The sequence below is a fragment of the Moschus berezovskii genome, chromosome 3 (assembly GCF_049115385.1).
Source record: "Moschus berezovskii isolate FMDL1 chromosome 3, NW_MosBer_1.0, whole genome shotgun sequence".
Lineage (NCBI taxonomy): Eukaryota > Metazoa > Chordata > Mammalia > Artiodactyla > Moschidae > Moschus > Moschus berezovskii.
Genome location: NC_142462.1, coordinates 81166453 through 81743168, shown reverse-complemented (window position 1 = coordinate 81743168; position 576716 = coordinate 81166453). Strand labels below are relative to the sequence as shown.

The 576716-nt window shown below is 38.7% G+C and overlaps 5 protein-coding genes, 1 non-coding gene and 1 pseudogene across 16 annotated transcripts; 5 read left to right on the top strand and 2 right to left on the bottom strand.

The window, feature by feature from the left end:
- Positions 1-74657: 74657 nt before the first annotated feature.
- STEAP4 (STEAP4 metalloreductase) lies at positions 74658-102183 on the top strand. Its single transcript, XM_055421034.2, has 5 exons — positions 74658-74813; positions 93845-94302; positions 94927-95454; positions 96717-96881; positions 98931-102183. The coding sequence occupies exons 2-5, from the start codon at positions 93847-93849 to the stop codon at positions 99192-99194; spliced, it is 1413 nt and encodes a 470-aa protein (XP_055277009.2). The 5' UTR covers positions 74658-74813; positions 93845-93846; the 3' UTR covers positions 99195-102183.
- A 47570-nt stretch (positions 102184-149753) lies between these two features.
- Positions 149754-162824, top strand: SRI (sorcin). The gene is made up of 8 exons (XM_055421035.2): positions 149754-149905; positions 150808-150891; positions 152955-153024; positions 158263-158306; positions 159092-159239; positions 159483-159596; positions 160822-160880; positions 162608-162824. The coding sequence occupies exons 1-8, from the start codon at positions 149858-149860 to the stop codon at positions 162632-162634; spliced, it is 594 nt and encodes a 197-aa protein (XP_055277010.2). The 5' UTR covers positions 149754-149857; the 3' UTR covers positions 162635-162824.
- Positions 162825-166783: 3959 nt separating this feature from the next.
- On the bottom strand, positions 166784-412248 carry ADAM22 (ADAM metallopeptidase domain 22). 5 transcript variants are annotated; one of them, XM_088834611.1, is made up of 33 exons: positions 412099-412248; positions 369523-369599; positions 287617-287683; positions 256494-256576; positions 248036-248099; positions 245920-245989; positions 241635-241705; positions 240143-240217; positions 238122-238193; positions 237126-237292; positions 235605-235689; positions 234385-234475; positions 232899-232950; positions 228923-229022; positions 227792-227863; positions 227484-227576; positions 221233-221313; positions 217728-217778; positions 217446-217509; positions 215720-215825; positions 213020-213139; positions 209827-209995; positions 206249-206363; positions 203159-203249; positions 200043-200060; positions 193131-193325; positions 190732-190832; positions 190322-190388; positions 188008-188118; positions 185720-185806; positions 184369-184398; positions 179651-179774; positions 166784-173602 (listed from the first exon to the last, which is right to left on the bottom strand). In XM_088834611.1, the coding sequence occupies exons 5-33, from the start codon at positions 248093-248095 to the stop codon at positions 173582-173584; spliced, it is 2559 nt and encodes an 852-aa protein (XP_088690737.1). In that variant the 5' UTR covers positions 248096-248099; positions 256494-256576; positions 287617-287683; positions 369523-369599; positions 412099-412248; the 3' UTR covers positions 166784-173581. The 5 variants fall into 5 exon arrangements, with proteins under 5 accessions (XP_088690737.1, XP_088690738.1, XP_088690740.1 ...); XM_088834612.1 differs by lacking the exons at positions 184369-184398; positions 185720-185806 and having other exon boundaries at positions 193218-193325; XM_088834614.1 differs by lacking the exons at positions 184369-184398; positions 185720-185806; positions 188008-188118.
- TRNAY-GUA (transfer RNA tyrosine (anticodon GUA)) lies at positions 364373-364445 on the top strand. The gene has a single exon. It is a non-coding gene; the product is annotated as a tRNA-Tyr (tRNA).
- A 22427-nt stretch (positions 412249-434675) lies between the features above and the next one.
- FAM221A (family with sequence similarity 221 member A) lies at positions 434676-458993 on the top strand. 7 transcript variants are annotated; one of them, XR_008685258.2, is made up of 8 exons: positions 434676-434797; positions 437435-437608; positions 442087-442277; positions 444133-444339; positions 449989-450093; positions 452452-452534; positions 457729-457827; positions 458596-458993. XR_008685258.2 is itself a non-coding variant. In XM_055421032.2 (8 exons), exons 1-7 carry the CDS (start codon positions 434733-434735, stop codon positions 454903-454905), a joined length of 834 nt encoding a protein of 277 aa, XP_055277007.1. In that variant the 5' UTR covers positions 434676-434732; the 3' UTR covers positions 454906-454951; positions 458596-458993. The 7 variants fall into 7 exon arrangements, 5 of the variants coding, with proteins under 5 accessions (XP_055277007.1, XP_055277006.1, XP_055277003.1 ...); XM_055421032.2 differs by lacking the exon at positions 457729-457827 and adding an exon at positions 454894-454951 and having other exon boundaries at positions 452455-452534; XM_055421031.2 differs by lacking the exon at positions 457729-457827 and adding an exon at positions 454894-454951.
- Positions 458994-463221: 4228 nt separating this feature from the next.
- On the top strand, positions 463222-538201 carry STK31 (serine/threonine kinase 31). Its single transcript, XM_055421023.2, has 24 exons — positions 463222-463897; positions 466081-466127; positions 466216-466268; positions 473247-473345; positions 477476-477550; positions 479050-479208; positions 481934-482292; positions 483299-483473; positions 485484-485599; positions 487198-487357; positions 490230-490352; positions 496713-496892; positions 498454-498570; positions 499553-499672; positions 500730-500861; positions 502035-502136; positions 503642-503722; positions 505382-505507; positions 506115-506240; positions 507727-507813; positions 508532-508681; positions 516504-516626; positions 531487-531555; positions 537851-538201. The coding sequence occupies exons 1-24, from the start codon at positions 463836-463838 to the stop codon at positions 538076-538078; spliced, it is 3069 nt and encodes a 1022-aa protein (XP_055276998.2). The 5' UTR covers positions 463222-463835; the 3' UTR covers positions 538079-538201.
- A 16526-nt stretch (positions 538202-554727) lies between these two features.
- LOC148778362 (tetrapeptide repeat homeobox protein 2-like) lies at positions 554728-555367 on the bottom strand (annotated as a pseudogene).
- Between the last annotated feature and the right edge of the window lie 21349 nt (positions 555368-576716).

The following is a 576716-nucleotide window of genomic DNA, read 5'->3' as shown; positions in this document are numbered from 1 at the left end:
AGCGTTCCTGATGATGTAGTCTGCATATAAGTTAAATAAGCAAGGTGACAATATACAGCCTTGACGTACTCCTTTTCATATTTGGAACCAGTCTGTTGTTCCATGTACAGTACTGACTGTTGCTTCCTGACCTGCATACAGGTTTCTCAAGAGGCACGTCAGGTGGTCTGGTATGCCCATGTCTTTCAGAATGTTCCACAGCTTATTGTGATCCACACAGTCAAAGGCTTTGGCATAGTCAATGAAGCAGAATTAGATGTTTTTCTGGAACTCTCTTGCTTTCTCCATGATCCAGCGGATGTCGGCAATTTGACCTCTGGTGCCTCTGCCTTTTCTAAAACCTGCTTGAACATCTGGGAGTTCACGGTTCACATATTGCTGAAGCCTGGCTTGGAGAATTTTGAGCATGACTTTACTAGCATGGGAGATGAGTACTGATCTCCAGTAGCATACTGGGCACCTACCGACCTGGGGAATTCCTCATTCAGTATCCTATCATTTTGCCCTTTGATACTGTTCATGGGGTTCTCAAGGCAAGTATACTGAAGTGGTTTGCCATTCCCTTCTCCAGTGGACACATTCGGCTGTGGTCCATGTGATCAGATCGACTAGTTACCTGTGATTATGATTTTAGTGTGTTTGCCCTCTGATGCCCCCTCTCAATACCTACCGTCTTATTTGGGTTTCTCTTACCTTGGGTGTGGGATACCTCTTCACAGCTGCTCCAAGAAAGCGCAGCCACTGCACCTTACCTTGGATGAGGGGTATCTCCTCAGGGCCGCCCCTGCTGACCTTGAATGTGGAGTAGCTCTTCTCGGCCCTCCTGCGCTCAAGCAGCCACCGCCTATTGGATGTGGGGTAGCTCCTCTCCGCCACCATCCCTGTCCTCAGGCGAGGGGTAGCTCCTCATGGCCGCACCTCTTTACATGGTCTGTTGCGCCGGGCCTGCGTCTCTCGCATCTGCGGCCGCCAGGGCCAGATGAACTCTGGACGGAGGTTCGTGACATTGTACAGGAGACAGGGACCAAGACCATCCCCCTGGAAAAGAAATGCAAAAAAGCAAAACGGCTGTCTGAGGAGGCCTTACAAATAGCTGTGAAAAGAAGAGAAGTGAAAAGCAAAGGAGAAAAGGAAAGATATAAGCATCTGAATGCAGAGTTCCAAAGAATAGCAAGGAGAGATAAGAAAGCCTTCCTCAGTGATCAATGAAAAGAAATAGAGGAAAACAAAAGAATAAGAAAAACAAGAGATCTCTTCAAGAAAATTAGAGATTCCAAGGGAACATTTCATGCAAAGATGGGCTCGATAAAGGACAGAAATGGTATGGACCTAACAGAAGCAGAAGATATTAAGAAGAGGTGGCAAGAATACACAGAAGAACTGTACAAAAAGATCTTCACGACCAAGATAGTCACGATAACGTGATCACTGACCTAGAGCCAGACATCTTGGAATGTGAAGTCAAGTGGGCCTTAGAAAGCATCACTACGAACAAAGCTAGTGGAGGTGATGGAATCCCAGTTGAGCTATTTCAAATCTTGAAAGATGATGCTGTGAAAGTGCTGCACTCAATATGCCAGCAAATTTGGAAAACTCAGCAGTGGCCACAGGACTGGAAAAGGTCAGTCTTCATTCCAATCCCAAAGAAAGACAATGCCAAAGAATGCTCAAACTACCGCACAATTGCACTCATCTCACACGCTAGTGAAGTCATGCTCAAAATTCTCCAAGCCAGGCTTCAGCAATATGTGAACCGTGAACTCCCAGATGTTCAAGCAGGTTTTAGAAAAGGCAGAGGCACCAGAGATCAAATAGCCAACATCCTCTGGATCATGGAGAAAGCAAGAGAGTTCCAGAAAAACATCTATTTCTGCTTCATTGACTATGCCAAAGCCTTTGTTTGTGTGGATCACAATAAACTGTGGAAAGTTCTGAAAGACATGGGCATACCAGACCACCTGACCTGCCTCTTGAGAAACCTGTATGCAGGTCAGGAAGCAACAGTTAGAACTGGACATGGAACAACAGACTGGTTCCAAATAGGAAAAGGAGTACGTCAAGGCTGTATATTGTCACCTTGCTTATTTAACTTATATGCAGACTACATCATCAGGAACGCTGGGCTGGAAGAAGCACAAGCTGGAATCAAGATTGCTGGGAGAAATATCAATAATCTCAGATATGCAGATGACACCACCCTTATGGCAGAAAGTGAAGAGGAACTCAAAAGCCTCTTGATGAAAGTGAAAGAGGAGAGTGAAAAGGTTGGCTTGAAGCTCAACATTCAGAAAACGAAGATCATGGCATCTGGTCCCATCACTTCATGGGAAATAGATGGGGAAACAGTGGAAACAGTGTCAGACTTTATTTTTTGGGGCTCCAAAATCACTGGATGCTGATTGCAGCCATGAAATTAAAAGACGCTTACTCCTTGGAAGGAAAGTTATGGCCAACATTGATAATATATTAAAAAGCAGAGACGTTACTTTGCCAACAAAGGTCCGTGTAGTCAAGGCTATGGTTTTTCCCGTGGTCACGTTTGGATGTGAGAGTTGGACTGTGAAGAAAGCTGATCACCGAAGAATTGATGCTTTTGAACTGTGGTGTTGGAGAAGACTCTTGAGAGTCACTTGTACCTCAAGGAGATCCAACCAGTCCATTCTAAGGGAGATCGATCCTGGGTGTTCATTGGAAGGACTGATGCTAAAGCTGAAACTGCAATACTTTGGCCACCTCATGCGATGAGTTGACTCACTGGAAAAGACTCTGATGCTGGGAAAGGTTGGGGGCGGGAGGAGAAGGGGACGAACGAGAATGAGATGGCTGGATGGCATCACCGACTCTGTGGACGTGAGTTTGAGTGAACTCCGGGAGTCGGTTTTGGACAGGGAGGCCTGGCGTGCTGTGATTCATGGGGTCGCAGAGAGTCGGACACGACTGAGCGACTGAACTGAACTGAAAGAATGCACAACTAATAAGCTAGCACCAACCGAAGAATCTGGGAAAGGTCAAAAGGAGAGAGGAAACGCCAGCCCATATATCCTACTAACCTCTCAGGATCCTTCTCACTGGAATCCATCTTTTCTGAGCAATGCACATACCACAAGGAAGGATCCTGAGTCAGAATGTTTGGCCAGAGACAACCCAGAAATTAACCCACTTACTGTAAAACCCAAGACTGTGAGCCACGTGGCAGAGCAGTTCTCCGCCCAGGCGCCCCTTCCCAATAAAGGCACATGGGTCCACACTTGTGTCTCCTTGGACAATTAATTTCTGAGTGTTATTTAAGAGCCCACTCTTGGATTCTGGAAGGGCTCTCCCTTTTCTACAACACCACCTTTAGGATTTGGAATGTTATACTTTGCATTAAAGTATGCAAGATGAAAACCTAGATTCCTTAAGATAAATTTTACACATTAAAAGCAGATGTTTGTGCATGTGTGTATAAATGAAGTTACACTAAGGAAAGTTAAGTTTTACATCCCCGTATTGACTACTATATAACCAAAATCTAGTATACTACACACATGTTTATCTAATCACCATGTGATTGAGAAAGAAGGGCTATATATTTCAGAGGAAAGACAGGCATCTAACGTAAGAAATTAAACACTACTCTCAAATCCACTTTTCTTTTAATGACTCAGAGCCAAGTTGTCATTAGCACAAATAGGGTTTGTCAACTTACACTCTTTGTGAAATGAAGCAAGATATAAACGACAGATAAACAAATAGCTTCTAAAATTACACAAACCATATTAACAACCTAGGCAGTTAATTAAGAAATGTGTTAGTAATGACCAGAAAACTGTTACCAATAAAGGTTTCTAACAGCACTCGTGACCAATTTTTGCTGCCTTTTCAATTGATTTTTGACTTCAGGTTATATTCAGGGTCCAGGAAAAAAATTTTTTTCTGCTTTGAAAAATTAAACCCTGGACTGAAATAGACAGAAACCTTGGAGAGTTTCCTTCTAACAAGCAGAAATGGTGGTATTTTGCTACACCTGAACCAAGATGAAATCTCTAAAACTGTATCGCCAGAAGCAAAATTCTCAGAAGACTAATAATACTTTAACATTTTCTGTTCACTTGTGAATGTTAATTCTAATCTCTGAAGAAAACCACCAAAATGGCATTCGTTAAGATTAAAGCCATATTACTACAAAAATGGGAAATTTATATGTATGGTTCCTATAAAATACAAATACTGCCAAAGAATGGGTCTCTATTGATTTCTCTCTACACCTATTCCTTTGCAAAGTTAAATCACACTGGTGAAGCATTTCATAAAGCTGTATAAAATTCTTACGTAGCTGGTATTAGCTTCTCTGCTGCCAAGGTAGCCCCGCAGGTTTCTGACAATTGTGTGCCCCCTGTGAATGCCCACATATGCTCAGGGAACAAGCAAATGGCCCTGGTAATGGAGGCGGACAGGAGACATTTCAGACTTCAGCATCTGGCAAAGTGGAAGAGGCTCCTGCAAAACACAATTTCTGATTGGGCCTGTCTTGCCCTTGGATCAAACATCTTGCCTGGTTAAGTCTTTTGAAGAACGTTATTTGCAGTGGCTTTTTTCAGGATTTCAGAGAAACAAACAAAAGAAAGGGTTATGGAAAAAGCAGACAGTTTATGTCAGAGTTATATTTTTTCACTGTGTTTAACAAGCAATATTTTTAACAGGGTACTGATAAATAGCAATATTCAAATTCATGATTCATTACTGGGACTGCTTGGCCTGAGAGGGAGTAATGAGAAAGAATATAGATTTGAAGAGGGACTAAAGCATGAAGGGAAAAAATGTGAGAAACAATAGTAAGAGCTAAATGTTACAAGGTGATTTATACATACTAACTCATAGGATCTTCCTAATAATTCTATAACTCAATAAATTTTGCATTACTCCTGTTTACATCAGAGGAAACTGGGGTATAATGTGGTTTAAGAGCTTCCATGAAGCCCCAAAATGTAATCTGATTCCAGGTTGTCTGGCTTTTATACAGTATTCTCTACTGCTTCTTATTCACTGTAGTATGGTTGAGTGCCTGCAGATAACAGTGCTCAATAAATATATGTGAAGTGAATGAGAAATTTTCACAATCCCTGCGGCCATCATGTCCTAGACACAATGTCTCTGAGGATAAGAACTGAATTCTTCATCTTGTCCTAATCCTCAGCACCTGGCACAATGCCATCCACACACAGTAGAAACTTACAAGTTGTTTGATGAATGAATCAAAACAGACTCAAATAGTTATAGGTAATATGGACCATAAAGAGAATCACATGGTAAAATGGGCAAGAGTGGGTACAGTTCAGTATCTTCTCACAGTTCCATAAGGTGGTCTAGAATAACAAACACAATTGTCAATTTTATTATCCAGTTTCTCCTATCCAACTACTCATAAGACATAGAACAGAAATTCTAAATTTCTCTTTGCAAAAGAAAACCTTACTTTCATGATAAATGTAACAATGGGTTCCTGAAGGAGCTCCATTTTCAAAAACATGATATGATCATTTGCACTAAAATGAAGACAACTAAGGAAATATCCAAATCAAGGTTAACAACGTAAGTACACAAGCTAGTGTTTCTTAGCCCTATCCAATGTTGTCTCCTTGGTTGCAGAGGAAAGTATATATGTTCCTCTGCAACACAGCTAAAAGAAACCTGCTTGAGCATAAAACGTCATTGAGGTCTTATATTTTATCTTAAAAAATTCATCATTTTTTGGTATTCTGAGGTATGTTTGTCTTTATTTCACCACAAAAATAACGTTGTGATTATTTTAAATGCATTATGTAAAATACAAAGTTTACCACTTTTATCCTTTAGCATCCAAAACCCTGTGAAATATGTCAGCCCATTTGAGAAACGAGGGACTATAGCATCCAGTACAGATTCTTAGAAGCCCAAACATTTAGAGGCAAATTACAAATACATTAATTGAAATATAAATATAGTGAGATATAAATTAAATATAAATACTGACCCCAAGTAAGCATAGTGGAGTTAGGATAATTTGGTGTGAGATATCTGTGCCTGTGCACTTAGCAAATACCTTCCCAATCACCTTTCTAATAATCAACACTTTCTAAATAACCACATATAAAGGTAAACAAATATGAAAAGCTAATTAGGATAGCTACTTGTCACACTCAGGAATATTCCTGCTTCTCCCTGCAATATGGGAGAATTAAAAATTCCCCAAGTGACTAAATATACCAGTGTAATTTGCTAGGTCAATAAAATGATTGGAAGTCACCAATGTCCATTCCAGGTGAAAGTAGTAAAGATTAAACACACAATTTCCTATGTTCTGTTTTCCCACATGACTAATAAAGCCACATGTTCCAGGATGGTAGAATCTTCTTCACTCTGGAAGCCTGAGCTGTCACACAGAGACAATTATCTGAGAGAGTCATACAGATGCACAGTGGACTCTAAAGAAGAGATAAAACTTGGTTGGATTAAACCACTGAGATGCTGTTACTATGGCAAAAATTACCCTGTCCTGGCTCATATTCTCCCAGATGTTAAACAAAAATTCAAACAGACCAAGCTCTAAAACAATTAAAGAGGCCTACCTTCTTTCTATTAGTCCAGAGCTATTAAAAAAAAAAAGTCTGTAAGCAATATGGTTATTTGTATGCTCTGCCCAACAGATTTAGGTAAATTGACTCATAAACTGCTCTCTTAAGAAGAATTCTTTCAAATTGGCCATTTAGAAGTGTGTAAACAAGCAGTCAGTTGACACTTCAAATCCTTCGACTAGATGTAAAGGGAAAACCTATATAACACACTACAGAGTTCTCTACTGACACAGTAAATGTTTGCTGGTGAATATAATACATTAAATACTAACTTCTACTTAATTACCAACAAAGCATACCACAGTCAGTTCAATCACTGAGTTATGTCCTACTCTTTGCGACCCCGTGAACCACAGCACGCCAGGCCTCCCTGTCCATCACGAACTCCTGGAGTTTATCCAAACTCATGTCCATTGAGTCGGTGATGCCATCCAACCATCTCATCCTCTGTTGTCCCCTTCTCCTCCTGCCCTCAATCTTTCCCAGCATCAGGATCTTTTCAAATGAATCAGCTCTTCGCATCAGGTGGCCAAAGTATTGGAGTTTCAGCTTCAACATCAGTCCTTCCAATGAACACCTGGGACTGATCTCCCTTAGGATGGACTGGTTGGATCTCCTTGCAGTCCAAGGGACTCTCGAGTCTTCAACACCACAGTTCAAAAGCATCAATTCTTCAGCACTCAGCTTTCTTTATAGTCCAACTCTCACATCCATACATGACCACTGGAAAAACCATAGCCTTGACTAGATGGACCTTTGTTGGCAAAGTAATGTCTCTGATTTTTAATATGCTGTCCAGGTTGGTCATAACTTTCCTTCCAAGGAGCAAGTGTCTTTTAATTTCATGGCTGCAGTCACCATCTGCAGTGATTTTGGAACCCCAAAAAATAAAGTCAGCCACTGTTTCCACTGTTTTCCCATTTATTTGCCATGAAGTGATGGGATTGGATCCCATCACTTTAGTTTTCTAAACGTTGAGCTTTAAGCCAACTTTTTCACTCTCATATTTCACTTTAATCAAGAGGCCCTTTAGTTCTTCTTCACTTTCTGCCATAGGGGTGGTGTCATCTGCATATCTGACGTTATTGCTATTTCTCCTGGGAATCTTGATTCCAGCTTGTGCTTCTTCCAGCCCAGTGTTTCTCATGATATACACTGCATACAAGTTAAATAAGCACGGTGACAATATACAGCCTTTATGTATTCCTTTTCCTATTTGGAACCAATCTGTTGTCCCATTACCAGATCTAATTGTTGCTTCCTGACCTGCATACAAGTTTCTCAGGAGATGGTAAAACAGGAAGTGGTCAAACAGGAGATGGCAAGAGTAAACGTCAACACTCTAGGAATCAGCAAACTAAAATGGACTGGAATGGATGAATTTAACTCACATGTCCATTATATCTACTACTGTGGACAGGAATCCCTTAGAAGAAATGGAGTAGCCATCATAGTCAACAAAAGAGTCCAAAATGCAGTACTTGGATGCAATCTCAAAAATGACAGAATGATCTCTATTCATTTCCAAGGCAAACCATTCAATACCATGGTAATCCAAGTCTATGCCCCAACCAGTAATGCTGGGTAGAAGTAGCTGAATTAGAACGGTTCTATGTAGACCTACAAGACCTTTTAGAACACCCAAAAAAGATGTCCTTCTCATTATAAGGGACTGGAATGCAAAAGTAGGAAGTCAAGAAACACCTGGAGTAACAGCAAATTTGGCCTTGGAGTACAGAATGAAGCAGGGCAAAGGCTAATAGAGTTTTTCCAAGAGAATGCACTGGTCATAGCAAACACCCTCTTCCAACAACACAAGATAAGGCTCTACACATGGACATCGCCAGATGGCCAGGACCGAAACCAGATTGATTATATTCTTTGCAGCCAAAGATGGAGAAGCTCTATACAGTCAGCAAAAACAAGATCAGGAGCTGACTGTGGCTCAGATCATGAGCTCCTGATTGCCAAATTCAGACTTAAATTGAAGAAAGTGGGGAAAACCACTAGACCATTCAGGTATGACCTAAATCAAATTTCTTATGATTATACCGTGGAAGTGAGAAATAGTTAAGGGAGATAGACAGAACGCCTGATGAACTATGGACGGCAGTTCATGACATTGTACAGGAGGCAGGGATCAAGACCATCCCCAAGAAAAAGAAATGCAAAAAACCAAAGTGGCTGTCTGAGGAGGCCTTACAAATAGCTATGAAAAGAAGAGAAGTGAAAAGCAAAGGAGAAAAAGAAAGATATACCCATTTGAATGCTGAGTTCCAAAGAATAGCAAGGAGAGGTAAGAAAGCCTTCCTCAGTGATCAGTGCGAAGAAACAGAGGAAAACGACAGAATGGGAAAGGCTAGAGATCTCTTCAAGAAAATTAGAAATACCAAGGGAACATTTCATGCAAAGATGGGCACAATAAAGGACAGAAATGGTATGGACCTAACAGAAGCAGATGATATTAAGAAGAGGTGGCAAGAATACACAGAAGAACTGTACAAAAACGATTTTCATGGCCCAGATAATCACAATGGTGTGATCACTCACCTAGAGCAGACATCCTGGAATGTGAAGTCAAGTGGGCCTTAGTAAGCATCACTATGAACAAAGCTAGTGGAAGTGATGGAATTCCAGTTGAGCTATTTCAAATCCTGAAAGATGATGCTGTGAAAGTGCTGCACTCAATATGCCAGCAAATTTGGAAAACTCAGCAATGGCCACAGGACTGGAAAAGGTCAGTTTTCATTCCAATCCAAAGAAAGGCAATACCAAAGAATGCTCAAACTACTGCACAATTAAACTCATCTCACACGCTAGTAAAGTAATGCTCAAGATTCTCCAAACCAGACTTGGAGAATACGTAAACTGTAAACTTCCAGATGTTTAAGCTGGATTCAGAAAAGGCAGAGGTCCAGAGATCAAATTGCCAACATCTGCTGGATCATTGAAAAAGCAAGAGAGTTCCAGAAAAGCATCTATTTCTGCTTTATTGACTATGCCAAAGCCTTTGACTGTGTGGATCACAATAAACTGTGCAAATTATACCAGAAATCAAATACAAACCAGTATTTACTTTTAAAAGTCATAATCATTTTTATTAACTTCCAAAATTCTGATGTTCTATTACTTACCAGCTCACCAAACTTAAAAGTTATATATACTGACTTTTTGCAGATGTCTCCATCTGGTCAGGTTTCTTAACTTGGCACTATTAACATTTGAAACTGGATGGTTTTCATTAGAGGAAGAAGCTGTCCTGTGGGTCATAGTATGTTTCGAAGAACTTCAGCCTCTTCACACTCGTCACAGATAGCAACTTCTCAAGTCAAAGACAACCATAAACTGTCTCCAAACATTCCCATATGTCTTCTAGCAGACAAAATCATCCCCAATTAAGAACCACTAATCTACTCAACGTCCTCCCCATGCCCCCAAAAAAGTGACTATAACCAACTCTTTGCAGGTATCCACTCTCCTCTGGAATCAGCTTTCTGCAGGAGATTCTTTATCCTGTCACTTTTGCAGAGCTATATTTTAACTAACCTTTATACCAGATGCCCCCTTGCTGGGGGCAATCACACTTTTCATATCTTTTGATCACATAAATCCTTGCCTAATCTGTTGATTATTTTCTTAAAGACATAGAAATGAAGAATAAGTAATTAATAGATGACTGGGTCTTTTCCCCAGCTCCCCCTTTAAGAAGATCATGAGAAGATGGTGTGAACAAATTAGCATTTAAGGAAGGATCACAAGGAGCCAACAAGCCTGCATACAGTGGGAGATGATAAGTCTGATCTCCTGCCTCAGTGATTAACTGAGATACTTCGCCATTTTCCTCTTTAGAACTTTCACGAGCAAGCAAGATCTTCAGAGTTTTGGGACACAAGTCTGTCTTCTCCCCAGGTTGCTGGTCTCCTCAATAAAGCAACCTTCCTTTTTCTAACCAAAATCTGTCTCTGCACTGTCTTTTGAGCGGTAAGCAGCTAAACCCAAGTTTGGTGACATGAATTCCATCCTACAGCTCCCTAGGCTGCCTCACTGCAGTGACTTCACAATAGAACAATAAACAAGGTCTAACAGAATTTTACTTTATTACATAAAGGAAACACACATTAATTGTAAAAATTAGAAAATAAAAATTTGCAAAATAACAAAATAATTATTTGTAATCTCATCTCAATTAGCATGTTTACAGACAGGCTCCCTGGATTCACTCATTCAGCAGTAGCCAAGTGACATACTTGTGCTGGGCCCTGTCCCAAATGTCAGAAATAGAGTGGTGAGGCAGACATATTACAACCTTTCTGGAGTTTACAGCTTCACAGGAGAAACAGATTAATTGCCTTCAGTACCATTAGAAATGATGATAAGAATCATAAGTCAAAGTGTAAGCTCTTATATCTCTGGCTTAAGGTATTGTCTCAGGGAAGAATCTTTGAAGAAACAGCATCTTAGTTGAGAACAGAAGAGTTCTCAACTATGGCTAGTTGAGAATAACGATGGCTAGTGCTTGCTACCTGCCAGGAATTTTTCTAAGTTTCTGTGTATAATAACTCATTAATCCTGAGAACGTCCCTATAAGATAACTGCAATTATTATCCCTGTTTTCAAGACAGAATGTGGGTTCAGAGATTATGAACCTTGCCCCAGGCCACAAATCTAGTATGTGAAAGAAACAGAATTTGAACCTGGCCCATGTCTCTAATGATTAAGACAAGGACAGTCAGCCCAGCACTGCCCCCAAAGTGAGCCAGACAGAGTGGGAGAAAGAGGGGTTCTGACAGAGGAGGCTATGGTGCACTGTATTCCCAGGCAAGGAAAAGTGACCTTCCAGCCACCAAGAGAGAAGAGAGAGGACACTGAACTTCATCTCATTATATATTTATGGTAGTTACAAGTTAAATGTGGCCTCCTTAAATCCTTTCTTGGGAGAAGAAGGGGTATAAGTTATTTATAAATTAAATAATTATGATGAGAAGTAAACAACAGAAGAGTCTAAAAACAAAATTGAAAGAGAGGTGAGAAGTTCCAAAAGGTTGAGTTCTCAACAGCAATTCACTTAAATACATATTGTGGATAAGTCAGGAAGTCTGAAATTCTAGGCTAATAGCTCATATGTCTTGAACTGAAGTAAATATTCTCATCATGTTCCTGTAAGTTGTATGTTTGCAATAAAATGAAGGAACTCTCCTTACTAAAATAATTTCCAAAAATTTCAGTGCTCTATCTCACCCCTTAACTCTAGCAATGACAGTTAATTTTATAAATCTAAGAATATTCACTATGATAATGATTTCAATATTACTGAATATCTTCACTTTATTGCTTTTATTATTTAAGAGACCACTGGTTTGATTTATATATGACCATATTATATAAAAATTCTTAATATCACAAAAGAGAACAATAAAAGTAACTATTTTGCTTTTTAACTCACTTCCTATAAGAATGATACATCTTTTCAGAATTTAGAATATATATAATTATCCATTGGTTAGAATACTAAGCTAATAAAACTATGTTTATCTATTTGATCTATGTCAAATTACTCTGTGGACACAGCTGCTTTGGGCATCTCAACATAATCTACTATCATATTTGGAAAATAACTCAAAAGTGCTAGGGGACCACTAATTTCATTTTCATCTATGAAGTGACACCAAAATCTCAAAGTTTCTCTGATTAACTGCATTTTTTTGGATAACTGAGACTTATCTTGAAAAGGTTTAGTACCCATCCTATCCCTGAGGTTGAAAATATACTGGTAGATGTTCTTGCTATCACATACTTTAATCTTTGTGTGATAACATGATAAAAACCATCATCATATGGAAATTAAAAATAATTTTACAGAATTGTAAACAGAAGCAACAGAAAGAGCACAAAATTGTGTTGAAAGTGTACTCATCTCTGAACAGAACCCAACTATTACTTTTGAAAAAAAAATACTAATCTTTCATTCTATTATCACTTGTCCAATTATTAAAAAGTGAATTGCAAAAGAAAATGGGTTTGATTCTCGTTAGTGTTATTGCACGAGGATAACTGAGAGGGATAAAAAGAATTTGCTGGATATTTTAGTTCCCATGATATTTTTATTTTCCCCAACAAGGAAAAATAATCTTTTCTATTCAGTTCAGTTCAGTTCAGTCGCTCAGTCCTGTCCGACTCTCCGCGACCCCATGAATCATAGCACGCCAGGCCTCCCTGTCCATCACCAACTCCCGGAGTACACTCAAACTCATGTCCACAGAGTCGGTGATGCCATCCAGCCATCTCATTCTCCGTCGTCCCCTTCTCCTCCCGCCCCCAACCTTTCCCAGCATCAGAGTCTTTTCCAGTGAGTCAACTCTTCGCATGAGGTGGCCAAAGGATTGCAGTTTCAGCTTTAGCATCAGTCCCTCCAATGAACATCCAGGATTGATCTCCTTTAGAATGGACTGGTTGGATCTCCTTGCAGTATAAGGGACTCTCAAGAGTCTTCTCCAACACCACAGTTCAAAAGCATCGATTCTTCGGCGATCAGCTTTCTTCACAGTCCAACTCTCACATCCATACATGACCACGGGAAAAACCATTGCCTTGACTAGACGGACCTTGGTTGGCAAAGTAATGTCTCTGCTTTTTAATATACTATCAAGGTTGGTCATAACTTTCCTTCCAAGGGGCAAGCGTCTTTTAATTTCATGGCTGCAATCAGCGTCTGCAGTGATTTTGGAGCCCAAAAAAATAAAGTCTGACACTGTTTCCACTGTTTTTCCATCTATTTCCCATGAAGTGATGGGACCAGATGCCATGATCTTCGTTTTCTGAATGTTGAGCTTCAAGACAACCTTTTCACTCTCCTCTTTCACTTTCATCAAGAGGTTTTTGAGTTCCTCTTCACTTTCTGCCATAAGGGTGGTGTCATCTGCATATCTGAGGTTATTGATATTTCTCCCAGCAATCTTGATTCCAGCTTGTGCTTCTTCCAGCCTTTTCTATTACTATTATTAAATGCAATGCTCAGCTATTTTGAAACTCACACAGCAATGTCAATCATAATTTTGATACTGCTTTAGTCTATTGTTGCTCATTTATCAGTAATTAAGAAGTAGTAGGATATTGGATTAAAAAGAGATGTGAGTCCTATGCAATATATCTAAATTGAATTATGATACCAGATAAAGTTATAGATGGGAATGAAGCTTGTGTATCATCCATTATCATGTGTAATCAATAAAAGATTTAATACCCTCTTAAAAAATAAATAAATAAAAAGCGATGTGAGTATATGTGCATTTGTTTTTTAAACTACCTCACATATGCAGTCAAGACTTAAGTCTTATTGGGAACTTTTGATACAATTCTCTCTTGCTTTTACTCTTATGAGTGTTTTTTCCTTTGAGGGAAAATGTATTAAATAATTTTGTTGAGACCAACAAAAGATGTTTGTTCACCTTTCAAACTGTGTTTGCAACCATTTCTTGCCTACATCTTACAGAAGTAACTATAACTCAAAGAGAAGTGGCATGTTTATAATTATACTCTTATCCATGAAGTATTGGAGAAGGCAGGCACTTTTATATTCTATAGTCCAGCGATTCTCAAAGTCTAGCCCCAGACCAGGAGCATCAGCGTCACCTGAGACCCTGTTAGAAATGTACATTCTCAGGCCCCACCCCAAAGCTACTAATTCAGAAACTGAGGATGAGACCCATCTAAGTCCTCCAGATGATTCAGATGTACATCTAAGTTTGAGAATTTTGAAAGATAAGCAGACCTAAGGAAGGTCAGAAACTACTTCAACAGGTTCTCCTTATTTTTAACACCTCATTTCTCCAGACTAAGTCTCTAATTTAGGTTTTGATTTTTTTTATATTTACAGTTGGTTTATTCAAATTTATTTATATTCTTTTTTTTAATTAGAGAGTAATTGCTTTACAATGGTTTGTTTCTTTCTGCTGTTCAGTTCAGTTCAGTTGCTCAGTCATGTCCGACTCTTTGCGACCCCATGAATCACAACACGCCAGGCCTCCCTGTCCATCACCAACTCCCGGAGTTCACTCAAACTCATGTCCATCGAGTCGGTGATGCCATCCAGCCATCTCATTCTCTGTTGTCCCCTTCTCCTCCCGCCCCCAATCCCTCCCAGCATCAGAGTCTTTTCCAGTGAGTCAACTCGTTGCATGAGGTCGCCAAAGTATTGGAGTTTCAGCTTTAGCATCAGTCCTTCCAACAATAACCCAAATCAGTTATATATATATTCATATTCCCTCTCGCCACTCTAGGTCATCACAGAGTGCCAGGCTGGGCTCCCAAATATATGTATATTTTTCTAATTTTAAATCAGAGGATAATTGCTTTATAATGTTGTGTTGATTTCCGCCATATATCAACATGAAGTCAAAATGGATCTAATTTAAACTTTTTAAAACAACAGCACTGATCTGCCATCGAGGATTGTTTGGTGAGTCCATCTAGTTTTCTCTAAATTTCTAAGGAAGAGAACTTGGATATTGTCCACAGTATATACTCTTATGATATGAATATCCCCCAAATAACTCTGAGAGAATCTGGTCCTTCTCACAGTTACATTGCCTCCAATGCCCTTTGGATGCCTCTGCTAGAACCACAAGATGGAGATTAGTGTTACTCCCACTGTTGCTAATTAGTTAAACTTGATCAGAGTTTCCTATTTTGACCAGATTTTTTAAATATTGCAAAACCAAACGTGGATTGTTCTCAGAAATATTAGTATTTAACACTGCTTCATGCAGATAATATTATCATATCTAAAATAATAAAATCTTACGAATAAATCTCAACATACTGTAATAAGTGGAACTGAAATTCTTAACGAAATTGAGAAAGAACATAATGCCCTTTTGTATAAACTGATCTGGAAAACGAGTCAACAAAGATTTTGTGACCAGTTGTTATTTCAACAAAGGACAAATAGAGTTATGAAGCCAACCAACTAATCAGTTTCCTTTCTTAATGGCTCCCCTCCTGCTAGCTGGACTGGGAAGAGTAGGTTGGAGAGGGAGGGGAAAAGGCATAGTTCTAGGCACACAGAGAAAGTGAGACATGAAACCAGCTGGACTCAGGAACTAGAAGGAGACTGTTAATGGCACAGGGCAAGCGATGAGGAGAGGAAATCAACCAATGAACAAGTAGACAGCTACTTATCATGAAGGACAAAGTAGGGTTTGATCCTAAAGGCAGCCAGAATTCATTATAAGATTTTAAGTAAGGAAGTGTCATGATCGATCCAGAATTACAGTGCCATCACTTTGCCAAGAAGTGAATGATTCTAAAGAGAAAATGCTGAAAGGAAACTGCCATCAGGACAAAGGTGATTAAAAACCAAAGCTAAAAGCAATATTGCTACCAAAACCCAAATCTGCATGTCCAACGCACAGTTGAGGCCAAACAATATGAAAACATTGGAGTCTGAAACAGAGAAAAGTTTATTGCAGGGCCCAAGCAAGGTGATGGATGGCTCATGCCTTATAAACTCCAAATTCCCCAAAAGCTTTCAGAAAAGCCCTTTTCTAAGAAAGATGAGGGAGGGTGTGATTATTTGTTGCACACTTTTTGGTGTCAGATCCTTTGCCTTTGAGGTCAGGTCATGGGGTGGTAACTATGTTCCTATAAACCTCTACCAAGTAAATGCTATTCTCTGTTCTGACAAGAAAAGGTGGGGTCCCCAGGCACAACTTTCCCTCTCCGAGGTCCAGATCCTGGCTAAGAGGAGGCAGATGTCAGCTGACAGTTTCCTCAGGGCCAGGTCCCCAGACTCTGTCCAGCTGCCATGGCTGAGGAAGCCAGGCACCCAGGACCCAACCGGCTCTTAAGCTACTCAGGCTACCTGGACAGCAGGGGCCAGGTTCTGCAGACTGTGACCCAGGCAGACAGTAACTTCCAGCATGTTGCAGAGGCAGGAGTGGGGGAAGAGGTTCAGCGCTGCCTCAAGGTCTGGGCAGGGTCAGTGGGCAGCCTTGTCAAGGGCTCTGGAAGGACAGAGCTCCCAGCCTGTTTCCTAGGCCCCCTAGCTCACCTGCTGGCCAAGGCCGGGGGAGATGGAGGGCACCAGGGAGAAGAACAGGATCCACTTCTTACCTCACTGTCCACCTGACGACCACCATTCTGATGACCGTTTGCTTAATCGGCCACTAACTGTTGCTCAGTGACAGTTGCTCACTTGGGGGAGGAGCCCACAGCAGAGCCAACCAATGGCTGAGCACAACTACTAACAGTCACTCAATGACAGTTGTTTGCTTGGGGGCGGGACCCGCTGTGGTGCCGACCAATGGCAGAACGGACCTCTAATCGCCACTCTAGCCCTGGCAAGCCACTCCAGTACTCTCGCCTAGAAAATCCCATGGATGGAGGAGCCTGGTAGGCTGCAGTCCGTGGGGTCGCTAAGGGTCGGACACGACTGAGCGACTTCACTTTCACTTTCACACATTGGAGAAGGAAATGGCAACCCACTCCAGTGTTCTTGCCTGGAGAATCCCAGGGACGGGGGAGCCTGGTGGGCTTCCGTCATGGGGTCACACAGAGTCGAACACGACTGAAGTGACTTAGCAGCAGCAGCAGCAGCAGCTGCAGCAGCAGCCCTCTGGATGTTCGTGGTCTCCCGGTAACTGTTGCTGGTAATGGGTTGCACAGTAATGGCGCCAGCAACTGGTAGACTGCTAAGGGCTGAGCGCCCTGCTGTTCTATTACCCTGTAGCCTTCTCTCAAGAGTTTCTTACACTACCAAAAAAAAAAAAAAAAGGCTTACAAATTCTTAAAAGGTTAAATCACCTCTGAATTACATACAAATGTATGCTGGAGAGGAAAGGTGCCACCAATCCTCTGACAAACAAAACCAGATTTTGAAGCTTATTTTAGACTCAACTAGAGAATCACTCCCTACACACACCCATGTACATGCACACACACACACACACATGCTATACCTTTAGAAAATGGGCTTACAATTGAGTTACGAAAGATGTCTATCCAAACGACCTTATCCACATCATAGTCTGGGTGATTCTCCTACTCAGCCTTTCCTAGTCCCTACCTAGTCAGTTCTTTAGGTGGTCTACTGGAATTGCATTCTAAATTACCTGTGCCCACCTTACTGAGCTCAGGTTTTCTGGTTATTTCCAGCTTAACTTTAAAAATGCCATGGTTATTTCAAAGAAAAGAACCATTAGTAGGCACCATTTTTTTCAGTCGTTTTCCTTTCACCTGTCTCCACTCAAAGTTACACCCTCCATTTGTCCATCTTTTCTATTTTTTCACTACCACCTAGCTGTTTCAAGGTTCCACAGCGGGGAATACAGGCAGTCTCACTATGCTTTTACTTTTTTACTCTCTGATTTTTGAGTACTCTTTGGGCAGCACTCATGCTTGTTTGCCAAAGCATGGTTACCATGGTAACATCAACAACATTATTTTTAAAAGAAAATGGCAAATCAAAAGCTTATTTTAAATGAAACAGTGAGCAAAATAGGTAGAACTCAGTCAAGAGTCAGATTACTATAGAGTAATTCGTTTCTCCTGGGCACACAATATTTCTTAAAAAGCAGCAATTCTGCAAGGTAATATTAAAGATAAACAGTCTACTTGTTTGTTTTTGACTTACCTCTCAAAGTATCTTTTAGCAGGGAAACTTCCTGGTTTTTCAGTAGTTAGCCCAGGTGAGGAAGCGATCGTGTCTGCTCTCCCAAAATGTTGCTAACCTCTCTGAGCATTCCATTGAAGTCAGAGTAGAATTTTGCAGTCCCCACACCTTTCAGAGAAATGTTCAGTCTCTCACTGTTTTACCTATCTCTCAAGAATTCATGTACAGAAATCCCTCTAGAGTAAAACCTCAACAAGGGAGAATAAAAATAATGAACATGTCAGTCCCCTGGCAGCTGATACTAATAGCCAGCCTTATGCAAAACTAATTTCTTGAGTTGAAATTGGTTTATTGTGTGAGTTATGGCATTATATAAAGTAATATTTAGCTGTCCTATTTAATAAAAACTGTTCCTATTCTTGGAAAGTTAAAAAGTCCTAATATTAAACTATGCAATTTCCATACCTTTCAATTTCTTGTGTGCCCATGTTATAGAAAGCCTGATTTGGAATATAAATAAATAAGAGAATATTACATTTTGTACAAGTAGAGATTCAATAGTGATCTGATTTTTTTCCCTTTAAAGTATGTCTTTTAAATGCACATGTAATAGCTCCTGAATTTTCATAACATCTGAGTTCTGAAGTTCTAAGCAGCAATCAAAGCTGCAGGAGCTGACCTATTGCAATTTTGCTGCCGTGGCAAAATCAGCCCCTTTATTCTAAACTACTCACTTTCAAAGACAGTCTCAGCAGTGTGTTTTTTGTTATGACTCCAGTTTATGCAACTTTTCCTTAGGACCTTACCTCATCCATATATCTGAGATTCCTAAATGCAGTGAGCTATTAAGTCATAGCATTATTTTCTTTTTCATCCATGAAGTATGAGTACAGAACAGAAATGAGCAATAAATTGGGGTCACAGACATGCTGGGCATGTATTCTCTCTGATATCCATTCAGAAGTTATGAAAATGTAGGAGCTGACACTTGCACATTTAAAGGCATATATATTCAAAAAAGGGGGGAAAGAGTTCACATCATTGTGAATGAAGGGCAAGCATCCTAATGGATACTGTAAGCTCGCATGGGGCCACAGCTGAAATAGTGAGTAACTTCTAAGCAAGACTTCCAAAGGGAATGATTCAAAAGAGGAAAACCAAAGTGCATTCAATCTCTTACTCCCTGCCGGAAAATTGGGGTATCATAAATTCACTGAGACATCCAATGAGAACACAACTGGGATTTTCCAATTTACAGAAAGATCAAAGATGTCCATGTAGAAGAGATGACAAGAGGGCTTCTTAATTAAGGATTATCAGTTCAGTTCAGTTCAGTTCAGTCACTCAGTCGTGTCCGACTCTTTGCAACCCCATGAATCACAGCACGCCAGGCCTCCCTCCCCATCACCAACTCCCGGAGTTCACTCAAACTCATGTCCATCGAGTCGGTGATGCCATCCAGCCATCTCATTCTCTGTCGTCCCCGTCTCCTCCTGCCCCGGACTAGACTATTCGATTCAGAGACAAAGTTCCCCCCGCCCCAAAAAATGTCATCCTTTGATTAATTATGTATTATCTGTGTTCCTATAGTGCCTGGAGCTATGGAACCAATGTATACCAATGTCAGGGGACATTCAACTTTAAGGGACCCAATATGCTTTCTCCCTTAGTGTGCCATTTCTCAAGGACTCTCTGTTCCTTATCAGTTCCAGGAAAACAGGAACTAGCAGAGCTGCACACAGTTCTCAGGACTGAGATCATGGGAAAGAGCACCTGCTTCAGTGCTCTCTTCAGTGACCTTTTACTTAAAGGACTATCCATTTTGTTGCAACTCGTGGAATTTCACTCTTTTTAATGGCTGAGTAATCATTTTATTGAAGATATAAAAGCATGCATTTCTGCAGATAAAGTACCCTTGTTTCATTTGAGACTTGGCTCCCCTGCATCCTTCTTCTTGTTGACTCCAGTCGCCAAGTCCCAGTCTACAAAGACGGTGACATACCAACATATTTCTTTATATATTTTATGAAACTTCTGCATTTCTATTTTTGTCCATAGGATTGGGGGCGGGAGGAGAAGGGGACGACAGAGATTGAGATGGCTGGATGGCATCACCGACTCGATGGACATGAGTTTGAGTGAACTCCGGGAGTTGGTGATGGACAGGGAGGTCTGGCGTGTTGTGATTCATGGGGTCGCAAAGAGTCGGACACGACTGAGCGACTGAACTGAACTGAAGCTTTTGGCTGGAAGTGTCAGTTTGAGTAGAACCCCAGGAGTAGGAGCATAATCCCTCTGCTGCTGCTGCTGCTGCGTCACTTCAGTCGTGTCCGACTCTGCATGACCCCATAGACAGAAGCCCACCAGGCTCCCCCGTCCCCGGGATTCTCCAGGCAAGAACACTGGAGTGGGTTGCCATTTCCTTCTCCAGTGTGTGAAAGTGAAAAGTGAAAGTGAAGTCGCTCAGTCGTGTCCGACCCTTAGCGACCCCACGGACTGCAGCCTACCAGGCTCCTCCATCCATGGGATTTTCTAGGCAAGAGTACTGGAGTGGCTTGCCATTGCCTTCCCTCTACATGGGTTTAAAGAACAGAGAAGTATGTGCATGAACTTCCTGTGGCCCCTAACCCAAAGAGCTCTTCACCTCCCACACATAGAACTCTTGAACTTTGTGATTCTGATACCAAGGAGAGTTTCAGTGAAAAGGAGTTTCTCACCCAACAGACAAGATAAAGATCCATTCGACTCAATAGTGTGTGAGCTGAGCTTCCATTAAAGCAAGTAACTCAACACGTCATAATTTTCAAGGCTTATAAAATCCAATTTCATCTCTCAGCAATGCAATGTTGATAATGCTCGTTACCTGGATGGTCTGCAGATATGTTTTAGAGATTAAAAAAAGACACTGAATTTAATTTACAACTACCCCTAAAAACAAGGGAGCTCCTCCAAATTAGAAAACACAACCTTAGAAATCAGTACACTTATTCAGATACAAATAAATATTAATCATAATAGCAAACCAAAGGAATTTTTATCTATTTCGGTTAAAATATCTGCCTTTGCTTAAATTATGTAGCAGATATGTAACTAGTAAGAATTTTTGAGAGTAATTTAAATAATTGCTATAGTTTTCAACTATCCTTTATTGTTCATTTGCCCTAAAGACTGAGAAGAACTTTAAAGTTAATACAGCTACCTTTCACTTACTCATGGGAAAAAGGTTAACAACGTGAGAATCTGTTTTACTTTCTGACTTCCATTGCCATGATTAAAGAAATTATTATAATCATTTGCCAGTGACTCTTTTGCTACCTTTATGTTTGCGTTCTTTTGCTTATTATTTGAAACTAAAATATTTTATCACCATCCTACCTGAGATGAAGCACAAATTGAAATCAAGATTGCTGGGAGAAATATCAATAACCTCAGATATGCAGATGACACCACTCTAAGGGCAGAAAGCAAAGAGGAACTAAAGAACCTCTTGATGAAGGTGAAAGAGGAGAGTAAAAAAGCTAGCTTAAAACTCAACATTCAAAAAACTAAGATCATGGCATCCAGTCCCATCACTTCATGGCCAATAGATGGGGAAACAAAGGAAACAATGACAGACTTTATTTTCTTGGGTCTCAAAATCACTGCAGATGGTGACTGCAGGCATGAAATTAAAAGACGCTTGCTCCTTGGAAGAAAAGCTATGACAAACCCAGACAGCATATTAAAACGCAGAGACATTACTTTGCTGACAAAGGTTCATATAGTCAAAGCTATGGTTTTTCCAGTAGTCATGTGTGGATGTGAGAGTTGGACCATAAAGAAGGCTGAGCACCGAAGAATTGATGCTTTTGAACTGTGGTGTTCAAACCAGTCAATCCTAAAGGAAATCAACCCTGAATATTGACTGAAAGGACTGATGCTGAAGCTGAAGCTCCAATACTTTGGCCACCTGATGCAAAGAGCTGACTTATTGGGAAAAACCTTGATGCTGGGAAAGATTGAAGGCATCAGGAGAAGAGGATGACAGAGGATGAGATGGTTGGATGGTATCATCAACTTGATGGACATGAGTTTGAGCAAGTTCTGGGAGATGGTGAAGGACAGGGAAGCCTGGCATGCTCAAGTCCATGGCGTCAAAAAGAGTCATCCATGGGGTCACAAAGAATCAGATACAACTGAGCGACTGAACAACAACAACCTTGTGGAAAGGTTAAAAGACAGTGATTTATTTCTCTAAGAAATTACAGTATTGCATTCTCACATGGATTGGGAAGCAAAAGAAAAAAGAAAAGAAACAGAGCTGAGTCAGTTTTTGGTTATATGACTGAATCATTGGGCATAAATTTTGAATTCCCACACATTTCAATAAAACCAGTGATAATTAAGCAAATTCAAAGCACACAGTGAGACACTAGAACAGATACTTGAGGATTAGCTATGCAAAAGCTACTTCCCTTAAAGGAAGAGAAACCAAAATTAACTTTAAATAGCTATGCATTAATTGAACATGTATTCTGCATGATCATGTAACACACTAAATGCCAAAATTTATCTCTAATTGAGAAACCATCCTGGAAGAGGGAAATCATTGACCTCTGCAAATATATAAAATTGAAGAGACTATGCTTATATTATGGCAACCCACTGCAGTACTCTTGCCTAGAAAATTCCATGGTTGGAGGAGCCTGGTGGGCTACAGTCCAAGGGGTCACAAAGAGTCGGACACGACTGAGCGACTTCACTTCACTTCATGTTTGTATTAGTCCTGTGACCTTTCTGCACCTAGACTTTTGTATTTCAAAAACTATCTCACTTTCCTTAAATACTGTGATGCTTTGATAAATCATGCTGTCATACTGAAAGCCAAAGGTAGTATACAAATGCACTGTTTTTTTAACATAACAAAATTAAGATTTTTATTCTATGTTTGCAATAGCAGGTATGTATCTGTTTGTGTTCAAGAACAAAAATGGAACAAAATAAATTTTCAGTATCGACAAATTAAGCGATACATCTGTCCAGCCACGGAAACAAATCTTTGAAAACAGTGTTATTTACTACAAAACCGCAGGACTCATTTTGAAATGCCTGTGCTCAAGGAGGAAAGGGAAGAGGGGAGTATTAATTATACATGACGAATGACTTGACACTTCCTCGGTGTTAAGATGGAGTTTTGAAAGACTTTCCTGGGGCCTTGCTTCATGCTTCAGATGAATATGTGTTTCTTCATATTTTTACATTTCAAAGACTTTTAATAAAGATGACAGAAACACACTATAAATTTTGAATACACACACACATTACTCATATTCAATTGCTCTCAACATTCAAAGAGTCAACCTCTGAGTTTCTGTAAGGAAGATGGATGGTCCCCATTTATTCATGTGCCTCCAGTAACCTAATGATTCTAGTTCTCCCTTAGGTTCTAGATGGTAGTGTGCATCTTGTTAGTTGAAACCTGAATGACGATGCAGTAGTATTTGTGTGTACAATAAAATTATGATTACCTATGAGAAAAGGGATAGTAATAAAATCTCACATTTGAAAATTACATTATACCAAATTTCTACTTTCAAACATTGTACTAATTTTGGCTTTTATCTTAAAATTGTGCCATTAAAAGACAATTAAACTATTACTTTATACCTAAAACTAAGAAAACATTGAAAATCAACTCTACTATAATATAAAATAAAAATTCAACTTGAACAACAAAATAAAATAAAAGACCATTATACCTATTTATATTATCTGTTATTTCCAAAGCTGTCAGTTCAAATTATCTAGAGTTTGTTCCATAGTCTCATATGCTAAGTATTTATACAAGAAATCAAGAGAACTAACATTGCCAGATCCTAACCAATTCCCCTCTTCCTCCTTCCAGTTGAATAAAGAAGTGATAATTTTATCTCTTTCCTCTTGCCTTAGGTTTCAGGAAGCTCACAGTACATATAGAGATGGGTGTTTCCAACAGAGAGAGATGGAAATTGGCAAAGAAAAAACTCGTCATTCTGAGTTATCATGAACATGACAGATTTCCCCCTACAACCCTGAAATTCCCTAATAAAGTAGGTTATAATACACAGGGCCCAACTCGCCACATTTTTTTGCTGGAACGGCTGCTCTGTGATATGTAATGCTGAGATAATCCTGACATAACGTGCAAGGCTGAGAACTCTTTTTTTTCCCTGCCCTCACACCAGCTCACCGCCTGCACAATTAATTCATCACCAACAACCCCAGCTCTTAAAGAAAAGGAAAGCTGGGAAGCAGTGGGCTAATCGCATACCAGATGTGCCGGCAGTATAACGACTTCTTTGTCTTCCTCTGCTTGTCACTCTCATTAATACCTGAGAGCAGGGACCACATCCTACTCTATTACATGTCAGTGTAGCATGCAGCACAGGACCTGGCATTTAACAGACACAAAATAACTGAAACTAGAAAGAATGAATTTAAGCCATGATTAGAGCAGAATCTATGGAAGCCTATGTAGTATCTCCAAGCTTCAAAACCTAAGTACACAGGGATTGCTTCCATGATGTGTAACTTGCCAAAGATCACTGAGAAGACCTCATGGTCCTGGGCAAGAGTTGGAACTTCTGCTTCACATGGAGGGGCCCCTGCTTCAGGCCCACAGAGCCACTGATATTCCTGCTTGAGGTCCTCTGACCATGGGAGGTGAGGAAGGACAGGGCAGGTAGAGGCCAGTTTAGCAGAGCGGTGAAGAGAAAGAGAAGGAAAGGTCTACAGTCATGCACAGCTGCCCATGGATGCGGACTCAAGAACTACAAAACCGATTTCCCTGTTCCTTGACTCTCCATGGCACAAAGAATAGGGTTTAAGTTAAATACTGGCATTTAGATATGCTGCTTCTTCTGAACAAAAAACAAGTGTCTATTTTTTCCATTCATTTTTTCAGATAAAATATATCTCTGGGTACCTACACGTGCATGCTAAATTGCTTCAGTAGTGTCTGACTCTTTGCAACCCTATAGACTATAGCCTGCCAAGCTCCCCTGGAATTCTCCAGGCAAGAATACTGGAATGGGTTGCCATTTCCTTCTCCATGGAATCCTCCTGACCCAGGGAGCGAATCCAAGACTCTCATCTCCAGCACTGACAAGAGGATTCTTTCCCACTGTATCCACCAGGGAAACCCCTGTGGGTACCCATAAAGTACTTAAAGCTCTACCTCCTTTAAGTTCTGGCATCACTATCTACATGTTTCCCAGATAATTTATGGCTGAAAGTTCACTGAGAATGAAAAGATTAGGCCAAAATATAAAAAGATGGGGACAGTGTGATTTTATAAAAGATTGCCTCTCAGTCCTTGCTGCAATTTTTCTTGTTTAACATGTCATGTTTTCCCCTAACTTCTACATTTACTTAACTGTAATACACTGTTTCAATTACTATAGGAAAACTATTCAAAATATCCCTTTCTGTGACTTTTCTGAGCTTCCCTGGTGGCTCAGACAGTAAACAATCTGCCTGCAATGCGGGAAACCTAGGTTCGCTCCCTGGGTTGGGAAGCTGGAAGTGACTTCTCTATGATTCCTTTGGAGATGCTTATTGAGGGCAGCAACTGTAACCAGATATGGTAGCATAAAGCTCTGTTCCCAGGCTTCAGGAAAAATACCCCCTCCTCCCTCTCCTTTCTGAACATCAGCTGTTGACAAGATTCTTTATGCTGACTTTTAAGAAAGCACCATTATCTATTGAGACGCTACTTTGGGGTGTTGTTCTAAAGTGTACCCTGAAAATCCTGTCAGAAATTTGCAGCCACCCGTCCCCCCTCCAAAATATTCTATCAGCCAGACAGAGAATTAGGCACATTCTTTCGGTTAAATAGCAAGGAATAGAAAGCTGATAGGATGCTTAATAACTGCTTCAGATTCAGAGACGTCTCACATTCCCATGATGCGGATTGTTCAACTTGAATAAACCAATTTAACTCGTATTAGTGCTTCACCAAGTTCCAATTCTGTCATTTATTGGGTACTTACCGCGTGTCAATCTCTGTGCCAAGTGCTTTACTTCAAAGGCTCTTTATTCTTTACAACCACCTAATGAAGTAGGCGCCCTTGTTATCTCCAGACTACAAACCAAAGCTCAGAGAGTGTCCATACCTTATCCAAGAATGCAGAGAAAATCAGGTGACCGGAGATTCAAACTCACACCATTTCTGAGTCTGGACCATAAACCTCTGTTCTCAGGTTGCTCTCTGAGGGTCTCGCACCTCCCACCCCTCCAAAAAAAAAAAAAAAGTGACTGCTTCTCAAACACTAAAAGGCCAGTCGCCTGAACACGCTTTCCTTTCAGAAAAAGTGATGCGTTGCTGAATTACACATCGTGCTCCCTTATATTTAAGCAACTATTCTTTTAAGGCAGGGGTACACAGTGGCCTGAAAATATGAGTTCGGCGTTTATGTTGAGAGCATAATTAATAAGTTGCGGGATTGGTGCTGCAATCCAAACGGCTCCGCGTGTGGGCTGTTAAATCACCGGAGCTCTGAGCGCTTCCGCCGCCTCCGAGCTCTGCAAAGGTCGTGCAGTCTCGGCGGTGTTCCTTCGCCATCTAGAGGCTCCGCTCTGCAGCGAGATGTGTCCCCGGAAGGTCAGACTAGCTTCCGAAATTCATGCTTGTACTCCTGTTCAGATCACCCCTTTCTGATATTTCAGTGTCCTTTTCTCCTCCTTTAAAACCACAGTCACTTTCTTCGTAAGTCTCCAAACTTAATAAAGTCCAATTGCATTAAATAAAATATGTTGTTGATATGTTTATGATGTTGAATTTGAGAATAACAGCAATAAGAAAAATAAAAGCTCTACTTTGGCATTTTAGAAATATATACACTACTTTCTATACACTGCGATCAATTACCAGATTATATGAGCAATTATTCATCCCTCTTTGAACAGGTCTAGTATTTGAATGTTCATCATCTAAGTTATTAGATGCTTTCAGATAGCAATAAAAAATAAATATTTCTCAAATACCAATAAGAAATAAAGAAAAACAGCAAGATCTAATTTCCTAATCTTTGCCTTATATTGAAAATTTAGAGAAAAATTTGCTAGCAGATATTTTGTCTGATCAGTCATAACAATAATGACAATGATAATTATAAAACAGTGAACATTTATTGAATCCTACTGTGTTTAGATAGCTTTGTATGTTTATATATTCTAACCTCAAATGATTTGAAAGTTATTAGTATCATCATTTGAGGAAAAGAAAATTTAAGTCATATAAATTATAAAGAAGGTAAATTACAACCAGTAATTGATGAAACCAGCATTTAAAACTAGACTCCAAAACTCCATTCTTTTCCACTAAATCATGTTAACTAGAAAATAGTAAAGAGATACTGATTATTTATCCAAAATGATGAATTATAGGTTAATATCATTAGTCTAAATATTTTTCATTAAAGATATATAAATTTTTAATTTGTTTAAAGTTGGGTTGCAAATCAATGAAATAGAATATATTTTAAAACTGAGTGTACAATTTAATCTGCAACCATGTGAGATGGAATCGTTTAACCTGAGGAATACCCCAGGGTGCATATAATAGAGAACAGAAAAGGGTATGGAGAAAGCAGAGGTGAGGGTGATGGGATAAAATGATGGTGTGGGACATTTTAAAGCATCTTTCAAAAATGAATTCACTGCTTCCAGGTTCATAGGCAGGTAGCCTGGTTCTAGATGAAGAGTTAGACGACAGTATCTTCCTTTCCAGGGGAACCGAATCCTTCCAGAGTGAGAAAGCAGATGGTCCTACAGAGAATAGGTCAACATCACAATGTCTGTTTCTGATATCCATGCTCTGAGTACTGCTGGCTTCTCCAGAGTCTGTCTATTGTTGAAGATTTTCACTGAGATTTATACTTTGTGACACTTTATTCATCAGAAATACTTTGACCAAAAAAATATCATAAATGTTGAATATTTAATGTCCTAGGGGACTTTTTAATGCAAATATTTACATACCATGACACATTCTAATATATTCCTGCTATCTCCAGATGGAAAAAAATTAATTATGAATAATTGGAGGGGTATCTGCAAATGGGAAGGGGCACAATTATTCTTTTTAGTATATAAATGTGGATTCTTGGGTATTTTGAAATTGTAAAAGTAGCATATGGGCATTATGATCTTAGAATGTTAAAACTAGAAGGGATGTAAATATCATCTATTCTAGTCAACATTACATTTTTCACAGATGAGAAAGCTGGGGCCCATAGAGAAGAAAGAGCTCGTCCAATATTCACAGCAAGATAAGGGCAAATCCAAGGATAGAACTTGGTGTCCCAGTTGCCAGTCTTGATCTTTTGACAGACAGTGCAATATGTGTTGTCCATGCAGAGTCCTTCCAACTCACACTCAATCTAATAAATGTGATGAATACCCAATGTCTGTCTTTGCTGGGCCATAACAGATCATGCCAGGTGCCTATAACAGTGTCTGGCATATAGTAGACGCTCCATGAAAACTGCTTAATGATGAATGCCTATATGAAGGCATTCACTTGGTGGCAACTTCTACATCTATCTATATAAAATAGAATGAAATGGAAAAGACGATACCCAGAGGACAATTTCTGACAAGAAACCTCTCCATCATTTTGTCTTTCACATGATGGAAATGGAGACAGAATTTCAGATTTGCTGTAATGAGAAAGCATTATTCTTTTGTCATAATTCCAGAGCACTTACAGAGGAGATAGAAAGTGTTATCAACAGATAAAGACAAGTAATTGACTCAAACTGCTAGTCTTAGAATACATAAACTATCAGAAGAAAACACAAATTAGTAGCTATGAAATTCAGTATTTAGATAGACACATATCGGGTTTATTCTAAGAGAAATAGTGGAACACACTTAAGCACATTCTCTGAGCTGTGTTAATGTTGACATCCAGACAGAGCTGGAGAGTCCTACCTTCTGAGTATCCCCCATATGACTTCACATTGCATAAAATTATGAGAGCTCAATGAGTACAATCTAACAAGAATTCAAAAGGCCCAATCAAGATTAAGCCATAGATCTCAGCCTCATTCATAAAAAGAGAAATGTGAATTAAAACTATCCCATTTTTATCTATCACATTGTTATAATTCTAAATTGTGTTAACACTCAGTTGGCCAGGCTATGGGGAAACAGGCACTCCCATATGTTGCTGTTAAGATTATCCTTATGGCAGCCAGTTTTCCAGTATCTATCAAAATTAGAACTGCACATACCCCTGGACCCTGACATTTTACTTTGTGAAGTTATCCTGCATATGTACTTGCACTTGTACAAAACATAATGGTTAAATGTTCTTCACTACTAATGTGATAGTGAAAGAATGGAACTAATGCAAGTGTCCATCTATATGGGAATAAATAAATTATGTACATTCATATAATGAATGATATTGCAGCCATAAGAAAGATAAGCAAGCTCTTCATGTACTACTATGGAAAGGTCCCCCAAGGAAAATTGGTAAGTGGAAAAAGCAATGTGCTTCTCTTCATGTATGGCATCTTCTCTTTTGAGGAAGAAAGAAAAGAGATAATGGTATGTGCTTGAATATATATACATATGTATACATATATATATATATAAATTCTGGAAGGACACGTAAGAAGCTGACAATAGTGGTTAACTGTAGCTGGAAGAAGACAGGAAATGGGCAGATGAGGGACGAGAGTCAAATGTAAGACTTTCACAATTTTCTTTAAGTTTCGAAAAATGTGAATTATCTTTAAGAAAGGGGGGTGGTGAAGATGATGGGAGAAAATAAACTGCACTACCTAACATACTTAATAGAGAGTTTGCCAAGATGTTCAGACTAGCTGTGAGGCAGCACTACAGGGAGTCCTGGGCAGGCAAGCAGCTGTGGGAGTAAATGCATGCCTTGAAAGGCCAGAGCAGTCTGTCCCAGGAAAGTCAGACCACTGCATGTACACCCAACCAGAGACAGGAAGATGACTGAGCTTTTGTTCTTTAAGGGCATTCTGACTCCTACAATGCATTTTAATGCAAAATCTGGATCTGACTGAATTTAAACTAAAATTGTTGAAAACACCTTTTCCTAAGGATGACACACGTGCTGTAGATGGAAGATATGTTGAAGGAGAGACTTATAAATGGACATAAAAAGGCAGGCCACCTTGGGGTTCCTCCAAGAACTCATCCATACACACTTGCATGTATGCATAAAAGTCAAATGGTAAGGCCAATTGTTGTAAATCCTAAAGCCAAATGTATTGTGAATCCATTTTTATTTAACTCTAGAGAAATATAAATAAGTTGAACAAAAACATAAAAGGAAAAACAGAAGAGTATATAGGAACAGTTGTTGACAGGAAAATATTAAGAAGAGTGGTACTCTCAATCCTATACTTGCATCCTATAAATGAGAAAATCATGTGGACGAAGGATGAAAATATGATTCTCCACGGCAACATCACTGAGAAAAGGCCTAATTTTATTCCCATGGTCTTTGGTATAGTTAGACTTACCAAGAGATTTCCCAAAGCTGCTGAAAACTTCTTTATCTCTAGATCTAAATGTTATTTTCCTTTTTGAAATGAAAGCAATACAAGAATTACACAATTTATACTTCAGTTACTTTAGCTGTAATTTTCAAAACATGCCATTGGATTCTACGGGCTTGAAAACAGAAAGGCCTTGAAGTCTCTCCTCCTCTAAATGTCTCACTAAATCATAGCACTGGAAAGTTCACACAAAGACATTTTTTTCTAGCCACTGTGTGCCAGATACACGATACAGTTCCCTTTTTTAATCTTCTTAACAAAGATTATAGATCTTTCAAATATTTTCCATAGGTAAATGTTGTGTTTAAATTATAATGTGGAACGTCCACTAGGGTAATTTGCCCCTTCCCCCACATCCAGGACACTTGGCTATGTCTGGAGATATTTTTGGTTGTCATGGCTGGAGAAGGGGGAGATTGGAGGTGCTACCAACATCTAGGAGCTTCCCTGGTGTCTCAGACAGTAAATGATCTGCCTACAATGCAGGAAACCTGGGTTCAATCCCTGGGTTGGGAAAATTTTCCGGGAGAAGGAAATGGAAACCCACTCCAGTTTTCTTGCCTGGAGAATCCCATGGACAGAGGAGCCTGATGGGCTACAGTCCATGGGATCACAAAAAGTAGGACATGACTGAGCAACTAACACTTCACTTCACCAACATCTACTGGCTAGATGCTAAGGATGCTACTAAACATTCTACAATGCCAGAACAAAGAATTCTCCAGCACAAAATGTCAATACTGCTGCTGCTGCTGCTAAGTCACTTCAGTCGTGTCCGACTCTGTGTGACCCCATAGACGGAAGCCCACCAGGCTCCCCCTTCCCTGGGATTCTCCAGGCAAGAACACTGGAGTGGGTTGCCATTTCCTTCTCCAATGTGTGAAAGTGAAAAGTGAAAGTGAAGTTGCTCAGTCGTGTCCAACCCTTAGCGACCCCACGGACTGCAGCCTACCAGGCTCCTCCATCCATGGGATTTTCTAGGCAATAGTACTGGAGTGGCTTGCCATTGCCTTCCCCCGTCAATACTGCTAAGACTGAGATAACCCTGACCTGTGTTGTAAGACAGATAATTGTATTTACGTACATGCTAACTTGCTTCAGGCGTGTCCGACTCTTTGCAACCATGTGGACTATACCCCACCAGGCTCCACAGTCCATGGGATTCTCCAGGCAAGAATAGTCTAGTGGGCTGCCATGCCCTCCTCCAGGGAATCTTCCTGACCCAACGACTGAACCACATCTCTTAAATCTCTGGCACTGGTTCTTTACCACTCACACCACCTGGGAAGCCCCTCATAATTGTACTTACATTCCTCAGATTAACCAATACAATAATGTAATTAGCCTCCAATTAAAATAAATTTAAAAATAAATAAAATAGGAATTTTGACTAGACCACACACACGAATGATGCTTCTGCTATGATATCCATTTCTAAGGCTAATTGTTGTTTTAAGTATATCGTGTCTCCAATATTTTATAAGTGAAAGTGTGAAAAAAAATTTTTTAATTTATTTATTTTAATTGGAGGCTAATTACTTTACAATATTGAATTGGTTTTGCCATACATTGACATGAATCCACCCCGGGTGTACATGTGTTCCCCATCTTGAACCCCCCTCCGACCTCCCTCCCCATATCATCCCTCTGGGTCATCCCAGTGCACCAGCCCTGAGCACCCTGTATCATGCATCGAACCTGGACTGGCGATCCATTTCACATATGATAATATACATGTTTCAAGGCCATTCTCCCAAATTATCCCACCCTCGCCCTCTCCCACAGAGTCCAAAAGACTGTTCTATATATCTGTGCTTCTTTTGCTGTCTCATACACAGGGTTATCATTACCATCTTTCTAAATTCCATATATATGCGCTAGTATACTGTATTGGTGTTTTTTTTTTCTGGCTTACTTCACTTTGTATAAAGCTGTGGTAATATACACAATGGAGTATTACTCAGCAGTTAAAAAGAAAACATTTGAATCAGTTCTAATGAGGTGGATGAAACTAAAACAATTTTTTAATGGGCTTCATGAATTTTGCATCTTACACCAAGGGACACTTTTCATTTGTTCACAATTCTGAGTCAAAGGACAACAACAGTTTTGGGAACAAAAGAGTAAAATAAACATGTTCAAGATTTTACTGTTTTTTCTTCTCTGCTACAAATCACAACCAGAATTGCCTTTAGCTATAATATAGGCTTCCCTAGTAGCTCAGCTGGTAAAGAATCTACCTGCAATAGGGGAGACCTGGGTTCAATCCCTGGGTTGGGAAGATCCCCTGGAGGATAGCATGGCAACCCACTCCGGTATTCTTACCTGGAGAATCCCCATGGACAGAGGGGCCTAGTGGGCTACGGTCCATGAGGTCGCAAAGAGTCAGACATTACTAAGTGACTAAGCACACACATGATATGTATATCTATATTGGTTTATAATTTGATATATTATGCTACATCATGCCCAAAACATTAGCCAAGTCTATACTGCTGCTGCTGCTGCTGCTGCTGTTGCTGCTGCTAAGTCACTTCAGTCGTGTCCGACTCTGTGTGACCCCATAGACAGAAGCCCACCAGGCTCCCCCTTCCCTGGGATTCTCCAGGCAAGAACACTGGAGTGGGTTGCCATTTCCTTCTCCAATGTGTGAAAGTGAAAAGTGAAAGTGAAGTCGCTCAGTCGTGTCTGACCCTTAGCGACCCCACGGACTGCAGCCTACCAGGCTCCTCCATCCATGGGATTTTCTAGGCAAGAGTACTGGAGTGGCTAAGTCTATACTACCAACACATAATTAAATATCAGTCATTTGCATTGAATGGTTCATACAGTGATAAGAAACATTGCCACAGCAGACATGTTTTCATGTTGCCATTGAAGCCAAGGAAACAGTGATTAAACAAACTAACCATTTTGGACTTAGTCTCTCTATAATTACAGAAAGAATTTTCCTCTTCATTTTAACCATCCTAGAAACATTACAATACCTTTTCAAATAATTTCTCCTGCCAAAAAAGGCTTGACTTTTTAATCTAGGTCAAGTGGAGACAAAAAGTAAACAAACCAGTGACATGAGAATCCATTGACCTCTACTGAACTTGCTATCCTGGAGAATCTGGAATTTACTAAATGAAGCCAGAGGGGGAAAAATAAACATGAGAAAACCAAGAACTTTAGACCTAATGGTTCAGGAGTAATACCTTTGGTCAAATAGTACATGTTAGTAGTAACATTTGATTATTTTCCAAGAAAGAAGAATAAGTAAAAATTCGATCAAAACATGGAATTTTTTAGAAAGGTAATTATGAGACAAGTGTAAAAGTGGCCTTTCAAAACAACATGGAGACACCATTTCAGTTCCAATCTAAACATGCTGCTGAGTACACATATGTGCTCAAAACAACTTATTTTCCTTAGGATTTTGTGTGTCATGTAAAATATTTCACACGCCAGTGGCAAGAAGCCTTACATATAGAGTTGTGAGCATTTTTTTTTTCAAATTGGTAGAGGTACCACAACCTGGTTCTTTTCCATGACTTCCTCACCTTTTAAAAAATGGGTCCTGAAAGTCAAAGTCAATAAAGTTCAAGCTGACATCTATGCTGTGAGTCACTTGACAATTTACGAGTCTGGCCCAGACTCCCAGAGCCTGTTCCAAGCTCCTTTAATGTCTCTCTCCCTCCAGAACAGGAGCCCCCATCACTGTCACTGATGGTCTTATTTTTATCTCTGAAGGACAACGCTTCTTTCATTTTCTTACCCTAAGCACAACTCTCACAGAGTAAAGTTCAGCTCAGAATATGTGAGTCGAATTTACTAAACTTTGAAAGAGTGAACCAGAAAAATCGAACATCAGTGAGAGATACTGGAGACAACATAATACCCTGTGCCTTTTAGAGGTTGACTAGGGGAGATTTTCTCGGATCCTGTGTAAACCTTCTCTCCTTTTTTTCAGGATGGGTTAGACTATGCCTGGCTTCCCTGGCGGCTCAGACAGTAAAGAATCTGCATGCAATGCAGAAGACTGGATTGGATCCTGGGTTGGGAAGATCTCCTGAAGAAGAAAATGGCAACCCATTTCAGTATTCTTGCCTGGAGAATTCCATGGACAGAAGAGCCTGGCAGGTTATATAGGATTGCAAAGAGTCAGACACGACTGAGCAACTAACACACTAATAGAGCACACCCATCTCTTACTGATGACAAAAACAATTTTGAGTAACACTGCTGCTGCTGCTGCTAAGTCACTTCAGTCGTGTCCAACTCTGTGTGACCCCATAGACAGAAGCCCACCAGGCTCCCCCGTCTGATACTGACTCAATTTTTTCAACAACTTATGACTTATAAATTTCTTTCATTCAATTCTCATAACAACCATGTAAGTTAGGGGTTATTTGCCATTTTTAGCTTTAGTATTATTCGTGTTATTTCTATTGCTGAGTGAATTGGCCAAAATAAGAATTTACATTTGGAACATGTGAGACTGCATTCTCTATACAAATTCAAGCAAACTACTCTTATGTCATTGGAGAAGGCAATGGCACCCCACTCCAGTGTTCTTGCCTGGAGAATCCCAGGGATGGGGGAGCCTGGTGGGCTGCTGTCTTTGGGGTCGCACAGAGTTGGACATGACTGAAGCGACTTAGCAGCAGCAGCAGCAGCAGCACTCTCATGTCTCTGAGGATTTGTCTGTTTATCATTATAGTTGTCCTAAAATAGATGATGCCATAGACTTGTAGAGAGAATTAAACACACAGCCTAAGTGAAAATATCTTCCAAAGTACTCACAACATTCTTTATTTCATGCCATTTTTAAAATGAGGTTTGTTCATTTGGTTTGGTTGGGTTCATTTTTTTATGAGGACATGATGATTCAAATAAATCAGATGATCTTCCCAAGATCTCACAGGCCAGTGTGGTAGGGAAGACTTGAAATTTAAGTCTGGAGTATATGCTATGATGGATGAAGACCATCCCTGTCCCCAACCTGCAATTTTGAGATAAGCAGTCATTCTTTAGCTGCTTCTCGGATTGGAGGTTGGGAGTTCGCATCCCTCTCAGGACCCTGCCTTAGACCTAAGAAAGCTATCTCACCCAAGGCATGCCCTTGCCCCATACTGATCACTGCCATGTACAGAGTCCTGGTTCCCTTGCCTCTCTTCCAGTGGAGGTCCATCCTAGCTTCAGAGATCCCTGTAGGATTGGTTGGAGTCTCCGTTGCTATGGCACCTCAGTTTACCTTTTCTCTCTGCCCACCCTAGCTTCCCTCACAGGTGCTGATCCCCAGAACACTCCCCAATAGAACTCCTGCTCACAATCTCCACCTCAGAGTTTTCTAGGAACCAGACTTAATATAGTTTCCTGACTCTGAATTCCATGTTCTTGGCACAACAGGACATGTGAGAATGGGCAAAATTTCTTCACAATAAAACCATATCTGCCTGCCAAGTTATCAGCAAATCTTTTAAGAATGTAAAACAGAACCTGTGATTTTTAGAGAGCTGTAGGGCAGCTTCAGGATCAAAAAGAACCTAGGGACTTGAAGCAAAATTAAAGATCAGAAATTCCTCTGCCCTTCACTTTGTTCAAAGAGGTACAAAATGGGATAAATGTGTCCCTTGCTCTCAAGCACTTTGCAACCAAATTGCCCAGGATATCACCTCTCCATAGAGGAAGAGAGTGGAGACATGGTTACTACCCAGAAGCCCTTTCTTCAAGGGTCTGCCTCCATCAAAGTATATAAACAAAGCATCTGGGTGCTTGCCCACAGAGCTGTCAGAAACCACTAGAAAGTTATCTGTCTAGCCTTGTCTTTGGGAACCATGCACCTTACCCACATGGGACTTCTCAGAGCTGTTTTATTTCTGTTGTCATTGCACCCTTGACTAGAACTCACTGATTTGGAAGAAGAGGATGCCTGAGTCAAGCTGAACCAATCAAATTCTCTCTCCTAATAATGTGGACCTTTAATGTGAAACTGCAGAAGAGGGATCAAAACTGCTGCTGTGAAGGCCCCTTGGAGCAGCCCTACTTCCCAATGCCCAGAGGGACCTCTTCCTTGGATTCTGAAAGACATACCATCAATTTCCAATGAAGACTGCTTGAGTAATCTATGTTTGATTCTGTTACTTGAAAGAAACTTCATCACTCCAAGCCCTCTATAAAGTTTTATATAAAGTCTCAGACATTTTAATTATGCCTTTGGCAGAGAGAGAACATCTATATGTCTAAACTGTTTCCCACATGGTGATGTTGACAAAAGCAAATGAAATTTGGAAAAATGTCCTCCTATCTTAATGCCATAGGGAAAGACCATAAAAGTAAACTTTTCAAAAATCCGCAAAAGCAACAGAAAGTTAATAGATGACATTGCTTCTTTCTCAAAATCCTCCACTAGCTTCCTATCACATTTCAAATAAGTTCAGCCTGTCCACTGGCGGGACCCTACATTACCTACCGTACTTGTCCTTTGACTATCTCCAACCTCACTTTCTCCTACCCACCCCTTGACTTACCCATCCATACTTTATTCTTTTCAAGCACACTCCCATGCCAGGGCCTTTGCACTTACAGTTTTCCCAAGCAGCACATCTGTAAATCCTACAGATATCTGTATGGCTTATTCTTGCTCTTCCTTTAGGTCTCTGCTGAAACGCCATCTCTTAAGAAAGACCTTCTCTGACCTCCAATCCAGAAAAGTAGCCTCTCTCTCTCTTTATCCTCATATGCCACTTAATTTGTCTTCATAGCACTTGTTACTACATAACATCATGATAAACTGCTACACGTTTATTAACTATCTAACACCGCTACTAGATTGTAATCTCCATTATGATCAGGAATTTAATATTTTTTCAATGTGGAGTCCATATCACTTAGAAGTGTCTGACACATAGAAAGTTCTCAAATTATAATTATTATTTGAGTGAATAAATAAACAGTTAAAATCTAAGCATTGAGATATTTCCATTTGGAGGCAGAGTGTCAAGAGTGTATGTGCAGGATTAAAAATGACATTTCTTCAGTCTCTCATGGCTCCTGGGTTGGACAAGGACAGTAGATATAAAGCCTAGGAGGAGAGTGTAGGCTGAATCCCACTAAGGGAGCAGACCTCCTTCTAATGTCACTTTAGCACATGCCTGCCATTGGACCAGGTGATAAGTGCCTTGAGGCTTTAAGAAGGCAGAAGGCCTCTGTGACGTAGAGTTCAGGTAGCTTTAATGGCTGCAACCAGAACAATGTGGCAGTGAGTACTGACAAGGGCTACCCCAGGCTGGCGTGCAGGAGAGATGAGACTCAGGGAGGAGGCAAAAGGATGTCCAACTAGCTAACTCTGTTGAAACATCTGCCCTGAAAATGACCAGGTTTCTCTTGCAAGTCTTTTCCTTCTTGCTAAGTGACTTTTCTAGCAATTCTACATATATGAACTAGTCACATTCTCTTCTAGTTTTGAAAACTAGCCCACATTGTGCATGTTCACCTTTGCTTGTTCCACAGTCTCACTTCACCTACAACATAGTTTCCCTTGGGTTCAAAGGAAAAATCAAGTTTTTATATATCAAATTTTATGTCTCACAAAATAAATTCTGTTGTAATTTCCTAACCTTCTTTAAAATGTGCCAGAGCAAGTAGGACAGTCATTCTGGTTTACACAGGGATGATGAATTGCATTACAAATGATCTCCAAACAAATAGAGCTGGGATACAGCCCCAAAATGACAGGTCCTTTTCCTGCCATTCTTACCAAACCCACTGGGCATGGGCGGAGGAACAGGTTACAAGGGGCTTAAACGAGAAAGTGTCCCAGAGAGATGAATTCACACCACTGCTAAATGTCAGTTTTCCTTTATAAAGTAAAATATGTGAGGCTATATACATGATATATATGTTTCCTTATGTTACTTACTTAGTTGATTAATAGATCAAATTGATCCTTACTTAGCCATGAGGTATCACACTAGTTGACAATGGAATATAAAATTCATGTTGTCAAAAGGAATAAAAATATAAAAATGGACTCTTGGAGGGTGAAAATAGGTATGATCACTTCAAGAAAAAATTTATCAAAAGCCTCAAAAATGTACTTCTCTTTGATCTTTGATTTCTGGTGATTTAGGCTAAGAGCATAATCATAGATATGCAGTAAAGTTCACTTACAAAGATGCTGGTATTGTGTGTAATCAAAATCATGGAAATTTTTGGAAATAAGATAAATGTCTAATGAAAGGGGTTGAGTAAAACAAACCATGAACATTCACAGTGCAAGGAGATATAATGAAGTTCTTAATAAATGGTAAAATATTTAGACTTTGAAAAATTAAATATAGTTTTAAGTTTTAAAATGTATTCTGTTTTTTAACATACTATAATGCCAAATTAGTCAAAATAAATGTGCGTTTTCATTCAAGCATTTATTCAAAAAAATCTGGAAGGAAATATACCAAATGTTATTAATGGTTGTTCCTAAATATTTTAATTATACACAATTTGTATTTATTGCCTCTGTACCCTTACTCCAAAAATCAGCTATAATTAATGTATATTGCCTTTTAATAAAAGCATTATGCATTTTTAAATTGTATGATAAAGGAAATGCACCTATGTACAGCAGAAGATTGGAAAGAAAAGCAATGGTTCATTGCAACAACGGAGAATAATTTGTGTGCTACCTCTTAGAGATATAGGTCTATCTTGCCACTCTGAAATGATAATAAATAACAACCACTCTTACAATGAAGTAGTGTCAGAATGCTACTATGGGAAGCCAAAGTAATATTAATAGTTCCAAAGTTGTATGTCAAGCAAATGCAAAAGTTGTCTAGAAAAAGTATGCTGGTAGAATAAATAATCAAAAATAGAAGACTGTACTTTTCATAGATAGTGCTCTTTGTGAGATGGCATAAGAAGAATAAGATTACAGCATTTAAAATATTAATTACTATTCTAATTTTTGAGGTATGTTGATAAGTATTTAAAGAGTTATGTTGCTGGATTTATACAATCACCACATAAATAGTTTATGAAAGAAAACAATTCGAAAATTTTGGTCCACATAATCAGAAAAAAATCCATTTTAAAGGGTATATAAAATCATTATGCAAGTTAATGAATATATTTATCCTTCAAATGTAACTTCTTTGCTTTAATTTCTCCCTACTGTGCCCAAGCTTGCACGCTCCCCAATACACACACATGCTCATATCCTATTGTCATGATATCAAAAATAATCAGTATTTTTCTATAGTTTTACCTGGTATATTTTCTACTCTCTGGTAAGAAAGGGAACTGAAGCAACATACCTGGAATCAGGAGTTCATAAACTATCATCTTGCAAGGACATTGGTCACTGATGGCAATAGCATGGCCCAAGTGGGAATCTTCTGGTATACTGAGAAATAGTAAGTCCTCAGAATAATAATGCAGCCTTGTCTGTGAATGACACAGGCAGCACACATTTATCCTTCAAAGTGATGTAAACCATCTAGAATGGGTAGCTTCAATTATTCTAATAATTGAAGTTTGTTTCCAATTCTAATACTATTATTATTACTTTTTAATTCCCAGGACCATAAAAATGCATGAAAAGTAGCATTCAGCAGCCATTACTTGATTCATGGGTAAAACAATGGCATAGTTGCTCTCAGGCCCCATTAAGCAGCTATCTACCATTGGAAATGTCTCACAGAATTTGAGCTAATAGGCCACTTGTTCAACAACCACTACTAAATGTTCACAGATAGTTTCTCTTCACATTGAAAGCAACTAATTCTACACTAGCCTAGTTTTAGACAGTGCTACACTGGGTCGTCAGAGAAGGCAATGGCACCCCACTCCAGTACTCTTGCCTAGAAAATCCCATGGATGGAGGAGCCTGGTAGGCTGCAGTCCATGGGGTCGCTAAGCGTCTGACATGGCTGAGCGACTTCACTTTCACTTTTCGCTTTCACACATTGGAGAAGGAAATGGCAACCCACTCCAGTGTTCTTGCCTGGAGAATCCCAGGGAAGGGGGAGCCTGGTGGGCTTCCGTCTATGGGGTCACACAGAGTCGGACACGACTGAAGTGACTTAGCATCAGCAGCAGCAGCACACTGGGTCGTTGCAGCGGACCAGTGAGTAAGGAACAGGTGAAGTCCTCTGCAAACAGGTGAAGTCCTCTGCAAGCAGCTTCTGAAATGCAGTTATCAGAGAAGAGTGGTGATAACATTATTTCAATCACATTGAATCAGGTGTAACTAAAACCTCAAATCCATAATGTAATGTTAGAAACATAACGTTTTTTGTTTATAAAATATTTCTGTTTAATATAGGGTAAAGTAGTATAGTTTTCTGAATGTTGAGCTTTAAGCCAACTTTTTCACTCTCCTCTTTCATCAAGAGGCTTTTGAGTTCCTTTTCACTTTCTGCCATAAGGGTGGTGTCATATGCATACCTGAGGTTATTGATATTTCTCCCAGCTGTCTTTATTCTAGCCTGTGTTTCTTCCAGCCCAGCGTTCCTCATGATGTGCTCTGCATAGAAGTTAAATAAGCAGGGTGACAATATGCAGCCTTGACGTACTCCTTTTCCTATTTGGAAGCAGTCTGTTGTTCCATGTACAGTTCTAACTGTTGCTTACTGACCTGCACATAGGTTTCTCAAGAGGCAGGTCAAGTGGTCTGGTATTTCCATCTCTTTCAGAATTTTCCACAGTTTGTTGTGATCCACACAGTCAAAGGCTTTGGCATAGTCAATAAAGCAGAAATAGATGTTTTTCTGGAATTCTCTTGCTTTTTCCATGATCCAGTGGATGTTGGCGAGTTGATCTCTGGTTCCTCTGCCTTTTCTAAAACCAGCTTGAACATCTGGAAGTTCACGGATCATATATTGCTGAAGCCTGGCTTGGAGAATTTTGAGCATGACTTTACTACTGTGTGAGATGAATGCAATTGTGCAGTAGTTTGAACGTTCTTTGGAATTGCCTTTCTTTATGATTGGAATAAAAACTGACTTTTTACAGTCCTGTGGCCACTGCTGAGTTTTCCAAATTTGCTGGCATATTGAGTGCAGCACTTTAACAGCATCATCTTTCAGGATTTGAAATAGCTCAACTGGAATTCCATCACCTCCTCTAGCTTTGTTTGTAGTGATGCTTCCTAAGGCCCACTTGACTTCACATTCCAGGAAGTCTGGCGCTAGGTGAGTGATCACAAAACTGTGATTATCTGGATCACGAACATCATTTTTGTACAGTTCTTCTGTGTATTTTTGCCACCTCTTCTTAATATCTTCTGCTTCTGTTAGGTCCATACCATTTATGTCCTTTATCGAGCCCATCTTTGCATGAAATATCCCCTTGGCATCTGGTCCCATTATTTCATGGGAAATAGATGGGGAAACAGTGGAAACAGTGTCAGACTTTATTTTGGGGGGCTCTAAAATCACTGCGGATGCTGATTGCAGCCATGAAATTAAAAGACACTTACTCCTTGGAAGCAAAGTTATGACCAACCTAGATAACACATTAAAAAACAGACATATTACTTTGCCAACAAAGGTCTGTCTAGTCAAGTCTATGGTTTTTCCATTGGTCATATATGGATGTGAGAGTTGGACTGTGAAGAAAGCTGATCACCGAAGAACTGATGCTTTTGAACTGTAGTGTTGGAGAAGGTTCTTGAGAGTCCCTAGGACTGCAAGGTGATCCAACCAGTCCATCCTAAAGGAGATCAGTCCTGGGTGTTCATTGGAAGGACTGATGCTGAGGCTGAAACTCTAATACTCTGGCCACCTCATGTGAAGAGTTGACTCACTGGAAAAGACCCTGATGCTGGGAAGGATTGGGGGCAGGAGGAGAAGGGGATGACAGAGGATGAGATGACTGGATGGCATCACCGACTCGATGCACATGAGTTTGGGTAAACTTCCGGGGTTGGTGATGGAGCAGGAGACCTGGCATGCTGCAATTCATGGGGTCAGAAAGAGTTGGACACCACTGAGCAACTGAACTGAACTGAACTGAAAGTAGTATAGAGTAGAGGCCAAGGTCATGGACTCAGAATTTGATGCTTGGGCTGGAATTTTGGCTTGCCACAAAGCAGCCACGCAGTTTTGACAATTCACTAAAGTTCTCCATGCCTCCATTCTTTTAGTTATAGAATGAAGGTGACAATGTTTCTGATCCCAAAGAATAGTAGTAAGGATCAATACATGTAACACTCTTAGAACAATACTGGGCAATATGGATGAATGTCTTCTATTTTTAGTAGTGAATCACCATTTCCACATACTGACCGGTAAGTACCCTGAGTTTATTGCATTCACGAGAATTATTTGAAAACAGAAGCTGGAAAAAGTTTACTAACATGATTTTATGGCACCCAGATGTTAGTTAATACCTTGAGGAAATTAAACTCTGTAAAAATTGAAAGCAAGCAGTTCTGATTTCAGTAGATTCAAACTTTTTTCTCATTGAATTCTTGGTAAGAAATAAATTATCCACTGCATTGGATAATGCATTATCCAATTTACTGCACTGTATTGTATCCAATTTACAATACTCATGAAAGTGAAACTGTTAATTGCTCAGTCTTATCCAACTCTTTGCAACCCCATGGACTGTAGTCTGCCAGGCTTCTCTGTCATCGAATTTCCCAGCCAAGAATACTGGAGGGGGTTGCCATTTCCTTCTCCAGATGATCTTCCCAACCTAGGGATCAAGCATGGCTCTCCTGCACTGCAGGCCACGGTAAATACTACTTACTCAGATGGTATATACAATACTCATACCCACACATAAACAAATGAATATGCACATATAAAACTAAAAGATGTTTCATGAAGCAGCACTCATGACATTCTATACTCTTTTTATTTGATCCATTTCTGCTTCATTGACTATGCCAAAGCCTTTGACTGTGTGGATCACAATAAACTGTGGAAAATTTTGAAAGACATGGGAATACCAGACCACCTGACCTGCCTCTTGAGAAACCTGTATGCAGGTCAGGAAGCAACAGTTAGAACTGGACATGGAACAACAGACTGGTTCCAAATAGGAAAAGGAGTACGTCAAGGCTGTATATTGTCACCCTGCTTATTTAACTTATATGCAGAGTACATCATGAGGAACGCTGGGCTGGAAGAAGCACGAGCTGGAATCAAGATTGCTGGGAGAAATAATAATAACCTCAGATATGCAGATGACACCACCCTTATGGCAGAAAGTGAAGAGGAACTCAAAAGCCTAGTGAAAGAGGAGAGTGAAAAGGTTGGCTTGAAGCTCAACATTCAGAAAACAAAGATCATGGCATCTGGTCCCATTACTTCATGGGAAATAGATGAAAAAACAGTGGAAACAGTGTCAGACTTTATTTTTTGGGGCTCCAAAATCACTGCGGATGCTGATTGCAGCCATGAAATTAAAAGACGCTTACTCCTTGGAAGGAAAGTTATGACCAACCTAGATAGTATATTAAAAAGCAGAGACATTACTTTGCCAACAATGGTCCGTCTAGTCAAGGCTATGGTTTTTCCTGTGGTCATGTATGGATGTGAGAGTTGGACTGTGAAGAAAGCTGAGTGCCGAAGAATTTATGCTTTTGAACTGTGGTGTTGGAGAAAACTCTTGAGAGTCCCTTGGACTGCAAGGAGACCCAACCAGTCCATTCTAAAGGAGATCAATCCTGGGTGTTCATTGGAAGGACTGATGCTAAAGCTGAAACTGCAATACTTTGGCCACCTCATGCAATGAGTTGACTCACTGGAAAAGAGTCTGATGCTGGGAAAGGTTGGGGGCGGGAGGAGAAGGGGACGACAGAGAATGAGATGGCTGGATGGCATCACCAACTTGATCGACATGAGTTTGAGTGAACTCTGGGATTTGGTGATGGACAGGGAGGCCTGGCGTGCTGTGATTCATGGGGTTGCAAAGAGTCGGACATGACTGAGCGACTCAACTGAACTGAACTGAACTGAAGATATTGGTGGAAACCTACTCTTGATTTCACAATCCCTAACAGTTCATGACTTAAGATTTGAAAAATTCCTGTATAACCAGTCTTTTCCACTAGATAATTACATGGGAAAAATATGTGCTTTTCCCATTTCTGGCCACTGCTAGATTCACCCTGCCCTGTAGCACCAGGGTTAAGCTCTCCCTTAGTACAAAGGGAAACAGACTTTTTTCTAGACCGCAAAAATTCCAAATTAGATCAGAATACTCTGATTTCTAGTTCTGACATCAGTTACTCATCCTTCTCAGCACTTATCCAAATATGAAGGATGTGGAGAGTAATTACTCCTTCCTAGGAAAATAAAGGACTTTCCAGGTGGCATTCGTGGTAAAGAATTCGCCTGCCAATGAGATGCAATAGATGCAGGTTTGATGCCTGGGTCAGAAAGATACCTGGAGGGGGAAATGGCAACCCATTCCAGTATTCTTGCCTGGAAAATTTGGTGGACAGAGGAGCTGAGTGGGCTACAGTCCATAGGATGGCAAGGAGTTGCATACGACTGAAAGACTAAGCACCAGAAAAATAAAAATATCTCTCTGACCTAAAGTTCTTCTCCAGTCATGACTGTGAGAGGCCCGAGATTGTAGCAAGAAGGGGGTCATCAAGCCCCTGGAGAGCTGTGAAGAGAATCTTCCCAGCTTCAGAATAGACATGGTGACCCTTGCCCTTGCATCCAATTTGTAACCAAAGTAGCACTCAATATAGCATCAAATTTAATCCTTGACAATTAAACACATAGCAAGGTTTAAGGAATGGAAATTTTCCAAGAATAAAGCCAGATGGAGTATATTTTTAGATCAATAAAATTGACTCCCACCACAAAATCACTTAAACCATGGCCCATTTGCTTTCTCCTCTTTTTCTACAAATATAAGTTGTATGTTTTTAAATTCTACCTTGGACTTCCCTGGTGGCTCAGCAGTAAAGAATCTACCTGCCAATATAGGAGAAATAGGTTCAGTCCCTGGGTTAGGAAGATCCCATGGAGAAAGAAATGGCAACCCACTCTAGGATTCTTGCTTGGGAAATGCCATGGACAGAAGAGTCTGGTGAGCTACAGTCTATGGGGTTACAAAGAGTCAGACACGACTTAGCAACTCAACAACAAATTCTACCTTAGTCATGGTTCACATTTCGTATAAAGTAGCTCTACTCCTTAATTTCCACACTTGGCAGCTTGAATTTGAGATGTGAGAATTTCACTTCACAAAACAATATTAAATAAGAGTTATAGAGATAAATGGTGATGATTGGGATTGCATAGTGGGAATACACATAATGCTGCTCATCTGTACACTGAAAAATGATTAAGATAGTAAATTTCACACCATGTATATTTTAACATGAATAAAAAATAATTTTTAAAGTATTAAATAGAAGTTCTTTCAGATCACATATTTATAAAATCCTCCCAACTCACCCCCTCATTACTAAAAAAGAAAAATATATAAGCAAGTGTTGCATTTTAAAGTTGTTAGTCAAGTAAAATTTAGTTAGTTATTTAGATCTTTGAATCTAAATGTCATCCATCACCACTTGCTAATTTTTGTGGTTATGGGGAATAACCAGAGGAAACAGAAATATCCCTTTTAATCTTATATTTACTTAAAAGTTTACACATATCCAACCACCCCACTGAAAATGTTCTCCTTAATAAACATGTATCCACAAATAGCATGATGTTTTTCCCGATGCCAGAATTGACATAGTAACTTAAGCTTCGGGTCAGAAACCCACTGACTTACTCAAATTGAGCCGTCAAAAGTAATAAAGATATATTCAAAGAATTATATAAATATGCTGTTCTAAAAAATATGAAAATAGAGGATATATATTTAAAATTTCTGTTTGGCTACAGAAAACTCAAGACAACAAGGACATTTGATTTGGGTACCTCTACTAAATGAAGCCTTGAAGAAAACCAAAGGAGTGGTTCATTAAACATGTGTTTCTCATTGACCTTGCGAGGCATTCGTCTAGCATCTTAAATAAAAGAATGCTGTGAGTAAACATACACTCTTACTGTTAAATTTTCACGGCCTTGTAAACCATTCAAGCTTCACCTTTGTGGTTAATGTGTCATCAGAATCTATTTCTAGTCATTTCTGGATAGCTTTGTTGTAGTTTCCAATTACCATAGTATATATGTTTCTCTCTTATGCCCCTGATAATATCCAAACCAAACATCCTACTTACTAGAACAAACACTTCACGTAAGATTCATTTTTAAAAATATTTTAAGCTTAGGCTTTTTTTCCACCGTGCTTGAATAATGCATTTACACCTCAGTCTTAATTCTAATCTTGAAAACTACGTCGTTCAAACATAATGACTTGACAGTACTCCTATGTCCCATCACAGATGCCTAGGAACATGCCTCTGTGCTTAGTTGTGTCTGACTCTTTGTGACCCTTTGGTCTACAGCCCATCAGGCTCCTCTCTCCATGGGATTTTCCAGGCAAGGATACTGGAGTGGGTAGCCATTTCCTTCTCTAGGGGATCTTCCTGACCCAAGCATCAACCCAGGTCCCTGACATTGCAGGTGTATTCTTTACCCACTGAGCCAGCCCACATCTCCTGATTTCCCCCAAATAATTGATTATGTAAAAAAGAGAGCATTTTTAAAGAGACTGAAGAAAATACACTTAAATTTTATGGCTGGCTATACAAATATTAATACTTGCTTCTCAATGAACAGTTCTGCTTAAGCTAAAGGCATTAAGTACAGCATATTTTGTGGCACCATCCTCATCTAGAACTAAAACGAAGTTCTAGACAAAAACAGCAGGCCAAAGTTTCCAGGTAAAAAATGTGCAGCTCTGTTATACTATGTCATATCCAACTATAGTACTATAAGGAGTTGAAAGGAGATAGTCAAATATATCTATAATTTCAAGGACAAACAATATAAAGAGATCATACTTCATACAACTACCAAAAACCAAATTATATCAACAGCAAGACTTTTTAAAAAAACTTACCAAAAGAGATTTTGAAACTAGCATTATGGATGAAAAATGGAGTTATATATGCACACTTTGAAGTATTTGTTGTTGTTCAGTTACTCAGTCGTGTCCAACTTTTTGAAAGCCTATATACTGCTGCACGCCAGACTTCCCTGTGCTTCACTATCTCCAGCAGTTTGCTCAAACTCATGTCCATTGAGTTGATGATGCCATTCAACCATTTCATCTACTGTTGCCCTCTTCTCCTCCTGCCCTCAAGCTTTTCCAGCATCAGCTGGCTGTTCACATCAGGTGGCCAAAATATTGGAACTTCGGCTTCAGTATCAGTCATGAATCAATGAATATTCGGGCTGATTTCCTTTAGGATTGACTGGTTTTATCACTTTGCTGTCCAACGAACTCTCAAGAGTATTCTCCAGCACCACAGTTTGAAAACATCAATTCTTCAGTGCTCAGCCTGTTTTATGATTCAAATCTCACATCCTTACATGACTACTGGAAACAGCATAGATTTGACTATACAGACCTTTGTTGGCAAAGTGACACCTTTGCTTTTTATTATGCTGTCTAGGTTGGTCATAGCTTTTCTTCCAAGGAGCAGGCATCTTTTAATTTCATGGCTGAAGTGATTTTGGAGACCAAGAAAATAAAGTCTGTCACTGTTTTCATTGTTTCCCCATCTATTTGCCGTGAAGTGATAGGGCCAGATGGCATGATCTTAGTTTTTTGAATGTTGAGTTTTAAGCCAGTTTTTCTGCTCTCCTCTTTCACTTTCATCAAGAGACTCTTTAGTTCCTCTTCACTTTCTGTTTTAAGGGTGGTGTAATCTGCCATCACTTCATGGGAAATAGATGGAAAAACAGTGGAAACAGTGTCAGACTTTATTTTTGGGGGCTCCAAAATCACTGCAGATGCTGATTGCAGCCATGAAATTAAAAGACGCTTACTCCTTGGAAGGAAAGTTATGATCAACCTTGATAGTATATTAAAAAGCAGAGACATTACTTTGCCACCAAGGTCCGTCTAGTCAAGGCTATGGTTTTTCCCGTGGTCATGTATGGATGTGAGAGTTGGACTGTGAAGAAAGCTGATCGCTGAAGAATTGATGCTTTTGAACTGTGGTGTTGGAGAAGACTCTTGAGAGTCCCTTGTACCGCAAGGAGATCCAACCAGTCCATTCTAAGGGAGATCGATCCTGGGTGTTCATTGGAAGGACTGATGCTAAAGCTGAAACTGCAATACTTTGGCCACCTCATGCGACGAGTTGACTCACTGGAAAAGACTCTGATGCTGGGGAGGGTTGGGGGCGGGAGGAGACAGGGACGACCGAGAATGAGATGGCTGGATGGCATCACCAACTCTGTGGACATGAGTTTGAGTGAACTCCGGGAGTTGGTGATGGACAGGGAGGCCTGGCGTGCTGTGATTCACGGGGTCGCAGAGAGTCGGACACCACTGAGCAACTGAACTGAACTGAACTGAATCTGCATATCTGAGGTTATTTGTAATTCTCCCAGAAATCTTGATTACAGCTTGTCCTTCATTCAGCCTGGCATTTCCCCTGAGGTACTCTGCATATAAGTTAAATAAGCAGGGTGACAATATACAGCCCTGATGTACTCCTTTCCCAATTTGGAACCAATCTGTGGTTCCATATCTGGTTCTAACTGTTGCTTCTTGACACGCATAACAGTTTCGCAGGAGGCAGGTAAGGTGTTCTAGTATTCCCATCTCTTAAAGAATTTTCCACAGTTTGTTGTGATCCACATAGTCAAAGGTTTTAGCAGAGTCCATGAAGCAGATGTTTTTTCTGGAAGTCTCTTGCTTTTTCTATGATGCAGTGGATGTTGGCAATTTGATCTCTGGTTCCTCTGCCTTTTCTAAATCTCACTTGTACATCTGGAAGATCTCAGTTCATGTACTGTTGAAGACTAGCTTAAAGGATTCTGAGTATTACTTTGCTAGCATGTGAAATGAGTGCAATTGTGCAGTAGTTTGAACAATCTTTGGCATTGTCCTTCTTTAGGACTGGAATGAAAATTGACCTTTTCCAGTCCTGTGGCCACTGCTGAGTTTCCAAATTTGCTAGAATATTGAGTGCAATATTTTAACAGCATCATCCTTTAGGATTTGAAATAGTCTAGCTGGAACTCCATCATCTACACTAGGTTTTTTCATACTAATGCTTCCTAAGACCTACTTGACTTCACACTCCAGGATGTCTGGCTCTAGGTTAGTGACCACACCACCATGGTTATCCCAGTCATTAAGACTGTTTTTGTTTTGTCTTGTTTTTGTACAGTCCTTCTGTATATACTTCTGTATATACTTCTCTATATACTTCTGTATATACTTCTTAATATCTTCTGCTTCTGTTAGGTCTATAACTTTTCTGTCCCTTATTGTTCCCATCTTTGCATGACGTGTTCCCTTGGTAGCTCTAACTTTCTTGAAGAGATCTCTAGTCTTTCCCATTCTTTTGTTTCCCTCTATTTATTTGTATTGACCACTGAAGAAGGCTTTCTTATCTCTCCTAGCGACTTTTTGGCATTCTGCATTCAGATGGGTATATCTTTTCTTTTCTCCTTTGCCTTTTGCTTCTCTTCTTCTCTCAGCTACTTGTAAGGCCTCCTCAGACAACCATTGAGTGTTGTTATATTTCTTTTCCTTGCAGATGGTTTTGATCAATGCCTTTTGTACAATGTCATGAATCTTCATCCATAATTACAAGCCTCTTAAAAATAAGGAAATCTCAATCTTGGACCCTTGAATTTCTAAATCTATAAACAAGGAAGTATAGCTCACCCAAAATGTTAGTTGCATTGTATTTGCATTTAACAAAGAACTGTTAAATAGCCAAGAAGGGTGACAGATGTTGAATGCATTTCATACAATAGCCAGTTTATATTCCTTTCATCTTTGGATATTCCTTCTGAAACCTGTTAGGCCTACATCCATGAAACCTTTCCAAATGACTCATATATATCACAATCCTGTTATTATCACAGTCTACTCTGCTCAGTCTGCTGCTGCTGCTGCTGCTAAGTCGCTTCAGTCATGTCCGACTCTGTGTGACCGCATAGACGGCAGCCCACCAGGCTCCCCCCGTCCCTGGGATTCTCCAGGCAAGAACACTGGAGTGGGTTGCCACTTCCTTCTCTAATGCGTGAAAGTGAAAAGTGAAAGTGAGGTCACTCAGTCGTGTCCAACTGAGTGACCCCATGGACTGCAGCCTACCAGGCTCCTCCATCCATGGGATTTTCTAGGCAAAAGTACTGGAATGGCTTGCCATTGCCTTCTCCACTGCTCAGTCTAGGGACTTCCAAAAACTTGCTTTTTCAACTCCCAATTCTCACTTCGATTACTACTAACAGGACCTATCACTCAATAAGAAAGGGAACAGAATATAAAAGTAAAAGAAAAAAAAGGAAATCAATGTTAGAAATAAACAAATAAAATCATTATTATAATAGGGCAAAATACCTCATTCCACTCTTTTCCCATTCTCTAATTTATTAATGCTGTAGTGGTAAAGAATCCGCAGGCCAATGCAGGAGACTCAAGAGGTACAGGTTTGATCCCTTGGTTGGGAAGACACCCTGGAAGAGGAAATGGCAACACACTCCAGTATTCTTGCCTGGAAAATTCCATGGCAGAGGAACCTGATGGGCTATGGTCCATGGGGTCACAAACAGTTGGACATGACTGAGCACACTCACACAATTTACTAAATTCATGTATTGAAAAATTTTCTAATAACAAAAGATAGCGTTTACAGGGAACCTATTATGAGCCAGGCATTTCTCTAAGCACCTTACAAATATTGTCTTACTTGATAAAACAATTTATTGAGGTGGATAATATTCATATTCCACTCTACAGACAAAGTGTAAGGTATAGTTCTGGCCGAGGCAGAAAAGAAGGAGAGACGACCTCAACGGAGGTAGGTTACCTTTATTCAGGCAAGGAGGGGCAACAGACAGCCCAACGACCAGGCTGAGCACGAGAGGGATCAGGGAGACTTCATTTTTTTTTTTTTTCAAGCTGGATTTATTTTTTTTTTTTCCAATTTTATTTATTTTTTTCAAGTTGAACAGACTAAATTTCTTTAAACAAACTTACTTATACTCCAGAGTCCTTTAAAAACTTAATAGCATTTATACATTGAAGGTATTTGATTTTCTTGTAACTAGCACTTCAAATGCAACAAGCATTTGAAGCAACAAGCATTTGACCCAACAAGTAAAACTTTCTACAGTTCATAACTTTTATAAATAAAATAAATTAAATGTACAGTGAATAAGTTCTCTGAAATATTTCAATATTTCTGCAGGTTTAGTAACATCGTAAAATACATTTCAACTAAAATTCACAAATCTAAAAACCTGTTAGGCATTTTTAGGCGTTTTAAGATGGAAATGAAGACCAATGTTACATCGTAATATGCCAATTACAAATAGTACTTCAAATAGCAAATACTACAGTTTGTCCCAAACTTAAAAACTATTCATGAACTCAACACTGAACTATTGATGACTATGAGAATTGTTTCCTAGCCTTTTTGAAAATTTCAACCCATTCACGTTTAAGGTAATTATTGATAACTACGATCCCGTAGCCATTTTCTTTATTGCTTTGGGTTCAAGTTTATTCACTCTTTCCGTGTATCCTGTCTATAGAAGATCCTTTAGCATTTGTTGGAGAGCTGGTTTGGTGATGCTGAATTCCCTCAGCTTTTGCTTGTCTGTAAAGCTTTTGATTTCTCCTTCATATTTGAATGAGATCCTTGCTGGGTATAGTAATCTGGGCTGTAGGGTATTTTCTTTCATCACTTTAAGTATGTCTTGCCACTCCCTTCTGGCCTGAAGAGTTTCTGTTGAAAGATCAGCTGTTATCCTTATGGGAATCCCCTTATGTGTTATTTGCTGCTTTTCCCTTGCTGCTTTTAATATTTGTTCTTTGTGTTTGATCTTTGTTAATTTGATTAATATGTGTCTTGGAGTATTTCTCCTTGGGTTTATCCTGTTGGGGACTCTCTGGGTTTCTTGGACTTGGGTGATTATTTCTTTCCCCATTTTAGGGAAGTTTTCAACTATTATCCCCCCAAGTATTCTCTCATGGTCTTTCTTGTTGTCTTCTTCTTCTGGGACTCCTATGATTCGAATGTTGGAGCGTTTAACATTGTCCCAGAGGTCTCTAATATTGTCCTCATTTCTTTTAATTCGTTTTTCTTTTTTCCTCTCTGTTTCATTTATTTCTACAATTCTATCTTCTAGTTCGCTTATCCTGTCTTCTGCCTCTGTTATTCTACTGTTTGTTCCCTCCAGAGTGTTTCTGATCTCATCTACTGCATTATTCATCGTATATTGACTCTTTTTTATTTCTTCTAAGTCCTTATTAAATCTATCTTCCATCTTCTCAATCCTTTTCTCCAGGTTATTTATCTGTAACTCCATTTTGCTTTCAAGATTTTGAATCATTTTCACCATCAAAATTTGAAATTCTTTATCAGGTAAATTCCCTATATCTTCTTCTTTTGTTTGTGCTGGTGGGCAATTATCTTGTTCCTTTACTTGCTGGGTATTTCTCTGCCTCTTCATCTTGCTTATATTGTTTTGCTTGGGGTGGCCTTTCCCTCTTCTTGCAGTTTGTGGAGTTCTCTTTATTACGTAGTTTCTTCGCTGTGTGTGGGGTTGGACGGGTGACTTGTCCGGGTTCCCTGGTTACGGAAGCATGTGTCGGTGTTCTGGTGGGTGGAGCTGGATTTCTTCTCTCTCCTTTAGAAGACAATGGTCTGCTTTTCTGGGAGCCTGATGTCCTCTGCCAGTATTCAGAAGTTGCTTTGTGGACTTTACTGCGCATTCAAATGTTCTTTTGATGAATTTGTGGGGGAGAAAGTGGTCTTGCCATCTTATCCCTCCGCCATCTTGTTCCTTCCTCCCCAGAACACTGGATTCTTATATTCCACTTGGTTGTGGAGTATCTCTTCCCAGCTGCTCCAGCAAGGCGCAGCTGCTGTACCTTACCTTGGACGAGGGGTATCCCCTCAAGGCCGCGCCTCCTGCTTTGAATGTAGATCAGCTCCTCTCGGCCCTCCAGTGCCCAAGCAGCCACCACCTCCTGAACGTGGTACAGCTCCTCTCGGCCACCGCCATAACCCTGGGCGCGGGGTAGCTCCTCTCAGCCACGATTCTGCACGTGGTCGGTTGCGCCGGAGCCGGGCGTCTCCCGCGTCTGCGCCGCCGGAGCCGGGCGTCTCCCGCGTCTGCGCCGCCGGAGCCGGGCGTCTCCCGCGTCTGCGCCGCCGGAGCCGGGCGTCTCCCGCGTCTGCGCCGCCGGAGCCGGGCGTCTCCCGCGTCTGCGCCGCCGGAGCCGGGCGTCTCCCGCGTCTGCGCCGCCGGAGCCGGGCGTCTCCCGCGTCTGCGCCGCCGGAGCCGGGCGTCTCCCGCGTCTGCGCCGCCGGAGCCGGGCGTCTCCCGCGTCTGCGCCGCCGGAGCCGGGCGTCTCCCTATACTGAGATTTTTAAAGTGAGGTGAGGAAAAGAGGATATGCCCTCTCCAGGAAAGCAGAAGATTCTAAGTAACCGGGTCTGCTCTCAGCTTCCGCTCGCCCACCAATCTCTGTCTGCCTTCCTACCTAAAGGTAGGGAAGCTTTTTTCGAGACTTCATATTTAAAGGGACGTCTGTGGAAGCGATAAGGGAAACGTTACTCAGACTGGACGTTTTGGATAATCTTTAGTTGAGATGGCAGTTGTAGTTGAACAGGGGATGGGAAGTTTTGGGCAGCGGGTGATAAGTCCCGGGCAGATGTAGGGGGTGGGAGGTTTCTGGGCAGAGGGTGATAAGTCCCAGGTAGATGCAACTGTCAGAGCATCAAGGCGGGACATAAAGTTCGGTTTTGTTTTCCCCGAAGTTAGATGATTCAGCAAGGGCCTCTGAGACGGTTGTTTTCTTTTCTAGGCCCAAGGACTCCTTCTTAAAGAAGCTGAGACACAGAGAAGCTAAGTAACTGACCCAAGTCACACAGTTAGTAAGTAGCAGATTTGGAATTCGACCTAAGCAATCTAATTCTGGAGGTCACATTTTTGCCTTGTAAGTTACATTGTCTTTCTGTATTCGAGGACCTGCTAATCACATAATTTGTGGCTTCCATTACAATAACAAGAAATCAGTGGGGAGGGAGAGCTTAAGGATTCATGCCTTCAATAACTTTCATGATGAATTAATTCTAGCTTTAGCTGCCTGAAAGAAACACAGAAATGAATGACTCATAGTTCAAGCCCTTGATAAACTCACAATCTAGAGGAGGATATGTAATTACAACACAGTGGAAACAGTGCTTATACAGGTAAAATGAAAATGCTACTGGGGCATGGGAGTGGAGACACTAACTGCCTGGAAAATTCAGGGAGATGTCCCAGAGAAGGTGATGACAAAGATTTCTGAAAGACATTTTCAGAAAATAGGAAAGATAGAAGGAGTAAGTAGGTATCCATGTTCTGGATAATGAAGAAATCACTTGTTAAGAGAAGAATTTTGGGGTGCATGTATGCACAAGAGTTTGTGCTGGGGTGTTATAAAGTTTCTATAAAATATAATTTTATATAAAATAAATTATAGTCCCTTCCCAAAAGGTTTATAATCTAAGAGAGAGGATAATACACAAATGAATATTAGAAGACTACATTTTTTTAATGTTCTAAGACTTCTAGTTTATGCCTTTTACATGATTTAAGAGCTTCCTAAAATGGATCCAAAGAATTCTGGGGAATTGATGCCTATTCTCATTCTATAATCCTGGATTTAGGAACATGTTTGGATCAGCTAAAGAGTCTGAGGCTAATGGATGAGGACTGAATGCACTGCCTCAGTCATGTGCTGCATTAGACAATGCTGAGCCTGATAAGGGGTGTCCCTGGTGGCTCAGCAGTAAAGAATCCACCTGCAATGCAGTAGACATGCAAGAGACGCGGGTTTGATCCCTGGGTTGGGAAGATCCTCTGGAGGAGGGCATGGCAACCATCTCCAGTATTCTTGCCAGGAAAATCCCGTGGACAAAGGAGTCTGGCAGGTTACAGGCCAAGGGGTCCCAAAGATGAGACTGAAGCAACTAAGCACGCACGCACAAGCCTGATAAAGTGTATCTGGACCAAGTGAGGGAGATCAGCGGAGATCCAGACAAAACAACATGTAAGTAAAGGCTGTGGTTTTTCCAGTGGTCATGTATGGATGTGAGAGTTGGACTGTGAAGAAAGCTGATCGCCGAAGAATCGATGCTTTTGAACTGTGGTGTTAGAGAAGACTCTTGAGAGTCCCTTGGACTGCAAGAAGATCCAACCAGTCCATCCTAAAGGAGATCAATCCTGGATGTTCATTGGAAGGACTGATGCTAAAACTGAAAGTCCAATACTTTGGCCACCTCATGCGATGAGTTGACTCACTGGAAAAGACTCTGATGCTGGGAGGGATTGGGGGTGGGAGGAGAAGGGGATGACAGAGAATGAGATGGCTGGATGGCATCACCGACTCTGTGGACATGAGTTTGAGTGAACTTCGGGAGTTGGTGATGGACAGGGAGGCCTGGCGTGCTGTGATTCATGGGGTCACAAAGAGTCAGTCACGACTGAGCGACTGAACTGAACTGAACTGAACTGAAACATTCTCCAGCCTTTTGCATAAACACTGCACAGGGCAAGGGATAAGTTGCACTTCCAGAAAGACTTGCAGTCTGCACTCCCAATCATGTAATCCCTGATTAGATGGGGGCACTCTGAAACTTGCATCTTTGTACTCACTGATGATGCTAATCGTGCCACTATTTACCCTAACTGCACTCTGTATTGCACTCCTACTATAAATAAATGTATTTCCTCAAAGGGTATCTATGTCTTGTCTTTCTGTTACTCCAAGCCTTCTGAGGAAATTTTTCAGTATAATAGTTGGGCAAGGAGTTGAATAAATCATATAGGAGTATAGAAGAAGAGACTACTGTTGATTCATTAATTAAAGAGTTCTTAGAGGAAATGACACTGAAAGTATGACTAATTGAATCCATCACCAAACAATCAAGATTTACATCTGACTCATACCCCTACTGACTGATACATTCACTCATTAGATAGGTTAATGTATGCTAAAAGATTAGAGCTGAGTTTTATTGGTCTTGGAAATGTCCTGCCCTTTACAAAGTCTAAACTTAAAATTTATTTATAAAGAGAAAATGTTTAATTCCTAGGATCTTATTGGAAACTTGCAATACTAAGGATGTCAACAATAATAATAAACATCAATTACATAGTGGCAGACTTTATTTTGGGGGGCTCCAAAATCACTGCAGATGGTGACCACAGCCATGAAATTAAAAAACGCTTACACCTTGGAAGGAAAGTTATGACCAACCTAGACAGCACATTAAAAAGCAGATACATTACTTTGCTAACAAAGGTCCATCTAGTCAAGGCTATGGTTTTTCAGTAGTCATTTATGGATGTGAGAGTTGGACTGTAAAGAAAGCTAAGCGCAGACGAATTGATGCCTTTGAACTGTGGTTTTGGAGAAGATTCCTGAGAGTCCCTTGGACTGCAAGGAGATCCAACCAGTCCATCCTAAAGGAGATCAGCCCTGGGTGTTCACTGGAAGAACTGATGTTGAAGCTGAAACTCCAATACTTTGGCCACCTGATGCAAAGAGCTGACTCATTTGAAAAGACCCTGATGCTGGGAAAGGTTGATGGCAGGAGAAGAAGGGGATGACAGAGGATGAGATGGTTGGATGGCATCAGTGACTCAATGAACATGAGTTTGGGTAAACTCCAGGATTTGGTGATGGACAGGGAGGCCTGGTGTGCTGCAGTCCATGGTGTTGCAAAGAGTAGGACATGACTGAGCGACTGAACTGAACATAGTTTTTTTACCATGTACAAATCATTTGTCAGATTACTGTCTCATTTGATCCCCCAGTAACCCTATAAAATATTAGTCAAGTTTAGTGACTTGCCCCAGACCACATGCCTAGTAAGTGGACAAGCCAGTTTTTTACCATTATCCTACCACTGAGTCCCAGTTCTGACTGAGCCCACTTTGGAACCTCCTCTCAATACAGGAATTATTCCTCCCCTCTCCTTTCTCTGAGAACTGCCCTCTCCATTACTATCATAAAAGTGTACCCAGCCATGTACCATATAACATCTCCACTCCGCTTCTGCTTAGTCACTCAGTCCTGTCTGACTCTTTGCAACCCATTGGATGGTAGCTCACCAGGCTCCTCTGTCCATGGGATTTTCCAGGCGAGAATACTGGAGTGGGTTGTCATTTCTTCCTCCAGGTGATCTTCCTAACCCAAGGATCAAACTAGCGTCTTCTGTGACTCCTGCATTGGCAGGCAGATTCTTTACCTGCTGAGCCATCAAGGAAACCTCAACATATTCAACCAGGCCCTAGTTAATTGGCCTCAAGTATACATAGATCGAATGCAGAGAAGCAGGTTTTCTAAAGGAAGCCTTTGGATATTGACATCAAGATAAGGAGAGTTTTTCTCTCCACTTGCCAAGAAATGAAGTATGTAAATTTAGAAGCTCTTAGGGGCCATGTTCCTCCCTGTAAACAAATGTTAGAGAAGAATTGGCAGAGAGAGGGATGAAGGAGAAGCACAAAGAGAATCAAGCAACAGACCCAAAGAAAGTACCCAGTGGCTTTGTCACCATCATTTTACTCCTAGAAAACCTAGCTCTACTCTTAGCCCTGTATTCTGTCCTTTCATCTTATTTTAAAGCACTTTCTCACGTCATATACAAAAATAAACTGAAGATGGATTAAAGACTTAAATGTAAAACCTGAAACCATTAAACTTCTGGAGGAACACATGGCAATATGCTCTTTGACATCAGTCTTAACAATATTTTTTTGGATATGGCACCTTAGGCCAAGGAAACAAAAGCGAAAAAGAAATGGGACTACATCAAACTAAAAACCTTTTGCACAGTGAAGGAAACTATCAGCAAAACTAAAAGGTACCTACTAAATGGGAGAAGATATTTGCAAATGATATATCCAACAAAGGGTAAGTTAATATACAAAATATACACTTATACCACTCAACATCAAAAAATGAACAACCCAATTTAAAAGTGGGCAGAGGACGTGAATACTGGTTTTTACAAAGAAGACAGACAGATGGCCAACAGGCACAAAAAAAGATGTTCAACATCACTAATCAACATGGAAGTGCAAATCTAAACTACAATTAGATATCACCTCGCATGTGTCAGAATGCCTATTGTCGAAAAGACAACAAATAACAAGTGTTGGTGTGAATGGAGAAAAGGGGACACTTGTGCACTACTGTTGGGAATGTAAATTGGTGCAGCCACTATGTAAAACAGTATTGGGATTCAGCAAAGAATTAAAAATAGAACTACTATATGATCCAGCAATTCCACTTCTGGGTATTCACCCAAAGAAAACAAAAACACTAATTTGGAAGGATATATGCTCCCTAAGTTCACTGCAGCATTATTTACAGTATCTAAGACATGGAAGTAACCTAAATGAATGATAAATAAGATGTGGTACATATATATATATATATATAATTATATGTTATATTATTCAGCCATCAAAAAGAATGAAATCTTTCCATTTGTGACAGCATGATAAAGCTAGAGGTCTATTATGCTAAGTGAAATAAGTCAGACAGGGATAGACAAATACAGTGTGACTTCATGTATATACGTATAACTGTATATGAGTATTCCGTTTACTTATGTACAGAATCTACAAAACAAAACAAATGAGAAATCATAACGAAACAGAAGCAGAGTCATAGATACAGAGAATAAGTAGGTGGTTGCCAGAGGGGAGGGTGTTGAGGGGAGGAGAAAAATAAGTGAGGGAGATTCAGAGGTACGATACTTTCAGTTACAAAATAAATGAGTCAAGCTATGACATGTACATTGTGGATAATACAGTCAGCAATTGTGTAATATCTTTGTATAATGACAGATGGTGACTAGATTTACTGTGGTGATCATTTTGAAATGTAAAGGAATATCAAATCACTATGTTGTGTACCAGGTCAATTACAGTGTTGTAGGTTAATTATACTTCAAAAGCAAACAAACTCATAGAAAAAGAAATCAGATTTGTGGTTACTAGAGACACGGAGTGTGGGAGGGGAATTAGATGAAGGTTATTAAAAGGGACAGTTTTCAGTTACAAGTTAAATAAGTAATAGGGATGTAATGTATGATATGATAAAGATAATTAACATTGAAAGTTGAAAAGAGAAAGCTGTGAAGAGACTAAATCCTAAGAGTTATTATCACAAGGAAAAATATATTCTTTCCATTTTTTTATGTTGTATCTATGTGAGATGATGGATGTTTACTAAACCTACTGTGGTCATCATGTCATGATGGATGTAATTCAAATCACGATGCTGAACACCTTAAACATACAATAAGGTCTGTCAGTTATACATTAGTGAAAAAAAACTAGAAAAATTAAAATTAAAAAAAAGATTCTGAAAGGGAAAAGAAGAACCAGTATGTTCCTGAAATAGAAAACGTGATTTAGAGAGGAAAACAGCTACATGAGCATGGTGTCTTGCATTCTCTCGGTAACATTATGGGTGAGGTCTAAGAGAGACAATGCCAGCACTGACATCACAGTCTATAGCAGAGGCAGGGGAGATAATCAGCACTTAACTAATGTTCATTGAATGAATTAATGAATCTGTTACTTAAATATGTATGTGTGAATATATACATAAGTACTTTTGCTGATGATGTGGGTTTTTTTTTTAATTGGTTCAGAAAGGAGAGCATTCTATGGTTCTTCACCCTAAGGAGAATCAAAAACAACAATAAGCCTGCTTGCTTTGAGGAATGTAAGAAGAGGAATGTAATTACATGTCATAACCGAGATAATTCAGCCCAACCTGTACACTCAGAAGCCATATCATCAGCAGAGTAATTTGCCATTATAAAAGGCAAAGTGATATAAACAGAGCATTTTCATTTTCATAAAGGAATTTCTATCATCCTGTTTTCACATGACCTTTTTCTTATGTCACTGTTTTCCTGTGAAATGACTTGGTGCCTTCAGCCTTAACATTCCAAGGGTAGCATGCTTCCCATTTCCAGTGACAAATCAAATAAGGTCTATGAGTAATGTGGGGTAAAGATTCTCACGTGCTCCAGATCAAAACTGAGAGCTGCTAATGATTGATGATTACAACCTTTTGTAACCTTGGGCAGAAAAATCTAATCAAACTTGCCCTATATGACACCAAAAATAAAGCTATTACACAAAGTGTAAATAAAATGTAAAGTAACTAAAGAGAATAAGTGTTTGGGTCATTTTTGGAAGACTGAAAAACACACATTGCTATATGTCTTTGCCATCAAAAGGAAATATGCTCAATAACCCAGTTTTCTGAAGAAGTAAATGATTTCGTGACCTCAGACCTCAGTTGTCTTTCTTTCTAAGAGCTAATGTAGGGGTTCTTAAAATTGTCTATAACATTAATGTCTTTGACAGTCTTGGTGAAGCCTGTTAACTCCTCCCAAAAGAAAATGTATAAATGCATAAAAAGAAACAGATTTACAAATGTATCTGAAATCAAATTACAATTGAAAAGCAACTGAAACAAAACTATGAAAATATTAAATGAAAGTGTTATGATATAGTAACAGGCAACTTCTTTAATAACATATTACATAACAGCTCTACTGATGGAGCTAATAACTACTATATTTCTAATATAGCTACTAGCATGAACAACATTTTAAAAATACTATAATGTGTAAGGAAATCCAGAAATATTAATAATTTCTATTGTGGCAAAATCACAGGTTTATATTAATACATTATACTTCTAGGCTCCATAGTTTGAAGCCTAAATTCATAATTGAAACAAATCCTTAGTTTCAGTTTGAGCTTAATATAAATAAAGAAGGTTAGATAGGAACCTAAGATTACAGAATCTGGGATAAAAACCCTTGGTTGTCCCTTTTATAAATGGTACAAATACAATCGGTGTTCACCTACTTTGGGGCTTCCTTGGTGGCTCAGTGGTAAAAAAACAAAAACAAAAAAAAACCCACCTGTCAATGCAGGAGATACAGGTTCAATCTTTGGTCCGGGAAGATCCCCTGGAGAAGGAAATGGCAACCCACTTCAGTATTCTTGCCTGGGATTTGAAATCCCATGAGCACAGAAGCCTGGCAGGCTACAGTCCATGTGGTCGCAAAGAACTGGACACGACTTAGCAACTGAATAACAACAACTGTGATTATTAACTAAATTAAGTTTTTATGTCCTAGAACTGCTAAGACTTCACCGAGTGATCAGAAAGGGCAGACATAGAACTGTGAGGGCTGTTGACAAGCATGGAATAGATTAAAGTATATAGATGAATGTGGAGAATCTCTGATACACTTTGAGAAGCAAGATCCAAGAAATCCACTAATGTGGAGCCAAGAAGGGCCCTGAAGAAGGATTCTGAAAATCCATACTGTGCAAATGACAGTCTTAAGTATCTAAGATCATGTTGCTAAGTATGTTTCTCTCTGCAATATTTTGACTAAAATTCTACCAGAAAATTTATTTCACCAAAATTCTAAGTGTGGCATTATTCATTAAAATATTAATAAAAATATGGCCATTGAAGTTTTCCAATAAGATCATATGTAAAACACACATGAAATACTTAAAAAACAAAAGCACAGAAGTACAGCTTTCTTTTTTGGTAGTTGGTAGGCTGATTGTTAGTATTGGATTGTTCTTACTATAAAGATTGGGAGAAATAGCCCCTAACCCAGGTACTAGAACCAAAGCAGGCATTTGATAATATATGAGACAGGAATGAACCATAAAGTAGACAAGGATCTTCATGGCATTACCCAAACCTGAATTTATTATTTGCCCACCTAAAACCAAGTGTGAAAGAAGTGAAAGTGTTAATTGCTCAGCGGTATTACTTTTTGCAAACACATGGACTGTAACCCCCCAGGCTCCTCTGGCCATGGAATTTTTCAGACAAGAATACTGGCGTGGGTAGCCATTCCCTTCTCCAGAAGAATCTTCCCAACCCAAGAATCGAACTTGGCTCTCCTGCGTTGCAGGCAAATTCTTTACCATTTGAGCCTCCAGGGAAACCTTAAATCAAGTGCATTTGTTTCCTAAAGCTGTCACAACAAATTGCCACAAAATGCTGGCTTAAAACAACAGAAATTTACTCCATTACACTTCTAGAGGACAGAAGAACAGAATCAAGGCGTGAGCAGGGTTGGCTCCCTCTGCAGGATCTGAGGGAGACTGTTCCCTGCTCCTCCCCCTTCCCCTGCCGCCAGCAACCTTTGGCACTCCTTGGCTTGAAGTGAAGTGAAGTCACTCAGTCGTGTCCGACTCTTTGCGACACCGTGGACTGTAGCCTACCAGGCTTCTCTGTCCATGGGATTCTCCAGGCAAGAATACTGGAGTGGGTTACCATTTCCTTCTCCAGGGGATCTTCCCGACCCAGGGATTGAACCCGGGTCTCCCGCATTGGGGGCAGACACTTTAACTCTGAGACACCAGGGAAGCCTTGGCTTAAGACTGCATAACTATCTACTTCTGTCTTCCCCTGGTCTTCTCCTTTCTGTGTTTGTGTCTCAAATCTCTCTCTCCTTTCTCCTATAATGATACCAGTTACTGGATTTACAGCCCATCCTAAAGTCGGGATGATCTCACCTCAAGGTCCTTAATTATCTCCACAAAAGCCTGATTTCCAAATAAGGTCACATTCACAGGTACTGGCTGTGAGGACTGGCATATACCTCTCAGGGGACAGGGGGGACACAATTCAATCTATTCCACCAAGAAATCCTAAAATTCCACACATCCTAGATATAGATAGAGGCTTTGAATTAAAGATGATAAAAGGCAGTACAAAACACATTTTTCTTTATAGAAAGCATTAGTAGACACTTGCATATGAAAAAACTGCACATCATAAATTTCGAGCACTGCAGATGTGTTCAGTAAACACAGGGAAGGTATGGATCTAGAGAATTGATAGAGTTAGTGCAGACTGTGTAGTTTAGATAGAAAGTTAAGATATTTTAGGGACTTAACTTGGAGAAATTACAGACACAAACCAGGTACTCCTGGCAATCATGTCTGAAATGAGCTCTTCCCAGGCTGGCCCAGGAGGATGTGGGCTAGTGCAGGATGTAAAAACAGGATGAAGGGACAAGCTCCCTTAGTCACTACTGCCTAAGGATATTCCCAGTGGTGTAGTGAAATAGGCTGAGTGTCACCCAACCTATGCTGGAGCTATGACTGGATTGTTTAAGATATGCTGTCTATATTAGTCCTTAAATTACCTCTTTGTGAGTTAAAAAAAATCATAGTTCATCTAGTGGTATGTAGAGAACTTTACTGATGTTTTTATGTTTACATAAAGACTGAAACTAGTGGGAAAAAAGACTCAGTATAGTACAGAGAAAAGTAGTATCTGAACCAGGTAATATTTCCCGTCATGGTGTTCAGAGAGGGCAGGCTATCTAATGTACAAACATAAATATTCTTGTTTAGATCCAACATTCTATATATATCCTAAGATTTCGGAAGTTGGTACCAAGGTATGGTGATGTGGCCACTTAATAAATATTGTCCATATCTTCGAAACAGAAAATTGTCATCTAAAAATTAGAAGTGTGCATGCAAAGGTATATTTTATCAATTTGCTCATTTTGTTTAATGATATTATACAGGTTTTTTTTGTATAAGTGAACTCCAGGAGTTGGTGATGGATAGGGAGGCCTTGCGTGCTATGATTCATGGGGTCGCAAAGAGTCGGTCACGACTGAACGACTGAACTGAACTGAACAGAACTGAGCCCTCTTACTACATAGATTACCCCCTGTATTTCTAGAAAGGACCATGTTTTATTCTTCTTTGGTATGCTCCATAATACCTAGTCTGTTCCTGGTGTACAGTGAATCAACAATGATCACAGGTAACTACAAGATTTCCTAATATTTTATACTAAATGGTGGTTCTTTCTTATGGAAATGACCACATACAGATGTGATGATATGAGGGGATTCATATTAGATAAACACTGCTCAATATTTTTCCCACTGAAGCAACAATAAAGCCTGAGTTTGGAGAAACTCCTAATTGTGCTGGTGCACTGGGTGCCTCAGTTTCCCCATTTGTAAAATGGGTGTAATAGCTGTATGCGTTTCAAAGGGTTGGTGTGAGATTCAAGTAACCTAATATTTGGAGGATCCAGAAGAGTGTCTGGCACATAGAGAGTGCTAGACAAGCATTTTTATTATTAGAGGTGTTTATAATATTATTTTTATTCACTGGCTGTTGTTTAGTTGCTAAGTTGTGGCCAACTCTTTGTGACCCTATGGATTGCAGCTCTCCAGGCTTCCCTGTCCTTCACTATCTCCCAGAGTTTGCTCAGATTATGTCCATTGAGTCAGGGATGCTATCTAACCATCTCATTTTCTGCCACCCTCTTTTCTTTTTGCCTTCAATCTTTCCCAGCATCAGGGTCTTTTCTAGTGAGTCAACTGTTTGCATCAGGTGGCCAAAGAATTGGAGCTTCACTTTAGTATCAGTCTTTCCAGTGAATATTCAGGATTGATTTCCTTTAGGATTGACTGGTTTGATGTCCTTGCAGTCCAAGGGACTCTCAAGAGTCTTCTCTAGCACCACAATTCAAAAGCATAAATTTTTCAGTGCTCAACCTTCTTTATGGTCCATTTCTCAAGTCCATACATGACTACTGGAAAAACCATAGCTTTGACTATACAGACCTTTTGGGCAAAGTGGTATCTCTGCTTTTTGACACATTGTCATAGCTTTCTTTCCAAAGAGCAAGAATCTTTTAATTTCATGGCTGAAGTCACCATCCACAGTGGTTCTTGAACCCAAGAAAATAAAATCTGGTACTACTTCCATATTTTCCCCTTCTATTTGACACAAAGTGATAGGACCAGATGCCACGATCTTAGTTTTTCAAATGTTGACTTTTAAGCCAGCTTTTTCACTCTCCTCTCTCACCCTCATCAAGAGGCTCTTTAATTCCTCTTCACTTTCTGAAATTAGAGTGATATCATCTTCTATTTTTCACTAGCCTTCCAGAAATGGGTTTGTTTGAAGGAATAAGTACAGTAATATATCTTTTACTGAGTGTTACTGGGGAACAATATTTTCAAAGTCAGTCAATCCATCAGTCAGTATTTATCAAGAATCTATGCTGGACCAGGTATAGTAACATAGTAATGAAGAAGAGGCAGTCTATGCCCTAAATAACCTTACTCTCCAGTGGGAAAAGAAATATACAACCACAGTGATTAAAAACACAGTAACATGTACCATGAATAAAATAAAATTGTATAATGTGACATACAGTGCCTGCCTGAAAGGTGGTGGATGGGAGAGCTACTTTAAGTTAAGAAGGTCCTCAAAGATTAAGAAGTTCAGCTGAGACCAGAATAATGAGGCCATTGTTATAGGTCTGAGAAAAGAGCTTTCCAAGCAGAAGCACTAAAAACTACAACATACAAGCATCCTAAGAAAAGAACGAATGCTCAAGGTTGGTGAACTAAGTCATTACCGGAGTGCTGTCAGATCTAAGCCAGTGGAGAGAGATGAACTGATAACTTGGAGAAAGAAGAGCATAGTTAGAGGAGTGAAGCCTTTAAGAAGATGGCATGGGATCAGATCCAGGAATACCTAGAGAGAATGGCCTTAGAGACGGACCAAGAGATGTGCTCGAGTCAAATATCTATAACATGGGCTCTCAGAATTAGTGGTTAAAAAAAAAAAAATAGTGAGATCATAACAGGTAATTGACGGGGGAGGGGGGGAGAAAAGTAGAAGTTTAAGGCACCATTTCAGAGACTGAGAAATTGAATATGCTCAGCAAGTACAATAGGATGGCACTCAGGTTACTGTGCCTTTACCACAGTGGTCATGGTTTTGAAATGACTCTAGCTGGCACAATCGTTGGATTTTCTCCAGCAACATTTAGCTGCTTGGAGGTGTATAGTGGGCAGTTATTTGGGTGAAATCAGGGTTGGTATTTTCCAGGCAAGGAAAGTGAACAGAAATATGGCCAAAGGAATCAAGAAGCATTTTCAAGAAAATAATCATAGTAGTACATGAAATATTAGCTGGGTAGGAAGATTAAGTGAAAAGATGAGGGAAGTAACTGAGGAATATAAAACAATGAAGGATGAGGGCAGGGAATCAGAGGTACTGATGAAGTTAGGAACTAACAAGGGTGGGACTGAACAGGGTAAGTGAGCTGAATAGACAACAGGTAATGATCAGAAAATGAGATGTTTGAAATGGAAGTATGGCAGTTGCTGGTAATGAAAAGGTGGATGTGGTAACTGCATGAGTGGTATCCACGGTAGGAGGGTGGATCAATATAAAAAACTGACCTTAAATTCCTTATTATAATCATTTTGGATAGAAATGCCATTAAAATGGTTTTTACACCATTCCTTGAAGTACATCAAACATATTTTTCTGGTCATAATAAGGTTAACAACATAAAGATTAATTATGTTATGACATATGTGGTAATTGGCTCAGTATTTTCTGATTGTTTTGCCCCTACAATAAATTATTCCTGACACGTTTATTTGAAGACTTTAAGGATTTTTTTCTTTTTCTTTTAGAATTTTCCTGTCTCTTCCTTTGTTCCTTTCAGGCATAGTAGCCAGAAAACTGGGCTTCTCAGAATCAGTTTTCTCAGGCGTCCTTTCCTTGGTATCCCTCCCTCTCTCAAATGATGCTTTATTCTTTAAAAAGGAAGAGTGGACACAGGAAGTCAGCCACCACCAAAAATAACAAAAGCTTTTATGTCTAAGAAGTGGATTTTGATGAGATTTTATAAACTTCTTTTTCTAAATTTCTAGTGTTCAATTAAAATACATCATTTGCTTATAAATGATCTTCTTGGAGGATAGGTATTAAGTTATGAAGGGCACTGATTTAAGTTCAACATTAAAACAGTTCTGATGTAGGGTTTTATATAATTCATATTTGACCGACACAAAAAATTATAACCTACCTCCCCACAGCCTCTAAAGATTCTTTCTCTTGTGGCCCTTTTCATGTATAATATCTACCACTGCTTTACAAAATGTAAAAAACACAAATTCAGAATATTCCCAAATAGCCACTAGTCCAACCAAATTAGGTATCTGCTCCTACTGCTAAGTCACTTCAGTCGTGTCCGACTCTGTGCGACCCCATAGACGGCAGCCCACCAGGCTCCCCCGTCCCTGGGATTCTCCAGGCAGGAACACTGGAGTGGGTTGCCATTTCCTTCTCCAATTAGGTATCTAAAGGGGGCCATGAGAGTAAGCCCTTTATTTTGTTTTTCTCCACTTCTTTTAATGATAAAAGAATTTTTTACTTAGGTCAATTGAAACCCCTTTTCCCATCTCTTTTTCCTGTAATTATCACATAAAAACACAGATGACATTTCTGAGAAATCAAAACTCTTTCAGTGGCTACTGTGCATTTCCAAAATGTGAAGAGGGGGTTTCTGCTCCCTGTCATATAGCGAATCCTAGACATCGTTCTACAGCCTGTTGACAACTGCTAACTCCTGGGACTTAGCAAGCAATATCTCACTACAGAGACACTCTCTAAAAAAGGCCCAAGAACTCTATTATATTTTCACAAAATGCTATTACAGACATAGGTGATATGGAGTTGAGAAAGAAGTAATTAAGTGAAAAGATTATAGATTGAAAAAAAAGTCTGAAGAAAAGCAGAGCCCTGGGAATAGGAAGAGATAAAGTAGCTGAAGGCATTTGGCCTTTTCTGAACAACTTGAGCACAAACCTGTGTGGAAATCAGCAGAGACGGCTATGTGAGTATTTCGCTTTAGCTACTGAAGCACAGGTTTAATCTCACCAATGTTTTTGACATGAATGATTTCAAATATCTTATATTTCTACATATCTCCTTTACCGTATGGGTTTCTATCAGTCCATCATTTTCCCTTCAAACTATTCATTCATTCATTCATTCAACAGTATTTGTTGAAATAGTTCAAACAATATTTGAAAAAACAATATTTTTGTTTTTTAAAGAAAATTTATGACTGCCTACAATAATCCTTTGAAGTTTTCTTATTAGAATGGAATATGAGTTTTTGAAGATCTGTTGACTTAGTTGAGGGGGGTAGGGTAGAAGAAGCAATAGTTACAGTATTTTCAAAAAGTGTAACATTTCAGTGAAGACTTTGATGTTGCCTTAAGTTTTTTGTTTTTTTTTTCCTCCAGTTTTAAAATGACTTTTTAATTGCAAAGGAAGAGCTTTAAACACAGGAAATAAAATCTAGACCAGTCCATTATGCCCTTTTTGAGACCCTATTATGCACTAGTCACTTAGGTGTTACATATACAACAAAGGTCACATTATACAAGAATTTTCTGTCTTCATGGTGCTTCCATTCCAAGGGAAAGACAAACAATAAACATAATAAATAATTCAAGTACAGTGTGTTACAAAGTAAGGAGTGGTTTAGAAATAAAAGGGAAGCAAGGGAAGGGAGCTAGGTATGTAATTTTAAATAGAATTGCCTTAACTGCTCTATTCTGAATGATCTCTGATTTACAGTAAGTGAAAAAAGCAAAATGTAAAAGAATGTGACTAGTATTCACTAGTAGGCTGTCACTTGTATTTTTAAGAATAAGTATGTGTTTTTATGCGCACAGTCTGTCTGTGAAAGGAGCCCAATAAATCATCAAAATGGTAGCCCCCAGGCAGGAAAACTCATTGTCTGGGGGGAAAAAAATGTGTTTTTCAAGTACCCTTTTCATATCTTGAATTTTGCACCTGTGCATTATTTTTTCAAATATTTTAATTAGTACTTTAAAAAGAAGTTTTATATAACCCAAAACAACCTACAGTAGTTAAATCAATGGTGTGGCAAATAATCTATGAATATAAAATAAATCACCTAGACTTGGTATTTCCCGGCCAGCATGACAGAGGAAGTTTTAGAGTTATCTTTAAGGCTATTCCAAGAAAAATAACTCTTATAAGTAATTTATCTTTACAAATATTAAAAAGTATGCAAAAATAAAAATATACCTAATATTTTAATTCTTCTTGTCCTTTTCTTTTCCTTCTGTGATCGACTCATTGCTAACTTTGTTTGAAGGTGAACAGGACAATGGATGAAGCTAAATGCATTTGAATATTTTTCTCCTCTTTAGCAACTGAAAATCCAACTAACCTGCCGTTACCGGCACCAAGCGTAGATTGACTGGACTGGAATTGTCTTATTAATAATACCTGCAGTGCTAACAGTAGTCACCACCCTCTGTTGAATCAGAGCTCTTCCTGCAGCTTGATAAATCAGCATGTCTACTGGGAGGCGGGGTGAAACTGAGGCATCTTATTTTCACTTTTAGGATTACCAAAGAACATCTCCATTAGTAACAGTGTCATTTATCAAAACATCAACTCAACTTAAAAGTTTCCATATCTCTTCAAACTATTTTGAACATCTTGTTCTTTGATAATGTCACAACTAATTGACCACCTCTGAGGTCAGCAGGTGTGGCTTGGCCCACATCCAGATTTCTACTGGGGATGATCAGTTCACTGCCCTGCCATTGGCCTTGGAATCTCCAACATTAACACAGACCTTGTGACCTGGAGAATCAGAGACCCAGATAAAGAGAACTGGGATTTCTTGCTCATTTCTAATTCCCAGAAGTAGCCACCCTTCACCTGCAGACAGGGACTTTTAAAAATATTACTATTCACTCATCTCACACACTCAACTCTTCCACTTATACCTTCTCTTGAATTTCTAGTGAGAGTTTCTTTAGGGCATGTTTTATTTTTAAATTCTTTATTGTCATTCCTGACATCATCTCCTAGCCCAGTCTCCGCTATTGTCAGTGTCTGGCATATTTTCCCATCAGGACTTTTTTTGGGTACAAGTGGGTGGCAAAATGTTTGGTTTTGCTTCCTTCTCTGTTGGCAGGAATCCTAAAAATAAGTTAAAACCAGGTCCATGATGTGGGTGTCTTTACTGTACCCTTTACAATTTTATAGCTCAGGGAGGGTGGGGTGGATGGTTCAATTAGCTCACTTCCTGGAAAAGTAGGGAAAGTGTAGAAAAAGAAATTTGTTGGGACAAGAAATTTAATTTCCAAGTCCACCAGGAAGTAGCCTAGAAGCGTCAACCACAGAGATTGATTGCTTACCCATGTCCCAAATCTGCTACAAGAAAATTTGGAAGCTTTTTTCCAAAACAACAAATGTCATCCTTTTCTGTGATGAAAGCACCTTAATAATGTGGTATGACTGGAGAAGCAAGACTGATCAGGTGATCTTCTCATTGTACCCAATCCCATTTTAGTAGGCAAACACCAAAATATCACCTCTTGTAACTGAAAATCTCAGTGGTATGAAGTTCCAGCAACTGCAGAAATCTGTCTCTTCCCATCTCTTTGCTCTCCTTTCCCTGGAAGTGGCTGCTTTCTCAGGCTCACTCTCTCTTCACAGCCTCCCAGGTTTACATTCTAGCAGTTCAACAACCCTCTGGAAAGATTCCTATTGGCCCAGCTTAACCAACACTGAGCCAATTGCTGTGTATTGGCCAGACCTAAGTAATGGGTCTCTTCCTGAAATCCCAGCAGTGCTACCACTTCCAACTGGACCCAGGATTGTGCAAGGGTGTTTCTCAAAGAAAAAAATGGGTCTATGATTAGCAGAAAGGAAATGGATTCTGCAAGGCCAGGGCAAGAGGAGTCCAGAGAAGCACCAAAAGGGCAAAATTTAAGTTAAACACTCATTTTTTATTCATGGAAGTTTGGTTTTGACAGTGAGCCTTTCCTCAAATTTTCTGCCCCAGGCTCCACATTCACTTCACCCTCATCCTGACCCTGAATGATGGGCAAACAAAAAATAAAAAATCATTATACTCATATTCAAAACTATCTCCCAGTGTGTTTGCAATCCCCAAATTGAGACTCATTCCTTTGAGTAGGCAGAGACATCCCGAGGGGTTCTTCAAGTTTTTTCCCCTCAAAATAGCTAGAAGATAAATCTTTAAGCTGATCAAAATTTCCTGCTGCTGCTGCTGCTGCTGCTAAGTCACTTCAGTCGTGTCCGACTGTGCGACCCCATAGACGGCAGCCTACCAGGCTCCCCCGTCCCTGGGATTCTCCAGGCAAGAACATGGAGTGGGTTGCCATTTCCTTCTCCAACACATGAAAGTGAAAAGTGAAAATGAAGTCGCTCAGTCGTGTCCAACTCGTAGCAACCCCATGAACTGTAGCCTACCAGGCTCCTCTGTCCATGGGATTTTCCAGGCAAGAGTACTGGAGTGGCTTGCCATTGCCTTCTCCGGTTAGATAGGCTATCAAGTCAATAACATCTAGGGCCAGCACATGTTGAAAGCCCCACCCTATAAAAATGTGTGTGGTATATATACTATCAGCACAGACACTAGGGAAGAGGGACAAATGGGAAGACCTGGAGCTGCACAGAAGAGGGGCCCTAAAGAGGAGAAAAACGACAGAAAAAAAGGTGATACAATATGTTAAAGACACACTTTAATCCAATCACTTAATAATACTTAATGAACACTAGCTCTAGCTCTACTTCATCAATTTTCCTAAGTTCTGCCATGTGGAAAAATGGAGGTAGTAGGCTGGCAGGAGAAGAAATAACAGGAAAGACTTAGGGCACAGTCCCCATGGAAATCTCTGGACAGGACCTCTTTGATGGTGTGCAACATCTGGGAAGGCTTATCTGGAGTTCCAATGATAACGCTACAGGGAGAAGGGTGAGTCCTGCCAAGTAAAAAATCCTCAGGTTTTCCAACGCCTGGCATCTTTGGAAGCTTAATTTTGCCCTACAGCAAAGGATTAAGGAAAGACTTGGGAGACTTATGAACTGTGTGTCCCTCCTAAAACCAAGGGAAAAATCAATTCTTAAACCACAAGATAAATAAGTCAAGTACCTCTTAAATTTGGTACTAATAAAGACAATATTTTTTACTCTTTCATATTCTAGTCATTTTAATCTTCCCTTTCTGGGGAGTTGCCTTTGGCAAAGAAAAGAGCTTATATAACTGAACTATATCTGCTCTAATAAAAACCAGGCTTCAAAATTTTTTGTCCATCTAATGTTTATCTAAAGCAAAGATTATTTATCTAATCACCTAAAGATTTGATTCAGTTATTAATGGGAGGCTGCATTTGGGAATACAATTTTCTATTTTGTCAACTTATAAAGGATCCGAACACTGCCCAGAAACCAGAGTGACCTGGTCCATAGACCTCAGCTGTCTGCTTCTGGTGGCATGTATGTCACCACCTTGTGACTGGTGGATGGCTAGATGCCAGCAACTCTACAATCTTACAACTCACTTCCCCTGTTTATGGAACAGCCTTTTACATAAAATGGTCTCCATGAGATGTGCCTACTGGGAGACCATGTGGTGGCCACAATGTCTCGTGCCCATAGCAACCATATTTCACACTAATTATTTGCTTTATACTCCATTGACCAGTAACAAATCAGCATTCTAATTGTAAGTACCAGGTTCAATGTGCTAAGAATTGAGTTTTTGTGCCCACAAGGATTAAATCCAGATGCTAGACCAGGAGCAAGTCACAGCAACTGTGTTGATCAACTGTGAGGCTTCTTAGCGACAGAGCAAGAAGCCTTCTTTCCTTGCTACACCCTTCTCTCACCCTGTGAATCTTCAGACTGGGAAAATCAGATGCTATAAAAGCAATGAATACCTTTTTAAGTTCTTCCATCCCCGAAGAATTCTACCTGATGAGCTTTCTGCAAAATATAACTGGCAGTAGATTTACTAATGAGTACCTATTATATGCCAACTACTATCCTAGGTGTGGTAGAGAATTCCAGGCTGAAAAGAATAGAGTGTCAACCCTTGAAGCTTGCAGACCAGGAAAGGAGATACGCAATAATTTTCTTAAGAGGCAAATTATCCTAATTTCTGTAGTAGAAGAATAAATTACACTGTATGGAGAAAGAAAAGCTTCATTATAACAAGTGGCTCAAAGAAGATCTCTTGGAAGACATGGTGTCTGACCTGACTCCATGAGATGCTCTGGGGAGAGTCGCAATCCAGGCAGAAAGGGCTTTGACTCAGAAGTGCTGGGAAAAGGTCCCCCATGTCGCTGAACATCTTGCCCTGGGCAAGCACATCATTAAGACCAGGTGACTAGGTGAGAGACAGATTGAGAAGGCTCTGGGCTCTAGACCACAGAGTTTTGGAGTGCAGTTGTGCTTTGCCCCATATATTATCATGGTTAGTTAAATTTTAAGCCATCACAGGTATGACTCTTGAGCTCTTTCTAAGTAGAACGACCTATCAGTCCAATATATATAATTGCACCATTATTATCCGATATTATATAAGTATAGACACACATTGGCTTCATTACCATCCCTCTCTCTTACTTGGTTTGTTTCCTTTGAACCATTTAATGTACCTAAATTAAGACCTCCAAATTCAAGATCATCCAATCTATGGCTTCCCCTCCCCAAACCCAAGGTTTCCAGGTAGAGAAGAAAGATGTCACCTCTGAATTAAGACACTATCGCACAGGGGAAAATGCCTAGAAACCAAAACCAGGTGGTGTCTTCTCAGCTTTTCAAAGTAGCCTCTCTGGTTTCTTCAGAAAACAGGTCCTCCTCAGCCTCTCCAAGCCTCTATCTGCCTGGGATGCACAAGATCTCAAAGGGTCTGGGAAAAATCCTTTAAAAACTTCACTGGCCCGAGATCAGTGTCAACATCTGCAGCAACAGCAGCAGTGGCAGCACCGGAATTTCTGGTCCTCCCAGCTGTCTGGGATTCCCAGCTTGAACTCTTCCTGGAAGCGCTTTCTTCACCTCTTCTCTTGCGCAATCTACCGAGCCCTCCCTCCGCTCTCGCGCTTCTTAAACCGAGTGTGGCTAGACGCCGGTGCACAGAGCACCGAGCAGCGTCCCCTCCCAGCCTGGCCCTCGCTGCGCCCTGCAGCAGCGGCGCTGGACCACAGCCGCTTCGGAAGCACCTCTCCTGCAGGTGGGTCATGTTGCTGCCGGCCTACGCCTGTTAGCTTTCGCCACAGGGCTCCCCTCCCTTATCAGCTTCTGCCCACCTCGAATCCCTGCTTCCACGACTCCGCTCCGCAAACCTGCTCGCCCTGGGAAGAAGGTGCAAGACCACCCAAGGGTGTGGCGGGATGAGTTAAGCAATTCAGCAAGCGGCTTGCTTCCAGGAGTTTTCTCTCTTGCTTCCTCCGGGTGCAGAGGAGCCCTAAGAAGGAAGACTTAGGGCTTTGGACTCCTCTCTGTATCTTACTTCTAGATAAAGGCAATTTCAGATCTGAGTACATTTTCTGGCCAAGAGCTGAAAATGCGTCCTGAGATTTGCAACTGCTTCCATCCTTGATCTTTAGCAATTGTTTTTCCAGAGAAATACTGCTTTGGAATGTAATCGATGTGAAGAGTAAATAAAACCTTTGGTTCCCTGTTTGTCCAGAGGCAGCTGGAAGGTACTTACCCCCTCTGGATAGTAATTTTAACACTTTCTTTAGAAGATGACTGGTCTAAAGGAAAGGCAACTGGATTCAGAATAGGGCAGGGGTGGGACTGGAGAATTCTATTCTTAGTTCTAATTAGAAGTTCAACACCTCAGCCTCAGTTTCCACACAGTAAAATAAAACACTATTGGAGCAGAGTAGCCACAAAATCCACCTCTAACAAGGTAAAAACCCATGACTAAAGATGCTTGCAGGTTTGAAATACATTGAAAAGTTCATCAATGATACACGTGTAACTAAGAAATTTATTTCTTCATAATAATGCACATTTCACTTTTTTAGGGAAACTACCCAGTTGTGGAAAGAGTCTTTTTCTACTGAATATCTTGGACTTGCACCACTTTTATCATTCAGAGAATACTCTCAGCTTTCCAAACCAATTCTTCAGCCTTGCTGTGTGAGAATGTCCTATTCCGTATAAATGACAGTCATATAAATGTCACTCACATGAAAGAGCATTTTTTTTCTGATACAGTAGGTGTAATTTTATAAAATGGCACATTTATTTGAAGCAGTAACTTTTTTGAGATATGGGCTTTTGCAAGGCCCCGAGTTTTTCAGAATGCTGTGATTTAGCATGGTATCAAATTCTGCCTGCCTGTATTCCACCTGCATGGCAAACACCGCCACCCTAGAAAACAGGATGAAGCACTCCTTATTTATCAGGCTTGGTGGTTGTAAAGTAAATGGAACATGTGTATGGAGAAATTGGGTCATGGCACTCTCTCCATCCAGCAATGTTTATGGTGTTGCTGAAGTTCATGCAGCAACCTGAGGTTCAGAAACCAGCCTGTTCAAGGGCTGACCCCTAACTTGAGAATGATTTCCAGATGTCTGCCTTTCTTAAGCTTGCTAACTGTTGTTAGAAGTAACCAAATAAATTTTTATAAACTTGTGCTTAAATTGAAAACCCTGAGCCTTGTTCTGAACAGTTTTAAGAAAAATAGATTCATTTATCATAGAATTTCAAAATTGAAGAACACTTGAGCAGTCACTCCACATTTCCTCAAGGACCACCCCGCATCATGCTACCATTATTCATGACATTATTAAAAGGGCCTAAATTCTCTTCTTTAAAGTTTCCTGAGTAGCTGATTCTGAAGTCATCCTCAGAAACACATTCAGTGTTTCATGATCCTCACCACCCAGTTTTCTTTGGAAGTCATTTGGATCTTTGTTAACTGCTATTTCAAAATTGTTTCCTTTTAAAATCTTAACAAAGTTAATCAGCTGCTAGCAGGAAAAAAAACAAATACAATCACTTTTCAAACTTGAAGACTCGCCAGGGCACCTTGTAGATTTCCTCTGGATTATCCTCTGAAAAAGTGAAAAACTTTTTTTAAAGTGTTAGTCACTCAGTCATGTTCAACTGTTTGCTACCCTGTGGACTGTAGTGTCAGGCTCCTCTGGCCATGGAATTCTCCAGGCAAGAAAAGTGGAGTGGGTAACCATTCTCTTCTCCAGGGGACCTTCCCCACCCAGGGATCGAACCTAGGTCTCCTGCATAGAAGGCAGATTCTTTACCATCTAAGCGACCAAGGAAAAAGTGAAAATTAGTCACTCAGTAATGTCTGACTCTTTGCTACTTTATGGACTGTAGCCTGTCAGGCTCTTCTGCCCATGTAATTCTGCATGCAAGAGTACTAGAGTGGGTTGCCATTTCCTTCTCCAGGGGATCTTCCTGACCCAGGGATTGAAACCTGTCTCCTGCATTGCATGCAGATTCTTTACTATCTGAGCCACCAGGGAGAGAGGTCAATTTTTAAGTGTCTGCAACTACATTTACCTATAAGTCATACTAGGACATGCTGTGGATAGTGAAGTTTCTGTGTGGGATTTTTTTTTTTAATTACAATTAGGCCAGAAGTAATAAACTTTACAAGGCCTCTGAAGTCACCTGTTTGACTACTTTTGTACATCCTTCTGTGCTTTGTACATCCAAAGAGAACAGGTCATTAGTTAACTATGAGGACAGTTAAATATGAAGAGTTCCACATTGCATGATATTCCCACCTACCATGATATTTTAAATGACTTTTGGGTCATTTCCAAAATGACTTTAATTAACACTTGTTATTTTATTGAGAAAAATCAGGACTGCAAGGAATGAAGCTAATAACTAAAGGATAACTAATGCTGAAAACAATGCATGATAAGAAACCATATTTGGCCAACATACTTAAGCAGTTTGTTCTTACCAAAGTCTTATGGAAAAAGGATCAAAGAGTGTTTGCACTGTTTGAAGATCATCTTTCAGAAATACATCACTGCAAAAAGATATGCAATGTTCTATTCAAAGAAGCATTTCCACCCTAATTAACCAGGCAGGACATGATATCCTAATCTGAATGTTTCTCCACAATATTCTAGAAGAGTGTTGTCTGTCATGTGTAAAGAAGCCTTACCATACTGAATTTTGATGGCTGCGTATTTTTGAAGTTATTTTGAGAGACGTATGTTACTTTTAAATGTAGATTATATGATCAGTCTTCATGTCAGGATGAAGTTCACTTTTCATCTTATAAGGAAGGCAAATGTATGCAAAGGATAATTTTGAAAAGTCAGGAACTATAATTCTGAATACAAAGAAATTTAAGAGGTAACTTAATATAACTATATAGCATACCTCTTGGGGAGGGGGATATCAGAACACATACTAGACCATCGCTTTTGCCTTAGCTCCAAATAAATTGAGGGAAAATAATGGCATCAAGCACAGAGCCAAGTGTTCCAATCAGATTTTCACTGGCGATGGCTCAATAACTGAGAAGAATCAGAATAGGAGAACGTGGCTAATGGGCCACACTGATCACACATCTTTCATATATACATCTCAGTTTATAAGGCGTGGAAATAGCTTTGAGCCCAAATAAAGCAGTGGCTGCAACAGTTATGCACAGACTTTGGTAAGCTTTCTTGTTCTGCTTCCCAGGCAGATTAGCACCCTTCTCTGTACATTCAATGTCTTCACATAATGTTTAACAGCAGTTTGATTATGTGTCTATATCTTCCCCAAGACAGGAGCCCCATGAGGACAAGAACATAGTTTATCACTTTACCCCTTTTATGTAGCACAGTGCCTTGCACAGAGAGGTTGTTCAATAAATCTGTCAAAAACATGCAGTGTTTTTGTGTATCAACACATTGTTTTAGTGTATCAAGACATTGCTGATACACTAATTTTTATTTTTGAAAGATGCTAATAATTATGGACATAGGAGGTTATATGCACAGATACCTTCTGTGCTGTATTAGTTAAGAGGTTCAAAGTGTTCAGATTTCAACTACCTGCCCTTTGGGAAGAAGCATGAGATTGCTTTATACTCTACCATACATATAAAGTAAGTAGTGGAAATTACTCTGCTTTTTTAAAAGAATAAATAAATTGTAGGGACCTTGATATTTCTTCTAATTAACCTTAATTTAATAACCCTATTATGTTGCTATCCTGGGTAAGATTCATAATAAATTTGTAACTATAATACTTTGGAGTTTAATTCATTTTAAAGAGTAACATAATGCAATTAATGCATTTAACTGAGGTCATGAAAGTTGGAATATTGAATTTTTAAAGGTTTTAATTAGTTTAACTTAAATAAAATACTTGAGCCTTTCTTTTAATACCTGAAGGCATGGCATAAGAAATGAAGCCTACTGATTAGCTAAAAAGAACTAAGTTACATCAAATCATTCTTATTGTAGAAATGGCTATTTCTTTTCCAGTACCCAAGTATTGCTATTAAAGTGGTTTATTCATTGTATTCAATTGCCCTGACATAGCAGTATGGAATATGGGAGCCACTTGAAGAGAAAGCAATCAGTAAGTTTGTAAATGATACATTGCAGCTAATAATGTTTATCATAAACTAAGATTCCTAAACTCCTTTTTTTAAAAAAATGCATGTCTGAAAAATTCAAAAATATGTTTCTGGGAATGATGATACACAAAGAGGTCCCTGTATCTATCTTCCTAAGGGAGCCAAGAGTCGAGCAGTATCAAACTTATAGCCCAAATTGTGTTAACTCCAGGTGTGGGGTCAGAGAAGGCAATGGCATCCCACTCTAGTACTCTTGCCTGGAAAATCCCATGGACAGAGGAGCCTGGAAGGCTGCAGTCCATGGGGTCGCTAAGAGTCACACACGAATGAGCGACTTCACTTTCACTTTTCACTTTCATGCATTGTAGAAGGAAATGGCAACCCACTCCAGTATTCTTGCCTGGGGAATCCCAGGGATGGGGGAGCCTGGTGGGCTGCTGTCTATGGGGTCGCACAGAGTCGGACACGACTGAAGCGACTTAGCAGCAGCAGCAGCAGCATGTGTAGGGTTTAAAGGGCCTGGGACCTTTGGTGGGGTAGAGGGACCCACATGGATTCTGTTTTCATTAAGAACCTATGAGCCTGAGCCTCCCTAGAAGAAGGGGAGAAGCTCTAAGGAAAGAGATTTTAAGGCTTAAAGTCCAGAGTCAGGATTGAGAAAGTGTATCATCCTGTCAGTCCAGACATTTTCCCATTTCCATGGTCCCAGGCAGAGTCTTGAAGAGAAGAAGATGAGAGACAGAGAAAGAGCCTGTGTGTGCCAGTAAATGACTCTCTAAGGAAAAAAGATATCTTAAGTAGGAGCACTTGCTGATTTCTATGGCGTGAAACCTCCAAAGCTGGCTGATTTGAAACTTTGAGCTGGCAAGCCTGCTTCAGCAACACCACACCACACCACTAAAAAGGGCCGCGATTAAAAATCTAGGAATTAAAAAGGAGGAGCTGTTTCACTAAAATATATTTATCAACCAGCAGTGCTCTCAGGCTTGTATATCAGAGTATAACATGAGAAGGGGGAATGAGTTTCAATAGCACTTTCTCTCCTGGGGTAAGAAATGGAGCAGCTGCAAGGCCAGATCATTCCATACAGCTCAAGCTCATGGGGTCTTGGCAAATATTAAAGGTACTCTGTCCATTGGGAATCTTTGCCTCCAAAGCCAAATTAAAACTGAAATAAAATGGTACCCAAAAGAAGATGAAGGATACTATATAAAGGACATATAAAGCACCCCCAGGAGATTTCTAAACATTGTAAGGAGATGCTTTGAAGCAGATTGGAGTTACACCATCAGCAGGGTTAAAGGGAGAGGGGGAAACAGGATCAGATCCACAGGTTGGCAGTAATCAATATTCAGATAATTCCTAGTGGCCTCAAGGTGAGGATAAATGACTATTTATAGAAAATTTATTTAAACAAAGTTAATTCTGAAATGATCGAATAAGTTCCTAAATGTTTCTGACTACAGCAATCCTAGAAAAGCAAAATCCACTAGTTGACACTAAATATTAAGTGGGTTTTTGCAATCACCAAGTTAACCAATAAGCAAATGCTCAGGTATTAATGAAAGGTACAAGTCAAATGCCACCAAGTCAGTGAGATAGATTTTTCCTGATGGTGAATTGAGGTGAACGACAGATCTATAAGAAGTTGCTCAGAATTTAGTATGTAAACAGAGGTCAAGGTAAATTAACTTAGACACAACTGAACCCCTGACCTTTCTGTCATGAACCCCAGTTTTAATCAAATGAACTAACCAGCCTAGATAGGGGCTAATGAACCTACATGATAAAATTCTTAGTCAGGGAATCATAAAACAATCTTCATTTATCTTGACAGATGCAACTGAGATCTAAATGTGAAAACACATATTAGAAAGATCTTTAATTGGATCAGAATTTCACCAAAGAACTAATATTAAAAATAAAGTTTCATCTAAAGTATAATTCAAATAGGTAATACAGAGAGGTGTCACATTGCTCTTCTGATAATGCATTGGATGGTAGTGAAATGCTACTGACAGAATCATGTTAGCTATACAACATGTCATAGTTAGTTTTACTTACTAGCAATCCACGTGGATATTTATCCCTATAGAACATCAACGTAAAAGTTTTATATTTAGTTATGTTCTTGTTACCTGATCAAGTTGTGCAACTTGATTAGTTTCCTTTTGTGTCATTCTATTAGATAGCATAAAAACTAATCATCAGTAAATTAGGGTGCTAGGAGATATGTAACATTTTCTCCCAAAACAATTAAAATAATTAGTTTTTTAGCAACCAACCTGCAGTGGTTTCTTTATTTAGACTAAATGCTTTAGATGACAGATTTATGTTGCTGCTGCTGCTGCTGCTGCTAAGTCACTTCAGTCGTGTCCAACTCTGTGTGACCCCATAGACAGAAGCCCAACAGGCTCCCCCGTCTCTGGGATTCTCCAGGCAAGAACACTGGAGTGGGTTGCCATTTCCTTCTCCAATGTGTGAAAGTGAAAAGTGAAAGTGAGGTCAGTCAGTCACGTCTGACCCTTAGCGACCCCACAGACTGCAGCCTACCAGGCTCCTCCATCCATGGGATTTTCTAGGCAAGAGTACTGGAGTGGCTTGCCATTGCCTTCTCCGCAGATTTATGTTAGTCTATAGCTATTACTAACAAAGCTACTTCTAACTACAAGGCTAAAATAAGAAATGTACTATTATATTTTCAAATAACATATATAGACTGAGGATTAAACTGTCAAAAATTAGAAAACTCCATTGATTATGGGCACATTACTTTTTTTATAAATGACAATCAATGGTCTTTTTAAATCAAGGTCTTCTGCTTTTGCTACAATAATATAGAACTGTTGGTAAAAGAATATGTACTTAAATGCAAGCATGCTTGCTCTCCCTAAAGAGCCTTGATCTCATTAAATATAGAAATAGATCAGTGAATAAATAGGATGGGTTCATGTATTATTGTAAGGCTTTTCTTAAAAATATTTTTTGACCATTTTTTGCTTTCCAGTTATCCCTGGGATATATTAAAACAAATGCTCTGAATCACAGGAAGGCTGGACTAGTTACAAAACTCCCTCCTGCCCCTATGCCTGGTAATGAAAGGAAATATTTGATTGATGGGCTTCAGCTCATTACAAATATGTTGTCAAGTCACGTAGGGCTTTCAGAGTGAAATTCAGAAGGAATAATAAAACAGAAAGAAGGACTAAGAAGAATCCCTGTTTACAGGCATCAAATTAAAATGAAAAATCCTGCCACAGCAAATGGAGTTTTAAAGTGTTATTTGTATTCTGACTCTCTGGGAGGTGCCAAGCCAGATCACTGGACTTGCAAACAGTAACCCTGAAGGAGGGGAGATGGGTGTCTGGAGAGGATAATGTAGGAGGAATTCAAAACCTTGTGTGAAAACTCAGTTCAGAATTCAAAGCTGAATTCTCAAAGGGAGACAGGGACAGAATGTCTTTAATACTGGCTTCATCCAAATGAAGGATGTTGTACGGCACCAAAGGAGAGGAATAACTGTAGTAGATTCATGGCTGGATTTGATCAAATTATAACTTGGGCTCATGGAAGACAACTCATTAAAGTTTCCTTAAGGGAGTTACAGAGCAAAGCCTACCAAGTGTTGTCTCTGGCATCCCTTGATCCTCTCCCTTGGGGTGCCTGAACACCCTTAAGTTACCATAAAAATAGGAATTCTAGGTTATCAATTATACCCAGCCAATTATTACTTAGAGGAAGAAATTTTAAAGCAAGTGAAATGTTTCTGCAGCCCCTTATAAGCTCATCCATAGCCTGTTCTCCCTCTGCCTTTTCCCTGCCCACCATCTCTTTCCAGTGGTTCTCAGCTCTGGATGCTCTTGAGAACTCATCTGTTTGGTTTTTATTTTTACAAAAATAATAGATTCCTGGGCCCAATCTCAGAACAATTGATTCAGAATCTCAGGAGGTGGTACCTGAGCATTTAATAGCATTGATTTTTTTAAGTATAAGCATTTAAAATATGCAAATTTTGTAATTCTGTCTCGACATTTCCAAACAAGATATTCAGATAGCAAATAAACAAATGAAGAAGTCCGTACCATGGACGGAATACTAAAAATGAACAAACTATTTGCACAAACTATTTACACATGTACCAACTTGGATTGATCTTAAGGGCATTATGCAAAGTGAAAAAAAAAAAAGCAAAAGCCAATTTGAAAATGTTTCCTTTTGTGTGGTTTCACTTACATAAAATTCTCAAAATGATAAAATTACAGAGTAAAGATTAATGACTTTCAGAGGTGGGGGAGGTGGCAGAGAGGGGGTCAAGTATGACTAAAAGGGGGTCAAGTATGACTAAAAGGGGGTAGTAATGGGATAGCTCTGCTTGCTTGCAATAGTGGCCACATGAAACTACATGCGAGATAAAACAGCACAGAGCAGCACAGGCAATGTGCTAGTGTCAGCTCTCCAGTTTTGATGTTGTCCTCTAGCTGTGTAAAAGGTAAGTGTTGGAGGAAATGGTAAAGTATGCACAAGAACCTCTTGTACTATCTTTAAACTTCCTGTGAATCTATCATCGCTCCCAATAAAAAGGTTTCTTTCCTAATATCATTGATTTGTTAAATATAATCATTTAAAATATGAAATTTTTGTATCCTGTTTGGATATTTCCAAATTCTTAATACTCTAGAATCCTCTAAAACTGACTACATGACCAACATCAGTGCCCCCTCATCACAGACACATAGGTGTGCGCGCGTGCACACACACACACACACACACATTCATGCTTCTTAGTGGTGGCTTCTCCCATGGCCCTTACAGTTGTCTCTGCCACCTTTGCATCTGCATCACTGGTTGCCAATTCCTGATGTATATAAACACTCTTGTGGGTTTGCTTTACCTGTCCTGGCCTCCCTCTATGGGAAATGCTTCCGGGGGGGGCAAAGTGAAGTCACTCAGTCGTATCCAACTCTTCGCAGTCCCATGGACTGTAGCATGCCAGGCTTCTCCATCTGTGGGATTTGCCAGGCAAGAATACTGGAGTGGGTTGCCATTTCCTTCTCCAGGGGATCTTCCCGACCCAGGGATTGAACCTGGGTCTTGCGCACTGCAGGCCGACTCTTTACCATCTGAGCCACCAGGGAAGCCAAAACCTGGAGATTTTCCAAACCAGGGGATAGTCTTGTTTTCCTTCCCGTTATGTAACTGAGGTTTGCAAAGAGCTGAAGGAAGGAGAATACTATGCCATAATTTAGCCATAACTAGGTTACCCCAACTTTCCCTTAATAACTCTGCTTCCTGTTTACCACCTTCCTTATTTTCTTTATTCCCTCCATCCTATATCTGTGAATAAAAGAGGACTAGGAAAGTATTTTTTTGTTTGATTTTTTCCCCAAGTCTTTAAACAAGAAGCCTTACTACCTCCATAAATCCATGTTTATAAGTGGGAGTTATTTTGAGTTACAAAGTCTAAAATGGATATAACTTCCTTCTTTACCTAGTACTTCCTGTAAAATACACCCTTAACGAGATCTCCCTTGTGGTTTACAGTATGCGTACATCTCATTTTCATGAACTCCTATCAACAGGTTATTTTTTTCAAGAATGTGGAATCAAATTCTTCCAGAAAATTAATTAACATTTTATTTTTTACATCTATTTTATCATCCTAGTTATGGTAACCTTAGGTCTGATCATTTTTCTTATATCATAAAAACATAATAATAATAATAAAAATATTGTATTACCCTGGGTTGATTTGCAAGCAGAGCCTGTGATGAAGGTTTGCATGCAGATAGTTTATTACAGAAGCAATTGCAAGGAGAAGGAATGAGGGGCAAGGGGCTTAAAACAGGGAACAAGGGAAAGACAGGACAAGAGCCCAATAAGTTGGCCACTGTTACAGATGAGTGAGGGCTTCCCAGGTGATGCTAGTGGTAAGAACCCACATGCCAATGCAGGAAACATAAGAGATTCAGGTTTGATCCCTGGGTCAGGAAGATTCCCTGGAGGAGGAAATGGCAACCCACTCAATGCAGTACTCTTGCCTGGAGAATGCCCATGAACAGAGGAGCTGGGCAGGCTATAACCCATGGGGTTGCAAAGAGTCAGACATGACTGAGGCCACTTAGCACACACACAGATGAGTGGTGCTCTATTGCTCTGGGACTTCTAGAATTGCGCTGGGACTTCCAAAGAAGCCTTATGAAATGTGTCAGAACTGTGTTCCAGACAATGAAAAGGGAAGCCCTTATCCACAAAGTCCTGTCCCCCACTGGCCTCTGATGGGGCCATGGGTTGTACATGTCTGAGTACCAAAGAGGTACAGGTTTCAGAGAAGCCCAGAATAAAGATCAAGAGATAAAAGATTTAAAGCCCCAAAGTGAGCTTCTATTAGGCAGTGGAAACAGAGCAGAGCTCAGTTATTGCCCAGTGACTAGAAATAGAACTAGGAGAATTTGAAGTGAAACTCAAGATGTGTGCAACACAATTATCAACCTTAAAACTTCTATAACTTAATACAGAGTGACTAACTGCCCAATGGAATAACTATATTTCTTTCTATTAACTCCATCAGTGATATTTTAATATCTCCTTATTGTTTCTGTATCTTCAATTTGCCCAGGGATGTCTCTGAAGATTTAAGAGTGAAAATAAATTTTAATGGTTGGGGTAACAGCCCAAGTGTGTTATATTGGATTTCCAGCTGCATTTTAAGAGGGAAATATTAAAATGTGAAAGAATTACAAATGAGGGAAATTCATACTTGAGCTGTTTTTACATCTATGTTTTGATAAATTCTTATGTGCTGAAGCCATTTCATACATGGTTTTACTTATAAGAAATAAGTGGGGAAAGGGCTTTCCAGGTGGCTCAGTGGTAAAGAATCCACCTGCAATGTAGGAGATGCAGTTTCGATTCCTGGGTCAGGAAGATCCCCTGGAGAAGGAAATACCAACCCACTCCAGTATGCACACCTGGGAAATCCTACGGACAAAGGAGCCTGGTGGGCTATAGTCCATGGGGTCATAAAAGAGACACAACTTTGAGACTAAATAACAAGTGGGGAAAACAGAAGTTTCTTAAAAATTACTGAATGTTATTTCAAATAAATTTGATATATTTCCAGTAATCACACTTATAGAAGTATAATGAACCTTTAATTTATAGAATTTACATAAATACTACATTAATTAGATATTTAATAGATTTACTAATAAGATTCCAACCAGTTCATCCTAAAGGAGATCAGTCCTGGGAGTTCATTGGAAGGACTGATGTTGAAGTTGAAACTCCAATACTTTGGCCACCTAATGCGAAGAGCTGATTCATTTGAAAAGACCCTGATGCTAGGAAAGATTGAGGGCAGGAGGAAAAGCTGACAACGGAGGATGAGATGGTTGGATGGCATCACTGACTCAATGGACATGGGTTTGGGTGGACTCCAGGAGTTGGTGATGGACAGGAAGGCCTGGCGTTCTGCGATTCATGGGGTCACAAAGAGTTGGACATGACTGAGCAGCTGAACTGAATTAAATTCAGTTCAGTTCAGTTCAGTTCAGTCACTCAGTCGTGTCTGACTCTCTGCGACCCCATGAATCACTGCACGCCAGGCCTCCCTGTCCATCACCAACTCCTGGAGTTCATTCAAACTCATGTCCACAGAGTCGGTGATGCCATCCAGCCATCTCATTCTCCGTCGTCCCCTTCTCCTCACACCCCCAACCTTTCCCAGCATCAGAGTCTTTTCCAGTGAGTCAACTCGTCGCATGAGGTGGCCAAAGTATTGCAGTTTCAGCTTTAGCATCAGTCCCTCCAATGAACATCCAGGATTGATCTCCTTTAGAATGGACTGGTTGGATCTCCTTGCAGTATAAGGGACTCTCAAGAGTCTTCTCCAACACCACAGTTCAAAAGCATCAATTCTTTGGCGATCAGCCTTCTTCACAGTCCAGCTCTCACATCCATACATGACCACGGGAAAAACCATTGCCTTGACTAGACGGACCTTGGTTGGCAAAGTAATGTCTCTGCTTTTTAATATACTATCAAGGTTGGTCATAACTTTCCTTCCAAGGAGCAAGCATCTCTTAATTTCATGGCTGCAATCAGCATCTCCAGTGATTTTGGAGCCCAAAAAAACAAAGTCTGACACTGTTTCCACTGTTTTTCCATCTATTTCCCATGAAGTGATGGGACCAGATGCCATGATCTTTGCTTTCTGAATGTTGAGCTTCAAACCAACCTTTTCACTCTCCTCTTTCACTTTCATCAAGAGGCTTTTGAGTTCCTCTTCACTTTCTGCCATAAGGGTAGTGTCATCTGCATATAGATTAAATTACAGCATATTAAATATTATCTTAAGAATGGTCAGCTTATTGAGTACTTATCACGTCTCAAGAATTGTTCTAGGATACATTAATTCACCTGGCCCTTAAAATGTCTCTAAAGTAGGTACCATAGAGCTCTCATTTCAAATATAACGTAACTGAAATACAAAGAGCTTTAGTAATTTGCCCAAGGTCACACACTAGTAAATAGAGAACAAAATACTAGTGTAATGTAATTAACATCTTCAGTGTATTTATGATTATGAGAGTTCAGAATAGATGAATGTTGGGGCCACATGATCAAAATAAAGTCTGGACTCTCTCTCTCTGCAGTGATTCAGTTCAGTCCAGTTCAGTCGCTCAGTCGTGTCCGACTCTTTGCGACCCCACGAATCACAGCACGCCAGGCCTCCCTGTCCATCACCAACTCCCAGAGTTCACTCAAACTCATGTCCATCGAGTTGGTGATGCCATCCAGCCATCTCATTTTCTGTCGTCCCCATCTCCTCCCGCCCCCAATCCCTCCCAGCATCAGAGTCTTTTCCAGTGAGTCAACTCGTCACATGAGGTGGCCAAAGTATTGGAGTTTCAGCTTTAGCATCAGTCCTTCAAATGAACACCCAGGATTGATCTCCTTTAGAATGGACTGGTTGGATCTCCTTGCAGTCCAAGGGACTCTCAAGAGTCTTCTCCAGCACCACAGTTCAAAAGCATCAATTCTTTGGCGATCAGCTTTCTTCACAGTCCAACTCTCACATCCATACATGACCACGGGAAAAACCATAGCCTTGACTAGATGGACCTTGGTTGGCAAAGTAATGTCTCTGCTTTTTAATATGCTATCTAGGTTGGTCATAACTTTCCTTCCAAGGAGCAAGCATCTTTTAATTTCATGGCTGAAATCAGCATCTGCAGTGATTTTGGAGCCCCAAAAAATAAAGTCTGACACTGTTTCCACTGTTTCCCCATCTATTTCCCATGAAGTGATGGGACCAGATGCCATGATCTTTGTTTTCTGAATGTTGAGCTTCAAGCCAAACTTTTCACTCTTCTCTTTCACTTTCATCAAGAGGCTTCTTAGTTCCTCTTCACTTTCTGCCATAAGGGTGGTGTCATCTGCATATCTGAGGTTATTGATATTTCTCCCGGCAATCTTGACTCCAGCTTGTGCTTCTTCCAGCCCAGCGTTCCTCATGATGTACTTTGCATAGAAGTTAAATAAGCAGGGAGACAATATACAACCTTCACGTACTCCTTTTCCTATTTGGAACCAGTCTGTTGTTCCATGTCCAGTTCTAACTGTTGCTTCCTGACCTGCATACAAGTTTCTCAAGAGGCAGGTCAGGTGGTCTGGTATTCCCATCTCTTTCAGAATTTTCCACAGTTTATTGTGATCCACACAGTCGAAGGCTTTGGCATAGTTAATGAAGCAGAAATAGATGTTTTTCTGGAACTCTCTTGCTTTCTCCATGATCCAGCGGATGTTGGCAATTTGATCTCTGGTGCCTCTGCCTTTTCTAAAACCTGCTTGAGCATCTGGAAGTTCACAGTTCACATATTGCTGAAGCCTGGCTTGGAGAATTTTGAGCATGGCTTTACTAGCGTGTGAGATGAGTGCAATTGTGCGGTAGTTTGAGCATTCTTTGGCATTGCCTTTCTTTGGAATTGGAATGAATACTGACCTTTTCCAGTCCTGTGGCCACTGCTGAGTTTTCCAAATTTGCTGGCATATTGAGTGTAGCACTTTCACAGCATCATCGTTCAGGATTTGAAATAGCTCAACTGGAATTCCATCACCTCCACTAGCTTTGTTCGTAGTGATGCTCTCTAAGGCCCACTTGACTTCACATTCCAAGATGTATGGCTCCAGGTGAGTGATCATGCCATCGTGATTATCTTGGTCGTGAAGATCTTTTTTGTACAGTTCTTCTGTGTATTTTGCCAACTTTTCTTAATATCTTCTGCTTCTGTTAGGTCCATACCATTTCTGTCCTTTATAGAGCCCATCTTTGCATAAAATGTTCCCTTGGTATCTCTAATTTTCTTGAAGAGATCTCTTGTTATTCCTATTCTGTTGTTTTCCTCTATTTCTTTGCATTGATCGCTGAGGAAGGCTTTCTTATCTGTCCTTGCTACTCTTTGGATATCTGCATTCAGATGCTTATATCTTTCCTTTTCTCCTTTGCCTTTGGTTTCTCTTCTTTTCACAGCTATTTGTAAGGCCTCCTCAGACAACCATCTTGCTTTTTTGCATTTCTTTTCCATGGGGATGGTCTTGGTCCCTGTCTCTTGTACAATGTCACGAACCTCTGTCCATAGTTCATCAGGCACCCTATCTATCAGATCTAGTCCCTTAAATCTATTTCTTACTTCCACTGTATAATCATAAGTTTATACTATGCAATGGTTAAGATGATCCAAATGAGAATACGTCAATAAAGACATCATCCATCTCACTGCAGGACACCAGCAACTTTGTCAAATTTGTATTTTGTTTGCAAATGTTCATTCCAATATAAAAGAGAGAAAAATAATATATTAGGACAAATAACGAAAAAAAGTGATAGGACAGACAGGCACACTGGCATTCTTTCAATACACTTACAAACCAGTTCCACAAAGGAAAAAATTAAGGCATGATTCAGCAGTTTGAGGGTTTGAGTTATTACAACCAATTGTTAACTGATTAGAAATATAAATTGCTACACTAGTTTGCATCTGAAGATTCTGCTAAGAGTTTTTCAAAGGCATAGCTGTGTTTCCATATGAAATGCTCTGATCATCTCCAGGTGCTTTCCCATATAGTCACACCCTTCTCTGATACAGTTCAGGATATCAGTCATCGGCTAGTTTATAAAATGATTCAGTTGTTGTGGTTAATTCAATTATTCAAAGAGTTTCTGTGGAAGTATAGAAAAGTCTTGTATATCTTGTCCCTTTTGTCTATAACTTCCGACTACTTATAAAAATCTGAATGACCTGCCTGTAATACAGATATTAATACACACCTTCAGATAAGCTCAGGTAAGAATTCCTTTTTTCTAATTTGAAAAGATACATGCATTCCCATAGAAGCACTATTTATGATAGATAACACCTTAAAACCTAAATGTCCATTAAGAGATGAATAGATAAAGAAACATTGTATATATAAAAACTGGAATATTAGCCAGTCATAAAAAAAGAATGAAATAATTTAATTTGGATGCACTGAATTAAAGAAACAATGAAAAAAAAAAGAATTTAATAATGCAACATGGATGGACCTGCATGCTAATTCGCTTCAAAGGGGTCCAACTGTTTTCCACCCTATGGACCGTAGCTGGCCAGGCTCCCCTGATCATGGGATTCTCCAAGCAAGAATACTGGAGTCGGCTGCCATGCACTCCTCCAGGGGATCTTCCTGACCAGAGATCAAACTCACATCTCTTATGTCTCTGGCATTGTCAGGCAAGTTCTTTACCACAAGCACCACCTAGGAAGACCCCAAAGTAATTTAGACAAAGACAAACGTCATATGGTATCACTTACATGTGAAATCTTTTAAAAATGATATTAATAAACTTATTTACAAAAAAGAAAAAGACTCACAGGTGTAGAAAACAAAATGGATGGTTATCAAAGCAGAGGGGTGGTAGGGAGGGGAGATAAATTAGGAGTTTGGGATTAACATATAAACACTAATATATATACAAAATAGATAAACAAGGACTGACTATATAGCACAAGGAACTATATTCAACATCTTGTAAGAACCTATAATGGAAAAGAATATGAAAAAGAATACACACACACATACATATTTGCTATACCCTGAAACTAACACAACATTGGAAAAAAAAACAAACAAGAACAAAACAATTCAGGTACTTTCCATAGGCTAAAATGAAAAGGGCAAATTTCTGAACTTCTTTTAAAAAGGTGAAAGCTTCATATGCTCTGCAATCTGCATGAAATTCACTATGTCGGAAGTGAATAGTGATTAGGTCTGGTTTGAAATTCCACATCAAATTCATGGAGTTTTACTTTAAATCCATTTGGGTGACAGAAGTAATGTCCTTAATACCTCCCCTCCACCACCAACTTCTCTCTCTTTACTCCTCCCTTCCTCCCAGCGTTCACTCTATTCTCATTCAGCTTCCTCTTCATCATGCACCTCTCACTGTGCCTGACACACAGAGCAAACTGCAGCTTACAAGTCCAGCGATTCACCCCTCCAATATCATCCCACAAATATTTATCAAAAAGTGCCTGGTCCATCACAGTCAGTGCTCTTTTTAGCACTGAGGATGCATCACTGAACACAAGAGATTACCACCCATTGCCCCATAAAAAAAGATTAACTAAAAGCTTACACTATACACTAAATATTGGGAAGAGAATTTTTTTGAGAAAATTCACTATCGAAATAAGAAATAATATTCTTTGAAAATGGAGAGAGTATTCTAGATGATTTTATTAAATCATAAAAACTTCAAGAAGTTTTATTTGATTTATTATTAATTTAAATTTCAAAATCTTAAAAAGCAACACAGTCAGATGGTTTATAACTTTATATCAGTTTAGTTTTGCCCTGCATTTCTTTTACACTGGGTAAGATTAAGAAATGTTTTACTATATTGAAGTCATAAAGCTTATAACCTTTCCCCTCTAAGGTTATAAAATAATTCTCCATGGCCTCTTACAGTTCTATTATAGGTCCATTTCTTAAAAAAGAAATACATTTCAATCCTTAATATATTTTAAATTTACCTTGGGGAAGAGTGTGAGTATAGATTAAACTTTTTCTTCCAATTGGTTATTTAGTTGTCACAATATTAGCTACTGAATAAGCCACCTTTTCTACATCGACTTGAGATGCTCATCTTTATCATATAAATTTAGGTTCATTTCTGATTTTTTTTTTACTCTATTCCACTGAACATGTGTTATCCCTGTGACAGCAGCATGATATTTTAGATTTAAAATATTTAATAGAACTGGTCCTCTATTTATTAGAATAGAACTAGCCCACTTTTCAGAATGTATAGATTAAACGAGAGAAAACTGACATGTTTGTGAAGCTGAGGCTACCCACCCAGAGACATCTGTACATTTCCATTTACATGAATTTTCTGAGTCTTAGAGGAATTTTAAATTTTTCTTCATTTGGATCTTGTACATATCTTGTGTGTGTGCATGCTCAGTCGCCAAGTCATGTCTGACTCTTTATGACACCACAGACTTTAGCCCACCAGGCTCCTCTGTCCATGGGATTTCCCAGGCAAGAACACTAGAGAGGGTTGCCATTTCCTTCTCCAGGATATCCTCCTGTATCTTAAGTTCATTCTTAAATACTATGTCTATTTTGTTGCAGCCATAAATAGGGCCTTTTCTTCTATTAAATCTTCAAATTGGTTTATTTTTCTCATATGAGAAAAGTATTGATATTAATTGAGTGCCCAGACAAGATATTGAATTGCTTTTATGTGTACAGCACTTTTTCAATTGACTGTTGAGTTTTCCAAGACTATAGTTTGATTGTCTACAACCCCTTTTGAATCACTATACCTCTAATTTCTTTCTCTAGTACAATTGTGTTAGCCAGAATCCAAACAATAATATAGGATATATATGTTTATCTGGCTTATGACTTTATTAGGAATATTTCTAGTAATTCTCTTTAAAGTATGAAACTGGATTTTAGGTTGAGAAAGATACTTTGTATGTTAAGGAAATATCTATTTGTAGATATTCTTTTTTAAATAAAAATAAAGAAAAACTGTCAAATTTTAATGTAGGTCCACTTAGCATACATAAAATGGTTATATTTTTCTCTTTAATCTTCTAATATGGTATATTCTATTAATAGATTTTCTAATATTGAATGTATAGAAAGAATCTTTACATTTTTAGAATAATCCTATCAGATCCAAGTGCACTGTCTCTTAACAGGCTACCAGATACTGTTGATTAATTTGGGATTTTGCATCACTAAACATAAATAAGTTGGTCTATAGTTTCCATATTAGTGCATTCTTTGTCAGATTTTGCTCTTGAGAACTTCAGGAACTCAATAATGTAAGTACTAATGTAATAATGTAAGTACTCAATAAAGCAGTATCATTGTGATACACATCCACAGTTTAAGACCGCAACTGGTAAATGTCTTGGGTTTTTACTGCATTTCTTTATCCAATACAAGATTTTTTTAAATAAGACATATGAGAATATATGAGACAGTTTTTACTCCTTCCAAACTTTGTAGGGAATGTGCTTGAGATAATTCATCAGAAGATTCAAACATCACTCAATCACTGTTTCCTTGATATAATTTTCATTCCTTTTTACCAGAACATTCATATTTTGTTTGGGTATTTGATTATCTTTCAGTTATGGAGAAAATTTCTACAGATGCATTTCCTCTCACTATGCATTCTTCAGAAAAGCAAGAAACTGTATGCATTTTTGGAACTGGAGATTTTGGAAGATCACTGGGACTTAAAATGCTCCAGTGTGGTTATTCTATTGTTTTTGGAAGTCGAACCCCCCGGATGTCCAGCCTGCTGCCCAGTGGTGCAGAGATCATGAGCTACTTTGATGCAGCCCAGAAATCTGACATCATAATCATAACAATACACAGGGAACATTATGATTTTCTCACAGAATTAACCGAGGTTCTCAATGGGAAAATATTGGTCGACGTCAGCAACAACCTCAAAATCAATCAGTATCCAGAGTCAAATGCAGAGTACCTTGCTCAGTTGGTGCCGGGAACCCACGTGGTAAAAGCATTTAACACCATCTCAGCCTGGGCTCTCCAGTCAGGGGCACTGGATGCAAGTCGGCAGGTAAGGTTACAAGATAGATTTACACTCCATCTTTAAAAAGTAAATGTCTTAATATGCACTTACCTCAAAGATTCCAAAACATAATTCCAAAAGAAAATATTTTATTTTGCTAATATGTGCCATGAATAGCTTTCTTGGGTTTGACGAAGTAGGGTAACCAATTGTAGTAATTTATTTCCCATTATCTATACCCTGAGCTTTCAGCTTGATAGAACCCAATGGTGTCAACCTCTAGAGGCCTCCTGTCAGTACTAGAAAATAATACCATTAAATTGTTGATGGATATTCTTTCCACTCCCATTACTTTGTATGAAATAGGTTCCATTTATTCATCAAGATTAAAAGCAATCTGTAAGTGATATGGCACCCACAAATACAGGAGAGAACTCAAGTTGTCTGTACTCCAGAAAACCAAGTCTAATCATATCAATGCCATATGGCTAAAGCCACTCTCAACTTAAAATCCTGGTACTTAACTATCCAACATACATGTGCAAGTCTAAATCATTATCTCCTTAAAAATGTTCACTCTACCGCCTTATTTCAGAAGCAGTTAACTACTATATAACACCATCCTCCATTACTAAAGAAAGAATAAATACAAAATTAATTATTTTAACCCAGGTATTTATCTGTGGAAATGACAGCAAAGCCAAGCAAAGAGTGATGGATGTCGTTCGTAGTCTTGGACTTACTCCATTGGATAAAGGATCTCTGGTGGCAGCCAATGAAATTGAAAACTACCCGCTACAACTATTTCCAATGTGGAAGTTCCCCTTCTATTTGTCTGCTGTTCTGTGTGTCTTCTTCTTTTTCTACTGTGTAATAAGAGACGTAATCTACCCTTATGTTTATGAAAAAAGAGACAGGACATTCCGTCTGCCTATTTCTATTCCAAATCGTGTCTTTCCAATAGCAGCACTCACACTGCTCGCCTTGGTTTACCTCCCTGGTGTTATTGCTGCCATTCTGCAGCTGTACCGAGGTACAAAATACCGCCGATTCCCAGACTGGCTTGACCACTGGATGCTTTGCAGAAAACAGCTTGGCTTGATAGCACTGGGATTTGCCTTCCTTCATGTCCTCTACACACTTGTGATCCCTATTCGTTATTATGTACGATGGACATGGAACAACAGAACCGTTACCCAGGTAAATCTCTATTCACTTGTATTCTCCTATTTTTAAATCAAAGAGCAATCTTGCTACCTCATATTCCATTTCATAAATATAGAAAATCACTCTTCTAAATATCTTTATTTTTTAAAGCAGCTACAATTAGACAGTTCATGTTTGTCTTGGGGAGTTTATTGTTTTACTTTGGTTTTTTAACAAATCCTGTTGAAATCTCATATAACTATCGAAGAGTCAAAGTTAGATTCCCAGGTTCACTTGGATCCATATCTGTATTCTCAGGATTCACTGGTACACAGATGTGAGGGCTCAGGAAAACCTAATGAACCTACTTGAGTTACTTCCACAAATGGAAGCCAAAATTTAAAGTCTATTTTTATGCATGCTACTTTCTTTTGGAAGTCAAAATCAACCATCTTATAAGTGAAGGGGCTTCATATCCAAACATGAATCAGAGAAATGTAAACAAATTTACAAAAGGGTGTTTATAACTCTGTTAATGTTTGCCTTGTGGGATGCCATCCTCAATGACTAGAAAACTAAACAATTCTGAGCAAATGTCAAAAACTATATTCTTCACAGTCAAATATTCAGACAGAATCAGCTCGGGGAGTCTTAAAGCAGTCCCAGAGAAAGTTCTATACATCAGTTCTGGTTTGGAAATAATTGGTTTTGATCAATCCTACTGCAGTCTCAAAGTTTATTAGTCAACAACTCATTGATGGTGTATCTGTGGGATTTCTCTACATTATTTCCGTAACAAATGCATAGCATGTCCTTGGGTAATAGTCATGTTACAGGGGTCAGATTTCTCTCAAGATGTGTTACAACAGACCTGAAGCTACATTACAAAAAAAAACAGAAAAGAACTCAAACTTCATGTGTGTGAATAATCAGTATATAAAGCAGTAAAACAGAACCCTGATGTAATCATTTGAGAACATCGATTTTTGCTTGGGGAACAAGAAGCCATATGGTAAAGAAGGTTTAAGTAAATGTTCATTTTGTTTTAGGATTTACAGGGTCAATTAAAATTCTCTATACAATTTCTGGAGTCAGCTATCATAGTAAAGTCCTAATAGAATTAATTCCTTTTTCTATCAAAAGACATACTATCTAAGTATATTTTTCTAAATGTAATTATTTTCAGTGACTCTTCAGAAATGTTATACAACTTGCGTTGAGCAAAGAAATGATGCAGAGGTATTTTTTCATCACCTTAAAAGTTTGGGCAATTTGTAAAAAATGAAATTTTAAAAAATTGCTTCTAACTATTTTAGGCAATAACCAAGAAGGAAAATCCATTTAGTACCACTACCTCCTGGCTCAGTGATTCATATATCGCTTTGGGAATGCTCGGATTTTTCCTGTTTGTACTCTTGGGAATCACTTCCTTGCCATCAGTTAGCAACACGGTCAACTGGAGAGAGTTCCGGTTTGTCCAGGTAAAAGGACTTCATGATTCAATCTACTTTTTAGTGCAAAATGATTCTGAGTTTACAAATATTCTGATTTTTCTCTCATACCCACACAAATTTTAATTTTGCTCCATCAGTTCCCTAGCAATCACATAAAAATAGCAACTGAAACAAGCTCAGATTAGAAAAGCTAAACTCTGGAATCCAAAGGCAGATTCCATAACGGTTTGATTTAGCAGGACAAGATTCCTGACCACTCCCAGAGACACAGCAGAGACACAGCTAAGAGTACAGAGTGAAAAGTATCAACTACTGTTGAACCCTGTGTATGGAGATATACTAGGCTTAAGGTGGAAGGAAACCCAAACACAAAATTTCTACTTCTGAAAATCAACTTTAGAATATGGACTTATGGGTATAAAACTTTCTATGCTAGCCTGTCATCATACCAGATTCAGTGCTGGTCTGTAAGATGGAAAATCAGTGTTTCCATACATCAACCACCAGATATGTCATTAAAGGCAGTTAGTAACTAATCTTTTAGACCAGGGGTCTTCAAAGTGTGGCACCTGGACCACCAGCAGCAGCAGCATCACCTGGGATCATGTTAGATACAAATCCTCATGCCCCACCCCTACCAAACTGAATCAGAATCTCCGGAGGTATTGAGGCAGGAGTTAGATGGGCCCCAGGTTGAACAATTTCTCCCCTGTGGACGAAAACCCCATAATAGGAGAAACTCCATAAAAGCAGGATTTTGGAGGAGGTTGTGACCTGTCCAGATACCAAATTAAAGAAAAAAACACATTCTTCGGTCTTGAAGTTAAGGAGACCTCCCCCATGATACATGCACAGAAAGGCTTGTTGGAGATAAAAAAGGGAGGGGGTTACACCTCATAGTAAGTGATGTCAACTATCCATGAGCCTCTTTACTATTCACTAGACTCCATCTTGGCAAAGAGATGAGCTTCCACACATGAAAGGATCCTGAGATCTACCAAATATGGCCTCAGGACCAAATAAATCAAAATGATTGGCCAAAGGAAACCTAGAAGAAATGACCCATGAAAGTAATTCAAACTGCCATGGAAGGGTGACTCAGAAACTCTCTCTCTGAGCCTACCCATGTGTCTACCCACACACACTATACTCTTTTCCTCCTAAAAACACTTTGCTTGCTTCACTACTTTTTGTCTTTGTGGGAATTCTTTTTGGCAAAACCAAAGAGTCAGGGTCTTGTCACTGACCACTGGTCTAGTGGCTAGGATTTGGTGCTCTCACCGCCTCGACCTGTCCTCAGTCTCTGGCTGGGAACTGAAGCCCAGCTTCAAGTCGCTGCAGGCCAAGGTCATCCGAGATCATCCAAGATCAATAAGGCCCAGCGGTTGGTTTGTTTTCACAAGCTCTCTGAGGCATATTCCTTAATGTATAACAGACCAGACCATTAGTAACGGAAGTCAGAATTGTACTTTATAGAACTGTTTGAATTCAAAAGTCTTACAGTTTCTCCCAGGGACCAAATGCAGTCAACATTTTCTCTTGTTTATACCTTTATTCAAGACATTAAGACAGAAATAAACATTGGGCTTTGTATGTATGTAGGCCTATACAACCAACCAAAAGTAAAGTTTGCTAACTGCTGTTTACTGTGATACAATTTAGCTAGTATCTGCTTTTAGTCAGCAACATACACTAATGTGGTATTTCTTGAGGACATACTGTGTTTTGTTCATCTCTGGCCTCCAGAAAAGATGATCCAGGAAGGAGTGTTACCATTGAAAGAGAAGGTACATTACTGATTCAAATGCAAAAGAATCTATTCCTGGGAACCTTTCTCACCCAGTTAGGTTAAGATGAAACCACCAGGTCATTTGTAAGCAGGCTTTTCTTTTTTTTTTTAAATGATACAATGATCATCCTGAAGGAGAGTTAATGTTTTCTTCAATTCTTGGCAGTGCTCTAAATACTACAGGTTTCAAAGGATTGTGGCTGTGACAAATAACCTTCACTGACTCACAGTATTTCATGTGAAAATGTAAACAGTGTTAATGTACATGATTTGTTTCTTGTTTATAGTCCAAACTGGGTTATTTGACCCTGATCTTGTGCACAGCCCACACCTTGGTGTACGGCGGGAAGAAATTCCTCAACCCTTCGAACCTTGTGTGGTATCTCCCTTCAGCCTACGTGATTGCGCTGATCATCCCTTGCACAGTGCTGGTGATCAAGTTCATCCTTATCCTGCCATGTATAGACAAGACCCTTATGCGGATCCGCCAGGGTTGGGAAAGGAACCCGAAATACTCAGAATCGGCATTGAATGGAAAAACTGATATTTAAAGCAAAGTTCAATTCACCTGGACTTCTTAACCATGGTGGTGCATGTTTAGAGAATAATTAGTGCAATGAAGAAAGTATTTTTCTCCCACCATAGGCTGAAGCTTGTGAACAGAGAAAGAAATCATGCCTGACTTTGAGAAATGGGACACCATTTAATCTCAGGTCCATGCTGAGTTACTGTTGGTCTGCCTCTCCTTTTTCTGGAGGTGGGGGGCTGAATCACCATTAGCTTTGTGGTTTCACAATAAGAAGCTTCTTTGCTGTGGGCAACATGCATGACCTAATGTCTTGCAAAATCCAGGGGAAGTATATGCAGTTTCCTTCTCTGGTTCAAGGGCTAAGTAGAGTGAAAAAGAAAATACTAAGATGGTGGCCACTGATAAGGGATTTATTAGATGTCTGAAAAAGAGGGCCAAGGAAGCAAAAGGAATGAGATTTTTATTCTGGCTTTTGGAAGTGCAAGTGATTATAAATATTGCCATGGTAAATTCTGAAGTTATGTGTGCTTTTTGACATTTTTTTACCAACCTGGATATGTAGTGTGGGGAATTATTTTATTAAACAATAAAAATTTCACAATAGATTAGAAATAATCATGGACTGGGTATATGCAAACTTATACAATTGTTGTAAGATCGTTCCTACACAAAGAAATAGGTATAAAAAAGATTGAGTTAAAAATGAGGGATATCCACTTGGATTTTCTCAATGTACCATAAGTGAAGAAGAGTTGATAAAAGCCCTTGTGCAAAAATTTCAAAAAAAAATTAAATAAATTCTATAAAGTTTGTACTGCATCAGGTTTACTATTATTTAGGTTTTGTGCTATGCTTTGTAAATAATATATTCCAAATTTGTTCAATATTAATCATCTATGAAATGAATTGCTAGTATAAAAAAGTAGCTTCTATAATTTATCATAGTTTGTTATAAATTTAAGCAGTGAAATTAAATGAATAATGAAAGTGTAAGTTGGACCAATACACAGATGAGAGAATTTTGAAGTCAGGCGGGAGAGGTGTGAGCAGCAGTTTGTAGTAGGAGACTTGGTTCTTTCTCAAGTCCTAGCGGGAAGGCAGGATGCTACTCTCTGCTTTTCTGTAATAATGATGCCATTTCCAAGATGATCTTCAGCAGGATTAGCCTTCCTGGCTCATATATCGAGCTGAGAGGAGTCTTATGTACGACCTTTCCTCAAGTCAAAATAACCAAAAGGCTTCGGATTTGACAATTTTCTGCCTGCCTCACACAGGCCATTTATTTTACTTTTTACTTTCACTATCATATATTCTATATGACATAATACAAAATGATTACAATATATTGAAACATTACCCACAATCCAGAATATTTTTCTACAAAACTTTTTGAAAATAGTTCTACCTATACTGTATATTCAATTGTGTATTCTTCCTTTTTCACTTAATATACTACGGCTTTGTTTGCTTACTTACATGCTATATGTATTGAATCAGTGGCTTCATGATATTACATCAAATATGCATTTTTTTACCACTGCACTAATTCAACATTTAAGTTATATCCATTTTTTACTAAAACAACATTTCAGAGGATACCTTAGCACTTATAACTTTAGTGTGCATTTTAAGTTACTTCTTCAGAATACTTGCAAAGAATTGGGATTAAAAATTAAAAAACATTGAATGTAATTGCCGAATTATTTCTGAAGTTAACACCATTGGCACCATATGAAGATGTTGGTTTCATTATACCCTTCAGTTCAGTTCAGTCGCTCAGTCATGTCTGACTCTTTGCGACCCCATGGACTGTAGCACACCAGGCTTCCCTGTCCATCACCAACTCTCAGAACTTACTCAAACTCATGTCCCTCAAGTCAGTGGTGCCATCCAACCATCTCATCCTCTGTTGTCCCCTTCTCCTGCCTTCAATCTTTCCCATTATACCTTTACAGATTTTGTTGTCGTTTTTTTTAATTTCAGTGCGTGTTAATGAGAAGACACCCAGAATATATGTTCCATTCATTTATCTTTGATCTACTCAAGGATTCAAAAAAGTTTGAGACTTTGAGCAGAGCTGTGCTGTGTGGTGAAGACCCCAGGGCATCAGTGAGAAAGACAGGGCAACTGTCACTACTCATTCATTCTATTTTATGCAAAATACCCAAGTGTTCTAGAGCTGGACATTGCCTTTTGGCTAGAGAATTGGTTATCTAAAGGTTAAGTACTATCCAGGCTAATCTAAAGGAAACCTTTGGGGTTAACCAGGTTCCTTTTTTGGTAAAAGAGTAATATTTTTACTGGCTATCTGGTTCATTACTAAGACTAGAAAATGCCACTCTTAGGTTAAATAAGGGGCTTCCCAGGTGGCTCAATGGGTAAAGAATCCGCTTGCAGTGCAGGAGACATAAGAGATGTGGGTTCAGTCGCTGGGTCAGGAAGATCCCCTGGGATTTAACATAGCAACTCACTCAAGCTTTAAAAAAAAAAGCTTACCTACAGTAAAAAGGATTCTGCTTTTATAATCTAGTAAAAAATGTTCTTCCTGGGTACTTTACAAAAAGCATCCAGGAAACCAGACATTCCAGGGCACCCCTGGTGTTTGGGCATCACAGTGCATTGCTGGGCATGACCCTCAGCCTCACCCACAAGGCTCCAAGCCCCACCAGTTGACCAGAGAAGCCAGTTCCCTCCTTTCACCCCTCCCAACATCCATTCCCAAGCCATCAAACCAATGTGCCCATCCTAACACAGCTGATTCCCCAGTTTCCTTAAGGTGGAAAAGAGTTTGAAACAGAAATAGGTGTGTTGTGTGAACTGTAATCCTTTTAACTGTTCCAAACTATTCTTCTACATTAAAAAGTCAGACTAAACTTCCTCACTCCTCATACGTTTCCTGTATTCGAGGAACATTTTTATTATATGATAGACCTTTTTTTGGTATGTATTCCCCATATTAAGGTATGACTGCTTTTGGAAATGTGTACTCATTAAACATTGTTTTAAATGTCTTTCTAGTTGTATAATCATTCTGGTGTTGACTCATCTGCATTCCAAAAAAAGTAACTTGAAGGTTTTGGATCACAGTAGTTCCAGCATCTGGAACTAAAATTAGTTCCTTTCAGGGATAAGGAAAAGGAAAGGAAGTACAGCGGTTGGAAAGCACGTTAGTAGAATTGCAGCTTCATGTGGTACATGCCTACGCTTGGCACATGACGTATTCCAACATCCAGCATGTTTCAGGTTTTACCCTCAGAGAGGGAAAAAGCATTAGCAGGTCAAACAGGTAGGAGTCAAGCTATCCCACACTGGACTTTTGTGGAAGAAAAAACAGGCCTTCCTTCCTTCTCCAAGGTGGATGCCACCCAGACAGGGAAACTGCCTAATGGGTAGACTGATTTCAAGTTGAATTTTAACCTGTGGGACCAGACATGAAATGCCTTGGACAACTGAACAACTTCAGCCCTGATGGGTGTTATCTTTCTTTCGAAAGCAAAATAAAAACAGATAAATAAAGAAAGGGTCAGCAACCTTGAGTAAGCTAGAAGCAGACAGAACAAAGTCCCTATTAGAAAGCTTCTTTAACTAGAAATTGCATTCAAGAGTTCTCCATGTGTTTACAGTTCAAGGATCACAGAAGAGTCATGATAACAATGAATGCAAATATAATGAATTTGATCACTAGCAGCTCAAAAGGTTCTGGACCTCCCCCCCAAATCAAGGTGGAATGGCAGTCAAGTTGCTGCGCACAGAGCTTGCAATTCCCATTCTCCATCGCGATTGTCCACACCACTACCTGTTTAATACACACACACCAAAAATTTCCTTATATGATTGATCCTCCTCTACTTTTCTACAGTGAGTTAAGATCACAATGTAGAAAAACCCTCCAGTCTTCCAAAGTTTCATTCAGTAGCATTAAGGAGAAGGGGACTACATCACCCTTCTCTTCATTACCTTTCTGAAGTTTACAGCAAAGCCCTGAGCTCTCAGATAAGAAGAAACAAGAAATTGATCCAACTGAGGGGGGAGAAGGGGAAAGGGGAAAGCAATGAAAGTTGGAGTAAAGGGGAAAGCAATGAATTTTGGAGTAAAGGGGAGCACAGACCAGCAGGGACATGCACCCTGCCTTAGCCCAGCCAGTTTCCTCCTTTCGTCCCTTACAATGTCTCTCTCTCCCCAAACCATCAAACCAGTTTGACTATCCAAATACAGCTGACTGCTCCAGTTCACATAAGGTTCTACTTGTGCTAGGAAGGAAGCTTGGAAGGCTTTTAATGATGTTGACTGTATGATATTATGACCAAACACTAAGCACTTGACATGGAGTACCTTATTTAACTCTCATAACAACTGTCTAAAATACTTATTATTGCCATTTTCTGGAAGAAACTGAGCCTCAAAAACACTGAGTGCCTTGCCTAGAAAGAGGCAAACATGGGATTTGAATCAAGGTCATCTGAGTCCAGGCCTACCAGCTTTCAACACCATAGTACAATGGAGGACCCTCATGAGCTCCTTCAAAATATGCCTGAGGATCCATATATTAGGCTGAGTAGACTGAACCACTGGCAACCTTTTTTTTTATTTTTAATGTTTTTTAACAGGAGCCTTAAATATTCCTGATTGCCCTATCCTAAGCACTCCATATTTGCCTATTGTTGATACTAGGATGATCAACATGCTGATCCCTTGGTTTCAGCATCGAACACAGCTCTGTTGTAAGCACCACTTTAATCTTCCCACCACAGTCTGGCCACAAGCTTTTTTAAGCGTCAGAAAGACTGCTGGAGGTAGGAACTAGGTAGTTCAGGTGTAGGTAGGCAAAAACCCCTGACCCGAGGACTGAGGCACAGCCAACGAAAATACAGCTCTACAGAAGCTGAAAGGCAAATGTTTTCTGTTTGGTTTCACCTTAGTGCTTTGTGTACTGAGAGGACTTATTTGTTCTTGAGATCCAGTGACACACCCAAGAAATTTCATAACACTTTTCACTTCATATTTTAAGACTGGTTGAGAAATCTTAGTGCTAAAGAAAACAAGATTCAGTTTCACTACCTAAAGTGGCCAGTTTCTCAGTTTTGTAAATATGAAGGGCTGTTAGAACGGAAGAATCAAACAGTCAAAACAATCAGAACAGGGTTAACTATAACTAAATTCTCTCTTAGGATTTTTAGAGAATCAGCATTCTATAAGTATGTATTAAGGAATACAACTCATATATTGGTTTCACTTTTACTAATCTTTTCTTTCACAGAAAGAGATGAAACAGTAAGAGAATTACTGTTCAAGTTTCATTAAGGCAGAAAAGTAAAATCTGTTAAGATGAAAGGTCTGCCCTCAAGGATTCTTTATAGTCTCAACTGTCCAGCCAGCCAAGCAGGGTTAACACTTCTCAAGATAAGCGTGCTGGTTGCCACCAATAGGAAATCTTTCCATTCTTAGGTACACAGGGCAAATAGAAAACTCTCTCATACCAAACCAAAATTGTCCTAATTGTTCTTCCATCCACTGGTCTCAGTGCCATCATGTAAAGTTGTGCCTTCTTCACCTATGCAGTGTTTTACTGTATTTATGTATTAACTTATTTGTATATTTTTGGCTGTGCTGGATCTTCTCTGCTGTGTACAGGCTTCCTCAGGTTGCAGTGAGCAAGGGCTACGCTTCATTGCAGTGTGCGGGCAACTCACTGTGATGGGTGGCTTATCTTGTTGTGAAGCATGGGCCCTAGGGCACATAGGTTTCAGTAGTTGTGACACACGAGCTTACTTGCCACAAGGCATGGGGAATCTTCCCCAACAAGGGATCGAACTCATGTCCCCTGCATTGGCAGGAAGATTCCTAACCACTGGACCACCAGGGAAGTCCTACAGTGTTTTTATTTTTTTTCAGTTCATCACAGACATTTGTGTGTGTGTGTCTGTGTGTGTAAAACACAAAATCACCACACTTAAATATCACAGCAACATCAAATTTCTATAGAAGTTTCTAAACTTTCAAGCTCAATTTCTGACTTTATCAGACAGGTGACAAATAGATCACAAACCATCTTCAGGCCACACTTTGAGAAGCACTCAGAAATAAGTCTCACAACTTGGCTTGACTTGGGTTCCCCCAGAAGCCAACTCTGAGGCACGGATTCTAATGCAAATGTATAGTTTATTCTGGAAATGAAATCATTAAGTATGGGGCATAGAGTAGGGAAGCAGATGGGAAACTTTGGGAAACAGTGTCATACCTGTTATCCTCATCCAGAGGAAAGGAAAATGGGGGCGGGAGGGTGGTTCTACATCAAACTCCTGTTTATTACCAGATGAGAGAAGCTTCTGGGCACTAAATTTTTGGCTCCTCTGAAGTTTTCCCATATGCTCACTGTGCATGCCACCATGGCCAAAGAGAAAGCCTGCAGTCAAGGTTCACAGGTGCTCACAAAAGCCGTTTTCGGCTCATGGGGAGGGTGAGGGGTCTGGACTAATACAGCGACACAATTGAACAGAACAGCCGGTCAGAACAGTTCACAGCGGGACAAAGGTACTTCAACATGTGAAAAGACACTCGACTTCATTCATAAAGAAATGCATGAAAACTCAGCCTGCATTTAAATTTCATTTCTTTCCTCACAGATGGGCAAATTCCAAAAGTTTGAGCACACATTCTGTGAGTAAGGCTGTGGAAACACACATTCTCATGCATCACTCTAGGGTGTGTAAATCGGGACAATCCTAAAGAGAGAAATTAGGCATTATCTTTCAAAATTAAAAATGTACTCTGTATAACACGCTCTAGGTTCATCCACCTCATTAGAACTGACTCAAATGCATTCCTTTTTATAGCTGAGTAATATTCCATTGTGTATATGTACCACAACTTCCTTATCCATTCGTCTGTTGATGGACATCTAAGTTGCTTCCATGTCCTAGCTATTGTAAATAGTGCTGCAATGAACATTAGGATACAAATGTCTTTTTCAATTATGGTTTCCTCAGGGTATATGCCCAGTAGTGGGACTGCTGGGTCATACAGCAGTTTTATAGGCTTTCCCGGTAGCTCAGTGGTAAAGAATCCATCTGCAATTCAGGAGACATAAAGAAACATGGTCGGCTGCCGTCTATGGGGTCGCACAGAGTCAGACACAACTGAAGCGACTTAGCAGCTGCAGCAGCAGCAAAGAGACATGGGTTTGATCCCTGGGTTAGGAAGATCCCCTGGAGTAGGAAATGGCAACCCACTCCAGTACTCTGGCTTGGAGAATCCCATGGACAGAGGAGCCTGGTGGTCTACAGTCCTTAGGGTCACAAAGAGTCAGACACGACTGAAATGAGTAAGCACACATGCACAAATGGTAGTTTTATTACAAGTTTTCTAAGGAATCTCCACACTGTTCTCCATAGTGGCCGTATCGATTTACAAAGTCAGAAGAGAAAGACAAATACCATATATTGGTGGTTTAGTCTCTAAGCCATGCCCAACTCTGGTGAACCAACTTGCAGGGCAGCAAACGAAACAGACATAAAGAGCAGACTTTTCAACACAGTGAGGGAAGGAGAGGGTGGGATGATTTGAGAGAACAGCACTGAAACACTGCTATACGTTAAATACATAACCAGTGGGAGTTTGCTGTATTACGCAGGGAACCCAAAGCCAGTGCTCTCCGACAATCTAGAGGGGTGGGATGGGGTGGGAAAACGGAGTGGGGTTCAAGAGGAAAGAGACACATGTATAACTATGGCTGATTCATGTTGATGCATGGCAAAACCACAACAATAGTGTAATTATCCTCTAATTTTAAAAAAAAGAAGGGAAAAAAATTGAGAAAACCTGAACTTTGGGCTTAAGAAAAAAATCTGGTTATGAAGGTTTTCATTTATGTTTTCTATTTATGTGACTTTAAAATAAATTTGCATGTTCAAATAAAAAATTAAAAATGCAGAGTTAAGTTTTGACCCAGGGACTCTGCACGGGAGCATTTATCCTACAGATATGCCTGCAAGAATTTGAGATGACAAATAAACATTACTATTCATTTTTCTTATTTTTCAAGAACAACAACATTGTAAAAACAAAATATAGGCAAGAACTCAAGCATTCATCTTCAGGATGGATCAAGTAAATTATAATGCTTTCACAGAAAGAAATTCTATGTAGCTATTTAAAACAAACAAGTCACCTTATTTATTCATAAACAAAAAATCTCCAAAATATATTATCAAGCAAAAAAAAAAAAATCAAGGTGCAAAATGACATGTAAAGTTTGATTCCTTTGTATATGTGCATTTGCTGGTATTGCCTAAAGAAACAATGAAAGGATTTTAAAAAAAGTAGTAAAAAAATCATTCCTAAACAGGATGGGGAGAAGGAGGAGTAGAAATAAGAGTAGATGCACTACATATGTTTTGCATCATTTTTTATTTTTTAATTATATGAATAGCTTACCTAATTTTGAAAATAAATTTAATTTAAAAAGTAACTGGTCGCCAAAAGAAAAAAAAAAGGTAATTGGTTGCAGATCCCTGCTAAGTCCTCTCTTGTTCATACCAAACCTCTCCAGCTCATTCAGTCTCTCCTCTTACATAATTTCCATATTTCTCATCATCCTGCTCCCTCTTCTTTGGATCACCTACAAATATTTCAGTGTCCCTTTGAAAACAAAACCCAGAACTTCAGATAAGATATAGCTAAGTTAGAGTATGACTATTGCTTCCCTTATTCTGGATGATGAGTCTCTGTTAATGTATTAATAGTTGAGAATTTATTAGGGTTGTTTTTTTTTTTCTTTTTTGGAAAGTCACATATATCAGGATCACATCACAGAATATGCCTAAATTCTTTTCACAGAAAATGTGAAGTCCAGCCTCTCTACCATCCACCCCACTGGCTCCTTCCCTACCCCCTTTCATCACTAATACCATCCACTCAGCATTGATTTCCACCAATATTTCTAAAATTCTGTAAAGCAAAAATAAATAAGCACTCTGTACTATCTTCACTCAGATATGCAGATGACACCACCCTTATGGCAGAAAGTGAAGAGGAACTCAAAAGCCTCTTGATGAAAGTGAAAGAGGAGAGTGAAAAGGTTGGCTTGAAGCTCAACATTCAGAAAACAAAGATTATGGCATCTGGTCCCATCACTTCATGGGAAATAGATGGGGAAACAGTGGAAACAGTGTCAGACTTTATTTTTGGGGGCTCCAAAATCACTGCAGATGCTGATTGCAGCCATGAAATTAAAAGACGCTTACTCCTTGGAAGGAAAGTTATGAACAACCTAGACAGCATATTAAAAAGCAGAGACATTACTTTGTCAACCAAGGTCCATCTAGTTAAGGCTGTGGTTTTTCCCATGGTCATGTATGGATGTGAGAGTTGGACTGTGAAGAAAGCTGATCGCCGAAGAATTGATGCTTTTGAACTGTGGTGTTGGAGAAGACTCTTGAGTCCCTTGGACTGCAAGGAGATCCAACCAGTCCATTCTAGAGAAGATAAATCCTGGGTGTTCATTGGAAGGACTGATGCTAAAGCTGAAACTCCAATACTTTGTCCACCTCATGCGACGAGTTGACTCACTGGAAAAGACTGATGCTGGGAGGGATTGGGGGCGGGAGGAGAAGGGGACGACAGAGAATGAGATGGCTGGATGGCATCATCGACTCGATGGACATGAGTTTAAGTAAACTCCGGGAGTTGGTGATGGACAGAGAGGCCTGGCGTGCTGTGATTCATGGGGTCACAAAGAGTCGGACACGACTGAGCAACTGAACTGAACTGAACTGAACCGAAAGGACAAACTGATCAGAAGTAGGTATATCCAGTTAGCAATTTTGGTCTTTTCACTAAGTGCCAACATGGTAAACAACTTTGTTGTTATTGTTCAGTCACTAAGTCGTGTCAGACTCTGTGACCCCATGAACTGCAGTACACCAGGCTTCCCTGTCTTTCACCATTTCCTTGAGTTTACTCAAACTCATGTCCACTGAGTCAGCGATGTTTACCTTTAAAAAATGACAGGACTAAAGGAACAGCATTATCTAATGGTCTGTTTAGATATCCTATGATTATTAGAGTGGTAAATAATGAAATCTTATTTTTACCTCCTTTCCTATTCTCTAAATTAAAATAATATTTAAATTCTTAGTAGACATTTTAGGAATATTCAGCAACAAAAAGTTGTCCATTATTTAATGTTAGGATTCTTCTCCCCCTTATGAAGGAGACTTTGTCAAACTGCTTTAAAATAAAAGAAATTCACAGTAGAAATATTTCTTTGAAACTGGCTCAATATATCAAGTAGACATCAAGGGAGCCATGGAGATAGTCACATGTCCCTTCAAGAGCACCTGCTACAGGGGAGCATAGCTGATTGACAGCCTTCAGCTGCCACACCCTGCAATGCACCACCTCCTTCACTGGATAATTCATGCTGCCCTTGGCTGCTCCCCTGCCAAGACTGTATGACAGAGATACCAGAACCATTACTTCCTCATGCAAGATTCCTCTAATGGGCAATATCTGCTTGGGTATTTCCCGTAAAACCAAGAGTGTTTCACAACTGCACTGAAATCTGAGTATCTTCCTATCCAATCTTCCCCTTCCTTTGCTCTTTCACAGGTGTAACACCTGTGCAGTACGAAAGCTTACCCCTCCTTTAACCTTCAAGGCATTTCCTCCAATATGTCTCTACGCCGATCTTGATGTCTGCTTTCTTGTAGGACCAAACTGGCAAGCATCTTTGGTTTAAAAGTTGCAAAATAACTATTTTTATTATGAAAGTGGAAATGTTAGTCTCTCAGTGGTGTCCAATTCTTTGTGAACCCATGGACTATAGCCTGCCAAGCTCCTCTGTCCATGGAGTTCTCCAGGCAAAAATACTGGAGTGGGTTGCCATGCCTTCCTCCAGGGGATCTCCCCAACTTGGGGATCAAACCTGCATCTCCTGCATTGCAGGCTGATTATTTACTGTCTGAACCACCAGGGAAGCCCATTTTGCGTGCATGCTAAGTTGCTTCAGTCATGTCTGACTCTTTGTGACATTATGGACTGTAGCCCGGCAGGCTCCTCTGTCCATGGGATTCTCCAGGCAAGAATACTGGAGTGGGCTGCCATTCCTTCATCCAGGGGATCTTTCTGACCCAGGGATCGAAACTGCATCTCTTGTGGCTGAGCCAATGACGAAGTCCTACTTTTTATATTTTAATTATCATACCATTTATTGTGTCCTTCACCCAAATATATCCTTCAACAATTAGGTTCATTAACTATTTATATTAAAAGAAGGACTGATGCTAAAGCTGAAACTGCAATACTTTGGCCACCTCATGCGACGAGTTGACTCACTGGAAAAGACTCTGATGCTGGGAAAGGTTGGGGGCGGGAGGAGAAGGGGACGACGGAGAATGAGATGGCTGGATGGCATCACCAACTCTGTGGACATGAGTTTGAGTGTACTCCGGGAGTTGGTGATGGACAGGGAGGCCTGGCGTGCTGTGATTCATGGGGTCGCAGAGAGTCGGACATGACTGAGCGACTGAACTGAACTGAACTGAACTGAAGCATAAATGAGTGAAAATCCACATCACAGAGTGTGTTAGTAAAGTGTTAAATAGAGCTTGCATCTACTTTTCCAAGCTCTAATCCCCTTCCCATAAAAGGGAAGATAATATGTTTCTAAAGGCCTAAAGATATAAAATACCCTTTAAAACACCCACACACAAGAACAAAAATGTGTTTCTATAGCACTGAAAATTGTGAAACTGATGGTCTCAGAGAGGGGCTAATGTGGTAAGAAGGCAAGAGGCTTGGGCAACAAAAGTGAAAATGGCCAAATCTGAGAGAAAGGTGTGGGTTTAACCCCTCCTGTCTTGAGTCTGAGGCAGACAAAGGAATGAAGTCTGGGAGTGAAGCATCTCCAATGCTGTGTGATGTCTTGTTGAGCTGTGCTGTGGGGGACACAAAGGTTTTAGTAAGCGTCTTAGCCACTAGAGTGGAATGCTCTAAGAAACACCGCAAAGGCCACCCAAAGAAAAGTGCCTTAACTGAGCTGATTCTTAACAGGAGTATCCTGAATCCAGAGGAGCTACAATGAAGATGTCAACCATCTTGGGCCCAGAGCCAAACCCCCCACAACCTTCAAACCCTAAACAATCCCTAGATTCAGCTTTGATAAAACAGTGAGGAGAATCAGCCACTTTATGAACTTGCTGTTAGCTAGGTAAGGGACAACTCCATAGAGTTTTCTGATTAACAGAATAAAAGAATTGTAATATTCTTTATTGGTAGAAGTTGTGCAGCAAAAAATATGGAAAGATAGAAAAATGAGAATTGACAAATGTCAAGAATGAACTGGGGGGAAAAGAGAAAAAATTAACAATAGGGACTATTTCAAATTACTGAGGGAAAAGGTTATTATAGTTAATAAGACAACGAGAGGTTTTTCCAGTGGTCATGTATGGATGTAAGAGTTGGACTATAAAGAAAGCTGAGTGCCAAAGAATTGATCCTTTCGAACTGTGGTGTTGGAGAAGACTCTTGAGAGCCCCTTGGACTGCAAGGAGATCCAACCAGTCCATTCTAAAGGAGATCAGTCCTGGGTGTTCATTGGAAGGACTGATGTTGAAGCTGAAACTCCAATACTTTGGCCACCTCATGCAAAGAGCTGACTCATTTGAAAAGACCCTGATGCTGGGAAAGATTGAGGGCAGGAGGAGAAGGAGACAACAGAGGATAAGATGGTTGGATGGCATCACCAACTCAATGGACATGAGTTTGGGAGTTGGTGATGGACAGGGAGGCCTGGCATGCTGCGGTTCATGGGGTTGCAAAGAGTTGGATATGACTGAGCAACTGAACTGAACTGAGACTTAAATAAAATTAGGTCAGTACTTTATACTGGAATACATTCCAAATGAATCAAAATTTAAATGTATAAACTAAAAACACACTAAAATAAAACATAGGAAAGTTGCCTTATAATCTGATCTGAAGATAACCTTACTAATTCAAAAACTAAAAGCTATGAGATAAAAATATTGATCAATCTAATTAAGTCAGTTTTCCTTAGAATACTGGCATGACACAAAAACAACACAAAGTTAAATGATAAATGATGAACTGAGTAAAATATTTGCATTTAAAATGCTAATAGTCTTAATATATTAATCATTCCTACAAACTGAGAAGAAACAAAATAACAATCTGATAGGAAAGTGCCAAAATGTATGAGCAGACATTCACAAAAGAAGAAATGAAAATGGCACCTAAATGTACACAAAGATGCTCAAACTTGCTCTTATTCAGGGAAATGTAAATGAAAATCACAACGAGCTACAACTCTTCATATATCTGATTGTCAAACATCCAAAAATCTGACAACATATTCCACTGGGAAGGTTATTTCAGGAAACAGCTGAAAAGAATACAAAATGTACAGCTCCTAGTAAAAGAAACTTGACAATATCTTTAAAAATAAATTACTAGCAATCTACATAGAAAATTCAGTTCTAGGATTCTACCATCAAAAAATTCCTGGCTAAAAAAAAATACAAAATGGCTTGTATGCGAAGTGTATTTTTCCAATGGCAAGATACAGAACAGTACATATACTCTACTAACATTTAGATAAGAAAAGATTGTTAATATATACACAAATGTGTTATATTTGGGGGAAAAAAAAAAAACTAATAAGAATGGTTATCACCAGATCAGTGGTTCTCGGATTTTAGTGTACATAAAAATAACCTTCAGAGCCTGATTCCCAAAGTTTCTGATTTCAAAGTTCTGAGATGGGGCCCAAAAGTCTGCATTTATAATAAGCCCATAAGTAACAGTGAAGCAGCTGTTCTAAAGATCACACTTTGCCTCCAAACTTAAGACAAATGGAAACAACTGGACTTATCAATATCAAATTAATGACATTATAAAAGATAGATTTATTTATTGACAATTATAGATATAGTGACTTCTGAGTATTTTGAGAGTGTATCCTAAGTGGTGTGTGCGTGTACTTAGTCACTCAGTGGTGTCCAACTCTTTACGGCCCTTTGGACTGTAGCCCACTAGGCTCCTCTGGGATTTTTCAGGCAAGATTACTGGAGTGGGTTGCCATTTCCTCTTCCAGGGATCAAACCCACATCTTCTGCATCACTTGCATCACAGGCAGACTACTGCTGAGCCACTGGGGAAGTCCCTTAAGTGAAATGGGTTCTAATTACAAAGAGAGCTTCAAATAAATCTTATATTCAATTCAATATTTATTATAAATGTTAGTATTACTAATTTGAAACTAGCTTAAACATATACAAATACACACAAATATTTATGTTGTTGCTCACACACTAAGTTGTGTCTGATTCTTTGCGACCCCATGGACTATACACACCAAGCTTCCCTGTCCTTTTCTATCTCCAGGAGTTGGTTCAAACTCATCCATTGAACCGATGCGGCCATCCAACCATCTACTCCTTGGGCGTCCCCTTCTCCTCCTGTCCTCAATCTTTCCCATTATCAGGGCCTTTTCCAGTGAGATGGATCTTCATATCAGGTGGCCAAAGGATTAGAGCTTAAGCATCAGCCCCTCCAATGAATATTCAGGACTGATTTCCTTTAGAACTGACTGGTTTGATCTCCTTGCTGTCCAAGGGGCTCTCAAGAGTCTTCTCCAGCACCAGAATTTTAAAGCATCAATTTTTTAGCACTCAGCCTTCTTTATTGTCCAACTCTCACATTCATACAGGACTACTGAAAAAACCATAGCTTTGACTGTATGGAACTTTGTTGGCAAAGTGATGTCTCTGCTTTTTAATATGCTGTCTAGGTTTGTCATATCTTTTCTTCCAAGGAGCAAGCATCTTTTAATTTCCTGGCAGGAGTCACTATGCACAGTGATTTGGGAGACCAAGAAAATAAAATCCTTCACTGTTTCTACTTTTTTCCCACCTATTTGCCATGAAGTGATGGGACTGGATACCATGATCTTCGTTTTTTGAATGTTGAGTTTTAAGCCAGGATTTTTGCTCTCTTTCACCTTCATCAAGAGGCTCTTTAGTTCCTCTTTGTTTTCTGCCATTAGGATGGTATCATCTGCATATCTGTGATTCATCCAGCCCAACAATTCTCATGATATACCCTCCATATAAGTTAAATAAGGAGGGTGACAATACACCCTTGATGTACTCCTTTCCCAATTTGGAATCAGTCCACTGTTCCATGTCCGGTTCTCACTGTTTCTTCTTGAGTTGCACACAGATTTCTCAGCAGGCAGGTAAGGTGTTCTGCTACTCTAATCTCTTTAAGGATCTTCCAGTTTTTTGTGATCCACATTTTTCCATAAAGTCAAATAATAGTGTCAATATTGTTATGAACTAAAATTATTGGTGTAAAAGAGTTTAAAGTTAAAAAAATTAAATTAAAATTCCCTGATATTAAATTTGAATTGAATATTGATATTGAATACAGACAAATCAGTATTATTGCATGATTGGCTTTTTTTCTGTTCAAAATGTGTATTCCTTAGCTCTGTAACTGCAAAGATCTATAGGACAGGCAGTGGCCACCCAAAAACAAGAGTACCCCTAGTACCTACATTTTGGTCTCTAAGTAGCATTTCCCAGTACAGGCTCCAAAGCCTATGGCAGAATTCTGATACCAGATTTGGAGAATAAAATGCATTAAATGGGTTTGTGACATGTTATACCAGAAAGCAAGGAGTCAATCAAAGACAAATGGGATATGTCAGAAGCAAATATAAACAAACAGGAGCAACTATAAGCAAGAATCCCATTGGAAAAATATGAGAACATATTAAAAATAGTGACTGCTGTTAATTAATTAGAATTCATTAATTCAATCACTAAAAACAACAGCAACAAAAATGAAAATAAAACACAGAAGCAAAAATCTAGTTGGTCACTATCGTATTTAGAACACTTCCTTATTTTGAAAATTGACAGTAGAAAGAAAAGAATTAGGCCATTTTCCCTGCTTCTTTGTACAAAAGAGCTGATGACAGAATGTTCTTCTCCATAGAAAACACCCAGTTAATTAAAGTTAAAAGAAAATTAGAAAAGTGCAAATTTGCCCAATGAAAATACTTTTACCAGTAGATGAAATGACCAAGTGAAAAGTTTCTAGGTCATGTCAGTATCACAAAAGTATGATAACTAGACACTAACACCATATACTGTCTATGAAGCACCCAAAGACCACAAATGTTTGCTAATAAAGTTGAACCCAAATCTCTTTAATCCTTGAATGCTCACTTCGATTTTAGGAAATACAGTGGGGTAACAATTAAAAGTCACCAACAGGAAGCAGATAGACAAATCCACAATATGGAAAATTCTCAGGGTTAAAGCACCCAATTTTCTTTTCAATAAATCAAGGGCAAGGAGGGTATGGAACTACTCTAGATGTAATCAAATGCAGAATGTGAATCTTGTGAGTTCTTTAATTAAATAAATCAAATATTAAAAGATACTTTTGAAACAGTTGGAGAGTTATAAATATTGACTGTATTAGACTATACCAAGGAACTGTCACTGTTGTTAGTGGCGATAACGGTTTCATGATTTTTAAGTCCATTTTTAGCAAAGCATAGTAATATATGCCAAGTTAAAATAACAACATTTGGGATTTGTTTCAAAATACATCAGCAAAAAGAAAAAAAAAGAATGGATTAAGCAAGTAAGGTAAAATGATGATAGTGACTGAATCTGGCACATGGACATTCATTACACTATCATTTCTATTTTATGTATATTTAAATCTTCAAAATATATTTTTAAAAATACAGTTGCCCCAAAGACTTCTGTCAACTTTCTTAAGTATTTCACATTACTTTTGCTGAAATACAATGGAAGATTCTAGATTACTGGTAATTTCTGCTTTCTAATCACCTAAGAATTTAATATAAACCCCATTGCAATAGAAAGTACCCTAGAATACAAGTCTTAAAGAAAGTTAGGGTCAAGCCGTCACACTAATATTCTGAATTTGACAAATCGTTTAATCTTTTCAGATCTCATGATCTGTAAAGATGGGAAATTAGACCACTTTATATCTCATCTTTACCCCACCACTAGAAAGAAATATGACTGTTCCTTTTCAGGCAAGTAGAGGGCACAAAATTGAGTAACAAAATAAATGCATGAAAGTGTAACTTAAACAGAATAACTTTCTTGAATTCTTATCTTAGAAATAAGTGGGTTAGATTACATTGTTTCTAAGATGTCTCTTACTTCTAAAATTTTATGACATGTAAAAGCTGTAGCCATAGCCCAGACAAATGTTTTATATTAAATTCCAGTGGCTGATTCTGGCACCCAATTTCAGTAAGGCACTTGTTTCTGTATTCTCAGTAGACAGAATACTTACTCATCAATAGGACAGAAAAACAAAGACCAGTTGTTTTCAAGCATTCTTATCTCTGGTTTGTAATCCACGGTCCCTATTAAAGAAGAGCCTTCTAATGATGACGTGGAGTAGGAACCGGCAACCCACTCCAGTATTCCTGCCTGGAAAATTACATGGAAGTAGGACCCTGGCAGGCTACACCACATGGGGTTGCAAAAAGTCAGAGACAACCGAGCAAGTACACTCTAAAGATGAAGAGTGGTGGGTTCACCTCTCTCAGTGTCATGTTGCAGATAGCTGTTTTAAGCCCCAGCTGCACTATTTATAATATGTAAATTTTATGAATTATGTAATTTCTGATGCTTGGAATCCATTTGTATAATACAGACTAACCCCTGGTGAAATGGCCTCCAGTGACTGAATTCATTCTTCCCGAGATGATCAATTTTGTCTTCAGGTAGCAGTAGCCCTTACGAAGAAGAATCTTGTCCTGAAGGTTCCGTGAAAAGCATCTCCGGATGACTTTCACTCACTGGTCCTAGTAATGGCCAAAGCATCTCCTCACCGTTTCCACCCACCATGGCAGCTCATCAAATGTCACACTGAAGGACAGATATCATTTGCCACATTTTAAATTCTGACTTTCCTTTAGGGTGCTGACACTGCACTCTCCAGCTCAGGATCAACTGTTGTCTTAATTGTAAGATTTTTGTTCCCCTGAGAACCTGGATATTCACCTGGGGTTACAGGTTATCTGAGACGTGAGTATAGATAGAGAAGAAGTGAAGTGAAAGTCGCTCAGGCATGTCTGACTCTTTGCAACCCCATGGACTGTAGCCTGCCAGGCTCCTCTGTCCATGGAATTCTCCTGTGTCTCCTGCATTACCAGCGGATTCTTTACAACTGAGCCAGTGGGGAAGCCCCAGATATAAAAAAGACAACTGATAAGAACCTACTGTATAGCATAAGGAACTCTATTCAAAACTCTGTAATGACCTCGATGGAAATAGTCTCCTTTGCCGAAGATTCCTTCCATCATCTTCCCACCCTCCAGGTTTAGGATGCATTGTGTCTCAGTCTTTAGATTGATTTCTTCTCTATCCGGGCTTTCCTGGTAGCTCAGCTGGTAAAGAATCCGCCTGCAAAGCAGGAACCCAATTCGATTCCTAGGTCAGGAAGACCCCCTGGAGAAGGCAATGGCAACCTACTTCAGTATTCTTACCTGGAGAATCCCATGGACAGAGCCTTGCTGTTGTTATTCAGGCACTAAGTCGTGTCTGACTCTCTGTGACCCCATGGACTGCAGCATACCAGGCTTCCCTGTCCTTCACCATCTCCTGGAGCTTGCTCAAACTCATGTCCATTGAGTCAGTGATGCCATCCAACCATCTCATCCTCTGTCATCCCCTTCTCCTCCTGCCTTCAATCTATCTCAGCATCAGGGTGTTTTCTAATGAGTGAACACTTCTTATCAGGTGGCCAAAGTATTGGAGCTTCAACTTTAGCATCAGTTCTTCCGATGAATTTTCAGGATTGACTGGTTTGATCTCTGTGCTGTCCAAGAGACTCTCAAGAGTCTTTTCCAACACCACAGAGGAGCCTAGCAGGCTACAATCCATAGGGTCGCAAAGATATCTAGTAGTGTGTATATGTCAATCCCAATCTACCAATTTATACCTCTTACCCGCCAATGCCCTGGTAACCATAAGTTTACTTTCTACATCTGTGCATAGTGTCTATCCAATTACAAGGATTTGAAAATATACTATAGATGGAATATAAAGAAATACAAGAAAAGACCAAGCTGATTTACAACTAGCACATTGTACAATTCACATTTGTAAATAGTTTGAATTTAACTAACATTTTCTGAGTATCTCATATGACCCAGATACTAAAAACAAGAATGTCTAACACATTTCCCTATTTATGAATTTTACAACCTAGAGATTGTTTTCTCCCTTATTCCAAGGTAAGACCAGGTTGCTTGAAATTACTGATTAAAGTGAAGGAAAGTTAAGCAAGTCAACTATGGAGGTAGAACAGCATAAAGGTTTTGTGATCTAAACAGCTACGAAAATGAAAGAGAAGTACAATGCATAATGGGTAACTGGGTTAACTGGAATATGGACTGGATTTATAATCATTCCTAATTATTAGGAAATTTGTTACATATGACATTGTTATTCTGGTTATGTTAGAAAATGTTCTTATTGTATACAAATAGATAATAACATATTTAGGAGCAAAATGAAAAGATATTACTTATTTAAACCACTTCAAAAAATAAAAGAGAGAGAACTGAATTGAAAGGGTATTCTCCACTTTTGCCTGATGCAAATGTTTGTCAGCTATGGAATTTTGACACATAAAATTAAAGGAATCTTTATCTTTGTCTCCTCGGACAATGTGTACCCATTTTATGAGAACCATAAGAGCAAACTAGAATTATAGCTCAGTTGGTAATCCGATGTTTTTAAGCTCCTAACCATACTGAACAGAACATGTCATATAATCTGATTTTTCTCTCATTTCCATTGGCCTTCTTTCTGTTAGTACTTGCCTTTTACTCCCTGCCCAATCTCTGTTTTTTTAAGTTCTTAATCTTTCTGGATCTCTATATTTGAGGGCTATATACTAAAAGAGCATAAAATAGATACTTTTCAATTTTAATCTGTTTTATTTGGAATGTTTAATCCCTTGAAACTGTTATTGTGATAATTGATATATTTGGATTTATTTCAAATACCTTATTTTGTCTTTTCCATATCTGTTAGTTTATAATAATCCATTTGCTCCTTTCTTTTCCTCTCCTGGATTGATGGACTATCTCCTTTCATTCCAGTTTTTCCTTCTCCCACTTTGAAAATTATAGTCTATTTGTGTTCTTATACTAAGCACCCTGGTCTTCCCTGGTGGCTTAGATGGAATAGAATCTATCTGCAATGCAGGAGTCCCAGGTTTGATCTCTGGGTCAGGAAGATCCCATAGAGAAGGGAATGGCAACCCACTCCAGTATTCTTGCCTGGAGAATCCCAGGGACGGGGGAGCCTGGTTGGCTGCCATCTATGGGGTCACACAGAGTCGGACACGACTGAAGTGACTTAGCAGCAGCAGCAGCCAGTATTCTTGGCTGGAGAATTCTGTGGACAGAGAAGCCTAGTGGGCTGCTGTCTGTGGGGTGGCACAGCCGGACATGACTGAGCGACTAACACTTTCACTTTCAGTAAGTACCCTAGAGACTGTAACATGTATATTTACCTTTTAAAAAGTTTTAAGATAATCGGCGTTTTTGTTGTTGTTGAGTCACTCAGCCATGTACGACTCTTTGTGACCCCATGGACCACAGACGCCAGGCTTCCCTGTCCTTTCCCATCTCTCAGAGTTTGCTCAAACTCATATCCATTGACGCAGTGATGCCATCCAAACATCTCGTCCTCTGTTGTCCCCTTCTCCTCCTGCCCTCAATCTTTCTCAGCATCAGGGTCTCTTCCAATGAGTCAGCTCTTTGAATCACAGGGCCAAAGTATTGGGGTTTCAGCTTCAACATCAGTCCTTCCAATGAATATTCAGGATTGATTTCCTTTAGGATTGCCTGGTTGGATCTCCTTGCAGTCCAAGGGACTCTCAAGAGTCTTCTCCAGTTCAAAAGCATCACTTCTTCGGTGCTCAGCCTTTTTTATGGTTCAAATCTCACAATCATACATGACGACTAGAAAAACCATAGCTTTGACTATACAGACCTTTGTTGGAAAAGTAATGTCTCCACTTTTTAATATGCTGTTCATGTTTGTAATAGCTTTTCTTCCAAGGAGCAAAAGCGTCTTTTAATTTCCTGGCTGCAGTCACCATCTGCAGTGATTTTAGGGCCCAAGAAAATAAAGTCCTCGCTGTTTTCTTTGTTTCCCCATCTATTTGCCATGAAGTGATGAGACCAGATGCCATGATCTTAGTTTTCTGAATGCTGAGTTTTAAGTCAACCTTTTTACTTTCTTCTTTCATTTTCATCAAGAGGCTCTTTAGTTCTTCACTTTCTGCCATAATGGTGATGTTATCTGCATATCTGAGGTTACTGATATTTCTCCCAGCAATCTTGATTCCAGCATGTGCTTCATCCAGCCTGGCATTTTGCATGATGTATTCTGCATATAAGTTAAATAAGCAGGGTGACAATGTACAGCTTTGATGTACTCCTTTCCCAGTTTGGAACCAGTCCATTGTTCCATGTCCGGTTCTAACTATTGCTTCCTGACCTGCATACAGGTTTCACAGGAGACAGGTAAGGTGGTGTGGTATTCCCATCTCTTTAAGAATTTTTAGTGTCTTCACTCTCCTTCTAAATAACACAAACACCAATAATGTTTCAACTCCAGCCACTACTCCCTTATACTATGAGGTCTGGTAGTTTGATTTATTCATGCTGCTTATTTACTCACTTTCTCTCTCATCCAAGCCCACTCTGCTCTGTGCTGAGGCTACAAACCGTATTCCCCTATTTTGCCCACTGATTTCCTATTGTGTTGTTTGTAGGGACACAAAAGGGAGGTAAAACATATGTGTAGAGGAGAAAAGCACTCCTTTCAATATTTCAGTTCTAGTGGGCATTGCCCATCAGCAATTTTGTTTGTTTAGCCCTCAGATTTTTTCAGAAGTCCTGGGAGCAGACTCTCCAGCAGTCTCCCTCTGAGCAGCCAGCAGCATCCAGGGGGGCATCCCTGTAAGTCCAAGCTGTAGCTGACTACAACAGTGGAAATGCTAGGGCGACTCCAAAATAAATATAATGTTGCAGTGCCACCTCGTGGACATTATCAGTATAGAATTAACCCAAACAGTGAAACAGCATGAGCTACACAACCAACTAAAGATATTAGACACTTGGGAATTTCAAAAAAATTAAATATATATATGTGTGTGTGCCTTAGTTAATCTAGAAAAATGAATAACAAATAACACAGGACAATAGTATAAATTGGCAAAATCACTTATATCCCTTGTGCTAGAGCACTAACTCATTCCTTAGACTAGCTTTCTCTAGTTCAGTTTGCTGTCATTTTAAATTTCCCAAGTTAATAAAATAAATAAATAAATTTTCCAAGTTTAAAGATCTCATTTTTTCCCCAAACAAATCAATGATCCTCATTTTTTCTCAGAATTAAAATGTTTTTCCTATTCATTATATGTTTTCTCTGTTGATTTCTATCTTTTTTAATTAAAACTTTCAGCCTTCAAAAAGAAAACTACTTATAACAACCAATCCTAGTAAACTAATTCTGTTTTTGTATGAGACGATGAAATCAGCAGCAATGGAAACATGGTACCTCCATAAACTTTTCTAAATTTTCCTATTTAAAAACAAAATTCTGGCCTAAAAACTTTCTATTACTATTTGGATGCTTGTTCCAGTTATTTTAACAGAATTAATCACTTTAGCGCTTTAAAATTAAATTACTATGGAAAGAAGTTTAGTAGATTAACATGTTAGAAAACAAAAGTATTCGTTTAAAGCCTTAAATTCAAGTCTAACCTTTCTATTTATTAGAGATAAGGGGACAGTTACTTCAATTTAATTAGCCTCAGTTTAATCATCTGTAAAATGGGAAATAGATGGAAAAACAGTGGAAACAGTGTCACACTTTATTTTTTTGGGTTCCAAAATCACAGCGGATGCTGATTGCAGCCATGAAATTAAAAGACGCTTACTCCTTGGAAGGAAAGTTTTGACCAACCTAGATAGCATACTACAAAGCAGAGACATTACTTTGCCAACAAAGGTCCATCTAGTCAAGGCTATGGTTTTTCCCGTGGTCATGTATGGATGTGAGAGTTGGACTGTGAAGGAAGCTGATCGCCGAAGAATCGATGCTTTTGAACTGTGGTGCTGGAGAAGACTCTTGAGAGTCCTTTGGACTGCAAGGAGATCCAACCAGTCCATTCTAAAGGAGATCAGTCCTGGGTATTCATTGGAAGGACTGATGCTAAAGCTGAAACTCCAATACTTTGGCCACCTCATGAGAAGAATTGGGGGCAGGAGGAGAAGGGGACGACAGAGAATGAGATGGCTAGATGGCATCACCGACTCGATGGACATGAGTTTGAGTGAACTCCGGGAGTTGGTGATGGACAGGGAGGCCTGGCGTGCTGTGATTCATGGGGTCGCAAAGAGTCGGACACGACTGAGTGACTGAACTGAACTGAACTGAAAATGAGGATTAAAAGACAACTCACAAATTTTAAAATATTAAATAGGAAAATGTACATAAAATTTGTATAATAAACTATTATACAAAGAGTTGAAAAACATTTATGCATCATGCTTAGTATCTTTATTCATAAATCTGCTTATTTTAGAATTTTGTCTGAAAGAAATTTAAAACAGCCCATATCATGCATTAGGCAAGCAATTAGTTTTTTTAATCAGGATTTTTTTTTGGTTGTGCCAGGTCTTCCGTCCGTTCCGTTCCGTTCTGTCGCTCAGTCGTGACCGACTCTTTGCGACCCCGTGGACTGTAGCCTACCAGGCTTCTCCGTCCATGGGATTCTCCAGGCAAGAATACTGGAGTGGGTTACCGTTTCCTTCTCTTAGTTGCAGCAATCGAGGTATTTCTTGTGACGTATGGGACCCAATTCCCTGATAAGGGATCAAATCCAGGCACCCTGCATTGAAAGCATAGAGTCTCAGCCACTAGATCACCAGGGTACTTCCCAAACAATAATTTTGAGGGTCTATTTTTTTTGAGAGTTTATATTTTGAGGGTCTATATTTCACAAGATACTTGAAGATGATGAATAGTTCCCAGTGACCACCTTTAAAGTTTTATAAATTTTTTGAGGATTCACGTGCACTTAATAAGTCAAATTACAAAAAGCAATTAAACTAATCCTTAAGAGGCATCACAGAAGAAGTGTTCAGCTGAGTTTGGGGTAGAACATAGATGAGAACAGACATTTTACTGATGGAAAAATGGTGTGAAAAAAGGAAAACTTCTCTTTTCCCTGTCTCAGCACCACTACAGTATTTACTATTAATAAACTTTATCATTAACTTTTGGCTCCTAAGCATATGATCACTTAACATACTGTTTGGGGCTTCCCAGGTGGCTCAGTGGGTAAAGAGCCCTCCTTCAATGCAGGAGACAAGACACAGGAGACTTGCACTTGATCCCTGGGTTGGGAGTATCCCCTGGAGGACAGCATAGCGACCCACTCCAGTATTCTTGCCTGGAGAATCCCCATGGGCAGAGGAGTCTAGTGGGCTACAATCCATGGGGTCACATAGAGTTGGACAGACTGAAGCCTCTGAACATGAACGCAACATTCTGTTTTCGTTCTTATATAAACACAACATTCTGTTTTGGTTCTTATATGAATGCAACATTCTGTTTTGGTTCTTAACTATAACTTTTCACTCCTATTTAATTGAGGATGTCTGCATGCATGTTCAATTAGACTTGGTCAATGATTTTTTTCCTTTTTGTCCTCATTTTGCATTGTTTTCATCATATTACCTTTTTTTTAAATGAACCGGACAGCATCTCATCTCTTCCCATGTTCTGTATAAGATGCAAATAATCTGTTATTTGAAAATTTCAGTAGTTATTTGAAAATGTCATTTGGGCACGGTAGAATTTTGCAATATCATTCATTTTTCTTTCTGATAATTCGTCTGATTTGTCTACTTCTTCTTGAGTCTATTTTGTCCAAATGTATTTCTTAAAAAATTATCTGGATTTTTTTTAATTTTTTCAAATTTATTGCTACAATAGCATACTGCAATAATGCTGCATAATAAACCACCCCAAAATCAGTGATATAAAGCAACATTTAATTCAGTCCACATACCTGTAAGACAGTGGGAATTGGTTAATTTGGTGGTTTGGCTCCATATCTGAAGGTATGTCTCACAGCCTTCTTGGACCACCTGGCTACCCATGAGAAAAACATGAGATATGGTCTCATGGTGATGGCAGAAGTTCATATTAGATAAGTGGAAATAGGTGACACCTCTCAAGGACCAGATTCAGAACTGGAACACTGTCAGTTCAAACTCATCAACCAATGAATGTAAGTCATATGGCCCAGCCCTGTATCAAGAATGGAAATGGATATACTCTACTTTACTAGGAAGAACTGCAAATTGACGTGACAAAGGTTACTGGTTTAGGGAGTGGTAATGAACCGAGAACAATTATGCCATTCACCATAGATCCTGTTAAAATGTATATATATATATATATATATATATTGCTCCCATTGCTCTTTTCTCCTTGGTCAATCATACCAAAGATTTTTCTACATTATTAGATTTCTTAAATAACTGACTATTGACTGCATTAATAAATTCAATTGTTTGCTTTCTTTCATCCTTGTGGTCTGTTGTATGGTCAATTTTCAAAGACATCCAAAGCTTCAAAGAATGTGCGCTGCTGTTAGGTGTGCAATAATCTGTGTATTGTGTGCGCCCAGTCGCTCAGTTGAGTCCAACTCTTTGTGACTCCATGGACTGTAGCCCACCAGGCTCCTCTGTCCATGGGACTTTCCAGGCAAGAATACTGGAGTGGGTTACCATTTCTTCCTCCAGGGTATCTTCCCCACCCAGGGATCAAACTTGAGGCTCCTGCATTAGCAGGCCAATTATTTACCTACCACTGAGCTACCTGGGAAATTTAGTCTGTGTTTTAGATTCTACGTGTTAATGATGTCAGTCTAGTCTTCTCTATTCTTATTTTCTGCTTAATTGATCTTCTAGTATCTGTGAGAGTTGTGTAATAACTGCTAATAAGCTGTACTAGTCCATTCCTCCTTGTAGATCTATCAGTTTTGCTTCATAAATCTGAGACTGTGCTATTTCTGCATAAAAACTGATGACTAGTGTGCATTCTTCGGTAAACTGGGGTTTTTTTCCAATCTGAAATAGCATTCATTAGACCTTTTATCTCGAGAGAGAAGTGAGTACAAAAGCTGGTTTTTACTCTGAGGTGCTTACTAGTGGGGCTTCCCTAGTGGCTCAGCAGTAAAGAATCCTCCTGCAATGCAGGAGTTACAGGAGACACAGGTTCAATCCCTGGGTCCAGAAGATCCCCTAGAGGAGGACATGGTAACCCACTCCAGCATTCTTGCCTGGAGAATCCCATGCACAGAGGAGGCTGGTGGGCTACAGTCCATGGAGTCACAGAAAGTTGGACACAACTAAAGCAACAGCACACACACACACACATGCTAACTAGTGCTCTTGGCTATCTGTATTGAAAGCTGCTCAGTGTAAGGGGGACCAAGAAGAAAATCTTTCCAGTAACAGAAAAAAAAAAAAAAAAGGAAAGAGAGAGAGATTCATGAGGGGAAATATTAGAGAATTAAACCATAAATCCAATGGATGCAATATGCAAACAGACATTCAGGAATAAAAGAAGGAACAGGTTAGAATTAAAGAATTAAGAATTTTTCCCAGGGCTAAAGAAAGGCCTCAACAAATTCCAGGAAGGACTGATTTAAAATATATATACACTATGGGGGTTCCTTCAAAAACTAAAAATAGAGCTACAATATGATCCAGCAATCCCATGCCTGGGCATACAGGGCTTTTATCCAGAAAAGACAAAAGCTCAAATTCAAAAAGATACATTCATCCCAATGTTCACAGCAACACTATTTACAACAGGCAATACACAGAAGCACCCTAAGTGTCCATTAATAGATGAATGGATAAAGAAGGTGTGGCATATATGTGTGTGTGTATATACATACATATAAAATATGGAATATTACTCGGCCATCAAAAACAATGAAATAGTGCCATCTGCAGCAACATGGATGGACCTAGAGATTAGCACACTAAGTGAAGCAAGTCAGACAGAGAAAGACAAATAGCATAAGATATCACTTATATATGAAATATTATAAAATAACACAAATAAACTTATTTACAAAACAGAAACAGACTCACAGATATAGAAAACTTATGGTTACCAAAAGATAACAGGGGGAGGATAAATTAGGAATTTAGGATTAACAGAAAAAACACACCACTATAAAAAATAAACAACCAAGGACCTTCTGTATAGCACAGGGAACTGTAGTCAATATCTTATAATAATCTTAATGAAAAAGAATTTGAAAAAGAATATATGTGTACACATTTATATATATATATATATATATATATATATATACATGAATCACTTTGCTATACACTTGAAACATTATAAATCAACTATACTGAAATAAAAATAAAACATATATATATGTATATATGCACACACCTCAAGGTATATTCTGCTGCTGCTGCTGCTGCGTCACTTCAGTCGTGTCCGACTCTGTGCGACCCCATAGATGGAAGCCCACCAGGGTCCCCCGTCCCCGGGATTCTCCAGGCAAGAACACTGCAGTGGGTTGCCATTTCCTTCTCCAATGTGTGAAAGTGAAAAGTGAAAGTGAAGTTGCTCAGTCGTGTCCGACCCTAAGCGACCCCATGGACTGCAGCCTACCAGGCTCCTCCATCCATGGGATTTTCTAGGCAAGAGTACTGGAGTGGCTTGCCATTGCCTTCTCCTAAGGTATATTCTAGAAATTCCTAAAATCCAAAGATAAAGGGAAAACCTTATAAGCAAAGCATTCACAAAGAAGAAATGGGTTGTCTATTAATGAGATTGGTAATGAATGGCTCAAATGCGATGTTAGAAGACAGATCAGCATCCAAAGATCAATGAGAGAAAAGTCTTGTAGTCTGACTACCCCGTTCTGAACACAGATTTGTGTCTATGCAAAGATTCAGAGAATACATCTGAGTTAAATAAAGATTCAAGGAAAGATTTCCAACCAAAAGTGAATATGAACAAAATAGTCAAAGTAAGGGCCTGTATCAGCTATGTCCTGAGTTACGGGAATAGAAATGATTGGCCAAAAATAATAATAATAAAATAATGTGACTGTGTATAGAGCACTTCTGGGCACTCAAGATACTGATCTAAATTGGACTCTTATCTCTATCTCTACAGATGGTTTCACAGCTCCTTTAAAGTTAATTTGGAGCTACAAATATAAAAAGATAGTTTATGCCATGGAGAGAATTTTCCTTCTCAAATAAAAGCTGAAATTAGGACAATGCGTCATAATTTATTTTTACTTAGTAAATGGGCGTAAAGACTAACCCATAAACAAGTGTTTGTCAAAATCAAAACTGTGTATTTAAAAACTGACATTTCACTATATATATATCACACTTCAATAAACCTGCATTTAAAAACAGAAAGTCTTCTCTATATTTTTAAATAAGTAATCCTAATGTATAGATTAATCCCTCGCTCTAATGTCGGTCTAGATTTTTAGGTCTATTTCTCAATAGCTATATAGTTTAGATAACTTGTGAAGATACTTAAAGAATAAAATTATATCTTAGAAATCACCTCAGGAGAAGAAACAAGATGGCGGAGGAATAGGACGGCGAGACCACTCAAATTCATCAAAAGAACATTTGAACACGGAGTAAAGGACACAAAACAACTTCTGAATGCTGGCAGAGGACGTCAGGCACCCAGAAAAGCAGCCCATTGTCTTTGAAAGGAGGTAGGAAAAAACATAAAAGATAAAAACAGAGACAAAAGAAGGACGGAACTCCGTCCTGGGAAGGGAGGCTTTAAAAAGAGGGAAGTTTCCAAACACCAGGAAACACTCTTACTGGCGAATCTGTGGCGAGCCTTGGAACCTCAGAGGGCCGCATAACCCTCTTTTATTTTCTTTAAGATTTTTTTAAAACCCACAGATTACCCGCCAAAGAGTAACTCCCAGCGGAGAAGCAGCGCAGACGCCTGCATACGCCATTAGCAAGTGGGGGCTGGGCAGGGAGGAGCCAGCTGAACTGCTTAGAGAGAGGACTGGGCTTGAATGCCGCGAAAACAATTTGAGAGAACTGGAGAGAGCAAAACAGACTGTGGGATAGCTTCCCCACGAAAAGGTGGAAAGCTCTAACCTAAGACTCCGCCAGCCCCGCTCACAGAACAAAGGGCTGAGCAGAGCGAGCTGGCTGCGGCTGGCCCATCCCCCATCCCCTGCCGAGACAGGCAGGGCGGGCAGCCAGAGCCAGAGGGGGCAACTGTGGCCCCAGAAAGGCATCCGATACCAAACTGCAGGCAGGCTTCATTGCTAATCAAGACTTCTTGGGCTTGGGCCAGTCGATATCCGCCTGAGAAGATGCGCCGGTTGTACACCCAGGAAACTGAGTGGCAGGGACTGGGGAGGCGATAAGTCGCAGCGACCGCGCTCGCCAAACACCTGGTCACCTGAGCTGCTCGGACCGGGGAAGGCACAAAACGCAGACCCAACCAAGTCTGCACCTTTGTGGAGTACCCAAGAACCTGAACTTGAGCCGCTCAGACCTGGGAAGTACATACAACCCAGCGCCGACCTCGGACAGTTCCCAGCAGAGCAACCTAGAGCCTGTGCAGTGTAGACTGGGATAGCACACGAGCTGGGAAAGGGGGCAAACCCGTTGTGGCCGAGACACTGCGAGCACTCCCCACAGATGCCAGAGATATTTGTCTGCAGTGTTCCTCCCTTCCCAGAACAGGACTGAACAACTGAGCCTTTAAAAAGTGTCCACCCGCACCCTAGTGTCAGGGCGGAAATTAGACACTGAAGAGACCAGCAAACAGAAGCTAAAACAGAGGGAACCACCTTGGAAATGACAGATAGAGTAGTCTAGAGGCTACTCCAAGAATAAGACCAAAAACCAGAGGCAAGAGGCTTAAGCCCAAATCCTGAGAACACCAGAGAACTCCTGACTCCAGGGAACATTAATTGATAGGAGCTCATCAAACGTCTCCATACCTACACTAAAACCAAGCAACACCCAAGGGTCAACAAGTTCCAGAGCAAGACATACCACGCAAATTCTCCAGCAACACAGGAAAATAGCCCTGAGCTTCAATATACAGGCTGTCCAAAGTCACTCCAAACCCACTGACATCTCATAACTCATTACTGGACACTTCATTGCACTCCAGAGAGAAGAAATCCAGCTCCACCCACCAGAACACCGACACAAGCTTCCCTAACCAGGGAACCTTGACAAGTCACCCGTCCAACCCCACACACAGCGAGGAAACTACATAATAAAGAGAACTCCACAAATGGCCAGAAGAGGGAAAGGCCACCCCAAGCAAAGCAATATAAGCAAGATGAAGAGGCAGAGAAATACCCAGCAAGTAAAGGAACAAGATAAATGCCCACCAAAACAAACAAAAGAGGAAGATATAGGGAATCTACCTGATAAAGAATTTCGAATTTTGGTGGTGAAAATGATTCAAAATCTTGAAAACAAAATGGAGTTACAGATAAATAACCTGAAGAAAAGGATTGAGAAGATGGAAGAAAGGTTTAATAAGGACTTAGAGGAAATAAAAAAGAGTCAGTATACAATGAATAATGCAATAGATGAGATCAGAAACACTCTGGAGGGAACAAACAATAGAATAACAGAGGCAGAAGACAGGATAAGCGAGCTAGAAGATAGAATTGTAGAAATAAATTAAACAGAGAGGAAAAAAGAAAAATGAATTAAAAGAAATGAGGGCAATATTAGAGACCTCTGGGACAATGTTAAACGCTCCAACATTTGAATCATAGGAGTCCCAGAAGAAGAAGACAAAAAGAAAGACCATGAGAGAATACTTGAGGAGATAATAGTTGAAAACTTCTCTAAAATGGGGAAGGAAATAATCACCCAAGTCCAAGAAACCCAGAGAGTCCCCAACAGGATAAACCCAAGGTGAAATACGCCAAGAAACATATTAATCAAATTAACAAAGATCAAACACAAAGAACAAATATTAAAAGCAGCAAGGGAAAAGCAGCAAACAACACACAAGGGGATTCCCATAAGGATAAGAGCTGATTTTTCAACAGAAACTCTTCAGGCCAGGAGGGAATGGCAAGACATACTTCAAGTGATGAAAGAAAATAACCTACAGCCCAGATTACTCTACCCAGCAAGGATCTCATTCAAATATGAAGGAGAAATCAAAAGCTTTACAGACAAGCAAAAGCTGAGAGAATTCAGCATCACCAAACCAGCTCTCCAACAAATACTAAAGATCTTCTCTAGACAGGAAACACAGAAACGGTGTATAAACTCGAACCCAAAGCAATAAAGAAAATGGCTACGGGATCATGCTGCTGCTGCTAAGTCACTTCAGTCGTGTCCGACTCTGTGTGACCCCATAGATGGCAGCCCACCAGGCTCCCCCGTCACTGGAGTGGGTTGCCATTTCCTTCTCCAATGTGTGAAAGTGAAAAGTGAAAGTGAAGTCACTCAGTCATGTCTGACTTATAGCGACCCTGTGGACTGCAGCCTACCAGGCTGCTCCATCCATGGGATTTTCTAGTCAAGAGTACTGGAGTGGCTTGCCATTGCCTTCTCCACTACGGGATCATACTTATCAATAATTACCTTAAACGTAAATGGGTTGAATGCCCCAACCAAAAGACAAAGGCTGGCTGAATGGATACAAAAACAAGTCCCCTATATATGTTGTCTACAAGAGACCCACCCCAAAACGAGGGACACATACAGACTGAAAGTGAAGGGCTGGAAAAAGATATTCCATGCAAATAGAGACCAAAAGAAAGCAGGAGTAGCAATACTCATATCAGATAAAATAGACTTTAAAACAAAGGCTGTGAAAAGAGACAAAGAAGGAAACTACATAATGATCAAAGGACCAATCCAAGAAGAAGATATAACAATTATAAATATTTATGCACCCAACATACGAGCACCGCAATATGTAAGACAATTACTAACAAGTATGAAAGGGGAAATTAACAACAATGCAATAATAGGTCCGTCTAGTCAAGGCTATGGTTTTTCCCGTGGTCATGTATGGATGTGAGAGTTGGACTGTGAAGAAAGCTGATCGCTGAAGAATTGATGCTTTTGAACTGTGGTGCTGGAGAAGACTCTTGAGAGTCCCTTGGACTGCAAGGAGATCCAACCAGTCCATTCTAAAGGAGATCAATCCTGGGTGTTCATTGGAAGGACTGATGCTGAAGCTGAAACTGCAATACTTTGGCCACCTCATGCGACGAGTTGACTCACTGGAAAAGACTCTGATGCTGGGAAAGGTTGGGGGCGGGAGGAGACGGGGACGACAGAGAATGAGATGGCTGGATGGCATCACCGACTCTGTGGACATGAGTTTGAATGAACTGCGGGAGTTGGTGATGGACAGGGAGGCCTGGCGTACTGTGATTCATGGGGTCGTGGAGAGTCGGACACGACTGAGCGACTGAACTGAACTGAACACCCATTCTACTCAAACTCTTCCAGAAAATTTCTGAGGAAGGGAAACTTCCAAACTCATTCTATGAGGCCACCATCACCCTAATCCCAAAACCTGGTAAAGATCCCACAAAAAAAGAAAACTACAGGCCAATATCACTGACGAACATAGATGCAAAAATCCTTAACAAAATTCTAGCAATCAGAATCCAACAACACATTAAGAAGATCATACATCATGACCAAGTGGGCTTTATCCCAGGAATGCAAGGATTCTTCAATATCCGCAAATCAATCAACGTAATACACCACATTAACAAACTGAAAAATAAAAAATCATATGATTATCTCAATAGATGCAGAGAAAGCCTTTGACAAAATTCAACATCCATTTATGATAAAAACCCTCCAGAAAGTGGGAATAGAAGGGACATACCCCAACATAATAAAAGCTATATATGACAAACCCACAGCAAACATTATCCTCAATGGTGAAAAACTGAAAGCATTTCCCCTAAAGTCAGGAACAAGACAAGGGTGCCCACTCTCACCACTACTATTCAACACAGTTCTGGAAGTTTTGGCTACAGAAATCAGAGCAGAAAAAGACATAAAAGGAATACAAATTGGAAAAGAAGAAGTAAAACTTTCACTGTTCGCTGATGACATGATCCTCTACGCAGAAAACCCTAAAGACTCTACCAGAAAACTACTAGAGCTAATCAATGATTACAGTAAAATTGCAGAATATAAAATCAACACACAGAAATCCCTTGCATTCCTATACACTAATAATGAGAAAATAGAAAGAGAAATTAAGGAAACTATTCCATTCACTGTTGCATCGAAAAGAATTAAATACTTAGGAATATATCTACCTAAGGAAACAAAAGACTTGTACATAGAAAACTATAAAACACTAGTGAAAGTAATCAAAGAGGACACTAATAGATGGAGAAATATACTGTGTTCGTGGATTGGAAGAACAAATACTGTAAAAATTAGTATACTACCCAAAGTAATTTATATATTCAATGCAATCCCTATCAAGCTACCAACAATATTTTTCACAGAACTAGAACAAATAATCTCACAATTTGTATGGAAATACAAAAAACCTCGAATAGCCAAAGCAATCTTGAGGAAGAAGAATGGAACTGGGGGAATTAACCTGCCGGACTTCAGGCTCTACTCCAAAGCCACAGTTATCAAGACAGTATGGTACTGGCATAAAGATAGAAATATGGATCAATGGAACAAAATAGAAAGCCCAGAGATAAATCCATGCACCTATGGACACCTTATCTTTGACAAAGGAGGCAAGAATATAAAATGGAGGAAAGACAGTCTCTTTAACAAGTGGTGCTGGGAAAACTGGTCAGCCACTTGTAAAAGAATGAAACTAGAACACTTCCTAACACCTTACACCAAAATAAACTCAAAATGGATTAGAGAGCTAAATGTAAGACCAGATTCTATAAAACTCCTAGAGGAGAACATAGGCAAAACACTCTCTGACATAAATCACAGCAGGATCCTCCAAGACCCACCTCCCAGAATATTGGAAATAAAAGCAAAAATAAACAAATCAGACCTAATTAAAATCAAAAGCTTCTGCACAGCAAAGGAAACTATAAGCAAGGTGAAAAGACAGCCTTCAGAATGGGAGAAAATAATAGCAAATGAAGCGACTGATAAAGGATTAATCTCCAAAATATACAAGCAGCTCCTGCAGCTCAATTCCAGAAAAATAAATGACCCAATCAAAAAATGGGCAAAGAACTAAACAGACATTTCTCCAAAGAAGACATAAAGATGGCTAACAAACACAGGAAAAAATGCTCAACATCCCTCATAATCAGAGAAATGCAAATCAAAACCACAATGAGATACCATTTCACATCAGTCAGAATGGCTGCTATCCAAAAGTCTACATGCAATAAATGCTGGAGAGGGTGTGGAGAGAAGGGAACCCTCTTACACTATTGGTGGGAATGCAAACTAGTACAGACACTATGGAGAACACTATGGAGATTCCTCAAAAAACTGGAAATAGAACTGCCATATGATCCAGCAAATGCACTCCTGGGCATACACACCGAGGAAACCAGAATTGAAAGAGACACATGTACTACAATGTTCATCACAGCACTGTTTATAATAGCCAGGACATGGAAGCAACCTAGATATCCATCTGCAGACGAATGGATAAGAAAGCTTTGGTCCATATACACAATGGAGTATTACTCAGCCATTAAAAAGAATATATTTGAATTAGTTCTAATGAGGTGGATGAAACTGGAGCCTATTATACAGAGTGAAGTAAGCGAGAAAGAAAAACACCAATACAGTATACTAACACATATATATGGAATTTAGAAAGATGCAAATGATAACCTTGTACACAAGACAGCAAAAGAGACTCAGATGTGTAGAACAGTCTTTGGGACTCTGTGGGAGAGGATGAGGGTGGGATGATTTGGGAGAATGGCATTGAAACATGTATGTTGTCATATGTGAAACGAATCACCAGTTCAGGGTCGATGCATGTTACAGGATGCTCCAGGCTGGTGTGCGGGGATGACCCAGAGGGAGGATAAAGGGAGGAGGGAGGTGGGAGGGGGGTTCAGGGAACTCATATACACCCGGGGCGGATTCATGTCAATGTATGACAAAACCAACCAATATAATATTGTAAAAGAATTAGCCTCCAATAAAAAAAAATTAATTAAAAAAATTTTTTTAAAAAGAAAAAAAGAAGAAATCATCTCTATTTTTCAAGGAAGATGCAGGTAACATGTGCTGCAAGGAACATGACACAGTGACTCAGCTAAATGAAATAAGGAAATATATTTCTCAAAGGTATGGTAACTTTAGCTGCGTTAAGTCAGTGTCTGGCTTTGTACACTGAGGGTCTCCAGGTGCATGTATCTCAGTGTCAGAAAAGTAGTGAACCACATGTAACAATTCCAGACAACTATTTCTTTTTCAGTTGCTTTCTTAAGAGCGAGCAAACAGGTCCTCCTGCCACCCCACATGACTTTCCTTCCAATCTTACTGGCCAGAATTAGATGATATGCTCATTCTTTTTTCTTACTGTGGTTAAAACACACACACACACACACACACCAAGTTACCATCTAAACAATCTTTAAATGTGCAGTACAATACACTGTGCACAGGATTGTTCAGCAGATCTCTAGAACTCTATCTACATCTTGTATGACTAAAAAGCTATCCCAGTGAACAACTCCATATCTCCCTCCTCTTCCACTCCTAGCAACCACCACACCGCTTTCTATTTCAATGAGCTTGATTACCTATTTCATAAAAGTGAAATCATGCAGTATTTCTCCATTTTTATGACTGGCTCATTTTACTCAGTACAATGTCCTCAAATTCATCTCTATTGCAATGTATGAGAGATTTTCCTTCTTTTTAAGGCTAGGTAATATTCCACGGTATGCTGTGCATCACATTTTTTAAAATCCATTCATCTGTAGATGGACATTGGGGTCGCCTCCTTATCTTGGCTATTGTGAATAATAATGAAGTTGTTGCTGTTGTTGCTCAGCCCCCCAGTCGTGTCCCACTCTTTGTGACCCCATGGACTGCAGCACACCAGGTCTCCCTGTCCCTTACCATCTCCCGAAGTCTACCCAAGTTCATGCTTATTATATTGTTGATGCTGTCCAGTCATCTCATCCTTTGACACCCTCTTCTCCTGCCCTCAATCTTTCCTAGCATCAGGGACTTTTCCAAGTCATCTGTTTGGATGACTGAAATACTGGAATTTCAGTTTCAGCATCAGTCCTTCCAGTGAATATTCAAGGTTGATCTCCCTTAAGATTGACTGGTTTGATCACCTTGCTGTCCAAGGGTATGCAAATATCTCTTGTAGATTCTGTCTTCAATTCTTTTGGATATATACCCAGAAATGAGATGGCTGAATGATATGGTAGTTTTAATGTTTTTAGGTATCTCCATGCCCCATTTCATAATCCCACCAACAGTGCACCAGGGTTCTTCTCACATAACGGCTAACACTAGCTATGGTGGGAAATAGATGGGGAAACAGTGGAAACAGTGTCAGACTTTATTTTGGGGGGCTCCAAAATCACAGCGGATACTGACTGCAGCCATGAAATTAAAAGACGCTTACTCCTTGGAAGGAAAGTTATGACCAACCTATACAGCATATTAAAAAGCAGAGACATTACTTTGCCAACCAAGGTACATCTAGTCAAGGCTATGGTTTTTCCAGTGGTCATGTATGGATGTGAGAGTTGGACTGTGAAGACAGCTGGGTGCCGAAGAACTGATGCTTTTGAACTGTGGTCTTGGAGAAGACTCTTGAGAGCCCCTTGGACTGCAAGGAGATCCAACCAGTCCATTCTAAAGGAGATCAGCCCTGGGTGTTCATTGGAAGGACTGATGCTAAAGCTGAAACTCCAATACTTTGGCCACCTCATGCGAAGAGTTGACTCACTGGAAAAGACTCTGATGCTGGGAGGGATTGGGGGCGGGAGGAGAAGGGGACGACAGAGAATGAGATGGCTGGATGGCATCACCGACTCGATGGACATGAGTTTGAGTGAACTCCGGGAGTTGGTGATGGACAGGGAGGACTGGCGTGCTATACTTCAGTACAGTTCAATCACTCAGTCATGTCCGACTCCTTGCGACCCCATGAATCATAGCACGCCAGGCCTCCCTGTCCATCAACAACTCCCGGAGTTCACTCAAACTCATGTCCATCGAGTCGGTGATGCCATCCAGCCATCTCATTCTCTGTCGTCCCCTTCTCCTCCCACCCCTAATCCTTCCTAGCATCAGACTCTTTTCCAGTGAGTCAACTCGTCGCATGAGGTGGCCAAAGTATTGGAGTTTCAGCTTTAGCATCAGTTCTTCCAATGAACACCCAGGATTGATCTCCTTTAGAATGGACTGGTTGGATCACTTTGCAGTCCAAGGGGCTCTCAAGAGTATTCTCCAGCACCACAGTTCAAAAGCATCAATTCTTCGGTGATCAGCTTTCTTCACAGTCCAACTCTCATATCCATACATGACCACGGGAAAAACCATAGCCTTGACTAGACGGACCTTTGTTGACAAAGTAATGTCTCTGCTTTTTAATATACTATCTAGGTTGGTCATAACTTTCCTTCCAAGGAGTAAGCGTCTTTTAATTTCCTGGCTTCAATCAGCATCTACAGTGATTTTGGAGCCCAAAAAATAAAGTCTGACACTGTTTCCACTGGGTGCTGAGCATTAGTCATCTGTATTTCTTCTTTGGAAAAATGATTAGTCAAGCTCTCAGCTTAAGTTTTAATTGGGTCATTTTAGAGTTTTTCTCTGTTATTGGATTGTAAGAGTTCTTTATATATTCTGGATATATATTAAACAAACCATCATGTGTGCATGCTCAGTCACTAAGTCATACGTGACTCTTCGCAACCCTGTGGACTACAGCCAATCAGGCTTCTCTGTTCATGAAATTTCCCAGGCAAGAATACTGGAGCGGGTTGCCATTTCCTCTTCCAAGGGATCTCTCCAACCCAGGGATGGAACCCACGTCTTTGGCATTGGCAGGCAGATTCTTTTACCACTGAGCCACCTGGAAAGCTTCAGACAACCATCACCAGGTTATTGGGTAATCAATTACCACAGGACATACGTGTCTCACTTTTGTTTTACATTTCAGTTTCAAATTGAGAGAAGAATTCACTAAAGACATTATCGCAGGTCTTATATAGACAGGCAGATGTATATAGACAGGCAAGGTATAAATGGGAGGACACTGGATAGAGCCTCAGGTGACCTGAGTTTCTAGGACTTAGAAATTGCTAACAGTTCAATCTTCTTATATCACTTTATCTTTTAAAACTATCTGTAAACCAAAAGGTGGTTTCATAATTCCAGCTTTAATCATTAACCAGGGATCTGGGTTAACCATTCATTTAAGATAGTTTATAAGCCTTTTGTAAATGTGACAACAAATTGTTGGCTAGGTAGGTGTGGTCAAGTGTGGATCTGTATAGATATAGGTTTGTAAGTGAGAGTAAGTATGGGCAAGGGTGTATGTGTGTAGATATAGGATTATAGGTAAGAGTGGGTGCAGGTTGATAAGGGCAGGGTGTGTGTGTGCATGTGTATGTACATATAGAATTATATATGAGGGGGTGGTAGGTCAAAATGCAGAGTAGGTAAAGGACAGGATGAATCTCAATCAATGTTTGATCATTTAAATGATTTATATTTAATAATTTAATTATTCATTTTAATGATTTAATAATTTAATGATTCATTTTAATGATTTATATTTGTGTAGGATATAAACCCATTACTAAAGATGTTGCAACTATCTTTTCTAGTTTGTAGGTGGTATTTTATTTTGTTAAGGGTAGGATTTTGTTAACGTTACGAAGTTTACTGGGTATTTTTTGTTTTCATTAAGAGGACTCTTCTTTCCTTTTAATGTTCACTAGAAAAAAAAAAATGACAATTTATACACAAACAAAATTAAAGAAAAATGTCCACAAACTCAACACCTAAGGATAATCACTTCAACAACTCAGTCTACAGTCCAGTTCTATAGAGGGAGAGATATGCAATAACATTGTACAGCCTACACACCTCTCTAATAGAATTAAATGCTCTCATATTCTATTAATGATAATATAAATAGGTTACTTCCAAATTCATTCCATGAGACCACCATTACCCTGATACCAAAACCAGACAAAGACACTACCAAAAAAAAGTTAAAGGCTAATATCTCTGATGAATACAGATGTAAAAATGTTCTACACACAGTATTAGCAAACTGAATTTATCAATATACAAAAAGGATCATTCATCCTTGATCAAATGTGATTTAGTCCAGTGATTCAAGGATGGTTTAATATTTGCAAATCAATGTGATATGCCACATGAACAAAAGAAAGCATAAAAATCACAGGGTCATCTCCACAGATGCAGAAAAAGCATTTGACAAATTATAACACCCGTTCATGATAAAAACTCACCAAAGTAGGTACAGAGGGAACATCTTAACGTAATAAAAACTATTTATGACAAACAGCTAACATCATATTCAATGAAAATAAATAAATAGGGCATGATGATTATTTTAAAGCTCAAGAACTCTTCAGGCAGGGCTGAGCTATAAAGCAGGGACTTTGGACAGACACAGAGGCATAAGAAGGATACCAAGAAATTCTGAATAGCTGCTCTAGATCCCAGAAGAAAAGACCAGAAAGGTGCATGCAATGGCTCTAAAGACAAACTGTTGAAATTTTGCCTGTGCAAGTCGCTTCAGTCGTGTCTAATGCTTTGCCACCAAATGGACTGCAGCCCACTAGGCTCCTCTATCCATGGGATTCTCCAGGCAAGAATACTGGAATAGATTGCCACGCCCTCCTCCATGGGATCTTCCCAACCCAGGGACCAAACCTTCATCTCTTATGTCTCCTGCATTGGCAGGTGGGTTCTTTACCACTAGCACAACCTGGGAAGGAAATTTTCCCTAGATGTGCTTAAAAATCTCATTACATGCTACTTTAGATTTGGCAATCAATGTTAAGTTCCCAGCCTCAAACTCAAATAGTTCTGTAACTCCTTGAGTCCAAAGGACACTCTCCTTCCCTTTAGACTGCAGTCAGTGATGTACTGGTAAATGTTTAACAACTGGCTCTCCAAGAAAAAAAAATGCACATATATATGCATGTTAAATTATTACAAGCTTTACTGATATAAAGGATGTGCAGCATACGATTTATAAATAATGATGCAATATACAGTACTTTTTTTTGTCAATTTCATACAGCTACTGATTCTCAAAGAATGTTTTTGTTAGTTTTACAAGATTCTTTTATCCATAGTAAACTTGTGGTTGAAATGGACAGTGATGGACAAAGTTGCAATAACACTTCCTCAATAAATGATTGCCAGTTCAGATATATGATTTACTGTTAAACACTCACCCTCAAAATGGGCTTCCCTGGTGGCTCGGTGGTAAAGAATCTGCCTGCCAACGCAGGAAACACAGGTTCGGTCCCTGGTTCAGGAAGATTCACTAGAGAAGGAAATGGCAACCCACTCCAGTACTCTTACCTGGAAAACCCCATGGACAGAGAAGCCTGGTGGGCTACAGTCCATGAGGTCTCAAAGAGTCAGACACAGCTGAGTACACACACACACACACAAATTAGAGATTGGTTTTTTGTTTTGTTGCATGTCTACTCCAGACTTACAGTTAACACATGAAATTTTCTCCAACCTGCTGACTCCCAAGTTTAAAATAGACAAATAATAAAACAATAAACCAATCTCTTATTTGTAAGTACAAGTTGATATCCATGGAGTAAATACTCCTGCCATGGCCTATTTCAAGCTACTAATGGACATAATATGATCAAGCCTGCAGTTGGAAATTAATGTCCAACCTTACCCCCATTACATAGTTTAAGTATAGAAAAATAATTAAGTAATGCATTGGGATTATTTAATAGCTTTGTTTTCAGTAAGCTAAATTTTTTAATTTATAATATTGGCAGTGTTTAACAATGGTCTGGAAAAATTCCTGAAGACTGGCTCTTGCTGGCCAACTCCAACACATTGCTGATGCAATACACAGCTCTGAAAGTCTTTGGAAGTCTCTGATGGGGGCAATGATTCTCAAATACTGGGCTATGTATACTGTTGCTGTTGACTGCTATCTGCCTTAGCTAAGGTAATATGTTCTTACACGGAAACATGCCTGTTTCACAGAAGACCTCTCTGGGGCCAATGGGAAAACTGCCTATATTGTCAAATATGTTTATAGTTGGTTACTGATTGCCAAGGATCAAGAGGGCAATGTGATGAATCTGCTGTTACAATTTATACTTCCTGATCATTCTCTTTGACCATCCAGCAAGGATATGCTCCTCTTAAGAATCACGAGTTTCTGCATCTAAGACCTCATATCAAGATGCAGGTAAGTAAACATATGCAACAAGGTTAGTTCCGTAATGCAAACATTCTAATTCTACTGATTTTAAAAAAATATGGAAGTTCCTAATCTATGAAATTCTATTAACTCATTGTTTTTGGCTGAGAATATGCCAAGTTTATAAAATATCTAAACACTCTTGGGGAACTAAAATTTTTATAAAATATCATCTAAATGCTCTTTGGGAACTAAGATTTAAAAATGAAGCACAGTAATGAACAAATATAGTACACGAAACTATTTTAAAATAATGTGTTCTCAATTTTGAGATTTTTAAAGGTATACAGAAATGACAATTGGATTTCTCCATTGAGAATATTAGCATAGACTAATAGAATATTTAAGTTACACGCAGCTTTGGCTTCCAAGAGAATTTAGTTCTCCCAAATTTCCCTGATTTACCAAGAGAAAAGATTTTTTTTTTTTTTTGCTCTGAGAAAATTGGGTCTAAGTTAAAGTTATCTCTCCCATTTTAATAAAATGGAAACAGCAGAAGTTGCTTCATAGAATAGTAATTATAATAGATCCATCAAAGAATGTCATGAATTGATGCTAAGATACCTGCAGCACTTCTGATAATATGCTTTAGACTGAGATAGATTGATTTTTCCATAGAGAGTCTTAGACACTCGTGTATACATGCTCAGTCACTCAGTCGTATTCAACTCTTTACGGCCCCGTTGACTGTAGCCTCCAGGTTCCTCCATCCGCGGGATTATCCCTGCAAGAATACTGGAGTGGGTTGCCATTTCTTCCTCTTTCAGGGGATCTTCCCCACTCAGGGATTGAAACTAAATTTCTTTCAGCTCCTGCACTAGCAGGCAGATCCTTTACCATTGAGGCACCTGGGAAGAAGCCTCAGATACTTGACAAACTGATGCTTCTCAGTGTGTAAGAGCACTAATCCTTTGCTTACCATAATAGTAGTATCACAATTTGTGTTTTATCAGCAAAATACAGGCATGAGAATTAATTCACCCAGATTCCTTTCTCAGATTTGCCATTGATTTCCCATTATATGAAAATAGGCAAGTTACTTTCTGGGGAAAAAAAATATAAAGTAAGAGTTTATTTTAAGTAAGAAATCCTCAATTTACGTATTATTATAACTGATTTATGTATAGGCTTCATACTAGTTTGGCTTTCTGGAAATAGCTTCTCCACCTGGGTGCCTGGGAGTCAAAACGGGTCATTCTTCCTTCCCCAGAGCTCTAGTTTGAAATTTTCTTCTGTTTTTCCTCCCTACCAATGCCACCTCCATACTAATAGACCTGATGGAGACTCTACCCTCTACCCCTGCCCAGTTCTGGGTAGACTTGGTGACGGCAGGACTGGCAGGATAAGGGAACTGGGCAGAAAACAAGCCTAAGTGAGAGCTCCCCCACCCCCCGCCTTGCTCTGCCCTGGCCCCAGGACTGGTTCTTTTCAGAAAACATATTGAGGGTTATGAAGAACTTTTGAGGGGCTTGCCTAGGAACCAGTCACAAGATGACTTCTATAGGAAAATATATCCCAAATTGCAAATACCCAGCTTCTAGAACACAATGTCTTTAAGAGTTGAGGACACCGAGTAATACATGAGTCCAACGTTCTTAGGAACACTCATCCTCAGGGAACTGAACATAAGTGATTTTCTACCTGGCAATACAGCTCCACTACATTATACTGTTGCTACCAACAATCATTTTTCCACAGACTTGGAAATCTGAGTTCTCTCTGAGGCAGAGTTTTCCAAATCATGAAGTGACAGATGCAGATTAAGAGTTAAACGAAAGCTGAGACCTTAATCTGGAAAAGGTTATTGCTCACTTCTTCCTGATATGTTAGACCTGTGATTAATTCAACTGTAGGAAATGGTGAAACAATGGCAGTTAGCTAGAGGACCCCTTCTGGCACTTCTCTGACTGAGACATTTCCAGATGCCATATGCAATACTTTATGTTAACTTTTCTTCAGGGACAGAAAGTATCCACATGCCTTTTGTCTTCAAAGTAGGAATACAGATGACTGAACAAGACCCTCTGTGAGAAGTATATTCAGATCAATTCACAATTTTAATTAGAAGAGCCAAATATTTAAATCAGGCTAGGCAAGCCCTTCAAGAGCTTGGGCCATGTACCTTCTCCCAGGCTCAGTTTCCTCATCTGTAAAACAGCAAGGTTGGGGAAGCTGATTACAAATGTTTCTGTGATTCCAATGACTTCCCCAAATGACTCTGATCCACAGTCTGTCTAAAAACCTCCTGTACTGAGCCATCAAAAAGAATGAAATAATGCTATTTGCAGCAACATGGATGGACCTAGAGCTTATCATATTCAGTGAAGTAAGTCAGAGAAAGACAAATGTCATATGATATTATTTAGAATGTAGAATCTAAAATATGATACAAATGAACTTATTTACAAAACAGACTCACAGATTTAGAAAACAAACTTATAGTTACCAAAGGGGAAACATGGGGGGAGAGATAAATTAGTTTTGGATTAACACATACAAACTACTCTATATAAAATAGATAAACAAGGTCCTACTGTATAGCACAGGGAACTATACTCAATTTCTTGTAATAAACCATCATGGTAAATTTCATATATATGTGTGTATACATATATATATATATACATATATATATATATATTTGTTGTTCAGTCGCTAAGTTGTATCAGACTCTTTTGCAACCCCATGGACTATAGCCCACCAGGTTCCTCCGTCCATGCAGTTTCCCAGGCAAGAATACCATTTCCTTCTCCAGGGGGTTTTCCTGACCCAGGGATCAAACTCATGTCTCCTGCATTGGCAGGTGGATTCTTTACCACTGAGCCACCAGGGAAGCATATATACATGTGTGTATACACATTACACAATCACTTTGCTCTATACCAGAAACTAGCAAGTAGCACCACGTTGTATTCAACTATACTTCAATTTAAAAAATAATCAATAAATGTAAACCTCCTATTGTGCGCTCACTGACCCAAGCTACTGCCAGGACCCTCAATCATTGTGGTGTGGCTGTATAACTCCCACAGTCTTTTTCTAGGACTTAGCAAATTGTTAGGACAAATAACACAGTATTCTAGCTCCCTAGACTGTCCAAACCAGTTAGGAATCCCTCTTCTAAATATATAGCTCAGATACTCTGTTGTTGAGTTTCTTTAAATTATGTGAGGATTTTAAATTTTATCTAGAGTTCTGCGATTTGAAGGCACAGGAATAAGATGAGTTCTTATCCCACTGGGGTTTTTATTTTGTTCAAAATTAAAACAGACCCAAGAAATGGCAAGGAATGGCTTCTCTTTCTCTAGATTACATCTTTGATGATTTGTGTGGTCTTGGCGAAGGCTGATACTTATAACCTCTGCCAGGTTTTATACACCTAAATTCTTCTTTGGCAGTTCCTCTTCTGCCCAATTCCTCAGGAAGCAGTACAATGCGGGGGGGGGAATGTAAGCTTGGTTTAGTATCTTTGTAGTTTGTTTACATTTTAGACACCAATGCTTTAGAGTTAAGTAAACCAGTTGGGCTCTAGACCTGGTCTGTAACCTTGGGAAAGTTACCTATGCTTCAATTTCCTCATCTATAAAATGTGGGCAATTGCATCTCTTTTCCAAGGTGATTTTCTTGAAATGCATCTATAAGGAAGTGCCCAGAATAACACTTGGCACATACAAAGAACCCAGTAAAGCTGCTCTTTTCTCTCACTCTCTGCCTTCACGGCTTCCACTGGAATGAATATCAAAACCATAAAAGTAAATTGCCTGTATTCACCTCTATTCTTATATTCTTACTGAGTCTTTAGTTTTTCCTGAATGTTTTCAGGCTTGACAATACTCAGACATAATTAAAGGAACCCATGTTACACGGGTAATATTTAAAAGCTAGCTTTGCATCCAGCTTTGTCATCACGGGGCACACCCTCTGGCTACTACTATACAGGGCAAGACTGAAACCAATAAGTCAGAGTTTCACAGTTTTCCTTTTGACCAGCTTATTGGGCAATGGGGAAGAATCTGAGAACTCTATGTATAGGATCCTACCCCACAGAGGTCAGCATTCCTCAGGGTGATTCAGCTACCATTATCCATTAGCTTCACCCTGAAATCATTTGTTAAAGCACTATTCTCCCAGAATCATAAACCAGAATCCCGGAGGCGTCTGCAACAGTGGTTGGCAACTACTACACAAGAGACAAATCTACCCCACTTCCTGCTTTTATACACCTAGGACCTAATCATTTGTTATAATTGAAAAAATAAAATAAAGAATAGTATTTCTTATGAAAATTATGAGACACAAACTTTGGTGTCCATAAGTAAGTCATACTGGAACAAAGCCACAGCCATTCATTTGTGTATTGTCGATGGATACCTGCATGGTACAGGAGCAGAACTGAGTAGTTGCTGCAGAGACTGTATAATCCATAAAACCTATATACTTTCTGATCCTTTACAAAGTTCGCTGCCCCCTAATATGGGGCACAGACACTGGGAACCAGAAAGCCTGGCAGCAGAGTTCAGCTCTCAGTTCCTTCCACTTGCCCAAGTTCTCTCATCTCCTTTGTATCCTCCAATGGATAATGAGGGTTTTATGATTGTCAAACAAATGTATAAAGTGCTTAGAAGAGGGTCTGGTGCATATTAAGTACCATCTAGGGGACGACAGAGAATGAGATGGCTGGATGGCATCACTGACTCGACGGACGTGAGTTTGAGTGAATTCCGGGAGTTGGTGATGAACAGGGAGGCCTGGTGTGCTGTGATTCATGGGGTCGCAAAGAGTCGGACACGACTGAGCAACTGAACTGAACTGAACTGAACTGATGGATCTGTTACTATTAGCTGTCACAACTTTTTTCATAAACTAAAGCAGTAGCAGCATACCAGTTAGTTAGCAACGACTATGAGAATTTCATCTGTGGCACTCCAATTACATTCAAGGGGCAGTAGGAAGATATTAAAGACAACTGAAATAACAATGAGCATAGATGCTCATCCGCAAAACTAGTTCTGCATTCTTAACAAGTATTTTTTATACCATATTCTTCTTTCAAACTTGAGTCTTAGAGAAGCTTACACTCACCTTTGAGTTCAGCCCTCACCATCTATTCCCTACAGTTGGAAGAAATAGACTTCAAAACAGAGGCTAAGGAACACAATAGAGCCCAGAAATAAATCCATGCATATATGGTCAACTGATCTTGGACAAGAATGCCAAAAGTACGCAATGGAGAAAGGATGACCTCTTCAACAAATGGTTTTATGAAAACTGGATTAGTGCATGTGTGTGTGCCCAGTCGTGTCTGACTCTTTGTGACCCCATGGGCTATAGCCCACCAGGCTCCTCTGCTCTGGGATTTCCCAGGCAGGAACAGTGGAGTGGGTTGCCATTTCCTTCTCCAGTGGATCTTCCTGATCCAGAGATCGAACCCATGTATCCTGCACATCTCCTGCACTGCAGGTGGATTCTTTTTTTAAAAAAAAACACTGAGCCACTAGGGAAAACTGGATGCTCACATGCAAAAAGTGATTATTGGACCCTATCTCACACTATACACAAAAATCAATTCAAAATGGAATAAAGACTTAAATATAGGATCTAAAACTGTAAAATTCTTAAAAGAAAACTTAAGGGGAAAGCTTTGTGACATTAGCTTTGACACTGATTTCATGGCAATGACAGTAAAAGCACAAGCAACGAAAACTAAATAAATAAGCAGGATTAAAAAGGTTCTGCACCACAAAGAAACAACAGAATGAAAAGGCAACTCACAGAACAAGAGAAAATATTTGCAAGCCATATATCTGACAAGAAGTTATTCTCTAAAATTTTTACAAAGAAGACATACAAATGCACAGCAGGTATATGAAAAAGTGCTCAGTGTCACTAATTACCAGGGAAATGCAAATCAAAACCAAGAGTTATCACCTCATACCAGCCAAGATGGCTATCATTATAAAAAGAAAAAAAAATAATAGACAATAAGTGTTGGCAAGTATGCGGAGAAATTGGAAATCCTGCACATTATTAGTGGGAACTAGAAATGGTGAGGCTGCCATGAAAACAGTGTGGAGTTTCCTCAAAAAATTAAAAATAGAATGACCATATGATCTATCAAACCTACTTCTGGATATATATCCCCCCAAAAAATGAAAACAGAATCTCAAAGAGATATTTGCACCCAAGTTCACAGCAATATTATTCACCAATAACCAAGATGTAGCAGCAACCCAAATGTCTATCTATACACGAATGTTTTTCAATGTGGCATATATCATACAGTGCATTGTTCAGATCAGTTCAGTCGCTCAGTCGTGTCCAACTCTTTGCAACCCCATGAATCACAGCACGCTAGGCCTCCCTGTCCATCTCCTGGAGTTCACCCAAACTCATGTCCACAGAGTCGGTGATGCCATCCAGCCATCTCATTCTCTGTCGTCCCCTTCTCCTCCCGCCCCCAATCCTTCCCAGCATCAGAGTCTTTTCCAGTGAGTCAACTCATCGCATGAGGTGGCCAAAGTATTGGAGTTTCAGCTTTAGCATCAGTCCTTCCAATGAACACCCAGGATCGATCTCCCTTAGAATGGACTGGTTGGATCTCCTTGCAGTCCAAGGGACTCTCAAGAGTCTTCTCCAACACCACAGTTCAAAAGCATCAATTCTTCAGTGATCAGCTTTCTTCACAGTCCAACTCTCACATCCATACACGACCACGGGAAAAACCATAGCCTTGACTAGATGGACCTTTGTTGGCAAAGGAATATCTCTGCTTTGTAATATGCTGTCTAGGTTGGTCATAAATTTCCTTCCAAGGAATAAGCATCTTTTAATTTCATGGCTGCAATCAGCATCTGCAGTGATTTGGGAGCCCAAAAAAATAAAGTCTGACATTGTTTCCCCATCTATTTCCCATGAAGTGATGGGACCAGATGCCATGATCTTTGTTTTCTGAATGTTGAGCTTCAAGCCAACCTTTTCACTCTCCTCTTTCACTTTCATCAAGAGGCTTTTGAGTTCCTCTTCACTTTCTGCCATAAGGGCGGTGTCATCTGCATATTGAGGTTATTGATATTTCTCCCAGCAACCATGATTCCAGCTTGTGCTTCTTCCAGCCCAGCGTTCCTCGTGATGTACTCTGCATATAAGTTAAATAAGCAGGGTGACAATATACAATCTTGACGTACTCCTTTTCCTATTTGGAACCAGTCTGTTGTTCCATGTCCAGTTCTAACTGTTGCTTCCTGACCTGCATATAGGTTTCTCAAGAGGCAGGTCAGGTGGTCTAGGATTCCCATCTCTTTCAGAATTTTCCACAGTTTATTGTGATCCACACAGTCAACCCAGCCTTAAAAAAGTATATCCTATCATATTCTGCAACATGGTTGAATTTCAAGGACACTATGCTAAGTCAATTACAAGAAGACAACTACTGCATGATTCTACTTATATGAGGCATTTAAAATAGTCAAACTCATAGAAACAAAAAGTAGAATGGTGGTTGCCAGGGCCTCTGAGGAGGAAGTGGAGAGTTGTTTACTGGTAGAGATTTTCAGTCACGTGAGAGGAAAAGTTTTGGAAATCTGCTATGCGGCACTGTGGATGCTTCTAACAATAGTGCAGTGTACACTTGGGCAGAGAGATATCAGGTTGTGTGTTTACTACAATAAAAATATGAGGGAAAAAATAAAACCCTCCATATAGGCCAAAGGACTCATATCTCTAATCTACCTTGATGATGACTGTGGTACTTGAAAACAGTAATCAACTTCCTGAATCAAACACAAAGCAAGTAATGTAGAATTGATTTGATATAAGACAACAGGAAATATTAAAATTTTTCTCACAATTCAGGACTTTCATTTAGAGGCTTGGGGGATCCAAAAGGAGAACTTGAGAGGGAAGTTTATACATGAGAGGAAAACAATGACCCTAGTGAGAACCCAGTCCACCACGTGAGCAAGCCCCGTCCCACACACAGCAGGTGCTCCAGTATTTGTTAAATGCTGATTACTTATTCAATTTTTCTGTGCAACCTCCACAGCAAATACTGTGAATCTTGCTTATTGTTACATTTCTTAAAACAATAAGAAATTGTTGAAATTCAAAGAATTCAGGGCGATAGAAATTGCATGAAACAGAACCAAATCAGAAAATCTCACGTCTGAATTGCCTCAAACTGTTAAACTGGGTGACAAAGCAAGCTGTGAAGTAAAGAAAACTTTCCTGAATCACCTGAGTGAAACTCCACGATCCAGCTCTCTTACCTTCCTGACAAGTGTGTTTTTACCAACACACTCTTTGCCTGCACTAAACTTTTCTTGCCCAAAAAGTAGCTGAGTGATTTTGGAGACGGGATTGTTTTGCCTGAATCATCCGGATAACTCAACTTCTAAGAACAATCCGGCCGAGGCTGCCCTGCCCAGTAAGTGCCCGCCGTCCTCTTCAGGCCACTTCCGAGTCACATCCAGTTTAACCTGGAGATGACAGCGTCGCCAGGAAGGAAACACGCCGTTATTGTAGAGTGAAATGGTCAACCGCAAACCAAATGCGCTCCAAATGCGCTCAGGTCCTGAAATTCACTGCTGATTTCCAAGGGCGCTTTCGCAGCGTGATTTTTCAACGTCTCCTCTCCCTGAGAGCAATCGCAGAGCTGCCCTAAGGCATTCGGCCCCTTCCCCCAATGCCACAGTTTGCTTCCAGCCCTGTAGGCCTGTCCAATAAAGTTGTTTAAAACACAAAACGTAGCAGAAGATGCTCGAGCAGGAAGAGAAAAAGAACACCCGGCGAAATGGGTTGGTGTTGGAACGTGCCATTCGTTTTGAAGGGAGGAGAATCCCAGGTGTGAATTGCATCCCGCGTGTGAAGTCACTCACCAGACCTCGGGTTCTTCAAGGCCTGAGAAGAGAAAACACCGAAGACCCGGCGGAGCGCAGGAAGGGGCGGAGGCCGGGAGCGGAGCCCGGCGCGGGCGGCAGCCCCAGGCGCGGCCCCCGCGGCCCCGGGTGGTGCGGCCCTGGGCGGTCCCCGCGGGCAGGCGGGGAGGCGGGAGGCGCTGGGCGGCGGCGCAGAGTGCAGCATGGCGTATCCCGGGCATCCTGGCGCCGGCGGCTACTACGCGGGCGGGGTGAGTGCTGCCCGCGCGGGCTCGTGGCCGGGGCGCGATCCCCGGACTCCCGGGGCTCCGGGAAGCCACAAGGGGCGTCTCGGCCGGGGCGGCTCCCGGGCGCCCGCGCCCTGCCCGCCGCCTCGCCCAGCGTCCCCGCCGGCCGGCCTCGGTCTCCGGCGACCTCCTTCCTTCTGTCCCTTCGCCCCCCCGGGTTGCAGCTTGGGACCGGGACGCGCATAGGTTTGACCCAAGAAGCCCACCCTGTGCCTCCCGGATCCCCTGCGTGAAACCGTGCAAATGGGGTGTTGCCTTCCTCTCCGCCTTCCCTAAGAGCAACAGCCATTTTAATCTAGAATGGTCCTGCGATCCACTTCTCTCTCTCTCCGAAATTGAGAAAAACGGGAAAGTCAGGGAAAGTCCGCTAGAGTCAGAGACTTCCGGGAGGAAGGCAGCCTGGCCCTGAGTCTGGGACGGGCATCCTTTTGGGAACTGTTTCCTAAAAAGAATATTCCCTAGCCGTGACACACCTCACCCTCCCGAGGCTACACCTGTCTCAGAACGCTTTAAAAATACCATAAACGCTAGAAAAAAATATGCAAGACAGTTTTGAGCCCTGCTGGTAAGTTGCATGGCCAGGTTGCATTCATCTCAGTAAACTGCAGGTTAATGGGGATTTGCAAAGGTTGCTTCATTTGTACTGATGTCATTGTCAAGACAACTCATTTTTATCCTAGCTGCGGGTTTTTAAATTATAACTGGGGTGAGAATGGGAGAAAGGGGAGGAGTGATAGTACGTAGAGAGTTAAGGGAGGTGGGGGGAGGGGAGTAAACGACTGACAGTGAACCTGACTTTGCACAAGGCACTCAATGGTGAAAGAATAAAACTTGGTCATCGGATTGGTGCATTTGTTCCCTTACAGTACGGAGGAGCTCCCGGAGGGCCTGCGTTTCCCGGACAAACTCAGGATCCGCTGTATGGTTACTTTGCTGCTGTAGCTGGACAGGTTAGCTCTTCCCTTTAACATTAAAGGAATTTCACATTGTACATTTGTATTAACCTTTGTTACAGTGACACGGATAAACGACTATTCCTCTGGAAAAGAACTCCTTTGCTTCTGCTCAAGAAAAGAGAAAAGTTCATGGGCAGTTATTTATTTTTGAATATTCAGAACAAACTCGGAGAACGTGTTACCCATGCTTATGTTCAATTCAGAACTAAACTTGTGATTGAATTAGGGTCAGATTGAACACAATAAGCTAGTATAAATATGCTTTGAAGATATGTAAGATAGAAAGATGTCTTTAGAACTGTGAATTGTCAGGGTCCAGACAGTGAATTTCCAGAGAAGAAATTCCAGGTCAACTGAACTTTAAACCTTTCTTTGTACAATTAGAAGCATGTAGTACCAGTAATTCTGTAGCCAGATTCTGAGGGACATTTTCTTTGCATTGAGTTTGACTGTTAATTACCCCCTTAAGGAAATGGGTACTTCAGGTAAAAACGCACTAGCTTCAAAATAAGAAAGGTACTTTTTTCTTGCTATCAAGAAGTTAATCTTGTGGCCAGTTTAGTTTTTCTTCGCTGCGGATGCTATTACTAGGTCAGCCCTTCCATGTCCTTGTTAGGTGTTGTGGTCTCTTGACCCAGAGAGAGAATTAAGGTCAGCACCCCAAGACCTTTCACTTCTTTACATTCTAGTTGTATGACAGGGGGTAGTTCATCTTTTAGGAGGCCTTTTTCCTCAGCTACCAGGTCACTGTATGTACCATACTGCAGTTATAATCCAACTTGTTCAAAGAGGACGTTTGTGCTTATGAATTCAACCTAGCTTTCTTTTAATCAAAAGCTAGAAATAGCACAGTTAATGTGAAAATGCCTATAAACTATTATGGGATAAAAACCTGTGATCACCTTTTAGAAGAGACTGGAAGAAATACAGTTTTAGAAACTGAATGGAAAATTGAGTCTAAAACTGAAAGAGCTTCCCCTTAAGTATCTGCTTCACCTGTTAGTGATCAGTATCTTTGAAACCACAAGACACGGCAAAGCTCAAGTCTCTGCATTCTTAGATCACTAGTACCAGGAGCCATGAAAGTGACCCCACCTGCTTAGCTTTCAGCAGCACTGGTCTGCGACAGCATGTCCATCGTCTTTCACATTATTGATCCTGCCTGTCATCTAGATTGTATCATAGTCATGAACTTGAGGATTTAGGCGTTTTATTTTAAAATCTTTAACGTGTTTCTAGTTCTGACCTAGGTCAGCCAGTGAATAGGCATGGAGAACCTGTCTTCCAAGTATAATTGTGATCTGAAAAACACATTCATCATATTCTAAGCAAAAGTGATCACAGAGGCTGCTTTTTGTGGGAACCAAACTTTTCATTTACTGATGTCATCTGTGTACCCAGCTCTCCACCCCCTGAACAGAAAAGAAAAAAACCTAGGACAAGTAATAGAATTTTTAATCAAATACATAAATAATTGTATTTTAAATTGCTTACTTTGGCAGTTTCCTAGTTCAGAGTGAGAGTAGTTAAGGATAGGAGCTAGTTGTATTCATATGTTTAAAAATATGTCTCAGTGGAAGAAACTGAATTCATCTGTTTTATTAAGAAGAGGAACCTTATACTTTTAAAGTTATGCCAAGTCTAATTCAGGAATTTACAGGAAATGATGAAAAGATATTGGTAATACCAAAGTATAGGTGTAAGCAGCTTTCAGACTTGGTTAATTCTTGTGTAATGATTGTTGCAAATAAAGCCTGAAATAGAATACCCACTTTACCTAGGTATTAAGAAAGGTATTTTTGGTATATGTCCCTAATTATCCATTTGTAGGAGAACCTTGAACAATTTCCTTTCTTTCTGTAACTTAATTGTTTGGGGAAGTAGAGTGAAGAAAAAGAATGCCTACTTTTGAAAGCCATCCATTTAAAAAAAGTCTCATGCGTGATAATATTCATTTTCTTTATTATTATTGGTATACTGAGTGCTGAATGTAAACAAAGAACTGAAAGATACAAGTCACTCTTGTAAATCCTTTCCCTATTTTTTTTTTTTTTAAGGATGGACAGATAGATGCTGATGAACTGCAAAGATGCCTGACACAGTCAGGCATTGCTGGAGGATACAAACGTGAGTTAGCAGCCCCAAAGTGTCTTGGAAACCTCTTGTGTTTTATGTTTCAGATGTTACTTGTGATTATTACAGCCTTCAAGGAACCTGAGTTTCTGAAATGGCAAAGAATTTCAGAAGCTGAATTTATTTCTTTTGTATTTCAAAATGCTTCTTTGAAGATAGTTCTTACTGAATCATTCCACACTACCTGTCAGTTTAGTGGGTTTCTTGGATCTGGATTCCGGGTGTCTGGAACCATTCAAACCAATAAGACATGTGGCCTCCTCAGAAAATGAGGTAAGGTGCTGAAATGAAATCCTCCAGGTCAGGTGTCATTAATGATAGGAGCTAACATTTGCTACTCACTGTTTGCCAGGAGCTATTCTGGCTCGAACGTGGTGTCACTTAGGGCTTTCAGTGGCTGGTCCTTGGCACCTGGTCCCGGGGTGAACTGTTCTGCATCACTAGTTCTGAGTAGTTGGTCTTACCCTCCCTTTTCACAAATGCCCAGTCCTCCACCCGTAGTCCTCAAGGAGCCAGATCTACACTCCTGCTCTCAGCTCCTGGCAGCATGCATGCTCACCTTGACAACTCCCAGATCTTTGCTCTTTCTACATCAGGCTAAGTAAGACATACCCTTCCTAATTTCTAAACTCTTTATACTAGTCCTTCTTCTTGCTGCCCCCTAATTCCTCATAGACTCCCCCTGTGCTTATACCCACTTCCTTCCTTTTGAATTCTGCATGAGCTGCAAAGAGGGAACTCTTACCAGGATGCTCATTCCTGGCAGGGGCCTTCTTATCATCCCACACATGCCACTGCTTCCCTTCAAATCATATCTTTACCATGATAGAATAGCGTCTTGGCTGATATGCATGACCTGCCACCTTCTTTGCCTGCTGTTAATTGAGACAGAACATCTAATCGAAGCCTCAACTTCTTGGTAAGCTGTGAATTAAAACATTCAGACTAGGGGATTTCCTGACAGTCTGGCGGTTAGGGCTCCAGGCTTTCACTGTGGTGGACCTGGGTTCAATCCCTGTTTGGGGAAATAAGATCCCACAAGCAGTTCAGCATGGCCAAAAAACAAAGAAGCAAACAAAAAAAACCCCACTAATTAGAATTCACACCTATGGGCCTGCAGTGGCCATTTTTGACTGTTAGACATGGCATAGTTACTAGATGGTTCTCTCTTTTAAACTATCAGCATATCCATTTTTATCGTCCTTTGTTTTATGAATTCAGTATCCGATCACTATTTCCTAGTTGTGGGAATTAAAATAGAAACCTTTTGGATTTCTTTCATTTACTCTGGTCCTACACAAAAGAAGCCCTTTTCTCCATTAGGGATTTTTTTTTTTTTTTAACTGTTGTAGGCAGTACATTTTTAAATTGTTAACCTCAAGCAGTTGGGGCTGGTGAACAAAGGAGATCTAATAGCAGGGTTTCCACAAGTGAGCTATGTCACAATACAGACTATTACTCTACTTCTGTTCAGTAGAAGAGGTGTGGCCAATTTTAAAATCTAACAAAGTGGGCAGTGTATTCTTGTAGAGCAGTCCCTTTAGAAATTTCCTTTGAGAAAGCACATTTAGTAATGACCTTAGATCACCGAGTTACAGAAAGGACATATCTATCACCTGAATTGTGTAATTAATTTGCTTGCTGTCATCTCGTTGTGAAGGCTGTGCATGCATGCTAAGTTGCTTCAGTTGTGTCTGACCATTTGTGATCCTATGGACTGTAACCCACCAGGCTCCTGTGTCCACAGGATTTCCCAGGCAAGAATACTGGAGTGGGTTGCCATTTCCTTCTCCACGTGAGACTGTAATGACCCACAAAACCATCCTGTTTGTGAGTGTCAGAGTGAGTGTTGTAATGGAGAAGTTATGCAGCCATTGGTCTTTTTCAACCCAGCTTCCAAACCAAAAAGCACAGATGAGAATGTGGGAGACAGTAAAACCTATGGCTTCTTTTCTTACCTGGAAAATGCCATAGACAGAGGAGCCTGGCAGGCTACAGTCCATGAGGCTGCAAAGAGAAGGACACACCTGAGTACACATAGCACATGGTATCTTAACCAGTTTAAGAGGGAGCAGTCATGCCTAGAGGTGGTGTTGATGAGAGAAGTTGCTCTTTGAAATTATTTAAAATAGGATTAGCATTATTTAAAATTATTTAAATTTTTGTTATTTAAAGTAGGATTAGCATTAGTAAAAACTCTTTCTGGAGAAAGAAAAGAAATGAACAGGAGTTCTCCTCACCCAAACTAATAAGATGTCAGTGTTCTAACTCATCAGAACTGCCCTCCCAGAATAGTGAATTTTCTCTTTTGTTCCTGCCCATCTCATTCCCTCCCTTCTCAGACCAGATTTCTGTTCTAACAAAGAACTCTAACCTGTCACTTTCCTCTTAAAAATCCTGAGTAGCTCCATGATGCCCATATAAAACAGAAGTTAGATGACTTACTAGGAATTCAGTCCCAGATGCACAGCACCCCCCAACACTTTCTCCCCGCTTATTTGCCTGTCTGGACTTCACTGCTTCTTTCCTTGCTTGTACAGGTCCCCGGCTTTACATGACTGTCTTCAGATATCCCAAATCTTTCCTGTCATTCATAGCTTGGCTTAAATGTTGCCTCTTCTATCAAGTCTTCCTTTCAACATGAAGGAGCCTCTCACACTTCAAGATCTGGCAGTTTTTGGTGTCTCCATTATGGCTTACCCTCTTCTACCCTGTACCCTGGTGAAGAAAATGACAACCCATTCCAATATTCTTGTCTGGAGAAACCCATGGACAGAGGACCCTGGCAGGCTAAGTTCATGGGGTCGCAAGTGTCGGACACGACTTAGCGACTAAACCACCACCACCCTGTCACATGACTTCACATGGTCAGCCAGCGCAGGATCCAGTTTCACAGTTGTTATCTCCAGTGTCCCTGGTATCCTGAGCCCTGCACACCAGGAGTACTTAATAGGCATTTGATGAATTAATGAGTATGGGAGACTGCCTAAAATGGAAAAAAAAAAAGATATATATATATATATATACCCTTATTTGTATTTTGACTTAAGAAAGATTGGTATTTACCTAAGGGATTATACATTACTTCAAATTATCCATGTAAATCAGAAGTGTCCATTTAAACTAATGCCTGATTTCCGTGGTCAGATTCTGATCTAATTGTTCTGTGGTGATGCTAACTATACTTTAACAAAAGTTGTTAAGAGAGTAGATCTTAAAAGTTCTCACCACATGCATCAAAGGTAGCTATGTGAGGCGGTACATGTGATAATTAACCTTCTTACAGTCATTATGTACATACATCAAACCATTACCTTGTACACCTTAAACTTACACAATGTTGTATGTCAATCATATCTTAGTAAAGCTAAAAAAGTAATAATTATTGTTCTGTAGTATAGCCCAGATATCAGGGTCTTTTAAAGCTTTCGGGCGATTCTTGTAAGTGCTCAGGATTGAAAGCCTCTGGTCTAGACTAGAAGACTTCATACCTCCAAACTTAAAAAACAACAAAAAATCAACCAACTCTTTCTTTAAAAAAAATCAACCAACTCTTTCTTTAAAGTGTTAAAAAGTGTTGCCTTTTCTCACCTCCAAGAATTATCTCTGTGGATCAGGTGGAGATTAAGGGGCCAAAACAGAAATAGTCTCCAACCTTTTATTTCAGGGTTCCAAGCTATGCCAAACACATGAATCTATTAAGTAGAAAACCTATAGTTTGTAACATTTGGAAACATTACAGCAATAAGAGTTAGCCTAGTGTTTTAAATTCAGTTTGGTTAAAGATTAAAATGAAGCTGGTAACAGCTGTAAATAATGTTAACTCTATGTACATCTCAACAGCCTTGTCAAATTTATGCTAGCTTTGCCCACATGAACCTTGTCACTTCTTCCTCCTCATTTTACAGCTTCTTTGTACCTAAGAATACTCCCTCAAAGTCTTGGTACGATGAAAGGAATTCTTTATTTTTAATTTGTTGATACTTAGGTAGAGTACTATTAGGCCATAAACCAGCAAGTGTATTCTAGTTTGGTTGTCGAAGTGAGGTGTGGAAATACCCTCAGAACACCCTTGACCCATGAGGAAGCTGAAAAGTGGCCTTCACTGAGTGGGTCATCCAGCCTTAGTCCAGAATGCTCTCATATGACTCACAGTTCTAACAACCATATTTATCTTATTGTCTGTGAAAAGAGGCCATAGGCAATTTGGGGTAGGAGGTGACCATTCAATATCTGACATTAAACAGAAAAGAAAGAGAAACAAATGATCTACACAGAGCTAGCAAAACCAACTAAAGTCAACTGTGTAGAAACAAAGCAACTGGATCCGCCCATTCACCGTGGTGGATATAATACATTGTGGTTCATTATGGTGGATTAAACTCACTATATTACAGTTTCAAAGGCAAAAAAGAATATAATACCTTTTAAAACTATGTTATAGGAAGCTGTAAGCCTCGGAGAAGGCAATAGCAACCCGCTTCAGTACTCTTGCCTGGAAAATCCCATGGATGGAGGAGGAGCCTGGTAGGCTGCAGTCCATGGGGTCGCGAAGAGTCGGACATGACTGAGCAACTTCACTTTCACTTTTCACTTTCATGCATTGGAGAAGGAAATGGCAACCCACTCCAGTGTTCTTGCCTGGAGAATCCCAGGGACAGTGGACCCTGGTGGGCTGCCGTCTATGGGGTCACACAGAGTCGGACACGACTAAAGCGACTTAGCAGCAGCAGCAGCATGCAAAAATAGAGATAATTATACAATGAACTCCTCTGTACCCATCTGTTAGCATCAACAGTTATCAATGTGTTGCTCTTCTTGTTTTATCTATAAACCTAGCCATTTTCTTTTAAAGCAGATTCCAGATCTCTTAACATTATTCTACCTACAGATAACTTCAGTGCATATTTTTCTTAAAGATAAGGACACTTTTACCCCCCAACTCAAAAGCCATGAATCACACCTAAAAATATTAACAGTACTAGGCCATACTTTTTTTAAAAGAAAGATTTCTATTAAATTTTTTAAAATCAAATTTGGGTTCTGGAAGGAGTTCTCTCTATCTGGAAAATAAGCCTCCTTCAAAGCTCCATGAATTTAGTTTCGCATAAATTGAGCAGCGTGTAAGAATAAGTGTATAAATAATCACATTCCTGTTAATTTGAATGTATCCCATGTAATGTGAATTTTTGAAATCGTATTAATATGTATGTACTTTTCTTGATTTAACAGCTTTTAACCTGGAGACTTGCCGGCTTATGGTTTCAATGCTGGATGTATCCTTTACCTTGATGGCAATCTAGAGTATTTTATTCTGGATTAAAAAAAAAAAAGTGAAGGAATTTGTCTAAGAATTAATATTCAGTAAACACAAGGTGACAAATGACCACAGAAAAGTTTTCCAAAATCATTAGCTTTTAAGATGTCACTTGGTGTGAAAAAGGAAGGAAGTTTAATAAGCAGAACATTTGTTATTTAAGAATTTGAGGAAGCATCAAAAACAAACAAGTATAGAAACCAGAGCAGTCAAGGCAGCTTTTTTGCTGTGACATTGATTACCCTGCATGAGTCACACTGACCTTCAAGCAATGGGATTTTTCCTATCACAGTCATTAGACTAGTTTAGTTACTGCTGATGGTATGGTGCGTTCATCCCACCTCATTTTCCAAAAGTGAAAACAGTGGGTCTCAGAGGGCTTACCGTGGGAACATTAGGGCTAAAGAGGACCCTGGGCAGAAGGGTAAGCAGCACAGCCTGGACCACCCAGAAAGCGCAGACCACTTTGGTTGTTACAGGTAGCTCACAATGGCCGTTTAATTTCCTTGTAGTCACTCGTATAGATGATCTCTTTTCCTCATGGAAAATACATACTCAGAGCTTTTTCTCCATAGGCCTTTATTTTTATATCATTAGAGTATCTTTTTGTCCTGTCATGCCCAAAAGAATGTACAATATTTTTTTCAGCAGAAAGAACATTAAATTCCCTTATCCTTGATCTTTGATTTAATCATTAGAAAATGTTGCAAAATAAAGATGCTCTAATCCTTGATTACAGTTCAGAGAGACATGTCAGGAACAATGGGTTTCAATGAATTTAAAGAACTCTGGGCTGTACTGAATGGCTGGAGACAACACTTTATCAGTTTTGACAGTGATCGGAGTGGAACAGTGGATCCCCAAGAATTGCAGAAGGCCCTGACAACAATGGGTGGGTATGACTGATTCCATCTCTGTTCACTAGTAGCTTTTTGTTTTTGTTCTTTTTGTTTAATTTATAAAACTAAGTACTACATTTCTATTTATAGAAATAGCACATATTCATAATTTAAATGAGCCCTCTTCTAAAAAATTGGGCTTAAAATTATTTTTAATGTTTTTTATTCATTCTTGAAATTGGAATTTTTTTTCTTTTTCTTTTTTTTTTTTGCTGGATGATTTTTCTTCCTTTCAGGATTTAGGTTGAGTCCCCAGGCTGTGAATTCAATTGCAAAACGATACAGTACCAATGGAAAGATCACCTTTGATGATTACATCGCCTGTTGCGTCAAGCTGCGAGCTCTAACAGGTGAGTCCTTTGAGATTCCTATTAGCAGACCTGGCAAATAATTCTGTTTCCACAGAAATTTTTCTCACGTATTAAGTAATCTGCCATTAAAATGATCCTAACTAAATTCCCTGGCAGTTGAGTGGTTAGGACGGTGCTTTTACTGCCAAGACCTGGATTTAAGCCTTGGTCAGGGAGCTAAGACCTGGAGAGCTGCGTGGCTCAGGAGGGGAGAAAGAAGGCCTAACTAAACTACTTTAGTGTTCTATAACATAAATGTACCAAGCTAATTGGTAAATTTTTGATTAGAGTATGAGCAGTATTCTGTGATTTCTCCCTCAAACATGAACTGCTTGACAAAAGTGAAATCCTTGAAAAAAGTGAAATAACCCATCGGTGGCCCTCTTTCCTAATTCCTCCTGTTGGAGAGTAATTTTCAGTAGTGGTCTGTGTTTCAGATGTCCTTCTCAAATGAGGCTGTATCAATAATCTCTACTTTTCTCTCTCCTCTTTTTTTGTTGTTCCATTCCTTTCTTTAGTTTTTTTACCCTTTTTAATACGTGGTTTTATAATTTTTTTGCATCCTGACAAATTTGAGGGCAGATTCTTTTTTTTTCTTTAAATAAATCCTTTTCATTTAGTACGACAAAGCTCAAATGGATGGAGTACTTGATAATAGCGGTTTGTCATATTAAGGGCACCATCCATCTGTGTGTGTGCGCTCAGTCATGTCCAACTCTTTGCGACTCTGTCGACTGTAGTCTTCTAGGCTTCTCTGTCCATGGGATTCTCCAGGCAAGAGAACTGGAGTGGGTTACCATTCCCTCCTCCAGGGGTTCTTCCCAACCCGGGAATCAACCTGTGTCTCCTGCATTGCACGTGGTTATGGCTGAGCCTCTGGGAAAGCATCTGTTATTAAGAAGTCGGAAATTCTGTACTCCCATAACAATTAAGGAATGGCCTCAGAAGTTGTGTAGCTTTTACTGACTTTGGGATAAGGCATTTTCTTCCAACTCCAGGTTGGGAAAGACAGTTGGCCTATTTCTGCTAGCTGTGTTACTTGGCTGCATATTAAATCCATTCATATTGCTACAGTTGACTTCTTTGCTTTGGCCTTTTGTTCTGTTGGCTGGTTGTACCATTTGTTACCTACTTCATTTGAAACTCAGTGCTGACAATTATAATTAACTCTTATGATTTCAGATGTTCTAAAAAAGCTAATAAATTTTACTGCTGTGTTTTACAGACAGCTTTCGAAGACGGGATACTGCTCAGCAAGGTGTAGTGAATTTCCCATATGATGATGTAAGTCTGAGTAAATTCGTAATTGAGTAAAAGAGATGTACAGCAATTGGACATCCCTTTGAAGCTGGCTCTTTAGCGCATCTTAAGGATTCCAGAGCAGTTAAGGCTTACATGATCAGGAGTCACCATCTAAAATTTATTAATTTCGTTTATTTGTCTTATCCATAGACCACTGTTTGTTGCATTAAACAACCTAGGTTAAGGCCCAGCTTTTCTCACTGATTAGCTGGGTCACTTATGCAGGATTTTTCATTGCTCAGAGACTATTTGAGGAAAGAATAATAATGCTGTCTTCACTAGACTATCGTGAGATTTCAATAAGAAATGTCCTTGAAAAACACCACCACGCAGATGTTATATCTACTTTGGTCTCCTTTACACAAATCACCTCTGTCATTGAGAAATAACTTGAATGGCTCAAGGCTGCACTTGGCACGTCTGTGTTGTTCATTGAGGACAAAAGGTTCAAACTTAAGACATAATTTAAAAGTGTATTTACTGTATAGCCACACTAAATGCGTCAGGATACAGACGCATAACCACGTGCTATCTTTGATGGCCTTGGTTGGACAGACACAGCACAGCTGGGGAGATGTTTAGGTGCGTCTCCGGATTTTGTTCAGCCATTGATAAACCACCTTTAGAATGGACATCACTGTGACAACTAAATGTTTCTCCATTTCAAAATACAAATGTGCACATATTTTCGGTTTAGCAGCAGCTGGTGGCCTCCGTCTATGGGGTCACACAGAGTCGGACACGACTGAAGTGACTTAGCAGCAGCAGCAGCAGCAGCAGCAGTTATAAGTACACTTTTAAAAGGCTGTTGCGTACATATGTTTACTTCTTGTGCTTAAAGGTATGTTCCCGCAGTGTGCATTAACTTCTCAGGTAACAGTCCCACTCCGTTTCCAAGGATGGAGAGGCAGCCTGTGGGGTGGAAAGTGCACAGGCTACGGCCTCTCACGGGACCACTTAAAGGATATCTATCTGAATGTTCTGACCCAAGTTCCCTTTTCCCTGAAACAGGGAGCGTCAGCTGGTCCTTGCAGGAATGCTGCAGGAATTAGCAGTGTCCAGGGCCTCACTGGTGGTGGAAGAAAGCAAAAGAAAACTGAGAACAGGAGCAGAAATTATTGCTGTGTGTTTGATAGTGAAGCAAACTTTTCACAGCAAATAACTGGTGCTTCCGCACTCAGGTTTCTGAATTACTGGAGAAAGATCAGATATTCTATTTTTGTCACGCTTTTCTGAACACTGTTTCTGCCCATATATTGACACACACGAATATTTTAATTAAGCAGATTTTAAAGGAATAAACTATTTTAAAGGCAGTCTGGTAGAATAGTGGGGTAAGACTGCAGCTCTGAAGTTCCCATGGGCCAGAACAGTATAAATTCCACTGTTATTTATATTTGTGAGTAGGTACCTTTGATCATGATCACATTTAGAGTGAGATATTAATTTGGAACTTAAATAATTCTTTATGCATTAAGGTAGCATCAGCTTCCTATAAGAAGGCTTGATGTGAGAAACCCTCTGGATTTTATAGTAGAGTGCTTCCTTCAAAAAATGAACTTTTCCACCCATCATTTACTCTTATTTTTAAAACTATTTTTTTTAATCCACAGTTCAAATGAATACCAAAATGTAAGCTGCATAAAAATAAGCAGGGGTGTATTCCATGTTCTGGGGTCTGCAGTGTAACACTGGTTTCTCTCTTGCAGTTCATCCAGTGTGTCATGAGTGTTTAAATCAGGAGCAAGCTGTATGAACATAATCCACATTCCGACTGGAGTTCTCCTTTGCTGTTTGCCCTCAGTAATTGTGTGCAGACTTACACAACCACTTTTCCTTAACAGCTCTTGTAAAGGTTTATTACTTTATGTATAACTGAAGTTTTTGTTTTGATAATAAATGCTTGAGATGATATTATCATAAGAACCAGTCTGTTAAACACCTTTAGAACTTCCTTGAGCCACTGTCAGTTAAGCCTTATTTTCTTGCTAAGCCTCTTATGTGTAAATTCAGGTGTGCCAATTGTTTAAGGCACATGATGTATTTTTCATTGTAAGATACTAAAACTTTTTCATCAGACTACAACTGTTGTCTCCCCTCTTTTAGAAGGGCTTTTCCATCAGAGTGAAATCCTTATATGTCGAGTATTCTTATCATGTAAATGGTTTATACCCACTTGGATACCAAAAAAACCCCCAAAATCCCGGTGATCCATATCAGGATTCTCCTTGGTAGAAACTTAACACAGGCTTTAAGGATTACAGATACTTTGATGGTTCTATGAATGGACACACTTAAAAAGCTGTTGAAGGGAATTTCCTGGCTAGGAAAAGTCATAATCAGGGTTAGGACTTCATGATTCCACTGCAGGGGGCACAGGTTCAACTCCTGGTTGGAAACCAAGCCATGTGGCCAAAAAAACCCTGTTGAATAATGTAAGTGGCAAATACTGTCTGTCCCTAAGTTCCACCTTGTCATTATCCATGTAGACCTCTGTTCTGTACTGTGCTTAATTGCTCAGTCATGTCCAACTCTGCAACCCCATGGACTGTAGCCCACCAGGCTCCTCTGTCCATGGGGATTCTCCAGGCAAGAATCCTGTAGTGGGTTTGCCATGCCCTCCTCCAGGGGATCTTCCCAACCCAGGGATTGAACTTGGGTCTCCCCCATTGCAGGCAGATTCTTTACCGTCTGAGCCACCAGGGAAGCCCAAGAACACTGGAGTGGGTAGCCCATCCCTTCTCTAGGGGATCTTCCCAACCCAGGAATCAATCCAGGGTCTTTTGCATTTCAGGCGGATTCTTTACCAGCTGAGCTATCAGGGAAGCCCGTAACTATAGTTAAAAATCTTGTACATTATGAGCTACATATTTAATTATATTTTAAAAATTGATAGAAAAAGACTAAAAGACTATATGAAAATATTAACTGGGTTTTTTTTGGCTAATGGGATTCTAGGTGACTTCAGTTCCTTTAGTGCCTGTCAGTATTTTCCAGGTTTCCTATAATGCATGCACTTTCCTTTTACAATCAGAAGATGCTAATTTTTAAAGCAGTGATACATCTATTTTGATACGCCATGTGTTCACACATATTAAACAATACACACAGTAGAAAGACTAGAAAGAGTATACGAGAATGTTGATGTGACTTTCCCTGGAAATCAGAATCATGAGTTCATTTTCTTTCTTCTTACTACTTTTCCAAATATTCTCTACTAGCAAATATTGATACTACATTTATATTAATAGTAGACTTTTTTAAAAATTTTAAATCATGTGCTTTTAAGTAAGATCTGAATTCTAATACTGGCTATGCCTCTTACTAGATAGGTGGTTTGATCATTTTAGATCATCTCAGAACCTTAATTTCCCCATTTTTGGAAACAACATAATACTTACCTCATGAGGTAGTTGAATATGAAATAATGTGAAAAAGTGTTGGCATAATAAGCATCAAAACCTTTGTGTTTCTTAAATTTAAAGCTGGCCTGGTTTATTCTTTTTAGCAAAAGAGTTTAACAGACAAAACAAGTTAGTCTGTCTGCCAGCAGTTCAGCTCTCAGTTTAGAGAATTACCATTCAGATGATCAATTGTCAATGGATGAAAAATAAAAGATTTTCTAATCATCTTTAGCCTTATCCCACTAATTATTTTTTCAAATACCATGCTCTCTCTCTCACATTTAACAAGAATCTATTAAACTCTACATATTTCTGTCATGTAATCACACCCAGGCTACATCTCAGAATGTGAGTCAGCCTGCTTTATACTAATTTCATGGGGAACCTAGGTTTCATTCCAGATAATACTAGTAGTCTGTGAGGTTACAAAGCCTGGCTTGAGCCTGAGCTGTCCAGAAAAGAATGGATGGACGCCCAGGAGGCAGGGAACTCACCTTCAGAGTCCCAGCATCTGTTTGCTTCACACTCATCGGGATCCTCTGGAAATCCTGGTTTAAGGCAGTGGTCATTTCCTAGGTGACTGAGGGGGTAAGGAAGAAGGCCTTTTCTGTCCAGAGGGCCTATCTGACCAGATTTGAACCATCCTGCTTTTGTAGGTCCCAGGGTGTGCTGCATCAGTCATGGTTCTGAGTCTGCTTTGGGGTAAGAGCTAAAGTATTATAAAACTGTGTCTCTCTGGAATGCTCAGTTCAGTTTTAAATTACTGATAAAGCAAGTCTCCTTATCTCCTCCACTTCTAATTTCCTTTTGAAAGCATACAGCCTGGTCTTCAGTATTTCCCACAGAAAGTTTCCTTCCCCTTGACAAATTTGATCTATCTATTCTAGTCCTACAGTTAAAGCCACACTCTTCATTACAAGTCAATCTTGCGTTGCTTTATTTCTGTTTTATGTTGGGTTCTGTTTCACTCATTAGATCCACACATCCAGTGCAGGCTTGTGGCCTTCTTCAAAACTGTTTTTGGTCTGTTTTTCTTAGAGCATCTAGTTGGAGCATAATGAAGCTGTGAGCTCAACCTTGAATATTTCACTCATACGGAGAATTGATTAAGTTTCTCAAATCACCCCAACTCAAGATTTTATATTGGAGATGAGAGCTTTATCCTGGTGTGTCAAGAGATTTGTGATGATTAAGGACTTACAGCTCTTTCTGAGCACTTCCAAACCAATGTGGCTGCAGGAGGCCTGCGCATCCCTGGTGACAGCTGGCATAGATTTGCACCACAGCAGTCACATTTCATTAATCACAGCTTTCACTCCTGTTGAGCCAAAGAAGAGTCTAGACTCCACTTAACTGTGATGTTCGGGGCAGTGCCATCAGTCCATGATGTGATGTGTGAGCAAAAACTTCTGCTATCTCTGAGCTAGACTTCGCTTGGCTGAGTGTGTTACTGTTTCAGTGTTTACCTTAATGGATTATTATATTCTGTCTATGGGGTCACACAGAGTCGGACACGACTGAAGTGACTTAGCAGCAGCAGCAGCAAAGTATTTATGGACATGAATTTGTGCAAACTCCAGAGATAGTGAAGGACAGGGAAGCCTGGTGTGCTGCAGACCATAGGGTTGCAAAGAATCAGACTCGACTGAACAACAAATATTTTAAGTGAAAGAAACAGGGCTATATATAGTCACTATACCTTTTTGTAGTCTCATAATAAATATACAAACCCTTAGTCAATGACTTCTGGTTTTCTCACATAAAAACAGTACTTTGTGGGGTGGGATGAAGGGAAGGAAATATATGTATATTTATAGCTGATTCGTGTTGCTGTACAGCAGAAACCCACACAACATTGTAAAGCAATTATCCTCCAATTAAAAAAAAAACAAAACAGCACTTTGACTACTTATAACTGCTTTTTCCCGCCACAGACTAGGAGCTGAAGGCAAGGAAACTGCAAGTGCCAGGGTAAAGACTGGTGGGTGAAAGGGCTGCTCAAGAGACTGAAAAGGCTGGTGGAAGAATCTTTTAGGCAGTGAATTCCTGCACCTAAACAATCTGTCCAGGATGCAGTCTCACACAAGAGAGCTCATTAAATAAGCATCACTGCCCGGGCTCTAGGACAGAATACAGTAAATGAATCCTTACTAGGGTGAGGGAGAAAGTGTTCCTGAAATAAGGCAGGAGGATAAATAGAGAAGACTCCATCTGTCATCCAGCTGGGATAATTGTCCAGCAAAGTAACCATTCAGACTCCACTAAGGGATCATGGTATTTCTCCCTATGCAGATGGTCTATTCTAGGACACCATGAAACAGAAAAAGAACCACCAGCAGTATCCCAACAAAGCTTCTGAAAGAGAAACAGTGACTGGGAGAAAAACAGGATTAAAGGGAGTCATCATCAAAATAACATAAATCTTTTATTGAAAGTCACTTTATTGATGTTACAATGAGAATAACATAGAAAACCGTGGTACCTTATTAGCTTCAGAAGTGAATACTAATAAAATTGTGCCAGAAATTTGAATCTTAAGTTACAGTGACCTATAAAAACAGCAAGGTTTTATTTACCTACAGTAAAACAACTTTATAACTTGAACAGCCATGAAACAAATCACACTTGATCTGAAAAGCAGTTGCCATATATTTCAGTTGCTGTTTGCCAAAACCCAGTAGTAACGTTTAAAGTAGCTTAAGAACCCGAAGTGCAGAGTAGCAGAGAGAACAGAATGTTAAAATGAAGCCGAACTATATACACCTAATTATCTGATTAACCGAAAGTGAAACAGTGCTGCCATTAACACTTTCCCATAAAGTGGCTTCCACTTCCTGTAGATGGGACATTACCCCTTGAAGATGACAGATGTGGAAAACATGAGTGCAGACCTACACTGGCTAACATATAACTGCTATGTTTAGGTAAAAAAGCTGTTTCTAAAGGAAGTTGTATTTTTGTGATGCTAAATTGGAGGGGCAAGTCTCTTCCACCAAGTTAAAAAAGGAGCACATGCTTATTATTCTGAATTAACATTTGCTAAGCACTTTGGAAGTTAGTGTTAAAAAAAAAATTGTCTTCCATACAAAACAAAGATGTTGGGTTATTTTTTCCCATTAAAAAGACTAGCTATATAATCACAGTTTGATTTTGTGCTGGATTAAAAAAGAAAAGGGGTTTCTCATCAGGCAGTGATACAAGTGTATAATTTAGCAAGGACTCTTGTATTATCACTGAATCAATGTATTAATTTCTATCAGCACTTTCTGTATTGTGTCATCTGGTATAACTTAGCACCGCTGTGTTTAAAGATTTGGGGGCTATTTGCATTTTTAAGGGCTTGATCATCAAAACACAAATCCACATCTGAAACTTCATAAAATAAGCTAAGCCCTAAAGTAAATATAGATTGGTTTTATATGCATATGTATTTTCAACTTGAGAGGAAAATGCCCTTTTCTTCATAAACTCATAAATTCTTCAAAAAGTGCATTGATGGTTTTGTAAGCACATTATCTTAATATTGGTAGTCTCATTGTATGCCTTTTTGTAAAAAAAAAAAAAAAATACAGTTTTTCTCTGGTTTTGATTTCAGGGATACCAAAATATAAAATGATGTCCTTAAGTCAAACTCCTGCAGCCTTTAAGCACTTCCAGATACCATACAGGTTCTATGAAAAATGGAACAGGGACATGCCACACCAGTCACTGGCCCATTATGACTGGACAATGAGGACTACACATCCAATGCTCAGTAAAACTACAAAGCACACAGATCTGCTGTAATTACACAATACACACCACCAGTGGCCAACTTGTGCTCTTCTGAGCTCTTCCTGAGGCTCTCCATCCTCCTCCCCAGAGCTAACTGCCCCATAACCTCCCAAGGCTCACAGTTTCTTACCTGCCCTCCAGCCTGAAACACACCCTGAGAACCAATTTCTTGGTGACGTCCCAAGTTGCATAATCCATGCCAAGATGCCAGCGGAATCTGGTTCCGCTGAGGGCCAGTCCAGGCAGAGGGACTTACCTCCATGACAGTGGAGGTTCCTAGTCAGGAGAAAAGGTCTGACAGCTACAGAACGGGGAGTGACTTTAGAAGTAGAAAGGGTCTGGAAGCATCTTGCAAACCCACAGTGGGAATGCTTATGGTTTGTCAGATTCTGGATAAAAAGGACAAAAATACTGGGCAGCTTTTTGTTCCCTTTCCAACTGTTTTTTCCTTAAAAACTGAACCAGAAGATGCTCTATTTGGGGTACTCTGACAAGCTGGCAAGCAGAAATACCCGCTTTCTAAGACCCCACTCTGTTTGCTCTGCCTCTGCAGGAATGCTGGAAAATTCCTCTTGGAATTCAAAGCACTGGCCCAGGGATCATATGCTATGAGCATGCCCCAAAGGTTCCCAGCAGATGTCGCTGCTTCGACCCTCGCCCCCAACTCCCCTCCCCAACATACAGAACGGGATAGGCTGCTGCCTGCCAGCTAGTTTTTAGGAGCACAGTCTCAGCACCTCACAATCTCAGAAACACGGGAAATTGTTTGCAAAATTTCTTAGCTGTCTCATGCCAGAGCAAAGTTGCTGCCTCCAAAATCCGAAGTCTTATCCATTCAGAAAATATCTCAGAGGAGAAAAAATTTAAAGGTTGAGCCTCCAATTAAGTCCTCAGTTCAGTTCAGTTCAGTTCAGTCGCTCTAGTCCATAGAAATATTTACTTCATATATTTTAAGCTAATAGAATAAATTCTTGACTCCACTTATGCATTTATCAGTTTTAAAGGAAACACAGACGGTGGGGGGAGGTAGATACCTAGGAGCATTAAAAAGTAGACATTATGCTACAAATGGGAGTCAGACGTTTCATGTAAAATTCTTGTCAATTTACCAACTGGTACCTTTGTACTTAAAATACGCTGCCCAGGGACTAACCTGGGGACCAGTGGTTGACTCAGCGCTTTCGGTGAAAGGAGCACAGGTTCCCCCTAGTGGGAAAATAAGGTCCTACATGCCACTTGGCCAAAAAAAAAAAAAAAATTTGCTGCCCATAGAACAGCGTCCTTGGTAACAGGGGGCGGTGTCCTATTAGGCTGTGAAGGGGCTAGCCTGCCTCCCTTCATTCTCTCACTGCCTTTATTCAGTGGTCCTCTTCCCATATTCCTGGCAAGCTACTCAGTAAATTCCAGTAAGTTCCTTTTCCTTTAAGTAAAATAAAGTGAAATAAAATAGTCTTCTCTTTAGGTAAGGATTTATTATCATGTTGAATAACACAAGGAAATATTTAAAGCACTAAATATGTTTATATTGGAACTGATTCATTGGAAAAGACCCTGATACTGGAAAGGATTGAAGGCAGGAGGAGAAGGGGACAACAGAGGATGAGATGGTTGGATGGCATCACCAACTCAATGGACATGAGTTTGAGCAGGCTCCAGGAGTTGGTGATGGACAGGGTAGTCTGGCATGCTGCAGTCCATGGGGTAGCAAAGAGAGACATGACTGAGGACTGAACTGAACTGAAATACATATGTTAAAACAGAATTACATAACAGGATATGAAGAATGGCTGAGATCAATAAATGAGCAAATGATTTTGAAACACTAAAAATGAAAAAAATAAAGTATTTCCTCTGGGTCATAGGTAACTATAAAAAGTAAAGGAGAAAATCTTAAAAGGTAAAGGAGCCACAAGAGATCTGAGACAATGGACAGGATTAAATGATTCAAATATTCAAGGGGATCAACAGAAAAAAGAGATGTAAGACTGGGAATTCAAACATAGTCTTTCTGTGGAAATGCACACAATACCTGATTTTATCTTTTCAGCAACTTCTTTTAGAAACCCTATCAATCTTACACTCAGAAATCTATGCTAGATTGATTTTATGTAGTAAAACAATTTGGAAAGCCTTTTCAAAGCAAGGGGTGGAGCAGTGGGCAGGAGAAAGAAATTGCAGTATCACTTAATAAAGCACCTATATATCAAGCTGAAAAATAGCTTTGGCATTTTAACTTTACATTTACTTTATTAGCCAACATTTTTTAAGGAAAAGCACTGTATTTCCTTAAAAATAAAAAAAAAAAACAGCAACCACAGATTGTGAGCCTTCCTGACGCTGCAATGTTTGAGCAGTTTATCCCTTTCCACAGATTGCTTGTGGCCTGTGGGCCACTTTCTAACTGGCAGACTCCAGAATACGGAGCCAGTTCACCTGACTAGTAAGTTCCTTCAGGGCTCCGTGATACCACATCTCCTTTGTTGACACTCTTAGTGGAGAACTATGTATTGCTTTAAATCAGAGCGTATTACACTGTAATGACTATGGATAGATTGAACATCTCAGGCTGCAGAGTTGTGCGATCTGAAGTCTTATCTATTCACAAAACTTTAGAAAGAGAGGGAAAAGGCATACAATGGGACACAAAGGCCAAAAAGTTGCTTTTCTCTGCTTTTCGTAATGGTCCTACAGTTGACTGAGGGGTATAAACATTAGTTTCATGATGCAAACTGCTATGTGGCCTCAAAGTTCCTCTCCAAAACAGATACTAAAAAAAGAAGAATGCTGTGCTTGTGTTTACTGCTGTGGCTCCATTCTCCTTGTCTCAGTGGATGAACAGTCATAGATATTTAGATTCAATACATCTAGAACGCCAACCATGAGTACACATATAGGGAATTCTCACTACTCACCAGTGAAATTATATGTGTGTCAAAGAATGCTGCAAATGGCTGTAAGGATGTTTATACATTCCTAGATTGAGTAGAATCTAGAATAAAACATTGAAAGTACTATAAAATCATAGTCTCTCTGCAAATGAAACACTTTTCATTCAGTTCCATATGAAGGTTATTATCGAGGAAGATGACTATAAACTGTATACCTCTAGAGCAACCATGTCTCCCAAAGGCACAAATAATGATTTTCACTTGAAATAATAATCTTCATGTAAAAATAAATTGAGAAGATGAGGAAAGAGAGAGAAAGGTAAAGGGGATTCATTGACTACATGGCTAATCATTTGTGGATTCTTTCAAATGAGGGATGTGTAACCATAACTAGGAAGCATATTTACATGAGGTACCTTACATTCAAATCTATAAACTCTTTCATAGTCAAAATAAAACTTCTAACATTAGCTTTTACACACTCAGTACCAGAAAACATTCAGTGCACATTAAAGTGATCTTGGTCAAAAGCCACTTTATTTGCTACATCTTTAAATCTGTCTGCCCTCCTGTCCTTAGCTTGAGCCATGTGGCAACATCACCCAACACCTACTCAAACTTGAGTCTGATGGATCATTTTATTGTGGTCTCGACAGTCACATCCCTTCCTGTCATGAAAAATGCTGCTTATACGGTATCATTTGGGATAATTAAATTGCTTTATAAATGTTTTCAAAGACTTTCAGAAGAGAGGTCCATTATAGAAGACATAAACAGATAGAGTAGAAAATGCTGCCTTCTAATGGGGCCCTTCAGTTTGGGACTCCAAGATGATTATACTTAGAGATGAAATGGGTTTTGTTCTCGGACACTACTGGGAGAGATAAAGGATATTTCCAAAATCTTGTCTGCAGATTCCATTCCTCTCAAGAAAAAGGAGAGAAAACAAGGAAATTCAGAAGTACTCTTCCCATTGAAGCATTTGATTGATCCCATCCATTTCTGAGCTCACTAAGTTAGCCTCTGGAGAGAAGTTTTCTTTAAGAATGACAGAGCCGCATGATGATAGCTATGGAACTTTGCTTTTAGAGAGGGAGATTTAACATAGATTTCTCACTTTTCTATGGATTAAAAAAAAAAAATAGAGTTCAGGACATCAGATTCTTCCCCATGCCAGCTGTTTGGGTAACTTCACAGTCGCTCACGTTTGTGGTTTTAGGTTTCTTTGAACCCTCTGTGGCCTGTTGAGGCTTCCCAGCCCACCTCGTGGAAACTTCCATGTCTTATTTACAAATCAGTGCAGAATGACTTGTTGGGACTCACATCCCACTGATTATAAATACCCTTAATAAACTGTGTAAAAGTTGTTTTCATTAAAACAAGTCATTCATGTCACAGATAAGGGTGGCTAAAAAGTTTTTTTAAAGAACAAAAGTTTAGGCCACAAAGGGTTGGAGTATTGGCAAGGTGGGAGTTACTAACGCATCAGCAGCCGTGGCCTCCTGTGTCTTTGGTGCACTTGTTTGATCTCAGCAGGACACACTGCTGTGTGGCTCACAGGCCCCCTGTGAGACTAGCAGATGTTCTCTGGTACCGAAAAAGAACAGCTGCTGAGGCAGGCACTGTAGCCCCCAGAAAGAAGATGGACAGTCTGGAGGATCCCCAGGGGCCAGTCAACAGGCAGCAGAGCGCCTGGAGGCAGGAAGCAAGCTGTGGAGGTCCTAAGTTTGGTTGGACATTTTGTTTTCTTGTTCAATAAAACTACCTCCAGACTGTGCACACTTTAAAAGGCTAGCACATGGCTTGGACAAACATCAATTAAGGGGAGACACACATACAGCCCTGAACATGATATTTACAACATCGTCAGATTATAATCTTTAAAGAACATTTGATGGATGACAATGACGTGATTGTGACTGATTGTTTTTAGGCATTTGGCAAAATACACTTGTGTGTAACAGCTGCTTTTTTTTTAAATTTTAAAATGTTTACATATGTACAATTGTCCTTGTATGCTGATATAAATATGAAAAGTAAAAAAAGAAAAAAGAAAATTACATGTTTACAGTTAGCATATGGGATATTGGCCTCTCAAGCTTTAAAGTCCTGCAGGAGAAATCCTATATGCCTTAGCCCTGCATGCTAGTTTCTATTATGGGATGTTGTTTCCTTAAATGTAGAAAACAATAAACAGAAGCTTCATGCAGATAGCATTACTGACTGTCTACAATGAGGATGTGCTTCAGAATGTCAAGTTCTGAATCCACTATTGTCCCTTAGTAACTTGCTACATTTGGGTCATGTGAGTTAATTTTAGTGATATTTCTACATATATCTGTCATGCGGATTATCCATTAACATACCAGTACCTTTGTTGTTCCATGTTATAGTGTAACATTTCAGTAGTCCTTTTCATGGTTCAGTTAAATCCTAAGCCAATGACAAAAAGAAAATGGTATCCAGATGTGAAGCTTGGCTTCCTCTCCTCTGTGGCTTCTCAGAGATGTTTTCGAATTGTCTGAAGAGCAGATAGATTTGCAGTGATTCCATGAGGCTGGGTTTGTATAAAAGTTGAAGTAAACAGTTTCGATGTATCACATGTAAACAGCTGATCTTAAATGGATGTCTCCCATAGCTGCATAACAGAGAAAAGTAAAACTTCACATTGTGAAAACAAGAAGCAGATGCATTCTGAGCCACAATGATGAAAAAGTTTCAGTGAAATCATCTGTGCTGATGTGATGGTAGATGTGAAGTCTTATCGACACATAAAATAAACAATCTAATTTTTAGCTCTCTCTTTCCTCTAAGCCTGAGTCTCAACCTTTTTAACAATGGCCCCTTTTAATACAAAAAAAAACCCCTCACAGCCTCACTTAAGATTACTTGAAATTGTGAATAAATTAAATATGGTATCTCAAAAGGAATAATTTAGAATATTATTTTTTAAAACTACACGTACCCTTGTTTTCCCCAAGATTCTGATACAGTCATCTAGAACAGTAGTTCTCAAGCCTGCTGTACATTTCATTGATCTGGGGACATTTTGAAAATTCCATAGCCTAGACAGCACACCGGATCAAATAAATCAAAATCGCTCTGGGTGAAACTCAGGCATCAGCATATTTTTAAAAGTCTCTCAGACATTTCTGCACAGTCAAAGCTGAGAACTATTTGCCTTAGGAAAGTGTGAGCCCATTAGTACCACCCCTGCCCACTTAAAAATCATTGCCCTAGGTCTGTGGTCAACTAGACATGCTCCAAATCCATCGCTGTCCCCTAAACAATAGCCGCTCTCAGGAGCTGACACATCAGAGTAGAACAATGCATCCAGGGCAGGACGTCAGTTCCCTAATTCCTATCTCTCTTCCCTCTCCTGGCCTCTGCCACCATTTCTTTACAGCAGCCCTCAGTTCAGTTCAGTTCAGTTGCTCAGTCGTGTCCGACTCTCCGTGACCCCATGAATCACAGCACGCCAGGCCTCCCGGAGTTCACCCAAACTCATGTCCACAGAGTCGGTGATTCCATCCAGCCATCTCATTCTCTGTCGTCCCCTTCTCCTCCCGCCCCCAATCCCTCCCAGCATCAGAGTCTTTTCCAGTGAGTCAACTCATCGCATGAGGTGGCCAAAGTATTGCAGTTTCAGCTTTAGCATCAGTCCTTCCAATGAACATCCAGGACTGATCTCCTTTAGAATGGACTGGTTGGATCTCCTTGCAGTACAAGGGACTTTCAAGAGTCTTCTCCAATACCACAGTTCAAAAGCAACAATTCTTCAGCGATTACCTTTCTTCACAGTCCAACTCTCACATCCATACATGACCACGGGAAAAACCATAGCCTTGACTAGATGGACCTTTGTTGGCAAAGTAATGTCTCTGCTTTTTAATATACTATCTAGGTTGGTCATAACTTTCCTTCCAAGGAGTAAGCGTCTTTTAATTTCATGGCTGCAATCAGCATCTGCAGTGATTTTGGAGCCCAAAAAAATAAAGTCTAACACTGTTTCCACTGGTTTTCCATCTATTTCCCATGAAGTGATGGGACCAGATGCCATGATCTTTGTTTTCTGAATGTTGAGCTTCAAGCCAACCTTTTCACTCTCCTCTTTCACTTTCATCAAGAGGCTTTTGAGTTCCTCTTCACTTTCTGCCATAAGGGTGGTGTCATCTGCATATCTGAGGTTATTGATATTTCTCCCAGCAATCTTGATTCCAGCTTGTCCTTCTTCCAGCCCAGCGTTCCTCATGATGTACTTTGCATATAAGTTAAATAAGCAAGGTGACAATATACAACCTTGACGGACTCCTTTTCCTACTTGGAACCAGTCTGTTGTTCCATGTACAGTTCTGACTGTTGCTTCCTGACCTGCAAACAGCAGCCCTATTCATATCTAATTTCTAAAATGTTCAGTAATTGCCTTAATGGACTGAAAACAAGCTTGGCATGATCAAAGCGAAGTGCCATTCAGTTCGCCAGAGAAGAAAGACCAATTTTAAAAAAAGAAAAAAGAAATCAGGCTGATAAAATATGTCTCCAGAAATATGATCTGGGTATAATTATTATGGACATGAATAAAGAAAGCTAAGACCAGAGCAGCTGCATCCAATTTCCATCCAAATTCCATTTTTACAGGCGATCTGGGGCATATCATAGTAGGATACCTAATGGGTTTCTGAGTGGGGGAGGAGGAGAAATAGCTAAGGGACTAAGTGGGCGTTTCTCTACAGATTTTCTTAATTTGTTCTCTTGACTCTTCATGGAAATATTCTGTTATCTGTTTTAGGTCTGCTTTATATGACCTTTTCATTAAAAAAAAAAACAAAAAACACCAAGTCTCCCAACTGTGAGGATCTCTGCTATGGATGACACCTGTTGATGGAGACAAGTTATAATGAATAACTATGGTTAACCAGGAGGTCTGCAGGGCATCTGAGGGAGGGAAGATCTCGATTGATGCCCAGATGATGGTGCAAAGTAGAAAAGAGTTCAAACTTCAGCTTCAGTGAGCCCAGTTTCTTCACAAATGGTTAGAAAGATTAAATATTAAGTTGCAGCTCACATAAAGAAGAGAAGAGCAAAGGAATGACACTGGGAAAACCTGAAGGCCACGATTAATCCAGTGAGGAAAGAGGAGCAAAAAATTGCAAAGCCATCGCTTTTAGGAATAGGCATGACCTTGGCCATATCTGGATCGCTGTAACAGAGGGGTTGCTGACAGACAGATCTGCTTGTTACATTGTCCACAGCCCACGAAGACATCCCAGAGATAGGGGTTGCCTATGCTAAGAGGGATTGGGGGTGGGAGGAGACGAGGACAACAGAGAATGAGATGGCTCGATGGCATCACCGACTCTATGGATATGAGTTTGAGTGAACTCCAGGAGTTGGTGATGGACAGGGAGGCCTGGCGTACTGTGATTCATGGGGTCGCAAAGAATCGGACACAACTGAGTGACTGAACTGAACTGAACTGATACTGTAGGGATCTGCTACATGATCATGTGGCCATTCCACAGTGGATGGAACCAAGCAGACCTTTCACAAAAGGTCCCCAAGGCTACAGTCTTCACAGCCACCCCATTCAGCCTAGAGATAAGGCCATGGGCCAGATATTTCTTGTGAAGGGGGATGTCATTTCCATGGGCTCTCATATGAGAACACCCCCCAAAACCCACACCCTAGCATGACAAGAGGTGAGTGAATGTCCCCAACTAGATAGAAGAAAAAATGATATAGACAGTTTATCAGGGAGAAATTGTGGGGTGTTCTACTTCAACAATTCCCTGAGGAGGGAAGGAATGACATCACCTAAGGTTTCATTCAGTTCAGTCCAGTCGCTCAGTCATGTCCAACTCTCCACGACCCCATGAATCACAGCACGCCAGACCTCCCTGTCCATCACCAACTCCCGGAGTTCACCCAAACTCATGTCCACAGAGTCGGTGATGCCATCCAGCCATCTCATTCTCTGTCGTCCCCTTCTCCTCCTGCCCCTAATCCCTCCCAGCATCAGAGTCTTTTCCAGTGAGTCAACTCATCGCATGAGGTGGCCAAAGTATTGCAGTTTCAGCTTTAGCATCAGTCCTTCCAATGAACACCCAGGATTGATCTCCTTTAGAATGGACTGGTTGGATCTCCTTGCAGTCCAAGGGACTCTCAAGAGTCTTCTCCAATACCACAGTTCAAAAGCATCAATTCTTCGGCGATCAGCTTTCTTCACAGTCCAACTCTCACATCCATACATGACCACGGGAAAAACCATAGCCTTGACTAGATGGACCTTTGTTGGCAAAGTAATGTCTCTGCTTTTTAATATACTATCTAGGTTGGTCATAACTTTCCTTCCAAGGAGTAAGCGTCTTTTAATTTCATGGCTGCAATCAGCATCTGCAGTGATTTTGGAGCCCAAAAAAATAAAGTCTGACACTGTTTCCACTGGTTTTCCATCTATTTCCCATGAAGTGATGGGACCAGATGCCATGATCTTTGTTTTCTCAGTGTTGAGCTTCAAGCCAACCTTTTCACTCTCCTCTTTCACTTTCATCAAGAGGCTTTTGAGTTCCTCTTCACTTTCTGCCATAAGGGTAGTGTCATCCGCATATCTGAGGTTATTGATATTTCTCCCAGCAATCTTGATTCCAGCTTGTCCTTCTTCCAGCCCAGCGCTCCTCATGATGTACTCTGCATATAAGTTAAATAAGCAAGGTGACAATATACAACCTTGACTTACTCCTTTTCCTATTTGGAACCAGTCTGTTGTTCCATGTACAGTTCTGACTGTTGCTTCCTGACCTGTATACAGGTTTCTCAAGAGTCAGGTCAGGTGGTCTGGTATTCCCATCTCTTTCAGAATTTTCCACAGTTTATTATGATCCACACAGTCAAAGGCTTTGGCATAGTCAATGAAGCAGAAATAGATGTTTTTCTGGAACTCTCTTGCTTTCTCCGTGATCCAGCAGATGTTGGCAATTTGATCTCTGGTGCTTCTGCCTTTTCTGAAACCTGCTTGAACATCTGGGAGTTCACGGTTCACATATTGCTGAAGCCTGGCTTGGAGAATTTTGAGCATGACTTTACTAGCGTGTGAGATGAGTGCAACTGTGCGGTAGTTTGAGCATTCTTTGGCATTGCCTTTCTTTGGGATTGGAATGAAGACTGACCTTTTCCAGTCCTGTGGCCACTGTTGAGTTTTCCAAATTTTCTGGCATATTGAGTGCAGCACTTTCACAGCATCATCTTTCAAGATTTGAAATAGCTCAACTGGAATTCCATCACCTCCACTAGCTTTGTTCGTAGTGATGCTTTCTAAGGCCCACTTGACTTCACATTCCAAGATGTCTGGCTCTGTACAAAAAAGATCTTCACGACCAAGATAGTCACGATAACGTGATCACTGACCTAGAGCCAGACATCTCGGAATGCGAAGGTTTCATTACCACATACTTATGTCACCAACAACTGGATGCCTACTCACAACTCTTTTTTTTTTTTTTAGGGACAGAAAGCTGAGTGATGAGAATCTGAGTTATCTTTTATCTTTCCACCTTTTACCATTTCCCATCTTAACATATGTAGGTAATTTTTTGTATGGTTAGTAAAACAAAACTGATGGCTTTTAAAGTCTTTTTGATTATAGTTATCTAATCACTTCTTAACAACTTATGTTTTCTTACTGATTCTGAGTTGATCAAGTTAAAATTCAAATGATCCATGTTTACCTTGAACCCTGTAATTTAAGTTCAGAATCTAAGAGGCTCTAAAATATCTTTCAAAACCAAAAAGCCTCAGAACCTGGGACCCATTAGCAGATAAATCTGTCCAGGCTTTTAAAGCTTCATTTTAATTTTTTGCAAAATTATTTCTGAGAAGATCAAAGTTACAACATAACTAACCACAACAGAGCCTGTACATCAATAAAGGTAATTATTCCTTAGTTATTTCTTTCACATTAGTCTCTGAGGGCTGGTCTCCCTCTCTAAACTCAACTATGTCTCACATTTTGCACAATGGAAGTGTTCTTGGGAATGTTGTGAGACTAACAGGACTTAGGATTTCTACAAAACTTCTGGGGAATCACATTTTTATAAAAATAGTAAACTCCAAATATGTTTTTAATATTTTTAAATAAAAGCTTGCTAAATTTCACTCTATTCTTTGTTATACTCTTAATCTTAGATTTTCAAGGCTCCTTTCCTTGCATCTAAATTCCACCCCCATTCCCAAGACACTGATCTGATTTCCTGTTATGGGTTCCTAGTCCTTAAATCCTATTGGGTATTATTTGCCAGTGAGAAGTCTGAGTAAGCAAACTGTGCATGGAAATAAGGTTGGTTTACTTAATCTCTAGAAATTTCCAGGTATATGGAAAAACTGATAAAACAAAATACAGTCTCTGTTTTGTCTATTCCAGATTGTAATATATTAACTTTGATGAATAACAAAAGACATAAATAAAAAGAAGTGAATGATTAATACATGCCCAATACTTCTAAATTCATCAGTAATTAAACAAATTTGGGCCCAAAAGCCCTAAGAACCATCTATTTTTTTCAATCTCATGTTTTTTCATGTTCTTACAAACAAAAACAGGAAAATGGCTCTGTCTTTTAAAATATCAACTCACAAATAAATGATAATGACTGAGGATGTTAATATATGGATGGAAGAAGCTCTCACATACCCTGGCACTTTGTCGGTTCACTTTCTTCTCCTCATCAGGAAGGGGAGGCATTGGATAAGGGTATTTTCTGCTGGACGCAATAGACCCAGTTGACGAAGAAGGAGACTTGGCAGGAGATAAAGTCCTGAGACGTTGAGAACACATGAGATACATATTATGTAATTGCCTAAAATCTTTTCAAATTCTGAAAAGTGGGTTCAGAAAGAACCCTCTGATTTCTACTTTCATAGGCCACTACTGCAAAGATTTAACTACTGGGACACACTCTGTCACTCACAACACTGGAATGCTAGCTAGTGTGTTTATCTTCCTAATTTCATAACTGCAATGGATTGTTTAAATCTTAGTACACAGAATCATACTTTTTAGCTAGAAAGCAAATAATGAGGGTTTTTTTAAAACAGAGTTTTAAAAAGTTAAAGTGAAGAAGAGATTAAAAATATTCTAAGAGCTCATAATGGTAAATTAAGTGTACAACATATTAAGTCTGTCTTATTTTATGACTTAATGTAAAAAAATTTTTAGTACAGTAGTTCCAATTGTATTTTTAAGATCTTAAAATATGATGCAATTGATACATTTATTAGTTACTAAGTCACACACCAGTTTATACAAAACTCATGCATTCAGAGGCCAGTGTGTTAGTTGTGACAGAACAAAGGCAGATACAAGGGTTTTAATAACAAATTAGTAAACATGCAAGCAGTAAGGAGTGCAGAGTTCCAGCCAAACAAAGAGTCTGATGAGAACATACAAAAATGGTCTGATTAGTCCCTACAATCATCATAGCTGTATAGGGGAGGATTCTAAGCCATGGACATAGATCTTGATAACTCATGTAGGGTATACTTGTCATGTCGATAAGGTGGCAACACTTTAATGAGTGGAATTTTTGAAACACAACAACAAAAACTCTTCTTATTTGTATAACATGTGTTCTCATCACGGAGATATTCCGTGTGAAAAATTTGCATGAGCTCTTGGTGTATTATACTGTTTGTGTTTTATTCAGCATGTACAGTGGTAATATCCGTGACTAAGCAAAGCACACTGGGAAAGCCCATATCTGCTATCTTGTCTTTAAAGTGAAAAAAAAAAAAAAAACAGCTGAAAATGAAGAACCTCAACTTACACTGTGTCAATGGAAAATAGGCATGATCATTTATCAGTAGCTACCCATTTCACAAATGTTACCACTACACATCCATGACTCCTCAATTCCTGATACAAGGTGGTAATGACAAACATCACTGAAGTGGTTACCTCCGTGCTGGAGCAACAGGGACTCATTTTAGCAGGGTGCATTTCACCTGCTGTAAGTGACTGATTTAGCCTGTGAGTGTTGGTGATGGGGTAGCCTTCTGCTGCTGCTGCTGCTACTAAGTCACTTTAGTCGTGTCCGACTCTGTGCGACCCCATAGATGGCAGCCCACCAGACTCCCCCGTCCCTGGGATTCTCCAGGCAAGAACACTGGAGTGGGTTGCGATTTCCTTCTCCAATGTATGAAAGTGAAAAGTGAAAGTGAAGTTGCTCAGTCGTGTCCAACTCTTAGCGACCCCATGGACTGCAGCCTACCCGGCTCCTCCATCCATGGGATTTTCCAGGCAAGAGTATTGGAGTGGGGAGCCATTGCCTTCTGCACTTGACTGTACTGCCTGCACCAAATAAAGATAACTTTTCCTCCCTGATTCTAAATTTTCATTCCTATCCACAGATTTGGTTTTGCTATAGTTTTCAAGTCACTTTCTATTTTATGGACACTGAATTCAAGTTAAGGTTTGAAAATAATTTTTCCTACAAATCCTAAGATTTGATTCAATTTTAAGAATCAAGAATGACTCAGTTTGCTTTTAATCTGTAATTCCTACTTTTTCCTCTATTTTTGGAAAATGTCCAGGACCAAATGGTCCTTCATGTGAACTGTCAGAATATTGCAACTGTTTGATGCCTCTTGTATTAAAGCTCTCCACTGAAGAGAAGATGGGTGGAACTAAGAATATATAAATACTGCAAATCCTCTAAAGTATTATTAAAGCAATGTACTACTGCATACTGCATCTTTTTCTAACTCAGAAATTAATGTGTTTTTTTTTTTCAATTTTAGGAAAACATTTCAAATAGGACTGTGATCTTTAGGAAACAAATTCACTATGTTCAAAGTGAACATATACTGTTGTATTAAATATTTAAATACATCCTTCTAAAATTAGGGATATTAAACTGGGTCCAGATTTTTAGCCTAATCACTACTGATAAGACATCCAAGTTCAGAAAAAGAGTCAGGTACACAAACAACTAACCCTCGTTTACTTTAGGGGATCATACAGACTCAGTCATCTTTTTAACATGTTGCTGTGTGCATGTGTGTCCATAGCATGAGGTATTTTTGGCTTATAGCTTCAAAGTCATGCCAGCCATTCACTTGGTCATCGTTCCAAGTGATCAGCTTTGTATACACACAGGGCCATTCCAATGAGGATGCTGGAAGTCCAGCTTCCCCCTCAAATATCTCCCTGGCCAAAGCCAACAATGAGTTAAAAACAAAGAGGTATCCTCCAGAACCTCAAAGAAATTACACAGTTACTACTTCTTACATTAACACACCAGTTGAACTGACACTTTGAACCCTAACAGGGAGAGAAACCAAGCAGCACAGTTTAGCAGGGGTGAGGGGCTTCAGGTCGAGGATTGAGTGATGTGTGACAGCATCAGGGGACTATCTAGGGGGGATGCAGAGCACCAGAGCAGGAGTCAGAATAAGAGGAGAGAACAAGGTAAGGTAAGTTAGTTTAGGGAAAATGAAAACGAACTTCAAAATTTTCACAAATATCTAAGAAAAATGTTTCTTCAATACCGCCTCCAGGCACTTTTCTGAACCTGGCTACTTGCCTGGTGGTTCCAATCTGGCTTTCACCGAAAACCAAGCACCAACCCAGCTCATTCACTTTACAAAGTAAACTCTGGATAAATGCTAACCATTATCATGACTGCATTTTTAAAAAACATAACAACCCATAATCATAACGGGTGCCATTGAGAATTACACAGTGAAGGTATGTCCATGTGCAGATGGATTGTGGAGTATTTGGGGGCTACATCAGACCCTCTGGGTTTGCCTTCTGTCCACAGACAAGGCCAATCTTGGTTCACTTCTGTCCCTCAGAACAGGCAAAAACCAGTCACACACACGTGGGACACATGCCCACCCCTTAATTCACTTGGCTGTGTTCATATGCAAATGTTATAGTAGTCTGATGGAAAAGGAACAGATGTCTGAGTCAGAGCCAGGCTCGTAATTTGGGTTCAGACACTTACTAGCTGTGTTACCTCGAGTTACTCTTCTGCCTCAGTATTCTCCATACACAGAAAGGAAATAAGAATGCCTACATCTCATGATGTTGCGAGAAATAAAGGAACAATGCAAGCACCCAATACATGGCAGTTATTATCATTAGTTTCTTTCCAGAGTTATTACATTTCCACAAGATCATGGAAAAGAACTAACAAACCACGGATGAAGTGAGTAATCAAGTGGATAATACACATCACTAAGGAAACCTTCCAAAAGCTGGTAAAGCACTGTCGCCAGCAGAACTGCTCCCAGGATCTAGCTGTGAAAGGAGAATGCGCTCACTGTGACCTCACCTGCTCCTTTGTGATGATCTGAATATATACTGACAACAATTTGAACAAATACTGTCATATAAGAACTGCGTAAGGGAACCCAAGCAAGGCAGTCTGATCACTCAAAATCTTCCTGCATTGGCTTTGCTCTTCAGAGTAATATAGATACCATTTTTCTTTTTTCAATGCTGGACTGTCTTTTGGACCAGTTTGCTGTAGTCAGAGTCCCCACTGCATTTTAATAAGGATGCCACAAACCCCACACCACACAGGTGATTAATAAAGTGACCTTTGCCCTCATTGGTGGTTTTGGCAGGTAATCCTGAATGAATGACCTGGCGGCAGACGAAGCAGACCTGAGCTTAAGCATAGGGTTGGCAAAGCATAAGCCTTTGGGGTCTCCTATTTGAGGCTTGGTGTGGACAGACAGTGGATGAAATTCACTCTGTTGTGTTAGTATCAAATGTTCTAAGCCCTGGAACATCTCAATTATTTACCACTTCCACAAAAATTCTATGTTGACTTTCAGGTCTTACAGGCATAACCCTTATTAACCCCTAAATGACAGTTAACTTATAACCCTCCACTAAATTTTATCTAGCCTTTAAACATACATATGTATTTAATAAGGAATTCTTCGTATGACTATCCACTGTAGGGACCAATGTCTCATCATGAAAGAAGATGAAGAAACCCTCTACCATTGCCCTTGCAGCTTTGCACGTGCAACAGGGGAAGCTGAGGCATTCCCCCATCCAAATTGCATTTATTCATGCAGCTTCTGGGCAGACCTGGGTGCTGATTTTAAAAAATGTGAACTCTGCTCTGGGAGCCACATAAACTACTCAGCTCACCCAGGGGAGGTGAATCAACTCTTCCGGAGTACCATTTCACAAATCAGTGTTACAAAAATGCTAAGTCCATTTAGGTCATGTAAGCCCTACCCCATATGGGACCAAAGTCACTGTGTTACTGTGTTTTGGTTCCATGGCTGATACAAATTATAATCTGCCCACAAGCCTGAGGAAAATAAAAAGGAGAAGTAGGACCGCAGGTGAGCCAAGATTCCAAGTAACATTCAAAATCATCTTACCTGTCTTCCTGACGCTGGCCATCTTGGGAGCTATAGGTGAGGTGGGATGTTTGAATGTGAGTGTATGTGTATGAAGTTCAGTGGGAAAGTGGTATTAGCAGAGGGGCAGGGAAGAAGAGGGAAGATGGGGTATAAAAGCAGGAGATATTTTTGTGAGCAAGCAGGGTTATGCTTTCCTTGAGTTATATGCAAATGTATGGATCAAATTAAAATGCAGGTTGGTCTAATCATTTTCTCAAACTATACATGTCTAAACTAAATGGTACACTGGAAGAGAAAGTCCACCTTGTATGGGTGCTGAGAGTTGAAAACATACATATTTTGATATCTGATCAATGCTGATCGAAGTCATGGCAATAAGGAATCTGAAAGCTAACTGTTGAAGTTATGCTCCAAAGAGGTAGTAATTGAGTCTATATTGCTTCTTTACATTAACTGTCCACAAAGTTGTCAGATTTAAAGCATATATTTACATCCAGGAAATCAGTTTGATATTGTAAAGAGAGAAAAAATGCCATTAGGAGCTCTTGGAAATTCTCGCTGACCTCTAATGTTAACTGAGCTGTAGTGAATTGAGTAAATTTGCTAGTTTCCAATATAGAGGAATAGTCTGTCTGCCTTTTTGTGAATCAAGATCGTGTTTCTGAACTTTTTCCTATTTCTACCTGAAGGGTTAGACAACAACATTCTTACAATGGAATAAAAAATTCCTTAGAGGCTTTTTTGAGAATCCTTAACACCCTTCTCAGCACAGCTCTTCTCCGGTAGCAAATGGCCATACTGAACAAACAAAGCCTCATCTCATTCCATACTCGCTCTTGTGGTCAATAGTAATCTCAATAATTTTCAAGTTCCATCAAATAATTGCTTTTACTGAAAGTAAAATTCTACTACATTTCATTTAGTTACTTTTCATGTTTTTCTTTGAGTTTTTGTATGTACTATGTACTCTTAAGGCAGTAAGTAGGAAAAATGCATTATGAAATTGCTAGGTTCTAGAAATTAAATTGTTCAGGTTATTAGTGCTTCTTTATTAGTGGAAAGTATGCTTCATGCCCATAGAACACTACATAGCATAACATGAAGAGAAAGCTACTAAAAAGCTCAAGATGGTGATAGGAACATGCACTAAATGGAAACCCTTTCAAATATGTTCATTTGAAACATTCAGAAAAGAACTAGACTTGCTCATGAAGCCAAAAACAGAAGTCAAAAGGCAGCAAATAAATAAGAACCTTTTCCACCTATGGGAACTTGTATTGGGAGATACAAGATAGAAAACCAGTCACACAACAGTATTTGTATGTGCTGGGAGAGTTTGAAAAGGATATAAAATTAATTTATAAAATACCTAAAGTATGGTCCTTCAGTGTTTTTATTCACATCTTCTACCCACTTAGCTACATTATAGTCTCTTTTGAACCATGGGTTTAAATACCTGCAGAAAGCAATGGAAGGAACAAAGAAAGCAGAACAAGATAGAAAATCTGAAAATACACAGCACAAAGCTTAGCAAGGATGTTCTTCACCCTCTAAATGCAAGTGACTATGGCAAATAAACCAGGATGGATGCTGGGTGAATATGAGGCAGTCTGTACAACAACATGACAATTAACTCAGCTACAAGAAGGCTCAAGGCATTCTAGCATATATTCAACCTTTCAGGGAAAGCCTTTCCAGTGGTTTCCCAAAGTGAATCAGAAACTCTCTTTCAGAGTAATGTCAGCAGCCCCCTTCACCCACCTCCAAAGGCTTTTTCCAGGCCACCACTCATTTGTCTCCTTGGCTTTCAAATGATAATGGGCCTTTTTGAAAATATTCAGTTGGCTGCAATTCCAACCTGGTGTTTCAGAATATAACATCCCAAGAACAATTAAAAGAAGCCAAGCTCTCTTTCCAGTATGGAAGGAAAGATTTTACACGGTTTCTGTCTCATTCCTGAGAGCAGATCCCAAGCTGGAGTTTAGGAGAAAGGTGATCCAGCTGGCTCTATAATGAGCAGAAAGGGTCCCACTCTTCTGATCCTGGAGCCCCAAAACACAGCATGGTCCCAGTAGGCCTCCATGATCTTGAGGTGGTTTCGGTAACTTAGGTGCAGCTGCCATTCCATCTTTTCTCCCCTTTGTGCACTTCACATTCATGTTTCCAGTAGGAAATGCCTCAGAAGTTGCCTTCTGAGTATCTGATCACTGCGTGAGTGACTGTCAGAGGACAATAATGACCTTAGCTAACATTTTCCTGATGGATCTGACAAAGTCTCCATCAGAATTACTGCACAAAGGAAGGTGTTAAAGGCAGGAAAATTATGAGTACAAGAGTTTTTATATTTTTTCCAGAGTTTCTTTTGATTTTTACCCTGGGAGCCAAGCAAAAACACATCCTCTTAGAATATGCCCTTGTCAAATACATAAAGATTCAACAAATTCAGTCACAGACGAATTTGGAAATTTTACACTGAGATTTCTCATTTAAAAGGTAACTTCCAGAGATACCATAGACAGTGAAGATTTAAGCTCAGTAAAATGTTTAAAGTTATTTCAAAACAAACCAGGGGAAATTATAAAATACACTGCTTTTTGGGGGGTTCAAGTTTGCTTCTTGCCTCCACATTTAGCGTTTTTTTTTTTTGTAGATACATTTAAATCAAGATACATTTCCAGTTATATAAACAATATTAGGTTATATTTCCATAGTGCTTTCCCTCAAGTTTCCCTTTCCTTTTTAGTTATAACCAATGTACACTACAAAATAACATCATCAGTTCCCTCCTGAGGGAAGGGCTTGCTTGCTTTTCATGCTTACAAGACCATTTTTGCTAAGATAATACCCAACTTGGGCACAACTCACACTTCTTTTTGCCTTTAGCCACAATCATTGCCAACTTGTGCTTTTGACAGAGATAGCCAATTTAAACTTGCATAAAGATTTCCACTAAGACTCTGAACAGAAAGAAAAAAGTAAAAAAGCAAGTGCAGCCACACATAAAGGCTAGTGAATGCTCTGGCCTGGGGAAAACTGTAGAAAAAGCCCATGCAGCTGTTACCGGGTGAAACATAGCCGCACAGCAGTCACCCACAGGCAGTCGGCCACTTCCAGGAAGAGACGTGTTCCTTTCACTGTCAATCTTAGAAGCTCCAAGGAACAGCCATGGCTGTTCCAAGAAACCTACAGACATGTGGCCTGACTTGCACATGTCAGGCCTTTCTCTCTGTGTCAGGGTGCATCTCAGAAAGCTGTGATCACTTCACGCTAAGTCACTGAAGAGAGCTCTCACTTGAGGTTCCCTCTGGGGATGTGCCTATGAACGTGTCACAGTGGACCTCCTAATAATCTCTAGGTCGTGCTGGCTAGAGTGATGAGATTTCATCAAATTGCGATGCATCTGCCTACGTGGCTTGACTTGGCTTGTAGCGCAACATGCAAAAAAAAAAAAAAGCGTTCAACCCGATAGGAGAGCCCTTTTGTGTTCTCCAGAATGGAAAGGCAGAGGAAAATTAGCCGGTGCTGGCTGGACCAGGAGCACCTCTGAGCAGACGTTGGCGGTCAGTCAGAGATCAAATGACTCTGCTCTCAGCCAAGGAAGGGACTTGGAGGGAGATTAAGTGGCAGCCCAGAATGAAGGGGCAGGTGGAGACTGACCTGTGATCCAGACTCCCTGTCTGGGGGCTGTCAGAGCCCCCTGAGCTTATGCCTTGGGATGGGACTGTCTGGGCGAGGGAGTGCCCAGGCTCAGGTGCTTGGGGCTCCCTCCTGTAAAAACACAATATATAATACAAAGTCTAAGCCAAAAACCTTTTGTTTTTACATCATGTACAACAGTGAGGAAGATGCAAAAGCTTTGAGTGGAAAAACAATACAATAAACAAGGATGTTTTATAGCACAGTATGCATTTGTGGTGCACGGTTTCTTTAATGAACTCATGTTCATCATCCTTTGGGATGATCAGATACTAAAGGGAATGTTGAAATAATGGACCTGATAGTAACTCTTAACCTAAAAAAAAATTTAAAAGATATGTTTGTCTGTGGTCATACTGCTCCTCTTATAAGTCACACAAATGATATTGTTATATCAGATGCAATTGCAATTATTTAATAAACATGGGAAGTATTAAAAAAAACTGTTGACATAATTCCTGATATGCTATGTGTTAGGATTTCTTTTAAGAAAAATAAAACAAACCATAGTGTCTGGACAATAAGGTATATGAGAATGTGAGAAGTGGTCAGCTTCACAAACTTGGTTCTGTTTAGCTTATATGGGTCATGTAACCAAATCTGAAAGTCTGAAAAATCTGAGAGCATCCTTAATACCTCTTCATAATGATGATTCCATTATGATGACTTATTAAATGTAGTAATTATCTCACAGGCAAGATTTCTCAAGGGCTGTCTACAGTATCATAATATTTGTTGCATGATAAATAATTTTAAAAAATAAGTGATTTGCTAGAAAATGTCACTAAACACCAAGTATTCCTTGGGTCCTAAACTCATGGTTTTAATGCAATATTGGATATTTGGTGGTTGTTCACTTAGGAGTTTTCAAAGCCTTGTTACAGGAAATACTGTTAAAACACTACACAGTTACACAAAGGAAGTCCTGAAGAACATTCAGCAGTTTTACCTGTACTCTTGTGAGCAACTGAGATAAGCTAAGAAGCTCTTACCAGGTGACCTCATGCAAAACAAATCAAACATTCCAAGAGTTTATCCATGATGAGCCCTAAAGCATCCAAGCACTTTGGGAATATATAAGATAAACTCTAACAGATTAGTTATTTGTGATGGAGTTCTATGATGCCATTCTGGACCATGCAATGGTATCACTGGAACCTATTTTTTGTTGCTAAGGTAACATATCCTCTAGTAAACTGACAAGCCACTTACAAGACAATACCATCAGCAGGAAGCTCCAAATTTCAGGGCAATGTTATTGTCCTGGACTGAAAAAGGTAGGGTATATGATGGAAAAGCTAATATGAGTTTCTGACAAGCAGTGAACAAATATCTGCTATTCAGATTTTTAAAGTATTAACACATGAAGAAGCAATAGAGATCCAGGGAATAATCACTAGCACTGCAATGAGAAATACATAATAATAATAATTAGGTAGGTCCAAAAACTATGGTTAATTAAAACCAGGTGGCAAGGTCCAGAAGAAAACTAAGGATGTGTTTTATTCCATGATGGGAGATAAAGGTTTTAAGAAACTTGGTTTTGCTTGATTTTGCTTAAGTGGAGAGACAAATTTTAAAAGTGTATGGTGTTTACCTCACTATAAATGACTTTAAACGTAACTGCTCACCCCATCCGACTTAAAAAACACATGGCTATTGTTTAAAATACAGACCGTTGCATTCAGTGACAATGACTCTGTTAAAGAGCAAGTTTAGGGAAATAGCCTTTGAAATGTCCTCAGAAGGAAAATTTTAAAGGGACCCATATTCCAGTAGTCTGAGAGAATGCTTAGATGGCCATGAAGCCCTGGGAGCGGTGGTTTCACACTGCGAGCAGTTCTCATGCTCTAGTACAGTGGAAACTTCCCCCTGATGCTTCTAGGCTGTGTGAATATTGGGGAGAGGAAAGGTGACCCCTCTGAAATGGCTGGACCCCGGGCGATGAGAAGAAAGGAATGTTATCAAAATTCCCTTCAAACGGAACCAAAACACCACAATGGCAGGTTACTGGAGGACAAAGCCTGCAGCGAGGGTGAGCCCCCCAACTATCAGGGGGTATTGGTATGGGCACAGTTGCGGAGATGCCTATGTAAAAGAGAAAAGCCATGGTTAATTTTAAAACAGCAAAATAAATAAATATAAAAGGATTAAAAAGACAAAACCAAGACCCAGAGGCATGTTTAACAGTTCTATGATGATCAGGTTAATTAACATTTCACACTAATTACACAGGACCTTGCAGGGTCTTTTTCCATTAGAGGTTCAGACTTACTCAGTTGAATTAGACCGAGGTCTAAATCTTTTGCCTCTGATTTTCTTTCTGTTGCCTCCCAGGTTACCTGAAAAAGATGGTTTATGGCTAGATTTGAATATAAAAAAACAATTTCTGTGTGTTTAATTACACTGTATTTAAGTGAATGCAATTCACAACAGCACCAGCCCCGAACACAGGGCTTCAGAGCACTGTGCAGCCTTCTCATGTACCCAGCGCACTGGTGCTACCAAATCCCATCATTTCCCAACCAAGAAAAAAGAACCAGATTCTCTCATAAGAAATGTCCTCCTCTCTGTTGGGAGAAGAGCTGAAGAATTAATGAAAAAGAACAAGTCTTTATAACCAGGCACTACACAATACAGAATTAAGATTATGTGGACAGATGGGTTCAGAACGCTGCCCTATACCTTGCCAAGAGTTACTCCGAGGTCGTCCATTTTCACAGATGTCTGAAATATGTTTTGTGTCTGGAATCCTTTCACTCCAAGAATGAGACAGTCCATTTGACCTGAAATTGAAAATGTGTATATACTGTTCAAAAATATAATCAAACGAATGTTTTGAAATCAGTAAGCAACATTTCTAAGCATTACTGAGCATTAAAATAAATCAAGAAAGAAAAAATCTGAAATGAAAGAATGAAGAAAACATGAAAGTCTTCATGAAGAAGGCAGAATTACACAACATTCAATTTAAGAAAAGTCAAATACAATGGAACCCCATTACAAGAGTTTGTAATTGAAAAGTATCAGGATACAGTGCAAGCCAATTACATTCCCAAGAATCACACAGAGCAAATACACTACATATTTCAGTTACATAATCCATGCAGCAAGTTATAATGGGGTCCCACCATAGATGTTTCTTAATTGTAAAGCAATGGCTTCCATTCAAGTATTATGAGAACATGGACTTTCAAGAGATTTCAATAAGAACTGCTCAGTTGAACCTGGTTAACCTTTATCAAAGACAAATCTTTATCAAAACCTAATATTTAGGTTTTCTTAAACAATAAAATTATTTTCTGAAAATTGGCATTTGTCTCCACTAATATGCACCCCCCTCCCAAATACGGTACTGTTGGTGAACTGTCCAATAACTGAATTGAGTCAGATGTTTATCATGGAGTTTTCTCTCACAAAGTCCATGCACCATTAAGCCCTTCTGCTCTTTGTGTCCTGCCATCTTTAAATGAATTGTCTACAAGAAGCAAAATTTACACACCTACCTTGAACCACATAAGAAAAGCATTTTGACAAACTGCATATACTTAGGAGGAATCACATAATTTGGTACAATATTTAATTGTTTAAAAGTCAAAACCCATTGAGATTTTGCTAAAATCTGGTAAAGATTCAAATCAATATTTTAAGCTCTTCTTGAAGTACATTAGAAAATAGTGCTGTAATTTAAATCTTTTCCATATATCATTCCAGTTAATTGCTAAAAAACATCTATTTTAAAAGGAACCTTCTACTGATGAATGAAAATAAATGGAACTCAGCACAATTATTATGCAATTCCCTAGATTTTTCACCATTATTTGCTAAGTATAGAGTAACTCCTATTTTGTACAAAAGAACAATAGAAATTCTCCTGGAATCTATAGATTTCTACAGTTATTTACCATGTGATTTGATTTAAAATTAAATATTTGATCAGGAAAATATATACTGTGAGGATTTTAAGAAAAGATTATTCTCTTAGCTAAAAAGTACCCAATGAATTAAAAGAATAAAATGTTTGAACATCCTTCTATAGAATTGTACTCCTTATGCAAAGACTAATAATTTAACTTTAGATTTAAGCTATGTTATCTGAGTAAAAAACAATCCTTTATGCTGAGGACAGTTCCACAGAGTTCTCAAATCTCACTAATTCCTTCCATTTTTTTTTTCCTGATGTTTATAAAGAGTGTGATCCACTGCAGAATTTTTGCAGGTTACTCTATTTAGAACTCCAGAAGAGATCATGTTTCTTTTCAATAAAATAGCAATTTCCCTTTCAGTCTATAAGGAACTACTATGCCCAAAGTATACATTACAGCCATACCAACAATTTTAAAGAAACTCTTCCAGAGGAATATTTAAGCTTTTTTTCAATGTGAATGAAGGTCTCATTTCCTAAAACATTCTATTTATTTCTTCTATCTGCTTACTTTATTAAGCATTTATAAAGCATGCAGAATTTTAAATGCTCTTATATATCTTAAGACCATAGAGCAAGAATACAGCCTTCAAGTTTAAGACATATAAATAATATATTAACCCCATCTGGACTGCTATAAAACTCAAATATTAAAAATGCTTAAATTAATTTGGCAACCAGCTCTAAATTATAAAGTCTAGAATTAATCATTCCAGGAATGAAAGGCAAAATCATAATATTCAAATATATGATTCACAGAGAAGCAATCGTTTTTTCACAGCAAGCTTAGCTTTGATAAATTTAAAATTAAAAAAATTCAATGCAGCATTTCTATTACCAATTTATTTTAACAACTGCTTTTACTGAAGCGTGACAGTAACCTTTTTCTTTGACTACCAAACATGACATAAAGCTCACCATTTAAAATACAATAAAATACTATGTGTAGTTTCTGAAACAGTAGAAGAGCAAGATTGAAAAACCCTGGAGTTTCTATATAGACTTAGGGTTGTTATTTGCTTAGTTTTCTTTTGTTTGGTTTTCTGGCCTGATTTGTTAAACCACTGGTTCTGAGCATATGGCATTTTGAAGTAGAGTAATCAAAGAACAAAGGATACTATTTTTTAACATTCAAGAAAGAAGGAAGAAGTAATCAAACCTGCTGCAAAATAATGAAATGTTCTGACTAATGGAATAATGTGTGATGGAACAGGTAGAAATCTGAAAATGCGACAGAAAAGCAGACCTCTTCTTAGAACTAGATGCTGAGTTTGTGCTGACTCCAGGAGGAATGTCGCTATAAAAAGAGTCGCCATCTCCAGGCTTTTTTACATAATCTCCCTGGGGTAACTGTCTAAGGCATAATAAACATTTCAGAGTCAGAAAACAAGACACACACATGAACACAGACATATACAAATATTATTTTAGGAAAAAAGAGGTAGGGATAATGATCTACATGAATCAAATCTATAACAACGTGTAAGATTATTAATAAATGTGACAAGTTAAAGTCATTCTAATTTTAGAGGTCGGAAATGCAATCACTGAAGTCTTTACAATCTGGATGAATATACCCTTGCTTCGGGGAAAAATATGAAAAGATGAGGTTTTTCACTGCAACTTCATTACACTTAGAGATGTTAATTGCCATTTTGTCTTTAAAAACAAACAAACAAAAAAAAAAACCTGGTGTTGAAGGAGACATATCAAGACAGACAGTCCTTGCCCAGATAAGGTATCCTTTTTTTCACTGCGGTGTGTAAACTATTCGTAATTTCTAAATACTATAAATGTAATCTTGATTTGGCCTTAAAAGAACTGATTGATTTCTAAACTGTTCTATAATTTAATCCAAATAAATTATTTGAATTCTCTATACAATCTGGGGCCTCACTATTCATTCAGCAGGAATATAAAGAAATTGAAAGAGATTCAAATGTCAATCAAAAATGTAATTCTATAACTGCACGCTAGAATATGTAAAGGAAGATAATTTAGCAAGAGGAAGAAAGACTTGAAAAATAGTGGAATTCTTGTTGATACTACAGAAAGATACTTATAGGTGGCTGGTGGATGACCTCAGTTCTTTATCTCCAACAAGGGAAAATCTACATAGTCTGCACTATTACCAACTCCATTTGCTCTGATTTTGAATCAACTGAGATAGGAACATATTTTTATTACTTCTGCTAAGGGAACAGGGTAGAAAACTTTAGATAGGGCTGCCTTGTCAATGCTCCTACTTTGGTAGTTAATCTGATCTTTTGCCAGTGCATGACCCCCAGATAGGCATGTTTAATAAAATTTTACAACTGATATAAAGCACCTATACTAACTTGTGTGATCTACCTCTCCTCTTTAAGGAAATCAAATTTCTCATTAGATTTGTGTGCAGGATTAACATAATTCTTTGATACATATTCTTTCAAAGTATTTGTGACTTCAGATCATAAATGAAATCTTTTTTTCCCAGTATATTATGAAACATTAATTTTATAGAAAAGACATGTAATTCCCATATTTATACTGTTAATAACACAAATTATATATCTGTTTATGGAAGAGATCTTTAACTCTCTGGAATCATATTTTCTGACTTGCCTCCTATCAGTAAAATGCTCTATTAATTTTTTAAAAAATAAAATAAAATCAAAGTTTTGTAAGTTGCCTCAGGTAGGAAAATTGCCTTTTTTATCATATTAATACTTATAAAAGAATGCCAAAGAACATCCCATTATTACATTTCCAATAATAATCCTTATGGTTAACAAGTCATTTTTATCACTATTACCTTTAATGATAATTTTTATAAGCTGACGAGATGTGCCTCACTAAATTCAAATTTATATGCTGTGCTTACTTGCTCTGTCGTGTCTGACTCTTTGCAACCCCATGGTTTGTATCCTGCCAGGCTCCTCTGTCCATGGGGATTCTCCAGGCAAGAATACTAGAGTGGGTTGCCATGCCCTCCTCCAGGGGATTTTCCCAAACCAGGGATCAAACCCAGATCCCCTGCATTGCAGGTGGATTCTTTACTGATTGAGCCACAAAGGAAGCCCAAAAATACTGGGGTGGGTAGCCTATCCCTTCTTCAGGGGATCTTCTCGATCCAGAAATCAAACCAGGGTCTTCTGCATTGCAAGTGGATTCTTTACCAGCTGAGCTACCAGGGAAGCCCATAAATTCAAATTAAATAAATACAAGTTGTGACTTTACTTGACTTTGCGACCAAATTAGTCTTTCTTTACATGGTTCTGGCATTCAGGCATTTACCAAGGGTTCACTTATCTGAGACTGCAGACTTAAATGGACTGCTTCTCACAATGCATGGGGCTCAATGGTTTTGCCTCTTTGTTTAGCTAAGCATGGTTTACAAATCCTTCAATGTAATTTCTCTGCAGTCCATGTTCATCTTTTACACTGCACACAAACATCCTAAATGCTACACATGTCATAAACTATGGGCTTCAGTCAAAGGGTTGAAAGGAAAGTTTAAGTGTGTGAACTTTGAGGGTCATGGCTTTGCTTTTATCATCCCAGGCAAACTAGACTCTTCTCTATCTCTACCATGAAGTCTTTAAAATGAAGAAATTACACTGCATTCTTCTTAAAATTCCACAAAGAATGTATGTAACTCCTTCACGCAGTAAATGCATAAAAATGTTAATAACATGATAAACTTTGTTAAAGATCTTTTAATACTATTTAACAGCCTTCACTGTCCAGAAATTTATTATTTTTTCAATATCCAATTATATCTTATTACAAACCTACTTCTTCCTGATTAACCTTTAGTGAAGATAGAGAATATCAGGACCCTATGTTCAATAAAATACTACTTCATCATTTGTTATAAAAGACCACAAATGACCAAGTAAGTGATAGCTTTAAATGTGTTAAAACCGAATTTATTTTTCTAGTCTTTATGCTTTTCTTCCTAAATTTTACTAGTTTCTTAGAATTTTGGAATTAGGTGACCTGATCAGTACTAAGTTTTATAATGGAAAAATTACCTTAAATTTCCCACATCACAAGCAAACATTTTAGACATGTGAGTGAATTTTTCTATAAATAATAACCAAAAGAAAATAAAACTTATTTAGCTAAATTATTTTTCCTCAAAAAGGATTCCTGTTATAAGAGAAGTTTGATCTTTCCTTAAAGGGTCTGCTGAACCATAATATTTAACTTTATAATTCTTACACATACTCAAAATGAGATCATAATGAAAAAAATTAAGTTTTAACCTTAAGACTGAAGGAGGCACTTTTTCAAAGGTTTTTTGGTATCCGGGCTGTCTGCTATTGGAATTGTCACATTGCTGTCTGAAGAAATGTTGTTTACTGTGTACTAAGTCACATTGACAGATGCATGAATATCACTATAATAATATTAAAAAAACTAAAAACCTAAGAAAGTCTTGGGGGAAAAAAGGAGGGAGGTTTACAAGCAGAAAGTAAAGTAGCTAAAACAGGTAAGAGAGAGAAAAGAAATGGGGAAGGGGGTTTCTGCTTAAGGTATGGATCAGGAAGATATGAACTAATTATTTATTCTGATTCATATTACGTATGTTCAACAATGTATGTTCATTTCAGACAAAAGAATATTGCACCTGAATAAGGATGCTTTATAAATCCAAGTTTAATACTTTATAAACCCAAGTTTAATGAATTCAATTTAACTTGAATTAAATCCAAGTTTAATTGCACCTGAATAAGGATGCTTTATAAATCCAAGTTTATTCTATTGCTATTTGCAAAACTGCCTGAAAACTAAAATTCAAACTTCTAATTCTTATTGCAAAGTATATAGCTGCTAACTCCTAAAGCAATTAGGCTAAAATAGAAATAATAGCATCAACTAAAAAATAGATGGAGGCCTTCCTTACTGGAGATTTTAAAGAAAATAATCAATAGTCATCCTTCTAACTAGACGATATCTAAGAATTCACCTTGGCTCCTCGTCCTTCACAAGATGATACTGGCAGATTTATATTTATTTATTTATTTTTGCCATATTCACAGCATTTGGAATCCTAGTTCCCCAGCCAGGGATCTAACCTCGCCCCCTGCACTGGACCACCAGGGAAGTCACCAACCCTGGCAGATCTAAAGTGATATAATTAATGTATGAAGTTCTGTCTCCCAGAGTGGGGCTTCTATCTTTTATTAGGCAGCTTATAAACAAAAAGAAAAAGAAAAAAAGGGCTTGCTTCTAATCTTTTTGCTAGACATGAAATTAAACTTATCACACATTCCTTCAATATAACGAAAACCTGGGGGACACATTCTCTGGTGGGAAAATTTACCAGCTTATCAGGTTTCTTCACAGAATTACTTGCCTGACATTTCCAGTCATTTGAAAGCTATGCTGAGTTTGGCATTTCTGAGCCATTGTATCATTAATTAAAGAATCTCATAACTGGCTATATACTTAATATGTATTTAGTGTCAAAGCAAAGCTGTATGTTCACCAATGCTTTCACACCAGGATGTGTGGGCCTCACTCATGTCAGGAATGCTGCCTTACTCTTTAAGGACAACCATACCTACCTATCTCTTTCATCTGAGGATTAGGGAAACACAAAGTCTTCAGAGACCACATATTCATAATTTTCCTTACTAGAAACCTTCACAGATTACAAAGAACTTTGCCTGCATTTGGAATTGGGGAAAGTTTAACTGATTTCCCAAGACCACATACTAGCAGGTATATTTCTGATTCACTCTAGATTGGTCCTCCCACCATGGAACCTCAGAGCAAAACTTAATTTAAAAGCAACTCAAATTTTTATTTCTATTCCCTGGCATTCTTTGGAATTGGGCACATCTTTACTGGAATATCTTTAGATATTTTCAGATGACTGTAAATTTCCTAATGTAGGCTTTGGTTCATTGGTCTTATCACCTTCTCTATAACCACTAAGATACATTCTAATAAAAGACAGTCCTTCAGAAGACATTTATATACTCACAACTTCCTCATCTAAAGTTCATCCCTTGCAGTTTATCCATTTTAACAATTATTATATAATCCTATATAATACCTGGAAAATCCCATGGACAGAGGAGCCTGGTATTCTACAGTCCATGGGGTTGCAAAGAGTCAGACAAGACTGAGCGACTTCATTTTCACTTTTCATATAACCCTAAGAATCATTAGCTACAGACAATCATAAGGGCAAATATAAATAAAATTTGTGCTTTTTTATATATTTAAAAAAATGGTACCTGCTGAAAAGTGACAACTCTCAATATATGAACTCAACTTCAAAGAGTGTCCAGATTGATGAAATGGTGATTCAGTATTCATCATATACTGGTAATACTCCCAGGATTACCAAGAGGCATGAAATTACATCAGGCACAAAAAAGATTTCTAACAAAAATTTTCTTAACTGTACCTATGCATATATTGAGTTAGAATAAGAAATTGGTGCTCAGGTTTACATATTAACCATTTTTTTTTTTTTTTTTTTTTTGGTAATGTGGGCAATTCCTTTATTCTGGAGAATATCCCTGGTGAGAACACGTCTTAAAGCACCATAACAATTTTGCTTATGTATTTATGACACTGTGCTTTCCTTTTCAAATAGTCAGCAATATTAAATTACACTACAGCCTTAATTCTTATGGAAATTGAGCTAAATCACCAGTTTTTAATCTTTGTAGTATAATTTTATTTTTCACTGAAGAAAGCCACCAAACTTACATTTCTGGTATAACTGATCAATATCTACCCAACAGAAAGCATAAGTAGCTTCAGCTCTTCTTCAGTGTTTTTTGGCCACAGAGTTTAAAACATGTCACGAAGAAGTCTATTTCCTTTATTTAAATAATTTTGTTTCAGTTTTACTTTCTCCATTAATGATAGAAGTCAGTGACTCCAGAGCAAGGTCATTATTTTCTAATATCTATGGCTAACTGGCCAGGATCTCAATGGGTACCCTGTGGGTACCACTTATGGCTAAAACCTTATACAAATTTTAAATTATAACATAGAAGGAAACAACAAAGTTTAAAATTCTAGTTTGTGAAAAAAAAATGAAAGCTGTGGCTAGGGTCTGATAAAGTGTCACATTTATTACATCTTATTTCTAATCTACCTCAGACATTTCCTACAATTGTGGGAAAAGTTAGGAGCCTGCATAAGCATCTTGAGTACAAAACTACTACTATATGATGTGGCCTTAGATGGTCAATTTCCAGTATATTTTAATTTTTCAGTATCAATAATTAATAGCAATTATAAGTTTTTAAATGTGAAAAGTGAGGAGTGTACCTCAACATGGGCTAATTTAGATTTAGAAAATATAGGCAAGTTTTACCCAAGTACACGAATGCTTTGTATCTCTTTTGACACTGCTGGCTAAACATAGATTTTAAGGTTATATGAACAGATTGCCTGACTTTATGGGCTTTTTTATTTAAAAAAAAATAGTGCACTGGCAATCAGAGATTATTTACTATGCAAATTATCTTTCAAAACCTGTACAATTATCTAATCTGTAAAAAAAAAAAAAATTCCTATGCAGAGATAAAACAGATTCCTCAAATGCCAAGATGCTCTCCTGATCACAATACTGTGCCTATATAAATTTTATCATTTATTAATGAAAGTTAGTAAAATAACAACAATCACTAAAAATAAATTCCTTTAGAAATCGTTGGGCAAGAGAAGTGTTATAAATGTGAAGAAAAGCCAATCAACTAATGTTAACAAAGGTGACACCTTAACATAAAGGAATTTTGTTTTAGGTAGGAAAAAATCAACTTCTAAATATATATTACTATAAAAGTAACACAAATAAGAATGATAATTATAGTTTTGTTGGATGACAAAACCATTAAAACTAATGATAGATCTAGTTTAAACTAACACATTCCACAGCAACAGTACTAAAATGATCATTTCAAGGCCATGAAAAATCAAGATTAGTTTATGACCACTACAACATAAAAACAAAAGTAAACTTAATTTATAATGGTATGTATGAATTCCAAAAATGATAACAAGATTTAAACCTTTTGGTTTTCAGTTATATGTTCAGATTATTCTTATCACATACCTCTGCTCTCGATAGTTTCTTTTTATGGACAAGAAGAGAGAGAGAGAGAAAGAGTTAGTTACCTAAAAAAATACATTAAGAGAAATCACTAAACATAAAAGCATTTGATGAAAGATCTCCACTAGAATTTCTAATTGCAGAATTAAAATGAAGATCAAAAACACAGTCTCCCCCACTCTCTCTCTGCCACACACACACACACACACACACACACACACACACACACTCACATACACAAATTTCACTTCATCTTTTGAAGAAATGACACCAAAGGTTTAGTGACAACATTTTCAAGTAACCATTGTTTAAAAGCATAAAGCTTCAGTTATTAAAAAGTAATTGTTTTCTCAATATCAACTGTATCATATTAAATATTTAGTAACGTCCTAAAGTCAACCTTATTTCAAATATATACATTGATTTAAACAAGGAAATTAGTCAAGTTAACTTATATATATTAAATGTGTTTTCATGAAAATAAAAATTATAATTCATTCTTTTTGGAATATATGCCACAAACTAGAGCTCTTCCTAAGAATTTCAAGTATGAAAACATAAATGTACATAAGAACATTTTGTGCATGGTAGAATGAGAATTCACAGCTGTTATGGACCTCCCATGTCATCACTACTTACTGAAGTTTCACTGAAAGCAACAGTGGTAATACTTTGTTTAAAGTCTCCTAAAACAAAATTGTATGAGTTTCAGAATAAATCATTCTGAAACAAAAATGTGTTCTATTGAGTGTGGTAAGGAGGTGCCAATGATTTTTAATTTTTAAATAAAATAAGCTAATTTCAAAATTTCTATCCTGACCTAACAACTAGCTGTCAGTATTTTGAAGACTTGTTGGAAGGTTAAGCAACTAACCGGTAGGTTCCTCCTTCCAAGATCAAGGCTAATGTTGCTGTATAGATTTTGTTTGTAGCACTTTAACCTGCCAATCTATTCCATGAATTCTCTGGGCATCTTGCTTAATAATGAGCTCATGAGAGTAGAAGTGCCAATCTGATATTTAATATTTTTCATTCCTGAAACTATCATATATGGGAGAAAAATATGCCAAAATATTTCAATTCAACATGTTTTACTTTTTATCCCCTCAATCTGATTCCTTGAGCGATCCACCAGTTACAAATGAGTATTCCTCATTTCCTATTCCTTCTATTACCCCAAGACTTGGAGAAGGGGTAGAAATTTTAATTGGAAGTATTAATGAGAAAATGAGTTCTCACGTCTTAAATTTGCTTGGCATTTTAAATAGAATACATGAAACAGCATATTCATGAATTTAATTACTGTATTAAAATTTCTACATCCTTATTCTATTTTTATACAAATTCTGAATAAATGTAGTAACATTAAAACTTTCATCATTCGGGTTCAAATTATTTATGAAGAGAACACTGTGGTATGAACAAGATTCTGCAAAGTATATATATTCAGAAACAAAAAAGTGAAACCACTTAAATTTCATAAAAATAAGAAATGATATACAGAAAGAAGTATTTTTCATTCTAATCATTAAAACAAACAGACACAGATAATTTCATTAGCAGTAGGATTAGATGTTCAGGTTTCATATTTTTGAAAGGGTAATTTTTTCCAAGACTGTAAACATGAAATATCAGTTTGCATCAGTAGGTGGCAGAAAACTGACAGAACTAACAATTTTGCTTTCCCTCTCGCATGACCAAATGAAATCACTGAGCTACTTCAAAATAGCAATGATTGTGATGGCAACTACTACATGAGCCTTGCACAAGGGAAGTCAAGGAAACAGTGTGACGCCAAGATAGGGCTAGTTCCCCTGAGGCATAAGGAGAGCTCAAACAATGTATGTACAGAAAAGCCTTTCTTTCAGACATATAATTTTATACTCCGAATTATGCTGAAATCAGCTGGTGCAAATATAAGCATGCAAAGTGCCAAACAACCTGCACATTAAAGAGGCAATTGCTACACTATGCTAGGCCATGTTAACTATATTATGCCAAACTTCACCCTGCTATCTGTGCTATTTGTTAACACAGCCTTGCACAAATGTCTTTCTACATTTTAGTACTTACAACATAGAAAGTTTATCCTGGTAGTCAACTAATTACTCTCTCTTTCAGCCAAAATAGCTTCAGTGTTTTGACCTCACAACTAGCAAGACCCATATACTAAAGAGGTGTCTTTTAATTCAATTGGATTAAAACCATGTCAGGCAATGATAATAATAATAACAAATGATTATATACACTATGCTAGTCAGTGCCTAGTCAAAAAAGTTTGCTTCATTTAAGTTTTATTTTATTAAACATAAGTTATTTGAATACTAAGGCAACTTTTCACATCATAAATTGAAGTACTTAACAAGGGAAATGAACATATTAAGTATACAAAAAGTCTAGAATGTGTGAAGTCATTTACTTAGCTAAATGCTAAGGGGATCCAATATTCAAAAGTTACATAATGTGTAACTTTTTAAATCTTGCACATAGAGCCAGAGAATTGTAAGCTGAACTTTGAAGCTTAAGAATTAGGTTTCTAAAAGTTGTAACTTATAGTTGAACTTTAACACATTACATCTCTGAAGAGTTTTTCCTTCCCCCAAAACACTCACATATTTAACAAATAACAACGTTTTCTTCACATTGGTTGGGGAGAGGTTTGGCTCTTGGCAGTATCCCTGCTCTTAGCAGGAAGCACTAAGGAACAGATCCTGCTCTTGATCTTGTTGATATCAACCTTGTTACTAAATGCTATGCTCTCTAATACACTATCCTGCCTAGATTTGGGGGAATGGGTTTAAGTCAAGAGAATCTGCATCACTAAAGAGCCAACCAACACAGCCTTGTATGAAACACAATTTATATTGATTTTATTTCATGTAATGTTTGTAAAATAATATTCAGTATTTTTAGAATAGATGGGAGTTAATCTCAAAATCTAAAAAATGATAAATGATTGTTACCTCTAATCATGCCAAGGATCATCATGGATTGAATACTGAACCAGACTGATTTTCACTGCAGGTTTATTTATCCAATGATACAAAAATTTCTAGAATCATTTCGATAAATATTTTAAAATACAATTTGACAGTAATATACTGAGCCATTTCACTTACTTATAGCCCCATGCAGTAATTCCTAATATGAGGGCCAGCACTAAAATGGTGCCAGCAATTATGCCTATTATAATGTTGGTACCAGCAACACCTGGGGGGAGAAAAGAAACAATGAAGATAGGTAAACACAGCTGAAATTTTAATATAAAATTCTTTCAGGAACTTTATTCTCCAGATTAATGATCATCACACTAATAACATTTGTTTTAAAAAGTGAGCATTTTTTCCTTTATACGTTTTTAATTTTAGAGAAGTTTTTCCCCAAATTTTATTTATTTATTCAGATATAATTGTGACAAAACACTATATCAGTTTCAGACATATGACAATGATTTGATATTCCTATATATCTTGAAATTAAAAGTAGGTATTAAGGGAAGAGAAATCAACCATAACTTAGCAATTTGATCAATTGTTTTTTGAAAAATAATTATTTGTGTATGTTCCCTTTTAATTCTTGTCCAAGTGTATTTTGAATAGTTTTATTTTCCATGTATTTCTCTAGAAAATATAATGAGTTCATTGAACTAAAATAAAGAATAAAGATAAGGAGAAGAAAGGAGTATCACTATATAGCACAACACCCCTGGGAAGGAATACTTAGAAATCTTTTGGACTCCAACATCTTCCCTAGAAATTCTAGAAATGTTATTGTTCTTATCACTCCATTTTCATAACCAATGTAAGGTCCTTATTTTGTGTGATATTTTGTCTGTGTAAATATAAGCTGCTAAAGGGAGAAAACACAGCTACAGGTGGTCAGCTGGTATAGATGATAAAAGACTGTAGTTCCCAGTCTTGCCAATAATGGCTGTGGTACCTGGGAAAAACAATGGAAAATAGTCAGGTGAGCTGGAGACCGATGCTGATAACCTGTGAGAGCAAGGATGCACCAGACTGGCAGGGGGCCAGGGCAGGGCTGGAGATAAGGACCGGGTGATGGTGCTGTTGTGTCTGGCAGCAACAACGGTCAGACAGGCTGCGATGCAATTCTTCAGGGATCACAGCAGTGAAAGGGGCCCAGTGAGTCAAAGGACTGGACAACAAGCACAAGTAAAAGCCCAAGAGCAGACTGGAGGCCTGCCTGGCTCCTGGCTCAGAAGACCTGTTTGGTTGATAAAGACTTATACCCCATGTTAAATTGCAGGGCTCTCACCCAGGGCAGCTTAGTTAGCTCTTTGTCTGCTGCACTCCTGAGGAATCAAAGGCAGTAATCATGAATGACTGGAACAGATTCCAATTCCCCATGACGGAGTGCCAACCTCTCTGCCTGGGAGCCCTCAGGGGTCACATGGGACAGCAGGGCTCAGACATCCAGCAGACTGGCCGACTCCACCCTGCCCGAGGACTCCTGGGGCATTGGGATTTTCCCACTCTAAGACCTAGCCTATCTCCACTTCCTTTCTTTCCAGAGATTTAACATGCGTGAGTGCTTAGTCACTCAGTCATGTCTGACTCTTTCCAATCCTTTTAACTAGCTTGCCAGGCTCCTCTTTCCAGGAGATTTTTCAGGTAAGAATGCTGGGGTTGCCATTTCCTCCCTCAGGGGATCTTCCCAACCCAGGGACTGAACCAGCATCTCCTGGTTTGCATTGCAAGGAGATTCTTTACCCATTGAGCCATGGGGAAAGCTCCAGAAATTCAACAGGGATCAATAGACCCTGGGAAGGAGGGCAGGAGGAGAAAGGGGCGACAGAGAATGAGATGGTTGGATGGCATCACTGACTCAATGGACATGAGTTTGAGCAAACTATGGGAGATAATAAAGGACAGGGAAACCTGGGTGCTGCAGAGTCAGACATGACTGAATGTCTGAATAAGAATAAACTCAAATGCTAGTCCTAATTACTTCTAAGTAATAGTATGACTTTTGACAAGCCAGTTAAATCCACAGACCTGGAGAGGCTTCTTTCGGCATTAAGTGCAGAAACCAGCCCCACCACCATTGCTAAGACTGAAGATGCCAAAATCCTAATTACTCTGAGTTTTATTATGAAAGTCACATTGACTAATACATTTAACCTGTATGGATGATTAGAATAAAAATAATAATTTTCTCATTCTTTGGAGCTGAATGGACTTCAGGACTTGAACATTATTTTATGCAGAAGAATACTCAATAATGAAATGATAAAAATAGTTTAAAAAGGGACATTCATCTTTAAGGTATGTCTTCTCTCCACTATCTGCATTTAATTTTTACTTCTCCATTTGGGCCACTCTTGCTTTTAGAACTACACCTGCTGCTTCTTATCCATGCCAAACCCCTTCCAGGCACCTTGGCCAAGGTTACTATTTCTAGAATTACCTACAGCAGAGGCTACAGAACTGGAATTTAATATAGATGTGATTCTTTAAGAGAGAATATTAAAGTTAACAAAATATTTTTAAAATCAATTCAAATTTTTCCTCATTTACTTAGTCCCAGTATATAAAAAGTATAAAATATAAAATCAGACACTTAAAAATTTTGACTACTTTCTTCATTTAAAAGAAATACTAGGGCTTCCCTGGTGGCCCAGTGGTAAGGAATCTGCCTGTCAATGCAGGAGACACAGGTTTGGTCCCTGGTTCAGGAAGATTCTATAAGCCATGGAGCAACTAAACCTGTTCACAACTATTGAGCCTATGTTCTAGAGCTCGTGCTCTGCAACAAGAGAAGCCACCACAACAAGATGCCCACACTCTGCAGCTAGAGAGTAAACCCCGCTCACCGCAATTAGAGAAAGCCCATGCACAGCAACAAAGACCCAGCATAGCCAAAAAATAAAAATTAAATTATATTTAAAAAAAGATGCTAGGATTTGTTGTCAGCTCCAAATAAGTACAATACTTGGAAAATATCACCCTGATATAGAACAAGATATGGCTAAATCAATAGACTAAGTTATATTCAATATTTCATATTACAAGATAATGGAAATAATTGGTTTCATAATGAGGGCCCCAGTTGTACATTGTAATTCATTATTACGTGGATTTAACTTATATTTGAATTACATAAAAATAATTCAAACAAAGCTTAGGAAAGGCAGTTTTCTCTTTCCCTGTGCATAAAGACAACATAATGGGACCAAATTAAGTACCTACCATTGCCAGACAGCGTAATGCCAGCCTTTGCATCATCATTGTAAGGGAAGTAAGTGCTGCAGTCTTCACCTATCCAGTGTCTGTTACACACACACTTCAGCTCATTACTGCAAACCTGAAATCCAAAAGCAATCTAGAATCAACACTAACTCTTAGGTACAGAGGCATGAAAAATAAACATTAATTTTTAAAGATAAAAATTGTTTAATTTCTAATAATTATATGCCTACAATTAGATAGGACTGGACATTTATTGGTCCTTTCTTCCTATTTCTAATTACTTATTATCTTGCTCAAAAAATATTTTCTAGAGAGCAACAGTTGACCCAGAGGAAACAACAAAGTTTAAAAGAGAATTACATTTCTTACACAAAAATCGATGATCAATTTGAGTTTTGTTAACTCAAATTTTATGAGGGAAATTTTAAAAAACTAAGCAGAATTATAATCATCTCCCAATTATCCCATAAGAAATTTTCATGGTACTTTCTTCCTATTTCTAATTACTTACTAATTATCTTGCTCAAAAATATTTTCTAGAGAGCAACAGTCGACCCAGAGGTAACAACAAAGTTTAAAAGAGAATTTATATTTCTTACACAAAAACTGATGATCAATTTGAATTTTGTTAACTCAAATTTTATGAGGGAGATTTTAAAAAACTAAGCGGAATTACAATCATTTTCCAATTATCCAATACGAAGTTTTCTTCTTCTAAAGAAAGGCTCTTTATACCAAAATTTTATTTATCTTTTAGGAAGCAGATAAGATAAAGGGAAATCTGACAAAGAAGAGGGGAGGCCTGAGGCTCTGCAGTGGTCTGAGAACAAAACCATAACCTGGGCACCTCAACCCAAGCTCCAGAGCTTAGCTATCTCAGGGGTCATGGAAACTGAGAAGTCCCTCAAACAAAGCGTAGGGGGAAAATTCACATAAACTGGTGCCAAATTTTTTTAAATTATCAGACAATAATCTTCACTTATATAATCAGGAAACAGAACCTATGTTTCTGTTCTAAAATCTTATTATTCAAAGCAACTTTGAAAGGAATGAGAAGAGAGAATTCATTTAGGGTTAAGATCAGAGAAGTTCTTCAGGACTCAGATTTGATGGGATGGGTTTCTCATTTTTGTCTGCTTGAATTTGCCAGAAAACAACATACATGCGGATTTAACTGTACTATAAATATGATCAACAAATTGCAGATTTCAAATTAATTCAGATTAGCAACTTTCTGCAGATTAACAAATATTCAGGAAGGAAAAAAGGAAAAAAAAAGGCCTGAGTTTGAGACCCCACTTCACCAACTATCTTTTCAACAGATCAGGTCAATAACCAGGTCAACTGGTTTCTCCAAGTATATTTCCACATCACGCAGCAGCACCAGTGATACACTGACAAGAATAGTGACACTGTGGTGCAATGATCATAATAAACACAGTCACAGCTGACATTATTAAACAGTCACTGTGTCACAGGGATCAATCTAAGTATTACGTATCAGTTACAGGTGTTAATTCATTGATTCTTCACAACAATCCTGCATCCTAGGCAATATTATTATTCCCACTTTATAGAATAGAGTGAAACACAGGCAGGCTAATTAATTTGCCCAATCTCACCCAGTTAGTAAGGAGGAGAGCTGGATTTCACACTCAAACTGTCTGGTTCCAAGCCCACACTCTTAACCGACATGATGTAGAGTATATAGAGAATACCTACTATATTTCACATTTTAATTTCTGTCACATATACAAAGTTGTCTGGAAAATTCCATGGACTGAGGAGCCTGGTAGGCTACAGTCCATGGGGTCGCAAAGAGTCGGACACGACTGTGCGACTTCACTCACTCACTCATACAAAGTTGAGTCACTATAAGTTAAAAACACATAGGATATAACCTTTCTGTATTATGCATAATTATTATAAATGATTGGACATTATTTGCCACCTGATTTACTTGTGTCTATCACTCATTTGTGTGTGCATGTGTGCTAAGTCACTTCAGTTGTGTCCAACCTTTTGTGACCCTATGGACCGGAGCCTGTCAGGCTCCTCTGTCCGTGGGGATTCTCCAGGAGAGAATACTGGAGTGGGTTACAATGCCCTCCTGCAGGGGATCTTCTTGAACCAGGGATCGAAACTGCATCTCTTAGGTCTCCTGCACTGGCAAGCGGGTTCCTTACTACTAGCATCACCTGGGAAGCCCCATCTCTCATCACTCATTTACTCATTCCTTAAACAAACAGTTAATTGACACAACTCTGTGTTACATACTCAGGACTTCTAGATGAATAAGATACAGTTATTCATTAGCATTATGATCAAGAAATGATTCCATTATGCTTTTCTCCCATCTCCCAAAAAGCATCTCTCACTAACATCTTCTTACTTATAAAGGAAAGAAGACTTAGCAGATTCCTTTAAAATAAGGAGCAAAACTACTTCCTATATACCTTCTCTATTCTCCTGAACCAGAAGAATTCCTATTCTTAGGCAAAATGTAACAATTACTAAGACCTTCCTTAGGAAATTCCTGGTGTATCCCTCAGGGATATACATGGAATGACCATGATTGAAGGCTTACACTTCCAGGACAAGGATTCTCAACTGGATAGTATAACCAGAAGGAACCCAGAGAGGATAAAAAGAAAATCATGGCACATGCTAAAAGAAAAAGATTCAAGAAATTTTCATTAGTGTAGGAATTCCTAACTGAAAATGACAAAACTGTAATTGCTAATACAGCATGTTTATTTAACCTATAAATTTACCTTTATCTTGTCAGATATATGATTAAAAAGATAGAATTTAGTCTTTTAAATACCACCATTTTTTCTATTTGGGCTTCCCAGGTGGCACAGTGGTAAAGAATCTGCCTACCAGTGCTGCAGATGCAAGAGACTTGGGTTCAATCCCTGGGTCAGGAAGATGCCCTGGAGAAGGAAATGGCAAACCACTCCAGTAATCTTGCCTGGGAAATCCCATGGACGGAGGAGTGAAACAGGCTATAGCCCATAGGGTCACAAAGAATCAGACATGACTGAGCACCACCAGCACCACCATTCTTTCTATTCATCTCTGAGATTCATTTCCTTAATTAATCTGCTTCTCTTTCTAGACGTTATCCTCAGCCAGTAATCACTGTTTTGGTCAAGGCAATTATTTATGGTCTATTCTAACTGGTCAGTGCCTGGACCATACCAATTGTTAAGTACTGTGGCCATTGCCCCTACTTTGTACTCCCTTTTTCATCCCATTGTAGTTTGTTAAAATTTGTCTCCTAAGTCACTTGTAGAAAACTCAGATTATATTAAATTAGATCAATTTAACCTAATAAGAGTGAAAAATGAAAGAATTTGGTTAGGAAGATAAAACTTTTTCTCATTCTCAAGCTTTCACAGATTATACACAGAAATATACAAATGACTATGACCATAGGACTGTTTATATACTGCTGGAGAAACATGGACAAGCATGTTTTTCATTATTACAGAAATAGGAAGTTCAGGGTCATATCTCTTTCTCTGATATAAAAGAACTGAATAGATCCCTATGGTGAGGCAGTGAATACTTACTCCATTTCCTGAACAAACAGTGCCTTCTTTATTGCTTAAGCAAGTACTAAAGTTGAAGGAAGCCACTGGAAGACACCTGTGTTCTAAACACATCATTTTGGGACCACAGGGTGTCCCGTCTTCCACATAACCAAGGTCAACATCTTCATCAAGCTTAACATGCCCACCACTAAAAATAAATTGAGAGCAAAAAGAAAATGGGATTCCATTAATTTACATTTATCTTGAGACTACATTTAAAAACTTAAAAGTAGGCAACATCACTTTCTCTATTTTCTCTTTATTACCTAATTTTAAAAGTAGCATAAGCATTTTCAATCTCCAAATAGAGAAAGCAATTGAATCTTTTGATCTAATTATTTTCATAGATATTTATATACCTTAGGATTTAAACATAATTATTATAACAAGGGCCTGAAATGGCTTTATCATTTTCCTTTGGCTACTATGCCATGTACAAGTCAAGTAAGCCATTATTAATAACGTTTGATTTGATAAATAAGTACCTTCAAGATTTTAAATACATTTCAAACAATGATGAGAATTTTTCAGTTTGGTTACATTTCCCAAAAAGATTGTTCTATTTACAAACTATAGTTGACCTTTGAACAACATGGTGGGTAGGGGTAGCACTCCTCCATGCAGCTGAAAATCCACATTCCACATCCATAGATTCAACCACTGGGGAATTATGTAGTGTTGTAGCACATATTCATAAAAAAAATAAAAAAGACCTGTATTTATTGAAAATAATATGCACATAAATGGACCCTTGTAGTTCAAACCAGTGTTGCTCAAGGGTCAACTGTATATTTCAGAATGGCTAAACTATTGCAACAACTATTCAATATAGCAACCCATACATTAGGCAGGAGTAAAAAAGAAACAGGATAAAAACAATTAAATAAACAGGATAGGGACTGAAAATGTATATTCATAATCTATTTATTCATATAGTACCATGTCAATGCTGCTACAAAAATTTCCATTCTTATTATTTTTAATAAAATTATGCATGCATACAGTTTTATGAGTTAAATAGGCAAATTGGTTTTTACAATGCAGTGAAGGCCATTGCCCCTACTCCTCTTGTATCCTTCCCTGGAGGAAATCACTTTCTACTCTTAACTGATTCTTTTGTTATTTATGTACATATTTTTAAATAATGAGTTTGTATCACTATTTTTAGTTTTATTATTTTCAGTATTATCAATGGACTGCCCTCTATGGAATAGTTAAATCAACAATAAATCATGCATTGTTAGGACTTACTAAATGAGTGATATAGTATACCATAATACCTTTTCTTTTACTAATACAACTTTTCATTTTCCCTCAGATTAGCAAGTCTCTTATTTGTTCACTGAACACTAACTCAAAATTACTCCAACCCTGCTGTCAAAATCTCCACTTAAGATGTGTCTGAACATCAGTTCATCTTGCTGAAATAATCTCTCCAGAGTTTCCACTTGGAGTTCCCCTGCTCCTATTTGATCTGGTTGGCCCCTGTAAATGGTACAGAGTCGGGTACCTTGACTTTCTCCAAGATACTATTCATTGGAGGATTGCCCTGTCTCTCTCCATAGTGGATATCTTGTTTCCTAAATTCCCTATGTTTCTTTCTTAGTTTTCTTCTTTATTTTGGTAAAGCAAAATTTCTAACAGCTTCCTGAGAAAGGACTTAGGGGAGTAAACTTGAGGGAAACTTGCATATCCCTCACACTCGATTCATATTTTGCCTGAGTACAGAATTCTACTTTGGAAATTATTTTCTCCATTGTCTTTCAGATCCCAGCACTCCTGTTGATAGATTTGAAACCAATATGCCTATTCCTTTTTTTTTTTTTTTACAGTTGGGATTCTTTTTTATTAGGTTCTTAAATTTCATAATGATAAGTTTTGATGTATTACTAATTTCACTGATTTCACCTTGCACTTGGTGAGCCTAGTAATATGGAAATTCAAGTCCAAAGGTTCTAGATAATGGTCTTGGAGTTAGTCATTGCTAATTTCCTCCCTGCTGTTCTCTCTGTTCTTTATTATTTCTATTCTAACATGGTGAGCTTTACTCTATGTCCCTTTCTTTGTCTGTTTTACTCTATTTTCTGGGAGATAATTTCAACCATTGATTTTAATGTTTGCCATCTTTTTTTTTTTTAATTTCTAACAGCTTTCCTTTGTTTTCTCTTAATATTCCTCATTTTAAAAAATTCTACCCTATTCTTGTTTCATGATAGAAGTATCTTAAAATATTTATAAGCAGTTGTTCCTTTTTCTGGTCATTTCTCTCTCTCTCTTTTCATGTTAGAGTCTTTCTTCACAAATCTGGTCATCTGTTTATATTTGAGTTGGGGAACCAAATAGATGATTGGAAGTTCTGGGACTTTCTGACAATATCAATGAGGCTAGACCACTTCTATACACCTCTGATAACTGATATTTCTGCTGACAGTAAACTTAGAAACCTTCTGTTTTATTCTTTGCAGACTGTAAAGCTCAAATCTTTCATGGGAAGGTGAGCAGTCACCAGCTTAGCTGGGTCAGGGAAGTAAGCTGTAGATCTAGCAGCTTCTCTAACAGAGTTCACCTATCTTTTTCATTTGAGTTCCTTCCTCTGTCCCCAAGTCCTTTATTCCCTCTTCCAGAAGTAGATAATGCTGCCCATTTTGAGCCTTTGGGGACTGGCAGTATATATTGAGTCAGTTTCTTGGTTTTCCCTATTATTGACTAAGGACTTCAGCATTTTTAGTTTTGATAATCATCTGCCACACATCTATTTGTTCTGCATGTTTTAGAATTTTGTTGCTGCTATTTCCTCTCCCTTTTTATGCTTCCCTATGGACATACAAATTCTAGAAAAATATCTATTTAGCGTAATTTTAGTGGGATTTCATAAGGGAGCAAAAGAAGATGCATCTATTTAATCCACTGATAAGAATGAAATGCAAACTAAACCCTGCAAGATTTAACTGGACAATTAAACATAACTCTAGCTACCATACAATAGTCCACATTCAATTACTTCTTCCCTTCTTTCTATCTGTTCTCTGTCAGGATTTACTTAATCATCCCTATGGACTAGAATCCATTTCATCTTACTAACATACATATGAACTGAAAATAGAAGTAACCCTAAGCTTCATTCCTGGGAAATAAGATGGCTAATGTTCTCACAGAATGGTTAGATCATTACCTGCAGTTTAATGTTCTTCCCTGCTGTACAACCAAAGTAGACGTGATTTCACCATCGAGTTCTCCAAGTCTTGGGATATTACCAATGTTCGTACACAAAAGGTAACCACAAAGCACATCCCTGTGTTAAAAAAGTACCAAGTATTTACTTCTTCCCTCAAAGATTCAGCAAAGTCTGTACAGTTGGAACAATAATGTTATCTTACTTAAGCATTTGCTTTTTCATCAACTCTACTAGTCCTTCAAATTACAAGCAAAACAAAATAACCTCAAATTAGTTTACACTCGGCTTAAAAAAATGTCTTCTTTCAAATTTTTGGTGCACCAAAATCCCAACAATATTCTAGATTTTCCTTTATTGTCCGCTAAGTATCTATCTAAAGAAAATTACCCATCAAATGGACTTCTTTTATATCTGAATCTCTTTCCTCATAACACATCACAGGATATACTAAGATATTTTTAAAAAATATTTGATAAGTGAATGAATGAACTTTGAATGAGTATTCTTTTAGAATACAGTATTTTCTTCAACCAATGGCACCAGAATTAAAGAACATATTATATACTTTGTGGCTTCCCACCCACATAGGATCATGATTCCTTTTCTAATATATTCCACTTCTCCCCCAGCTAGCACATACAGTTCTAATTTAACTTGTAAAATATTTTCATTTGTGTTAACTACTACCTTACATATTCTCTATATTTAACATTTTAATCATTAAGATAGATAATGATACACATATTCTAATAAATGTCTTGCAAAGACTTATTAGCAGGCCAGCAACTATATATGGAAATATTAGACTTTACTATATAGAAAAAGAGAAAAATTAAGACTTGAATCTATCATCAACATAGAAAAATATGTATTATTGTATTAAAAAATAATTTCTAAAAGTTATATCATCACATATTGTACATGTCATAAATAAAAATGCTTTTTAACATAGAAGAGATATACATTCAACATTTTTTATTGGAGTTTACTAAATACTTTAGTATATATTAAAAACATTAGATGATTTTTATTCTTAAGGAAATTATACTCTAGGTAAGAAGAGAAATTTGGCCACCTCATGTGATGAGTTGACTCACTGGAAAAGACTCTGATGCTGGGAAGGATTGGGGGCGGGAGGAGATGGGGACGACAGAGAATGAAATGGCTGGATGGCATCACTGACTCGATGGACATGAGTTTGAGTGAACTCCGGGAGTTGGTGATGGACAGGGAGGCCTGGCGTGCTGTGAATCATGGGGTCGCAAAGAGTCAGACACGACAGAGCGACTGAACTGAAACATCTATAAAACATAGAGTTAGTGACAAGGACCATAAAAGTAATGCAAATGATGCAGGAGAAGAGGGAAGTGTAGGGAAATAAATAAAATAATCCAGAAATAATTTACAGAGTAAGTGCTATCCAAGGGAATGAAAGTGAAAATGAAGTCACTCAGTCGTGTCCAACTCTTTGCGACCCCATGGACCATAGCCTACCAGGCTCCTCTGTCCATGGGATTTTCCAGGCAATAGTACTGGAGTGGATTGCCATTTCCTTCTCCAGGATGGGGATGGGTAATGTTTTGGATAGGTAAAAATTTTTTATGGAGTATATAGGGTACTTCCTAAAGTATGAATGGCACACATACCCATGTGGAACTAGGACAATAAAATATACTAGAAATGGCAATGTTTGCGAGACTTTGAAAGAGTAGAAAAGAAAAAAACCAAAATATGTAGGTTGGGGAAAATTATGGAAGAGGTACAGTGCCAACCTAAAGTTCCATTTCATGTATTAAGCAAGATGGTAAGACATTCAGCAAAGTGGTTAAAACAGAATTCTAAAATCAGACTGCTGAATTCTAATTCTGCTCCTATTATATCCTAGCTACATGACCTTAGTCAACTTAACTGTCTCAGTTTCCTCCTCCATAAAACAGGGCAAACTGCCATTAAGATTAAATGACATCACTTATTTAAAGTGTAATACAGTTCCTAACACATAGTGTGCCCTGAATAGATATTATTCTTACTATCAATTAGGTGTGTGGAACCAGTGAAATTTGAACAAAGATCTGACACGGTCAAAAAGTTTCAGGAAAAGATTATTTTGATGGGATCATGCTAGATGCTGCTGGCAGAGAAAACTAAGAGGTTTCTGTCTTAGTTGAAGAATTGACATAGGTCTTAGTTGGGGTAATGCAATAGGCACAGAAATGAATAGATGAATTAAAGACAAATTGTGGAGGAGTGAAAGAGAAGAATAAACATGATTTGTCATTTGAAAAATGAGCCAGAGAGAAGGTAATATCAAGGATCACTCTGAGGCTTCTAAACAGGAGAGTGAGACATTAAGATCTTTGGGGAAAAGAGTTCTCTATTAAAGTCAGAGTCAGATAATTCCATCTATCAGCACTGAGAACATTCTGTTGGCTTTAATTTTTGTTGCCTTTGAGATGCTGACAGGTGTCTTCTAGGTGAGAAAGACCTAAGGCAGCCATAAGCATCACCTGAGCCTTAGGAGAGAGGTCAGAATACATATTGAGATTCAGAAACCCCCTGCAAAGGTGATATTGGAACTCTGGGAAGAGATGAGGGAAAGAGAATGCTTTATGGCATGCAGAAAACAGGAAAGTCCTGGTCGCTCAAGAAGTAGTGCCTGGAACTGAGGTACAACCTCGGCCAATTTCTCCATCTCACCGTTTGTTGCACTGTATCCACGTGTCTTTGTCTTTCCCACAGTTACCCTTCTCGGTGCCTTCTATATTCAGTTTCTCATAGCAGTATTTGTCTGATGACATCACATCTGAAGCAGAATAGAGTTTTCTATCAGTGAGAGATATACCATGTGAGCTGTTCAACTGTTTGTAGTAAGCGGAAAACACTTGTGAAGGACTCTCCTCTTTCACTATAATCTTACCAATTGCAAAAGTTGTACCCATCTTCACAAGAGTTCCCCATACCAAAAGCATCCATCACTTGGGTACATTTCTCACAACTGCTCATTTAAAACTTGAAAACAAATCTATTTAGATCTTTGATATGATTCAGGCTATAAGTTCTGAGAATAACACTCCTGAGAATTTAGTCAATAATTGGGGAAAGATGCTACCAAATGGTTCATTGACAAATGTTCAATGCTTTAATCTCAGTGCCAGATATAAACCATGAATTTTTCACTCAGCAACTTTTATGAATCATAAAGACAATTTTATTAAAAGAATGATGCACAATAATTAAAGACTCAAGAAAAAGCAGTAATTCTACCTTGTTTATCAATTCTTAACGGCTATCAAAAAGTTACTCTGCTTGTAAGCAAACTTGAATTCATGTTAAATCTCTGACTGTCAAATAACATTTTAAGTCATGTCAGCATTTTGGTCAGGATTTTATTTTTGCCAAAGCCAATGTCAGTTGATGGAGCTATCTAAGATTTAGATCAAAACAACTTTTGCAAACTAATCAAAAGACGACTGTCAGTGTATATTTTTTAAACTGATAATGTTTGATAGTTTCTTTTCCTAATTCTTGCTGTCAGCCACTAATTTTTCTCAAGAGGAGGAAGCAAAAACCATATTTCTTTGTCCAGAGCACAAACCTACATAACTAAAATGTTCTCCAATCCTAATGTTTCTCTAGTTATTCAAAAGAGAGCATGCACTTCCATTCCCAGAAGGATTATAGCCAGTATTTGTGACAGTTAAGGGTTATCATTATCTTTATAGCTTGCTTTCCAATATAAATCATCTTTTGAAAGAGTTTGAAGCAAACACTTCTTTCAGAAGGGCCAGTAATACTTCTGGAAAAATATAACATTTAAATATGCACTTAAATTAAGTATGTTTTAGATATAAATGTTACATATTTCCTTCTGAAAATCTGCCAAATTTTGAAGGGAATAACATTAAAATTTCTTTCTGATATGACAGAGCTACCTTAGCAGAAATTCACCTATAACTAGGAAAACCAGCTAGAGTTTAAGAAAGAGAGATAAGAAAGAAAAAGCAATTCTAGCTAAAAGGCTACAGTTCATATCCAAGGGTGCCCCACTTGGGGTCCATGTCCATTCCACATGGTTGATGGGTTTTGCCTAAGGATACTAAGTGAAAGACAGCATAAGAGGACCAGAAATCCAGGTTTGCTTTGTTCTCCAAGTTGCATACCCTTGAATGGATTTTACCTGCCTGGCAGCAAAGGCACTTTCCATCCAAAGACATGGCTAACTAGCTAAGACGTACAGAGCTGTGTCTTATCAAAGGAGGTGCTTTTCTCTAATTTCCACAAAAGTGCTCCTGCTAAGAGCTGCAGTGGCTCTGAAAATCCCTGAGTCATAATAAAGTGGTTGAAAAATTACTTCCATCCAGTTCACATGCCCTTGGGCCAGATACCATACTTGGAGAAGGCTCAAACCTTGTTGTTTACTCACTTTGCCCCCAGATGTATTTGCATTGTCTATCCCTGGTTTTACATCTTCCTCCAAAGCAAATTCCCTAAAATGGAAACGCATACCCATTAGCAGCACAATGTCTACTTCCATCAGGTAACTGAAAAATATGACTAAGAAAACTAGTAGATGAGTATTATAAAGGCATTTTACCTTCAGAGTTGACTACGAAACATTTAATATGATCGTCCTACTTTGATGAGACTTAGTATTTCTTTCATTCTGGTATATAGGAAACATTTAGGTAAAGATGAAGTAACCTACCTGGACACCATCACATGAATAACCATCCATCTTATGAATATTGGGGGCACACTAGGAAAAGAAAACAGAAATATGAACCAAATGCACAGCAAGATAATAAGATGAACTAATTTCTTTAAAGGTTTTCATTTTGAAAATGAAGTCTTATAATACAGGGTAGTCTCCCAAATCATCTGAAAATAAAAAAAAAAAAGATCAAGAGAAAACAAAAAGAAATGTAACAGTTGATGCATTTTCCCCTAAAAATATGGATCTACCAGAGGAAAAGAGCAGTTGATTTGTAAATCCTTATTTATAAATAAAAAGAACCAACAACAAAGACTCGGCTAACTTATACAGACACACTACTTCTCAGAGTAAGAAAAACAAGAACACAAGACAAAGCCAGAAGGATGCCACCAGATGGAGCAATAGATACGGTTTCCTCTTTTTTAACCATGAGAAGCAACAGTTCTTATACTTAAAATGATTCTCAAGTGAAAGTCTACCTTGGACATGTCAGAAAAAGACATGTTTTATAGCCATCCCCCCCCCTACTTTTCTTTCCTTGGAGCAATTGCAGAAAAGACTGCAAAAGATTGCAAAGCATTCCTATCTGTATAGAAACAGAGTGTAACTTTAAAATTTATTATACATTTTTCTATTATTATAGTAATTACATACTTGAGAAAAGTTAGGAAATGTAAAAAAAAAAAAACAGGAAAAATGAAAGACCAAAGTCTCTAATATTCCCACCATCTAGAGACAACTATTTTTTATAATTTGGTACATTTTTTCCTCTACCTTTTTCTACATAATGTGGTATTTCATAATATAAGTATAATCAGATTATAGATAATGCTTTATATTGTTTCAGCCCTTTACTTTCATCATGCAAATTTAATTGCATCATAGTAAACTTTTTTGTAAGTATAATCTTTATAGCTATAACACATTCTCTGAGCTAACAAGCCATATAATCAATGTATTAAAATATTTACTTACAAGTATCTCAAATTTATGCCATTACAACCAATGCAACAAGAACACTTTTGTATACACATAGTTTTCAGATTTAGAATTCTTTTAAAATCCTGCTTATCACATAATTACATTTTAAAGAAGTTGCTTTAATATAGTTTCATTCCCAGAGCGCATTAGGTAATCATTCATTGTATCCCCAACCTCACTAGGTGTAAGCTTAGGAAAAAAATGCTAATTAGACAGTAAGAACTCAAATCTTTAATTTCTTAGGATGACCGCTTTTAAAATAAAGCATTTTTAATGGTTAAAGTAGGGCTTCCCAGGTGACTCAGGGGTCAAGAATCTGCCTGCCAATGAGGAGATGCAAAAGATGTGGGTTTGATCCCTGAGTCAGTAAGATTCCCTGGAGTAGGAAATAGCAACCCGCTCCAGCATTCTTGCCTGAAAATTTCCGTGGACAGAGGAGCCTGGCAGGCTACAGTCCATGGGTTCGCAGAGTCGGACATGACTGTCTGAGCACAGCACAGATAAACCACTACTAATTCTCTCTTCATTAGAAAAAAAAAAGATGTGGGCAGTCCTCACTTTGCATGGCTCCAGTGTGAAGGAATTTCACTAACTATGGTTTTGTTAAATAACACCAGTACCCCAAGGACACAGTTCCAATTTCAGTTACCATAGTAGATTAAGTGTGAGTAATAGAATGGAGAACAAACTGCTATTAGCTCTTCAGTCCACCGATCACCTGGTAAATAAGATAATGGCCATCACGGTCAACATCTAGGCACTTCTTTCAAAGCCTGTCAGGATTGATCACTGAGCATCTGTTCATTCCGCTCATGTACAGACAACAAAGGACATAGCTTGTTGCCTTTCTGTCTCTGGGTGATACCATGTGACATCTTATAATAAAACTGAATAGTTGAAAGAGGAAACTGCCCAACAAAGGTGAAAGTGCAGCAAAGAAATGAAAAGCGATAACACTGGAAGAGAAATTAAAATCAAATGTAAATAGCATGACAGAAAAAAAAAAATCAATGACTATGGGAATGGGATGCTGATACCACTGTTCAGCAAAAAATTTCCCATTCACAACTTCACATCTCTTGGATATTTCACGACATTGAAAGCACAAAGGGTCACGTCAAAAAACTGACCCAAACTTAGAAAGGAGAGTAGCAATTCAACAAGGCATAGGAAAGATGCTCACTAAGTATCATAAGGTTTCTGACCAGGAGAAGACAAGCACAGCTCAAATTACCAATGAGTTTTTTACAAAGAAATAAAATACAGTAATTATCAATATTTTCATTTTAATTTAACGTGAGCTAAATAAATATTCCCTATTCATTTAAGTCCAACAGTAAGGGAGTTTTTAATCATCTGATATTTTTTAAAGATCACAGAATAATTGTAAATTTTTCCATTGATTACTACAACACTTCACATGGTTTCGGCTTTCATGTTCACTTCTGTGATCCTGCATTACAATGCAAAGCAAGGACTGCCTGTATGCACATACACTGAGATCTGTGATCCCCTGTCAAAGTTTACTAACTTTTGTATCTTCCCTGAAGTGAAACTGTTAATTGTCCAGTCATGTATGACTTCTTTCAACTCCATGGACTGTAGCCCGCCAGGCTCTTCTGTCCGTGGAATTCTCCAGGCATGAATACCAGAATGGCTAGCCATTCTCTTTTCCAGGGAGTACTCCTGACTAAGGGACCTGTGTCTCCTGCATTGCAGGCAGATTCTTTACCATTTGAGCCAGTAGGGAAGCCCTTATCTTCCCTGCTGCTGCTGCTAAGTCACTACAGTCGTGTCCGACTCTGTGTGACCCCATAGACGGCAGCCCACCAGGCTCCCCTGTCCCTGGGATTCTCCAGGCAAGAACACTGGAGTGGGTTGCCACCTCCTTCTCCAATGTGTGAAAGTGAAAAGTGAAAGTGAAGTCGCTCAGTCATGTCTGACTCGTAGCGACCCCATGGACTGCAGCCTACCAGGCTCCTCTGTCCATGGGATTTTCTAGGCAAGAGTACTGGAGTGGCTTGCCATTGCCTTTTCCGCTTATCTTCCCTACTGACAACTAAATGGTATTAAATTCAAAAGCAGCAATTAGTGGCAAGCTGTTTCAGGTAAATAAAAGTCATGACAGGCCCTGTCTCAGAACCCAGTATCCTGTGGTTCTCTCTGCCTTATCTGACTCATTTCAACCAATTGAAGAGAAAGAGTCTTTCTGTTTCCTCCTTCACTAGCTAAACACAAAAGAATTTTATTCCCTACTTTCAACAAAAACAAAATAGTTAAGACAGATATACAGTCTTAAGATTAGTTCAACGTTAAGACAAAATCACACTGAACATCTGCTCAAGCTTTGATTACTGAAACTTCAATTCTCAAAAAATTAATGAAAGGAGAGAAAGAGTTGACATGAAAGAGAAACATGAATATCTTGCCCATTTCCATTCCATCTGAGGGTCAGTTCACTAAACAAACTCCAACTTTTCCCCCCTTGGATTCAAAGAAATTATTTATAAGTTACCTGGCTTGAATTTCCAGAGCATGTTTCACGGATATCACAATCATTTACTGCTTCACGGCACACGGTTCCCATAGGCTGAAACTAAAATGAACAAAACTCAATGTGCAAAACTGTCAAAGGAAAAAAAAAAAAAACCTCTTACAGTATCATCCTAAAAATGCAAAATGCAATTTTTTTGGATAGGAATACCTTAAACTAGTTTAAGATGAAAATCTGTGAAAACCATAGCTACTGCATGAAAATGTTAATTTAATAGTTCTCAGGGTGAGTTTCTCACATATGAAGTAATTTGCATAGTCATCACACATAGCCTTACAAGATCTAGCTAAAATAGGATGTTTTTTATGGTACATCTGTACCAGAAGGACAAGCCAGTCCAAGTTCCAGCAATTATTTCTTCCAACTAGCTTTTGGATTTATACTTTATCCTTCATTCTTACTGGCACTTTTATCATATTATTCTTTTTTACCTCATTAGCTAAGAATTTGAAAGTTAATTTTGGACTAAATTGTAAAAGTTAGAGGAAATGGCAAAGCTATTTCCTCTCATGATTTCCTTTACTATCTTCTCTTCCTGCATCATTTTTTTTTTTTTTTTACAGATCTATAGCTTGGTCTTTTATTCCCTTTTAATGTTTCTATTATTTGTACCTGTCTGTAAGAGTCTTCTTTGGTCTGTTTTCAACTCAAATTTTTTTTTTTAAGTGTAGGAGTCATACAAATAAAATTGTATGCTTGTTGGATTCATCAGTTGCAAGAGTATTCATTAAAACAAAACAAAAAGAGTACATAAAGCTACCATCTTTCTCTTTTCCTCTTCAATCCCACTCTCTTTCTTGTTCTAAAATGGGGCTGGGTCCTTCTATGTTTCTAACTCTGCTCACACAAGCATATGCAGTATTCTAGACCTCTTCTTCCCCCAAACACACACACACATATACAACTTTCATCTTTTCTCCCTTGCTCACCACCCTCCAGGCAGTAGAGTCTCATGTTGCTCAAAGAACATGAGCAGCACAGTGCCAACTCCAGTCAGGAATTCAACAGATACTTTTCAGAAGAGCTGAACAAAATTTTGTGTTTGTTCATTCATTTATCAAGCATTTACTAGGCACTTAAAATGTGTTAGGCACAGCCAGTGGAGATTCAACAGAAAACAAACACAAGAATCTTGTTGGCAAGGAATTTAGATTTTAGTGGGGATGACATCACTCTAAGCTTCCCTTGTAGCTCAATTGGTAAAGAATCTGCCTGCTGTGCAGGAGACCCGGGGTCAATCCCTGGGTTGGCAAGATCCCCTGGAGAAGGAAATGGCAGCCCACTCCAGTATCCTTGCCTGGAAAATTTCATGGACACAGGAGCCTGGAGGGAGTCACAGGAGTCCATGGGGTCACAAAAAGAGTCAGGCACAACTGAGCGACATTAGACATTACTCTAATGGCAGAAAGTGAAGTGGAACTAAAGAGCTTCTTAATGAGGGTGAAAGGGGAGAGTGAAAAAGTTGGCTTAAAACTCAACATTCAAAAAACAAAGAACACGGTATCTGGCCCCATCACTTCATGGCAAACAGATGGAGGAAAAGTGGAAACAGTGGCAGTTTTTATTTTCTGGGTTCCAAAATCACTGTGGACCGTGACTGCAGCCATGAAATTAAAAGACTCTTGATCCTTGGAAGGAAAGCTATGACAAACCTAGACAGCATATTAAAAATGTGATGTTGGCAGAGACATCACTCTGCCAACAAAGGTCCGTATAGTCAAAGCTATGATTTTTTCCAGTAGTCATGCATAGATGTGAGAATTAGACCATAATGAAGTCTGAATGCCGAAGAATTGATGCTTTCAAATTGTGGTGCTGGAAATGACTCTCGAGAATACCTTGGACCAGTCAATCCTAAAGGAAATCAATCCTGAATATTCACTGGAAGGACTGATGCTGAACCTGAAGCTCCAATACTTTGGCCATCTGATGCAAAGACCCAACTCATTGGAAAACACCCTAATGCTGGAAAAGATTGAAGGCAAAACAAGAAGGGGATGGTAGAGGATGAGATGGTTAGATAACGTCACCAACTCAATGGACATGAATTTCAGCAAACTCTGGAAGATAGTGAAGGACAGAGCAGAGGGTGTGCTGCAAAGAGTCAGACACAACTTAGCAACTGAACAACAATAACAAATAGGCCATAAAAATAAGGAAACAAGCAAGATAAGTTAATTTCATATACACTGGTTCTCTTCTTCCTGGCAATTAGTGCAAGCTACAATTCTAGAACTTCTGAGATAGAAGTATAAGCAGATTTAAGGTACAGCTCATATAAGAGTGTAAATGTTCACAAATTGTCACGAAACTTCCAAAAATAAGCATGGTAAAGCAGGACTTGCGCTAAGTGCTGGGATGAAGCAGTAAATCAACTCAAATCATTGCCCTCTTGGAATTTTCATATAAAGAAAAGAGAAAATGAGTAAAGAAGTAAATAAGCAATATTTTACAGCCGGAGTTCCCAAATCATGCCTCGAGGACAATTTTGGTTGCCTGTTTGCATTGTATATGAAGTTTTATTAGAACACTGTCACATATGTTTGCTTCTGTATTTTCGATGGCTGCTTTCAAAGAAAGAGTTGAGCAACTGACACAAAGACCTTATAACCCACAAATCTGTCCCTTTACAGAAAGTGTTTGCTAACTCTGACTTATAGATAAATTATTATAAACACATAAAGAAGAAAACAAAAATACACATGCTTTCTCATCTTGTTCTTCTGATCCCTCTTTTCCACTCGCTCTTCTGCTTCTGACTCCTCTAGGAGCCGAGGGTGGGGTGAGAATGGAGTATGGGGTAGAGAAAGTGGCAGAAAAGATCTTACTTGACTGGTAAAGTTGTGACTCATATTCTAAGATAGTAAACCATACCATTTTATTTTATGTATTTTAATTCTATTATTTTGTACTTGCTCCTCTCAATGATTATATCACAAAGAGCTTAATTCTATAAATCCAAGGGGAAAAAATGGCATAATTGACAGCATTTGATGGATCAGTCAGTTCAGTCGCTCAGTCGTGTCTGACTCTTTGAGGCCCCACGGACCACGGCACGCCAGGCCTCCCTGTCCATCACCAACTCCTGGAGTTCACTCAAACTCATGTCCATTGAGTCGCTGATGCCATCCAACCACCCCATCCTCTGTCATCCCCTTCTCCTCCCACCTTCAATCTCACCCAGCATCAGGGTGTTTTCAAATGAGTCAATTCTTTGCATCAGATGGCCAAAGTGTTGGAGTTTCAACTTCAATCTGATGGATGGGCAGACTTAAAACATTGAGGATTAAAGTATATGATTGGGAATCCCTAAATGGCAGTTGGAGAAACTGACAGAATAAACAGTTGAGGTAGACAAAATGAAAAAATATCTGTTTCACATTTAGTTTGGTCTTCGTTTTTTAGAGAGTGCTTTCAGAGATCTCTGCCAGTGCCTTGCTTCTCTTAAAACTCTGCCAGAGACACAGTGGTAAATTAGGAAGAACAGAAACTGCTGCCAGCAGATCTGGGGTGTAACTGCACATTTATTCTTTGCTAGCTGAGTGAGACTATGCAGGTTATTTCACTTCCCTGCTCCAAAATCACTGCAGATGCTGATTGCAGCCAGGAAATTAAAAGACACTTACTCCTTGGAAGGAAAGTTATGACCAACCTAGATAGCATATTAAAAAGCAGAGACATTACTTTGCCAACCAAGCATGGTTTTTCCCGTGGTCATGTATGGATGTGAGAGTTGGACTGTGAAGAAAGCTGATCACCAAAGAATTGATGCTTTTGAACTGTGGTGTTGGAGAAGACTCTTGACAGTCCCTTGGACTGCAAGGAGGTCCAACCAATCCATTCTAAAGGAGATCAATCCTGGGTATTCATTGGAAGGACTGATGCTAAAGCTGAAACTCCAATACTTTGGCCACCTCATGCGACGAGTTGACTCACTGGAAAAGAGTCTGATGCTGGGAGGGATTGGGGGTGGGAGGAGACGGGGACGACAGAGAATGCGATGGCTGGATGGCATCACCGACTCGATGGAGGTGAGTTTGAGTGAACTTCGGGAGTTGGTGATGGACAGGGAGGCCTGGTGTGCTGTGATTCATGGGGTCGCAAAGAGTCGGACATGACTGAGCGACTGAACTGAACTGAACTGAAGACATCATGGTGTCATGACTTGGAGGGACGCTGCTAGCAACTAGTAGGTAGAAGTCAGAGATGCTGCTAAATAGCCTACAAGACATAAGATAACCCTCACAATAAAGAACAATCTGGCCAAAAATGTCAACAGTGCCACAGTTAAGAAACCTGGATATAGGATGATATACTTTGCAGGTACTTAGTACAGTTTCTGGCATACAATAGGGCATTTAATATGATAGGTTCATATTTTGCCCTCTCTTAACTCATTAGAGCCCATCAATCAGCAAAGAATCAGTAAGAGAATGCTGTGCATATTTATTCATTCATTCAGCAATTATTTATAGAAGTCTTATTCCAATTACAGTGTAAGTGCCTGGCTCTGCCTCTGCAAAATGTACAGACTGGAGGGAAAGAAAGATATTATACCTTAGAAATAATATAAAATTATACCAGATTTTATATGAGAAAAGAAAAAATAGATTTATTTGAGCAAGGTAAGCCCCAAATTACCATAGTCTTGATGTAAAGGCTTAAATATTTGGAGATAGGCATGAGGATGCTATTGAGAGAAGGAAAATAGACAAGGTGTATAAAGATGCATTGAACAGTAATGTACAATTCATGGAAGGTGTTTTAATGTCTACAAAGATTTCTTTTGTTGTTTCAACAGCTAATACATGAGATATTCCAAGTTGAGCACCATGAAAAGAAGGAGATGACACCACCCTTATGGCAGAAAGTGAAGAACTAAACAGCCTCTTGATGAAAGTGAAGTGAAGAGGAGAGTGAAAAAGTTGGCTTAAAACTCAGCATTCAGAAAACTAAGATTATGGCATCTGGTCCCATCACTTCATGGGAAATAGATGGGCAAACAATGGAAACAGTGGCAGACTTTATTTTGGGGGGCTTCAAAATCACTGCAGATGGTGACTGCAGCCATGAAATTAAAAGGCACTTACTCCTTGGAAGTAAAGCTCTGACCAAACTAGACAGCATATTAAAGCAGAGACATTACTTTGCCAACAAAGGTCCATCTAGTCAAAGCTATGTTTTTTCCAGTAGTCATGTATGGATACGAGAGTTGGACTATAAGGAAAGTTGAGCACAGAAGAATTAATGCTTTTGAATTGTGGTGTTAGAGAAGACCCTTTAGAGTCCCTTGGGCTGTAAGGAGATCCAACCAGTCCATCCTAAAGAAATCAGTCCTGAATATTCATTGGAAGGACAGATGCTGAAGCTGAAACTCCAATACTTTGGCCATCTGATGTGAAGAACTGACTCATTTGAAAAGACCCTGATGCTGGGAAAGATTGAAGGCAGGAGGAGAAGGGGATGACAGAGGATGAGGTGGTTGGATGGCATCACCGACTCAATGGACATGAGTTTGAGCAAGTTTTAGGAGTTGGTGATGGACAGGGAAGCCTGGTGTGCTGCAGTCCACGGGGTCACAAAAAGTCAGACATGACTAAGCAACTGAACTGGACTGAATTGAATTGAATATCTACTTGATTTTATAATATAGGAAATGCATTATTCAAAGAATAGTTTCATTTAAATTATATTACATTATGTTATTATTATTAATATTATTTTATATATATATTATAGCACATTAAATGGTTTCATTTAAAATGCATGCTCTTCAGGGAGGCAATAGAAAGAGGACAAACTCTGGGGATTACAAACACACAGGCCCTAGCTCCTTATTTACTTGGTATATTTAATCATTACAAACCTCAGTTTTGTCATCTGTTAGATGGGAATAAAAATAGTAACTACTCCTCACAAGACTTATGAGACTTCTATAAAGCCTCTGGCACTTGTCACTCAACATACATTAGCTGTTACTATTGTCTATGGTTATTTGCTTATATTTGAGTTTGAGTGAGCTCTGGGAGTTGGTGATGGACAGGGAGGACTGGCGTGCTGTGATTCATGGGATCGTGGAGAGTCGGACACAACTGAGGGACTGAACTGAACTGAACTGAACCTTAAATATTAACTATTTAAGTTATTGCCTTAATAACTTATCAAATATGTCCTCTTTTCTTTCAGTTGGTTATCAGTCAATATTTATTTACCTTGCACTTTTTACAACAAAGACCATCACTGCATTGGGAGTCTTGAGTCAAGGTACATTTCTTACAACACTCTGCTCCTTCAAGGACACATTCCTAAGGAATATAAACATTTGGAAAAAATGAAAGTGGTGTCATTTTCCTGAAAGCATCAGGATATTTTCTAAAATAAATGTACAGCTTCACAATTACCATCTTTATTCCAGAAATCTTATGAAATTTCTAGGCACAACATTTGCTCTGTATGGTTCAGTGTGGATCTAGAATAACCCCAAATAACCTAAAGAAATCATCCAAACACAAAGACTTACTGCCGGGGTCCCACAGTCACACTCCTCGCCAGTTTCAATGAAGCCATTGCCACACTCAGGGGGATCAAGAAGCTGTGGAATGAAAAACAGGAAGGGCACTAAAATGTAGAAAAATCAGCACCAAATATAATATGAGAGATCACAAGTGTCACACCCACACTTCTGGCCTGTCAGTCATTTCAAAATATATTTTTATTTTCCTAAGTTATAAAGTATGACTGTAGAATTTTAAAATTGGAAACTTTAGAAGTGTCTAGTATTGATTCCATTTCAGACTTAATCATATTTTCATATATAACACACACACCAAATAGGGTCTGATAAGTGCCATCAAAGCAAAAGATGATCTAGGCATTGGCTAAAACAAAGCCAGATGGACTCCTAAAATTTCATTTCAAACAGAAGCAAGGGATTTGGAGTCAGAATGTCTGTATTCAAATCTTGGCTTAGCCACGTATCTTGGGCAAATGGCTTGCCATCTCAGAGCCCAAGTGTTTTAATATTTAAAATAATAATAACAATAATATTAGCTTCCATCTACATAACGAACTGTTCTGAGGATCAAATACAATTACCTGTGAAAAGCTCTTTATCAACTGTATTAACTTGTGAAACAAAGTTATTTTGTGGGCAATGAGGAAAATATCACAAAAATTAATACATTTACTGATTTATTTAATATAAAATTCAGCTCTACCTATTAACATAGCTCTGCAGAGAACAGCAGTAATAATTTGCCCCAGAGACGGGGATTAATGAGAGGAGAAAGACCTCCTTTTCCATCAGTATGAATTATGATTCAGTATCCAAAGGGGGGAAAAAATGCATCAAGAAAATGAAAAAGAAATGCAAAGTAAAACCATTTTTGTAAGCAAACCCTGAATACTCATTTGGCTTTATGAAAAGAATATGAACGTTTTTCAGAAAGCAAAACTCTAATTTATAGCTGTTTTTTATTCCCATTAGAATAGCCCATGATTAATTTAATTCAGAAATGCATACAATCAGCATATCAAGAATACGTACATATGAGCCAAGTTGAAAAGTTTTGTTCCATAAGACACAATGAATGAAAATTTGTGTTTATAATATTTGAGAAAGATTAATAACAACTCTGATCACATTTATTACCTTAGAAGGTTTGTTGAAAAGGCAAGCACCACCTCCACTATTTAGGAAGTCATGATACTCTTCAATATTACACTGGGTAAACTTTTTAGGAAGATAATATCTATAAGAGAGAAGAAAGGCAATAGCTAGGTATAATTTCTGTCTCCCTTGTTTGGAGACTAGTTTTAAAATTTAACACTGTTAACACTGTACATTATTCCTAAAAATTAAATACATAAATAATAAATTCCACTTATGCATAATATCTGCATTGAGAAGGGAATGGCAACCCACTCCAGTATTCTTGCCTGGGAAATCCCATGGACAGAGGAGACTGGTGGGCTACAGTCCATGTGGTCACAAAAGAGTCGGACACAACTTAGTGACTAAACAACAACAACACATTCTTCATTGGTGATTAATGATAACTATGTGCTCAGTCAAATCCGACTGTTAGTGACCCCATGGACTGTAGCCACCAGGCTCCTCCGTCCATGGGATTTTCAAGGTAAGAATACTGGAGTGGGTTGCCATTTCCTCCTCCAGGGGATCTTCCCAACCCAAGGATCAAATCCATATCTCTTGTATCTTCTACACTGGCAGGCAGATTCTTTACAACTGTGCCATCTGGGTGGAGAAGGAAATGGCAACCCACTCCAGTGTTCTTGCCTGGAGAATCCCAGGGACGGCAAAGCCTGGTGGGCTGCCCTCTATGGGGTCGCATAGAGTCGGACACGACTGAAGCGACTTAGCAGCAGCAGTGCCATCTGGGAAGTCCACGGGTAACTATGATTTGCTCTGCATGATCTGCATACCCATTCAAAGGAAACACATAACTACATACATGTAATTTCCACCAAAGAGAGTCAGAAATAATTTATCTCACAATAAGTCTTTTCTAAATATTAAATCTGGGCTGTAACCCAAACTGCAGAGCATTCTGCAAAATAACTGATTTGTAATCTACAAATGTGTCAAAGCTGTGACAATCAAAAATAGACAGGAATTATCCCAGACTGAAGAGACCAAAACCTGACTGTGATAAAAAAAATCCTGATTCTGAAGTTTTTGCTAAAATGCCATTGTAGAAACAAAGGGCCAATCCTGAATGAGGGCTAAGAATTAGATGATTTTCTTGGTTGAATTGTGGTCCTATAGGAAGATGCCTTTGTTTATAGAAATGCACATTTTGTTGTTGTTGTTGTTGTTTAGTCACCAAGTTGTGTCCAGTATCCAACTCTTCACGATCCCAAGGACTGCAGCACACCAGGCCTCTGTCCCTCACCATCTCCCTGAGTTTGCCCAAGTTTATGTCCACAGAAATGTACATTAAGTTTAGCATTTTGAAGTGATAGGCACCATGGTAGAACTTATGATTCAGAAACAAAAGGTTCTTTGTAACAATTCTTCCAATTCTTCAAGTCTCAGATTGCTTCAAAATACTATATATATATATATACCCCAAAATAATATATATTTTTATTATATATATTTATAAAATATATATACACACACCCCAAAATAATCAAGGGTCAATAGAAAAAGAAACCTGGCAATAGAGCAAGTTGGTACTATGCATTAAGAATTTTCAGAATGTGAAATAGCCTTAAATCTAGTAATTTTACTTTTAGTAATTTTTCTTGAGGAATTAATTTGCTATGTGTGCAGAGATGTCTGAATAAAGATATTTATGGTGGCACAATTTATAGCAGCAAATAATATGAAAATAATCTAAATGTTAAATGGAAAACTGTTAACTAAACCGTGATATATTAGTAAAACTAAAATACCATGTAGTTACTAATAATCATAGTGTTAAAGACCTAGAAAAATGCTGACTATATAATGTTAAGTAAAAAATGAATAAACAGCTATAACCAATATCATCCAAATTTTATAAACAATAAAAATGGAAAGATAAAAAATACAAAACTACTGGATTTATTTTATTTTTTTGGCTGCACCTCATGGCATGCAGGATCTTATTTCCCAATCAGGGATCGAATCTTTGCCTTCTGGCAGTGGAAGCATGGATGGCCAGGGAATTCCCAAAACTACTAGGTTTATTATTTTTTTTATTTTATTTTTTATTGGAGGCTAATTACAATATTATATTGGTTGATTTTGCCATACATTGACATGAATCTGCCCCGGGTGTACATGTGTTCCCCTTCTTGAACTCCCTCCCACCTCCCTCCTCCCCTTATCCTCCCTCAGGGTCATCCCCGAGCACCAGCCCCAGCATCCTGTATCATGCATCGAACCTGGACTGGTGATTCATTTCACATATGATAATATACATGTTTCAATGCCATTCTTCCAAACCATCCCACCCTCACCCTCTCCCACAGAGTCCCAAAGACTGTTCTATACTCCTGTGTCTATTTTGCTGTCTCGTATACAGGGTTATTGTTACCATCTTTCTAAATTCCATATATATGCATTAGTATACTGTATTGGTGTTTTTCTTTCTGGCTTACTTCACTCTGTATAATAGGCTCCAGTTTAAACAAAACTGTTTTAACGTTCTGTTAACATGGGCTTCCTTGGTAGCACAGCTTGTAAAGAATCCACCCGCAATGCAGGAAAACCCAGTTCAATTCCTGGGTTGGGAAGATCCCCTGGAGAAGGGATAGGCTACCCACTCCAGTATTCTTGCCTGGAGAATTCCACAGACAGAGGAGCCTGGTGGGCTACAGTCCATGGGGTCGCAAAGTGTAGGACAGGACTGAGCGACTAAGCACAGCACAGCACATTTTAACGTTAACCATAGTTATCACCCGATGGCAAGAAAGGAGGTGGTACAAATTTTAGTTTCTGTATTTTTCAAAAGTTGTTTTACATTGAGCTTTTTATAAAAGTGAAAACACAATTAAGATAAGAATGAATAGGTTTTTATAAAAATCTCTGCCCCTGGCCTGTGCACTTATATTCCCACTTCTTAGCATAATGGTTAATGTTTAAGTGAGTTAACTAATGGAATTTATAATTATTTACTGAATTATTCTGAAATACTGCCATTTGCAGCAACATGGGTGGAACTAGAGATTATCATAGCAAGTGAAGTAAATCAGAACAAGACAAATACCATATATTATGGCTTATATGTGGAATCTAAAATATGACACAAATGAACTTGTGTACAAAATAGAAACAGGCCAACAGACACAGAGGTCACCAGAGGGGAGAGGGAATGGAGAGGGGATGGATTGGGAGTTTGGGATTAGCAGATGTGCATGTGTGCATGCTAATTCACTTCAGCTGTATCCAATACTTTGCGACCCTATTCTCTAGGTAATTCTCTAGATAAGAATTCTGAAGTGGGTTTCCATGCCTTACTCCAGGAGATCTTTTTGACCCAGGAATTGAACTCGTATCTCTTATGTCTCCTGCATTGGCAGGCAGGTTCTTTACCACTAGCACCGCCTGGGAAGCCCTGGGATTAGCAGATGAAAACTATTATATAAGGAGTGAATAAACAGGAAGGTCCTACTGTATAACACAGCGAACTATATTCAATATCCTATGATAAACCATAACAGAAAAGAATATGAAAAATAATGTACATATATGTATAACTGAATCACTTTGCTGCACTGCAGAAATTAATGCAATATTGTAAAACAACTATACTTCAATAATCTTTTAAAAAGAAAGCAATTCTTTAAAAAACGAATTATTATATTTACCTGAAGTTGATGGAATCATTTATCCTGCATGGCCCTGATTCACCACATTTCAAAGTCCTATCCTCCCCACAAAAAAAAAAAATCTTTGACTTACTACCTTAATAGACAGCAATTGTTTTCATAAACAAAAGACTATTTTGTGAAAATATGTTTCCTACAGAGCCACTGAGGAAATCAACTGCCAATTTTGTCTTAAGTCCCAATGGGTAGGGTTCCAGGCAGTAACTTATTGACTGCTATCCTCCTAAGAAGACAATAGCTCGGTAGAGAAAGGAACAGTGAGTTATTTTTAAATAGAAGTGACTCACCCAGTGTCTCCCATTATGCATCCAGACCACGTGTCCTCACATTTACACTCACCTAAGAGAAAATGAGTACATACACCTGGTTACAAAGTGAAAACACGTGCATTAGAGTAGTCACTATTTTAAAAAGTATATGTTCACTTTACTCCTTATGGACATTTACAAATCAGTAAAGGATCAGCCCTCTAATTTTCCTCACATTTGAAATGTTTTATGCAATGCATAACAACAAAAATCTACTTTGACTCTATTGAGATTATATAATTTCTACTAAAAGTCTTTTGAAAAATGTTAACAAGTAGCCGTATTTTTAAAGCGCTCAGTTAAAACGGCTTAACAATCAAATAGTGATGCATGACCACAGGATTCTGGTTTCATAGGTTTTTATGGAAATTCCTGTAATTTCTCATCCATTTTTTAAAACCTCTGCACTCAAGGTTGCTGGTAGGAGGCAGTACAGTATATTGGTTAAGCAGAAGAGTCTCAGAATCAGATACACCTAGGTTCAAAATCTGGGTATACCACTTAATATGTGTGTAATCTTGGAGACATTACACTTTTAAGATCCAGACACTTTATGGATCTTCATCAGCTGATAATGAATACCTTGCAGGATCATCCTGAGGATTAAATGAGCATCTAGATGTAGATAATTCTGGCATTCAACTATCTTTTATGGAGCAGGTACTTCATAAATGGTAATTTTTGATGTTGTTTTTTAGTTGCAAGTTGTGTCTGACTCTTTTGTGACCTCATGTACTGTAGCCCACCAGGCACCTCTGTCCATGGAATTTCCCAGGCAAGAATACTGGAGTGGGTTGCCATTTCCTTCTCCAGGGGATCTTCCAGACCCAGGGATCAAATCCATGTCTCCTGTATTGGCAGGCAGATTTTTTAGCACTGAGTCACAAGGGAAGCCCATAAATGGTAATAGTTGTAATTAATATAAACAATCATATTTATGGCATTTGTTGCTAAAATAATAAATACGATTATAGTCAACTTACTCCAAATATATAGTGCTCAATCATTCCTGGTAAAGTAACTTTACTTACTGGGAATATATATTCATCATAGATGCTAAACCTAGCATATTTTACTAGGTCCATATTTTACTGAGCCCTTTATCAGATCTGATTCTGCAGGCAAATTCTACCTCTGTAGCAATACTAAGAGATGTTTTAAATAAATGATAATAAAACATACACCTTAAACCTCTATGCTGACATCATTTAAAATTACCAAACTGAACTTATGTCCTTTAAATTCATAGTTTAACAACACCTAGCTTTAATGTTTATTATACATGGAGGAAATTTCATGTGTGATGCAAATATTAACATTTGTATTATTTTGGAAAAAAACATTTTGTGCCCAGGCTATCTTTATACTATCACTTAAAATCTTTTGGTTAAACAACTGAGTTAAAGAATTTCATTCTGAAAAATATTTTACAGATAGTCTCTTTTAAATATGTACTTAAACTTACCACTTGCTAACTTTCTTTTGTCTGAGATAATACCAATATTATGGGCTAATGACTGGGCAAGTGTAACTGCCATTAAGTCCGTTTTCCCAAACTGAAAAACAAAAATAAAATACTAATAAGTGCAAATTATATTTTATTTAAGATGAACCAGGGAACATGTCACGATATAACTGAAAAAAACTTCTAAACATTTTATTTAGCAGAGGTTAATACATAATAGCTAGTGCTGAACTATGGAGCATTAAGGAAGAGGTAGTGGAGAAAGAAATGGCAACCCACTCCAGTGTTCTTGCCTGGAGAATCCCAGGGACGGGGGAGCCTGGTGGGCTACCGTCTATGGGGTCGCACAGAGTCGGACACGACTGAAGTGACTTAGCAGTAGCAGTAAGAAATAATTCCATGTTTGACTAAGTCTTATAGAGAAGAAACCATAGAATCATCAACTTCCAGATTTCAAAACTTAAATCTAATTTTTGAGTCCAAATTTCACCAGTGACATTTCTGAAAAGCTTTATACTTGTATACAATTAAGCCAGTCATCCAGTTAATAGAAAGTAAAAATAATTTATCTTGAACTTGCTCATCTTTGTTTGTCCACTAGTGCTTCTAAATTCCCCAAATTAAATAGAACTTGGCTTCAGAAAACAAACAATATGAATTAGAGGTGGTGGTGATGATGTTCGGTCAAAATAAACTTGAAAACATCTAGGCATATTTCTTTTCGATATGTAGCCTCTCAAAGATTCAGGTATTTTTCTTTTAGATCACTTCCATCAGGTTTAGTGCCCGAGGGGTAGAAGTAACCCTTTGGAAAACCTCTTCTATTTTTTTCCTCGAAAAATTTGCCAAACATTGAGGAAGAAAATTTTCAACTGAGTTGTTAAGTAGTAATCCAATGTTTCAGGGAATTTCTCAATTCTCTGGAAAATCAGTCAAAGTGATAAACAGGGTCTTATTTTCAAGAAGGTAAAGATCTTCTCTATATAATCAGCATAGTGCTAAGCTTGGAAATTATTACAAGTAGACTATGACAGAATTATCCAATATTATCTTCCATTATTTTCCTATTCTGTCCTTGGGTCATTTGCAGTAACCAGGTTGGCTGTTAATAAAATAACAGTATCTGGAGTACATAGAATACTGAGAAATTGTCCCTTAAATATTAGGAAAACATCGTCAGCCATCATACCACTTTGTATTATACAGATGTTCACACCTACTTCATTCACGCCTCCTCCTTTCAGCAACGAGCAAATCCCACCAATATAAGCTGCCCCGCTCCGGCTACTCTCAAATTGACTTCCCCTTTTAGAAAAGGAAATGAAAAAGGCTTACTGCTCATAGCTCAAATATCATAGCACCTCTCATTATTAATTTACCATGTTTATTTTCTCAATACACATACATTTCTATACTATATATTCTGGAGGTAAGGGAAGAATATGAAAATTGTTCACACACATAACCAAAAGAAAAAGTTTCTGAGGATTGTTTCCCATTGTGATTAACAAATATCTTAAATAGAACTATACCTCTTGAAAAAGAATCTCTAACATGAGTTACATGTATGTGGTATTTATGTCAGAAATGCATATAACTTGAATCTCATAATGAGAAAACATCAGGCATTCTCACAATGAGGAACATTCTATAAAATAACGGGTCTAAACTCCTCAAAAATGTTAACTTCAAAAGAGACAAAGAAAGGCTGAGGAAATATTACAGATTGAAGGAAACCAAAGAGACATGATGATTAAATGTAATGTGTGATCCTGGATTGGATCTTAAATTTGGACAACGGGAAGGAGTAGCAAGCTATAAAATAATACTGAAATAATCGGTGAAATTTGAATTCAGACAGTGGGTTAGATAAAAACATTGTACTGAGGTTAAAGTTTCTGGATTTGAGAGTTTACTGTGGTTATATAAGAGAATGGCTTTATTCTCAGGGAATATACACAAGTATTTAGTAGTAAAGGCCCAATAACTAAATGTCTCCAACTTACTCTCAAATGGTTCAGGGGGAAAAAAACACACACACTGATAGAGAGATGGATAGATGGAAGGAAGAAAGAAGAATACAAAGAAGAAAATTATAGTTTACAAATGGAATAAACTATGAACGACTGATGAATCTGAGTAAAGGGCATGTGGAATTTCCTTGTAGTGCAGTATTCTTGCAACTTTTCTGTAAATTTGGAATGGTGTAAAATAAAAAGCTACCTCAAAACTATACTTTTGCTTCCATTTATAATTTTCTTCAACAGCTCTGACTTTAGATGATTTTGTATTAAATATACATGTTACCCCCAGAACAAACCATAAGAGTAAGAAAAAATAAAATATAAAATACACCCTAGAGATACTAAGCTCTCCGTTAGACCAAAAACAAAGAGAAAATTAGCATTTAAAAGACAGCAATTTAAGGAATATAATTATTCTGTTGTTAAGAATATGAGAACTCCTTGTGAGAATTAATGGTACTTTCACTCAGTAAATGCTCTGATTAGATCTCTTGAAAAATGAAATATACATGCAATAATAAAATAACTCAAAATTAAACCTATTCAATATTCGTGACAATTTCAAACAATCCGTGCTTTAAAAAATTCTTTCAAATATATCTGCTACATCAAATCCTAATTGCATTATGCAGTACAAACAGTACATCTCATCACAAGTAATACGAGTATTCAACATGGAACGAAGAAAAGTAATAAATCATTATAAAAGTTACGTACGAAAAAAGGTGAACTGCATCACTTTTCTCTTTGATAAAATCTCTCCTGTATTTCATAAACTCACGTAGGGTGATCAATGGATTTTCGGATATGGCAAACTTGTTGTCAGCCGCCCAGGTTTCCATGGCAACCAATACTATTCTTGTCTTAAGTTGGTCTTTATATATCTAGTGTATTAACAAAATGAACACAGCAGCTATACACACGGGAAAAAAATCAAATGACTTATGAGCAGGCCTACAAAGCTCCTTTTATGGAAAATCCTGTAGTTTTAGTGAAATGTGAGAAACTCCACTATTTTTAAGGGAGTTAATTGTTTTTCTAACTTACACATGTTTCCCTTGAGTAATAAGAATCCAACTGTTTACCAAGTAACACCCAAAGAAAAGAGTACTAATTAGACATAAAATACCCCTTTTTGACAGATATTTGCACCCTTACTCAAGGTCCCCCCCCAGAGTCCATTTTCTGGCACCCTGTAAGATTCAGGCTTTCTTGAGTTTCCCTAGTGAAAATGGAACACTCTTCAAGGATATGATTTCTGTACACTCTGGCCGTAATTAAACTCATGGGGGAAGGTACTGGCATAGACTTGTCAGGGAAATTTGGAAAGTAGGTACAGTAGAACTACTTATTTGCATCATTTCCACAGCACCAGGCACTCTTTTGAAAATGCACAGTTGTTTTTTCATTGCTAGAAATACGCTGTGAATATCTGTGTTAGGGGCTGGGACTCAACCTTTTCTTTTCAAGTGTGAAAAATGCAGGGGGAAAAAAATTTAGCCATAAAGGTGTATCTCTGACCTCTTCCTTTTATCATCTTCCCAGTCAGAGATCAAAGTTAAATAAAGTTCGTGACAAAGTTACCACGGATTTACAGGACACCTCGGCTAAAGTGCAATTTAGGGCAGTGAAAATATAAGAATATTATCCAATTTATTAGCAATCAGGAGATAAAATTCCTCTGTGGCAATTTTGAATCGGGTTCATACTTACTAAATCTGCCATGTTCACCACAGATTTTGCGTACGTATTGGTAAGTACCACTGAAAGCCGATGCTTTTTAAACTGAAAGCAAAAGAAAACAAGTGAAGGACTTCAAGGTCATCAACAAACGCTCATCTCAGCAGAGGAAACATGGTGAAACTAAAAGGCCTTTAAAGTTTTCTATAAAAAATTTCAAGAGTTGACACCTAATTCTTTAGATACTGCGAAGTCTGTGGCAAGGCTCCCAAAGTTTGAGGCCTCACAGATCTTTGAGATAAAATAAAATACCCATTGCATCCATTTCAAAAGTTTATTTTTTTGAAACAAGATTATTATTCAAAATGAGAACATATATGAAACTTATCATTGAGTTGCAAGACATACAAATAAAAGCAGGGTGAAAGCCAGAAAAAGTGAATGTGAATAACGCTGAAAGTATGAAAAGTTCCAAAAGGTTTACTCAGTAAAGAGAAGAGAACTCGAATGGTCACAAGGAGGTGACTTACGGCTTAATGTGAACAACATATATCTTTGGTTTGATCTCAAGGCTCTTTTAAAACTCAAGATATATCATGCAAAATCTGGTTTCTGGCTTCACTTAAAATCAGTATCCACACATGGTAATAACTGTCAAGGGTTGAGAAGCAGTCACTTCTATTAGATACACAGACCATGTGACTTCTCTTTTGCCACAGACCTGACCCTTCCTTATTGTTTTATATCTGGCTCACTTCAAACTATCTGCCTACAGATGCTTACAGACATTTGAATTTATGATATCCTAAAATGTCCAAAATATGTGTTTTTACAGCTTATTCTGTAAAAATCTCAGGAAAAATAACATTCACAATATTAAATTGTAGAAATACAAAACTCAGTCCTACCATCAACAAGGAAGAAACACTCAATAACAATAATAATTATTATTAATTAATTAATTAAAATCCCAATTAGCTTAATCATATTTAAATAAATGACACATTTTCTCCCAAATAAATAATTCAAAGTAAATTAAAATGTATATGTATCTGACATTAAGTAAAAATCAACAAAGTGCATCACTGAATATATTTAGTTTAAAACTCTGGTTACATCAAACAATTATAATTCACTGATGTGGAATGAATGTAACCAGGCTGATTATAATATGCCCATGAATTGAGTACAAAACATGCCCATAAACTGGGTATTAAAAAAAAAACTGACTCAATAAAATTTTGGCGAGGTTTTTAATCCTAAAAATCTTCACAGCTTGGCTATATAAGCTTTTCTTTTTTATTTTATATTGGAGAATATTTTGATTAACAATGTTGTATTAGTTTCAGGTATACAACAAAGTGATTCAGTTATACATACACATGTATCTATTATTTTTCAAATTCTTTTCTCATTTAGGTTATTATAAAATATTGAGTTCCCTGTGCTATACAGTAGGTCCTTGTTGATTATATATTTTAAATACAGCAGTGTGCACAGGTCAATCCCAAACTCCCAATCTATCCCTTTCCATCTTTATACTCTGGTAACCATGAATTTTTTCTCTAAGTCTATAAGTCAGTTCCTGTTTTGTAAATAAGTCTATAAGCCTTTCCAAATGGTTTACTGCACAGCAGAAGAAAAAGAGAAAAAAAAAAACGCTTTTACTTTATTAGGATAAAGCTAAACATTGCAAATTAGTGTCACATTACTGCTGCTTCACTTTTTCAATTATAAAATGGAAGTTTTTTTTTAACCTTGCCATTTTAGTAAGAGAAGATATTAGCCCCTACATTAACTAAGCAAATCCAAGGAGTTAACATTAAGAATCGCAGAAATATTTTTGGAACTTCACAAAATACTATGAATTGCTTTACCTAAGAGTGTTTTCCTGTTTACAGGTTGTTGCTGGGTAACAGAAATGTTTGATTATACAAATACCTTCTCCAGGTTACAACTTTATAGGCTTCTTTCTTCTAAACATATTTCTGCACCCATTAGTTTTATGCTAGGCATGGGCAAGTTCAAACAACACAAAATTCAGCAAACCCTACCATGAGATGATCATTCACAATCATCAGTTCAATATATTTGGTTTCCTCCTCTACGTTACGAGGATATCGACGAAGCTGCAATATAATACAGGAAACAGCACACAAATAAGCCCTGGTAACATGGCTGTGGGAAACTTACGTTACACATTAGGTCCTCAGATATGATCCATCTGAGAACTGAAAGTCTGTACCCTTTTACCATCTCTCCCTTTTCCCCCACTGCCTAGCCCCTGGCAACCACGTTTCTACTCTGTTTCTATGTGTTTTTGTTTGTTTGTTTTGTATTTAGATTCCACATATAAATGATACCATGCCATATTTGTCTATCTCTGCCTGGCTTATTTCACTCAGCTTAATGCCCTCCAGGTCCATCCACGCTGTTGCAAATGGCAAGATTTCCTTCTTTATTAAGGCCAAGTAATATTCAACTGTGTGTCTCAGGGACAAGACTTCTAGGTCAGAATCCCAGCTCCATTGCTAGGTAACCCAGTGTAACTGTGGGCTAGTTTCTTAAGCCTCTTATGTTTCAATGTCTTTAAAATAGAGATAATGATAATGCCTTCCTCAAAAAATTGTTATGAGGATTAGGTACGTTAATACAATTGCCCATGGTGTGTACTCAAAATATTTAGCAATTATTATTCATGTGAGAAATCTGTCTGTAAACACATTTTACTTCATACTTACTAAACATATATTAAAAAGAAAATACCCGGTCCCTTCAACTGCTTTGTCTTACTAGACACCTATTTCTCTTATCCTGTTTTTATGTCACACACATACCTACACCAACTACCACCACAACTGTGATGATATCTGAATTCTGATGACCAGAGTTTTTATTCTGTATAAACCATTTACCAGATCTATGATTCTGGGCAAGTCAGGCACACATTTCAGAGACATCTATTATTTTTCCTGTTAAAGGATAATAATAGTACCCACTTCATGTGGCTCAAAGCATTGTACAGTAAACAATAAACTGCTATTATTATTATTACTGTTCAATATGCATTGAACACTCATAAAGCAGACATTCTGATTTTATATCCTAGACTCCAGAGTAGTTCAAGTGTGACAATAGCATTTTGCAGCTTTAAAACTTGATGGAGTATTCTTAAGGGGGTATTCTTAAGGGGATAAACATAAGGACTTGTACCATCCAAGCAGACTTCATGATGTGGTTGGTATATACTCAGGCAAGGAAAGAGGCCTATGGTAGAAACAACCTGAGATGCCACAGCAGGGGCCCCATCATCCAGCTGTATGATGAATGTCCATATTATCGCCACTATCTTGAGTGTTTTTTGAGTCTATGAAATAATACGGCCCTAACTCCACTGCTCCTATGAATGTGTCACCCGTGCTGTTTACCACACTGTGGCAAATGCCTGAACTAATTCTTACCTCTTACAGACTCAATGTAGATTAAATTGACTGGCAGTTGCCAAATGTTTTTAAAATATTGTGACATGTACCTGTGAATACATACCTGCCGTTTACTCCTTTTTGGTCTTGGCTTCAAAATAAATTTTGGTGGAGTAACATTTACTTGCTGGAATTCTAAAAGGAAACAAAAATAAATTTAACTTAAATTTCAGGTTTCTTTCATGAAGGGCAATCAAACTTCTACCAGCCCTAATTAGTATAAATTATATAACTTTAATCAATGATGATTATTATAATTATAATCTATAAATTATATAATTATACATAATTATTATTAATTTTATAATATAAATATCATACTTAATGAAAATATAGAATATTAATCTAGGTAATTGCATTTATATTAATATAAATAAACATACCACAAAGGAATACAATTCAAAAAAATCTCAAACATTATTCCAGTTCTAATTTATCTCAAAATTTTTCTCATATTTCTCTTATAAATAACATCATATTTTTAATGGTAAATCATCTAAATAGCCACTTGACCTTCCCTTCCACCACTAACCTTCACTAAAGAATGACACACCAAAGGTTGGTGAAGATGTGGAACAGTTAGAACTCTCATATAATGCTGAGAGTATACAATGGTATAACCACTGTATAGAAAAGGTTCAGAGATTTTTCATTCAACAGTAGTTCTTAAATTGTGTTCCTTGGACTAGTGGCATTAGCATTACCTGAGAACTTGGAAAAGTAAATTCTCATAACCCACCTAAGACGTAATTAATCAAAAGCTCTAGAAATTTGTGCAGCCACCATGAAAAGCATTATGAATATTTCTCAAAATATATAAATAGAAATACCATATGATTTTAACAATCCTACTTCTAGGTACAGAGCCTAAGGAATTTAAATCAGGATATCAAAGAAGTGTCTGCACTCCCATGTTCATTGCAACATTATTGACAGCAGCCAAGATACAGAAGCAACTTAAATGTTATCAGTGGATGAATGGATAAAGAATATATGGTATATACACACCATGGAATATTAATCAGTCTTATAAAAGAAAATCCTGCCATTTGCAACAACACAGGTGAACCTAGAGGACATTCTGTTAAGTGAAATAAGCCAGACAAAGAAGGACAAATACTACATGATAACATTTACATGAGGAATCTAAAATAGTCAAATGCAGAGAAACAGTGATTAGAATGGTGGCTGTCAGGGCCTGGGAGAAGGGAATATGAGGAGTTACTAGTCAAAGTGGACAAAGATTTAGTTATACAAGATGAATAAGTCTTAGCTACTGTAGTTTAGTGCCTACAGTTAACGATACTGTATCCTATACCTAAAAATTTGCTAGGAGATTAGATTTTATGTTAATAGCTTTTATCATCATCACCATAAATAAACAGTGTAGGAGGAAACTTTTGGAATGGATGAATATGTTTATGGCATAGGTTGGGGTGATTTCATGGATGTATATTTACCTCCAAACTCATCAAATTCTATACGTTAAATATATACAGCCTTTTGTATTTCAATTATACCTCAATAAAGTGGCTGAAAAAAATAGCCTGAAGATGAGGCCACCAATATGTGTTTACCAAGTCCTCCAGGTGATTCTGGTACATGCTGAAGTTTGAGAACAATATTATACAGTTAAAGATATACTACCTTGTGACCCAGTTATTAAACTCCCAGGTATTTGATAGAGAAATGTAAATGTGTGTCCCCAAAAATGACTTTTACAAGAATGTTCATAGTTGTTATATTCATAATAGCCCCAAACTAGAAGCAATCCAAATGTCCATCGACAGAAGAGATGAAAAATTGTACTATATGCACATATAAGAACATACTCAATAATTAAATAAAGAACTATTGCTGCCTTTGACAACATAGATCCCAGGTATGTGCTAATAAGGAAAAGAAGCTGAATATGATCAATGAGTCCATTTGTATGAACAGGTGAAACTAATCTAAAGTGAAAAAAGTCAGAAAAAGGACTGCAGAAGTGGGAGACACTGACAGAAAAGGGACACAAAGGAAATTACTGGGGTAATGGAAATAGTCTATTTTCATCAGGGGAGTACAAGAGTGTCAGAACTCGGCAAATAGCACACAAAATTGGTATATTTCATCATAGTAATTTTCTATTGCAGTATAACTGACATACAATATCACACTAATTTCAGGTGTACAAAATAGTGATTTGATATTTATATACATGTCAAAATGGTTACCACTGTAAGCCCAGTTATCATCTGTATCTGTACAAAGTTATCACAATATTATTGACTATGTTCCCTATGCTTTACATTATATTCCCATGACTTCTTTACTTTATAACTAGAAGTTTGTATCTCTAAACCTCCTTTTCCTCTTTTGGCTGGCCCCCATCTGCTCTGGCCACCACCCCTTTGTTCTCTATATTTATAAGTCTATTTCTGTTTTGTTTGTTTTTGTTTGTTTGTTGGTTGGTTTTTCATCATAGTAATTTTCAAACAGTGAGTGCTAGGTGGTGATATTTAAGGAAAAAAGCTTTTCTTAAAATATGTTTTTAGGAAAACTAGTCTTGAGAGATGTGTCATGTAAAATAAAACATCCCATAATCAAAAAAGATTGGGGAATACCTGATACATAATGCATAGCAAAAAAGCCATAACATAACCCACAACCCAGTGACACTTTATTAAACCTAAAATTTAATAAAAGCTTAGTTTTGAGCTTATATAACAAAGAATTGCAGCTTTAACATTTGCCTATTTTTTGTTTCCTTCCAATTTTTTATAGTAAGTCTAAAGAGCTTGAGGCAAATAATACTATTAAAATGATACTGTCAACCTGTGATACTAAAAGATAACCAGGAACAAACTGAGGTTTTTCAAAGAATATGGTCAAAACTCATTTTTCATAGCAGAAAAACTACTGAGTTACCTGCAAAGTTTCTGTTGTAAAGAAATTCTGAATGAAGTTTTTAAAAAAAAAAAATTATAAGACTGCATCATGGTAAGCCTATAATAAAGTCCTTAGTGGGGAACCTTTATTTATTACTTTAAATATTAATTAATGTTTATTGCTTCCAGTAATACCTATTGGATTGCAATTTTGTTCTCAAGCAGCTAATCATGATTTATTTTCTTACTATAATAGGGATTGTGAAAAGTTTCATATGATAACAAAAGAACAGTATAAAGTGTCTATGTGAGGTAAAAGTATCTATTGTTCATTTGCAGATTTTTCCAAATAGCAAATTCTATAAACTAGGAACTTCTATCCCTTTGGCAGCAGGAGAGAAGGGGTGAGTTCTGTTTCTCTTTAGGGTAACTGCAGAAGGTCAAGGAGCTACGAATTTATTTCAGAGGAAGGAACATTTGAAAACACTGATTTCATTTTCTAATGAGGAGACAGTGCATCCTTTAAGTCATTTTCCTAAGCAGGAGTTTAGGCTTTGCTTTAGTCTAGTAAGTTTTCCATTTGCCCTGGTGCCTGCCTCCCAAGGCACATTCTCGTAGTGCCATAATCCAAACACCCACTCAGCCTCTTAGCTGTGGAACCCTAGAAAAGACAAACTAGCTGAGCTTCTGTTGTTCATCTATAAAATGGGAATAATAATATTGACCTCACAGACTTGTTGAAAAGACTAAAAAAATTTTTAAAATTAGACTATACTAGGCCATAATCAGGGCTGGCTAAGTAGGGGAGGAAGCATCTCCACGTCAGCTATACCCTATCTTTAGAAGGAGAACACGAAAATGAGTCCAATGTGGACAGAGACATATGCACTCTGCATAATCATTGCTCCTCTAACAAGGCCAAAGCATGAATACCCTGCCCTTCTCACCAAAAGACATGGATGCAACTCTCAAATCAAACCTATAAATAGATGGACCCATAAACACACATTGGAAGGAAAGATCAATTTCACAAATAGCACATCATCATAATAATAAATATTAATCTACAATAGCTCTTTATTAAAATGCTGGGGCAAAAAGAAATGAGGAAACAATGAATGGGAAAATATTTATAAGTTCATCTCTATGTGTACAAACTGAGTACTTTACTAAGAGTGAATTTTATATAGTCTACCTATGCAGACCAATTTTTGCTTTAACAAAGTAAAGGAATACTTTGAGTCTTGTAACTTTAATAAGCTCTCCTTTGTTGAGTTCAAGCAATATCTTTCCAAACTCACCCACTATAAACATGAGGTCAGTTTGCATTTTTTTTCTCTCTCTTAATGTCACTTGACTTTCTAAAAGTGTTATGAGCAGTTGTAGGCTGATGATATTCCACATACAATTAGTTCTAAAATATTAAAATGAATTATTAAAGCTGTCTTTTTAAAAAAAATCACTATATGAAAATCATACCAGATGGAAGATCATCCAAGGGAAATTCAAACAGTCTGGATTTGTAAACCGAATGAAAATGGAAATCCTCCTGAAATAACACAAACGAGAGATGAGGCACATACAACCAGAAATCTCCAGGCTCAGGCGATCACAGTTAGGGGAGGTGAAACCTTACAAGAATCATTGCTTGACTACACATTCTCTCAAGTTTGGGAAGGCGATGAGCCCTTGCACATCCCTCCCACTCACTCCTATATTATCCCAGCACCACAGTGATAGCCCATTAGAAGTAAAATGCCTTCATGGATGGAGAAGCCAAAGCCTGTGGTAATGGAAAAGAAATGAATGCACCTATTTCCCCAAGGAGAAGTAAGACATCTGGGGAAAGGGCTTAATGTTTTCTATGACTGGTTCCTTTCCCTGAAGCCCTGCCTCCTGTTAGAGCCTGACAGCTTTGCTAGGCAGACTGCAGAGCTAACAGTCTTCCTGTTGGGAAGCAGGGTGACTGGCACAATCAGAATGCCCACAGTAGACCCTGCTTCAAAACTGAAGTGTCATACAAACATCTGTAAAAATCCAACAGATAAAAAACCATGTTTCATCTAAAAAAAATTAATGAATATTCAAATAATTTCATCTGGCTTCCTTCAATTATTAAAAAAGGAAGGTCATAAATAGTCAAGTTTCATGATATCACTTTTTTAAAAATCACACTGTCAAGCAAAGGGACAGGACAGCTTTCCGTGGGTACTTTGAAAGTAACACAAAACATACAGTTTCCCATACACGATTGTTTATGAGTGGCAGAACAATGAGCGTTTTTTGAAGTTATTTGCCTCTCTAAGTGCTTGACTGGTGTTCCATGATACATGGAAGAATATTTGCCTGTACAGAGCTAGGATGGCATGCATCACGTTTCTCTATAGGTCAGTAACAGCAACCATTTCCTAATTTGTGAGAAAGTGAATGTTTAAACTAAACTGAGGAAGAGAACTGAGAATACCCAGATTTCTCTAAATTTCATCAGCATGGGGCCTTAAAGAAAATAGGCAATAGAGAAAAATCTGGAATCCAGAAAAGCAAAAGAGTGGGAAATCACATTATCTGTGGATTTGATCTATCATGAACTGAATGTCTATGTCCCTTCCAAACTCATGTTTAAGTCATAAATTCCTAATGTGATTGTATTTGGAGATAAAGTCAGAGGGATGCGATAAAGGTTAACAGAGATCACAAGAGTGAAGTCCTAGTCTGATAAGGCTGGTGCCCTGATGAGAAGAGGAAGAGACACCAGACCTCACAGGACACCATCTGCACCCCAAGGAGAAAGCCCTCAATGGACACTGACCCCACTGGCACCATGAAATTGGACTTTCAGTCCCCAGACTGTGAGAAAATATATTTATGTTGTTTAAGCCAACTAGACTGACAGACCACAGCACATCACAGTGGAGTTAGTAATGAAGGCTTCAGAACACCTCAGAAGGAAAGTATTTCCAGCAGATGGGGAGAGTAAAAGGTAAATAAAAAAAAAAAAATCACTGTTGTTTTGCTTTGTTGTTGCTGTCCAACTCTTTGCGACCCCATGGACTGCAGCATGCCAGGCTTCCTTGTCCTTCACTGTCTTCAGTATTCATAATTTGAGCAAACTCCAGGAGATAGTGAAGGACAGGGAAGCCTGGTGTGCTGCAGTTCAAGGGGCCCCAAAGAGTCAGACCCGACTTAGCAATTAAACAGCAACAAGGCAAAACCACAATGATCTTTGTTAAAAAAAAATCTACCTCTTACATTTCCCCTCTGCTGGAAATACTTTTCTTCCGAGGTGTTCTGAAGCCTTCATTACTATCTCTACCATAACGTGTTATGGTCTTAGTCTGGGTGGCTTAAACAAGATAAATTTATTTTCTCACAGTCTAGGGTTTTTCCTTATTCACTATTTAACTTAAAATATATGTATACGTAATATATGCATTATATATATATATATATATAATATGTCTATGTTTATACATATATTCTTGACCCTGAAATACGAAAAGAAAGCAACATAGAGAGAAAAAAGAGAAGCAAAAGGGGGGAAAGAAATCCCCCAGCATTGCTTACATTTGCCTTGGCAAATAGAAGGAGCACTTACTTGGGAGGTGTCATTTCCTTCCGGCTCAATGAGATAGGTGTGGTTCCCATCATAGAACATCCCACTGCCAAGGACAAGAAGACAGTTAGGCCTGGCAATTGACTCTTGCCTCAGAACCAGATCATTTTAAAGTCAGCAGCAGACAGAGGACTGGTTTATTTCTCAAACCCTGCTTTTCAGTCCTACCTATCATATGGAGTGCCCACCACATACCACACACACATGTACCACACATAACACACACACACGCCACACACACATACATACACACCACCACATACCACACACACACAAGACACACACCATCCACCCACACATATACACCCCCACATCATGCACACACACCACCACACACCACACACACACAAGACACGCACACCATCCACCCATACATATTCACCCCCACATCATACACTCACACCACCACACACCACACACACCTATATACCATACATTACACACTACATCTCCACATATATAAACACCACATACCACACTCACATATGCCACACAACACACATATCCCAATCCATATATCTTACACATACACATGCCATACATTACATACACACCCACATATACTGCTGAGAAGGAAAGGCCTCGCCCCTGATTTCTCATAAGTAGCAGGGTCCCGCATCTGGACTCTTCCCCAGGCTCAGGACTGCTGCCGCTGCTGCTGTTTAGTTGCTTCAGTCGTGTCTGACTCTGAGGCTCAGGATTACATCCTCTAACTGTGGCCCATTAGTCCTTCCTCCAACATATAAATCTAAAATTCTAATATGTAAAATATCACCTGGAAAGCAAATAAAAATTCAAAACTCTCAGGACCCTCTCGGACTTATAGGTTGGAACCCAGGAAACTGCATTTTAAACAAACCGCCAATGATTCTGAGGCAGTTGGCCTAAGTTGTATACTTGGAAAATGCTCTAGCAGTAAGAACCGACATATTTTAACAACTCACCATGAGCTAAATCCTTTACATTCATTTCATCTTTTCCACAAATGTTTGCTGGAGGTACAATGACTACCCACATTTCACAAGTTACAGAAACTGAAGCCCAAGAGACAAGTGGCTGACAAGTAGCTGACCCAGCCAATGCAACTAGCCACACACCTTCAATCATACAACAGGGTGGTAATTGCGAAGGTGGTGAGAACCAGTCAAATTCTGAATATTTTTCCAAAGTAGAATCAGTAGGACTAGTTAATGGATTTAAAATGGAGTCTGCAAGGAAAAGAAGAGTCAGTGAAGACTCCAAGGTTTTGACATGAGCAACTGGAAAAAAGGTGTTTCATAAGATCCATTTAAAAAGATGGAAAAGGCTGCGGGAAGAACAAAATAGGATGGGCACAATGAAGCAGGATGCAGGGCGCAAATCCAGAGTTCAGTTTTGGACCTCCTTGGCTAGAGATGACTATCAACCAATTGAGAAATTCTTAGGATACCCTAAGTATCCTAAGCTACATATGGTCTCAACTCCCCCTCAGAGAGATCCTGATAGCCCCTCCTAGAGGAACATGGTCTTTTTATTAATATCAGTTTCCTCCTGATACTGAAGGAACTTTTCTTTACCACTCAGGCATCTGAGAAGAGTAAAGTTGTGATCTTCTGCAGTCATTTATCAGTGTGAGGTGGAAATGAGTGCATGAAGCCCAAATTGCTAACCACAGAACAGTATGTGTCTTTCATTGATCACTTAGTGAAATCTGCTGGTTTTCCTGGGCTATAATTATAACAGCCTCCAGCTCTGTCTCTATCCAAATTCTTTCGTTCTTGCAGTAACATCTTCCATATGTCCTCAACTTTCATATACCCTTAGAACTGCCCTTTACACATCTGTAATGTTTTCAACCCAAAGTGCATTTGAGTGACACTGCATTTGGAATTTAAAGATAAACATGCAGTTTGTAGGATATTACTGACAATATATGCCTAAGGAATCAGTGGAGGAAAATTTTACAAAACAGTAGAAAAATATGGCAGTGAACATTCTGCTGATAACTGGTCAGATCTATCCAGAAAACTGTACAAAATGATCACCCTTTGCCAAAGTTCACACAACTACACTGATTAAGTAGCAAGCGGATGGCTTTGTTTAAACAGTATCGGGGCTATTTCCTCTTGAATTAGGTCAGTATCCAACGCAAAAATCAGTCACTTTTTACTGAACTCAAACATCTTGATACACAGTATAAACAAAGCATATTTTAACACCATACATATATAGAAGATTCTGGTTCCATAAATGAAAATATGCCACATTTAATTAAAAACATGTCCAAATCTTTAACAATTAAAAAGCAGGTATGTTTCATTTGCTTTGTTTGAGGATTGAAACCTTTCTGGTAGATTTTTTATAAAGTAGAGGAAGTATACTGAGTCCATCACACAGTTTATAACTTGTAAAAATCTATAGCTAGGACCAAGTCATTACTGGCCAGTCAAGAGAGGTAAAATTTTAAAAAGTTGCCATCAAAGCAAAATTTTGAAAGGAAATAGTCATTCTTACAAACTGCCACAAGTGGGCAATAAATTTACAGTTGATTCCATTCCTTAATGTTCCCACCGTTACAGGATTTTGTCAAAACATCAAACATAGCAGGACCAAAATACTCACTATTAGGTCTTCAAATCTGAAAATAATATGTTCCTGCAGGTTCTTTATGGAAGATATGAGTCTGATTATTTTACCCATTATGTTCTTTAATGGAATTCTGTAAATCCAGAAAATGAAAACTTGCAACATGCATTTGGCAATTTATAGAAGATGAGTCATGGATGAAATAATATATCTCATATGAATCACTATAAATAAGACAACATAAATTATTTACTATTTAGAAATAGCTCCCCTAAATATTTGTCAGCAATGTTTGTTCATAAGGTAAAATCAAGATGAGAGGTAATAAAGGAACAAACAGTGAATTTATTTAACATGCTTATAAAAGTCTAAAAATTCAGTCTTATAAAATTCACCAAAACACACTTATACACAAACCTGACAATGTTCCTGCACACTATGGGCTTTCTGTTTGTTTTTGTTTAGTCTTAAGTGAAAAATTTTCTAAAGGGAGAAGTAAATTTTACTTAGTTAAAACTCCTCAGTTAGTCATTAAAATGTCCTTCAAGTTCCCTTTCCATCCTCTTTCAAAGGACTGCATAGGATTAGTAGCTGTTGGTCTGAGGGTCTCAGATCTATTAGGGTTTCTAGAAGACAGTAATACCTTTTCTCTGCTCTTATGATGTTATATCCACTTGGAAAATGGTGGCGGGGGAGTGGTACTGGAACGTGTACTAGGCAAGATGCTTAAACTGTGACTTTGAACTGAGATGTTAAGAGGAATGAGAGAGGAAGGGAAAAGCCTACAATAGACACTTGCTGTCACAAGAGTCGGCAGACACAGTGTACTATTCCTGGCTGACAGCTGTGCTTGCCTTGAGATCAGAGATAACAATATTATTGCTGGAGGATACATCAATGTTTGCTTCCAGATTAAGAAAGCCAATGCTCTCACATATTAGGTACGGGTTCCATGTTTGTAAAAATGTCTCCTTATTCAAAGGATTTATTTAAAATTAGAACAAATAGTAAGCAAACGTACTGTCTTGCTCTCAGGCATGTGACCTCCTTTCTCTGGTTATTTGTCTGATCCCTGTGTTATGTTCTGCCTGACTCTCAAGTACCTAGTGCCAGAGCCTAACCAGAAGCACAACTTAGGCAGACTGGCCAGATTTCCCAGCTTTTCCCATTAGGTCTCTTTTCTCAGTTTCTTGGAAGACATGGCAGTTGAACACCTCTCCTAGAAGATCCCTTGAAAGCCTGTGCAGGGCCCATTCGTCTTCTTCAGTTAATGACTCTCTGGAACCCTTAAAGACGACCTCACTTTTCAGTGACCACTCTCAGCTTGCATTTTTCTCAGTTTTTTTCTTTTTTTTTCTCTCATTGAAAACAAATATACCTACCACATTCCATAGCACAAAGCCGGGCTAGGTTTAGCTTCCCCATTAGACTGGGAGCTCTTGGGGACAGGACTTACGTTCTAATCTCCTTAATATTCCAAGCAGCTGGCACACAGCAGATGCTCCATAACTGTTAGATGAAAATACCCATGTTTCTAACTTGGTAACAGACAGGAAGTCTTTTAAAGATTTCAAACAAGAATTTCACAAAACTGGAGTGTGATTGGTTCCTGCCCCCAAAAAGTAGCAGAAAAGAGCTGAGATGATTTAGACTAACTAGAATGCTGAACTTAGATCATGAGCTCCTTATTGCAAAATTCAGGCTTACAATGGAGGAAGTAGGAGAAATCACTAGGCAAGTTAGGTATGACCTAAATCAAATCCTTTATGATTATACAACAGAAGTGACAAAGAGATCAAGGGGTTATATCTGGGTGACAGAGTCCCTGAAGAACTATGGACGAAAGTTTGAAACATTATACAGGAGGCAGAAACCAAAACCATTTCAAAGAAAAAGGAATGAAAGAAGGCAACGTGGTTGCCTAAGAAGACTTTAGAAATCGCTGTGAAAAGAAGTGAAAGACAAGGTAGAAAGGGAAAGATATACCCATCTGAGTGCAGAGTTTCAGAGAATAGCAAGCAGAGATAGGAAGGCCTTCTTAAATAAACAGTACAAAGAAATAGAGGAAAATAATACAATGGAAAAGACTAGAGGTATCTTCAAGAAAATTGGAGATATGAAGGGAATATTTCATGCAAGGATGGGCATGATAAAAGGCAGAAACAGTAAAGGCTTAACAGAAGTAGAAGATATTAAGAAGAGGTGGCAAGAATACACAGAACTGTACAAAACTGGTCTCAGTGACCTGGATAACCATAATAGTGTGATCACTTACTTATAGCCAGACATCCTGGAGTGTGAAGTCAAGTGGGCTTTAGGAAGCATTACTACGAACAAAGTGAGTAGGGACAGAATTCCAGCTGAGCTCTTTCAAATCCTAGAAGATGATGCTGTTAAAGTGCTACACTCAATATGTCAGCAAATTTGGGAAAATCTGCACTGACCGTAGGACTGGAAAAGGTCAGTTTTCATTTCAATCCCCAAGAAGGACAATGCCAAGCAATGCTCAAACTACCATACAATCATGCTCATTTCACATGCTGGCAAGGTTATGCCCAAAATCCTTCAAGCTAGGCTTCAGCAGTGCATGAATCAAGACTTACTAGATGTACAAAATGGGTTTCGAAGAAGCAGAGGAATCAGAGATCCAATTTTCAACACTGGCTGGATCACAGAAAAAGCAAGAGAATTCCAGAAAAACATCTACTTCTGCTTCGTTGACTACACTAAAGCCTTTGACTATGTGGACCACAACAATCTGTGGAAATTTTTTTAAAGAGATGAGAGTACCAGACCACCTTGCCTGTCTCCTAAGAAATCTGTATGTGAGTCAAGAAGCAGCAGTTAGAACCTGACATGGAACAACAAACTGGTTCAAAACTGGGAAAGAAGAATGTCAAGGCTGTGAGCTTCCCAACTGACCCAGTGGGTAAAGAATCCACCTGCAATGCAGGAGATGGAGGCAGACACGAGTTCATTCCTGGGTCAGGGAGATCCCCTGGAGGAGGGTGTGCCAATCCACTCCAGTATTCTTGCCTGGAGAATCCTATGGAGAGAGAAGCTTGGTGGGCTACAGTCCATAGGGAAGCAAAGAGCAAGACACTAGTAAAGAAATGGAACACGCATACATGCAGGCACACACGTCAAGGCTATATATTGCCATTCTGCTTATTTAATTTATATGCAGAGTTCAGTACAGCTCAGTCACTCAGTCACGTCCAACTTTCTGTGACCTCACGGACTGCAGCGACCAGGCCTCCCTGTCCATCACCAACACCCGGAACTTGCTCAAACTCATGTCCATTGAGTCGGTAATGCCATCCAGTCATCTCATTCTCTGCCATCCCCTTCTCCGCCTGCCTTCAATCTTTCCCAGCATTAGGGTCTTTTCCAGTGATTCAGTTCTTCCCACCAGGTATCCAAAGTATTGGAGTTTCAGCTTCAACATCAGTCCTTTCAATGAATATTCGGGACTGGTTTCCTTTAGGATGGATTGATTGGATCTCCTTGTAGTCCAAGGGACTCTCAAGAGTCTTCTCCAACACCACAGTTCAAAAGCATCAATTCTTTGGTGCTCAGCTTTCTTCACAGTCCAACTCTCACATCCATACATGTCTACCATAGCTTTGACTAGATGAACTACCATACAAAACCATAGATTTGACTAGATGAACCTTTGTCAGCAAACTAATATCTCTGCTTTTTAATATGCTGTCTAGGTTTGTCATGGCTTTTTTCCCAAGGAGCAAGGGTCTTTTAATTTCATGGCTGCACTCAGCATCTGCAGTGATTTTGGAGCTCAAAAAAATAAAGTCTGTCACTGTTTCCATTGTTTCCCCATCTATTTCCCATGAAGTGATGGGACCAGATGCCATGATCTTCGTTTTCTGAATGTTGAGCTTTAAGCCAGCTTTTTCACCCTCCTCTTTCACTCTCATCAAGAGGCTCTTTAGTTCTTCTTCACTTTCTGCCATAAGGGTGGTGTCATCTGCATATCTGAGGTTATTGATATTTCTCCCAGCTTGATCCCAGCTTGTGCTTCATCCAGCCCAGCATTTTGCATGATGTACTCTGCATATAAGTTAAATAAGCAGGGTGACAATATACAGCCTTGATGTACTCCTTTCCCAATTTGGAACCAGTCTGTTGTTCCATGTCCAGTTCTAACTGCTGCTTCTTGACCTGCAAACAGATTTCTCAGGATGCAGGTAAGGTGGTCTGGTATTCCCAGACCACCTGGGAGAATTCCCCACAGTTTGTTGTGATCTATACAGTCAAAGGCTTTGGTGTAGTAGTCAATAAAGCAGAAGTACATGCAGAGTACATCATGTGAAATGCCAGGCCGGATGAATCATAAGCTGGAATCAAGATTTCCAGGAGAAATATCAACAACTTCAGATATGCAGGTGACACCACTCTAATGTTATCATTAAGAAAGTGAAGGGGACCTAAAGAGCCTCTTGATGAGAGTAAAAATGAGAGAGAAAAAGCTGGCTTAAAACTCAATATTCAAAAAACAAAGATCATGGCATCTGGTCCCATCACTTCATGGCAAATGATGAGTAAAAAGTATAAGCACTGATAGATTTTATTTTCTTGGGCTCCAAAATCACTATGGACAGTCACTGCGCTTGCCTCTTAGAAGGAAAGCTATAGCAAACCTAGACAGAGGATTAAAAAGCCGAGTCTTCACTTTGCCAACAAAAGTCTGTATAATCAAAGCTATGGTTTTTCCAGCAGGATGTATGGATATGAGATTTGGATCATGAAGAAGGCCGAGCACTGAAGAATTGATGCTTTCAAATTGTGTTGCCGGAGAAGACTCTTCAGAGTCCCTTGGACAGCAAGGAGATCAAACCAGTCAATCCTAAAGGAAATCTACCCTGAATACTCATTGCAAGGACTGATGCTGAAGCTCCAATACTTTAGCTGCAAAATGCAAAAAGTGGACTCACTGGAGAAGACCATGATGCCAGGAAAGACTGAAAGCAAAAGGAGTAGGGAGAGGCTGAAGATGAGATGGTTAGATATCATTACTGACTCAGTGGATGTGGATTGGAGCCAACTCAGGAGATAATGGAAGACAGAGGAGCCTGGTGTGATGTGGTCCATGGGATCACAAAGAGTCAGACATTACTTGATGAATGAATAACAACAAAATGCTGAGGGTTGACAAAGCTTTATAAGGGGTCACTCGACAAGAAAGAGATAGACAGCCACCTGGGTATCACCATCATGTACAGGATGGAGGAAGCTGATATATTCCCATGTTAAACACCAGCAGACACACCTTGATAGCGAAGGTTAAGAGAAAGGAAGCAAGGCCCTGAGGAAGGATGAAGTCCACTCCACAGAAACTTCTGAGAACAAATGGACCCTCCCATGAGTTTGCTGTAGGTTAGGTGGGATCCTGGCTGAATAAAGGGCTAAAATACATGAGCTCCTGTGCTCACCCTTTGTTTTTGTGCAAGGAGTCAGGAGTTCCCTGTCTTGAAATTTCTATTATTCCATACATACATAAAAATGAACATCAAGGAAGAGGAAGGACAGAATTGGTACCAAGGGGCTAAACGCCCACAGAAACAGAAACCAAACTTACGCAAACCACTCCTGTCTCCATCTGGATGAAACTAGAAAGATGTTTCAAACATCACTAAGGAAGCATATTATAATCATTAGCACCTCTGGCTTCTGCAACTCTAATTTAACAATCTGCTTGGTTTACAAACCACAGAGGAAAAAAAGTCCTGATCCATCACTGTTTTGAAACTACTAATAGTTCTTGACATAAAATAGAGATTTCAACCACAGTGCATTAAAAATAAAATAAATCATTGGAATGAAATGGATGATACAAAACTTTGGGGACACTTACTGAAGTCCATGGCATGTCGACAATGCCACAAATGAGGCAGGATTTCCTCGGATGTGGCCTTGGTAGTAACAGTGTTCTCCTCCCTGAAAGCAGAAATAGAGAATATAAGCCTTTGCCCTCACAAAGAGAGTCAGCTACGTCATTTCACGGTCTTCTGCCCACACTGCACCTTCATGTGCAAAGCTCTGTACAAAGTTTCATTATCCAGATTAGTATTATCAAACCATTTCTAACAGAATTATTCATAAGCACTCCCAGTGAGCTGACTCCAAATCAAAAGATAAGGAAATAAAAGTTGACTTAAATTTCCTTTTATGTAGGTGATGATAGATGGAACAAAGAAACATATATTGAAATGCATATATGACCCCCAGCACCAGGAAAACTTCAGTGAGCTATTTCCCTATTGAGTTCCCCTGAGGAACTCAACCTTGCATGTATGCGTGTTAAGTCACTTCAATCGTGTCTGACTCTTTGCAACCTTATGGACTTGTAGCTTGCCAGGCTCCTCTGTCCATGGGATTCTCCAGGCAAGAACACTGGTGTGGGTTGCCATGCCCTCCTCCAAGGGATCTTCCAGACCCAGGGATTGAACCCATGTCTCTTATGCTTCTTGCATTGAGAGGCAGGTTCTTTACCTCCAGTGCCACCTGGAAAGCTCACTCAATACTGAGTAGCAGCAAAATGATGATTTTCTCAAAATTAAGCAAAATGAATACAAATCCTCTGAGAGTTACTAAATTAACAGAGAAAGATGCCGTCTTTCATACTGTTTATATCAAAAATTGACAACTTTATAATATTCTTTTCTCCAACCAGGAATGGCTTTACTGGTAGGTAGTCCAGCGCAGGGTCTCAAATTGAGAATTTTCTTCTACCAGCAAGTCACATTAACTAAATTTCACCAAGAGACTCATTTCTTTGGATTAAATATTCCTGACATCTCAAGGTGGTACCCTAGTCTTTAGATGCTGGCTACTCAAGAGTGTGGTCTAGAAAACAGCAGCAGCACTGGCATCAGCAGAAGCATGTCAGAAATGCAGAATCCCAGGCCCCACCTCAATGGATCTGAATTGGCATTTTAACAAAGTGCACAATAGTAAAGAATCCACCTGCCAATACAGGAGATGCAAGAGATGTGGGTTCAACCCCTGGATCAGGAAGATCCCCTGGAGAAGGCAATGGCAACCCACTTCAGTATTCTTGCCTGAAGAATCCCATGGACAGAGGAGCCTGGCGGGCTACAGTCCAGGGAGTTGCCAAAAGTCGGACACAGCTGAGTGACTGAGGACACAGTGGAGCACTAGGTGATCATATGCACAATAAAGTTTGAGAAGCACAGGTCTAAATGACCTTTCTCATTCCCCCACTAATTTCTCATTTCCTCAGAAGCTGAAAGCTTCTAGTTCAACTGGCTCACTGAGATGTGCAATTGTGACATAAGGACTAAAGAATGGGTGGTTTAAAGGGGCAAATATTAACTATTTCACAGTCGGTCTTAAGGACTTCAGTTCAGTTCAGTTCAGTCACTCAGTTGTGTCCGACTCTTTGCGACCCCATGAATCACAGCACGCCAGGCCTCCCTGTCCATCACCAACTCCCGGAGTTCACTCAAACTCATTTCCATCGAATCGGTGATGCCATCCAGCCATCTCATTCTCTGTCATCCCCGTTTCTTCCCGCCCTCAATCCCTCCCAGCATCAGAGTCTTTTCCAGTGAGTCAACTCGTCGCATGAGGTGGCCAAAGTATTGGAGTTTCAGCTTTAGCATCAGTCCTTCCTAACCCTACTTAAAATACACAGTGCTTGACAAGTGCAGAGGAGAGAACAGGAAGACACAGTAATGGAACAAAGGTGAAGATATTATCTTCACTGGAATTCTGGGGAAGGCAGCCTGTTTCTCCTCAAGAGATAATCCCAAGAATAGGGTGAAGTTCAGCTTTGCTGAGGGACAGAGAGCAGGCAGCAAGGCACACAGTGTGAGCCCTGACACCTCCAAATTCCCATGGAGTCACTGAGCATCATGAACTGAGGACTGGGGTTGGACTGGATGGAGGATAAGATAGGGAAGTACTTCAGGTGTGGTTCTGACAGCAGATGGAACCCAGAAGGCCATAGACTTATGGGCAGAAACAAAGTCAGTCTGTGACTTCCAGGAGAGGGTTAGTTTAGATGTTAACAGCTCGAGCTATCAATTCCTTCACTTACTAGTCATACAATCTCAAGCAAATCACAGAGCCTCCCTGTGTAACAATCACATAAGATTGTTCAGAGGAATAAAGAGCTAACATGCATTAAGGGCTTAAGATAATGTTTGGCACTTCGTAACACTCAATAACGGAGAAGGCAATGGCAAGCCACTCCAGTACTCTTGCCTAGAAAATCCCATGGATGGAGGAGCCTGGTAGGCTGAAGTCCATGGGGTCGCTACGAGTCAGACATGACTGAGTGACTTCACTTTCACTTTTCACTTTCACACATTGGAGAAGGAAATGGCAACCCACTCCAGTGTTCTTGCCTGGAGAATCCCAGGGACAGGGGAGCCTGGTGGGCTGCCGTCTATGGTGTCACACAGAGTCAGACACGACTGAAGTGACTTAGCAGCAGCAGCAACACTCAATAAATGTTTTCTATATTATAATTACTGTGTGTCACTTATTGTCCTACTCATTTTACAGACACAATCTCCCTATCCTCACATTACTTCTACAAAGAAATAGTGTCACTTCTATTTCACATAGGAGGTCACAGTCTCTGAGAGTCAAGGTTGTCTGCCTGGGAAGTTGCCAAGTCGGGGTGCAAATTTTGTGTGAATGTAACATCTATGTCCTTTCCCATATACTACTTATGAGTTGGACCTAGAAGCTCTGAGCTGTGCAGTACAAATCTAAGCTTTTCCTAGGCTGCTTTTGTTTTGCTTATTTGCCTTGTGTTTTTGTTGTTTATTCTTTTCTAATTTTTGGAGTAGCAGTGGGGGAGTAAATTTAACAGAATTTTAAATTCACTCTGTTGGGCTTTTGGACTGGTGAACTATCCACAAGATTAGTGGAGGAGAGGTTATTATGCTTCAAATGACCTTGATTTCCTGGACACATCTGATTGGGCCTAGAAATCGAAACTTTAGCATTTGATTGTATGAGTGTGCTCAGTCATGTCATACTCTTTGCAACTCTTTGTAGCCTGCCAGGCTCCTCTGTTCATGGAATTTTCCAGGCAAGAATACTGGAGTGGGTTGCCATTTCCTCCTCCAGGGGAACCTTCCTGACCCAGGGATTGACCCTGCATCTCCTGCATTGGCAGGGGTATTCTTTACCACTGCATCACCTGGGAAGCCAAGCATTTGATTCAGTTGAGTTCAGTTCAGTTCAGTCGCTCAGTCGTGTCCGACTCTCCGCAACCCCATGAATCACAGCACGCCAGGCCTCCCTGTCCATCACCAACTCCCGGAGTTCACTCAAACTCATGTCCACAGAGTCGGTGATGCCATCCAGCCATCTCATTCTCCGTCGTCCCCTTCTCCTCCCGCCCCCAACCTTTCCCAGCATCAGAGTCTTTTCCAGTGAGTCAACTCGCCGCATGAGGTGGACAAAGTATTGCAGTTTCAGCTTTAGCATCAGTCCTTCCAATGAACACCCAGGATTGATCTCCTTTAGAATGGACTGGTTGGATCTCCTTGCAGTATAAGGGACTCTCAAGAGTCTTCTCCAACACCACAGTTCAAAAGCATCAATTCTTCGGCACTCAGCTTTCTTCACAGTCCAGCTCTCACATCCATACATGACCACTGGAAAAACCATAGCCTTGACTAGACGGACCTTGGTTGGCAAAGTAATGTCTCTGCTTTTTAACATACTATCAAGGTTGGTCATAACTTTCCTTCCAAGGAGCAAGCGTCTTTTAATTTCATGGCTGCAATCAGCATCTGCAGTGATTTTGGAGCCCAAAAAAATAAAGTCTGACACTGTTTCCACTGTTTTTCCATCTATTTCCCATGAAGTGATGGGACCAGATGCCATGATCTTTGTTTTCTGAATGTTGAGCTTCAAGCCAACCTTTTCACTCTCCTCTTTCACTTTCATCAAGAGGCTTTTGAGTTCCTCTTCACTTTCTTCCATAAGGGTAGTGTCATCTGCATATCTGAGGTTATTGATATTTCTCCCAGCAATCTTGATTCCAACTTGTGCTTCTTCCAGCCCAGCGTTCCTCATGATGTACTCTGCATATAAGTTAAATAAGCAAGGTGACCATATACAACCTTGACGTACACCTTTTCCTATTTGGAACCCGTCTGTTGTTCCATGTACAGTTCTAACTGTTGCAATTAGCCAGACACAAAGACCAACAGTCCATGGGGTGACCCAGAAAGAGAATTCTATCTAAAAGTATTTCTTTAAATTGGATACTGACTAAACAAACCAATGAGATCTTCTCTCACAGAGGTCTAACACTCACAATGAAAAGTAGCTAGAAAGACAGTAGAAACAAAGATAAATGGTAATCACAAAATTATCAGATGAGGGAACAATGGAAGTTGACATGTCATTGTATGCGGAGAAAATATATCAGAGTTAAAGGCATATAAAACATGTTTTATAAATTACTAGTTTTCTTTAAAATGCCAACTTTGGAAACATGCTATATAAATCATCAAAAAAGACAAAGAATTTATGTTTTGAAACAAACCTTCATTATACTGGGGCTAAAAAGATGAGTAGATAATAGAAAAAAAATCTTTCACTAATTTTCTGGTTCTGAAAAATAGGAGTCAATCCAAAAACAGCATCTGATCATGATCCATCTGCACAAAAACCTAAAAATTAAGTGAAGAGCTCAATATGGTTGAATCATTATCAAATATTTTCATGACACTTCAAGAAAAGCATAAACACCAGGGGGGCTCTCCTCCATTTAGACTATTATCATTCAAATCTTGAGGCTCCCAACCAGCATTATCTGTAATTTTCCAAATAATGGTGGAAATTAATTTTTGTGTTGCAATTTTTTTCAGGAATTATTTGCCATAAATCAATAATTATTTCAACTTAGAACTAAAATAGATTTCTTTTTCCTTTAATATGCCTGGAAATATTTCTTAGTCCAGAATAAGGCCTTAATATTTAAAGGCTCCTGTAATTTATATAAATCTATTGTTAAATTATTAAAATAAATAAATTTAATAGTTTTTGCTTTTAAATAAGTATTTTTATACATTGTTTTTAAAATAATAAATACTTACGGCAGAAATCCTAAGAATTCAGGAGTACATGACAAAGAATAAAAATATCCCCTTCCTATACACTGTCCAGGCTGCAATTGCCACCTAAAAGATAAATACTTTTACCTTTTTTTGTGTACCACAGATTTTGTGTACCACATCAGGAATTATCTATGCATATTTAAGGAACTGTTCATATACATAAATAAACATATATTCCTTCAGTTCACATATAGTTTACACTACCCACACTGTTCTGCCACTTGATTTTTTTTTTCTTAAGGTAACCTTGACATCAACCTCATTCTTTCAGTGATGGCAGAATATTCCATCACAGGCATGAACCATTTAAACAAACCTGTACAATTGGATGGTTAGGTTCCTGCAACAAACATCCTTTCATATATTTTTTGGTGCACTTCTGTCAGTATGTATGTAGGCTAGACTACCAGATGTGGCCTGGAAGGTCAAAGAATATGTGCATTTAAAATTTTAGTGGATATTTTAAAGGAGAAATATAATTGTATTCCTTTATACATATTTGTTTTAAAAATTGCTTTGCATTTTAAGATAATAAAATGCAGTTTATTAAAAAATTATATATTTCAATAGAGACTAACACTTAAGCCAACTTACTCAACTCTTACCAATAATAAAGGTTCTCCATATCTTCATATGACTTTTTTGAGGAAACAGATGCTTTATGGAAGTAGATCTTTTATAAATAATAACCAAAGACAGATGTTGTAAGAAAAGAAAAAAGCCAGCACATCTCAATAGACTTCAGCTCTTTATTCAACTGCCAGTCATGGTTTTATTCCTTACTATCTCTTTTGTTCCAGCAATCCATTGTCCTTGAAACTTTCCTCATACTACTTGATTTAATAACACAGTCATAACAGTACAGATGTTTATTTTTAAATAATTAGATAGTTGTAGCTAAAAAAATATCTACCTCTATAAAAATGAACTACATATTAGTTCACATGTCATATTGGTTTTTATTTCCTAGGGGGATAAAAGCTTATGGCAAATTTAATTCTAGGGAAGTCAAAATAATCATTTATTTGAAAAATTCAAAGACAAACCACATTTTTATTAAGCAGACAGAAAGATCTCAAAAGAAAAGTAGAATTTACTATAAATAGGATGAGACGATAATGAATGAAAATTACTTAGCCTGGGTTATAAAACTACGAAAACTCAGTAAGGAAAACTAATTCCAATACAGCCACAAGGCCATGGTCATTTGCTCTCAATCCAGATCCTCATAGGAAATTACACCTTTATCAGCTCTAAGATGGACTAGGATCACCTTTTCCAAAAGTCTTAGATTCCCTCCTCCTCATAAAATGAAACTTTCTTGTGCTTCATCCAGCCTAGCATTTCACATAATGTACTCTGCATATAAGTTACATAAACAGAGTGACAATATGCAGCCCTGATGTACTGCATGAAGCACAAGCTGGTATCAAGATTGCCAGGAGAAATATCAATAACCTCAGATACGCAGTTGATGACACCCTTATGGCAGAAAGGGAAAAAGAACTAAAGAGCCTCTTGATGAAAGTGAAAAAGGGGAGTGAAAATGTTGGCTTAAAACTCAATATTCAAACAACAAAGATAAAGATACCCGTCCCATCACTTCATGGCAAATAGATGGGGAAACAAAGAAACAGTGACAGACTTTACTTTCTTGGGCTCCAAAATCACTGCAAATGGTGAGTGCAGTCATTGAAATTAAAAGACTCTTGCTCCTTGGACGGAGGAGCCTGGTCGGCTACAGTCCATGGGGTCAAAAAGGGTCGGACACGACTGAGCGACAACACATTTGCTCCTTGGAAGAAAAGCTATGACCAACCTAGACAGCATATTTAAAAGCAGAGACATTACTTTGCTGACAAAGGTCCATCTAGTCAAAGCTATGGTTTTTCCAGTAGTCATGTATGAATGTGAGAGTTGGACTATAAAGAAAGCTGAGTGCCAAAGAATTGATGCTTTTGAACTGTAGTGTTGGAGAAGACTCTTGAGAGTCCCTTGGACTGCAAGGACATCCAACCAGCCACTGTTTCCCCATCTTTTTGCCATGAAGTGATGGGACTAAATGCCATGATCTCAGTCTTCTGAATGTTGAGTTTTAAGCCAACTTTTTCACGCCTCTTTCACTTTCATCAAGGGACTCTTTAGTTCTTCGCTTTCTGCCATAAGGGTGGTGTCATCTGCATATCTGAGGTTATTGATATTTGTCCCAGCAATCTTGATTCCGGTTTGTGCTACATCCCGCCCAGCATTTCTCATGATGTACTCTGCATATAAGTTACATAAGCAGGGTGACAATATACAGCCTTGACGTACTCCATTTCCTGTTTGGAACCAGTCTGTTATTCCATGTCCAGTACTAACTGTTGCTTCCTAACCTGCATATAGGTTTCTCAAGAGGCAGGTCAAGTGGTAGAAGATAGCATCCCCAGGTAGAAGATAGAAGAAAAACTGAGATGTTTCAAATCATCATCTGAAGAATGAAAGTGTCAGCCATATCCTGGGCCTTCTGCTTGGTGATAAACGTACTATTTCATGATGACTGCTGAATGTGAGAAAACGTAGATCGAAAGTGAGCCTTCTCACCCATGTATGTCTGATGCAGTCAAGTCTCCTTATGTTGGTGGTTCTTAAAGAGTCGTGTCCAGTCCCAAAGCATCAGCTTGTTAGAAATGCAGACTGTCAAGCCTCTCCCCAGACATACTCAACTGGAGGCAACAGAAGCTTTCAGGTGACTTCCACACACTCTAAAATTTGAAAACAACTGCTTTTTATTACATCTGCCTCTGCATTTAAACTCCTCATTTATTGAGCTCTCTGAAATCTTCCACTAGTTCCTGAGCAGATTCTATTATAACTGAAGCATTAAGAATATAAACAGCCATAGCTCTTCTCTATTTCTTCTCTTGCTATCCCCAAACAGCTGGTTTTATCAGAAACAAAATGGAGGTAGGAAGGAGAAACAAGAATATGTGAGAATTTTACCATGTACAGACAGGAAGAGCAAAGCTACTTTTTGTAGGTGCTGGTAAGATGGTATCATACAGGATGCTTTGACCAGGACTAAAAGGCACAGAGCAATCAACGTCCCATTAGCCTGGAACTAAGGGGTCTTCCAGGATGCAGGTCATTCAGTGCAGTATCCGTGAAAGGCAAAGGCAAAGCAGTATGAGTTTAGTCACTCTAAAAGGGACAGATTAGTGTGGATACTTCCAGACCGAAACACCAGCCTGTAACCCTTGTGATCCTGCTGTCCTCCCTGCGTCACAGTTCTCTCTCCCCCTTGGTGGGCACCGGGTCCAGGACCGACTTCTGCCTTGCAGATCAGACACCCTCCTGCATAAGTGAGATCCTTGCTCACACTAGAAGTTCACCACCCTGGGCTCACATTAGTGTCACATTACTGGCACAAAGGAAGCTTTTTATAAAAGATCAAACCTTACTCCATGCCATTTATATCAGGACCTCTAGGGAAGAAACCTGAGCACTTTTTTTTTTAACTGCCCAGATGACTCCAACATACTGCCTTTAGGCTGAGAAGCTATGCTCTAGCCTATTCCCCTTTGCAGGAACTGAAGACCTGCCCCTGAACTCAACTGCACCCTCAATTTCTCCCAGGCATGTGTACTGACCAGACTTTTGTTTGTGGCTGCAAGGCTGGAACCTGTTTAACCAGGTGCTTGTTTACAATAGCCTCTTCCCAATTTCCCCCTGACTGGCATTCACATGATGAATCTGCCCTCCCCTCAACCTTGCCTCTCCCTCTCAATAGTGAGAAATGACATTTTAAAGTCAGGAAAATCCGAGTCTCCCTAGGGTCATTAGGATCAAGGAAATTCCTAGAAAAGCTAAATTTTACTTTGGAGAGGATCCAGTAACTTATCCTGATTAAAATGTATAACCTGGGATTATACAGACTCAGACTTGATTCATAAAAGGGACATAGGTTAAACATCTGTTCAGTTACAAAGTGTAATGATATCTGATTCCACAGGCTCCCTAAGGGAAACAGAGAGAAAAACAATCTCATCTCATTTTACAGTAAATTAAAATTAAATAACGCTAACACACGGTTGATAATCCATGGATCTACACTATGGCATGCCAAAATCTTTACCAGTTCATGCCAAAACAAGAAAAAAAGGGCAATTCAGTCAATTTTTCATAAAGTTAAAAGTAATTTTCATATGACTGTCCTTAGTTCTGAGATTTATTCTTGTCTTCTCTTTGATTATAAAGATTATCCATTTTTAATTTTAATAGCCTTTTTATTTTGAAATAATTTTAGATTCACAGAAAAGTTCCAAAGATGGTACAGAAAGTTCTTGTATATCTATCACTTGATATCTCCTATCGTTATCACCTTACATCACCTGAAACATTTGTCAAAAACTAAAAGAATGACATGGTATGTTACTGATTGTGAGGTTCTGAACATTTATATTTCACTAGTGTTTCCATTAATTTTCTCTGTTTAAGGATCCAGACCAGGTTACCATATTGCATTAGTTGTTATATGCATTCTTTTTGAACTGGTATCAATGGTAAATATGATTTAGGTATTCTGAAGGCACTGTTGCCATATATGGCAAAATATAAAGATTGGCCACCCTATACTGATCTAAAATTTGTTTTGTGGTATGTGTGTGTGTACTCAGTCATGTCTGACTCTTCAGCCCTATGGACTGTAGCTCACCAGGCTCCTCTGTCCATGGAGTTTTCCAGGCAAGAATACTGGAGTGGGTTGCCATTTCCTACTCCAGGAGATCTTCCCAACTCAGGGACTGAACGTGCATCTTTTGGGTCTTCTGCTTTGTCAGGTGGGGTGGATTCTTTACCACTGAGCCACCTGGGAAATAGAAGCCCAGGATCAAGAGTATGAATGAATACTTCCTAGACTCTACTCTACTCTCACTGCAGATTTCAAAATACCTTTTTTTAAACTACCCTTATATGTTCTGTGCTGGGCTTAGTCACTCAGTCATGTCCGACTCTCAGCAACCCCATGGACAGTAGCCCGCCAGGCTCCTCTGTCCATGGGGATTCTCCAGGCAAAAATAAAGGAGTGGGTTTCCATGCCTTCTTCCAAGGGATCTTCCCAACCTAGGGATCAAACCCATGTCTCCTACATTGTAGGCAGATTGTTTACTGTCTGAGCCACCAGGAAAGCCCAAGAATACTTGAGTGGGTAGCTTATCCCTTCTCCAGGGGAACACCCTTATACAAACAGGGTTAATTTAAATGACTAACTAAAACACAATTTTTAATATAATCCATGGAAATAATTTTTGAAAGGTTACTCATACACTTTGCTATAATATTAATAATAATCTAGGACTCCTCGTTGCCCGAGATTGTCCTGGACAATCCTTTCAAGGATGTTTGCATAGTGGAAAGCCTTTGAAGAGAGAGAGATGTCTCCCTCTAGAGCAAAGAGCAAGCATGTTTACTTCCTATGATAAAAGATTCAGGTTTTTTTAATTCAGAATTTCTCTAGTAACACAATACACTGTGTGTGCAGGTGTCACCTGGTCCTTTTCCTCTGTCACCCTCCAGGGATCAAGGCTCAAGATACAAGTATAAGAAAATGTTGATGTTCTGGCTACTTCTATTGACATGAGTAATAAAGTTATTTGTCTCTGACCCAGGATCTCTTGTTTTCTGCCAGCATAGATGAAACTGCAACAGCCTAACTTGTTGATTTGTAAGTAGGATAAAATCTCAGACCCCCAAAGTTGTTGAAACTTGGATTTCCATTTTCCCCTGAAAATTAGGAGTTTTGTTAACAAGGAGCCTCCATTCCCACATTCCCGTTTTCCCATAGGATACAAATTAGCTCCAAACGAATAAAACACACATTGTCCATCTTATTATAACTAGCCTGTCTCTCATTTATGCCACTGGCTAGTATCTTTGGACATTTGTGTTTGCCATCCCATTCCAGGGTACAAGTGTTGGAGCTGTATCCAAATTATCAGCTTATTCCAACATCTAAAGCTAAATGATCCTTAAAAAATCTCTGCACTGCTTTAATACTCATTGATAAGCACCGATCTTGCAGATTAAGCACCAACCAAAAAACATTTTAAAAACTAAAAGGAGACAAATCTAGCTAACAGAAAAGAGAATAATTTTATTTAAAAGATGCATGTACCTATGGCTGATTCATGTTGATGTATGGCAGAAATCAACACAATATTGTAAAGCAATTATCCTTCAGTTAAAAATAAAGTGTCTAAAAAAACATGCATGGTTCCTGCTGAAGAGGAAAGATACATAAGAATTTTGTTGCAGCAAACATTCTTAAATACTGCAGCAAAAGTTTCCACAAGAAAGGAGAAAAGAGAGAAATCAAAAGTCACTGGATATGTTAAACGAAAGTGATAAAGAAAAGAGCTTCTTATTGGAAAATGGTGAACACCACAGAAAATAGGGACCATAGAGTTCTTGAGTTAAAAAAAAAAATTACAGACCCAGCGAATTTAAAATCTATTTTATTGTTGTTCAGGAATCTTTCCTTATACTGTTTTCCCTTGGGTAATGTTAGCTGTTGAAAACAAAACATGAAAACAGGGATAGGTTTCCAGGAGTTAAAGCTCCCAAGTATCCTACCTAAACAATTGTTAAAGTCTTTTGAGATGCAATCTATTTTTCAAGGTTAAAGACTTACTCCCTCTCCTCTCATATGTAGGCTCAGGCACTTACAGAACATACTCCAATTGTTTTTACATTAAGACTTCCATAACAAATTAGCAAAACCTGGGTGGCTTAAAACAAAAACACTTTATTCTCTCACAGAACTGCAGATGAGAATCTGAAATCAAGGTATTGGCAAAGCCATACTCTCTAGAGAAAAATCCTTCCTTACTTCTTCCTAAATTCCAGTGGTTGCCAACAAAGTTCCCAGTGTTCCTGGACTTGGAGCTGCATCCTCGAGTCTCTGCCACCATCTTCACATGGCATTCTTCCTGCGTCTCTATGTCTAAACTTCCCTCTTATATAGATACGAGACATGAATTAGGGTTCTCCTCTTAACGTGATCACATCTGAAAAGACCCTGTTTGCAAAAAAGATTACATTCACAGGTACCAGGGGATATGACTTTTGTGGGGAAATTATTCAGCACGGTACAAATTCTCATCTCTTTTCAAGTAACCAGGTGAATTTTTTTATTCATGATCCAGAGATGTTGCTTCTACGAAGCTTGGCTCAGTGAAATATAATGCAAGTGTCTACAACAGCCTTCATCTAAAAAGAACCCATATCTTAATTACCTCTAGCCAGACGTTCTACTTTCCCATAGCTTCATTGAACAATACTCATCACCTTTTTACACAAATATACAGTAAACCTGGTAATTCAGCTGGTAAAGAATCCGCCTATGATGCAGGAGACCTTGGTTCAATCCCTGGGTTGGGGAGATGCCCTGGAGGAGGACATGGAAAACCCACTCCAGTATTCTTGCCTGGAGAAACTCCATGGACAGAGGAGCCTGGTGGGATCACAAAGAGTCAGACATGACCGAGTGACTAAGCACAGCACAGTAAACCTGACCTTCAGTTCTTTTTATTAAGTCAAACAGAGCTTCCAAATTGCTTATTTTTAACCAGAGAATAGGCAAGAGAAATTATTTTTCAGCTGTCAGGTAATCATTTATATACACAATGATATAACAATGTCTGAGCAGACTATGAAAACATTCTTCTTCTGCTGCTGCTGCTAAGTTGCGTCAGTCGTGTCCGACTCTATGCAACCCCATAGACAGTAGCCTACCAGGCTCCCCCGTCCCTGGGATTCTCCTGGCAAGAACACTGGAGTGGGTTGCCATTTCCTTCTCCAATGCATGAAAGTGAAAAGAGAAAGTGAAGTCATTCAATCATCAGCAACCCCATGGACTGCAGCCTACCAAGCTGCTCCGTCCATGGGATTTTCCAGGCAAGAGTACTGGAGTGGGTTGCCAGTGCCTTCTCCGAAAACATTCTAGGTTCCCACAAAATGCTCCTCAGCAGCAAATTACAGTAAAGCAGAGAGGGTACTTGGCAGGTTCTCTGGGATGCAGTTCTAAATTGAGAGAATGGAAAATCAATGCGAAGCACATACAGTGACTAAATAATTACACACTCATGAAATTATAACTCTTTCCAGGAAACTACTGCATTATTGTATTTTAACAAATAATAGATGCTTAAATATATTGCTCTATATGAATTCTTTAGCATAAGACATGCGTGTTACGTAAAACCTTATTCTATAGCTGATGTTTGAATATCATTGGGGAAGAAATATAATCGTCTAGAAGGCAGTTCTAAAAAAATGACAGCATATCCCTAAAATGAAGGAAGAAAAAGATTTTTGTTCCATCTGAAAAGAATAACATTTTTGTTTCTTTCTTCCCTTCCTTTTTTTTAATCTAATAATATGTAACTATATGAGGGTTTAAGGTAAAGAAAAAAGACATTGTTTTTCCACTACCTCCTTTAATTTCACTTCCATTCTGTCACCCACCCATTTGCTCTTTAAAAAAAAAAAAAGGAAGGATAAAGAGGGCAAACTTCTAGCTGCCAAAGGAATGCTGCATTGCAGCATCTCTTTCTCCTCTTATACCTTGAACCTTAAAAACTGTGTTCAAGACCTCAACACTAGCATTCAATGGTCATTTCTGTTCCTCCATGGATGATTTTGAATTAGCCCAAGATTAATTTAAAGATACAAACAAAGGGTTGGTTTTCTAAGGACAAACTTCTCAAACAAAGTCCTTTGGGGAGGCAGACTAATATTTAAGGATTGTATCTGTCAAAACTGTGAAACATTCTGAAAGAGATGGGAATCCCAGACCACCTGACCTGCCTCTTGAGAAACCTGTATGCAGGTCAGGAAGCAACAGTTAGAACTGGACATGGAACAACAGATTGGTTCCAAATAGGAAAAGGTGTACGTCAAGGTTGTATATTGTCACCTTGCTTATTTAACTTATATGCAGAGTACATCATGAGGAACGCTGGGCTGGAAGAAGCACAAGCTGGAATCAAGATTGCTGGGAGAAATATCAATAACCTCAGATATGCAGATGACACTACCCTTATGGCAGAAAGTGAAGAGGAACTCAAAAGCCTCTTGATGAAAGTGAAAGAGGAGAGTGAAAAGGTTGGTTTGAAGCTCAACATTCAGAAAACAAAGATCATGGCATCTGGTCCCATCACTTCATGGGAAATAGATGGAAAAACAGTGGAAACAGTGTCAGACTTTGTTTTTTTGGGCTCCAAAATCACTGCAGATGCTGATTGCAGCCATGAAATTAAAAGACGCTTGCTCCTTGGAAGGAAAGTTATGACCAACCTTGATAGTATATTAAAAAGCAGAGACATTACTTTGCCAACCAAGGTCTGTCTAGTCAAGGCAATGGTTTTTCCCGTGGTCATGTATGGATGTGAGAGCTGGACTGTGAAGAAGGCTGATCGCCGAAGAATCGATGCTTTTGAACTGTAGTGTTGGAGAAGACTCTTGAGAGTCCCTTATACTGCAAGGAGATCCAACCAGTCCATTCTAAAGGAGATCAATTCTGGATGTTCATTGGAGGGACTGATGCTAAAGCTGAAACTGCAATACTTTGGCCACCTCATGCGACGAGTTGACTCACTGGAAAAGACTCTGATGCTGGGAAAGGTTAGGGGCTGGAGGAGAAGGGGACGACAGAGAATGAGATGGCTGGATGGCATCACCGACTCTGTGGACATGAGTTTGAGTGTACTCCAGGAGTTGGTGATGGACAGGGAGGCCTGGCGTGCTGTGATTCATGGGGTCGCGGAGAGTCGGACACGACTGAGCAACTGAACTGAACTGAACTGATCTGTCAAAAAGTGATACTAAATCTGAAAAAAAAAATTTCCCAGCAATATTTCTATGAGTACATGATTGTTATTTGCCATTTTTGGGGTGTTTTCCTATAAAATGAAGGACAGAGTTTAATTTGGTGGTCTCTAAGGTTTTTCTGTGATTCATGGGGTCGCAAAGAGTCGGACACGACTGAGCGACTGAACTGAACTGAACTGAAGGTTTTTCCTGGGTCTATGAATTGCAGTCTATTGTTTTTTAATCAAAGATTACCAACTTTCTATTTCTTTTAAATAACCATGCCAACTTTCATTATAGTTTATATTGCATTTACCATTAAAAAATTAAACCAACAGTGAAAGATGTGTTTGGAAAATTTTTAAATGTTACATGTAAAACTTTTAAACAATTTAAAAATTATTTATAAAATTTCATATAATTTATGAGTCATAGTATAAAAAGATATACATATTTATAGGCAATGAAAAATGTATGAATCAGAACTTTTAGGAAGCTGCTTTTATCAAACTTAGATGCTTACAAAAAAGAAAGATTGATAACTAGTAAGTTATATTTTGGGTTTCCCTGATGGACTCAGATGGTCAAGAATCAGCCTGCAATATAGGGGACCTGCATTCCATCTCTGGGTCAGGAAGATCCCCTGGAGAGGGGAATGGCAACTCACTCCAGTAATTTTGCCTGGAGAATTCCATGGACAGAGAAGCCTGGAGGGCTACAGTCCACAAGGTTGCAAAGAGTCTGACACAACTGAGTGACTAACACTTTCACTTTTTTCACTTTCCCAAGTTAAATTTTAGCTCAGTGAGTTATGAAAAGAACAAAGGAGAACTTTTTAAGTAAAAGAAAGTAGGCATTGATAATGAAAGTAAAGCTTATTCTTTGAAACAAACATTTTAATAAACTCAAATAAGATTAACCAAGTAAGAGTAAAGGCACAAATAAAATATAATAGAAATGAAACAGGAGATGCAGAGATACAGATATCAGAGATACAGAATTATCAGACCTTCAGTTCAGTTCAGTCGCTCAGTCATGTCCGACTCTCCGTGACCCCATGAATCACAACACGCCAGGTCTCCCTGTCCACTACCAACTCCCGAAGTACACTCAAACCCATGTCCACAGAGTCGGCGATGCCATCCAGCCATCTCATTCTCTGTCGTCCCCTTCTCCTCCCGCCCTCAACCTTTCCCAGCATCAGAGTCTTTTCCAGTGAGTCAATTCATCGCATGAGGTGGCCAAAGTATTGCAGTTTCAGCTTTAGCATCAGACCTTACCAGATCTTAAAAACCTAAAATGATTTGAAGCAAATTTAGCAAAATACTAACATGTATCTACACATGTATTTGTTACCATATTTTATAGAATTTCTAATATGTTTGAAACATTTCAAAGTTACTGAAATTTTTATCACAGGTCAATTGCTGGTATTTCATGACTTGAAATTTAAAAGTAATTTAGAAGTGACTCGAAAATACCTTCCAAGCACAGCACATGAATATAAGCCTCAGTACACAGGATGACCTTAGCATCAGGTGAGCAGATGGAAGCCTTTCATTTTTCCTGTTTATATTCATTGCATCTTTTCACAGCAGGGGGAATAATCTGCTCTCCCAGATCCATCCAAACTGAACTTCTCCCCACATACTGTTGAGTAAACAGGAGAAATTACCCAATTTCCTAACATGTGACTTACTTCATTCACTTATTTGTTGTTGTTGTTGTTCAACATATATTTATTGACTTCGAGGTACATACATTATGCCAAGAGCTAGGTATGCAGTCCAAGCTCCCCTGGGAGTTTGCTCTTGGAGTAACTTCTCATAGAATGTATAATCTAGGGCAAAGAAGATTGCCTTCTTATGGAGCAGGGCATAAAGAAGTGTTGTTGGTGATTGTGATATGCTCCCTGCATCACGAGCATAATCAGAAACCAGCAGTGAAAATGAGTGCAGGGCACCAAAGACCTAGCCAGAAATTCTTTTCAAATTTCCACTTTACCTCAATAACGATTTCCCATAACCAAAGCTCTGAGCTACATGTCTGTCTTTCTCATTTAACAGATGAGGAAAAAATGAACCATGGAAGAAATAAGTAACTTATCCAAGGTCACACGAAAATTAATTGGCATATCAGGATATGAATGTAGATCTATCTATCTCTAAATAGAGGGCCTTCCAGGTGGCGTTGGGCTTCCCTGGTAGCTCAGTTGGTAAAGAATCTTACAATGCAGGAAACCCTGGTTCAATTCCTGGGTCAGGCATATCTGCTGGAGAAGGGATAGGCTACCCACTCCTGTATTCTTGGGCTTCCCTGGTGGCTCAGCTGGTAAAGAATGGACCTGCAATGTGGGAGACCTGGGTTTTACCCCTGAGTTGGGAAGATCCCCTGGAGAAGGAAACAGCTACAGTATTCTGACCTGGAGAATTCCATGAACTGCATGTGGTCACAAAGAGTTGGTCACAACTGAGAGACTTTCACTTTCCAGGTGGCGCTAGTGGTAAAGAACCTGCCTGCTAATGCGGGAGACATGAGACTCAAGTTCAATCCCTAGGTCAGGAAGATCCCCTGAAGGAGGGCATGGCAACCCATTTTAGTATTTCTTGTCTGGAGAATCCCATGGACAGAGGAGCCTGGCAAGTTACTGTCCACAGGGTCAGGTTACACAGAGCTGGACACAACTTAAGTGACTTAGCATGCATGCATCTCTAAATATAGCCTCAGTCTCTAAGTTTTACTGCCTCCAAACTACAGATCTATCCTATATTTAGAAACAAATGAAGTGACTAGTTTCATCTATTAATACTAGTGGAGAAAAAAAATCATTTTTAAAAAAAATCAGAAATGTAACATGATCTCAAGAAGACAGCACTTATCTGTCTGAAAAGTAAAATTGCTGTGTGGACTACCCATTGACCCCACTCAGAATTATCCAAAAATCACTCTGCTTTCTAAAGACATTTAGAGGTGCACTTCCAGATTTTGAGAATATGGAGAGAAGAGAAAACGCAGGCATAAAATAATCAATACATGAAGTCCAAAGGCAGACTTGGTCTTATTTCCACTAGGTCATACTTGATTGTCTGGGTTGAGGCTCTGTTCAAATATTATACTCCTACCTTCTCTCTAATTTTTAAAAAAATTAATTTTATTGAAGCACAGTTGATTTACAATGTTGTGCTAATTTATCTTGTACAGAAAAGTGATTCAATTATATAGATATATATATAATGAATGATTAAGAATTTCTCATATTCTTTTCCATTAAGGGCTATTATAAAATGTTGAATATAGTTCCCGTGCTATATACCCTGTTGTTTATATATCCTACACATAGTAGTTTGCATCTGCTGATCCCAAAATGTCAATCCTTCCTTCTCCTCACTGTCCCCCTCCTTGGTAACCACAAATCTATTCTCTATGTCTATCCGTTTCTGTTTCATAGACAAGTTCTTTTGTGTCATATTTTAGATTCCACATACAAATGATATCATATAATATTTGTCTTTGTCTGGCTTACTTCACTTAGTATGATAATCTCTAGGTCCATCCATGTTGCTGCAAATGGCATTATTTCAATCTTTTTATGGTTATGTAATATTCCTTTAAACATACATATTTATATATACTTCCCTGGTGGCTCAGACTGCAATACAGGGGACCCAGGCTTGATACCTCTGCCAGGAAGATCCCCTGGAGAAGGAAATAGTAACCCACTCTGGTAATCTTGCCTGAAGAATTCCATGGACAGAGGAGCCTGGCAGGCTACATTCCATGGGATCTCAAAGAGCAATTAACACTCATATACATATATGTATATATATATATATATATACGCCACATCTTCTTTATCCTTTCATCTCTCGATGGACATTTAGGTTGTTTCCATGTCTTGGCTATTGTGAATAGTGCCGGTATGAACATACGGATGCATGTTATCTTTTCAAATTATAGCTTTATCAGAAAATACACCTACGAGTGGGATTGTTGCATCATTAGGTAGCTCTATTTTTAGTTATTTGAGGAGCCTCAATAGTGGCTGCACCAATTACCATTCTCACCAACAGTGTAGGTTCTCTCTCTCTCTCTTGTACAACTGTCTCCATCTCTTCTTCTGCACTCCCTCTCTGGTTTCTTCCTCTTCCTCTCATGCACCAAGGTCCTGCACATCACGGCCTCTGGGCCTCTGTACACACTAACTTCACTGCCTTGAAAAGCTGTTCCCTTCCCATTTCACCTCCTTGTTACTTGTCATTTAAACTTCAGAGTTAATCTCATTTCCTCAAGGAAGTCTTCCCTAACCAACCAGACTAGATCAGGGTCCTATCAAATGCTCTCAGAACAATAGAAACTTCTCTTTATGGCACTCTCATAACTGCCATTGTAAAAGACCTGCTGCTGCTGCTGCTGCTAAGTCACTTCAGTCGTGTCCGACTCTGTGTGACCCCATAGACGGAAGCCCACCAGGCTCCCCCGTCCCTGGGATTCTCCAGGCAAGAACACTGGAGTGGGTTGCCATTTCCTTCTCCAATGTGTGAAAGTGAAAAGTGAAAGTGAAGTCACTCAGTCGTGTCCGACCCTTAGTGACCCCACGGACTGCAGCCTACCAGGCTCCTCCATCCATGGGATTTTCTAGGCAAGAGTACTGGAGTGGCATGCCATTGCCTTCTCCGGTAAAAGACCTATTGGTGGTTATTTTCATTATGCTTAACACCTCTACTAAACTACCTGCTTTACAAGGGCAAGAATTACATCATATTTTGTTCACAGCTATCTCCCTGATCCAATGGCAAGCTCTCAACACACATCTATTGAATGAAAGAGGGCTGAGAACACAAGTGGGGTATCTCGCCATTGGAGCTTTTGCCAGAAATCTCTAATGTCAATTTTTCTGTCTAAATGTCTAATCTCACTTAATCTCCACATTGTCTACATTTTGAGGAGTTTCCTGTGGGGATAATCAAATTCACCAGCACCCATTCCTTTTCTATTTCATACTGTGCTAGTCACTCAGTCGTGTCTGACTCTGCAACCCCATGGACTGCAGCCCACCAGGCTCCTCTGTCTATGGGATTTCCCAGGCAAGAATACTAGAGTGGGTTACCATTTCCTTCTCCAGGGTATCTTCCCAACTCAGGGATCAAATCTGGGTCTCTTGCATTGGCAGGCGGATTCTTTACCACTAAGCCACCAGGGAAGCCCAGATGCCAAGGTGCCAATTTTCTAGTTCATACCTGTTCTTATTTTTATAGTAGCCACTTATTCACCAGAAAATAAGAATATTTTATAAATGAAAAAGAAAATAATACCCGTTTGGGACAACACCAAGGAAATAACTTGTGATTTCTTTTTTTTGTCTTCCAAACAGTTTCAAACTGATCAAAAACAACATTTCCACAAACTACTTCTTAATTACTGTTCACTCTGATTTCAAAAATTTTTCTGAAAGTAGATCTGTATAAGACATTCAGTTCAGTTCAGTTCATTTCAGTCGCTCAGTCGTGTCCGACTCTTCGTGACCCCATGAATCACAGCACGCCAGGCCTCCCTGTCCATCACCAACTCCTGGAGTTCACTCAAACTCACCTCCATCGAGTCGGTGATGCCATCCAGCCATCTCATTCTCTGTCGTCCCCTTCTCCTCCTGCCCCCAATCCCTGCCAGCATGAGTCTTTTCCAGTGAGTCAACTCGTCGCATGAGGTGGCCAAAGTATTGCAGTTTCAGCTTTAGCATCAGTCCTTCCAATGAACATCCAGGACTGATCTCCTTTAGAACGGACTGGTTGGATCTCCTAGGAGTCCAAGGGACTGTCAAGAGTCTTCTCCAGCACCACAGTTCAAAAGCATCAATTCTTCAGCGATCAGCTTTCTTCACAGTCCAACTCTTACATCCATACAAGACCACGGGAAAAACCATAGCCTTGACTAGACGGACCTTGGTTGGCAAAGTAATGTCTCTGCTTTTTTTTTTTTCTTTTTTTATTTTAGGTAATTAATTTATTTTTTTATTGGAGGCAAATTATTTTACAATATTATATTGGTTGGTTTTGCCATACATTGATATGAATTTGCCCCAGGTTTACATATGCTATCTAGGTTGGTCATAACTTTCCTTCCAAGGAGTAAGCATCTTTTAATTTCCTGGCTGCAATCAGCATCTGCAGGGATTTTGGAGCCCCCCAAAAATAAAGTCTGACACTGTTTCCACTGTTTCCCCATCTATTTCCCATGAAGTGATGGGACCAGATGCCATGATCTTCGGTTTCAGAATGTTGAGCTTCAAGACAACCTTTTCACTCTCCTCTTTCACTTTCGTCAAGAGGCCTTTGAGCTCCTCTTCACTTTCTGCCATAAGGGTGGTGTCATCTGCATATCTGAGGTTATTGATATTTCTCCCGGCAACCTTGATTCCAGCTTGTGTTTCTTCCAGCCCAGCATTCCTCATGATGTACTCTGCATAGAAGTTAAATAAGCAGGGTGACAATATACAACCTTGATGTACTCCTTTTCCTATTTGGAATCAGTCTGTTGTTCCATGTTCAGTTCTAACTGTTGCTTCCTGACCTGCATATAGGTTTCTCAAGAGGCAGGTCAGGTGGTCTGGTATTCCCATCTTTCAGAATGTTCCACAGTTTATTGTGATCCACACAGTCAAAGGCCTTGGCATAGTCAATGAAGCAGAAATAGATGTTTTTCTGGAACTCTCTTGCTTTTTCCATGATCCAGCAGATGTTGGCAATTTGATCTCTGGTTCCTCTGCCTTTTCTAAAACCTGCTTGAACATCTGGAAGTTCACGGTTCACATATTGCTAAAGCAGGAGATGATAAAAGTGAAAGCCGACATTCTAGGAATCAGTGAACTAAAATGGACTGGCATGGGTGAACTGAACTCAGATGACCATTATATCTACTACTGTGGGCAGGAATCCCTTAGAAGAAATGGAGTAGCCATCATGGTCAACAAAAGAGTCCGAAATGAAGTACTTGGATGCAATCTTAAAAACGACAGAATGATTTCTGTTCATTTCCAAGGCAAACCATTCAATATTACAGTAATCCAAGTCTATGCCCCAACCAGTAATGCTGAAGAAGCCGAAGTTGAACGGTTCTATGAAGACCTACAGGTCCTTTTAGAACTAACACCCAAAAAAGATGTCCTTTTCATTATAGGGGACTGGAATGCAAAAGTAGGAAGTTAAGAAACACCTGGAGTAACAGGCAAATTTGGCCTTGGAGCACAAAATGAAGCAGGGCAAAGGCTAATAGAGTTTTGCCAAGAGAACGCACTGGTCATAGCAAACACCCTCTTCCAACAACACAAGAGAAGACTCTACACATGGACATCACCAGATGGTCAACACCGAAATCAGATTGATTATATTCTTTGCAGCCAAAGATGGAGAAGCTCTATACAGTTAGCAAAAACAAGACCAGGAGCTGACTGTGGCTCAGATCATGAACTCCTTATTGCCAAATTCAGACTTAAATTGAAGAAAGTTGGGAAAACCACTAGACCATTCAGATATGACCTAAATCAAATCCCTAAATACAAAGATTATTTCTGCAATTAGAATTAAAATAGGAAAAATATTCTATTATAGAATAGTTACTTGGTTTCATATATAGAAACACTATATTTTAATTTTAATTTTTTAAATTTATGTTATGACTGAACATGTCTTTTTAAATTTATAGATAACATCTTGAATATTAACAGATTAAATAATCATTTAGATAGTTATTTAAAAAAAATTTTACACAGAAAAAAAATAAAGAGGAATTTCTACTCAAACAGGTTACAAACAGAGCTTAGAAACAGAACTCATGCTGACACCAGCTGTCACAGTCCATTTCTCCTTATTCCCAGCACTGAGATACCTGACCTGTATAAACTGGTAATGGGCCAATATATTTCCTTCACACTACAGAGTTAAGACTCCTTGCAATCTTAACAATGCCATTAAGGCAGTTTATGCATTATACATGATGACTGACCTAGAGCAACCCTGCTTTGGTCCCAAGGGTAAGCAAAATTTACTTAATCCCCAAAGAATTTTTTTCCAATAATGCAAAGAGAATTAAATCATGAAACCTGAGATCTCCCTGAAACCACACTGATTACAAGATGGCAGAGGAACATATGTCTGCATAAGCCTGCCAGGGGGAAAATGCACAGTGTCCAGCTCATCAAAAAGATGCTAAATAGATGACTAACAGTGGATAAAAAGTAAAGTTAGGAGACAAACCTGGAATAATTTCTATGTGTGATCAAGAAACAAATATTTTATCAGTTTGTTTAAGAGATTTGTATAGCTATTTCACTGTCTTCTGTGTGTGTGTGTGTGTGTGTGTGTGAGTATTGGGGAATGAAGGGGATGGGCATTTTGAAGCACCTTGGCAGGGATGCAACAAAATATTGTCTAGTTTTTTTGCAGAATGATGACATGTTTCAGCTTCCCTGCTCTTGTCCATAAAACTTTACATTTCCTCCACAGCAGACAAAAGTACACGTACGAATAAGATGGGCATAAGAATGAAGCCATGTGTTTGCCATGTGCAAGATGGCAACATATTGCATATGGTTACAGTTTAAAAGCCACAGCAATTCCCTCTACTGAACAATAATCAGTCTAACTTCTAAGGAGTACAAAGAAGGACTAAAAATAAACCCCAAGAGAAAACGACTGAAAAAACAGGGCATTCTTAGAGGGCATTTACTTTTCTTTAGGATAATGGAAATTTTATATTTAGAACAAAAGAGACTCACCCAAACCAAACGATTACATCTCCAATTCATGGCTTACTAAAACATCTGCTAAGGAAGATGTATTGATAATTGTAAATGGTAAAATGAAATGCTGTAATTTAAATATCTATATTTTGATTCCTCTTCTACTGTAATTATTGGTTTCCATAAAGAGCATAAATTATCGTGAATAACAGCATGAATTCCAGCATCAGACTGCTTGGCTCCAAATTCCAGGGAAAGTTAGTTAAATTTTATGTGCTCAGTTTCTTCATCTGCAAAATGAGGATACCAGCGGTACTACTGAGGGAGTAAATGACTTAAAATATGTCAAACACTTACTAGACTAGTGCCTGGCACATAGTAAGTACCATACAAATGTTTACTATTTCTCCAACTGCAACTACTAATTCTACTTTTATTATTCTTCAGTGCAGTTACCAGTATTGATCTCATTGAGAATATCAACATAATTCAAAGAGGGAGAGATTGTACAAAATGGGAAATTCAGGATGGTAAAATTTAGAGCACGTATGAGTATAATACCAGTCCATTCTAAAGGAGATCAATCCTGGGTGTTCATTGGAAGGACTGATGCTAAAGCTGAAACTCCAATACTTTGGCCACCTCATGCGACGAGTTAACTCCCTGGAAAAGACTCTGATGCTGGGAAGGACTGGGGGTGGGAGGAGAAGGGGACGACAGAGAATGAGATGGCTGGATGGCATCACCGACTCGATGGACATGAGTCTGAGTGAACTCCGGGAGTTGGTGATGGACAGGGAGGCCTGGCGTGCTGTGATTCATGGGGTCGCAAAGAGTTGGACACGACCGAACTGAACTGAACCGATGGGTATAATAATTGTTTGCAAAAATACAAAATTTTGAGAATGATATAAAGTCATTTTAGCAAATCATCATATTTTTAAATTCTGGTAAAGTGAGTGTTTCTTTAGCCAGAGAGAATATGCCACTGATAGCCTTAAGGAAGCAAAATGAGTTTGCTCTTGTGAGACGTGGTTAACTCTTCCAAGTGACTAGCATTAAACTGCTGGCAGCAGTTATTCGCCTCTAAGATGAGACTAGCCTTGGAGTTAATAGATAGCAAAAGAAAAAAAAAAAAAGCATAGTCTTTCCACAGGACAGTAAGACAGTAATATATGGTGATTATCAATCAATGAAAGTAGCTCACTAGGACTCCCTATGTGTGTGTTTAGTCACTAAGTCATGTTCAACTCTTTTGCAACCCCGTGAACTGTAGCCCTCCAGGCTCCTCTGTCCATGGGATTTTCCAGGCAAGAATACTGGAGTAGGTTGTCATCTCCTTCTACAGGGGATCTTCCTGACCCAGGGATCGAATGCAGGAGGATTCTTTACCATTGAACTACCAGAGAAGCCCAGGACTTGCTTTACCAACCATCAGATAAATAGTTTTTCCAGTTACACTTTTGTTCAGCATTTAAAATATTTCTAAAACTTCTGTGAGAATATCATGGCTTTTTCAACAGCAACAAGAAAATCGAAATGTTCTTCTGATATAATTCACCATTTAAAATGAAAGCATTTAAAAATGGGAAGCCACTCAAACCCACAGGACCCAAAGGAGGAGGTTTCCTGTGCTGGTCCAATTTGCAATTACAGAATCATCTCTGAATTAGAAGATCTTGGAATTGAATCACACCATCCTTGAAATTCAACTCAATAATTTCTAATCAAATTATTAGATTAACCCTGTTTGTATATTTATTTTTTAGAAAGTTTAGATCTCATTCTTATAGGCTTCTTATATCCTGAGGTTAAGAAAAATCTTTTACGTCCACTGTTAGGAGCTAATGAAGTCATTAAATATAATAAAGCTTAAAACTAGCTTAGCAATAGCTAATAACTAATTATTACATATAAGGAAAATACATTTATCAATATTTCTTTAATCATTCTAATTTAATTACAAGTTATATTGATGTTAAGTCATGGTTAAATTCTTTCAGAGAATGTACTTGAGAAAAAATACTTCCAAGTCATATAATTTTAAAATATGTATATTTATGGTTAAATTATTTTTTAGTAGTGTAAAAATATATCATGTCCATAGCTATGACATTTGAAATGTTCCCTCTGGCCAAAATAACTTGTGTGAGGTACCTGCTTGCCCATCTCACCTATGACACTTGCATCTTTAGTTTTCCTTCATCCTGCACCAGAGGTTCTGCTCTCAGAGTTTAGGCTCAGGGCTGAGAGTCCTTAACCTAAATCTCCCAGAAAGTGCAGCAGAAGAACATAAATACAGAGTCTAACATATGGGTAGTCGCATCTGCCAAACATTCCTATCATTGTATCAGGAATCCCTCAAGGACAAACTAAAGGTCTTTAATTGATAGTCTAACCCCTCAGCTGGCCTTAAAATGATTACTGGGTTTCTTTACTGGATAATTGCCTCCCCGTCTCCACAGAGTCAGGGAAAATGCCTGAAACTTCAATTTGAAATTAAGGGTGATAAAACTAAGAGCTTAGGTGACAACTATAAATAGATCCATTAAAAAAATTCCTTTATAAAAGCATCTTCATAGGCCACATGACTTCATTACTATCTAGGTGATTAAGTATTTTTCCCATATCCAAGAAGTTCTAGAAAAGCTACTATAGTGAGAATTCAAGATAGAAAGCCTGTTTCTGTAACATAAGGAAAAGATGTAAATAAGAAACACATTTTGGAAAAGAAACAGTGCTGCTGAGTTGTTCTCCTTAAAAAAAAAGAGAGAGAGAGATTTTAAATAGACTTTGTATAGATTACTTGGCTACTTTGTATAGATTCTATGGCTATTGCTTGCATTTTATCTCAAAGACAGGCTCAAAAACAAAGATATTCTAAAAGCTATTTGAAAAAATGATTCATCACTGATACAGCAGTATGGGAGGCTCTGTACTAATGCATGCAGCAAAATTTACTGCACACCAAGGTCTGTTTTTTGTTTTTTTCTATGTAATCGTTTACTCTTCTTGCTTCTATAGAAAGAACAAGAATCTGGATGGTAATGCAGTTCTGAGAATCAATAAGGAAACTGGATATGCAGGATAAGTAAAAACAGATTAACCCCTTTGTTCATCTTTTCTGCTGCAATAAATATATGTAATGACACTTTGGCAGTTGACTAGCTATTTTTGTGCTCCCCACAACTAAAAAAAGAAACAGTTCAAGCATTTACGTACTATTCAATTATATGCAACGAGTTTGGGAAAAATCTTAGCATAAAAGGATATGCTAAGTAAAGGTGTCACTTAAAAAAAAAAGTAGAAGAAGAATGAAGTCACTAAACTGTAATGTACATTTCAAATAAATTAAATTCTGTCACTAATAATTGAGAAGATTTTTTCCTAATAAAGGAGTCTACAATGTTTTATAACACCATATAATCACTTGCGGGGTTTTTTTTTTTTTTTTGGTAAAAAAAAAATTCTTAAAAGATACCTTAAGAAACATTTTTTCTTTAACACATTGTGCACATCTGAAGTACTCAAGTATTGAGAATTACGTTCCTCATGGAGAAATCTAGAAAACAATATGAGAAAACCTGAATACAATTCAATATCACAAGCAATTTTATATGGATGATTTTCAGGTTTATAGACACTAGAAAGTTAGCATAAGCCAGGAAGGTATCCATTGTCCTGACAGTTATTACATGTAAATTTTTCTAAGTGATTTCTTATAGCTGTCCTCCACTAGTATTTTTTTGCCTGTCATTGACACATTCATTTTGGAAGACAAAACAATTAAGACAGGATTTTTAAGGTATATCTCTCTTTTTTTTTTTTTTAAAGAAAATAGAATTAAGCCGGAAATCTGACTTTAAAAATTGAATGCAAAGGGAGTCTCCTTGTAGCACAGCCTCCTGCTGGGGGTCAATACTGTGATGAGCTAGAAATCTTTCATGAACTGCCAAACCTTGGGGAGGGGAGATGGATATGACCAGTAGGAGAAAAACTATCTTGTAAGAAAACACTCAGGCTTTCTTCTTGCTTCTATATCAACTTCCCTGATACTCAATTCCCAGAAATGACGATGGCCATTTCAGCTTGCCTAAACAATATTTTCTAAGGAAAATTCCACCACCATTACATCCAAATAAAAGGTTGCCACTCTCTGCTCAGTCACTCAGTCATGTCTGACTTTGCAACCCCAATGACTATAGCCTGCCAGGCTCCTCTGTCCACGGGCTTTTTCAAGGCAAGAATACTGGAGCGGGTTAGTCACAATAACCTCTCCCACCCCTTAAGGAAACACGTTCTCCTCTGACACCTGCTCTTCAACACACAGCACTCTCGAATCTCCAGATTTCAACCTTGACCCACTCTCCAATGCCTTCTTACCAATCTTCTTACTGCCACTATGGAACCAATAGGACTTTGAGACAATGATCCCTGAATACACTCAATTCAATAAGTGATGGGCAGTAACCAATTAAGTGCCAGTCAAAAGTCAATACTGGAAAATGGGTGTCTCTACATATCCATCCTTAACGATTAGGATTCTGATTCAAGGACAGGTTAGGAGTGGTCACATTCAGTCTAGAAATAAATTGAACCAATAAAAAAGACACCCAGCAGTTATTACTTTGTGAGCATTATCATCAGAGATCAAATAATTTAACCAAATACTATCAGAATTAACAACACTGGTGACTGGTCATGATCATTCATTGGTAATGATACAATAATAAATCATATCTCTTCCAAGATGTCTATTTTTACTTTTTGACTCCAAAGAAATCTACTTCCTTCCCCATCCATAAATACAGAAGATTTACCATTCCTTTCCTAGTGTTTAAAACTCCTACTATGGCAATTTTCCTGAGATATGAAAAATAAAACGGGCCTTGTACTAGAGTATGTCTTTACCATTTCTGCCCAAGGCAACTGATGTTACTGAAAAGCTACCCAAATGCATAACCAAATTTGAGAGGGATACCTAAAGGCCCATTACACAGACCACCATTTCAGTTTAAAGATAAGATTATAAAGGTGCAATTGTTAGGAACCTCCAGAAAATGAGATATGTATATAATAAGTCTAGATAAGATGCATTTCACTTTGTATGGCAATCCTATTTTACATTTGCTGTTGCTGTTCAGTCACTGAGTCCGGTCCATCTCTTCATGACCCCATGGATTGCAGCATGCCAGGCTCCCTTATCCTTCACTATCTCCTGGAGTTCACTCAAATTCATGTTCATTGAATCAATGACGCTATCTAACCATTTTGTCCTCTGCCACTTCCTTCTCCTTTTGCCTTCAATCTTTTACATAAAAGTAGACTATACGGTAGATAGCATGGTGTAAGAGTCAGCTCCAGAGATAGATAACCTAGATTCAAACTGCAGCTCTAACCCTCCTGCCTGTGTTACTTTCAGCCAGTTATGTAACCTCTCTGTACCTCAGTTCCCTGTCAAGTGGGATAATAGTTATTTTATAATCACAGGTTGTTTGGAGAATTAAATTTATATAAATTCATATGACTGTCACATCATGAGCAATAAATGTTAGTGATTACTATTATTAGGATTATAATACTGATGAACCAGAGCCTATGTAATGGGACACTTCGACTAACCAAAATCCTGGCACCTTTCAGCTTCAAGACAGAAAAAGCTAGCTAGCAATAAAACAGCAAACTGCATGGTTTAGACTTATTCACTGCTCATCAACTCCAGTTTCTTTTGTCTTAAAAATCCAGAGCCATAGTTCAACACAATCAAAACAAAAAGATTTTGTTCCCAGGGTATTCTAATTAATCAAGGTTTCACGCTTACATTCTTAAAGTTCATGTTAAACACACAGCAGTTCTCCCTGCACTAAGGGACAAACTTCAAATTTAATTTTTAAATGAATTGGAAATAAATGTAAGTGAAAGATTATATTCATATATTTTATTTAAAAAACACATAAAAAGTATTTATCATGTTTTTCAGCCTAAAACCTTTTTTTGTAAACTTTGATGGGAAAGAAGGTTTAGTAGAACTTTAAGATCGGATTATGCACCTCTCTGATCAGAATAAAACTTCCTTCAATGAGACATAGAATGCCTTGCAGATAATACAAATCAATACCTTAAGGAAAGGTCACTAAAATGTACTTCATTTTACTGCAAATATAAAGTTACAATCAAGAGCAAAAACCAGACTATGAGAGACTGTATAGGATAAATAACCTGGCTTCTTCAACAAATAAACTGCAAGGAAGAATAAAAAGAAAGATAAAGGGAAACCAATGGAATAAAAGAGAGTTTCTAAAAACTGATTTTTTTAAAAAATTAAGCAAAACTAATTCTAGGACACACTTGAGTAATAAAACTATAAGCAAAATTAAGGAAAGAATAACCACAAAAGTCAGGATAGTGTTTACATGTTTTATAAAAGGAGGGAAGGCCTTGGATTTGGAAAGCAGCACATGGAAGAACAGGACAAGCTCTATTTCTTAAACTCCTGTTCAGAAGAAAATAAACACTTAGCTAAAATTTTTTATATTAAACATTGGTCCTAAAGAAACTCTTGGGTGATGTTTAGTCTCATATACCTCAGACAACATCATCAGTAGACATGAAAGACACATTCTTATGCCTGTGAAAGTGCTAGTTGCTCAGTTGTGTCTAACTCTTTGCAACCCCTTGGACATGTAGTCCATCAGGCTCCTTTGTCCATGGAATTCTCCAGGCAAGAATACTGGAGTTGGCAGCCATCACTTCTACAGGGGATATTCCTGACCCAAGGATCAAATTTGGGTCTACCACTTATAAATCAGAGAAAAAAAATCTTTTTCAGAGTTTACCCAACAAGAACCAGTATCCTGAGATTTCTGTCTCCAGGGATTTAAAACTCTCTGGGGCATCCCTGTTGACATAAGTTGGTCAAAATTTTTCCAGATGAATTTTTCCAAATGAATACAAAGCCAGGCACCTGCCCTAGACTCAAGATTTCACCTCTTCATTCTCAGTGCTAACCTTAAAAGCCAATTTCAGAAATTATTTTCTGTGATATAATCTAAAAGAGAACTACTTGCAGTAATATTAATCCCACAAAGCATAACTCCAACAATTCCTGTAGTACACTAAGACTTCTTTTACTGATAATTAAGTTTTCCCCTAAGCCAGTGACACATTTTAATGATAAATTCTGAAATATAAAAACCCCCAAATTGTATATTGGAAGTATCATGGAAAATTATCATCAGCACTTAAAAGATTCTCAGAGTTTTTACCAAGAGAAAAATTTTACTTACTTTTACTTCCACAGTCTTCCCTCCATGTTCAATGTGTCTCTCCACATATTCAGAGGACAGCAAATCACTGCAAAAAAAAAAAAAAGATGATGAAAGAGGACCTTGAATATGTAAATCATTTTAAAATCACCATTGTTGACAACATTCCAGCATGAATGATTTATTTAATATAGATTTTAAGGCAAAAACAAAACTTTATAGGTCTCTCTCTCTCTTTCATACACACACACAGAGAGAGCCTAGTACTTGTAAAAGGATATGAAGCTGAACTGACTGACCCACCTGTCACCCCCTTGCTTAGCAGAGCTAATTCCACCAATATAGTCCAGCAAGTATAGGAAACTACCATTATTTTTAAGACATCTTATTCTTCCCTTTTTTACTTTAGCTTTTTTGTATACAAAGATTTTAATTTAAATTTTTATTATTCCTTACATCCTTCTTAGTTTCCTTTGCTGTTTCTTTTCTCCAAAGTTTGAATAGTGATGTACTCCCAGGAGACAGTCTCTCCATATTCCTTGGTGCTCTTTTCCGGTCTCATGGCTTTAAGTATTAAGACACTGTCAATATCTAATTTTTTATTTCCAATTCAGACCTTTTTTTTTTTTTTCTCAAACTGGAGATTTAACTGTCTACTGGACGTCTCTGCTTGAATATCTAATAGGCATATCAAGCTTAACATGCTAAGGTGGAATTCTTTCACCCTCACCCACACCCCACCTCCTGTTTAGCCACAGCCTTCCCCAACAGCTAACTGCTTTGCCCCTAACTTTGAAACGATCAACTCTTCTCATTCCCCACATCTTTGCTTTAGCTTTATATCAAAGAGTTTTGATTTGCTACTATACCATACCATTTCTCATGTGCTATGTGTGATATTTTATCTAACAAATGTTTACTCCACAAAAAAAATTAAACAGGCAAGGAAGTTTAGAAGAAATGAAAAAGAATATTTTCAGCTTTCTAAAATAATGTTTTTTGAAATCTCTCCTAAACAACCACCAGTTTCTTATATATTAATAGTTTTTAAATATTTACATCATCTTAAATATACTTATCTCTAATTCTATATGTGAGAAAAAATTTCCCCTTTAGTAAGGTGCCTCAGGACACAACACTCATGAAATGTTTTAAAGTCTTTAAATTTTTAAAGCACAGTCACATCCTAATCTTTATCCAAGACCATACCCCCAACAGGAGAGGTACCAGCCAGATGTTTTCAAAACACTGCCCCCAACCTTACTATCAGTCTCCAACAAATTTTGCATCAGTGAGAGTGGCAACATTTATTAGCAGAGCCAGCCAGGTTCCCTCTCCTGGGAATCTGAACTAGTAAATTCAGAAGAAAAAAAAAATTACCAGATGAAGGAAAGAGAAATAGAAAATAAAAAATAAGCTGTCTCTTGAGAGAAACTGATCTGTGCCAGCAGGTGAATCCTGTCACCTCAAACCTAGCCTCTCTCTTGGTGGCTCTAAAGCCAAAAGACACAACCAAGCCAAAGAGATAGAGAATAAAGAATGCATTACTTGCAACAAGAAAGGAAAAAACCTTGCCCAAATCAGTGTCTTCCCCAAGAGCAAAATTGGGAAGTTTCAAGTTAAGGGTATGTGCGTATTCATGAAAAGACTTGAGAAAATTCAGCAAAGAATTGGGGGAACAGTCAATAGAGTCCACACTTCAGTTGTCATGAGGGTCAGCAAAAAATCAGCATCATCTTTCCTTAGGTTTCACTTGATGTAATGATTGAGCACTAGCCCTCCATGAGTTTAAAGTCTGCAAAACAGCTCAAGAAAGTACTTAAGGCCAATCTTTACCACTGAAACAGAACTGGGAGTCTTTATAACTGATTTATTATCTTTGCTGTTGTTATTTCTCTTGCCTGAAAACAGTTTACTTTGTTTCCTTAAGATCTTTATTACTGAGATCTGCTCAAGGTCAAGCACTTGGCCAGGCTTATATCACAAATGGCTTCTATGTCAGAAAGCTATAACTAGTTCTTTTTCTCCAGGGACACCTCCCCCTCACCTTATTTGCTTACAGAATCAGAGTAAAAGCCCCAAATCTCCACTGCGAAAGCCACTGAATCCAGAACAGCCCATCCCTAATGTTGGATCCTTTCTCCTTCACTGCCATGTGAGTAAACCCCCATTATGGGAGCCAGCATGAGTAAGATCAAAAGCAACTACGTAAAATGATACTTAGAGGGGGAGGAACTCTAGTAGTAGCAGGAGTAATGATAATAACAATAATAAATTTCTAAAAAAATAGTTTTTGAGTCTTCCAGGTTTTCAAATTTCAAGGGAATATTCTTCTTTGAATTATAAAATCAAGAAATTAAGAGTATGAGTCACCACAGGAATGTAATTACAGTGAAGAAAAGCCTCTGCTCAGAAATTATGCAGCTATTTCAATCAAGCCTCTATACCTAAAGTTTTGCTGGAAAGGGCGCTATGTAATTTAAACCAAAAGCAGCCCACACAGTTTGGTTCTGTTTGTTTGCAGTATTATGGAAGTCGGGTAAGTATTGTTATTTAATTACTGGGCTGAAAAACCTTCTATTTAAAATATCATTTTTTTTTCCTCTACTGAAACATAAAAATCCTTATTACCACCAACTTAGAACCTCAGTACAAATTTTTGAAGCCTCCTAAAGTAGAGATAATCAAAATTATCTTTTTAAGTTCTATTATTTATTTTAATTATCATTGTTTATCATTAAGTAGGAATCTACTTAATTTTAAGTACAGGAAAACGAAGACGCTCCTTAACATATGGGAAATTTTATTTCATCTGATCAGGCAGAATTTACTCCATATTAACAGTTTACTCAAAACTGCTGTGAGAATGCTTCTTTGTGAATTTTGAAAGACAGAGTGAAAATCATTTCCAGTCAAATTCTAAACCCACTTATTTTCTAAAGGAAATAAGGAAATGTTTTAAAAATTCAAAATGTATTCTGGGGTCCTCTTTTTAAAATTTATTTGCATGCTATAATAAGCCTGGAAAAAGCAAAACAAATACAATGTCAACATTTTCAGTCATAATAATGATTATCCTTTATCTAGCGGGCAACTGTCATAAATCACAGGCAGCTGGTATAATACAAAGCTTTTGGAATTTAAAAACAAAAGCAAATATTTTTATTTCCTATCCAAACTGTCATTGACTAGCTTTGTGACCTTGGCCAAGTTATTTAATCTTTATGAACACAATTTTATCCATGTCTAAAATGAAGTTAATAAAAATTTACTTATTAAGTTGGTATGGTATTAAACCAGAACATATGTGAAAAGTCTCCCAAATCCTGATTTCAATTATCCCACTCCTTACTCATCATCTCCTACCGATCTTTCTCTTGAACTCTCACTTTAACTGTTTGTGTTACTGAACCCAGGTTGGCTCGAAAGCCAATACTTAAGAGACAAGTGTTGGTTGGAAAAAAAAAAAAAAAGGTTGCTTTAATCAGAAGCACAGCACCCTGGGGAGAAGGCAGATTTGTGTCCGAAAACCTATTCCAAACATTCTACATGACCAGGAAAGTTTTTAAAGACAGAATCGTTTGGGGAAGAGGTTAGAGTCTTCATTATCTTCCACTGTGTGCAAACTTTCTTCAGATTGGTTGGTAGTGAGGTAACACAGGGACTTCCCAGGTGACACGAGTGGTAAAGAACCCTCTTGCCAATGCAGGTAGACATAAGAGATGTGGGTTTGATCCCTGGGTTGGGAAGATCCCCTGGAGGAGGGCACCAGCAACCGACTCCAGTTTACTTGCCTGGAGAATCCCATGGACACAGGCGCCTGGGGGGCTATGGTGCATAGGGTCACAAAGAATCAGACACAACTGAAGTGACTTAGCAAGCATGCATACACAAGGTAACATGGTGGTGTTCCAGTATTCCAGGAATCTTGCAGTCAGTCTGAAGTTACCATCCTCTACCTGGGTGAGGGCCTTAATTCCTACAGAAGAATCCAAAGGTATTAGGAACCAGGACCATACCCTGATCGATTCAGCCATTTGGAACACAGGGAAGGTCAAAAAGACTGAATGAAGCCCATTATCCATAAATAAGAAATGGGTAAATGGAATAGCCCTTGGAAGGGACCTACAGTGTCCAGTCCTACTTCATTTGGAGATTTTTAAACCATTGACCCTACCTACTACTTTTTCACTGTCATTCATCTCTTTCTTGTCCACCTAATTACAGTCCATGATTCATCATGAAATTGCTCTCTTGTTCCTCTTCCTCTCTACACTCTGCTCACTTGGCCAAACCTCAACGTTGGTAAAACTTAACTCTTCTACTAATCAAAGTCTGACCCCAAGAAGCAGAACACCCTGAATGGTCATACATCTAGCCACATAATTTATGAATGCAATGGCAAGTGGTCCCCCTTATCACAACACTGCCCATAAATCCACTAGTGCATTTTCCTAGTCAATTATACTCTGAGAAGATCCTTCCAAATTTTTCTTTCCTAAAATCCCCATGGCATTTCTTCATTACAACTCCCTGCTAATGACCTCACTTCTACATTCACTGAGAGAATGGAAACAGAAAAAGACTGCTTCATCTTTCCAATCTACCAACATCCCTGATTTCTGAGCCAGTCTCTGAAATGGAATAAGACCCTATGGGGCCTTCCCAGGGCAGAACTTCCTCCAAACGTTCTGCCTGACTTGTTTGTAGAAAAACTTTAGTCAATAAATATAATGAGAGAAATGATAAAACGCAGAAGCAAAGGAAAATAATCAAACAAGACCAAACAGTAGTAGTTTAGTCATTAAGAAAAGTCAAAGACATTTAGTTCCTCCTCAAGGGCTACAGATAATATTCTGAGCCATATCCTGTGAGCTGTTTTGTAGATAATGAAATCCCACTACGAGGAAGAAGTTAACTACATGATGACCAGACTACAGCCATGACGTAAGTTGCCACAATTCTGAGAACCAGACTCAAGAAAATCAACCCTGGAACTAAAGATCAGCTGCACCTAAAATAATCAAAATGATGCTGATCAGGCCACTACATGACTAATTCAAGATGATTGTCAGAGCTGACTGTGCTGTTCTGCATGTAGCCCCTTCCCTGTGCCTACACACTTCTCAAACTCCCCTTTAAAAACACACCCACTGATTAATGGTGGAGATTTGGACTTCGGACGTGAGTCTGCCTTCTCCCCCAGTTGCCAGCCTCCAGAAAAAAGCAAACTTTCTTTTCTATCAACACATGCCTCTCCAGTACTGGCTGTTGAGTTGCTAATGAAATAGAAATTGCTAAGCAGTCAGTGCAGGACTCTGAGACCTCTGTCTTATTTTCAATAAGCATCTCACTCCATTAAACTAAAATTACACCCTTTGTCAAGAATTCCTGGAATGTGTCCTTGGTCTAATAAATTATCAGCACTCAGATGCAGGGAAGGGCAGTAATTAACTTCTGTTCCATATGGGGGATCATTAGTCTTTAGCCCATATTTCTGGTCCATTGTAAAATGGCCAGAGGGCATGAAAAAGGGTGGTGACTTAATCTGAGGATCAAGAGAAGCAATAAAGATGTTAAACATCTTGACCTTTAAACTGATTGGTTAAAAATGACATATTTTAAGGACAGGAGCCAACCAAAACTGTACAGATTAATACTGGTAAGGATATAAACTGCTGTAAGTCCCACCTTGCGGGGACTCTTTACTCCCTCTCAGTGTCTATGCTGGCAGCTTTGTACTTTCCTTCTCTTTAATAAATCCTATTCCCTTGTTTGTTTGGGAATTTCATTCTTTGGCTCCGTGAATAAGAACTCAATATGGTTAATGCATAACTCTCTCAGATAAATCCCAATATTCAAGTCTCCACTCAAAATGTATCATACTAATATAACTTCACAGGGAAGAAAACTGGGGGACATCAACCTAAACTGAGTGATAATAGCTAACACTGTCAATAATAGAAGAAACCAAAATCATGAGCCCCTGCAGTGATGCACTGAGGATGCATCATTACAGTATTCCCACTAAATATGCATAAAAAAGAAACAAATGAATAGAGAAATCCAAATCAGCAATAGATTTTCAATGAAATAGCCTCAGAGAAAACATCTAATCCAAAGTGCTTCCATGCAAATGTGACCTCAAGGTCAAGATCAAATCAAGGGTATGATAGTAAGACCCTTTGATAAGACCTCAGAAGGTCTTAGAGTTATTTTGCTTAAACTATATCATCTATAATTTTTAAGTTTCTAATATTTTTAAGAGCTTGCCTATTAGATTCTCAGGTATAACAAAAAGTTTCTAAGAATCTCAAGATATAACTCATAGATATTCTCACCTAAACAAAACAACTTCTAAGAATCTTAAGGGCATTTTAACTCAGAGTTCTAAGCAGAGAAAGACCTGTCTCAAGACTTGTGGATTTGGTTTGTCTTATTTTAGAAAAGGCAGAGGAACCAGAGATCAAATTGCCAACATCTGCTGGATCATGGAAAAAGCAAGAGAGTTCCAGAAAAACATCTATTTCTGCTTTATTGACTATGCCAAAGGGTTTTACTGTGTGGATCACAATAAACTGTGGAAAATTCTGAAAGAAATAGGAATACCAGACCACTTGACCTGCCTCTTGAGAAACCTGTATGCAGGTCAGGAAGCAACAGTCAGAACTGGACATGGAACAACAGACTGGTTCCAAATAGGAAAAGGAGTACGTCAAGGTTGTATATTGTCACCCTGCTTATTTAACTTCTATGCAGAGTACATCATGAGGAATGCTGGGCTGGAAGAAGCACAAGCTGGAATCAAGATTGCTGGGAGAAATATCAATAACCTCAGATATGCGGATGACACCACCCTTATGGCAGAAAGTGAAGAGGAACTAAAAAGCCTCTTGATGAAAGTGAAAGAGGAGAGTGAAAAAGTTGGCTTGAAGCTCAACATTCAGAAAACAAAGATCATGGCATCTGGTCCCATCACTTCATGGGAAATAGATGGGGAAACTGTGGGAACAGTGTCAGACTTGTCAGACTTTATTTTTTGGGGCTCCAAAATCACTGTGGATGCTGACTGCAGCCATGAAATTAAAAGATGCTTACTCCTTGGAAGGAAAGTTATGACCAACCTAGATAGCATATTAAAAAGCAGAGATATCACTTTGCCAACCAAGGTCTGTCTAGTCAAGGCTATGGTTTTTCCCATGGTCATGTATGGATGTGAGAGTTGGACTGTGAAGAAAGCTGATCGCTGAAGAATCGATGCTTTTGAACTGTGGTGTTGGAGAAGACTCTTGTGAGTCCCTTGGACTGCAAGGAGATCCAACCAGTCCATTCTAAAGGAGATCAATACTGGGTGTTCATTGGAAGGACTGATGCTAAAGCTGAAACTCCAATACTTTGGCCACCTCATGCAAAGAGTTGACTCACTGGAAAAGACTCTGATGCTGGAGGTATTGGGGGCAAGAGGAGAAGTGGATGACAGAGAATGAGATGGCTGGATGGCATCACCGATTCGATGGAGGTGAGTTTGAGTGAACTCCAGGAGTTGGTGATGGACAGGGAGGCCTGGTGTGCTGTGATTCATGGGGTCACAAAGAGTCGGACACAACTGAGCGACTGAACTGAACTGAACTGACCTGATGGGCTTCCCTGGTGACTCAGAAGGTAAAGCATCTGCCTGCAGTGCGGGAGACCTGGGTTCGATCCCTGGGTTGGGAATATCCCCTGGAGAAGGAAATGGCAACCCACTCTAGTACTCTTACCTGGAAAATTCCATGGACTGAGGAGTCTGGTGGGCTACAGTTCATGGGGTCGCAGAGTCGGACATGACTGAGCGACTTCACTTGCATGGGATAAACACCAATAAGATTCACATGAAACACGCCGAAAAACCACAGCCAACTTGGATTAAAACACACAAGTTGATTCAAGTCTTTTACAGCCAGGAAGCAGACCTAGAAAAATACTTAGATTAAGGCCTGGGTCATTTCTCATGGAAAGAAAATGGTGACGTAAATGGTGGAGCCAAGAACCACAGGCAACCACTACCAGGTAGATGAACAGAGCTTTAATCAACATATAATCCCTTTCCCAAAACAGGGGACTGGTGACATACACCTGGCTGACTATCAGAATTTCAATGCACCTGTGATAGCTGGGTATCTCCTATTTCTCTGGTTTTTAAATAGCAATATCTACTGAAATCATCCTATCCTTATCTCCCATTGAATATTGAGCTTATGTGGAATAGATCACTTGTCCTTTTAGTTCAAAGGCCTGTATCTGTGTCATCTCATCTACAAATGTTTAATCAGATTGAGATGATAAGAATTTGAAACTTGAGTTTGAGCCTGATAGCATAATGGAATGAGATCGTTCAGGAGTCTTTGAAGGAATATGTGCATTTTACATATGTGAGAAATGTAAATAATTTGTGGTCAGATGATAGACTGTGGTTGAGCAAAGATGTCTACAAACTCTTTGTCACTCCTCTCATGGTAAAGTGGAGATCATTTCTCCTCTCCTTGCATCTGAGCTGGTCCTAGAACAAACACAATGAGACAGAAGTGATATTGTTTAACATCTGAGATCTACAATTTTCACTTCCATGCATATGGAACTCTCCATCTTTGACTATTTGAATCCATTCATCATGCTGTGAGGACGTTTAAGCAGCCATACAACAAGACCCTTGTAGAGTTTCTAGCTGACAGCCCCAGTTGAATTTCCAGCCAGGGCTGGCAATAATTCCTAACCATGTGATTGAGACCAGTTTGGATCTTCCAGATGTTATATAATAGTGTCCCAGCTAATACCACATGAAGCAAAACTGCCCAATGAAACTACAAAATTTTACAAAATAATACACTGCAAGGCAATAGGCTACTCATATATTCTTATTCATATGTTCAATGATTGTTACATTGTACAAAATTAGCATCAAGTTTTCCTTAGTGCAGTCTTCAGGGAATTCCCTGGCATTACAGTGTTTAGGACCCTGCAGGGCCCAGGTTCTAGCCCTGGTCAGGGAAATAAGATCCCACAAGTTGTGGGGCATGCCCCCCCACCAAAAAAAAAAAGAAAGAAAAGAGAGAGAGAAAATGTGCACAATGTAACTTGTTTTGTATGTTAACATAGAGACAACTTAAAATTTTTTGACTTTCAGTTCAGTTCAGTTCAGTTCAGTCGCTCAGTCGTGTCCAACTCTTTGCGACCTCATGAATCACAGCACGCCAGGCCTCCCTGTCCATCACCAACTCCCGGAGTTCACTCAAACTCATGTCCATAGAGTCGGTGATGCCATCCAGCCATCTCATTCTCTGTCGTCCCCGTCTCCTCCTGCCCCCAACATTTTTGACTTTAAGATGGTGCAAAAGCTATATGCATGTGGTAGAAATCATATTTAGATTTTGATTTTGACTGTTTCCTGGCCTAGCAGTATGCTGTATGTTACTCTCTCGTGATGCTGGGCAGGTCAGAGAACAGCAGCTCCCAGTCAGCCACACAATTACAATAGTAATCAATCTAGGTACTTACAGCCATTCTGTTTCCATGCCAACCTTTCCATTTTCACTGTCAGTACAGTGTTCAATAAATTACATGCAATATTAAGCTCTTTATTATAAAGCAGGTTTTGTATTAGATGATGTTGCCCAACTGTAGACAAATGTTAGTGTTCTGAGCTCATTTAAGGTAGCTAGGCTAAGCTACCTAGATAGTATATTAAAAAGCAGAGACATTACTTTGCCAACCAAGGTCCGTCTAGTCAACGCTATGGTTTTTCCTGTGGTCATGTATGGATGTGAGAGTTGGACTGTGAAGAAAGCTGATCGCCGAAGAATTGATGCTTTTGAACTGTGGTGCTGGAGAAGACTCTTGAGAGTCCCTTGGACTGCAAGGAGATCCAACCAGTCCATTCTAAGGGAGATCAATCCTGGGTGTTCATTGGAAGGACTGATGCTAAAGCTGAAACTCCAATACTTTGGCCACCTCATGCGAAGAGTTGACTCACTGGAAAAGAGTCTGATGCTGGGAAGGATTGGGGGCGGGAGGAGACGGGGACGACAGAGAATGAGATGGCTGGATGGCATCACCGACTCGATGGACATGAGTTTGAGTGAACTCCCGGAGTTGGTGATGGACAGGGAGGCCTGGCGTGCTGTGATTCATGAGGTCGCAAGGAGTCGGACACGACTGAGCGACTGAACTGAACTGAACTGAGGCTAAGCTATGATGTTCCATAGGTTATGTGTATTAAATGCATTTTCAACTTATCAGGATAACCCTATCATAAGCTGAGGAAGTTCTGCAAAAGAATTATAAAAGTTTCAAGTATGACTATAATCCACCCAGTGAAACAGTAAAAAGCCCCATAGGTCATGGGTCACAATGGAAAATCAACAGATTCCTTTAGGTACTTAGACCAAGAAAAGCTTTTCAAAAGTATAGAACTGGGAAAATAGAAATTTTAAGGACTCAAATTTCATTATTTTATTTAAGAGGAATAAAAAATTATAAGCTTAGAAAGTTTTTTAAAGAAAACATTCTTCCCATTCTCTCAATTCTATACATTCTTTCCCCCATTTCATCTTTTCTCTCCTTTATTTTCTTACTCTGTCTAGCCAAGCATTAATCTTCCAGATTTCACTGACAAGCTAATGTCCTTGCTGAGAATCCTCACCACAGAAAATGGATAAATGTCCTGAACTTTCATATCACTGAGAATTAAACATCCAGTTTTTAGCACTGTTATGTGCAAAAACTGTTATCTGTATACTCAGTATGTAATAACTAGTACTTAAAATTCCTATTTTGTTTAAACTAAATTAAAGGGAAACTACAAATGTGAATCAAAAGTTTTTCCAAGATCTGCCTTTTGGATGAGAGTTTCATTTTATTATTTTCCAATTTCTAAACATGAAAATTCCTTTCCTATTTATACATATACAAGAGATTTTCTGTGTACCCTTGAACCTAAAGGGGAGGCTATTTTAGCTATGTTCTGCTGAGGAAGACTTAATCTGATGAAAATTTTCAGGGAGCTTTCACTGTGAATGTCAAGGACTAGGGACTTAAAGTAAATATGATCAGATGAAAGTTGTAATAGGTACTGTCATTAACATTAGCTCTTATTTATAAAATCCTTATTCTTACTAAGGCAAAGGTTCCCAAGCCTTGCTTTACAGCAGAATCATCGTTTTGTTTATTAATGACTGGGTATCTCCACATCTACCAAATCAGAATCTCCTAGGTTTATTCTGATATATGAAAAATATACATGATAATATATGAAATATATATATACCAGGACATGAAAGTACAATCAAATTATATCTAAAAATGTTCTAGTAAAATTTTATTAATATAATGGTATGTTGGCATATTCTGATCATTGTGACTCATTACCACATTGAAAGCCAAAGACACAAGGGAACCCATTAAGGCAAAGCAATTAAAACCAATCCCTGAAAAATAGCATGGCAAACAATGAATGGTGGGGGTGGGGAACTCCATTACAACCAAATCAAGGACTGATTTTTTCAGAAAAAATCTGACACAATTAGTTAAAAATATACTTAGATTTTCGGTAAGTACCCTAGAAGTGGGAGGTTTTGGTATTCTTTTTTTTTAATTGCAATTTTTAGATGTGGTTCAAATAAATTATTCATTTATACTAATTAAAGATTTCAATTTCTATATCAGTTAGTTGAAAATCATCAAGACAGAACTAGCCTCAAATTCTTTCTATTGCCATCGACCTAATTAACATCTTTACCGTCATCTCCTTCTTCTCTACATCCATGTTCTAGGAGTGAGGCCATACCCCTTAGCTGGATTCCATAGTCACAGGTCAAGAGCCCAGTGCTCAAAATAAGACTTCTCCACACTCTCATTTGCACAACCTTTAGAGTTGGAATCAAATGGGAGTCCCAAACTCTGTTAGTTCCTGGCAAGAGAGCATCTACTTGCCAACAAAACTTACTGTGATATTCTTTAGAATCATCAAGATTAACCAAATCAGGCCTTTTGTCTTAGTTCATGTAGTGGCCTCAAGAAGCTCAGGCTCCCAAATCATCCTTCATCTCCAGCTCTCTAACCTCCATGTGGTTCTGCCCCTCTTCCCATCATGCCCATCTCCAGATATGATGCCTTTCAGAACTTACTCATGACCATTAGGAAAATCCCCTATCTCTAATCTCTTCTTTGAATACTTCCTTCACCATCTTCCCTTGGAGGAGGAAATGACAACCCACTCCAGTATTCTTGCGTGGAGAATCCCATGCAAAGAGGAGCCCAGCGGGTTACAGTCCACAGGGTCACAAAGAGTTGGACATGACTGAGCAACTAACACTTTCACATTTTCACCATCTTACTCTGAGAACCAGCTTTCCAGTGGAGCAACTGCTTCTCCTGCAAACCCTTAAGTGTGATCATGTCTGGAGAGGACGGGGGAAGCTACCCTTTTTACCTCTCATTGCTATGTCATGCCATTCTCCCTCGTTCTGTTAGGGAAATACTGACTGAAACCACCCACCCTGGCCAGGAACCATAGGAAACATTTGCATGAGTTATTTTATGACAGGAGGTCCTGGTAAGGAACACGGAAATAACAAGCCAAAACCAATCAAAAGAATGTGGGAAAGGTACTAACCTCCCAGAATCCTCCTCACTGGAATCCATCTTGGCTGAGCAATATGTGCGCCACCAGGAAGGACTGAACTGAACTGAGGAAGGACCCTGAGTCAGAATAATTGCCCAGAGAGAAGCCAGAAATTAACCCCTTTACCATAAAACCAGAAACTTGGAACCACATTGGCAGCACAGTTCTACTAGGTCCCCTTACCCTCCTGTTCTCTGCCCAGGTGCCTCTTCCCAATAAAGTCTCTTGCTTTGTCAGCACTGTCTCTTTAGACATTCATTTTGGAGTGTTAGATAAGCGCCCACTCTTGGGCTCTGGCAGGGGACCCCTTCCTGCAACAATTTCACTAAAAATCACCCCATTTTATATCTCATATCAGATTGTACTATCTATCATTGACCCTCACAGTAACTTATTGACTCCTGGTCATTTCCCCTCATTTCCCTAAAGATTTTAACTTTTAGTTTACAATCACACTTGTCAGCACTACTCCTGTTGTAATTACTGGTGATTTTGATATCTACTTAAGTGATCCTTCTAATTCTGGCTTCTCAGCCTCTTGACTTCATGTCTTCCAATGATCTTCTCCATTCTATATTACCCTTGTATCACTCACACAACACATTCTCAAATTCAAGCATCTCACTCTCTGACCAACTCCATCCCTTCTAGTTTTCTCTTTCAAAATTCCATTTCAATCCTTTGATCCCAATAAGACCTAAAACTCATGAATTTACTACAATTTCACTGTCCTCACCTATCTCATGTCTCACTTCCTTCCTTTCTCAGCTTAAATTCAATCTTAGTATTTACTATTTTGCAAATCTTCCTACCCATCTCCTAACATGTTTCTCCCTTCCCTAAGCCAATTCTAGTTTAAACGAATTTTTACTGGCTTCATACCCACTTGGTGCAACTTAATGGAGCTGAAGAACAGCATATCATCAGGCTGATTGTACTCACTTTACGCTGACAACTACCAACCTCAAGGAGTCCCTGAAAGCTGCCTGGAAATTGTATTCCCTTTGTCCAGGACATTTACTCTCCTAACTGTTTCTCAACACCATTTCATGCCTTCTTCTTTATTCAAACCCCCAATATCTACTCCCCATGTCTTTTGAGAAGATGATTATGTTCCCTACAACACTGAGAAAAAAAAGCAATCAAAAGGTAAATTCCATAGACTTTTATCACCACTTCTTTGTACCTACCAGGATCCTCCATACTCATGCACAGCCTCTCCTCCTGTTCTAGGAGTTAGCTGCCCATATAATTATCCCAAGTCAATCCCTCCACTCGTACACCACAATCCTTGCCTACCTGAGGATATGGCCACCAGACAGTCCTTCTTCTCTTGTATCATCAATCCCGTCTTTTTACTAGCTCTTTCCTATTACTGTATAAACTCTTATTTCTCCCATTTCCAGAAACAAAACAATTCTCTTAACACAATTTTCCTGCACAAAGACTGCTATGTGTACTTCTGTCCATTAAGCAAAACAACTCTAAAGAGAATTACCCATAGTCATTATTTACCTTTTTCTCCTCCATTATCTCTTGAACCCATCTAATCAGATTTTCACCACACTTCACCAAAACCACTCTTATCAAAGTCATTAATTACCTTTCCATGTTGTTATGCTGCTACTGCTGCTGCTGCTAAGTCACTTCAGTTGTGTCCGACTCTGTGTGACCCCATAGATGGAAGTCCACCAGGCTCCCCTGTCCCTGGGATTCTCCAGGCAAGAACACTGGAGTGGGTTGCCATTTCCTTCTCCAATGTGTGAAAGTGAAAAGTGAAAGTGAAGTCGCTCAGTCGTGTCCGACCCCTAGCGACCCCATGGACTGCAGCCCACCAGGCTCCTCCATCCATGGGATTTTCCAGGCAAGAGTACTGGAGTGGCTTGCCATTGCCTTCTCTGTCCATGTTGTTATATCTAACATCAATTCTCAATCTTCCCATGATTCAACCTGCAAGCAACATTTGAGTCAGTCGACTACCCCCTTCCTTGGAAATACTTCCTTCGTTTTTCTACCGGACACTACACTCTCCTGGTTTTTCTCCTATTTCTCCTCTTGCTGTTTCTCCATACCCTTTGCTAGGTTATTCCCACTCCTCCAGTCTCTAAATATTGTAGGGTCTGGAGGTTCAGCTCTTGATGCTTCTCTCACTCCTTTGGTGATTTCATCTAATGTCTCACTTTGAATAACAACTACATTCTGGTGACCCTCAGATTTATATTTCCAGTTTAGAATTCTCAGAATAATGTCCAAGTCCACATTCAACATCTCCTCGCCGTTTATCAAATAAGCCCATCATACCTAATATGTCCAAACCTGAGCTTCTGATCTGGTCTGACACACAAGATATATGTAAGGGTTCAATCTGGCAGAAATATGTAGAAAATTTGAAATGTTTATTCTTTTATCATAATCATACAATTTTTATAATGGAAAATTATTCAATTAAATCCAAGCCAAGGAAATCTAGAAAATATGAATATGAAATAGACACCAAAGAAAGAAAATTATATCTCACTATGTCTCAAAACTCTAGCAATGGGTCCTTAAAAGGTGTATTTCTGCTCTCATACATTTCATTCTAATCCATTAGCTGTTATTTAGTACCTGTCTTTCAATTCCAAGAACCATTTCCAGCTAAGGAACAAATGATAATCACACCAAGTCAAGCTATTTTATTTTTGTTCCAGAAAATTGCCTTTGTTTCTTCATGATACCAGAATGCAACAATTAATAATGAGTGGTTTTTAAAAACTTTAACAGAACTAAGCAACCAGCTGAACACTATCACTTTCAAAACTGTCTTCTTGAGATCCCCTTTATTCATGCCAGTAACTTTGCAACAGCTGAAAACTTTGTTGAAATTTCCCTTTTGGAATTGCCTTCAGAGATGCTTTACATGACACATAAGACACCAGTCTCATTTTTTCCCAAACCGTATCCTCTAAATAATAAATAGGCCAATTACCCATCCTAGTGAAAAGACAATTGTGACTTGCTACTTCCAAGACACAGATATACCTGTACTGAATGATGTTATGCCACCATAACATAAAAATTCCAAAAATCTGCTATAGACTTTGAGAGCAATCCCCCACAAAAGATCTCACACTGCTTTGAGCAATAGAGTTGTTATTGTAATAAATGTCCTGCACTGACAACGTTGAATGAGACAACTCATCTGGCTATACGAGTTTTGAAAAACTTATTTTAAAAAAGCTTCATGAGATCATAGTCACTCCTCAAATGGCATAAATGAGCAATAAATGAAAAGAAAACTAATCAGGATCTTGACTCTTATGATTTGACACAGAATTAGTTTCTACATTCTAAGAGCTAATAATCAAAACACAAAACTGCGAAAAAAAGTTAAGGATGCTTTGGTCTCCTATTCTCTTCAGTTCAGTTCAGTCAGTTGTGTCCAACTCTTTGGGACCCCCATGGAGCACAGCACGCCTCCCTGTCCATCACCTTCTCCCGGAGATTACCCAAACTCACGTCCATTGAGTCAGTGATGCCATCCAACCATCTCATCCTCTGCCGTTCCCTTCTCCTCCTGCATTCAATCCTTCCCAGCATCAAAGTCTTTTCAATGAGTCAGTTCTTTCCATCAGATGGCCAAAGTATTAGAGTTTCAGCTTCAGCATCAGTCCTTCCAATGAATATTCAGGACTGATCTCCTTTAGGATAGACTGGTTGGATGTCCTTGGAGTCCAAGGGACTCTCAAGAGTCTTCTCCAACACCACAGTTAAAAAGCACCAATTCTTTGGCACTCAACTTTCTTTATAGTCCAACGCTCACATCCATAAATGACCAATGGGAAAACCATAGCCTTGACTAGACGGACCTTTGTTGGCAAAGTAATGTCTCTGCGTTTTAATATGCTGTCTAGGTTGGTCATAACTTTCCTTCCAAGGAGTAAGTGTCTTTTAATTTCATGGCTGCAGTCACCATCTGTAGTGATTTTGGAGCCCCAAAAAATAAAGTCAGCCACTGTTTCGCCATCTATTTCCCATGAAGTGATGGGACAAGATGCTGTGATCTTAGTTTTCTAAATGTTGAATTTTAAGCCAACTTTTTCATTCTTCTCTTTCACTTTCATCTTTAGTTCTTATATCCTTTCTGCCATAAGAGTGTTGTCATCTGCATATCTGATGAATCTGCATATTTCTCCCAGCATTCTTGATTCCAGCTTGTGCTTCATCCAGCCCAGCATTTCTCATGATGTACTCTGCATACAAGTTAAATAAGCAGGATGACAATATACATCCTTGACGTATTCCTTTTCCTATTTGGAACCAGTCTGTTGTTCAATGTCCAATTCTAATTGTTGCTTCCTGACCTGCATACAGATTTCTCAAGAGGCAGATCAAATGGTCTGGTATTCCCATCTCTTTCAGAATTTTCCATAGTTTATTGTGATCCATACAGTCAAAGGCTTTGGCATAGTCAATAAATCAGAGCTTTTTCAATGATCCAGCGGATGTTGGCAATTTGATTTCTAAATCCAACTTGAACACCTGGAAGTTCAGTTCAGTGCAGTTCAGTCGCTCAGTCGTGTCCGACTCTCCGCGACCCCATGAATCACAGCACGCCAGGCCTCCCTGTCCATCACCAGCTCCCGGAGTTCACTCAAACTCATGTCCACAGAGTCGGTGATGCCATCCAGCCATCTCATTCTCCGTCGTCCCCTTCTCCTCCCGCCCCCAACCTTTCCCAGCATCAGAGTCTTTTCCAGTGAGTCAACTCGTCGCATGAGGTGGCCAAAGTATTGCAGTTTCAGCTTTAGCATCAGTCCCTCCAATGAACATCCAGGATTGATCTCCTTTAGAATGGACTGGTTGGATCTCCTTGCAGTATAAGGGACTCTCAAGAGTCTTCTCCAACACCACAGTTCAAAAGCATCGATTCTTCGGCGGTCAGCCTTCTTCACAGTCCAACTCTCACACCGAAGTTCACAGTTCACATATTGCTGAAACCTGGCTTGGAGGATTTTGAGCATTACTATACTAGCATGTGAGATGAGTGAAATTGTGCATTAGTTTGAGCATTCTTTAGTATTGCCTTTCTTTGGGATTGGGATGAAAACTGACCTTTTCTATTCCTATGGCCACTGCTGAGTTTTCCATATTTGCTGGCATATTGAGTGCAGCACTTTCACAGCATCATCTTTCAGGATTTGAAATAGCTCAACTGGAATTCCATCAACCCCACTAGCTTTGTTCATAGTGATGCTTCCTAAGGCCCACTTGACTTCACATTCCAGGATGTCTGACTCTAGGTGAGTGATCACACTATCATGATTATTGGGGTTGTGAAGATTTTTTTTTAGAACAGTGCTTCTGTGTATTCTTGCCACCTCTTCTTAATATCTTCTGCTTCTATTAGGTCCATACCATTTCTGTCCTTTATTGAGCCCATCTTGGCATGAAATGTTCCCTTGGTATCTCTAATTTTCTTGAAGAGATCTCTAGCCTTTCCCATTCTGTCGTTTTCCTCTATTTCTTCGCACTGATCACTGAGGAAGGCTTTCTTATCTCTCCTTGCTATTCTTTGGAACTCTGCATTCAAATGGGTATATCTTTCCTTTTCTCCTTTGCTTTTCTCTTCTCTTCTTTTCACAGCTATTTGTAAGGCCTCCTCAGACAGTCATTTTGCTTTTTTGCATTTCTTTTTCTTGGGGGTGGTCTTGATCCCTGTCTCCTGTACAATGTCATGAACCTCCATCCATAGTTCATCAGGCACTCTATCAGATCTAGTCCCTTAAATCTATTTCTCACTTTCACTGCATAATCATAAGGGATTTAATTTAAGTCAAAATTACCTCTAGAGAAACCTTTAGGAGAACATTTTCTTGTGGAAAATTACTGAACTTTTTGCATTTGAAAAATATGCAAAAGGAGATAAGGAAGCAATGGAGAAACTGTCATATACATCAGTTGTGCATGTCTATAACTCCAAACACAGAGGAATTGATTATCTAAGGTCTCTGAATGTGGCATCTCTTCATAATTATCTGATGAACCATTGTATTGATCTCAATTAAAATTCAACCAACAATCCGGGAAAAAGAGTGTTTTCATTGCTGCTTTTCAGTCATAAATTTCAAATTATGTTTTTTATAAAAGAGAAATCAATGCATAATGGTAGGCTTCATGTTCAATTACTGGGGAATAAGCAGAGATTCTGAAACAAAATAATCTCTATTAATACATACATCCAAATGAAAAGGACCCAAGATATATCTACAAGGCTGAAATATTTCCCACATGGCTCTCTCTGGTTTTTGCTCTAATTTTAGGTTTCAGTATCAAATGAACTAGGCATTTGGAGGGAATATTTTAATAAAACTTGAGCATTTATCTTGCTTATTAAACAAAGAAGATGGAGAAGAAAGAATCTATGAATATTCTATGCAGTTACACCAAGAAGTATAAACTGTAACAGTTGTCACAGACTCCATAAATATTAAAAAAAAACTGCAATGAAATGAAATTAAAGTGGGAAATAGAGGTTGCACTGGACATCTCTCAAAATGCTTGAGAGTCATGTAGGGATTTAACTATCTGCAGATTGCTGGGCCATGAGGAATGATATCAGAGCTGTGAAAGTCTGAGAAGACTGGCAATCCAAACAATAGGTAAAACATTTGTCATGGTAAGAGGCTGAAGACTAAGAAAACTGGATTAATGCAGTTAAGCAGAGAGACCTGAAAGATGCAGGGAAGAACACTTAACACATAAAAAATATGTGTACCGAGAAAAAAAGTAAAAGAAAAGCCATAACTAAAAATGAGAAGTGGTTAAGAAAGATGTGTTAGGATTCTCAGTCCCTTCCCATACTTCTCATTTTCATGTGAGGGACTGGCACTGGATTCTTTCCTGGATTCTCACTCTTTGTCCTATCTTGATGGAGTGAGTTGACCTGGTTAGGTGTACATCAGTCCACATTTCGGAAATGGGTAATGTTAACCTTTTATTTTTGGGGGGAGCTCCAAAATCACTGCAAATGGTGATTGCAGCCATGAAATTAAAAGACACTTACTCCTTGGAAGGAAAGTTATGACCAACCTAGATAGCATATTAAAAAGCACAGATATTACTTTGCCAACAAAGGTACGTCTAGTCAAGGCTATGGTTTTTCCAGTGGTCATGTATGGATGTGAGAGTTGGACTGTGAAGAAAGCTGAGCACCAAAGAATTGATGCTTTTGAACTGTGGTGTTGAAGACTCTTGAGAGTCCCTTGGACTGCAAGGAGATCCAACCAGTCCATCCTAAAGGAGATCAGGCCTGGGTATTCATTGGAAGGACTGATGCTGAGGCTGAAACTCCAATACTTTGGCCACCTCATGTGAGGAGTTGACTCATTGGAAAAGACCGTGATGCTGGGAGGGATTGGGGGTAGGAGGAGAAGGGGACGACAGAGGATGAGGCATCACCGACTCGATGCACATGAGTTTGGGTGAACTCCGGGAGTTAGTGATGGACAGGGAGGCCTGGCGTGCTGCGATTCATGGAGTCGCAAAGAGTCGGACATGACTGAGTGACTGAACTGAACTGAACCTTTTAGAGGGGCTTCCCAGGTAACGCTAGTAGTAAAGAACCCACCTGCTAATGCAGGAGACATAAAAGACAGATGCAAGTTCCATCTCTGGGTCGGGAAGATCCCCTGGAGAAAGGCATGGCAACCCACTCCAGTATTCTTGCCTGGAGAACCTCATGGACAGAGGAGCCTACCGGGCTACAGTCCACGGGGTCGCAGAGAGTCAAACATGACTGGAGCGACTGAGCACAACCTTTTACAAGACTGTAAACATTGAGGACCTCCTCTCTTTTCTTTTCCTCTCTGCTCCATCCAATGTGAACACAGAGATTATTATAAATTGTGTCTACACCACACACTCAAATTTGTCCTAAATACCAAAGTCTAGACTTCACTGGAGGACATGGAGACAGGAAGCATTAATAGACTCATTTGGCCTTCTCACTAAAGTATGATGTTTTTCAACTGTTTTATCAGTAAAAACAGTGATTATTTGTTCTCCAGCTTCCTGTCATCTCTCAGTGTTTCCAAACTTGGGCAGGTCCTGGGAAACTTGTTCCAAGCAGGGTCCTAAGAACAAAGGATAATTGAGCAATAAAAGAAATGGATAGAAGGGAAAGATTGGTATTATCTGAGTTTGAAGAAACAACAGCATATTCCACGATAAAAACCACCCACATCAAGGGTGGTAGTACTGGGGGACTGATTTGAGCCCAGAGAAAAAAGTCAAAGGCAAGTAAAAAACAACTGGCTTCAGTTCTTCCCTTAAAGAAAAGTAAAACAATGAATTCCTTGATTCTGAATTTAGAACATTAAGATGAAAAACTTTACTTTTAATGAATAAAGTGAATGTGCTGGAGGGATTAAATCACCAAGATCCCATCCAACTCTAAAATTCTGACGTGGATTTAGAAAGTGAAAGTCGCTCAGTTGTGTCTGACTCTTTGCGATCCCATGGACTATACAGTCCATGGAATTCTCCAGACCAGAAGAATACTGGAGTGGGCAGACTTTCCTTCTCCAGGGGATCTTCCCAACCCAGGGATCGAACCCAGCTCTCCCGCATTGCAGGTGGATTCTTTACCAGTTGAGCCACAAGGGAAGCCGAACATGGATTTAATTCATTCAAAAACACATTTACTGAACCTCTACCACATGTTGGCATAGGAGAATGTTTGGGGCAAAGAAATGAAAATAGTACAATCTGGGGATAAACTGAACAGAAGTAGGAATAAAGAACCAGGACAATTCAGGGAGATGAGCATGTAACAAATATATGCAGGAGAAATCTGTTATTTTTGCAGAGGAATTTCACACACACACACACACACACACACACGGTACTACATTGGGTCTGAAAGGTTCCCAGGGAAGAGAGCAGAAGGGTGATTATGAAGCAAGGATGTTCCTAAGAGGAATTTATAATAGAGGTGAGTAATTCACCAAAATGACCAAAACCCTAACCTTAAATACCATCTTCAACTGAAGACAAAAGAGGTTGTTGGGGGTAGTGGTTTGGGATTTCCAAGAAGAGGAAGGGAATTGACAGGAGAGGGAAAGGTAAATGTTTGGTAAACAGGGGTTTGCTGGACCCCTCAAAGGCAATGGGACACAGACAGGAATCTTAACAAACAGACTTTGCTAGGTTCCTCCCTGTCTACACACCTAGTTCATACTACAGTTTTCTGTGGGAATAGATCCCTTCATGGAACAGGATCTCATCCACATTCTTTTAGGCAGCTTTATGGAAAGTCAGAGTCTTTTGGGCCTTGATCATTTTCAGCTCAAATTAATCTTTAAAACAAGGAGATATTTTGTTTGTCTGCATTATCTTATTGAAATCTCTAGGACTGACTCTGGATATTTTTCCTTTCTGCTTTATATTATAATTTTTTTCAAAATTTTAAGTTATTATATTTAATAAATTAAAAATAACTTTCACAAAAGAGTTTCAAAAGAGAAACTCAAAATTAAAACTATGTTCTATATCTGTACTTTATTTCTGAATTGACCTTTTGTTGTATTTTTTCATAAAGTACACATTACTATTTCCTCTTCTGACAGTACTTCATATGTCAAAGTTTCTGTTAAAATAAAAAGCAGTTTATATAAAGTGATACCATATTTCATCAGTTTAAGATAGTATCTGTTGACCAAAAATAAAAGTTATATGCCATTTACAAACTAGAACCTTGCTGCTGCTGTGTCATTTCAGTTGTGTCTAACTCTTTGTTACCCTATGGACCGTAGTGTACTAGGTTCCTTTGTTCACGGGATTTCCCAAGCAAGAATACTGGAGTGGGTTGCCATTTCCTCCTCCAGGTGATCTTCTCGACCCAGGGATCTAACCCGTGTCTCTGACATCTCTTGCATTGGCAAGTGGGATCTTTACCACTAGTGCCACCCGGGAAGCCCCAGCTCTAACCTTAGATTTCTCAGTTTATGATCAATGACAAATCCCACTCACCCCAAACTTTAGTTATCCAAATGGCACATCAAAGAGTAGACATGGATAAGCTCTGCTCCAAAATAGATAATATGTCAGACCCTGGACAAGTAATTTACCCTCCATGGACTTTGATTTAAGGTGGGAAATAACCTAACTCCCTATTTTGAAATAAGAAAACTGAGATTCAGAAAGGTTAAGGGATTTCCCAGAACTAGTAACCTGTCAGTAGCCATTAAAACCTCAAGAAGAGGCCTCCAGTGAGAACAACTGGCAGGCTTTTGGAAAAGTAAAGCTGGAGACTTCCTTCACACTAACACCTACATACATTCTAAATGGGCAAAATCGAAAATTATTAAAAATTAAAACATAAAAGTAGTAGAAGAAAATTTGAATGACTACTTCCTCAATGAAGAAGACTTTTCTAAAACCAAAACAGAAAGTAAAACATATACTAGATTTTGCTACATAAAAATTTAAGTAGTTCCTTTGACAAGTGACATCAAACTCAGTTAATGATAAATTATGTGCTTGGAGGTAAAGGGAGACCTATTTGTAGGATATATAGGGTAGCTATAAAATCCAGAAGCATAGGTAATATTATTTGATGATTCATGGGGTCGCAAAGAGTTGGACACGACTGAGCGGCTGAACTGAACTGAACAATATAATACCTACAAATTATTCATTATATATTCTTCTATGTTTCCAGGCTTGGTGACAATCTGTATAACAAACAAATAGTTAATATTATTAATGAATAAATCAACAAAAGAAAAGCGACCATCACAATAGAAAATGATCAGAGTACATGAGGAAATAATAAAATGCCTACAAACGCCAATAAACATTTCAAAAGATGTGTGCAACCTTTCCAGAATCAAAGAATAAAGAATTTCAAAAGAAGAAAAAAATAACCTATCATAGGCAAGGATTTTGAAAGATTAATGAAGTTATAGGAACACAGACTAATGCTGAGAAAATAAATTAGTATATAACCTTTACAGAAGGGGTAAGGGATTTCCCAGAACTCATAACCTGTTTGACAATATGCATTATACATAAAGATATGTCCGGAATAAAAAGACTGGTCAAGAACACAAATACATATGAACAAGAATATTCATATTACAATTGCAAAATATTAGAAACAATCAAAATATCCACTAAAAGTTTAATTATTAAATTATAGAACAATCATACACTGGCATACTATGTATCTATTAAAATAATGATATGAATCTACTTTAAATATTGAGATATTTATAAAACAAAGTTAGTTTAAAAAGCAGGCCACAGAACAGCATACATACTGTCCTTTTTACACATGTAACAGGGAAAACTTATTTTTTTCTTAATAGTTGGCAACAATCCAGAAACAGGTTAGGCAATGAAAAGAAAACACAATCATAGAGGAATACTAGAAGGCTGAGATGTTCAAGGAACTACCATTTTCACTTTTATCAAAATAAAATATCAAAAATAGAACATAAAAGCTAGATTCATGCTCACTGAAGCATTATTTACAATAGCCAAGGCATATACACAATTTTAGGGTCCACTGAGAGATAAGGAAGTAAAGAAAATGTAAATGTATACAATGGAATATTACTCAGACATAAAAGAAGGAAATATTGCCATTTGCCGCAACATGGGTGGATCTTGAGGCAATTATGCTAAGTGAAATAAGTCAGACAGAGAAAGACAAATACTGCATTCTACCCATATGTTGAATCTAAAATAAATCCCTAACCTTTCTCATTCTTCTTTTTACTCCCATTTTTATTTTACTTTTAAAGAAAGGTATTTAATTTTGTTCTTACATATATACACACATAATTTTATTTAAATGCTTACATTTGATATATTTACTTATTTGATCCATTTATTTATTTATAAATACATAGTGCCCTGCATATATTAATAAATAATGTAATGTTTTACTTTTTAAATAAATATTTTGAAATACCCTGCCAAAATAAATGACAAAAGAAATTTTCAGATGAATGCATTACAAACTCACAGTTAATAAAATTGTTAACAATGAAAATATTTAGTAGATATTCAGTTTTAATTTGCAAATATATGCAGTTAATGGTAAATAATGCAGAACCATTTTTTTTTAAAGAAAAAATAATTCAATAACAAGCCTGCATGCTCAATTCTTAGGAAGACATGAGAATTTAAAGGGCACTTGAACCTAGGGAACTTCAACTCTTATTATGAAAACAGGAAAATACAAAGAATAGATCCCAGCACACGTATGACTGAGAGTCATGGTAAATGAAATAGGTGCAGGAATCCACAAAAATAAAAGATCTCAGTGAATTAGAACAGTCATTTCAGGGTTCATGAAGGTGCTAAGAGCTCATTCTTGGAAGCCAGAATGTTAGTAGGGTGGAGAGAGGCAGAGAAAGACATTTCAAATGAGAGGAATAACAAAACTGGAATTGTAGAAGGGGCAAAACTACAAGTGACTCCAGAGGTCGTGGAAAGATAAGCCTGCCTAGAGCTGAGGGCTAGAGTTGAGGAAATGATACTAACAGCTAGTGTTTGTGGAGGGCTTACCATATGTCCAGCACTGTGCTAGGTGCTTTACATGAATTATTAGCTTACTGAAGTGCACAAATTGCCAACATCCACTGGACCATAGAAAAAGCAAGAAAGTTCCAGAAAACATCCTCTTCTGCCTTATTGACTATGCCAAAACCTTTGGCTGTGTGGATCACAACAAACTGTGGAAAATTCTTAAAGAGATGGGAATACCAGACCACCTTACCTGACTCAAGAAATCTGTATGCAGGTCAAAAAGAAACAGAACTGGATATTGAACAACAGACTGGTTCCAAATTGGGAAAGGAGTACCCCAAGGCTATACCTTGTCACCCTGCTTGTTTAACTTACAGACAGAGTACATAATGCAAAATGCCAGGCTGGATGAAGCACAAGCTGGAATCACAACTGCCCGGAGAAATATCAATAACCTCAGATATGCAGATGACACCACCCTTAGGGCAGAAAGCAAAGAGGAACTAAAGAGCCTCTTGATGAAAGTCAAAGAGGAGAGCAAAAAAGCTGGCTTAAAATTCAATATTCAAAAAACTAAGATCATGGCATCTGGTCCCATCACTTCATGGGAAATAGATGGGGAAACAGTGGAAACAGTGTCAGACTTTATTTTCTTGGGCTCCCAGAGGGAGGATAAAGGGAGGAGGGAGGTGGGAGGGGAGTTCAGGAAGGGGAACTCATGTACACCCGGGGTGGATTCATGTCAATGTATGGCAAAACCAACCAATATAATATTGTAAAATAATAAGCCTCCAATAAAAAAAAAAACAAACAGAAATGGCAGAATTGTTTGAAACTGCAGATTGGATTCATACAACTAGTATCATTCATTAAAGAAAAAAACAGTCAGCTACTTGAAAAGTTGGGAATTCCTTGGTGGTCCAGTAGTTAGGACTTCACACTTCCATTGCAGGAGGCTCAGGTTCAATCCCTGGCTGGGGAACTAAGATCCTGCAAGCCAAGTGTTGGGGTCAAAAAAAGAAAAAGTGACCACGCTGCAAAGAAGTGTGTTTCATCCACCTTCTTGCTACCATTAGCAACAAATTCTCCCTTCTACAGTTGTGGTATATTCCATCCCTTGGAAGGTTATTAATATTATCAAAATTAGATCTAGTACATGCAAGAAATAGGAAGAAATATTGATGAATGAACAAGATAACCAGGGCTTAAAACGCATCAAACACCTTGAGATTGGGTTAGAAACACATTTTAGTGACACTCTAGAATAAAACATTATCTCACGGATTCATCTCTATCACCAAAGTTTCCTTAATATATATAAAATGTCAGCCTGACCTGACCAAGTTCAAGAAAGACTTGAACTGGAAGATGAATACGATTACTGATGAAGCCATGAATCTTTTTATTTTTTTTCCCTTAAGAGAGGAGAACTGCAAAGCCAATTAAAAGAAATAAAAACTGAATGTGCATGTGGGTAGAAATAGGCATATTAATTTCCAAACTCATTTTCAATTCCTTCAGATCAAGTACAAAGTTAAAGGGACTATAGCAGAGTAATCTATGAATACATATGTAAAGTATTATTCCATATAATGGCCTTGATAACTACAGATACTCCAAATTAAATAAATAAACAAAATAGGCCTTCAGAGTGTCAGGATTTAATTTTAACTTCATATCAGTTAGATATCTTATCAGGATAACCCACTGATGTGAAAATAAAATAAAAATTTATTTCTTCTATTTTTCTTACAAAATACTCTGGATAACATACCATATTTATAAAAATAATAAATTTTTGAATCCCAGGCTCTGTAAAATACAAACATTTGAATATCTCTCTTTTAAAATCAACAAAAGAAACCAGTGACTCCCCAAAAGAGATACTTTCTTCTTTAGATTGGGGAAATGGTTTAGATAGTAGAGCAAAGAATACAAAAAAATATGACTCAAAGAAAAGCTCAATTACCAATTTTAGCAACATAAGCAGAAATTAAGTAACAACAAATCTCTATATTTATGTAGAAACAGATGCATTTATAAATACATTTTAGGAAACCAGAGCAGAAGCAGTATTCTCTTTATTCAAAAAAGAAGCCTACATTTTTATTTCTTTTCTTAACAGATTTGTTCCTAAGAAAAATAGCATTTCAAATGTAGCTTGGCCCATACACATACATGCAAAACAACTGAAAATAAGAATGTTTTTCCTCCAAAGGTTAGAAAGTGAAGTAGGATGAAAGTTGAAATCTGATTATTCACCAGAAGCAACCATTTTTATCTGGAAGGGAGATGAAGGCAATGACCACATATCACACCCTGCCCATCAGCTGGAGGAAAAAGGCATGCATAATTTTCCATAATTTTACAAGAAGGAATAATGGCAAAAAGTACTCACTTGTATCTCTCAATAAAAACATAATAATTCCAAAATTAGTCTTAAATTTCACATTCAAATATGGTTGAGTTGTGGGCAACATGTACCAAGAAGCATCAAAGACAGACTAAAGATACGATTAGAATACTGTAGCATAAGATGCATGCATATTAAAAGATTTCCTAGATGTTTTTTAAAAATATATACCAGTGTGAATATATAACTATATACTTTTTCATAAACACAAACACTAATGAAATCTTACACTGGCATTCTATCAGCACCACCTATGTTAATGTAACTATCTTAAGGTCATCATTTATATAAGTGATGATGGCATTCATGCTATTTTCCATCTGTCCTAAGGTAAGCAGAATTCTATGTTGATCCCCAAAATTCCCACATATGGTGCATACAACCTGCATAACTCCTTTTCTGATGGCTCACAGAGTAAAGAATCTGCTTGCAATATAGGAGACTCCAATTCAGTCCCTGGGTCGGGAAGATCCCCTGGAAAAGGAAATGAAACCCATTTCTGTATTCTTGCCTGGAGAATTCCATGAACAAAGGAGCCTGGGGGGCTACAATCTGTGGGTTCACAAAGAGTCAGACATGACTGAGTGATGAACACTTTCACTTTCACTTTTTAGTAACTAAAGGAATGTGAGTAGGATGGGCTATCATTTTCATGATTGTGCTACATGATATGGAAAAAGGGATTTAGTAGATATGGCAGTCCTTTATCTGCCAACTTTGAGTTAATGAAACGGTAGATAACATTAACATAACGATAACAACCAGTAACACTGAAGAAGCTAAAGTTGAATGGTTCTATGAAGACCTACAAGACCTTTTAGAACACCCAAAAAAGATGTCATTTTCATTGTAGGGGACTGGAATGCAAAAGTAGGAAGTAGAGAAACACCTGTAGTAACAGGCAAATTTGGCCTTGGAATACGAAATGAAGCAGGACAAATATAGTTGCAGGCTATATAGTTTTGTCAAGACAATGCACTGGTCATAGCAAATACCCTCTTCCAACAACACAAGAGAAGACTCTAGACATGGGCATCACCAGATGGTCAACACTGAAATCAGATTGATTATATCATTTGCAGCCAAAGATGGAGAAGCTCTATACAGTCAGCAAAAACAAGACCGGGAGCAGACTGTGGCTCAGATCATGAACTCCTTATTGCCAAATTCAGACTTAAATTGAAGAAAGTAGGGAAAACCACTAGACCATTCAGGTATGACCTAAATCAAATCCCTTATGATTGTACAGTGAAAGTGAGAAATAGATTTAAGGGACTAGATCTGATAGATAGAGTGCCTGATGAACTATGGACGGAGGTTTGTGACATTGTACAGGAGACAGGGATCAAGACCATCCCCATGGAAAAGAAATGCAAAAAAGCAAGATGACTGTCTGAGGAGGCCTTACAAATAGCTGTGAAAAGAGAAGCGAGAAAAGCAAAGGAGAAAAGGAAAGATATAAGCATCTGAATGCAGAGTTCCAAAGAACAGCAAGGAGAGATAAGAAAGCCTTCCTCAGTGATCAATGCAAAGAAATAGAGGAAAACAATAGAATGGGAAAGACTAGAGATCTCTTCAAGAAAATTAGAGATACCAAGGGAACATTTCATGCAAAGATGAGCTCGATAAAGGACAGAAATGGTATGGACCTAAAAGAAGCAGAAGATATTAAGAAGAGATGGTAAGAATACACAGAGAACTGTACAAAAAAGATCTTCATGACCCAGATAATCACGATGGTGTGATCACTCACCTAGAGCCAGACATCCTGGAATGTGAAGTCAAGTGGGCCTTAGGAAGCACCACTACAAACAAAGCTAGTGGAGGTGATGGAATCCCAGTTGAGTTATTTCAAATCCTGAAAGATGATGTTGTGAAAGTGCTGCACTCAATATGCCAGCACATTTGGAAAACTCAGCAGTGGCCACAGGACTGGAAAAGGTCAATTTTCATTCCAATTCCAAAGAAAGGTAATGCTAAAGAATGCTCAAACTACCGCACAATTGCACTCATCTCACACGCTAGTCAATTCTCCAAGCCAGGCTTCAGCAATACGTGAACCGTGAACTTCCAGATGATCAAGCTGGTTTTAGGAAAGGCTGAGGAACCAGAGATCAAATTACCAACATCTGCTGGATCATCGAAAAAGCAAGAGAGTTCCCGAAAAACATCCATTTCTGCTTTATTGACAATGCCAAAGTCTTTAACTGTGTGGATCATAATAAACTGTGGAAAATTCTGAAAGAAATGGGAATACCAGACCACCTAACCTGCCTCTTGAGAAACCTATATGCAGGTCAGGAAGCAACAATTAGAACTGGACATGGAACAACAGACTGGTTCCAAATAGGAAAAGAAGTACATCAAAGCTGTATATTGTCACCCTGTTTATTTAACTTCTATGCAGAGTACATCATGAGGAATGCTGGGCTGAATGAACAGGCTGTAATCAAGATTGCTGGGAGAAATATCAATAACCTTAGATATGCAGATGACACCACCCTTATGGCAGAAAGAAGAATTAGTTCTTATGAAGAAGAACTAAAGAGCCTCTTGAAAGTGAAAGAGGAGAGTGAAAAAGTTGGCTTAAAGCTCAACATTCAGAAAACTAAGATCATGGCATCTGGTCTCATCACTTCATGTTAAATACACGGGGAAACAGTGGAAACAGTGTCAGACTTTATTTTGGGGGGCTCCAAAATCACTGCTGATGGTGATTGTAGCCATGAAATTAAAAGACACTTACTCCTTGGAAGGAAAGTTATGACCAACCTAGATAGCATATTAAAAAGCAGAGACATTACTTTGCCAACAAAGGTCCGTCTAGTCAAGGCTATGGTTTTTCCAGTGGTTACGTATGGATGTGAGAGTTGGACTGTGAAGAAAGCTGATTGCTGAAGAATTTATGCTTTTAAACTGTGGTGTTGGAGAAGACTCTTGAGAGTCCCTTGGACTGCAAGGAGATCCAACCAGTCCATTCTAAGGGAGATCAATCCTGGGTGTTCGTTGGAAGGACTGATGCTGAAGCTGAAACTCCAGTACTTTGGCCAACTCATGCGAAGAGTTGACTCACTGGAAAAGACTCTGATGCTGGGAGGGATTGGGGGCAGGAGGAGAAGGGGATGACCGTGGATGAGATGACTGGATGGCATCACCGACTCGGTGGATATGAGTTTGAGTGAACCCCGGGAGTTGGTGATGGACAGGGAGGCCTGGCGTGCTGTGATTCATGGGTTCGGAAAGAGTCGGACACAACTGAGCAACTGAACTGAACTGAGCTGAGATAACGTGAGTAGGCCAGACTTAATCATGTGATCAGTTAAGCAGAAGCAGCAGCAGAAACGCTCCTGCAGAACTAGAAAAAGAAATAGCTATGCTATGAATTGCCAATGGAAGAGACGATGTAATGAGTACCTGAGCATGATATCTAGAAGATGAAAGAGGTCTCCAGACAACAGCTAGCAAGAAAACAGGAACCTCAGTTATATATCACAGATTAATTCTGAAATCTGCCAACAATGTGAATGAACTTGAAAGAGAACTCGGAGCCTCAGATACAATCACCTCTCCAGCCAGCACCTTTATTCTACCTTGCGTAGAAGACTCAGCTAATCTGAAAATGGTCTCCTGATCCACAGAAACAATGAGATAATGAATCGTGTTCTTTCAAGCATCTATGTTTAAGGTAATTTGTTACACATCAACAGAAAGCTAGCCCTAATCAAAATTCTAATTTTCTCTTTACCAAGTCATCTGCAACAGATATCTAATATACCTGGATATTAGGGTTCTCCTTCTAGAGGAGTAGAACCAGTTACAGACATGTGAAAGTCTTGATAAAGGCAAGATTAGCAACAGACGTGTTGATCTAAAAGTGATTACAAAAACCTGGTCTGTTGAGAGGTAGCAATAAGAACCAGAGGTCCAAGGAGAAGACTCATGAAAGATGTCAGGTTTAGGAAATATCTCCAGAAATAGAGTTCAGCTATGACAATAAGTGGTCAGTGAGAAAATGAAAAAGTGATTCGTTATTTTTACTTTTTTTTAGAGAAGTAATAAATACCAGATAATAATCACCAAAACTATCCTAAAAATGAATATACACATATATATGAAGAAGGAAAAACATTTCAAGTATAATTCTATTATCTATTCCTGTCCTTGAATTCTTCAGTATTTGGAAAGGTTTGAAATTATAGCTAGTCTCTGGGAAACTGTTTTCTAATCTAGAATTCTTTCTCATAAAGTTGACTATGGCTATCATTCTTTGTAGATCAAAAGTTGGGAAAAATTTGGAAATGCCCAGGTAGATTAAGAAATGTATGTAGACATTTACTGGGTAGAATAACAAAGATGCACCTTTCTGTTTATGTAAAAAAAATTTTTTGGAGCTTGCTTATAAATTGAGACTTTAGCTTATGTTTCCATCCAGGGACTTTGGAGTTTACAAGGCAATGGATATGTCTGACAGACAACCCTAAGCCAATATGTTCTGGAATTTATACTGTATATTAAAAATACTGACAGAATGAATTAATATTTTATAATTTTTAATATTATGTCAAAATAATTATTCATGAGACATCCCTCTGTAGTCTATATTCTTTCTCACAGAATGAAAGATACTTATCTCTCCAAGAGACGTGAAGCATGCTAAAAGTCATACTTGCCAGGGACTGAACTAGTTCCCTCAAACACAAATGAAATACAAGATGGTATCTGATTTCTCAAGCCTCCAAAAGTGGCTCACACCTCCTGAACATTTCCATACCAGCTATGACACAACATTCAGTGTCCACAAGGTGAAAAAAAGCTGGTAATGCGGTACAATATTCAGAATTAATCCATTATCTTTGGTTATTCAAGCTGTCCAACAGGTATAGAAGACTTTTCTTAATATTAACACAGTTTCCCAATGAAAGACTCAAAGAGATGGAATACATGATTATACCCATCCTAAAAAATTTTAAATATATAGCTTTATGAAAAATTCCCAGGAAAGTGTATATGTCTATGGTAAGGGTGAGGGCAAGGTAATCATCCAAAAGTTTCTTTTAAAGAGAAAGAAATATTAAATCATCATTCTTCAATGACCAATGATTGGGTTTAAAAGTTGACACACAGAGTCATGAAATAAGCTTTTATCAATAAGCAACAAAAGGATAAAAGAAATCAAGGTAGACCTAATGGAAATTAGGTAGAAGGAAAACCTAATGGAAATTAGGCAGCAGGCACACAATGGAAATCAAACAGCAGGGTGAAAAGAAAATCAATACATGGCCCCTCGCCTTTCTCTCTCTTTTCTTTCTTTCATATGTGGAGTTATGCTTTAGGTTTTCATTTTTTCCCTGCACAATTAACAGAGTTAAAAAAGGTAATTTGGTAGAACATATGGGATGGAGCCAATGAATAATAAAAACTACACTCACATAACTTCAATGTAAAAAAATTATAACACTGCAGCTACACATTTTCAATATTTTTTTAAAGTTGCTTATTTTATTTTTTGACTGTGGTGGATCTTTATTGCTGCACTAGGCAAGTGGGTGCTACTCTTTGTTGCAGTGCACGGGCTTCTCATTGCAGCGGTTTCTCTTGAAAAGTACAGCCTCTGGGTACACAGGCTTCAGCAGTTGCAGAGCTCGGTCTCCGTAGTTGCAGCTCGCGGGCTCTAGAGGGCAGGCTCAGTAGTTGTGGTGCACTGGCTTAGTTGCTCCAAGGCATGTACCTAGGATCCTCCCAGACCACGGATCAAACTGGTGTCCCTTGCATTGCAGGGCAGATTCTTAACCACTGGACCACCAGGGGAGCCCCTCCAACTTTTAAAATTTCTCAAATTCATTGTAAAATTACATTATAAAAGGTGCTTTTACTGTTTGATCCAATGACCCCATTATTTAGAATTTTTCTTGAGGAAATAATCCCCCCAGATGCTCTAATGTACAAATATATTCATAATATATTAATCATTTATGAGGTCAAGACCAGAAATGATGCACATGTCCAATTAAATGTTAATTCTTTTGCAAATTATGGAACATCAGCAAATTAGATCATATGTAGCTAAAGTGGATGTGCAAAGCAGATGGAAACAGAACAAATGTTAAATAGAACAGGTAGAATACAAATTCTAACCAAGGATGACGAAAGTGACATAAAATACCTGTGTATATATGTGTGTGTGTATATATATGTATGTGTGTGTGTGTGTGTGTGTGTGTGTGTGTACATGTGTATACAAACCCATCCCCATTGAAAAGGACAAGAAAGAAATGAAGACGGAAAAGCCAGTAGTTTTCTTTGGATGTTAAAATTTTGTAAGAGGTCTTTCTTTTTATTTCTGTTATTTTTGTCATGAATTGTGGACATCTTTTACTAAGTAACCTTTCAAAAAAAGATAACTGAATCAGGAAAATTTTTCATTTTATTCTAATTAATTTCTCATCATTTAGGTGGAAAGGAGGAATGACAAAGAACAATTATTAACATCTAAAGAGACTAAGGATGGGCTCAGAGATTTTTACATCAAAGAAGAGGAAAAAACTACAGTTTTGTCTGTTCCAATGAACTGTATGGTAGTAGTAAGAAAATTTTCTCATGACTTTAGTCCATGGTGGCTGTGTATATGGCTGGTTGTACTGTTAATGTATTGTTAATTTATCCCAAGGATAATAAGTTGTAATAAATATAATGAAGAAATTAATTAATATATTGAAACTGGGATTGTGAAAGATATTTTGTATCTTTATTCCTTTTAGTGTCTATGTCTTTCTTAAGTGGTATTAAGAAAGGTATTATTAGCTTTTTTCCATCAAAAAAATTAATGGAAAGAATATATTCACTCTAGAGGATTTCTGAACTTTGGGAGGGGCAATAAACCTTGCATCAATTATAACTCTTGATTCTTTTAATCCTCTAGTGAAGCTTTTTTGCAATTTTCAAAAGCAAAAAGGAAGATGATATGGAAAAATGAGCAGTGAAGGCCTACTGTATTCAAAATAACCATGTAGGAATTATTTCCAAATATGTCAGAAGCATAAGACATAATAACCTACTTATTTTTCATTTGCATTCATATTTAATTTTACCATCTAGTCAGAAACTTAAAAGCCTTCTGTGACAATAAAGATTATGTGGTGATTATATTTAAGTATTATATACTTTAAATTCTTCTACAGGAAGATTAAGAACATGTGGAGATCAAACAAATCCTTATTTTCCCAGACTTGGTGGTTTTATAGTTAAAATAGAACACACAATTTAATTCTCAGCTTGCAGAGCCCAGAAGATGACATTCTAATTCAGCAGCAGGATTTTCTGACACATGTCTATACTAACTCACTGTGCTGGACCGCTGCTGGTTAGGCCAGTCCAGCAACCTAATTCCCTTACTCTGCTAATAGTATCGCCCCTCTTCCTTCCGGAAATGGCTCCACTATTCAATGAAAGGATTCCTAATCATGGGATAAGCTGTTGACATTAACACTCAATCCAACAATTGGATATGCTAAGCTGAGCAAGGAAAGAGGAAAGGTAAAATTTTCTAGTCTGCTGGCTAGAATGCTACAAGCCTTTCTATAACTATGTCTTTCTCAGCATAGAGAAAAACTAGCAAAAGAAAATGAGGTTGATATAGACAGAAGAGCCAGAAAATAAAAAGGAAGAGGCTTGAAGTAACTGGAACTCTGAATGTGGTAGCCATGCCTGATGCCAGCTTGGCCTCCATCATTCTGAGTACAATTCATGTAAATTAAAAAAAAAATTCCCTGTTTTAAGTCAGTTAGATTTCAGACACTTGTAATCAGTCCTAAGCAAAAAAGGAATATAAGAAGAAGTAAAAGGTTGACTTACCTAATCTAGACTAATGATGCATTATACAGTGCAATAGGAATTATGTTGCTCTACTAATAGTTTCATTCCTTTAAATGCTGCTAGAACAATCATAGCTTGAACTCACTCAGAGATTTTAAATATTAAATTCAATTTTTTCTTCTCAGAAAAATATGTGGCCAGAGGACAGAGTATATAAAGCAGGAATACAAAATATGGTAAGCCTTTGGAATCATTCACATAAAACAACCATTTTATAACAAAACTCTTAGATATGTTTAATTTATCAAGTCTTTGTTTAATTTATCAAGTCTACTTATATATATGAAGTAAATCAATGACAATTTTCACACAACAGAATATACTATAACATTCTTGGACAACTTCATGTAGAAAGAAAAAGTATGCAATTTTCTAATTTATCTATATCTTCTTTCCTATCACTTAAGCAAACATTTTTCTCTTGATTAAATCCAAAAAAAAAAAAATTCTCATTGAACACAAACCATCTTATAAGCTGGCCATAGAAGAATTTCTTGACCAAGATCACACTCTTTTATATTTCAAAGATCATTTAGCACATGTTAATCAATCATACTAGAGAATTTTAGTTTGCAAGTTACTGAGATCATCTGAATTTCCACATCAAGAAATGTGTGTCAGGTATCATTCACTTTGTCCAGGCTACTGAAGCCCAAGAATGCAGAGGTCACATTAAAAATATGTAATAATAAGAAGAAATTCTAAATGAATCAAACTTTCTTAAGATCAACGTTCTTAGTCTTTTATGTCACAAAGATCTCAGTGAGAATCTGATGAAAGCCATGGCCCTGCTCTCCTAAAATTCACATTTAATGTAATTTCAGAAGTTCCTAAAAGTCGGTGTCCATCTGTGAACACAGTTAGGAAAGTCTGCTTTAGATCCTTTAAAAAGTCTGTTTAAGGAAAAAAATGCTATAATCACTTGTCTGAAAAAAGCCAATATATTTTTACATGATTTATTTCTGAGCCAGATCACTAATAGGAAACACAAGGCAATAATCCAAAAACTTAACCTATTTAGCATTTTTAAGGCCAAAATGGACCATTCAAAGCATCAAAAATGCAGGAACAGGATGTGCGTCATATTGTCTTATGTGATCCTTAGCAAACCTTTGGCACACATCAGGGGGATCCTTCCCAGAAACAAGATTTGCTTTAAACCATCAGTTTTCTTACAAAGCACCAAGATTTAAGATCTCTGGAATGTTCTGGTAAACCGTTGTTTTTGCACTGGGATACTGGATGATGGGGCAGGAGAGAAAGATTTTCCCCGTATGGCTTGTGTGCTAGGTATCTTGCTTCCTGCCACCTTGCTTGTGCCCCAGGAGGCTAACCCACACCGTTAGTTAGAATCAAGGGTTTCCTGCCCTCTGGCTACTTGCTGGGTTGCACAGTGGGAAAAAGGACAGAAAATCAGTGGGAAGGAGAAGTGTAGGAACAGGGTATTTATTCTGGGCTCTCCCACCTAAGGTCCTCTGGAGTTGGTCATCTTTCCTCAGATCACAGTTTCTAGTAAGGGCTGACCACTCTTCCATAGGACTCACCCCCTTAGTTCTGATACCTACTCCCTTCTCTCACCCCTCAACAGGTCTGGTACTAGCAGTTTACTGCATCATCCCTTGGAGTATGCTTCAGTTCAGTTCAGTCACTCAGTCGTGTCCAGCTATGGAGTATGCTTACCCCTCTGCTTTTGCAAAAGATTTCACTGCAATTAAACCCTTTCGTAATAACCTATTTTGAATATCATTTGCTGCCTGCTGGGCCCCTGACTGAATCACTCTTTTTCATATTTTGAATTATATATTATGCAAATACAAAATAAAATTTTAAAAATCTGTGTGTGTGTGTGTGTGTGTTTGCTATCTTGGAGTAAAAAATTAAGAGAGTAGTATTGAAACATGTAGGGAGCCAGTGGGAATTTGCTATATGATGCAGGGAGCTCAACCTGGTACTCTGTGACAACCTAGAGAGGTGGGATGAGGTGGGAGTTGGGGAGGAGTTCAAAAGGAAAAGGACATATGTATACCAATGGCTGATTCATGTTAATATATGGCAGAAACCAACATAACATTGTAAAGCAATTATCCTCCAATTAAAAAAAAAAATCTGCAGGACTTGGTGACTACCTGGAGCTACTGCCCTGGGAAGCAGAAGAAGGAGTTAAAGATTTCATGAGAATTCACCTGGTAAAATTTCAGCAGTACTGTCAAGGTAGATTAGAATAGTGAAGGAGGGAGTGAGACCAAGGTCCATACAAATTGGAGGAAACAAACCAGACAAGAGTGCTGTTTCTTCCCTCCCAGTGACAGCTGGAAAGTATCACAAACCTGTGCACTTGGCAGAGAGGGGCTCTCCTTTCTGGGTGGAGATGCATTTTGAGGTATAGTGCTCCCTGAAGAGTGTTGCTTGGAGTCATATGTCAGTCTCTCCCTTCTCTGCACAGCATGGGCAGAGCACATAAAAACCTATGTGGCTTTCACCAGCAAGTCCCAACTTTCAATTGAAGAGTTATTATGGGTCTGGCCTAAATGAGGCCCCAGCAGAAAAGATATTAACAAGTGCATTATTCTTATTGTCAATTTCTTCCCCAATGGCAGTTGGAGGGCATGCCATGGGTAATTTTAATGCCTGCTCATTAACACCACACTACCATTCATGAGAAGTCACATGTGTCACAGCAAAGCCTTTTTTGATTAATTATTAGCATTCTCCAGAAAAAAAATCTTACTATCCACGTAAAAGATGACTTTCACAATTCTTAGTGAAATTCAGGAACTTAACACTTCATTCACTTTCATCAGTATTATAGAAATTGACAACACTAAAGTCATTTTTTATCATTGAAGGTTTCACCTTTTTAACAATAAAACATATTGAAAAGTAAATCTCCCCCATAAGAATTTCATGATCAGTATTCTGAACTTCAAGGCTATGGTTTTTCCAGTGGTCATGCATGGATGTGAGAGTTGGACTGTGAAGAAAGGTGATCGCCAAAGAATTGATGCTTTTGAACTGTGGTGTTGGAGAAGACTCTTGAGAGTCCCTTGGACTGCAAGGAGATCTAACCAGTCCATTCTAAAGGAGATCAATCCTGGGTGTTCATTGGAGGGACTGATGCTAAAGCTGAAACTCCAATACTTTGGCCACCTCACGCGAAGAGTTGACTCACTGGAAAAGACTCTGAGGCTGGGAAAGATTGGGGGTGGGAGGAGAAGGGGACGACAGAGAATGAGATGTCTGGATGGCATCACTGACTCAATGGACATGAGTTTGAGTGAACTCCGGGAGTTGGTGATGGACAGGGAGGCCTGGTGTGCTGTGATTAATGGGGTCACGAAGAGTCAGACACAACTGAGCGACTAAACTGAACTGAACTGAACTGAATATATCTTGTCCTTAGATCAATGCTAAATTGCTTGAGTTTTTTCCCACCATACAAAAATGGAGTGCTAGTTAAAGGAATGAAGTTAATCACTTTCTAAACAAAATCATTATATATGATATATAATGACATATATTAATAGTATACCATAATACACATTTTGATATTATAACTAAGCTTAATCTTTTATGTCAAAAAATTTGAGAGCTCATAAGGTATTTATCAAAAGGAATGTGAACTGATACCACCTTTGTCTAAAGATTTATGCAAACATTATTATATATATCCAATCATTTGTTGCAAAGTAATTATGCAGTTTTCTTCCTAAGATTACTGTGTCAGAATCAGAGCTATTTATTGCTACGGAGCCATTATTCACTGCTAAGAAACCATTCAAATAACACTTGACCTCCAGGGGTTTTCATGTTCCAAGTTTGTGTGCCTAAAACAGGAAAACAGGAAGTGAACATACCATTGGGAGTCTCAGTGAGTTCAATTGGAAAATCTTTGTTTGGAAAGAGGGACATCTTTTTTTACAATACGACTTATTGTCAATACGTGTTGCAAATCAAGAAAAAAAAAAACAATGCTTTGTATTTATACTCAAATCCCAATCATATCAGTTATCCTATTAGATTGGCTTATTTATTTTTCATGTTTTTCTGTTCTAGTTAATGTGAATATACAAATTTGGTAAAACACTTCAGTGATGGGGGGAAAAATATCTAGATTACCTAATATAATTTATTCACAAAATAAAAGGTCCCTTACAGAGAACTCAAATAATGACACCACTCTATAATGATTCTCAATAATGTTTTTTAAGGAAGAAAAAACCACACAAAAATAGACTGTGGGATCTAGAACAAACTGAAACAACAGGTAATAAGCTGGTTTCTGAATACTACATCTGGATCTTTTATTTTCAGAGGACAAAGGGAAGTAAAATCACTTCTTTCTTAGCCACCTGACATTAACATTGTTTGGATAATCTATCTATGAGATAGCATATGAACAAGATACACTGAGCTATTTCTTAAGTTCTTTTCACTGGCATGGGTAGTAAATACTGACCCTGAACAATAGCTCTTTTAAAGAAAAGGGTCTAGTATAGAGATCTGAAACAAGAGAAGATCTAAGAACAAAATGAACCATTGACTTAATGGGACCATCTCAGAATCTTTGGCGAGTTGGGAGAAACTGGCAGTTTACAAAGATGCCCCTTGATCTCTAGGATCTATATAAAAGGGAAAATGTGAAGAAAAACATGCAGAGCAAATATGATTTGTATTTGTTTTGAAAAAGCATGAGAAACAAGTTTTATGTAAATGTTATTATACATATATATAATCATTTGTTGCAAAGTATACAGGTTTCTTCTTCATATATATGTCTATATTTTATAAATAATGAAAGGATAAGTGAGAAATTAAATGGTTACCTATAAGAAGGGAGAAGGTCAAAAAAGAACGCATTTGAATCAGTTCCAATGAGGTGGATGAAACTGGAACCTGTTATACAGAGTGAAGTAAGCCAGAAAGAGAAACAGTATATTAACATGTATATATGGAATTTAGAAAGACGGTAACAATGATCCTATATGCAAGACAGCAAAAGAGACACAGATGTAAAGAAGAGACTTTTGTATTATGCGGGAGATGGCAAGGGTGGGATGATATGAGAGAATAGCACTGAAACATGTATATTACCGTATGTAAAACAGATGACCAGTGCAAATTCAATGCAAGAAGCAGGGCACCCAAAGCTGGTGCTCTGGGAAAAGCCAGCGGGATGGGGTGGGGAGAGAGGTGGGAGGGGGGTTCAGGATGGTGGGACACATGTACATCCATGGCTGATTCACATCGAAGTATGACAAAAACCACCACAATATTGTAAAGCATTTAGCCTCCAATTAAAATAAATTAATTAATTTTAAAAAAAGAAGGGAGGAGGTAGAAGCTAGGTGGAGGAAACAGGGATGTAGATGAAAACATTCTGAACATACACTTTCTATATTTTGTCTAGTTTTTAACATGTATTGCCTTATGTATTTCAAAAATTAAGTAAAATCAAAAGAGAAAATGTTGACTCTATCTGAAAGCAGAGTGAAACAAATAACCTATATATATGCCAAACTGGTAATATAAATAAACAGAGGAAACAAGTATTTAAAGTAAACAGAAGTATAGTACTTTGACTGTACTTCCTTACTGGGAAATATTCCAAAACATTCCAAGAAGGTGCAAAGTAATCTTTAAATATAATTCAGCAGTTTATGACTAGCAAGAAATATACTTGTTACTTTTTTTAAGGAACTATGAATTTTAGTATAGGAAAAAAGATATATAATTTAGTACACTATAAAGTACCTATTGACAATTCCAATTTTAAAACAGCTCACAACTTTTACATCTATCCCTAAAAGAGCCTAGAAGCAATACCCCAATAGCAATAAACACATATAGGACTCACATTTCAGTCTCTAGAGCTATTTCCCATTGCTCCAGGAGAGGATGAACTTACTATTCTGTCTTGTTTGTATTAATATTATACATGAAAGCTATAATCTTTGTTAGGAAGGCTTCTACCCACATGACAATGGGTAAGAAAACAGAAATAAAATCAGAACATGTTACGTCCTCTGGCAAAAATCAAGAAACTTTAGGAAAACTACTTTCAAACTTTAAATTGTATAAGGATCACTTTGAGGCTGTTTAAAATACAGATGGCTGGGTCCCAGCAAGTCTCACTTATTAGGTCTGGGATGGGACACCTCATTTTTAACAATCATCCCAGCTAATACTGATGACAGTGATCACAGAACATACTTTGAAAAACAGAGTCTTGAGGAAAAGTATGATAGACATTGGGCTTCCCAGGTGACGCTAGTGGTAAAGAACTTCCCTGCCAATGCAGGAGATATAAGAGACGTTGGTTTGATTCCTGGGTCGGGAAGATTCCCTGGAGGAGGGCATGGCAACCACTCCAGTATTCTTGTCTGAAGAATCCAATGGGCAGAAAAGTCTGGGAGGCTACAGTCCATATGGTTGCAAAGACTGGGACATGACTGAAACAAATTAACATGCACACATGCATGACAGACATTTCCTAGTTCTATCACGCCTTCTATATTTATTATTAATACATATGAGGAAAAGGAAAGAACTGAAAGTGGTTGCCTCATGGGAAGGGAAAGTAGACAACTATTAAATTCATTTATTCAACTATTAAATCTATTTTAAAATTCATATATGTAAAGATGATTAAATATAAAAACTCTAGGGGGAAAAAAAACAGTAAGTGCCTCTGCTCCACCCCACAAATTACGCTAGCACAAAATAAAGCAGAGATTTTTAGATTAGTAATAAGAGGACAGGGAGGCCTGGCGTGCTGTGATTCATGGGGTCGCAAAGAGTCGGACACGACTGAGAGACTGAACTGAACTGAACTGAATAAGAGAACAATACATGAGAATATTAAACCTCATCATTTGCTGGGACATGTGCTCAAAGAAAAATCCAAGCCACCTGGCTTCAGAAGTCAAGCTCTTATTTCCTGGGCTTTGCTTGGCTTTGGTAAGAAGATGTTTAATGCACTAAGATGAAAAGTGATGGCTGGAGAGCTGGTTCCATTTCCTCCTTAAGTTTCATCATTGCGGCTGTTTTTTATTTGATCCAACATATTCCTTTTGCCATTTAGCTTCTCTGAACGTCTTTCTTGAAACCAAATGCTCGCAGCTATGCATGCCTGTGAAGATTGATTCCAAATGTACAAAGAAGGGTATCAGGGATGATTGAGACCGCCTAGTTACACGGACATGGCTAGAATCCACAATTGCTTTACTGTGCTATGATATGGAGAAATTATTTAGATATTTTACTACTCTCTTTCTACCTCTTTAAAAACAGAGCAAGATGTTTCTACCTCATAGCTAATCAGTGTTTATTAAGTGCTTTCCAATGTCTTAGTCTGTCCAAGTTGCTATAACAAAATACCAGCCTCAGTGGCTAAAACAGCAGACATTTACTTCTCACAGTACAGATTCAGTGTCTCAAGAGCACAACTCTTTCTAGCTTGCAGAGGGTGACTTTCTTGATTATCCTCTCATAGCTGAGAGAGAGAGAAAGCTCTGGTCTCTTTCTCTTCTTACAAGGCTATTAAATCCTATCCAGGGTCTCCACCCCCATGACTTCATCTAAACCTAATTACCTCCCAAAGGTGTCACCTCCTAATGCCATCACACTAGAAGATAAGAATTCAGCATATGAATTTGGGGAGGATATATTCAGACCATAAGACCAATCTTGAGATGACATTTATTACGGTTCAAATCAGTGCAACCAACTTTAACCCCTAACTCCTTCTGAGATAGTTTTGAAAGTTCTTTTGCTCTCCAGAAAAATAGTGTATTCAATATCCACAATCCACATCTTTTTTTTTTTTAATTAAACCCTTGGTATTTTATTAGCACTTGATACTTTTTTAAAAGTAAGTAGTGTCACAGTGTACATTGAACTATTAGATAATGTTTCTACTCCATACCAGTTATCACTACAAAGATCAGAACACTCATATTCATGGCTCTATATGGGGATCACCTGGGGAGCTCTACAAGATTCTGCTCTAGTAGATTCCCAGGTCCTCCACAACACTTCTGAATCAGATTTTCTGTGGGTGGGACTTGGCTTGGGAATCATTTCTTCAGAAGTCCTCCAGATGCCCCCAAGTGATTCTGCTGCAGCCAGTCTGAGAATCGGCATTCCGAGATCACTGGGGTATCACATTTCTCAATAGAATGATGACTTGGGAAATGTTGGATGATAAATTTCCAAAGATAACATGAAAGACACCAAACCACAGATCCAGGAAGTTCAAAGACAAAAAAGCAAGATTAATACCAATATATCTACACTTGGGCATTTCATATTCAAACTGCAGCAAATAAAATACAAAGGAAAAATCTTGCAAGAAGTTAGGGGGGACAATCCACCTTATCTACAGAGAAACAAGGATAATAACTATAGTAGAATTTCCAACACAAACCATGAAAGCAGAAAGAGAGTGGAATGAAATATCTAAAATTGAAAGAAAAAAGCATAGCAAACTAGAATTCTGTATCTAGCTAAATTATTCTTAAAAGGAAAGAAGAAATGTAAAGACTTTTCAGACACACAAATATTGAAGGAATTCATCACGAGCAGACCTGTCCTGTAAGCAATGTTAAAACAGATGCTTCAGAGAAAAGGAAACGTTAGAGGCCAGAAACTCAGCCCTATGTAGAGAAAGAAAGAAGGCCAAAAAAGGAATCAATGAAGGTAAAATAAAATCTTTTACTTTTCTTATCCTTTCTTCTTTAAAAGATTATTTTGAGGTAGACCACTGTTAAAGTTTTTATTAGGTTTGTTACAGTATTGCTCCTGGTTTATGTTTTGGTTTTTTGGCCATGAGGTATGTAGGATCTTAGCTCCCCAACCAGGGATCAAACCCACACTCCATGCACTGGAAGGTAAAGTCTTAACTACTGGACAGCCATGGAAGTAAAATATAGAAACTCAAAAAAACTCTTTCCTCCCATAAGAGCAATTATATTTTTTTGTATTAAGTATACAAACTGTCCTCTGGAAAAGGGCATGGCAATCCATTCCAGGATTCTTGCCTGGAGAATCCCAGGAACAGCAGAACCTGGTGGGCTGCAGTCCATAGGGCCACAAAGAGTCAGACACAACTGAAGTGACTTAGCACTCAGGCACGCACATACAAATTGTTTATACACAGTGTTAAGTATGTTCTTTCAAAACCAAATTTATAAATTTTACATTTATCTTGATTATGCATTCCATCAGTTCAGTCGCTCAGTCATGTCTGACTCTTTGTGACCCCATGGATTGCAGCACACCAGGCTTCCCTGTCCATCACCATCTCCTGCAGCTTGCTCAAACTCATGTCCATTGAGTTGGTGATACCATCTGACCATCTCATCTCATTTTCCAGTAGTCAAGTGAGAGTTGGACTATAAAGAAAGCTGAGCACCAAAGAATTGATGCTTTTGAACTGCAGTGTTGGAGAAGACTCTTAAGAGTCCCTTAGCCTGCAAGGAGATCAAACCAGTCAATCCTAAAGGAAATCAGTCCTGAATATTCATTGGAAGGACTGTTGCTGAAACTCCAATACTTGGGCCACCTGATGTGAAGAACTGACTCATTGGAAAAGAACCTGATGCTGGGAAAGATTGAAGGCAGGAGGAGAAGGGGATGACAGAGGATGACTATGCATAACACCCAGCAAAATCTAAATTATGTTATCACATTCAAAGGTATGATACTATTTATTTTTTACTAGAATAAGACAATGTCATTATAACATTCTACCAAGAAGAATGTTTCTCACAAAGGTATTATCCAATGAATAATATATTTCTTCCAGAACAGGAGTATGAATTCAATAAATGAAGAATGAAGTTTATATTACATTTCCATGAAGTTTACACATTGACCCTTGGACAACACAGATTTGAATGATCCACTTATATAAGGATATTTTTCAAGAATAAATACTAGGGTACTACACTGTCTACGCTTGGTTGAATCTATACCAAGGAATCACGGTTACAGAAGGCCGAGTATTAATTATACTCAGATTAATATACACATTGTTCAAAGTCAATTGCACTTCTTTAAATTGATGTATGACCGTGGTGATACTAAAGAACCTCAAATAATTAAGAAATTATTATAAACTATTAATTTAAACAAATTATAATGCAGTCCACTTGTCATATTTGATATATAAGGAAGGTTCTTTTCAGGGTTCAACTTCCATGCAAAGAAAAATATTGCCCAACTAATAATGTTCTCTACTAGGTTGACTTAAGAACAACAAAAATGTTCAGTCTTTAATTCCAATGTTCAATACAAGTTGTTTTATTTAATTACTTTAAATCAATAATACTTTAAACATTCCATTCTTAACCATTTTAGTAGAAACACTAACAATGTTGCTTCTGAAAGTCTCTTGGCCCTCTGATCTCTTTGTTTCCCAGCTGCCAACCAAGCTGCCATATTCCAAATTATGTGAATTCTGGCCTTGAATGATTTTTAGAACTAATTTAGTCCCACTTTATCCATGCATCAAGGGAGGGTTACATGAATTAACTCTTTATATGCTATGACACACTTTAAAAGGTACATAATGAACAAACACAGACAAGTCACTTTCTGAGAATCAGTAAATTTTGTGCCTAAATTTATTTTCAAAGTGGGAATAAATTATGGGTCTCCATACGGAATGGCATGCACCATGCAGTGCATCATGTTCATCAGTTGTGTGTCTTCAACGTCTACCTCTACACCAAGCCTTAGCCTGAGCTACTGCATTGAACAACTGTGGTTGTGTCTGACCAAATGATGCCCTGATTCTACAGGTGACATACTCCTCCCCCACAACTATCAAGTGTCAATCACCATCCCCCAACCCTTGCTTCCTGCAATCATTTTTTAGAAAAAGATTATTTTCAGAGTGAAGAATAAAAATAACATAGAGAAATAAATTAGAAAACAATCCAGAATGAATAGATGTGAAGCTACTGAAATTCATGTGACCCTTAGGTGATCTCCAACCTGAATTATCTTTCAGGGTTTTATTACACTGCACAAGAAGTTCTTTCTACCAAAGCCATGACTAGCTAAAATTGGGTGTCTGTCATGTGCAACCACAAGTGTCTTGAACCAAATTCATAAACATTCAATTCAGACAAGAGATCTCTGCTAATTTCATATGTTGTTGTTCAGTCACTCAGTCACGCCGGCTCTCTGTTACCACGTGGACTGCAGAACTCCAGGCTTCCTGTCCTTCACCATCTCCTGGAGCTTGCCCAAACTCATGTCCATCGAGTCAGTGATGCTGTCCAACCACCTTGCCCTCTGTCGTCCCCTTCTCCTCCTGCCTCAGTCTTTCCAAGCATCAGGGATTTTTCCAGTGAGTCAGCTGTTCACATCAGGCGGCCAAAGTATTAGAGTTTCAGCTTCAGCATCAGTCCTCCCAAAGAATATTCAGGATTGATTTCCTTTAGGATGGACTGGTTTGATCTCCTTGCAGTCCAAGCGGTTCTTAAGACTCTTTCCAACACAACAGTTTGAAAGCATCAATTCTTCAGTGCTCATCCTTCTTTACGGTACAGCTCTCACATCCATACATGACTACTGGAAAAACCATAGCTTTTGACTATATGGACCTTTGATAAAGTAATGTCTCTGTTTTTTAATACACTGTCGAGGTTTCTCATAGCTTTTCTTCCAAAGAGCAAGTATCTTTTAATTTCAGGGCTTCAGTCATCATCGGCAGTGATTTTAGAGCCCAAGAATAAAAGTCTCTCACTGTTTCCATTGTTTTCCCATCTACTTGCCATGAAGTGATGGGACTGGATGCCATGATCCAGGGATTGAACCTGGGTCCACAGTAGTGAAATCACTGAGTCTTAACCACACATCTACCAGGGGATTCCCCAATTTCATATGAGACATATTTGAAAGTAGGTCCGTTTCTGGCACCTTTGAGCCAGACCGTCCCATAGGCTGTCCTTCCTTTATGATCCTAAATTATTTGTTTTGAGTGAAGTACAACCAGATGCAGGTTTATCCTGAAACTAAGAACCTCTTCCAAGCATAGCTTTCTTCCAAATCCTACAGAAGACCTTAGCAATATCTTCACATGGTCTTATTTTTTATTTTTTTGTAAAAGATATTTAACCACAATGGGTTGGAAGAGCAGTGGGTAATTTTGGCATCCAGATAAAGGAAAAGCAGAGCTGGGAAAATATTTATGTGATTCACATCACTTTCATATAGCATTAAGTTATTGTCGGTCTTAGTGGTATCAGAATGGTATCCAGGTACACTCCCAAGCTTTGTGCCAACTCAGACATCAATATGACAAGCAGCTGCAGGGCCAAAGTCCTATCACTCCAAGGATGTGCCCTATGACAGCTGACCCTGAAGGATACTAATAGTGAAGATGAAGGATCTGAAATAAAAGCTAATCTGTGGGAAAGTTTCCCAGTCACCAGATGTCCAAAATTACAAGCAGAGGCACTGATGTCTAGTCAAAATTTAAAGTGCTCTCCTGTCAGAAATACTTTCAACATAATGACACTATATTTTTTAAAGGCAATGGCATATTTTGTAAAGCTTAAATACATCATTTTAACTGCAATTTAAAAGACATTTCAATAAACTAGTGAAAATTACAATGCCTGATTTATATATATATATACACACAAAGGGTACCTTCTTGCATCATTTTTAAATTTATTAAACAACTAAGGGAAAATTCAGATAAAAAATTAATGGAATCTGAAACAAAAGCGACCAAGAATGGCCATGTAACCAACTGAAATTATTTTGACATTGAAAATCAAATGTTATAAATTTTTTTCACACTGTATTATAAGAAAAGAAGCAGTCTATCAAAAAGAAATAAGAATAATGAATAGACTTGAGTTGTTTAAAAAAATACAATTATGAAAGTGAGTTAATCAAATGATCATACTAGAAAAAGATTTAAATATCTTACTAATTTGATATGAAATACTGACATGAGTTAACAGAATGCTGGGAAAGGTTGGGGGCGGGAGGAGAAGGGGATGACGGAGAATGAGATGGCTGGATGGCATCACCGACTCTGTGGACATGAGTTTGAGTGTACTCCGGGAGTTGGTGATGGACAGGGAGGCCTGGCGTGCTGTGATTCATGGGGTCGCGGAGAGTCGGACACGACTGAGCGACTGAACTGAACTGAACTGAACTGAACTGAAAACTCATTAATGTCAATAATGACAAACCATTTAATTAGGGTCATATTCAGAGTATTTAAGATTAATTACAGTCCCTGCAAAACTTGAAATGCCATAAAATCTTACTGTGTATTATGATAGAGGTTTTCCCAAATTTGGTCCAAAGTTCCCTAAATATATAAAACATTATTAAAAACAAGATGGAAAGCTGAAAGAAAACTTTCTAAACTACCAATAATTGAATGCAAATTTTAATCAACCTTGCCACTGGAAAGATTGAGTTATCTCAATAGACTATAGCCTACCAGGCCCCTCAGTCCATGGAATTTTCCAGGCAAGAGTACTGGAGTAGGTTGCCATTTCCTTCTCCAGGGGATTTTCCCAACCCAGAGATTGAACCTGGGTCTCCTGCACTGCAGGAAGACTCTTTACCGTCTAAGCCACCAGGGAGGACTATAGAAAATTATATTTCAAAACTATTTTCATATGAAGAGAGATAATTAGTATGCAGACACATAGATTAAAAGTATTAAAGTGGTATGTCAGGCAGCTAATTTTTTAATGTTATTTTCCTGTATTTTGTGATGTTTCTCTATTTGTTGACCTTTAAAAATATATAATTTCTTTTTTCATTCTGTATGAATCACCTGATGAGGACAGCTGACTCATTAGAAAAGACCCTGATGTTGGGAAAGAGTGAGGGCAGGAGGAGAAGGGGATGACAGAGGATGAGATGGTTGGATGGCATCACCGATGCGACAGACATGAATTTGAGTAGACTCCGAGAGTTGGTGATGGACAGGGAAGCCTGGCGTGCTGTGGTTCATGGGATCACAAAGAATTGGACACGACTGAGCAACTGAACTGAACTGAGGCCAACTTGTTGGACTTACAACAAACTGGACTTACAAATGCACTCTCAGAATGGAATTCATTTGTATGTAAGGGACTTACTGTACACTGTTGATTTATGACTTTCAACTGAAGATGGGAATGATCCACCCAAATGTGGATCTGGCCCTCCCACCAGAGTGTCCATCTCTTCTGCTCTGGTATTTCCCCAGAACATGCTGATTCTTTCCCCTTAGTTCAGAACAACATGCCACACCAACCTGGCAAGCAGACAATCTCCTATCCTTACATAAATTTATTGGGAAGCAAGTTGGCAAATTCAGGGTGCAATTATTGTATTATAGTAATAGAACAAAAAGGGCTTCCCTGGTGGCCCAGATGGTGAAGAATCCCCCTGCAATGTAGGAGACCCGAGTTTTATCCCTGGGTCAGGAAGATCCTCTAAAGAAGGGAACTTTAGGGGACTGAGCACAGAATAGAGCATAAAATTCCTACATTCAGTGTTGAATTAACAAAAAGTCAATCTATGCTGATGACTGCGTGCCTGCGTACTAAGTCACTTCAGTTGTGTCTGACTCTTTGTGACCCTAAAGACCATAGCCCACCAGCTCCTCTGTCCATGGGGTTCCCCAGGCATGAATACTTAAGTGAGTTGCCATGCTCTCCTCTAAGGGATGTTCCTGACCCAGGGGTTGAACTCATGTCTCCTGTGTCTCCTGCATTGGCAGGTGTGTTCTTTATCACTACCACCACCTGGAAAGCCCATGCTGATGATAACTAATGCTCTAAAGAAGCAAGACTCCCCCCACCATGGGGGGAAAATGAGAGAAAGAGACAGAAAAAAAAATTACTAACAATTCAACTTTCAAAAGCACTGAAATTGTTGATCTAAGAAACAGAATAAATACTATGTAAGAGCATAAACTCTGGTATTAAACTGACCCTTTTTGAACTTCAGCTCCACCACAATCTTCATGGGGGGACTTATACAATTCACTTAATCTCTCTGTTCCTTGATTTGTTGTTGTAAATTTTGAACATAGTTAGACATGAAGTGCTTAGAACAGTGCCTGGCAAACAGTAAGTGGTAAGTGCTTTCATCATTTAGAAAATGAGAACTTCGTAAGACTTCCTCATTTTTCACCTTATTATTGTTCAGTTGCTCAATCATTTCCAACTCTTTGCGACCCCATGGACTGCAGCACGCCAGGCCTCCCTGTCCATCACCAACCCTTGGAGCCTACTCAAACTCATGTCCATTGCATCAGTGATGCCATCCAACCATCTCATCCTCTGTCATCCCCTTCTCCTCCTGCCCTCACTCTTCCCCAACATCAGGGTCTTTTCTATTGAGTCAGCTCTTCTCATCAGGTGGCTGAAGTATTGTAGCTTCAGCTTCAGCATCAGTCCTTCCAATGACTATTTAGGGTTGATTTCCTTTAGGATTGACTGGCTTGATTTTGCTATCCAAGTGACTCTCAAGAGTCTTCTCCAGCACCACGTTTTTACACTTTAGTGTTCTTTTACTTTAAATGACATTTGACATGGTCATCATCCTCTCTTCAGTGTCTCTGGTCTTAAAATTCTTAATTTGATCCTGTCATGTCTTTGGCCTTTTTTCCCTGAATATGCTAATAGGGTATGCTGCCCCTCCCTTCCCACCAAAAGAAAGTAACACATGACCAAGTTTGAAAAATGCTGAATAAGCAGGTTTCCTTACCTCAGGGATTCTCCATAGGAAGAAAAGTCAACTTCCTAGGCCCTCAGATCTCCAAGTCTTGCCTGGAGAATCCCAGGGACAGGGGAGCCTGGTGGGCTTACATCTATGGGGTCACACAGAGTCGGACACGACTGAAGTGACTTAGCAGCAGCAGCAGCAGATCTCCAAGAAAGCTAAGCCACTGCAGTTCCGCTTAAATGGTTTAAAATTTATTTAGGCTTTGAAGTCTTTTTTTTGTACTGTCTTCCCTGACCCTCCTAACTGTTGTGCCACAGGCCTTGTGTCTGCCTGTCCACAGGATGCAAGCAACCAATAACAATTCCCTACCTTACCAAGTGTGCAGTTGAGACTCTCAGGTAGAGCAAGCCCGTTCCCCAGGCACCACAGGCTTATCTACATAAAAATCCAAAAGGCAGACACAGTGTAGAGCATTTCCTAAATTTCTCTGTCCATAGAAACTTTTCTTGAGGAATACTGAAAACCATATCCAGAAATACCAGCTGCCCTTAAACAGTGACAAGACTTTTTTTTTTTCAAAGTTTCTGAAAATACTTGTCTTTTGACTCAGAGTCTCCTTTTCTTAAAGAACAAGATTCCCCTACTTTGAACAATATTTCCCTACTCTGAACAAGATTTCTCTACTTTTGGACACAATAATCTGTCTTCTGTTTCCCAAATTTAAAATAGCTAAGTATTTTCCAATATCTTATTTAATTCTGGCATACAACTCTGTCCTGGAAAAGTTTTTTAAAGTGATTCTCAGGACATATCTGATCTGAGGGAAAATCCAGATGAATGAAGCTCATTCCCATCCCTAAGAAACTGCACAGAATACTTGAGTTACAGCAGGACCACCATGGATCCACTTGATTTCTAGGTAAACCACCATCTCTAACCTTGAGTAGTAGTAAATAATTTGCAGTAGTAGTAACTGACAAGTTATTTAACTTCACTAAGCTTGAATTTCTCCATCTGTAAAAGAAAATGATCATGAAATTTAAATGAGATGGTGTATGAATTTCTGGAACAAAAAAATGCCACTTCAAATTGTTACTTTCTTTTCAGAGTTACAGGTGTTTTACCTTTCCTCTTTCAATATCTCCTTTGTTTATTTCAGATCTCCCCAGACTTGCAGCTCCCTGCTTTTCCCAAAGAAAATTGTTTTCATAATTTCCTGCTGCAACATTTTTTTTTTCTGACCTCACGTAGTCACTGAAAATCAGAATCAGTTTTACAATTTGCGTAGCTACTTTTTTGGCAATAACGTGTACATTTCTCACAAAAGAGTTACTGGTTCTATGTAAAGGTTCCAACACTTCAAAAATTATATCCTCCTTTTATTTCAGCCAAGGATGAAGTTTTTCCTAATCCTACTCCTTTGGACTAAGCTCAATCTCCCTAAAAATGAATTGTTTCTTGGGTTAGGATCAAGAAGGAAGTGAAAACAGACTCAACATGCTCATCTAATAGGGTGGGGGTTAGTTTCATTAGGTATGAGGAGCGTCTTCCAAGTTGCATAAAGGGTCCTGTCTCACCCAACTCACTGACTTTATCTGTCCTCAATCCATGTCTGATCTTTTTCTTCTTTGTTTTACTAAATACAATTTCCCTTTGAAATTGTGCCCTTTTTTGACTTTTACAAATACCCATTAACTATTTAGCTTTTAAACCATGAAATATTCTCTTCACAGAGAAGAAAACAACAGCATCGTGTTCAGCAGAAAGTTGTTTTTGTGACAGAATTTCCTGACGTTGGTAAAGTCCTTCGGGGAATCACCCCTTCCCCACTTTCAGTTCCTGTGGTTTGGGGCAGATCCCAGTTCCAGGGGTAGGTCCAGACTGGTCGTGGACAAAGGCTACATCATATTTTCTGGTTTTGGTACCTGGTTCAGAGACGGGCATGTGAATCAATCCAAGCTGCTGGAAGACAATGAGACTTACTGGAACAGAAGTAGGTGGTTCTCCCTTCTGGACTGAACTTGGTGCACATCAGGGCTTGTGGCCAGAGGTATACGTTGAGCTGGAAACTAACAATGGAGAGGGGCAGAACTAAGAGTGGAGAGCAACAGGGACATGAAAACCAGAAATGCCCCTGGATTCAATAGCACGAGTCAATAAATCTCATTTTCCTTTATATATCTGAGTTAAGTTTTTGTCACTTGCAAATGAAAGGTTCCCAACTGATACACATATTTGACTACCCAGAAAAGTTTATAAACATTAGCTTTTCACAACATTGCCAGGTCAAGCACAGTAAGAACATTCACCATTTGAAAGCCAAGGAAACTGATCTCTAGAGAGATTACGCAGCTCCGCTCCGCCAAGATTGCATCACTAGTAAGTTACAGAGTAGCGACAACTCAAACCTGGGTCTTCTGAGTGTCTGCTCTGTCATAATTTTCATTATAGAAGCTTGCAATGCGCTTGCTCCCATAGTCTTGCCCTGCCAGGTCTTCACAAGTGCTAGATCCTATAAGACTCACCTGTTGGTAATCAAGAGAATCACAGACATTGTTAGGGACTATGGGAAACAAAGGGGAAATGATGACTGTTTTCTATACTATACATAAACTGAGCCTTGAAAACACACAGTTATTAAATGGCAGTACATGGTGTGCCATACGTCAGTACCAGCATTAAAGCTCAAAATGGTATCTCTGCCGGCTTTGGAGTGAGCAGCAGGTATAAATACAAGAATACAAAATCAGGAAATCAGAGAGCCTCAGTCCCCTCTCCAAAGAGACAGTGATACGCTAGATCTCCAAACAAGAGGGAATTATTATTCCTAAATGTCTTGGCCTTTGAGTTTGCACTGTCTTTCATCCTGTCTTGGCCTAAAGCTTATATATTATTTTTCTGCGTATGTTTCTATACCTTGTCACTGAAAGATAAGCAAGTACCAGAGTAGAAATTGCCTTCCATGGATGATAAAAGCCAACCAATCTCAATTCTTCTGAGCCCAAAAAAGATAGAAGCAATTCCAAAATAATATACTCTCAGTGCCTGATTTTGTCTACAGAGCAAAAGCAAATTATAAACAACAAACTAAATGGAGTGCAATCTTATTCAAGACCAGGGTAAAAACAAAACCTGGTTCTCTTTTCTCAACTATTCCATTCCTTACCTTCTGAACATACCACAGCTAAAACTGCATTTATTCCTACTGAAAAAAATATGTATCTTCCAAACCATTAGTCTAAATGGACAAATATTCAAGTAGTCATATTCAGTATAGGCATCTATCACAAAGCTTCATTTGTAACATTATTTTTGTTAAGGAATCCATGTTATGTGAAATAAAATTTATTTTTTGAATCATAAAGTTGTTCCCTAACAGCCAACATTTGAAATATATCATGTAAGTTAGAATATTTTCTTTGTGGATATGAAAACAAAATAACAGAACAGAATGAAGACATTAGAAAAATCTTCCTTTATGTTTATTTTTCAAAACAGCACACAATCCTGAATATGCATGTTTATTCCATTTTTTTAATCCTGTGATAAATTATAAAATGAAAAACAATAAGATTATTTTAGTAAAAATTCCAGAAAAATTCCTGTTCAGATTTATTACAGCTGTGTTTCTCATGTCTTAGCTAAAATACTTCTCTCGAAAACTACACTGTGATTTGCTGTTCTAATTGATGCATATTTTTATATCTCTGTACAGTTGCTTTCTGTCAACACTTTACTACACAGAGAAAACAGAGACCAAAACAGCAAGGAGGAAATGAAACAGAAATCAGCAGGAAAGCCGCTTACTTTTCAAAAGAGAATATTTTACATCAAAGGAATAACAAACTGGACATCCAGCAAATAATAAGGGATTACTTAACAACAATGAACGTAAAGAAATGTTCCAGTATTGGAAAAATGTATTATTTCCAGCATTTAATAATGTCTGCTAAATTGGTAAACTATCTCATTTTAAGAGATGGCAATTTACAACGGATAATTTTTAATAGAGAATTCATCCAGGAATAAAATATTCAATTTGGCTCTAATTTTAAGGTTTAACTGATTTTAAAAATCCTTAAAAAATGGAAAATTTTAATCCCACATAACTGATAATCTTAAATACAAATTAATTCTAGTAAAAAACCAAGCATCATAAATTGCTTGGTTTTGTAAGAAGTTTTAAAATGTTTTAAATATTTCAAAAAGCACTTGTAAATCAACAATTATGTATTAAAAATAACTATATGAACAGAGCAAAGCATGAGACTAGAGTTTAAATCCCAGATCTACTTCCAAAGAGGAGTTTCCTTGACAAATGGATAAAATGGAGACTCTGAAGTCAGAACTAAGTTCAAATTCCAGTTCCACACTGACCAGCCATGTGACCCTGAGCAAGTTACTCAGTTTCCCTGATTCTTGATTCCAGCAAGTATAAAATTTAAAAAAGAACAACATATATAGGTAGTAAAGATTAAATCACACACACACACACATTGTGTGAATGTACATAAAGTCAATAGCATAGTGTTCAATGTGTTTTTATCTTCCATCCTTTCCTTTCTTATCTGCAAAATTGGTGCCTCCTGAATCTTCAAAATGAGTCTGTCTTGAAAGTCCCATATAAAGTCCATTTTAGTGTGAGTCTGGAGAACACAGTAATATCCCTTTTCTCAAGAATAAGTGTTATGCAGGCACCATTTCATAATAGTTTAAAATATAAATAAAATATAAATGCCTTAAAAAATCTTTTACCTGTAGCTTTTTATAACACATTCACAATCCCTTCAAGAACCCTTGAGGCCAGATGTATTCTGGAGTTTAGAAATGTTTTAATTTTAGAAAGTTAACAATGTGCATAGATCATATATTACATACTGCTCCCAGCAGAATCGAAGGATCAAGGACAACACCCTTTATCAAGCATATAGATACAGGCATATCTCATTTTATCATGCTTCCCAGATAACGCACTTTACAAATTGAATGTTTGTGCTAACCCTGTGTTGAGCAAGACTATTGGTGCCATTTTTCCAGCAGCAATAATTTAAATTAAGGTATGCACACTGTTTTTTATACTTAATACTATTATACACTGAGCAGACTACAGACAATGTAAATATAACTTTTAGAGGTAATGGGAAACCAAAAAAGTTTATGACTGGCTTTATTTTGGTATTAGATTTACTACAATGGTTTGGAACTAAACCCACAATATCTCCAAGGTATGTCTCTGATTCCTGGACCAAATGAGATTCACACTAAGTGGGATCAGTAAAGACTATTAAGTAGTCTTATGCATTGAGATTCAGAAAACTAAGACACAAAATTACAATATTCAGAAAACTAAGATCATGGCATCTGGTCCCATCACTTTATGGCCAATAGATGGGGAAACAATGGAAACAGTGGCAGACCTTATTTTCTTGGGCTCCAAAATCACTGCAGATGGTGACTACAGCCATGAAATTAAAAGTCACTTGCTCCTTGGAAGAAAAGCTATGACCAACCTAGACAGCATGTCAAAAAGCAGAGACATTACTTTGCCAACAAAGGTCCGTCTAGTCAAAGCTATGACTTTTCCAGTAGTCATGTATGGATGTGAGAGTTGGACTATAAAGAAAGCTGAGCTCCAAAGAATTGATATTTTTGAACAGTGGTATTGGAGAAGACTCTTGAGAGTCCCTTGGGCTGCAAGGAGATCAAACCAGTCCATCCTAAAGGAAATGAGCCCTGAATATTCATTGGAAGGACTGATGCTGAAGCTGAAACTCCAAAACTTTGGCTGCCTGATATGAAGAACTGACTCCTTGGAAAAGACCCTGATGCTTGGAAAGACTGAAGGCGGGAGGAGAAGGGGATGACAGAAGATGAGATGGTTGAATGGCATCACCGATTCAATGGACATGAGTTGGGGTAAACTCTGGGAGTTGTTTATGGACAGGGAAGCCTGGCGTGCTGCAGTCCACAGAGTTGCAAAAAAGTCGGACACGACTGAGCGACTATACTGAACTGAACTGATGCATCGAGATAGGCACAGTTTTCAAGATTTCCACCCCTGCAAGATTCTCATTCTCTGATCAATCAATCAAACACAATCATCTCTTCAGGGGATTGGTTCCAGGAACCTCCACATGTACTAAAATCCACAGGTGCTCAAGTCTTTTACATAAAATTCTATAGTACAACGAATGTGGCAGTCTCTCCATAGTCACAAGTTTCACATCCTCAGGTTCAACCAACTGCAGATGGAAATTTCAATTCCTGGTGGTGAGTTCCACAAATAGGAAACCCACAGATACATAAAGGGCAAACTGCATATTTATTGGGAAAAAATCTGCCTGAGCAGTTCAATCCCATATTGTTTAAGGGTCAACACTACTAATCTAGGTACTGCACAAAGAGATTTTGCAGATGAACTTAAAGTTACTTATCAGTTGACTTTAAAATACAGAGATTATCCCAGGGCAGCTCCATGTAATCACAGAAACCCTTAAAAGAAGAGAGAGGCAGACACGTCAGTCAGAGTGGGATGGTGGAAGAGAATGGCAAAGAAAGGATGAAACAGAAGTGGAGGTCAGAGAGAGGCACCTGACTGGCCACTGTTGCTTTGGAAGATGGAGAAAGGGGGCCACTAGCCAATTAATGTGGGCAGCCTCTAGAAGAACAGTCTGTGGCCAATGGCCAGCAAGCAAGTGAGAACCTCAATCCTATAATCTCAAGGAACTGAATTTTGCCAACAATCTAAAAACGCTTGAAGTAAATTCTTCCCCAAAGCCTCCAGGAAGGAGCATAGCCTAAATGATACCTTAACCAAGGCCTGTGAGACTCTAAGCGGCGAATCCAGCTGAGCTGGACTTCAGACTCAGGGAAACTGTGAAATAATCAATTTGTGTTGCTTTAAGCTGCTAAATTTAGGGTAAATCATGACAGCAGCAATACAAAACTAGTATGTGTATGTTAGAGTGAGATTTCTAAGGCCAAATGAGTTTCTGGAAATACATAAAATCTTTTCATTTTCAGAGCTTCTGGGGTTTCAGAATTGCACAGAAGGGATTCAGAACTATTAATTTCCATTATTTAAATATGTTCAGTGACATCACCAAGTTAATAAATAGTAACTAGGCTTTGAAATTTTTGATAAAATATTGTTATATACGCATTAAAAAAGAAAAAGGAAAGAGGGCTTCCCTAGCGGCTCATTGGTAAAGAATCCCCCTGCCAAAGCAGGAGACACGGGTTTGGGCCCTGATCTGGGAACAGCCCACATGCCGTGGAGCGACTAAGCCCATGAACCACAACTACTGAGCCTGTGCTCTAGAGACTGGCAGCCACAACTACTGAGTCTGCGAGTCCTAGAACCCATGCTCCACAACAAGAGAAGCCACCACAAGGAGAAGCTGGACCACCACAACTGGAGAATAACCCATGAAGCAGTAAAGGCCCAGCACAGTTAAAATTAACTTTAAGAAAAAAAAAAACTCCAATAATAATCTCAGTACCTGGTTCCCTTTTTGTTCTAAAGGTTTCAAAGTTAGCCAGTCCCTTCAAGACAGCTGGACTTAGAGTACTCTGAGTAAAGGACAGTAAAGGACAGTGCCTCTGTTAGCCAATGATAGATAACATTTACTGAACACCTCCATAGCCAGGTGCTGTTCTGGGTGCTTCATACGCATTTACCCATTTAACCTGTCAACCACCCTATGAGAAAGTACTGCTCCCATTCCTGTTTTACAGGTAGAGAAATCCATGCACTGAGCAGTTAACTGACTTGCCTGAGGACACACAGTTAGTTAGGGGCATAGTTTCTAAACCTAGGAAGTCCAGCTGCAAAATCTTTGCGGCTAACCACTTGTCAATGTTGCTTCTGTTGGTACAGGCACCATTTAAACAAACACCTACAACTGGCACAGTAAATACAAAATACCCACTACCCTAGAATTTATAAGAGAAATCTTTTTCTATACGAACTTTTGCATCGATCCCTCAAGTCCCAATAGTATTTCCTTTAGGAAGCACAGTGTACTAACCAGTCAACCAGTATGATCTGCTATCCAAGGTTACCTGCTGTGCTGCCTTTTCTCTCCCTTATCATAGTGTGAAATTCTGGAAAGTCATGCCTACTACTGCATCCAAAATCCTGAATAACTTTGCGTCATGGCTGTGTCCTTATTACTAATGCTGCTGCTGCTTAGTCACTCATAGCGGTGTCCAACTCATTGAGACCCCACGGACTGTAGCCCACCAGGCGCCTCTGTCCACGGGATTTAGGGACCTGCAAAATAAACCATGGTGACCGGCTGAGTTCACCACGTGAACCAAATCACAATTTTCCAGCTCAAGAATACAACACCTCAGGTCAGAGCAAGCGTCACAGGAAGCTTCACAGTAGGAAGTCTTCTTTGACCTAATCTGTAATAACCAAGCATACTGAAAAAATCAACAACAACAAAAAACCATCTTAGTTTTTAACAAGATTTATCCACAAGATGCTGTCTTTATTATGATATGAGTGAGAACAGTTTTAAATGAATTTTGAACAAAAAACAAAGCTCCTCTTGTAATACACGTAAGAAAGTGAGTGCCACACAAACGCAGGGTTGGGATCTGGACTATATTAAGATCATGAGAAGAAACTGATATCCTGGGAAAAATACACTAGTGGTTCTCAAACTTGAACACACATCAGAATTACCCAGAGAGCTTGTTAAAACAGTTTTCTGAGTCCCACCCCACCAGAAGTTCTGATTCAGTAGGTCTGGATGAGGATCCTGTGGATGATGTTGCTCCAGGGACCAAACTAGGAAACTGCTATTTGAGGTTTGGGACCCAGGTATTGCAGTTTTTATAAATCCCCAAGTCATTGTAATATGCAGCCAGAGTTGAGCTCACTGGGCTAGGAAAACTGGTAATGAGGAAGACATTAATTAGAAACTTTGTATTAATTTGTATGACGGAGATAACCTATCACAAAAGCTAACATGTCCTTGAAGGAGTATCTGTGAGGAGACCTTTCGGGTATAAAAAGGAGAGCCCTTCTGGACACTGCCCAGTAGCCATCAGCCATATACTTCAGGGAAAACCCTAGGCCTCTCCATCTAGTCATTGTGATTTCCAAGATCCTTTCTGCAGAGGGAGGAGTAAAGCCACATCTGCTGTTTCTCTAAAATCGTCTGGTACTCATATCCATGGCCATGTGTTACTAGTTAACTAAAAGACCTCTACAAAACCACTGCCAGAGGCTTGTTTCAAAGCCATTTCACCACTTTGCCTTTGAAGAATATTTATTCACATGATAAATTTTAATTGGGAAGTTCGTGTGATTCTGCACTTTAAATGCAAGGTACATAGCAAAGTGAGAACTGGGATTTTCTGTGACCTCTATTAAGCTTCATTGTCTGTTACAATCTGAGCCACAAGCTTTAGAAGAGGAATTGGGGTGGGACCAGAGTCAGAAAAAAATATTTTTAAAACAGAGATATGATCCACATCAAAACTGGATCCAGAGAAGCAGAAAGAAATGGGGGGAAAGAATTATTCAAGTGACAACAGGATATCTGATCTCTGCAATGAAGTGTGGTTGAAGAATGACATCCAATTATTTTCATTATGGAACTGAATTAATTAAAACTACTCAAAATAGTTTTTGTAAAAAGAAGAGTGTGTTTTTTAGTGTGTTATTTATATCAGAAAACTTTGAAGCTTTCAATTATTAAGATGGTTTTATTTTGTTCTTTCTCTAAATGATAATTGCTTAAGTGTTCAGAATCTCAGTGAAGTCTAGTGTAAATCTGGGTTCATAGGTTCAAATCATCCTTTGAATAAGGCAAGTTCTATGCATATCATGCTTTCTGCACAGTGAAAATGAAAAGACATGCAGTGCTTAAAATGCTTCTGTGTCATCCTCAGTTCAGTTCAGTTGCTCAGTCATGTCTGACTCTTTGCTACCCCGTGGACTGCAGTACGCCAGGCTTCCCTGTCCATCACCACATCCTGGAGCCTACTCAAACTCATCCCCATTGAGACGATGATGCCATCAAACCATCTCATCCTCAACCCTTCTCCTCCCACCTTCAATCTTTCCCAGCATCAGGGTCTTTTCCAATGAGTCAGTTCTTCACATCAGCTGGCCAAAGTACTGGAGTTTCAGCTTCAGCTTCAATCTTTCCAGTGAATATTCAGGACGGATTTCCTTTATGATTCACTGGCTTGATCTCCTTGCAGTCCAAGGGTCTCTCAAGAGTAATAACCAAGTATATCTGTGTCATCCTAACTGGCCTGAAATACACCTTTTAGAATCAATCCTTGGAGTTACTCCAAACAGACGGAAACACCTCTGAAAAGTCACATATATGGACTAAGAAGGGAACTAGAACCAGGCAACACTTTATCATGAAATAATTTATCAGAGAACAAGTTCTTAACAGAACTATGGTAGCTGAATGACTCCCAGCAGGGGGCAGGACAGACTGCAGTTGAAGGGTAAGATAATGGAAAGGGTAAAGCAAGGGCTGGAACAGCCTGAGGCACACTGATTCTCCTACAGAGGAAAGTGATAGCTCAGGTTGGGGTTCAGAGTTGGGCAGCTGCAGAGCTGAATTTCACAGCATGCCTAGAGCTTTCTTGGAGAAACCTGACATTTGATAGATCTAATCTGATGATTCACCTTCTTACAGCAAAAGTTACTAAAATGAAAAAAAGTTAAAGCAATTTATTATAGGGTCTCATTAGATATGAACAAGAAGAAGATGTACATGGGATTACAAAAGTCAATGAATAAAATTCAATAAGAATTGACTCATTATTTTTTTGGTAAAGGCAGTCCTTCTTGGAAAAAGTATAAAAGGAAGATCAGTGGGTTCTCATGTCAGCAAGTCTGTGGAATGAACTCAGCCTCAGCACTGCAAAAGCACTCTAATCTATTCTTTGAAGGTCACCTTCATCCAAGGTTCTCTTTGGCAGACTCTGTTGGCTACCTCTCAATAGCTACTCCATGTGCCACTAGCTCTCAAAACCCTGAATGGGTCAGAGATTCTCTCTTCTCCCATACGACAGGGGGAGTAATCCTGATTATTATCAACTCATCACAGAGAAACTTTTCCTTCTGCCAGGGATTGGTTTAACAGGAGGTTTGACTCAGTTCTGCCCAATAAGACTTTGGAAATTTCAGTAAAAGCCTTCCTGGATCCCAACAGTTAGATCTTTCCATCTCCTCTGGGCGTGAGAATGGCAAAGTAACAGAGCTGAAGTCACACCTGGGACTGCCCAACCTCTGTACTAATAGCTATGTGAGACCAGAATCTCCTATTATGTAAGACTCATTGAGTCAGATTTTTTTTCCATCATTTTTAACCCAAAGCATCCTAACTAATTCATTATCAAAATGTGCTATAGGAAAACAATTTCATAATATGAATAAGTAAAATCAGCACTACGGTAGGCCTAAAAACTAATACTACCTATGGGATTAAGGAAATACTTTGAGAATCAAAACCACTACTTAAGGGAGCTTATTAGTTAACTCAAAACACACCAGGTTTTTGTCTTCATGATTAATAAAATTTCCGAGCTACTACTAAAAATATCTTTCTGAATTTATGATTTAATCACTTAAAAATACTGACAGTCCTCCACTGCCAACCAGAAAAAGTTCAGATAGTGTGGCAATCAAGAAATCACTTAGACATACTTGTCAGACCCAACCTAATAAAACAGTTTAATCTCCTAGTTCTCCAGCCCCCCAAACTTTATACAAATCTGCCCCAAGGCACGTTCCCATTATCATATCATTGTTCTGTCCCTTCTTTCTGCTTTAGATAATCCCTGCCCTAGCAAAGTTTTACACAGATGAATACTCAGAACAAAATACCATTTTTTGTGTGTGAAGTTTTATCAAAAGTCCCGTACTGGGCAAGATCTTTCATTCCTTCCCGAATTGATACCACTAGAATCAACTTTGATCATCTTGCAGTACAGATCACAGGATAGATATTTGTTTCCTCCACATGGTCAAGAGTACCCTGAACACCAATATCATTTATCTGAGTTGAATCTTTTTAGGGTTTACAATTTCTAACCAAATCTTTTGGTTGGAAGAGAAAAAGACATGGAGATTTCACTAGTGGGTAGGAAAACAAACATAGCTCTGTTTTAATTGATTCCTTCAACCTTAAAGATATTAAGAACTTATTCCCTCAGAATTTTAATGTTACTTTAAAATCCTGATTATCACCTCATATCACCTCCTTATGGTTTATTACTATAACATTCTTAAGGAAGTTTTATCTGAGGTTTGCTTTTACCATCTGAGCCACCAGGGAAGTCTTTCTTTTCTTTCTATATTTCATTTAATTTGTTATGTGTAAAATAATACCCCAAAAGGCAAGTAACTGAAATGCTTTTGTCATTTATTCATGTGTTGGCTCAAACTCTGATTAAAATAAGAATAATGATAGCTGTCAATCTTGGACTTTTTTATATAATAAGATGATGATATTTATAATTAGCAAAATGAAGATAAGGATCAGGCTATTAAAAAACAGAAATCAGTTCAAAAGTAAAAAGTGAACCTGACTGTCCCAGAGGGAAGAAGTTTTTCTTGTTGGACCAAAAGGCAAAGAAGCACTTAAAGATTAATGGGGTTGTGTGCCAAGGACATAGGAACCAAAATGAAAGGGTTCCCACCATCCAACTTTGGAACAATTTGAGTATCACAAATACTAATGACTGTGATTGATTATAAACACTGAATACATAAAAATCCACAAGTATATCCTATGTTCAAAATATTTTAAAGAAAAAAAGATGTACTTTATGTTCAGGGATGCATATAGAGGGGATGGGCTTCTCACATGGTTCAGCAGTAAAGAATCTGCCTGCCAATGCAGGAGACACAGGAGACATGGGTTCAATCCTTGGGTCAGGAAAATCCCCTGGAGTAAGAAATGGTAACTCGCTCCAGTACTTTTGCCTGGAAAACTTCATGGACAGGAGAGGATGGTGGGCCACAGTACATGGGGTCACAAAGAGTTGGACAGGACTGAGCAACTGAGTACACACCCACACACATATAGGACATAAAACTGTATAATGGGTAAGTATGGACAATATATAAGATTGCACCCAGTCCACACTGGTCCTCTGGATACACAAAGATGTAACTCTCTGTCTGAGAATGGTTACAGTTAACACTCACAGGACATGAGTATCCAGTACATCTCCCATATCAGATCTCATTGGCTGAGAACATATGCGAACCGCTGAAGCATGAGAAAATATACCTACGTTCACAGGGTGTGACAACCGATTGATAGATATTTTTTGTATATGTGAGAAAGTATCTCAGAGATAAAGAGCAACAAACAAGTTCTATGCAGATAGTTCACCTGGGCAAGCAAGTACCTTACACCTCACTCTAAGACACAGTCTTTATTATAAAACAAATACTGCTATTACAGAATAAGTATCCAAGTAAATTGCAAAGATTTTGTTCACCCAATATTTTAACAATCACATAAACTTCTGAGTGTGTGCTGTATGTGTGCTAAGTCGCTTCAGCTGTGTCCAACTGTTCATGGTGACCCCATGAACTGTAGCCCACCAGGTTCCTCTAATTATATTAAATAAACCTAGGGAATCAAATTTGCTATACCTGCTGACAAAGTTCCCTGTTAGTGGGCTATGCCACAATCACTGCTAGATAATTTAACAGAGTTCAATAATTTGGCACCTGGGAGAAAATCAGCAGTGAGCTCTGATAATTTAATCTTCAGTGTGTCTCCTAATCACTGTAAAAGTACACAAGAATATCTATGCAACTATGCATAAATGTTACAAGTTTCACTGTTGTACATTAAGAGGATTTAATGTATCTAGTGAATTACATTTTCAGCTCATCTAACAAATCTGTAATACAAAAATATACATTAATCATTTTAACTATAAAATAGCATTGATATGGTATTTTCCTTGAAGGACTAACAATCACATTCTTGGTTATACTGAATAATTCTGCAATTATTTTATTTATAAATTAAATATATTCTCACAAGTGTGCTGAAATCTCCAGATTCCCCTAGTTAAAATGCAGGTAATACTAAAAACAACCCAAGGTCATATTTTTTTAAAACAGATGAAAGACAATGTGTGTGCACTAAGGCTGTACTTTAAAATGCCAACCAGGAATAGAAAGCTTAAATAGACCAGTTTAATAAGAAGAAGTACTGGGACTTAACTCCTCAGCTTGGCTCTGACAGCTCCTTATAAAAGGGCTGACTTGAGCCTTGCACAGCTCCTCACCCAAGAGTTTGGCCTTCTGAACCCCATAAAACAGTGGTTCCCAAACTTTTTAGCACCAGGGACCAGTTTCATAAAAGACAATTTTTCCAGAGGTGGAGTGGGGGAGGGGATGATTTTGGGATGATTCAAGCACATTACATTTATTGTGCACTTTATTTCTATTATTATTACATACGATATATAATGAAATAATTATACAACTCACCATACTGCAGAATCAGTGGGACCCCTGAGCTTGTTTTCCTACAACTAAGGAGCATGCAATCTAGATCTTTTGCTTGCCCAGTTCACAGTAGGGTTGGTGCTCCTATGAGAATCTAATGCTGCAGCTGATCTGACAGAAGACATAGCTCAGGAAGTAATGTGAGTGAAAGGCAGCAGCTGTAAATACAAATGAAGCTTCTCTCACTTGCCCACTGCTCACCTCCTTCTGTGTGGCTTTGTTTCTAACAGGCCACAGACTAGTAGTGGTCCATGGCCCACGGGTTGGGAACCCCTGCTATAAAAGTTTCCAGTCTCTAGGGTCCTTCTGAGATTCCTTCCAGATGCCCCTTCCAAAACAGCTTCTAGGTCTTAGCTTTACGATTGGTCTCTGCGTTGGAACATTTTCTTGCTCTTTGTCAGACACACCCAATGGACTTTGCTGTGCTTTGCAACCCAGTTCCCCTTTGCTATGGGCTTTGCAGCTGTCCTACTAACAACCAAGGCCACCCTGGGCTGAACCCAGGTGACTTTCTGCCTGTGAGAGGAAGTTCTAAAGTCTAGTTTTAGGATTCTCAGTTTAAAACTACCACTTTTCAACTCAGAATAAACAAAAGGATATGAAATACGAGCTGTAAGGTCTAACATAAAATTTCCTTAGGGGATTATACCAGTGGTAGAAACCTACTCCTACAAAAGTGTCAAAAGCTCAATATATATTTCAAAGGTAGAGTTATATTATGAACCAAAGAGCACGAGATAATAATCATGAGAATATGAACCTCTTTTCAGATATGCCATGGACATGGAATAGAAAACCTGGAAACTGAGCAACTATTTATATTTGACAACCACTCCTCCTGTGAAATACAATTTATAGAAGAACAGCTATTATTATACAACCTAAAAACTCACAAGTCCACTTTGGAAAACAGTTTAGCCTTTCTCAAAACAATTGAACATAAGCTGACCATAGGACTCAAAAATTCCACTTCTAGGTAAATTCCACCTAAGGAAATTGAGGAGAGGCAACTGTGTGGCGCTGGAGAGACTTTGAGGAAATATACCACATCCAAGGGCAAAGGAGAAGCCCCAGCAAGACGGTAGGAGGGGTGAAATCACATTTAGAATCAAACCCCATACCCACCAGAGGAGCTCAGAGGGCTCAAACCGACCTCGTGTGCACCAGGAACCAGAAACCCCAACAAGACTGAGACAGAACTGTGTTTGAATATCTCCTGTGGAGGTATGGGTCAGCAGTGGACTTAGCATGGGCAGGAGCTCTGGGTGCAGCAGACTTCAGTATGGCATAAGTCCTCTTGAGGAGGTCATGATTAACCCCACCATAGAGCTGCCAGAACTTACACAGGACTGGGAAACAGACTCTTAGAGGGCTCAAACAGAAACTTGTGCGCACCAGGACCCAGGAGAAAGGTGTAGTGACACCACAAAAGACTGACCCGGACATGGCCGTGAGTGTTCAGGAGTCTCTGGCGGAGGCGTGGGTTGGTGGTGGCCTGCTGCAGGGTTGGAGGCACTGAGTATAGCAGCGTACGCATGGGACCTTTTGAAGGAGGTCACCATTACCTTCATTACCTTTACCATAGTTTGGCCCCAGGTAAATAACAGGGAGGGAACTCAGACCCACACATCAACAGAAAATTGTATTAAAGATTTACTGAGCATGGCCCCGCCCGTCAAACAAGACCCAGTTTCCCCCTCAGTCAGTCTCTCCCATCAGGAAGCTTCCATAAGTCTCTTATCCTTCTCCATCAGAGGGCAGACAGACTGAAAACCACAATCACATAAAACTAACCAATCTGATCACATGGACCACAGCCTTGTCTAACTCAATGAAACTACGAGCAATGGCGTGTAGGGCCACCCAAGATGGACAGGTCATGGTGGAGAGTTCTGACAAAATGTCCACTGAAGAAGGGAATGGCAAACCACTTCAGTATTCTTGCCTTGAGAACTCCATGAAAGTATGAAAAGGCAAAAAGATAGGACACTGAAAGATGAATTCCCCAGGTCAGTAGGTTTCCAATATGCTACTGGAGATCAGTGGACAAATAACTCCAGAAAGACTGAAGAGACAGATCCAAAGGGAAAACAACACCCAGCTGTGGATATGATTGGTGATGGAAGTAAAGTCCGATGCTGGTAAAGAGCAATATTGCATAGGAACCTGGAATGTTAGGTACGTAGTGAAGTTGCTCAGTCATGTCTGACTCTTGCAATCCCATGAACTGTAGCCTACCAGGCTCCTTCATCCATGTAATTTTCCAGACAAGAGTACTGAAGTGGGTTGCCATTTCCTTCCCCAGGGGATCATTCCGACCCAGGGATCGAAACCAGGTCTCCCACATTGCAGGCAGACGCTTTACTATCTGAGCCACCAGGGAAGCCTGATCAAGGCAAATTAGAAGTGGTCAAACAGGAGATGACAAGAGTAAACGTCAACATTTTAGGAATCAGTGAACTAAAATGGACTGGAATGGGTGAATTTAACTCAGATGACCATTATATCTACTACTGTGGACAAGAATTCCTTGGAAGAACTGGAGTAGCCATCATAGTCAACAAAAGAGTCTGAAATGCAGTACTGGGATGCAATCGCAAAAATGACAGAATGATCTCAGTTCATTTCCAAGCCAAATCATTCAATACCACAGTGATCCAAGCCTATGCCCCAACCAGTAACACTGAAGAAGCTGAAGTTGACTGGTTCTATGAAGACCTACAAGACCCTCTAGAACTAACACCCAAAAAAGATGTCATTTTCATTATAGGGGACTGGAATACAGAGTAACCAGTCAAGACATACCTGGAGTAACAGGCAAATTTGGCCTTGGAGTACAGAATGAAGCAGGGCAAAGGTTAACAGAGTTTTGCCTAGAGAATGCACTGGTCATAGCAAACACCCTCTTCCAACAACACAGGAGATGACTCTACACATGGACATCACCAGATGGTCAATAACGAAATCAGATTGATTATATTCTTTGCAGCCAAAGATGGAGAAGCTCTATACAGTCAGCAAAAACAAGACCAGGAGCAGACTGTGGCTCAGACCATGAACTCCTTATTGCCCAATTCAGACTTAAATTGAAGAAAGCAGGGAAAACCACTAGACCATTCAGGTGTGACCTAAATAAAATCCCTTATGATTGTACAGTAGAAGTGACAAATAGATTCAAGGGATTATATCTGATAGACAGAGTGCCTGAAGAACTATGGACAGAGGTTCCTGACATTGTACAAGAGGCAGGGATCAAGGCCATCCCCAAGAAAAAGAAATGAAAAAAGGCAAAATGGTTGTCTGAGGAGGCTTACAAATAGCTGTGAAAAGAAGAGAAGTGAAAGGCAAAGGAGAAATGGAAAGATATACCCATTTGAATACAGAGTTCCAGAGAAGAGGAAGGAGAGATAAGAAAGCCTTCCTCAGTGATCAATGCAAAGAAATAGAGGAAAATAACAGAATGGGAAAGACTAGAAATCTCTTCAAGAAAATTAGATATACCAAGGGAACATTTCATGCAAAGATGGGCTCAATAAAGGACAGAAATGGTATGGAACGAACAGAAGCAGAAGATCTTAAGAAGAGGTGGCAAGAATACACAGAACTATACAAAAAGATCTTCATGACCCAGATAATCACGATGGTATGCTCACTCACCTTAAGCAAGTCATCCTGGAATGCGAAATCAAGTGGACCTTGGGAAGCACCACTACAAACAAAGCTAGTGGCGGTGATGGAATTCCAGTTGGGCTATTTCAAATCCTAAAAGATGATGCTGTGAAAGTGCTGCACTCAATATGCCAGTGAATCTGGAAAACTCAGCAGTGGCCACAGGACTGGAAAAGGTCAGTTTTCATTCTAATCCCTAAGAAAGGCAATGCCAAAGAATGCCCAAACTACCACACAATTGCACTCATCTCACACACTAGTAAAGTAATGCACAAATTTCTCCAAGCCAGCCTTCTACAGTATGTGAAATGTGAACTTCCGGATGTTCAAGCTGGATTTAGAAAAGGCAGAGAAACCAGAAATCAAATTGACAACATCCACTGGATCATCGAAAAAGCAAGAGAGTTCCAGAAAATCATCTACTTCTGCTTTATTGGCTACACCAAAGCCTCTGACTGTGTGGATCACAACTGTGGAAAATTCTGAAAGAGATGGGAGTACCAGACCACCTGACCTGCCTCTTGAGAAACCTGTATGCAGGTCAGGAAGCAACAGTTAGAACTGGACATGGAACAATAGGCTGGTTCCAAATAGGAAAAGGAGTACGTCAAGGCTGTATATTGTCACCCTGCTTATTTAACTTATATGCAGAGTACATCATGAGGAACGCTGGGCTGGAGGAAACACAAGTTGGAATCAAGATTGCCGGGAGAAATATCAATAACCTCAGATATGCAGATGACACCACACTTATGACAGAAAGTGAAGAAGAACTAAAGAGCCTCTTGATGAAAGTGAAAGAGGAGAGTGAAAAAGTTGGCTTAAAACTCAACATTCAGAAAACTAAGATCATAGCATCTGGACCCATTACTTCATGGCAAATAGATGGGGAAACAATGGAAACAGTGACAGACTTTATTTTTTTACACTCCGAAATCACTGCAACTGATGACTGCATACATGAAATTAAAAGACACTTGCTCCTTGGAAGAAAAGCTATGACTAACCCAGACAGCATATTACAAAGCAGAGACATTATTTTCCCAACAAGGTCCGTCTAGTCGAAGCTATGGTTTTTCCAGTTGTCATGTATGGATGTGAGAGCTGGACTATAAAAAAGCTGAGCACTGAAGAACTGATGTTTTTGAACTTTGGTGTTGGAGAAGACTGTTGAGAGTCCCTTGGACTGCAGGAGATAAAACCAGTCCATTCTAAAGGAAATCAGTCCTGAGTATTCATTGGAAGGACTGATGCTGAAGCTGAAACTCCAATACTTTTGCCACCTGATGTGAAGAACTGACTCATTTGAAAAGACCCTGATACTGGGAAAGATTGAAGGCGGGAGAAGAAGGGGACGACAGAGGATGAGATGATTGGATGACATCACCGACTCAATGGACATGAGTTTGAGTAAACTCTGGGAGTTGGTAATGGACAGGGAGGCCTGGTGTACTGCAGTCCATGGGGCAGTGAACTATCAGACAGGACTGAGCAACTGAACTGAACTGAAGTGAATTGAAAACCTACACCCACACAGACCTGCCTGTGAATGTTCACAGCAGCATTATTCATAATAGTCCCAAACTGGAAACAGCAGTGGCTAGATACAGTGTGGTCTATCTATACAATGAAGTACAACTCCACAATAAAAAGGAACGAAGTTCAACACAGATGAACTTCAGAAACATGCCAAATAAATGAAACCAGATCAAGACCACACCTTTATAGGAAATGTCCAAAAAAGGCAAATTTACAAAAGAAAAAGTAAATTAGTCATTATCTAGAGATGGAGATAGGAATGCAAATTAAGATTAAATGGAAATAAGGGATATTTGGGGAGAGATGGAGAGTGTTTTACAGCTGACATTGCATTTGATGATGGTTGCACTATTCAGTAAAGTCACTTTAAAAAATCATTAAAATGTATAACTTGAAATGGCTGAATTTTATGACAAACAAAAATACCTCAGTAAAAAACTTTATGAAAAGTCTTTAATTTTATACAATAAATATGTTTCTAAACATAGTGTTTAGTTTCTAAAAGTCTGTATATATTGAGTTATATTTGATAAGTATAAATAAAAGTAGTATTGAGAAAGAAATCATATAATAGGTACAGACAAAATTTTAGAAATTATTTTCTAAAAAGCACCCTTAGGCAATTCCCTGCTTTCCCCTGGTTAGTAGTCTACCCTTCCACTACCAGGGGCCTAGGTTCAATCCTTGGTGTGGGAACTAAGATCCCACAAGCTGGATGGTGCAGCCAAGGGGGAAAATTGACTACGTTAAAATAAAAATTACAATTTGGGAAAATGTAATTTCCCAAAGTTGGCTTAAAAACAAGTAGGTGAATACATCAATCCATCAAAAAATAGTTTATCAATGTCTTATTTATTAAAAGTATTACAGGACCAGTCAGGGTAAAGATAAGGACTTTAAAACATTAAAATATATATGTATGATTCCTAAACTATGGAAGATAATGTTTCAGGGAATACTTTATAAGTGAAAATAACATTTTTATAGCTTTTATCTCTGATATAAAAAAAAGACTAATGCTAGTTTCATGACAGTTGATGCAAAAATTCTAAACAATATAACAGCAAAACTATTTTAGTAGTTAGTAATGGAGTACCGAAAAAAACTGGATCTTATCATTTTAAGCTAGAAATTGCCTTAAAAATAGTTGCAGCATTCTAAAATGGAAACCAGAATTTGTAAGTGGGCAACCTTCCCTTTTTGGAGGGGCAAGTTCCCTTAAAATATACTCAGAGTTCTCAGAACCCTGGGGAAATCTAGAACCAGTAAAGAAAACCAATTACACTCACCTCAAGGTGTTAATTGCAGAATTAAGCCACCACACATCTGTTGCTTGTCAACCTGCCCCAGTCCTGAAAACTATCTGTCCTTGCCTAAGCACAACATCAGAGGAAATTAGGAGCCAGAGTTAAAGCAGGAAGGCTGTGCAATCCTGATCTTTTCTACACCTCATGCAGGAGGAACGACTGTGACAAAGATGTATTTGGTGTTCTGGACTGTATGTCACATGGGCTATTGTTTAAAGTTGAATAAGCCATCCTTTGAAAGCTATTGTCAAGTCATGGGAGTCAAGTCAGAACATAACTCTGAAAGCAGGGGTTCAATTTCACCTTCTGAGAGTGGATGTCCCCACTGCTTTTTACCTGAAAATAGAATGTAAGGTGTGCCTTGGACAGGATAAAGAAAGAGCTTCCTTTTTGCTCTGCCTGACTCTAAGCACAGAATATGTCTCTGTGCAGCTGGTGGTAGCACTGACCTTCACGAGAAGGACTGCGATGGGTTTGGGCTTCTGGGTTCTTAGAGGGACCACTCCTGGCAGATGTTAGCAGCCATCACTTGTGGAGGATAGCTGTGCTCAGCAGAGCAGCTGTCATGGGGTTCTATCTGAGGCAAGAATAGAGTGGCAAGACAAAAGAGTAGAGAACAAATCTCACAAACAGTTGAGGGAAAGAAACACTTGGAGATGGAGGCAATTTATAGCAGGAAAACGAGCAGGGACTTGTGCCATGGTAATTTAAATAAAAACAGAAAGTGTGATTCCCTTTTACAGTCACCAGTAGAGAGGCCAGAAACAATGAATTATCCAACATAATAATGTAGAGTTTATCCTCTATGGTCAAGAATAATTTCTCATAACAGGAAACATTAATAAAACACAAAAAGTCAGTTAAGAAAATCTGTAAGTTCATTGCATTCATTAAAAAGGTATTCAAGAAAATCTAATACTCTTTACTTTAAAAAAAAGGAAAAAAACAAGATATGGGATACTGGTCTAACATGATGAAAACTTTGTTATGCAGTCACTCAATCATATCCAGCTCTTTGCTATCCCACGGACTGCAGTATGCCAGGCTTCCGTGTCCTTCACCATCTCCCGAAGCTTGCTCAAACTCATGTCCATTGAGTCAGTGATGTCATCCAACCATCTCATCCTATGTCGTCCCCTTCTAATCCTGCCTTCAATCTTTCCCAGCATCAGGGTCTTTTCTAATGAGTCAGCTCTTCACATCAGGTGGCCAAAGCATTGGAGCTTCAGCTTCAGCATCAGTCCTTCCAGTGAATATTCAGGACTGGTCTCCTTTAGGATTGACTGGTTTGATCTCCTCGAAAGCCAAGGGACTCTCAAGAGTCTTCTCCAAACCACAGTTCAAAAGCATCGAGTCTTCGACACTCGCTTTCTTTATAGTCCAACTCTCACATCCAGACATGACTACTGGAAAAACCATAGCTTTTCACTAGACAGACCTTTGTTGGTAAAGTAATGTCTCTGTTTTTCAATATGCTATCTAGGTTTGTCATAGCTTTTCTTCTAAGGAGCAAGTGTCTTTTAATTTCATGGCTGCAGTCATCATTTGCAGTGATTTTGGAGTGCAGAAAAATAAAGTCTGTCACTGTTTCCATTGTTTCCCCATCTATTTGCCATGAAGTGATCAGACTGGATGCCATGATAAAGACTAGCTCTCAAAAATCAAGAATCAACATCCTGCTTAACAACAAATTCTAGGGATACTCCTATGACCAAAAGAACCAAGACAAAAATGTTATTATCATCAAATAATAGAGTTCAGGAACTTCTAGAAAAAGCACTAGAGTGTGTAACAGTAATAACTATCATCGGAAAGAAAACGAAAGCTCTCATAATTTTCCAGTCATGTTACTATTAAACTAGAAAACCCAAAGAAACAATGAATAGCCATTAGCAATATTAAGAATGATACCAGTAGTTAATTATAAAATATGATGGAAAAAATCTCCACAGTAGCAACAAAAAAACATCATTCCCACGAATATGTTCTACATGAAATGTGTAAGACCTATAAAAACCAAAGTACTAAATTTTACTGCAAGACACTCCTGGGCATACACACTGAGGAAACCAGAATTGAAAGAAACACATGTACTCCAATGTTCATTGCAGCACTGTTTATAATAGCCAGGACATGGAAGCAACCTAGATGTCCATCTGCAGACGATAAGAAAGCTTTGGTACATATACACAATGGAGTATGATTCAGCCATCAAAAAGAATACATTTGAATCAGTTCTAATGAGGTGGATGAAATTGGAGCCTATCATACAGAGTGAAGTAAGCCAGAAAGAAAAACACCAATACAATATACTAACGCATATATATGGAATTTAGAAAGATGGTAACCTTAACCCTGTATACGAGACAGCAAAGGAGACACAGGTGTATAGAACAGTCTTTGGGACTCTGTGGGAGAAGGTGAGGGTGGGATGATTTGGGAGAATGGCATTGAAACATGTATATTATCATATGTGAAATGAATCACCAGTCCAGGTTCAACACATGATACAGGATGCTCGGGGCTGGTGCACAGGGATGACCCGGAGGGAGGATATGGGGAGGAGGGAGGTGGGAGGGGGGTTCAAGAAGGGGAACACATGTACACCCGGGGCAGATTCATGTCAATGTATGGCAAAACCAACCAATATAATATTCTAAAGTAATTAGCCTCCAATAAAAGTAAATAAATAAAAAGAAAAAAAAAGGATGCTTAAATTTAAAAAACAACAACAACAATCACAATGATATGGGTAGAAAGATTTAGTACCATAAAAGGTGCACTTTTCTCAAATTAAATTATAGGTTTAGTGGCAGTCAATTAAAATTCCAAAAAGAGAGTGACAAAATTACCCTAAATTTCCAACTAAGAACAGGCGATAATATCTTAAGAAATTTTGCAAAATGCAACTAACAAGAGAGGTTTCCATGTTAGATGTTAAAACACTTTAAAAAGCTATGATAAATAGTATAGTGGTAGTAGGCCCAATAACTAATGAACAGATCTTTAGAAAAGATTGCCTTGAGAAGATAGTAATATATACAAAAACTAAGTATGATGAATAAAGGATCATAAGTCAGTATGGAAATAGAATAATGCAACTTATGGTGTAGAAAATATTAGTTATGTCTGCTTAGACTATTATCCAAAGTCTTTCCTATGGCCTAAGAGGATCCTTCTACTTTCCTACATGATTTGGGTCTCTCTCTACCATCAAACTTTTCCCTGGTGGCCCATATGGTAAAGAATTCACCTGCAATGCAGGAGACCTGGGTTTGATCCCTGGGTTGGGAAGATCCCCTGGAGAAGGGAATGGCTACCTGCTCCAGTATTCTTGCCTGGTGAATTCCATGGACAGAGGAGCCTGGCAGGCTACAGTTCTTGGGGTCACAAACAATCAGACATGATTGAGCAAGTAACACACACGTCATCAACCTCATTTAATAACCTCTTGGCTCCTGTTCCAATCTCCTAAGCCATCTTCCTGTCTCTCAAACACACTAAGCTTACTCCTGCCTCCAGGTCTTGACACCCACTGTTCTCTCTGCCCTTACAGTCAAATGTCATCTTCTTAGAGATGGCCTGATAACAACTGCTTCTTAAATTAAAAAAAAAAAAACAGCAATAATCACAGTGATATGGATGGAAAGACTGCTCAGACAGCATCCTCACCTCCACATCAGGCATCTGCTATTAATGGCACTGTCACTCTCCAAAATTACTTTGTTAACATGTTCATTGCTTTTTCTGACTAGAATACAGGCTCCCTAAGAATAGGATACTTAGTCCCTCATTTCTATTGAAGGAAGATGAAGAAAGAACTCTTACCATTTACTAAAGTTTTAAAAATGAACACACATGTATACATATGAATTATGTACACATGTATGTCTGCATTCGTATGTGTTATGTACATATGTGTGCATACATCTTGTGTATACACATATGTGCACATATATTTATATACACCTACGTGTGTGTACAAAATGAAGGTAAGGACCATTATTGATAAGAACTGTTCAACACAGATTTGTGTTCTGCACAATAATTTGTATTAAATGTATATATAAACAAATATTTACCATAACGAATTATGTTAAACAAGATAGTTACAGATTTACTAGTAACAGTGAGAAATCTCTTATGTTATTCATTATCATCACATAACACCGTCATTTAATTATAATCTTATCCTCCTCACTTATTTTTATCCACACTGTAAACATCTTATTTACCACTGAAAATAGGACATGGTTAAGTAAATGAGACTTCCAAACTTAACCTTCAGTTCCAGTTGAATTCATGCCCTTTTACTTATCATGATTCCCAGTTTTATTGCAAATTCAAGAGTCCCAGTGGAAAGCAAGCATGTGATTCCCCTAAATGAAAGAAGACTGGACTTGCCCATCTGAATAGAATTTGGGTGTTCCTTGTCTGAGCTTTCTCCTGTTTCTCCTCCCACCACATCCCCATCCCCAAACCCTGGCTCTACATCACCTCCTATCTGCATGGGCAACCCATTTACCGCCATTTACTGTAACGTTTGAGTCTTTGATATCGTCCCTATTGCCCCTTGGGCTTCCCTGGTGGCTCAGACGGTAAAGCGTCTGCCTGTAATGCAGGAGACCCAGGTTCGATCCCTGGGTTAGGAAGATCCCCTGGAGAAGGAAATGGCAACCCATTCCAGTATTCTTGTCTGGAAAATCCCATGGACAGAGGAGTCTGGCAGGCTACAGTCCATGGGGTCACAAAGAGTCGGACACGACTAAGCGAGTTCACTTTTCACTACCCCCAGTGCCCTGGTGAAGTAGGAAAAAAAGCTGATGTAAGAGAGAGGTGGGAGGGGGGTTCAGGATGGCGGGACACATGTATACCCATGACTGATTCATGTCAATGTATGGCAAAACCATCACCATATTGTAAAGCAATTAGCCTACAATTTAAATAAATATATAAAATTTTAAAAAAATTGTAAATCAACTATACTTTGATAAAAAGAATTTTAATTTAAAAAAAAGAATGAGAGAGTGAGAGAAACTATTTTTTTGCTTTTATTGATATAAGAAGATGAAAAGGAAACAATCTATTTTAAAAAGTCAAAATTTACAAGTTGGATCATCCTAAGATCTGATAGCTGGACAGCAGAATCTCTTCCAAATGCACACACTCTACTATATTTAAAATAGATAACCGACAAAGATCTACTGTATAGCACAGAGAGCTCTACTCAATAATCTCTAAAAATCTAAATTGGAAAAGAATTTGAAAAAAGAACATAGATACATGTATATGTGTGTAACTGAATCCCTTTCTAGTACACCCACCTGAAACTGAGACATTGTTGATCAACTATAATTCAAAATAAATTTTTTAAAATATCATCGACAAAAAAACAGATGGGTTCTCTCTTTACTGTTATGTGTTTCACATCCTATAACAACCAACCATAGTTCATGTGGAATATTTGCTTCTTGCATGGTGTGGGGTGTGGGGTGTACATGAACGTGTATGTGTGGTTTACTTCTGTCAGGCCAGCTATTGTAGAAAAAAATCAAGGAGTTCTAAAAAAATTTATTTCAGTATTTTTGCATTCCTTTACACAGTTTAATCATCTACTTCTTGAAGAAGAAAGGAGAGAGTGGAACAGACTTGGCCTGAATTGTTTCAATAATAGAGTTAAATGTCTTTATTAAGCCTTTTCTTTCTGAGAAATGGTTCACAGTAAAGTGTAACACCAGTTGCTGACCTCTGGAACAATCCAGTGTTGGCCTCAAGACTTGTTTGACCAGGCCAAATCAGGTCAGGGCAGACATATGTTTGGTTTTATTAACATATCTGTCCAAAAGAGTGAAATTCCACAACTGTATGACCCCTTAAAGGCGTTGAGAACTGCTTCCCACCCTTCAGAGTCTTGATAACACAGGAACTGACTGTTCTTTTCATTTTTAACCATCCCATATTCTTTATCTGCTGCCTGTATGAGTTAGGACCCAAAGATTGAACTATTATATAATTTGGTTACAGATAAACTTGCTTCCTGAACATTCAGAAGGAGTATTATATAATGACACTTTTCCTTCCTTCCAATCTAAAAATACATATTTTGGGGATCCATTCTGCAACTGGAATTCAGCTACACAAGGACTTGATTTGCCTCCAGTTTAAAACAAGAGCAAAAAAAAAAAAGAGAGAGAGAGAGAGACCTATTCCACAGCCCTGGAATTGCTTCTTAAAGCAAACAGCTTAGGTTGAAGAGTTCCCCAGATGGTGGAGTAGGAAGACCCTGGGCTCACCTGCTCTCAAGGGCATCTCAAAATGACAACTATTTACAGAGAAACCACTGATGTGAAAGACCAGAACCTGCCAGAAAAAACCTTCTACAATTATAGATATAAAGGAGAACTGCAAGGAGGAACTGTAGGAGAGGTGACAGTTGCCATATAGTTGAGACCCACAGCAGTGGGTGGGCAAACCACAAATGGGAGAAGAGCTATAACTGCAGAGATTGTCCCCTAGGAGTGAGGAATCAGAGCCACACACTGTGCTCCCAAGACCAAGGGTCCAGCGCAAGGAAGATGAACCTACAGAATGTCTAGGTTTAAAGGCCAGCAGGGATTATTTTGGGGGAAGCCAGAGAGCTGAGGAAAATAGAGACTCCACTCTTAAAGGTCACACGCAAAATCTCACGTGCGCTGGGACCCAAGGCAGAAGCAATAATTTGAAAGGAGCCTGAATCAGACCTACCTGATGATTTTGCAGTGTTCCAGAGAGACAGGATGGAGAAGGCAATGGCACCCCACTCCAGTACTCTTGCCTGGAAAATCCCATGGACGGAGAAGCCTGGTAGGCTGCAGTCCATGGGGTCGCTAAGAGTCGGACACGAGTGAGTGACTTCACTTTCACTGTTCACTTTCATGCATTGGAGAAGGCAATGGCAACCCACTACAGTGTTCTTGCCTGGAGAATCCCAGGGACGGGGGAGCCTGGTGGGCTACCATCTATGGGGTCACACAGAGTTGGACATGACTGAAGCGACTTAGCAGCAGCAGCAGAATAAACTAGTGGTTTCCAGTGGGGCTAGGGAAGAAGGGAGTGGGTAACACAGGGATAGAGGATTAAGAGATACAAAGCACTATGTATAAAATAAATTGTCTACAAGAATATATTGTATAGCACAGGGAATATAGGTATTATTCTATAATAATGTCAAATGGAGTATAATCTATGAATATTTTGAAACACTATGTTGCATATCTGGAACTACTATAATATTGTAAACCAGCTCTATCTCAATTTTTAAAACTTAAGAAGAAAAATTAAATTAAAAAGTATGTTAAATAAATATTATGACACCTATGAGTGAAAAAAAAGAAGGAAGGAAGGAAAGAAAGAAGGATAAAGAAAGCAATAGAAGAAGGGAGGGAGGGGAGAAGAGAGAGAAAGAAAGAAGGAAAAGCTTAAAGAGCAAAATAATCAATTTTTTATCTTTCTGCTCCCTAAACAGCATAACCACAAGACAATATATAAAGTGAAACCATGAAATAAAAACATTCTCCATAAAAATAAGGAAAAAACCCTTTATATCAAATAATTCTAGATCATACGACATAAAGAAAATAGATACTTGACATTTAAGTTTAATATAGATCACAGGCAAAAAACAAAACACAGTTTGCATATTTCTCAATCCAGACAATCTCTATTTATTCTATTGATGCCATTATTTTATCCTTTGTACTGCAATAAGGATGGAGTTTCTTGCCCCTATCTCGAAAGAAATTTTGCTGCACCTTTACTGTTCTAAGTTTCATGCTCTGATAAGTATGGCCATATGTGTTTCTCCTTCAGGAACAGAAAGCTTTAGGGCTCAGATGTCTCCAGAGGAAGTCAGGTAACTTCGGCAAGATGAAGAAATATCCCTTTTTCATTGGGGTACTGAAAGTTAAGGCATTACCACTGTCAGAAACCATAAAACAAAGCAGGAGCTATTCCCAGGAACAATGATTTAAAGGAAGGATGGGAAAGAGTCATTAAAGTAAGAGTCTTTCCAAACCATACCCAGACTTTCCAAATCATACCTAGATACATATCTCCGCTTTCAGAAGCCAATCCCAAACACTTACCCTCTTTCTCTTTCTTATTTTATGTTTTTGTTTTTTGTTTTAATTTTTGGTCACACTGCATGGCATATGGGATCTTAGTTCCCAACCAGGGAATTTCCCCTTGAAGTGGAAGCTCAGAGTCTCAATCACGGTACCACCAGGAATCCCTGACATGTTTCTTTTTTGCTTCATTCTTCCCTAGCTGACAGCCTCCACTCTCATCAGTCATCTCCTCTTATCTCCTGGCCTACTCTAGCCTTTGGTTTCTATGTCAATATGACTTCCCATTCTAGAATTTAGTGCCTATCCTGTGCTAAGGATACATCAGTAAAGGAAAAGAAATCTCAGTCCTCAAGGAGCTTAAATTCTATTGGGAGGAAAAAGACCAACAACAAAAATTAGTTAAAAATTAAAATATAGAGAACTAGTTGACCATACAACAATGCTGCTCATCAAATTTTTGACCTGCAAAAATGTCCGTTTCCTGAGTCAAACTTTATATTAAATGGTGATAATATTATTTTTTAAATTAAGCAGGGAAGAATAGGTAGTAGGGTGGACAGGGAGGTAAGCACACAGATGGTGACTTAAAACAGGGCAATCAGTCTCCAAGTGGTAAGATTATATGAGATGGTTTTTCTACTCTTTCATTATTCTTCTAAGGAGCATGCATTCCTTCATAATGAGTTTAAAAAAAAAAAAACTTCATGACATCAAAATTGCTGAAAAACTGAAATGAGTCATTGTTATTTTAGCCACTAAGTTGTGTTCGACTCTTTTGTGACTCCATGCACTGTAGCCTGCCAGGCTTCTCTGTCCACGGGATTTTCCAGGAAAGAATACTGGAGTGGGTTGCCATTTCCTTTTGTAGGGAATCTTCCTAATCCAGGGATCAAAGCTGCATCTCCTCCTGCATTGACAGGCAGATGCTTTACCACTGAGCCACCAGGGAAGCCCAAAATGCATCACACAGCCATCAATTTTACAGTATTTACATCAAGGAAGAATATAAAACAGATCATATTAACACAATCTTATTCACTCCCTATGAAATTGGAATGTCACACCCTATGAAATTGAAATTCATGCCCTAAAATATATAGTGTAGTATAAAACATCTAACATATACGTTCTAAGCTATGACTTTTAAAAATAAGAAACTATTTTAATCAGTATTGTAGAAATACAATTTTGTTACACTTTCTAATATACATGATCAAAGAATAAAACAATGCAAAATATTAAAGTATTTCCCTCAATTTTACATTCTTGAAACCGTTATACTTGTTTAATTTCAAGTGGATATCCATTTTCTGTTATTTACCAGACTTTATAACTTTCAGTCAACTGGCACCATAGTTTTAAATGTAGCATTTAACTGTTATTGGAGAATGAACTAGCAACCCTCTCCAGTATTCTTGCCTGAGAAATCCCATGGACAGAGGAGCCTGGTGGGCTATGGTCCGTGGGGTCATAAAGAGTCATACTTGACTTAGTGACTAAACAACTACCAACTGTTATAGGAAGATGAAGTAAAATGTAGGAAGTAAACAAAACTTTACAGAAGGATAAGAAAGTAGATTCAATGTGTATCTAAAAACAGTGAGTGCAGCTCAGGAAAGACTTACTGATTTAGCAGGACATCAAGAATAAAAGATGTTCCAAAGGCATCCAACTGGAAGCTTGCCTGGTCAACGTGAGTCAACTGCAATATCAAAAAGATAAGAGGAATTTATTATGCAGCCATGGAGATCTGATGATAAGCATATCTCATGATCATCTGAAAGCATTATAATATAAATTAGAAAACCAATTCAACACAGAAGTTATTGTTGCAAAGTAAAACTTTACCTTCTTTGAAGCCATTCACTAAAGTACCACTTAACCAAGGAAGGGAATTATCTTCCCTCTCTGCTTTATCTCAAGTGACTAAATATTTAATTTCCAAGAAGACTGAACTACATTTCATTCTGGTTTAAAAGATTGACTCCTTTAAAATTAAGCTTTGCATATTAAAAAAGAAATAGAGAAAATAAGTTAATGCCAGACTAGCTTAGTATGATGAATGTGATCTATTATAAGGAAGATATCTAAACTTCTAAAAAACCCTTTTCATCCTATCTCAAATACATACTTTAATATGTATTTTCAGTTCAGTTCCAATTTACCAAATGGGATTTCATCAAGGTTTCTGCAATTTCTAAGAGAAAAACTGAACCCTCGCCCATCTACTGCAAACATCACCTATTAAAATTTTACTGGGAAAACCCATCACTATTTCCTATGCCATTTTAGGGACTCCCAGAGAAAATCACAAGGGTTTCTAAAAAACATACAGTGTTACCAATAATATTAACATATTGAATAATCACATGCATTAACTGAAAAGAGTAAGCAAAACTATTCCAACTCCTCATATAACAGAACGATACCTAAGCAGTAGAACTATAAATTATTTGATTTTTTTTTTTTGGTTTATATTTGTCTATAGAATCCAAAATTTCTACAGTAAGCATATATAATTCCTTCAGTAAAAGAAGCAAACACTATTTTAGAGATGTAAACCATCTAAGCAACTGCATTTATGTAGCATGTGAGGGAGATGGTGGTGCTGCTCCCCGAGAACCAGAGCATCTCAGTAAGGGTCATCCTAGGATTCCGTGGGACACGAAGGGCACCTCAACCATACCTGGGATTTCCACTCTCATCAAACTACGGTATCAGAAGAAAGGAGAGAGCTTAATAAACATAAAGCTTTCTGGAATCAAAGGATAACCCTTCCGTTTTAAAGTCTTTGAAACAAATGGGAGTGGGAGAATGCTGACACATTCTGATCCTCATGAAATCCCAAGGGGGAAGAACTCTGGGTACTTCTTAGCGTCATTAAACATTCAACCCCCTAACTACTCACTGTTCCCAATTAACACCCTGGTTACTACCAAATTCTGACTTCTCTTCTATGATAGTTCTTGGAGCCACACCTTACTCTTCATTTCCATGTATGCCACAGCTCATATCCTCTCTGATCTTTCTAAAACTGACACTACCATGTGAAAATAGATAGCTAGTAGGAGGCTGCTACATAACACAGGGAGCTCAGCTCAGTGACTGTGATGATCTAGTGAGGTGGGATGCGGGGTGAGGTGGGCAGGAGGATCAGTAGGGAGGGGATATATGTATGAGTGCTCAGTTGCTCAGTTGTGTCCGACTCTTTGCGACCCCATGGACTGCAGCCCACCAGGCTCCTCTGTCCATGGGGTTTTCCAGGCAAGAATACTGGAGTGAGTTGCCATTTCCTACTCCAGGGGATCTTCTCAACCCAGGGATTAAACCCATGTTTCTTGCATGCCCTGCACTGGCAGGCAGATTCTTTACCACTAGAGTCACCTCGGAAGCCTGAATATATATATATATACACACACATATGGCTGATTGACATTGTTGTATTGCAGAAACTAACTCAACACTGCAAAATAATTATTCTCCAATTAAAAAAAAACAAACTGACTTCTTACCAAAATAAAATCCTAACTATAAGTCCTATATTTTCTACTGCACCAAATACAAACTTTCTCTCTCTGCATATCAAGAGCCTCCACAATCATCATCCCCACCTCAGACATAAAGCAAACAAGTCCCAAGGGACCCAGTCGTATCACATTCACACTCAGTTCTCCCTTCTACTCTTTAATTCCACAAGTTTTGTGGATTCCAACCTTTTATGTAGCCTTCATCACTTGTACTGTTAAAAACCAGACCCTGAGGTGGTGATCTTTACCAAGGCCATTTCCCAGAAATGGCTCTACCCACCTTTCAAGACTTCCCTGGTGGGGCTTCCCTGGTGGGGCTTCTCTGGTGGTTCAGTTGGTAAAGAATCTGACTGCAGTGCAGGAGACCCAGGTTCAATCCCTGGGTCAGGAAGATCCCTGGAGGAGGAAATGACAACCCACTCAAGTATTCTTGCCTGGAGAATTCCATGGATGGAGGAGCTTGGCAGACTACAGTCCATGGGGTTGCAAAGAGTTGGACATGACTGAGTGACTAACACTTCAACACTTACAATTTGTATTAATTCTGTCTAATTCTTATATTTTCTTTTTCCTGCAGCTTCAGTTTACAGCTGGTACTTTTATTTTATTGACCTCACTCAAGTCCCAAGGAGACACCCGTAACTTGAATTCAATAAAGAAATCTATTGACAGCATGGTTAACTGCTATTTAGTGAAAAATGTTTGTATTATTGACAGTAAAAGGAACAGGATTATATTAATAGTATTTTAGTGTAAGACAGGCTTCCTTAGACTTTACGCAAATCAGTTCATTCAACAAATATCTTCTGAGACTCTACCAAGTGCTGGAATGCTTTTGATTTGGGGGACAAAGTGGTGAAGAAGGCTGCCCAGGTTTCCCCTCTAGCGGGGCTTATCCTCTAGTGGGGGGAGACAGAAAGTGACAATTAAATAAAATGACACAAAATGAAAAATAAATTTAGAATATAAACACACTGTTCTCAGATTTAATAAAACAGGGTAAACAGGAACCAGGATATATGGGGTTCCACATGGTATAGAGGCCTCTCTGAGGAGATAACATCTGGGTGATGACCTGAATGATTAAAAGGGATCTACAATAGATAGAATAACAGCCCCGAAAGATGCCCACACTGTAATCTCTGGAACCTGTGAACACATTACCTCACATGGCAAAAGGGCTTGGAAGATGTGGTTAAGGAACTTGAGATGGGGAGTATATTGGATTATCCAGGTGGACCCACTATAGTCACCACAGTCTTATAAAGGTCAGAGTCAGAGAAGGAAATGTGATGGGGATTCTCTAGGCAAGAATACTGGAGTGGGTTGCCATGCCCTCCTCCAGGGGATCTTCCCATCCGAGGGATCAAACCCAGGTCTCCCACACTGCAGGCAGATTCTTTACCATCTGAACCACCAGAGAAGCCCAAGAATACTGGAGCGGGTAGGCTATCTCTTCTCCAGGGAAACTTCCTGACCGTGGAATTGAACTGGGGTCTCCTGCACTGCAGGCAGATTCTTTACCAGCTGAGCTACCAGGGAAGCCCTGTCATAGTGGAAGTAGAGATAAAACTGAGGTGAGGAAAAGACCACATACCAAGGAATGTTGGCAGCTCCTAGAAACTAGAAAAAGGAAAAAGCTAGAGCCAGATCTCCCCTGGAGCCACCAGAAGGAGCATAGCCCTGAGAACACTTTCATTTTAGCCTTTTAAGACCCAATTCATGCTTCGGATCTCCAGAATGGCAAGAAAATTAATTCAGTTGTTTTAGCATTAAGTTTTCAGTACAACATGTTACAGCAGCCATGGAAAACTAATGTAGCATCACTAGCAATGTACCTGAACATTTAGAAAAATAATTCCAATAACAAGTTGATTGCATCAGTATTCAATGTCATTTTCCTCCATGGCTTGGTTAAAAATCAAGGCACTTGCAACAGTGACACTCACAAACAAGGCACTGACACTCATGAAGGTACAAGGATCAAACTCCAAACACAGAGTGACTTCCCTGAAGGTATAGTAGCTAAGAATCCATGCTCTCACTGCAAGGGGTGCAAGTTCAGTCCCTGGTTAGGGAACTAAGATCCCACATGCCAAGCTGCATGGCCAAAACAAAAACAAAAAACAAAACTCCAAATATAGGACTTCCCAGCCAAACCAAACTTGCAGTGGTGATCAATGAAATACATATTAGCCTTTTTTTTCTTGCATTCTGGATAATCTCCTACCACTCGGGTACTTGCCATCCCCATATGTCTGACTTAACCAGTAGGCCAAAGAGAAGAAACGTATTTACTTCTTCAGGTTAGCTTGGAGAAATACTGAATTAAGTAGAATTACACTGAATTCAGGCACTGTTAACAATCCAGCTTATTACTCAACACTTTTGAAATGAGCCAGGATGGCTCACAGAAAGTTAATCTCAAACCTCACCTTCTTAGCTCAAAGGAAAAGAAATTATTTAAGAAGAGAGAACTAATCCACTCAAGATTTTTCTCTTTATTTTGGTGGGGGAGTGCCTAACATATATTGCTCCCCTAATTCTAATATTTATTAACTTTAACTAGAAGATTCAAAGGTAGCAATGACTTTTAGAGACATTTGAAAATTATTATTTTGCAGAAATGCACTTTTTCAAATTACTATGTAAGAATGACTTGTGATTTTAAAATCTTAAATGCTTCGTTACTGTAGAATAATATTGAGAGAACCCCTGGAGCTCATTTAAGGTACATCCTTATTTTACAAATAAAGAAACTGAGGCATGTGGGCAATGTCATTTCCAAATCATATTGGTAGTAGGGCAGCATTTCACTTCCTGGCAGGTCTTTCCCACCACGCTTCATCTCTTTGCTTTCATTCTGCAGTTTGGAGGTGCTTTCAGGTTTTCCTGCATTCTAAAGAGCACTTTTAGAGCACACGAGAAGACAATCAAACCATCACAAACAATCTTTGGAACTCTTGACTCCATCAGAAAAGTCAAAAACATTACCACGTCTGACACAAACCACAACCTTAGAAATTAAGAATTATAGCTTGCAACACACATAGAAACCAATTTTTAAGGGAAAAAAATTATAAAGGTAATGGTGAAATGTTTGTGTTTTAAGCAGTGAGGCTGACTTTGATCGTAGCTTTGAAAAAAGACTGAGGGAGAAAAATATAAAATAACTAACCAGATGGCAATAAAACTTAATAAATCAAGATAATTACATAAGGATAATTTAAATTTCAAATTTCAAAAATGAATCATAGGATTTTAGGACCAAAAAACCTGATACAATCCCCAGATTGAGGTCTATTTATTATTCACGGGCAAGAGCTAACATTTAAATGTGAAGTTAATATAACCTCCATGCTCCTCATGCATTTTGCTTCTTGGCAGCCTGTCTTTTTCTCTTCAGTTCTCCCAGAGCCAATGAACTAGGGCCAACCTACAGAATCCAAAGAGCAGCTATAAATTAACTTTTTGAGCTTGTGTTATTTACAACCTTTTCTTTAAAGCAAAGATGCACTAAAACTTTCACAGTAGAATCAGAACTTTCACACAAGGAGAAAGACAGGTTAATTAAGGCAACCTAAATAATGAATCTATGAATATTAATAGAGTGACAGTATTACCAGTCCAACGGTATTGTGCAACAGGATGCTTCTGTAAATAATTAACAAAATTAAAAAGAAGTCTTCAGTGCATGTAACAGAGTCTTCAGCTATTCTGCATCCTAAATTCTTGTTGACATTTTACTGCTTCTACTTTGTTTTTTTAAAAATACAAGTGCAATTTTTTGCATCCAATACTTTGAGTTCAATAAAAAACAAAAATACCACTAATTAGTTTTATCTATTTTTCCTGTTTTTCTACATCAGACAAGGCAACTGAAGAATCACCATAACCTCTCTGTAATTACTCCACTGCCTTATGCGAACTTCTGACAAAACAGCTCAAAGAGACTGATATAGCTTATTAACATTCAGTTCAGTTCAGTCACTCAGTCGTGTCCGACTCTCTGCGACCCCATGAATCACAGCACACCAGGCCTCCCTGTCCATCACCAACTCCCGGAGTTCACTCAAACTCATGTCCATCGAGTCGGTGATGCCATCCAGCCATCTCATTCTCTGTCGTCCCCTTCTCCTCCCGCCCCCAACCTTTCCCAGCATCAGAGTCTTTTCCAGTGAGTCAGCTCGTCACATGAGGTGGCCAGATCCCTCATTCTAGAGTTTCCTATAACCATATCAATAATATAGCTTTCCCCTGTCTACTTAGTTAAGATATGGAACTTATTGCAGCTGAATTGTATAACAACAGAATTTTTTAAGGGAACATTATACTCAGTAGATCTACTTAATACATATATTAATAGAATATATGTGAGAGCATTAGTGCTTTCTATCCATAATTCTATATCTATGACTCTATGTTAAATACCTCCCTCTTTTCATCTGGTCAACTCAATCATACCCATAGTTGTCATAATCTACACTATATTTGACACTTACTTTACATACTATCTTTAACCAGAGTGCTCTTAAAATCCAACCTTCTACATTTAACACTGTAAGAACCAAATAGTGTTCAACAACAGAACATGTTAAAACAAAATGAAAGAAAACAAAAAAACATAGCCTTTAAAGCCAAGCAGACTGATTTTGAATTCTAGGTCTTCCATTTATTAATGGAACAAACTAGGGCAAATTGTTTAACGTCTCTGAACTGAAAGTCTCTGCCTCTAAAAGACCAAAAATAATAATAAACACTTCTATATATTTATTGTGAAAACTGAAGGATCGGTTACAATCTATTCAACATTTGTGGAGCACTGACCATACCTCAGAAAATACACAGGGCCTTGGGAAAATAAAGAAAAGTCATACATGACACCCAGGAAACTCACAGTCAAAAAAAGAAATCATTAACCAAAGTATTACAAAATATTTCAAAGTACAATAATCAGTTCACTTCAGTTGCTCAGTTGTGTCCAACTCAGCAGCCCCATGGACTGCTTCCTTTTTCATCACCAACCTCTAGAGCTTGCTCAAATTCATGTCCATCAAGTTGTTGATGCCATCCAACCATCTCACCCTCTGTTGTCCCCTTCTTCTCCTTCCTTCAATCTTTCCCAGCATCAGGGTTTTTTCCAGTGAGCCAGTTCTTTGCATCAGGTGGCCAAAGCATTGGAGTTTCAGCTTCAGCATTAGTCCTTCAGGACTGATTTCCCTTAGGATTGACTAGTTAGATCTCCTTGCAGTCCAAGGGATGCTCAAGAGTTTTCTCCAACACCAAAGTTCAAAATCATTAATTCTTCAGCGCTCAGCTTTCTTTATAGTCCAACTTTCACATCCATACATGACTACTGGAAAAACCATAGTTTTGACTAGATGGATCTTTGTTGGCAAAGCAATGTCTCTAATTTTTAACATGCTGTCTAGGTTGGTCATAGCTTTTCTTCCAAGGAGCAAGCGTCTTTTAATTTCATGGCTGCAATCAGCATCTGCAGTGATTTTGGAGCCCAAGAAAATAGTCTGTCACTGTTTCCATTGTTTCCCAATCTATTGTCCATGAAGTGATGGGACCGGATGCCATGATCTTCATTTTCTGAATGTGGAGTTCTAAGCCAGCTTTTAACTCTCCTCTTTGACTTTCATCAAGAGGCTCTTTAGTTCTTCACTTTCTGTCATAAGGATGGTGTCATCTGTGTATCTGATGTTATTGATATTTCTGCCGGCAAACTTGACTCCAGCTTATGCTTCATCCAGCCTGGCATTTTGCATGATAGACTCTGCAAATAAGTTAAGTAAGCCAACAGAAGAGAAGACTCTACACATGGACATCACCAGATGGTCAATACCAAAACCACTGATTATATTCTTTGTGGCCAAAGATAGAGAAGCTCTATACAGTCAGCAAAAACAAGACCGGGAGCAGACTGTGGCTCAGATAATGAACTCCTTATTGCCAAATTCAGACTTAAATTGAAGAAAGTAGGGAAAACCACTAGATCATTCAGGTATGACTTAAATCAAATCCCTTACAATTATATAGTAGAAGTGACAAATAGATTCATTCAAGGGATTAGATCTGATAGAGTGCCTGAAGAACTATGGACGGGGGTTCATGACATTGTACAGGAGACCATGATCAAGACCATCCCTAAGAAAAAAAAAAACAATGAAAAGGGGAAAACAGTTGTCTGAGGAGGCCTTACAAATAGCTGTGAAAAGAAGAGAAGTGACAGGCAAAGAAGATAAGGAAAGATATATCCATTTGAATGCAGAATTCCAAAGAATAGGAAGGAGAGACAAGAAAACCTTCCTCAGTGATCAATGCAAAGAAATAGAGGAAAACAATAGGATGGGAAAGACTAGAGATCTCTTCAAGTCCAATAACGGATATATGTAAAAGATACATATATACCTCAGACCATAGGATTACAGAGAGTTAAGGAGGTACTCCTCAGACCAAGAATGCAGGGGAAAGCACTCCTAATAAAGGACCTACAAAGACACGAAAATAACTCAGCACATTCAAGGATTGAAGGAAATGCTATATTCCTGAGACAGAGAGTCGGAGGCATCTATTGTAGGAGAACAGGCTAGAACCCCAACGGCAAAGAATTTCCAAACCAGTGGTTGTCAATCTTGATTGCATATTGAACCAGTGAAGTTACTCAGTTCTGTCCAAATCTTTGTGATTCCCATGGACTGTAGCCTACCAGGTTCCTCCATCCATGGAATTTTCCGGGCAAGTGGGTTGTCATTTCCTTCTCTGGGGGATCTTCCTGACCCAGGGATCAAACCTAGATCTCCCGCATTGCAAGCAGACACCTTACCGTCTGAGCCACCAGGGAAGCCAGCATATTAGGCTGGATGGCATCACCGACTCGGTGGACATGAGTTTGAGTGAACTCCGGGAGTTGGTGATGGACAGGGAGGCCTGGCGGGCTGTGCTTCATGGGGTCGCAAAGAGTCGGACACGACTGAGCAACTGAACTGAACTGAACTGAACTAATGCGGGCCTAAGATTGCATATTAGGCTTACTCAGAAAGCTTTTTATTTATTTTTATTATGTATTTATTTACTTTTTTTTGGAGTTTAATTGCCTTACAGTGTTGTGCTAGTTTCTGCTGTACAATGAAGTGAGTCAGCCACATGTATGCATATATCCCCTTTCTCCTGATCTCTCAACCTCCCTCCCATTCCCTCCACCCCACCCCTCTAGGTCATCAAAGGGCAACAAGCTGAGCTCTCTGTGTTACACAGCAGCTTTCCACTAGCTATCTATTTTGAGCAAAGCATTGTATATACGTCAATGCTACTCTCCCAATTTGTCTCACCCTCCTCTTTCCCTCTGCATCTACAAGCCTGTCTGCATCTCTATTCCTTCCCCGTAAATAGGTTCATCCATACCATTTTTCTAGATTCCATATATATCCATTAATATATGATATTTGTTTTTCTCTTTCTGACTTACTTCACTCTGTATGACAGACTCTAGGTCTATCCATGTCACTACAAATTACCCAATTTTGTTCCTTTTTATGGATGAGTAATATTCTACTATACATATGGAGCACATCTTCTCAGAAATATTTTTTTTTAAATACCAATGCCTGGGACCCAAACTCAGAGATTCTAATTCTCTTAGTCTAGAATGGATCCTGGGCATCAGTATTTTTTAAAGAGCTACACTGTGATTCTGAGGGTGGCCAAGGGTTCAGAACCACTAGCATAAAACAATGTAAGAAATGTACTCTTTATCCTGGAAACAATAATAAATGGATGTAAAAGCCTTTGAGATGATAGACGTTCAATAAATAGCTCCTTTCCCATCTCTTCACAGTTTATGACAAAATAGGTTTAGTTTTGAAATAATGATCTACTTACCAAATTCTCACATAGTTCTTGTAAGAAAAATGTGTGTTCTTTTGACAATTTACTGCTTGGATTTGTTGTTGAATTCAGCCAAAATAATAAATGCTTTAAAAGTTTTTTTTTAAAAAGGAAGGGGACAGTAAGAAAAGGCAAAAAAAAAAAAAAGAAGAAAAGGAGATTCCATCTGGTGGCCTTCCAGATAAACTGAAAGCCAAGAAGTTTACAGAAACATCTCTACAAGCACCTTAGCATACTCTTTTGCACATAGCAGGCTCAAAAAACTTAAAAAAAAAAAAAAAAGAAGAAGAAGGAAAAGGAGCACTAGAATGGAATTTCCACAAAAATTTTTAAAGAGCTCTCCATGCAGGTCTAACACATAATCAATTACCATGGAATTCCTCTCTAGTTGAACTTGCTCTATAATGCAAATACCAATTCTCTCTATTATTTGCTGTGAAAAACTTTACAACTGATGCAAACATGTCCCATTGTTGTGGACATGCACCTGTTTAGGGATGTGTTATCCAAGAAGAAAGATTATGTTACGCAGATCTTAGCACCCAGGAACTCAAGTTGAAGCCACACATACCATCAAAAAAATAAAAAAATGGCTTTTCTTAGATGAGTTCATTTTATAAAATTTTATATTGAAGTATAGCTGATAAAAAATGCTGTGTTAGTTTCAGGTCTACAGCAGAGTGATTCAGTTATACACATCTTGGGAGGCATGCTCTGAATTTGCCTTACTGAGTTTCCAGTTCAGATGTCACTGAAAACCCTCGATTCTGTGATTCCTGGTGGCCAAGGACCCTTCTCTCCAGTGGCTGCTGCTCCAACAAGCTGGGGTGGGAGGGTGCTATGCAGACACTGGCATCAGCTCTGATTTTCTCATCTCCATTCAGGAAGTTAGGCAGCCTCATTACCTATTTATGGTCTGCTATATTCTGATAAATCAGTCTCTCCATCATCTTGGCCATTAACTGCCCATTACTAGGACTTCATTTTGGTCCTGAACAAGAAAACGCTTACTCACACAAGCCTGAAAGTAGAATCAGATCTTTATGATCTTTAGCAGCCTGAAAACAATACAATATGTAGTCATACTGAGCTGTAATTAAATATGAGTGCAAGGAACCCCAATGTTTGAATGCAATAAAATCAGCAGACAACATCCCACAGATGAACCAGTCCTGGGAAACTGATACTTTCCCTCAATGCAAGAAAGGCTTAGGAGAAAGATTACAGGTCTTCCTGGCCCCACTGCTGACCTGACATTTCATTTATGGAGCTACTAAAACTTTCTCATTTTGTTTCTCTCCAAATGGTAACTAAAAATAGTATGAATTAGGGATGCTGCAAGAAAAATACTTTAATTTTTGTTTATGGTGAAAAAATATATAAAAACTTGTTGCAAAGCATAGTGTAACTGCTGAGAGCTAAATAAGAGACAGGTAAAAAGAGCAGAGGAGGGGACAGGCAGTTAAGCTATTACATTGTCAAATGAATGACTAGTCAGTTCAGCTGTAAATCGGATAATTTTAAAAGCAGGGCTGGAAATAAAGGTTGCCTCTGCCAGCTGGGTCACAGTTTTTCCTGGAGGCAACATCAGAAAGAGGTCAAGTCCAAAGAATAAAATTAAGAATGGTGAGTTCTTCACATCAAGATTCACTTCAACCAGTTCTTATGTGAATGGATTTTTGTTTGCTTGCTTGCTTAATTTCATCTTCCTTTTATGGATATCAGAGGCATGTGAGAATTAAGGCTCAGTACATGAAAGGGCCAGCTCCCACAGTTAGAAGAAATAAATCACTGACCAAAAATGTCATGATGAATACTGGTATATAAGAATTCCATAGCATTTTCTTTAAGAAAAAATTTACATATGGTAAGAAACTTTTTTCTCTCCTAGAACTAAAGACTAACACTACATAATTATATAGAGACTTTCTGCTCACACACACACACACACACACACACATAATATATATATATATACTAAACTTTAAAAGGACTTGAGAAACCTATATGCAGGTCAGGAAGCAACAGTTAGAACTGGACATGGAACAACAGACTGGTTTCAAATAGGAAAAGGAGCACGGCAAGGCTGAATATTGTCTCCCTGCTTATTTAACTTATATGCAGAGTACATCATGAGAAACACTGGGCTGGAAGAAGCACAAGCTGGAATCAAGATTGCTGGGGGAAATATCAATAACCTCAGATATGCAGATGACACCACCCTTATGGCAGAAAGTGAAGAGGAACTAAAAAGCCTCTTGATGAAAGTGAAAGAGGAGAGTTCAACATTCAGAAAACTAAGATCATGGCAAGTGGTCCCATCACTTCACGGGAAATAGATGGGGAAACAGTGGAAACAGTGTCAGCCTTTATTTTCTGGGGCTCCAAAATCACTGTAGATGGTGATTGCAACCATGAAATTAGAAGACGCTTACTCCTTGGAAGGAAGGTTATGACCAACCTAGACAGCATATTAAAAAGCAGAGACATTACTTTGCCAACAAATGTCTGTCTAGTCAAGGCTATGGTTTTTCCAGTTGTCATGTATGGATGTGAGAGTTGGACTGTGAAGAAAGCTGAGTGCCGAAGAACTGATGCTTTTGAACTGCGGTGTTGGAGAAGACTTGAGAGTCCCTTGGACTGCAAGGATATCCAACCAGTCCATTCTAAAGGAGATCAGTCCTGGGTGTTCATTGAAAGGACTGATGCTAAAAATAAAACTCCAATACTTTGGCCTCCTCATGCAAAGAGTTGACTCATTAGAAAAGTCTCTGATGCTGGGAGGGATTGGGGGCAGGAGGAGAAGGGGACGACGGAGGATGAGATGGCTGGATGGCATCACCGACTTGATGGACATGAGTTTGAGTGAACTGTGGGAGTTGGTGATGGACAGGGAGGCCTGGCATGCTGCGATTCATGGGATTGCAAAGAGTCGGACATGACTGAGCGACTGAACTGAACTGAAAAGGACCAGATTCTTTCTTTACTATTTCAACTATACAAGTTTTCCAAAAACATACGCTTATGCTTAGTTGCTCAGTCGTGTCCGACTCTTTGAGATCCCATAGACTGCAGCCCACCAGGCCCCTCTGTCCGTGGGGATTCTCCAGACAAGAATCCTGGGATGGCTTGCCATGCTGTCTTCCAGAGGATCTTCCCAATCCAGGGATCAAACCCAGGTCTCCCACATTGCAGTCAGATTCTTCACTGTCTAAGCTACCAGGTAAGCCCTTCCAAAAACTCAGCTGAGAAAAATCTAAATAAAATATTTCAAGAACAAAGATTAGCATAAAAGAAAAAGGAGAAAAGGGAAGTCTCTAAAATCAAAGATCCTCAAAAGATGATTGCTTTTTATCTGTAACTTGATAGATAATGTTTTCTTTATTGGGACATAAAATGAATACAAACCTCTGCAAAACGACCTATTTATTTTTTGGGATTCCCAATTAGTTAGAGTGAAGATTGGTTGGAAAAACATACTAGTTACCTCAATTATCATAGTTTCAAAGTGAAGGAAGGAATGGATATGTGTGTGTGCATTTGCGTGCGTGTGTGTGTGTATGTGAGAGAGAGAGAGATTGAGAACAAGTATGCAGATTACCAGTCATCACTGAGGATCACTGAGGGAACCATGTCTCAAAATCACGTCTTCTTTCAATGCGTACATAGGTTACAACATAGCAAGAATCTGCTATGGAGATTCAGTATGACATGAATGTGTCCGGCAAATTCTTAAACTGATGGTCTTCCACATACTACCAGTTGGTGTCTCCAAGCTGATTTGAAGAGTAACTCCTTGCCCTTAAATTACAGGGGAATTGAAAAAAAATTATTCATGGTGCATGTTTATTAGAAAATACAAATGAGAAAAATTTTGTTACATGTATCTGGTCTATAGTCTCTTTTGGATATAATCTTCAAAAGCATCTGAATTTAAACAAATATACAACACTGTAAAGCAATTTTCCTCCAATTTAAAAAGAAAGAAATTAAGGAGTGAAAAATTTAAAACACGTTATTAGGAACTATCTAAAAGGTAGCAAAACAATGAAATTACTCTATTGGACAACAATAATAAAAGAAACTCTAGAAATTACTTTTTCTTACACTTCCATTATTTATTGGCACTAGTGGCTACTGGCCCCTATGATAAGTAGATCAAATATGTTACTTAATTCTTAGCACTAAACACTTTCCCTGGAAAAGTGAAATGCCTTTTAAAAATACACGGACTGTAAACGTTAATTAAGGTTGTATTTGTGTATTTCTCAGTGTTCTTTTTAGATAGATTATAGTTCAAGTGAACACGAATAAAGCCCAAGCTCTAAGGTTTACTGTTTGACAAAATATCTGAAAATAAAAAGGAACAGTAAGTTTTCTTTAAATATTTATGTGATGCATTCATACTATGCAAGAAAGTTAGGAACATACAGAGTTCATAGTAAATATTCAAAAAGTATTATCGTTGTGCTTACTATTCTATTTAGATGCATAAAATCCATAAAACATTTTAAGTTCAAAGTTAAATATGAATGTTTTGTGTTTCTTAATATCTCTCTGCTATTTAAAATTGTTGTTAATGAACCAGAGATTGCGGCAGCACTAGTTAAATAAGCTTATTAAAAAAAAGTGGAATTCAGGCCCACTGGAACTACTGAATCAGAATCTGCATTTTTACAATATCCCCAGTGTACTTGTTACCCATTCAAAATTAAAAGATACATAATAGAATCGATGAAAACTAGATTAAATATTGTTGACACTTCATGTACACAGACCACCATTTAAATGGGCTCTTTGTATATATTAAAAGTGATCTGAAGAAAATATTTATGTCAGTGAAATCAAGATAATTTTTCATTGAGTAAAACTTACACATCTATTAGGGATGACATTCTGTATTTTTAAAATACACTCAGGTGTGAATGTACAAAGAATATTAGATCAGTGCTATTTATAAAAATAAATGTTTAAAACATTGACTGTAAATAATCTCTTATAGTAGGATTTCTATCTCTAATAAGAGATACTGTTATTGAGACAGAAAATCTCACCAAACCAAGTCAATGTTATCCGTTGTACATCCAATAATGCTTGCACATGCATGTACATGGGTATATGTGTACACACCATAGCTTGTAGCCAGTGGTAACCTAGAAAATAATTACTACTTGAAACAAGTATACTCTGTAAGTGCTGGTGAGTACAACTCTGAAAAAATCTGATAGAATAGCTGCTGCCCTAAAAAAAGATCCTCACTGGAGGGTGTCTGGACCTAGGACAAACTAACAGTATCTAGTGATATAAAGTCAGAATCAAATGTAGACTATCCCGTAGGCCTAAAATGTCTTAATTACAACAAAATAACACAACAAAATTTCTGAGATTTCTATTGTTTTGAATTTGTGTCTGCATATAAAAAGAAAACAAAATCCTGGTCTGATCACTCCAATTTTTTTTTTTTTCTTTTTGGCCACATCGCACAGGTTGTGGGATCTCAGTTCCCCCACCAGGGATCAAATCCATGCCCCTCTGCATTGGAAGCATGAAGTCTTAACCACTGAACAGCCAGGGAAGTCCCTGACCACTCTGTGCCTCACTGGTATGAACTCAACTCTAGATAGGAATGATATCATGCCAGAGGTTGATGGAACTTGACCTCCTCTGTGTTAGAAAGGGAAACGATAGAGAATTTTCTGGCAGTCTAATGGTTAGGACACCATGCTTTCACTGCTGGGGTCCTGGGTTCAATTCCTGGTTGGAGAACTAAAATCCTACAACCGAATGGTTGGCAAAAAAAAAAGCCAGAAAGGACACACAGATAGGATCACAAGGAGTCAAGACCTTGTGAAGGCAGGTCAATGGAGCTTGGAAGGCAACAGCCTGTTTCAGTTCAGTTCAGTTCAGTTCAGTCGCTTAGTCGTGTCCGACTCTTTGCGACCCCATGAATCACAGCACGCCAGGCCTCCCTGTCCATCACCAACTCCCGGAGTTCACTCAAACTCATGTCCATCGAGGCGGTGATGCCATCCAACCATCTCATTCTCTGTCGTCCCCATCTCCTCCTACCCCCAATCCCTCCTAGCATCAGACTCTTTTCCAGTGAGTCAACTCGTCGCATGAGGTGGCCAAAGTATTGGAGTTTCAGCTTTAGCATAAGTCCTTCCAATGAACACCCAGGATTGATCTCCTTTAGAATGGACTGGTTGGATCTCCTTGCAGTCCAAGGGACTCTCAAGAGTCTTCTCCAGCACCACACTTCAAAAGCATCAATTCTTTGGCGATCAGCTTTCTTCACAGTCCAACTCTCACATCCATACATGATCACGGGAAAAACCATAGCCTTGACTAGATTGACCTTGTTTACAGCTATCTAAACATATCTTCCTCTGCTTCAACTCTCACTCAGCCTTAACAAAAGAGCAAGCATGCAGGGGCACTCAACTGTTTTCAGTGTTCCATACATGACCCAGGTTTCTATGCTGTTGATATGTTTTGACATAAAGCTGAATAAACCAAACTCTGTAGTTGTTGCCTCTATTGAGGGCAAATTACAGCAGTTTAACGAGGCCTCTGTGCAACTGACATGCTGGGTTAAAGAAAGGATTTCTGCAAGATATCCCAGTTCTCTTTTACAAAGGAAAAGGGCTGGGCACAGCCTTTCTTTCTGTTCCCTTTATAATGGTTTTGTGTTGTTTTCTTTTTAAACTTCTTGTTGCTCTGAAGCAAATGCATACCTTGAAGTAACACACACAGTTCACTTTTCAGTTAATTTATTAAATGATACCCTGGGAGAATTTCTTTACTTCTGAGAAGCGTAGGTCGTCCCTGTGAACTATCCCCACTGAGTTTCTGGGAAGCTGCCTCCTGGCAAAGCCTCCTGATCAAAATGTTCCCTAGTACAGCATCCTCAGCACGCTGCCACCAAGTCAACCTTTTTGTCCTTCTCTGGCCTTCCTGGCAGGTTTCACGACCTCCATAACCACCATCACATTCTCAATCCCTAGGTGTGAACCACAACAGACTCTGAGAAAGATACAACCCCTATCTACAGATTTTTATTGTCTAGTAAAACATGTTACTATTGTACAAGGCAGTAACATAATTCAGAACCAAGCTCTTTTGTCCTAAAGAGTTTTCCCTCTCTTTTAAAACTGTAAGCAGTTATTTACAAAAAGTGGCAGAGGATAGAGGCTTAGACTCCCAATTCTAGAGCCAAATTTCCTGTTTCAAAGCCTCCCTCCACCCCTTCCCAAACTGAACTATCTTGGGCAAGTCATTTAACTCCCTGTGCCTCAGTTTCTCCATTTAGTAGATGGGAACAGTAGCATCATCTTCTGAAGATTGCTGAGAAGGTGGATGCCTGAGAAGTACACAGAAAGTCTAGATCCTTCTAAGCTATTTATTATTACACCGCATCAGCAGCACAAGTCTGAGTGTGTGTGTATGTGAAATTTGAGTGTGTGTGTGTGTGTGTGAGAGAGAGAGAGAGAGAGAATTCTGTGTTACATCCAGAGTCAGGTTTTTTTATCTTTTTGGCTGTACATCCTCCCAGATCTCATCTCCCCCAGCAGGAATTGAACCTGGGCCACTGCTGTGAAAGCCCTGAGTCTTAATCACTGGACCACCAAGGAATTCCCTAGAATTATTGCTTCCCTCCAGTCACTTCCAGATGACAGTTCCTCTGCTCCTCTCTCTTGAGGTCCATGCCCCACAGCTATACTACCCTCCACTCTCAACTCTGGACCAACTGCCTATGTATTCCCAACACTTAGTACCTCCCGTGGCACATGACACATGCTCACTTACAAATTCAAAATAATTCTGACAACACTTATCTGACAATAAGATTAATAAACATTATTTTGCAAGTTTTGAATTACTTTTCATTTTGCAAATGGAAAATAGTTCTCAGAAATATCACCCTAATAAGGGTCGCTTTCATATGGTTAGACAAACCAATCATTTTATTGGATTCTTTATTTGGTTCTCTAGTAGCTTGTAAGCACCATCACTGTTATACAGGGTAAAAGCTTTAACAGCATATGCTCTCTATTGATTCTCCTTAAAAATTTCTTACCTGGGACCTTGTGCTCGTTTTATTCAACCAACATTTTATGGTGCATTTGTAGCCATTTGGCTACATGGCTTGCAATATGCATTATCTGTAGTTTATAGGGAGAAGGATGAAACTTTGAGTTTTAGGGAACCTCAGTGAGTTATGTGATTCATTTCTCACCTGAGAAAGAAACAAACATCTACTCAAAACCATCTTGAGAAAATGATTGTGGAGACTATTTTGTACATTTTTTGAGACAACCTTTAATTGTAGTTTTTCTCAATGCTGAATTATCTTTTTCCTCTTCAATAGCTAACAGAACTCTCTTAATGCAATTTAGACCTGTTTCCTCCCTTTGTGAAACAGGATATGTTCAAAAATGACTTGAAAGTATGCCTCTCCTCTGTTAGGCACAGCAGAAACTATCTGCTACTTTGTAGGCTTTATAGCAGGCTAGCACTAAAAATATCTACCAACTACACAGGGTAAAACATCCTACAGAGTGATCCATAGCTATGCAAGTATAAATATAAAAGGGAAGTACATTTAAGTTCACCGAAGTAATACTTGGGCTTCCTGCTGGCTCAGTCGGTAAAGAATCTGCCAACAATGCAGGAGACGCTGGTTCAATCCCCACGTTGGGAAGATTCCCCAGGAGAAGGAAATGGCAACTCACTCCACTATTTTTGCTTGGGAAATCTCATGGACAGAGGAGCCTTGCAGGCTACAATCCATGCCGTTGAGAGTGTCAGACATGACTGAATGACTAAACCTACCTACCTACCTACCAACCTAAAGTAATACTGTCTTGCAAAGAATCCAAGTGCATTGTATTGGGGGTGGGGAACTGATTACATTCAGATACTATAGTGAAAATTTGTGTGGTCTTCTTTGGAGAGAACATAGAATGAAATGGAAAATATTGCCAGAGATATGGATATTTAAAAATATTTCCCCCAGTACAGTTTTAACTGAGATCTTCCATCACCCATCTTCTCTGGAGTAGTCTTGTTACTCATAGTTGATAGACATGCTCTAGCTTCAGGGTGACTGTACCAGCTGTTCTCTCCTACTGAAATGCTCTTTCTCAGAAGAGCCTGGTTCACTTACCACTTCCTTCAAGCTTTTCCCAATGTCACCTTCTTTCTGAGATCTATCGGATCATCCTACTGAAAATTAAAATCTATGTTCCCCACACCCCTGGTAGGCACTCCCAATATCCATTACAATGCTGTACTTTTTTATTTTGTTTTTCATTCTACTTATCACCTCCTGCTATACTAAATAATTTATCATTTATTATGGTTTTGCCTGTCTACTAGAACATAAGTCCCATGAAGAAACAAATTTGGTTATTTTAAATTCATTTATATATCCCCAAAAGCCAGATAATGCTTTCCTATAGTAGGCCCTAAATAAATATTCAGGGAATAAATTTTTAAAATGTCAGCTCACAAATGAAATCACAGGAAATAGTTCCATCACACACATGCATGTGTGTGCATACACACACACACACACACACAATGTTAATATTGCCCAAAACAATTATGGAGCCTTAATCTGAAAAATGAAGGAAGCAATGGAAAAGTTTCAATTGCAAAGCTGGCAAGTTTAAACTTTATAAGAAAAGGAACAGAATCTAAGTCTATTAAATATTTGCAGTCTTCTCAGCTCCCTCATTATTCAAAGATAGAACAAGGAAAAGAGAAATCAAGAATCTCTAGTTCTAGTGAAAACACGCTGCAGAGAACAGGAGCTATAAAAAGGCATGATTAATAGCTCTAACATAACTAAAATACCCAACTGCACAAGGGCCAGAGGTGCAGAGACAGTGTAGATTTTTCTCTCATTCAGTGAAATGTGAGAACTAAAACAGACCCAGTGGCCCAACAGAGATGGGCGACTCCATGAAGCCTCTCCAGACAGATATACACACACATACGTACACACACCACTAACATCACCAGCAACGATAATATCTGCCCTGAGAGTTGCTCTTTGCCGAGCGCTTTCTGCAGGGAGCACATGATGCTGAAAGGGAAGCATACGGGCTTCTTCTGACCCAGTTATTTCCTGAGAAAGAGAAATAACACAAACAATTAACTTCGGAATAACAGATTTTGGAAAGACTGTTGAAAACTGTTGGAAATTCAGAAACACATGGTTGATTGATTAAGTGTTAAAATATTTACTAAATATGGGAATCCACTGCAAGATAATGGAAGTTCTTTCATGGAGCTGAAGGCCACATCTAATGCTGGGCCGAGTCAGCTCAAGAAGAAGCTGAGAAAAGGAGATGATGATTATGACCGCTTTACAAAGGGACCGGAAACAACAGAAAGACAAAAAATAGAAAGACAGAAGAGAAAGGGAAAACTGAGAACTGAGAATGACTAAAAGGTTCATTAAAAGCTGTATTAAAAACCACTGATTGGGGACATCTCTGGCTGTCTGGTGGTGAAGACTTCCCCTTCCCATGCAGGGTGTGCAGTTTCAATCCCTGGTCAAGGAGTTAAGATTCCACATGCCTCAAGGCCAAGAAACTAAAACAGGAGCAATACTGTGACAAATTCATTTTAAAATGATCCACATTAAAAAAAAACTTTATAAAAAGACCCCACTGAATGTACACTTTCAAAGGGTGAATTTTATGGTACATAAATTATATTTCAATAGGCTGTTAATAAAGCACTATGTTGAAAACCAAGATTGTGGCCATAAACATATTTCAAATGCAGGAAAGGTATGGTCTTTCTCATAGCAACTGCTACCTTTTATAAAATTCTGGGGAGCCCTTTCTTCTTCAACTGTCTGTCCTCTTAGATTTTTGCCTTTTGAAGTTCTTCAGATAAAACATGTTTTTAAAATAATAAAACAAGCTATTAAAATGGAGCACCTTATTTCCTACTAAAGTTAAAAATACAGATTCCAACACTCAGCCTAGCTTGGGAACTCTGGTCCAACCTTTATCTCGCTGCCTGTTAATCTCAAGTCGTGATCTCCCTACTTTCCCTCAACTCCCAGCAGGGAGCAGCCCAATGAGGATATAGACTACTGAAAGTGAAAGTGAAAGTCACTCAGTCATGTCCGAACCTTTGCAACTCCAGTTCAGTTCAGTTCAGTTCAGTTGCTCAGTCATGTCCGACTCTCCGCGACCCCATGAGTCACAGCACGCCAAGCCTCCCTGTCCATCACCAACTCCTGGAGTTCACTCAAACTCATGTCCACAGAGTCGGTGATGCCATCCTGCCATCTCATTCTCGGTCGTTCCCTTCTCCTCCTGCCCCCAGCCTTTCCCAGCATCAGACTCTTTTCCAGTGAGTCAACTCGCCGCATGAGGTGGCCAGAGTATTGCAGTTTCAGCTTTAGCATCAGTCCTTCCAATGAACACCCAGGATCAATCTCCCTTAGAATGGACTGGTTGGATCTCCGTGCGGTACAAGGGACTCTCAAGAGTCTTCTCCAACACCACAGTTCAAAAGTATCAATTCTTCGGTGATCAGCTTTCTTCACAGTCCAACTCTCACATCCATACATGACCACGGGAAAAACCATAGCCTTGACTAGACGGACCTTTGTTGGCAAAGTAATGTCTCTGCTTTTTAATATATTATCAAGGTTGGTCATAACTTTCCTTCCAAGGAGTAAGCGTCTTTTAATTTCATGGCTGCAATCAGCATATGCAGTGATTCTGGAGCCCAAAAAAATAAAGTCTGACACTGTTTCCACTGTTTTTCCATCTATTTCCCATGACTCCATGGACTATACAATCTCCAGGCCAGAATACAGGGGTGGGTAGCCAATCCCTTCTCTAAGATATCTTTCCAACCCAGGGATCAAACCCAGGTCTCCGAGATTGCAGGCAGAACCATGAGGGTTCAGCAAATGCAGAGATGCTTCTAGTACCAAAGCAATGGAGCTGCTTTGTTACTCATTTTATTGTAAGAAAACAAATTACACTGGATGTTTAACCATTATTATGTGGGAGGAGAAAGAGGGCAATGTTAACTCGGTTTGTTAAAGTCCTGGCGGAAAAAAAAAAAAAGTGCAGTGAGATCAGAGTTGGTACCCAGAATTAGCATGAGGGTCCAAACTGTTCCACTTCCTGGAAGGTTTGATGACAAATCACAAAGAAGATTTGAAGAACAAATCACAGCTCTTGTGAAAACGAAGAAATCCAGTGATTTGTGCACCCAAGAAATGGGGCAGTTATTTGCACCAAGAAATGATTATTATGGGAGCTAAAAAAAAAGAGAGACAGCTAACATGTGTGGAGCCCTTGTTGCTGTGTTGTGTTCAGTTATTCAGTCGTGTCTGACTCTTTTGCAACCCTATGAACTGTAGCCTGCCAGGCTCCTCTGTCCATGGGATTCTCCTGGCAAGAATACTGGAGTAGGTCACCATTTTCTCCTCCAGGGGATCTTTCTGACCCAGGGATTGAACTTGAATCTCCCCAGGGCAGATTTTTTTACTGCTGAGCTACCAGCAAAGCTATGTATACAGTTCTTGTGCTTTGCTGTACTGTGTTTAGTCGTGTCTGACTCTTTGTGAACCCATGGACTGCAGCCCACCAAGCTCCTCTGTCCATGGGGATTCTCCAGGCAAGAATCCTGGAGTGGGTTTCCATGCCCTCCTCCAGGTGACCTTCCCAACTCAGGGATCGAACCCAGGTCTCCCACATTGTGGGCTAATTCTTTACCGACTGAGCAGGGAAGCCCCAAAATACTGAGGTGTGTAGCCTATCCCTTCTCCAGGGGATCTTCCGGTGACCCAGGAATCCAACTGGAGTCACCTGCATTGCAGGTGGATTCTTCACCTGCTGAGCTACCAGCTCTCACTATATGCCAAATGCTTAGCTACAACCTTTATGCATATTACCTCCTTAAACCTCACAACATATGATGTGGGTGCTATTCTTATCCTTATTTTATCAATGTAAAAACTCAGGATTAGAGAAGTTAAGTGCAGCCAATGGCAAAGGTGGGCTTTGAATCCATGTACTTAATTCCACATTCTCTAACTCAATCTCTATCCTATAATACTTTCTTAGAAGAAAATGGTTTATCAGGGAGCTATCTTACTAAAATTGAAGATTTATTCTGAAACTCTAGTAGATTCTGCAGTAGTATAGTATTACACAACACAATCATGAAAAAAATAATTGACATGGGTAATATCAAGAAAAATTTTTTTAATCTATTACAACAAAAGATACCATGAGAATGAATAGATAAGACCCAATATTTAAAGTGTCTGCAACAGAGATAACCAATAATAGGAAAAAATCCATAACATACTTAAAATGCCTATCAATCAGTAGGAAAGACACTTGAAAAATGGGGAAAGCATATGAATAGGCCACTCAAAGGAAAAAATACAGGTTACCAAAGGCGTTACCTCATGAGTCATCAGGAAAATGGAAAGCAAAGTAATTAAGACACTATTTAACACCCATAATGGAAAAGGCAATGGCACCCGACTCCAGTACTCTTGCCTGGAGAATCCCATGGATGGAGGAGCCCGGTGGGCTGCAGTCCATGGTGTCGCTAAGAGTCGGACACAACTGAGCAACTTCACTTTCACTTTTTACTTTCATGCTTTGGAGAAGGAAATGGCAACCCACTCCAGTGTTCTTGCCTGGAGAATCCCAGGGACGGGGGAGCCTGGTGGGCTCTATGGGGTCGCACAGAGTTGGACACGACTGAAGCGACTTAGCAGCAGCAGCAGCAACACCCATAATACTGTTAGAAATTTTAAAGTCTTCTGATTCCAAATGATAAAGATGGGGATACACAGAAATTCTCATGCATGGCAGATAGAGTATAAATTGGTATATCACTGTGAGATTTGTCTATATATGCAGACGTCAAGAATGACAAACCCTAAGAACCAACAATTTCACTTCTAAATGTATGCTCTGCAGAAACACACGCACATGTATGTTTCAATGGCAGACACTACTTATACCATCAACAAATCAAGGTCAATCTATAAATGGCATTAATAGGACAATAAATACATAAATTAGGGTAGGCTTAAAAAAAATGGAAAGAAAGATAGTAATACAAAGAAGTGAATTATTTTACCTGTGGTCAAGAGATTAAAAATCAAAGTTGAGAAGTGGCAAAAGGATATGTATGATATGATATGGTTTTTCCCGTGGTCATGTATGGATGTGAGAGTTGGACTGTGAAGAAAGCTGATCACCGAAGAATTGATACTTTTGAACTGTGGTGCTGGAGAAGACTCTTGAGAGTCCCTTGTACCGCAAGGAGATCCAACCAGTCCATTCTAAGGGAGATTGATCCTAGGTGTTCATTGGAAGGACTGATGCTAAAGCTGAAACTGCAATACTTTGGCCACCTCATGCGGCGAGTTGACTCACTGGAAAAGAGTCTGATTCTGGGAAAGGTTGGGGGCAGGAGGAGAAGGGAACGACCGAGAATGAGATGGCAGGATGGCATCACCGACTCTGCGGACATGAGTTTGAGTGAACTCCAGGAGCTGGTGATGGACAGGGAGGCCTGGCGTGCTGTGATTCATGGGGTCGCGGAGAGTCAGACATGACTGAGCGACTGAACTGAACTGAAATATATACATTTAAAAATACAAACTAGTAATATACATATACTGTTTATGAGTAAATGTTTATATAGTATGAAAACAAAGCCAGAAAAGATGCCCACTAACTGCAAGATAATTCCTCTGGGAAGGAACGGTATCACCTGCCTCTGCAACGTTTATATCTCAAAAAAAAACCAAACTACTAAATGTTCTTGACCCTGGGTGGTAAGTACAAAAGTGTTTCTCACATTATTCTATCTACTTTTTAAAATATGTTTAAACTATTATAAGACATAAGATTTTAAGATTTTCAAATTTTTTAAAAAGTAACAAAAGTTGTTTTGAAGAAATTTTCATATGCCGTATTTTATATTCATCAGTTTTCATTGGTGCCACACATAACAGCTCAGGGGTGAGTAATATAACCATAGATATGTCTTTAATACTGTTGCCAGGAAAACTACAAGAAACAAAAATAAGGAGCTGGAAGCTGCCAGGAGGCACAGGACTCCATCTGTAAAGCCTTAACCAGAGTTGCCTCAGAGGTACCACTGGGCTCCACTGTCAGGGCTCTGCAGGACAGTTTTTCAAACTGTGGGTCAGATCTGACCCATTAGAGGATTAATCACTTTAGTGCACCACAGCCAGGACTTTTTAGAAAATGACAAAGAACAGAGTAGAATGAAAAGCATGCACTGCGTGTGTCACAACACACTTGTATTGATCTTTGGTGCATGTCTTGTTTTCACATATTGATATAAAAACATCAACACAAATGTTCATATCAGTATTATGCATAATTTCCCCAAAGTGGAAACAAGCCAAATCTCCCTCAAAATGAATGGATAAATAATGGAATGTTATTCATCAATAAAAAGGAATGAGGTATAACACATGTTACAACATGGATAAACCTTGAAATCATTCAGTTCAATTCAGTTCAGTCGCTCAGTCACGTCTGACTCTTTGCGACCCCATGAAATCATTATGCTCAGTAACAAAAAACCAGATAGTGTATGACTCCATTTATTTGAAATGCATAGAACAGGCAAAGCTATAAAGACAGAAAGTATACTAGTGGTTGCCTAGGGCTTGGGGTGGAGGTAAGCAGGGTGGGAGTTTGGCAAATGTGTATGAGGTGGTGAAACTATTTCATTCTGAGGTGATGTTTAAGATTGATTATGGTGATGCCTGCATATTTGTTTGAGTATTCTAAGAAACTCTGAATTGTACATTGTTGTTAAATGGGTGAATTCTATGGTATGCAAATTATGTTTGAATAATGGTCTTATAAATATATAATTCAAATATGAGTCATTTTGTTCCTGAGATTATACTAGATCAGCTGAAGTCGTGAAAACTGTTGAAAAGTTTATTTTGTGGGCCAGCTTCTTGATCTTGGGCTTCTCTGGTGGTTCAGATAGTAGAGAATCTGCCTGCAATGCAGGAGACCAGGGTTCAATCCCTGGGTCAGGAAGATCCCCTGGAGGAGGAAATGACAACCCACTCCAGTATTCTTGCCTGGAGAATCCCATGGACAGAGGTGCCTGGCTACAGTCCAGGGGTCGCAAGAAGTTGGCTACAACTGAGTGACTAGCACTTCTCAATCTTAACATTTTAATGTGGGACCCCTCACCAACACAAGCCCTTACTTTCTTTTCTGATCATAAATCTACTTTCAGATCAATCTTTCATTCACACTAAGATATTAATGCTTGAAAGCATCTCAGAGTACCATCCCTCCCTAGGTCTCTACTTATTCCAAAGTGGTTATTCTTCAGTAGTGTTTTTTTCTGATTTAAATCAAATGTGCAGATCTTTTAGAGCCTGTAGATTTCATGGAGTAACAGTTACCAAAAGAGTAGTATCTACCGTTTAAAAGACAAAGTAAATATGTTTTGTTAATTTGTTAGTCCACAATAAGGAGGTAAAGATTTGTTAAAAATAAAACAAAATATTAGCTAAGAAATTATTGGAGGCTTAGCTATAGGGAGAAAAAAAGAGGATGTTGTCCTTGGTTCCAAGAAAAATAAATTCAATACTTCACGAACAAATATCATGAAAACTCCTTAGCTAAATATGTCATATGAGTTTAAAACTATCAAAAATACTATATGTCACTTTCCCTGAAGACAGACATCACTGTCTTGAAGAAAATGCAGCTCCAGGCAGCAAATGGCAATCTGATGAACAAAGTCACACACAAAAGTTAAATAGCTCGGATTTATTTGTGTTGGGAGAGACAGGGCTTAGAAAATGACATGAATGAGTTTGTCACAGTGATTAAAGCAGCTGAGAGACAACAAGGCTGCTTTATATGGTAGAATATCAGCCTGCCCATTACTGTCCGAGTTCCTGCCACTTTCTCTAGCCTTCTTTCTGCTTATTCTCAAGGCCCTGCCTTTCCTAATAAACCTGATCTCACTTGTGAAACAGAAGGGACAGCTACTGCAGCTCAGACTCTCACAGTAATGGGATCCTCCCAGAACCTGGGCGTTCTACATATACAGGGGGACTCTGATAAGCCAGGCAGACAAGAATGTACTGGGGGACTTCCCTGATGGTCCAGTGGTTAAAACTGTGCTCCTAAGGCAGGGGGCCCAGGCTTGATCCCTGGTCAGGGAACTAGATCCCACATGCCACAACAAAAGATCCTTCATGCCACAATTAAGAACTATTGCGGCCAAATAAATGGAGGGAGGAAAAAGACTGTCGAGGGAAGAGGAAGAAAGAGGTCAGAGATAAAGGTATAAATGTGGAAGGAGGCCCGTAGTCCTCTCAAAACCCTCCCAACAAAAGATTTTAACAATCCAAAATAAAGAAATACTCTGATGGTTGGAAATACATCAGAAGTACATAAAATCAGTCACATAAACAGTCACATCAGAACTCTTTTTCTGCATCTATGAAACTGAAACAAAGGCAGATCATAAATATTTGCTGAGCACCAACTATCCATCAAGCAGTGTTAAGCAGTGAACAAATAATAGTGACCACAAATGACAAAGTTCCAGCCCAGCATTAGGTCCATCTCACGAGGACAAGTCTTCCTACATGGCACTAGTGGTAAAGAATCCACCTGCCAATGCAGGAGATATAGGAGACATAGGTTCTATCCCTGGCTTGAGAAGATTCACTGGAGGAGGGCATGGAAACCTACTCCAGTATCCCTGCCTGAAGAATCCCATGGACAGAGAGGCCTGGCAGGCTACAGTCCATGGGGTGCAAAGAGTCAAACATGACTGAAGAGACTAAGTACGCATGGACCTTATATTAACACACCCAAATGACCAGTACTCCAATACCCTGCACCAACACACACAAAATTCCTATAATTTTATGCCAAGCCTGTGAGGCAAGCTGAACTTTCAGGATACCTGTTAAAGAGCTTCATCATTGCTGCTGCTAAGTCCCTTCAGTCATGTTCAACTCTGCGCGACCCCATAGATGGCAGCCCACAAGGCTCCTCTGTCCCTGGGATTCTCCAGGCAAGAATACTGGAGTGGGTTGCCATTTCTTTTTCCAATGCATGAAAGTGAAAAGTTAAAGTGAAGTAGCTCAGTCGTGCCCGACTCTTAGCGACCCCATGGACTGCAGCCTACCAGGCTCCTCTGTCCGTGGGATTTTCCAGACAAGAGTACTGGAGTGGGGTGCCATTGCCTTCTCCATCATCATTGCACAATTCGGCATCATAATCCTGCAGCAATGGAGCAGTCAACCTCTGGAAGACTTCAAGAAATAACCGTTCAGCAAGCATGGAGGGTGGACCAGGCACATAACTCAGAGTTTAAGTTCACGGGATTATGAGCAGTGAGAACCAGGAGATTGAGTTTTGGAAGGTGACTATTCCAACAGCAAAGAGCAGAAGTGATACTCCATGCAATCCACACCCAAGGGAGAAAATGATTGAGGGAAAGCTTAAGGGAAACAAAAGAAACAAAAGGAAAAACCAGATAAGAAACAAACTTAAAGGTAAGTAGTAGAGTGGGAAGCTTGCTGAACTATAACACATTTTGAAAATCCCAAAATAAGTCAGTACAGCAACAAGCAACAGGGATGATTCCCAACACTGAATATAAATAACCTTTCAGAGGCTTGTTTTTACTTCAGTTGCTAAGAGAAAACGAGGCACTTGACAGAAAGAAAGTGGGGGGAGGATACAAAATAAACCAAGGGTCACAGGAAAAGTGAACAGAGCAAGACTCTGTTCGCAGAAAAATGACAAATGGAAAGAGGCAATGGGAATGTGACAGAGCCTGCACCAAGAGCTGAGTAAGGGAAAAAAAAAATGAGAGGAAAGGAAAGAAAGAATCGACCAGGGAAAACCTACTATAACAACAAGGGTCTGGAGGCATAAGAAAGGAATAGACTCTCTACCTCATGGCAATAAATCCAGTTCTCATTTGCCTGTTGAGCACTTGCTACATACAAAGCTCTGAGCTCAACACTGGGAAGAAATAAAAATGCAGATGAGCGTACATGCCTTCAGTTCAGTTCAGTTCAGTCGCTCAGTCATGTCCGACTCTTTGCGACACCCTGAATCACAGCACACCAGGCCTCCCTGTCCATCACCAACTCCCGGAGTTCATGCAAACTCATGTTCATCGAGTCGGTGATGCCATCCAGCCATCTCATTCTCTGTCGTACCCTTCTCCTCCTGCCCCCAATCTCTCCTAGCATCAGAGTCTTTTCCAGTGAGTCAACTCTTCGCATGAGGTGGCCAAAGTTTTGGAGTTTCAGCTTTAGCATCAGTCCTTCCAATGAACACCATGCTTTTCCGACAATTAAATTGAAATAATTCTTATCCCATCACCTGAGGACAACTGCAAAATTCATGATTTCATAATCAAAACACTTAAAATAACGTCCTGGATAACATATTAATCAATGACCTCAAGTAGATTTCATATTAAGTTGGTTAAGTTTGAATGACTAGTACTCTCCCTTCATTAATTATGAGAGAATACTGTCCATGCAAGATCATTAAGAACTCTAAGGCCATCATGGTAAACTTACCTGAGAAACTAAACGAAATGAAAAATCATAGTATTGCAGCAACAATATTTTTCTTCCTTGTTTTCACTCTGGAGGACACTAAGAACCAGCAAAAGTTACCATACACCATGGTTTGAAATACCCTCATCTCTAGTCACTCATCCAGTCAGAAATGGCTTCAACTTGGGTGACAGCAATGAATACAACTTGAATTTTGCTCACCTTCTTATCAATCAATATCTGTATAAGCTTTCAGGTACTTTTATGAGGAAATCAGTTTGAAAAATAGGAATGTACTATTTATAACTAACCAAGCTGTATGGGGAAACAGTGGAAACGGTGTTAGACTTTATTTTGGGGGGCTCCAAAATCACTGCAGATGCTGATTGCAACCAGGAAATTAAAAGACGCTTACTCCTTGGAAGGAAAGTTATGACCAACCTAGATAGCATATTAAAAAGCAGAGACATTACTTTGCCAACCAAGGTCCGCCTAGTCAAAGCTATGGTTTTTCCCGTGGTCATGTATGGAGAGAGTTGGACTGTGAAGAAAGCTGATCGCCGAAGAATTGATGCTTTTGAACTGTGGTGCTGGAAGGGACTCTTGAGAGTCCGTTGGATTGCAAGGAGATCCAACCAGTCCATTCTAAAGAAGATCAATCCTGGGTGTTCATTGGAAGGACTGATGCTGAAGCTGAAACTCCAATACTTTGGCCACCTCATGCAACGAGTTGACTCACTGGAAAAGAGTCTGATGCTGGGAGGGACTGGGGGTGGGAGGAGACAGGGACGACAGAGAATGAGATGGCTGGATGGCATCACCGACTCGATGGACATGAGTTTGAGTGAACTCTGGGAGTTGGTGATGGACAGGGAGGCCTGGCGTGCTGTGATTCATGGGGTTGCAAGGAGTCGGACATGACTGAGCGGCTGAACTGAACTGAAGCTATATAAGATCTTAAAATGTAAGAACAATTTTGTGATCCTGAATCAAAACTTCCATGGTCTTCAATGATGTTTAAGTTCCTATCATAGTCAATAAAACTCTTCCTAAGAAATGGCTTGATTATTTAGCACAATGGTAAATTTGTAAATGCATCTGTAAAAAAACAAAAAACTTCCCATTCTTCTTATTAAACACTTTCCTAAAGTTTTCTTCAGAAGCACATCAAAGTATTCCTAAACTATTGCTAAACTGCAGGTGATACCAAACTAATCGTGAAAATGATGCAGTATTTATAGAAAATGGAGACTGACACCAAAATTATCCATCTCAAGAGGAACAAAACTTCCAAACTTCCACTAACAAGATTTTTCTATTATTAACATACATTTTGAACGCATACCAAGTGTGTGTAAAATTAGCCCATTGCTCCTTTCGCACAAACTAAATATGATTTTTCAGAGCATCAACTCTTACATGAGTTAGGAAATCAATCTTTATGTAAGTATCATCTCTGACCCAGGAGAGGCACAATCTGCAGTCTGAATTACATTAATGGGGAAGAGAAGAGGAGGAAGGAGTGGGGAGAGGAGTGAAGGGGGAAAAAGAGGGAGGAGGAGAAAGCAGCTCTTCCCCCTGAACCAAACATGCTCACGGGGGCATGGAAACAATCTCGGGGGTCATCAGAGCAAGTCTGACTGAAAAACACAAGTTTCTCTTTTAAAACATAAGAGTGGAGCCAACCACTGAAACCTCGTGGGCTAAGATTAAAACCTTAGAAAGTGCTTCAGACTCCGTCAGGTTCTTTCTCTAGTTGAGCAAGGAGGATATTGGACTGAGCTGGCACAGTGGACCCAGTATCTTCTCTCTAGATCTGATATTGTTTATATTCCTGAAACTCACCTTCCACCACCCTTATACCCATAGTCTGTTCCTGTCCACGTTCTGATCCCTCAAGATCACTCTTCTGCCAATTTCACCTACTCTGCTGCTAAGTCACTTCAGTTGTGTCCGACTCTGTGCTACCCCATAGACGGAAGCCCACCAGGCTCCCCGTCCCTGGGATTCTCCAGGTAAGAACACTGGAGTGGGTTGCCATTTCCTTCTCCAATGCATGAAAGTGAAAAGTGAAAGTGAAGTCGCTCAGTTGTGTCCGACTCTTCGAGACCCCGTGGACTGCAGCCTACCAGGCTCCTCCATCCATGGGATTTTCCAGGCAAGAGTACTGGAGTGGGGTGCCATTGCCTTCTCCGTCAAGCACTCTGCTAAGTCACTTCAGTCGTGTCTGACTCTGTGTGACCCCATAGACGGCAGCCCACCAGGCTCCCCTGTCCCTGGGATTCTCCAAGCAAGAACACTGGAGTGGGTTGCCATCTCCTACTCTAGCCTTTCCTAGATCGATAATGCCCTGCATAACCTTGACTGCTATGGATCCATAGGTAGGTTCTAGGCCAGAATCCTGACAGGATATTTCCACAGGCACTAAAAACCCATGAGGGAATTCATGGACATCAGGTCTGTGAAGTGGCATTTCCCTCTGCAGCATCTTGCTAATCTAATCCAAAGAAAGAAAAACCATTGATCCCAGAGCTTAAGCTCTGATCAGGTATAGCAATTGGTGTGTACCAGCCTGATACTAACATCCTGACCTCAATTTCTCGCAAACAAGCCTGCTTAACAGGCAAACTAAAAAAAAAAAAAAGTATATAAGAATAGAAATTGACCAACCAGAGGGGAAAGCTAGAGACATAAGTCCATGCCAATCAGAATAAGTGGTTGAAAAGAACTGTCCACCCATTCTACTTCCTTACATAGAAAATTTTAAAACGACTTGTAAAATGTGAGCTCTTGAGGCAGAGTTTCAGGAAAGTATCATTGATTTCCCATCTTCAAAGAGTCATCTAATGTTCTTTCACCTGGGACAAAACAAACAATGCAGCAAAGGGGCAACTATTGCTAACTGCTAAAATCACCTGATACAAAATTAATTTTTAAAAAGGAGAAGAAAAATGTTGAAGGTAATGGCAATCCACTCCAGTATTCTTGCCCGAAAAATCCCATGGACAGAGGAGCCTGGTGAGCTACAGTTCATAGGGTCACAAATAGTTGGACATGACTGAGCAACTAAGCACAGACCCTTACAGACAAATATAATTCTGAAACATCCCTTCAATACAGACAACAAATGGTGAGACAGGGTGGGGCAGAGGGAATGAGGGATTAAACTTTTTCCTTTTCTGTCCAGCTTTAGAACTGCTGATATTTGTGGATCATAGTACTACATTTTAAATTTTATTTTCAAAATAAATTTATATATAATAGTCTGCTCTGAGGAAAACAGATTTCTGTCTTAAAAGCAACTTAAAAGGTAAAATGAAGAAGGACACCTAGAACTTTAAAAACAGTTTTTCTATATGATGTCTTCATATTTCTTGAAATACAGCATTTTAAACTCCATTTCTGTGTCAAATAGTTATAATTATCAAAGGAGCTGTACATTCAATATTTGAAAACACAAAAAATTGTTCATTCATTTATTCACCTGGAACACAACTGTATTCCAAAAAAGAATTCAGCTTGTTTTATGTGGATAATTATAAGAAAAAATTTTCAAGTGGATGAGAAAACCAGGGGCGAAAGAAAACTCATTAATTCAATAAATATTTATTAAGCATCCACTCTGTACCAGTCACTGCTCTAGGCAGTGAAGATGTGTGGTGACCAAACAGACAAGATCACTATTCTTGTGTCTTTTACATTTCGATGATGGCATAGTGAAAGAAAGACAATAAACAAGTCAATTGTTAAAAGGAATGTCAAGTGCTAGGAAAGAAAAAAGAGTACTGGTGACAAGGAGGGGAGTGGAATAGGACTACTTTTAAAAAGTGAACAAATGAAACCTCTTCAGATCACATTTTTAAAGCCTAATATTTACTTCAATCGCACTCCTGGGCATACACACCGAGGAAACCAGAATTGAAAGAGACACATATACTCCAATGTTCATTGCAGCAATGTTTATAATAGCCAGGACATGGAAGCAACCTAGATGTCCATCTGCAGACGAATGGATAAGAAAGCTTTGGTACATATACACAATGGAGTATTACTCAGCCATTGAAAAGAATGCATTTGAATCAGTTCTAATGAGGTGGATGAAACTGGAGCCTACTATACAGAGTGAAGTAAGCCAGAAAGAAAAACACCAATACAGTATACTAACGCATATATATGGAATTTAGAAAGATGCAAATGATAACCCTGTATACGAGACAGCAAAAGAGACACAGATGTGTAGAACAGTCTTTGGGACTCTGTGGGAGAGGGTGAGGGTGGGATGATTTGGGAGAATGGCATTGAAACATGTGTATTATCATATGTGAAGTGAATTGCCAGTTCAGGGTCGATGCATGTTGGAGGATGCTCAGGGCTGGTGTGCGGGGATGACCCAGAGGGAGGACGAAGGGAGGAGGGAGGTGGGAGGGAGGTTCAGGAGGGGGAACTCATGTACACCCGGGGCAGATTCATGTCAATGTATGGCAAAACCAAGCAATATAATATTGTAAAATAATTAGCCTCCAAAAAAAAAACTATAAAAAAAATAAATAAATAAATCTAACATGCACTTGAAAATGTGGACAGATATGAATCCCCAGGTTGTTAAGTTACCACCAGTCAAGAGGACTTCAGATGACTTTTGTATTGAAATGGGGATGATGAGCAGGAACAGGACAATGATCTAGGAATGCAGCTACTATTAAAACTCATGCTAAGACTTCTTCTCTGAAAGAGAGTACAACTCTCCTGGAAACTTTTGGCATCCACATTAAGGAAGGAAACAAAAGTATAAGACAAATCTCTCCTCTTGGTCCTGATGAGAAACCATGCTTAATGTCCTCCATGACTTCAGTGAAATCATGTAACTGGTTTTGCAGGAATATGTCTTACAAGATTCCTTCAAATTACCCTTTAGAAAAATCTGGGGAAGTGATTGAAGTGGTCAGAGGAGTGACTGAGAAGGTATTAGCTGCTCAGTCATGTCCAACTCTTTGCAACCAATGGACTGTAGCCCACCAGGCTCCTCTGTCCATGGAATTCTGCAGGCCAGAACACTGGAGTAGATCGCCATTCCCTTCTCCAGGGGATCTTCCCGACCCAGGGATCGAACTCAGATCTCCTGCTGATACCAATTCAAAAACCAAGCTCCCTTGTGACCAACTGAAATCCAAAGAGATTTATGAAAAAATAACTTAAATCTTGAGAATATAAAGAGCTCCTCAGCCCTGGGTGCACACTGGAATCCCCTGGAGACTTCAAAAAAAAAAAAAAAGCAACTCCTACCCTAGAATCTCTGGAGGTGAGGCCAGTGCCCTACAAAGGAACAGATGATAATTCTCCATAAATAGCTTCTGTTACATGAATTTCTGACAGATAAAAGTCCAATAAGTACTCAGAGTGCAGATATTCTCTGCAGCTATTCAGATGCACATGCAGATATTTCCTTGCGGTTAAAAATATCTAAGGTAGGATTTCCCTGGTGGTCCAGTGGTTGGGACTCCAGGCTTCCACTGCAAGGGGAATGGATTCAATCTCTGGTTGGGGAACTAGGATCCTGTGCCTCACAACATGGTCAAAATAAATGTTTTAAATGTTTAAAAAAAAATCTGAGGTAGAAGTAGAAATTGTAACCATTTCTAGAAATGAAAAACTAAAACAAGTCCTAAACATGACATCAAGTCACCCCTAAATGAAGTTAGCAAGGGAGGAGATCAGGGTAGGGTAGGAGATCAGGTAGGAAATCAGATAGATAGAAGATGAGTTCAAGAGTTTTCAAGAAATGTTATATTTGTTGCAACTCGTAGATAAATGGGTAACCACATATTATATAAGAAGCAAAGATTACAAAAGGGTTATTTTATGTTAATCTTTAACATTTTCTTTTAGAATTTTTAACCCAGTTCTACTACTTATCAGTTGTATAACCTTGGGCTGATTAATTAGCTCCCTTAAGCTCAGTTTCCTCATCTATAAAATGGGTATAATCATGCCTACCTCATACATGTGAGAGATAACACATGTAAATCACTCAGCACAGTGCCTGACATAAATAGTAATATTAATTCTTATTTTCCAACTCTTTCTCCCAGTATTTGTTTTCTAATGCTTTTATTACCTAAGTGAACATATCCAGCTAGATGTTCACAGAAGCTATTATTTTGGTTATTATTGATTATGTATCTCTTTGACCTGAATGCTTTGACATTTGGGACTCTGGAGCTATTTGCTCTATGAAGACACGAAAGATATTTTATATCTTTTCATTTGAAAAAGTACACACAAATATGGATTTCTATTGAGCATTTCATGCTTCTGCTTTATAAAGCTTAGACCACAAAAGAGCATATATAATTTTAGTATTGATGATTGAATACTGAAATCTTTGATTTACAAAGAAAGATTAGATCAATGTGCACATCCAGTTTGAAAACAAAACACACATCCTTTGAGAGGTGTTGTTCACCTTTTAAATGTTAAATATCTTTATATATTCCATTCTCATTCTCAAGGTAGTAGAAATGAATCATTTCTTCTATTTTAGTTTCTTCACTACTATACAACTTCTTAAAGATATGTTCAAGTGCTGCAAGAAATATATAGCTCCAGGGGAACGGATGTAAGAAATCTTTGACCCCAGCGCCACTGAATGATATCTAAGGAAATGTTGATGACCTCCTGCACAAAGGCCAGTTTAGCACAGTGCTTCAGCACACAGGCAGTGCACTGGAACTGAAGAGACTGCGTTCAAACACCCTCTCAGCTACCTACCAGCTTCGTAATTTTGCAGTTAAATATTACCTGTCACATGATTCCTGTGAGGATGCAATGAGCTGTATAGGTCACAAGTATTCAGAAAACTGTTTGGCACATAAAAAGTAGCCACATACGTTACCATTTATTAAATATTATTAAATATTTTAGTGTATTCTGTAACATGACAACACTGTATAAGTATTTATCTCTTCCTGATTTCTCTTTCCTTCCTTCTTCTCACCATTCATCTCAAGGTGTCTTCCTTTTCTTGCATCCTCCCACACTCTTTAATAATATCCTTTTTCCCTTTGGGGTTTATCCATAATCCTTAATGGTGATGTGGCAATATCTGGACCCCACTGGAGTTAAAGAGTACTACTAACTCTATGTGACAAGAAAGCAGGCCTTCTTCCATGTACTTTTAGAAGAGGCTTTCATCATTAAAAATGACAGAACACTTGGCATTCATTAAAATAAGAGAAAGCAAATAAAACTTAAGGACAATTTTTATCATCCCATAAGCTCTTAGAGTTGGTCACAGTTTTCCATGTGTAGCTATAAGGAAGTGATGAAAGACAACATTCTTTTGTGCATGGTGAAACCATTGGGCAGAATTTCAAAGATTCCCAAAAGAAATAAAATACAAATTGGGATCTCATAGACTGAAAACAAGATGTAAGAATACTCCTATAATTTAAAATTTTTATTTTCTTTTAATTATGTAATTGTAAGAGAAGGTTGGTTGGAAAATAAAAATGTGCTGGGGAATGTCTCCTTTCTGTTTATCACAGTGAAACAAATTTTTGACTGGTTGCACAGTTTTATCAATATTGAGCTATTTAGGTTTAACAAATGCACATTAAGGGAAAAAAAGATGTTTGTCCTATACTTGCAAAATATTTCTAAAGCTGTAATTCCTAGGAGCCCTTTTTCTCCAGGCAAGCAGTACTGCAGACAATGGACGGTCATGCTGACGCAGTGTTCCCAAGTGAAACAACCCAATTTTTGGTGCAGCTCATTCATGCTTAGGCATATAGATAATTATGTTCATAAAAACAATGCACAGCTATCTCTTGCCATCCTGTGTCCATCTTGCATTTCCCCATTCATTACTGATTATCAAAACTATAATAAATGGTAGATCTATGTTCTCGACACTTGACTACTTGAGAGGCTTTCAAACCCTTTCCAGGGAATGAGACAGAAAACAAGTAGCCTGTCTATTCACTGACAAAGACTTCTGATAAAAAGAAATTCTGCTACTTGTAGCAAAAGCAATTACCGGCTGCCAAACAAATTATTGAAAATGTATGGGATGACCACACAGCAAAACAAACCACCAAATAACCTATTTTTGATGCTACGCTAAATCTATCATGCTTGGCTTGCAAAAAAAAAAGAGTAACCAGGAAGGTGCTTGCTCTTTATAATAGCAATTACATGACCATCAGTTTCAAACCAATAGCAGGACTCCATAGGTGATAGCTTGCCTATATGGGTGTTCTATTAAAATAGGTTTTATCCTATTATCTGCAACATACAATTTTTTCAGCACAAGTAATTCTGAGTCAGATGAAAGGAAGACTGCATACTTTGAATATTCCAGTTCTGTGTGTTCTTTTATAGAACTGAAATTACTTCAGATCAGGAAAACAATCTTGAGGAGAGCAAGGTTACCCACGATCAAATACAGTTCCTTTGACTACCATTTCGAGAACTTTATGGCACAATAAGCTTTCAGTATGGGTCAGTCATCTGATTCAGGATGAAAATAAAAGTATACATTCAAGTAACTGGCCATACAGATATGGACTTATACCAACAGAATTATTTCACACCTATTAAATTGCCAGTATTTCCACAGAACTAAAATAAAATTTCCAAAAATATTAAATATGCAGTCCCATTTTGGGATGAAAACTGAAGTAAGGACACAGTAAAAGTAAAATTAAGGTGTTTTATACCATCATAGTTCTGGTGAGCTTTCTCAAACATTAAGTAAAACATTGCTGGTTTCCTTATTCTAGATCAATGACTCTATCTTACCAGGTAAGAACTGATTCTTCAATTAGGTTAGATGACCTATAAGATTTCTTTCATCTTTATAATCATTAAGATTCCACTTAGTTCTGTAAACTTGAGTAATTGGTAACTTATTTCTGGCAAAGTGTTAAATTCTGGTAATTAGGGGACCATTTTGCATTAAAGTGATGTCATAAAATTTCTAAATAGTACTCAAGCAGCCTAAGGGAGTTAATGTTACTTAACAAAACTCATATAGTGCTTGTAGAACATGCAGAACTGTTCTAAGTGCTACATAAATATTAACTCATTTATACTAAGCAGCTAAGTATGCTTAGTAACTAAGTTCTTATGAAGCTTAATGAGTATGTGAATTGGCATTGAACAATGTATTAAAGTGAACAACCACATTCACTCAGCCTTTGAAATTAACATTATTCATTTCTAACAATTAGGGTTATACCATGATGGTATAGGTAACTCTAGTAGGTTACCTATACGTAGGTCGGTAACTCTACTTACTGAAATCCTTAAACTGCCTTCAGGAGAAGCCCAAATTCCTCAGCAAGTCATGAAAGTGTTGCAGTATCTATTTTCTGGTTTGTTTCTTCTGTCCCTTAAATCTTAACTATTTGCGGTCAAAAATGTGTCTGATTTCACATGTCCATGTACCTGCTGACCCTTCGTTTGATATGACCACCCTTCCCTATAATTTGGTCAGTTCTTACCAACCCTCAAAACACAGTTCAGATAGTGCCTCCCCTTAAGAACGCACCCTGACTGCTCAGCTAGGTTAAGTACTGTCTTCTCTGCTTCTACATCTCTCTGTGATCACCTCCAGACAATCACACACAAGGACACAGTGTAACTACCTATCTATTCATTCATCTTCCTATTTGTCTGTAAACTCCTTAAAGGCTAGAACTGCCTCTTTTACCTCTAAATCCCCAGGGTCTTACAAAAAAAAAAAGGTATACAGCATGAACTCAAGTATACAAACATCTTTTAAATAAACAAATCAGTATATACCTTTGTGAGCTGATAGAAAGCATCCTAATTTTATTATTAGAAAGGAAGTTGCTAAACATATTTATGAGTACAAATTACATCCATTTAATCACCAAAGAAATAACAAGGTCCATACATAATTAACTTATGTTTTTGGATTCAACGAACAGTTCTCAATGAAATAAGAAATGACACATTGCAGGACCACTCCTTAGTTTCCTAACTGGAGGAAGTGTTGGCATATGGCAACTAAGTCTTTACAACTCTGCCAGATTCAGCCCTACTAGTCAGTGATTATTAACTGTAGCTGAGGAACACAATAAACTGCTGTAGCTCCCCAGATGACCCAGCACCCAACCACATGCACTATTTGTACCTCACCAGGTGCCAGCATGGAGATAACTGCTTGTCATAATTACGTTGATGACAAGACAGTGTCTTCACTCTCATTTCTGACTTGAATGAATAAACTAGTCATGCTGTTGTTTAAGCTGCTGCTGCTGCTGCGAAGTCACTTCAGTCGTGTCTGACTCTTTGCGACCCCATAGACGGCAGCCCACCAGACTCCCCCACCCCTGGGATTCTCCAGGCAAGAACACTGGAGTGGGTTGCCATTTCTTTCTCCAATGCATGAAAGTGAAAAGTGAAAGTAAAGTGAAAAGTGAAAGTGAAGTCGCTCAGTCGTGTCCGACTCTTCGAGACCCCATGGACTGCAGCCTACCAGGCTCCTCCATCCATTGGATTTTCCAGGCAAGAGTACTGGAGTGGGTTGCCATTGCCTTCTCCAGTTGTTTAAGCTAAATCCTACCAATTAATTCACACCTCTCCAAGAGTGAGGGTATTTGGTGGTCATGGTCATTCTTCTCAAATGTGAGGTTTATCCTTGTAGGACACAGAAGCTGCACAGGCCCCAGGTACCTTCTGCCCCAAGTGGAGAGATCTATGAACCAAAAATACCCCCACAAAAGTGGTATTCCAGAAATGGGGAGAAAAAGGAGGACTGGCCTGTTGTCCGAGAATAGCAGTCTTTCACCGACACAGAGAAGGGCAGAGGGTACCTAAAGACATAACCAGCATGAGGCAGAGGGTCCAGGAGCCTCCAAGTTCAATCCTGCAGTTTTCTTTTTCTCCATCTCTACTTTCTTCCTCTCTGATTTGTTTTAAAGCACTGTGATTTGTTTTAAAGCAATGTCTATATCAGCAAAAATTTGACTTGTGGAAGACTCTACTGGACGAGAGACTCCATATCTTCAATGAATAAGTTGTATGGAAAAAAGGAAGAAAAAGGATGAGGGAAATAAAAAATAAATAAAAAAGGAAGAAAAAGGATGAGGGAAACCATGCAGTTTATAAAAATACTAATTGCAGTTTATAAACATTATCTGGATCCTGGTTCAAACAAACTTACTACTACTACTACTAAGTCACTTCAGTCGTGTCCAACTCTGTGTGACCCCATAGACGGAAGCCCACCAGGCTCCCCCTTCCCTGGGATTCTCCAGGCAAGAACACTGGAGTGGGTTGCCATTTCCTTCTCCAATGTGTGAAAGTGAAGTTGCTCAGTCGTGTCCAACCCTTAGCGACCCCACGGACTGCAGCCTACCAGGCTCCTCCATCCATGGGATTTTCTAGGCAAGAGTACTGGAGTGGCTTGCCATTGCCTTCTCCGTCAAACAAACTTAAATATATATAAAAATATATTTTATGTATTCATATATAATACATTGACACATTATATATGAATACATAAAATATATTTTTATATATATTTAAGTTTGTTTGAACCAGGATCCAGATAATGTTTATAAACTGCAATTAGTATTTTTATAAACTGGGCTTCCGTCTATGGGGTCACACAGAGTCGGACACGACTGAAGTGACTTAGCAGCAGCAGCAGCAGCAGCTATGATAATATCATGATTACATTTTCTAAAGAATCCTTGTCTTTTAGAGGTGCATAGTTAAATTTTTTTATGAAATTTTCAAAATAATACAGAAAGGAAAAGAAAATAGGATGTATATAAAATGAGATTGGCTATGAGTTGCTAACTGCTGAAGCTCAGAGTTCATTATAATAGTCTGTCTACTCTTGTGTTTGTGTGTTCGAAATTTTTTGTAATAAAGTTGCAAATGAGTGTGAGAATATTCCTCTACAGAAGTAATTCTAACAGTGTCTTATGCTTCTTCAGGTTTACTACGGAAACAAATTATAATGGAAAAGGTATTTACCAAACATTAATTCAATGATGGTATCCTTCACTAAAACTTGACATATTAAATATGCTATTATAATAATCTAATTGAAGAATATTACTATAGCACTTTAAATTAATTTCTATCATGTTAAGATTTTAACAAAATTAAGTACTTGGCTACAAATAAGGAGCATTTTTCTATTTTTACATATTTTACACTTATAATAAATTACTATGATTATCACATCAAGACACATCTTAGAATATTAGGAATATATTTAGACATGTAAAAATATTCAGCCTTCTTTAGTGAAGTGTGCAAAATTTTCAACTACATGAACATGTTCTATCTTAATATGCACTTACAGGTGGATGAACTGGTTGCCAGGTTGATACATGTAAATAAAAAAAAATGCTTACAGAGCCCCAAAATATTTACTTAGATTAAACAGTAAGTTCAAAAAAGAATTTTCAAGCATGTCTGTGAATGTGTGATATTGACCTAAATATGGTAAACAGTAGTTAGATTTTTATTTAAAAACATACTTTATAAATGCCCCCAAAGCCACACTGCCTTAATTACACCAAGAGGACTGCTACCAATAAAGAAAGGGGACAAGGGGATGTCTTTTTTGTAAGGTGGAGATGAATGGGTCCATCTCCAATGTTCACAAATTGAGAGAGTTGAGAACCTTGTAGTTCAGCTTAATTTTAAGGTTTAAGTTTAGGTAGGGATGTCTACGCTTGTTTTTCCAATTTTCCTACAGTACCAGTCTTGGCTTAAATCACACAAAGCTTTCTCTTTGAGAATTAAAACAACAACAACAACCACACAACAACAATGATGATGTAAATCCTGCTCAAATATTAAATCCCTTCTTGCCTACACATGGCTTTTGCTTGGCAGCGGTGAGAGGGTCTCGTCCCCTTCACTCAGGTTGCCGCACACATGGAGGCATCCCGTACAAACACCTCTTGAGCAAAGCCCCTGGCCTGTGACTCTTTGGGGCTTTTGTCCGCCTTTCTCTTCTTTCTTTTGCACAGAGAGCGCCATATATGACTCGCAAGAGAATTGCGCTGCTTTCACCCAAGACACTGCATCTCCAGGGCAACCGAGAGCAAACGTAGGGTCGGAGTGGGCCGGGCCGCGCGTAGGACCACCCCCTGGACCGCGCCTCTCACCTGCCCGCTGCTGGGGTCACCCCGCACCCGCGTGTCCAGCGCGTCGTGCCCAGTTTCGTCTTCTCCACCGGAGCTGTAGATGAGCCGGAGTGGCACGATGCTCTGGCGCTCCAGGAAGCGGTTTTCGTTCCTCCTCTCCAGCTCGGTCAACGAGGCGTCTCCTCCAGGCAGGAAAGGGGGAAAGGAAGAATTAGGGAGAAAATGAGAAAATAATGACCCTGATGGACACTCGTCCAACCTGCGGTCCGCTGGTTCCCCGGAGAAGATCCCACCTCTCCTCCCTCCCAGACCCCATCTAGGAAGGACGCAGAGATACCAGACGCAAAGCCTTGGACCAGCTCATCTGAGAACATCCAAGATCGGGGCCCAAAAGCAAAGCCCCCTCTCCCATCCTCCGCATTCCTCTTCTACTTCCGAAGAAAAACAAGCATTTGACCTAAAGCTCCTAACGCATCCGCGCGCCCCCACAATATATTTTTGCTTCACTTGTCACCACCCTTCTAAATAAAAAATCTCCCCGCTAACTCGGGAAATAGGGATGCCCCTTTATCATGCGCTTAAGAGCTGCAAAGATGCCCGGAAAATGGTACGTCCCAGAGCCACAGAGGGCGGCGAACTTACCTGCCCGGCCGCAGCGCGCCGGGGGACAGGTCCCCAGGGTGCAGAGCAGCAAGAAGGGCACGGACACAGCCGTCGCTGCCGCCGCCTGCATGGTGCTGCCGTCCTCCCGCCTCGCCCGAGATGCTCAGCTCCTCATGCCCGGGCAGCCGCGTCCGGATCCCGCGCCGCGCGCCCCGCGCCCGGGGCTAGCCTGGGCCACCCGCTCCCAGCCCCGACCCGAGCTGTGGCGACCCAGACGCTGCAGCCTCCACCGCAGCGCTGCCTCAGTGCTGCATTGTGCTCCGCGGGCGCTTCCGCTGGTGGGGGGAGCGAGCGAGTGCTGCATTGGGCGGTTGGCTGTAGCTAAGTGGTTTCTAGCGCCTCCCACCTCATCCCCTGGCAGAGGCTCCGTCGGGCGACGAGCGCTCGGCGGGGAGCGAGCGCCTGCTGCAATCGCCCCCCGCACTGGAACAGGGGCGCGCGCACGAGAGTCAGCTGGGAAATGTAGTTCTCTCTCCCCGTCCTGCTGTCTCCACGACGGCGCGGACTGTCGCGACCTCGTGACCACGGAGTCATCTACAGCCTGGAGATGGGAGGGAGGAAAAGGGCAAGAGAAAGAAAGGTCATCCCTGGCAAGGCCTCCTGGGACCGAAGATGCCCTAGATGCACCACTGCGGGAGCCAGGATTCAGCCACTGCGTCCCACAAGAACTGCAATAATGTTTCCTTCAGATGTAGCAGTTAAATTATGATCAGGCAATCATACCCTCAAGATTAGATGGTAACTTAACTATTCAACAAACATCGATTGAGGACCCACTGTGTGTGCGGCGGTCGACTTAAGAGCAAGGGACACAATGGTGAAGGACAGGTCTATAAGAGGTACCAGCTATTGAGTTAATACCATTTTGTAGAATACTGGGATGTTTTCCTCTTACCCTGGCAGAATTTTTTTTTTTACTCCCTGCCTCTGTTGAGGTGGTTTCCAATTCCTTCACCACCGTGGTCGTTTGAAAATACACTCCAATGTGCCAGTGTCCCAGATCAAGTGTGGTATCCAGAATTAAATACAACTTAGACAAGGTTTCACAAACAGAGAGGGATTCTTTTCTCTGTTGTCCTAAATTCTTGCCTAAGAGAACAATCCATCATATTTTGGTAACTGTATCTCACCAAACTTATTGTCGCTTTGGAAAAATTTCCTCCAAATCTTCAACTAATGAGACCCTTAAGAATTCTATATATGACATGCAATTGAAGCCTGAATAGGGCTACAAGATTTCAGTAGTGCACTCTAGACCTTGATGCAGAAGATTTCACAATACAGTAAAATAAAATTAGAACCCAAGGCCTCGAGAAGCCCTTAACCTTCATTTCCTACATCATGGACCCAAATTCTTACTCCAGTTCTCTCAGTTGGGAGAAATAATTTTACAGTTTTGTAACTACTGTGCTGCTATAAATATACCCCACAACTTTTAAATTTAAATCTCTTGTTATAAGCAATGCCCTGTGCGTGTATTGTGAGCATTTCTTGAAGGCAGATTATACCAGAACAAGAAATTGCTTGGTTTACAGGGTTTGCCCATTTTTTACAATGTAATAGATGCATACCTTTAAACAATTCCATCTCCCTGGCACAGAACAGATATCATGAGAGGCGAGGTAAATGAGAAAATTCCTCTGGTACTAAGATATAGTTTCCCAAGGTGTATTATGGAGGCAGAGGAGTGGGAATAAACTTGTCTTAATAGCAATGTAAAACACAGCATCCCATCCTTTAGGGACAGAATATCTCCTTTGATTCTACTTGAAGGCAGTGCATATGTATATATATGGGATTTTTGCTGTCTTCATTTTCATTCCCACCTAGTTATTTAATTAATAACCAATTAATCTAGTTAATTAACACATTTATCACCTCACATATTCATCTTATTTGATGAGAATATTTAAGTTTTATTCTTAGCAAATCTCGATTATTTAATACAGTGTTTTCAATATTGGACAAGGAAATAGCAACTAACTCCAGGAATCTTGCCTGAAAAGTTCCATGGACAGAGGAGCCTGGCAGGCTACAGTTCATGGGGTTGCACAGAGTCAGGCATGGCTGAACGACTATCACTATCAGCTACACTCACCATTTTTTCATTACGTTCTTAGATATGATTCATTTTATAGGTGAAAGTTTGCATGCTTTACTAACCTTTCTCTATCTCCCCCATTCCCAGTGCTCAGTTCCCACTTTTCTACTCTCTATTCCTATAATTTTGACCTTTTTTTGGTTAAATTCCACATATAAGGGATACCATGCACCATGTCTTTCTCTGTCTGACTTATTACACTTATTAAAATATCCACAAGGTCCATTCACAAGTTGCAGGATTTCCTTCTTTCTTAGGGCTGAATAACATTCCATCATATATGGAAATGAAGACAGGACAATCCAAAACTTATGGGATGCACCAAAAGTCATTCTAAGAGGGAAGTTGACAGCAATAAAAGCTTACCTCAGGAAACATGAAAAATCTCAAATAAATAACCCAACGTTGCAACTGAACAAATTAGAGAAAGAACAAACAAAACTCCAAGTTAGTAGAAGGAAAGTAATCATAAAGATCTGAGCAGAATTAAATAAAATAGAGGCAAAAAATATAGAAAAAAAATCAATAAAACTAAAAGCTGGTTCTATGGAAATATAAATAAAATTGATAAGCCCTTAGCCAGATTTATCAAGAAAAAAAAGGGAGAGGGCTCACATGAATACAATCAGAATACAAAGGATCATAAGTCTACCACAAGCAACTATACACCAATAAAATGAGCATTATAGAAAAAATGGACACGTTCTTAGAAAGGTGCAATCTCTCAACACTGAATCAGAAAGAAATAGAAACTATGAGCAAAACAATCACCAGTACTGAAATTGAATCAGTAACTTAAAAACTCTCAATAAACAAACATTCAGGACTAAATGGCTTCATGGGCAAATTCTACCAAACATTTAGAGAAGAGTTAATACTTATTATTCTGAAACTGTTCCCAAAATATGTAGAGAAAGGAATAACTTCAAACTCATTCTATGAGGCACCATCACCCCGATACCAAAGTAAGACAAAAATACCACACAAAAAATTACAGGCCAATAGCACTAATGAACATATAGATGCAAAAATTATCAAAAAATGCCAGTAAACAGAGTGCTATAATACATTAAAAGGGCCATTTACCAAGATCAGGTGGAATTTACCCAAGTGGATGCAAAAAATTTTCAATATCTGCAAATCAATGTAATACACTACATTAAGAGCATGGAGAAAGCAAGAGAGTTTCAGAAAAACATCTATTTCTGCTTCATTGACTATGCCAAAGCCTTTGACTGTGTGGATCACAATAAACTGTGGAACATTCTGAAAGAGATGGGAATCCCAGACCACCTGACCTGCCTCTTGAGAAACCTGTATGCAGGTCAGGAAGCAACAGTTAGAACTGGACATGGAACAACAGACTGGTTCCAAATAGGAAAAGGAGTGCGTCAAGGTTGTATATTGTCACCTTGCTTATTTAACTTATATGCAGAGTACATCATGAGGAACGCTGGGCTGGAAGAAGCACAAGCTGGAATCAAGATTGCTGGGAGAAATATCAATAACCTCAGATATGCAGATGACACTACCCTTATGGCAGAAAGTGAAGAGGAACTCAAAAGCCTCTTGATGAAAGTGAAAGAGGAGAGTGAAAAGGTTGGCTTGAAGCTCAACATTCAGAAAACAAAGATCATGGCATCTGGTCCCATCACTTCATGGGAAATAGATGGAAAAACAGTGGAAACAGTGTCAGACTTTGTTTTTTTGGGCTCCAAAATCACTGCAGATGCTGATTGCAGCCATGAAATTAAAAGACGCTTGCTCCTTGGAAGGAAAGTTATGACCAACCTTGATAGTATATTAAAAAGCAGAGACATTACTTTGCCGACCAAGGTCCGTCTAGTCAAGGCAATGGTTTTTCCCGTGGTCATGTATGGATGTGAGAGTTGGACTGTGAAGAAAGCTGATCGCCGAAGAATCGATGCTTTTGAACTGTGGTGTTGGAGAAGACTCTTGAGAGTCCCTTATACTGCAAGGAGATCCAACCAGTCCATTCTAAAGGAGATCAATCCTGGATGTTCATTGGAGGGACTGATGCTAAAGCTGAAACTCCAATACTTTGGCCACCTCATGAGACGAGTTGACTCACTGGAAAAGACTCTGATGCTGGGAAAGGTTGGGGGCGGGAGGAGAAGGGGACGACGGAGAATGAGATGGCTGGATGGCATCACCGACTCTGTGGACATGAGTTTGAGTGTACTCCGGGAGTTGGTGATGGACAGGGAGGCCTGGCGTGCTGTGATTCATGGGGTCGCGGAGAGTCGGACACGACTGAGCGACTGAACTGAACTGAACTGAACTGAACAAATTGAAGAATAAAAACCATATGATCATCTCAATAGTTGCAGGAAAAGCTTTTGACAAAATTCAATACAATTTATGATAAAAAAAAAAAAAAACCTCTTCAGAAAGTAGGCATCAGTTCAGTTCAGTTGCTCAGTCATGTCCGACTATTTGCGACCCCATGAATCACAGCACGCCAGGCCTCCCTGTCCATCACCAACTCCCACAGTTCACTCAAACTCATGTCCATCGAGTTGGTGATGCCATCCAGCCATCTCATTCTCTGTCGTCCCCGTCTCCTCCCACCTCCAATCCTTCCTAGCATCAGACTCTTTTCCAGTGAGTCAACTCGTCACATGAGGTGGCCAAAGTATTGGAGTTTCAGCTTTAGCATCAGTCCTTCCAATGAACACCCAGGATTGATCTCCTTTAGAATGGACTGGTTGGATCTCCTTGCAGTCCAAGGGACTCTCAAGAGTCTTCTCCAGCACCACAGTTCAAATGAATCAATTCTTCGGCGCTCAGCTTTCTTCACAGTACAACTCTCACATCCATACATGACCACTGGAAAAACCATAGCTCTGACTAGATGGACCTTGGTTGGCAAAGTAATGTCTCCGCTTTTTAATATGCTATCTAGGTTGGTCATAACTTTCCTTCCAAGGAGTAAGCGTCTTTTAATTTCCTGGCTGCAATCAGCATCTGCAGTGATTTTGGAAAGTAAGCATAGAGGAAACCTACCCCAGCATAGTAAAGGCCATATCTGACAAACCTACAGCTAACATCATACTCAAAGGTAAAGAACTGAGAGCATTTCCTCTACAATCAGTAATAAGACAAGGATACCCATTCTCACTACTTTTATTCACCATAGTTTTGGAAGTCCTAGACACAGCAATCAGATAAGAAAAAGAAATAAAAGGAAATCAAATTGGAAAAAAGGAAAAATGTCACAATTAGCAGATGACATGATGCTATACATAGAAAATTGTAAAGGCACTACCAGAAAACTACCAGAGCTCATTGGTAAGTTTGTAGGACACAAAGTTAGTATACTGAAATCTGTATCATTTCTACACACTAACAACAAAATATCAGAAAAAAAAATTAAGGAGATGGTAAATCCCACTTACTATCACATCAGAAAGAATAAAATACCTCTGAAGAAACTTACCTAAGGAGGCAAAAGACTTGTACTCCAAAAACTGTAAGACTCTGATGAAAGAAATTGAAGGCAATGCAAACAAGTAGAAAGCTATACAGTGTTCTTGGATTAGAAAAATCAATACTGCTGAAATGATTATACTACCCAAGGTGATCTACAGATTCAATATCAGTTAAGTTCAGTCACTCAGTTGTGTCCGACTCTTTGCGACCCCATGAATCACAGCATGCCAGGCCTCCCTGTCCATCACCAACTCCTGGAGTTCACTCAAACTCATGTCCATCGAGTTGGTGATGCCATCCAGCCACCTCATTCTCTGTTGTCCCCTTCTCCTCCTGTCCCCAATCCCTCCCAGAATCAGAGTCTTTTCCATTGAGTCAACTCTTCGCATGAGGTGGCCAAAGTATTGGAGTTTCAGCTTTAACATCAGTCCTTCCAGTGAACACCCAGGACTGATCTCCTCTAGAATGGACTGGTTGGATCTCCTTGCAGTCCAAGGGACTCTCAAGAGTCTTCTCCAGCACCACAGTTCAAAAGCATCAATTCTTCGGCACTCAGCTTTCTTCACAGTCTAACTCTCACATCCATACATGACCACTGGAAAAACCATAGCCTTGATTAGACGGACCTTTGTTGGTAAAGTAATGTCTCTGCTTTTTAATATGCTATCTAGGTTGGTCATAATTTTCCTTCCAAGGAGTAAGTGTCTTTTAATTTCATGGCTGCAATCAGCATCTCCTGGGATTTTGGAGCCCAGAAAACAAAGTCTGACACTGTTTCCACTGTTTCCCCATCTATTTCCCATGAAGTGATGGGACCAGAAGCCATGATCTTAGTTTTCTGAATGTTGAGTTTTAAGCCAACTTTTTCACTCTCCTTTTTCACTTTCATCAAGAGGCTTTTTAGTTCCTCTTCACTTTCTGCTATAAGGATAAGGGTGGTGTCATCTGCATATCTGAGGTTATTGATATTTCTCCCGGCAATCTTGATTCCAGCTTGTGCTTCCTCCAGCCCAGCGTTCCTCATGATGTACTCTGCCTATAAGTTTAATAAGCAGGGTGACAATATACATCCTTGACGTACTCCTTTTCCTATTTGGAACCAGTCTGTTGTTCCATGTCCAGTTCTAACTGTTGCTTCCTGACCTGCTTATAGGTTTCTCAAGAGGCAGGTCAGGTGGTCTGGTATTCCCATCTCTTCAATATAACAGATTCAATATAATCCCTGTCAAATTGCTATTGGAATTTTTCACAGAACTAGAATAAATAATTTAAAATTTTTTATGGAAATACAAAAAGCCCCAAATAGCCAAAACAATCTTGAGAAAAAAGAATAGAGCTGGAGGAGTCATGCTTTCTGATTTTAGACTATACTACAAATTACAGTAATTAAGATAGAATGGTACTGGCACAAAAACAGAAATGTAGATCAGTGGAACAGGATAGAAAGCCAAGAGATAAACCCATGCACCTATAGTCACCTAATCTATGACAAAGGAGGCAGCAATATACAATGGGAAAAAGTCTCAAATAACTGGTGCTGGGAAAACTGGACATCTAGATGCAGAAGAATAAATTAGAATATTCTTTAACACCATATACAAAAATAAACTCAAAATGGATATTAGACCTAAATGTAAGACTGAATACTATAAAACTCCTAGAGGAAAACACAGAAAGAACACTGTTTGACATAAATCACAGCAATATATTTTTGGATCTAAAGTAATGAAAATAAAAACAAAAATAAACAAATGGGACCTAATTAAACTTAAAAACTTTTTCACAGCAAAGGAAACCATAAACAAAATGAAAAAACAACCTACAGAATGGGTAGAAATAATGCAACCGACAAGGGATTAATCTCCAAAATATGCAAACAGATTATACAACTCAATATTAAAATAATAATAATAATGCAATCCAGAAATGGGCAGAAGATCTAAATAGACCTTTCTTCAAAGAAGACATACAGATGGCCAACAGGCATATGTAGAAATGCTCAACATCACTAATTATTAAAGAAATGTAAATCAAAACTACAATGAGGGGTAACCTCCCTTCAGTCAGAATGACTATCATCAGGAAGACTCCAAAGAGAACTTGTATTGGAGGAGGATTCCAAATGGGTCCCAGCCGCAGCGGCTCCCCCACGGATGGAGCGTAGGCGGTCCGGGTCCACATCTCGGAAAGAGAACCCAGGCGCCGAGAAAGATCCCAGTCTGGGGAGCCAGATAAGAGAAGAAGCCGCTCTCCTTCCCCTCACAGAAGGCGGTCCAGGTCCCCAAGAAGACATAGATCCACATCTCCTTCCCCTTCTCGATTGAAAGAAAGAACAGAAGAAGAAAGAAACAAAATAAACAAAGAGCAGAGAACATCAGATAACTGAGGAAGACTTAGAAGGCAAAATAGGGGAAGAAATAGAAATGAAATTAATGGGATTTTCCTCCTTTGACTCCACAAAAGGGAAAAAGGTGGATGGCCCTGTAAATGCCTATTCCATAAATGTGTCTCAGAAGAGAAAGTATAGGCAGTTTATGAATTGAAAAGGTGTATTCAACAGAATACACCTTTGGATTTCATTGCAAGAAAACTAAAGTGTTGAAGAATGATTTTTTTCCCCTCATCTTGAGCAGAACAGTGGATTTTGTATATAATATGCATCAAAAACAGGATCACAGTCCTTCCTCCTTGTAAAGTAAGAAAATTTTATCATGATGTGTGTAGTTCACTTACTCTGCCTCAAAAAAAAAAAAAAGTTAAATACTCCATTTTTTTCCTTTGGGAAATATCATTTGGGGCAGTCATCAACCCCATTTTTTTGTACTTATTCCTATAGAAACTGTATATGATTTTTTTCTTGGATGCTCTTTATGACTTTTTAAAATACATGAAAGTAATTTCGAAGTAAGTTTCTCAAGTAAAACAATAATTTCTACTCTTTTGTATTTGATATTTTTATAACGAGTAAAAAAGGATCTCCCTACACATTTTCCTTTTTCATACATAGATTTAGATATCATGATTCTTCACAGTTTAAAAATTAGAAGATTGAAAAATACAACTGGATTTTTTGTGTGTCTTCTGTGTTTTTTGCCCCCTGTACCAATACCATATTTCCCCAGTTGAAAAGCAATACTTGCTTATTATTAAATAGAAAAACACCTTGAGAGAAATCAGGAGGTAGGGAAAAAAGCCAAAAATCACCTGTAATCTACCGACAGGATGTTAATATTTTGGTATCTCTATTTCCAGGCTCCTATGGAAAGATATGGGAATATCAGACCACCTGACCTGCCTCTTGAGAAACCTATATGCAGGTCAGAAAGCAACAGTTAGAACTGGACATGGAACAACAGACTGGTTCCAAATAGGAAAAGGAGTATATTAAGGTTGTATATTGTCACCCTGCTTATTTAACTTATATGCAGAGTACATCATGAGGGACGTTGGGCTGGAAGAAGCACAAGCTGGAATCAAGATTGCCGGGAGAAATATCAATAACCTCAGATATGCAGATGACACCACCCTATGGCAGAAAGTGAAGAGGAACTAAAAAGCCTCTTGATGAAAGTGAAAAAGGAGAGTGAAAAAGTTGGCTTAAAACTCAACATTCAGAAAACTAAGATCATGGCTTCTGGTCCCATCACTTCATGGGAAATAGATGGGGAAACAGTAGAAACAATGTCAGAGGTTATTTTGGGGGGCTCCAAAATCCCTGGAGATGCTGATTGCAGCCATGAAATTAAAAGACACTTACTCCTTGGAAGGAAAATTATGACCAACCTAGATAGCATATTAAAGAGCAGAGACAGTACTTTGCCAACAAAGTCCATCTAGTCAAGGCTATGGTTTTTCCAGTGGTCATGTATGGATGTGAGAGTTGGACTGTGAAGAAAGCTGATCGCCGAAGAATGGATGCTTTTGAACTGTGGTGCTGGAGAAGACTCTTGAGAGTCCCTTGGACTGCAAGGAGATCTAAGCAGTCCATTCTAGAGGAGATCAGTCCTGGGTGTTCATTGGAAGGACTGATGCTAAAGCTGAAACTGCAATACTTTGGCCACCTCAGGCGACGAGTTGACTCACTGGAAAAGACCATGATGCTGGAAGGGATTGAGGGCAGGAGGAGAAGGGGACAACAGAGAATGAGATGGCTGGATGGCATCACCAACTCGATGGATATGAGTTTGAGTGAACTCCGGGAGTTGGTGATGGACAGGGAGGCCTGGTGTGCTGTGATTCATGAAGTCACAAAGAGTTGGACACGACTGAGTGACTGAACTGAACTGAACTGATGGATATGTATTTCTTGCCCCTAGCCAAATAGATCAGATGTTGCTTTCTTTGCTAATCCTTATTATCCCATGTACTGTGAACATCTGTTAAATGCTGTTATAAATTCTTTGGAAACTTAAAAAAAAATAGAAGAAGAAGTCTACAAAGAAAAAGTTTTGGAAGAAAATTTAGGAACATTATGGAACCCTCCTACACTGTTGGTGAGAATATAAATTGATATAACTGCTATGGAAAACAGTATGGAGGCTCCTTAAAAAACTAAAAATTGAACTACCATATGATCCAGCTATCCCACTCCTGGCCATATATTTGAAGAAAATTCTAATTGGAAGACATACAGGCACCCCAGTCTTCATTGCACATTATTTACAATAGCCAAGACACAGAAGCAACCTAAATGTCCATGAGCAGAAGAATGGATAAAAATGTGGTACATTTATACAGTGGAATATCACTCAGCCATAAAAAAGAATGAAATAATACCACTTGCAGCAACATGGATGGACCTAAAGATTTTCATACTAAGTGAAGTAAGTCTGGTAGAATCCAAAAAAATGACATGAATGACCTAATTTACAAAACAGAAATAGAGTCTGTTTTGTAGAAAAATATGTAGAAAGCAAACTTACATTTACCACAGGGAAAAGAGAAGAAGGGATAAATTGAGAGATTGGGGTTGACATATACACATTACTATACATGAAACAGATAACTAATAAAGACATATTGTATGGGATGAGGAACTCTTCTCAATACTCTGTACTGACAAGAATCTAAAGATTGAATATATGTATATGTAAAACTGATTCATTGTGCTGTATGGTAGAAACTAACACAACATTGTAAATCAACTATACTCTAATAAAAAATTTTTAAAAAGAAAAGAAGATGTGGTACACCCACTCACACACACACACACACACACACACAGTGGAATATTAGCCATAAAAAGAATGAAATAATGCCATTTGCAGCAACATGGATGGATCTAGATATTATTAATATCATATTAAGTGAACGCTGGGCTGGAAGAAGCACAAGCTGGAATCAAGATTGCTGGGAGAAATATCAAAAACCTCAGATATGCAGATGACACCACCCTTATGGCAGAAAGTGAAGAGGAACTCAAAGTCCTCTTGATGAAAGTGAAAGAGGAGAGTGAAAAGGTTGGCTTGAAGCTCAACATTCAGAAAACGAAGATCATGGCATCTGGTCCCATCACTTCATGGGAAATAGATGGGGAAACAGTAGAAACAGTGTCAGACTTTATTTTTTTGGGCTCCAAAACCACTGCAGATGCTGATTGCAGCCATGAAATTAAAAGACGCTTACTCCTTGGAAGGAAAGTTATGACCAACCTAGATAGCATATTAAAAAGCAGAGACATTACTTTGCCAACAAAGGTCCGCCTAGTCAAGGCTATGGTTTTTCCCGTGGTCATGTATGGATATGCGAGTTGGACTGTGAAGAAAGCTGATCGCCGAAGAATTGATGCTTTTGAACTGTGGTGCTGGAGAAGACTCTTGAGAGTCCCTTGGACTGCACGGAGATCCAACCAGTCCATTCTAAAGAAGATCAATCCTGGGTGTTCACTGGAAGGACTGATGCTAAAGCTGAAACTCCAGTACTTTGGCCACCTCATGCAACGAGTTGACTCACTGGAAAAGAGTCTGATGCTGGGAGGGATTGGGGGTGGGAGGAGACGGGGACGACAGAGAATGAGATGGCTGAATGGCATCACCGACTCGATGGAAGTGAGTTTGAGTGAACTCTGGGAGTTGGTGACGGACAGGGAGGCCTGACATGCTGTGATTCATGGGGTCGCAAAGAGTCAGACACGACTGAGCGACTGAACTGAACTGAACTGAAGTGAACTAAGCCAGACAGAGAAAGACAAATATGACATAATTTACATATCATTAAAAAGTGATATAAATGATCTTATTTACAAAACAGAAATACACTAACAGACATAGAAACTAACTTGTGGTTACCAAAGGGGATTGTGGAGGGGTTCGGGGTGGGGGTGAATAAATTAGGAGTTTGGGATTAACATATACATACTACTTTGTATAAAATAAACAACAAGATACTGTATAATATAGGGAACTATATTGAATATCTTATAATAACATATAATGGAAAAGAATCTGAAAGAGAATATATACATATGTAACTATATACATATATATACACACACATATATATATTACTGTATAAACTGTTCCAGACAGAACAACAGACTATCTTTTTGCTTTCATCTTCATGACCAAACTTTTTTTCACTAAAAAGACACATGTACACCCGTGGCTGATTCATGTCAATGTATGGCAAAAACAACCACAATACTGTAAAGGAATTAGTCTCCAATTAAAATTAATTAATTTTAAAAATTAGAAAAGAACTGTCTACGTTTCACTCCATCATCTCCCACCCTTCCTTACTCCACTTATTCTTATTTATCTTCCATCACACCCAAAGAGGTTGCATTAATATCATAATGTGCTCTAAAGAGGCAACTGTACTGCACTCTGCTCAGTTTCTTTGCAACCCCATGGACTGTAGCCCTCCAGGCTCCTCTGCTCATGGGATTATCCTGGCAAGAATACTGGAGTGGTTTGCCATTTCCTCCTACAGGGGACCTCCTTTCCAAAGTAGGGGAAATTTGAGCTGACTCCTGAGGATGGGAGTTGGATAAGTAGAGATGGCAGGAAGGAGGGCTGATGCTGCATTAGCAGTTGTGTGATGGTGAAGGAAAGGCCAAAGGCACTGCAGAGATGTCAGCAATTTAGCTGCTGAACCAGCTGAATTTGTTTCAACTGCCTCAGTTAAGTTTTCTATTATTTTTAGTAAAATGCATTTCTAACTCTAGAGAATTCAGTACCACAATGGAGTACTGAAACAAGAAACTTTAAAATACAGAATTGGCTATTTAGAAGGGTTAGTATAGTGGGCAGTGAGGACCTACAACTTTTCTAGGTTGTGATAACAGTGGAAAAATTGGTCGAATTATCATCTGCTGTGTTTGGGGACTAAGAAAACACAACTGTATCAAGGCTATAGTTTTGGAGATATGTTTGGAAAATCCCAGGTTTTTCATGTATGTTTTTTACTTCTTATTGAAAATAAAAGGATGGAAAAATATATATAATCAAAATAAAATTGTTATAGCTTTTGTTAATAGCAAATAAAATAGACTTTAAACCAAAAAAAAAAAACCCTCTAGAAATGGATTTACTTCATTTGGACATATAACTTAATGCACCAAATGTAGCAATTATAACAATACCAGGGCTTCCCTAGTGGCTTAGTCGGTAAAGAGTTTGCCTGCAGTACAGGAGGCCCGGGTTTGATCCCTGGGTTAAGAAGATTCCCTGGAGAAGGGAGTGGCAAACCACTCCATTATCCTTGCCTGGAAAATCCCAGGGACAGAGGAACCTGGTGGTCTGCAGTCCATAGGGTTGCAAAGAGCATGACTGAGCGACTAACACTTTCACTTTCATAACAATTCTAAACTTGTATTGCTTATACTTGCCTAAAACAACTTTAGCATTCAAAGTATATAAAGCAAAAAGTGAAGGAAATGATTAGGTGAAAAGTGGAAGGGGAACATTATGGGTCAGGTTGGCAAAAACTAAACTCAGAGATCAATGTTAACATTACAGAGACAACCAAACTTCGTATGTACATTCCACATGGGAATATCCACCACCACCTATGAGATAGTCTTGCTAAAATTTTGAACCTCAATCTGATCAAGGCTCTAGATCACGGGAAGCACAGAGTACAAAGGAACAAACAAAGTCTAACCACAAGAAGGTAATCAGTGAAACTCACAATGTGGAAAAAATACAGGATAAAGGGGCCCTGTGTCTTCAATAAATACATTTAAAGGGGAGAAAAAGGACAAATGCATAGATTAAAATAAGTTTAGGACATTGTCTTAAGCTCAGTCATGTCTGACTCTTTGCAACCCCCTTGGAATTATCCAGGCCAGAATACTGGAGTGAGTAGCCGTTCCCTTCTTTAGGGCATCTTCCCAAACCAGGGATCAAAGTTGGGTCTCCCAAAATACAGGCAGATTCTTTATCAGCTGAGCCACCAGGGAAGCCCTGTCTTAGGCTGGTTCCTCCCCAAAGTGAATCTTTCATGTGGGAGTGAGAACCTAGAGATTAAGGAAGTGAAAAGAGAAAGAGTGAGAACAGGTTATGGATGAGGAAATCATTCAATCCCATGGGAGCTTTGGAGATGCCATATGAAATACATCTCAGAAATACTGTAGGAGAGAAAGAGGGACATATTTATTGGCTCACATTCTCCACTGGTCAAAGTTTGCTCCCAAGGGCATTAACTTGCCCTTCTGGGTTTTGACCGTGAATGTACAAGAAATTTCCTACACTAAAATAACTCTGAGAACATTAACTCTTCCAGGCAAACTTGTGTTTTGGCTTTGATGGTTTAGCTCAGAGAGGAGGACTGAGGTCAAAGTCTAAGGTGATGTCTAATAGGAGACCTTCTCACTTTAAGCTGAGATCCCAAAGGGCTCAAAGTAAGGCTGAATGAAGTATTTCCAAAATCTCTCTCTCATCCACAGAGGACTACAGAGAAAATGGCCTTGGTACTGAGCTGAGTTGAGAGATGGGGAAAGAAGGGAAATTGTTTTTGGTTTTAATATTTATTAATTTATTTGGCTGTGCCAGGTCTTAGTTTCAGCATGTGAACTCTTAGTTGTAGCATGTGTGATCTAGTTCCCTGAGCAGGGATCAAACCCCAGCCCTCTGCCTTGGGAACACAAAGCCTTAGCCACTGGACCACCAGGGAAATCCTAGAAAACAGGTTCTTAGGTATACAGCCCCTTGTTGTGTGGGCCTTATAGGAATTTTCAGGCAAGGCTGTCTCCAGAAGTCAAGAATTCAGAACATAGCATCATCAGTGAAAAACTCTTTGAAAAGAATTTCTTCTGAATGTAACAGCCAGTGAAGTCTTCAGACATCACTGACTCAATGGACATGAGTTTGAAAAAACTCCAGGAGTTGGTGATGGACAGGGAGGCCTGGAGTGCTGCAATCCATGGGGTCGCAAAGAGTCGGACACAACTGAGGGACTGAACTGAACTGAACTGAAGTCTTCAGATTCATGTATGAATTTATAGAAGATAGGGGCTAGAAGCGGAGAAGGCAATGGCACCCCACTTCAGTACTCTTGCCTGGAAAATCCCATGGATGGAGGAGCCTGGTGGGCTACAGTCCATGGGGTCGCTAAGAGTCTGATACGACTGAGTGACTTCACTTCCACTTTTCACTTTCATGCATTGGAGAAGCAAATGGCAACCCACTCCAGTGTTCTTGCCTGGAGAATCCCAGGGACAGGGAAGCCTTGTGGGCTGCCATCTATGGGGTCACACAGAGTTGGACACGACTGAAGCGACTTAGCAGCAGGGGCTAGAAGACTATATTAAATGACATATTTTGGTAAACAAAACAATCCAGAAAGATATTCTACAAGAAAACTGACTGTGTTTTTCAACAAATAAATGGCGCAAAAAATCAGCATGGGAGAAAGGGAACTCTCTAAAATTACAAAAGACTTGTTATATATTGCGTGTTGCCTTGCTTCAGTCATGTTCGACTCTTTGTTACCCTATGGACTGTAGCCCACCAAGCTCCTCTGTCCATGGGGTTCTCTGGGCAAGAATACTGGAGTGGGTTGCCATGCTCTCCTCCAGGGGATCTTCCCAACCCAGGGGTTGAACCTGTGTCTCTTAGGTCTCCTGCAGGCGGGGTCTTCACCACTAGCACCACCTGGGAAGCCCTGTTAAGCGCATATAAACTGAATACAAAGTATCGACCTTACCTGGATTCTAATTAGAACAAAATCAAGGAAATTTGAATGAAAGTTGGATATTAGATGACATTAGGGAATTCTTGCTTAATTTATAAGATATCATAATGATATTATAGATCTTTTAAAACTTATTTGTTAAAGATAGATGCCAAAGCATTTATAAGTATGAAAAGATATGACACCTGGTATTTTGCTCTAAAACACTTTAAAATATATCAGGAGGGACATAGGTAAAGTGTTTATTCACAAACTGATCTTTGTACACAGAGGGCAAGGAGAGACTAAAGAAAGAGGCAGACCACTCCAGACTGGCAGGTGGCAGGTTTAATAAACAAAGGAAGTTACTTACAAGGGCTTGTCTTTGGTGGCCACAGGACAGGCAGATCTCCACATCAACCTTATAGAATCTTATATTTTATATGCAGACCTTAAGTAGTTTCAGTCACATATAATGTTCAGATGGTCTCAACAACTCTCTCAAGGCTGCAGCCGTTAAGCAGGAATGGTGGGTAGAATTGTACATTCCAAGTTCAGTTCAGTTCAGTTCAGTTCAGTCGCTCAGTCGTGTCCGACTCTCCGCGACCCCATGAATCACAGCACGCCAGGCCTCCCTGTCCACCACCAACTCCCGGAGTACACCCAAACTCATGTCCACAGAGTCGGTGATACCATCCAGCCATCTCATTCTCCGTCGTCCCCTTCTCCTCCCGCCCCCAACCTTTCCCAGCATCAGAGTCTTTTCCAGTGAGTCAACTCGTCTCATGAGGTGGCCAAAGTATTGGAGTTTCAGCTTTAGCATCAGTCCCTCCAATGAACATCCAGGATTGATCTCCTTTAGAATGGACTGGTTGGATCTCCTTGCAGTATAAGGGACTCTCAAGAGTCTTCTCCAACACCACAGTTCAAAAGCATCGATTCTTCGGCGATCAGCTTTCTTCACAGTCCAACTCTCACATCCATACATGACCACGGGAAAAACCATTGCCTTGACTAGACGGACCTTGGTCGGCAAAGTAATGTCTCTGCTTTTTAATATACTATCAAGGTTGGTCATAACTTTCCTTCCAAGGAGCAAGCGTCTTTTAATTTCATGGCTGCAATCAGCATCTGCAGTGATTTTGGAGCCCAAAAAAACAAAGTCTGACACTGTTTCCACTGTTTTTCCATCTATTTCCCATGAAGTGATGGGACCAGATGCCATGATCTTTGTTTTCTGAATGTTGAGCTTCAAGCCAACCTTTTCACTCTCCTCTTTCACTTTCATCAAGAGGCTTTTGAGTTCCTCTTCACTTTCTGCCATAAGGGTAGTGTCATCTGCATATCTGAGGTTATTGATATTTCTCCCAGCAATCTTGATTCCAGCTTGTGCTTCTTCCAGCCCAGCGTTCCTCATGATGTACTCTGCATATAAGTTAAATAAGCAAGGTGACAATATACAACCTTGACGCACTCCTTTTCCTATTTGGAACCAGTCTGTTGTTCCATGACCGGTTCTAACTGTTGCTTCCTGACCTGCATACAGGTTTCTCAAGAGGCAGGTCAGGTGGTCTGGGATTCCCATCTCTTTCAGAATGTTCCACAGTTTATTGTGATCCACACAGTCAAAGGCTTTGGCATAGTCAATGAAGCAGACAGGGTGTAATTGAACAGGACCCTATGGGGCCTTCCCAGGACAGGCCCTTCCCGCATATCCTCTGCTTCAGCTCCTCTCAGAAGTATTGACACCTAGAGAACACTACCTAATGTATGTTCTGGGGCTTTCCAGATGGCCCTAGTGGTAAAGAACCCACCTGCTAATGCAGGAGACATAAGAGACGTGAGTTTGATCCCTGGGTCGGGAAGATGCCCTGTAGGAGGACATGGCAACCCAATCCAGTGTTCTTGCCTGAAGAATTCCATGGACAGAGAAGCCTGGTGGACTACAGTCCATGGGATCACAGAGTCACTACTGAAATAACTTAGCCCACACACATGCACACAAACACCTTCCTGAGTTGCTTTTTACAGATGTGGAAACTCCTCACCAAGTGGAGGATGGTAAGTACTTGATAATCATGAGCACATAGCTCCCAGACCTACAGGCACCTAAGGATTGATACCACCCTGTTCCTTACCATCAATCAGCGAATTGTGCACAAGTTGATCACATAAGCTTCAGACAACACCCCACACCCACCTGGCCTTCAAAAATGCTTTGCTGAAACCCTTTGGGGATTTCGAATTTTGGGGAGATATGAGCCATCTGTCTCCTTGCATGGCCCTTCAACAAACTTTCTCTGTTCCAAAATTGAACATGTTGTTTTGCTTGGACTCACTGTGTGCCTGGTGCAGGAACTTGTGCTGACAAGGGGAGAAGGTGAGTAGTCTCAGCAGCAGAATAGGCATTATAAATAAAAATTCTCAGTCCCTTCCCAGACTTTCTAAATCACAAGCTCTGAGGATGGGGCCAGCACTCTGTTTTAACAAGTCCTCTAGGTGATTTTAATGTATATTAAAATTAAAAAATGATTGTCCTAGAGAAACTTTTTTTAAGGATATATATATAACTTCCTTTGTGGCTCAGTGATAAAAAATCTGCCTGTCAATGCAGGAGATGCGGGTTAGATCCCTGGGTTGGGAAGATCCCCTGGAGAAGGAAATGGCAAACCACTCCAGTATTTTTGCCTGGGAAATCCCATGACAGAGAAGCCTGGCAGGCTACAGTCCATGGGGTCGAAAAAGTCAGACGCGACTTCGAGACTATAAACAACAATATATGTATTTATATATTTATATTTTATTTATAGGTTTATTGACATTAACTTACATATGATAAAATTGTTTTAAGTGTCCCCTCGGGAAACAATTGCACCAGGAGAGATGTACCTTGGACTTTCCCCATTCTTTCCTTTTCTGAGAACTTTTTAATTGTAGGGCTTCCCTGGTGGCTCAGACAGTAGAGTCTTTCTGCAGTGTGGAAGACCCAGGTTTGATTTGTGGTTTGGGAAGATCCCCTGGAGAAGGAAAGGGTAACCCACTCCCACTATTCTATCATCCTAGCTATTATATAGGATATTTTGGGACAGGGAGAAGTGACATTCTTGTCCTTTAGCTATTGACTGCCAAACCTTTAAGAATGAATGATAGTGGGAATTCCCTGGAGGTCCAGTGTTAGGGCTCTGCGCTTCCACAGCAGTGGGTACGGATTCTATACCTAGTTAGAGAACTAAAACCCTGCATGACATGTGGCATGTCCAAAAATCTCCAAAAAACAAAAAAAAAAAAAAAGGAAGAAAAAAGAGCAAATGACAGAGACTTCAAACCCCAGTTTCAATAGCTGGCTGAGACTTTGTGGTTGCCTTCGATCAGTTCAGTTCAGTCGCTCAGTCGTGTCCGACTCTTTGCGACCCCACGTATCACAGCATGCCAGGCCTCCCTGTCCATCACCAACTCCCAGAGTTCACTCAGACTCATATCCATCGAGTCGGTGATGCCATCCAGCCATCTCATTCTCTGTCGTCCCCTTCTCTTCCTGCCCCTAATCCCTCCCAGCATCAGAGTCTTTTCCAGTGAGTCAACTCTTCACATGAGGAGGCCAAAGTATTGGAGTTTCAGCTTTAGCATCAGTCTTTCCAATGAACACCAAGGACTGATCTCCTTTAGAATGGACTGGTTGGATATCCTTGCAGTCCAAGGGACTCTCAAGTGTCTTCTCCAGCACCACAGTTCAAAAGCATCCATTCTTCGGCGATCAGCTTTCTTCACAGTCCAACTCTCACATCCATACATGACCACTGGAAAACCATAGCCTTGACTAGACGGACCTTTGTTGGTAAAGTAATGTCTCTGCTTTTTAATATGCTATCTAGGTTGGTCATAACTTTCCCTCCAAGGAGTAAGCGTCTTTTCATTTCATGGCTGCAATCAGCATCCGCAGTGATTAGGGGTCTGATGAATACATTTAATGTAAAATGCCTGCATCTGGGAGAAGGGGGTGCATGGGTATTAAGCAATTCAAGGGGTGAGCTGGGCAGACTCTATAGACTGACTAACCAAACACACTTTTCTAGAAAATTCTTTTCGTGACCACCTCATCACAGACCCTGGGAAACATTAGTTCTGGATTTGCTTTCCCAGCCTCCTTTATACAGGAGGGATAGCCATATGAATAGGTCTGATCAATACTACATAAGTGAAACACGTCTAGAGGGGCTTTCGGGAAAACTCTTTCTTACTTGATAAAAGGAATGTCAGATGTTGGTTGCCTCCTTTCTTTCTTCTTTGAATTTGGATATTAATTTCAGGAGTTCTTGCAGCTATGGGGAAATGCCCTGAGCAAATGCCAGCAATCACTTACCCCAACAATTCTGCAGAGTAACAAAGACAAAACCCCTATGTTTAATTAAGCCTCTGTTAGATTACTCTGTTATTTTCAGAAAAAACTTATATTAACTTACACATCACTGCAAAATGCTGATATTTCCTATCTCATTTTATGAGAACTAAATATGTAAAATGTCTAATACTTGCCAAGGCAAGCTTCTCTCTCTCATGTCCCTCTGTCCATCTTATTTCCTGGATCAATTTTGATACCTTTGGAGATAAATTATAGTTCAATTATACTTTAAAAAATTAAAGCAGAGGTCAAAACCATATATAATATTCTAATTAGCAAAGGTGTCAGTTTTCTGCAAGGATATGATAATATTTTGCATTTTGTTCTGTAGTTTTATTTGTCATTCCTAATATTTCTTGTTGACTTCTTTGATCAGAGAGTTTACTGCTCCAGCAGCTTCCTGTAAGTGTTCACAATTGCACTAAGCCTATTTTAATTATTTCTCTCTAGATGCATTAAATTGTACTTGACTGTGCAGACACTCCCTTGCCACTTCTTCTGTAAGTTCACATAGTCTAGCACTTTATGTTATTTATCTTTGCTAGTTTCAGTTCGGTTCAGTTGCTCAGTCCTGTCCGACACTTTGCGACCCCATTTAGCTGCTGCCTAAAAGCAGATCTAGTAGTTCAAAACAAGATAAAAGGCAGCAGCAGCCCATAAGTGTGTTGAGCAGTGCTCCTTTCCCTAAAATAGCCCCATTTCAGGATCACTCCTTGACCTGAGTGTTGAAAGCTTTTTAACTTTAAAATGTGTTTATAATATGCAAATATGGCTGGGAGACACCTCAGAGTTTATTGGTTAGGATTGAGCTGGGAGCTAACACTGAAAGAAGGGTTATTAACAGAGTAGTGAGGGTGTCATTGTTGGCATTGAGACCCAACAATGGGTCTCAGAAATAAAATACTTTATTTTTGAAATAAAGTATTGGAGTTCAACGATTTTTTTTTTTAAACTGTGGATTTTCCCTCCCAGACAATTTATAAAAGGTGCTCAACCTGATCTCTGGGCTTCCCTGGTAGCTCAGCTGATAAAGAATCAGCCTGCAACGCGGAAGACCTGGGCTCGATCCCTGGAGAAGGGAACGGCTATCCACTCCAGTATTCTGGCCTGGAGAATTCCATGGGGTCGCCAAGAGTCCGACAAGACTGAGCGACTTTCACTTTCACTTTCAACCTGATCTCTAGGGAGCCTCAGAGATTGACTCCTGAATAATAATGGATTTCCTACCTCTTTTCCAGGTAATTAAACCAAATTCTGGACATATTACCAATCGCTTGTAATCCAACTTTAAAATGGATTTTGTGGAGAATATTTCAAAGGTTTTTGTTTTTGTTTTAATCCTAACTAGTTTCTCCTGTTACCCCTTAAATCTGCTACTCACTTTTTTTGAAGAACACGTTGCTATAGTGACACTCAAACTGACCACAGGCACTCAAGACTATCTGATTTTCTACGTCACAGTGTTTTTAATGCCAAATCTGAAAACACAGCTGGCAATTATAGCGATTAGCGCTCTCAAACTATCCAAAACCTTCTCAGAACCAGCGAAAAGTGCTGCACAAATACGCCCATTCTGTGCATCCATTACATGCAAGACACTGCACTCCATCGTCACTCATTATTTTATTTACTACAAGGAGACCTGTCAGACCAGGAAGAAGGAGACGGGCAAGGTTTGCGGAGGGCGGTAAACAGCATCCCTACAGCTGCAGGATTCAGCGTGACGAGCGAGTGTCTAGTGCCGGGAGTGGCCAGCCAGGTGCAAGCGCCAGTTCTGCGCAGTCCCCGCGGTCGTCCTGCCGGGCCAATAGCCGAGCGGGCGAGAGGGGGCGCGGCCGGCCGGGGCGGGGCGGGTTTTGGCTGCTCCCGGCTCGGCTCACGGGCGCAGGGCGGCTGGAGCCGGCGCCTCCCGGTTCCCCGCCCGCCATGGAGCGGCAGGCGTTACCTCCTGTTGGCGCGGCGGCAGTGGACGAGTACCTGGAGTACCGGAGGTGAGACAGCGCCTCTGCGGAGCCAGGAGGCCGGTCCGATCCCCTTCGCGGGAGGCGTGCTGGAGGCGCGGGCAGGGGACCGGCGCTGGGTGGCCCTGGCTCCCGGAATCCGGTTCCCGGGCTGGTGGAGGTGGCTTACTTTGATTGCAGGTTTCTAGTATTGTGATGACACGCAGTTCTATTCTGATAAGTCTCTTCCGAGGCAATTTAAAAAATCTCCGGCTCTGATCCCTTTGAGAAAGGATTATTAACTCCAGATTTATGCAAAGGTCCATTGTTCTTTTCTTAACTGCCGTTGTAGATCACACGTTGAGTACACCTGGCCTGTAAAAGCAGACATCAGGTTTGCATGTTCACTTTGTAATAGGGTGGGACGTTAACTTCCAAACCTGCCCCCGACCATGAGGTGCTGGTTTTCGGAGAAAGACTTTGGTTCTAGAGAAACTCTTATCCGGAGACTGGAAGCGCAGCCGCCCCTAGGGCTTTCGGTAGTGACTCACTGCCTGGGGCCCTGACAAAGGCTGGTGTACCTGCAAGAATGTGTTCTTTTATTTTTTTAAAGGTCTCCCAAGGAAGCTTTTTGACAGTTGGGAAACTGGGTGAGAGGCAGGTGTGTGTGTGTGTGTGTGTGTGTGTGTGTGTGTCAGGGGAAGTGAGATGATCACTGCCTCTGTGGGAAACAGGTGCAGCCTGAAACCTGAGCCACAGGGGTTGCTCCATCTAAAGGTGGTCCCGCCAAATCCCTTGGGTAAAGGGGTCGCTGTCTGACTGCATTTCCCTCCGACTGTCTACATGGTATACTTCTGAGGGACGTCTAGAAATATCTAGTAATTCTGAACCAGAAAAAGTGAGGATGAGAAGATTGATGGGTCAGGTCCCATTCCCGGTTAGGTTCACGTAAGGCCAGCAGTCCGAAACAGCTTCTACCCAGAGCTTACCTAGGGCAGAGCTGCTCCTTTCGCCTCCAGGCCTTTTCCCGAGGAACACTATGCTGGGTCCTGATATTGACTGGACACCTTAGATACTTAGTTTTTAGGTATGTGGAATGTAGGCCTTCAGTTGTAGTCTCATGCCTGGCCTATGAAATGTTGGGGCCTGGGGGGAAATTATTTTCCAAACATAAACTACTTGAAGTAGTTCTCTATAGATGTTAAAGCCTTGCTGCTCATAGTGTAGCCATCATGGACCAGCAGTGTAAGCATTGGTGGGAAGCATTGCCAGGCCCATTGAGACATATTAATCTGAATCTGTATTTGAATTAGATCTCCTGGGGATTCTGTAAATAAAGTTTGAGCAACACTGGTTTCAGTTCAGTTCAGTTCAGTCGCTCAGTGGTGTCCGACTCTCCGCGACCCCATGAATCACAGCACGCCAGGCCTCCCTGTCCATCACCAACTCCCGGAGTACACTCAAACTCATGTCCACAGAGTCGGTGATGCCATCCAGCCATCTCATTCTCTGTCGTACCCTTCTCCTCCCGCCCCCAACCTTTCCCAGCATCAGACTCTTTTCCAGTGAGTCAACACATCGCATGAGGTGGCCAAAGTATTGGAGTTTCACCTTTAGCATCAGTCCTTCCAATGAACACCCAGGATTACAACTATATATAATTGATCTCTTTCTTTAAAAGTCTGCATTGATCTTAAGGTCTTTTCAGTAGCTGTTGATATACTTCTTGGTAGCTATAAAAAGGTGAAATAGCCCAAAACTTAACTCAGAATAAAATGCCCTTAGTTTTATTACTTATTATTATGTACCTTAATTATTTAAGGAAGAAGGTTGTGATGATTTCATAGCTTCTGAATTGATTTTTATTTTATCTACCATAGCTAAAGGCTTGAAAGTATGAGAAAAGGCACTGACTGCACTAAAAATTATGTAACATTCCTCAAATAACACTTTCCATGACTTTTAAAGGGAGTATGTTCAGTGAGAAATTTCTTCAGTTTTGACCACATGCTTTTGATTGTGCTTCCTTTTTTTCCAAGGAGGACAATTCTTAATTTCCTAAAAAATAGCAGTAGCTTAATTTTTCCCATAAAATTTTGAGCTTTTACTTCCAGAATTAGAAAATGATATGCCTGATCACTCAATGCATATTTTAGGTATTAAGTGGTACAGATCTAAGGTTGTTTGTGGGTTCTATCTTTGTTTAAACTTCTGGCCAGGGTTTGGAGTCAGGTATGCACATTAGTCATGTTGTCTTAAGTATGGATGTTTTTTGTACTATTTTGTTTTGGGGGTGAAGTATATTTAAAGGAGGAAAATATTCAAATTTTTAGCAGTTTAGTCTCCAACTTTAATGTGAAAAATGAGCATGTTTACTTCAGAATCAAAGGAGAAATTGAGATGAATATGTGGTAATTCTCCAGTGATAAACCTGGATCTGTGAAGTCAGATGTTATGAATTCATTGACTTTATTATTTATAATCCTTTTTCATATGGGAAGCCAAAGCTTTATTACTATTGTGTGTAATTTTGGTATTAACATGAGCCTAATGTAACAAAATAAAGCCAAAGCAGTCTTTCTTCTGACTATCCATTTGACTATACAAGTATAGTTTAATTTTAGAGCTTATTATTTTTAACCCAGAAAAGAAATACACATGGCTTAAAAGAAGTATCTTTTGTTGTAGAATTGTTGGTGAGGATGATGGAGGGAAACTTTTTACTCCTGAGGAATATGAAGAATACAAAAGAAAAGTCTTACCTATGCGTTTACAGAACAGATTGTATGTGAGTTGGCGATCACCCACGGGAATGGATTGTAAACTTGTGGGTCCAGAGACACTGTGTTTTTGTACACATAGGTAAGATATTTTATTGCTAAGTTTTCTGGTGATTAGGAAATATAAAGCTATAGCAGGGTGTATCTTCCTTCTATAAATAACATTACTGATGATAATTAAGAAACACTTGAAAACAGGTGTTTATATAATATGGCAGAAATTATCTAAGGTTTTGGGGGGCTGTATTTTACATTTTTTCTGTTGTATCCTGTTAGAACTCATTATGGAGTCCCATCACCTTAAGCATCTTTCCTCTTAGCATTCATAAGAAAGATATCAGTGCCTCCGGGCTTTGTTGGGGGTTTTTCAGTTTGGCAGGGGAACACACTCACTCTTCCTCTCCCACCACTAGACAAGGTAGTAGAGAATAGGTCATCAGATTGCAGAGCTGATTTTATTTTGTTTATTTATTTTTGTCAAATGTGTTTTAAAATTCGTTTTTATTAGAGTATAGTTCCTTTACAATATCGTGTTAGTTTCTGAAAAGTGATAGTTGCTCGGTTGTGTCTGACTCTTTGCAACCCCATGGACTGTAGCCCGTCAGACTCCTCTGTCCATTGAATTCTTCAGGGGAGAATACTGGAGTGGGTTGCCATTCACTTCTTCAGGGGACCTTCCCGACCCAGTGCTCGAACCCAGGACGCCTGCTTTGTAGGTGGATTTGTTACTGTCTGAGCCACCAGTGAAGCCCATTTTAGTTTCTGCTATATAGCAAAGTGAATCAGGATATATGTATATCCTCTCTTTTTTTGGATTTCCTTCCTATTTACATCACTGTAGAGTACTGAGTAGCATTCCCTAAACTGATTTTAAAGTTGCTTGAACTGATCCACACTAAAAAGTTTACCAATCTACAAATAGAAGCATTTTTCCTCTCATTTACTAGTCTCTTTTTATACGTTAAGAAATGTTTTATGTGAATACCTTTCTCTTTTATTTATACACACACACACAGAGGACTGGTTCCAGAACCCACCGTGGATACCAAAATCTGGGGATGCTCGTGTCCCATAGCTGGGGCCCTCCTGTTTGCAGATGTGGATTCAGCCAACCTTGGGTCATAAACATGATCCTTGGAACACGATATGTGGTTAGTTTAAGCACAGATGTGGAACCCATAAACACTGAGGGCCTGCTGTGTATTCATTGAAAAAAAATCTACACTTTAAACCCATATTGTACAAGGGTCAATGCTGTGTGTGTATGTATATGTATATACCTTTATTTAAACAAAAATACAAGCACATAAGAAAAGGAAATACATGAGGCTGTAGTCACTGATGTGTGTTACCTGCACTTGAGATTTGTATTTGACTGTGTTTGTCATTTTCTACTTTAAATCTCACTGCTACAGATCGTAGTTGTAAAGCTCAAAAGGACAAAGTTGCCTCTTGGAAAAATCACAGAAACTATTACGTGGTTTTAGGTAAAAGCTTTAGCTTTCTATTCCAGAGGAGCCTTGGGAGAGCCTTCCTGTTCTGATCGTTTCTGGGGCTCTTTCCTGACATAGTCTTCGTGCAGTTGCTGTTTACACACTTAAGATTTGCGAGAGGTTGTTAGGCAGTTGCTAGGATGAGTAATGTTGTGTGTAGATTGACTTGAAATTTATTTAGCAACCCCAACTAAAAACACTGGAGGAACAGAGGATGAGGGTTATGTTGATATTGTTCAGAATTGAAGAGAGCTTTGGTAAACCTCCACTGAAGTAAAAGTGGTAAAGAATCCACCCGCAATGCAGGAGACCCGGGTTTGATCCCTGTGTTGAGAAGATCCCCTGGAAAAGGGAATGGCTACCCACTCCAGTATTCTTGCCTGGAGAATTCCATGGGCAGAAGAGCCTGGTAGGCTAGAGTCTGTGGGGTTGCAAAAAGTTGGACATGACTGAGAGACTAACACTTCCACTGTTTCCTGGTAAACTTACATTAGTTTTATCATTTATCCTTGTAAACGTTTCGTGCCAGTCTCATATCTACGAATAATGGTACAGCATAGAATTGACTTTCAAAATTGACCCAACCTCACTTGGTTGGAAAAAGTTCTTTAGTACCAGTTGCTCAGTGAGATCTCTGTCTAAATTAATTTTTCCCTATTATAAAAGTGAAACTTGGGAGGTGGGAGGGAGGTTCAAGTGAAAGGGGACATATGAATGGTTGATTCATGCTTATATATGGCAGAAACCAGCACAGTATTGTAAAGCAATTATTCTCCAATTAAAAATAAATATTTTTTAAAAGTATAAAAGAAAAGTGAAAACATTGGAAACATTGAAATGAAGAATATAAAGAAATGTAGAAAGAAGACGCCACCTAAAGCCAGATGCTGTTAAGAAGTTTTAACATGTGTATGGACTGTTTTTATTTACATAATTCAGTTCAGTTCAGTCACTCAGTTGTGTCTGACTCTTTGTGACCCCATGGACTGCAGCACACCAGGCCTCCCTGTCCATCACTAACTCCCGGAGTCTACTCAAACTCATGTCCATTGAGTCGGTGATGCCATCCAACCATCTCATCCTTTGTCATTCCCTTCTCCTCCCGCCTTCAATCTTTCCCAGTATCAGGGTCTTTTCAAATGAGTCAGTTCTTTGCATGAGGTGGCCAAAGTATTGGAGTTTCAGCTTTAGCATCAGTCCTTCCAATGACTATTCAGGACTGATTTCCTTTAGGATGGACTGGTTGGATCTTCTTGCAGTCCAAGAGACTCTCAAGAATCTTCTCCAACACCACAGTTCAAAAGCATCAATTCTTCGGCACTCAGCTTTCTTTATAGTCCAACTCTCACATCCATACACGACCACTGGAAAAACCATAGCTTTGACTAGACGGACTTTTGTTGGCAAAGTAATGTCTCTGCTTTCTAATATGCTGTCTAGGTTGGTAATAACTTTTCTTGCAAGAAGCAAGTGTCTTTTAATTTCATGGCTGCAATCACCATCTGCAGTGATTTTGGAGCCCAAGAAAATAAGGTCTCTCACTGTTTCCCCATCTATTTGACATGAAGTGATGAGACCAGATGCCATGATCTTAGTTTTCTGAATGTTGAGCTTTAAGCCAACTTTTTTGCTCTCCTCTTTCACTTTCATCAAGAGGCTCTTTAGTTCTTCTTCGCTTTCTGTCATAAGTGTGGTGTCATCTGCATATCTGAGGTTATTGATATTTCTCCCGGCAATCTTGATTCCAGCTGGTGCTTCTTCCAGCCCAGCGTTCCTCATGATGTACTCTGCATATAAGTTAAATAAGCAGGGTGCCAATATAGAGTTTTAGTTGTTAAGTATACATGTGTATAAATATTGAAAGTTTTTCATGACAGAATCACGGAAATGTTTCCATACCGTTCATAGTAATTGCACATAAGATTTTTAATACATCCTTGATACTCCGGCTAATCCAGTTGTGTTCACTGTGTTTTCCCCAGAGCTCCCACAGAATTTCAGGGGCTTACCAGGTAGAGGAGCAGCTAAGGGGAAGGACAGACTCCACTTATGGCTCTTCACCTTGTGTTAGCCAATTCTGTGTTTATCTATTTTATATAGTATTATGGTCTGTAAAAGATTTTATTTGAAGAAAAGTTTTCACTGTTAAAGTTAGAAAACTGTTTTCTTGTAATATACTTATTCATTTCTTTATTATTATTTTGTGTTGTGTACATCACTATTTAAAGTAATGTTGCTAATACTACCCTTATGCACAGAGCTCTTTATATACATGGAATAATTTTCTTAGGGTTTATTTTTTTCAAAAATGAACCATCTGGTTTAATGGATGGATCTTTTTCTGTTTCTTGAAACCCTATTAAATGGGATTGGTTCTTTTATAACACTCTTTGCAGTGTTGTGAAATATGTACAGTTTAAAAAAAAAAACTTTGACTCTCTTTGCTAAGTGAAAATGGTATCTTATTGTTATTTTAACTTGTTACCTAGTATAATATTGAGAGTAGTAAATTTAATATGATTTTACTGAATATCATCTAATGAGAAGGAAGCCAGTAGTCTAAGAAAATTACATACAGCATTTTAGCAAAGAATTTTGGCTTTTAACGGTGTTTATAATTTAGTTTGAAGTTTAAAGTATATTAAATAAATTACATTAATATGTGTTTATTGAAATTATTTCAATTTTAAATAGCAGACCTGTGAAAATAAATGTAAATAATGCACTTTGATAAAGAGAATTTCATGAACTTTTCTTCATACTTGGGGGTTGTGTTTCTATATTAAAGAATCTGTAATAGTATTTTTAAGAGAATTATATGCTATATCTTTGTATGTTGCTGTGAAAATTCTCCTTGATTAAAAATCTAGATGGGTGAAGATTTTCTCTGACCAAAGGAACGTAACTGACAAGTACTGCATTTCGGGGGAGTGTATTTACACCTTACTAACAAGAACAATGAACAAAAAATAAGAATGAGAATCATTTTGCCAGTAAGAGAATACCAGTTGTAATTTCTGGCAGTATCTGCATTGTGCTGTTATTTCATCCCTTTCATTTCTTTTAGGTACAAGCAACATAAAACTGACTTTGAGACGATTCCTCCGCAGCGCCCCATCAGTCTGCCTTGCCAAGTGAGGGGCTGCCCTTGCAGGGCTTACCTCTATGTGCCTCTGAACGGCACACAGCCCATTCGCTGCAGATGTAAGCACTTTGCCGATCAACACAGTGCAGCGCCTGGCTTTGTATGCAATGCCTGTGAGTTACATTGTGATAAACATATAAACAGAATGCTTTTATCCCCTTACTGAATGTTTGATGCGTCTCTGTGCCAATTTAATTCAGCTACAGTGACATTGGGCAACTGGGAATAATTTGATGAATACTTACTCTAAAAGTTTGTGGACAAACTTGGTTGTTCATATGCTTTGTAGTCATCGATCTTACTCTCTAATCTCATGTAATTTGAATAAGGTTAAGTAGTAGAAATAGATTTTAAAGAATTACTAGATGTGATCTAATTCAAAATTTCAAATTCTGGATGTTCTACCAACTGAATTCGATATAGAATAATCATCCTTAGAAAGGATTTTACAGGTCTAAAAATTTTTTATGATTCACTTGCAGATTATTATGTTACTACATAAAACGTCGTTTGATGGGAAAACAAAATGTAGCTTGATGATTTTAACACTTTGTAGGCAATAGCACCCTAGCCTCAGTGTGCTTGTGCTGTGTTCAGTCCCTTCAGTCATGTCCAACTCTTTGAGACACTATGGACTGTAACCTGCTTGGCTCCTCTGTCCATGGCATTCTTCAGGCAAGAATACTGGAGTGGGTTGCCATGCCCTCCTCCAGGGAATCTTCCCAACCCAGGAATCAAAGCCCCATCTCCTGCCTTAAAGGCAGATTCTTTACCCACTGAGCTACTGTATCTCAATACCTGTACCCAAATCCCAGCCTCCATTTCATATGCTCTTTCCCTTGATCATCTTTTTTAAAAGCCCTTTGAAATGGGTAGAATATTTTTAAAGTTAGGTCCAGTATTTTTCTTCAGGAGATAGTTTTCCCAGTTGTCTTTGTAGTATCTTGAATTGAAGTCTTATGATTAAATATGTTATAAAACATTTTTATTGACAATGGCAGACATAAATTGTTTCACTAAGTATGGAAATATTTGAATAAAACTTATTTATTATGTGCCTTGGTTTCTGTACATATTTGTCAAAAGTGTGAATGTTTAAGGGTTTTGTTAATGGTATATTCTGGACTCTATTTCAATATGGTTTGTATTTTTATATATAGTGATTTCATTAAGATATAAGTAACATGCTAAAAAATTCATATACAATTGAAGGGTACACTTCAATGGCTTTTATAGTCAAAGTTGTGCACCATCACCACAATAAATTTTAGAATGTTTTCATCACCCCCAAAAGAAATTTCATATCCATTATCAGTCATTCCTTATTCCTCTTACCCCTCAACTCTAGACAGCCAGTAATCTACTTTCTGTCTCTATGGATTTGCCTATTCTAAACATTTCATGTAAGCGGAATCATAGAGTATGTGGTCTTTCCTGACTAGCATCTTTAACTTAGTATAATGTTTTTATGATTCATCCATGCTGTACCACACATCAGTACTTCTTTCCTTTTTATTGTTAAACAATATTCCATTGCATCCTTTCTGTATCTGTGAGTTGGCCTTCCATTATGGCTTTTATGGGGAAATGACACAGAGACATGTTTCTACATTATTTCTTCAGTACTGGGTTGTCCCCCCTACACCTGCTTTTAACTCAGTATTTGAGGAGAGGGCCTTCATTTCCTAACTCTCCAGTGTTTAGCCCAGTTTCCTTTAGTCCTAGTTGGTTTTTTCCAATTTGTTGTTGTTTTGCATACCCCCTTATGCTTTAGCATCTTTTAGGAATAAGAGCAGTGGCTGGAGGAAAGGAGTTCCGGGGTAGAGGTAAGAAGCAGCACGGGCATCAGAGGACAGTGTATGAAGGATCCAGAATTCAGGTGATTTGGGCCAAGCTAAGTAGCTGAGAGGGCATATAACTGAGTACCTATATTTGAAAACATTGAACTCCTTTTACATCTTGATTCAGGTTCTAAGTGTTCGGGATTTCATAGTTGCTTCACTTGTGCTTGTGGTCAGCCTGCATATGCTCATGACACAGTAGTGGAAACTAAGCAAGAAAGACTGGCTCAGGGAAAACCAGTGGGGCAGGACGCTCCTTATGCAGCAATGGGAGGATTAACTGGCTTCAGCTCGCTGGCGGAAGGCTACATGCGATTAGATGACAGTGGAATTGGTAAGTGATGATATATGAACTGTGAGTTTGTCATTTTGCTTTTATGTGTGCTAACAATACTGAAGCCTTATATTTGTTTTGCACTTTAAGTTATTTTCAAAAAAATTCTCTCATTTGATTTTTATTTTTTTCAAAAGGTTTTATTGTCATATGCAATGTTTGATTATTAAAGGAAAATTAGAAAACATAAGAGGAAAGATCCTTGTTCATGGTATTTAGATTATCCCAACTCACAGCTCCATTGTTTGTAATAGTGAAATAATATTTATTTGATGTGATACAGTTTACCTGTTACCCTATTGTATGTAACTTTCACCATTATAACTGCCTCATTTTGTAAACATAGGCTTTTGTATATGTGCATATATATACACATGCATGTGTGTATGTGATAGTTTCAGGTGAACTTCAGAGGGACTCAGCCATACATATATGTGTATACATACTCCCCCAAACTCCCCTCCTGTGAAGGCTGCCGTGTAACATTGAGCAAAGTTCCATGTGCTATGTAGTAGGTCCTTGTTGGTTATCCATTTTAAATAGAGCAGTGTGTACATGTCCATCCCAAACTCCCCACCTATCCCTTCCCCACATCCTTCCCCTTTGCAACCATAAATTCATTCTCTTAAGTCTTTGAGTCTCTTTCTGTTTTGTAAGTATCTACTGTAAATACTTCTGTTTATGTGGATTTTTTAATAATAAGCATTTACTTTGTTTTTAATTGTAAAAATTATGTAAATATAAGTGAATATTTTCTTGTTATAAAAGATTCAAATAATAGAGATGAAGTACAAATCCCTCTGGAACATTTCTCTTAACCCCAGATTCTTTCCTAGAGGGTAATTTGCTGACATCAGTTGATTTGTATTATTCTTTTTAGCATACATTTTTTATAGTTTACTATTTCTAACTTAAAATTTTTTTTCAAAGCATTTATTATACCAGGACATACAAATCTCTTGTTTTTTATAACTGCTTTATAGTATTCCACATTTTATGTGTATATATATATAAACTGTGCTTAGTTGCTCAGCCATGTATGACTCTTTGCAACCCCGTGGACTGTAGCCCACTAGGCTCCTCTGTCAGTGGGGATTCTCCAGGCAAGAATACTGGAGTGGGTTGCCATGCCCTCCTCCAGGGGATCTTCTTAACCCAGGGATTGAACCTGTGTCTCCCACATTGCGGGCGGATTCATTACCATCTGAGCCCCCAGGGGAAACCCATATATATGTATGTATGTATGTGAATACACATGTGTACATTAATTTGTATATGCAGGAGACCCGGGTTCATTCCCTGGCTTGGGAAGATCCTCTGGAGAAGGAAATGACAGCCCACTCCAGTATTCTTGCCTGAAAAATTCCTGGTAGGCTACAGTCCATGGGGTCGCAAACAGTCAGACATGACTGAGCGACTTCACTTTCCTTGTGTACTATGTAAATTTGAATCTAAGGTAGATGGAGAGAAGTAAAATTCTTGGGTTGAAGTGTCTGCATATGTGAAATTTTAATACATTCTGTTGAATTGCCCTTCAAAAATGCGTGCTTGTTTATACCTCCTCTAGTGATGTTGTAGTTTACCTATTTCCAAACATTTATACTGATCATTGATGTCATTAACCTTGGTTTCATTGCCAGTCTAACGTGTGAAAATATTATCAGTCAGTTGACTTCCCTGGTTATTAGTGAGAGGAGAGTCTCCTTATATTCAGTGGCCATTTTACTTTCTGTGAGTTGTCTGTTCATATGCTTCACTCATTTTTATGCTTTATATTTTCCCATTGATTTATAGGAAGTCTTCTTATATATATATGCTGTGTACTAATCCTTTGTATTTATTTTGGATTTATTTTCTTCCAATACATCATTTGTCTTTTTAGATTTTGTTGTGGTTTTACAGTTTTTAAATGTTGGAGGTAGGCCTTACCCTACTGTCATTTTATAAATATGCTCTCCTTCACTTTATTTAATTTTTTAAAATTCCATTCCAACTTATTTCCTTTTACTTTAATGCTTAATTTTTCTTTTGTTTTCATGTTTAGCTTTCTCTTGTATCTGGAATTTATTTTTTGTGAAAGAGTAAGGTGTATATAACTTCAATTTTTGTCCAAATTGATGACGTTATTCAAAAACATTTTTTCCCAAATAATTTGAAAGTTTACTACATTCTATCATACTTATTTATGGCATTGGCTTATTTATCTATTTTGTGCAAATATTTCATATTTTTAATTATTCTTCTTCATAGTGTGTTTTGATATTTGGATAAATTCTTTGTTTCTTTTTTCAAGATTGCCTTGACATATTTATGTATTTTCTCCTCTTGGTTAGTTTACAACTAGCTTGTTAAATTCCATAAATAAATTCTTTTCAGTTCTTATGGATACATGATTGTATTAGGCTCATGCGTCTGTTACAGAAAACCCAATTATCAGTGGCAAACAAAAAATGATGGTAGTGATGTTACTGATAATTACGGCTTTGTACTGCTAGGGTTTGGTCCAGCCTCTTTATGTCTATTACCTCATTTACTCCTCATAACTATTCTGAGTGAGGTGCTACTATTAATCCTTTTTACAGACAAGGAAAATCAGTGCAGAATAATAAAACATCTTATCCTGTGTTATTCAACAAGTAAGTGGTAGGGTGGAGCTCAACCCAGAAGCTGTTCTGGTCTCATGAGTCTGCCTCATTATTGTCTGTTTCTGTGCAACTACTATATTGTTTTCATAACTACAGCTTTATAATAAATTATTATTTTGACTTCATTTTATTACTTTAGAATTTTCCTGACCTGTTCTTTCCTTTCAGTTTTTTCAGAACTTTGATATTATTTTTTGAAAACATTCTATTATTTTAGTTGAAAGTATAGATTAATATAGGAAAGAAATAGTTTTAAAATATTGAGTCTTTATTTCTTTGTTGTCTTCTGTGTAATTCCATGGAATTCTCAAGTTATCTTCATAAAAGTTCTACACAATTCTTTTTTTTATTATTTAATTGGAGGCTAATTACATTATTTTATTGGTTTTGCCATACATTGACATGAATCTGCCCCGGGTGTACATGTGTTCCCCATCTTGAACCCCCCTACCACCTCCCTCCCCATCCCATCCCTCTGGGTCATCCCAGTGCACCAGCCCCGAGCATCCTGTATCATGCATCAAACCTGGACTGGCGATTCATTTCATATATGATAATATACATGTTTCAATGCCATTCTCCCAAATCATCCCATCCTCGTCCTCTCCCATAGAGTCCAAAAGACTGTTCTATACATCTGTGCCTCTTTTGCTGTCTTGTATACAGGGTTATCGTTATCATCTTTCTGAATTCCACATATATGCGTTAGTATGCTGTACTGGTGTTTTTCTTTCTGGCTTACTTCACTCTGTATAATAGGCTCCAGTTTCATCCACCTCATTAGAACTGATTCAAATGTATTCTTTTTAATTGCTGAGTAATACTCCATTGTGTGTATGTTCCACAGCTTTCTTATCCATTCGTCTGCAGATGGACATCTAGATTGCTTCCATGTCCTCGCTATTATAAACAGTGCTGCGATGAACATTGGAGTACATGTGTCTCTCTCAACTCTGGTTTCCTTGGTGTGTATGCCCAGGAGTACGATTGCTGGGTCGTATGGCAGTTCTATTTCTAGTTTTTTAAGGAATCTCCACACTGTTCTCCATAGTTTGCATTCCTACCAACAGCTACACAATTCTTAATTTTATTTCTAGGTATTTCATCGTTTTTTGTAGTTATGATACATGAGTTTTTCCCTTGCTTTATATTTTCTAGCTGATTGTTTATAAAAAAAAAAGAAATATTTTATGCAGCTTTTGTTACCAGTCATTATCACTTAATCTTAGAATTTTAAATGTAAATCTTTAGTTGATTTTGCAAATATTATTGATCCTTGAACAACAGGGGTTTGAACTATGAGGGTCCACTTACATGTGGATTGTTTTTAAGTAGTAAACACCACAATACTGCATGATCTACAATTGGTTGAATCTGTGAACGTGGAACTGGCGATACAGAAGACTGACTATAAAGTTATATGCAGATTTTGACTGTGGGGGTGGGAGGAGATGGGGACGACAGAAAATGAGATGGCTGGATGGCATTACCAACTCGATGGACATGAGTTTGAGTGAACTCCAGGAGTTGGCGATGGACAGGGAGGCCTGGTGTGCTGTGATTCATGGGGTCGCAAAGAGTTGGACACGACTGAGCGACTGAACTGACTTAACTGAAAGCGTTAGTACCTTTAACCCTTGTGTAGTTCAAAAGTCAACTGTAATGATATTTTTCCCTCTTCCTTTCCAATATTTATGACTCTTCTTATTTTTGATTAAACAAAATGGCTGATACTTTAAGAACAATGCTGAGTAATAGTGGTAGTAGCTGACATCTTTGCCTTTTTTATGACTATTGGTCTTTTATCACTTAAGCATCTTTATAATAGAAAGAAAGGAAACCTCCCCCTTTTGACTCCTGAGGGATGGTGGGTGTAAACAGAGATGAGAATGAGAAGAGGAAACAGAAGATGTTTTTGTCTTGATTTTATATGTGGGGGAGCCTGGAGCCGAGAGAAGTCTGCCCTATTAGCCCTGTACAGACCTGGGTAGAGAGAACCTCCTGCTGGAATTTGGTTCCTTTGTGAGGCTGAAGGCCTGCCATGATATCTGTCATAGCAAAGGGCAAAGGTGACAGCAGAGCAGAGCTCGATGTCGGTCTCCTGAGCTCTGGAGAATTCAGTAGAAAAAGAGGCAGGCATCTGAGGGGTCTGAACTTCCTGTGCGAGACTGTGAGGCTACCAGGCCCTAAGAAGCTGAGAGATTAAATTCCAACTTAAGGCCAGCCTTTAGCACCTGAGATGAGTAGTGCACTTAGCAACTGGATGGATCTGAGCCCTCTTGTCTGATCTTCCCACAGGTCACAAGAGGGAGGAGCTGGAAAAGAAGGGAGCAGTAATCTGAAGGCCTGAGCAGTTGTCCCGCACTGTTCACTTTATAGGAAAGGATTCAGTTTAAAAGCAAATGGGACTCTAAGTTTATTTTCTCCCCTCTACCCGTGGAAGGGGACAGGCATGTGGGGGAAGGGTGAAGTTTATGAAGAAGTAGAGTACTCACCCCTTCTCTCTGCAGTTTCCTTCCTTTTGGTCCAGAAGTCAGTGTATTTAGCAGTAGGTCTTTGCAGGTTGTGGTTTAGGGTTGTGGACATTACCTTGTTTTATTGAATAAGTTTTATTTTTGCATTTCTTGTCTTTAGATGGTTTCCCAGTGAGGAATGGAGGAAAAATACGTTTACTCAGCCCTCTTCAACTAGAGGCTTTTTTTTTTTCTCTGAATGTCTCGCTTTTTATTATGTTTTTTGCCTGTGTCAAGGTTTTATACTTCTTTGCTGATGTACAGTTATGTTTTGGGGTAATTTTTTTTCTGTGAAAAAGATCTCTCAGAAATGCAGAAATGCTTTTACCCATTTGACTCTATATGGCAGATAAAAATCTAAAAAAATGTTATTTTTACAGAAAGAATTTTTCTAATGATTCTACTGGGGTTTTAGTTTATTTCCCTTTTGGGATAACTTCTTTGCATCCAAACAGAGATTTAATTTTCATTCTTCCCATTTTTGTCCTCAGGTGCACCGTCAGCTGAATTTTTAGACTCTCCAGTTACGTCCATGGACCACCCATTTCTAAAGGCATTTCAAGCATCATCTAGCTCTTCTCCAGAAACACTAACAGGTGGTAATGAAATTAAACTGAGAAATATTTTTGGTTTTAGTAAATAAGAATGTAAATTGATATATTTTCCAGATTACTGTTTTTTCCCCCAATAGTACCATAATTTGATTATCATTTTTCTTTCATATTACCCAGGCACTAAGAAAAAACAATGAACTTAATTTTTAACTGGGAAAATCTGCTAAATTATGAAGATTCTGATAATACTATAGTTTGGAGCTTAAAACCTCATTCTGGTACATGTAATTGCTTTCATGTCTGAATAAGAGCACCCTCTAGGGGACTAATTGCCTTGATCCTTGATCCTTTAGGTTCTCCCAAGTAAGATGTAATCCAGTGATAATTATAGGTTAGCAAGGTTTTATCATTCATAAGTTACACATAAAAACGAATGGAATTTATTTTTAAGCACTTTATTGCATTTTCTTTATTGTAAATAAGAATAAAAACAATGAAAGACAATATGATTTATGAGGTACTGAATATTTAAAAATATTTTTAAATAAGAATTTTCCTTTTATTTTCATACAGCCTTTCCATGTACCCTGACCTTTTCCACAAAGGATTTTAAGGCTGCTTACAAAACAACACACAATGAAGAAATTATAAAATTTAGACAGAGAAATTAAAACCAAAACAAAAGGACATAATTGTGTCCTTTTGTTTTGTTTTAGTTAAGGTATAGTCAGTTAACTATAAAAAAAATGGTTAAAAAATTATTTCAGTTAAAAAATTATTTCAGTTTTGAAAACTTTGAAAGCAGATATTAGCATCACTTATGGTTGCCTGTACAAACTGTCTTAGTCCGTTCAGGTGGCTGTGACAAAATGCCATAGACTGGGCGGCTTATAAACAACAAGAACTTACTTCTCAGTTCTGGAGGCGGGGCAGCCCCAGGTAAAGTGCCAGCATGGTTGTGTTCTGGTGAAGGGCCTCTTCCTGATTCACCTGCACTGCCTTCTTGTGTCCTCACATGGTAGAAGGGTTGAGAAGTCTCTTTGACGGCTCTTTTATAAGAACACTAATCCCATTCATGAGGGCTCCACCTTCATAACCTAGGAACCTTCCAGAGGGCCCACTTCCTAAGATCATCACACTGGGCATTAGGATTTCAACATATGCATTTCGGTGGTGGGGGGCACACACATTCAGACCATAGCACAAACCTTCAACAGTTACTTCTGTACATTATCTGTTGCAGGGTTACATCAATTTTTAGTTATAAAATGTAAAATGTAATTGAACAAAACTGAGCACTGATGTGAAATAGCTATATGGTGTTATTTAATAGTACTTCCCTGGTGGCTCAGATGGTAACGAATTGCCTGCCAAGCAAGAGACCCAGGTTTAGTCCTTGGGTTGAGAAGATCCCCTGGAGAAGTGAATGGCTACCCATTCCAGTATTCTTGCCTGGAGAATTCCACAGACAGAGAAACCTAGCTGGGCTACAGTCCACTTGAATATTTGGAGAATGTTTACCAATGAACATTACTTTTTTTAAAACCCATATATACATTCTTTTTAATATTTTTTTTCCATTATAGTTTCTCACAGGATATTGAAATAGTTACCTGTGCTATACAGTAGGAACTTTTTTTTTTTTTGTCTGAGTGTAATAAGTTTGTGTCTAACAATTCCAAACTCCCAGTCAATGCTGTCCCTCATCCCTATCCCCCGAACAATACTTTTGTCTTATGATGCTTTCTGAAAAAGAGGGAATAGGATCAGTGTTTCGTTTAGATAATTTCTGGTTTGAAAAGTAAAATCACTTGGTAGGAGAGAGGTTTTTGTTTCTGTTTTTTATTTCAGAAGAATTTATAATTATATCAAATGTTACATATTACAGTTGGTCCTTGAACAGCACAGCAGAATTAGTGGCCCCAACCCCGTGCAGCTGAAAATCCTTGTGTAAGTGGATAGTTGGCCTTCTATATCCGCAATTCTTCCACATCTGGGGATACAACCAACCTAGTATTGTATAGTACTGTTCAGTTCAGTCGCTCAGTCGTGTCCGACTCTTTGCGACCCCATGAATCACAGCACGCCAGGCCTCCCTGTCCATCACCAACTCCCGGAGTTCATTCAAACTCATGTCCATCGAGTCGGTGATGCCATCCAGCCATCTCATTCTCTGTCGTCCCCTTCTCCTCCTGCCCCCAATCCCTCCCAGCATCAGAGTCTTTTCCAGTGAGTCAACTCGTCGCATGAGGTGGCCAAAGTATTGGAGTTTCAGCTTTAGCATCAGTATAGTATAGTACTGTAGTAGGTATTTATTGAAAATAACCCAAGTGGATCCACACAGTTCAAACCCATATTGTTCAAGGGTTAACTGTACTGAGATTTGATTTTCCTTGTTAGTAGGTACAAGTAGTCAAGTTTCTTCCTTAAGGAAACCGGAAGAGGACGATATGGCTTTCTTTGAAAGACGATACCAGGAGAGGGTAAGTCTGTTGGAAAAATCTGCTCACATTAAGCATTTACTTGTAACAGAGACACTGTAGGGCAATTATATATTGATTGTGGATCATCATTAAAATCTTTACTTAAAGCTGGTGTTAGGCTTTGAGGCTTATTTAGAATAATTCAGAGACAAACAGTTCTGCTAAAAATGATATTAATGGCCCACATAACCACGATGGTGTGATCAGTCACCTGGAGCCAGACATCCTGGAATGCGAAATCAAGTGGGTCTTAGGAAGCATCACTATGAACAAAGCTAGTGGCAGTGATGGAATTCCAGCTGAGCTATTTCAGATACTAAAAGATGATGCTGTGAAAATGCTGCACTCAGTATGCCAGCAAATTTGGAAAACTCAGCAGTGGCCATAGGACTGGAAAAGATTTCATTCCAATCCCAAAGAAGGGCAATGCCAAGGAATATTTAAACTACAATTGCACTCATTTCACAGGCTAGCAAAGTAATGTTCAAAATTTTCCAAGCTAGGCTTCAACAGTACTTGAACTAACTTCCAGATGTTTAAACTAGATTTAGAAAAGACAGAGGAACCAGAGATCAAATTTCCAACATCTGTTGGATCATAGAAAAAGCAAGAGAATTCCAGAAAAACATCTATTTCTGCTTCATTGACTACGCTAAAGCCTTTTACTGTGTCAATCACAACAAACTGTGGAAAATCCTTGAAGAGAATACCAGACCATCAAACTTGCCTGCTGAGAAATCTGTATGCAGGTCAAGAAGCAACATTTAAGAACCAGACATGGAACAATGGACTGGTTCCAAACTGGGAAAGGAGTAAGTCAAGGCTGTATTTTGTCACCTTGCTTATTTAACTTATATGCAGAGTACGTCATGTGAAATGCCAGACTGGATGAAGCATAAGCTGGAATCAAGATTGCCAGGAGAAATATCAATAACCTCAGATGCACAGATGACACCACCCTTATGGCAGAAAGCAAAGAGGAACTAAAGAGCCTCTTGATGAAAGTGAAAGAGGAGAGTGGAAAAGCTGGCTTAAACCTCAACATTAAAAAAACAAGTTTTTAATTAAGTAGCAAGTGTCCTTTTTTATCTGACTTTACATCAGAATCTATTTTGTCCTGACATGGAAGTTTCTAAGGGCTACTTCTAAGTAAAAATAAACATAGAAAAATGTACAAATAATTCCAATTATGGAAAGACATTAAGCATATATATCTAGACAGCATATTAAAAAGCATAAACATCACTTTGCCAACAAAGGATAGTCTAGTCAAAGCTATGGTTTTTCCAGTAAACATGTATGGATGTGAGAGTTGGACCATAAAGAAGGCTGAGCACTGAAGAATTGATGCTTTTGAACTGTAGTGTTGGAGAGTCCCTTGGACTGAAAGGAGATCAAACCAGTCAATCCTAAAGGAAATCAGTCCTGAGTATTCATTGGAAGGACTGATGCTGAAACTGAAACTCCAATACTTTGGCCACCTGATGCGAAGAACTGACTCATTGGAAAAGACCCCAGCACAGGGACAGATTGACAGCAGGAGGAGAAGAGGATGAGACGGTTGGATGCCATCACCAACTTGATGGACTTGAATTTGAGCAAGCTCCAGGAGCTGGTGATGGACAGGGAAGCCTGGCGTGCTGCAGTCCATGGGGTTGGTAAAGACGCAGACAGGACTGAGTGACTGAACTGAACTGAACTGAGATATCCAGTGAACCAGTGAAGTTGCTCAGTCATGTCTGACTCTTTGCGACCCCATGGACTATAGCCTACCAGGCTCCTCTGTCCATGGAATTTTCCAGGCAAGAGTACTGGAGTGGGTTGCCATTTCCTTCTCCAGGGGATCTTCCCGACGCAGGGATGGAACCTGTGTCTCCCGTATTACAGGAGGATGCTTTACCATCTGAGTCACCGGGGATGCCCATATATATATATATGGCTCAGTAGTAAAGAATCCACCTGCTAATGCAGGAGACACAGGTTCCATCCCTGCGTCGGGAAGATCCCCTGGAGAAGGAAATGGCAACTCACTCCAGTACTCTTGTTTGGGAAAACCTTTGGACAGAGGAGCCTGGCAGCCTACAGTCCATGGGGTCGCAGAGAGTATATACCTTATTGGGCAGCACAGAAAGTTTTTTGGAAAACACTGATCTAAGAAAAAGAAGTGGTGGTAGAATCTCAGGGGGGGAGATGAAATGGTCAGAGTGAGAAAAGGAGAAACTATTATTGCAGCATCATCAAGGATAAACTTTTAATCAAATCAGTATTCTTGGAGAAAACATAGTCACAACTGAGCTTTAGTGTTTCCTCATATGCTTATGAGGGGCAGGGTTCTAAATTCCTTCTTTCCCTCCTCCAGGAACTTGGGTAGTGTTGACTGCCTTGAAAACATGTGAATGGTATTTGCTTGTGGCAAGGTAAATGGGGGAGTACTTATCTGTGAATGTTTTAGGGGATATCCCTGGCCCATCCAGAACTAGAATGTATGGATTTATTGGTTGTAGTTTTATTATAACTCTTTAGCCTGTGTGATGAATGGAGGGTAAAAACTAAGAAACTCAAACCTAACAACTTTCTCTCAGTTGACCTGTACCATTTGCATTATTAGTGCTTGTCTTATACTCCAAAAAACTTAAGACAAGCACCATTGAGGGAAAAGGACAGTTGGGAAGCTGAATCTGATGGGTTCAGGGCCGCCTTTAGAAAGCAGTAACATCCAAATCTGATTTTGCTTTTTGCTAATTGGTATCATTGGGTGTGGGGAAAAGTTGGTTTTGATCATTGAAGCTTTTGTGGTAATATAGCTTACTAACTACATGTACATCTTATTGAAGAGTTGCTTCTTAGCTTGTTTTATGTATCAGGTCAACTTGTTTTCTTCCATTGTGGATGACCTTTGATCTCTTTTCCCTATAAAAGGAGAAATGTATTAAGGAAACAATTATTAAAGGTCAACTAGGTGCACGATACTGTGTTAATGCCAGGAAATTTTTTTAAAAGGGAGCAAAAAGAGGTGTTTTGCTTTTTGGACACTGTATTAGTGGGATGTATTTGCTAGGTGGGCTTCCCAGGGAGCTCACTGGTAAAGAATCTGCCTGACGAAGAAGAAGGCACAGGAGACCTGGGTTCAGTCCTTGGGTTGAAACCCCTGGAGAAGGAGATGGCAGCCTGCTCCAGTATTCTTGCCTGGAAACTTCCATGAACGGAGGAGCCTGGCGGGCTATAGTCCACAAGGTCACAAAGATTCAGACACTACTGAGCACACACACACGCATTTACTAAGTACTGTTTGAAATAAGCAAACACTGCTTTGGCTTTTGTTTGTATGTTTAGCATCTTTGATCTTTTTGATGTTGTGTGAAAGTGTTAGTCACTCAGTCATGTCTGAGTCTGTGTAATCTCATGGATTAACTCCTCTGACCATGGAATTCTCCAGGCAAAAATACTGAAGTGGGTAGCCATTCCATTCTCTGAGGGATCTTCCCGACCCAGGAATCGAACCCAGGTCTCCTGTACTGCAGGCAGACTCTTTAACATCTGAGCCAACAGGGAAGCCCTTTCTGATGTTACTTCAAATCTAAAACTTGACCCTAAATGAGAAGGGTGAGTGAGTGAGTGAAAGTTGCTCAGTCGTGTCTGACTCTTTGCAACCCCAAGGACTCCACAGTCCATGGAATTCTCCAGGCTAGAATACTGGAGTGGGTAGCCTTTCCCTCGGAGAAGGCAATAGCAACGCACTCCAGTACTCTTGCCTAGAAAATCCCATGGGCAAAGGAGCCTGGTAGGCTGCAGTTCATGGGGTCGCAAAGAGTCGGACATGACTGAGTCGGACATGACTGAATGACTTCACTTTCACTTTTCACTTTAATGCATTGGAGAAGGAAGTGGCAACCCAGTGTTCTTGCCTGGAGAATCCCAGGGATGCGGGAGCCTTGTGGGATGCCGTCTATGGGATCGCACAGAGTTGGACACGATTGAGGTGACTTAGCAGCAGCAGCAGCAGCCTTTCCCTTCTGGGGATCTTCCCACCCCAGGGATCGAACCCAGGTCTCCCACATTGCAGGCAGATTCTTTACCAGCTGAGCAACAAGGGAAGCCCAAGAATACTGGAGTGGGTAGCCTATCCCTTCTCCAGCAGATCTTCCCTACCCAGGAGTCGAACTGGGGTCTCCTGCATTACAGACAGAGTCTAGCATTTATCGAGTGCTTATTAAGTACCTAGATTTATATATCTATAATCTTATTTAAACCTTTGGAACAACCCCTTACATAGTACCTATTACTATGCCTTTTATACAGATTACAAAGCTGTTAGCTAAATAACTTGCTTCAGGTGGTTAATCACTACTTAAGGGACTTCCCTATAGCTCTGATGGTAAAGAATCTGCTTGCAATGCAGAAGACCCAGGTTTAATGCCTGGATCAGGACGATCCCCTTGAGAAAGAGATGGCAACCCACTCCAATATTCTTGCCTGGAAAATTCCACGGAAAGAAGAGCCTGGCAGGTTACAGTCCATGGGATCACAAAGAGTTGGACACAACTAAACGACTAACACACACACACGGATAGAATTCAAGTACTCTTCTGTCTGATTCTAAGGCTTATAATGTTTGTCTTAGAATGGAGTGTTCTTTGAGGGACCTACAGATGGCCTGTTGACTACTGGTACAGAGTGTAAGTGTGATATGAGTGTACAATATTTATTTTTGGTTGTGGTGTGTGGCATGCAGGATTTTAGTTCTCTGACCAGGAGTCGAATGGATTTTAGTTCTCTGACCAGGAGTTGAACCTGCGTCATCTGCAGTGGAAATGTGGGGTTTTAACCACTAGACCACCAGAGAAGTCCTGAGTGTATGAGATTCCCAAGCAACTGAAAGAGGAGCGAGAAAGGGGAAAAAATGGAAAACAGACAGAGGTGGGATCATTCAATTTTATAATTAGGAGCTATTTGTAAGTTGGTGAGATTGGGTAGACGGATTTTACTAGATCTCTTCTGCTTTCTTGGTATTATTCCTGTCACATTAGAAGATAAAAGGCCCTGCCTCCACCCACCCAGCCCATAATTTCTCTTCCCTTCTCCTGCAGAGGTAAGGCAGTGGTGCTGCCTATGGGAATTGGTGTATGTGAGCACGAGTAGCAGTAAGAGGAAGATGAGTTTTGTGTTCTTTAGAGTCTTTTTCTTTTCCCCCTAGGAAAGACTTTGTGTGTTTCTAAAAGATCAGAAGGCTGCTTCTTAGGGTATGCAAGCTTCTTTGTTTCAATTACAATGGAGAAAGACAACCTTCTGGAAGGTAACTGTTGAAATGCAGAAATCAGAATTGTAGGAAACTGTCTTTTAAGCTTTGTTCCAGGGGTAATCCAACTGGATTAGGTGTCTCCTGTAATGCTGTAGGGAATGTGAACAAGCTGGATGTAAGATTAGGCATTCACACTTTTTTTTTCTTTTTTAATTTTAGAGGCAATTAAAAACAATCATTTCTCCAAATCAGTATTCATTATATGTTATGTTGTAAAGTTGAAATCAAACCATACTTGATTATGTTTGTAATTCGAAAATTTTGTCAGTCTTTGACAATGTTTCACCCACACACAGAGCCCTTGATAGGACCCCTCTCTGCAGGGTTCTTGCTTTCGTGCTCATTGTGTGAGTCCTCTGTTCAGTCAACACTCCTCAAGTCTCTCTTGTGTGCTGAGCTCTGTGTGTACATGTGTTTATGTGTGTGTGGAAGTGAGACTCTCTGCCTCTTCCCTCCCTCTGGCCCACTCTCTCTGTCTCTAAGGTGTTGCTGAAGTCTGCCCTTGCTCTGAGAGAAAGAGAAGAAAAAGAGGAGCAAGACGGATTGGGAGCTTGCACACCCCAACAAACCGTATTTTAAAAATGCAGTTAGGTCCCTTCAACAATCAGGTTGTGGCTTTAGTATTTAGCAGCTTAAAAACTGCTAAATAACTCTGTAAAATGACAGTGATAAATAAGACATGAATCCAAATGAGGTATGTACCACTTTTTTTTTCTTTAGGATGTTTTACAAATTATATCAACAAATATTTTGAATTTTCAGATAAAAATGGAAAAGGCTGCTAAGCAGAAAGGAAAAGCACCATTGCCATCAACTATGAAACCTTCATGAACGCTACTGGGGAAATTAAAACCAGCATCCAAATATGTCTTTTGTATGTTAATTATTTAAACATAATAATAGTTTATTTTTCCTCAAATTACTTTTTTCTATGTAAAAATGTCTTTTGAATGTTTCCTTATTTACACATGACAGTACCTTATATTACTTTTGCCAAAATTTATGATTTATTACTTTATATAAACTTTTTTCTCTCTCCTAATAAATGAGGCTCTTTTCATGTTAGTCAAAACCTTAAAGTACAGTAGCTATTTTGAATTTATAATAATTTAACCTTTTCAGGCTACTTAAAAATTTTAAGATGTTATTGAGGGTTTGAACAAACATTTCATTCAAAATAGTTAAAATCATTAGTTTTTTTATTTTCTAAACTTTGTAATGTTGATTTATGTTTTAAAATAAAAACTTTTAAAATTATATAATTACTTTCTAGTGGTATCTGATCATTTTTAGATTGTTTTGTTAATATGAGGGACGTTCCCGATGACTCAGATGGTAAAGAATATGCCTGCAATGATGAACACATGGGTTTGATCCCTAGGTTGAAAAGATCCCATGGAGGAAGGCATGGTAACCCACTCCAGTATTCTTGCCTGGAGAATCCCATGGACAGAGGAGCCTGGTGGGCTACAGTCCACAGGGTTGCAAAGAGTCGGACATGACTAAAGTGACTTAGTAAGTAAGAATGCATATTAACTATGAATTACTGATTAAGTGTATTGACACCTCCTGTGTGCCATTGCAAATTTTCTGGTCCCCCTCTAACCCCAGTACTGCTATGAAACACTTCCAAGCAAGCTTCTGACAGCTTCACATGGAAGCTGTTTGATGGCACTCTGTCTTGGGACCATGCCATTACTCTTGCTGTATTATCTAAAGATCCTCTGAGACTGTAGTTTGGGATGCTCACTGGAACCCCTCTGCATCATACACATTAGTGTGCGTGGAACATTTACTATGACTGACTATATTCTATGCCATAAAACAAGTCTCAGTGCTTTTTTAAGATTCAGATCATAAATTATGTCCTCTGACCACAATGGCGTTAAATTAGAAATCAGTAACAAAGATGTCCCAATGTCTGGGACTTTGCCAAATATTTGAAAGTTATACAACATATGTCTAAATATCCCATAGGTTGAAGAAGAATTCAGAAGAAGAATCAAACCACTTAATGGAATGAGAATGGAAATAAAAATGTGTGATTCAGCTAAAGCAGTAGTTAGAGGGAAATTGATAGTGACAAATGCCTATACCAGGTGACCTCAGCTTTCACCTTAAGAAACTAGAGAAAGAAGAGAAAATGAAAATTAAATAGGAAAAAGGAAATAATAAAGATCAGAGCAGAAATAGAAAACAGAAAAGTAATAGAAACATGAATAAAACCAAATGCTGTTTAGTTTTTTTTTTAAGAAAAAATTGATAGACCTCTATTAATAGCTAGATTAATCAGCAAAGGAGAAAAAGCACATAATTCACCATTAGGGACAAGAGTGGTGATGTTACTATAGTTTCTAAGACAGTAAAGGAATGTTATCAAAAATTCATGCCAATGAATTTCACAGCTTAAATTCCTTAAAAGACACAAACTGTAAAGTTCATTCAATAATTAATAGATGACTAGCCTTAGGTTGATTATATGCTGATTAGACTTTATCAATTAAAGAAACTGAATTTGTGGTTAGTGGCATTCCCACAAAGAAAATTCCAGGTTCCGATGGCTGCACTGTGAATTTTACCAAATATTTAAGGAACAAAGATTACTAATTCTATGGAAACTTTTTCAGAAAATTGAAGTTTAGTAGCTTTTACTGCTCATTCTATGTGGTCAGTATTGCTCTGATAACCAAACCAGACTAAGACATTACAAGAAAGGAAAATTTCAGACCTATATCCCTCTTGAACATAGATGCAAAAATACTTAATATTTTAGCAAATCTAATCCAGTTCAGTTCAGTTCAGTCGCTCAGTCGTGTCCGACTCTCCGCGACCCCATGAATCACAGCACGCCAGGCCTCCCTGTCCATCACCAACTCCCGGAGTTCACTCAAACTCATGTCCACAGAATCGGTGATGCCATCCAGCCATCTCATTCTCCGTCGTCCCCTTCTCCTCCCGCCCCCAACCTTTCCCAGCATCAGAGTCTTTTCCAGTGAGTCAACTCGTCTCATGAGGTGGCCAAAGTACTGGAGTTTCAGCTTTAGCATCAGTCCCTCCAATGAACATCCAGGATTGATCTCCTTTAGAATGGACTGGTTGGATCTCCTTGCAGTATAAGGGACTCTCAAGAGTCTTCTCCAACACCACAGTTCAAAAGCATCGATTCTTCGGCGATCAGCTTTCTTCACAGTCCAACTCTCACATCCATACATGACCACGGGAAAAACCATTGCCTTGACTAGAAGGACCTTGGTCGGCAAAGTAATGTCTCTGCTTTTTAATATACTATCAAGGTTGGTCATAACTTTCCTTCCAAGGAGCAAGCGTCTTTTAATCTAATACAAGAATATACAAAAAAGATAGTACATCATGACCAAGGGTTGCCAGTTTGGTTTAACATTTGAAAATTGGCCAGTATAATTTACCAAGCTCAGATTTATCATTTGGGCTTCCCTGGTGGCTCAGTGGTTAAGAATCTGCCTGCCAATGCATGAGAGGAGGGTTTGATCTCTGTGTGGGGGAAGATGCTCTGGACGAAGAAATGTCAACCCTCTCCAGTACTCTTGCCCAGGAAATCCCATGGACAGAAGAGTCTGGTGGGTTACAGTCCATAGGGTCCCAAAAGAGTAGGACACAACTTAGTGACAATAATTCATTGTAGTAACAAATTAAAAAGAAGAACCACATGATCATCATCACAAACGCAGTATTTGATAAAACTGAAGACACATTCATAAAAACTCCCAGCAAACTAAAAATAGAACGTAATTCCCTCAACGGGTAAATGGTATCTACTAAAACTCTAGAGCCAGGATCAATGGAAAGAAAGGCAATGCCAAAGAATGTTCAAACTACCACACAACTGCACTCATCTCACACGCTGGTAATGTAATGCTCAAAATTCTCCAAGCCAGGCTTCAACAATACACGAAAGATGAACTTCCAGAAAAGGCAGAGGAACCAGAGATCAAATTGCCAACATCTGCTGGATCATTAAAAAAGCAAGAGAGTTTCAGAAAAACATCTTATTTCTGCTGTATTGACTATGCCAAAGCCTTTGACTGGGGATCACAACAAATTATGGAAAATTCTGGAAGAGATGGGAATATCAGACCACCTGACCTGCCTCTTGAGAAACCTGTACGCAGGTCAGAAAGCAACAGTTAGAACTGGACATGGAACAGACTGGTTCCAAATAGGAAAAGGAGTACATCAAGGCTGTATATTGTCACCCTGCTTATTTAACTTACATGCAGAGTACATCATGAGAAATGCTGGGCTTGATGAAGCACAAGCTGGAATCAAGATTGCCAGGAGAAATATCAATAACTTCAGACATGCAGATGACACCACCCTTATGGCAGAAAGTGAAGAAGAACTAAAGAGCCTCTTGATTAAAGTGAAAGAGGAGAGTGAAAAAGTTGGCTTAAAGCTCAACATGCAGAAAACAAAGATCATGGCATCTGGTCCCATCACTTCACAGCAAATAGATGGTGAAACAGTGGAAACAGCAGCAGACTTTTTTTGCGGGGGGGCTCCAAGATCACTGCAGATGGTGACTGCAGCCATGAAATTAAGACGCTTACTCCTTGGAAGGACAGTTATGGCCAACCTAGACAACATATTGAAAAGTAGAGACATTACTTTGCCAACAAAGGTCCGTGTAGTCAAGGCTATGATTTTTCCAGTAGTCATGTATGGATGTGAGAGTTGGACTATAAAGAAAGCTGAGTCCCAAAAAATTGATGCTTTTGAACTGTGGTGTTGGAGAAGACTTTTGAGAGTCCTTTGGACTGCAAGGAGATCCAACCTGTCCATCCTAAAGGAGATCAGTCCTGACTGTACATTGGAAGGACTGATGTTGAAGCTGAAACTCCAATACTTTGGCCACCTGATACAAAGAACTGACTCATTTGAAGACCCTTATGCTGGGAAAGATTGAAGGCAGGAGGAGAAGGGGATGGCAGAGGGTCAGATAGTTGGATAGCTATCTGCGGACTCAATGGACATGAGTCTGGGATAACTCTGGGAGTTGGTGATGGACAGGGAGGCCTGGCATGCTGCAGTCCGTGGGGTCACAAAGAGTGGGACACGACTGAGAGACTGGACTGAATACAGGACAAGGAACTATTGATACATGTGACAAAATGGACGAATCTCAAAATAATTATGCTGAATGAAAGAAAACAGGATGGACACACTGTATAATTTGGTTAACATGAAATTCTAGAAAATGCAAACTGGTGACAGAAAGCAGAATCTATTACTTGGAGTAGATGGGAGCCAACGACCATCAAGGGACAAGAAGAAACTTCTGAGGGCGGTGGGGGGGGGGGCGTAGGGGGTTGTGAAGGAAATATCTGTCCTCTTCATTGTGAGGTTAATTTCAAAAGCGTACGCATATGTTCTGTCATCAATATTTGTACTTTTACTACTTTACTACTGTATTATTGTATATAATATTTCTAACTGGCAAAAATTAGTGAAGATAATTTTCAACTGTTGTGCAAGGTTTGCCACAAACTGTAACATCTGGTCATAACCAGATAAGCTATATTAATTCCCCAACCCTCCGCCCCTTAATGTGAAAAACGCTGCAACACGGGCGAGAGCGGACCCTAGGCTGGACTGAGAAATGCTTGCAAAGCTACTAACCTGAACACCATGCTTTCATTGTACTAAAGTCATTTTCTCCTTTCTACCTTGTTAAAAAAAAAAATGCTGGGATTCTTCCAATTTAGCTATTTAAAAATTTTAAGCAACATGTACAAATTACGAAAGGACACAAAAATCCACACCACTATGTCACGTCACCGTTTGAAGTGTCACTAAAACGAGGCGGCCGTTAGTCCACAGGTGCTGGGAATGCCGTCGTCCTATGAGCCCTGTGCGCAGACTCCGTGCGCTGCTCGCAGAGCGCATGGCCCCAGCCCCAGCCAGCGCGCCCCGCCCTGGGCCGCAGCCGGATGGTCACGTGAGCGAGGCAGTTGAGCAAAGGCAGGATGTTGGCACAGCAACGAGCGCGCAGGCGCCGTTTGGAGACCCAGCGGCCAGAACACGTGAGGTAAGTCTGCACGTTTGCGGCGGCGGCCAGCGAGCTGACGGCCCAGCATGTGGGGCTCGGGGCATTCTTCTAGAACTTCTGTGGCAGGAAGTGCGAGGTCAGTAGCTGTCCTTTTGGTGGGTTCGGTGGTGGTAGCACCATATTTTCACCCTGGGTTGTCTTTTAGGTCCACCGGTATGGGCGTGGCCGTTTCCTGGCCTTCTTGGTTTCCAAGGTGCCCGCTCGCTTCTGAGGGTGACAGTCACCCCAGTTGCCAAGGGTGCTGCCAGAAGGCGAAGCTGGCCTGCACATAACTGGACCTGCTGCTCTGGGTGAAGACAGAGACCTGCAGACCAGTTGTCGGGTGGAATTCTCTCTTCCAGCAAATTCTATGCCCTTCTAAACTTCGAAATGCCTGCTAAGGCAGGCGTTGAGGTGCGCCCTGGACTCCGAATTCTCGATGTGAATTGGAAGCGCTGTTTGGCAAGCCAGGTTTGCAGGTAGTGGGTTCAGCACCACTCCCTTCTTTTGAGTGTGTGAAAGTCTCTCAGTCGTGTCCGACTCCGTGAGACCCGGTGAACTGTAGCCCCCTCCAGACTCCTCTGTCCGTGGGATTCTCCCGGCAAGAAGACTGGAGCGGGTTGCCATTTCCTTCACCACTCCCGTGTTAACTATTGCCAAAAAGTCTTTTTGACCCCTTTTACTGAACTGAAAAATAAGATTTAAAAACTTTTTATGTCGTGTGGTGCCATTTCCAAAGTAAAGATTTTAATTTTAGAAAAAAAGAAAGCAAAGTGAAAGTCATTCGGTCATGTCTGACTGTCGGGATTTTCCAGGCAAGGATACTGGAGTGGGTAGCCGGTCTCTTCTGCAGGGGATCTTCCCAACCCAGGAATCGAACCGGGATCTCGTGCATTGCAGGCGGATTCTTTACCACCTGAGCCACCAGGGAAGCCCCCATCTTTTAAATTAAGTTTAAGTCAGTGTCTTTCAGTGAAATAAGTTTCTCTGGACAGATTCTAACTTGTTTTTACAACTTTTTGCTCAACTTAAAATTTACTTTTGAGTAGTATATGAGCAGGAATCCTTGTTTTAAAGATGGGTTCATCCTACTTAGTGTATGTGAAAAATGTAAAGTTGTAACAAAAATCATAGTAGTTAAAATTTTTTTTATGACCTTTCCCCCAGTGTGACACAGGATTACCTTGTTTTCCTGTGGTTGGGGGAGGATTTGGAGATTTGGTATAGTGATATTCATAATTAACTATTCTTTAAAAGATCTGTTTTCAGTTCCTTTCAAAAACCTAATGTTTGTGCATATAAAGTGCCATATTTTAGTGTTTTAAGGGCAAAGTTAGAACTAGTAGACATCTTGAAATATCTTCCATTTGGGAAAGCAAATTATGTAATGAAAATTATTTTTGAAGTTATGGGCACAATTTGATTGATTTTGCAGTTTTTAAATGCAGGTTATCTTCAAAAGCAGAAACCATAAAATGGATATTCTTATTTAAAAATTAAATACCAGTCTGCAGCACTTGTGTTTTATATATATATATATATATATGTATATATAGTTTCTCTTTGTTTAAATTGTGGGAGTGCTATTCTTGTTTAGTGCATGCGTGTTTAGTTGCCCAGTTGTGTTAGACTCTGTGCAGCCCTTTGGACTGTAGCCTATCAGACTCCTCTGTCCGTGGGACTTTTTCAGGCAAGAATACTGCAGTGGGTTTCCATTTCTTCCTCTAGGGGATCTTCCCAACTCAGGGATTGAACCCACCTCTCATGTGTCTCCCACGTTGCAGGTAGATTCTTTACCTGCTGAGCCATTAGGAAAGACACTACTCTTGTTTAGGGAAGGCATCAATTATTTTAAAGAATATACACTTTGTACTGAAGTATTTACGTAACTGAAAAGAGTGTGCATCAGTTATACTATTCAATGAAAATTTATAAAAGTTTGGTTAAAGAGAGAATTTCAAAGATAGAAATTGCATCCGATGAAATTGCAAGATATACTCAAAACAAAATAATTATTGCAGAAAATATCTTTGAGGTTGTTTTTAATATAGAGTTTGGATTTTGATAACTTTATTTGGGACAAAACATACACAGAGGAATTTGGACGTTATATGATTTTGTCTTTAATTCAATTTTAATGGCCAAATTAATAGAACCTAATTCAAAGTATTGAATTGTTTTAGTTTTTCAGGAATTGTCCAAATGGAGGAAGATAAACATTGCAGTAAAGGTACTGACACTAAAAATTATTTTTGTATGTAAGAGTTAGATGATCTTGATTAATTTCTAATTTTCTTTGCATTGTACTTTGATTTTAGTTGAAGATGTGGTTGGAAGTCATGTGGAAGACGCAGTAACATTTTGGGCCCAGGTAAAATAGTAGCCTGATTTATTTCCTCTCCCACCTCTTCCTCCACTATCCCCAACAAAAATGAAAGTAAAAACCCTGTAATATGATATATATACATATATATATATATGTAATTGTTATTTTCCGTGCTTAATTTTTATTGAACACAGGACATTATTAGAATACAAATGGCTAAAAATTGAACTTAATATCATAATTATGAGTGTGAGGTTTTAAAATTACACTTAGCATCAGCAATCTGCTGCTGCTGGTGCTGCTACTGCTGCTGCTAAGTCACTTCAGTCGTGTCCGACTCTGTGTGACCCCATAGACGGAAGCCCACCAGGCTCCCCCGTCCCTGGGATTCTCCAGGCAAGAACACTGGAGTGGGTTGCCATTTCCTTCTCCAATGTGTGAAAGTGAAAAGTGAAAGTAAAGTCGCTCAGTCTTGTCCGACCCTTAGCGACCCCATGGACTGCAGCCTACCAGGCTGCTCCATCCACTGGATTTTCTAGGCAAGAGTACTGGAGTGGCTTGCCATTGCCTTCTCCGAATCTGCTGCTAGGCTGCATAAATTACTGAAGATGCTGAGAAACTGTTGTATTTGTGAAGTTACAGCTCCATCTAGAGGTCTTGGGTATGATTGTTTCTTAAGTGATTCAGTTCAGTTCATTGGCTCAGTCATGTCAGACTCTTTGGAACCCCATGGACTGCAGCACACCAGGCTTCCCCGTCCATCACCAACTCCTGGAGCTTACTCAAACTCATGTCCGTTTAGTCAGTGATGCCATCCAACCATCTCATCCTCTATGGTCCCCTTCTCCTCCTGCCTTCAATCTTTCCCAGCATCAGTCAGTCAGTCAGTTCAGTTGCTCAGTCGTGTCCAACTCTTTGCGACCCCATGAATCACAGCACGCCAGGCCTCCCTGTCCATCACCAACTCCTGGAGTTCACTCAAACTCATGTCCATTGAGTCGGTGATGCCATCCAGTCATCTCATTCTCTGTCATTCCCGTCTCCTCCCACCCCCAATCCCTCCTAGCATCAGACTCTTTCCAGTGAGTCAACTCGTCGCATGAGGTGGCCAAAGTATTGGAGTTTCAGCTTTAGCATTAGTCCTTCCAATGAACACCCAGGATTGATCTCCTTTAGAATGGACTGGTTGGATCTCCTTGCAGTCCAAGGGACTCTCAAGAGTCTTCTCCAGCACCACACTTCAAAAGCATGCCAGCATCAGGGTCTTTTCAAATCAGTCAGTTCTTCGTATCAGGTGGCCAAAGTATTGGAGTTTCAGCTTCAGCACCAGTCCTTCCAATGAATATTCAGGACTGATATCCTTTAGGATTGACTGGTTGGATCTCCTTGCAGTCCAAGTGACTCGAGTCTTCTCCAACACCACAGTTCAAAACCATCAATTCTTCGCACTCAGCTTTCTTTACAATCCAACTCTCACATCCGTACATGACTACTAGAGAAACCATAGCCTTGACTATATGAACCTTTGTTGGCAAAGTAATGTCTCTACTTTTAATATGCTCTCTAGATTGGTCATAGCTTTTCTTCCAAGGAGCAAGCGATACTGTTTTTAAATTTCTTAAGTGATATTGTTTTAAATTTCTTTCTTTTTTCTGTTGGCTTAATTTTGAATTTGAGGTACAATATCTTTTTCATCATATAATTGAAAGTACTAATGTAACATTTATAATTATATATTGGCAGTCTTCAAGGCAAATAAGTTTACTCAATTTTAAATACAAAGCAAAGCACCAAAGTGCTTATGTTCCAGAATTTAAGAAGGTGAATCTCTAATGTACAGTTACTCGATAACTTTCAATTTTATGAGCTGTGTGATATGAGAGGAAAAGGAATAACATTTCTGTGTACTTCTGCAGCCTGAGAACAACTCTTTGTGCGGGTAGAGTGAATTGGCAATATGGAAAACAGGATTTATGATATGAAAAAGAAAGGTTAAAGAAGAAATAAGATTAACTCAGGCTTATTAAATCTATTTAGAAAACATTTTATAAGGGTGATATTTATAGAAAATGTTCAACAAACTTGTATCTAGGCTTATGGACACATTTTCTAAAGGGTGCCCACATATTCTGGTTCTTTGCCCATTTCCCGATTGTCTCTGCATTAATAGCACCTGCGTCCCTCTGAGCAGTATCCAGTGTTGGATGATAAATGATATTTTTAAGCTTATTAAATAGGAACATTTACCATCTTAGTTAAATAAGATTTTCTAGACCAGTACTGTCTGGTAAAAATATAATTTGAGCCATATAAGTAATTTAAATTTAAAAGACACATTCAAAATGAAAAGAAACAGGCAAGATCAATTTTAATAAAAACATTTTATGTAACTCAGCACATCCTAAATATCTTTTTAAAATGTAATGAACACAAGTATGTTAACAAGATATTTTATTTTCCTTTTTTCGTAGTAAGTTTTCAAAACCCAGTGTATATGTTAGATTTACAGTACAACTTAAATCAGATGAGCCACATTTCAAGTAAGAATTGGCTATTGTATTGGTCAGTGCAGCTCTCGACTTCGATTTTTATTGACATTTATGTGAATTTGTAGCCTGAATTTGAAATTATGATTTAAACCAGATGTCAGCAAACTTTTTCTGTATAAGATAGTAAGTATTTTAAGGTTTATGGCTCTTTTGCAACTGTTCAGCTTTACAAACGTTGCCATTGTAGTGCAAAGGCAGCCATAGACAATATGTAAATAAATAGGTATATCTGCAAATAAAATTTTATTTACCAAAACAGCAGGACTGATAATTTTCGAACCTCTGATTTCAACCATGAAGTTGAGGCAAAACACATTTCAAAAAGAGTTTAGAAAGCATGTCTTAATTGAATGGAAAGATTAAGAACTAAAACTACTAAAGTGTCCATATGAATCAGATGATTTTTTTTTTCAAGAAACAAATTGTTTGTGCACACATGTGTGAATCTATATTGGAGACAGGCCCTGTATGTGTCCCTTCGACAGTTGTAATAAGAGATTTCCTTGGTCGGCTAACCTGAAATCTCGTACCTTAACACATGCTAAGGCCAAAAACAGTCAGTAAGAAGAAAAGACCTTTCTCAACCTTGGGAAGCATCTTCCAGAAGGATGGTTGGGAATAACTGTGCTTCTCCTTTGTATGTTGTTTCTAGGAAAAAAAAAAATTTTAATGAATCCTATACACCTAAGGGACATTGTTTGATGTTTGATGAAATTTTGATGTTTTGATAAAATGCTAAAAATTTAAAAAATTCAAGATGACATTGCTAAGATGCTCTATTTTGGTCTGTAATCTCATTTCAAGAACACATGCATGCTAAGTCGCTTCAGTACTGTCCTACTCTTTAACAACCCCATGGCCTGTAACCCACAAGGCTCCTCTGTCCGTGGCATTCTCCAGGCAAGAATACTTTAGTGGGTTGCCGTTTTCTTCTCCCAGGGATCTTCCCGACCCAGGGATTGAAGCCACATCTATGTCTCCTGCGTTGGCAGGCAGGTTCCTTACAATTTGCACCACCTGGGAAACCCAGGTCATTTCAAGAACACAGTATTTTTGTAAACTGTGGTCCCAACAGGGGGATACTTCATGAATTTCACTTCAAAAGACATTTCTTTATATAGCAGTGCTAAGTTGGACTGTGAAGAAAGCTGATCGCCGAAGAATCGATGCTTTTGAACTGTGGTGTTGGAGAAGACTCTTGAGAGTCCCTTGGACTGCAAGGAGATCCAACCAGTCCATTTTAAAGGAGATCAATCCTGGATGTTCATTGGAGGGACTGATGCTAAAGCTGAAACTCCAATACTTTGGCCACCTCATGCGACGAGTTGACTCACTGGAAAAGACTCTGATGCTGGGAAAGGTTGGGGGCGGGAGGAGAAGGGGACGACGGAGAATGAGATGACTGGATGGCATCACCGACTCTGTGGACATGAGTTTGAGTGTACTCCGGGAGTTGGTGATGGACAGGGAGGCCTGGCGTGCTGTGATTCATGGGGTCGCGGAGAGTCGGACACGACTGAGCGACTGAACTGAACTGAACTGAAGCATGAAAGGACTTCTTATATTTTTATAAATACGAAGCTCACTCTGTTGCTTAGAGTTGTTTTAATTTTGTGTTTTCCAAGTGTGCATGTGGTATACTTTGTGAGAATAGACTTAGTATGTGTGATTTTTCTGGAGGTTGATAATTTTACATGCAGTGGATTTTCTTTAAAAAGAATGGTCAGTTACATGCTTGCTTCAAGAGTATTTTCCTGTAAAAAAAGACTTTTTAGCTATCTTAATTTTGGTTTTATTATTTGATGTTAACATATTTTGTATAATTGTATTGGATCTCATAGTATCAAATATTAGATGTAATTTAATAGTCACTTTTTTTTCTGAAAACCTACTTTAGTCACTTTTTTTTTTTTTCTGAAAAATGCTGCACGATGCTAATTTTCGGTGTAATTTCCTCCCCTGCTCAGTTGTAAGATGTATTGTACTTTTTAACACCTGATGTGTACATCCTGTGTAACAGAAAAGGCAATGATAAAACAGTAATTCTACAGAAAGAATATAGCAGGAAAAAAATCTAATTATAACATTTGATTAGGGTTTTGATAGGCTATAGATGAAGAGTAAATAGAGATTTAGAAACATGGAGGCAGGTCAAGATGAAGATCTGCTCACATGTATTCTTTGTTTTTTTACCACTTTGGATTTTCTGCCATTTAAGCCACTTACATGAGACAGCTTTGGAAATTTTGGCAGGCCAAGTTTTCTGAGTAGCCGTTGGAGGAATCTTAAGTATTTGAGATTTGAAAAAAGAGATTCCATTTATGCTAGTCCATATACCTACAAAATCTAATTATGTAAAATGTTTTGGTGTATTTTGAACTTCAGAGAGCTCATTCCTGGGGATTATTAAAGACTGATTCCAGTGTGTTTTGGAGTCAGTTTGAATTCACTTCACATTTTTACCGTGCATAGAAACTCAGAGTTTGTTTTCATTTATCGAAGATAATCATATTCTTTCTAGCCTTATTGACTGTGTTATTGATATATTTTTAAAGAACATATGTATTTAACGGTTTACTTTGAAATAACTTTATACTTACAGAAAAGTTGTAAAATTATTTTCAGTATTATACCCCTCACCTAGCTTTCCTTGTTTCTAACATTTTGCATAACCATAGTACAGTGGTCACAGGAAATTGACACCGGTACAGCACTAGTAACTCTTAAGTACAGCCCTAATTCAAATTCCACCAGTTTTTTTCTTATTTTCTTTTTGTTTCTATCCCAGGATCTGCTTCAAGATCTCACATTTTATTTAGTCGTCATGTATCCTTAGTTTCATCCAACATTTGGTAGTTCTTTTATACTTTTGTCTTTCATGATTTTGACATTTTAAATGAGTATTGGTTAGTTATTTTACAGAGGATCCCTCAGTTTGTATTTGTTTATGGCTTCTCATAAACAGATTGGCAGTAGTAGTAATACAGAAGTGACTGGAGCACTACAGTACATGCCACAGTATGATGTACTGGAATTACGTCAGATCGAGGACTTATAATACTAAGTTGTTATTTCTTTATTGGTAATACTAACCTGAATCCACTTGGTTAAGGGGATAACTGCTACGTTTCTTAGTTGTAAAGTTACTGTTTTTCCTTTTGTAAGTAATGAGTGTTTTAGAAGAAGATACATTGAGACTATCTGATCTTGTTTTTCTTAAACTTTTTACCCACAGATATTTTGTTTATGGTCTTTGATGATGATTTTCCTCATTTCTTCTGCATTTATTAATTGGAATTACTCATTAAGGAAGAGTTGTTTCCTCACCACCTTTTATTTGTTTAGTCAATTATTTATATTAATATAAACCTGTGGGTTATAATCTGGTGCTGTCATTTATTTTGTTTACATTGTTCCAGCTTTGGCCATTAGGAGATTGTTCACATTGACTACTGTATCATTTAAGCTACGCCCATTATTTTTTTGAATATTTCTTTACTTTTTGGCATCACCAGGCATTCCAGGATTACCATTTATTTCCCTGTCCTAGCTCTGGAATCACCCACTCCCCAAAGAAATCAAGTTCCTTTTATCAGAGAATGGTGTTTAGAAATCAAGATCTGGGTACTAGGTGTGCTTATTGCTACTTGAGTATTATTGCTTCTTGTTCCTCTTAGCAGACAGAGCTAGGAAATATATTTATCAATATAATACAAAAATACAAATACATATAAGTAACACATGTGCATATCTATATTTATCTGTGTATTTCTTTCATATATACATATATTCACACATAAACGTGTGTGCTTGTATACATGTGTGCTTGTATACATATGTGTGTATATTTGTATGAATTCATACTGATACTTTGCAATTGTAATCTAACATTACAGGTTCATTCTAGCCTACCTTCCTTATTTGTAATTTCTTTCTGCTTGCTTTCATTATATACAATGTATTTTATTTATTTGTTCAATCCTTGTATACATCTAAAGTAGTTTCAAAATCGTTAACCCATGCCCCTGTGAGAAATAAATTTACTAAGTAGATAATAGTGTTTATGTGCAGAGGAACCTACATACTTTGAAATCTTTTTCCTGTACACAGCAACAAATATGTGAGAAGACCCATGTCACTTGACCAAAATATGGTACCTATTTTGAGCAATTAGAATTTTATCTAAAGTATAATCCAGAGACAGAGTTATCTCTTCATATGATATTAATAATATTTAGTATCTTATTTTGAATTCCATGTAATTTGAACTCATTGGGAGGTAAAATTTTTCTATAACCTAGTTCCATTTCTAATAAAGAACTCATTTGAGTGATGAAAAGTAATGATGTGAGAATTTATTTAATTTTGAATGCTCCAAAACCTTTTAAGTATCATGTTTAGTAGAACCCTTGTTTGCATAACATTGCAAATATTAATAATATTTTACTGAATTTATGTCTGTCCTTCCTTCTAGAGTATCAGTAGAAATAAGGATATTATGAAGATTGGTTGTTCACTGTCTGAAGTCTGTCCCCTTGCCAATTCAGTTTTTGGGAATCTTGATCCAAAGAAGGTGAGCCATATTCTTGGACACAATTATTCCATCTTTCCTATTAGCTTTCCTGATCTTAGATTTTATAGATTTTGGAATTTTTGTTATATTTGAAGAAAAAGGCATGTTTTTAGAATTTGTATAGACTACAGTCATTATAAATTTATTTTTTCAAAGACACTATGAACTATCTGCTATCTACCAGGCACTGTGTTAAACACTGGTACTTAACACAGTGGTTAACAGAATAGAATGGTGGTGAACAGAATAGAATCCTTGTCCTTGACCCTGATTCACAAAAATTTATAAGAGATAGGTTTATGGAGAACAGTTTGACAATATATATATATATGTGCATGTATTTTTAAATTAACATAATTTACAGTGCAGTATATATCTTTTAAGTACATAACTTGATGAATTTTTCATATGTATGCATCTATGTGGTTACCACCCAGATCAAGATACAGTTCGGTCAGCTTAGAAAATTCACTCAGGCTCCTATCAGTCAGTTCTTAGTCAGTACTCCTTTAATAGAGGTCACTATTATTCTAACTTCTGTCACCATAGGTTCATTTGCCTATTCTTAAATTATACAAATATATACTCTTTTGTGTATGTATGGCTTCTTTTGTTCAATGTAATTTCTGAGATTTATCCATATGTTTGTTCTTTTTCAACCTATGCAGTATTTCAATATATGAAAGTGAAAATACTAGTTGCTCAGTCTTGTCCAACTCATTGCGACCCTATGAACTGTAGTCTGCCAGGCTTCTCTGTCCATGGGATTCTCCAGGCAAGAATACTGGAGTGGGTTGGGATTCTCTTCTCCAGGGGATCTTCCTGACCCAGGGATCAGAGCTGGGTGTCTTGTATTGCAGGCAGATTCTTTAATCTGAGCTACTAGGGAAGCCCAAATGTATAAATACACCAAAATTAATCCCTTCTCCTTTGCTGGGCATTTGGATTGTTTGTAGTTTTTGGCTACTGTGAATGAAACTGCTATGACTTCTGATGGATGTTTTAACTATTTTGTGTATATACCTAAGAGTGAAATTGCCAAGTCATAGAGTAGGTGTGTTTCACTTTAGTAGGTACCAGCCAGTCAGTTTGGCAAAGTATTGAACCACTTTGCATCCTTACCAGCAAAGTTTGAGAGTTCCAATTCTTCTGTATCCTCACCAACCCTTTACATTGTCAGTCTTTTTAATAGTAGCCATTTCTGGTGGGTGTGTAATGTTACTTTGTGATTTTACTTTTATTTACCTTAGGAATCTGAGCTTAAGCATGCTCTTCAAGTTTTATTAGCCATTTGTATATCTTTTGTGAAGTACTTATTTAGATCTTTTCCCAGTTTTCAAGGTTATTTGTCTTGACTGATTTATAGGAACTTCTGTACAGTTGGGCCTCCATTATCTATGTATTCCATGTTCATGAATTCACCCAACTGCAGGTTAGAAACATTCCACAATTTTTTCAGGAAATTCCAATGAGCAGAACTTGAATTTGCCACATACTGGCAACTATTTGCATAGAATTTTCGTTGTTTTAAGTGTTACAGGTAATCTAGAAATATTTTAAATTGTATGGGAGGATGTTTGAAAGTTATGTGCACATATTGTGACATTATATATAAGGGACTTTAGTGTCCGAGGTGGGTCCTGGAAACAGTCCCCTGTGGATACCAAGGGACAACTGCTTGTGTTCTTTATATATTCTGGAAATGAATCCTTTGTCTTACATGTGTTGCCAATGTCTTCTTTTAGTCCATGGCTTCCCTACTCACTTTCTTAATAACACTTGAAATCTATTAAACTTTTCTTTTTTGGCTTCTGCTTTCTGTTTCCAACATACCATATTCTCCAATTTTGTTTTTCCCCTAGAAGTTTTTGCATTTAGGGCTATGGTGTTACCTCCAATAAATTTTTGGTTGTGATTTGAAGTAGAAAGTGAAAGTCACTCAGTCATGTCCCACTCTTTGTGACCCCATGGACTATACAGTCTATGGAATTCTCCAGGCCAGAATACTGGAGTGGGTAGTCGTTCTCTTCTCCAGGAGATCTTCCCACCCCAAGGACCTTCCCACCCCAGGGATTGAACCCAGGTCTCCCACTTTGCAGGTGAATTCTTTACCAGCTGAGCCACAAGGGAAGCCGAAGAATACTGGAGTGGGTAGCCTGTCCCTTCTCCAGCACATCTTCCTGACCCAGAAATTGAACTGGGGTCTCCTGCATTGCAGGCGGATTCTTCACCAACTGAGCTATCAGGGAAGCCCCTGATTTCAAGTAGAGATCACACTTAATCTTTTTCCATATGAATATTCAATTATATCAGCCCCGTTTATTGAAATGATGATCCTTCCTTTGTTGAATTGTATTGGAATCTTTGTTTTAAATCAGATGGCTATATATGAGTGTTAATCGTCTTTTTCAAAACAGTAAATGCCTGTAATCATGGATGCATCAGCTTCTCTGCCAAGAATTTACCCATTGGACATTTAAGTACAGAAAGTACACAAAGATGTCTGTACAAAGATATTCAGCATAGCATTATTTGTAATAGGAAAAATGGAGATTAGCTAAATATCATTTAATACATACAGTAGTAGTAGTGATGATAATGATAGCTAGCATTTGAGTCTTACACTCCGTGAGATAGAGACAGTGTCCTAAGCACTTCACTACTAACTCATTTGTACCAAATTATTTAATCCTCACAGCAGCCCTGTGAGGCAGATACTTGTTTTTCTTTTTTTGGAAATTGAGACACAGCTAGAATAGCTTTATGAAAGTCACCAGCTAGTTAATGGTGGATCAAATATTTAAACTCACAGAGCCCACCTTCTTAACTGTTACCTATCTTGGAATAATTAATGGATTGTGGTAGATCCTTATTTTAGAATACAAAGTAATCCTTTTTTTCACTTTGCCCTTCTAAGGCACTTTTCCTACCAGTGGGTCTCCTCTTTGCAAGACCTTTTAACACTCCAGATACACTGCATATCTATTTATGTTGTCAGGTAGGGTTGAACTTAGGAGAGTTACAAACCACTGTATTATCTAAGATTCTCCTCCACACTCCAGGAACCAATATTCACTTCCTTAGGGATATTATTTCTCCCATTATGCCATTAAGAATGTATGATTTAAAGTTATTATCAACCTGGGATGACTTTCTATCTCCCATTTTCACCCTCAGGAGGCATTTTCAGCATTTGGAAATATTTTTGTTTGTCACAACTGGAAGGAAGGCTATTGGCATCTTATAGGTCGAGGCAGGGAGCTGGGGCGGGGGAAATGCTAAACATTCTACAATGTATAGGAGAGAAGACATCTCCCTCCTTCCCCCACCAAATAGTTCAGTTCAGTCACTGAGTCGTGTTGCACTCTTTGCAGCCCCGTGGACTGCAGCACACCAGGCCTCCCTGTCCATTGCCAACTCTTGGAATTTACTCAGTCTCATGTCAGTTGAGTTGGTGGTATCACTGGCATCACCAAAGAATTATCCTGTCTCAAATGTCAATGGTGCTGAGGTTGAGACACTGACTTTATGTAAATTTTTCTTTGTTTTTTTATTAAACATAATTAAGATATAAATTTAAAATAAATGAAGGTTCAATATTAAGGGTATCATCTAATATGGTTTATTTACTTTTAAATAATACCAGCGTCCTTCTTATGAAGTAAAAAATAAGTGAGATCTTTTTTGGCTGGTTGAACATAGGGATCCTATAATGGTTGAGAATTATAGTCAAGTGGCATGTACCTTGGCATGTTTGTGTTTTAAGAGCAATTAATGTCTTCAGACATCAAAACAGCATGATTTTAAGTCTTTGATGTTTGTGCTTTTTTTTTTTTTTTTTAGTTTTCCGTTTTTATGCTTTTTGTCTTCTTTTTTTTTTTTTTGGAGAGGCAGAATAATATGATGTACTCTAGTACTCTAAAGTCAATTGCCTGAGTTTGAAGTGGTTCTGCTGCTTACTAGCTTGTGACTTTGGGCATGTAATGATGAAAACAAAGTACCTGCCTCATAGGGTTGTGAGAATAAAATAAGTTATTCTATACATAAAGTGCTTAGTAAATGAGCTGATCTGCTTAGCATTACTATTCATTAAAATGCCAAATAATTTTGCTTTCTTTATCTGTCTGTAGATTTATGGTGGATTATTTTCTGAAGATAAATGTTGGTACAGATGCCAAGTACTGAAAGTCATCAATGATGAAAAGGCAAGAATGAATGTTCAACTTTTTTTTGCCATGAGGAATATTTATTTTCCTTCCAAACTTTGTCGCTTATTTAGCCTTTCATTGCTTATTCATAGTAGTATAAAATATGGTTGAATACCACTACAATATTGTAATTAGCCAATTAGCCTCCAATTAAAATAAATAGATAATTAAAAAACATGTTTGAATAACATATGGATTGATTAAAACATACATCCCCCCTCCACAAAAAACACAAAAGAAATGAAGTGCTTACAAAAGTCAAAGTTAGATTCAGAAATATTCTTCTGATTTTAAGTTGTCATATAATCACCCCGGATTATCAAAGAATAGATTACCTAATTTGTGGATTATTTTTGGTGATCAGTTGGTTCTTTGTATTTTAGTTCTTAATAATTATATTTGAGTCTTGCTGAGTAAGTTAAAGTTTATTCTATTAAGACTGAGTAGAAAAAGAACATTTGATTCTGAAATTATGTTTATATTTTGTTTAGTAGACGTGCATGTTGTTAACAGTGAAGATTTGCTTTCCTCTTTCTTGTGCCTTGGTTAAATGTGATGAATTTTCTTTGCATTTAGCTATTTTGTCTTTTACATTGTGAAATTCTGGAATATTTTTAAGGGAATTTGTGGAGATAGGATTCTAAATAGTTGTTTGGTGGCAATTGGACATCTCAGGCTGTGTAAAAGCATCTCTATAGGGTTTCTTTTACTACTTTTTTTAAATGTCTGCTTTCCTGGACTTAAAAATATTTTATAATATATAATATTTTGTAAATATTGTTCTTGGTGCAATAAAGTAAGATGAAACGCTTTGAGTAATGTTCCAAATATATTTTTAAAAATCTTGTGATTTATTATTGTCATAGGTAATCTTAGTAAAATAGACCTGTTCCCCACAGTTTGACAATTAGAAATGATATTTTGTGTTTGCTTTTGGTTTGGCTTTAACTTTTTAAATTAAGGGCAAAATGGCTTTTGACCTTGTGATAAACTATCTTTTTTACCTTTTATAGATACAGAGCTGGAGGAAAGGGTGAATTTTACTCATTTCCAAGGTCTAATAGATGGAGTTAAGTTTATCAAAGAAAGTTTCATAAAATTTTGTCTTTTCAGATTTTTATTGTTTCCAACTTGAATTTAAGAATATTGATTGATTTTAACATTTGAGATAGAAGAGAGTCATAAGTTTCATAGACTTACATTTGTTTAAATACCATTGCTTAAAAAAATCAAAATGAGAAATGGTACTGTTGGAAATAGTACTGTTTGGTAATAGTTGAACTAGTACCAAATAGAAAAATCCCTGGGATCTCATGGAGTATGGGTTTTCTGTATTTTGAGGATATTGCTGGAGCTCTTGTTTCTGAATGCATTTAGATAATTTCAGGTAAAATACTATCATGATTTACAGGTAATTAACAAAAGCAGCAAATATGTGATTTTTTTGAGATATTTAATCTACGTTCTGTATTAGCATTTATCTGATTATTTTCCAGTGTCTGGTGAGATATATTGACTATGGAAATACAGAAATTCTGAATCGATCAGATATAGTAGAGATTCCTCTGGATCTGCAATTTTCTAGTGTTGCCAAAAAGTATAGACTTTGGGGACTACAGATTCCTTCTGGCCAAGAAGTTACCCAGTTTGATCAGGCAAGTAACAGATTTAAAATATTTTTGTTAATGGAAAGAGAACTATGTGTTTGAAAAAAAAATGTCTGGTTAAAATCCATTAATTTTCTATAATATGAAAGCTTGTATAAATTAGTGAAAAATGTGAAATTATGGAATAATTCAGAAGCAATTATGTAATATATTTGTGCTCATCTATAATAAATGTAAATAGTTTCTTCTGATGAGAAAGCTTCAAAAAATAGTCTCTTACAATTGAGAGACTGATGCATATAATTATTGTTATCTTTTACTTTTAAGAAAATATTTATTATATAAAAGTGATCTTTAGCTGTGGCCTTAAATATCATAAATTTGAAATAAGCAGAGTTGTAAGTTAATCAGATTTTATCTTTTGGCAGAGGCTCACACTGTTCAACATAGTATTTGGCAGTGATGTTTCTGTTAATCTAGATTCCAGTTTGTATTCATTTCCATTAAATTTCAGGTTAGCATCCTGATTCTGGAAGACCTCATAATTTCAGTGGTAGTCTTAACAGGAATCCTACCTCCTTTTAAATCTGTGCAAAAATGATATTCTTTTGGTAACTGATACTGCTATTGAAGGAATGTTACACTGTGAAGTAATCAGATGTGTATTTTATATTCAGCAGCTCAAATGACTTATGTGAAAATAATTAGTACTAGAAGGAACAATAAAATTTGAAAACTTTCTCTTTGACTATAGTCTGCACTATAGTTACTTACAAGAAGCATTTCTGTACCTGGAACTGTGTTGTTGTTGTTCATTTACCAAGTCGTCTCCAGCTCTGCGTGTTCATTATCTCCCAGAGTTTGCTCAAATTTATGTCTGTTGAGTCAAGTGATGCTGTCTAACCATCTCATCCTCTGCCACCATCTTCTTTTGCCTTCAGTCTTTCCCAGCACGAGGGTTTTTTTCAGTGTGTCGGCTATTTGCATTAGTTAGCCAAAGTACTGCAACTTTAGCTTCAGTGTCAGTCCTTCCAATGAATATTCAGGATTTATTTACTTTAAAACTGGTTTGATCTCCTTGCAGTCCAGGAGATTCCCAAGGGTCTTCTCTAGCACCACAACTCAAAAGCATCAATTCTTCAGCTCTCAGCCTTCTTTATGGTCCAACTCTCAGATCTGTACATGACTACTAGAAAGACCATAACTTTGACTATACAGACCTTTGTTAGCACAGTGATATCTCTGCTTTTTAATACACTGTCTAGGTTTGTCATAGCTTTCCTTCCGAGAAGCAAGGATCTCCTGATTGCATGGCTGCAGTCACCATCCACCACGTCTTAGAGCCCAAGGAAAGAAAATCTGTCACTGCTTCTACATTTTCCCCTTTTTCCTAGATACCAAATTTCATTCTTACATGCTATAACTCCTCAGGACACTTTTATGTTTAATTAGGACCAAAATGGTCAACAGAATCTGCTTGATTTAAAGAGACTATTCTAGGGTATTTAATTGGTACACTTTAAAAAATATATAGATACTTATACAGGTCATAGCTCTTCTTCTGGAAAGGATTTATCAAGTATGTAATTGGAGTATAGTATACCTGCCTCTTGAGAAACCTGTATGCAGGTCAGGAAGCAACAGTCAGAACTGTGCATGGAACAACAGACTGGTTCCAAATAGGAAAAGGAGTATGTGAGGGTTGTATATTGTCACCCTGCTTATTTAACTTATATGCAGAGTACATCATGAGGAACGCTGGGCTGGAAGAAGCACAAGCTGGAATCAAGATTGCCTGGAGAAATATCAATGACCTCAGAGATGCAGATGACACCACCCTTATGGCAGAAAGTGAAGAGGAACTAAAAAGCCTCTTGATGAAAGTGAAAGGAGAGTGAAAAGGTTGGCTTGAAGCTCAACATTCAGAAAACAAAGATCATGGCATCTGGTCCCATCACTTCATGGGAAATAGATGGGAGAACATAGGAAACAGTGTCAGACTTTATGTTTGTGGGCTCCAAAATCACTGCAGATGCTGATTGCAGCCATGAAATTAAAAGACGCTTACTCCTTGGAAGGAAAGTTATGACCAACCTAGATAGTATATTAAAAAGCAGAGACATTACTTTGCCAACAAAGGTCCGTCTAGTCAAGGCTATGGTTTTTCCTGTGGTCGTGTATGGATGTGAGAGTTGGACTGTGAAGAAAGCTGATCTCCAAAGAATTGATGCTTTTGAACTGTGGTGTTGGAGAAGACTCTTGAGAGTCCCTTGGACTGCAAGGAGATCCAACCAGTCCATTCTAAAGGAGATCAATCCTGGGTGTTCATTGGAAGGACTGATGCTAAAGCTGAAACTGCAATACTTTGGCCACCTCATCCGACGAGTTGACTCACTGGAAAAGATTCTGATGCTGGGAAGGATTGGGGGCGGGAGGAGAAGGGGATGACAGAGAATGAGATGGCTGGATGGCATCACCGACTCAATGGACATGAGTTTGAGTGAACTCCGGGAGTTGGTGATGGACAGGGAGGCCTGGCATGCTGTGATTCATGGGGTTGCAAAGAGTCGGAGACGACTGAGTGACTGAACTGAACTGATATACATGAGGAAGTATATTTGTATTTAGCCAACAAGTTAAAACCCCTTTTGTAGAGATTTCAGAATGAAGAAATAGTGATCATTGGAAAAACTAGATATTAACAGAAAAAATAAGTGAAGAAAAACATGTTGGTATAGCTGGTTAATATCTTGTTTTTTCTTATCTTTCTTAGGGTAGAACCTTTTTGGGGAGCTTGATTTTTGAAAAGGAAATTAAAATGAGAATTAAAGCTACCTATCAAGATGGAACAGTAATTGCTCAGGCTGAATATGGCAATGTAGATATTGGGGAAGAGGTGGCTAAGAAAGGATTTGCAGAAAAATGCAGACTCACTTCCAGCACTCATATCTGTGAGGAAAAAAAATCAGATCCTGGTCAGCTTGTCCTCAGGAACCTCAAAAGCCCCATTCCTTTGTGGGGGCATAGATCAAGCCAATCAACCTTCACCCGGCCAAAGGGGCGCTTAAGTGGGAGACTGTCTCTTGACTTGAAGAATGAAAATGATGCAGGAAATAATGTGACATTTCCAAAGTAAGATTGTAGTGGGATTTTTAGTCTTACCTAATTTTGATTTATGTTAGAAGCTCTTGTCATAGTAGTCAAGGCTTATGTTTTTAGAGTCCTCAACTATGTCAGTGATTTTGAGGGATGATACTGATTATTTCTGTTTTTCTCAAACAGGTATTCCTCTCTAACACACTGAAAAAAAAATATTCCTCTTTAACAGGGATATTTTAATATAAAGCCATTTTGAAAGAAAAATCATTCCTGAATTGTTTGAAGTTCAATACGAACTCTTCTTTCCAAGTCTTTTGAATACATTTATCATAAAAATCTACCCCTAAATCTAAATTATTCAGGCAAGAAACAAAATTTCAGATAAACTTTGAAATTTCTCCTATGGCTCTGAGAATATTTTAATGAGTTTTAGGGATTTGCCTTTTCTCTTTAACAAAAGAGAGGCTCTTTCTTCTTCCTGTGAAAATTTACTGTGATGGAATTTGATTATAACAAAAATGTTCACTTTTTAGATAATTTTTAGTTATAAACTTGAAGCAGAAAGCCAGATTTGATTTTTAAAAGTACAAAAGCATCCTTTTACTTTTGTATCATGATCCAGCCCATGATAACTGTGTTATTGGTAATAAAGCTTTTTGTTGGGACCTTATCAGTGCTTTAGGAACTAAATGGTCAAATGGAGTGGGAGTAATTAGGAGAGACTGGAAGAAACTGATACATAAATGCTTTTTACTGTCTTTGCTGGAGTTGATACTGCTATGAAAAAGTTGGAATATGATTTATCTGAGATTAGGAGGCATTGTTTTTGAAGTATGACTTCAGTTGTAAAATCTAGTTTGTATTAAAATGCTTTCTAATGTTGAAACTAGGTAAAGGTTAGTTTCCAAAATTAACTTTATATAAACACACACACACACACATATATTTATTATGGTATAAAAAGCCAAATTTTAAGTTTTGATCTCTGTCACATTTAAAACAATTTGGTTTTTAAAATGAGTGAATTTGTTTTTAATAGGGAAAATTTGGCTGTTGGTGACTTTAAGTTAGGGTCTAATGTCAGCCTGGCAAAAATTAAGCAGGATCAGAAACTGATTGAAGAAAATGAAAAACTTAAAACAGAGAAGGAGGTTCTTCTTGAAAGGTGCAAGACATTAGAATTGAAAGTAGAACAGACTGCCCAGGAGCTGCAGGTATTGTATGTTTCAGTGACTTAAGATAAAGAATGATCAACTGGGAAATCATTGTGCTCATTTACTCTTATTTTTTAAAAAAAGATTTATTCATTTATTTGACTGCATTGGATCTTCATTGCTGTGCACAGGCTTTCTGTAGTTGCGAGCAGTGGGGCTACTCTCTAGCTGACGACGCGCGGGCTTCTCATTGCTGTGACTTCTCTTGTTTCTGAGCATGGGCTCTAGGTGCACAGGCTTCAGTAATTGTGGTGCATGGTCTTAGTTGCTCTGAGGCATGTGGGATCTTCATGAACCAGGGATCCAACCCATGTGCCCTGCATTGGGAGGTGGATTCTTAACCACCTGCCCACCAGGGAAGCTCTAATTTGCTCTTATTTGTCTTTATACTTTTCTGTCTCCTTTTCTTTCCTTCCCTTCTTCTCCCTATTCTTTATTCTTTCTTTCTTCATACTTGTTTATAGATGAAATTTTTTCTTATGCTACAAATTAATGATCTTTGGATTTCATTGGATGTTTGCAAGATTAGTAATTTCTCATTTATATTTCCTTTTATGTTCTTTAAATTTTTTTAACTCTGGAAATTTTCAAACATTTTAAAAAGAGAATTGAGTAATCAATACTATGTATCCATCACCCAGTTTTTACAATTATTAGTCTTTTTAAAAATCTATGCCTCCTAGTAATTTCAAAACAAATCCCATTCATAATAGTTTAATGTATATGCTTTAATGTATTATGTATCTCTAACAGAAAAGAAATTCAAAAGAGACATAACCATAATACAATTACATTTAAAAATTAGTAATAATCCTTTCACTAAGTTCACTAACTAATGTTCACACTAAGTGAAGGTCACTCAGTCATGTCCGACTCTTTGTGACCCCCACGGACTATACAGTTCATGGAATTCTCTAAACCAGAATACTAGAGTGGGTGGCCTTTTCCTTCTCTAGGGGATCGTCCCAATCCAGGGATTGAACCCAGGTCTCCCGCATTGCAGGTGGATTCTTTACCAGCTGAGTCACCAGGGAAGCCCATAGTATCATTTAATATCCAGTGTTCAGATTTCCCATATTGTTCCATGAATGTCATTTTATGTTTGATTTCTTTCAATCAGATTTCCAGTTAGGCCTATACATTCCATTTTGCTTGATAAATCTCTTAAAGTGCTTCATCTGCATCCTATTGTTGCTTAACAGGCTGCCGTATCTCCATATATTTCCTTTTATGATAGTTAAGTATCAAGGTTTGCTCAGATTCAGGGCAGTTTCCCCCCCGCCCAGAATACTGTGTAGTCGTCAAATGTATAACTTTTTCTAATACCAAATATGTTACCCCAACACGAGTTGCCATTTCTCTAACATCAACTGAATAGCTTACAGTTCATTTTTGACACTAAATGCCAAGAGTTATCTCAGACTCCTCAAAGATTAAGTCCCTCAAGACTTAGCTCAATTCAGGCACCAGCCACAAATCAGGTCCCAGGCTACCCACACTTTTTTCTATTAGTTTAAGACTTCTATGACCCACTCCCACACCTTGCTCTCAATTCAGTAATTGAGTAACAACTGTCAGGACTCAGGAAAATGCTGTACTTATGGTGACAGTTTTATTATAAAGGGTACAATTCAGGAACAGCCAAATACAAAAAGAAGAGACTCAAAGGGGAAGTTATGATGGGAGTGAAGATGGAGAGCGTTTGGAGGATTCTCTGGACCTGTCACTCTTCCAGCACATGTATTTGTTCACCAGTCTGGAAGCTTCCCCCAAACCTCATCATTCTGAGTTTTTTAAAATCAAGGTTTCATTACTTGGGCCTGGTTAAATCATTGACCATTGGTAGTTGAACTCAGTCTCTAGTCCTTGAATTCATATGTGGCATTCCTCGGGGAACACTGCCTCATAAATCCTTTAAAATTTTAGTTACACATAAAAGTTATTTAAATAACAGTAGAAATACAGTTTCCTATGTGGGTCTGACTAAGATATGTTTGTTCTTTGCTTCAGCAAGAGAAAGCAACTACCATGGATTTGACTAAACGTTTGGAAAGCACTCTGAAGACTTGTATAGGTACCAGAATGAAAAATCTGGCAGCTAAGGTTGAAATATTAAAAGAAATTAGGTAGGTAAAAGCGAATTTTTGAGGAGAATGGTTTAAAACAAATGGTGATTAGTTTGTGCTTTGTTTAATTTCTATGCCTTTAATTTTTTTTTCTTCTTTTTTTTAATTAATATTTTAGTGGGGACCCTTGATGGTTTTATTCCTGATTTTTTCTCTCTCTCTCTCTGTGTGTGTGTGTGTGTGTGTGTGTGTGTGTGTGTGTATACATATATATAGTTGTTCAGTTATTGCATTGGTTTCTACCAAACATCAACATGAATCAGCCATAGGTTTACCCGTGTCCCCCCACTTCATATTTACTTTGAAACTTATTCTTTGTATTTTCATTATTTTAAAGAGGGAAACTAAAGATAGTTACTCCTGAGACAAATTTTATACTGTTTTTATGGTGTTCTGTTGTCACCGTTTGGGATGGTCCTAAAGTTATATATGAAAATGGAATTAAAAAGTCAACACAACTTCTAAGGAATAGTTTGATGGGAAACTGCTAGGTCCTATTGTTTTGCTTGGGGTTATTTTCAGTCCTATACAGAAACTATAGATTTCAGTAATCCAAATTATTTAATTATACTCTGTCTGAAGAAAGACAAAAGTAGTCTTCCTAAATTAGAAGAAAAGTGATCTTCATGGAGTCAGAAGAAAAGAAATTGGTTAGCAAGTCTCATGCAGTTTAATCAGCATGTCTCAGATTTTGTATGTGAATTATGTAGGTATTTTACTTTATAGAAAATTGCTTTATTGTTGGTTAGGGATAATTTTTCATCCTTTTCTGGAATGTGGAAAAAATAGTTCTCGAAACAATCTAGTTCTCTTTTTGTGCTATACATAAAACTTAAACCAGTAATTCATTTCCTCATGTACTTGGAAACACTAAGATGTTGCTCTCAGTTAATACTACGTGTTCATCTTTTGTCCAGTGGGAATCTGTATTTTCCAGTATAAATCTGTCAGTCAACATCTGGTTTATAGGTTTTAAATAGTTGGAGTAATTTGGTCTTTCTAGAGGTTAATCAACTTTTAATGCACAGCCAAAGAGACTACACTGGCCAAGCTGTGAGACAGACTTGAGACCAAAACAGTTCAATATATTTTGACCTGTGTTTGAGGAAATAGTGTGCTATTAGAATGGTGGAAGTCTAGTTGGAAGCTAAAAGAAATAAAATGGTGAGCCTTGTTGGTTTTCCTAATTGGCCTCTCTGATTGCTTTGTTAGGTTTTTTTTTTTTATTTTGGATTTTTTTAACATTATGAAAATGCTGGTCTGCTTATTAAGGTACAAGGACTCTTTGCCTTCATCTTGATAAAATTGGCTTAAATTTAACATTTTTAAAGAAGTATTTACAAATCTAATTTTATATCATTTGAATTCTGCAGACTTTTGAAGCTTTTTATAATATTTTTTTCCCAGTGAAATGTATTTTTAGTTAAAGGTTTGTATCAAAGTTATCTATGATTTTATATAGTTTTAAAAAATACCTCTTCATAGCCAGTGTTGTAAATATTAACTTTAGACCATTACGATTTGTGTAATTTTTTTCTCACACCACCTTAAGCATTTCTTGATCTTTTCCTTTTGCTATTTTTTTTTTTTTTGAATAGGCGTGTCAGTATCAGTGTTCGTTTTGGAAATGACCTTTCAGATGCTATACAAGTGTTGGGTGAAGACTGCTTTACTGTCCCAGCTTCTTTGAATGAATTACAGCTAATTTGGGCAGAATATAATCTGGCTCAGGAGAAGATTCAAACTTGTGAGAATGTGGTGGGTCAAGAATTTTTCTCCATTATGATTTTTATTGTTGAATATAAGGAGATAATATCTTTCAAAAAAGCAGAAGGACTGCAGATATTATAATGATACTTTATATGAAATCTTTAACTTTTGGAATTTCTTCATATTAGTAATTTGATTTCTTTTGTTGCCTTTGAAGGAAGGTAAGATAAATGAGTAGTGATTGTGGAAAAGGGTGAACAAAATCTTTTGCCTGAGAATTTACCTCTCTCTGTTCCCTTGGTAATTTGATAAATTGAAATTTCAGTCATGTTACTGGCAACATTGTTTAGGTAAATAAAATCCCTGATTGGTAAATTGTATCTGGATTGGGATGAACTGCAAACTACAAATACTAAACAACTGGGCATACTCCTTGAGGGACCCTGGAAGCTATACCTATATGAGATAATGGTTTTTGAGGAGCATGAGGCTTAGAAGCTGGGATGAGTCCCACACCTGCTAATGTGGATCTTCTGGTCAGAGGGGCATGCTTTATACTACAGTATAGGATTCGGCCTTATTATTAAATGCTCTCTAAACTAACCGTTCTTGAAAAGTGGTTGTATGTGGGTGCCTCCCTGGTGGCTCAGATGATAAAGCATCTGCGTGCAATGTGGGAGACCTGGGTTCGATCCCTGGAAAGGGAAGATCCCCTGGAGAAGGAAATGGCAATCCACTCTAGTACCTTTGCCTGGAAAATCCCCTCGACGGAGGAGCCTGGTAGGCTATAGTCCATGGGATTGCAAAGAGTTGGACACAACTGAGTGACTTCACTTTCCTTTCCTTTCCTTTATATGTGGGTAGGGAAGGGATATGAAGAATGGAATATTTCATGTGAATTCTTAATTAGTGTCAGTACAAATATTTTTTCCTGTGGGAATTTTCTTTATTATACTCAGCTGAGTGGAACTCCATGTTTTTCATATAAGATATCTGATACAATAATCAAGGCTTTCCATAGTACCTGTGAGCTCTGTACTTGGGTTTGGAGTTGTCCTATTTTAAGTATTGGTGGTTTCTGCCTCTGAAGATTGTACCCTAAAGCTCTTATTCCCTAGTCATACCTAGTTCGGCCAGTTGGCAGCATAACTGGCTCTGAATGAGAAAAGTAAATAAGAAATAAGATAACTAAGCCTTTGGAAATGCCAGGAATATTTAGTTTGGTTAGGGGATTAGATTTGGGTTATTATACACCTTAGACCTTTACTGGTCACTTCTGATGATAGACGAAAAAAGGTGACAGAAGTAATAATTTTTGAATCTTTTAGAAACACGTATGTATAGGTACTTTATAAACATGGGCATTTTTGCTCCTCAGGAAAATGAGGCCCACAGGGTTTAAGGAAGTTGCTCAGGATTACATACTTCTAAATGTTAATCTGGAATTTGAAGCCAAATGTCTTGATTGCAGAGTGTATTCTATTTCCATTTAAACCATACTGCCGTCATTTAAATATTTCACAATTATTTTCGTGTAATAAGATGAAAATTGAGAAAGAACTGCTTTTTAACTTTTGTCATTTGAAAATAGTAAAAGTGATTCAGGATACAGAGGGAAAAAGGTCTTACTATGTCTGTCAGATTTGGTATTCTAGTAGGACAAATGTGATTTTTTAAAACAATTTGTCTCCACTACTGCTGACAATTCAGGACTTACTTTTGGGCTTTATTGCCGTGAAGTTCATTTGACAGATTGAAGAGTAGCTTACTGTAGATTATTAAGTACAGAGGCATAATTGTCCCTCAGATAAAGCTGTCTTTTTATTTCCTTTGTATTTAATTTGCGTCTTAAGATTGTTATTTTCATTTATATATTTTGCACAATTATTTAACTTGATTGCTATGTGTTCTTTTAAAACATTTTTTATTTGTGTATTTATTTTTGACTTTGCTGGGTCTTCATTGCTACACAAACTTTTCTCCAGTTCTGTCACACGGTGGCTGCTCTCTAGTTGTGATGCGTGGGCTTCTTACTGTGTGGCTTTTGACTTGTTGCAGAGCACAGGCTATATAGAGCTCCAGGGCTTTAGTAGTTGTGCTTCCTGGGCTGTAGAGAACAGGGTCAATAGCTGTGGTACGTGGGCTTAGCTGCTCCATGGCATGCTTCCCAGATCGAATCCTTTTCTCCTGCATTGACAGACTGATTCTTTACCACTGAACCACCAGAAAAGCCCAGCATGTGTACTTTTGATGAAAGAGAGTCTTTTTTTTTGTCTTCATAATTAGTTACATAATGGTCTCGTTGAGCTTACACAAAAAAGAATATTCTAAAATTCGTACTTTGAAGTGTATGTACCTCTGTTACAAGTAGTAGAGACACAAATTTAAGACATGGTCCTATTCCTCTATCTACTTCAGGTATAGGACAAATATATAAATAAGTAGGTTTAGTATAGTTTATTAAGAACTATAATACAGCTAATGCATAGGGTTCTTGGATATCTCTCATATCTGTTTCCAGGCATAACTTCTTGGGGGAATTGGAGGTTTTGTCCTATTGGAGATTGACTAAATCTTGAACGATAAATAGATTAAGGAATTGAGCATGGGGTAGGAGTAGGAAGGAGGCAGTATGTAATTAGTCACAGACACTTGTATAATTTTCTTAACTAAAATTTTATTGTTTCGGAAAAGTAAAGATTAACAGAGCAGAATTGTGGAATTTAAATCTTATTTCTAATTAAGGGAAAGAAACTTTGTCAGTTTCATGATCTGAGAGGGGTTTGTCTTAAATATTATTATGTTGGAGAATGTAATGTTAAATTTTGCTTATTTTAAGAGATCAGTTCTTTTCATATAGGTCAGTGTGTAAAAACACCTGATATATTAATGATGGTTATTCCCTTTCTCCTTCCTTCAGAATGAGGGGAATATTTTGATTGCCGAAAGAAATGAAGTACAACAGAAGCTTTCCATGGCAGTAGAAGTCTTTATTCTGGAAGTTGATGAGTTTTCTCTTAATAAACGCTTAAAAACATTGCAGGTTGGAATTTTAAAAGATATTAAATATACATTAAAATATGTTTACCATTTGAGAGGTGAAATTAGCATTTGCCTTAAGACTTCAGACAGTACTGATGACTGCAGAACTTTTTCTTTTCTTTGATGAATCCTAGTTTCTTTTTAGATGTTAAAATTTTATATTGTTATATTTAATATGTTTTTATATATATGTATGTATGTATCCTGCAAGCAAGGTAAAATAGTCAGGCTTATATATAAGGCTTGTTAGAGCAGCATTCATTGGGAAAACTCACAGAAACAGGAGCAGTAGCAAGCAGGTTAGCCATTTTTCTAAGAGACAATCTAGTAAAGCCTTTATGTCAGAGTTAGGGAGAGGGATCTTGATCCTTGAGTGATAATGGCTAGTAAGATACTGTGGAACCTTCAGTCAAATCCTACCATCTCAGAAATGACTAATTTGGAGTGAATGAGTGCGACAGTGTTTTCATTCCGCCTATTAGCATAGTACCTCTTTCTGCTTATTGGGATCTTTTATATCTTTTAATGTTGTTAAAAATTTTTCTCTGTAAGTCCTCATGCATTTTCTTGATATAACTCCAAGATGTTTACACTTTTGGTTCCTTTTGTGAATGCTATCTTATTTTCAATTCCCTTGTTCTTTTGATGGTATAGAGGGATACTAATGATTTTTATATATTGATGTTTTTCTGGCAACTATGCTGAACTCTTTTTTAATTTTTGTCAGTTGATACTCTTTGAACTTTCTATGTGATTATATCATTTGAACAGAATAACCCTCTTCTACTCCTACATTTTATGTGTCTTTGAATTTTTACTGGTTTTGACTGTATCTTTAATACCAAACTGAATACTTGCTATCTTTTTTTGGACTGTAGGGAGGGGATAAGCTTGCTGGAAAATTGGATAAAAGGTTGTTAAGGGACATCTGAGCACTTGTTTCTTTCTGTCCACCTGGTTGAAGATGTTGTTGTTTGGTTACTCAGTCGTGTCTGACTCTGCAGCCTCATGGACTGCAGCACACCAGGCTTTCCTTTCCTTCACTGTCTCCTGGAGTTTGCTCAAACTCATGTTCATTGAGTGGGTGATGCCATCCAGCCATCTCATCCTCTGTCATCCCCTTCTCCTCCTGCCTTCAGTCTTTCCTAGCATTAGGGTCTTTTCCAGTGAGTTGTCTCTTTGCATCAGGTGGCCAAAGTATTGGAGCTTCAGCTTCAACATCAGTCCTTCCAATGAATATTTAGGACCGATTTCTTTTAGGATTGACTGCTTTTCTCTCCTTACTGTCCAAGGGGCTTTCAAGATTGAGTCTTCTCCAGCACCACAGTTCGAAGGCATCAGTTCTTCAGTGCTCAGCTTTTTTTATTGTCCAGCTCTCATATCTGTACATTACTGCTGAAAAAACAATAGCTTTGACTATATGGACCTGACCTTTGTTGGCAAAGTAATGTCTCTGCTTTTTAATATGCTGTCTAGGTTTGTCATAGCTTTTCTTCCAAGGAGCAAGCATCTTTTAATTTCATGACTATAGTCACCATCTGCAGTGATTTTGGAGCCCAAGAAAATAAAAGTCTGTCACTGTTTCCATTGTTTCCCCATCTGTTGCCCTGCATGAAGTGATGGGACTGGATGCCATGATCTTAGTTTTTTGAATTTTGAGTTTTAAGCCGCTTTTTTACTTCTTTGTTTCACCTTCATCAAGAGGCTCTTTAATTCTTTACTTTCTGCCATGAGGATGGTGTCATCTGCATATCTGAGGTTACTGGTATTTCTCCCGGCAATCTTGATTCCAGTTTGTGCTTCATCCAACCCAGCATTTCTCATGATGTACTCTGCATATAAATTAAATAAGCAGAGTGCCAATATACAGCCTTGATGTACTTCTTTCCCAATTTGGAACAGTTCCATGTCCTATTCTATTTTTTCTTGACCTCCTGCATACTTGTTTCCCAGGAAGCAGGTAAGGTGGTCTGGTATTCCCATCTCTTTAAGATAATTTTCCACAGTTTGTTGTGATCTGCACAGTCAAAGGCTTTAGCTTCGTCAGTGAAGCAGAAATAGATGTTTATCTGGAATTCTCTAGCTTTTTATATAATTCAGCGAATGTTGGCAATTTGATTAAAGATGTAGTTTTTCTGTTGTTGTGTATGGTTCAGGAACCATTGGAGCCATTATTTGAAACATTTTCTTAAATAGAATTGAATAAATAGTATAGGTTATTCCAGAATGGTGAAATAAGATTTGCATAGAAATGGACAGTGATGTAAGAATTCACCTGTCTACAGTGCAGCTTCTTTACTCTGTAATGGTTTATTTCTTCTCATTAACTGTTACAGAGTTAAAGGATCCGTAACCAAGATCATTTTAAAACTATTTTCTTTTTAAAGTTTAGTCTTAAAAGACTTTTTGCCATATCTGGTTTGTCTCCCTTTCTACTCTTCCTTTCTGTCACCAGATTTTTCTTAAATTTCTCTTTATTTTGCTGAAAAATAGATTTACTTTTATAATGAAGGTCAAAGAAGTGAAATGTCATGATATTTGATTTCATTAGCATTTATTGAGGCTTCTTTTGTGACCTACAATATGTGGTTAATGTTTCATGACTGTTTTTATGAATTCAAAAAGAAAATATATTCTAGGTTTTTTGTGTGCAGTTTCTGATCTACAGCTTAAGCTATGATCTGAAGCTTTAATCTTCTGTATCTTTGCTTAGTTTTTTATCTGATCATTTTGTAAGTTTTGAGATTTTTTATGTTTTCTAGTTAATATATATTCTAGTTTTCTTTAATTTTTCAAAATATTTCAGAGATTATTATCATGTGTTAATGAATTCGTGATTGTTACGTATTTTAAACTATGTATTTTTAAATTATTAGGTAATAATAGTTTTCCCTTAAGGTGCTTTGGGATAAAATTTTATTTTTGTTTCCTTTTAAAATTCTTATCCTACTTGTCTTTCTGGTTAATATTTGCCTTATATATGGTTTCTTTTTTTCTTATGTTTATTTTATATGTCTCTCTTAGACAATACTCCAGTGGATCATTTTTTAAAAGAATCAAACATTTAAATCTGCCTTTAATGGGTAACTTAATTGATTTATATATAATTACTATTTTATTAGAACTTATTTCTGTGATTATTTTTGTGTTTCTGTTTATCATGATTTATTTTTTTTTCCTCCTTTTCTACCCTCTTCCCTTTATACCTTAGAACATTCTCACTTGCCTCTGGTAGGTCTTGTCTGTCTCTATCTCTCTCCCAAATACCAGCTAACCAAACAACCACAATTGTTGTCTACTATTTTACTCACAGATTGTTACAGGTATCGTATATGATAACTCAAGTAACAAACCTTATAGAGTTGAGTTATTTTCTGACTCTTCATAAATTGTTGAATATCTTTTGGTTCACTCTGTAGTTTAGAGTACTTTCTCTGAGAGTCCTTTCAAGCAGGGTTTGAGCGGTTGACTTTGTGAGGTGTTAAATGTCTCAGAATATCATATTTAAACAATTCAAATATTTAAGCAGTTTCTTACATTTAAACTCTTTTCAACAGTTATTTCATGAGCTATAAAATATTTTAAATCCAAAGGCCATTTTCTCTTAAGACTTTTGACAATAATAATTCATTGTTTTCTTAGTTCTGTAGTTGTTGATATGAGTCTCATTTTTGTCCTAATCAATAGTCACAAATTGATTCTTTGCTGTATTTCTTCTGCTGTTTAACCAAACCATTGTGTTCTTTATTTCAAAAATTATTTCTTCCATGCTTAATAATTTCAGTTGGTTGTTATTTATAATTACTTTGTTTTGCTTTATGTTCCAGTATTCTTTATATTTTTGAGAAGATTTGTTATGCTTATTTTGAGTTCTTACAGTTATCTGGGCCATTGATTTTGCTTCCTTTTTATAAGGTGGCTTAGTTTGTTACGTTTCTTTCAGAGTGCTTGTGTATTGCCATATTTCATCCTCCCCTGTACTTCTCGTCAGGACTGCAGATTCTCTTGAAGAATTATCAGCTATCCTGGTGTGCTGTTATGTGCGTATGTGTTAGTGTGGAAGAGGGACCTTGGGAAGAGTGAAAGCTTGGACCATAGCTTCGGAGACTTCAGGTGGATTTAGGGAATAGGATAGGCTTGCTTCTCAGAACTTACAGGGTTGCAGTCTTGTCAGGGAACATTTAATTTTAAGGAATCCTATATGTTGTTCTGTTTCTCAAGGGCCTTCTGTTCCTTATCAGTTCCTGGAAAACAGGAACGAGCAGAGCTGCACGCAGCTCTCAGGACTGAGGTCACGAGGCAGAACACATACGTGGATTCCTTCCAGTAACCTTTTCCTTTTCTGTAAAATTGCTTGGTCATGTTCCTGTTTCCAGTACACAGATTGTCTTCTGGCCCCGTGACAACTGTTATTCCCCTAGTTACTGCTGTTGTGCATCTGGTTTCTGTGCTTTATACTTTATTTTTTTACCTAAAGCTTCCTTGTATTACAATATATAAGCACACACTGCCATGAATAAAGCACCCTTGTTGCGCTAGAGACTTGGGTCCCCCGCGTCCTTCTTTTCTTCGTCCTCTTTTCGTCGATTCCTGTCCCCAGGTTCCGGTCTGTCAAGAAGACCATAACACAGTCTGGGCTCAACTCCTTCCTGTTGGCTTCTGTTCTAGATAATCTTACTCTTCAGAGGACCTCTCAGTCCCTCTCCCTCAGCCTTTCCTCTTTTCCAGGGGCTGCTACCCTTAGGTGTACATGCTCCTGGGTATTCAGGGGAAGGGGAAGAATGCTTGGCCAACTCTTCTGTCCTGGTTATCAGTTTTTGTCTCATCTAGTTTTCTGTACTGTACTTGTACAAACCTATTGCCTCTTGCTTGTGCTGCTGCTTTCTTGCCAAGTGTGGGGAAGAGAGAAGAACATATGAAGAAAATTCTCTTTTCCCAAGATGATTCTTTGCTGTGGTACAGGCTGTCTCCTACTTGCAGTGATTGTATTTGTTCAGTGCTAAATACCAATCATCTTCTTTCTTTCCAAGGGTTTTTCAGTTTTGTGATGAAAATTTCTGGGATCTATTCAGTTTTCCTCTTGTCTCTGTGATGTTTCTAGGGTCTTAGTCCTGGAGGGAGCCATCAGGCCATCTTGTCTCTTCTAGTCCTTTCTGAAAGTGCTTTTAAATGTATATTCTTGTTCAGTAGCTCAGTCACGTCTAACTCTTTGCGACCCTACGAACTGCAGCATGCCAGTCTTCCTTGTCCTTCACTATTTCCCAGAGTTGGCTCAAATTTATGTCCATTGAGTTGATAATGCCATCCAATCACTTCATCCTCTTTGCCCTCTTCTCCTCCTGCCTTCAGTCTTTCCCAGCATCAGGGTCATTTCCAGTGAGTTGGCTGTTTGTGTCAGGTGGCCAGAGTGTTGGAGCTTCAGCTTGAGCATCAGTCCTTCCAGTGAATGTTCAGGATTGATTTCCTTTAGGATTGACTGGTTTGATCTCTTTGCATCCAAGGGACACTCAAGAGTCTTCTCCAACACTATAGTTTGAAAGCATCAATTCTTCAGTGCTCAGCCTTTTTTATTGTCCAGCCCTCACATCCGTACATGACTACTGGGAAGATCAAAACTATATGGACCTTTGTTGTCACAGTGATGTCTCTGCTTTTTAATATGCTGTCTAGATATATATGCTTAATGTCTTTCCTTGATTGGAATTATTTGTACAATTTGGTGTGTTTATTTTTACTTAGCAGTAGCCCTTAGAACAGAGAAGGCAATGGCAAGTCACTCCAGTACTCTTGCCTAGAAAATCCCATGGATGGAGGAGCCTGGTAGGCTGCAGTCCATGGGGTCGCTAAGGGTCGAACACGACTGAGCGACTTCACTTTCACTTTTCACTTTCACACATTGGAGAAGGAAATGGCAACCCACTCCAGTGTTCTTGCCTGGAGAATCCCAGGGATGGGGGAGCCTGGTGGGCTTCCATCTATGGGGTCACACACAGTCGGACACGACTGAAGTGACTTAGCAGCAGCAGCAGCAGCCCTTAGAAACTTCCATGTCAGGACAAAGTAGATTCTTATGTAAAGTCAAGAGAAAAGAGGATACTTTCTACTTAATTAAAAACCTAAGACTATAAAGCCTTCTGTTTATAACCTTAATTCATTTAATGAACTTTTACTATTATAATCCAAATAAATCACCTTCTAGGTAGTTTTATGCTTTTATGTCTAGATATTCAAGGTTTTATTTATAAACTTCTCCAAGATAGAGATTCAATATATCACTTCACTGTGTCTAAGATTCTAATATGGTTATTTACTCTTAATATAAAGTTAATTAACTTTAATAAACAGAAGTATCTCTCTGCAGGATTTGTCAGCCTCTTTAGAAGCAGTATATGGACAGGTCAAAGAAGGAATTAACTCTGAAGAAATACTGGAGAAATTTAATGACTGGAGGTGTAATAAAAGAGAGGAGTTCACCAGTGTTAGAAGTGAAACAGAGACGTGTATACAACGTCTTGTAGCATGGTTCCAGAATACTTTAAAGGTAACAGGAGTTCTGTTGCTTGGTGATGTTGTAGAATAAACCAGGGCATATATATTTTAAAATTTTCCACATGTAATTTACTTCTTCCTGAGAGCAAGGGGAGAGAGAGAAAAAAGAGAAAAAATAAGAGAATGCTGGCATAGAAGAGTAAGGGGTTTACCTATTTACATTCTCTGTTTAGGATGTATATGAAAACAGCTTCAGTCAAGCTACAGGTGTAAGATAATATCTGGAGTTTATTACAAGTGAAGTGTTTATTTTACAGCTATAGTGTAGAGATAATGGTATGTGCTTTAGGAAATAGAGCTTTCCTCTTTTTGGTTTCTTTTTTAGAAACATATGTGTTTTAACATTAGTTGGCTAACTAGTCATGATTAAAATGTTTGGCAGTGTTTAAGTCATTCAGGTTTTAATTATCTTAAATATCTTAAAGATATTAAAAATAGGAAATATTAGTCTTGGTTATTAAATATTAGAAAAGATGTCTTATAATTTTTTTAGTTCTTATTTATTATTTTGAAAACACTACATAATTTTCTAAAAGGCTTTGAGACATGCGGTTTGTATAATGTACTCAGAACCCTAACTGAATTTTTGCCTAATTTTTTTTTTTTTTACTGATTTTCTGTTCTTCTGTCTGCTTTGCAACCTCCTGAGCAAGGACAAAGACACCTGTGGTATCATTTATCTCTCTGTGTGATTGGTTTCCAAATATGCATTTCTAGCTTTGTTTTGGGGAAAAAAAACTTCTAATCTCAAGCTACTTCGAGAATTCTTCTTTTTTGATGCTTTCTTATGGATACATTAACATAACTAAGTTATTTCTGTGTCTTCTTTTGTTTCAAAATCATCCTCTGTTTAGGTTGTCTGTTATCTTTCATTTTCATTGCTATTTCCATAATCTAGATCTCCATAATCACAAATCTGAACCTCTGAAATCAGAGTGACTGTTTATGACCTTTATGTTCTGTATTATAATTTGGACCCATGATATTATTCTATTTTATACCTTATTATAAAGTCTGTTTCCTGATAGGAATTACCTTAGTTTTCCTAATGAGATGAAAACTATCAGAGTTTCATTTTTAACTTTTATTCTTTAGATTCCTCAATTCTAGTGGGTCATCATTAAATATCAGGTATGATCATACCCATTCCTGTGTATAAAGGCTGGTTTTGTGTACCTACTATCTGTCCAATTTGAACTTGCCACCTGAGCAGTCAAGGTTCTTTACCGGTTGGACAGGCTCTTTTATCATTCCCTCAAAACATCTTGGTCTTGTCCCTGTTTTTTTCTCATACTTTTCCTCTGTATTGTCCTCTCATCTCTCTTAACCACTAATTACTTTAACAAAATCTGTATTTTCTTTTAAGTGTGTGAGGTGTGTGTACCTTTTCTTTCCCATGCATAAGGTTTTTGAAGGTAGTACTTTATATTTCTTATGTTTATTTACCCCACATTATGCAATATATAGACTAATGCTCTGCTCCAAGTATAAGGATATAATACTAATTGAAATAATTAAATGAGATACTTCATGTTTTTATTTTTACAAATGAGGCCTTTGATCTGTCTGTGGAAGAATCACTGATTTCTGATGACACAATTGATAATATTGATGAAATCCTGGAGAATACTGAGTCAGGTGTCTGCAAGGAGCTGGAGATATCTCTGATTGTGAGTACTGGTATTCCTTAAAGCAAAGTGTTTTTTTTTTAAACTAGGTTGACTTAGCTTTCCTTGTAAAAGCCTGTCTGAAATACTAATACTGCCAAGTTCTAATCCAAACACAATGAGAAGTCTTATTCTTCCACAGGGTGATATTTTCATTTTAGTAGGATATTTCACATAAAAAAAAAAAATCTAATGTTTAATTCTAGGAAAACAACTCTTAGATTCATCTGATTCTGTCAGATTTCAGTAGCACTTAATTCTTAAGTCTGTCATACCCAGTAACCATAAGATAAGACTCTTCAGAGTTTGTACAAACTTGAAATAAAATCTGAGGACCTTTTGGAAGTGAATACACAAGATTGATTAGTAGTTCTCTTTCCGTATTGCATATATTCTCTATTGTGTAAAGCTAAAAATTAGTGTATTTTGTAATGTTAATACTGCTCGATGGGACTCCTAACCAGCTTTTTAGGTTGCTTACTAAATTGGTTATGTTCTTTATTTTGGTTATGTTTACTTTGGTTGGTTATGTTCTTTATTTTGCTTGTTTCTCTTTTCCCTTTGTAATTTTATACAGAGTGACATTTAAAAAAATACATATGCATTACTGTATTTCCCCACTGTCAACTGTCAGGTTGTTCTTATTTAGATGGTTTTGTCAGGCTTGATTTTAGACGTGGTCGTTAATAAAAAGAGTATTGAAGTTCTATATATTTAGTTTTTATATTTAGCTTAGTAGTATTCCTGATTTCCTTTAGTGCTCTAGTTTAGACAGCTTTAGGAATAATAGTGTTATGGGAATAAAATTTCCCATATGAACATCTTTGACATCAGTTTCTCTTCTCCCTAGAAAAAGATCTATGTTTTAAGAAATATTTTGAAATACACAAATTTGTTAAAGGTATCATTTTGAATTTTGTCCATTGTTATCAAAAGTTGTAATTATTTTGTACTCCTTTATATATGTGTGTATAATTTCATTTAGGAACAAGGTGATGCAGACAAGGAGATCATTTTAAAAACATGTAGTCAAGTACTACAAAAGATCCATTCAGAGGAAAGCCTTATTGTCACAGTACAATCCAAGTACAAGGACAGTGTTGAGGTTGGAGTATGCTTTATATTATTGATCTTATATACAGATGCTTTGAAATTTTTATTACTTAAACTTTTCTTAAATAGGTAACACCCAGTGTATAGATAAATTATTTACTATTTCTGGAAAAATACTATAGCCGTTGTTAGCTGGTATATAATTAAACTCACCCTATAGTGGAAATGGCAGTTTTACTGATAAAATACATTGAGGTTTTTTTTTTTTTTTAATCTTTGGTTTTTATTATGCTCTCCAAAGCATAACTTTCATCTTTTCTTTCTGCCTATACAAGTTTGCAGTAGAAAACTTGCTATATACAGAAAGATAAGGAGGAGAAATAAAAATATTGCTTAAGAGATATTCAGTGCTAGTTTTCAGAGTATTTCCTTTTTGAATGGTATATTATATGTACATATGAATATTATGTGTATTGCATCATTTTATAAAATGTTTTTGTCATTTAATGGCTTTTCATGAACATTTTCCCATATGATTAATAATTCCTCTATACTGTGATTGTGAGTGAATAAAACATCATCTCTTCCATAGATATACGATGTTATTTAACCTTTCATCTGTGTTAGATATTAAGTTTATTTCCTTTTTTTACCATGAAACTGTATGTAGTTTTCGTACATAATCTTGTGTATTTCTTCAAGTAGATTCCTAAAAATTGTTAATTACGTAGTCAAAAGGAATGAATATTCTTGAAACTTGATATATATTGTCAAACTACTTTTGGAAAAGATAAATTCAGTTTACATCCTCACTGGAAATTCCCTTTTGCATTTTCTGTAGCGAAGTGTGTCTCACTGTGTGTCCAGCTTGAAATATTTTTTACCTTTGCTCCTTTGATTGCTAGAATGATATTCTTCTAAATAGATATGCAGAAAATCAAGAAGTCAGTGGGTGGAATTGTCTTGTTGAAAATTGTAGAATTTTTTATTTCAATCTGAGCTCAGTAAATATTAGTTGAATCGTAATGGAGAGAGTGGTCAGAAGGTGACTGTTCAATAAATATTCCTGTTTGTGTGTTGAAAATATAACAGCTCTTTCTCTCACTTAGTTTAAGAAACAGATTATTGAATGTTTAAATAAGAGCCCCAGCGTGGATCACTTGCTCTCCATTAAAAAGACACTGAAAAGCTTAAAGGCTCGACTGAGATGGAAATTGGTTGAAAAGAATAATTTGGAAGAAGTAAGAAAACAGTTGGTTCTTAATGAACTCTGTGTGTACCTAATTTTACTTGGGGTCTGCTTCTTAAATACACTCTTTAAAATTATTCACTTTTTATTTTATATATTTTGTCTCTTTTCCCCCCTGTTTGTAAGTTACGACGCTAATAATATAAAACATTTTCCTATTTCATAAAATGTTTTCTAAAAACATTTTGCATGGTTGCCTTGGTTGTTAGTAACATAAATTTTTTGAATAATTTAAAATACTTTTTACTTGGACTGTTGCAATGTCTATTAAAAACAAGCCTGTTACATGGTGAGAGGTGACAGGGTGCTCCCCCAAAGGTAGAATTTTGTCATAAAGATGAGGATATCTTTTGTTAACTCTCTTTTTAATGGCTGGACATAGTATTTCTTGCAGATATTTTAAGTTGTTTTCATATGTAATAGAATAAAAAGAATTAGGACACTTTTAGCCTTTAGACTTGAAACTTTGTGAATAAACTGCCATTCTTTGTTCCCTTGAGGATTCCCTTTACTTATCACAGGGGTTTACATTATATCTTAATCCAACTTGAATTAGCTTTCTTCCTTATTGGAGCAGTTAAGCATGGAATGGAACTAATTTAATAGTTTAAAATTTTTCTAGTTTTATTCTGTTCTGGGCTGTAGGATGTGAGGTCTTTTTTAGTTTAATTTTTTAACTGTTATAGAAATACATCTAACCTTAAAGACATGTACTTTTTAAGGAGACTGACTTATTATCATTAGCGTTTACAGAGTCTTTATGAGTCCCACATTGTTTTTCCTATAGTAGGCATGCCACATGTTTACTGAATTTTTTAAAATCAAGTTTTACATGGAAAAAGATTCCATGGAATTTAATTGTATTCTGATTCCTATTCTTGATATTTATCTTATGGTGGCAGTTGGTCATCTTAGAGAAAATCTACAGCAAATTAAGTATAATCCCTTTTTGTAGGTTTTGGAAAATTCAGGGTTAGAATAAACTAATTTTAAACTAATATTCGACAATTATGTTATGAGGGACTGTTAAGTGCTAGATACGGAAGGATACGTAAAAATCAGACAGTGATTTGCCATAGAAGTTGCATTAATTCTTACTAGGAAGAACTTGTTTTCATTCTACTTTAATAAGCCTGTAACGTCACTTTTATCTTTCTGGTTAAAGTCTGATGACCATGATGGATCTGAGATTGAAAAAATAAAACAAGAAATAACACAGTTACGGAATAGTGTCTTTCAGGGAATTTATCATGAGCAGGAGGAATATGTAAGTATTTGATTCCTTGAAATGTTGAATTAGTTTTAACTCTAAAAATTGGATTCAAATATCTGTTTTTATGAAGTGGACTGTAATCACAAGGCTAGAGATTATATTGGCATAGTAATGTTGGTATGGGGGCTTCCCTGGTGTGTCAGATGGTAATTTACCTGCAATGCAGGAGACGTGGGTTGGATCCCTGTGTTGGGAAGATCCCCTGGAGAAGGGCTTGACTGTCTACTCTGGTAGTCTTTCCTGGAGAATTCCTTGGACAGAAGATCCTGGCAGTCTGTAGTTCATGGTGTCTCGAAGAGTCAGACACAACTAAGTGACTAACTGTTGATAGAATAATATTTATGTGAACTTAGATATTAATTTCTGATGACAAAATATTTCATAACCATTGTTCCAGATGTGAAAATTCCAGAAAAGTATAAAGAAATATCATCTGTAACTTTCTCAGTAGGTGGTAACAGTAGTATAATTACATTAAACTTTTGACTTATCTTCCTTTTAGTCTTATTTTTACAAGAATCAAGATTATATCACAGACAGTTTTGCACACTACTTGTTTTCTGTTCAACATAAAGCCCAAAGATTTTTCCTTTATTAAAATCTATATGATTATTATTTTAGCTTAAAACTGCATTGAAAACATTAACAGGGCACCGTAATTTAGTTGAATATTACAAAATAAAACTACTGGGTTGAGGGCAAGTTTTACCACTGATTTTTGTTCCTTTGAAAGAATCAGTCAGCATATCTTGTCTTTAAAATGGGGAGAATATTGCATTTTATATTTTAGGGATATTATGGGAAGAAAAGGAAGGTAAGAAACAGTGCTCTGAAGAATAAAAGAACTGTGAAAATAATAGGCACTTTATTATGTGATATTTAGCAAACTTACCTGTGTGTATTTCATTATTCACCTTGTGAATCTTGGATAAAATAACTGTCTCCCGTGAACTTGATAAATGTCTGAAAATTTTACTGAATAAAACATATGATAAGTGACTTCTAAGGATATTCAGTTGACACGTTTGCTTCAAAGTAGCTTTTGTAGAGCTACATGTTTATTTTTTTCTTTTCAGGCTTTTATGATGTATTTTTTTCCTAGATGAGATAGTCAGTATTTTAAAATGTTACTGTGTTCTTATATTTTGAGAACTAGTGGCAATTTATTATTCCAGTTGATTTTTCATCACATTTTTTCATTTTAGCTTGGAAGTGAGTGTGGACTTTGACCTTAGGTATGATTTTGTGCCTGTATATGTAAGCCAAGATTAAAATTTGTAATTAACTTTTTCTTCTATTAGGTGGTTAATTTAGATCCAAGTTGACGCTTGGTTTTTATTTATTGTAGTAGAAGGTAAAATCAGTGATTTTATGTCTTATGAGATTATATACATATTATTAGATTAGAAATCTTGTTAGATATTTAATAAGGAAGGTGCCAGGATATACAGTTGAATATACATTGATCTATAATAAAAAAATATATTTTTAAAATTTAGGCGAAGCTGAGTAGCTTAGTACAAAAATGGTTCCCTGAGCTTCCTCTACTTCATCCTGAAATAGGATTACTTAAGTACATGGTAAGCGTTGTTTCCTTTGAGAATTACTGCTATGCAGAGTACTGAAAAGTAATGATGTTACAATTATGTGTCAATGTTAAATATGTAATATTCTTGCTATAAAAATGTTTCTGCTGAATGGTTTTTAGTATTGTTAGAACTTTCCCAAGACTGTCTTTCATACTTGCATACTGTATTTTAATTTTTGTATCAATTTGCATGTTTTCTGTATTTTCTCTTTTTCTCGTGACTAAAGAGAAAACATTTTGCATGGCACTTATTTGAATTAAAGGTGTTTATCTTTTGAAATGATGAAGCAATTTTACCTCCTGTTCCAAGAGTTAGAATAAAAGCTGGACTCTGATAGTCATGAAGAATTTATAAACGGAATGTATCTATTCTAGAGAAGTTGAGGTAGAAGTTAAGGTAGATATGTTAATGTGAGTATGATTTTCTAGGCAGTTAGGATTCAAAGCTAGAAGATCAGTGGATTAGATAGGACACTGTGGAGCAGGATTGGTAAACTCTGGCTCTCAGAGCAGAGTCTGTTAACTCTGTTTTATTATTTTGTCTGCTGCCCATGAGGGTCTAGAGGAGATGTTTATTCTTTAACATTGTCATTAAATTCATGATAACAGTTTAAATATAGTACCTAAAGGAATGTTCACATAGATGTCTGAACTGATAAATGTATAAGATTAAAGTCCTGTAAACTGTTAAAGCAATTACTGAATAATCTTTTCATACTAGACTTTAAAATAATGTGAGATTTTCCTTGCAGTTATTTAATTTTGCTTAGAGACTATTTTATGTAAGATGCGTGAGTAAATATGTGATACTATATGGAGCTTGAAAATTAATTTCAAAAATACACTAATCTGTTTTATTGTAGAAGATTAATCATGGCTTATGATTCTCTTCATTGACCTGCAAAACTGTTAATCATAATCATATGATTGGCTTATGGATACCCTTAATTATTTTAAGGTGTTGTCCTGTGATATATGCTTTAGGAAATCCCCTGCAGGTTAATTATATATTGTGGATTACTTATATATGGTGACAACACTTAAAAAAACAGAAAATAATTTCACAATCCCTCTTATTATTTAATAAGACTACACCACAGTAAAACTCAGCTTGATTTAAAATGTCAATAGTCATGTTTTAGTGCAAAAAATTATTCCTTTTAAAAAGTATCAGGAATACATAGTAGAATTAAATTATTTGAAAGAAATTTTCAATTTTGAAGATTCCATTTCAAACAGAGGTAGGGGTGTTAGAACTCTGTTAGTTCCTAGAACTGTGGTAGTCTTAATTTTTAGACTTCTCATTCCCATTCTACAGCCTTCTTTTTATTTTTCATCATTTTACTATTTTTTAGGAAACACATTGTTTCCCAAGTAAACATCAGGGTTCCTTGGAAGCAGGGTTCATCCCATCATTTTCAGAAACTCGTATAGAGGTGTAGCATGATTAAGTGTATGGTGATTACATTCTGGGTGGGAATTCAAGTGCCAGGAAATAGAAAAAATATAAAAGTTTAAATATTTTTATTTTATTGGTATCTCCAGTAGAGTTCATGATATCCAATCCATCTGACAATATGTAACTAATTTTGTTATTTGAAAGTGCTGTGGTTGTTTGGTTTCTTGAACTGTAACAAAAACTTGTTCTTAGAACTCTGGTGGTCTTCTTACAATGAGCTTGGAAAGAGATCTTCTTGATGCTGAGCCTATGAAGGAGCTTAGCAGCAAGCGTCCTTTGATATGTTCTGAGGTTAATGGGCAGATAATTCTTTTAAAGGTAAGTTTAAGTTCTTTGGACTTGTGGGAGATTCAGAGAAGTACCATGTGGTGGTGGTACTTTTACAGGAAAGTAAAGACCCACTGTTTATTTTCTAAATTATATGAATTAACTGGTATGATGATTATGTTTCCAGTTTGGTTGCCATAACTACCTTGTATTTGAAGTTTCCCTCATTTCCCTAAATAATGTGTTTTTAATAGGACATACTTGCTTTTCTTTTTTCAGGAGAACTTAATATGATCTAGCTAAGAGCCCTTCAAAGTTCTTATTTTTCTTTTGTTTCTATTTGAAATCTCAACTGTTTTACCAACAGTCTTTTATTCTTTGATTTCTTCTCTTCATTGACCTGAAAAACTGTTAATCATAATAGTTGGATAATTAATTTGGCCTTAGTGGGTATATATTGTAGAATATATTTTAAGCTACTGGTAGAATTGTTCTTTTCTTTTTAAATTATATCATTTAAAGCAGATAGGAAAACTACTCATGGAATTAAAAAAAATTTTAGATATATTTTAACTTACATAAAATTTAAGTTGAAATGATATATAATTAGAGTGAGATTTTAATCTTAGGACTGCCACTTCCTCTTTTTTGGTAAAAGGGCTATTCTGTGGATGTCGACACAGAAGCCAGGGTAATTCAGAGAGCAGCTGCCTATCACAAAGCTTGGAGAGAAGCTAAAGGAGAATCTGGGTTGCTACCACTGTTATTCTTATTTTTGTGTAAGGTAAAGTTTTTATGCTAATCTCTTTCAGAAAACATTTTATTTAAAATATGTTTTAGTTAGAAGCTTTATAGAAGTAATTCCTTTTAATTTTTTAAATTGAATATATAGTTGATTTACAATTTTGTGTTTATTTCAGGTATATTAATTTCATAGCACAGTATTTTTACAGATTATATTCCATTGTAAGAAAATGGGTATAATTCCCTGTATTACATAGTAAATCTTTGTTGCTTATCTATTTTATATATAATAGTTTGTATCTATTAATCCCATACCCCTAATATGTCCCTTGCACTTTCCATCTCTGTTTGGTAACGACAGTTTGTTTTTTATGTCTGTGCGTCTGGATTTGTTTGTATGTATATTCATTTGTATTATTTTTTAGATTCCGTATATAAGTGATATCATATAGTATTTTTCTGAGTTATTTCACTAATCATAATATGCTCTAGGTACATCCACATTGCTGCAAATGGCAATATATATCCCATTGTATATACCACATCTTCTTAATTCATTTGTAAATGGACATTTGGGTTACATCCATGTCTTGACCACTGTAAATAGTGCTGTTTTGAACACTGAAGTGTATATATCTTTAGGATTTTTGTAGTTGTTGTTACTGTTTTCTGGATATATACCAAGAAGTAGAATTGCTGGATTGTATGGTGGTTCTATTTTTAGTTTTTTAAGGAACTCCATCTGTTTTCCTTAGTGGCTGTACCAATTTACATTATCACCAACAATGTAAGGGCTCCCTTTTCTCCGTATCTTCTCCAAAATTTGTTATTTGTAGATTTTTTTGATGATAGCCTTTCCGATAGTTAGCTCATTGTGGTTTTGATTTGCACTTCTCTAATAATTAGTGATATTGAACATCTTTTCCTGTGCCTGTTAGCCATCTATATGTCTTCTTTGGAAACATATCTATTCTTCTGCTTATTTTTATATTGTTTTTAATATCAAGTTTTATGAACTGTTTGTATATTTTGAATATGAACTACTTGTTAGTCACATCATTTTTGAGTATTTTCACCCATTCCATAGGTTGTCTTCATTTTGTTGATGGATTCTTTTGCTGTGCAAAGCTTTTACATTTATTTTTAGACAGTCTCTTCAACAAGTGGTGCTGGGAAAGCTGGATAGCGACATATGAAACAATGAAATTATAGCATTCCCTCACACCATATACAGAAATGAACTCAAAATAGTTTAATACCTAAATGTAAGACAGGAAACTATAGAGCTCCTAGAAAAGAACGTATATGAAACACTCTTTGACATAAATTGTTAGCAGTGTTTTCTTGTATCAGTCTCCCAAGCAAAAGAAAAAAGCAAAAATAAACAAATGAGACCTAATTAAATGTAAAAGATTTTGCACAGCAGAGAAGTAATTCTTTGTGGAAAAATTATTTTATACAATCATTGTATACTGAATATTGAAGAATTTTTCATTTATATTCTCATTTTCTGTTTTGCTTCTTAGTCTGATCCTATGGCTTATCTGATGGTCCCATATTATCCTAGGGCAAATCTGAATGCTGTTCAGTCCACCATGCCTTTAACTTCAGAAGTAAGTAAAAAAAAACACATTATTTTCATGGATATGTCTAGTGAGAAAATATCACCTAAAACTTGTTGAGGGTATGCTGCACACTTTCTGTGTACAGTTTTGATTATTTAATTGTCACATCACCCCTAGTATATGAGTTATCCCATTATATACAGGTTAGAAAAGTGAGGCCCACAGAGATTAAAATGACTGGTACAGGGTCCCTCATCCAGAGGCTGAGCTGGGACTGGGGTTGGAACTTGTTGGCACCAAAGCGTAATCCTTAATCCTTATAACTATTAGGCTGTGTCGTATGTAAATTGTATAGTATTGTATAGTATAGTCTTAAGCAGTAGCTTTCATTTCTGTTGTAAATTTGAATTAGTAATAACAGTCAACAGTGACCTGATTCTTTCTGCACAGTTAACAGTCTTTCGGCCTCTTTTCTTTTCTAGATGGTCTGGTCATGGTTTGTAATCCAAGTCTTCTTAGAGACTATAGTCTCTAAGTCATATTAAACATATATATACACACACATATGTGATGCATATGTTTACACGATATTACCAGTTACATAATCAGGACTTCTGGCCTTTAATTCTTTCTTTATGCTGTATTGTTTTTAAAGGTTCATTTGGAAGAAGCTTAGTCACTTCTGAAAAAGTCTTTTAACTAGAGAAAAGGTTCAGTTATTAAAATGATTTGTCTACTTCCTGACTTCTTTCTGTGTTATCTTTAGGAAGCTTTAAAGGTCATGAAAGGTGTAGCCCAGGGCCTTCATACATTGCACAAGGCTGACATAATTCATGGATCACTTCATCAGAACAACGTTTTTGCTTTAAACCGTCAACATGGAATTGTTGGAGATTTTGACTTCACCAAATCTGTGGTAAATATAGTGGTTTTATAAATAAGTTCTAGACTTCATTTAGTATTATTAGGCACTTTTTTGCATCATATGGTAATTTATTATAAGATCTTTGCCTTCGGTTAAGGTATGTCATGTTGTAAGCTGTTATTCTGTTACCAGCTAGATGCTCGGACAAGAGTTTCTAAAGTTGTGCATTAAATTTCTTTTAAGCATAAGTTTTAGGAGCAACCTGAAATTACAATCGATGGCATTGACAGCATTAGCATTAATTATTTTATCAGTTGGAGCTTCCCTGTGGCTCAGTGGTAAAGAATCTGTCTTCCAGTGCAGGAGATGTGGGTTCAATCCTTGGGAGAAGGACATGGCAACCCATTCCTGTATTCTTGTCTTGGAAATCCCATGGATAGAGGAGCCTGATGGGCTACAGTCCATGGAGTCACAAAAGAGTGGGACATAACTTAGAGACCAAATAACAATAGCAAGCAACAATTATTTTATCATCATCAGGAAACATTTAATTGCCAGAATACACAAGGAAAAGTAGATGGCCATCTCCTGTCTCCCCATCTGCTGGTGCTCTCCCAATCAATAGATTAGATTTGGATATACATGCTTTGCTATTTTTTGATTAGTGGGCATTTTTAGAAACTTGGGAACCTTGGACTTTTCCATTTAGTTTAAGTTCTAGTTTGATGACATTGGCTGTTAATTTGGTGTCATGTTATCTCAGAAGAGGCAGTTTGTAGGAATAACATATCAGATAAGGAGAATATTGTGATTTTTTTTTTTTTCTTTTTGGTAGAATAAGTAGTTTCCAAGTACAATCACCAGGGAGCATTTCTCTTTATTAAAATATCAGTTCAGTTCAGTCGCTCAGTCGTGTCCGACTCTCCGCGACCCCATGAATCACAGCACGCCAGGCCTCCCTGTCCATCACCAACTTCCGGAGTACACTCAAACTCATGTCCACAGAGTCGGTGATGCCATCCAGCCATCTCATTTACCATTGTCCCCTTCTCCTCCCGCCCCCAACCTTTCCCAGCATCAGAGTCTTTTCCAGTGAGTCAACTCGTCGCATGAGGTGGCCAAAGTATTGCAGTTTCACCTTTAGCATCAGTCCCTCCAATGAACATCCAGGATTGATCTCCTTTAGAATGGACTGGTTGGATCTCCTTGCAGTATAAGGGACTCTCAAGAGTCTTCTCCAACACCACAGTTCAAAAGCATCGATTCTTCGGCGATCAGCCTTCTTCACAGTCCAACTCTCACATCCATACATGACCACGGGAAAAACCATTGCCTTGACTAGACGGACCTTGGTTGGCAAAGTAATGTCTCTGCTTTTTAATATACTATCAAGGTTGGTCATAACTTTCCTTCCAAGGAACAAGCGTCTTTTAATTTCATGGGTGCAATCAGCATCTGCAGTGATTTTGGAGCCCAAAAAAACAAAGTCTGACACTGTTTCCACTGTTTTTCCATCTATTTCCCATGAAGTGATGGGACCAGATGCCATGATCTTTGTTTTCTGAATGTTGAGCTTCAAGCCAACCTTTTCACTCTCCTCTTTCACTTTCATCAAGAGGCTTTTGAGTTCCTCTTCACTTTCTGCCATAAGAGTAGTATCATCTGCATATCTGAGGTTACTGATATTTCTCCCAGCAATCTTGATTCCAGCTTGTGCTTCTTCCAGCCCAGCGTTCCTCATGATGTACTCTGCATATAAGTTAAATAAGCAAGGTGACAATATACAACCTTGACGTACACCTTTTCCTATTTGGAACCAGTCTGTTGTTCCATGTCCAGTTCTAACAGTTGCTTCCTGACCTGCATACAGGTTTCTCAAGAGGCAGGTCAGGTGGTCTGGTATTCCCATCTCTTTCAGAATGTTCCACAGTTTATTGTGATCCACACAGTCAAAGGCTTTGGCATAGTCAATGAAGCAGAAATAGATGTTTTTCTGAAACTCTCTTGCTTTCTCCATGATCCAGCGGATGTTGGCAATTTGATCTCTGGTGCCTCTGCCTTTTCTAAAACCTGCTTGAACATCTGGGAGTTCACGGTTTACATACTGCTGAAGCCTGGCTTGGAGAATTTTGAGCATGACTTTACTAGTGTGTGAGATGAGTGCAATTGTGTGGTAGTTTGAACATTCTTTGGCATTGCCTTTCTTTGGGATTGGAATGAAGACTGACCTCTTCCAGTCCTGTGGCCACTGCTGAGTTTTCCAAATCTGCTGGCATATTGAGTGCAGCACTTTCACAGCATCATCTTTCAAGACTTGAAATAGCTCAACTGGAATTCCATCACCTCCACTAGCTTTGTTAGTAGTGATGCTTTCTAAGGCCCACTTGACTTCACATTCCAAGATGTCTGGCTCTAGGTCAGTGATCACATTATCGTGACTATCTTGGTCGTGAAGATCTTTTTTGTACAGTTCTTCTGTGTATTCCTGCCACCTCTTCTTAATATCTTCTGCTTCTGTTAGGTCCATACCATTTCTGTCCTTGATCGAGCCCATCTTTGCATGAAATGTTCCCTTGGAATCTCTAATTTTCTTGAAGAGGTCTCTTGTTTTTCCTATTCTGTTGTTTTCCTCTATTTCTTTGCATTGATCACTGAGGAAGTCTTTCTTATCTCTCCTTGTTATTCTTTGGAACTCTGCATTCAGATGCTTATATCTTTCCTTATCTCCTTTGCTTTTCGCCTCTCTTCTTTTCACAGCTATTTGTAAGGCCTCCTCAGACAGCCATTTCGCTCTTTTGCATTTCTTTTCCATGGGGATGGTCTTGGTCCCTGTCTCCTGTACAATGTCACGAACCTCCGTCCAGAGTTCATCAGGCACTCTATCAATCAGATCCAGTCCCTTAAATCTATTTCTCACTTCCACTGTATAATCATAAGGGATTTGATTTCGGTCATATCTGAATGGTCTAGTGGTTTTCCCTACTTTCTTCAATTTAAGTCTGAACTTCGCAATAAGGAGTTCATGATCTGAGCCACAGTCAGCTCCTGGTCTTGTATTTGCTAACTGTATACAGCTTCTCCATCTTTGGTTGCAAAGAATATAATCAATCTGATTTCGGTGTTGACCATCTGGTGATGTCCATGTGTAGAGTCTTCTCTTGTGTTGTTGGAGGAGGGTGTTTGCTATGACCAGTGCATTCTCTTGACAAAACTCTATTAGCCTTTGCCCTGCTTCATTCCGTGCTCCAAGGCCAAATTTGCCAGTTACTCCAGGTGTTTCTTGACTTCCTACTTTTGCATTCCAGTCCCCTATAATGAAAAGGACATCTTTTTTGGGTGTTAGTTCTAAAAGGTCTTGTAGGTCTTCATAGAACCGATTAACTTCGGCTTCTTCAGCATTACTGGTTGGGGCATAGGCCTGGATTACTGTAACATTGAATGGTTTGCCTTGGAAACGAACAGAAATCATCCTGTCATTTTTAAGATTGCATCCAAGTACTGCATTTCGGACTCTTATGTTGACCATGATGGCTACTCCATTATTAAAATATAATGCACATATAATGTGTACATTTCAGTATTAATTTTAATATAGTCACAATATTCTGCATTAGTCCTCACTGTCTGATTCTGAAACATATTTATCACCCTCAGAAAGAAACCCCATGCTGCTTTGCAGTCACTCTTCCTTTCTTCCTCTGTTAAGTCTCTTGGAAACCACTAATCCACTTTCTGTCCCTATGGACTTAACTTATTGTGGACATTTTCTGTGTATGGAATCATACAATATGTGGCTTTTTGTGATTAGCATATTTCATTCTGCATAATGTTTTCAGGATTTATTCATCTTGTAGCATGTGCCTGAACTTCATTCCTTTTCTAAAAATTTTTTATAATATAACCACATTTATTTCAGAATGTATTCCGGTATCAAATGGTAAATAAAGTTCAGCAATGCAAAACCGAAATTGCTTTTGCATGAATTTAATAATTTTACACATGATAATCCATATGTTTCATTGCTATTCTCTCAATTTTTCCCACCACTCTCCTTTCCCACCTGTGTCCTTAAGTCCATTCTTTATGTCTGTACTGCTGCCTTGCAGATAGGTTTATCAGTACCATCTTTCTAGATTCCATATATATATACATTAATACATGATATTTGTCTTTGTCTTTCTGACTTACTTCACTCTGGATTATAGGCTCTATGTTTATCCACCTCATTACGACTGACTGAAATGCATTACTTTATATGGCTGAATAATATTCCATTGTGTATATATACTACAACTTCTTTATCCATTGATCTGTTGATGAATATCTAGGTTGCTTTCATGGCCTAGCTATTGTAAATAGTGCTGCAGTGAACATTAAGGTACATGTGTCTTTTTTGATTATGGTTTTAAGATGCCCAGTTAGTATTTCATTGTATGTTTTTACATTCATCAGTTTGTGGGTACTTGGGTTTCTACTTTTTGATTATTGTGAATAGTGCTTCTGTGAACATCAGTATATAAGTTTTTGTGTGGAGATGTGTTTTCCTAGGGAAGGAATTACTGGATTATATGGTAGATGTCTGTGTTTCACTTTTTAAGAAACAAAGCTGTTTTCCGAAATGTCTGTACTGTTTTACGTACTCATCAGTGATAATATGAGGATTCCAGTTTCTCAACATCCTTGACAATATTTATTGTGTGTGGGGTTCCCTTTTGACTAGTGAAAGTCAGAATGCTTTATATATTGGTCATCTGCAAGTCATGGAATAATGCCACCTGTTTATATACAGTTTCAGTGGTTTTCATGTGGTACCTCAAAAAGATGAGAAAATAAAAATGTAAAACTGTAATGCTTGATTATAGAGGATTTATACAAATAAAATTTGCTGAAAGGTTTATTTTATATTTGAAGATAAGGATAACATCTTAAAAATAACTGAACTGTGTGTTTTTAAAAGTTCTCTATTCTTAGGAATCCTGGTTAGTTTACCAAGGCATGCCATTCTCCCAGCTATAAATATGAGTCCAAAGTCTTCCGGTTTTATACTGATTTGTCAGCTGTTATGTGCGTGCTCAGTTGCTTCAGTCGTGTCCAGCTCTTTGTGATGCCCCCAGCCAGGTTCCTCTGTCCGTGAGATTTTCCTAGCAAGAATACTGGAGTGGGTTGCCATTTTCGCCTCCAGGAGATCTTCTCAGTCCAGGGATTGAACCCATGTCTTGTGTGTCTCCTGCATTGTGGCAGATTCTTTACCACTGAGCCACTGGGGAAACCCTTAGAATGATTTATTCTGAAATATGGATTGAACGCACCTCTTGCTTCATTTTTTACCCTAATCTCAGTTGAAGTACTAACCAGAAGAGTAATTTGAAAAGTAGTCCATAGTCAAAAACATTGCTTTTCAGACTTTACACCGCGTGTGATCCTCCTGGGAATCTTGTTAAAATGCAGTTTTGTGAAATTAGTATATGACATTATATGTTTCAAGTGTGCATAAAATGCAGATTTTTATTGAGCATTTCTGCAGTGGAAATTTTGTGTTTCTAACAAGTTCCCAGGTGTTACTATAGCTACTGGTCTTTGGAAGTACATCCTGCTCTGAGAAGCAAGGATAAGGATGGTAGGAGAAGATAGTTAACTCTTAGTGATATATGCTAAGTAATTAGTGTGCTGATTACCTTCACCTTTACAATAATTCTAAGGTAGTTACAAGTTAATTTCCTTTGTACAGATTAACTAATTTAGGCTCAAAGAGATTAAAGCCAAAGATCATATAGCAAGTAAATGACTGTGAGTATTGCAGTCAAGGTTTATCTGAATCCAGGGTTCATGTTCTTTTTATTGATCATCCTTTTGACACATTAGAAATGGTATACTTAGAAAATGGTCAGAATGGAAGGAAAGTACTTTAACTTGTGTTTTTTAAAATTACTTATAATTTTCAGAGTTAGAAAATAGCACTACCTCTTGCCCTTGTGAAGTGTAGTTTTTTTTTTTTTTAATTGGAGGCTAATTATTTTACAATATTATATTGGTTGGTTTTGCCATACATTGAAATGAATCCGCCCCGGGTGTACATGAGTTCCCGCTCCTGAACCCCCCTCCCACCTCCCTCCTCCCTTTATCCTCCCTCTGGATCATCCCCGCACACCAGCCCCAAGCATCCTGTAACATGCATTGACCCTGAACTGGTGATTCGTTTCACATATGACAACATACATGTTTCAATGCCATTCTCCCAAATCATCCCACCCTCACCCTCTCCCACAGAGTCCCAAAGACTGTTCTATACATCTGTGTCTCTTTTGCTGTCTCGTATACAGGGTTATCATTTGCATCTTTCTAAATTCCATATATATGCGTTAGTATACTGTATTGGTGTCTTTCTTCCTGGCTTACTTCACTCTGTATAATAGGCTCCAATTTCATCCACCTCATTAGAACTGGTTCAAATGCATTCTTTTTAATGGCTGAGTAATACTCCATTGTGTATATGTACCAAAGCTTTCTTATCCATTCGTCTGCAGATGGACATCTAGGTTGCTTCCATGTCCTGGCTATTATAAACATTGCTGCAATGAACATTGGAGTACACGTGTCTCTTTCAACTCTGGTTTCCTTGGTGTGTATGCCCAGGAGTGCGATTGCTGGATCATACGGCAGTTCTATTTCCAGTTTTTTGAGGAATCTCCACACTGTTCTCCATAGTGGCTGTACTAGTTTGCATTCCCACCAACAGTGTAAGAGGGTTCCCTTCTCTCCACACCCTCTCCAGCATTTATTGCATGTAGACTTTTGGATAGCAGCCATTCTGACTGGTGTGAAATGGTATCTCATTGTGGTTTTGATTTGCATTTCTCTTAATTATGAGGGATGTTGAGCATTTTTTCATGTGTTTGTTAGCCATCTTTATGTCTTCTTTGGAGAAATGTCTGTTTAGTTCCTTGGCCCATTTTTTGATTGGGTCATTATTTTTCTGGAATTGAGCTGCAGGAGCTGCTTGTATATTTTGGAGATTAATCCTTTATCATTTGCTTCATTTGCTATTACTTTCTCCCATTCTGAAGGCTGTCTTTTCACCTTACTTATAGTTTCCTTTTCTGTGCAGAAGCTTTTGATTTTAATTAGGTCCCATTTGTTTATTTTTGCCTTTATTTCCAATATTCTGGGAGGTGGGTCTTGGAGGATCCTGCTGTGATTTAGGTTGGAGAGTGTTTTGCCTACATTCTCCTCTAGGAGTTTTATAGTTTAGCTCTCTAATCCATTTTGAGTTTATTTTGGTGTAAGGTGTTAGGAAGTGTTCTAGTTTCATTCTTTTACAGGTGGCTGACCAGTTTTCCCAGCACCACTTGTTAAAGAGACTGTCTTTTCTCCATTTTATATTCTTGCCTCCTTTGTCAAAGATAAGGTGTCCACAGGTGCGTGGATTTATCTCTGGGCTTTATATTTTGTTCCACTGATCTATATTTCTGTCTTTATGCCAGTACCATACTGTCTTGATAACTGTGGCTTTGGAGTAGAGCCTGAAGTCCGGCAGGTTCATTCCCCCAGTTCCATTTTTCTTCCTCAAGATTGCTTTGGCTATTCGAGGTTTTTTGTATTTTAAGAAAGTACTAAATTTTATTGAATCAGTAATTCTTAATATTTAATCTGGAGTCTACAATGTGCAGTGTAACTGTAGTCTCATGGTTAAATTTCATGAGACTGATTTTAAGAGCAGTTTATCATAGTGGAAATTAGGTAAAAATATTTCAAAGTGGAGAGAGAATAAAATATTTCAAATGAATATTTTTTGTGTTGATTAAATGCAGATTACTTCACAGAAAGCTGCCTCAACTGTGTTGCCTCTAAAAGACTTGACTTGCTGTTTTTTTAGAGTCAGCGAACCTCAGTGAACATGATGGTTGGTGACTTAAGTTTGCTATCACCTGAACTGAAAATGGGAAAACCTGCTTCTCCGAGTTCTGACTTATATGCTTATGGCTGCCTTTTATTATGGGTATGTTACATTTTTATTGAAAGAAATCAGTCATTTTGTTGTTGTTAAGTGCTTAGTTGCTCACTGGTGTCCAACTCTTTGCCATCCCATGGACTGTAGCCCGCCAGACTCTTCTGTCCATGGGGATTCTCCAGGCAAGAATACTGGAACTGATTGCCATGACCTCCTCCAAGGGATCTTCCCAGCCCAGGGATAGAACCCAGGTCTCCTTCATTGCAGGCAGATTTTTTTACTGTCTGATCCATGAGGGAAGCTCAAGATTGCCACCATTGAGCAACTAACACTCTGACTTTTCACAGGAAAACAATGAGGAAAAAAGGCCATTTTTGCCTTTATAATAATGCATTAAACAGGGATATATAGTGTGTGTAGTTATACAGATGTATTATATTTCAGTATAAGAAAGTGATGATGATCTGAAGTAATTTTCTTCAATATATTAAAATGTCTCTGAACATATAGAGACATTTGTAATAACCAAAAGTGGGAAAACTCAGATGTCCATAAACAGGTAAATGGATAAATCAGTTCAGTTCAGTTCAGTCGCTCAGTCATGTCTGACTCTTTGCGACCCCATGAATCACAGCACTCCAGGCCTCCCTGTCCATCACCAACTCCCGGAGTTCACTCAAACTCATGTCCATCGACTCAGGTGATGCCATCCAGCCATCTCATTCTCTGTCGTCCCCTTCTCCTCTTGCCCCCCAATCCTTCCCAGCATCAGAGTCTTTTCCAGTGAGTCAGCTCATCACATGAGGTGGCCAAAGTATTGGAGTTTCAGCTTTAGCATCAGTCCTTCCAATGAACACCCAGGATTGAATGGATAAATAGTCCACTGTATATCCATTGGAATACTTGTTATCATTTTTATTTAGTTGCTAAGTTGTGTCCGACTCTTTGTGACTACATGGACCATAGCCTGCCAGGCTCCTCTGTCCAAGGGATTTCCTACGCAAGAATACTGGAGTAGGTTGCCATTTCCTTCTCCCGGGGTCTTCCTGACCCAGGGATTGAACCTACATCTCACTTTTTTATTGTAATTTTCACTTCATTGCAGTGATCTAGAACTGAATTCTCACTGTCTCCAAGGTATGCCTTTATACCCAGTAATATGGAGGAATCTCAAAATATTTCTTTGAAGTTAAAAAAGCCAAAGGAAAGAAAGAATGCATACTTATGGTTCTATTTATATAGAATTCTAAAACGTGCAAACTTACCAACGGTGATAGAAAGGAGATTTGCAGTGATCTGGAGTTTGAGGATAGAGGGGAAGGGAGGGATAGCTTACAGAAGGGCACAAGGAAATGTTTTTGGCATGATCACCACGTTCATCGATAGTGGTAATGATTTTGTAGAAGTATATATCATATATACTTTAAATGCACGTGGTTTATTATACATGACTTACACCTCAATAAAGCTATTATTAAAAGGATGTTTATACCTACCCAAGTAGTAATCAGTGGGAATCCCATGGCCCAGTTAATCCTTTGTAAGTTTTAGCCTTATGTTGTCATATGTATTTAAAGTTGTCTGGTTTCATAGAACCATGATAGCCTTAGAAATGATTATTATACTGACATGATTTTTGTCATTGCTTCAGTAATCTCTTTATTCTTTATATCATAAGGATAAAAGTTAATGTCTCAAATGTTCTTATGTTCCTGAGAGTTATCATAAAATATCACTTAAGTATGGTAATGTCACTCTTTATTCCATCAATTTCCTTTCTTCATTAGCTGGTAGTAAAGAGCGTTATGAATATGACACTATTGTTATGATGAATTCCTGCTCTTCTGTAATGTTGACTGAGGTCTTTTAAAAATTTTATTTTCAAACTTATCATGTAGTACAGTTGATTGGATTTTGGTGTTCAGTCCTGTGAACTTTAGCATACTGTAGATTAGTATACTCATCACTACAATTAGGATACACAGCAGTTCCATAACTCTTAGGGAAAAAAAAGAAATCCTACGTGTTGTCCCTATTCTCTTTCCCTAACCTTTCAGTTCAGTTCAGTTCAGTCACTCAGTCGTGTCCGACGCTTTGCGACCCCATGAATCACAGCACGCCAGGCCTCCCTGTCCATCACCAGCTCCCGGAGTTCTCTCAAACTCATGTCCATCGAGTTGGTGATGCCATCCAGCCATCTCATCCTCTGTCGTCCCCTTCTCCTCCCGCCTCCAATCCTTCCCAGCATCAGAGTCTTTTCCAGTGAGTCAACTCTTCTCATGAGGTGGCCAAAGTATTGGAGTTTCAGCTTTAGCATCAGTTCTTCCAATGAACCACCCAGGACTGATCTCCTTTAGAATGGACTGGTTGGATCTCCTTGCAGTCCAAGGGACTCTCAAGAGTCTTCTCCAACACCACAGTTCAAAAGCATCAATTCTTCAGCAGTCAGCTTTCTTCACAGTCCAACTCTCACATCCATACATGACCACGGGAAAAACCATAGCCTTGACTAGACGGACCTTTGTTGGCAAAGTAATGTCTCTGCTTTTTAATATACTATCTAGGTTGGTCATAACTTTCCTTCCAAGGAGTAAGCGTCTTTTAATTTCATGGCTGCAATCAGCATCCGCAGTGATTTTGGCGCCCCCAAAAATAAACTCTGACAAGTCTGACACTGTTTCCACTGTTTCCCCATCCATTTCCCATGAAGTGATGGGACCAGATGCCATGATCTTTGTTTTCTGAATGTTGAGCTTCAAGCCAACCTTTTCACTCTCCTCTTTCACTTTCATCAAGAGGCCTTTGAGTTCCTCTTCACTTTCTGCCATAAGGGTGGTGTCATCTGCATATCTGAGGTTATTGATATTTCTCCGGGCAGTCTTGATTCCAGCTTGTGCTTCTTCCAGCCCAGCGTTCCTCATGATGTACTCTGCATATAAGTTAAATAAGCAGGGTGACAATATACAACCTTGACGTACTCCTTTTCCTATTTGGAACCAGTCTGTTGTTCCATGTACAGTTCTAACAGTTGCTTCCTGACCTGCATACAGGTTTCTCAAGAGGCAGGTCAGGTGGTCTGGTATTCCCATCTCTTTCAGAATGGTCCACAGTTTATTGTGATCCACACAGTCAAAGGCTTTGGCATAGTCAATGAAGCAGAAATAGATGTTTTTCTGGAACTCTCTTGCTTTCTCCATGATCCAGCGGATGTTGGCAGTTTGATCTCTGGTGCCTCTGCCTTTTCTAAAACCTACTTGAACATCTGGAAGTTCACGGTTTACATATTGCTGAACTCTGGCTTGGAGAATTTTGAGCATGACTTTACTAGCGTGTGAGATGAGTGCAATTGTGTGGTAGTTTGAACATTCTTTGGCATTGCCTTTCTTTGGGATTGGAATGAAGACTGACCTTTTCCAGTCCTGTGGCCACTGCTGAGTTTTCCAAATTTGCTGGCATATTGAGTGCAGCACTTTAACCCTTGGCAACTGCTGATCTTTTCTCTATCACTACAGTTTTGTCTTGTTAAGAAGGTCATATAAATGTTACCTTACAGTATGTAACCTTAGGAGACTAGGTTCTTCACTCAGCATAATGACTTTCAGATTCATTCAAGCCTTGTAGTATATTGAGAGTTGATTCCTTGTTTGTGGCTGACTGTGTGGATCACAGTAAACTGTGGAACATTCTGAAAGAGATGGAAATACCAGACCACCTGACCTGCCTCTTGAGAAACCTGTATGCAGGTCAGGAAGCAACAGTCAGAACTGTACATGGAACAACAGACTGGTTCCAAATAGGAAAAGGAGTATGTCAAGGCTGTATATTGTCACCTTGCTTATTTAACTTCTATGCAGAGTACATCATGAGGAACGCTGGGCTGGAAGAAGCACAAGCTGGAATCAAGATTGCTGGGAGAAATATCAATAACCTCAGATATCAGATGACACTACTCTTATGGCAGAAAGTGAAGAGGAACTCAAAAGTCTCTTGATGAAAGTGCAAGAAGAGAGTGAAAAGGTTGGCTTGAAGCTCAACATTCAGAAAACAAAGATCATGGCATCTGGTCCCATCAGTTCATGGAAAATAGATGGAAAAACAGTAGAAACTGTGTCAAACTTTATTTTTTTGGGCTCCAAAGTCACTGCGGATGCTGATTGCACCCATGAAATTAAAAGATGCTCACTCCTTGGAAGGAAAGTTATGACCAACCTTGATAACATATTAAAAAGCAGAGACATTACTTTGCCAACAAAGGTCCGTCTAGTCAAGGCTATGGTTTTTCCCGTGGTCGTGTATGGATGTGAGAGTTGGACTGTGAAGAAAGCTGAGCGCCGAAGAATTGATGCTTTTGAACTGTGGTGTTGGAGAAGACTCTTGAGAGTCCCTTGTACTGCAAGGAGATCCAACCAGTCCATTCTAAAGGAGATCAGTCCTGGGTGTTCATGGAGGGACTGATGCTAAAGCTGAAACTGCAGTACTTTGGCCTCCTCATGCGATGAGTTGTCTCACTGGAAATGAGTTGATGCTGGGAAAGGTTTGGGGTGGGAGGAGAAGGGGACAACAAAGAATGAGATGGCTGAATGGCATCACCGACTCTGTGGACATGATTTTGAGTGAACTCCGGGAGTTGGTGATGGACAGGGAGGCCTGGCATGCTGTGATTCATGGGGTCGCGGAGAGACGGACATGACTGAGCGACTGAAGTGAGCTGAACTGAACTCCTCTGTTATGTGACTATACCAGCTTTGTTTATCTGTTCACCTGTTGCAGGACATTTGGATTGTTTCCAGTTTTGGGCTATTCCAAATAAAACTTTGATGAACATTTAGGTATAGGTTTTTGTGTGATCCTGTTTTTACTTCTCTAGAATAAATTTTCAAGAGGGAGACTGTTGGGTAGACTGTAACTGTATGTGTAACTTTATAAGGTGCTGCCAGACTTTTTCAGAAGGGATATAACATTATGCGTTATCAGAACCAGCACTGTGTGAGAGTTCCAGATGCTCGTCATATTGTTAACGTTTTAATGTTTTAGTAATTCAGGAATCTTTGCCTTTGCATACACATTTTAGAAACAGCTTGTCTATACATGCAGAAAGCCTCTGTGACTTTACTTGGAACTGTATTAAATCTGTAGCTCAATTTAGGGAGAATTTGCATTTTGAATAATTGACATTCAGTTCTTTAATTCACAAATCCATTTATTTAGGCATTTTTAATTTATTCTATCAGCATTTTGTTATTTTTGAACTTAGAGATCTTATATATGTGTTGTTAGATTTTATACTTCAGTATTTAATTTTTTGGAGCTATTGTGATACCATAAAAAAACTAAAAAACTGTTTTCTAGTTGTTCAGGTTCTTTTTAAAAACAACTATTTCATTGAAAGGAAAGTTAGTTACTGCCAAAGTTTATAGATACTTTGATCTTCCTCCTCAAAGAACTAGGTAAGTTATAATAGAAACCACAGTGTAAAATATATAAAAGGGCAAAGAAGTCAGGATGCAAGGGCAGTGCTTCAAAGTTAAACTGGAATCATTAGCAAAGGATCTCATTTCCAGAATCATGAATAGATTACTGTTACATTATGACTTTTAAAAGTTTTGAAATTAGCAAAAGTAAAAGTTAACAGCTTATTTAATATTAAAACACTAGAATACTGACTAAATATTTTGGGATGTATCATAAAAGATATTTTGCTTTAGGATCATTTTTGTTGTGAGACCCATATTAAATGACAGAAGCATTCTGAAAACTGCCTTTAACTACAGAAAATTTTAATGTTTGAGTGTTGGCGACCCTCCCACCTCCAGCAGTAAGTCGTCTTTTAACTGGTACATTCTTAAAGTTGCTTGTATTAAGGTTCTTTTGTATATTTCCAGGTTATAATGAAATTCTTAAAGGCATTTCTAGAAGGCAGTTTTAAAAATTAGAGCAGTTCTGATGTGATACTGAAAAAAAAAAATTTGTGGATGCTACTGTGAGGAAGCAGAATAATTTTAAAATGAAGAGTGAATGGTTTTTTCATTTATTCAAGTATCGCTTTTTCAATTTGTCCTTCTTTAAAATGCAACTCCTTTCCCACTGCTTTCAGTTCAGTTCAGTCACTCAGTCATGTCTGACTCTTTGCCATCCCATGAATCGCAGCATGCCAGGCCTCCCTGTCCATCACCAACTCCAGGAGGTCACTCAAACTCATGTCCATCGAGTCGGTGATGCCATCCAGCCATCTCATCCTCTGTCGTCCCCTTCTCCTCCTGTCCCCAATCCCTCTCAGTATCAGGGTCTTTTCCAATGAGTCAACTCTTCGCATGAGGTGGCCAGAGTATTGGAGTTTCAGCTTTAGGTTTCTCTTAACATACTATTTATGTATTTTGTCTTTTTTATCATCTGCTTCTATCCATAGAATGTAATCTCCTTTTAGACAGCTTGTCTGTCTTGTTTGCTACTGTATCCTGTGCCTAGACGTGTTCCTGTTGTAGTGCTGTCACTGGAATAGTAACTGGACAAAAGCATGCCTTTGTGGACATTTAAATGGACAAAAGCATGGGCATTTAAAGTTTAGCTACAGTTATGTGCTAAAGTATTAGGTTTTTCTTTTCTTTTTTTTAAATAAAATGTTTCTTGTTTCCTGGGTGAAACAAGATCAGTAGATGAACTCTCCACCGTTACCACTTACACCTTTCTTTGAAACCTTATTTGAAGATTTTTTTTTTTATTCCAACTCCAGAGATAGTCCTAGAAGATGTTAGTGGCCATATTGATCACCCATTGAACAACTTTGTTGGTGTTCAATCTCTCAGTCATGTCTTATTCTTTGTGACCCCATGACTACAGCACACATGGCTTCCCTATCATTTTTTGGACCTTCTTAACAATTTGAGACCCATGCCTTCATGAAATTTCAGTTACTTTCCAAAACCAGGATTTTGTGATTTCCTATAATTTTTCTTTTATGAAAGTAGTAGAATCCAATCCAGTACATATTTTATCTGGACAAGACTTTCTGTTTTCTCATTTTACTGTAACTACTCTTACATCTACTGTGTGTGTGTTAACTATCTTCCCTTTCTGCCAAATCAATCAGCAACCTCCTAGCTTCTCTTCCTTTCTTCTTTAGCTTTGGACTTCATCATAGACTACCCTGTAGTCCCTTTGTCTCCTATTCTTCTGTTTAGCCTCTTTACACAATCTTCATTTTTAGATGTTTTGTAATCTGCTTTATATGCTTTTCGAAAAATCCTTTCCCTTTAAGGTTTTATTTCTTGAAAATAACTTTATAAAAGATATATGTATTTGATTTTCTTCAAAGTATTACCAAACATTATATTTATTCAGTTAAGGACATTATTGGGCTTCCCTTGTGGCTCAACTGGTATGTGAATCCAAGAATCCACCTGCAATGCAGGAGACCTGGGTTCGATTCCTGAGTTGGGAAGATCCCCTGGAGAGGGGAAAGGCTACCCACTGCAGTATTCTGGCCTGGATAGTCCATGGGGTGACAAAGAGTTGGACACGACTGAGCGACTTTCACTTAACTAAGGACATTATTATGTCTGTTTATAACATGATGATAACATCCTCCCTTGTTGGGACACATAGTGCATGTCTGGAACTAAAGTACTTATTAAGTACTTTTTGAACTTTATCTCATTGCTTTGTCCAAAACAGTTGTGTGAAGGGAGCACATCATTATCCCAACTGTAGACATTAGGCATGTGAGAGTCAGAGAAGGATACCACTTCTTCAGTAATGCCCTATCGCAGGATTTCTGTGTCTTGAGGCTCTGTGCAAGACCGCCTGCCACATTCACATCACACATTCAGCCTTGGAGGTACAGCCTTCACTGAAGCCAATTAATGAACAGTTGCAGAAGGGGCCCAGGCTTCAGAGATAAGCTACTAAGTGCCATTGCAGTGACTACTATGAAGACCCTTAAATTTTACAGTGCCCTATTAAGACATCTCCAACCTTGAATTCTTTGATGAGACGTCCTCCTTCTAGAAAGTTTTGGATGGATGTGAGTAACACGTTTAGAGTTCAGGTATACCTTTGACACATTATGCTTCATTTTGATGTTTAATCCCCAAATAAGAGACAAGGGAAAAGTAATATCCCATGTCTTGTTTTTCCTTTTAGACCCAGCTAATGTGATCAATAATGAGTGCCTCTCAAAAAAATACTCCAATTAAGAGAAATCTCAGAGAAGGGAAATGGATGGCAGCCCCCTAAAATCTGGAAGTGATTCTAACATCATAATTAAGTAGACTGAGTGGAATAGATCTCATTATTATGGAGTTGAGTGTAGGAGGATTCAGGGTTCCTAGCTGGATGGAACTACTAACATCTCTAATGCTCTCTGTGCAGAAATTTCATATGTGTCTGAACTTGCTCTGAGATCCAGCCAAGAATCTCAGACTTATCATTGATTTCTTACTGGATCCAAATGCAGAGGACTTGGAATTCACGTCTCAGAGTGTGAAGTGAAGGACCATTTATTATGTCTACCCACGTTTTTACTCTTCTTTGTTCTTTCTTGTTCCTGATATTCCAGTGTTTCTTCTTCTATCATTTCCTTTCTATTTTAAGAACTTGTTTTTGCCATTCTTCTAAGGTAAGTCTCCTGATGAAAAAGTCTTTAGTTTTCCTTCATCTGAGAGCATCTTAATTACACCTTCATTTCTGAAGAATATTTTTTGCTGGTACAGAATTCCGAGTTTACAGTTCTTTTCTTTCATTGCTTAAAAATTGCTGTTCAGTTTTCTTTGGACCTCCTTGGTTTCTCATGAAAAATTCACTGTTATTTGAATCATTCCGCTGTAGGTAATTTCTCTCTCCATCTGGGTTTAAGACTTTTCTCTGTCAGTATTTTCTGAAGTTTGATTACGATGTGTCTTAGCGTGGATTTCTTTGGGTTTGTTTGGGGTTTGTTTAGCTGCACTTTGTTTCTTTTTCAGCAAATATGTGAAATTTGGTTCAGCTATTACTCCTATAGTTTGTTAGTCTTACAGTCACCTTTTTTTCTGAGATTGATGATACATATTTTGAATCTTTTGTTACTGTCCACAGGTCCTGAGTCTCTGTTCATTTTCTTTCTCTTGTTCGAATTGGGTATTTTGTGTATTTCTGTCTTCAATTTCATTAGTGCTTTCCATTGTCATATTTATTCTGCTATTGAGCCAGTCCAGTGAGTTTTTCCTTTCTGTTGTTCTTTTGTTGTTTTTCAGTTCTAAAATTTCTATTTGATTTTCTCTATAGCTTCTGTCTTCTTTGCTGAGGCTTTCTGTTTTTTTTTTTTTTCTCTTTCATGCAGGTTTCTAATTGGTCTCTAAGCATTGTTGTGATGCTTTCTTTAAGATCTTTGTCAGATCATCCCTGTATCTTTGTCATCTTGATGTCTGTTGATTATCTTTTTCTCATATAAGATCTTCTTGGTTTTTAGTTTGACATGTGATTTTTAACTGTAGCTTGAACATTTCTGGTATTATATTCTGAGACTGTGCATCCTATTTAATCCCTTTTTTTTTTTTTTTTTGCAGACAGTTACCCTGTTTAGGTGTAGTGTACAGTTTCAGATGAGATTAGATCTGCAGCTCTCCTCTGAGCTCAGCTGACACCACTTCAGCAAAAGTGAAATACTGATTTGTACTGCTTTGGCTCTTCTTGTTCCTGGTGGGTAGGAGAGGAAATCATCTCTCTATTGACTCCTGTTGATACTGGGGAGATGGGGAGCAAATACTGCCCTGGTGCTGCCTTGTGAGGTTATAAGTTTCATTTTCATTGGCGTGGTCCTGCTGACCCTTGGGGGATAGACAGGGAAAATAGAGTGCTGGCTAATACTGCCTACACTACTTTTTCTGCTTTATTGCTGTTGAGGGTAGAGTAGAAGATACCTTTCTGCTGGATCCCATTGGCAGTACCAGTTTGGGTAGATTGCAGCTAGTGCCATCATATACAACTTTGTTCTGCCTCTTCGTTGATGGTTAGGGTGGAAGTCCAACTCCCCACTCAGCCTTGCTGACACAGTTTTTCCCTTGGTATTTGGCTGGAATAGAGGCTATTACTATATTCTTTTCAGCCAAAGATGGAGAAGCTCTATACAGTCAACAAAAAAGACCAGGAGCAGAATGTGGAATAGATCATGAACTCCTTATTGCCAAATTCAGACTTAAATTGAAGAAAGTAGGGAAAACCACTAGACCATTCAGGTATGACCTAAATCAAATCCCTTATGATTATACAGTGGAAGTGAAAAATAGATTTAAGGGATTAGATCTGATAGACAAAGTGCTTGATGATCTATGGACGGAGGTTTGTGACATTCTACAGGAGACAGGGATCAAGACTATCCCCAAGAAAAAGAAATGCAAAAAAGCAAAATGGCTGTCTGAGGAGGCCTTACAAATAGCTGTGAAAAGAAGAGAAGTGAAAAGCAAAGGAAAGATACACCCATTTGAATACAGAGTTCCAAAGAAGAGCAAGGAGAGATAAGAACGCCTTCCTCAGTGATCAGTGCAAAGAAATAGCAGAAAACAATAGAATGGGAAAGACTAGAGATCTCTTCAAGAAAATGAGAGATACCAAGGGAACATTTCATGCAAAGATGGGCTCGATAAAGGACAGAAATGGTATGGACCTAACACAAACAGAAGAGATTAAGAAGAGGTGGCAAGAATACACAGAACTATACAAAAAAGATCTTCATGACCCAGATAATCACGATGGTGTGATCACTCACCTAGAGCCAGACATCCTGGAATGTGAAGTCAAGTGGGCCTTAGAAAGCATCACTACGAACAAAGCTAGTGGAGGTGATGGAATTCCAATTGAGCTATTTCAAATCCTGAAATATTATGCTGTGAAAGTGCTGTACTCTATGTGTCAGCAAATTTGGATAACTCAGCAGTGACCACAGGACTGGAAAAGGTCAGTTTTCATTCCAATCCCAAAAAAAGGCAATACAAAAGAATGCTCAAACTGCCACACAATTGCACTCATCTCACACGCTAGCAAAATAGTGCTCAAAATTTTCCAATCAGGCTTCAGCAATATGTGAACCGTGAATTTCCAGATGTTCAAGCTGGTTTTAGAAGCGGCAGAGGAACCAAAGATCAAATTGCCAACATCGGCTGGGTCATCGAAAAAGCAAAGAGAGTTCCAGAAAAAGATTTATTTCTGCTTTATTGACTATGCCAAAGCCTTTGACTGTGTGGATCACAGTAAACTGTGGAAAATTCTGAAAGAGATGGGAGTACCAGACCACCTGACCTGCCTCTTGAGATACTGTATGCAGGTCAGGAAGCAAAAGTTAGAACCAGACATGGAACGACAGACTGGTTCCAAATAGGAAAAGGAATACGTCAAGGCTGTGTATTGTCACCCTGCTTACTTAACTTATATGCAGAGTACCTCATGAGAAACACTGGGCTGGATGAAACCCAAGCTGGAATGAAGATTGCCGGGAGAAATATCAATAACCTCAGATATGCAGATGACACCATCCTTATGGCAGAAAGCAAAGAAGAACTAAAGAGCCTCTTGATGAAAGTGAAAGAGGAAAGTGAAAAGGTTGGCTTAAAGCACACATTCAGAAAACTAAGATGGCATCTGGTCCCATCACTTCATGGGAAATAGATGGGGAAACAGTGGAAACAGTGTCAGACTTAATTTTTGGGGGCTCCAAAAATCACTGCAGATGCTGATTGCAGCCATGAAATTAAAAGACACTTATTCCTTGGAAGGAAAGTTATGACCAACATAGACATCATATTAAAAAGCAGAGACATTACTTTGCCAACAAAGGTCTGTCTAGTCAAGGCTGTGGTTTTCCAGTAGTCACGAATGGATGTGAGAGTTGGACTGTAAAAAAAGCTGAGCACTGAGGAATTGATGCTTTTGAACTGTGGTGTTGGAGCAGACTCTTGAGAGTCCCTTGTACTGCAAGGAGATTCATCCAGTCCATCCTAAAGGACATCAGTCCTGGGTGTTCATTGGAAGGACTGATGTTGAAGCTGCATCTCCAATACTTTGGCCACCTGATGTGAAGAGCTGACTAATTTGAAAAGACCCTGATGCTGGGAAAGATTGAGGGCAGGAGGAGAAGGGGATGACAGAGGGTGAGATGGTTGGATGGCATCACCGACTCAATGGATATGAGTTTGGGTAAACTCTGGGAGTTGGTGATGGACAAAGAGGCTTGGCCTGCTGTATGTCATGGGGTCGCAAAGAGTCAGATACAACTGAGCGACTGAACTGAAACAAAAATGTTTTTTGTTCTACAAGACCCTATTACAGTAGCCTTATGAGTGAGGAACCTGAGGCAAAGAGAAATGAGATGATTTGTCCCAAATCCGCATGGCTGGTAATGAGTGGTTTTGTGTTATTTGGATAAATATTCAGAAGTAGAATAGCTGAGTCATATAAAAGTTCTTTACCTAATTAAGGATACTCTGTACTGTTTTACAGAGCAGCTGCTCTAATTTACAGTCTTATGAATAGTGTACAAAGGTTCCAAGGTTCCTTTTTTTCTTCTTCCTCTCCACCGCTTGTTCTTTCTTGTCTTTTTGATAATAGCTTTTTTCACAGTTGTGTGTCTTCAGCTATTCTATTGGTATGAGTGTTTTAACAGTTTGACCAAAGTGCCGAAGCCTTCTATTTTAGTTCTTTTACCCTCCCCACTTTTAAATATCATTGAATTGAACATCAGAATAGTGTTATAACTTCCGTTTCAGTCATCATATATGATTTAGGAAAGTCATGATAGGAGGGAAAGTCTTTGGTATTTATTCATGTGTCTGTTCTTTACATTGTCATTTCCTCTTTTCTAATGCTCCAGTACTCCTGTTTTAGAAAAATTATTTCCTTTCTGTTTGAAGTATTTCCTTTAGCCATTCTTTAAGTCTATAGTGACAAATTCCTTTAGTTTTCCATCATCTGAAAACTTCTTGATTTCACCTTCTTTCCTGAGAGTTTCACTGATAGAAAAAAAATTCTTTCTTTTTATCAGTTGAAAATGTGCCACTTACTGTTTTCTTGGTTTTGAATGAGAAATCCTTTTTTTTAAATTCAAATTTCTATTACTGTGTAGGTAGTGTTTCTTATGCTTATTTTCACTTGAGATTTTTTTCTTTGCTTTCAGTTTTCATAAATGTTATTAATTTTTGTTAATTTCATTAATTTTCATTTCATTAATTTATTTTCAGTTTTTAGAAATGTAGTTAGTTTTCTTTGAGTTTACCCTGTTTGAGTCATCTTGTTTTTAAAACTGGGTATTTTATATTAAAGTGAATTACTAATTTTTATTGTGATACTGTGATTGTGTCAAAATAAGACTTTATCCCTTTTTAATGGAAGAAAGTGATAAGACACCTTGTCACTATGTTGTTAGTCCAGTTCTGAGACTTTTCATCAGTTTACCTTCCTCTTTTAACCTGTGGAGCTCTCCTTTGATTATATTTTATGTTATTTCCAACCTTTATAGTTGTACATAGTGATGAGGAACAGGAGAGATTAGAAGTGGCTTTGCTCATTTTTTAATTATAATATGTGGAATTTATTTGGATCTGAATTTAAATGATATAAAAGTAAAGTATGAGATGATTAAAAATTTGAAAACTTGATATTTTATATTAATTTTCATCTAGTATTGTGAGTCTGTCAAAATAAGACTTTATCTTTTAGAAATATCTCTTCATGGCTAATAGGTTGGGAAGAGTGGAAACAGTGACAGATTTTGTTTTCTTGGGTGCCAAAGTCACTGTGGATAGTGACTGCAGCCACGAAATTAAAAGATGCTTGTTCCTTGGAAGAAAAGCTATGAACAATATAGACAGCAAGTAAATAAGCAGAGACATCATTTTGCCAGTAAGGGACTGTATAATTAAAGCTATGGTTTTTCCAGTAGTCATGTATGGATGTGAGAGTTTGACCATAAAGAAGGCTGAGCACCACAGAATTGATTCTTTCAAATTGTGGTACTGGGGAAGATTCTAGAGAATCCCTTGGACTGAAAGGAAATCAAACAAGTCAGTCCTAAAGGAAATCAACCCTTGATATATTTGGAAGAAATGATGCTGAAGCTCCAATACTTTGGCCACCTGATGCGAAGAGGTGATTCATTGGAAATGACCCTGGTATTGCAAAAGACTGAGGACAGGAGGAGAAGCAGGCAGCAGACGATGAGATGATTGGATCGCATCAATGATTCAATGGACAGGAGTTTGAACAAACTCTGGGAGATAGTGGAGGACAGGGAAACCTGATGTGCTACAGTTCCTGGGTTTGCAGAGTCAGGCACAACTTAGTGACAGAACAAGTGTGATTTTGTGATTATGTCAAAATAAGACTTGATCTTTTAGAAGTATATACTAAAATATTTATAGATAAAATTATGAGATGTGTAGAATTTGCCTCAAAAATAATATGTGTGGATTTGTACATAGGGCAAGAGTGGTCATGGGTTGATGGTTGTCAGGGCTGGGTGATGAATACATGGGATTTAGAGTATCTTTGTACATGTAAGAAATTCTTCATATTTAATAATTCATAAAATTTTAACAAGAATTTCTTGAACACAGGTATTAGGGAAGAAGGAAACTAGCATGATAAATTTTCTTTATGTTTAACGTATAAGTATTGGTGAAACCAACACCTTATAAGCCACTATATTTTAATGTATTTGCTTGTAAAATGAAGTATTAAATGTGCCTAGAGTGTGTACATTGATATGTTAGGAACCCCAGGGACTGTTTGGTAGTGGTTATATGAAAAATTTTTTTTGTCTTGCAAGGACTAATGTGCTTTGAGTTCTTCTCTTCTGTCTAGAACCTGAACAGTTTCAGAGTTGCCTTTGCTGTAGGATCGGTATTTTAGTATGTTGGGAATTTATTCATTCTCATTTCTTTAACAGCTTTCTGTTCAGAATGAGGAATTTGAAACTAATGAGGATGGAATCCCAAAGATGGATCAGTTTCATTTGGTATGTGACCTTTTTGTCATTTTCTTGTTGGAAACCTGTGATATAGGTGTGAGCAGTAGTATCAACTTATTTAACTGAAGTCCTCTAATTTTTGTAAGAATGCAAATAACATTCCCAGTAAAGAAATATTGAAAAAATTTAAGTGCCCTACTTACACCATTGTCAGAAAATTATTGCTGCAGATTACTACTAGAATTTGTCAAATTATATATAGAAGCTGTGTAATAATTAAGGAAAAACAGTAGTTTCTGTATCTTCAAAGATAATATTTTATTAAAATTAGTGTTCTACTACTTTTTATAAGTACCTAGCTGTGTCTTTTCTTTGTTGTACATCTGTGCTATTCATATTGCTTTGAGATATACATATGTATACAACCAACATATTTTGAGTATCTGTTCTATATCAGGAATTGAACTAGGGTCTGCTTTTTAGGATTGAAACATTGGAGAAATTAATGATTTAGAAATATGAACAAGTAAACAACCAATATCTATATATAGAATATTAAGAAAATAGTTTGGAGGAAGCTAATATTTAATTCTTTGGCATTGCCTTTCTTTGGGATTGGAATGAAGACTGACCTTTTCCAGTCCTGTGGCCACTGCTGAGTTTTCCAAATTTGCTGGCATATTGAGTGCAGCACTTTCACAGCATCATCTTTCAAGATTTGAAATAGCTCAACTGGGATTCCATCACCTCCACTAGCTTTGTTCGTAGTGATGCTTTCTAAGGCCTACTTCACTTCACATTCCAAGATGTCTGGCTCTAGGTCAGTGATCACGTTATCGTGCCTATCTTGGTCGTGAAGATCTTTTTTGTACAGTTCTTCTGTGTATTCTTGCCACCTCTTCTTAATATCTTCTGCTTCTGTTAGGTCCATACCATTTCTGTCCTTGATCGAGCCCATCTTTGCATGAAATGTTCCCTTGGAATCTCTGATTTTCTTGAAGAGATCTCTTGTTTTTCCTATTCTGTTGTTTCCCTCTATTTCTTTGCATTGATCACTGAGGAAGGCTTTCTTATCTCTCCTTGCTATTCTTTGGAACTCTGCATTCAGATACTTATATCTCTCCTTTTCTCCTTTGCTTTTTGCTTCTCTTCTTTTCACAGCTATTTGTAAGGCCTCCTCAGACAGCCATTTTGCTTTTTTGCATTTCTTTTCCATGGGGATGGTCTTGATCCCTGTCTCCTTTACAATGTCCCGAACCTCCGTCCAGAGTTCATCAGTCCCTCTATCGATCAGATCTAGTCCCTTAAATCTATTCCTCGCTTCCACTGTATAATCATAAGGGATTTGATTTCGGTCATATCTGAATGGTCTAGTGGTTTTCCCTACTTTCTTCAATCTAAGTCTGAATTTGGCAATAAGGAGTTCATGATCTGAGCCACAGTCAGCTCCTGGTCTTGTTTTTGCTAACTGTATACAGCTTCTCCATCTTTGGCTGCAAAGAATATAATCAATCTGATTTCGGTGTTGACCATCTGGTGATGTCCATGTGTAGAGTCTTCTCTTGTGTTGTTGGAAGAGGGTGTTTGCTATGACCAGTGCGTTCTCTTGACAAAACTCTATTAGCCTTTGCCCTGCTTCATTCCGTGCTCCAAGGCCAAATTTGCCTGTTACTCCAGGTGTTTCTTGACTTCCTACTTTTGCATTCCAGTCCCCTATAATGAAAAGGACATCTTTTTTGGGTGTTAGTTCTAACAGGTCTTATAGGTCTTCATAGAACCATTCAACTTCGGCTTCTTCAGCGTTACTGGTTGGGGCATAGGCCTGGATTACTGTAATATTGAATGGTTTGCCTTGGAATTGAAGAGAAACCATTTTGTCGTTTTTAAGATTGCATCCAAGTACTGCATTTTGGACTCTTTTGTTGACCATGATGGCTACTCCATTTCTCTTAAGGGATTCCTGCCCACGGTAGTAGATATAATGGTCATCTGAGTTAAATTCACCCTTCCAGCAGGTTTTAGAAAAGGCAGAGGCACCAGAGATCAAATTGCCAACATCCACTGGATCATGGAGAAAGCAAGACAGTTCCAGAAGAGCATCTATTTCTGCTTCATTGACTATGCCAAAGCCTTTGACTGTGTGGATCACAATAAACTGTGGACCATTCTGAAAGAGATGGGAATACCAGACCACCTGACCTGCCTCTTGAGAAACCTGTATGCAGGTCAGGAAGCAACAGTCAGAACTGTACATGGAACAACAGACTGGTTCCAAATAGGAAAAGCAGTGCGTCAATGCTGTATATAGTCACCTTGCTTATTTAACTTATATGCAGGGTACATCATGAGGAACGCTGGGCTGAAAGAAGCACAAGCTGGAATCAAGATTGCTGGGAGAAATATCAATAATCTCAGATATGCAGATGACACTACCCTTATGGCAGAAAGTGAAGAGGAACTCAAAAGCCTCTTGATGAAAGTGAAAGAAGAGAGTGAAAAGGTTGGCTTGAAGCTCAACATTCAGAAAACAAAGATCATGGCATCTGGTCCCATCACTTCATGGGAAATAGATGGAAAAACCGTGGAAACAGTGTCAGACTTTATTTTTTGGAGCTCCAAAATCACTGCAGATGCTGATTGCAGCCATGAAATTAAAAGATGCTTACTCCTTGGAAGGAAAGTTATGACCCTCCTTGATAATATATTAAAAAGCAGAGACATTACTTTGCCAACCAAGGTCCGTCTAGTCAAGGCTATGGTTTTTCCCGTGGTCATGTATGGATGTGAGAGTTGGACTGTGAAGAAAGCTGATCGCCGAAGAATTGATGCTTTTGAACTGTGGTGTTGGAGAAGACTCTTGAGAGTCCCTTATACTGCAAGGAGATCCAACCAGTCCATTCTAAAGATCAGTCCTGGGTGTTCATTGGAATGACTGATGCTAAAGCTGAAACTGCAATACTTTGGCCACCTCATGCGACGAGTTGACTCACTGGAAAAGACTCTGATGCTGGGAAAGGTTGGGGGCGGGAGGAGAAGGGGACGACGGAGAATGAGATGGATGGATGGCATCACCGACTCTGTGGACATGAGTTTGAGTGAACTCCGGGAGTTGGTGATGGACAGGGAGGCCTGGCGTGCTGTGATTCATGCGGTCGCGGAGAGTCGGACACGACTGAGCGACTGAACTGAATTGAATATTTAATTTGTCAGGAAAAGATGGAGTCAAGAAACTATTCATAAATGCCACCACATAGTTATTTGAAGTGAATATTCAAGATTGAATTAGGATTTTGTTAGTATGAGGTACTAGGCAATTCAGGTAAAGACAGTATCTGAACTAAGACATGAAAATTTAAAGTCTTTTGTAATGGAATCATCCCTAGTGTGACTAGATGTTAAGGGGTTAAATATGGCAGTAAACAAGTCTATAAAAGTATAATGATCTTCCCTGGTGGTTCAGTGGTTACAAATCCTCCTACCATTGTAGGGGACATGGGTTTGCTCTCTGGTCTGGGAAGATTTCACATATTGCAGGGCAGCTAAGGCTGTGGGCTGCAACTGCTGAAGCCCACATGCCCTAGAGCCCTTGTTCTGCCACAAGAAAAGCCACCACAATGAGAAGCCCACGCATCACAGCTAGAAAACAGCCCCTTCTTAGCACAAATAGAGAAAGGTCTCACACAACAATGAAGATCCAGTGCAGCCAAAATAATAATAAATTTTTTAAAAAAGTATAATGATCAGACTGTAAAAATTCTCTTGCCATTTTTTTTAAAGAAATTATTTATGTTTTACAACTGCTTTTATGACTTCAAGAACAATTGTAAGATTTATAGCAAAAGTGAAAAGAAGGTAGAGATTTCCCATGTATCTCCTTCTCTGTCATACACAGTTTATCCATTATCAACATTCCCTACCAGAGTTATTTGTTACAGTTGATACCTCCATTGACACATTGTTGTTGCCTAAAGTCCATCATTTATATTAGGACTTACTCTTAGTGTGGTACATTCTTACAGTTTATATGTGTAATGCCATATATCTACCATTAATATACAGAATATTTTCACTGCCCTAAAAATCCTCTATACTCTACCTGTTCATCTCTACTTTCTCCAAACCCCTGAAGACTGATCTTTTTCTTGTCTCCATAGTTTTGACTTTTCCAGAATGTCACATAGTTGGAATCATACAGTATGTAGCCTCTTAAAATTGGCTTTTTTCCACATAATCATATCCATGTAAGATTCCTTCATATCTTTTCATACCTTGATAGTTCATTTATTCTTAGCCTTTATCCATTATCTGTATGTACCACAGTCTATTTATATGTTCACCTACCAAAGGACAACTTGGTTGTTTCCAGGTTTTGACAATTATGAATAAAACTGCAATAAATATCCATGTGCAGGTTTTTGTGTGGACATAAGTTTTTATTTCCTTCAAGGGCAATTGTTGGGTTATATGGTAATAGTATTTTTAAATAGTATAGTTTTTAATAGTAGTTTTAAATAGTATAGTATAGAACTATCTTCTAAGTACCATTTTTGAGTTTTGGTTGCCATCAGCAGTAAATGAGAATTGCTCCACAGCCTTACTGCTATTCAGTCAGTATTTTGGATTGTGGCCATTCTTACAGATGTATACTAGTATCTCATTGAGCTTCCCAGGTGACTCAGTGGTAAAGGATTTGCCTCCCAATGCAGGAGACACAGGTTCTATCCCTGGGTTAGGAAGATCTTCTGGAGAAGGAAATGGCAACCCACTCCAGTCTCCTTACCTGGAAAATCCCATGATAGAGGAGTCTGGCAGGCCACAGTCCATGAGGTCATAAACACATCAGACACACCTTAGTGACTAAACATTAATAACAGTACATACTAAAGGTACTATTGAAAGGTTGTTGCTGAACCAGGAAAGATGATGGGATTCTTCACCTCCGGAGGAGAAGAATTCAGTTTGGGGCCAGAGACGAGGCTTGATCACTCAGAGCTGTTGTGTAATAAAGTTTTATTAAAGTATAAAAGATAGAGAAAGTTTCTGACATAGACATCAGAAGGGGGCAGAAAGAGTGCCCACTTGCTAGTGTTAGCAAGGGAGTTACATACTTTTTAATTAGTTTTTACAGTAAATCAAAAGAATGTCTGGAGGTGGTAAAGATCTTACTAGACCCACTCCCATAATTTACATTTTAAGATAACAGGATTAGCCAGAAGGTTTTCAGGAAGGAGAAACTGTCCTCAAGCAGGATACATGGTTGTTATATAATCCTTAGTACAGAGTTTAAACTGAGTTGTTGTGTAATCATCAGTTAGAGATACATCAGGCTTAAAGATTAAAAATGTTTTATGTCACTAAGACTAAGGAATGTAGAGGGGAAAAAAACATTTGTTCTTTCCGTCTCCTTGAGAATTCCAGACCCCTATCTCCTCCTCAAGAATCCCAGACCCCTCTCTCCTTGGGGACCCCTGGACTTCTTATCAACCTGCCTATGAATTGACTCTCTCACTATCTTAAACATTTTAAATATGTTTAAAAACATACTCTGTAGAATGCAGTATCGGCATTGACATTAATTCAGTTAGCAGATGTAAACTGAATACCTGCTGTATCACTGTGCTCATTGTTGGGGATGAAATGAGAAACTAAAATTTCTGGTCTTATACTCCTTTGAGTCTAATGAGGACACTAGCAGTAAATAGGTGATTTTTATTCCATATGAAATGTGCTCTGATTAGAGTCATCCATAGGGAAGGAAAAAGAAAAAACATAATTTGGAAGGTGGAATTAATGGAAGAGCAACATTATAGTGTTATTAACATGTGATAACACAAAATAATGTTCTTTGAAATCGTGGTACATAATAAATTCTGACCTCCATAATGATCATGTTAATGTTAGTGGTGGTGGACGTGTTTCAAGAGATCATTTCATAAGTGAAACCAAAAGCAATTGACCAAGTAAAGGAGGCTACTTTAGTGTAAAATTTTCAGTGTCAAATTCTGACTAATCTCCTAAAAAAAGGGGAAATGGAAAGTAAAAAATATTAGGGTGTTTTTTGGGAATTTCACTTGTTTTTGATAAATATTTCAGTTGTGATTCTTTTCTTTTCCCTTCTGCATTACCCCCCTGTAATATGATTCCATTGTTTTAATACTAGATTAATCCCTTTCCAATAAAAACTAGTTGATTTTGGTAAAAATCTTTTTTAAAAATGGGAAAAATTGATTTTAGCTCTGTATGCTTAATTGAAATTATTTTTGAATTGGGTACTCATTACAAGTTTGTCCTTTCATTCATTTTTATTTTATTTTTGCTTTGTAATATCTCTTTTTTCTTGCAGGATGATAATGTCAAATCCCTCCTCTGTAGCTTGATCTGTTGTAGAAGTTCAATGACTGCTGAGCAGGTTTTGAATGCTGACTGTTTCTTGCTACCAAACGGAATATCAATGCCAAACTCAGAGAAAGATACTGAATACATCCCCAAAAAAGAGGAAGAAGAATTAAAGGTGAAGAACTTGGATAAAGATAAGGAAAAGACAAGAAATGGTGAAGCCAGCTTTGATTGATTAGTATTCTTTTGTTGTTGCAGGTATTCCTTTTAAAACCTTTGTTTAGTTTGATTTAAATAAACAAAAAAATCTGAAAGTGTTCTGGAGCTAATTGGGTTGTGTCTTTGGTATTCTAGTTGTGAAAAATAAAAGATGTTTGGCTATGCAAAAAAAAATGTATACTTTGAAATTTCATTTAATTGGAGTTGTTAAGGATTTTCTGTCTGTAGTTACTTTTTGAAATTGCATAATCATACTATATTACTTGTAATAGAAAAGGTTATTAGATTGTTGGACTGGTTCTATACAGAGTTTCAGTATGTAGGCCAGCTCACGATGAAGGGTTATACTTTTGTTTAACAAATGATAGTTGGTGTCTGCTTTATTCCCAGTTCTGGGAATATAATGATAAATTTAACATGGTCCTTACACTTAAAAGCACATGCATATGTTGAGAAAGTTGGAGATCTAAACAGATCTTCATAATACAATGTAGAATATCTAATGATAGTTCTGGACAGATTTTATGTGATTACACAGAAGGGATACTCATCCTGTGGAAGAGGGCTGTCATGGAAACCTTTCTGGAGGAGGTACTACCTTAGTTAAATCGTAAAGGATGATTAGTAAAGGTGAAGGAGGATCAAGAGTACCTTCTTAGCAGAGAAAGCATGATGAGAACACTGAGGCGAGAAGCAGCTTGTTGTGTTTATTAGAGAATAGTCATATAGGGGGATATAATATGAAATACTAAAATGCCTCATACCTTATAATTTTATAGGAAATGTGGAGCTATTGAAGAATTTTAGACCACTTTGGCTCCCTCAAAATCCATCTTATACCTACTACCAGGATAAGAGTTAGGGAGACTGATCAAAAGGATATTAAGATAAAGTAGGTGAGCTGTGATGAAAGTAACATCTACAGAAAGAGAAGTGATGAAACATATGGGTCAGATTTATGAAATAGGCCAAGTTTTGTTGGACTTGGTGATTGGAGCTTGGTGATATGTAGACTAAAGTAGTATGTTAGAGTCTCTAAATGCCTATTCAAAAATCTAATCTTCCTTTCTTCCTTAGTAATGTGTAACAGTTTTGTTTAGGATGGCAGTGTACTTGGCTAAAAGAATACATTTATGATTTTCCTTTTTAGTTTAAGCTTTTTGACTAAATTTTGCAAAGTAAGGCTCCTTTAAAGGAGCTGACTTAGACTGGAAATGTACCCTTTTATCCTGTCCTTTTCCTGTTGCCTAGAAGCTAACATGGTGGTTAGAATTTGAGCAGTCTCCTTGGGTCATGAGGTAACTTTGAGGATGAAGCCCATGAACTAGGAGGCTGGAGCAGCAAGTTAGAAGAACTGATATTCCTGGTAATTCTGGAGTGTTTGAACTACTCTCAAGATGTCATGTTACTTGAGAGAGGAACTCCTTACATCACAGTGTGGTTCCTATATCAATAGACTCAGCATCACGGAGGCTTATTTGAAATGCAAATTCTAGGCTTCACTCCAGATTTTATAAAGAAGAATCTGGGGGTGGAGCCTGGCAGTCTGTTTCTTAGCAAGCACTGTAAGTCATTGTCCAGTCGCACAGTAGTGTCCGACTCTTTGCCACCCCATGGACTGCAGCACACCAGGCTTCCCTGTCCATCACCAACTCTTGGAGCTTGCTCAAGTTCTTGTCCACAATGTCGGTGATGCCATCCAACCATCTCACCTCTGTAGTTCCCTTCTCCTCTTGCCTTCAACCTTTCCCAGCATCAGGGTCTTTTCTAAGGAGTCAGTTCTTCGCATATGGTGGCCAAAGTATTGGCATTTCAGCTTCAGCATCAGTCCTTCCAATGAATATTCAGGACTGATTTCCTTTAGGATGGATTGATTGGATCTCATTGCAGTCCAAGAGACTCTCAAGAGTCTTCTCCAACACCACAGTTCACGAGTATCAATTCTTCAGAGCTCAGCTTTCTTTATAGTCCAGCTCTCACATCTCTACATGACTACTGGAAAAACCATAGCCTTGACTATATGAACCTTTGTTGGCAAAGTAATGTCTCTGCTTTTTAATATGCTGTCTAGGTTGGTTGGTCATAACTTTTCTTCCAAGGAGCAGACGTTTTAATTTCATGGCTGCAGTCACCATCTGCAGTGATTTTGGAGCCCAAGAAAATAAAGTCTGTCACTGTTTCCATTGTTTCCTCATCTATTTGCCATGAAGTGTTGGGACTGGATGCTGTGATCTTAGTTTTTTGAATGTTAATTTTTAAGCCTGCCTTTTCACTCTCCTCTTTCACCTTCATCAAGAGGCTCTTTAGTTCCTCTTCACTTTGTGCCATAAGCGTAGTGTCATCTGTATATCTGAGGTTATTGATATTTCTCCCAGCAATCTTGATTCCAGTCATCCAGCCAGGCATTTTGCACGATGTACTCTGCATAGAGGTTAAATAAGCAAGGTGACAATATGCAGCCTTGACATACTCCTTTCCCAGTTTGGAACCAGTCTGTTGTTCACGTCTGGTTCTAACTGTTGCTTCTTGACCTGCATACAGGTTTTGCAGGAGGCAGGTAAGGTGTTCTGGTTTTCCCATCTCTAGAATTTTCCACAGCTGTTGTAATCCACACAGTCAAAGGCTTTGGCATAGTCATTAAAGCAAAAGTAGATGTTTTTCTGGAACTCTTCTGCTTTTTCTATGATCCAGTGGATGTTGGCAATTTGATCTCTGGTTACTCTGCCTTTTCTAAAACCAGCTTGAACATCTGGAAATTCACGGTTCACGTACTGTTGAAGCCTGGTTTTGAGGATTTTGAGCATTACTTTGCTAGCTGTGAGATGAGTGCAATTGTGCAGTAGTTTCAACATTCTTTGGCATTGCCTTTCTTTGGGATTGAAATGAAAACTAACCTTTTCTAGTCCTGTGGCCACTAGTGAGTTTTCCAAATTTGCTGGCATCTTAAGTGTAGCACTTTACCAGCATCATCTTTTAGGATTTGAAATAGCTCAACTGGAATTCCATCGCCTCCACTAACTTTGTTCCATGATAAGTCATTTTCTTCTAAATAAGTTTTTGTAATGTATACTAAAGAGAACCATTGCCACACATTCAACATTTTGTTCCTTTTGGGGTTTCTTTTACAGTAGAACTTAATTTTAGCTGATTAAGTAATAAAGAGATAATAGGTTTTAAACAAACCTGAATAATTTAAAGGGACAAAGAATAGATCACTTTACTTACTATTTTAAACAAAGAATTAGATAAGCATTTTCCAGATGTGTTCTAAACACTGGTCCCTCGGGATGTTGTTCATCACAAAAAAATGTGACTAACTGTTTAGAGAATAATGCTAAATTGAAGACTTGATCATGCATATTAGAGGGCAAAGTTTCTAAAAAGTTTCCAAAAAAGAAATTTGTTTAGTTTTATTTAACCAACATATGTTGAAATTGACGTGACAGTTTTTTTGCATACCTAGTAACTTCTGAAACTACAGTTTCAGATTTTGTGGCATACCAAGTTAGATAGTAATTATTTTTACTTCTTGTTTTAAAATGGCAAATATTAGTATGTAGTAGAGACACATTTCATGTGTCACTTCAGTGCCATAGATGTTCCTTGAGATACGTGTTTATATGTGTAAGGACAATGCAGAGGCAAACAAATGTGCTCACTGCCCTCTGGGCAGTCTGAGAGTGATGCAGTGTATAATAAGCTACAGGAACAAAACATATGTCTTCAAAAGAAGAGGAAAGGAAGAGAGGGATAATGAGGTTATGGAATAGACTTCTGGCTCATTTTAGAAGTACAGTAGGATTCTGCTTATTTGGAACTGGATAAAGGAACTTAAGAATGCTCAAAGGATAGATTTGGGAAAGGGTAAGAATTTGCCTGAAGTATAGCATATTCATGGGGTAGCTGAGAAAGCTTAAAAAAGTATTTTGGAGGCAGATTATAAAGGGTCATGAGTTGCTCTGTAAGAGATGGTACTCTATTATAAATATGAGCAGCTGAATCACACAGTCATGTTTATTTTAGACTAAAATAGCTAATGATTTTGGAAATAAGGGCAATAAAGTCAAGGATGGCATATTTCACCAAAATGATTGAGGCAAAGAAAACATCCTGTTTTGAATCGAGGTATTGAAAAAGAGTTAAACTGATCCTCAGAAGAAATTTATGGGGAGCTTCTGGTCCATTTCATAGATTTCATTGTATCAGTGCTAAGTAATTTCAGTGTATATTTAAGTATTAGTATTTGTTAAATTTCTTTTTAGCATCTCTCTTAACAAATGACATACTTCATTTCTTAGTTGTTAGTATAACCATGTCTTCTACCATTAAAACTACATGTGGAAGCTGTTCTGGAATGTAAGGGCCTCTGAAAAGCTATTCCTTCATAAAAGTAACAAGAACACTGGCAAAAATTGTCAAAATCAACTTTTTCAGAACTCTGACATTAACCAGGGACCTGCAAACAGTTTGAAGAACTTTTATCCAAAAAAACCAGCTGAATCTTGGTAAGAATTGCAAGCTTTGTAGTGTTTTAACTTGCCCTATTGCCATTTCCTGTCCCCAGCTCCATAATAACCTTATAAACCAACAGCCTCACAATTATGTTAGCTATGAAAAACAATAGTCTAATAGGCCTTGGAATTTGCAGAATGCTTTAGGCTCCTCAGCCCCATTACCAGAGAATTGTCACTATTTGGCCAATCTGGCAGCTCCCTGGAAAAGCCTCATTTATAGGTCTTGTCATTAACTGATCTAACTCAGAATCCCTTGCTCAATGGAAAAAGACTTTTCCCTAGGGCATTTGTTGAAAAAAGTAGTGACAGTTGATTGACATCACAGCTGGTGTGCGTGCTCAGTCGCTTCATTTGTGTCTGATGCTTTGCCACCCTGTGGACTAGCTCATCAGGCTCCTCTCTCCATGGGATTCTCCAGGCAAGAATACTGGAGAGGGTTGCCATGCCCTCCTCCAGGGGATCTTCCCAACCCAAGGATCGAACTTGCATCTCTTATGTCTCCTGCGTTGGCAGACAGATTCTTTACTGCTGTGCCACCATGGAAACCCAAGTTGGTGATAGCTCTTGGTAAAACCATTTAATAGGAAAATCTGGGAATGATGTTTGTAGGGTGTAGAAAAGCTCCAACAAATTCTCAGGGTTCTGTAAGGTCATACACACATTCAGAGCTGAGTGCATGCCCAAGAAAGACATGCAAATTTCTGATCTTCCACCTCTGGCAGATTTTAAGGTTCATGAAACAAGTTCTTGTGAAGTGTAAGGCAGAGTTGTAAATTGCCAGTGTTGAATGTGTGCCCTAAAATACATACAGACCCTCAACAGTCTAGGCAGGGAGGTTTATGGCTTCCAAGCATTTAAGGAAACATCTGTCCAGTTATTAGCTGACCATTAAGCTAAGCTGGGCTTCCCAGATGGTGCTAGTGGTAAAGAACCTGCTTCCCAGTGCAGGAGATGTAAGAGAATCGGATTCGATCCCTGGGTCAGAAAGATATCCTGGAGAAGAGAATGGCAGCCTACTCCAGTATTCTTGCCTGGAGAATCCCATGGATAGTGAAGCCTGGTGGACTGCAGTCCATAGGGTTGGAAAGAGTCGGACACGACAGAAGTGACTTTGCAGGCAGTCAGGCAAGTTGAGCTGCGCTGAAAAGAGTACAGACTTCACAGAAATTATTCTAGCAGAGTTACTAAGCAAACATCATGATTGTCATCAATAACAACTAGCAATAACAAATTCTGTGTTGAGGGGAGGAAATGTGATTTCCAAAGTTGGAAATTACTATTTAAGATGTCCACTTTTGTGCAAAAAATAAGCAAGACATGAAACAGAAAAATATGGTCTATATGCTAGAATAAAAGCAAGAAATAAAAACTGTTCCAAAGGAGGCTAGATGGTGGACTTCAGAGTGCACAATAACTTTATATCAGCTATTAAAACATGTTCAAAGAACTAGAGGAAACCATTTCTAAAGAATTAAAGTATGAGAATAATGTATCATCAAATAGAGAATGCCAATAGAAATTTCAGGAAAGAACCAAATAGAACTTAGGGAGCTGAAAAGTACAACCAGAATTAAAAAACTAAGACTCATGAGAGGGGTTCTATAGCAGATTTAAAGTGATAAAAGGGAAAATAAGTGAACTTAGAGGTAGGTCAACGTAGATCATCTAGACTGAGGAACAGAGAAGAGAATGAATAAAAAGAGACTAAGAGGACTGTGACACACCAGCAAACATGCCAACGGAAGTTCAAATAATTGCTGGTTTTCTGGAAAACCTTGATTTATTTTAAATGTATGTGTGCGTGGAAGTTACTTCAGTCGTGTCCAACTCTTTGCGACCCTATGGACTGTAGCCCGCCAGGCTCCTATGCCCATGAGTTCTCCAGGCAAGATTAGTGGAGTGGATTGCCATGCCCTCCTCCAGGAGATCTCCCAGACCCAGGAATTGAACCCATGTCTCTTACTTTGGCTGCATCGGCAGACTGGTTCTTTTATCACTAGTGCTACCTGGGAAGCCCCAGGATACATACAGTCCATGGGGTTGCAAATAGACAGGACTGAACACACACACAAATGTGTTACATTTTCCAGTCAAAATATAGAAACTGGAAAAATACATTTTTTTTTCCAAAATACCAAATTTTGTGCTATCTGTAAGAGACACAATCTTAGTGTCATTACCACAGAGCAGCATTGACACCTTCAGATCAGCATGAGGGAATGCCTTTCCATTCATATTGGCCAAACTGATACCAAGATTGAAACACTTGCTGGAAACTTTGTTGGCTGGAATATGGGATTCAGTCAGAAGATGTCATTCTTCACAGTAAAAAGGATCAGTCGGAAAATACTAAGATGAAGCATGTGAATGCATCTTTTGATATCTTATTTGTGAGACAAGAGGTGGGAATCCTGTGCCCGAGCACTCTTCCCAACCCAGAACTGTTACATGTGGGATTCATATAGGAAAGTACCAGTAACCCAGAACAGCTTGTTAGCAGAAAGGTGGGTAGTGCAAACAATTATGCCTGATGTCATTACTCTGTGGGGTCAGAGGCTGTCTGTCTATCTTGGACTAGAGAGCATCTGAAAGCTGACAGAACAGTTTCTCACTTTCTGAAGCTTTGGAGGAAATAATGAATCAGGATTTACATATCTCTTAGTGGAGTGGCTCATGGTAGAATATAGCTGGAAGACTAAGATGAGTTCTCTGTATTTGCAGCCTTCAGTATCTTCACTGCTGTAGAGCCTTGTGACTGTTCTTAAAGCACTTGAATTGTAGCTGCACAGTGGACTTCATGCCATCTGTGATATATGCCATCATATGCCTGGTACAGAATACCTCCTCTTAATGCCAGCCGGACTAGGCTTATAGGTCTTCTACTCCTGTTGCTTCTGGTTTTAAGGGCCTTTGAATGGTACCTAATTGAATTCCAGAACAAATTAGTGCCTTATCTGAGAATATATTTCCCCATGACAATCTTTACCCTCATCATCCCCACTGACAGAACCTACCAGGAGCAGCTCTCCATGACAGATATCAGTCTTTCTTTCAGTTCTCCAACTAACTGATTAAGTGTGATCCTCAACTTGGGAAGCACATGGCCTGCTACCCACTATACAAAGTGGATGTTGTGCCCAAGGGTGTTCCCAACAATTGCAGCCATAAAGTCAAGGAACTCTGTTTAGTTTGTACATTCGCTTTCAAATGGTTTCAGGATGGCCATCAATAATGAGCCATGCGTGGTGATGCCAGGAGTTAACCTGACTGAAGTCCAGAAAGCTGTCTTTATGCTGAGAAACAGCACAGCAATTGTAAAGGGCTAAGAACAACAGACTGGTTCCAAATAGGAAAAGGAGTACAACAAGGCTGTACATTGTCACCCTGCTTATTTAACTTATATGCAGAGTACATCATGAGGAATGCTGGGCTGGAAGAAGCACAAGCTGGAATCAAAAGATTGCTGGGAGAAATATCAATAACCTCAGATATGCAGATGACACTACCCTTATGGCAGAAAGTGAAGAGGAACTCAAAAGCCTCTTGATGAAAGTGAAAGAGGAGAGTGAAAAAGTTGGCTTAAAACTCAGCATTCAGAAAATTAAGATCATGGCATCTGGTCCCATCACTTCATGGGAAATAGATGGGGGAACAGTGGAAACAGTGGCTGACTTTATTTGGGGGGGCTCCAAAATCACTGCAGATGGTGATTGCAGCCATGAAATTAAAAGACGCTTACTCCTTGGAAGGAAAGTTATGACCAACCTAGATAGCATATTATAAAGCAGAGACATTACTTTGCCAACAAAGGTCCATCTAGTCAAGGCTATGGTTTTTCCAGTGGTCATGTATGGATGTGAGAATTGGACTGTGAAGAAAGCTGATCGCTGAAGAATTGATGCTTTTGAACTGTGGTGTTGGAGAAGACTCTTGAGAGTCCCTTGGACTGCAAGGAGATCCAGCCAGTCCATTCTAAAGGAGATCAGTCCTGGGTGGTTCATTGGAAGAACTGATGCTAAAGCTGAAACTCCAATACTTTGGCCACCTTATGCGAAGAGTTGACTCATTGGAAAAGACTCTGATGCTGGGAAGGATTGGAGGCAGGAGGAGAAGGGGATGACAGAGGATGAGATGGCTGGATGGCATCACCGACTCGATGGATATGAGGTTGAGTGAATTCCGGGAGTTGGTGACAGACAGGGAGGCCTGGGGTGCTGTGATCCATGGGGTCTCAAAGAGTTGGACACGACTGAGCGACTGAACTGAACTGACTGAGGTAGAGTTCCCCTGATTAGAAGAAAAATAAACAAGACCCTAAAGTTTTACACTGTATCAGTTGGCTCAACTCAACAATGAGTACATATTTTCCTGTCTATCAGTGAAATTCAGCACAACTACCAGTGAACCTTCTAAGGTTTGGAGTCATTTGGGATACTGGGTCACTTCTGTGTGTATGTGTGTATGCGAGAGAATGGAAACCTTATTTTATCCTTTGGTTTTTAAACCAAGAGATTGTGAAATCCTGTGCATTTATACTTTTCCTTTCCTGTGCATGAGGTAGAAAACTGCACATGTAGAGTACTAATATCATTTCATATATGTAAAATAAATAGCGTATATAGCACTGACTTAATAATTAGAATTTTTTAAAAAGATCCAGTTTAGATTCAAAGATACAGATAGATTAATAGAGAGATGGAAAAGATAAATCATGCAAACAGTACCCAAAAGAACTGCAGTGCCTACACTAAGACAAAATAGGCTTTAGCAAAAATTATTACTAAAGAAGAAAAATATTTTATAATAAAAGTCGAAACATCTCAAAGAGTGTGCATATATATATCTAATAACAGAGTCCCAAATATATAAAGCAATACCTGACAATTGAAGGGAGTAATAGACAATTCAACAGTAATAATGGGAGATTTTATTACCTCACATTTAACAGTGGATGGAATAACTGGGCAGAAGATAGTATGAAAAAAAAGCAGACAAGAACAACGCTATAAATTTAAGGCCATATTTAGAACACTATAACCAGAAAGAGCAGAATACACATTCTTCTCAGGTATACATGGAACATTTTCTAGGACTGACCATATATAAAATCATAAAACAAGTCTCAAATATTTTAAAAGTATTTAGATCATTAAGTATGTTTTCTAATCAAAGTGAACTTAGAAATCAATAACAGAAGGAAACTTAGGAAATTCACAAATATATGGAAATTAAAAAACACTTCTAAGTAACTGATGGATCAAAGAAAGAAATAACATAAATTATAAAATACTTCAAAGTGAATGAAAATGAAAATACAACATACCAAAACTTAAAAGGTCCAGCTAAAGCAGTGCTTAGAGGGAAATCTGGGCTTCCCTGGTGGCTCAGAGGGTAAAGAATCTGCCTGCAGTGCGGGAGGCCTGGGTTCGATCCCTGGTTTGGGGAGATCCCCTGGAAGAGGGCATGGCAACCTACTCCAGTATTCTTGCCTGGATAATCCCCATGGATAGAGGAGCCTGGTGCGCTACAGTCCATGGGGGCGCAAAGAATTGGACATGACTGAGCGACAAAGCACAGCACATCACAGAGGGAAATCTATAGCTGCAAAAGCTTATATTAAAAAAGAGGTAAGATGTCAGTCATTAAACTAACCTAGCATGACTTTAGTTTCTACCATTAGTTCAGTTCAGTCTCTCAGTCGTGTCCGACTCTCCGCGACCCCATGAATTCCAGCACACCAGGCCACCCTATCCATCACCAACTCCCTGAGTTCACTCAAATTCATGTTCACAGAGTCAGTGATACCATCCAGCCATCTCATTCTCGGCTGTCCCCTTCTCCTCCCGCCCCCAACCTTTCCCAGCATCAGAGTCTTTTCCAGTGAGTCAACTCGTCGCATGAGGTGGCCAAAGTATTGCAGTTTCAGCCTCAGCATCAGTCCTTCCAATGAACACCCAGGATCGATCTCCTTTAGAATGGACTGGTTGGATCTCCTTGTAGTCCAAGGGACTCTCAAGAGTCTTCTCCAACACCACAGTTCAAAAGCATCAATTCTTCGGCGATCAGCTTTCTTCACAGTCGAACTCTCACATCCATACATGACCACTGGAAAAACCATAGCCTTGACTAGATGGACCTTTGTTGGCAAAGTAATGTCTCTGCTTTTTAATATACTATCTAGGTTGGTCATAACTTTCCTTCCAAGGAGCAAGCGTCTTTTAATTTCCTGGCTGCAATCAGCATCTGCAGTGATTTTGGAGCCCACAAAAATAAAGTCTGACACTGTTTCCACTGTTATTCCATCTATTTCCCATGAAGTGATGGGACCGGATGCCACGATCTTTGTTTTCTGAATGTTGAGCTTCAAGCCAACCTTTTCACTCTCCTCCTTCACTTTCATCAAGAGGCTTTTTAGTTCCTCTTCACTTTCTGCCATAAGGGTAGTGTCATCTGCATATCTGAGGTTATTGATATTTCTCCCAGCAATCTTGATTCCAGCTTGTGCTTCTTCTAGCCCAGCGTTCCTCATGATGTACTCTGCATAGAAGTTAAATAAGCCAGGTGACAATATACAGCCTTGACGCACTCCTTTTCCTATTTGGAACCAGTCTGTTGTTCCATGTCCAGTTCTGACTGTTGCTTCCTGACCTGCATACAGGTTTCTCAAGAGGCAGGTCAGGTGGTCTGGTATTCCCATCTCTTTCAGAATGTTCCACAGTTTATTGTGATCCACACAGTCAAAGGCTTTGGCATAGTCAATGAAGCAGAAATAGATGTTTTTCTGGAAATCTCTTGCTTTCTCCATGATCCAGCGGATGTTGGCAATTTGATCTCTGGTCCCTCTGCCTTTTCTAAAACCTGCTTGAACATCTGGGAGTTCACGGTTCACATATTGCTGAAGCCTGGCTTGGAGAATTTTGAGCATTACTTTACTAGCGTGTGAGATGAGTGATTGGAGCTACCCCATGCCTGAGGCCAGGCCCAGCGGCCGAGAGGAGCTGCCCCACGTCCAACGGGGTGGCTGCGCGGGCACAGGAGGGCCGAGAGGATCTACTCCACGTTCAAGGTCAGGAGGGGTGGCCTTGAGGAGATACCCCTCATCCAAGGTAAGGTACAGCGGCTGCATTTTGCTGGAGCGGCTGTGAAGAGATTTTCCACGACCAAGGTAAGAGAAATCCAGATAAGACGGTAGGTATTGCTAGGGGGCATCAGAGGGCAGACACACTGAAATCATAATCACAGGAAACTAGTTGATCTGATCACATGGACCACAGCCGAACGTGGTCCACTGGAGAAGGGAATGGCAAACCACTTCAGTATACTTGCCTTGAGAACCCCATGAACAGTATCAAAGGGCAAAATGATAGGCTACTGAATGAGGAATTCCCCAGGTCGGTAGGTGCCCAGTATGCTACTGGAGATCAGTGGAGAAGTAACTAACTCTAGAAGGAATAAAGGGATGGAGCAAAAGCAAAACCAATACCCAGTTGTGGATATGACCGATGATAGAAGCAAGGTCCGGTGCTATAAAGAGCAGTATTGCATAGGAACCTGGAATGTTAGGTCCATGAATCAAGGCAAATTGGAAGTGGTCAAACAGGAGATGGCAAGAGTGAACCTAGACATTCTAGGAATCAGTGAATTAAAATGGACTGGAATGGGTGAATTTAACTCAGATGACCATTATATCTACTACTGTGGGCAGGAATCCCTTAGAAGAAATGGAGTAGCCATCATGGTCAACAAAAGAGTCCAAAATGCAGTACTTGGATGTAATCTTAAAAACGACAAAATGATTTCTCTTCAATTCCAAGGCAAACCATTCAATATTACAGTAATCCAGGCCTATGCCCCAACCAGTAACACTGAAGAAGCCGAAGTTGAACGGTTCTATGAAGACCTACAAGACCTTTTAGAACTAACACCCAAAAAAGATGTCCTTTTCATTATAGGGGACTGGAATTCAAAAGTAGGAAGTCAAGAAACACCTGGAGTAACTGGCAAATTTGGCCTTGGAGCACGGAATGAAGCAGGGCAAAGGCTAATAGAGTTTTGCCAAGAGAACGCACTTGTCATAGCAAACACCCTCTTCCAACAACACAAGAGAAGACTCTACACATGGACATCACCAGATGGTCAACACCGAAATCAGATTGATTATATTCTTTGCAGCCAAAGATGGAGAAGCTGTATACAGTTAGCAAAAACAAGACCAGGAGCTGACTGTGGCTCAGATCATGAACTCCATATTGCCAAATTCAGACTTAAATTGAAGAAAGTAGGGAAAACCACTAGACCATTCAGGTATGACCTAAATCAAATCCCTTATGATTATACAGTGGAAGTGAGGAATAGATTTAAGGGACTAGATCTGATAGATAGAGTGCCTGATGAACTCTGGATGGAGGTTCATGACATTGTACAGGAGACAGGGACCAAGACCATCCCCATGGAAAAGAAATGCAAAAAAGCAAAATGGCTGTCTGAGGAGGCCTTACAAATAGCTGTGAAAAGAAGAAAATCGAAAAGCAAAGGAGAAAAGGAAAGATATAAGCATCTGAATGCAGAGTTTCTACCATTAAAGAACTATAAAATGATGAGCAAGCAGAATAAAGGAAATATTGAAGATCAAAATTAGAAATTAGTGAGACCAAAGCTCAGTTCTTTGAAAACATCAACAAAACTGAGAAAAACTTCCTTTAGAAGGACCAAGAAAAAAAAGAAGACTTCAGTTGTTAACATATCAATAAACTCATATGCAGATCACACCACACTTATGGCAGAAAGCGAAGAAGAACTAAAGAGCCTCTTGATGAAAGTGAAAGAGGAGAGTGAAAAAGTTGGCTTAAAACTTAACATTCAGAAAACTAAGGTCAGGGCATATGGTCCCATCACTTCATGGCAAATAGATGGGGAAACAGTGGAAACAGTGACGGACTTTATTTTGGGGGGCTCCAAAATCACTGTGGATGGTGACTGCAGCCATGAAATTAAAAGATGCTTACTCCTTGGAAGAAAAGTTGTGACCAACCTAGACAGCATATTAAAAAGCAAAGACATTACTTTGCCAACAAAGGTCTATCTAGTCAAAGCTATGGTTTCTCAAATAGTCATGTATGGATGTGAGAGTTGGACTATAAACAAAGCTGAGTGCTGAAGAATTGATGTGTTTGAACTATGGTTTTGGAGAAGACTCTTGAGAGTCCCTTGGACAGCAAGGATATCCAGCTAGTCCATCCTAAGGGAAATCAGTCCTGAATATTCATTGGAAGGACTGATGCTGAAGCTGAAACTCCAGTATTTTGGCCACCTTTTGCAAAGAACCGACTCATTTGAAAAGACCCTGATGCTGGGAAAGATTGAAGGCAGGAGGAGAAGGGGATAACAGAGGATGAGATGGATGGATGGCATCAAAGACTCAATGGACATGGATTTGAGTGGATTCCGGGAGTTGGTGATGGACAGGGAGGCCTGGTTGCTGCAGTCCATGGGGTTGCAAACAGTCGGAGACGACTGAGCGACTGAACTGAACTGAACTGAAAGAAGGGACTTCACTACAGACCTTACAGAAATAAGATTGTAAGGAAATACTATGAATAACTGTATACAAACAAATCAATTAACAGAAGACAGAAACCTGCAAAACTGACACGAAAAGAAGTAGAAACTCTGAATACACCTTGAGGAGAAAGAGAGAATTATTAAGTTCCGTTCCATCGCTCAGTCGTGTCCGACTCTTTGCGACCCTGTGGACTGTAGCCTACCAGGCTTCTCCGTCCATGGGATTCTCCAGGCAAAATACTGGAGCGGGTTACCGTTTCCTTCTCCAGGGGATCTTCCCGACCCAGAGATCGAACCCAGGTCTCCCACATTGGAGGCAGACGCTTTAACCTCTGAGCCACCAGGGAAGTTAGAAAACTCTTAACCAGAAAAGTCCAAGCTGAAGGACTTAATGGTGAATTCCATCAGACAAAGACATCACACACACACAAGCACTATAGATAATTATCTCTTATGAATATAGAAGCAAAATTTCTCCATTAAAAACTGGGACTTAAGAATGCAAAGTCAGTTTAATATTTGAAAATCAATCAATGTAATATACTATATTAACAGAATAAAACAAAACTCATATTTTCTTAATAGATGTAGAAAAAGCATTTGACAACATCCTATATCCTTTTTATGATAAAAACCCTACGCACAAACTAATAATAAGGAATTTACTGAACCTGATAAATAGAATCTAAATAACTCCGAGGTGGCATGATACTTAATGGTAAAAGACTGGATGATTTCTCCTAAGATAAGGAACAAGTCGCGGAATCTACTCCTGCCACTTCTCTTCGACACTGTACTGTTGGTTCTAGCCAAGACAATTAGACAAGAAAAAGAAAGAAAAGCCATCAAGATTGAAAAGGAAGGTGTAACATTGTTTCTATTTCCAGGTAACTTGATCTTGCCTATAGAAAATTTTAAGAAATCTCTTGCAGATCCAAACTCATTCCATAAAAATAAATCACATTTCTGTAGCCTAGAAATTTTTATAACAAAAATTTCATTTCCAAAATCATTAATAAAATAATTGGGAATAAATTAAAAGAAGTATAAGACTTGTACACGGAAAGTAGAAAACTGGTGAAAGTGAAGAAAGCTGAATAGCTTCAAAGAAATATTAATATTGTTCAATATTATTAAAATGATAATATTGTTCAGTCAGTTCAATTGCTGTCATGTCTGACTCTTTGTCACCCCATGGACTACAGCACACCAGGCTTCCCTGTCCCTCACCAACTCCCAGAGCTTGCTCAAACTCATGTTCATTGAGCTGGTGATGCCATCTAACCATCTTATCCTCTGTTGTCCCCTTCTCCTCCTGCCTTCAATCTTTCCCAGCATCAGGGTCTTTTCAAATGAATTGGTTCTTCCCATCAGGTAGCCAAAGTATTGGAGCTTCAGCTTCAGCATCAGGCCTTCCAATATTCAGGACTGATTTCCTTTAGGATTGTCTGGTTGGATCTCCTTTCATCCAAGGGACTCTCAAAAGTCATCTCCAACACCACAGTTCAAAAGCATCAGTTCTTCGGTGTTCAGCTTTCTTTACAGTCCAACTCACATCCATACATGACTACTGGAAAAACCATAGCTTTGACTAGATTGACCTTTGTCAGTAAAGTAATGTCTCTGCTTTTTAATATGCAGTCTAGGTTGGTCATAGCTTTTCTTTCAAGGAGCAAGCGTCTTTAAATTTCATAGCTGCAGTCACCATCCACAGTGATTTTGGAGCCCAAGAAAATAAAGTCTGTCACTGTTTCCATTGTTTCCCCATCTATTTGCCTTGAAGTGTTGGGACTGGATGCCATGACCTTTGGTTTTCTTTTATTTTAATTTTTTTTATTCTATTTTTTTTTTCAGCGTATCAGTGTGCCACTGATGTAAACGAGAGAAAAACACTAATTCATCACAAAAGATAATGAGAGGCACTGAAATACACAACATTAAAATCAAGAAAATGCTACGTATAGAAAATACACGTGGGAAAAATGTTTGTAACACTTTAACCATCAAAAAAGATAGACATATAAATTCGGACAAATGGAGAAAAATGGAGGGGGCGGGAGAAAGGACAATTTACAAGTATCCCTAATGTCCAATTAACACCTGAGAAGAGCTTACTTAATTTCTGCATCATTGGAGGCATCAGTACTAAAACTACAAAGAAGCCGCAAGAGGGCAGATTGGCAAACATGAAAATGTCTCAGATCCTCAACATTCGGGGGGATGGGCGAATGATGCTGGTCTCGCTTGCACAGAAAGTTCTCCTGCAGCATCCACGAAGCCGGGACACACACGAACGGCCAGTAGCGATTCCATTGACAGCAGTTCCCACGTGCGCCCCAAATAACCGGGCAGGGAGCTTCAGGGCTTCGCGGTGGCCTCACAGTGACACAGTGACGCCCCTTCCCCAGACCGGCTCAAGGGAGATGCACACAGTAAACCAGCTGTGAAGACCAAGCCACCACACCTTCCCGGACGCGGGGGCGCCACGTGCAGACTCACAGCGCCCTGGGCCTCTCTGGCCCCTCGGGGTCTGCAGGACTTTGCGGGGACAGATGATCACGACCTTATAAATTCGTGAACCGCCAGGAAACTAAATCGTCCTCATCACAGAATTCAAGGGAGTGGAGGGTTCGGAAAAGAGCTCCCGGGATGAGAACAGCAGGGCACAATCAGGAAGCGGAAGAGGATCTGGGCGGTAGTTCTGGGCGTCTGGGTCCTGAGGCCAGCCCGGGGCCGGAGCAGCGGGGCCGTACACGTGGACGCCCTGTGCCGGGACCCACGTGGCCGGGTGGTGGCTGGAGACGCCGGGCTCGGGCGCTGGGAGCACCCCCGCGGGGCTGTGGGAGGAGGGCGGCTGTAGAAGCCCGGGCTGTCTGGGAAACGGGGGCTCGCAGCTGCGGCTGCAGATTCCGGGGCGGGGCGGGGGCCCAGGGGGCTCCGGGGTCCGTGGGCGCATTGCTGGCCCTCTGGTATCCAACCTCAGCCTGCCGTCGCTCCAGACGGGAGCGCTGGGCCCGGCGGTTCTTGAACCACACCTGCACTCTGTGCTCCTCCAGGTGGAGCCTGGCCGCCAGGCGCAGGCGGTCCTGGTAGCTCGGGTACTCGTTCTTCAGGAAGGATTCTTTGAGCGCCTCCAACTGCTCTTTGCTGTACACCGTGCGCTCCCGCCGCTTTCTGTTTGGGGGCGCTGACCTCAGCGTGGGGCTCATGATGGTCTCGGGTTCTTGCATCCTCCTGCTGTTCTGCCTTCGGAGTTTGAGGCTCTGCTCACAGGCCTGGGACAGACATCCCGGTTTTATGCTGTGCCTACCTAGACCCAACGACCTTCGTTTTTTGAACGTTGAGTTTTAAGCCAACTTTTTCACTGTCATCAAGAGGCTCTTTAGTTCTTCTTCGCTTTCTGCCATAAGGGTGGTGTTATCTGTATATATGAGGTTATTCATATTTCTCCTGGAAATTTTGATTCCAGCTTGTACTTCATCCAGCCTAGCATTTCACATGATGTGCTCTGAATGTAAATTAGATAAGCAGGGTGACAATATGCAGCCTTGACATACTCCTTTCCCAATTTGGAACCGGTCTGTTGTTCCATGTCTGATTCTAACTGTTGGTTCTTGACCTGCATACAGATTTCTCAGGAGGCAGGTAAGGTAATCTGGTATTCCCATCTCTGAAGAATTTTCTAGTTTGTTGTGATCCACACAGTCAAAACTTTAGTCAGTAACGCACAAGTAGATATTTTTCTGGCATTCTCTTGCTTTTTTTTTTTTATGATCCAATGGATGTTGATAATTTGATCTCTGGTTCCTCTGCCTTTTCTAAATCCAACTTGAACTGGTAGTTCACGGTTCACATGCTGTTGAAGCCTGGTTTGGAGAATTTTAAGTATTATTTTGCTAGCGTGTGAGATGAGTGCAATTGTGTGGTAGTTTGAATATTCTTTGACATTGCCTTCCTTTGGGATTGGAATGAAAACTGACCTTTTTCAGTCCTGTGGCCACTGCTGAGTTTTCCAAATTTGCTGGCATATTGAGTGCAGCACTTTAACAGCATCATCTTTTAGGATTTGAAGTACTGTTAAGTTGATAATAATCTTTAACTATCTAAAAATTCAACACAGTCTCTCTCAAAATCTGTGCTTTTCTTTAGAAATTAACATACTGATCCTAAAATTCATGTGAAAATGGAATGGACTCAGGATAGTGAACACAATACTGAAAAAGGAAAATAAATAGGAGGAATCACACTCTTAATTTCCAAACTTACTATAAAACAATGATAATCAAGACAGTGTGGGTGCTGGCAAAAGGATAGATATGTAGATCCATGGAATAGGATTGAAAGTTTCTAGTTTACTTTTATATGTGTGTGTGTGTGTGTGTGTATGTGTGTATGTAAGTAAACCCTTACATATATGGTCAGTTATTTTTTGGCAAGGGCACCAGGGCAATTAAAATAGGAAAGATGTGCTTTCAGCGAATCATACTGGGGCAACTGGATATTCACATGTAAGAGAATGAAGTTGGGCCTCTGTCTCACACTGTATGCAAAAATTAAACTGGTTCATAGACACCTAGTTCATACTATAAAATTCTAAAAAGAAAACAAGTATAAATCTCTGTGACCTTGGGTTAGGCCAAGTTTCCTTAGATATGATGCCAAAAGCGTGAGAAAGAGAAGAAATATTAAGTATATTTATTGATTACCATTTGAGCCACCAGGGAAGCCCCATTTAGATATATTGGAATTTATTAAGTTACAAAATTTTGTGCTTCAAAAGACACTATCAGGAAAGTTAAAAGATAGCCTACAATATGGGAGGAAATATTGTTCAATCATGCATCTGCAAAAGGATTTGTAGTTAGTACGAGATCTCCTACATCTGAATAATAAAAAGAGAACTAATTAAAAATGGGCAAAGATTTCTCCTAAGAAGATACACAAATGGCCAATAAGCACACTAGAAAATGTTCAACCTCATTAGTCATTAAGGAAATTCAAATCAAACTATGAGATACCACTTCATACCTACTAGGATGGCTAAAATTAAAAAGTCAGATAATAAGTATGTAAAAATTTTTTCAAAAATCAAAGAAGTCTAAATTGACCTCTGAATAAAATCAAATTTCATGCTTAGTAAAGCAGCAAAATTAAAATGGTGAGGTCTTATGATATTAGTAAGTTGGTGCTGGTTTTCATTTACAGTGTGAACCTGGTAGATAGCTTGATCCTATGTCTCGTGAGCCATGAAAATGATTCTCCCCCTTGATCCTAATGATACCAGTCTTAAAATTTTGTCTTAGGAACATGATTTAACAGAAATAAAGTTATGTAAATGTTGAATTGAAAATTGAATAAATACAGGACAAGTGAATTGTTTCATGATTCATTGCACATCAGTATAAGGTGCGTGCAAGCTAGGTCACTTCAGTAGTGTCCAACTGTGTGCGACCCTATGGTCTGTAGCCCACCAATCTCCTTTGTCCCTGGGATTCTCCAAGTAAGAATACTGGAGTGGGTTGCCATGCCTTCCTTCAGGGGATCTTCCTGACCCAGGGATCAAACCCACATCTCTTACGTCTCCTGAATTGGCAGGTGGAGTCTTTACCACTAGAGCCACCTGGGAAGCCCCACATCAGTATAATAGATTGCTACAAAAGTATGCATTATGAACACACACACATAATGCTCATATATACTGAAAACAATATCTAAAAATGTGTTTGTGAGAAAAATATGGGTGATGAAACATTTTAAAAATTATTTTTTCAATATTTTATTATCAATATTTCCCAACATTGTGCAAAGTTAAGAGAATTTTACAGTGAATACTCATATATCATAATTAGAATATATCATTAGCATGTAGTTATACTTTACTATATAGCTACCTATGTTAACCTTTTTATATTTAATTTTTATTTAGTTTAAAATTTCTTTCAGAATATTGAGCAGAGTTCCCTGTGCTATACAGTAGGTCCTTCTTGGTTATCTGTGTCAATATTCTGTAATAACCTTAATGGGAAAAGAATTTTTAAAAGAATAGAAATAAATCAATAAATAACATTTAAAAAAATTCCCCCCAGCTGTCAAGTAATAATATGTCATTTCCTGAGAGATGATTATTTTTGTTTAACTGAGGAGTAACTGAAATTTTATTGCAGGTTTAGAACCGTGTAAGTTTCTGTATGGCCACAAGGTGTCGCTCTGGGCCTAGCACATCCTGGGATAACCCTTTGCAAGGAAGGTTTTACGGAAAGGAACTTCTAAATGCAATCAGACTTCTGTTTATTTGGGGGACTCGTATTTTCCAGAAAGAAGAGAAATACCAGAGAAATAAAGCCACAACTTAGCTCAAGAGTTAAACTGTTGATAAACTTTTTGTTTTATCCTTCTATACTGCTTTTACAAGCTTCCCTGGTGGTTCAATGGTAGACTCCACTGCCAATGCAGAAGACATGGGTTTGATTCCTGATCCAGGACGATCCCCTGGAGTAAATTTCTCCTCCATTAAGATCTAAAGTTAATTTAGGTTATATATTTATTTTATTGTTCAAAATACCTTTGCCACAGGTTTTCTTACCTGAAATTTGACTTTTTTAACTCCACAGCCTCTAGGTCAGAAGTTTTGCCATATGCAGCAAATATGTTTGTTACCAGCTGCTTGAAATGATACCTTTAAGAAGGTTTAAATTAGTCATGGAAATAGAAAATTTTCAAATTTATACAGTGAAAGCTTCTCAAAATTATTTTTCTTTAGTGTGACTATTTGATTAATGTCTGTATTTCTTTAAACGTAGACTATATGGATGGCATCACCGACTCTGTGGACATGAGTTTGAGTGAACTCCGGGAGCTGGTGATGGACAGGGAGGCCTGGCCTGCTGTGATTCATGGGGTCGCGGAGAGTCGGACACGACTGAGCGACTGAACTGATAAGGTTTGGAACTGTACCTAGCACAATGACAGACACTCAAAAAATATTAGTTAATTGATAAATTTAAGAGTGATTTGAAACGTTCACTAAAGGCTATTTTGTAAGAATTGATAAATCTCTTTAAAAAGTGTACTTATTCTAATATTTTTAAATGATAATGGTGAGGATTAACTTTAGATCCCCTTCATTGTTTAAAAATAGCTCCTAGATAAAAATATTTTTCTATTTTTAGTTGCAAAAAAGAATAGTCATTTTAAAAGGAAAATAAAGCCAGATTTGTTGAAATTCATTTTAAACAAAAATGATTTCTCTTCTTTCCCTGCAAGAAATTCTCAGTTTCTGTCTACATTAGATGTCACTAACTGTCAATTTGTTTCTTCATACCAGAGAACACAATCATGGAAGCAAGAATCCAATAGTATGGTCAAATAAATTAAACTGTCTACTGGAATAACCAGGGAAAGGGTTTTCCAATTTAAAGTATTTTTCTGTTTAAAGGGGAGAATATTTGATGAATGGTCTATGAAGCACAGTAGTCTTTTTCATAAAATTAAGCTATTCAGAATCTAAGGTCTTGGGAACTTTTTAGTGTAAATAGAGATGTCCTTCTCAAAGAATTTAGCGTCATTCTTTTGAATTTCAGATAGGATGGTTAAAAAATTCATCAAGCAAGAACATAAGAACAAACATTAGTGTTGTTGTTTTCAGGACTCACTTTACAGAGAGAAAGGAAATGCCAGAGAAGCAAAACTACAAAACTACTTAGCTCAATAATTAAATTGTTGATAAACTTTTTGTTTTAGTCCTGTTTATTGCTTTTACAAACTTCCCCCATGGCTCAGCGGTAAAGAATCCACCTGCCAATGCAGGAAATGTGGGTTCAATCCCTGGGTCAGGAAGATCCCCTGGAGAAGGAAATGGCAACCCACTCCAGTATTCTTACATGGGAAATCCCATAGCCAGAGGAACCTGCGGGCTACAGTCCATGAGATCACAAAAGAGTTGGACATGACTTAGCAACTAAACAACAACTGCTCATTATATATTCTTTCAATTGTACTTGAAAGTCATTATATAAATTCAGCAGGGCTTGGACTTCAAAAGTCTTCACTATCCTTCATTTCCTTCAAATGAAAGTAATGTTCTATACTGCATACCCATTTTGCGTATACTTGCCCTCCTCCTTCTTTTCCTCTCTGCTCTTTGCCCTCTTTCCTTTTCCCTAGGCCTTAAGTTTTTATTTTTTTTTAATATTAATAGTTCACTTAGAGGAAGATTAATTGCTGCTGAAAGAATTAAATTTGAAACATAAAATATTTCTTGAACAATTTCTACTAAGTTACAGACTTACTATTGCCGTCGTGTTTTTGTTGTTGTTCAGTTGATAAGTTGTGTCCGACTCTTTGAGACACCATGAACTGCAGCACACCAGGCTTCCCTGTCTTTCACCATCTCCTGGAGCTTGCTCAAACTCATGTCCATTGAATTGGTGATGCCATCCAACCATTTCATCCTCTGTCACCCCCTTCTCCTCCTGCCTTTCCCAGCATCAGAGTCTTTTCCAATGAGTCGACTCTTTGCATCAAGTGGCCAAAGTATTTGTAACTGCCCCCAAATAATATACATATTATTATTTTAACACTTATTTGCTTTTCCTTGAACGTCATGATTTATTTTTATCTGATGTCAACTCCATTTATGGCAACCAACTGGCAACTGCAAATTACAATTGCTATGACAAGCTAGATATGAAAAATGCAAGCGTAATTTTGGTCTTGATGATTGTACTTGCTTGAGTCACGGCTTGCATCATCTCCTGCAGTTCTGTTTATGAGTCACAAATTTTATTTCCACTATATCCTTTTCAGTCTCACATAAGCATCAGTCATACCATATAAATATGTGAGGACAATTTACTTTTATAGGAAGACCTAGATAATTTTTTTGGCTGCTATAAGAATTTTTAGCCTTTTCTTTAAAGCAAATAATAAACTTTACGCCCCATTAAATGATCTTTTTTCCTGTTTGATGTGTTTAAAGTCATGGTTAGAGGTTATTTTAAATGCAATTCTTTACCAGTTAATGAGCTGAACAAATTATGTCATTGCATTTTTGCATGTTGGGAAGGGCTGTGGTTTGTTCCAACATGATAGAAACATATTCAGAGTAAAACTCTGAGCCAAAGTAGCCATAGATGACTTTAGTTAAATGCATTAGACCCTAATATAACAGTTTATTTTAAAACATACTTTGGTCTTTAATCTACTTCTTTAAATTCTCCCCTCTTTTGGTGTTAAAAATTTCTGAAGTCTGGAAATGTTTCATTTGTTTCATAATTAAAGGCTATGCAGCACCCCTATGTTCATAGCAGCTCTATTTGCAATAGCCACGACATCAAAACAATCTAAATATCATCAACAGATGAATGGATAAAGAAGATGTGATACACACACACACACACACACACACACAATGGACTACTACTCCATTAAAAAGAATGAAATCATGCTATTGGCAGCAACATGGATTGAACTAGAGATTATCATACTAAGTGAAGTAACTCAGAAAGAGAAAGACAGCTACTGTACGATATCACTTTTATGTGAAATCTAAAATTCAATACAAATGAACATATCTATGAAACAGAAGCAGACTCACAGACATAGAGAACAGACTTGTGGTCACCAAGGGCAAAGGGGAGTGGAGGGGGGATGAACTGGGAGTTTGGCTTTAGCAGATGCAAACTATCACATATTGAGTAGACAGATAAACAACAAAGTCCTACAATGTAGCATGGGAACCATATTCAATATGCCAGTATAAACCATAATGGAAAAGAATATAAGAATGTGTATATATGTATAACTGATTTGCTTTGCTATACAGCAAAATTTAACACAAATTTGTAAATCAACTATACTTCCCTGGTGGTTCAGACAGTAAAGAATCCACCTGTAATGCAGGAGACTGGGGTTCAATCCCTGGGTCAGGAAGATCCTCTGGAGAAGGGAATGGCTACCCTCTCCAGTATTCTTGCCTGGAGAATTTCATGGACAGAGGAGCCTTGTGGGCTACAGTCCATGGGGTCACAGAGAGTCAGACACAACTGAACAACTAATACTTTTATTTTTGTACTTTTTTTTTAAAAAAAGAACAATCTTTATTAAAAGGGGTATTATGCTTATAGTCAATTATAATAGAATATAAGTGTATACTCACATTTTTATGGAAAAAGATTTATAGATGCATAAAAGCAGGTTTGGAACACTACACACCATAATGTAAACACCGAAAAAGAAAGAATAATCCCAAAGAAAATAAAAAATGCATGATAGTTGTATAGAATGTACATATACAAATATAAAAGTTAAAAAAAATATAGAATCAGTTTCCAGAGTGCAGAAGGTAGTGTGGATGGATGCTAGGTATTTTTTCTACATTATGTCATAGTCTTCACAACAACCCCATAAAGTGCAAATATTATTTACAGAAAAAGAAAGAAAATGCATGAGAGTACGTTTTAGGAAGGATCACATTTATCATCTTTGAAATTAATTGTGAGACGCCAAGATAGATGCTGAAGACACCAAGAGGTATGAGGCTTTCTTTTAGAAAGCCTTTGGTATGGTTGAGACAAGGCATATCTGTGGGGAAAAAAAAAAGAATTGCTTGCTAAGTGCTATTAATCCTAAAGTAGTGTCTCCCACAAAAGGGAATTAATCTTGGGGTCATCGAACTTACCTAAAACTCTATCTTAACAGAGAAGTCCAAAATGAAGTGGAACGCCACTATTTTTGCATGTCTGTTTATTGCCATTGCATTCTTTTTTTGAGAATTAAAATAAATTTTAATCGGAGGATAATTGCTTTATAGTGTTGTGTTGATTTCTGCCACACAACAACGTGAATCAGCCACGGAAGTATACAAATGTCCCTTTTCTCTTGAACCTCCCTTTTCTCTTGAACCTCCCTTTTCTCTTGAACCTCTCTCTCTTGTCCCATTACATTCTTGAAAGAGTTAAAATACATTTCTCCTATTTTTTTTTTTAAGTAACACTTAGAAGGACAGCTTCTGTACAGGAAAGAAAATGTTCTTACCTTAGATATCAAATCATATATTATTGGACCACTCGAGCAAATGAAGCTTGTTAGTTTCAAGTGTAAAGATAATTTTATTGAATGGTTGGCAGAAAGATTCACTATCCATATAAAGAAATAAAAATTTCTTTGTGTGTTTAATTTTGTTTTTTTCAAAATGTGCTATTGTAGGAGATATCCCTTTAATAGAAACAGTTTCGGGGTGGATTCATGTCAATGTATGGCAAAACCAACCAATATAATATTGTAAAATAATTAGCCTCCAATAACAAAAAAAAAAAAGGAGTTTGCAATTGAAGCTCATTTTTGAGGTCAACTCATTGCCAGGGACCATTTATGTAGAACAAATAAGTAACAAATAAGTAAGCTTGGAATTCGAAATTACCAGTTCTAGTTTGAATAAGAGATTAAAATGAGTTTATTAAGCTCTCATATAAATTTGAGATAAATATTTCTCAGTTTGACAGCAAATAAACAGTAGATATGCTTCATAGGTTTTGCTTTCCTTTTTTATTATCAGAGCTTGAGAGAAAAGGAAAAGAGGCATTACACGTGGAGAGATTAGAAAAAAGTGTTACCCACCTCAATGTTCCAAAATTTTTTTTGTCAAGCACTTTGGAAGAGAAATTTTGGCATTTGATTTGAGGAATTTAGAAGATGGTTTTTTTTTTTTTTCTTAAAAAAGTTCTGGGAAATAGAAAATGCATTTCACATTTATTGTATTCTTTGCTGTTATGTTTGAGACTCTTGATCTTTTTGCCTACTTTTTCCTTCATTTTCTGAGGCTTTCAGTTCTTATATGTTTTAGAAAATCATGGATTATTTTTTTTTCTGAACTGACCATATACTCCATCACATATCTTATTTCTAATTTACAGTAAGTTGTATCTTCTCTGTGCTGATCTCTCACATAATGTACAAGTCTAATAACAAATTATTGTTAGCAGTATATATCTTTATATTCTTACTCATAGCAAAAGTAAATTTTATATGTATAGTAGTTCACCTGTGAAGGGTTTGTGGTACGCTAATGAACTGTGGCCTATATTACAATAAGCTGACATAGCAAGGGATGAAGGGGCCAACTTGCACTGAGACAAAAAGCAACTCACCCCTAGGAATTAACAAACTGGGGACCTTTGAAGACCGTGGCAGCCGGAAAGTTGAAAATCATCCCAGGCAGACATTTTGATGATGTTAGGCTTCTGACTGAACTGACACAGGAAAATTTGATTATTTATAAATTGCTTTTTAATTGCTCAGCCCAAACTATAGGGAGGGAACACAGTCCCACACATCAGCAGAAAATTGGATTAAAGATTTACTAAGCATGGCCTTGCCACTGGAGCAAAATTCAGTTTTCCCCACAGCCAGTCCTTCCCATCAGGAAGCCTACACAAGCCTCTTATTCTCATCCATCAGAGGGCAGACAGAATGAAAACCACAATCACAAAAAAATAACCAAACAGATCGCATGGATCACAGCCTCTTCTAACTCAATGAAACTATGAGACATGCTGTGTAGGGCACCCAAGACAGATGGGTCATGGTGGAGAGTTTGAACAAAATGTGGTCCACTGAAGAAGGACATGCAAACCAATTTAGCATTCTTGCCTTGAGAACTCCATGAACAGTATGAAAAGGCAGAAAGATATGGCACTGAAAGATGAACCCTCCAGATCAATAAGTGTACAATATATTACTGGAGAAGAGCAGAGAAATAACTCCAGAAGGAGTGAAGAGGCTGAGCCAAAGTGTGAGCAATGCCCAGCTGTGGATGTGTCTGGTAGTGAAAGTAAAGTTCAATGCTGTAAAGAACAATATTGCAAAGGAATCTGGAATCTTAGGTCCATGAATCAAGGCAAATTGGAAGTGGTCAAACAGGAGTTGGCAAGAATGAACATTGACATTTTAGGAATCAGTGAATTAAAATGGACTGAAATGGGTGAATTTAATTCAGATGACCATTATATCTACTACTGTGGGCAAGAATCCCTTAGACAAAATGGAATAGTCCTCATAGTCAACAAAAGTCTGAAATGCAGTACTTGGGTGCAGTCTCAAAATGACAGAAAGATTTCAGTTTGTTTCCAAGGCAAACCATTCAGTATCACAGTAATCCAAGTCTATGTCCCAGTCACTAATGCTGAAGAAGCTGAGGTTGAATGGCGCTGTGAAGACCTACAAGACCTTCTAGAACTAACACCAAAAAAAAAAAAAAAAAAAGATGTACTTTTCATCATAGAGGACTGGAATGCAAAAGTAGGAAGTCAAGAGATACCTGGAATAACAAGCAAGTTTGCCCTTGGAGTACGAAATGAATCAGAACAAAGGACAACAGAGTTTTACCAAGAGAACACACTGGTCATAGCAAACACCCTCTTCCAACAACACAAGAGACGACACTATAAATGGACATCACCAGATGGTGAATACCGACATCAGATTGATTATATCCTTTGCCACCGAAGATAGAGAAGTTCTATATAGTCAGCAAAAACAATATCAGGAGCTGACTATAGCTCAGATCATGAACTCCTTATTGCCAAATAAAAACTTCAATTGAAGAAACTAGGGAAAACCAGTAGGCCATTCAGGTATGACCTAAATCAAATCCCTTACGATTATACAGTGGAAGTGATGAATAGATTCAAGGGATTAGATCTGATAGACAGATTGCCTGAAGAACTATGAATGTAGGTTTGTAACACTGTATAGGAGACTTTATGATCAAAGCCATCCCCAAGAAAAAGAAATGCAAAAAAGCAAAATGGTTGTCTGAGGAGGCCTTACAAATAGTTGAGAAAAGAAGTGAAAGGCAAAGGAGAAAGTTCAGTTTAGTTCAGTTCAGTCACTCAGTCGTGTCCGACTCTTAGCGACCCCATGAACCACAACACGAAAGGCCTCCCTGTCCATCACCAACTCCCGGAGTTCACTCAAACTCATGTCCATCGAGTCGGTGATGCCATCCAGCCACCTCATTCTCTGTCTTCCCCGTCTCCTCCTACCCCCAATCGCTCCCAGCATCAGAGTCTTTTCCAGTGAGTCAACTTGTCGCATGAGGTGGCCAAAGTATTGGAGTTTCAGCTTTAGCATAAGTCCTTCCAATGAACACCCAGAATTGATCACCTCTAGAATGGACTGGTTGGATCTCCTTGCAGTCCAAGGGACTCTCAAGAGCCTTCTTCAGCACCACAATTCAAAAGCATCAATTCTTCGGCGATCAGCTTTCTTCACAGTCCAACTCTCACATCCATACATGACCACGAGAAAAACCATAGCCTTGACTAGACGGACCTTGGTTGGCAAAGTAATGTCTCTGCTTTTTAATATGCTATCTAGGCTGGTCATAACTTTCCTTCCAAGGAGTAAGCGTCTTTTAATTTCCTGGCTGCAATCAGCATCTGCAGTGATTTTAGAGCCCCAAAAAATAAAGTCTGACACGGTTTCCACTGTTTCCCCATCTATTTCCCATGAAGTGATGGGACCAGATGCCATGATCTTCGTTTTCTGAATGTTGAGCTTCAAGCCAACCTATTTACTCTCCTCTTTCACTTTCATCAAGAGGCCTTTGAGTCCCTCTTCACTTTCTGCCATAAGGGTGGTGTCATCTGCATATCTAAGGTTATTGATATTTCTCCCAGCAATCTTGATTCCAGCTTGTGCTTCTTCCAGCCCAGCATTCCTCATGCTGTACTCTGCATATAAGTTAAATAAGCAGGGTGACAATATACAACCTTGACGTACCCCTTTTCCTATTTGGAACCAGTCTGTTGTTCCATGTCCAGTTCTAACTGTTGCTTCCTGACCTGCATACAGGTTTCTCAAGAGGCAGGTCAGGTGGTCTGGTATGCCCATCTCTTTCAGAATTTTCCACAGTTGATTGTGATCCACACAGTCAAAGGCCTTGGCATAGTCAATGAAGCAGAAATAGATGTTTTTCTGGAACTCTCTTGCTTTCTCCATGATCCAGCGGATGTTGGCAATTTGATCTCTGGTGCCTCTGCCTTTTCTAAAACCTGCTTGAACATCTGGAAGTTCACGGTTCACATATTGCTGACACCTAGCTTGGAGAATTTTGAGCATGACTTTACTAGCGTGTGAGATGAGTGCAATTGTGCGGTAGTTTGAGCATTCTTTGGCATTCCCTTTCTTTGGGATTGGAATGAAGACTGACCTTTTCCAGTCCTGTGGCCATTGCTGAGTTTTCCAAATTTGCTGGCATATTGAGTGCAGCACTTTCACAGCATCATCTTTCAGGATTTGAAATAGCTCAATTGGAATTCCATCACCTCCACTAGCTTTGTTCGTAGTGATGCTCTCTAAGGCCCACTTGACTTCACATTCCAAGATGTCTGGTTCCAGGTGAGTGATCACGCCATTGTGATTATCTTCGTCGTGAAGATCTTTTTTGTACAGTTCTTCTGTGTATTCTTGCCACCTCTTCTTAATATCTTCTGCTTCTGCTAGGAGAAAAGGAAAGATATACCCATTTGAATGCAAAGTTCCAGAAAATAGCAAGGAGAGATAAGAAAGTCTTCCTCAGCAATCAATACAAAGAAATAGAGGAAAACGATAGAAAGGGAAAGACTAGAGATCTCTTCAAAAAAACTAGAGATACAAAGAGAATATTTCATGCAAAAATGGGCACAATAAAGGACAGAAATGGCATGGACCTAACAGAAGCAGAAGATATTAAGAAGAGGTGGCAAGAATACACAGTAGAAGTACACAAAAAGATCTTGATGACCCAGATAACCACAATGTTCACCTAGAGCTGAACATCCTAGAGTGCAAAGTCAAGTGGACCTTAGGAAGCATCACTATGAGCAAAGTTAGTGGAGGTGATGGAATTCCAGCTGAGCTATATCAAATCCTTAAAGATGATGCTGTGAAAGTGCTGCACCCAATATACCAGCAAATTTGGAAAACTCAGCAGTGACCACAGGACTGGAAAAGGTCAGTTTTCATTTCAATCCCAAAGAAGGGCACTGTCAAAGAATGCTCAAACTACCACAAAATTGCACTCATTTCACATGCTAGCAAAGTAATGCTTAAAATTCTCCAAACTAGGCTTGAATAGTACATGAACTAAGAACTTCCAGAGGTTCAGAGGAACCAGAGATCAAATTGCCAACATCCACTGGATCATAGAAAAAGCAGGAGAATTTTAGAAAAACATCTACTTCTGCTTTATTGACTACCCCAAAGCCTTTGGGGTGGACCACAACAAACTGGAAAAGTTTTAAAGAGATGGGAATGCCAGACCACATTACCTGCCTTCTGTGAAACCTGCATGCAGGTCAGGAAGCAACAGTGAGAACTGGACATGGAACAATGGACTGGTTCCAAATTGGGAAAAGAATACGTCAAGGCTGTATATCATCACCCTGCTTATTTAACTTATATTCAGAGTAAAGTATGTGAATTGCTGGGCAGGATGAAACACAAGCTTGAATCAAGATTGCTGGGAGAAATATCAATAACCTCAGATATGCATATAACACCACCCTTATGGCAGAAAGCAAAGAGGAACTGAAGAGCCTCTTGGTGAAAGTGAAAGAGGAGAGTGAAAAACGTAGCTTAAAACAATGATAATGGCACATAGTCCCATCACTTCATGGCAAATAGGTGGGTAAACAATGGAAACAGTGACAGACTCTATTTCTTGGGCTCCAAAATCACTGCAGATGGTGACTGCAGCCATGAAATTAAAAGACGCTTGCTCCTTGGAAGAAAAGTTATGACCAACCTAGACAGCATATTAAAAAATGGAGACATTACTTTGCCAACAAAGGTCCATCTAGTTAAGGCTATGGTTTTTCCAGTGGTCATGTATGGATGTGAGAATTGGACTGTAAAGAAAGCTAAGTGCCGAAGAATTGATGATTTTGAACTGTGGTTTTGGAGAAGACTCTTGAGAGTCCCTTGGACTGCAAGGAGATCCAACCAGTCCATTCTAAAGGAGATCAGTCCTAGGTGGTTCATTGGAAGGACTGATGCTAAAGCTGAAACTCCAATACTTTGGCCACCTGATGCGAAGACCAACTCATTGGAAACAGCTTGATTCTGGGAAAGATTGAAGGCATCACTGACTCAGTGAATATGAGTTTGAGTAGGCTTCGGGAGATGGTGAAGCACAGGGAAGCCTGACTTGCTGCAGTCCATGGGGGTCACAAAAAGTTGGACATGACTGAGTGACTGAACAACAACAATAAATTGCTTTTTAAAAATTAAGAAATGTATATTAATTTTTTTTACAATATTTTGTCACTTCTCAAAAGTTACAGTTTTTCATACTGTTTATTTTTTACTATCACATGTATATACACATTGGAAAAGCCAGAAAAATTTAAATAAAAAATACCATATCTCAATCACTTAAAAAGTAATTTTTCACATTTTAACATTTTCTGTGTGGTATTTCTCCTTGTGTAGCTTTTTTAAAATTTCTATTATGATATATATCTTAACTGACTATCTTGCTTTCTGCTGGCAAGTTGATACCTTGTTACTGCTCTCATCAATGGTATTTCTGATAATATTTTTCTTAAGTGGCATGCTGAAATGAGAACATGGTTTCAGGGTTCCCTGGTATAATGCCTTTGAACAAAGATTTGGTCAAATCTTTGTTCTGAACTCTATGTGACTAGGGAATGTAGGTAAGATAACTTCCAACAACCAATCAGCAATTCCATTATCTGAGTTGGTTAAAGAATGTTTTTGGAAATATTCTGAAGTCATCAGCTTCCTGGAAATAAAATATTATGTTAGGAAAAAAATTATTAGAATACTGTGTATATAATTATTTTCTGGTTAAAATTATACTATAATTACTTTCTCATATTTTTATAAAGTCTTCACAAACTAATTTATACAAATGGCTTTAAAGTATTCTTTATCTTAGTGAAGTTGCTTAGTCGTGTCCAACTCTTTGCACCCCATGGACTGTAGCCCACCAGCCTCCTCCATCCATGGGATTTTTCTAGGCAAAATTACTGGAGTGGGTTGCCATTTTCTCCTCCAGGGGATCTTCCTGACCCAGGGATCGAACCTGGTCTCCCACATTGCAGGCAAACACTTTACCATCTGAGCCACCAGGGAAGCCCCAGTCTTTATCTCAGGTCATGAATATTGTTTGTTTAGTTCACTCTGGAAGGTAGGAGGAGAAAGCAGGGTTAATTTAGGAGGACTGAACTGGGAAGGTAGAATAGAAGTCCATATTCTGAACTTTTAAGTTAATGATTAAACTTACCCAAATTAGAAGTGACTTAAAGATAAAGGTCCAGGACAACATTAACAAAAAAACTGTAATGCTACCCTACTGCTCCATGACAGATCTTTAGTAGATCATGGCATTCTTTCCCATGAGCCCAGGGACATTTGCCATCTCAGGTTATAGATTTAAGAAATTCAGCTTCCAGGTAAAAATCAAAGATCAGAAATTAGAGATTTCAATAACCAGATCTAATTTGTCAAAAAGAAGATACAAAGACCTAGAACTCAGCAGTGGAGAGAGTGAGATAGCATCAGAAATCAGAACACAGGAACTGATCTAGGGGTAAAGCTGAGTTTCCTACTGACTCTTGAACCAGTGGAGAAGGGAATGGCAATCCACTCCAATATTCTTGCCTGGAGAATTCCATGGACAGAAGATCCCTGTGGGCTATAGTTCACAGGGTTGCAAAAGAGTCGGACACAACTGAGCAACTAACACACTTGTAATAAATGTATTGACAAAAACATTTTCTCCAAATATATGCAAGAAGTCTCAGCATATGATACAATGTTAAAGGGAAGTGACAGGATATATTAGAATAGAGATTTTAATAGTGAGTTTTATTCTTTTACATAAGTTTCTAAATTTTCTGCGGTATGAATGTTTAGTTATATTTAAAATAATTTGTCAGTATTATTCAAAAAAGTTAAATAATATCACTTATGTTGAATTCTAAAACAAAAATTTCATAGTAGACAATAAGTATTTTAAATATGTATATCTGAATTAACACTGGACTTGGGTTAACACAAATTGGGTTTTAGGCCAATTTATAGCATTGCAAGGAGATCCAACCATTCCATTCTAAAGGAGATCAGTCCTGGGTGTTCACTGGAAGGACTGATGCTAAAGCTGAAACTCCAATACTTTGGCCACCTCATGCGAAGAGTTGACTCACTCGAAAAGACTCTGATGCTGGGAGGGATTGGGGGCAGGAGGAGAAGGGGACGACAGAGAATGAGATGGCTGGATGGCATCACCAGCTCGATGGACATGAGTTTGAGTCAACTCCAAGAGTTGGTGATGAACAGGGAATCCTGGTGTGCTGTGATTCATGGGGTCGCAAAGAGTCAGACATGACTGAGTGACTGAACTGAACTGAACTGAACTGATACCATTACTATGTATGATTCTGACTCTAATTCTGATGTATTTTTTACCACTCACCAAACAATTTTCTGACACTAGTTAGGTGACCTATAATTGAAGTCAGTTCTGACACACATGTGAAACATTTTGTTTTCTGACTCTTTGAAAATTACTTTAGTCATAAGGTTTCAGTAACCTGGTTATGACAAACTGAAATATGAAGCTACACTTAAAATGTAAAGCACATTAGAGGAAAAAAGTAGTTGGGTGTGTAGCAAGGAAGTTTCACTGCTTCTTTTTAACGCTTTACCTTTTTTACCCCCAATATGTAATTATGAAAAATTCAACCAAACAATAAAGTTGAATTTTGCAGCAAAGACCAACTTACCTAACTCTAAATTCTGTAGCTGACTTGTTAAAATACTTGCTTTACCCATCTACTCCTCTAATCCATTTTGTTTTTGATGCACTTCAAAGTAATTATTTAAAAATAATTTTTCTATTATTTCATAAGAGGGACTAGAGAATTGTAGTCTACTATGCTAAATGTCTTCTTTTGATCCCTTCAGACGTACTCTCCACTCCTTGCTCTGTGCCACGGAAGGGAACCACATTAATGGGCTTCTCGAATCTTACCCTTTACTTAGTCACCTAGCTGTCCACAGTTTGCCCTTTCTGTTCTGTCCCATGCACACACACAAGCGCTTTCACAGGTGTGCTTTTATAAATACACCTTTTTTTTTTTTTAACCATTTGAGATTTACTTGTATGTATTTTGGTCCTTTTATCCCTAGAATCTTTGCTGTGTGTTTCTCTTACGGTACAAAATTTGTTCTCTCTCACAAAGCAGTCTGATAATAGTTTGGAGCTGGCATGGCAGTTCAATTGTGTCTCAAACACACCTTTCCCTGCTTAGCCATCTCTAGGTTAAGCGTGTTTGTATACATATTCAAAGATGGCTCAGTACCCCTATGTCTACCTCTGAGCAAGAGGCATAGAAGAAAAGGGAAAGGTGTATCCTTTTTTTTAGGAGGATGTTTTAGAAACTGTCCACATAACCTCTCCATGTATGGCCATACCAGCGGCAAGGGAGACTGAGACTGTGTTCTTTACCTGGTAGTGATGATGTGTCCAGCTGAAACTGAATATTATGCTAACGAGAGAAATAGAAAGGAATGAGCATAGGGGAATAACAGTATTTTCCACATGGTGGTAAACAGTAGCAGCAGTGATTTGATGAAGATGACACATAAGAATGACTTCCATACAAAGGGATCAGTATATGTGATAATTTTGTAGTGCCAAAATGGTGTTGAGACTGGGCATGAGACCTACTTCCTTCTCTCACCCTCTTGCATTGTTAGATAACAGGGGGTCTCTACATATATGGTAATGAAGAATGGCAATATCTTCATAGATAGCCAGGAAGGGGGTAAGAAGGTAGTAGGATGAGTAGTCATGAGCTAATACCATGTCACTCCCATCCCAAAAACACTCTCCAGAGGGGACTTAAAAATTGTAGTCATAATTAAAATAATGGTCACAAGAAAATAAAATCAATTATGCAAATTGTGAAACGTAAGTTGTGGCACACCTACCAGAATGGTTACAGTATAAAAAACAGACAATAACGACTGTTGGCAGAGATGTGGAAAAATGGGATCCCTCATATATTGCTGGTAGGAATGTAAAATGGTGCAGCCACCTTGGAAAAGACCCTGGGGGTTCCTAAAAAGTTTCAACATAGAGTTACCATGTGACCTACCAATGTTACCCAAGAGAAATAAAAATGTACATCTATACAAAGAAAGTTGTACACGATGTTCATATCAACATTTTTCATGATAGCTTAAGAGTAGAACAATCCAAATTTTCATCAGCTAATGAGTAGATAAATAAAATGTTATATTTCTATTATATCCATTCTGTTCAGTCACTCAGTCATGTCCAAATCTTTGCGAACCCGTGGACTGTAGCCTACCAGGCTTCTCCGTCCATGGGATTCTCCAGGCAAGAATACTGGAGTGGGTTACCATTTCCTTCTCCAGGGGATCTTCCCGACCCAGGGATCGAACCCAGGTCTCCCGCATTGGAGGCAGACGCTTTAACCTCTGAGCCACCAGGGAAGCAATATAATGGAATATAATTTGCTAACTTGTTTATAAAAATAATTCAAGTACTGATATATGCTACCATATGACTAACCTTGAAAACATTATGCTAAGTAAAAGAAGCCAGTTACAAATGGTCACGTATTACATGTTTCTATTTATATGAAGTACCTGGAATAGACAAATTAATGGAGACAGTATATTAGTGGTTGCCAAGGGTTTGGGGAGTTGTTGGTAATTGGGAAGTGACTGATAATCCATATGGAGTTTCTTTTCAGAGTGATAAAAATGTCCCCAGGTTTGTCATAATGATTATTGTACAGTTCTGTGAATGTGATAAACTTCATTGAACTATATACTTTAAATGGGTGAACTTGATGGTATACAAATTATATATCAATAACACTGTTGAAATTAACTCATGGTTCAACTATTTACAAATATTTTCACTATGACAGAAACTAAAGGCAAAGAGGATGCCATGAGCACTAGCAGTAAGTGGCCAAAGGTTAGCAGTGAACCAAAGTATTCTGACTCGTAAGGGCTATTCAAGACCATAGACAGCAACACACAGGCTGTGCACTCTACTCCTGTTTCCATGTGACACTCTAAAATTGTGCAAATGCAGGTAAACTAGAGGAAAACAGCATTTTAAAAGATAATTTCCAAAACATGATAAAACCATATTGGTTTAAAAATAACATATATTAAAGATTTATTATTTAACCCATTCAAAATGGGAACTAGACAGATGTTATATTCAGTTCAAAAGGGAATTCAAAAACATATAAAACATATATTTATTGACTATAAATAGAAATAAATTTCAATTTATGGAATTACAAAAATAAAGACAATAAAAGGGCTCAAATCAGATGACTTGGCAGAGTGTGGTGTGTGCTCAACAGTGAAAGGCCACAAGCACATGGCCTGGAGAGGTACCCTCTAGACAAGGCATAGTTTTCTATTGAAAGACATTTTCTTCGCCTCACCAAATGTCTGCCTCAAATAGACCATAATGTAGATAGAGGCTTATTGTAGAACTAGGATGAGGAGTGAGAGCAGAAAGGACACAAAGATTCAACAGTTTGTGCCAAGAGCCGTAGACCTGACAGGAGTGATGGAAGCGTGTACCAGAGGTAAGAGAAAGGGAAGTTTATTGCAACAGGAGGCAGTAAGTTGAGGAGCAGAAGGACACACATGCAAAAAAAGAGAAGGAAAGTGTCACCCAGGTAAGGAAGAGGAAAACGTATATAGATGGGCTTTGACATATACTTGATCAAACGGACAGTGCTGTAGAAACAGTCCAGGCTGTATTCCTGCTTTCAAAATGCAAGGTTCAGTTGTTGCTCAAGACTGCTTTTTCAAGTGACCGATTTAACTGTTAACTAGTTTGCCAACATCAATTTGCCAAATGATGAATTCATAAGAAAATCAGTTCACCAATTTGTTTCAGTTTTGCTGTAACACTGGCAAATAGCTCATTCAATGAACTGATTTTCAGTGAGTTGATTTACTTCCAGATTTCAATTCCCCAGACAAACCTGTTTGCCAAAGTTGAGTTGCCTTTTGTAAGCTGTACTCTTCATTCATTTATGAAGAATTTATGCATTCATTCACTGGCAATTTTTTAAAAAAAACCTACTGTGTGTCTGGCATTATTCTAACAGAGAACTTCCTGCCAATAGATTTGATGAAAGAAATGGTTTCACCCACTGTATAATACATAATTGACAGGGATGACTTATTTCCATGAAATACATTTCCCCAAATATTATAAAATTACAAGGATATTCCTAAAATAGAAGTCTAAATAGATAATATGAAGACATGAGAAACTATCTAAAAACTAAACTATATAAAAATCCAACAAATATTTATGAACCTTTTTCTCTTTCCTGAATTGCACTAAGGAGTATTTTAAGGCGGTAACAAGTGTACTACAGGAAAAACCCAAGGAACAAATGAGCTGAGTTTTTAAAATCCATGTGTAGGCTGCTTGATACAGGTCATCTATTCTTTCCAGAGAAATGATGCTGTGAACAGGTATTAGATTCCTGGGTTGGCTCACAGCACTTTAATATTCAATGTAGCAGTGAGCACAGCAAGAGAGACACAGTGTGTGATGCAATGTAAAAACCAAGGACTTTGGAATCAGACCTGAATTTGGATAGTTGGGTAACCCTGGGCAAATTACTTATGCTCTCTGAATCTCGTCTGTAACACGAAAATGATAATGTCTACCTCAAAGCAATTGGTGGTCAAATGAGATAATGTAATATGAAAATCCTTCTCAAAGTATCCCTATTTTTTTATAGGTAGAAAATTACACGTCTCCCCTCCCCTTTTATTCTGTTTTCTCAAAAAGAGCAGATTAAACACAATTTAGTATTTTAGTAACTCTGGTTCATCAGCTGTTTGTATTGTAATATGCTAAGTGGTGCCCTAAGGAGCAGTTTGCTTATATAGGGTTATTTCTTATACATTAAATTATCATAAAGTATTCCTTTATGTTTTTATAGCTTTAGATGCCTCACCTTCACTGTAAAACATCACTTTTGGCTGTTATTAGTGTTTATGTCTAGCTTTATTATGTGCTACTCTTAATCTTCTGGGGAGAGAACCCAGAGGACTTTATTCATTAGAATTGCCTATAAGCCAAGTAGAGACAGGCTCTGAGAATTTAAAGACTCTATCATGAAGAATACATAGTCTTCCCTCATGTTAAATATTCCATAACTCCCAAAATTTTTTCCTTCATGATATTTATTAAATGGTGAAATCATAAAAAAAGAATACATAGTCTTTGATTGTTTGTACTCTCTGCATTGCTTAACTGTCTTCAATATGTTTGTCTGTTTGCATCTAGTTTTGAGGTCATATAGGCTTCCTTAGTGGTTCAAATCTGCAATGCAGGAGATGCAGGTTCAGTCCCTGGATTGGGAAGATCCCCTGGAGAAGGGAATGGCTACCCACTCCAGTACTCTTGCCTGGAGAATTCCACGGATAGAGGAGCCTGACAGTCCATGGAGTCACGAAGAGGCAGACATGACTGAGCGACTAACA

Excerpts from the sequence above, each read along its gene's own strand:
- STEAP4 (XM_055421034.2), top strand. The coding sequence starts at position 93,847 with ATGGAGAAAATTTCTACAGATGCATTTCCTCTCACTATGCATTCTTCA. Across the intron at positions 94,303-94,926 it reads CACTGGATGCAAGTCGGCAG|GTATTTATCTGTGGAAATGA; the intron begins GTAAGGTTACAA and ends ATTTTAACCCAG. Across the intron at positions 96,882-98,930 it reads GAGAGTTCCGGTTTGTCCAG|TCCAAACTGGGTTATTTGAC; the intron begins GTAAAAGGACTT and ends TCTTGTTTATAG.
- FAM221A (XM_055421027.2), top strand. The coding sequence starts at position 434,733 with ATGGAGCGGCAGGCGTTACCTCCTGTTGGCGCGGCGGCAGTGGACGAG. Across the intron at positions 437,609-442,086 it reads CTGTGTTTTTGTACACATAG|GTACAAGCAACATAAAACTG; the intron begins GTAAGATATTTT and ends CATTTCTTTTAG. Across the intron at positions 452,535-458,595 it reads AAAGACGATACCAGGAGAGG|ATAAAAATGGAAAAGGCTGC; the intron begins GTAAGTCTGTTG and ends TTGAATTTTCAG.
- STK31 (XM_055421023.2), top strand. The coding sequence starts at position 463,836 with ATGTTGGCACAGCAACGAGCGCGCAGGCGCCGTTTGGAGACCCAGCGG. Across the intron at positions 477,551-479,049 it reads AAGTCATCAATGATGAAAAG|TGTCTGGTGAGATATATTGA; the intron begins GCAAGAATGAAT and ends ATTATTTTCCAG. Across the intron at positions 490,353-496,712 it reads AACGCTTAAAAACATTGCAG|GATTTGTCAGCCTCTTTAGA; the intron begins GTTGGAATTTTA and ends ATCTCTCTGCAG.
- SRI (XM_055421035.2), top strand. The coding sequence starts at position 149,858 with ATGGCGTATCCCGGGCATCCTGGCGCCGGCGGCTACTACGCGGGCGGG. Across the intron at positions 150,892-152,954 it reads TTGCTGCTGTAGCTGGACAG|GATGGACAGATAGATGCTGA; the intron begins GTTAGCTCTTCC and ends TTTTTTTTTAAG. Across the intron at positions 159,597-160,821 it reads CAAGCTGCGAGCTCTAACAG|ACAGCTTTCGAAGACGGGAT; the intron begins GTGAGTCCTTTG and ends TGTGTTTTACAG.
- ADAM22 (XM_088834611.1), bottom strand. The coding sequence starts at position 248,095 with ATGTTCTATGATGGGAACCACACCTATCTCATTGAGCCGGAAGGAAAT. Across the intron at positions 245,990-248,035 it reads AAGGAAATGACACCTCCCAA|GAGGATTTCCATTTTCATTC; the intron begins GTAAGTGCTCCT and ends GTGTTATTTCAG. Across the intron at positions 227,864-228,922 it reads TTTTCAACAAACCTTCTAAG|CTTCTTGATCCCCCTGAGTG; the intron begins GTAATAAATGTG and ends TTCATTCCACAG.